Source organism: Hypomesus nipponensis, chromosome 6 (genome assembly GCF_054491055.1).
Source record: "Hypomesus nipponensis isolate SF chromosome 6, ASM5449105v1, whole genome shotgun sequence".
Lineage (NCBI taxonomy): Eukaryota > Metazoa > Chordata > Actinopteri > Osmeriformes > Osmeridae > Hypomesus > Hypomesus nipponensis.
Genome location: NC_140366.1, coordinates 9,501,735 through 10,030,851, shown reverse-complemented (window position 1 = coordinate 10,030,851; position 529,117 = coordinate 9,501,735). Strand labels below are relative to the sequence as shown.

Genomic DNA, 529,117 nt, shown 5'->3' with positions numbered 1-529,117 from the left:
CTTCGAACAGGTGCTGGTAACGAGCTAGAGGCTATGCTACTAACTCAATGTAGAGGTTGAAATTAATCCGCTAAATAGAGTAATTAATCTATTAAAATGGGACACATGAAATCATAGCCTAACCAACAACTATATATATTTGGAAAGACTGAGGGAATATCATATCGTCAAGTCTTTTAGGAGCCTAATTGAACACAGTTTACAAAATCAATGATTTCTTGATTGGCTGAGAGATTCTTCTTGTCTAACACAACACTTGCTTTTTTCACCTTCATTTGACAGAACATAGCACTCATACACTCCTGGTCTCATTCAAAACATTCCGTGAAATATGTTGTATCGAAAGAGGCAGCTTCTTATAGGCTACAGCGTGAGGATGGCTGTATACGCACTTACCTGCCTTTATCTGCCAGTCTCACGGTCGAACTTGAATTTACACTGTCTGTATTCTACCATAATTCTGTCATTTCGTGTATGAATTTGGACTGGAAGAACTTGAGACGTACCTGAATCCGCAAGACATATCGCGTGTCTTCCTCCGTCTTCTGTGCCGCGCGGTCCTTGGATGTGATACTTGAGTTTGTATTGCTCCACCAGCGAACGTTTTTTCTCTCTCCTCCAGTGAGAGCACGAGAGCCCTTCACCCCTCCTTTTCGTCCTTTCTCCCTCTGCCACTTTTTCTCACCACATCTCAAAAACCGGGTCACATAAACTGCAGCTTTAATAGGCAGGCGTTTACGAAGCACTACAGGTCACTTATTTATAGATTATCATTGTCATTTTTTAGGATAGGGGTTAATCAGCTTGATCCTGCATGGTGCCGCAATTGAGCATTGCGATTAACAGATAAGACAGGTAAGATTGATGATATGACCAAAGAATCACAATCCCGTGTCGCGGCATCCACGCTCAGGGGGTGTGAACGCGCTCGTTTTTTGGTTGATGGTTGACGAAGTAACGTAGAGGAAGTCATAATTCAGGAACATTCCTTTACATCAGTGATGAGAGGATTGAGAATCTCTCTGATTCATGCGGGTTGACGTCAAAGTACAGGGGCCCAGACTTGCCTGCGGACCGGCCGTGAGTCAGTCTCGAGAGTTCTCATTTAAAGAATTATGACGCGTTTTTAAATCTGAGGACCCCCAGTCTAAAATAGTGAGAAATTTACGTGACTACCTAAACGAATTTGTGAACTATAGCGGCAGAATTTAGACTTTGTCAAAAACAACTAGAGAGACGGCATGGGGAGATAAACTATCAAACGATGTTTGGGAGAGATAGAAAAACGAATAGTTCACAGAGCCAGTGCCTTGCGCGGGGACCCGTGCAGGCAAGCAGCAGGCGTTCAATAAGTAAACAACCGACATACACTGCCTTCTATCTTACATGCACTCGAAATGCTCGTGTGAAATGTGCATGTGTAAGAAAGAGAGGAAGAGAGAGAGAGAGAAATACACGGAATAAAAGAGGGAAAGGCCCATTTCATTGATTTGCTCTAATGGAAAGCTCCCATCAGCTCCATTTCAACCATTATCTCCCTCATTTGTTACCGAGATATAGTAAAAAAGACGAGAAAGAGAGGGGGCGTCAATTGTTATGAATGGATGTCACAATATGTTACGACTTTACCCTTCTTGGTTTTTTGCATATGGTCAACGTGCCATTATTTGTCTACATTGGCATGCAACAAGACAAGCGTCACGACCAGTCAAAACCTTGAGAACATGTTTCAGAAGGACGTTTAAAGTCACCAATCACAGTGACGTAGTGTATCGTTGAAGAGAATCACACCCGTATCCGACAAATTGCATTGTTGCACAGATTAATAAAATATATCGGCCTGTCCCTACCAATATCTTTGTGTCCGAATCATGGTACTTAAATGTGTTTACTTGACATGAAAATAGGATATGACTGACTCAATCGGAGGGTATTCATATATCAACACAACAGTATTTTAATCTATGAATACATATAACACATAATTGCCTTAATTAACTAATTCAAATCAAATCAAATGTATTTTTATAGCCCTTTTTACACGCAAGCACGTCACAGAGGGCTTCACATACGCCCATAAAACTGCCCCTCAACCAACCTAAACCCTCAAGGAAGACAAGGAAAAACTCCCAGAAAAACTCCCAACGGGAGAAAAAATGGAAGAAACCTTGGGAGGAGCAATTCAGAGAGGGATCCCCTCCTCCAGAGACGGTTGGTAAGAGAGGAACAGAACACGAGCTAAACATAGTCATACAATGTCAATGGGTTTTGAAACACCAAAATCCATTGTTCGGCTTTATAGACGTTGGATGATTTGATTTGAATTAACTAATTGTCCACCAAGTTTGGATTGAAGAACATTTCAGCACCATGGACAGCGTTACATGAGGTGGGTTTAAGACTAATGCCGTATGCTTTTATGTCAATTAGGCTATGTTATCTCTGCAAAACGGAAAAATGCAAGCAAGGGAAGAATAGGCCTAACATTAACAGTTAAAACATCACATTCCATTTCCCTATGACTATCACTTCTTTAGAGTCCAACAACATAACCCGTATGAGACCTGCTACTATTTTATAAATAATCGTTTTAGTGAAACAATCACGCCCTCGTGTGGTTAAAAACAGGAAAGATAACGTGAGAAAGACCAAGTGAAAGACAGGCCATATGGATGACGTGTTCCTCCGTTAACGAAGTGAGTGAGTTCACATGCACCCCAATGGAAGAATCCCACGCAGCAGCTCCAGCAGATGCGCCCCAAACCTCAGGACACGCCGATCTCCCCCCGCTGCTTGATATGGTCCAGAGTCGTGAGTCAGGTCCAGCGCTCCACATCACAAATAAACATTAGGCTATGGAGACGAACTCGCAAGCCCGGGGTCATGAGTCTGATGTTGATTCAGATTAACAGAGACATGTTTGAGAGACAGAGACGTAGTCTTGGATGCAGGCCTATTGGCTTGGGGGGACAGTGCTAGGAGTTCATTCGCGGCCAAACTCTGCCTTGGGCTTGCAAAGTATCCCCTGAAAGCTAATCCATGACTCGCGTGTATGTTTTTCGAATTGATATGCGCTACAGAGAACCATGGTCAAAGAACAGATGGTCTGCCCAGTGCCCTGTAAAACGGCATATCTCTGTAAAGATTTAACTGCCTTGTGGTGTTACCCCTCGGATAGCTGTCACTTTCTTGAACAAAGCAATGGAAAAAAAAATCGACTGATGCAAGTTGTCATAGATTCCGTTGCTGTCCTCCAGCCTTTGTATTCGTCTTGACAGATTGTGTGAATGTAGTTTAAACTATTCTACATATTATTTGAACTAATGTACCTACTAAAGACAAATCTATCCCTGTCCTATGTCGTCTACTAAATTACGTTTATGCAGATATTTAATTGTAGCATACATTAGTGTATCAAAATTATTTAACAACGTTTTTACCTTTAGGCTATCTTCTAAATGTTATCTAACAAAAATAGAATAGGCCTACTGATACAAAATCTGGTATGAAACCTCTTTAAACCTATTAGTCTGCTTGAGATAAGCCCTGCTTGCTCGTGGCTATGCATTTAAATCTAGTATACAGTAGGCAATGAAATAACTTTTATGCTATCCTTTGACATTCCTTGCTCTAGTTCTATGCCTAACATACATTGCACTGGTTTGTTGAGAGTCAAATCAACATCCATATTTGTGAGGATTACCATGCTTAAACCATTCATTTTATGAGATCCAACACACTACTGTTCCTGTCTCTGCTGTTGTGGTAAATCTCTATGGTTCTCTCCCAGTGTCCCTGCCTTGTGAGGGAGCCAATGCTCCACATTGATTCCCCTCTCACAAAAATGTTGTTTGTTTATCACTTTATTAACTAGGAGCCTACATAAAACACAAATGTTACCTAAGTTTATCAAATGTTGCGCTGATATTGCCAGTGTTGTCATACCGCTGATGTAAATGTTAATGTATGAACACACGCATCTCACGTTCTCCGTCCTCACGGTCTTGCAAGACCGTTCTGGCAAGGACGCATGGCAAGAACATTCTTCTCATGAACGCAAGTACGTTCTTAAAGTTCTCTGGATTGATAACCAGCCAATATGTCTATGGTAATGCCTTACAGTAGACATATAGCCCTAACGTACACGCGCACAACTGGTTGTCGCAAGGTATGTCGTATATAGCTGGTTGCGAGCGTGCACTAGCAGCATGGCGAGCCACTCTACTGCGCAAGACCGGACGAGCCGTAAGTTAAATTACGGCTTTTTTTTTTCTTTTTTTACAAAAGATATAAACAAGAACATCCTTATTATGATGAACATGTTTGTTACTTAAGTTTTATTTACACAAATGTAAATGGTCTGGAAGGATGCTTAATATCTTCCATTAAAGCGGATATAAAAATGTATTTTGAAACGTTAAAAGGACTTTCAAGCCGGACACCTGTGATAACTATGGACATCTACAACAAATTGAACTATTCCTCTTTATATTGACACCTATTATATACCTCTCTCTGTTCATCATGTGTTAATGTTTTGTTTGTTTTTTGAAAAAATCTATGTGTATGAACAATTTTGATCTTATTGTAAGGATGTATGTCTTTTGACAATGTTAATAAAATAAATTAACGGGGGTGCCATATTAAAAAGCTCCTTTGCTTGGTCTATCATGGTTTGCACTAGACTAGAGGAAAGTCACAAAATAAAAGCAGTGGAACGTTCTAAAAATACGCCCCAAAACTGTTTTTGTGAGAATGGGAAGTAGTAGCCTTGAACTAAAATCAGACTATGGATCAGTTTAAGTTACGTTAGGTTACATAGGCCTACGTATTAAAAATGTAAATGTAAACTGATAATACATGTTCTGTTAGTTCACCCTACGATATGACAATCATTGTCCAATGGGAGCGACTGTGATCTTTCCTCGGAATCGGATCTTGTCGGTCAGACAGCAGTCCAATGACTGTAAGTAGCGGCCAGTCAGAGAAATACCACTAAAGGAGGTTGACGGAAAGGCAGAGATTGAATGTCTAGGAAAATATTTGGTAAACTCCATTTGTGATTTGAATGGATGCTGGACAAGAAGCAAGGTTGTAACATAATTTGCAGTGAGCGGCCGGATCAGATCAACGGCACGGTATGTAGCACCAGCTAGCTAGGTAAACAAAAAAGCAAAAAGTTCTGTCTAGCTTGCTAGCTAGTTTGCTAGCGAGTAGAGTTCTTGATGGGACATCTGAGACAGAGTTCATTCGTCATTTATGATGCGACACGGTTAGAATCATGTAAGCAAGAATATATTGATTCTTAGCTATGATTGCTGGTTAACAATAATAAATCATATTTTTACAACCATTTGCCTTTTTCCCCATAGTGACAGCAATTTAACGATTAGCACACAGCTAGCTTTAGATATTCGAACTACGTTTATTAGATCGCTAGCATTAACGATAGTCTAGTATATAGCTTGTTCGCAGGCTTAGCTAACTAAGCGTTAGCCTGCTTTCTTAGACTGTCATTTTCTGGTTGACAAGATGGCTAGGTAGCCCAAGTGAGTCTAAATCCTCGTTTCCTGGAGTTGTCAACCAATTTAGCTCTTGCAGTTGATAAATGACTGCATTACTATATTATTTAGCAGTGCACAGTAAAACAAACTCCCGTCTAATCAAATTGTTGATGGAACAACTGATGCTATGTGCATGCTATGCTGTCCGCATGTAGCTTACCAATTCACACACTATCAATGAATATATGACCTTTAAATTGAAGAAGTAGTAGACTACCCAAGTAGTATTTAATGTTGTGTACTGTTCCGTTTTAACAAGAATCAATAGAAGAGGTTAAAATAAATTGTTTGTGTTTTGTAGTGCGGTGGTCCCGCCACATAAACACTTCGCTCCCCCTAAAGATGGAGCAGCAGCATGCCCACTGTGTGACCTGTGTGAGCCAGAGGTGCATGACCAGACCTGAGCGAGGTGTTTCCTGTGACCTCGTAACCTGCTCCCTGGTTTGCGGGGCTTCCTTCCACGCATGCAAGGGGAGCGAGCACCGCCTCCTCTGCCCCCTGGAGAGGGTGCCCTGCCTCAACAGTGGCTTCGGATGCCCCGCCACCTTGATACGCCACCGGATGCCGGCGCACTTGCAAGTGTGTCCTGCCGGTGTGGTATGCTGCACCATGGAGTGGAACAGGTGGCCTGTGAGCTGCCTGGATTACACCTCCTACGAGAGCCTGAGTCGAGGCGTGGAGGAAGTGGAACAGCTGGACATGGCGCTTGCTCTGCAGGACCAGCGCACGCTGCTTGAGTCCCTCAAGGTGGTTGCCATGGCGCCCACCATAGAGAGAAATCCGCCGGTCGCAGAGAGCAAGACGGACAGTTTATCAGACTCAGTTGAACCCGCGGCTACCTCAGTGGCTTGTCCCCCCATGGCATCAACTACTGAACCTTGCTCCTCCCTGGCCGTGCCATCAGTGTTGCCGCCAACCTCGGCGAAAGATAAAATTGCTAACGGGATTAACGGTTTGAACGAGGAGCAGTACAGCAAACTGTACGAGGCCACAGTGGAGACGGCACGAAGTCTGGCTGCAGCGTTGGATGTCCTTAGCAGCGCTAGCACCTCGGACAACAACAAATTGGAATGTGTCAACGAAGCATCAGTGGTCCAGCACAGTGAGGGCAGCGACGGGGCTGTGGAACTTTCCAACGGCCTGGAGTCTAAAGCCCCTGTAACTGAGGGGGTGGGTGTGAAGGAGTGCTACGGCCAGCTCCACCAGGCCACAGTGCAGCTGAGGAGAAGTCTGGTCTCAGCGCTGGGCGTGCTGGGCAACACGGTGAAAGACACGGACCCAATTAACAGAGCCCTGTCTGACTTGAGGGTGGAGCCGAGCTGCAGCTCCCACCAATCAAAGCCCGTGGACCCCGCTGACGTGAAAGACGGCATGGCAGGACTTATCCCAGCAGTCAGTGGAGCCGTCAGCCACGCTGCTGTGGTGGAGGCCACCGATCGACTGCCAGAGCTTTCAGGTCAGGCCATGGAGCTTTCTGCCGAGGTCAGGGACAAGCAGGGTCTATGCAATGGTTGTTTGGATGGGAAACGGACGAGGAATGGGGCAGAGTGCCACGCCTCAGACGCAGCAGATAATCCACAGGAAGGACCTAGCGGGTCCTCTTTGGAGCCAATCTGTTCAGCTGCGGTGCAAGACGGAGTCCACTCTGTTTTCGCTCCTCCGCTGCCCTTTGCTCCTCGTCAGGAGCCACCGCCTCACTCAGTCCTGCCTCTTGCACCTCCCCTTCAGGTGCAGCAGGAGATTGCACAGCGGGCGGGGCATGTGGTCTTGGAGGACAGGGGGGCTGAACGCAAGTTCCAGAACCACCAGTTGCTCCGAGGCCTAGGCCAGTATACCCTGTGTAATGGGCGGAGAAGTCTGTTCTCTGACCGGTCGCTGTATAGGTATAGACCCCAAATGGAGGACAAGGCAGTGGATACGTCTGACCTGGAGCAGGAAGAGGACCCGATGGGCCTGGGGGAGATTGACCTGATCACCGCGGCCCTCCTGTTCTGTCTGGAAGAGTCCCGAGAGTGCCGCAGGATCTCCGACACGGTCTACGTAGACGGCTTCCACGTTGACTTCGGCACGCAAACCTTCACCTTTCCCGCTGCCATCCTGGTGACCAGCACGAGGGTAGGGGATGTAGCCTCGGCGTCCGCCTGTGACCACGCCGCCCCCCAGCTCTCCTACCCCAGCCCCTTCCGTACACTGCGCCTTGACCTAGTCCTGGAGGAGGTCCCTCAGATCCGGAACATTCCCTCCAACCGCTTCCAGCACATGTTCTCCTTTGTGTGCGGCCAGCTGTTCCGCAGGGACGAGTACTCGTCCCACTTCAAGAACGTCCACGAGGACATCCATGCAGGCCTCAACGGGTGGATGGAGCACCGGTGCCCGCTAGCGTACTACGGCTGCACCTACTCCCAGCGAAGACTGTGCCCTTCCACGCAAGGGTCAAAGGTCATCCACGACCGGAACCTCAGGTCGTTCGGCGTGCAGCCTGGCCCAGACGACGAACATGTTAACGTATCTCAGGTGGACCAGTTCAGCGGGCTCCCCTTCGAGATCCTGCGGCATGTGGCCGGTTTCCTGGACGGCTTCAGCCTGTGCCAGCTGTCCATGGTGTCGCGGACCATGAGGGACGTGTGTTCCAGCCTGCTCCAGTCCAGAGGCATCGTGGAGCTCCGCTGGGAGAGGAAGCCCTACCCAAACGCCAATGGCTCTTTCTCATGGCAGATAAAGGACAGGGTAAGACACATGCATGTATGGATCGCTACACTTTTTTTTAAATAACAATTGAAAGTGTTTCCTGACATGAAATCATCTCTTTTGTCAACGCCTGGCCCGTCTCTGCAGGTGTGGCGATTCAGCACGGCCTTCAGCCCGGTCAGCGAATGGCGCTTCGCCAAGGTCCCTAGCATGTCCGACCACCTTGGAAAGTGTCGCTACAACACAGTAGAACGCAAGACCGAGGCCTTCCCGCTGCCTTCCATGTGCACCGCACGTCCCTGTCCTGTGCACGGCCGTGGCCTCCTCGAAATCCTCAAACTGCACCAGGAGCAACACCTGACCTAACCAATACCTAACCTCTCTTAAATGCACCACAGTCACTGTGTCATTGAATACCCTCGTTTTGTTGTTGTTAGCTTTATTTTTGATATTGTAAAGGACCGGTCTGTGTCGTATGGATGTGGGTGGAGAAGAGCCTTAATGTAAGAAATAACACTTGACATGTTTGATATGGTTATAGCGGGTAGCACATTCACCTGCAGTTTAACCATAGGAGGAGCAGAATAAGTACACTTTAACATTTATTTGCATGGTGTGGTGTGAAATTGTCCCCCTATATTTTCGTAACGTGATTTTATAGGAGAAAGAAACATGTACATAGCAGTTTTATATTCCAATTCCCTGCGAGAGACTTGTCAAATCTGAAATCATCGGATGTCTTGGCTGCGTCCTGCCTTTTCGGTCAAAGTCGCGGAATAAGCAAGTTGTTTACCATATTGCATCATTTTTGCATAACAGAAGTTATGATCGCACTTTAATCAGATTTCCTAATCCCAGGTCAATCTTATACCCATGTTCAGTTAACCAAACTCTTCCTCCGTGTAATGCCTTCATTGGGGTCATGAAATGCAATGGTCAGTGGGTTCTTGGTGGATTGGACAAGTGTAAATGAACCAGGTCCAAAATAAAAACTAGCATGAAAATATCCCAACAATGCATGTAGTTTTACTGTTTAATTAAAAGTCTTTACCACAGGTGCCAGCTCTGCAAAGATTCACTATTCACTATAGTGGCTATAACTATGATATACTGTATGCAAAAAGACAGCGATAACTAAGAGGTGCACATGCTTAAAAACCCTTAGCGGGTTTGGTTTTTTGAAAATGCGTTTTAAACATAGTATTTGATTTGAGGAAGTCGTGTTTTATAGGTTATTTCTGGAACAATACCTTTTAGTGTAGATACATTACTGTACAGATTAAATCGGAGACTGGTATTCAAAAGCATGATAGCAGATCTCTTAAGGAAACTGAACATGGATCTGCGGCCCTGCTGGATCGTAGTGGCAGGAAGGCAGGTGTGCCCACTCATAAGGATGCGCTGTTGTCTATCTCAGCAGGATTCATGTAGTTGTAGGCCAGTGGAAGACTGGCATTCCTCTCAGTGATCAACGTCATGAGGAAAGTAAGGTCTGTTTGCAGCTGCTTAATCATCTTCTTGGGTGGGTCCTCATCAAAATGATTGTCTGGGTAAGAACCAAGAGGAACCTGAGGACCACAAAGCAAACATTTACTTTCTAGCCTACTGTAAATCACAAGCTATGTACTACGGTAAGTCACGTCAAATGTGCATGACGAATAGAGGCTGATGGTGATTGTTGGTGATGTTCCCCGTGGTGTGACCCAAGGGTGTAAAGTTAAGGTTACATCACTAAGAGTGAAAATGTTGGTGCATGTCTCACAAAGTCAGAGTATTTCTTGCTGACGAGCCATAGGGACGCCATGTTTCTGACCGTAGTGCCAACATCTGGAAGTGTCTCCAAAATGGTTTTCATGCTAGAGCTTCCCTTAGTGGTCGGGGCAGGCTTGCACATCAGTGAGGGGCTATTTGGTGGCCAACCATAGTAGTCAAACTAGGAGGATAAAGTAACTGAATTATGTCAAATGTCACAGGATTGAATCCTCAGAATTGGTCCTACAAATTTACATGCATATCACCTGTCCCATATTTACAGCAGAACGTTGAGCTGACACTGTGAAGATGATCACGGTGATAAACTTGATCAATTCTTCCACTTTCTGAAGTTTCACATCGGTAAGAGCTTTTAAACACATGCAAATCAATAATTTTTAGTGTAAATTACTGTATTTAGTAAATAATTTCCTTGTTTTGCATAATAACTGAATGGAGATCCAGTAGCAGTTTACACTTCACAGCTGTAGCTGTGTTGGGGGAGAATGGGGTTTAGAACCTGAGGTGTTCTTTATGAGGAACCCGTAAGTGTAGATCTCCCCAACCCAGTCCTGGAGCTCAGAGTCCCTGGAAACCTCACTGTCACTGGGGTAGTAGTACTCCACAACACTTTTGACAAAGCTACGTTCAAAACAAGGACATTGTTACACGATGCACAACAATCATAATAACAACATGATGCTTATTTTGACATGTGAACAAAGTTGGTTCATGGTAGCTGGTGTGTCTCCACCTGTTGATAATCTTCCACAGCTTCAGGCCATCATCCCTGTAGTAGTAGTGGGGGATGAACTGCATTCCTCGTGCAGTAATGTCCTCGGGCAGACAGAGAGAGCTGAATATATCTTTCAAGGACCTCCGCATGAGTTCAATCATCCCCTCCACTCCCAAAGCTGTCTCCTAAACAGATAGGATTTGATTTGTTATGGTGTCATTTGTGTAGGTTATCTTTGTAGCTGAACTGTATAATTTCTTACATTTGTTAGAACTCCTTCTGGCCCAAACAACCACTTCCGACGGAGAACATTGATCTGCAAGGTCTGACGGAAGTGTGGTATCAGCAACTGGAACAAGAGTAGACGTTCAGAGGACGAAAGGGAATTAAAACACACAGAGTCCATGTTACAGACATGAATCATACTGTACATAGATTTTTAGAGCGGAAAATTTGCCACAGGGATTAATTGATGTATTTCGACGTGGTTTGCTAGGTTGCCTTACCTTGTAGAGTGGATGTGTCATGGGTATGTTACGGAAGGTGGCCATAGCAAAGACCTCTGCCAGGAAGTGAGTGCCGAGTAAATTATAGCAAAACTGATGCTCTATGTAATCTGCGTTCCTCACATACATCTTGGCCAGCAGCCAATCATACTCAGAGTCACTAGGCAGAAAAATGGGGTTCTGTTCCGAGGCCTTTTGACCCAGCTGTGAGGTGAGAGAGTCCAACACAACAGATGGACGAGAATGAGACAACAGATAAAGGAAAAATCATGAATGGCTATGAATTGTTATGAAAGAGATATTGTGTTCCTGTCACTAGCGTCCACAATGGGTGAGCTAGACCTGGATGGCGATGGGCAGAAGTTTGTTCTTTGGGTCCTTGTAGAACAGACAGAGTGCGGGGGTCAGAGGAAGAGGTTTATCGTTGATGGTCCTGGTGGGCAAGCCTTCAAGCCTCTTGTAGTCACAAAGGAAAATGTTCCCTTTCTGCATGGAACTCAAAATAAAATGTGATGTTTGCGTTGTTTGTTCAAAAGTCCACATACATGCAATGTATACTGTAGAGAAATGGTTTGTATATACAGTATACAGTATATATCTTTACTAACCTGCATCTCTGTAGCTAGAGAGTTTCCGCCGATGATGGACTTCACCATTTCGTCAGTGACAGGGAAGTTTGGAGGCAGCTTCCTGCAGACTCTGATCCCATTGGGGTTGGTTCCATTTAGAAACTGGAACCCGAAGAAGTCATCCTCTTTTCCAATGCTCGGAGACATAATCTATATCATACACATTAAAAGCGGTACTGAAGGCAGACACATTTGTAATGAAGGCAGATTATGGCACACTGGTGAGCTCTATTGCTCTACCTGAGATGGGTGTTTTCTTGAAAAAGAATATGTTCTTCATCTCCTCCAAGTTCTTCCATTGCTCGGTGGAAGTAGAAAGACCCTTCATTTGAAGTTCAATCAAACTGAGGGGGACAGCAACATGGACAATGACATGTGCGCTGTTGAATTTACCTTAATTGTACAGGTTGGGTTTGTGCATGATATATGTTAACTTGACCCTAGTGAGTGCCACAGGTTATATGATATGTATCTGCTAGTTTTGAACTCACCTGGTATTCTTGGTAAACTCCATCTCTGCTATTTTGGAAACAGAAAAAGGTAATCCTGCAGGCAGAGCTGATATATCACTGGCACAGTTCATCTGGGGCAGCCCTTCAGCATACACAACCCACCTGGGAGATATAACATGCATTTATACACACATACACACAAGCATGCAAAGCATACACACATTCATAGAAACATACATCCTCGTTGAAACTGTCATGTGACATGTCATGTGACATGTAGTCATTTATAGTGGAGCCCCTGAGCAAGACTAACTGGTAGGTTTCTTTGCTGATCCAGCTCCTTTTTTCTCTGGTCAATCAGAAGAGGGAGTTCATCCTCAAAGCTCTTAGTAGCTGTAATGAATTACAGTAGGAAGAGAAAAATATGCCAGTGTTATTGCTATGGGTTATTCAAGCATGACAATGTCTGTCATGACAAACGAATCTTTCCATACACGTTTACATTTCCATTTATTCATTTAGCAGACACTTTTATCCAAAGCGACTTCCAAGAGAGAGCTTTACAAAGTGCTTAGGTCACTGTAGAACTGTTGCTCATAAATCAGTTTGAAGAACAAGCATGTGGCATTTACTAAATCAGACTGTGGGCCCACCTTTGCCCCCCCTAAGCTTCACAACCTCCCCCCTGGAAATCCATCTGTAACAGGGGAACAGGATGACATCATCCTCCGGGGTCGTCACGACAATCTTTGAGCAGAACCAACGGTTTTCAGGCATGAAAAGGAACTGTACTTTCTCCAGCTTGACCAGGAGAGGGCGCCCCAGGGAGGAGGCACTGGTGACAGTGTAGCTGCTTGTCTGTAGATGAATGACAGCGTTTTTCCTTATTTGGTCCAACTGTACATCAGCAACAAATAAGACGCTTGAAATTGGAAGTCACTTGAAATTTGTAAAACTTTAAATAAGCAGTGACATGCAAAAACGTTCCACATGTAAAGCATTTCAGTAAATCAGCTGTCCAATGCAAGAAGTTAAATTGAGCTGCTTAAAGGGTTGGAGGAGTCTAGTGTTTAACTGCTTTCGACTTGAAACACGGTTGTTGTTGTTAGTTTTATTTTTTGGTACCATAAAGGACTGTTTTGTGTTGTTCAGTTAGTCTCCTCATTGTTTCCTCTGGTTCCTTACCTTCTGAAACATTAAGTCTTGTCCTGAGTTTACTGGCTCACTCTCTCCCTCAGAGCCAATCAGCGTGATGTGTACATTGTCATAGCTGCCAGCAAGCAGCATGTCACCTGTGGTCACCACTACTTTGTAACTACCCATGGGAAAGTTACACACTTGAAATAAAAGAGATAATACAAATGAACATATCTTGAAAGCTTTGCCCATTATTTTTCCGTACAGATTTAGGCTTCTGAGGAATGCTAGTATTAGCTGGTCCTTTTGACAATTTTTTCATACCTCCGTACAATAGTCTTGATGACTATACCATTCAAATATCATACAAGCAAACACTTCTACGGCTGGATTCCTTGCACAGTTTTACCATATTATTAACTCCCCTGGACACAGATCAACAGATAGGTCAGGCCCAACTTGGACTGAAGCAACCTTTCAACAGACTAACTTAAGTGTTTTGAACATACCTGCAAAAACACAGATTCTGATCACCTCCGTCTTGTTCAGTCATGCACTCCTGAATGGTGACAGAAAGCCTTTGTCCTGTAGACAGCCTGTGCTGTGTTTACACAGGGATATCTGATGTACAGTGCAGCAAACGGAAGCCATGCAAATGTTGGTCACAGTAAATGCACCTTTGTACCAACAAAGGTATAAAGGTCTAATAGTGTAGGTGACAACATAAATACAGGAGAAATCAAATTGCTATTCTCAAACTGCAGGGTTCATGTAGATGTAAGGTAGTCAACTCAGAGTTCTTTGCGTTCAACCAGTAGAGCACTCATCCTCAAAGGCCTGCTGTTAGGTGCAAATTTACACAATTAGGAGAAAACATCAATGGAAGTCTGAAAGTGTTTGGAAGATTGAAAACTAAGGTATCAAAAAAAGTATATCATTTTTCACAATTGGTGACATTCATGCTACGGAGAATATTTGCAGATGACATTTGCTCACTACTAGCTATACCACTCCCCCGAGACATTTCGTCAATGATTCTATTTAATCAATAAATCTAGTAGGGATGCACCGAACCGAGATTTTTGGGGTTCAACTGAATACCGAATCCACTGGTTGAGATTTGTCCAAATCTGAAAACCGAATCCTACTCCCTTCCTCAGTCCATTAACACAGTAAACACATTAATGAAGGAAACAACGTCCACAGCAGTGTATTTTTCTTTTTTTACTGTAGAAAGACATACAACTATTGCATGACATTTTCCTGGCACACATTACTTCATATTCCGGATGCCCCCTTCAACTTAAGGTGTAATGCAAAACCTTTCAGTCCTAGTTCACATTTGTCATTATGCCGTCACAGTGTCAGGCTCTACACCCTTTCAAAGTCTACTTACAGATGTGCAGAACATAAAATTGCCTCTAGGGGATGCTACAAACATCAGATCCAAAACAAACAGTTTGAAGAAATCACTCATATTGTTATACTATTCTCAATATTTGTAGGGTTCAAGTAGAAGTATGGCAGTTTAAGCTTTGAGTTCCTTGTATTGATGAACTCGCTCAGGAAGGACAACTCTGTCTGCAGTTGCTTCTTCATATTCTTGGGAGTAGCCTCATCAAAGTATTCTTCTGGGTATGTTCCAAGGGGAACCTGAAGAAGGAGAAACACAATTGTAATCTAGATGAGAATTATGGAATATACAGAGATACATTTTGAATTCACTAAATTAAACACTGCTTCTGTCTAAATCTATAGGCTTACTCACAAAGTCATCAAATCTCTTGCTAAGCAACCACTCTGTGGCCATGTTGTTGACTGAGGTGCCAACATTTGGTAGGGTCTTCAAGATAAAGTCCATGCCAGACCTCCCTTTCATGGTTGGAGGAGGGTTGTTCAGAAACAAGGGGTTGTTGGCAATCCAACTGCAGTAGTCAAACTAGTAGGCATAAAATAATGAAAATGAAAAGAACAATGGAATGTATGTCATTTAGGTTATAGATTAGAAGTAGAATAGGTTAGAAGTTAGATAGATAGATCTATAGTATTGAAGAGCATGAGTATTTGAATGTCACCTGTCCCATGTTAAGAGCAGTATGTTGAGCGGAGACAAGGAAGGTGATCATTGTAATGAACTTGACCAGCTCGCCCACTGTATGAAACGATTCAGGGATTCCTGGAAAGACCAGCGCAGTCACTGTCACTGAAAAATGTCACGTTCAACAATTCCTTCAGAGACATTTGCAAACTTTTAAGCTGAGTACCTGACTTGCTGTTTCCAAGAAAACCATACATGAAGATCTCTTTAATCCAGTCTTGGAGCTCCGAGTCCCTGGACACCTCACTGTCAGAGCGGTAGTAGTGCTCCACCATCCCCTTGACAAAGCTATAAAACAAACACAACACAGAGAATAGACCTTCAGAATTTGGGTTCAGTTTGAAGTTAATCCAAAAACAGCTGAACAGTGTTGCGCTACCTGTTGATGATCTTCCACAGCTTCAGGCCGTCATCCCTGTAGTAGTAGTGGGGGATGAACTGCATTCCTCGTGCAGTAATGTCCTCCGGCAGACAGAGGGAGCTGTAAGTTACATCTGACAGTGACCTCTTCAAAAGTTCTTTCAGACCATGTCCGTCTATCAAACCCTGAAGAAACAAACACACAAGTCACAACAATAAACTCTTGTGGGTAACACAATAATCTGGATCATTCCCTGGTTCTGTTGAATTCTCACTTTTCACACTGAGATATTAAAGGAAATGTAAACTTATGAATGGCAATGTACGTTTGTCAGGGGTCCATCTGGACTGATTAGTTGTTTACGAGCAAGGACATTTATCTGCAGAGTGTAACGAAAGTGGGGTGTCAGCATCTGGAATGCAAATAAGAACAGTGTGGAGAGAAGAAAAGTGAATACATTGTGTTACAAAAATTCCACCAAGACAATTGTTACCGAAGTACTATGCTTTGGTAAAAGCCTAGATTTTAAAATTCAATATTAGCATTTACATGTTTTTAGCCATGAATCAATGTGTACAACTGGACCCAAGTGTCCATATTGAAATGCACTATTTTACACAAAATGTACCTTGTAAATGGGGTGTATCACAGGAAAGTTCCGAAAGGTTGCCATTGCAAAGACCTCTGCCAGCAGGTGGGTGTTCAGTAGATGGTGAGTAATCTGATAGTCATTGAAATCTGCACATCTCAAATATAACTTGGCCAGCAGCCAGTCATGCTCTGAGTCACTAGGCAGAAAGATGGGGCAATGCTCCGAAGGTACTTGTCCCAGCTGTGAGAAATGAAAATGGTCAAGTATCAAAGAGGTGTATGTCTATCATACAGGCTAACATCTTTCGGGCATTTATGTACCTGGATGGCAATGGGCAGCAATTTGTCTTCTGGGTTCTTGTAGAAAAGACAGAATCCTGGAGTCAGAGGAAGAGGCTCACCATTGACAACCCTGGTTGGCAAACCCTCTAGTTTCTTATAGTCACAAATGAATATGTTCCCTTTCTGTGTTCAAAACAAAATGTATTATGTTAACTGCAATGTTATGGAAGACAGGAAAACTCAGTTTGCATATCTCAAATCCACATTAACATTTTAAACTCAAACCTTGGTCTCTCTGGCTAGAGAGCTTCCAGACTCCAGAAAGGGCTGTACCATCTCGTCAGTGACAGGGAAGTTGGGGGGAAGTTTGGAGCAGCATTGGATCACATTGGGGTTGGTTCCATTAAGATACTGGGACCCAAAGAATTCATCATCTTTCCAATGGTCATAGACGTACTCTAGAAAGAACATTTTAATTGTCATCTAATATATAAAATACATATTGGGAGAATTACAAAGATGATTACAATCAACAATATGAAAACCCTCTTTGAGATATTGTATTTCTGCAAAAGAAGCATAAAAAGCACAAAAGAGCATTTGTTCAAGTGGATTTGTTCATCTACCTGCTATGGGTGTCCTCTTGCACCAGAAGACCTTCTTCATGTCATCTAAGGTTTTCCAGTGCTCAGTGGAGGATGCAAGACCCTTAAGGTTGAGCTCAGCCAAACTGGAGAGGAAATTGAACAACAGGAAAACGGTAAGAGGTTAAAAAAAGAAAAAGTTTACAATTGAATTCTGAAAGGTTATTTTGTACTTAACTGTGTGTCTATAAAAAACAAAACAACAATAATAATAATAATAATTTATATATATATATATATATATATATATATATATATATATATATATATATATATATATATATATATATATATATATATATATATATATATATATATATATATATATATATATATATATATATATATATATATATATATATACATACACACACAGCATTCAAATTACATTGCATTTCCAATAACAATGTACACAATATACAAGTATACTGTGTGTGTGTGTGTGTGTGTGTATATACACACTTATATTGCACTATATACAGTACAGCACATTTTTCACACATGGAAAATGTGTCCATACTTTTCACTGGTACTCTACACGCATACCAATACGTGTGTTGTGTATATTCTACAACATGTCTTACTCATTACCTTAATCATTAACATACAATGCACAGTACTTGTCAATTTTGGGGTGATTCAACAACAACTCACGCCATGGATTTGGTGTAGATGAATTCTGCACGTTTAGAGAAGGAAAATTGGACTTCAGAAGGAAGGGAATAGGGGTCAGTGATGCTGATAATGTAAGGCACTCCTTTTGCATATTCAGCCCACCTGAATATTGAAACAAGAGAATGAAAACACACAGGTTCTGAAGCAACACAGCAAAACATTTCAATGGGTAATTCATCAATGAATCAGGAAACTAATTACTTTAGCCAGTTTTCTAAAGAAGTAAATGTACTTATTTTTACTTTATTGATTTATAGTTTCAAAGGGTTTCCTTTGGAGAGGAAATGTTGGGAGGGTAACAAGTAGCAAGACAATATAAACTGGATACATTACAGATGCAGCTAATTGTATCTGCATGTCAATAATAATGTGCATAGGCCTGAGCAAGTATGATGACACAATCACTCACTTGAACAGTTGCTTATGAAGCTCCACCTCCTGTTCCCTGTGCTTAACCAGTAAAGGAAGTTCATCCTCAAAAACCTTGGTGGCTGAGAGGTAGTGAAAAGACTTACATCATTTACTTACATTATTAAATAAATGCAATGTTTATTTACAAGATTTCATGAATAACTGAAGGCTTATTTTGTTAAACAAATACAAGTTCCAGATTTACCTTGCCCCCCCCTGAGCTCTACAACCTCCCCCCTGGAAATCCATCTGTAACAGGGGAACAGGATGACATCACCCTCCGGGGTTGTCACGACGATCTTGGAGCAGAACCACTCGTTTTCAGGCAAGTAAAGGAACTGTTCTTTTTCCAGCTTGACCAAGAGGGGGCGCCCCAGAGACGAGGTGCTGGTGACAGTGTAGCTGCTCGTCTGACATACAAGATGGACAAATGAATAATAATAATAATAATAAGTGAGCAGGAGGCCATTTGTCTGAGAGGCTGTTACTTGCATGTCCCAATGCAAGCATCTCCTTCTGACGGATACTAGAGTGGTAGGATCAAGACCCCACCCCTAGTTCCTCAGCTTGAAGCAAATGCCTCGATGGATTGCTAGTATTGCATTTCAGTTTTGGCTTGTTCCGGTGATTTTATTTTATCATCTCAAGTCAAAAAATCCAGAATTGTTACAAATAGAATATATCTTTGGCCAAATTGTGTTGATTTTGAAACAAAATGGGAAGCTAGTATTCTTTGCACGTCTTGCTTATGTCAAAGACGTATACATGATGAAGCCTGAAGTTCAACATTTTGCAGAGAGCATCTTGGTTTAATAACCTAGGTCTATGGGTATGTTGTTGCAGTTTTGGTAATTGTAATACGGTTCCACTAGAGCAGGGGTTCCCAATCCTGGTCCTCCCTGCCCTGCATGTTTTAGATGTTTCCTTGTTCCAACACACCTGATTCAAATGAATGGTTAGCAGGTTTCTGCATAACTTGATAACGACCCATTCATTGGAATCAGGTGTGTTGGAGCAGGGAAACATCTAAATCATGCAGGGCAGGAAGGCCCGAGGACCAGAATATGACTTCAACTTACAATAGGCTAGTGTCTACAGTATTTATAGCTTAGGCCTACTTGGTACACAGTCGGTAGGCTACATACATTAATGTAGCCTTGTTTCCTGTTGCACACAGTATTTTCAAATACATTTTCAAGTTCATACAGCTTGAGACACTGGCCCTCATTTATCAATCAAACATAGTAACCAGCACAGATTAATGTGCAGAAATTATCTTCTAACAGGGTTCATATGTGATTCACAAAATATTCTTATAACATTCTTATATCCCATCATCCACTGAATAAAATAATATATGTATTTTGAATGGTTCATAGGTTTTTAATTTACCTGCCCAGTTTGGAAATCCAGACCATAGTTGTCCAGGTGTATGTGGTTACTCTGCCCGTCTGTTCCAATCAGTGTGACATATATATAGTCAGATGTCTCAGACAGCTCCCACTCACCAGTGGTCACCTCTACTTTGTACTCAGCCATGATAGTTTGGTATAAAAATCCCTAGAACAGATGAGAAAAAAACCTTGCTGTACAAGTTTATAGATTCCAGGGTATCAATTTCAGCCTGCACCCCAATACATGAAAACAGAACCTACTGTTAACACCTGTTCAGATTTAGCTTGCTTTCGCTTTTTCTCTTGACTACAGATCAGGTTTGTTTTGGAAGCTTTATATATTTGTACAACTCCTCCCCTTTAAGAATAACAATTCAGTTGTAAAACAGGTCATCCAGCAGGATTTTATGCAAATTATCCCTTATCCCTGTGGTCAAAGACATGACCAGTTTCATCCTGCCTTTAATTGTTGTTTTAATAGAAGTTTGGAATGAAGTTTGACTTCAAGCCTACCTGATTGATTAATCAAATTGATTTTACCTGTTGCTAGTTTGACCCCTTTTAGTTTGCTATTTGAACCCCAGTGTTTCAGAATCAGAATTTAGTTTAATCGCCAAGTAAGTGGTCACAAATAAGTAATCTACTTTGGTGGGCAGGTGCAATCAGTGAACATTTAAACATAATGAACAAAATGGAAATGTAGAGAATGTACAACAAAATAAAATAAACAACTGGCAGAGCTATGCAATATATATAAAATACAAAATAAAATAATTTTGAATAAAATAAAAGTAATACTGAAAGTTAAAGTGACTGTGTATAAGGTAAGTGACAGTGTCAGTGTCAGTATGGGGCATTGTTAAAAAAGGCTAGCAGCGGAGGGAAAGAGTTACTTAAAGTTACCAGTTACTTTGCAAAGTTGACTCTTTTCTTGAACAGTCTGTCTAAGCCTTTTTCTATATAGTTTTGTCCGTTCTGTGCATCGACCTGATTATGTTTTGGATTACCTATATTGCCCTGTCTGCCTGTGTATCAACCTCTGCCTGTTCCTGGACTACCCTGTTCTACAATAAACCCTCTGCACTTGGATCCTGAGTCTGGTCTGCTTACACCTAGGATGGCCTGAAGTTTTCTGTCTTCTCCTGGAGATCTCATCTTCTGCATGCTCATTCTTTAATATATACTACAATTCCAGGACTATGTGTGTGTCTTATTGTGTGCATGTTTAATAGTTGTAATTTTGTAAAAAAATTGCTTGAAAAGTGGGCACTGTGCAAAGTTGTAATTTTGCATGTGCAAAAGGACATGTGGTGCCACACGGTTAGATGTTGTTTGGATGAGATCATTTCGTGAAAGAAAAGACCTTTGCCAAAAGGTTACATACAGTATGTGTTGCCCAGGACCACTAGCAACCCCATACTCAGCATACACAGACCTGCCATAGCAACTAAACCCCCACTCTCATAATAGTTTTTATCATATACTTAAATGACCAGAGGATGTGAAGGCTGAACAAGTAGTTTCATGTTTTATAGAATTTCAACTGTGATCTGACGTGTGGGCACAAAAGCAACTGAGAAAAACTGCATCGGCGTCACTTTAAAATTAATATGGATTCTATTGAAATGGGAATCTTTTTTTTCAACTTGTGTACACATATCAAAAATATTCCTGTTACAACTCCAGCCCAAGTTGTGTCAACAATTATTTTGGTGATCAACCAGCTGATTGTTAAAATATAAATGTTCAGACGGGTGGCTCTTTAAGAAGAGGGTTGGAGGGTTGTCCTGACCTAGAGGGAAGAAAAGTCTGACCAATAGACTTACTGAAGTATCATTTCTTTCATTCATGTTATTTTCCATGTCTCTTAATATCCAAATGTATCTGAAGGATTTGTCCCATACTAAACGTCATGTATTGCAAGTGATGAGACCATAAGGTTAACAGTTAATAGGCACCAGAACTTACTAAACATGTTACACCAGATGCCTCCAACAGTTTCAGGTGGCAAAAAGGTGGGAAACAGGAATGGTCTGTTTTCTAGTAGACCTGGGGCTTCTTGCATAGTATTCAGGGGGTGAAAATGAAATGGGACTCACAGGTGAGACCCTAATCATAGATACTGAATGATTGTCTTTTTGTGTAGTTAAGCTTCACTTTTACGAATTAACTGATCGTACATTCACAAGGTGTCCTACTGTAGGGCTGTTTTGGCAGCCCCTTTGTCACTGGTCACCCAGATACTCGTGGAACAGTTGTTGATTGGCATGAATGCTAAAATGAAAATAACATCTTAATGACACACCTCAAGAGAGCTGGTCTCAACAGTTGAAGAGGAAGGTGGATAGAGGAAGACTCTGAAATTATCATTAAAAGTTGTGTTTCTTGTAAATATCGTTCTAAACAGCTTTTAATGTCATGTTTGATATGATTTTGTTTCTTATTTTATGTATTACATTTTAGTAATAATTTTAATACTGTAACATGTACATGTGCAGGGTTTATAGAGTTTGTGCCTGCAGCAGACCAACATGTGTTTAACATATTCCCTTGTCTTGCAAGGGCAGCACTTGGTCTACTGCAGCCTTGATTAATGATCCAATTTGAATTTGTATGCGTTAGACAACTTTTCAGTCATGTGACCAGCGTCCCCATTTTGGTCAGGTTTGGGTGTATACAGGGAGATGTTTTACCAATCACTTCAAGTTCTGTTTACGATACAGCTCCGGTGCGTTAGGTGCCTAGTCTTCATTGTGAATACCTTTGTTAACCATTGCTCTGAAGGTATGTTTTGTATTTGATGATATTTCCTTATCATTTTATTGATTACCTTACTTTTTAGATAATAAACTATTATTGTGCATTTTGAAGTTACTTGTTCTCCTTGAAACGTATTTATCAAGCTAAGGCGGTGAAAACTTTGATCTAGTCTGGTTGATGCGGCTAACTGATTATAAACATAGAATTTTGGAGTAGGTTTTAACTTAAGGATAGACACATTTCCAGCTATTGAGCCTTTCCTATTTGTTTGATACTTGTGGACGGTTCCATGATACACAGATAACTTTCAGGATAGGCCCTCTATCACTTGGACATCCCTATATGAATGGGGATAGGTCCTCCACCACTTGGACATCCCTATATGAATGGGGATAGGCCCTTCATCACTTAGACATCCCTATATGAATGAGGAAATGCCTGCTGATGGGTCAGACAGACAGCTCAGGTTCTTTCAGGGTCTCTCCAAACAAGGTCCTAATGTTTCCTTGAATGTCTGAGTCCAGCATCCAATCAATCTTTTCTTTATTTGCAAAGCAAGGTGAATACAGCATCAACAACTTTTCACAGTAAGGACAAACTACAACTACACCTAATCTAACAAATTTACATGTATTCATTTAGCAGACACTTTTATTATCTGAAGCGACTTCCAAGAGAGAGCTTTACAAAAAGTGTATAGGTCAATGATCATAAACAACGAGATAGCCACAAAAAAAATTGCGGGAAGCCAAAACATGACCATACATTGTGATAAGCAAGTGCCATTGGGAAGAAACTTAAGAGCAAGTAGTTAAACAAGTTACAAATTAAACAACATGAATCTTAAGTACTGTTGTACTCCCGGAACACAAATCAACTCTCCTTTTAATATCCCCCTCTCTTGTAATACATGCAAAAACAACTATTACATGACATTTCAAAATTCAACTTCAGGTATAATGCAAAACCTTCCGGTCTTACTTCACATTTGTCATTATGCTGTCACAGTGTCAGGCTCTACACCCTTTTACAGTCTACTTAAAGACGCGCAGAACATAAATTGCCTTTAGGGGGTGTTATAAACAACAGATCCAAAACAAAAATTGTTTGACAAAATCACTTATATTGTTATACTATTCTCAATATTTGTAGGGTTCAAGTAGATGTAGGGCAGTTTCAGCTTTGAGTTCCTTGTATTGATGAACTCGCTCAAGAAGGACAACTCAGTCTGCAGTTTCTTCTTCATCTTCTTGGGAGAAGCCTCATCAAAGTATTCATCTGGGTATGTTCCAAGAGGAACCTGAAGGACACATTTTTTTAAGGGAATGGACAGAGATAAGTTTGAATCCACTCAATTAAACACTGCTCCTATCTGAATCTATAGGCATACTCACAAAGTCATCAAATTTCTTGCTAAGCAACCACACTGAGGCCATGTTGTTGACTGAGGTGCCAACATTTGGTAGGGTCTTCAAGATAGAGTCCATGCCAGACCTCCCTTTCATGGTTGGAGGAGGGTTGTTCAGAAACAAGGGGTTGTTGGCAATCCAACTGCAGTAGTCAAACTACTAGGCATAACATATAGAAAATGAAAAGAACAATGGAATGCATGAGATTTAGGTTATAGATAGGGAAATAGCATGTGATATGAGCTTATTGACTATTTGAATGTCACCTGTCCCATGTTAACAGCATTGTGTTGAGCGGAGACAAGGAAGATGATCATTGTAGTGAACTTGACCAGCTCGCCCACTGTATGAAACGATTCAGGGATTCCTGGAAAGACCAGCGCAGTCACTGTCACTGAAAAATGTCACGTTCAACAATTCCTTCAGAGACATTTGCAAACTTTTAAGCTGAGTACCTGACTTGCTGTTTCCAAGAAAACCATACATGAAGATCTCTTTAATCCAGTCTTGGAGCTCCGAGTCCCTGGACACCTCACTGTCAGAGCGGTAGTAGTACTCCACCATCCCCTTGACAAAGCTATAAAACAAACACAACACAGAGAATAGACCTTCAGAATTTGGGTTCAGTTTGAAGTTAATCCAAAAACAGCTGAACAGTGTTGCGCTACCTGTTGATGATCTTCCACAGCTTCAGGCCATCATCCCTGTAGTAGTAGTGGGGGATGAACTGCATTCCTCGTGCAGTAATGTCCTCCGGCAGACAGAGGGAGCTGTAAGTTACATCCGACAGTGACCTCTTCAAAAGTTCTTTCAGACCATGTCCGTCTATCAAACCCTGAAGAAACAAACACACAAGTCACAACAATAAACTCTTGTGGGTAACACAATAATCTGGATCATTCCCTGGTTCTGTTGAATTCTCACTTTTCACACTGAGATATTAAAGGAAATGTAAACTTATGAATGGCAATGTACGTTTGTCAGGGGTCCATCTGGACTGATTAGTTGTTTACGAGCAAGGACATTTATCTGCAGAGTGTAACGAAAGTGGGGTGTCAGCATCTGGAATGCAAATAAGAACAGTGTGGAGAGAAGAAAAGTGAATACATTGTGTTACAAAAATTCCACCAAGACAATTGTTACCGAAGTACTATGCTTTGGTAAAAGCCTAGATTTTAAAATTCAATATTAGCATTTACATGTTTTTAGCCATGAATCAATGTGTACAACTGGACCCAAGTGTCCATATTGAAATGCACTATTTTACACAAAATGTACCTTGTAAATGGGGTGTATCACAGGAAAGTTCCGAAAGGTTGCCATTGCAAAGACCTCTGCCAGCAGGTGGGTGTTCAGTAGATGGTGAGTAATCTGATAGTCATTGAAATCTGCACATCTCAAATATAACTTGGCCAGCAGCCAGTCATGCTCTGAGTCACTAGGCAGAAAGATGGGGCAATGCTCCGAAGGTACTTGTCCCAGCTGTGAGAAATGAAAATGGTCAAGTATCAAAGAGGTGTATGTCTATCATACAGGCTAACATCTTTTGGGCATTAATGTACCTGGATGGCAATGGGCAGCAATTTGTCTTCTGGGTTCTTGTAGAAAAGACAGAATCCTGGAGTCAGAGGAAGAGGCTCACCATTGACAACCCTGGTTGGCAAACCCTCTAGTTTCTTATAGTCACAAATGAATATGTTCCCTTCCTATGGTCAAAACAAAATGTATTATGTTAACTGCACTGTTATGAAAGAAAACTCAGTTTGCATATTTCAGATCCACATTAACATTTTAAACTCAGACCTTGGTCTCTCTGGCTAGAGAGCTTCCAGACTCCAGGAAGGGCTGTACCATCTCGTCAGTGACAGGGAAGTTGGGGGGAAGTTTGGAGCAGCATTGGATCACATTGGGGTTGGTTCCATTAAGATACTGGGACCCAAAGAATTCATCGTCTTTCCAATGGTCATAAATGTACTCTGGAAGGAGCATTTTGATTGTCATTTAATATATAAAAGACATATTGGGAAAATTTAAAGAGGATTACAACGACAATATGAAAGCCTTCTGATATATATTGTATTACTGCAAAAGTTTTCAAAAGAGTCAAGTACTGCAATACTGAATGTATTGGTTGGTTGCATAGCATTGTTTGAGAGATTTGTTCATCTACCTGCTATGGGTGTCCTCTTGTACCAGAAGACCTCCTTCATGTCATCCAAGGTTTTCCAGTGCTCAGTGGAGGATGCAAGACCCTTAAGGTTGAGCTCAGCCAAACTGGAGAGGAAATTGGACAACAGGAAAACAGTTAAAATAAATCAATTAAAACTCAAAAAGGTTATTTTGTAACTGTGTCTTTAAAACGTTTTTTACACAAACTATAAGTACACTACACGTATATATATATATATATATATATATATATATATATATATATATATATATATATATATATATATATATATATATGTACAGTACTTGTCTATTTGGGATGATTAAACAGCAACTCACGCCATGGATTTGGTGTAGATAAAGTCCCCAAGTTTAGAGAAGGAAAATCGGACTTCAGAAGGGAGGGAAAAGGTGTCAGTGATGCTGTTAATGTAAGGCACTCCCTTTGCATATTCAGCCCACCTGAATATTGAAACAAGAGAATGCAAACACCCAGGTTCTGAAGCAACACAGCAAAACATTTCAATGGGTAATTCTTCAATGAATTAGGAAACTAGTTACTTTAGCCAGTTTTCTAAAGAAGTAAATTGACTTATTTCTTACTTCATTCATTTATAGTTTCAAAGGGTTTCCTTTGGAGAGGAAATGTTTGGAGGGTAACTAGTAGCTAGACAATGTAAAGTGGATACATTACAGATGCAGCTAATTGTATCTGCATGTCAATAATAATGTGCATTGGCCTGAGCACAGAGCAGGTCAAATGACACAAAATCACTCACTTGAACAGTTGCTTATGAAGCTCCACCTCCTGTTTCCTGTGCTTAACCAGTAAAGGAAGCTCATCCTCAAAAACCTTGGTGGCTGACAGGTAGTGAAAAGACTGGCATCATTTACTTACGTTATTAAATAAATGTAATGTCTATTTACAAGATTTCATGAATAACTGAAGGCACATTTTGTTAAACAAATACAAGTTCCAGATTTACCTTGCCCCCCCCTGAGCTCTACAACCTCCCCCCTGGAAATCCATCTGTAACAGGGGAACAGGATGACATCACCCTCCGGGGTCGTCACAACGATCTTGGAACAGAACCACTCGTTTTCAGGCAAGTAAAGGAACTGTTCTTTTTCCAGCTTGACCAAGAGGGGGCGCCCCAGAGACGAGGTGCTGGTGACAGTGTAGCTGCTCGTCTGACATACAAGATGGACAAATGAATAATAATAATAAGTGAGCAGGAGGCCATTTGTCTGAGAGGCTGTTACTTGCATTACCCAATGCAAGCATCTCCTTCTGACGGATACTAGAGTGGTAGGATCAAGACCCCACCCCTAGTTCCTCAGCTTGAAGCAAATGCCTCGATGGATTGCTAGTATTGCAAATCAGTTTTGGCTTGTTCCGGTGATTTTATTTTATCAGCTCAAGTCAAAATATCCACCATCTTTATAAATAGAATATTTTTGGCCAAATTGTGTTGATTTTGAAACAAAATGGGAAAACTAGTACTCAATGCACGTTTTGCTTATGTCAAAGACACAGACATGATTAAGCCAGGAGCACACAGCGCAAGACCTGACAAGCCAGAAGTTCAACCTGGTGCAGACAGTTTCTTGGTTTAATAGCCTACGTCTATGGGTAGGATGTTGGATTTTTTGTAATTGAAATATGATTCCAGTAGAGGAAATTCTTGGAATTACTAGCAAACAGAATATGACTTCTACTTATAATAGGCTAGTGTAATGTCTACAGTATTTATAGCTTAGGCCTACTTGGTAGAACACAAAGTATGTAGGCCATATTCATTAACCTAGCCTGGTTTCTTTTTGCACATACTATTGTCAAATACATTTGTATTTTAAACAACTTGAGACACTGGCCTTCATTTTTCCATCTAACATAGTAACCATCACAGATTAGTATGCAGAAATGATCTACTAAAACGGTTCACATGTGATTCAAGAAACATTTGTATAACATTCTTATATCTCATCATCCACTGACATGAAAAAAACTATGGATTTTGAACAGTTCATAGGTTTTTAACTTGCCTGCCCAGTTTGGAAATCCAGACCATAGTTGTCCAGGTTTGTGCGGTTACTCTGCCCGTCTGTTCCAATCAGTGTGACATATATATAGTCAGATGTCTCAGACAGCGCCCTCTCACCAGTGGTCACCTCTACTTTGTACTCAGCCATGCCAGTTTGGTATAAAGTCACTAGAACATATGAGAAGAAACCTTACTGTACAAGTTCATGGTTTCCAGGGTATTAATTGCAGCATGTGTCTTTTAAACAGCCTGAATCCCAATATATGAAAATAGAACCTACCATTAACTCCTGTTCAGATTAAGCTTGCTTCAGCTTTTTCTCTTGACCAGAGATCAGTTTTGTTTTGGAAGCTTTACATGTTGTACAACTCCTCCCCTTGAAAAATAACAATTTGGTTGTAAAACAGGTCACATCCAGCAGGCTGGAATGCAAATAAGTCCCTAAGGTTATGGAGAGGATAAGTATCATCCTCCCTATAATTGTTGGTTTAAACAAAGAATGAAGCTTGGAATGAAGTTTGACTTCCCAGGACGACCTGAAGTGGTCTTCTCCTGGAGATTTAATCTGCTGTAGGCTCATTCTCTAATGTATACTACAATTCCAGGACTCTCTGTGTCTGTATTTGTGTGTGCGTGTGTTTGTGTATGTGCACATTTTCTAGTGGTAATTTTGTTGAAAATTTGCTTAAGAACCGAGCACTATGCAAAGGTGTAATTTTGCAAGTGTCCATGTGCAAAACATGAGTGTTGCCTGTGGGCACCTGCAGTGCCTCTTGACGCTCTGATGAATGAGGTGGCATGCTGGAAAACATTTCCACCTTCTAGCAGACTTTACCACACCTCCCCTGCTCCAGCCTGTCCTGCCTCCTCCTCCTCACCTCCCCTGCTCCAGCCTGTCCTGCCTCCTCCTCCTCACCTCCCCTGCTCCAGCCTGTCCTGCCTCCTCCTCCTCACCTCCCCTGCTCCAGCTTCTCCTGCCTCCTCCTCCTCACCTCCCCTGCTCCAGCCTCTCCTGCCTCCTCCTCCTGACCTCCCCTGCTCCAGCTTCTCCTGCCTCCTCCTCCTCACCTCCCCTGCTCCAGCCTCTCCTGCCTCCTCCTCCTCACCTCCCCTGCTCCAGCCTGTCCTGCCTCCTCCTCCTCACCTCCCCTGCTCCAGCCTCTCCTGCCTCCTCCTCCTCACCTCCCCTGCTCCAGCTTCTCCTGCCTCCTCCTCCTCACCTCCTCTGCTCCAGCCTCTCCTGCCTCCTCCTCCTCTCCTAATTGTATTAAACATTGTGTTTCTACTTACAATGTGTCGAACTATAATTATTGGTATGTCTGTGGCTCAATAATCTAATGAACCAGGCACTGCTAGAGAACAAAACTTGAACATTATTTAATTATATATTATTGAATACAAAAAGGCTCAAACAAATTGTGTGCGAAATGTGTCATTGCCATTGGGTTAGAGAGCTAGAACCAGTTTTGACAGTTTTAGGATTAACAGGAAACTGTTAATGGTCCTTAACTGCTGTTTGTGGACATGAAGAAAACATTTACTCATTTGGCAGACGCTTTTATCCGAAGCGACTTTCATGAAAGAGCTTTACAAAAGTGCATTAGTCGATGATCTTAAACAACAAGATAGCTCCAAAAACATTGCGGGTAATCAAAACATGAAGCATACATTGTGATAAGCAAATAAGTGCCAATAGGAAGAAACACAAGAGCATGATTTTAAACAAATTACAAATTAAACAATGTGAACCTCAAAAGTGCTAGTGTACCTGTAGGAAAGCAAGCAACAATATTATAATTTACAGCGAGTACAAGTAGTTAAATTGGTTAAAAACTAACCAACAAGTGCAACAAGTCACTCAATAAATGTTATTGTGTTCCTGGAAGAAATATCTGTTATATCTCTAAACTGATAGTATCTTTATATGTGACTTTTTGAGAAAGAATTTGCTTAAAAATAGACAGAACTGAAGACGAAAAATATGCATTGACATTTAATAATAAAAAAAACATTATTACCAATGGGAGGCAATGATGTTAGTATAGGTGAGCTACAGCATTTCCATCTCAGTGATGATTCATCAATGTCAGATATATTCAGGGATTTGGTCAAATACATACATTGTATTGTCTTGGGAATCATGATCCATCTCTGTGAGCAATTGCACCATGACCCCAGTGCTTATCTTGCATGACACTCAATAGACTAGTTCCAAATTGTGCAACAAAAACTGAGCAGTGAAAGATGTAACCAGCACAGATCCAGATATTAATATTTCCTTTTCACAACAACAGAACAGCACTACACCTGACACAAGTGATTAAAGCAGCAATTCCAGAATTGTTAAAAAGATTTGAGAACTTTTTGAACAGCACTGATCTCTAGATCATCATAATTCCCATTCAATAAGTGAACACCATAATCTGATGTAAAAAAGAAAGAAAGAAAAACGGATAGTTCAAGGGTCAAAAAGTAAAATAACTGTTCATTGTTCAAAGCAGGGCATGAGCCCCACAATGATAAACATTTGGCAAAGATATTCATTTTATTGAACTAGATTCAAAGATGTGAATGAAAAGTAAATTAAAGTTAACAAGATCCAAACTTCCCATCTCAGTCCTGTCAACCTTTCAGTAAGTAGATCATTTGACAGTATGACACCTTCTACTGGTGGTTTCAGAAAACAACAGCTGTGAATCTAGATTGCACAGCCAGTATCTAGTGACCAGAAGAACTCTGTGAATGCGCTCATTTTCACTCGAGTGCCTGAACCTAACTATTATGGAAAATGGAAATAAAAACTGTATGCAATACTTTGTCTTTCCATGTTTGTCTATATGTGAGAAGGGATCTTTTTACCACCCTCCTTTACGGCATAGACTTCCCTCAAGAAGTCTTCACTGAGATCTTTCAGTTTATTCCTCAGTCTTTCTGTCTCTCTATCCCGGTCCTCTATCTGCCTATCCTTGTCCTCTATCTGCCTGTTGAACATCCTTTGCATCTTAGTCCGCGAGGCCATGATGCTCCTCTGTAACTCAGGTAGGACCACCTCCATCAGGTTAGTCTCTGCTTCAACTCTGGTCTCCCCTTCATAGTTCTCCCTGATCTTCTCCATATGCTGCCCGTGTCTCTCCTCCCTCTCCCTCCTCTCCTTCTCTTTCTCCTCCCTCAGTCTCTCCAGCTTCCTCTTCATCTCCTCCCTTTGACCAGACTCTCTAATGAGCTTCCTCTCCAGTTCTCTCTTTGTCTCCTCATTCCTCTCTTCTTTTATCCGGCTCTCCAGTTGAGTTGTTTGATGACTAAGTGTTTGGATGTCTTCCTCCTGCTTCTGGATTACTCCATCCATCTTCTTCAGATAGTTCTGCAGTCGTGTCGCAAAATTGCTTGTCATCTCTGTTTCATCCCTTCGCATCTTCTCCTTTCTCTTTTTTTGAATGTTTTCCTCAATATCTCTGACCTGGGCCTCTGCCTCTAGGTAGTTCTGACTGCTATAGAAGCTGTTTCCGGCCACAATTTCCTTTACCTGGTCCAGCAGCTCTGAGACCTGAGATTCATGACCTCTGTCCTTAATGTTGAGGACGTGGTGCCTGTGCTCACATTTGTCTAAAAGCCGCTGGAGGTCCTGACCTCCTTTTAGGACAAATTCCTTCATGCTCTCCTCTCTCCAATTATCATCATGGGTGAACAGAACGATAGTGTGCCCCCAGCAATCCTCTCCAAATATTTCCGCCATTTTCCCCATGGCTCTTCTCTCTTCCTCCTCAGAGGACTCCATCGGATTGACCAGGAGGAAAGCATGGGGTCCTGGGGCAGACAGACGGACGCCGAGAGCCACACGCTGTCTCATCTCCTCCAAAGATAATCCAGCAAAGAACAAGTCAGGAATGTCCACCAGTACTAGCCGTCTCCCACACACATCCCCCTCTCTCCTCATACAGCTGTGGATGTCTGCAGCGGGGCTTGCCTGGGCCTCAAACTCCTCTCTGCCAAGGATGGTGTCTCCGGCTGCCTTTCTTTCTGCCATAGTCCCTCCCAGCAGCACCAGTCTCACACTGCTGCTCTCCTCCCCCACTGCAACACAACACAAGGCCCTGGTCAAAGCATTGGTCGAAAAGTGACAATATCGAGTGGTACGATGATTGGTTTCTTACCTCCTTCAGTCTGTCAAAATACAAAGTTTGCTAGCTGTTAACTGCAATGGATAACAGTATCATGATGTATTTGAGAATGAATACTTCTTACTCGCAGGAGGCTCCCACATGCTATTTCTTCTTTTAATAGGTTGTCTGGCATGTGTATATAGGGTCTTTCCTCCCACTGCAACACAACACAGGACACAGCTCAAACTCCTGAGGTGATGGTCACTCCAATGTTATCCGTTCAGTCAACAGAGTCAGGTGTTGCTTTGTGCCCATTTTACCAGACCTGAGTAATATTACGAGAAAGACTTTAACAACAAATTAATATCTTGCTCGTCATTTGGGTTTGCTCACCACTGGTTTGATTTGATTCTTTTCTTTGTCTTGCTATCTCAGTCTTTAGGTCACATATCTGCTGTACTGAAATGACATCAAAACATCAGAAAAAGTGTAATTGCAATATAAATGTGCTAAACATCCCGAATGCCATGACGTACAGTACCACATTTTCTCACCAAGTTGAGTATTTTCATGTTTAACATCTTCTAGTTGTGTCTCTTTCTCCTGAAGGTGTTGAGTCTTCTCCTCCAGTTCTGTTGAGGCTTTCTTTAGTCTTCTCTCGGTGTCCTCTTGTTGTTTAAAGCTCTCCTCCAGCAGTGAATCCTTTTCTTCTATTCTCTTTTTTAATGTACTCAATGTCTTGATGGCATCCTTCACACGTCCATCTTTTTCTTCAATCTTCTTGTTGGTATCCTCTAGTAGTTTTTCTCTTTCCTCTAGAGATCGTGTTCTTTCATTGAAACTTGCCACATTTTTCTCAAACTCCTTTCTCTGATAGCTCTCACTTTCTAGATCCTGCTCACTCTTTAATCTGTCCTCTAGTAGTTTGTCTCTCTCCTCTATTATTTTATTGTACATCTGATTTTCTGCCGGAGGAGAATAATGTGTTGGGATTAGACCATTTGATCAAAACATCATTGAGCAGGCATATATTTTTGTAAAAAATGGTTGTTCTTTATCAATCCTCTATATCAGAACTAACACAGACTTGAGGATTTTAATTTAGTAGCTATGCAGGACTTCACAACTAATCTCTCCCGATTCAATAGACTCTGTACCTCCCTGATCGATGGCATTTCATACTTACCAAGCAAATAAGCAGATTCCTCTCTTTCAAGCTTGTCAGCTGGACTTTGTAAATATCCTTCAACTGAAATGGTAGAAACTAACAGGTCAGATATACAATAATGTATTGCATTAACATTGCACTGAATTCCCTCAAGTCTCCAGCTTGACTGGACGTTCATTACAACCAGACTAAGACTCAGGGTCTGATGGAATAGGTAAGATGGACATTTAATTAAATGAACAAATCTCTTCTAGCAAAGTTATTACAAAGGCTGTGTGGACGTGGAAATCTGCAGATTACATTTATAATTCAATTTCTAGTATTCTGATATTTTCTGATATTTTAATAATAACACCATGATATAAAAACGGCAACCATAACATGTAATGTCAACTGTCTAAAAGATAATGGTACATTATTTACTCACAATGATTTTATATTAAATATTAGGTATTACTCACCTCTATTTAATATGTCTGTTTAAAAATAAATTGAAAAAAGTAATTATAAGTGAATACAGCAGAGCTTATTATGGGACATATCTGAATGATGATGTATATCTCTTCCAGTTGGTCCAGTTAGGGTGTTGTTATGAAGGTGTTATGGTTTAAAGTAGGATTATACAAAGTAGTAACACTTAAACTGACTACTAAATGTCAAAAGTAGTCAAAAGTAAGAAACGTCAATGTTATGCTAAAAGTCATGACTTAGTATGTTATCAAATGGATAGTGCTAGTTTACTCAACTTGTACGGCAACTTACACAGCTTTTTGGAGTGTAACTCTAAATAACAACCTACTAACATGGACCAAAAAATAAGGTTTTGTACTTACCCACTGAATGTACACCTGATTCAACAAAAATAAAAAGAGAGGACAAAAATCATTAAGACATAAATACCATGAATAATATACATATAGTTCTTCCTCTTACTTAAGGATGATGAATTGCCATGTTTATGTTACAATTAACAGAGAGCAAGGATTGAATTTGACATATTACAGTATGACTTGCAACTGATCTAAGTTATTAGTTCCCATCACCTCATACAGTACATCAGTGTAATCTTTCACTTATATACACAACTGCTAAGTAATGTGAATGTGTCTCTTTAAAGTTTGTAGATACTATATAGACAGACTCATAACAGAGTGGTTAGAATGTGCAGCATAACTATATGTAAACAATGCTCATGCAAACTTATACTTTGTGTTTGTGTTGTGTTTATATGTGGACAGTTTTGTTTTGTAGCTGTTAGAACACTTACTATCCTTGTGCCATAGACCCACAATAGCCTCCTCCTTGATCTGTTTTCCATGGATGACTTGGCAGAAGTACTCTCCTCTGTCTGACGCCCCGTATTCTCTCAACCTCAGAGACACGTCGCCTCTCTCCAGCTCCTGGGTGACCAGACTCGCCCTGCCCTCGTAGCCCCTCGCCTCTATTACCTGGCCGTTCTTATACAGGTAAATACACTCTGTCCTCTTAAACCACCTGATTGTCATGGCAACAGCGCTGGTCTCAGGCGAGAGGTGACATGGGAAGGTGACATCCTCTCTATCACCAGCCCCCACAACCTTCTCTGGTACCCAGAGTTTAACTTCATCTGTTGGGGAGAAGAGAAACAGTATTGGCATCTGTGCTGGTGCAAGACAAGAAGGACAGATGGGAAGTTCTCAGTGGGGAAACTCATAGTGCCTTTTACCCCAGGAGTCTAAACATTGGCTCTGCTTTTTGCTTTGATTAGAAATGATCTTTCTTTCGTCGTAAAGTGTTTGATGATACAAAAATAATTCACATAATTGAAACACACAATACAGCACAAATGTTATCTACAACACAAAAGGTTTTATGACCAGTGTTGAGAAAGCATCTACAGCTACAAACGCTTGTATGTTTGACACTGAACTGCCACGAGCCAAGGTCTTTCTCACAGGCAATGTACAGTAATACAATACTGTGTATTATTGAAAATGTTGAAACTATGAGTTATGATTCAGTAGGTGGAGACTTACAGTGAACTCTGGACTCTGCCATTTTGCTACCCTGGATAGGGAGTAAGAAAACATGATCATTACACCATTGATATGATCTGTATTTTCCTTATCCTCAAAATATACAATTTAGACTAGTCACTTAGGTTTAAAATGTAGGGTTTTCATTTAACTGGACAGGATATCCTACTCTCCTGCCACCATGTATCCTGGCCAACTCTGACAGGTACAGTAAATATATGGAGATATCTCCTTACCAGCTTTAGTCTTTAAGGCAATCATGACACATGACTAATTTTCTTGATTAGTCCCTCGAAAACAAAAACATTTGTGAAACAAAACGGTCACCAGCAACAGTAACACCTAAGCCCCTGTGTACGCAGTGAAAAACAACTCTGTTTGGAAGGTCACACCTGTATTTCTCCTTACAACTCCTTCTGTCCACACCCTTCAGGGAGGGGGTCATTAAGAATTGCATCTGATACAAATAGTTACATATTAACTAGGTTCAGCTCCTTCCGAAGCTGTCTGGGGCTCTCAGAAACTCAGGTCAAATGGCAGCAGAGAGCAGCACAGTCCTGCTGAAGTTCACAGATCCCACAAAAACATAGGCTATGTTATATCAGTGTGTGGAACCATAGGGATAACCCAGGGATAAGTCAATTACATCATTCAAATGGGCCTAAATACAGAAACACAATTTAAGAGAGCATCGAGCTAGTAATATGACATAGGTAGAGCATCGAGCTAGTAACCTGAAGGTTGCCAGTTTGATTCCCAGCCGGTGCACATGACGTTGTGTCCTTAGACAAGGCACTTCACCCTACTTGCCTCGGGGAGAATGTCCCTGTACTTACTGTAAATCGCTCTGGATAAGAGCGTCTACTAAATGCAAATGAAACAAAGCAAGATAAAATACGTTTTGTGAATTCATGCACTGTAGCCTATTGCTGTATTAAACTGCGAGAAATAGGATTTAACGCACTCCGAGGAAGAATGTCCCTTATCAGCCTCTGTAGGTACACTGCAGAGACCAGCCTACAAATAAAAGCTGGAGTCGAATATTGTTTTTAGCGCAGACAGGAAACGGACCTACAATCAGTACACATTGAAACGACTGGTTAATCCGGACCAATAGCCAAATCTGGAAGCACACTGCTGTTAGGAAAGTGCATTCATCTGTGAACAATGTTTTACAGATTCGGTGTAATTCTCTCTCCGGAGTGCAATGACATTGACGTGTATGTTTTGGGTTCCTGTCCAGAGATGGGTCACTGGGATCCGAACAAGGCGGTTCTTATGAAACCCACACAGGCTGTCCTGTCAATGCACGAGCCTTGCCTCTGGATCGGCGACGTGCAGCTCGCGGAGCCGTGCAAAGACAGCCTGTGGTTCAAGTTCATTAAAAGAATAGATGGCAATTTCATCTGGGAAGGTATTACCCACTTAGTTAAATTGTTACAGTTTAAAATTACACATAGGCCTAACGAAACCCCATCAACACGGACTCTTAAATAATGAACCATTTGTTACGGGGGCTATTCTGCATAGGCTACTCCCACCCTATGTTTCGCTTAGTGAGTGGAAATGTAGTACGCACGTAGTTGACATAACACAGGCTCCTTAATAGAAAAAGATATCACCTGTGCATATAATCTAAAATGATAGGTCCCTCTCGAATACTCCTCAACATTGTTTTGTTTTTGTAAGTCTGTCATACTACCACTCGATGGCAGCAAAGACACGTCTTTGGAAACGCTTTCGGGAGGCTGCAGCTTGCGCCACTCAGTCGTGCCAGCTGTTGAGCTTATGTCTGACAAGTGCAGGGGAGGAGGAAAATCAATCGTGGGTCCCTAAACAAATGTTTAGTTTGTTTATTTTGTCATCCCGGCCCTGCTTAAAACCCTTAACTTTAAATATCTATAAATCCATAGAATATTTGAGTGTGTCACCTACTCTTACTACATTTTTGGATAATTATGATCTTGGTTTGGATATCCAGGCAATGGGCCCCATCATGACCGATGTTGTGTGTATGATGAGAAGAACCTGGTGGACGGTGTCTACTGTCACCCCATTGGCCACTGGATTGAGGAGACTGGCCACACAGATGAGATGAAGCACACAACTGACTTCTACTTTGGTGTGGCGGGCCAGCAAGCTATGCATTTCTCCAGGTGAGCAAACCAGCCTCACTAATTCTGTCTTCTCCCTCAGGTAATGTAGTCAAAGGTAGGGGTGAAGGCGTATGCCTACAGAGTAAACAAGCATAGCCTCTTGTCCACTCAAGCCTTAAACACGACCTTGCTGAAGATCTGCCCTGTCAGAGGTCAATGGTCACTTTGGCAATATTTGTGAGAAAGGGATGAGAGCAAAAGGAGAAACGGATTATGTAAATTGATGGAGACAGTTGAAGAGAAAAGGAGTAGGGGTATTTTAGCCATCCACACTAACCAGCCATCCTTACCCATCCTTTTTTCTTATTAGCTTATTATATTTTATTTATAGAATTGACCTCTGACCATCAATATTGTTTTAAAATGTCTGCTGTGAGACAGTTGCTGATTGCATTTTTTAAATTATAATTGTGTTGAGTCCTACAGCCATCTTTAGGTTATTGGATAGGATGTTATTATCTGCATTGACCATCCCTACATTGAGGTGTTCTAGCTTTTGTATTCAGAATGTTACCAGAAAATGGCGTTCAAGTGAACACTAAGAAGTACAACAGTAAAGCAAGGTCCTGGCTAGACAGTATGGCTACTGTAGCTGACCAGTACTGTGAAAAACAGGATCAAACCAGGTTTGGAGGAGCCCAGTGACTTTCTAATCTGGCATCCTTCTCCAGTCATTCTACACACTTGTCACCAGTTATTATTTGCCTGCCTTTGCCCTTTGTGATGTTCAATGGATGAGTACATCATTTCACAACATTACAACATTAATGAGTTCCCTAGAGGACACTGTGCGTGTGTAGGTTTATTATTGTCTGTATGTGTTACTGTCATTGTGTGTCTGTTTTCCGTACATAGTGGGATGGCCCCTTTAATGGAACTTTTGAAGGATCTCTATTATAATTATATATATTTTTTTGTATGTGTAAAGATGTTGTTTTCTTAGAACGTGTCTTCCATCACATTGTCTTACCTTATCCCCAGTGGAATTTCCTGAAATGGTTGACAAAAAACATTGTGAGAAAAACATTGTGAGTTTTTTTTGCAAGATCATTCTATAGCCATAAGTCTATCCCTCAATGCTATACACATATGATGTTAATGGCAGTCAACCTACCTATGCCATCAACATTTGATGAATAGAGAAAGAACTTCCAATATAGATCACTAGCCTACCTATAAGAGTACCTCTTCTCTTCTCCTTGTAAACTGTAGCTCATGTCGATAAAATATGGGCCTTTACTCTCTGTCCCATCTTCAGTGTCACTCCACTCTCTCCATAAAGTTAGGTGGAAAGACACCATCCCAGTCACATGTCGCACAGCTTTTAATTACTTGGTGGCAAGGTGGTTCTGTGCGATACTCTGCAATTATTTCAGAGAGACGCCCATTCCCTCGTGAAGTTAAACCATTAGTGGTTGGAATGTGTCAACCCCTGCAACCTTTCCTTTCATAGGTTTGGACAAAGAAGGAGCAGTCACACCTTGTCCTCCAGGTACCTCATAGATAGCTCATTCCGCTTGTGTGTGCCAAATCCATTAGAGGAATGAGAGATTAAAAGGGTTGAAGACCCTAAATTGATATGGGTTTGAAGAGTGAAAGACCTCTAGGAGGTCACTGGTAATATGTTTTTATGACAGGCAGATTGTCATCACAATTACCGTCATCGTATTTAGGATCTTTCAAACTTTCCCTTTAAAGATGGTGAGAGTCTTTTCGCCGTGCATAATAATGGGTCCGGTAAAATGGTGTCATTTCACTTGGAACAGAACAATTGCTTGTACTAAAAGCCTTCTATGCCCTTTCGGATCTCTCTTTAAACAGAGATGGAGTTGAATGAGAAGTGAATATGTGAGTGAATGAATGACATGAGCGAAAGGGAGTGTGCTCTCACAGCCAGTAGCACAACAGCACAACATACACCAGGAAGCTACTCCACTCACATCCCGTTCAGTCATCTCATCCAGATCAAAAATACATCTGTCCTCTAACCCAGGATCCCACCCTTTGGTGAGGGCTCCTGGACACTGCTGAAAGGATCTGGATCCTCAGAGGCATGGAGCACGTATCCTGCATGAAAATGAGCGTGGTTGGCAGGGGCCTGGCGGTTTTAATTTGTGGCCAAAGACCTTACAGCTTTGGTCAAGGACCTGAGTATCAGGAGGCATAATGTCCTTGTATGTCTCCTCAAATGATGGCTTTTTAAATTAGACTTCTAGGCTTGTGTCATTGTAGCCCCTTGTATCACACAAACACACACGCACACAAGTCCCAGGTGCCTCAGATGTCTCATTAATAGTTTGAAAGAGACCTTTTATCACTTTTCAAGTTTCTGATTCCCAATGCATTTCTAAGAGGTTATGACTTTGCCTACATCTTCATAATAAGCCTTAACCCTGTTCATACGAATAGGATCTATTAGTTTGGATGTTTGTTTGCGTATTGTGAACAAGGATTTAAGCACTCCTCTGCCACCATGCTAGTGCTTTAATGTCTTGCCAAGTTTATGCGGTAAAAAATGATCCCACATGATCTTACTGTAGCATCATCAGCACAGCCAAATGGAGACAAACATTAAGTAAAAAAAAAGATTACACCTTCAAGGCAATGTGCAACAGAAATGTAAACATGGCAGTTCAGGAATGTGCAGTCAGTTCTACCTTTGTCGTCGGTAGGCCCATATTTTATTGGTGTGACTACAATTCAAAAGTAAAAAAAGATTTGCTTTAATGTTTTTCATTGAAAACAAACGGTAGTCTAAAGCGATGACTGGAGGTTGGTGAGGAGCACATTAAGCTTCTAAGCATGTGCGCTCTCTCACTGACTTGTCTGTGTTTGCGACTCTGCCCTAGTTTTTCAATAAGACCCAGAGGTCTCTTAGTACCTGCCCGCTGGCGGCCTAACCAGAAGGGTCCCTGCGGTCTCACTCGAGGACATCCCTGAGTGACGCCGTCCCTTCTTTTACGTGTCACTTCCTTCTGCAGCAGAGTTTATGCATGCTAATGAGTGCTAAATGAAGTCTAGCCTGAGAGTGACAAGGCAGAAAAAGAGAGGCAGAGGAGGAGGTCAGGGGAATATCACCAATGGGGAGAATGACAAGTAGGGAGGGAGATTGAATAGAGGTTCTTCTAAGAAGGGAGAGCCCCTCCCCCTCCCTCTCTGCCTATTTTTCCTGCACAGAAAAATAAGATGAGAGACCAGCTTTAGCTGGCTGGCCTGTGGTCGGTCTGGGAGAGTGGTTCTAAGAATACTTCCGTTCTCCTTGGGCTCTCACACTCTCACCCCTTGTCCCTAAGGCTCCCGCACCCTTCATCTCACGCCTCACCACTCCTCCCTCACCTTGCTCTCCCATCCTTCCTGGACCTTCAGACTGCACTCTGTTCTTGGGTCCATTACAACACAGCCGAGCATCTCTGCAGTCCTCCTCACTGTACCCTCCACGCACTCCTCCTTAACCCCCCGTGCTCCCTGCTCTGTCCTCAGGATCCTTCCCAGGGTCTGGCTGGGCAGCTGTCCTCGCCAGCTGGAGCATGTGACCCTCAAGCTGAAGCAGGAGCTGGGCGTTTCCGCGGTAATGAACTTCCAGACGGAAGGGGATGTGGTCAACAACTCGCACGGCTGCCGGCAAGACCCTGGAGAACCCATGACTCCAGAGACCATGATGCACCTGTACAAGGACAGTGGCCTGGTGTACGTGTGGATCCCCACGCCAGACATGAGCACAGAGGGTGAGGAGGATCTTGGGAAGGATTCAGGAGTAAATAAGATCTCCTGTAGATCTTATAGGAATGTTTCTTATTATGACAACCCCGAGAAACCACATTTATGTTGTAAATGTAAAGGAGGATTCATACAATACTGAGGTGTCACAGCCCAAACCTTTCATAGCAGAACATAAGATGCAAAAGCCATTTGAAATAGAAGTAGCCATTCATAAACACTTAAATAAAAACATTAAGAAACACTTGAATAGTTGTACTAATTGAGAAACACTTGTCCTTGAATCAATCATTCTTGAATAGAAAATGGTGAACCTATTATCATTCCTTCTCTCTTGACCCATGTCACCTACATCAAAACTGGAGTGTTCATTTACTGAGCAGAGGTCTCCTCCAAGTTATTTTATAGGGTATAATAGGGCAGCTGGCCTCTGATTTGAAATGATACAAGTCAAGTCTCCTTCAGTGGAACACCCTTGTCTCATGGTATTCATTCAGAAACTTCAAAACTCAAAAGCCGTCAGAAAGTTTGATAGATTTAAAGACCTGTCCAATATATCTAGAAGAAATGACAGAGTGACTGAGAATGCTATAGTTTGGATAGCTCCTGACTGCTGCATGTGCAGACCTAAATGCTATTTGTCTCCAATCCTAGGTAAATCATCCATATGGTTCCTATTATTTGATGAGTGAGTCATGTGCTATGAACTAAAACATGGTTCCCCCCCTGTGTAAATGTTTCCCTGTACAGGCAGAATAAGAATGCTCCCCCAGGCTGTCTTCCTACTGCACGGTCTGCTGGAGCACGGTCACACCGTCTATGTTCACTGTAACGCGGGCGTAGGCCGCTCCACCGCCGCCGTGTGTGGTCTCCTCATGTACATCCTGGGCTGGAGCCTGAGGAAGGTGCAGTACTTTGTTGCAGCCAGGAGGGCGGCGGTCTACATTGATGAAGAGGCCTTGGTTTGCGCCCGGGAAGACTTTCTACTCAAGTTTGGACAGCTACGCTCATCTGGTTGTTGCCCACAGACTTGAGAATGGAGCCCCCTTGTGGTTCAAATGGATAGTTGCAAACTGTGAATGGATTAGAGGCGATGGACTTGGAGGTCCTAAAGTGTGACATATTTCAATTTTGAATGCTTAACCAAAATAAATTTGTTCTATCACCATGATTAATGTGCAAGTTGCTACATGGTCATATAACTAAAAGCAAAATAAACTTCTGCTCACTTCAATTTGATGAAAACTGCCTTTTAAGTTGAGTGGTTGTCCTATTCTGGTCAATATTCAGGTAGCCTGAAAACATTCTGTTAACTGCCAAAACAGATTAAAGAAACTATTCATCCTGTTGGGGTGTGTTTTTGTCCATACTGTACTGCTTTCAGTTATTTTGTGAATATTTTGAATTGAACATGTTGATGTATTGAAGGATTCCCTGTAGTTTTGTCTGCCTGTCATCATTGGACGTTTTATCCGGTTTTTTTTGTCCAATCCTAGGATTTTGTTATTCAAGGGATTCAGCTGACATTTGAAAAGGCACCTTGAAATTTGGTTTTGTCGACTGCTAATAGAACATTGATGACTGAATAAATAAAAAACTTGAAGAAACTCCCAGATGCTTGAATAGTAGAGTTTGTAAAGTGGGCAATGACCACATTTGTACCTGCGAGAGTCAAACAAATGACAGAAATATAAACCAGTAAGTCTCTCTCTTCTCTCTTGCCTTTCACCTGATATCTTCTGTGCCAGATTCATCTCTATACGTATAAAGGATTACTCCTGAGTCCCAGATGCTTATGTGGCATTTCACAGAAATTCAGTGTTTTCACTGTCCAAGGCTGTAAAGGAAAATGGTAGAGTTGTCTTTGTTGTGTAGAGGTCTTAATGCTGCCTGTGAAAAGGAAAATGTCATTTCCTGCTAAATAAAGCCAAGCAAACAAACAAAACCTTAAAGCCGTGGAAAAGCTGTGCAGTTCCTCCCTCCACGTATACTGTTTTCAGTCAATAAATGAAAAACAGACTCTCCAAACTTTTCAGAGGTTCAGATACAGTTCATCTTGTTTGTGTGTCCATTATTTAAATATATATATATATATATATATATATATATATATATATATATATATATATATATATATATATATATTCAGGTCTGCCCATTTAGTGGGAATAAACACTAACAGCATCTTTCCCCCTGGACCACTTCAAGGATGACACATGAACTACAACTCTACTACCCAATCTTTTATTCTCATTGTGCTCTTTATGTGGTGGGTTGAAGTCAATACATATTGCTTTAGTACATGCTATTACAGTAAACTATGAACTCTTTCCCTTTGTCTTTCTCCTATTCTCACATCTGTTCCAGGTGAGCTGTCAGCATAAATGGATCCATTCTGCTTTGTTCTCAGAATGATACATTCATTCTCCTGATTTAAGCTCCACCACACACTCATTCTTTGAATGTGACTTCACAGTTTACCTTACTACTATTTTTCCAGTAATGGTTGTGTCACACAGATGTCATTTTTGTCTTAGCTCTGCAATAAAATAAAGTAACTCTTGGTTGGCTAATGGGTATTGAAACCAATAGGTTTAGGCAGGATTGTTTACAAAGACGGGTTTGGACAGAGCTGTTCAATATTCTAGCAAAGTCAGGAGGAAAGGAGGACTAAGCCAACCCTTTCCAGGTTCAGTGGCTACCATGTTACCATGCTACCATGTTACCATATTACCCTGCTACCATGTTACCATGTTACCATGTTACCATGATACCATGCTACCATGCTACCATGTTACCATGTTACCCTGCTACCATGTTACCATGCTACCATGTTACCATGTTACCCTGCTACCATGTTACCATGCTACCATGTTACCATGTTACCCTGCTACCATGTTACCATGTTACCATGTTACCATGTTACCATGATACCATGCTACCATGCTACCATGTTACCATGTTACCTTGCTACCATGTTAATATGCTACCATGTTACCATGCTACCATATTACCCTGCTACCATGTTACCATGTTACCCTGCTACCATGTTACCCTGCTACCATGTTACCATGTTACCATGTTACCATGTTACCATGTTTGTCTCCGCCTGGAGGGTATTTCCTATCCTAGGAGGCTTTGTTTGTGTTGTGTATTTTAGTGAGAATGTCCTATGCATTACTGCATTATCTAACTAGTTTAACTAGTTTTCCACATGATATCTTCTGTACACACATTACATATATTACATGATATAGGGCAAGTATGTGATCTACGCATATTCAAACAATAATACCCTGTTTGTTTACTACAATTAAATCCACTCACTCTCGCTGTCCAAATATCACCAATAATATCTCAGGGAAAATCCCAGGCTCAAACTATCAGCAGACTGGTAAAATGTCTGCTTTGTTATGGAAGCAGGCCAATTCATATCTTCCAGAAGGCAGACCTATAGTAAGTCAGTCACAGTTATCTTTAGGGGAGAACTATACGCCTGATGAAGAGAATATCAAATAAAAAAAACAAAAATCATATCAGATGGAAGGCCTAACATTTACCAGCTATGGGAAGATTTATTTTAATGAGCCCTTGAAGTGCCAGGACCTTTTTTAATTACTCAGAAAGCCATGACCTCACAGTTAAAGTGTGCTTGCCTCACCTGCTTGTTTATAATCAGTCTACCATTGCAGGCTACAAATATGCCTTTTTATAAATAAACCATGTACGTTTTTTTTTCAGCCAATGAAAAAGAGCGAGCCTTTGCTTTGTTGAACTATATTGGCACTATTTTCAGGGTGGTATTTTTAGCGTGAACTCATGGTTTCTCACAGAAATCTCACATTCATCTTCCGCCGGGTTCTATTAGTGTGCACCTGTCTGCGTCCGACGGCCATTCATCATGGAGACGTGGATCTTCTCACCTGCAGCATTTCTATTGGCCACCTGCTGCAAACAACCACACTTTATATGTATTACTTTCACCTCCGGACTCCCGTAGCAAACATAGACATCCACATAGGCATACAGGTGCTTTGGCACCTGTAATAGAGAGCATTTACGAAGAGTGGAATCAGGGAGAACTGTTTGAACTATTCCTAGCCTCACGAGGGTGGTTGGTGGATTTGATAGCTCTTCATGCACCACATAGGAGCATTGGAAAGACATTGAGGTGCTTCTCTTGAGGTGGGATAAGCCTTCAGGAACATCTCTCTCTCTCTCTGTCCCTGACACCCCTGTGGCAGGCTTCTGTACTCATATGTTGATGGCTGAAGGTAGAGCAGAAGAATTGTTCAAGAAAAAAGTGCCCTCTTGGTAAAGAATTGAGTTGTCTTGAACAACTGTTGAAATATAAATATAGTACACTTTAGATAAGGTAGCAAATGTTCCTGGCGTAAAAACAAGCAAATCCATGTATATTTCAGTCTGTTTACAACATCTGGCAAGACGTGAACTTCTCATATCCTGGTGTTGTCAGCAATAACAATGCCGGGTACAGATTTGAATGGCATAATTCTTGTTTTGTTAGCTTGTGTTGTATAATTCAAGAGACAGGGTGCTCCGGTTAGAACACTGTTAGAAGTAGAGCTACACTGCAATAGCTTCCAAATGTAGTCTTACACCGTATAAATGTACTGAGAACGACTACTTTTAATGCATGTCTGTGACATATGAGTGATGTTTTAAAACTGTCAAAGGGCCTTTATTCTGAAAATCTATTCATGCTTTGACAGGATCCATATAGCAATGTTTCATATTTATCTTTCTAACCGATGCATATTCCTATTCTAGGGATTGTACTACGAGATTCACACCAGTGATGGTGTCTTGTCCAAACTTCAGCCAGCCTTTCACAGTCTGATAATGGACCCCAATTCCCTCCGGATCAGCTGGAAATGATGGGCCTCTTTGTGCATGGACTCCACAGTCTTCTGGCATTTTGCATTCAGACTGAAGGAATGCCTCTCGAGAGTTGCATCTATTCACCTGTTCATCCCTTTGACACACCATCTGTGCCTCTGTGATTCGTTCATCTCTGCAAATTGTAAACACACGCAAACAATTTCATGCTCTATCTGAGTCCCCCAATCTTACACACACAATTCATGGGATTCCGACACCTCAGATATTTGTTACAGATATTTAAAGACCATCTTGAGTGCAAAATTACACAGTCACCAAGCTGCCAAGCAGCATGTGGCCGAGCAACAGTTGACAACAGTTGGTCCCTTGCCCTTTTTTTGGTTAGTCCTGCCACAAATCAAAACACAGGTGTTTGTGCACATTACAGAAATGCTATTGACAGGACTTCTATATAATTGACACAAACAACACACACACACAAAAAGCTTTTGCATGTTCTTAAGGGAGCTCAATGAGTCGTCTCTCTTCACTAGCTCGTGTGATACCATCACACACAGTAAGACATTCAAGGCCAGCCTCAAAGGCTGTGCTGTTGAAATCGACTCACAGGGTCTCCCTAACACCACATGTATGGCAGCTCCTGAAATTCCGAGGCAGAATAGATGACCTCCCTCGGTTCCATTTAACGCTCAAGTGCTTCCACTCATTTGAGGTGCATTACCACTCATCATGAGAAAAGGAATGACTGGGCTGAATAGCAAGAAATGGATGGAGCAAGTATTTTCCTTTGACAAGCCCCCACTCTCAATCAGCATCCGCTGGAGTCGCTGGCTGTGGTAGAATCCGTCTTGGCTGTCAATAAGTGGATGTTGTCCACTCTATCTTATATACCGCCACCGCACATTGATTTTATCTGCAGAACATATCCTCATTTGGATGTTGGGAAGGTGACACACTGGTACAGTCCACCATGTGCTGTGTGTGTATGTGTGTTTTGTGTCAGACAGAGTGTGAGAGTGACACAGACTGTTAGAAACATACAATGTTCTCTATGGGTGTGGTTGGGCCAAAAAAGTTAACCAATGTACCTGTATATGAACCCCAGTGTACCTGTATATGAACCCCAGTGTACCTGTATATGAACCCCAGTGTACCTGTATATGAACCCCAGGATACCTGTATATGAACCCCAGTGTACCTGTATATGAACCCCAGGATACCTGTATATGAACCCCAGTGTACCTGTATATGAACCCCAGTGTACCTGTATATGAACCCCAGGGTACCTGTATATGAACCCCAGTGTACCTGTATATGAACCCCAGTGTACCTGTATATGAACCCCAGTGTACCTGTATATGAACCCCAGGATACCTGTATATGAACCCCAGGGTACCTGTATATGAACCCCAGTGTACCTGTATATGAACCCCAGTGTACCTGTATATGAACCCCAGTGTACCTATGAATCAAACACAGTTTCTGTTTCTAAAGCCAAGTGTATCTTTTCATAAGCTCCCTCAACAAACTGTTGCAACAGAAAATGGAGGCAAGACATTTCATAATTTTACACAGTCAATTTTATGCGTTGGAAGAACTCATGCTGTTGAATCCACTGTAAAGACAGTTTGGCTGACTTGCTGAACAGTGTGTATCATTTATCATCCCTGAATTGGACCTGACAGCAGATCCACTTTGCAGGTATCGAGGCAGCAAAGTTCCTCGGCTCTGTAAATAAAGCTGTATCCCAGATCAATAGATTCCACATCTTGGCGGGGAGCTGTAGCAGTGTCTAGTAATGTGTTACTGTACACCCCTGGCCTCAGCAAGCGAGTGACTCTTTTGCTCTTTATTTATATGAGCCACCATCTACCAGGCCTGGGTACTTAACATGAGCTGCCATTTCAGAGTTGATGCAAGATAGAGACATATAAGATAGAGGAGACATCAGGGTCCAGGGATCCAAGGTTTATTACTAAGGTTCCTTCACTCCCCTCCATGTGCTTGTGAAGGCGGTCCACTTGTTTATCAAAGGTATTGAATTCCTGCAGTACAATCATAGCCCCATTGTGAGCTTGTGTTATGGAGTTACCCATGGAAACTCTGTCCAACCACACTGCCTCTGCCCTGAGTGGCAAAAAAAGGTCAAACGTCCAATCAGAGACTGTTGTGACAGGAGGGCTGGGACGGGATCTCCAAAATGATTAGCTTGACCTCGTGACTCTTTGGAGAGAGGAAAGAACTGGACTGGCAGCAAGAAGAATTGGGATACGTGACACTTTGCTGTTTTTCCATTCAGGTGTTGTTTTAATCTTTGGGCTGTTTAAGTTGATGTAATCAATTAAATAAATCTAACTTTTGCATATGCAAGTAATAATGAAAAAGTTTATTGTGCAAGTGTTTTGTAGTTAAACTTTCCTGGCAAGTCACATCAGTTAATTACCAAAAACAAATTAAAGTGCAGATTAAAATGTAGCCTTTTACTCACACCATCAGAGTGTTTGGTTCCTAAAAGATTTCTAAATCAATTATTCATTGTTTTCTATTTATGAAAAGCAAGTGAAGACAAGCTTGAACAGTGCCTCATTCCAACCTTGTGTGAGAGAACAGTGCTGGCACATGGAGAGAGCAGAGTCATTATTGTAATGAAATTCCAACCAACTTTGTTCTACTCTCTGTGTTGCAAAGAACAAAGCCCTTCAGCCCTGGCGACATTTGGGTAATTTGATCAAATTACAGCAAACTGCACCTGCATTGTTTTCGTGTTTTAATCAAACTAAAAGCTCACGTTAAATTAAAAGTAATATTAATCAAATTGTGCTGCCCCTAAAGGATGGTTAGTGGTTCTGCAGTAGCTGCGTTACACAAGGATACCCTGCTTTCCAGCGGCTACTCTAGATTTACTACAGTATAAATCTGTATCCGGATGTTGTAAGTTAGTATCATGAAACTGTTATAGCTCCTCACATTCTCCACAGCTTCTCTCTCCATCCAGATCTGCTGTAGAGAGATGGCCTTTGACAGGTTTATCAAAACACATCACTCATGTTTCTCTTTTCTCTAAATCAGGTCTCGCACTTTAATTTTGCACATCATCTGGGTATGTTGTTCACTGTCCCAACAATCAATCACACCAGCTTGCCCTGGAACACGGTGGCGCATCACAGAGCAGGCTAATGATATATTAAAATACTTTTGTGTCTGGATTTTGTGTGTTTGTGTGTCTGTGTGTGTGTCTGTGCATTTGCACTCCTTGTAGTTCAGTCAAGCAGCTCAGACAGTGGACTGGGACTAATACTTTTGGAAGATTCCAGAAAGGACAGGACAGTGTATTCTTGGAAAATACTGTAGCCGATTTAGCCCTGTTTTTAACTGGCTAATGATGTGTGCTGGCTAGACTTTATATGGAAAGGAAAGGGTCTTCATGGCCAGACATGATAAGTGAGCTTCCCTCTACTCTCTGTCTGTCTCTGAATCACTGAGTCCAGATGCCAAAGCTGACAACCTGGTTAACATGGTAATCCAGAGATCAATGAGCACTAAACGATCCAATGAGAGAAATGTTCCTCAAAGCATCACTGGCCCATGAACAGAGTCCCTTTCTAATATATACATATCAAGTCAGACACATGCCTGACTTATAAAACATTTTCCTTCATATTGCAAATGGCAATTCTGGCTTTAAAAAGTTGGTCCTGCACTAGCAATGAACTGTCACTGAAAAAGCGTTAGATTTAGTTTATTCTGTATTTAGTTTTAGTTTTATGATGTGGTAATTAATCTTTGGCATTTAAGAATTTAACAACTTAACAACATTCCTTTACTACAGTAAGTACCCAAACAAACACATTTTTGCTTGTTTGGGTACTCAATCAAATTGAACAATTTCTTACCTCAGGCTAAACTTGCTGTCAAACAGGAAGTGGTCTTGGACAGAGATGGCCATTATGATGCCAAGAACCCATCTGTTAGGCCTTTTGTGATGTAACGCATAAACAAGGGCTGTACACAAATATAATTTGTGTCATGTGTCTGTGTCATCCTGTCTGAGACAGGATTGTCAGGGCCACTGTGATGGCAAGACAATCCGATTGAGCCAGCCTGTCGTGACTCCTGTCCAGCCTCCCTGTGAGCCTGTGTCATCCTGTCAGGGGTGAGGTCGTGCAGGGGAAGTGAGATGTGAGGGGACCTGGCAGGGACAGAGTGTGAAGCCTGTCTTGATCCTCACTCCTTGGCCGTAAAACACAGGGGCCCTGCCAGACCTGTCAACAGCAGGCCTGCTCCGGGAGAGCAAACACAGGCAGACACTCTTATAAGCTGCAGACCATACTGACAATAGCAATGGTACCCAACCCTATTCCTGGAGAACCCCAGTTCAACCCCAGTTTTAACTAGCCTGATTGTGCTTATGTTGATAAACTGATTATGAGAATGCGTCGTTTTACTGTTAATTGTGCCTTGTTGCTCCAGTTTAGCAAGCACTGCTCTGGCTACAAGGCTGTAAGCCAATCAGTAACTGAGAATTCAGTACTACTTCCGTTTCAATCAAACTGCCTTCCGTTTCAATCAAACTCTCTCACATAGACAAGTATTCTCACTTGCACATATAACTATTCTTATTCACATAGACTAGTAATCTTTCTTACATATCCTATCATTCTGTTTCACACATACTATTTATCTCTCTTACACATAATGTCATACTTTATTATGATGGTACATATAAGAGGGTATTTTTGTCTGTGTAAGAGAGTATGCCAGTTTATGTGCAAGAGTATAATAGTGTATATGTGAGAGTATATTAATGTATATGTGAGAGTATAATAGTGTATATGTGAGAGTATAATAGTGTATATGTGAGAGTATAATGGTGTATGTGCAAGAGTATAATAGTGTATATATGAGAGTATAATGGTGTATGTGTGAGAGTATGATGGTATATATGTGAGGTTATGGTGTCGTATGTGAGACCAAGTTGTTTATGTGCAAGAGTATAATGGTATATATGTGTGAGTATAATGGTATATATGTGAGGTCATGGCATGTATGTGAGACCAAGTTGTTTATGTGCAAGAGTATAATGGTATATATGTGAGAGTATAACGGTATATATGTGAGAGTATAATGGTATATATGTGAGGTCATGGCATGTATGTGAGACCACGTATGAATTATGGCCTATACGGCCTCTCATACTTCCACGTGACTTGTGTGTATAAGACAGGGAGACAATGACGTGCACCTAATCTCCTGCGTAGTATGAGATGTATCAAACAGGTATAATGACCCTTGGTGAGATACTGCGAGACACGGATTTTCCATGCCTAATGGGTTTCTTTGAATCTCAGGGGATTTTCACCCAACGGGATTCAATACAACGCTGGCCCATGCGCAACACCAAATGGCATTGTTCTTTCTTTGTGTGTCTCTTTGGCGACAATGGGCTTGTCTCAAGGCCGAGGAATTGCTTTGTGGAGCTTTTTCTCATCCAAATCGAGTTTTTTTCTGCTAGGCATGCAGAGTTGGGAATTGAAACTGGGGGAAAACTTGGACGTCAATGCCAATAAATGTTCATTTGGACTGTTGGTTCTGTCTTAGGAAGATGAATCCAAACATCATTAATCGGATGGTCCCTGAGTACTTCAGGATGGGATGGCATATGGCTTCCCATACCTGGGAAGGATGGGACCATAAATCACTGGTGACAACAGATAATTAATGCAGATCAATTGGAAAGGATTGGTTTGGTTTGTCATCGACAGAGCAGCACGGAAGATACAGGAACTAGCTATTTACAGTCTACGAGGCTGAGGAAAGTTTTTCTGTACCACTAGACAATACACAGCCAATGTTCCACTAGAGAACATGGGGCTTTCTCTGTAGCCATAACAATGAAATCAAAAGCTTGCGTTGTTGGTGGTTTCCAAGGTAGGCACGGTATATATCTCACTATCAAAGACAAGCTTTCTGTGTTTGATGAGGATCTCTCCCCGTAGACCTCGGTCTCAGAGCCGGAGTCTTTGTCTTTTCTTTTTCTCTCTTGGTCTTTCTGTCTCTTTCCTTCATTAGTGTTCCCCTTCAACACATCTGGCCACCGCACACAGACAGATGGAGGGAGATGAGGCTCATCCACATACTGGGGACCAAGCAGGTGTTGCATCCCCACAGAAGACACACACACAGCAGACACACACACAGCAGACACACACCCACAGCAGACACACACACATACCCACAGCAGACACACACACAGCAGACACACACACACAGCAGACACACACATACAGCAGACACACACACACAGCAGACACACACACACACACACAGCAGACACACACACACAGCAGACACACACATACAGCAGACACACACACAGCAGACACACACACACAGCAGACACACACACACACACAGCAGACACACACATACAGCAGACACACACACACAGCAGACACACACACACACACAGCAGACACACACACACAGCAAACACGTCCACCCAGTACCCTCCAGACCTGTTTACTATCTAGAGATCAGCTTTGAAGTGTACGCTTCATTGGAAAGTATGCTTGTATTATAGAGTTTTGAATGTCATTTGAGTTGTAAAGATTTTTAATGAAGTGGTTGAGCTGATATGTATGGATGAATTGACTTTGAAAGTTGATTTGGCTCAGTACATTTTCATAAAGGAAGTTGTCATTTATGGCAATATTCGCTTTTACTGAGACATGGCAATGAAGTGAGTAAAAAAGTAATCTATTAAGTTTCTTAGTTTATTAAACAGTTGTTAAAAGCATATGAGGTCTGATTAGGGCCATGCTGCCAATTCATTTTACCTACGATGCAAAGCCACCGTACCGTCTCAAATCAGCCAGCAAGTAGCAGTAAAAAGTTTTGGGCTTAGACGTTTCCAGTCACTCTTCACCGAGTAAACTCTATCCTCTCCTCAGTTCCTCTGTCAGTTCCCACACACACACACTTTCACAGACACACAAAAAAGTCACCCTTTTCCAACAGCGTTTTCTAAATTAGCCTGTAACTCTAAAGTGTCAAGTAGATGGGAGGGCAGAAGGGGGTAGTGGGTAATTTCATGTCACATTTCCAGCAGACCCGACGTCTCCTTCAACAGATAATGCGGCCCACTGTGACAGGAAAAGGAAAGCAAAATTACCCCCTCTCTTGACAAAATACTCCCTCTAAAAAGCTTCTGAGGTAATTTCAAATCTTCCACATTCTCACATTTGCAAAAAATAAGACAATCAAGTTTCTCAGGAAGTCATGTTTGCTCAGTTTCTTGGCTGAACTATCTTAGCCAATAACACGCTGTCACTATCACAGGAGCCGTGGTGTGGATTACTTTAAGTAAATTTAGACAAAACCATTTACTCTTGTGCTTATTTTTGACCTGCTTCTAAGGCTACAAAAATGAGTTCTAGTAGGTTGTTTTCCTTGTGTCACCTTGAGGAGATAGGGAAGCTCAGTGGGGCTGAACACCCAAGCAGCCAGACTCCCACAGAGGTCTCTGGGTGATCGGACGTGGACCATGGTGTGGACAAACCACTCAGTAGAAGGATGGGAATTGCACCATGCTGACTGGAACTGATCGGAACTGGCTGGAACTGGCTGGAACTGGCTGGAACTGGTTGGAACTGGCGGAAACTGGCCATAAATTGCTGGAACTGAAAGCTGGATTGAAGCAGACAGAATCTAGCTATGTCAAAAGCACATAAGGAAGCCCCTGCTGGGTCCAGCCTGATGACATGAACACATTCCAAACCTCTATTTGCAGACAAACAATGGTCAGTCCAGAAACATAACTGCAGTACTAGATGTAGAAATATCAGTTGGGACAAAAATATTTGATATCAACTGCTGTGCTTCTTTTCCCCAAAGTGAAATATCTGCGCCAAACAGCATTAGTTTTACTTTACACCTCTTACTTCCTTACTCTCTACTTTACAATAACACATCTCTCTCTCTGTCTCTTTCTCTCTCTCTATTAAAGACAGAACATGATTACATATAGATAGATATCTATGTAGATCTCTCACTGGTCTTCCAATTGATCCAATTGAGACATTCCTTTTTTCCTTGCTCCCACTTTAATTCTTTCTCTCTTTTGCTGAACCTCATGCATCTCTCATTATCTCTCATCGATTGTGTTATGATGGCTTCTCCTCTCAGAAGGATTCACTTACCACCCCATCATTTATACAGCACATTAGATATAGGGGGCAGACTTAAGTAACAGACAAAGTCTGGTCTTTTGTGGAAGTTGCCTTGGTTTATGACTTTGTCTTGATGTTTTGTCTGTATGCGCGGTTAATTTAGTTTGGCATCTCCACAGGCAGAAAATTGGAATGTGCTTGGGCCTATGCTTCACCGGGCACGGTAAACGCAGCCGGGTCCTCGCACACAAACAGAAGCACAACGTGCGATTGGGCCGCGGGCCACGGTTGATGGCAGAAGACGATAAAGCCTTTTTATGCTTTGCCGCTTTCAGAAAAGCCTGTAACGCAAAAACGCTCCATCTCGTTTTGCTTCACAGAAAACGACTGTGTGTTTAATCTTTCACTGATATGCACTGATGAGACTGATAAGCGAGATGGGGTAAATTAAGGAAAACACAATTGGAAGGTTTTAAAGATGTATGACAAGGTTTCTTGTATGGACTCAAACATTACATGGGTTGAACTAAAGTTTTCATCTTACCTTAATTAAAGTAGACTTGACGTTTTTCCTTTTGCATTGTTCAATGCCTGCAATTTCATTGAAAACACCTCAAATTATCCATGATGTAAATTGGGTTATTGTCAAGAACAAGAATCTATGAAAGGTTTCTCTTGATGTTACTATGGTAACAACATCTCTGACAGGAGGAAGAATAGGTAAGATATGCCAGTTTCCATTTCAAAACATAGGCCCATCAATCTTTTGTACTGCTAAATCATTGCCTCAATGAAGCTTTTCAATTCAAAACAAATAGTTTTGTCCTTGTGTCAGTCAGGCTGCCCTCTGAAAAAGCCTGAGCACCACGCTTTTATCTTTCAAACACAAACAGCTCCCCATTCACTGCATCTGTCTCTTCAAGCCACCTAAAAAATCCCTTACAGCTCCACAATGATTCTCTGGTATTTACCCAAAAAGAGGGAGAACATTTATCAAAGAGGGTATTTAAGTTGTTTATCTACCTTACAAATCTAGTGTAGGCCTATCTTTCTCATATCTGAATATCACCCTTTAAGAAAATGTATTTTCGGAATAATACTGTTTACCCTGTAAAAGTGATAAAGCTTGCCCTTTAGTACTCTCCAGTCACCTCTGCGAGGACCACAAGGTGTTGGGTTAGTATGCCGGACTCTAAAAGCCAGTAAACACTTGAAGCCTCCCACACAGGTGTCAGGGTGCCTGTAGTCTGGCACACACTCACTAATAGCCCACTTCTCTCCTGCCCTGTGGCACATTGGTCAGTGCCAACCCCTGACCCTTCCACCTCCTTCTTCGCCTCGCTCCCACCTGCCTGCCTCCCACTAATCTTCCTCCTACACTGTCTGATGGGGAGAGAATATAAAACATGTGTGTGTAGGAAAGATTGCAGACACCCAGTGTGAAAGTCTCACTTCCCAGCAGCAGTTGGCGAGGAGTTAAATCAGGGATCAATACGTTGCAGGACAACATCACCGGGAAACGCAGTACCTTTTTACCGGCCGGCCACTTAGACAAGCGCTCCAGAGACACAGGGCCTTTATGTAAGCCTCCTGAACAGCCCCTCGCTTCATTTAATAAACAGTCCTACGTATGCCCGCAGCTCAGCCATAGCTGTTCAGCCAGCACAGTAAGTGATTGAATTCCCTTTGCTGCTGCATTTATTCTGTGTGTTCAAAAGCAGAATAAAGGGCTGTCCTAAAAATGGAGACTGGTCATTCATCAGGACTGCGTGTCTGACTTTGAAGGTGTGAGTCGAAAACGTAGCTGCGTTCAATAACACCTCGATGTTTCGGAAGTATTAAAAACACGACGGCTCCTTCGCCTCTGCGTTTCAATTAGACACACGCAGAGGGGGTGCGGAGGAAGGCGTGTGGTGAGGGAATACCCAGATTTATCTGAAGTTTGAGTCTAAAGTTTGAAGCTGGTTGGAGTTCAACAAGTTCAAGGCAACTGCCAGTTATGTCATGGCCTCAAGTGCCCAAATCTCACGAATGGCAGGGTAGTGGTTGTTGATGCAACGCGCCACCCTGTGGTACTCACGGTGAGTGGGTCATGGAAGTGACCTGGGGACCTTGTTGGAGGGAGTAGAGTTGCCCTGTCTAGGAAACACAGCCGCTTGTTCACGCTGAATAGAAACTGATTGGATGTGAAATCGGACGGAAGCGACAATTTTGCACAGCAAATGTGACGCGGTGAGGAAAGGGAACACGAGTCCGTCCTGAACACAAACGACATGATTGAGCTCCCCACTCTGGACGAGAGCACAGGCCCCGTAGGCTGGCTCTGATTGCAAGAGAACGGCTGAGCGAGGGGATAAGGAGGAGGAGCAGAGAACGGAGGGATGATTGGTGGGGTCGGGGCTGGGGGGGTGAGGGTGGGTGGTGCCGTGCTGTGACAGCTTAAGAAGAACAGAGCGTTCCAGGAGAGGGGCGTTTGTCGGCTCAGACGCAAGGCAGGGGACAAAGTTCAGAGAGAAACGTAGAGGATAAAAAGGATAGAGTGGCTTTTTTTTTTCTCTGAACCTTCCCGAATCTGCACTTAAAGACTTCTTGCACCAAATTTGACATAAGTGACACCCGGGCACCTGGGAGAAAGTTTCTTGAAGGTGACTGGAGGAGGATGGAGGAAGATGTGAACCAAAGGGGAAAAGTGGGTTTAATCAGGTGGTTTTATCAGACCTATGCTGGTTGGTTATAGGATGGAGAGAACACGGGAGGACGAGAGGGAAATGACACGAGACAGGAAGCACCCGACTCATCCTCATCCTCCAGCCATCACACACACACACGCAGACACACACACATACAGACACAAACACATACAGACACACACACATACAGACACACACACACACAAACACACACACATACAGACACACACACATACAGACACACACACATACAGACACACACACACACACACAAACACACACACATCATTTCTCTCCCACCAATGTGTCAGAGCAAACTTGGGTGACACCAACATCACATACTCACAACACATAACAGACCCCCCCTCCCACCCCACACGCCCTCACGCCCACAACCAAAATCAAATACCCAAAGCAGTGATTTTTCACTTGGACGTTGGAAGAAAATAAATGCATGGAGAGGCAGCAGAACGGATGATGTGTGCTTGTCAGCACACACAATAGCAGGGTGATGCAAGTGATACATCACTCTGTCCTCACCGCACACAAGCTGTCCGACCAGGGAGGCTCAGGGCTGAAGCCTGGTGGACAACAATACCCACAATTCTGTCTGCTGCTTTATGATCCAGATAAATACTACAGCAAGCTTTTTGGTTCTCAATGTAAATCAGGTTTATGCATCTGGCAAGATAGTTCTGCAGTATTTAATCCTATTTTATTATTTTAGGATGTGAATAATGCCATATTAGGATTGTTTTGCCTGTAGCTGTGGAATTGTGCAGGTCTTCTCCATTAAGCAGCTGTACTAGGAGAAACACTACAGACTTTGTGACTCAAACATATGTTTACAAGTCTATAAATAATGTTGTATTGCATATCGTTATGGTTGTGTTAATGTGCAATCTTGAGACCAAAACCATATATTATCTGTCACACCAAATTACTTCAAAGCACCAGAGGAAAATAATAAGCCTTTTGGAAAATCCCAAACCCAATTTCACTTGACTTTTTTACTTGAATTTGCATGATTAATTTAACAAGCTGTAATTAACTAAAACATACGTGGAAATACAATTCACCATCTTCATTTCACAGCCAATTATGTAAGCAAATTACATGGGGAATAACTACAGCAGTCAAACTACAAAGATATAAAAAGAATGAAAAATGCAACGAGTTCAGTAATCTATGGAAGATTAAGAACAGGCAAAATGAAATATAGGAAGGGGAATTCTTGCAGGAAGTAGATAGATTGTTCTCCATCCTGTTATGGGGGAGAAGAAATTGGAGGAGGAGCAAGAAGGAAATCAATTTTAATCCCCTTTTTTCATCTGGAAGGTCACCCTTCTTGACCAACCCCCAGGTAAGGAATAGAAGGATGATAACCGTGAGATGGTTTGGTGGACCCAGGAGGGTGTGTGTGGGTGTGTATAAAAAGGTGATTATAATGCTAGCTTGAAGCAACCACACACACACACACACATTTAGCACAAAGCTGCAAGATTAATCGTACCTGGCAGTGGATAAGGGAAGTGTTCCACTTAGCTGCTCCTCTCTATACTCTTTAATTACAGTGGCCCGTGGGCTCACTGGAGGACCCTGAACCCTTTACCCAGCCAGAAACACAGACAAAATGCTCCTTTCTACACTGGCCATTACCTACGTGATTCTGCCTACTGCACTGACGCACACACACACAGTACAGACACACATAAGCATGCACACGCCCGATCACACACAAATACATACACATACAACACACCCACCACTTCGCAGTAAACCAAAATGCAATCCAATGTTGTCAATTCGCACCACACACATATTGAACGTTCCCCCTTATCACTGTTTTCATTGGTTAACAGCCCCAAACAAAACACACTCTCCCCCCTTCTCCTCCTCTGATATGAAGTACTTTGCGAGGAGCATCTCAAACAAGTATCCAATTTTCTAAAGTAAGCAGAAAAGACACCGAAAACAGAAGAGGGAAGAGGATTACGAAAAACAAAAGTCCACTTCATCATTAAAGTGCTTACACAGCATGAAGGCTGAAGGAGAGAAACTTCTAGAAGGGCTTCACAATGCAGCCATACAATTATCACCGGGAGAGAAAAATATCCAATGTATTTGTTGGCTTGTGACTAATCCTTGTCTGGTATAAAAATACATAAAAAATGGGCTCAATGTTGCTGGAAGGAAGCATATGTATGGTGAGAGGTGGACTGCGGTAACAATGACATAGACGAGGGAGACAACTGCCATAATGGAGCCAAGTCACTTTACAGAACAGATGGACCTTGAGAGAAGAGCAGGGGTGGGGACTTCAATAACAGAGATGCCTAAACTAAAGAGAACATGCAGAGAGCAAATGGTCGGACTTAGGCACGCACAGGCAAAGGAACCCCTTAGAACTTGATCCAAAGGGAGGTTTTAATGTTCCTTTCATAGGAGCATGGCTCCAGGCCTACACTTAGAGAAGGAGACAACCATCTGGCCAAGTGGAAGTCTGGTCCTCTTTGGGAGATCTCAAGTCAAGGACAAAGGAAAAGGAAATACTGTGCCGCAGGTAGGGTAATAGGTGCTCACATTCGGAATGGGACTCAACCCATGTCTATTATTATTCCACAGTCACCAATGCTGACTCGCAGTAGTGAGCTTTGACGGTACTGAACATCTTCCGGATGTTTCCCTGCTTGCTGATATTCTCTGCTTCTCTTCGCTGTGTAAAGCTTATGGTTTATCCCTTTCGGTTCTATAAAAATGTAATCTGTTTCTGCCCAGAAGAGAATCAAAGGAGATACTGTGTGAGGAATCATACTTACACCATGACTTCCGTAAGGAATCCCATATGGAACAGATTTTGGACGGTGGTTGACTGCTAGACATCCCAATTTGGCCAATTACTCCAACAATCTCTACCATTTTAATTTGAGACAATTGCCTTTCAACAGATTGAGATCGGGGCCTGCTGGGGGGGGGGGGGGGGGGGGGGGGGCTCATGGACTAATGACAATGGCTTGGGGCTGGCTTCTAGGCGTCAATTATGACATCACTGGCTCGAGCCAAGGCGAGCATTGATCTGGCCATTCTGTTGAGCAGAGTAATGGACAATCATCGTTACTGCGTAGACAGGGTCATTATGTAGAAGTCTATTCATCACATCCAATGCACACACCACAAGACAAATGCATTTCTCTCCTGGCCTCCTCCTGCATCCCAGATAGCCCTTCACAGAGCCATTATCTGGTAGAGTGAAATATCCCAACTATCTACCTGCATCACACTTCAGATAAGCCAGAAATAGTTCAGCAGCCCAATAAAAGAATCACACCAATTGATCTTCATTGGCCGTAAACAAATTAAAAACTCAAACCCAGGATTGTTTATTTGGTCTGGTTCAGATGAGTGACTGGACATCTATAGTTTGTTTTGTGTAGATAACTGAAAGACTGCAAGTCTTTCTCAAGGCATAGAATCAGGACCTCACTGATTACCTCCACTGAACAGTTTAATAAAAAGTAGAAACGTACCACTTAATGTTCTTCAACCTCTCTCTGACCCTGTATTGGTCGGAATACCTCAGAGACAGAGCTGCTTTCTAATTGGCTGCTGTCCCCAGCAACACCAAGGTTCACGGACAGGCAAGGCTTTGTGGGAAAAATGTCACATAGAGGTAAAAAGTACCCAGGGCTATCAGTGCTCGTTTGCTCAGGGCCTTTTATGAATTCATTACAATGAATTCATTATAATACCTTCAAAGGGATGCCTCTGTCCTTATTGTCACTGCTGCATGCTTAATACGCAGCTGCTGGACTTACAACCCAATGAAACATTTCCTATTGGAGCAACGTTGTTGGGATGTATACAATGATACTATAATTACTGTCTCTCCGCCTAGTACGGTTTAGATGGCATTAAATATGTATTTCAGATGGCTACAAACACTTTGGTTGCTGGGGACAAAATCATTGTTAATCTGGTTTTAATTGGCATCCCCACAGAAGAATGCACAGTTCCATACCAATTTCCTGGAGAGAGAAGTGGAGCACAGGAGATCATGTGTGTATACACACAGTGTGTATGTGTCTGTGTGTGCGTGTGTGTGTGTGTGGGGGGGGGGGGGGGGGGGAGGGGGGTGTTGGTAGTTGTAATGTAGAGGTGAAGTCTCTATAATAGTTCCCCAGTGGTCTCTTACTGTACACGTCCCCTTCTTTAACAGGCACACAATAAGAGGAGGATGGGGCATTCTGACCACCCTGACAGCCCTTCCAATCCAGGACCCCCCCCCCCCCACACACACACACACACACAAACACTCCTGTCTTTTCACCTGCCACTAGGGAGAGATCTTGTTTTCTGCTCCTCCCAGCTCTCTCCATCCTCCAGCTGCCCTACTTGAGTTTCTCATTCGGTTCCTGTGATTACCATCTTGGCTCAAAGCCTCTGCCAGTTTCATCAGACGACCATTTAAATTGCATTTCACCTGGCGTAACTGCATGGGTCACAGCTCTAGCTGTGTGGAGGGCGTTAGGTTCAGGGTGCTGTGACACAGTGGCTTTGGAATGTGGTTTCGGGTATAACTCAGGGCAAAGTGGAATGGTGGAAAACTTTACATTAGACTCAGATGGAGAATCATGGCCATGCATTGGGTTTTGCTCTTTGGCGGTTTCCACTTCAGAAAGGTCTGTCCAATGCCTGTCAATAGGAAACCGTCAAACAGGATGTGTGAATGTACCAACATTTTTTTAGACCCTTCTTCAACTTCTTCAAAACCAGTGTACACTTTATTACATTGTAAAAGAAACATTATTTTAAAACCACAACAGCAAGTGAGAAAAAAAGAGTGAGAGGAGAGAGAAAGAGTGATGGGAGAGCAGGGGTACTGGTAAAACATTTACCTTGTTATGAACTTAGCAAGAGATTATTCATGTATTACATCATTTAGGTTGTCAAGACAACCCTCATTAAAGCTCTCTTCATATTAGCATTATCAGGGTGAATACGCTTGCCAGTAATCAGAGTGGGGGCCCTGTACTTGTAATGGCCAAAGCGTACATTTGTCAAGATTGAACAAGTGGCCTTGTTCATTAACAGGGGATCAGTCTAGAACTGGAGGACTGGAGATAAAGTTCAACCCACACCAGGGTTGTCCTTGTCCACCAACACACACAAGTAAATGAAAGAAGGTGGTGGACATGTGAAAGACAAGAGCGGAAGACACAGAGAAGACGTCAGAAGGAGAACTGACAGATGGGGAGAGAGAGAGAGAGAGAGAGAGAGAGAGAGAGAGAGAGAGAGAGAGAGAGAGAGAGAGAGAGAGAGAGAGGGGAGTGGAATGGAAGGGAGACTGAGAGGGACAGCCCAGTCTGAGAGTGGGTGGTAGAGTGACAGAGAGAGAGAGAGAGAGAGAGAGAGAGACATGGTGATGAAGCACACGACCCCCGAGTCTTCCCTTCAGAACCCCATGGTGTTGGGAAGCTAAAGCCATTAGTCTACTTTCAACCATCCCATACTCAGTGGGGATGACACGGTGTGTGCTCACATGATCCTGTGTGTTCCTGTTGCAAGATTAAAAACAGCTATGGATTACTTGTTGGCCTTGAACATATTCTCACCACTTGAGGAAAGGGCAGGTTTCAGGGAAATCCAATAACCATTCTAGAAATAAATGACCTTTTGTATAAATCAATCAATGTGTTGTTTGTTTCAGTCCAGAGATGGATCAGTGATTCCAGCTTCATTTTCAGATACAGCATTCCCAATGGACAGAGACAGAGTAACCTCTGTTACAAGGACACATAAAGAAGATGCATGTATACTAGCATGAACAAAAGCACATAAAACACACGACTCAGATAAGCACTACAAAACATTTTGTCATCATTATCAATAAAAAAACAACAAAATCTTGCAGGAATTTGTCTTTCATGTCTTATTTGGGGGTATTCTTCTTGGACCAGCTTCCACCACATCTCCTTGTATCAGCCAAAGCGTTCATTCGACTCATATGGGGATGGGGATGGGGACTTACTTGTTAAATTCCTTTTTGGGAGTAGGAACATCTGTTCTGAGCACACGCTGCCTTATTGCTACCCAGTCTCTCAGCCTGACACCCTCAACGAATGGCACCAGCTCGCTGTGGAAGGGTTTCTTTCTATTCGTGAAACCGCCATACATGATCTGCCTGCTCACGAAACCCCCTCCCCAACACACACACACACAAACACACATAAACAAGGTGAGAAGGAATGAATGGCCCTCAATACTGAACCCCGTTCAGCTTCTTGTTAGGCCGTCCCTTGGGGAGCATTACAAGCCTATTTTGGTCCAGTAATGGGGTATTGTTGCCCGGTGACATTGGTGGCTAGCTTCCCAAAAATTGAAGTTTGAGATCTGAGAGATTTGAAGGATGTCTGCCTGCCGTTGAGGCCTTACAATTATCACCACTTTCACGGGCCTGAAGCTGCAGGGAGGACACTAATCACATCACATCAGAGTCTGGGTGTCTATTGTCAACGGCGAGACAGCTGGGTGCCTCAGACCAGCAAAGCAAAGGGGCACAGCTTTCAACAAGGACACAATACCATGGCATACATGGGTGTGTGTTGGGGTGGGGAGGTTCTATACTGTACATGGGTGTGTCTGTGTTTTTGTGAGGTTCTAAGTTGTGTGTGTGTCTGCGCGTTTGAGAAAACACACAAACACAATTGTAAACATAACACTGTCATACCTGTGACGTGTGTATCATAACGTACACTATATATGTATCACGTACTGTATACTGTATCAATAATGGCTGCACGAGTAAAATACATGTATGAGCATGGGATGTGTGAGTGTGTGGAGGTGGTGGTGTTTCAGGAGGTAATGTTCTCTTCCTTCCAAGCAAACAGCAAGGCACATCAGTTTACAATAACTTATTCATAACATCTAATGGAATCATTTTGTCCAAACAGAAACTATCATAAAAAAAGCCTAAAAAATGTTGCTTGGGATTTGATCACAAATGGAAATAACAGACATGTATTTATCAGTGTGAAAAAAGCTAACACACAGCCTCAGTTGACAACGCTAAGATGTGACATTTGCGAGTTAACGGACAAACGTGAGCATGGTAGACGACAGCGAGTGTTGGTCTGCGTCAGTTAATGATGCGATTCCGCTCGTCCCTTTCAACTCTCTCGTAGAGGAAGCAGTGGCCTTTTCAGAGAGGAAATTACATACAGTAAGGTCAGTCACTTTCAAAGGGCAGACATTTTTCGAACATTGTACTTGGCATCCTTTTGTTGTTAGTTATGCCGGAAGCTGAATTATCACGACGCAGCAAAACAATACCGTCTTTCCTGGCTTGATGTTGATAACTCAGCACTAGTTTTACCACCTCTGCGTATGAGTAAAACATCATTTTGACTCCTTTGCCCCGCGACAAAACGGTGTGTCGTGGTACATCAAGAGTAATGGTCAGAGATAGTCTTTTGTACAGTCTAGAGAGCTCTATGGGATTCCGTATGGGACAGAGCGGTAAAAACAGCATCGATCATCGTAATAAAGAGTCTGGGGATGTGCAGGGCCCAGGCTCTCTCCAGCACCACCAGACCCTGTTCAAGAGGGGGATCTTTAGAGCCCAGCACTCTCACACCTCCCTGCCTGGCTTAACCAGCCTCTGGACCACATGTAATGCGGGAGGACGCGGAAAATAGCAATACGAACTATGGAAGCAAACCTGTACACTTTTAATGCGGAAATTTGGTCAGACTTGGAGTAATAGTTCTGAGATCACTGCCGATTCTTTTTTAAACAGGTGTTTTCAAAATGCAGTCAGTGTCTGGAGTAAGATGGAGGGCAGCTATGATTACTAGTCTATTCAGTTGGCTGGCTGTTTTTGATCGTGATTATGTGGTCGTTAGTCCATTGTATGGCAAGCCAGATGAAGCAGAACACAGAAAATTGCCAGGTGGACGGCGACAGCCTCACAGTGATACCAACAGAAGTGAGTGCCTTTCTGAATACTCGTCCAGTAGAGTGGAACAGCAAACATCAAGAGACTGGATCTGCTGTCAAACATAACATGTTATTTGGAAATAATTGTTAGACAGAAAACAGAACAGAACAGGTGAGCAGTGAGAGGAATTAAAGACACAAAATGACTCTGAAATAGTCCATCAGTGTTTGGAGACCCCAACTTGGTCCTGTTCCAAACAAGTTAATGGGATCGTTGAGGTTTTATTGTGTTTTTCTCTGAATTGTATATAGCTAACCTCACGTCCCCTCCTCATATTCTCTACACCACTCTCTGACTGCAAAAGGGAACATATTCTGTGCTCAGCAGAAAGATTATGGATTGAAGTGGTCATGCACTCTCCAACTATAACGCTTTATTCTTCAACCAGCATTATTTTAGTTTATGGATGCTTTGCAGCCCCTGTTGTTGTTCAATGAAATAAATGAATCATACACTCTCGAATAATTCTCTTGAAGTGGGTGGGGAATGGGGTGGGGGTAAGAGGGGGAGGGAGACAGTTGTGGATGAGAAGAACAATGGGCGAGTTGGAAAAAGTCATAGTGGGAGAGAAAGAAGGAGAGATAAAAGGAGGAAAAAGAGGAGGGAGATAGAAGGTTAGAAAAAGGGTGGTTGGAAGATGGAGAGAGAGGGTGGGTGTCATGGCCTTTTGTTTCCCCTCTTTGAGACCGGTGTGCACTGGCTTGATGCGACGAAGAGCTGCGTAAAAAGTGAAACCCGGTTGTTACTGGTGCGTACAAGATCGTTCCATCTTCCATGCCGCATGTTTGCCCCTCTGCAGTTTAAGTGAGTCTGCGTGTTCCAGAAGCACCAGAGTGTACGGTGAGATTGAGTAGGATCCTTCAGTTTCCAGTGAGATGCATTCAGAAAGAATCGCTTCTCAGGGGAGTTGACGAAACACAATGAAACCAAACCACCAGAGTCCAAGAGCGGACATTTTCCTTTTTAGTTTTCCAACGGGTTTCACGGACACATACACATGCACATGCAAATGCACACAAGCTCGTGCACACACACAAACACACACAGCATGTCAGTGAGAGCTCACATGCTCAGTTGGATGTCCGCAGTCTTCCTGCTGGGGTGCAGGTGGATCACAGCTTGACTCCTGGCTCGTTGGATTGAGGAGCCTCAGGGAGAATGAAAATGAGACCGTCATCCTCTATATTTACTTGTTTAAACCTCCAGCTCAACTTATCAACTCGGACGAGAGCAGGTGAGTTCACGCAGTACTGAACAGTATTGTACCGCTCATTCTCAGCTGCGTTCCTGGTGCACTAGAACAACATTTTGACTCGCACTGGGTTTCATAGGGTATGACCATACAAGAGCTCTTCAGCTCCTGGTCTCTGGGACTCTTAAAAGTGCTTCTCGTTATACAGAGCTGCCACTTGGTGAACAGTTTGGCACTTTTGATGACTGCTCTGACCTTTGCTTTTGGAAGGCTGTTTTTAGAGAGGATTACTGTATATCATCACCTGCATTATTTATTTTATTTTATGATTAAAACAAATTTGACCTTGGTTATTGACTGCCCCCGCATAAACAAGCAGAATCCTTTTCCAGACAGAAATCTTTGGGAGAGAGGACTGTTCTCCAGTCCCCTCACTCACCCATCATTCTAAAGCACAAACCATCACACCCACAAACACTAATATGCACATTCACACACACACACACACACACTGCCTCTCTCACTCGCTTGAGGGCACACACACACACACACACACATACCTCAACAACAACTCATTAGCTCACAGACATCTCTCTGCGAGAGAGAAAGCGAGAGAGTGAGAGAGAGAGAGAGAGAGACAGAGAGAGAGAGAGAGAGAGAGAGAGAGAGAGACAGAGAGAGAGAGAGAGAGAGAGAGAGAGAGAGAGAGAGAGAGAGAGAGAGAGAGAGAGAGAGAGAGAGAGAGAGAGAGACAGAGCGTGCACCATCCATTCATCTTTCCCAGTCAGAATGGGAGTCTGGCAAGCCGGGTCCCATCACATTAGCATGAGCGCTGGTCCTGGAGGAGACTGAGAAACAGCAGCTCGCTCCCTCCCCACTGCCTGTCTCTGGGAACACAAGCGCTTGGAAAACACAAATAGTGGAGCACACAGCCATGGGAGGGAGACTGGGTGGTGCATGGAGGAACCGAAGTCTCTCTTTATGAACACAGACACACATGCAAGCAGAGGGATGGACTGACATTCTGGAGGAAAATGGGTTGGACTCACCTGGGAAAGCATAAGAATTCTAAAGAATTTGGCAAATATGTGCACGCGTGTGCCCACGTGAATCAATTGAATCAATTGAATGCGTGTGTATGTGTGTGCCCATGTGAATATTTGACTGTGTGTGTGCCCATGTGAATGCTTGATTGTCTGTGTGCACGTCTGTCTGGGTCTCAGTGGGCTTGGCCAGTCTTGGTCCGTTCTGTTTCCGTTGTTTGGAGAGAAATAAGCCGTTCTATCTTGGCCCAGCCCGGGATTTGGAGAACACTGTCCAGAATACTAAACATACCCACAAGACAACAGGACCGGGTCAAACAGACAGAACCTCGCCAAGACACATCCCACAAGCAGGTGTGACTGTGGCAACCTGCCCTGACTGTGTTTCTGTCATTGGCTGGATTAGCACAAATCCGTGTTAGCTTGTTAGCCAGACTGAAATAAAAGTGCCCTCCCATTGATTGTGTTGTCCTTTGTAAACAATGGTTTATGTGGAGTCAGAGAGGGATAATCCTTCCGGATTACTGGGAATCAATAACAACTGTTCTCTTTACACTGGCACATACAGGTGGGTTTGTGGAGGGGGATCAGCTATTCAGAGCACAACAGCATTAACAACGCCTTGGGATTTGATGAGAGGTATTTAGATTACAGGGGTAATGCTGTACATTATGATTGGTCAAATAATGGAATCTGTTGTGTCCTTGACAATGGGAGAAACAGGAGGACCTAGTTGTTGTATCGAGGTCACACAAATCACACAGTTGTCACTAAATCATTGTGAGGAACAGAGATCACATAATGGTTCATTGATTTCATTTGCACGTAGAAATCCCCTTGTCTTGGTGATGTCTGGTTGAATCTCACGCTCTGATTGGTGTCACAAAGTGAAGGAGTGACTGACACAATGGTGTCACCACAATGGTGTCACCAAAGCAGGGTTTTAGCTTCGGATAATTCTCCCTGTGATGAATAAATCAGTTGGTACCTCAAACTCTTTCACCCTAAATACTCAAGCAAAAGCTGGCAATCATCTGCACCTAATTTTGTAATTCAGCTGCATTGTCTGCAACAAAAATGCTCAAACTTGTCAGTCAGAGCAGTTAGGTCATTTGGTTTCAAACCAGACACGAGGATCCAAATGACTTCCCCTTTTCTCGTTCCCTCTCTCTCTCAACCGCCTCCCTTTCTCTCCTCCCTTCCAACAGGACACAGTCTACAGTAATCTGGCACTAGTGCAAGTCCATTAATCATAGCCCACCATCAGACCGTAGCTCTCCTCAGTTGCAATCAGAGTAAACAACACGGCCGTCTCCGCTGACAAATATAAAGGAAGTGCCTCTCAATATACCTGGCATTTTACGAGCCCAGGAATGGAGAAAGAGTGTGTCTCATTGTTGGCAAGAGAGACACATGTCTTAAAAGTGCAGATACAAAGGGGGGGAGAGAGAGGGTGAACTGGAGAGAGGGAACGGGAGAACAGCAGAGAGAGAGAGAGAAGTTGTGGATGGATACGGACCATTAGGAGATTGCTGGGGTGCTTCCCAGTTAGACTCCCCTGGCTCATGCTAATTCAACAGCAGCTACCGTATGGTGGCACGGAAGCACAAAAGCCGGATGGTAATTAGGATGAAGTCTTGGAAATGAGTCGTTCTGTCTTCCACACACAGATACACGCAAGCAGAATCACACACTCGGACACCTACACACTCATTGTCTCAGTCAAGTCAAGCTAAATAGAATATGCAAGTTATTATATATTACAACTTATTATTGAGTGCTAATCTGAAAGCGGTACACCTTGTGTTAAAGTGTACAGAGGTTGATGCATCTTAAATGTTAATTGGTATTTATGTACATTGATTCATATTTTATACACAGCCATTGTTAATGTATACATCTAACAGGTCCATTAGTGTCACTTCATTGCACACTTTTCATGTACCGGTAACCAAACTCCAGACACTTACATATAAATGAGCATAATCAGTGCAGTACAGTGTACACTCACTGACCTTCCTGATATTGAACAGTAGATTAACCTTTATGTTCATTTAGACTTCGGTCTGCTTCATTATGCAATGAAATTAGAATTAAAAACCTTAATCATGTTTTATTAGCTCCTTACTGGAGTCTCAGACTTCACCCCGGAGAAATAGCTTAAGTCTAAAATTATTTTTCATATCTAGGTGACTAGATGATAAAAAATGTAAGAGTAGATCATGGCTTTATCTTGAGGTTCCATTCACAGTTCCATAGATATGTGTACAGAGCAATGCATACACCCTGTTCCTGAATGTCATGTCTAAACCTCCCTGAGTATGATGGGGGGCTGGACCACAGCGAGAGGTTAGTATCAAACAATATCTGACTGGCTTCAAGTCCATGCTGGAATCCAGAGAGAGGGGTATTGAGAGAATGTTTGTGAGAGAAGGAGAACTATAAAGGGAGAGAAAGTGTGGAAGAAATTGCGATTTCCTGTGTGCTTACATTATTCACTAATCAATAGAACTAGTCATTGGATACTAGTTAGTATGTTCTCATGTAAGCTTGCTATTAATAAGAGTAGATTGTGTCTATGTGTCAGGGTTAATAGATGTTCGGGGTCAGGAGAAAGTGCTGGCTAAATGTTCCTTGTTATGGCTACAAGGAGAGCTCCAACTATGAACTCTCTAGGCTGAGTGGTCATGTGTTGGGAGCTGTGAATCTTTTCCTCTGAGACTGTTGTAACGTCATTACTGCCTGACTGTCACTATCTATGTTTACATTCTTGTGCCCTATAAAAGATGGTCCTCCAGCCTTCAGGGCTGAGAGAGACATGATTGAGACCTAAGCCTGGTGTTGTGTTGTCATTTATGGTCAGAGGTCCGGTTTTCTCTCCCAATCTGCAGATTGATAATACTTATTGAAATCCAGAACTCAACTGAACTTAGTCACTCCGTTTATGAAGAGACGGACAAAACACTTTCTTCATCAAAAGAGACAGAGAGACAGACAAAGAGAGAGAAGAGTGAAAGACAGACAGGATGAGACAGACAGACAGGGGGAGAGAGAGGAGAGAGACGGACAAACAGACAGACAGGCAGACAGACAGACAGGGGGAGGGAGAGTCAGTTACAAGACACTGCAGGGCGCCACTTCATTCCAAAACGGGAGAAGCAGCAGCTTAACAAACATTAGCACACCACGCACACAACCGTGCTCATGCATTTGTTCATTACCAGTCAGTCTCTCTTTCTCTATCTCACACACACACACACACACACACACACACACAAACACACACACACACACACACACACTCAGACCTAAACAAATGCAGAAACTATCTGGCAGTGACAGTGAACAGGGGATTGTTATATTTAGTTGTGCTCCACTTTGGCACTTTAGCATGACTCAGCAGTAAGCGGTTTTGCTGGCTGCAGATGGGAGCGACCGAGTCTCTGATCCAGCATTGTTCACTGGAGGACTTCAAAAAAGGAATCACGTCTCTTTAAGTCAATGGGAAACCTTCCTGACTGCAGCTCTTCACACTTCTACAAAGGAGTGCTATTTACAGCCATTTGTAACCGTTGAAAAACTCTTAAAGCCAATTTTGGGTCCATTAGAATCCTTTTGTAGGGGTTCTTCTAAACATGTACAGAACAGTTTCAACTGCCCTTCCTCACAATGCACTGAGGGACCAGCACAACCCAATGAATGAAAATACTTGACCGTGTGTTGGTATTTCTGGTCCCCTCAATTCTGTCTGGAGAGAGGGGCGGGAGAAAAGACAAGTGGGGCATCCTTCTTTCCTGGCAAGGGTTTTGCAGATGAATAATGGAACAGAAAAATAGTAAATTTAGGATCCTCAGACGTCAACTCTGACATTTGCTGTGTAGTTAACGCCCCCTGCTTCATTCCTTCTCTCCCTCCTTTGAATGCAAACAAAAGGAATCAGAGAGATATCAGAGGAAGGATAATGGAATTACAGCTCCTTGAGAGAGTCAAGAGAAGACAGGACGAAGAGAGTCGTGGGAGTATTAGTTCTGCATAAAAACCACACACACGCACAGGTCATTAACCTTATTACTGGGTGGGAGAGAAAGAGTTAAAGAGGGTTAGCGACAGAGAGAGAGAAGGAGAGAGAGAGAGAGAGAGAGAGAGAGAGAGAGAGAGAGAGAGAGAGGGGGGGGGGAGAGGTGGAAAGAGAGACTACAGCGGCTCAGGGTAGATAAATTGAAGTGTATGAAAGTGAGAGTATATGACAATGCACGGTGGGATCAGTTGATAAGTGACAGGAGGCTGACAGGATGCATGCAGGATTCAGTAGAATGATGAGCAGAGTGATGATGATGGATAGCCATGTAGAGGATTGGTTCAGTTGTCTTCGTCAGAGGATGCATATCTTGATCACAACAGAATTTCACCATACGAAGAGCGGATGACAAATTGCTTTCTTCAGGCCTATCAAAACAAAGCTTGATGCACATAATTGTGGAATAATGGGACCCCACCCTTTTCTCTGCAGCACCCCCCCCCCCACGCACGCACACACACACAAACACACACACACAGACAAGCAGCACAAACCCCTCCCCCATCCCCCTTCTAATTATCCAGTTATTTTTCTTTTCACCTTCCCTCTTCCAGCTCTCTTGATCAACTAAATTCAAGTGATCCCACTACCGCAAACAAAGAAAGAGAGACTGACCTTCCCCTGGAGAATGGACCCCATCTCCCCATCTGGGAGAATTGTCCACATATCTCTCCGTGGGATGACGTTTCCCATCACCCACTTACTCTCTTTCCTGACGACTGTCTCCCCCCCAGTCCCCTCGCGGCTGAGTCTCCCAGCTCCTGCCTGCTCCTCTGTCTCTATGACAGCTCTCCTGTCTCCCTGCAGCTCTCTGATATGCCACACTAAGCCCTGGCTGAGCTCTGTGTATCCTTATTAGTAACGTCTGTCCAAAACAATATGCATTCCAGGGACGAACGCGAGCTTAGCGAGGAGACGTCACGTTTCGACGGCGTCTGTCATTCCCGAGCCCCTCAGGACACAGACAGCCACGTGAGAGAGCTGAATAGTCTGCCAGCCCAGACTGATCAGCAATGGATTTTCCTTCCTGGGTGAAACCGTTCTAATTATGGAGGTTGTTATACAATACCGATGCTCCAGTGCTTTTGGTTTGTTTCGTTTTTGTCAAAGTGATACTTGATCAAATAAAACCTGCCAGCCTTTCCTCACTTTAATACTGACAAAGACATTTTAGATCTATTTTTGGTAGGTATACTTATTGCGCACAAAAAAATTGCAGCACAATGGATGTATCTAGTTCCAATCATAACCCTATTCTATCATCAATCCCTGATTAGATTTGGGGATTCAATAACACTGATGTGGGTGTTGGGTGATGGGTAATGTGGCAGGACGCTTCAATATGGGTAACCAGACCGTAGCTAACGGGCCATGCTGTAATGCCTGGAAAATGGTATTGACTACACACACCCCAACCCTTGTGGATATGTCATGACACACACACACACACAAACACAGATTTCTATTTGTCTACCCTCATTAGACCTGAGCCTGAGCAGTTGATGTCAGGAGAAGCGTGACATACAGGAGAGGGGCGGGGCCAGAACTAAACACTGAGAGAAAACTCCATAGATCTGTTGTGGCAGTATGGCTGTGTGTGTGCGTGTGTGTGTGTCTGAGAGAGACAGAGGGAGAGCGATGATGACGATGATAGAGACGATTACGTCCAAGATCACGATCATGGAGAAGGCGACGAATCAAATCCAATTGTATTGGTGTAGCCCTTCTTGCAAGCAATGTCACAGAGGGCTTCACACACACCCACAGAACTGCACCTCAACCAACCTGTACCCTCAAGGAAAATCTCTTAGGAAATAGTGTTCCATCACCATCAACCCCATCAGTTGGAAGTGTGAATGGCCATGATCCATGTGAAGATGATCATCGGGCGTTAATGGCTTCCTCAGGGTGCAAAACTGAGGCCACAGGCAGGGCGAGAGTAGGGAGAACGAGAGCGAGAGAGATATAGTGTGACAGAACCAGAGTGAAAATCACTGAACGAGCCTTAAGTAAATGAGGAAGCGAGTGAATGAGAGAAAGAGAGGGCTTGATTAATGAATAGCATGAGAGTGTCAGCCTGGCACGCTCCTCCTGCACTCTGTCATATTAGAGGCAGTGTGCTAATAAAGGGAAGGAATGTGCTTTATCTGGAGAAAAGGTGTCCTGGTTTCTCTCTCTCTTTCGCTGTTTCCCCATCTTCTGTTATTTAAGACCCTCAGGAAAACCAGCTGACGCCAGCTAGGACAAACCGTGGCAGCCAGGGAGTCTAGTCTTCAGGGTAGCTCTCTCCCAGCACAGCCCTGAGCCCTCCACATGCGACATCAACAAGAACGCTAATGGTGCAGCTGATGTTAGTAAGTCTTAGCCAACTGCATAAAGTCAGCATATTCACCCTATCAGCAATACAGAGCACTTTAGCAATGGAAAGGGTCAATGAGGCCGCAGCCACATTTAAGTACTTTAAATGTCAATGTTTATTAGCAGAATAAATGAAACTGTCTATGTTTCTGCAACTTTACGCCTCCAGGATGTACACCCCTCCAAACTTGATACTGATCCTCTCACCCCCCCCCCCCCCAGTCCCCGTTCTCCTTATTTCCAGCCCATGGCAGTCCTGTGGTTCTGTTGTCCAACCTTTCCTCTCCAGCATCTGGTTTCTGTCCTCCCCAAGAGGCAGCAGGCCAGACCATCCCAGATGGGCTTTGCCGGAACCGACCCCCCCCTCCCCCCATTCTCCCTCCCCATCACCACCACCAAAACCGCTGCCAGGCAACAGATCAAAGGAGACGAGCGGAGAACATACCCGACACGCCAGCCTCGCTAACCACGTGGAATGAAATACACAAACGGCGCCAGCGGACACCCTTCTTGTCCAATCCCTTCTCCCGGTTCCCCAGCAACTAGCAGACACTTCACAGTTGCCCGTGGGAGGACATGCTGGGGGATTCTGGGAGATGATGTGAGGAAGGCTCTGCTTTTGTTTTCATTGGGAACAAAGACAATTACAGGCAGCAGATTGTGATACTTCAGGGGGAGGATAACAGTCGAATTAGATGGGGTTTTATTGTTTGGATGCCCAATGGAGGTTTTTGCCCAGTTTGAGAGGATGATGCAGGCTTCTCTTTGATCTACCTGCCAAGATAGGTCCATGGCAGATTAAAGAACTAGAACACATTGGGACATTTTCCAAGATTATCATTGCTTCCATAACGATGACTATGCAGCACTGTTGAAATTATTCTAGGTAATCTTTGAAACCTTTGCTTTGTTGCCATTTCCTCTGTACCCCCACCTCCCCATTGCCCCATTCCCTCAAAAACACATTCTGTGAGATAATTAACACAAAAAAGTTGGTTTGAAAATCAATATGCATTGACTGTACCGTCCCACTTCATCATAATGCATGTATCAACAAAATATCCAATCTTCATTATGTCACAGCGTAGGTTGAGCAAGAACCTCAATTACGGCCATAGGCTCATGTCTTATTAATTCCATAATTTCTCTCTACCAATGAAGTGATTTCCAGGGTATAGATAGAAGAGGGAGGGATAGACTAATTCAGACCCCTTGGGAGGAATGAAACCTCTGGGTTTATGTGAGCCGTGTCTCAGATATCTAAACATCCATCCCTGGCTCCACTTCTGGTAAACTCCCATGCAGGCTGCTGATGCATTATTGAAGTGCAGAGGGGAACGTTGGCCACAGAGCACTGGGAATAGTATTAACAGCAAACTTGTCCAGCATGCAAAAGTCTAGCTGTACTACTTAAACTAATTAGTGACTCTGGGATGCGTGCTGGCTGTACTACAAATGGATTAAGGAAATGATCAAGAGACTAGGCCGAGGAGTGTTCTTAAAATACATCCCCTCCCTCCCTCAACCCTCTCCTTTCCTTCTTAGGGAACGGGTGAGTGAAAATTCACATCTCCTAGCATGCATTGTCACCACAGCGTTGGGGAAGGAAGGATGGGAATGGAGGAAGGAGGCCTTAAAGTAGAAGGAGTTATTTTCCACGTGAGCCAAAGAGCAAAAAAGATCCCCATACAATGAGGCTTTGTGTATTCAGACAGGAGAGCTTTGGCAGTGGAACAAAGCCGGTCCCCAGATGAAATGTTATATTATTTGACAAGGATACAAATATGTGTACATTGGTGAAACACTGCATCAAGCCATGCATGATATGCTGTTATCTTAGCCCACACTTGTGTAGCCAACCAGCTGACGAATTATGCACTGACCAAGACAAGTCTTCCCTCCAACCAAATTAATTGGACATCACATACTCTTTTTAGGGAAGTGGAATGATGAATGAACAGGGCTGAAAGTGAGTAATATACCTCTTGTGGAATACACAATTTGTAAGAGTGTATTAACAGTGAGGTATGAAAGGAAGCTGGGTTTCTAGCTAATTAATTTTTACCCTTCAAATCCTCAGTTTCCACTCAGTGGCTCTGCCAGCAGTAACATATGATAATGACACCCCCTCATGCTGGGCCAATCAATTCCTTTGATAAATAATAATGATCAAAGTTGGGTCTGTGCAACGTGGCAGGTTTCACGCGTAACAAGGCCCATTTCCGTCATAACAGTTATGGATGTGTGCTCTGGGAAGAGGGTTTTAAGAGGGTGTAATTCCTGCTGCTGGGTCATTTGTACTGTTTATAACATGATTTAATGTGCATATTTTATATGAATCTTACTCAATACGACTAAGAACTCTTGTTATAAAATGTTTATTCAGAATAAAACATATTTAGCCATATTACATGTAGTGTGGTAAATCTATAATACCTACCTCAGCAGAGACAACACAGTACTGTAATGGTACAGTTCTTCATCATCATCATCATCATCATCGTCAGTCCAGGGACATAGTTGGATATGGGTATGATAGTGTCAAAACGAACAAGTCTTACAGGATAGCATAGCACGAAACACAACGCAGAACTCTGAGAGCGAGAGACCAGTGGCTGGCGCTCGGTGAGGGAACCAACACAGATGCAGTGTAACAACACACTCAGCAGAGACTACGTCAAGACGCCACAGAGCTGATGGTGGGACAGGAACAAACAAACTAGTTTATTTTGTCTGCTTTTTGACTTGGTATCTCCTTACTGCAGTGTGTGATGGATAAGAAGGGTGTGCTAAGAACATGGGCTTGACCTGTCTTACTCATGGATACAGTCCAATTAAACAGAAAGGGTTACAGACCACGCATATTAAAGGTGTTTATGAGACTGAGGTAGCAAGGCAATCATGGCTTTCTTCAGATTTCTTAACTGATTTTTATAAAACTACTCTACATGATGACTACTGTATGGGTCTCTTTCAAACCCGACTGAACAATTTAAAGTTCAATTTCTTAAATTTCTCTTTCTTGCTCCATCGTCTCTCCTATATAAATTTATCTGACACTAAATCAGAATCACACTTGGAATGACAACTGTATAGGCACAGGAGGGGTTAGCTTTACGTCACATAGTCGCGATCGGCTTGAACAACACCGACAGAATCACACCAACGTTTTAAAGGGGAACCTGACAAAGAGCATGCAGAAAACAAAACCAAAGATATGTCAATAATGCTGCTTTGAGGGAAACACAAAGCCTATTTTCAAAAAGATAATTTACGCTACTGGTTTTACCAGTAGTTACATGACGACCCCGGTTTCCAAAATCAGAGCGTGATACAGTACAGTATAAACATGATACTGGAAATGACCGCACTTGCAGGATTAAAGCAAAGGATAGCAGAACAATGACACAAATGTAACAGTTCGATTCCAGGTGAACGTAGAACTAAATACACAAAACAAACCCAATCCCCCTCCCCTCCTCAAAATAAGCATATTTAGTTATAGAAAGCCCCCTAACCCCATAATTATCGGCATATTCATACAAATCACTGACAAATGTTTAATCGACTTTAAACAATCTATACTTCATAAAATGTACAGTTTGCATAGTACAAGACGACAATGTGGTGGAGATAAGTAGTAAAGTTCTGTGGTCCTGTGGTCCTGTGTCTTTGGGTTTTAGGGGGTGGTTTCTCCCTGGGGGAAGGGGGGCAACACGATGTCCTCCAGGAGTACAATGAAGGTTGAGACAGAGCAAGCTGCATTTGGGAATGTCGTTATCTTTCCCAATACACACACCTAACGCTGTTCTACAGTGAATGTCCTCACAAAACCTGAAAGACATGAAAAAAAATGCACACACACTCTAAAAATCCAGTACTCATTACAGCACACACTCACTCTTGTTTACACAAATTAAGGTTCAGGGGGTTGCAGTAATGACACAAATGATCTTTCCAAAGCCATACATATGGCTGACTAACAACAATCATTGCTCTGCTAGTTTCAGGTGGGCTGCTCTCAAAGTACTTCCTGTCGGCGAGTGCCATTGATCTCAGAGTTGATCCAGAAATATTAGCCTGGAAATATCGAAACATTTTCATGAAGTAATCAGGGTAGGTTGGCACGGTGACTGCAGTTCCTCACGGCCGTCACAACCAGTTTAGACCAGTTTAGACAGGGGCGGTGAGATAGGGTGCAGGTGGTCACTGAGGATTCTGTCAAAGAGCTTTTTGTGACCGCAATTTTTTCTCAAAGAAAAAGAGCCTGGGAAGAGAAGGATCTGAATCCATTCAACCCAGTGTTGGCATAAAAACAGGACAATAACTGAATTTAATGGAGTTAGATAAGAAGAGAGGGATGAATGGGTACTTAAATAAGGGAGAAGGAAGATGGTAACAGTCGTTCTAAGCATATTTCTCCTCTGTGTTGAACACAGGGTGCCTTTTAACAGAGCATGAATACAGAAATGACCTGAGTTTAATTAAATCTTTTTTGGGATATCAACACCATTATGGATGTCAAAGGAGAAAAGGAATTGAAGTGTAAAATCAGGTGCCTGGTAGCAGCCAAAATGGTCATAACAAAATAAACCATGTAACTGTTGCATAAATGCATTTCTGTCGAGAGGACACAAGCTAAAGATAAAAGAGTGAGAGCGAGACAGAGACAAAAGAGAGAAAGCCAGAGATGGAGGGAGATTGGTGTAAATAAGAATTGCACGAAGAGCCAGTCAATATCTTGTTTCCTCAGACTGCAGGACTATCTCAGTGGAAGTGGTGAGAAGAAACTCGAGTTCCCTTAGCCCTCTGACAACCTTTAATGGCGAAGTGGTTTTCTCTGTGTGTATGTGTGTGTGTGTGTACGTGTGTGTGTGTGCTAAATAACTGCTCATTTGGACAGAAGCTTCTCTCACCTGTGGTCTTGAAGGGAGACTTGAGGCTGTAAAAAGAGAAAAAAAAGTTTGGGGAAAACACAATTTCATACATACCTCACAGGCTTTCATTGTATCAAAGCTTATTTTTTTGAAGAGAGCTAAAAGTTCCTCAGAAGGTGCTGTTGGTGAGGTAAACAGTAATCTAGTGTCAATAGCCCTGTAGCATCTGCAAGATTAGAATGGATTTTTAACTAAACTCCAGATAGACTTTCGACCCCCCCAAAATCCAAACACTAATTCAAGACTGAGCAAGACACTGAGAATTTGCAACTCAAACTTTCTTATTATTTTCATCAAAGTCCCCCTTGAGGTACTTTCTCCGTCGATGCTGCCAGGGCCACGACACAAAGGAAGGCCAAAAGTTTGTTCTGAACTTGAAAAGTGACTTGGTGTAACAGATCTTCAAATATAATCTGTGTGTGTGCTTCATACGTTGTTCCTCTCCTACTCTGAACCAAGGATCACAGTCACCAACGCGTTGTTTATGCTTTCTTCTGTCCTTGATCGAGGAAACACACTGTGCCTAACCCCCATCATCAATAACACATCACAACCAGGAAGTGGGGAGGACAGGATTTGTTTACTATTCCAGAGATGTGACTTATGACTGAACGTACAAAGACTAGTTAAAACAAAACCATAGGGGAACGTCTGCAGAAAAGAAACACTGCTAAAAGTCACGGACACGCAAAACCCTCATGCACACGTGCACCCACAGAGCTGGGTGAGAAAGACAGCGTTGTTGAGAGAAAGATATCAAAAAAGGAAAGGCTAGCAGAAACCAAAAGGGTAGAGAAAAGGCTGGAAAGAAAAGAGGTTGAGAGGAGAGGTGTGTGGGAGGGAACGGTGGACTTACGACTACATGCAGGGAAGGTGTTGTTGATCTGATCCATGATGTCTGCTAGGTCAGAGCTGCTACTGTGAGGGTCCAGCAACTCCTCTGGACACACACACACACACACACAATAAGGTTATGGGTCTAGATACACATTTCATGAGTAGTATATTGTACTGTACAGTGTGTGTGTGTGTGTGTGATATGTGTGTGTGACTTACCTGTGTGTTCGGGTCGAGGCCCTCGATCCTGCATGCTGGGGGACGACACTCCGTTCACCCTGGACTCTAACTCAGGCTGAGAGAGAGACAGAGAATTAGAGAGAGAGAATTAGAGAGAGAGAATTAGAGAGAGAGAGAGAGAGAGAGAGAGAGAGAGAGAGAGAGAGAGAGAGAGAGAGAGAGAGAGAGAGAGAGAGAGAGAGAGAGAGAGAGAGAGAGAGAGAGAGAGAGAGAGAGAGAGAGAGAGACAGAGAGAGAGAGAGAGAGACAGAGAGACAGAGAGAGAGAGAGACATAGAGAGAGACAGAGAGAGAGGGAAGGTGGAGCAGAATGCAGCATTATTAAAACATGAAGCCATAACTCATCATTATTCATCAATCACTGGCTTGCTTCTGTTTGGACGACTACAAACTAACAAGTGTTGAGGCAGCAGGGAGAGGTTGGGAGTCATGGAGGAGCGTGCTGGAAGCTGGGATGTGTGTCAGGTCGAGATCTGGGTTTGCACAGAACATGTGTCTGTAAACACGTCCCAATTAGTGTCTGACACCGGGTTCATCTGCATTTACTGGAGCAGACAGAACCATCATATGGGATAAACTAATGACAGGATGTCTGTGTGTTTTGGGGGTTTTCTGATAGGAAACGGTTTGAAAACTGGGTGAAGTGTCAAATTAGGCTAAGAAAAATATGCGCACACACACACACACACACTGCTGAGAGATCTGCAGGACACCATATGTCCAGTGACATTTCCAGTCACATCAGTCACATCCCCTTCAGCTCCTCCAGAGACAAACAAATCTATGTCTGCAATCTCCCCTCCCCTCCCCTCCCCTCCCCTCCCCTCCCCTCCCCTCCCCTCCCCTCCCCTCCCCTCCCCTCCCCTCCCCTCCCCTCCCCTCCCCTCCCCTCCCCTCCCCTCCCCTGAATCTTCATTTATGCGTGTGTTTAAATGTATATTTATTTATAATACGCATTTAAGCAGGATATACAGTACAGTACAGTATGGTTGTGTGTGCACGCACACATGTTGTATTGGTGTGTGCGTGTACCTGATGCAGCAGCTGCCTGAGGCGGTAGAGCTGAGACTCCAGCTGCTTGTTGTGTTCCTCCAGGATGTGCATGCGCGCCTCCAGACGGCCCTTGTGCTGCCTCAGCAGCTTGGCCTCGGCCAGCAGGTCCGCCTCCTCGGGCCCCTCGGGGTCCCAGGGCCCCCCCCCCGGCGGCCCCCGCTGGGCGTGCTGCTCCTTCAGCTGCTCGTACTCCCTCTGCAGGGTCCTGGGGGTGGGGTGGGGTGGGGTGAGTTGCAGGGGTGAGTAGCGGGCACACGTGCTCAGATTTACAGTAAAGCATCTTTAGGATAGAACCAACACGTGCACACATGTGCTTCCTTAAGCTCTCTTTGCCCATGTAGCTCAATCCCCCCCCCCCTCTCCTCCTCCTCCCCCTCCCTCTCTCTCTGGCCTCTCCTTTCTCAGCCTGCTATCTAAAGCCTCTCGCCCCGCACAGAGGGAGGTCCTGGCCTGTCCTTATCTGCCTCCAGCCCAGTGTGAAGCTCCTGCACAGCCGCCCCGGAGGACCGGAGACAGCGTTTATAGGTTTATTTCAGGGCTGTAAGACAGGCCAGGGGGACTGGGGAGTAAATCTGTCTGTGATGGAGACAAGGCCTGGGGAAGCTTCCGGAATAACCGACTGCCGCCTCACGCTACCCCGCCCTGCTCTGAGAGGGGGCAGGTGTGAGACAGAAGAGAGTGTGTGTGTGTGTGTGTGAGAGTGAATAAGAGATCGAAAAGGTTGGCCATCTAGCAAGTTGAGGAGCCAGTCAGCAACACAGTGAAATATTTGAGTGTATGTGTGTTTGTTGTGGATGCCGGGGGTTATCCGAGGTGAGCATACAGACATCTCCACCGGCGAATCCCATACCTCTGTTCCTCCTCCAGGCGGGCTATGATTCGCTCCAGCTCGCCTCGCTCCTCCCTCTCCACGGCCTGCAGGATCTGGGCGGGGCTCTGGGGCTGGCTGCAGGGGGAGCTCCCGCCCCCTAGGGTCTGGCAGTACTGCAGGATCAGGGCATGCTCGTCATCCCTGGGGGAGGAGGGGAGGGGAGGGGACGGGAGGGGAAGAGGGGAAGAGGGGAAGGGAAGAGGGGAAGGGAGGTGGAGAGGGGGGAGTGGGGGGGAGGGGAGAAGAAGAGGGGAGGAGGGGAGGGGAGGGGGAGAGGGGAGGAGGAGGGGAGGAGAGAAGGGGAGGGGGAGAGGGGAGGAGGAGGGGAGGAAAGAAGGGGAGGGGGGGAAGAAAAGGACAACAATAAACCACAATCAAAGTGCCACCGTGGCTGCACTGGAACATCAACACGTCCCTTCGATTCAGCGAATTGCAGCGAACCCTCATCCCAGTACAGCGGCATCATGTCGACCAATTGTGTTCTCTCTTCGCCTGCAGCTTTCAGAACGTAGGTAGAAGGTAAACAAGCGGACAGTTTTTTTTCTCCGTTCGTAGACATCACGGTATACTATATTGAACCTCCAGACCCTTCCCTGCACCAGGCAGGGATGGGGTGACAGAGCGAGGAGAGCAGGGGGAGGTCTGCTGGGGAGTGTGGCGCCGTAGCAGCGCCCTCACAGCAGAACTGGTAGACAGAGAACAGCAGCCCCACTGTGCTACCCTGAACTGTCACTCCGCCATCAGATAACAGCTCCGAGCCAGGAGGGAGAGGCAGATGAGACGAGGGAGGGGGGGAGGTGGAGGGGGGGGGGGGGGGTGGAGAGGGGGAGGGTTCCCAGATGGAGAGAGAAATAGAGAGGGGGAGAGGAGGGGGGGGGGGGTGATGAGGAGTGGGTGGTGCATATGGGAACGAAAATAGGATGGGAAGTGAGTGTGTGTGTGTCATATCTACATGATCTGACAGGGGGTGGCAGGTCTCCCTAAATCCCAGCTGTCACCTCCACTTTGAAACACACACTGAGCCCCACTGACAGGAGCTAAACTATCGCACGCACACACACACACGCACACACACACATACACATACACACAGGTATTGGCAGTGTCAGTGCCAGGCGTCTGTGAGTTTGGAAAGCGGAGCACTGGGTTCTATCTCTTGCGACTAGGCCAAACTGGGGCAGTCACAGGCTAACAGCAGTCATTAGCCTGAGCTTGGAGCGACTAGCACCGCTAGCGTCCTTGGCTAGCATGGCTGAGGTAAGCTAACACCACCTGGATGATCAGGCTCCAGACTGGGATCTTCTTTGTTGAAAGACAACCAGCAGCACTATAACGCAGCCAACACACAGACCACACACACAATTACACGTTCAAGCACACACACACGTACCGTATGCAAGTGCTCAAACCAACGCATATGTGCACGCACACACTTCTGTGAGCGAGGAGGACACACAAATCTGTATGAAGGATGGCTTAAGTCGAGAGTGCGAGGACACCCTTGTCCATATGAAGGAAGCTAAAGGAGCACATTCATGGAGGTAGATGAGTAAGCATCGCTCACTCCACTCACACAGGAGAGAGCGAGACACACTCAGCTGCCGTGTCGGGTCTTCAAGCGGCCTCTAATGACAAGGACGAGTTGGAGGGGGGGGGGGGGGGTCCTTCAGATTCGGGTGCTGAGGGGTGCAGTGTTGTGGTGAGATTCAAACTGGGTGCGACCCTGCCCTGTGTGTCTGTGTGTTAGTGTGTGTGTGTCTGTGTGTGTGTGTGTGTGTGTGTGTGGGGGAAAACAGAAAAACTTGTAATTGGAAAACGTCCCACGCTCTCAGCACCCCCCCCCCCACGTTGTCGTCCGTTCTTTGTATGCGTTGTCTTCTTCCAATAAGACCTCTCTTTCTCATTCCGCTCTCCTCCTGTTCCTCTCTCTGCAAACCGTGATCGATGCTTCCATTCCTGTTCACGCGCACGCACGCACGTCCACACCCACACACGCACGCAGGCAGGCTCGCACACACACAATCAAGTCTGTTCTAACACATACGCAAGCATACACGCACACACACACACACAGGCCCTATCTCCCTTTTCCGAGAATCTATCAATCTCAGTTGGGTCTCAGGACACGAGCCACGCGGGATTGGCTGAGACATAGATAATGACACATGAGCCTGGCAGGAGACCGGAGCAGAGCTCCGCCCGGCGACAGGTTTACATGCAGCAGCCCCGATCCAGAATCCAGGGGGGGAGGGGAGGAGGGGGCCAGCACCATGATTTGAATCGACAGATTTGAGGTAGAAAAAGAGAGGGTGAAAGAGATAGAGAGAGAGAGAGAGAGAGAGAGAGAGAGAATGAAATAAAGAGGGAGGGAGGGAGGGAGGGAGGGTGGGTGGAAGGGTGGAAGGGAGGAACAGTATTTTCAGTGTAGAGGACTATGAGAGTGTGGGGAATGGGAGGATTGAGGTAGGGTGAAACAAGGACAGGTACGGAGGGAGAGAGGTAGGGAGCGAGCAGTCAGGAGGGAGAGAGGGAGGCAGATAGGGAGGTAGGAAGGGAATTTTCCTGGCGTGAGTGCAGACTGAGGCCTCATCTCCTAGGACACCACACAGCCGTCAGTCAGCCCCCGACGGGGCAAGGGAAGAGAGAGAACACCCCACTCTTTCATTCTGTTCTTCAGATGAGATTTCAAACCCCCATTCCTTGAAGGGACCGCTACTGTGGACACCTGGGGGAGAGGAGGGGGTGTTTCTCTGTGTTTTAAAGGAGCAGGGGGCGGTGGGGGGAGGCAAGGGCAGTTTGGGGGAGATTTGCTGCATCGGAAAGGGAACGTGCAGCCTCAGATGTTTCCTGGTGTTTGTGCTTCTCTGTGAAGCCGAGCAGAGGTTGGAGTTTAATCTGGCTGCTTTATCCCCAAGTTAGATGGTGATTATGCTACAGCCGTGCAATATAGCGAGGAGGAGGGAGGGACAGTGGGAGAAGGAGGAGGGAGGGAAAGGGACGGACAATATGAATGAGAGGGAAATTGAGAACCAAAAATAGTGGAAGTGAGAAGTGAAGATTCCAAACGGTTCAGGAAAAGGACCGATGCCAACGCGGAGCTCTATCTCCACCGAGACACAACAGGAGGTCCTGTGTTTCCTAATGAAGGCTTCTTTCTCAAACACAATCCTGCATGCACACAGCCCTTATTTGCTCTCTCCCTATCTCTGTCCATCTCTATTCCCTGTGTGTCTACATGCAGTTTGTGTGTGTGTGTGTGTGTGTGAGAGGTTGTGTGTACGAAACACTAAAATCCAGGCCGGGAAGTATATAGACATAGCAGTCCCAGAGATCAAAAGTAAGTGGGACAGAATTGGAGATGACTCTTACCAAGATGAAACAACGAGCGCTAAGCAGACACGGGGAGGGGGAGCGCTCCGCTCCGCTCCGCTCCGCCCCGCCCGGCGTCGAGCCTGACACTCCAGCAGCCCACAGGAACAACACCCCTGATTAGATTTGGGGGGCGGCAAGGACTCTCTCAGATCAGCTTAACCAGGGATTTAGGATGTTTAAGGAGTTTGTCTTCAGCGACAGTGTCACCAACTGTCTGCCTGTTGGCAGTTACACAGTGTTGAGAAATAGTCTATCTGCTGCTACATTTTGCAGTGGGGTGAGGATATAGGACAGATTTGCTGCAGGGCTGATATAGCACTGGCATTGGACTGATACAAGACTGATATAAACGGATACAGGACTGATATAGACTGTTTCACTGATACAGGACTGACAGAAACAGATACAGACTGGTATTGATCAATGACTGCTATTGACACATACAGGACTGGTATAGGACCAATACAGGACTGATATATTCTGATACACGACTGGTATTTTGGCATTGTTCACCATCAGCATGTGGGATGCCAGCCTACCATAAGATACGTTTGAAATAAGGTTTGTAGAGCAGTATAAAAGAATGATGTGTGGAGTAATGGCAATCCCACAGAGTTAAAGTGGTTAAACGTGCCTCAGTAAGCAGACTAAAATGGTGCACTTTGCCTTTCCTCCAGAGCTCTGCTCCCCACCTGACAACCACGCCATTATCCTTCCTCAGCATAACCACCACCGTCATCATCATCATCACCTCGTCATCCCCCACAGTCGGCCTGGGGGTGGACAAGGTGAGGTGAAGGCTTCGTCGCTAAGCTCAGGTCAGAACGGAACAAAACACAGCTAATGGAGGAAACTGCCAATGTGGTTGGTTGTTAGGGCTTTTACAGTCTAGAATGTCGCTGCCACCCTGAGGGAGGAGGAAACAACGTCGCGTAAACAAGAGGTGAAGGAAATGCAGAGCCAGAAGAGCCAGACTGCAGTCTGGCACTTCAGACTGCACAACACTCGTCCACCTCTCTGTCTCTCTGTCTCTCTGTCTCTCTGTCTCTCTCTCTCTCTGTCTCTCTCTCTCTCTCTCTCCATCTCTCTCCATCTCTCTCTCTCTCTGTTTCCTATTTTCCGTCCATCTGTCCGTCCATGTATGGAGGGCTGAGGGAGGGGGACAGCTAAGAGGAGAGCAGAGTGACGATTGTCATGGTTCAAAGCTGCCTCTGCCTGCTCTAAAATTGTGCTTTTTGGAGGAGAGGATGAGGCTGGAGGAAGATGTGGGAGCAGTCACACGCACACATCCACACATCCTCACGCACACATACACATACTATAAGTACCGACACACGTACACACGGATGAACCAACTGGAACTTCTATCAACCTACCCAAAATACCAATGGCCTTCTATCCTCCTCTCTTCTGTGTTCCCCTCCCTCCCTCCCTCCCTCCCTCCCTCCCTCCCTCCCTCCCTCCCTCCCTCCCTCCCTCCCTCCCTCCCTCCCTCCCTCCCTCCCTCCCTCCCTCCCTCCCTCCCTCCCTCCCTCCCTCCCTCCCTCCCTCCCTCCCTCCCTCCCTCCCTCCCTCCCTCCCTCCCTCCCTCCCTCCCTCCCTCCCTCCCTCTACTTGTCTTGCTATTTCAATATTGCCCAGATGCCTCTTTGTGTGTGGGAGAATTCTTGGCAATGAGATTCAGCTAAAAACTGCTTCCAAGTCCCATTTGTGCTGTGGGGCGCAGGCACACACGCACCTACCCATACACACGCGTACAACACCCATACATACCACACACACACACACACACACACACACACAAAGATACAGTACAGAAGGTTATTAGTGTCTTAACATACAAGCAGGTGGAAATCTAGGAGATATCTGACAAGGCTTGGATTTTTATGCAGTCTCTTATCAGAGATAGAAAAATCACCTTATCTGTGGGTGGACAAAGGATATCGAAGTGCATGTGTGTATGTGGCGGAGGAGGAAGATGGACAGACAGAAAGTGTGTGTTGTGCTGTGTGTATGTGTTGTGCTGTGTGTGTATGCGTGTTTGACCTCCAAAAAGGTCTGAGCTCCGAGAACTCATTCCATCGATTAGAATCTCTGCTGTGAAGAGGACCAAGCCCTTCCCTTCAGACTCCTCAAGTATTCTTCTATACAACACATTCTCTTTACCCTTCACACACACTCTGTTAACCCTCAGACACACACAGAAGCTTCACACACAACTCTCACTCTCTCTCTCTCTCCCTCTCTCTCTCTCTCTCTCTCTCTCTCTCTCTCTCTCCCTCCCTCTCCCTCTCCCTCTCCCTCTCCCTCTCCCTCTCCCTCTCCCTCTCTCTCTCTCTCTCTCTCTCTCAGCACAGGGGGTGCTCAACAGGGAAATAGGTGTCAGAGGCCTGGTGCAAGCTGGTTTTGGAGTGGGACTTGTAGTCAGCTGGATGAGGAAATGTACTGGGTGTACTGGGGAAATGTAGTGTAGCTGGCTACTTACATGCTCCCTGTAGCTGAGCTGCTATCTGTAGGGAGAGAGCCATTGGAACGTTCCATCTGGGCCAACCTGATACACAAACACAAACACACACACACGCACACGCACAGAAACATTACTCACATGGAACTAAAAAAAGATAAAAGCAATCAACCGCACATTAGCATGCAAATGAATGCAACTCCACTGATGTAACGCACTGACTAATGCGACGAGCTGAACTGAAGACCCCTTTTTTCAAACTCATCTTGCAAATCAAGGGTCCCGAGTTTCCCCTGTGGTCACAGAGCTAGGTGAAAGTCGGGGCCCGGGGGAACCCACCTGTGCTGTGGTCTAGCCCAGCAGACAGACCAACCCAGTCCTGCTCTGGGAGCAGCTCTGTTATGCCATGCTGTTATGGGTTTACACTGTGCATGATGAGGATGGCAGCTTCAGAACCATGCTCACCTTCTCCAATAGAACCTCACAGGAGAACGTCTGGGTCGGCATGTCTGTGTGTTTGTGTGTCCGCGTGTGTGTATGTCTGCAACTGCGTGTGTTCGTCTCTGCGTGTGTGTGTTCCTGTGTCTGTTTCGGCATGCCGTGTGTGCGCGCCGTTGCGTGTGTGTCTAAAGGGGAACATGGTGGATTACGGGGCAGCGGGGGCGACACAAAGCAGCATGGTAATGAGATTGTGGAGACAGATCAGAGGGTGTGTGTGTGTAGAGGCTAGCATAATGAGAGAGGAGATTACACCCCAGCACAACATGGACATCCCCCTGCCACGAGGGGGGATACCAGGCTAGACCAGGGTGTGGGAGTGGGACTGGATGTGCTCTCACGGGTGTTGGTGTTTCTCCATGCGAAGGAGTGTGTGTGTGTGTGTGTGCCTTGGCCTACCTGCAGGCATACTGCTCTATCCTGGAGTGAGTGTCATCATGGGAGAGCTGGGAGGGCTGGGGCAGCCTGGGGGAGGGGATGGGTGGAGATGAAGGAGCCATGAGATGACAGCAACACAACCACTCAACAACCACAGCTTTACCACGATACAGAAGGTTTGGAGAAAAAAAAGATGGTTCTGGCAGATCTAGGTGGCTGGTGCGGAGTTAATGCTGCTGGTCGGATGAAAGGATGTTAGGAGGACGGGGGGGGGGGGGGGGGGTGAAGGGGGAGGATGCAGTGAAGAGGGGGGTCGATTCTGTGAGGAGGAGGAGGAGAAGGGGCTGGCAAACAGTTGGTTTGTTTTCGATCGTTCGTTTGTTCGGTTTGTTGATCGGGCAGGCATCTCAGGCAGCATGCAGTAAGGCTGGTCTAGTCTACGCGGAGGGATGGTGCAGGGGGAAGGGGTGTGGGGGAGGTTTGGATGCAGGGTGAGGGGGGTTCGTACGGAAAGGGATGTGGGGGGAGGGAGGGAGGGATACTCACTCATACTGCTCCGGACACATGCTGATGAGAGTGACGGGACTGCAAGAGAAAGGGAGGGAAGGAGGGAGGGAGGTGCCACAGAGCAACACAGTTTAGGATCATGTCGCAGAGTAGGGGTCTGCACCAAGTAGACAACAGGTGGAGGGGCCTGTGAAGGCGGGGGGAAGGGGGGGGTCCATCCTGCAGCAGCTTGTGAGGTGAAGTTGGGGGCTGTAGAATGTGTCATGACACACCTTTCATTGATAAAACATCCCTTTAGATTTGAATCAATAGTGGAGCGAATCCATTCAGTTTTTTTACTAACTCAGAGTGTGTACAGGAGTTAAAAAAGCGAAGGGCGACGTGAAAACACTGGAACACCGCCAGGAGATCAATAGAGTTCTCCAACTAACCCTTCAATTACTCCAATTACTTTTCCAATTACAGTAATTGAGTAATTCAGGCACTGTTAACGACTTGTAGTGAGTCACTTAAAAGACTGTCGCTCCAGGCTTGTATCAGTCGGAAAATTTTCTTTTCAAGTTTCCATGCCGATTACGGGTCATTATTCACCACTATCCTAGGAGGCATGCTCTTTGCCATTTTAAAGCTATTACCAGGGGAGATCAAGGGGCTGAATCCAATCTCTGTCTTTTCCTCACATGTGCACTCCATTTGCTGCCATCCAATCAAAATCTATTTCCAATCATGTGGACAGCAAACATCTGATAGCCCCTCTGTCGGTGCGCTGAACACAGGCCACTTAATCTAGTGGAGAGATGATGCTAAATATAGACGCGGGGAAGACAAATCAAACATCTTGTTCTTCAGTGAATGAAGAGGAGGAGGGTGGGACGACTGCGTCGATGCAGGAAGGTTAGATCCCTCGTAGCGAACACGGAGGAAGAGGAGGAAGGTTTGGAGCCCTTTTTTGTGTTTTTGTTTTTTTGGGGGCGCTGATGAAAGCCACTCGTTTCTCAAATGAGAAGTGTTGCATCGTGGGTGGGTCTTGCTCCCACAAGCACCGGAGACGGGTCTCTAGCCAGGAGGAGAATTCTGGGAAGAGAGAGAGAGAGCGAGAGCAAAAGAGAGAGAGAGAGAGAGAGAGAGAGAGAGAGAGAGAGAGAGAGAGAGAGAGAGAGAGAGAGAGAGAGAGAGCGAGAGAGCGAGAGAGAGAGAGAGAGAGAGAGAGAAGAAGAAAGAGAGAGGGTGGGAAAGAAGAGCAAGAGAGAACAGGAGATGGAGGAAAAAGAGAGGAGGAGCGAGGAGTTCTGCAGGTTCTCTGATGTGAGAAGCTGATATTCTCAGCTATGAGAAGGTAGTCTCCTCTGATGCCTGCAACCCGCCTCCATCTCAGCTGTCGGCTGTTATAACCTTGGTTTGTGTTCACTCTTGTGACAAAGATGAAGATGGAGAGAAGAGTGCGAGAGAGTGGGTGGGGCAGAGAAAGAAGAAAGAGAGAAAGAGACCTTGGGCCTAGCAGCTTGTTTCTGATAAATGTTCTTGTACGTGTAATAAAGAGCAGATTCAGGATTAGTATAGCTGACAGTGTCTCCTCCTCTTCCACTGGGCTGACTTACAGAATCACTTCAGACCACCAACCCTACTGACAGTCTGGGAAAAAACTCAAACATCTCATCTAAGTATCCTCCACAAAATATGATAATAATCTTCCTAATAAGTTCTATTTGTGTTGTTTATATTTATGCGAATGAGTGTTTTTTCCAGCAAAACTATTACTAAGCAACTCAGCCCTTTCTGCTCTACTACTATGAAGAAAACATTCAGTACGCCTTAGCTTACAGTATAGAGCACTGTGTATGTGTGTGTGTGTGTGTGTGTGTGTAGCACCCCAACCAAGTTTCAGAAGCAATGCAGGGCTGTGCTCAAATGTCCCTTCAAAACACTTAGCCAGACTGTCTGCAGGTCAAAGATGGGCTGACTACAGCATGGACTGGATGTGCTGTCTGGATGCCAACGTCTGACCTTTTCCAGTCCATACATACCTTCAGAGTGGTGCTGAGAGGGAACGGGATGACAGCAAATGAAACGCCATCAGCGAACAGTCCTTTGATTTGGTAGCACGGGTCACAGCGAGTGAAATACAAGAGGGGTCTTCTGTCAGGGCAGCATGGATATTTCTCACATGGAAACGCTATTGTGGAGGTCTCGAGAAGCAGGGAACACCTGTGTGCCCCAGCAACCTTTGCCCGCCTCTATGCTGTCGTGCACAGAGAAAGGGAGAGGCGGGGAGAGACGAGCTCAAACTGGGTGAGCAGATGCAGAAGGTTAGATTAGAACCTCTGGAGTTTAAACTGGTTCTGCAGCAGAGTCCAACTCATCAGAACGTCTGTTCCAGAAGAGACAGACACACGACAGGGCCTAGAGGGGGAGCAGACGGCGCCCCCCCATAGTCTGAAATATCTGGAGCTGAGAAACTTGCTGCTCTCCTCGGGGTAGACAGAACAGAGGGAAGCGGAGAGCGAGGGGAAAAGAGGGAAGACTGGGGAACGTCAACAGGGGATGGATGGACAACAGATGATCTCGATATTGAAGTACTCAGCCTTAAATGTGAGAAATGACTCATCCCCTTGTGAGTTGTGACTGCTTGACATTGAATGTAGGCGAAAGAGAGGGAGAGAAAGAGAGGAAATAAATAGTGGCGTCGAAAGCGCTGACTCACGGCCGTACCCTCGCATTAAACTGCCTGTGCTGTTTCTCCACTTTCACACGGTAGGAGAGAGAGAGAACGAGAGAGATTATGAAAAAAAGAGAGATGAAAAGAAAGAACGAGATGGAGCGCGAGGAATGAGAGAGCGGAGGGAAATGAATGCTGTGGAATGGTCATCTTTCTCAGTTGCCATTTCCGTTTGCCAAGTTCTAAAGGATCCTTCCGCGATTTGCCTCCATTCCTCCACCTTTTAAGGGGCATTTGTCAGGCAGACAGGAACCACGGGAGCCATTTCTCAAGGCTAAGAGAAGGAGAGAGTGTTGGGGGGGAAAGGAAGTACAGTGAAGGTGGAGACGGGGAGTTGATGAGAAGAAAGCAAAGCATGTCTGTCTGAGTAGGTACTGTACACCTCAGGACTGTGTGTGTGCGTGTGTGTGCGCGCGCACGGTGTGTGTCTGTGTCCTTCAGGGTTAGGTTATAATGGGTTTGTTGTAATGTCTGATTGGACTGAACAATGAAAGGAACAAATGAACACTGCAGAATAGATAGAGAAGGTGAGAGAAAAGGAGAGCGAGAGATGCCAAGTGACAATGCCAGACATCGTAAAAAAAAAAAAGGAAACGTTTTAAAATACAGCCTCGGAGAAATACAAGCTATAAAAGAGACAGAGCGAGCGAGATGGAGAATGAGATAGAGAGAGATAGAGCTAGAGGGAGGAACACACAGGAGAGAGACACATCATTTACATCTCCAGAGGGGCCATTGGCCACCTGGCTGGGAGCACCTGCATAATGTGTCGCTAGTTAAACACCATTACACGGGATTTATGAGAGGGTGGGCGCGCGCCGTAAATCTCCTCGATCGCTCGCCCCAGCCCTCCGCTGAGGGCAGATATACGAGTGTGGAGAGAGGGGGCACGCACTAAACGCCGCGGTGCACACAGGTAAATAAGCACAGAGGGTAAATCACAGACTGGACAGGTGTGTGTGTGTGGGTGTGTGTGAGTGTGTGTATGTAGTCCCTCAGTACTCACGTTTCCATGTTGTCTCCTTCTAGAACAGTCTGGACAGGGAGGTAGCCGAGTCGAGGGTGCTTGGCAAAGTACTTCTTGGAGCGGAACTTGTTTTTCAGCACCTTGGTGAAGTCTCGCATGTCCTCCCCTGAAGTAGTCTGAAACAGAGAGAAAAAGGGTTGGTGTGTGTGTTTCTGTCAGTGTGTTTGTCTGTTCTTTGAGTGCGTTATAAAAGCTGTGTCTTATTAATGGCATAATTAACATTAGCATATCACATATTCTCCAAAAGTGGAGGCTTCTGCTTCGCAAGCAAATGACAAATCACCAAGGCTGCCTGCTGAGAGCAGAGATGGTCTGCAGAGGGCTCAGACGACTAATGGGAGCGCTTTCACTTCCACACACACACACACGATCTGACAAGATGACAAATACAAACACAGTCTTCTTGCAGACAGATGCCAAATGAACCTACCTACTGAGTTCATATGGGTTATTAACTAAAACAGCCAAACTGAATGTGTCGGCATGAGGAGAACACTCCACACTACCAGATTGAAGGAGAGAGGGAGGGAGAGGGAGAGAGACAAAGAGAGAGAGCGAGAGAGAGAGAGCGAAAGAGAGAAAGAGAGAGACAGAGAGAGACAGAGAGACAGAGAGAGAGACAGAGAGAGACAGAGAGACAGACAGAGAGAGAGAGAGAGAGAGAGAGAGAGAGAGAGAGAGAGAGAGAGAGAGAGAGAGAGAGAGAGAGAGAGAGAGAGAGAGAGAGAGATGGAAAGGAGGGTGCTTTGGTAAGGTATTGGGGCAAAGAACCAAAGCGAAGTCTTCAGAATCCTACTCAGGAGACCAGTCACACCAAACAAGTTCCCTTCTATGGAACAGTCCACAGCCATGCTTCACCCTTCCTTATCATACAGCAACCTAGAGAGTATGTAACATCAATAAAGAAAATGGTCTTATCTATAAATTATATCATTCACTCAGATAGAACTATAAAACTGCAATAAAATAAAGCAATAACCCCAAAATGAAAAAGCAATATTGTGAAGATAAAATAACCAGCTCTGGCCCTGATATGAGAGAAGATAATGTGGCTGGAACGACTCCCATGGCGGCCATATTGTTGTTCCTCATATCGATCTTTAGCCTCTAATAAAACTGGCTGTGGTCAACAGCACCTGTCAGGGGTGTGTATTTATATGAGCATCATCCTCTCAAGAGATATAGAAGGGAAATGTGTTCATTTGATCTGGGTGCGTCAATTCAATGCTCAGTACTTTGCAGACTGAAAGAAAAAATCACAGAATATATAGTATTTATATATTCGAAGTGTGACATTCTGCAATATTACATTCTGCAAAACCACAACTGTGCCTGAGAAATGCTAATCTAATAACAGAATACTGTTCAATTTATTCAAATCCCAAGCTTCTCCTTTATAACACTAAATCCATCCATCTCTCCCTTGCGCTCCCCCCCTTTCTTAGGATGGGGAATATAGCTTTTCTCTCAGACGTTATTACCAGCCCAGAGAACAGAAGTATTTTACTGTTCGTTCAGTTGGATCCAATTTGAGTTGGAGTCACCGAAGACGTTGACAGCGAGACAAGTATGAGAAATCAGCGATTTGGAGAGAAATATTTAGAGACAAGGGCGAGAGTGTGCGTGCCCGTGTGAATGAACGCAGAGTCTGTTTCAGGCTATTGGAATGTGTGTCAAAGAGTTGAAACCTGGAAGTCAAGTGAGAACGAATGCTGCAGCTAACTAGCTGCGACCGAGAGAGGTGTGTGTTTATGTGCGTACGTGTGTGTGTGTGTGTGTGTGCGCATACAGTACTGCCTTTGATTATGGGCATGTGTGTGCAGTGGAGATGAGAGATGAGCAGTAATGACAGTGAGTGTGTGTGTTTCAGTGTGTGTGTGTGGCCAAGTTACCGGCGTACAGTACTCCACCATAGGGTAGTTGAGCTTGTGGCCCTTGGCCGTGCGCCCAGAGAAGAAGCAGCTCTGACACACATCATAGTTAAAGTGCTTCAGACTGCGATACCTACAGAAACAGAGAACGAGGGGGGGGGGGGAGAGAGGGGGAAGGAGAGAGAGACAAGTACAGAGGGAGAGAGAGGGACATCTCAGTTAACGTTCCAAAAATGTGCACCTAAAAGCGCCCCGTCACATTGTCGTGTGAGGACAAGATCGGAGACAAGCCGGTGACAAGTGTCGGCCTCGACTGTGACAGCGACAATTCAAACATAACACTCTCTCCCTGTCCTGTCCTCTCCTCTGCCCTCCCCCTCTCTCCTCCCCTGCTGCTGAAGGTTAGCTGAGCAGACGGATGCACTGTGAGAAGTAGCCATACATCACAGGGGTGCGCCACCTCCCCAATACCCTCCCCCCCCCCACCCCCACCCCCACACTGCTCCCACCCTCGCCCGACAGTCACACGCACCATTACGCCGTGACAAGGAGCATACTGCTACATGAGCGCGACATCTCATTAACCTTCAAACAGGAAGTCAGGAGGGCGGGCGCTAATGAATGACTCAGCCACAAGATCCGTGGTTATAATCAGGCCTGCGAAGAGAGGACTGCTCGCTAGCACGGCACTTCCTGTTGTCTCTCTCGAAGCCAACTTTTAAAGTTGGAGCTAGGCACCTCATCCCTCCCTTTCCTTTCTCCCCCCCCGCCCCTCCTCCCCCTTTCTCTCCCTGTAATCGATCACTGACAGGAGACAGGAGTGTGGCGTTTTGTCAAATGTCTGCTGGCATTTCTGTCCTTCCTTCTCTCTCTGTCTCACCCCCAATATTCTCCCCTCTCTCCCTCCCTCTGCTTTTCACCCCTCCTTCCCGCTCTCCCTTCCCTTCCTGTCTCAAACTGGTTTTAATAGGAACACCATTAGTTACCATGCTAACCTAATACCATGTTGTTGCGAGGGTCTGCTAGTCATTTGAGGCCACACCATCAGAGCCCAATGCCCGCTGTGTGTGCGGATTGGGGTGTAACAGTGTGTATGAGGGTGTTGTGTGTGTGTGTGTGTGTGTGTGTGTGCATGAGATTACAAACCATTTGAGGGAGTGTGAGTGCTGCGCTTTCTGCATCAGAGAGACAGTTTTACCTGTTTTCTCAGAGGACACCTCTTTGTCTGAAAATGTGTGTGTGTGTGTGTGTGTGTAAAAGTGAGTGTGTGTGTGTGATTTTAAGACCTCCACATGGTATTTAGTCAGTGGTGTATCGGCGTCTGACATTTAGATAAATGCCTGCCCTCCAGAGCACGCCTGGCCTTTCTGCTCTACCTGGGAGACCCGCACGCTAGGACCCCTTTGTGTGACTCTCTGTGTGTGCGTGCACAAGCAACTGTGACTGCCTTTGTGCGTGCAAATTCAACCAAAAACAAACCCCTGGTTTATCATTTACCATGCCAATATGATAGGGTGTGTGTGTGTGTACCTGAACCCTACGATGGGACATTCCTTGCAGATGTTACACTTGGCCTGGTGCTTGGCTGTCTCCGCGGCCGCCACCCTGTGGAGAACAGGGAGCCACACCATGGACTGGGGCTCCAGCCTCATCCAATCCACAAACTGCCTGGGCTCCAGCTCCACCTTATTGGTCACCTGCAGACAGGAAGGGGAGAGGGGGGGGGTCTGATGAAATCTGTCTCTCAGCCGCGGCAATATTGTTTCCTGTTAAAGTGCTATGCAAGAGCACACACACAAACCCAGAGAGAGTGACACACACACACAGAGGCACACACACAGAGGCACACACACACACACACACAGTGATATCTGTGCAGCTCTCGAGGCTATGGAGGTCATTAGATCGGTTCGCATCGGCTGTTAGTCCAAAACACACCCGCTCCTGACCTTTCAGTTTTCGCAGCCACTGAGAAGGGCAGTGTGTAAACATTCCGAAGTTGGAACTCGGGTTGGGAGTTCACACACTGTGTGTGTGTGTGTGTGTGCGTGTGAAACAGACAGAGAGAGAGCAAGGAGGCCTGACCTCTAGCTGAGCATCTTGCTCAGGGCTAAATGCCAAACAGATGTCATTTGAGCTCCAAAGATCCCTCTCTCACACAGACAGACAACGTATCACAAAACCCGGGTGCCGAAGTGTCAGGCCACGTAGCAGAGACGGCTGCACCTGCCCTCCTCTCCATCCATCCCTCCCTCCCTAAGTCCACCCCCCCCTCCAGCCCCCCCCTCTCTCTGGGTCGTCTGCAAGGTGAATTACGCCACTTACAAATCAATTACTGCTGGAGATAGAGTGAGAGAGAGAGAGAGAGAGAGCTGGAGGGAGGGACAGAGAAAGACAGAACAGAGAGTGAAAGAGAGCGAGGCAGTAAAGGGGGCCATATTTATGGTCCGACCCAGGTTCATTACAGCCCTATTAAACCAATGAACTAAGTCCCAGCTCCTCGGTGACTGGCCCTGGACGGCCAGGGAACAGAGGTGAGGCGGGAGGAGGGGGGTGTGCCGCGTCTGCACGTGTGCGGAGGAGCACCCGTGCGCGTGCGCGTCCCTCGCCAAACGCGCCGCCGCCCACATCGAGACACGCGGCTCCAAGTCACTAAGCGGAGACGCACGAAGATGGAACGCCAGAAAAGATGGAGAGCGAGAGGGAGATGGAGAGAGGGGGGGGGTCGCGATGGAGGGAGGGTTTGGAGGGGTAACAGTTGAGTGCTCCAGCTCTCTAAACGGTGTTGTTAAAACCGGGCTGACATTCCCAATGTCAGCCCCGCTACACAGTCTATTCTGGGAGGCAGACGGCAGAAATCACCAGCCAATTTATGACTTCCTAATTTAATGCCGGCAAAGACGGAATTTATGACAGGGGAAACATGACTCAGGGAAAAAGAGAAAAATGTATGCGTGAACTCGGGGATGAAAACGTCATTAAAAGGGAGCGCCACCAAGACATAAACCCGGGGAAAGTGCTTGGGTGGCCAGCAGTAAAACACTAGGGGACAGGAAACAGACTGACATATTCCCTGCTCAGTTGGCACAGAACATAGTACAGTATGTCACAGGAAGATTTAATATGTAATGTCCCGTTACATAGCACATCTGACACAGTGGGTCAAAATAGCTTCCTAAAGCTGGCCAAATTGTTCTGGTGTCAAGTTAGAACGTGTGTGCGTGTGTGTCAAATTTGCATATTCCTTCAGGAGTGAGAGTGGATCAGTAAATTTCAAATGCTTGTGTGTGTGTGTATATAACTCAGTGCCATGTAAGCATGTGTGTAAGTTAGAATGCTTGTGTGTGTGTGTGTGTGTGTGAGTGTATATAAGTCAGTGGCATGTAGGCCTGTGTGAACGTTAGAATGTGTGTGTGTGTGTGTGTGTGTGTGTACGTACATGTTGGAAGCAGCTCCGGACACTGGGTTCTATGTTGCTGCCGCCAAAGGCCGCCACCTCCCCTAGTTGCCGTGGTATCTGGATGGCGTCGTGCAGCAACAGACCCAGCTGCCTCTGGTCACACGTGTCTCCCGGCGACGCCACCTGACTGAACAAGTCTGAGATTAAGGGGGGGGGGGGAGAGAAGGGAGACAAACGCATAAATAAATAGTGTCTCATCTATGTAAATAGTAAATGTCTATGGTGAGATGGGGCATTAACAAAAAACACACACACACAGCTTTCAGCTGTCATATCTGTATTTATAATACCAGGCACACACACACACACACTGGAAAACATTGAGAAACCCTGTTTAATAGGAAATGCTGCAATCTAGTTGACTGCTGACAAGATGCTGTCAGCGTTAATGCTCAGACAATAAGAAGAAGAGGGAGAGGGGAGAGAGAGAGATAGGGAGAGCGAGAGAGCGAGAGAGGGAAAGAGAATGAGAGGGAGGGAGAGGTGGAAAAGGGAGAGGTTTGTTCTGCCGGGTGATGACTTTGATCTCCTTCGGAGCCCCTCCCTTGGTGTCAGCTCTTGTTAGTGGAGGAGTAATGGCTCTTGATGGTCGTATGTGTGTGTGTGCCTGCATGTGTGTGTTGGCTTTGCTGTCAGCCTGCATTAAGTTCAGCTACGACGACAGCTCTATGATACATAGCATGCGTTAGTGTTCTTATATCCCCAGTACTAACTTTCCCCTTCCTTCTAATGCACCTGATCAGAGATATACACACCTTAGTATAACATTCCTACACCATTTATACACCCTTACTACCCCTATCATATCCCCTCCACAAGCTCCTAATATATCATTCTGCTCCCTCACCTACACTATTCCCTTCATGTAACCTATATACAGCCTTATCTCCTTTATACAGTCCTACCCCCTTTCTAACGCCTTCACAAACCCTCCATAAGGATCCCAACTGCAGAACTTCCACTGGCTCTCTGACAGCACCCACAGTTAGAGACAAAGTATCACATTGTCAATTTGTGTATTATAGCTGGCTTCTCTGCGAGTTTGAGCGTCAGTAATAATGAGTGAGTGTGTGCGCATGCATGCGTGTGTGTGTGTGTGCGCGCGCGGGTGTGCGTACATGCGCGCCCTGTGTGTCCGTGGCTGAAGCCAACAGCCAATGGGAGCCTAAAGTGGGAGAGTCGTCCAAGCGTGCATGATCTCCCAGGAAGACTAATAGGAAGTGCCAGTGGAACGAATAGGCTCAGTGACGAGACCAGGCACCACGTGGGGGGAGGGGGAGTGGGCTGGTTGGGGGTAAGGATGGAGGAAAAGGAGGGGGGAAAGGCTGGTGGTGGATTGGTAAATGCAGGATAGGAGGAAGTACTAGGGGATGTGAGAGAGAGATAGACGGGGGGGGGGGGGTGGAGGGGGGAATAGGCAAAGAACCAGAAGTATGCAAGCGACAGGAGGAAGGGGAACACCAAACAAGGACGTAAACCAGGATGAGAGGAGATGGGGGGGGGGGGGGGGGGGCGACTGGAGGGAGGGACGCTAAAGAAAAGGAGGGAGCAGGGAGAGGACAGGACGAGTGTTTCCTGAAAGTGACAGGGCCCGTCCCCACAGTGGTCGCTCTGTGCACCCTGCCTAATCCCTGGAATTAACTAGAAATGAATAAATCCAATAAATAGAATCTGTAGCGAGTGGGAGGTCTCTCATCCAATTAGATGGCCCATTCAGCCTGTTCTCTGATACCAGTCCAACCACACTGCACCATGGGTAATACTGCTGGGATTACTGTGTAGAGGAGGGCATGGAGGGATATGTTGGCAAAGAGTCGGGTCATGGAGAGACTGATAGTTTCAAGGTGTGTGTGTTTGTGAGTGTGTGTGTCTCTTGTCTTTGAACTATCAGTCTGGTAAGGGACCCATGTATTTGGCGTGCTATTCTATTGGGGTTTATAATTGTTTCTGTCTTGAAGAATGTGTGTTTGTGAGAAACAGACTGAAGTGTGTGTGTGTGTGTGTGTGTGCGTATATGTATGAGAGAGAGGTTGTAGACGGTGTGTGTGAGAGAGAGCGACAGACTGAAGTGTGTGTGTGTGTGTGTCAGTGTGTGAGTAGTGTGCTGGGGTGTGTGTGATCGGTGCTTACATTTGTACTTATCCTCCAGGTGTCCCTTGGAGAGGGACAGCAGTCCTAGCTTCATGGACAGGACACGGATCTTGCCGCTTCGACCACTGCAGGGGAAACACACACACATACACAGTGAATGTTAAACGTGTGTGTTCGCACGCGTCGTAGATGTGGCGCAGTCAGGGACAAGTTCACCTGCTGGGTTTGTGTGCGTACGTGTGTGTGTGTGTCATCGTGGCCCTTGAGCATACTGATGAGGCCTGTGTCGACACACGTTGACCAGGCTGTGGGAGCGTGTGTGCGACAGAGCGTGTGTGCGACAGAGCGTGTGTGCGACAGAGCTTGTGCGCGTGTGTGTGGTGTGTGTCCGTACGTGTCGTAGACGTTCAGCAGCCAGTTGAGGCTCATGTCGACGCACAGCGGCACGTTGACCAGGTCCTTGTGCTGCTGCTCCAGCCCGTCGTAGATGGACGTCAGGACGTTGATGACCTCCGGCACCGTCAGCAGCTGGGGATTCTGGGTGAGCTTGTGCTGCTCGAAGGTGTTCTGGGCCACACTCAGGTCCAGCAGGTCCACTGTGGGGGGGGGTGGGGGGGGAGGGAGGGAGAATAAGGGAGAGAGAATAAGAGAGAGAGAAAGAGAGTGAGACAAGTAAGCAATTGATCCAGAATGGCTAATAAACCCCTTTGCGGCCACAACCCACAAAAAACTGAAAGGCAACCTTCACACAACAAAACACCCCCCCTCCCACAAACACACACACATGGACGCACACACCAACCTAACCGCTTGAGCCAGAACCGAATCAAAAGAACCAGAAGACATCGAGAACGAGTCTACTAATTACTGGAGAAACACAAAGCTTCACTGATTAATAATGTGCGGGGTAAGGACCAGTGTGAGAGAGTGCGTGAGGGACTCGGCCCTGCGTGCCCCCACTCCCGGGTGGGGCTCCAGCTGCAGCGGACCCCTGATGTGTGTCAGGCCTCAGGCCCCCTCATCACTCCTCCGCTCGCCCTCTGTCACTCTCTGGAGCTCCCCTCCTCTCCCTACCCTCTGGACTCCACCAGTCTCTACTCCTCCACCCTCGTGTACTCCTCACCAGCCCCTGAACCTCAACACCTGCACCTACTCACACGACAAGACGCCGCCACGCCGACGGCAAGTCGTTCGACAGCTCTGAAGCGGCGGCAGCCTACTGGCACAGGCGTCACTTAATTAGCAGTTAAATACCCCCGCAGTGTGTGTGTGTCTAACAAAGAAAAACGGAGTAGTTCAAACCAAAAGGAGCTGCAGTCTACTTCTTGCACACATACGCACACGCCTATAGGCGCACACACTTTGGGGCAAAACACACACCCAGCTTAATAACTATTAAAAGCTGATCTGTTTCAGTGCTCTGGGTGGTGCCTGCTAATCTAGTAGGTGTAATTGAAACCCCGAGCCAAACCACTTGGAAAGTCTAAGGTTCCCATCAAACACAAAACAGCTCATTTCAATCTGAACCGAAACACCTAGACTATCATGAACTCATTAATGTTCAAACACATCTTCTGCTGTACTGACTGCCCCAGAACTACAACCTCCCTTCACACACACACACACACACACATTCAGGTAGCATTCATCCAACCCAAACAACCACAACTCGAAGCAGATAAAGTAGAAGAGAAAGAGTAAGCAGTTCTGTTGGGGTTTGATTTCAGCCATAAACAGCTGGATGGAGAACCAGCTACAAGTCTCTGCTGCTCTACCCAGAAAGACAGGTGAGTTAGCTGCGTGCTGCTCTACCCAGAGAGACAGGTGAGCTGTGTTGGCTCTGCCCCAGACAGGGATGACAACGCTGCCTGGGGCCGACTCTACGAGAGCATCTGCTCTCCTTCTGGAAAAACCCAATTGGAAGCACAGGGGGTTTGTCACCCCCGCAAAAACAACTGGTGGGAATAAGTGTTTTGTGTGCATTTGTGTGTGTGTGTGTGTGTGTGTGAACTCACAGCACAGTGCTTTCTGTAGCCGGCGGATCTTCATGGCCGTCCTGTAGGCAGAGAACCTCACGTTGTTCAGGTCTGCTGCAGGCGGACGCAGGGAGGAGGGGGGGAGAGAAGGAGAGCGGAGGGAGAGAACCAATCAGCCGGGAAGGAGAATAGAGGAGTGACACATGGGTATAACATAACCAGCAGGGCAGAGCCAGATGACATAACACTGTCAGAGTAAAATAAGTGTTTTAATCGAGGCGGTGGTTGCACAGGGGGGGGGCTGAGGCTGCCTGCTAATTGGGTTAGAGAGTCCTGCCCCTTGGGAGGAGTTAGGGTCTATTTGATCAGTGGTGGCCTTCAGAAAACGTTCCCTGAGTTTCGTTGCTTATTGCAGCGGCTTGTTAAAGAAGAGTCAAGCTGTTGGCTGCTATGGTGCGGAGACACAGGCATGTGTGTGTGGGTAGGTCGAGTCGCAATGGTGGCTCTGAGTTAAGCAAGGACAGAGATACAGCCAGAGAGATAGGTGTGCGGGCTTTTCACGTGTGGTGTGTTGTGTATGTGTTAAGTTAGAATGAACGACATATAGATTAGGGGGAGAGAGCCAGAAAAAGAGAGAGATGATGAGAGGTAAAGAGAGCCACAGAGACACAGAGGACAGAGAGAGAGAGAGAGAGAGAGAGAGAGAGAGAGAGAGAGGGAGGGAGGGAGAGAGAGAGAGAGAGAGAGAGAGAGAGAGAGAGAGAGAGAGAGAGAGAGAGAGAGAGAGAGAGAGAGAGAGAAAGAGAGAGGGTGTGTATGCTTTACCAAGCGACTGATAGAGTTCCGTCATCTTTGGATGGTCCCAGCAAGTGGTCTGTGTCTGATGACTGGAAGACAAAATAGGAGAGATAAACTTAGACACACTTCACATAAACACTCTTTCACGTGAAAACACGCACACACACTTGCACACTGAGACGGGGTACACACATAAACATCCATTGCCATGTGCAATCACAGTCCAGACACATCTTTTCATCAGAGGTACAGGTATACAAGCCCTGCACGGGAATCCCATTATGATCACCGAAGCATACTAATCACACAGGAAGAGCTCAATCTCCCGTTAGGACACAAACAACTACACACACACACACCCACACACTCACAGTCTTTTCCAAACACCTCTCGTTTCCTATCATCTCATCTAATTTCGGATTCATGCCTAGACCCACGCACGCACACACAACTTTACACACACACACACACACTTCCCCGAAAAAGAGTTGAGTATGTTTATGGCTTGCCTCCATCCTGTTTACAGCTAAGCTTGTGAGAAACACCTCCAGTAGCACAAAAAAACAACAAAAAACACAGATCCAGAACTGACGAAACAAGCCGCATTCGTCAGCATCGCTACACCACGCTCCCTCTGTTGAAGTTATGTTCCCTGCTAAGTAGTTCCTTCAGCTCGTCTGTGCTGCAGGGAAATCTACCTGTCAGTAGATTTCAAGACTGAAAGAATGAGAGAATGAACAAAGGAAGCGAAGGAGAGACAGGGCGCATGACAGGCTAGGAATCAGAGCAGCGTCTTGACGTTTTCAGGACATTTTCGTTTGTGTTCCGACTGTGGGGACATGGACGCTCCGCTGGGAGTGCATGCTGGGAAGTGTAGTGCTGACGCGGGCCGTGGAGCAGTGGGACTACAGGGGGCGGCCGTCAGCAGGTGGTCATCCCTATTCATCCGTCCGCCGGCAGCGCGGGCTGCAAGGCTGGCGCCGGGAGCGCTAAGCGGTCCCACACGCCGCCCCGCTGGATGTGGATAACACGACCATGTCAGGGATTTGAAGATGGCTGAGAGTGATTCATGCTCTCTTTGTTAAGGGCTTTTAGAGTTTAAGGAAGAGTCGGAGCACACGTTCTCTTTCCGTTTTCCCTCTTTCTCTCACACACACAAAAAGCACTCTCACATGCCGACACACCATAACCTTTTCACAACACACACACACAATTACAGTAACACACTGAAATCAACACACATACAGTCCATAGGAGATTGGGTAACAACCATCCAGACATAAAACACAACAGGATTACATTTTACAGGACAATTACCAGTGTGTAGGTTGAGGCACCTCAAAGACAAGCCCGCCGTGCTGAAACACAATGATGAAAAAACACCCAGCCAGACTCGAGCAGTCGATAGCCAAACACTGGACCACAGGATAGCTAATGGATCACAGCACCTCCGCTCCACAGCTCATGAATATCATAATGAGGACCAGAAAGTTGCCGGGTTTCTCTTTTGGCTCACTGTTGTCCTCTCTGTTCTTCCTCGACTTCTTACGACGCCTTTCTACAACAAACGGGCCCATCTGTAAGGCCAGGACGACAGCGGCAGAACAAGAAGAACTGTGTGTGTGCTGTTTATGTGTGTACTGCATGTGTACACACACGTGTATACATGTGGGGGGTTTAAAAAGAGACATTTATAATCTCGCTCATTTGAAATGCTCCTCTGTTTGGCTTTGATTTGGCCAGATCAAAGCCGGTCCCCTTTTACCAACACGTGACCCAGGGCTCCAGTGAGGGCAGCAACGAGGACAGCTCACCCAGGGTTACAACCCACAACCCATTGGTGAGATACCATCCCCAGGCTGCCATTACTGCTACGGTCACGGGTAGCATGGCATCTCTCGCCAGTACAGCTGCCTACCTCGCTCTCCCTCTACTTGGGTGCCAATGGACCATCTCCCATGGCCACCCAGTACCCTTCCATGTCAACAGCAAGCTAGCTCTAGCTTCAGAGCTAGCCCGTGTGGCAGGTCTGGTCGGGCAGAGCTGGATGCAGGGCAGCCAAACCGATGGGCAAGCGCTCCGCTCAGTCCCTCTGTGTGTGAGCGTGAGTGACAGCCAGAGGGCTCATTGATCGGCGGCGTTTTAGCGGTGTGAAGGAGGGCACGTTTGGCGGCGTTTCACTCCGGTAAACATCATTAAATGCCAACCCTCGAGTAAACACCGTAGGAAAGGGAGGTGGGAAATGAGGCAGGCAAAGCAGCCGCGGCCAGACCTGCGACGTCACGATTCATGTGGTGGAGAGGGAGAGAGGGAGGGAGGGAGGCTTCTTTCATCCAGGTTTATTACACCAAGGCAGCAGGAGAGTGTAAGGCTGTACGAGCCCGATAAAAAGACTACATAGCTAGACCACTTCCAACAGCCCCAGCTTCACATAATATCTAAATCACAGTTGTTCAGAATCATCCAAATAATGACCACGTCCTCGGGCATTTCCTGTTTGGTCGGCCACTTACTACGCAGAAGGGACATGAGAAACAGATGGGGGGTAGTAATGGATGCGGGTGATCGTAGATAGTTCTGCTCTCCCGTCCACAGCTTCCTGCTTTGAGACTTCCTCTGGTGAGATGGACGTGTCTGGCACTATTACAGAGTGTTTAACACTCAATGTTCTAAGTAACCTGGCTGTTGTGGCTGAAGGAACGGGGAATGGGATTAGCAGGAACAGCCTCAGAAACAGATATCTAGGATCTCAGACTCCAGGATGTCAGACTTGAGACTGTTCTGAAGGGTGTGGAGGGCAGGAGTGCTTTTACCAGCGCCTGGAACGCGCCAGGCCCCACTACTAGTGTCACTACTGGGCCACTGCAGCGAAGAGTGTGCAAATAATAGTGTGGTGTCTGGAGAACAGCTGTCTTCAACTGTCTCTCTCTCTCTCCAGACAAAAATACCTAATTTCCATGGCAAACAGGTGTTTACATTGCTAAAACATGGGTAAACACACAATCAAAGGCATTTCTCCTTTTCACCACTCTCACCCTTCTTCTCTCAATCTCTCTTTCCGTGTCTACATCTCTGAATTTGATTGAGAAAGGCTTGAATTGCATGACAAAAAGATGTGTACACTGCCCAGAGTGCCAACAATACATGTCTGTCTCTCTCTTTTCAAAATCTTTCTGTCTCTACTTCTATCCGTACCTCCACTCTCTGGCTGCCTCTCTGAGGAAGGAGTTTGTCACGAAGCACCTTCATGAATATTCATCAGTGATCGATGACTGATAACGTGAGTTGGGATATATTAGGGAGAAATTGAATTAGGGAAATATTTCTGACTCAGAATTTTTTTTTTGGCCCAAACATTTCAACTACAGCACTCTTCTGCCATACTTATCACAAAACATAACTGACGTGTGATAAGTAGCTGCATTTTTCACTTGGCGTATTCTAAAATTCCTTCTTTTCCTTCTTTTTCCCCTCTCCTGTCCTCTCTCCTCCCCTCCCTTCCCCTACTCTGCACGAAACTTGATTATTTCATTCCTCTCCTCTGAATTTCAAAAATGTTTTCGGCCCTTTGAGTCTAAGCATCTTAATTAAAAAAGCTCCATGAGTAATAGTTGAAGCATAACAAAGACATTTTGATGGGCAACCACATGAATGCTCACGAAAACATACACACACACACACACACACACACTTGGGAGTATGATGGAGAGCTGGCTCTGGCAGAGAGACAGACCAATATATTTCCTTGACAAGCTTCTGCCCGAGTCTTCCTGCCAAGATGGCCGGGGTCATCAGTGTGGCGGAGCGATGGCCCGCCGGGCGACAGGGCGCCCAGCGCGAAGCCCTTTGATGTGCCATCGCCCCCCCCACCACCCCCACCCAGCACCCCCACGGAGAGGGGGCACAGCAGGGCAGGGTGGCAGGGTTTAATGTAATAACAGAAAGGAGGGAGAGGGAGGGAGGGAAAAAATAGAGAGATGAGCAAGAGGGGGGGGGGGGGTGGGGGGGGTATTGGGTGTCGGCGCAAAATGAATGTGATCAAAGCCCATAACGCTGTGTCACTACAATGTCACCCCAGTTTGTAGGCCTCAGTAGGCCCCCAGTGGAGCTCACTAATCACAGGGGGGGGGGGGGGGGGTGGATCACTGTAGGGGGAGATTTTGGGGGTGCTTATCAGCAATGACATATTGGCGCGGGCTTGGCAGATCGCTGCAGACACCATTTTGGAGAAACATGAAAGGAGTCTGCCGTTTGGAGGTTTTCAACAGGCTAACCCCCCCCCCCCCGCTCTCCTCTGTGGTCTCTCTCCCTCCCTCTCTCTTCCGCATGCTCTCTTCCTGCTGTGCCGCTAGATGTGCGAGGGAGTGTGTGTGTGTGTTACATTTACCTGCGTGTGGGCGTGTGTGTTTGTGTCAGTGTGGGGGGGGTCTGCCGGGGGGGGTGGGCTGCAGACGAGCTCTTCACCTGTGATCACAGACAGATGTTGTTGACTCCGTCGTCGGCAGCCCCTCTTTCATCTCCGCTCCCCCCCCCCTCCCCAGGGTCGCACCCTCCCGGGCTAAACACACTGCAGGTGTTGCCGAGGCTGGAGCTCTGGCTTCACATCGCTCCGTCTCCCCTCCCCCTCTCCCTCTGGCCCGCCCTCTCTCCCTCTCCGTGTGGGTCGGGATCTCGTGACGGTCTGAGAGCAGGCCTGAGTGCCGCCGCAGCTGAGCCTTTTATTCTTCTCTTCCCGCCCTACCACTCTCTCTTTCTCTCTTTCTCTCCGTCCTTTCCTCTCCCCTCATTCTCCTCGACGACCGCCTTTTTCTTATTCCTGTCTTTTCGACCCGGCGTTTTGTTTCTGCCGCTGAGTGGTACAGCCAGTGGGGGGGCGGTTGAGGCAGAGAGGCACCTGTGCTGAGCTCTCATTAGACCTACAGAACACACCCTGGTACAAAAGCAGCTCATCTGGCCTCATTTTAGAGAGAGAGAGAGGGGGGGGGGTGAAGACAAAGAAAAAGAGAGAGATAAAGAGGGCAAACAGAGTGAGGAGAGAGAGAAAGAGAAAAATACAGAGAGATACAAAACAGAAAGGCAGAGCGCGCGAGACAGAGAGAAAGACAGAGAACTCTAGAATGCATAACTAACTGTTGACGAGATGGCAGGTAGGAAGAAGGGCCAAGAGTTAGAATGTTAGTTTATAAAGAAGAGGGCACACACACACACACACACACACACACACACAGACACAAATGCACTTAATAGCATTGAAGTAACCAGTAACTCACTTGATGTAATAAGGAACCTTGTTCTGAGACACTGCCCTCTGCCAGGGGGTCTGAACGGATGCTGGGGAGAGAGAGAGAAAGAGAGAGAGAGAGAGAGAGAGAGAGAGAGAGAGAGAGAAGAGAGAGAGAACAATCATCTGAAGACCCAAACCAGAACGGTTCTCCCAAACACAACATATGGGTTCTCTCTCACAGAATAAACCGCTCCTGCAATGAACTGGATAATAGATCCTGGGAGGTGTTAAGCTGTGGACGTGAACATCCTCTCGTAGCTGCAGAATGGAATGGGCAGCCTCGACCAATCACATTGTCCCTGTGCAGCCCCCATGGGAGGGAGTGGACTGTGTGTGCGAGCGTGCGCCTGTGCATGAGCATGTACGTCTCTCTCTGTGCGTGCGCGTCAGGGGTGTGGTGGAGGGGTGGGGATCTCCACAGCTGGAGACGAGGGTCCATCCGAGACGGCATCCCACACAGACGACGTGAGACGACGTGAGGCCACTCCAGCCCATACAGGCCCTTTCAGTTGTCTCCCTTAAAAAAACGACCTCTTAACATGACAGGCAGCCATCTTGGCTCAGTGTCAGGCCGTCGTCAGTATGGAATGAGGAGGATGGAGGGGGAAAAAAAACCTGACTAAGACTGCGACGGGTCCAGTCTTTCCAATTCCCTCCTCTTGCACTCTATCTTTGTGCTTAATGACCACGGCAGTCTGAGAGAGGAGACTGAGTAAGTGAGCCAGTCAGGAGAGAGGCTTAATTATTTCCGGAATTATCCAGCAGTAAAGGGCCTTGCCTGCACACGTCTTGCTTGCGGTGTGTGTGCGTAAGGGGTGTATTTATGTGTAATTAGAAAAACACATCAGAGAGATTCAGAGGGTTGAGTGAGATTGCCAGTAAGCCTTTACACCTTCTGTATGAAACACGAGGATCGGGAGTCAACATGCATCAACAAACAGACAGTATGTAAGTGCCATGGTGATTGGCTACTCACTGGAAAGGAAGTGCTGGGAGGAGGGGCCAAAGTCTCGGTGAGCTTCCTGCAGCAGCTTCAGTCTGTCCTCTACTGCCACCTGCAACACACACACACACACACAGAGACACAGTCAGAGGTATCATACACCTTGTTGTCTCCCTCAGGCATCCACTCGCACTCAGATAATACAAACACACACACACACACACACACTTTTAGCACCTCAATACTCAATAATGGAACCCTGAGGTTCATATCCAGCAGAAATATGTGTGTAGGTGTGTGTCTGTACTGTGAGTCTGTTACTCATGATTAGAGGTTACTCTGCCCTGGTCTGGCAAGACCCATTTTATTTGACACAGGAAACAGACACAAAATGGCTGCCCACAACGTTGTCTCTGTACGTGTTTCTCCGAACACACAGAAATCCAGTAGGAGTTCCCAATGCAGGAAGCCTGAAAAACAGACCCAAAATGTCCACCGGCAACAGTTTCCTTGTTTTTCTCTAACTAACGAGCTCCCCCTCTGTCTTTATAACAAAGAAGCGCATCCTCTCTCACACAAACACACACTTTCTCTCTCACACAAACACACACTTTCTCTCTCACACAAACACACACTTTCTCTCGCACACAAACACACACTTGTGTTCAGACAACGTATGTATGACGATGTATTCAGAGAGCAGCAGAGCTGTGACAAGGCCCGGAGGGCTGGTGTCTCTGATCCAATACGTCAGTGGGCCCGACAAGGACACACATCACACAGTCCTCATGAAGACCTTGAACCAGCACAAACACACCCACACACACACACATATACACCATGATGATAGGAGCTCACACAAATATCGCTCACGAACCCAGATGCACACTCAAACTTTTTCCCGCCTCAACACCCCCAGCCCCCACCCCTCGGGGCTCTACTAAGGCCTGATCCGAACCCAGAGTGGGTCCCGCAGCAGATCAAGGGGGTTGTTGTGTCTGAGTGGGGAAGGAGGTACAAAGTGTGTGATTGTGTGGGTCTGACTAACTCTGACGAACGGTGACAGAACTCTCCTGGAGAGCTGCGCTTCACCTGAGAGGGAGACATGACCCGGGTCTCTCCTCTGCATCCTACTGGGTCTACCTAATGCTGAGGTCTGACAGCAAGACAGAGGTGGAGGGTGGAGAGACAGAAACAAAGACAGAGAGACCACTAGAGAGTGAGAGAGGCATAGATGAGGCATAGACGAGGAGAGAGAAAGAGATAGAGAGACTGAGGGGGAGGAGGGGGAATGGGTTGCTCAGAGAGAGGGAGGGAGGGAGAGTTCTAAATGTCAGAGCGGAGCAGAGAAAGGGATGAGAGACATGAATGCCTAAGCCCCGACACAAAGGGGAAACAGATGGAGGGAGAGAGAGAGAGAGAGAGAGAGAGAGAGAGAGAGAGAGAGAGAGAGAGAGAGAGAGAGAGAGAGAGAGAGAGAGAGAGAGAGAGAGAGAGAGAGAGAGAGAGAGAGAGAAGAGAAATACATACAAAAGAGGGAGAGCGAGGGTTGAGACAGAAAGATGGGAGAGATGAGTGAGACATAGTGAGATGAGGATGACAGAGACAGGAGGGCAAGAGAGGCATAAGAGAGAGAGAGAGAGAGATACCGAGGGAATACAGAGAAAGAGAAGCTGCAGTGGCTGTCAGGAGAGGAGAGGGGGGTATCAAACCCCATTAATCCCATTAGGAGACGGGTATGAAGGTGAAGCCTACCTGGAGCAGCTTCCAGCGCATGTTCAGGTCGTCCAGCTGCCTGGAGGCGGTGGAGGACAGCTGAACGTCCAAGGGAACCAGCTCCGCCGAGAGCTCGTTCACCACGCGCACTTCCTGACGCAGCGGGGCCGTCTCCTCCTTAAAGGCCTGGCAGGGACACGCACGCACGCACACGCACACGCACACCCGGTCAGCTCTCAAATAAGAGTAGGCAGGCTTCAAGCTGGGTGCTGCCAGACAAACGCTCAAATAACAACAGATGCTCCTGTATAACCCCCCACCTCAACCCTAACCCCCCCCCCCCACACACACACACACCACCACCACCACCACCGCCCTAAGCCCTCACTGTGGTCTTCTCGATGTGGTCCTGCAGGGAGTCTATGAGCAGGTCTCCCACGGGCTGCCAGGCGGCCCTGGCCTCCTCGGCCCGCACCAGCCCCAGGTCTAGCTGGTCCATGCTGCTCTGGAGCTCCTGCAGCCGCTCCAGGGCCCGCTCCACCTGCCGCTGCCAGCCGCCCGCGCGCCCCTGCAGGCGCTCCCAGCGCTCGCCCACCTCCGCCGTCTGCTTGCGGATGGCCCGGGCCACGCCCCGTGCCCGCTCCTCCGGGGTCACCTCTGGGAGGAGAGGGGGGGGAGAGAGTTGGGGTGCAGGCGGAGTCAAAAGGAGGGAGGGGAGGAGAGAGGGGCGGGTGATGAATAAGCATTAGAATGACTTGCATTAGGAGTGTGTGTGTGTGTGTGTGTGTGTGAGAGAGAGCAGGGCAAAGCAGATTAGCAGCCCCCTCCCTGCTGCGTGCTGCCAGGCTGCCAGCTCTGGCTCCAGTCGTGTGTGCCTGGGTCGGCACACCAGCCTAAATCAGCTTTACTATGCATGTCAATGGCCGACTCCACAGGAGGGCAAAGGGCTCAATCCCCACACACACACGCGCACACACAAACATACCCCTGTGCAAATGAACGCACACGCAGACACACCCCTGTGCACCTTCACACACACACACACAGTCTGGTCGTGCAGTCAGCAGCAGTAAGAGAGTTAGCACTCTACCATCATGATGGAGGGACAAACACAGTGAATAATGACAGAACAGGGCCTCTGGGTTCACTGCCTGGTGACAGTTGTAAACAATTTGTCCCAGAGAAAAATAAAGAACACACGCACACACACACAGCCTCTAATCCACGACTGTGGCTTCAGCACCCTCATGATTATTACTTCAAACACCAAGCCAAGGCCTTATGCCAGGCTCTGTCTATCCATCCCTTCATCCCCTCCATCCCTCCATCTTCCACACTCTGAACTCTGGACACACCCCTGTGATCTTAGAACTGGTTATTCATTATTCAAACATATTTTTTTGGCAAGGGAGGGATGAACAGTGTGTGTGTGTGTGTGTTTGTGAGAGAGAGAGAGAGAGAGAGAGAGAGAGAGAGAGAGAGAGAGAGAGAGAGAGAGAGAGAGAGAGAGACAGAGAGAGAGAGAGAGAGAGAGAGAGAGAGAGAGAGAGAGAGAGAGAGAGAGAGAGAGATGGTGAGGTAGTGACTCCACAGTCTCTCCATCAGGACTGAGGCAGAGACCAATACATAGAATTGCTAATGAAGCCCTTGTGCATATTCAGCATACAGATGGACTGTGGGAAAACCACAGGGTTTCTGAGGACGTCATTGAGGAAAAAAATCACCCCTCTCTTCAGCGCCATCGTTAAGGTCCTCATTTGAACAATGCAACAATGTTTACCAATGAGTTCAGTGGACTATCATCTAAAAAGAGTACTTACTATCTGTGTGGCTCAGTCAGATGATTTTAGACACAACAAATGTGTTCTGTAGGTCATTTGTTCCCAATGCCATTCACATTCTTAATAAAATTGATATAATCTGAGAGAAAGAAATACTTGTTTTGGAGGCATTTACATTTGAAAGTAACTACTAGTGACAGAGACGGGAAATGCAGGGAAGAGAAAGGGCAGATGACATGCAGTAAATGACCCGGGCTGGAATCGAACACGGCCTGCTGCAGGGAAAGGCCTTGGGCTCTGTGGTGCGCACGCTACCCGGTAATCCACCAGCATACTGACATGTTCATCTCGAGGTTGTCAGGCTGTCCAGTGATGTGCATCTGTTTATTTGTTAACCGTGTAACATGCCACGACAGCCCAAGGAAACTGTCCACCTGGGTGGACAATAAAGTTGTTCTGGTCTACGTGATTCCACACATGGGTGTGGCTGTGGAGGTGTTGGTACAGGACAGCAGGACTGGTTCTGGACTCACCGGGTTTGGGCTGCAGGTTCTTGCGCGGTTCCCCGGGGCCTTCGATGGGCTGATCGGCCAGGAACATGCGTGCCTGGTCCAAGGCGCCGACCACAACGTGCTCGCGGTCCTTCAGCTCTGACCGCAGGGCCTGGAGAGAGACAAGCAGGGATTGGGCAATGTCTCCGAGGAGGGTTAGGACGAGGAGAGAGTTGTTTTGGCCAGTCATGCTATACCATTGTTAGACTAAACCGACGGCATCTTATCTAGGAATGTTTCACAGGAACACTCCTCTTCTGTTTCCCTCTAGGGATTTTATTGTGTTTCCAATCGTAGCATTTTTATGTTTTGAACACTTAATTTGATAGCAAAGCCCATTTAATGTCTATGGGGAGGCTTTGGGTCATTTCCATCTCAATTACCAGTAATGTATGCCGGTTCTGGTTCGGAGGTAGGGAAATGGGTCTAGACTCAGAGTTGTCATCTCCCAGAAACACGGATGCGTCTGAACTCTGCGTGAACCTGTTTTCTACGGCGCTCAGGTTGCTACCAACCACAGGAATAGCATCTCCTTATCAAACAAGTCAAGCAAACTAGATTCCACTTTAATCAAGTGCGCCTCTCGTGCAAAAAAAAGACAAAACGAATCAAGAAGGGCTCTGAGGGTGGAGTGGAGTCTGCACATATGACAATAGACGTGGAGGCTAACAGGAAAACGCACCGGCACACAGGCCTGTATGTGCAGACGCACAGACACACCAAATTATGAGGTGAGGTCTCTTTGCTTTGCCCGTCATCAATGTAAACAAAACTGCTCAACAGCTAATCAGATTCCTAGCTGCTTTTTAAATTGTGCTCCCTCTTATTTCTAAATCCTTTTTGTTGAAAGGTAAAACATGACGAAGGGAAATGGAGGGACAGTAAGACAGGGAAACAGAGACATGGACCGAGAGACCGGAATATAGACACAGGAAGAAAGAACATGAAAGAAGAAGAGAGACAGGATGGGAGAGAGAGAGAGAGAGAGAGAGAGAGAGAGAGAGAGATGGAGAAAGAAGGAGAGAGGGCCAAGGCACAGACGAAAAGAGACGGAAGGAGGGAGAGAGAAAAAGAGGAAGACAGAGGGAAATAATGGTAGCTGCAGGTCAACTGAGACAAAATCACGGTGAAATGAGCTGAGCGATCCCGACTAAAGCGAGAGGCCTACGCCACACAAACCCACCACACGACTGTCCTGAGGGCATCATTTCAGAAACAACACACCTCCTGCAATTAACTACACTCTCTCTACAATGTCCTCCCTCTCTCTCACGCTCCTGTCAATGTCTCTTTGCCTGCGCACACACACACACACACACACATTCACACACACTTTATAAGGGGAAACGTCAGCTAGGGGGTCCACATGGACATCCTCCCTGATCTCAGTGTCTAAACTTCGGTACCACATGGGCAGGGCTGGAGACAAGCTGACACATGGATGCATGTAGCGGGCTAATTATTCAGATTTTAGTACCAGCGGGTCCACAGGCCCTGTGCAATGATTATTCGAGTGTGAGATTGGTTTGTGAGGGGGCGATCTTCAGAGAGACTGGCGAGGGAACTGGAGTTGATTGGTATGTATGGTTTTAAGGTTCTAGGACGGGAAACACGGGACAAGACGAGGCAGATGTAGATCAGGTTTGTGTGCGGGACGCGGGATTTTCACGCTACACTGGTCAAAACTGAGAGCCGGGTTGAGAGAGTTTGCGAAGGGGAGCTGAGTGTGGACCAGCGAGGCCCAACAAACAGCACAGGGGAAAAACAGACGCGTAGACGCCGACCTGACTCAGGATTGACTGTGATTCGATTTGACGACACGCTCCGTCTCATTCATCAATGCAGGGATGCTTTTACAAACTGACAAAAGAAAGGGAAAAATTGGAACTTAAAATAGCCAAGCATGAAACAGAAGTGAGGTAGGACAAAGCTGCCATTCACCGGCCCTCCATTGGGATCATTCTATTTCCGAGAGAAACCTGAAATGAGAACACAGATGGTTTCCAATAAGAACAAAAGCCTTCTTCATCATCTCTTGAAACCTCTTTATCCAGCCTGACCCTGCTCCCAAACTGCAGAATCGGCTCATTTCAAAAGGCAGGGATGTCATAAAAGATCAAAACTCGCAGTGCTGCAGCCCTGTCACCAATCTCCCTTCCTTTTCCTGCCCAGAAAGATATGTGCCATGAAACTGGAAATGAGTGTCCCCCACAACACTAATTTAATCACCCTTAGTAACTAGAGATGTGCCTCATTTAATTGATTCCTTCATTGCCTATTTGGGACAAGGTACTGTCATAGGTAAGAGGGAAAATAAGACAGGGAGACATACAGACAGAGAGAGAGAGAAAGAGAGAGAGAGAGAGAGAGAGAGAGAGAGAGAACATGGGAAATAGATATACAATACAGACACCAATGGAGGTAACAGATGAGAGAGAGAGAGAGAGAGAGAGAGAGAGAGAGAGAGAGAGAGAGAGAGAGAGAGAGAGAGAGAGAGAGAGAGAGAGAGAACAAAGACAAAACTACAGGAAGGAAACATCTCACTGCACACATTCACTATGGACCTTCCTTTATAAATAGACCTTCTCCTTACATCTGCCCATCGTCACAATGACTTGTCCTTGCCGGTGAAATGCACTTAAAAAGGAGGGCAGCACAGCGTCACTATGGCGACACACAGCATCGCCTACTGCCCAGAGACCACTCGGCTCGGCCTCACTTCCTGTCGAGTCTGACGAAAGTACTAAGTTAACAACGTTACGTGACCGCCTCAATACAGGGCCTTGCTGGGGAGAAAAATGAGCACACTAAAATTGCCAGAAAATAAATGTTCTGGCAAGAAAAAGGACACTGCTATTTCCACCCGACACAGTGAGAAAACAGACAATGCTCCGGTCACGGACCTTGCTCCAGAGGACTGTCCATGGTTCACCTGAGGACCACTTGAAGACGTTCTGCTCTTGAGGAGAGGTTCTGCTGTGACCCAGAGCAGGCCAGATGAACACTGCTGAAGCATCCGAAGCAACAGCCCAAGCTTTCTATGCCTTGAGATGACAAGACTGGAGAGAATATTGTAGCTGTGAGTCGTGACCTTGACGCCGAGTGAACACACTGTGCGTGGGTGTGTCTGTCTGCGTATGTGTGGGTGTCTGTGGGGAGGAACAGCAGACAGACTTATCGGCCAGTACCCAGTCTAGATGAGCAGATGTGAGGGTGCGATAGCATCAAAACAAACCAGAGGGCTGCTTTTCAGATGCACAAAAAGCCCCCTCTCTCACCGCCCCCCCCCCCCCCCCTTTTCTCAGTCCCTCTCTCTCCCTCGCCATCTCTTTTCATCTCTGCCCCCGCCCCTCATCACCTTTTTCTGTGCTCTCCCCAAAAGAACATCTAAGACAGACCTCCTGGTCTTGAGTGCCTCAGAGTGTGGAGAGAGTTTCAAACCTGGCAACCATGTCCATCTAGTTCAGCTGATAGCACAGTAGAGCCATTTCCATACTTCCTCTCCCCCAAACCCTATTAGTTCATTTTACTTTTCAACTGACAAGGGGATAGGCACATTTTCCTTTTCATCCTACGCATTTTTACCCTGACAGTACTCTTTTCTTTCATGCAATGGAGCAGCTCAGGGACCTGGTTCTCTGTCCACATTTCAAACAGGACTAAACGCCTGTTAAACGGCTCTGCTTTCCCGTGCCTCAGGTCCTCTGAGGCTTCCAAAACAATCCACCATTGTGGTGCTGACTCATTTTGTTTACCTCGTGAGCAATGAAGAAATAGATGTGTGGGGTAGATGGGGCGGGGTGAAGAATGACGACAAGGACTTGGCTCAAGCTTTTTTTAACTGTTGCCTTTTGTGACTATTTAGATTTCATGCCACAGGGGAGTAGCTCAAGCATAAGTCATCGAGACTTGAGGCAACACAAAGCTAACAGGCTCGTTATCTCAGAATGGCCTGGCGTTAGCTCAGTCTGGGCTACAGCTAAAGGCTAACGGCTAGTTGTTGGAGCCTGTCCAACACCCCACAGGCTTCCTTTGGATTGCTAAATATATTTTTCTCAATCTATCTACCTCATCTACTCAAGGCCTCACGTCAATCGCCTTCAAACCGTGGGCCATGAAACACGAGACGCTGCAAAGTTAAACAAACATCGAGTCAACCGACACAGTCCCAGACACAGGCTCCTGTTCAAAACTCCCGATTCGGACACAAAAACATAATGTGGAGAAACGAGGAGAGACAAATCTTTAGGCGACAATAAGTCATTCAAAAGACCTCTCTCTCTCTCTCTCACTTTACTGGAAAAGGATAAGGTATGGCCGATGCAGGAGTTTAATCCATCTCATTACTTTACGACCTGCCTATCCAGGTATAAATGGTGCTAATCAATCACCTGGACAGCGTGATTAAACTAGCTTAGCATGGCCATTCTGATTAGATCAGCTCTAACTTTGGGTCTGCATGATTACATTTGCCTCACATAAGCTACGTCTGTGTTTGCATTAGAACAAGATTCAGGCAGCTCAACATGCCCAAATGAAAGAGTTGATTAAACTTGTAGATTACTGGCACAATGCTAATATTAGCAGTTTCAATATATACAGCTTTATTCACAGCTTCCCTCATACTCAATTATTGATGTTTCACTTCAAGGTTTTACTGCTTAAATGAAGCCTTCCCTCCTCATTTAGACAACTGTTGCTGAGAGACATAAATAAAAAGAGACATAAAAAACTAGTGTGATTCAATATGGCCACAAGTGCTTTCTCTCGCTCTCATTCTGGTTCTTTCCATCCCTTCCTGCATTCCTCGCAAAAGAAACGTTAACTTAACAAAGCTGATTGATGAGTTTAATAAGTGTAACATTAATGGATGTCTTTCTTAGGATAATTGGAATGTGTGATTATTAAAATGCCAAAAATCAGCTGACGCAATCGATGCCCCTGAGATGACTCCTTTCACAGTGCAAATACAAAAAACTCCTATTTTTCCCTTCCATAAGATCTTCTCACATAAATCCGTAAACAAGTAACTGCATTCGATAGAAATATCGAATTTCGCTGGGAATGTGACAGTCTGACAATGTAATCCAATAAAACATTGACGTTACAACCTTTCTATCCAGAGGTTTAACATTTCCAGATGGGTCCTTTGTTCGGTTTCTCTCCTCTCTCATCCTTTGTCTCTATCTCTTCACCTCGGCCCTTGTCCTTTCCCTGTCATCCTAATCCCTCTTTCCAACCTCTCTACCTCAATCACAATTACTTTATCTCCTTCCCTTCTTCTCAGACTTAGACCACCCCTTTACGCATCCCTTTTCCTCCTTTATCATCGAGCACTCCTGCTACGGCCCTATTGCTCCTTCTCTGGTTCTCTAAGTGGCTTAGTGAACCTCTGTTATCTCTGTAAGTCCTCTTGAAGCTCCTCAGCCCTTCATCTCAGCCATCTAAAGCACCCCCACATCTGGTTGACGTTTTCCGTATATCATCATGCAATATATATAATAATGTACTGTATTTAGCTTCCTTCTGACATTTGTGTGTGGGTGTGTGTGTGTGTGTGTGAGCCTGCATGTGGGTGTGTGTGTATGCATACTGTATGTGTGGATGGATACCTATTTGTGTGTGTGTGTGTGTGTGTAATAAACCGTGGCGCGTTCAAAAGGTTCAGTGCTTTGTGCCTCTCTGTGGTTTGGACAGACGTGACTCAAAGCCAATCTATTAAGGATACAGAGGAGGTCGGGCGCATAAACCTCTCGTCAGAATGAGAAGGCCTCCCTTTCACTTTCAACTCCTCCATCCCATAATAACACTGTCTGCCTGGGAGCGTGAGGGAGATGGGTGGAGGTTGAGGAAGAGTGAGGGGAGGGAGGGAGGGGGAGAAGGGAAGACAGAAAGGGGAAGAGAAAGAAATGTGAGGGAAAGAGAGATAGGGAGGGGATGGAAAGGGGCGTGGTCAGAGATGAAATTGAGGAGAAAAAAAAAGAGTACGATTTATTGGAGGGGAAATGGAGAAAAAAATTGAAAAAGAAAAGGGTCAGAGCAAACGAGCGGGTGCCAGAGGGAAGGAGAGAACGGTGAAGGAAGAAAAGAGTGAAACGGATCGCTAAAGAGAGCCTGGCAGAGGGGGAAAAGAGGCAGAGGGGCAGCGAGCCGAAAGCGGGATGAAGGGGTGAGTAAGGGTAATGAGAGGACCAACAGGGCCCGAGTGGGATGTTTGGATCCTGGCTACGTCGACCTCTGCTTCCTGTCTCTCATCCAGTCTCCTGCAGTCTCTCTAACCTCCTCTCTTCCTAGTCGTGTGTGCTTGAGCGGAAACAAGCGTGTCCACACGCCCGAAGCCTCCGAGTGAATGAAATAACCAGCCTTGGAGGGCAAACGGAGGAGGAGGGGGAGGAGGAGGAGGGGGAGGAGGAGGGGGAGGAGGAGGCCACAGAACGTCATCAGAGAGTCAGGACCAGCAGCTGCAGTCACCCAGGCAGGAGTAAACACCACCAGGGGCTCTCTCACACACACACACACACACAACCCTCCGAGAGGTAATTACATGTTCTAATGCATAAACCATCAAGTGTTTGTCTGTAATAAGTAACTACAAATTGCTGCTGATGCAAGGAAAACAATGCTAATGGTCATGGCTTGGGGGTGGCACGTGACATGACTGTGGCTGCCTCAGTGGTTGGTGTTTACTGTGCTGATCTTGTATTCTGGCTACTGCTCTGACAACAAGCAATGTGTGGTGACATAGCAGATTGTATAATGCTGCAATGGTAGGGTAAGTAGTGGCTAACCACAGTTAGAGTAGTTGTTGTGGTCCTGCTGACTATGGTTAGAGTCCTGGTTGTGGTCATATTGACCACAGTTAAGCCCAATTTATACTTAGGTCGCAGACACCTTTGAAAAGGTCGCCGACCGAAATGACGTCACAGTCAACACTTTTAACTGTCACTTAGAAGTGTCGCCTACCAGGAGAAATTTCTACTGGCGCTGATGTCGTCACATAGTGAACATTTTAAATGATCCGTTTCTCCGATCCATCACCTCGGCTACAAAGCGTTAACAATGTAACTATAGCTATGAATGTAACGGTAAAATGATTCAGTTTACGTCACGCGAACCTTGAGCACAGACGACAAAGTCGTATAGCCAAAGTATAAATGCAGCAGCCTGAGCGAAACTTTTTTTCCCCTCTGCGACCATTTCAAAAGTGTCATAAGCATAAATTAGCGACATAAGCATAAATTAGGCTTTAGAGTCCCGGTTGTGGTCCTTCTGACCATGCTTAGAGTAGTGGTTGTGGTCATATTGACAGTGCCAGTACAGACCTGACAGTGGTTGTGCTGCTGCAGCAGAGTAGGCACGTCTCCTCCGATGGGCATCTGCTTGGCCAGGTCCTGGTCTTTGGAGCAGATCCACCTCCATAGCTCCTCCAGCAGCCCCAGCAGACGCACCCAGCGCTCAGCACTCGCCTCCAGGTGTGCCCTGATGACACACACACACACACACACACAAGGAGAATAAATACTCCACGGAAGCTCTGAGTGTGTTTGTGTGTGTTGGGTGTTCCTTCTGGACTGATTTGTTTTAACATCCTAGTTTGCCATATTGCCTGGGAACATCATGTACCAGTATCCCACAGCTACCAGCCGAGCAGTGTGAGTCCCCGGAGGGTGACTGACTGAAATCGAGGGGAAATACAGCCTGTTAACTTGACCAATGCTGACTCTTTAACCCTATTTTGTGTCTGCTATCACCTAGCTACCCTCCCCTTACAGTATTTTAACCCTATTTTACTGTCTGCTATCACCTAGCCTACCTTCCCCCTACTTCAACCCTGTCTCCCGCCTCTCCTCTCCTCTACGTGTGCTTCATCTGGTTCTTCCCATCTTACTTTCCTCTCTTCTCTCATGTCAATGTTCTTCATCTGTTCTGTCTCTCTCTCTCTTCCACCCTTCCTTCTCTCCAATGACCCAGTTGTGATTCCTTTCTTCTCGGCTCATCAACCCTCCCTTCCTCCTCCCTTCGTTCCACCCTTCTTTGAGTATCTCCATATGGCCATGTCACCCTTACTCTCTCCATCTCTCTTTCCCCTCTCCCCATCTCCCCACTCTACCATATCTCTCCCTCTGTCTCTCTCGCTGTGTCTGTCTCTATGTCTCTCTCTCATAAACTGTACATATATATATATACAGCATATATCTTCTGTATATATCTTCAACTTTCGTTTCACCCTTTCAGTCTCTCCTCAGGGCTCCACCTCTGTGTATACATATATTCCCTCTCCCTCTCCCCCTCCCCCTCCCCCTCCCCCTCCCCCCCCCCCCTCTCTCTCTCCATCTATATCCCTGGTGCTCGCCCCCAGCCAGCAGGGCCGTGTGTGCGTGAGGCTGGGCTTCGCCTCTCACCAGGGTCCTAGATCACATGGTGGAGCCCTGCCATGCGTGAGCTATGGTGGCCCAAACACACACGTCCACATAAATATCCCCCAACACCCACAGTCAGCTCAACTGGGACAGACAGCCACATATTATACCGTGGATCTGCCATGATGGACTTGAATGTGAGTCACAGGAGTGCATGGATAAAGTGAGTATATGTCTTTAGAAGACCAGCCTTACACCATGCTGTGATTAATTTTCAGGGAGCTATATCTGTGTGTGTGTGTGTGTGTGTGGTAGTGCATGGTCAAGAACAGTGTGTGTGTGCATAATGTGTGGAGAGGACATGGGAACAGCATAGATGCACACACACACACACAGAAGACCACTCTGCCCGGCACGTGCTATTATTCCTGACATGGTTCCCATCTTTAGGGGACTCAATCACCTAAAGCAGGCACACGACAGAAAGGAGGGTGGGAGGGTAATGAGCCAGAACTCATGTTCCAGTTCTTTGCTGTCTGTTCTCAGAGTTCAGTCAAGACAATCACGTATTAGATTCGAGCATTTATTGTTACATGACATGGACATGTAGATTTAACTTTGGCGGAGTGGATGATCTAAGGGAAGCACTCCCAATAGAGATATAATCCCCCTGGTGGATAGAACATAAAGACAGCATGTGGGAGAAGGGGATGGTGGAGGGTGGCAGCAGCACTGATCATACAACGACCGGGGTGAGTGTGTGCGTATCCGCGCGTCTTTTAAAGACGTCTTATCGGACATGGCCCAATGGATATGTGCTGCTAACATGGGTGTGGTAGTGGGCGGAAGAAGGAAGGTGGGGTAAGACTCCTCACGTCCCGATGACTGACGTGCGCTGCCCGATGCCCTGCCTGAACGAGCTACGCTTCTGAGAGTCACTAGCACATGTTCTCCAGGTAAACACCAGTCCAACACTATTGGTGGACGGTACCGGGGGTGTGGTACTGACCGTATGTTGGCTGACTTGACCTTGAGGTCGCTCCAGCGCTGATTCATGTCATCCAGGCGGTGCTGGAGGAACACAGCCTCATCAGAACTGCCCAGAGCCTTCACCATCTTGGGCTTGTTCCCATCCACACTCTTATAGATGTCATTATGGGCGTCGATCTCTGCCTGGATATCCTACAGAGAGACAGGGAGAGAGAGAGGGAGAGAGAGAGAGAGAGAGAGAGAGAGAGAGAGAGAGAGAGAGAGAGAGAGAGAGAGAGAGAGAGAGAGACACGATTAACAAGCAGTTGTAGGATAAATGTTTCAGGTTGTGCTTCAAGGCTGAGCACAGAACATGAAGGGAGGAGACACAAGGGCGTCGATCTCTGCCTGGATATCCGAGAGAGAGAGAGAGAGAGAGAGAGAGAGAGAGAGAGAGAGAGAGACCCTTCATATCAAGACAAAACCACTTCACTTACAACTTCCACACAATAATAGTTCCTCATCAAACCAAACCCCCCCGCCCCCCCCCCCCCAAAAAAAACAGCAAAAAACAAAAAACAAACACAAAAAACAACAATAAGAGAGAGAGAGAGAGAGAGAGAGAGACGATTAACAAGCAGTTGTAGGATAAGTGTTTCAGGTTGTGCTTCAAGGCTGAGCACAGAACATGAAGGGAGGAGACACAAGCTGACTGTGTATTACTATAGCTGTAGAGCATGAGAGATATCGCGTAACAGAGTCAGCAGCACACTGGAGAGCTGTGTGCTTGTGTTTGTGTGGATGTTGTCATAGAGGGGCCTTGAGGCAATGATTCGGGTCAACCTATCAAGTATGTGACTGTATTTGTTAGTGTGATGTCTCTGTGTGTTTCCATAGGGTGCAGGTTTCATTATGAAAGCATGTCTCTCAGACTAACCCCTCCTCTACACTCTCCACCCCCACCAGTGTAGACCACCAGGGCTTGCCAGTGTGTGTGCATGTGTGTGTGTGTGTGTGGGTTAGAGTAGACCATGAGGTGTGGGATGTGTGTGTGTGTGTGTGTGTGTGTGGGGGGGGGGGGGTGTTGACGTAGGAGGATTCTGTCAAATGTTGTATTTTTAGACCAGATTTTAAACTAGAACTGTTGTACTTCTCTCTGAGTAGGGCTTCCCCTGAGCCAGGTCTCTCTCTCCCTCTCTTACACTCTTATCTCACTTTCAGTGTTCATTTCTCTCTCTTTCTCTCTCTGTGTCTCTGTCTTTCTCTCTGTCACACACATATGCTTGCAGTACACACACAATACAGGCCATTACAACACACTCACTGTTTACTAAAGAACAAACTTTATGAGTTTCCCTTCGAACAAACAGGAAATGTATAATCAACACACATACACTCACACACCCAAACATTCTCTCACACACTCACCCATACACACGCAGTCACGACTGACTGTTGACTGCACACCATGTGACAATGTTGTCAACTACTCAAGGTGAAGGTTCCGTGAAGGAGAAAGAGTATGTGAGAGAGAGAGAGAGAGAGAGAGAGAGAGAGAGAGAGAGAGAGAGAGAGAGAGAGAGAGAGAGAGAGAGAGAGAGAAGAAAGAGAGAAAGAGAGAAAGAAAGAAAGAGAGAGAGAGAGAGAGAGAGACAGAGAGAGAGAGAGAGAGAGAGAGACTGTGACAGTGGGTCAGTTGGATGTGCTCCAGCTCATTCCCAAAGTGCTTCTCCTTCTTTTTCCTTCCGGGACAAAAGACACATGGCTGCTGCTCACACACACACACACACACACACACACACTCCCAGGTTTCACCAGCATGTATACTGGTTCAGTGTTGAGCCGTGAAAGGCTGCTGTGAGGGAGGTGCAAAGAAGTACTACAATTGCATGCATACATATGCATGCACACACACACACACGCGCACACACACACACACACACACACGCACACGCACACGCGCTCACACACTCCCATCTCTGTGGGCCGTAGGTGAGCTGTATGCGAGTCCTCTTTCATTGGAGTTATTGCTTTAGTCGAGATAAAAATAAGCAACCGATAAGAGGGCTCGTCGACCGGAGCACACACACATGCGTGCACATCCAGCTTAAAACAAAAGCTCGCAAAAGGCATACACACAGAGCCCACTCCATCACAAAATCGGAAGTATCCAACTATACAGCATTGTTGTTACACACAAAGACGCGCGCACACATATGTATGGGCGCTAAAACGCCGACCACCACATTGAAGCACATTTCAGGCGGTAGAAAACAACAGCTCTTTCAGTACCTCCTCAAACTTCCTGAGCAGCTCGTGCACGCTGAAGTTCAAGCCAATCATGTCAGAGTCCTGGATGTGTCTCCTCCCCCTCCCCGTCGTCACTACATGGTCTCTGAGGTCACAGCGGTCAAAAGGCAGGGAGGGCTCGCGGCGGACCGAGTCCTCCAGTGCTCACCGTCCAAAGTCGAGAGGTCACTTTTCACACAGAGGTCAAGTTCAAAGCGGGGAACGGTATGGTATCCTGACGTGGCTCCAGCGGTCCAAGCGCAGCTGCGTCCAGGTTGAACTCTGCGACCAGGCCACGTACACAGCTCACGCACCGCTGGCCAGATGCGTCGTCTGTGCGCGTGTGTCAGTGTGTGTGCTCGCCCTATCCGGCTGCATGGCAGTAGCATCCTCTTTGGGGGAGGCGCGCGGCCGAGAGACGGGGAGAGTTAGCCTGCTGTCATGACTCCAGGCTGGGGTCGGAGCAGGACCATGACTGGAGCTCCAGGAGGCTGGAAGGTAGGAGGCTGCCTGTACAGCTCTGCAGGCCAGGGAAAGAGTTCCAAAGCTGGAGTGGAAATACTAGGTTTTCCAGGAGTGTCGCTCTGGAGGGTAAAGTTAAAAGTACCCTGTTTAGAGATGTTGGAAAAGGAGGTAGCAAAGAGTTGGAATTGTTTAATCCTCTCTTTAAACGTCCTCTTTCTGTCCTCCTCTTCCCTTCGTCCACTCCTGAGGCAGTCACTAAAGAAACAGTTTACACTCCGGCCTTCCAACCTGGAGCAGGAACGAGCGCTTGTTCTCAATTACTCTGATAAAAAGCACTCTGTCTCCGGCAGTCTGTCTCAGACACACACACACACACACACACTTACGCTTAAGGGAGAGAGGGCAGCACAAAGAAGCACATGGTGTGCCCCTTCATTCCTCAATCACTGAAGCTAAAGGTTACCGCAAACACACCCTCTTTCACTGGCAGACACACTCTCCTCAGTCCCACACACGCACACACGAGCATGAGACAGAGAAGTCCCAGTCTGGTCCACCTCTCTCACACCCTTCTAATCACAACCTAGACTGAGCGAGTGAAAGAATGCCCCTCTTTTCCTTTGGAGCTCCAGACCACGTGTATGGAGAGAGAAGCCCCCTGCGCGGAGTCACAATCCTGGGGAGAGAGTCCGGACCGCCGGCCTCTGGTTCCCGGAGGTCGGCAGAGACTACTGGTATTGAGTGCGGCGTCACTTGTGGAGTCAAAATAACTTTTCTCCTTTTCCTGTTGGTTTCAGGGACTTTTTGGAGTCAGAAACGTTTTTTTTTCCCTCCGCACTCCAGTCCTTTACCTCCTGCCATGGTGTAAAGCTGGTATCCTTCTCTGTTCCTCTCCTGCACTCTTTCTCTCTCTCACTCTCTGGCCAGTGGCTCCTCGGTTTCTAGCAGCTGTTTATTATTTTAATCAGCATCCTCCCTCCCTCCCTCCCTCCCTCCCTCCCTCCCTCCCTCCCTCCCTCCCTCCCTCCCTCCCTCCCTCCCTCCCTCCCTCCCTCCCTCCCTCCCTCCCTCCCTCCCTCCCTCCCTCCCTCAGTCCCTCCCTCCCTCCCTCAGTCCCTACCTCCCTCCCTCCCTACCTCCCTCCCTCTCTCTCCAGGTCCCGCTCCATTCGCCAAACTAACTCTGCACACACCCACTTCCTGAGGGGCCTCCACTGGCATGGCCAGAAGGGTGGGGCGTGTGTGTGTGTGTGTGTGTGTAGAGAGAGAGGAAACAAGTGTGTGTGAGGCAGGGGGGGTTGCTCTTTAGACCGCCTGAATATTCTACCTGTCGGTCACAGAAGTGATGGAAACATGTGGCTCTACTGTGAATTGGTGGGGGTGTTGGGGGAAGGGGATAAGCGTAAGATCCAGAAATCAGGGGAGGGCCTAGTCAGTCAAAAAAAAAGAACCTTCTGGTGCAAGGTCAACATCCCAACTCAAGTCATGCAATTCCCGTAATGGTCAAACCATCACCTGTCTGTGGACCAGCAGTCAGACCATCACCTGTCTGTGGACCAGCAGTCAGACCATCACCTGTCTGTGGACCAGCAGTCAGACCATCACCTGTCTGTGGACCAGCAGTCAAACCATCACCTGTCTGTGGACCAGCAGTCCAGCAGTGTGTGTGGTGTGTATGGTGTGAGCGGGCAAATAGCGTGCACTGACAGAAGGATAGACATGTGGTGTGCATCACTAACGACACACATCTGATGTACGCCAGCAATAATACAATGCGGAATATTCATGAGCAGAAGACTTTGAAGTGCGCTTAACTCATTACAATATTTACATATGCAGTTTTCTTTAACTGCACATTTGATGAGGCACAGCGTATGCAAACATGAAAATGCGCACTGTGTGTGTTTTCAGGGGAACAAGTCAAAGTCGATTAACTGGCTGTGGATTTGCAAGTCTGACATGCCAGCCAACACACATCCAGAAGCTAACAACTCCAATGAGATGCCTGGAGGCTTTCATGGTGGCTTGTGTTGGACGATTATCACTATCCCTGGGTTGGGAATAGTGCAAGAGTGGGAGGAGGGTTTCACAGACAAACCATGCGCCGGAAACACGCGCACACACACACACACACACACACAACCCCAAATAGGGCCAATTCGGAAGGAACTGAAGGTAAAAGTTAGGCTACACTACTAGAGCTAAGAGGATTAGGACTATTACAGAGGTAAGAATGTGGAGCAGTTAACCCTCTGGCAGAGGAAAAGAGAGGGGAGAGAAAGGGAGCGAGAGACAGAAAGAGAGAGAGAGAGAGAGAGAGAGAGAGAGAGAGAGAGAGAGAGAGAGAGAGAGAGAGAGAGAGAGAGAGAGAGAGAGAGAGAGAGAGAGAGAGAGAGAGAGAGAGAGAGAGAGAGAGAGAGAGAGAGAGAGAGAGAGAGAGAGAGAGAGAGAGAGAGAGAGAGAGAGAGAGCGCAATAAAGACAGTGAGAAAAGAGATGGGAGACGGAGACCGGGACAGAGAGAAGGGACAGATTAGAGAATGTCAGCGAGAGGCTAAGAGATGGACAGGGAGAGAAAGGAGGAGAGAAGGAGAAGCCAGCGTGAGGCTTAGCGTGCAGAGGAACATCTGCCCGTTGTTCCCAGGCTGGATCAGAGGAGAGCTGGCCGGGGAACTTCAATGGGAATCTAGGATCTGAGCTCCTCTGCTTAAAGCCTGAGAACCCCGGCCCAGAGAGAGAGGGAGAGAGGGAGGGGTTATAGGCTTATCGTCACACTTCTTCCCACTAAGGGAGAGGGGATGATAGGAGGACACACACACACACAATTGACAAAGGTTAGGAAAAGGGCAATGAGGCATGGACAGGTATTCTCCCGGAGTCTACTGAGAGAGGGACTGAGAGAGGGCATGTGGAGGAGGAAGGGAGGCAGAGAGAGAGCTGTTTATGATGTCAGCATGGGGGGTTGAGTGGAGCAAGACTGCATGTGTATGGGCAGACACATAGCACTTTCCCTTACAGAGAGAAAACACATGCACACTATGTCTCTGATGGGTATAACACACACACACACACACAGATTGTATCCACCTGGCCCAAAATAAAGTTAATAGCGCTCACTTAAAGGTACACTTTGTATTTTCTGTCAGTTGAAGACATGCTTCTTCAAACCTCACCTCACTCACTGAGAGCAAACAGAGGAAGATGAGGTTGGATGATGACAGCAGCAGGTTATCAGCACCACAATCACACATTCCTCTCTAATTCACAGCTTCTCCCCGGGCCAACCTCAAACGAGGTCACTTCCTGTGCCATGGGTTATCGCACAACTTCCTGTTAGTCTGACGGCGCCCTTCTGGCTTGATTACAGCTCAGATCTGAGGGTGTCCAAATAAAGCATGTGGGGGGAGTGTGTATGCGTGTCTGTGTGTGCTTGTGTCTGTGTGTGTGTGTGTAAAAGTGAAGCACTGTTGTGTAAACATGTGAGTGTTGATGTGAGAAAGTGAGTTTCTAAAGTACATCCAGGTGTGTGTGTGTGGAAGTGTCTGCAAGAACCTGTCACTATGACAGTGTGTGTGTGTCCTGTTGACAGTTCTGCTGTGTGTTTGTCCCCAGCAGTCCAATCAAAAGTGTTACATGTCATCAGCACCTGAGTGTGAGGACGTCCCGCTGTTAGTCTACTGACCAATCAGGATAGGTCAGGAAGGAGGGGGGGGGGGGGGGGCAGAAAAGACAATCAGAGCACAATATGCTGCTCTCACTCTCTCTCTTACTTTGTCTCTCTGTGTCTCTCTCACTGTCTCTCGGCCTCTCTCTGTCTCTTTCACTCTCTAGCTCTTTTCAAGTCATGCTCACAAAAGCTTAACCAAAAATAACAGCCCCCACACCAACAGGGTGTGAACATGGATGAAAAGAGAGACTGAGAACTAGATGGCTGCATGGAGGTCCATCTTCACACTTTGATAATACGTTGGACTGGCATTGTGAGATCAGTCCAAACCCATACACTGTCTCGTCTGGAGGCCTTTCCTCTGAGCCCAAACAAACCTCCTGTCAGGCCGCGACACAGAGATCTACACTCAATGGATGATGTAACCCCTTCATCATCCCGCGGCAGCCCCACATCGAAACAAGCCGACTCCGGTGCAGACCATGTCGAGCACTGCGAAACAAGCATGGAACAGAATCGACCAATGAAAACCAACGCACAAAATTAGCAATAAGTCAGCGAGAAATCCTCTGGATCCTTAAGCGCCCGCTGACATTACGCTATCGACGTCAGGCAAAAGCAGGCGACGTGAGGTCAGAGTGTCTGTCTTGTCTGTCTGTCTGTCTGTCTGTCTGTCTGTCTGTGTACACGCCAGTCTGTTCCTGTTTACCTCTGGTCGGTGCTAATGTGATGTGTTCCTCCCCCTGGGGCTGGGCTGGACTAGGTGGGTGGTCAGAGCGCTTCGCACCGCTCAGTGCCGCCCCAGACGTGATTCGTTGTGAAACGTGACCTCACAGTCGCCTCGGTTACGGGTGGCTGTGACGAGAACACAATTAACGCCTGAGTACACTCCCCACCGAGTATGCTGGGTAAATGGCGGACTGGAAAGGTTATGTGACTACACTAATTAGCGAGCAAGGCTAATAAACTCTCTCCCACCTGTTGTTTCAGAACGAGCGGTCGTAGTGGGGGGTGAGACCAAGCTGTCTATACTGTGGAATCGGAGGTTTGGGAGTGAGAACACAAACACGCACGCACACCCACGGGGGTATTCACAGCAGGTGAATGGGGCTGTCATCTACAAATATAAACAGCAGACAGAAGGCCAGAGCCTGGGGTTGGAACTGGAGAGAGTCAAACAGGGAGAGAGAAATGGAGAAAGGGAAAGCTAGAGGGATAAGATGATGGATGGGGATTACGGGGGGGGGGGGTAGAAAGAGAGAGGGAGGAAATGAAAGGCGGCAAGCGAGAGAATGAGAAGATTTGAGGAAATGTTTTTGAAACACAAAGCTGTTGTCTTAAGTTGTTATAAGGACTAGGTGTATGCGAGGAATGGGAGGCCCAGCCTATCCCTGCGTGGTCATCACGAGGCAATCTGTTTAAAGGGAGGAAAGTCACAACACAGCTAAATAGAGGTAGCAAGTAGCTAGCGTGGGAAAGGTCTTCCTTGACCCACCGGAAAACATTCCACGGAATGTTTTCCCAATATATCCCAACCCCTGGAAACCCTATGTGTCCCACAGGACGAGGTGTGGCTGAACAGATGGGCCCAAAACTGCTGTGTGGGGCAAACTAGAAGTACTACCCCACCCACAGCCATCATCATCTTCACCATCATCATAGGACTTTTCCATCCACATTCAAAGGTCAAATGAACTCAGTACACTGGTGTACTGTACCTGGGTCTATACGATGTGACACATCTTCTGCAGTAGCTAGCAGACCTAGCGCTCAGTGCTACAGTAGCTAGCAGACCTAGCGCTCAGTGCTACAGAAGCTCCATGCTAACTGGCTGAGACGGCGTGTTCCGCAGAGTGCTCTCATTGTTAAATGGAAGAGAAAGAGTTTTCTCAGCATTCCGGTGCGGTTAGCGAGAGCTCCTGCTGTGAGAGCATTAGAGGAAGAGATCAGTGTCTTGACGACGGGAGTTTGATTATCCGTCAGCTGGGCTTTTGCTCCTGCGGGGAGATCCCTGCTACACTGCATTGGGATGCAGGCACAGGATCCTGAATACGGGCATGCAGCTGTGAGGCTGGCATGGAGACAGCGTGAGGTGGGTTGTGGGCATGAGGCAGGGCATGAGGCAGGGCATTGGAGGAAGGCTCTGGAGGAAGTCTCAGGAGGACGGAATCAGAGGAATGCTGGTCAGCTGGTCATGTAATTAGTGGACTAGCTAGTTATAATCTACTGGACTAATCTGACGTCAGTGTTAAAGGCCAAGCTCTTCCTGCCAGTTTATATCTGAACACCCGCATGCACACTGCTCCCACGAGGGCTTATCACACCTAGATAAAGGGGTGTGGCCGTCGGACACCAGTTCCTCCCCCACCCCTCCGGGACCTCCCCCTGGGCGGGACCTACAGAAGCCCCACAGCCCAGAGGAAAGATAAGGTCGGGAGGTTTCCACGACGACAGGAAGGGAGTCATTAAGATTCCAGATTTCTATCAGACAAAACCAGCAGCGTTCAGAACGCAAATGTAAATGACAAAAAAAAGTGGTTTTGAACACATTTACTCGGCTTTGGGTCCATTTAAGGGGCTTTAAAGAGAAAACTGATTAACTGTCAGTTCACGTCTACCTCAAGGTTTATTTAATTGTATACTTAAGAATATGTTGTTCTATTAAAGACAAGCAAGTTTCTGAGATGCTCAGACACGCACACAAATATGCACCTCATTCTGACAGCTCCCCTTTGTGCAGTGCATTATGGGTAACAACAACATTCCAACAAACGTCATCAGAATGAGGATTTTAGCCTTGAAGTGTGGTGAGATCCAGAATGTTTTGTCAAGAATGCAGTCCCAGACAGACAGACAGACAGACAGACAGACAGACAGACAGACAGACAAAGGAGATACCAGGACCATTACTAATGAATCGACTCAAGTCAAGAATGAGGGCAGCCAGACTGAAAGGACTCTGCAGGCCTGAGTCACTGTAAGGTCTAAATTGGAAGAACATGGAACCAGGGAAGGTATATGGTTGATCGCCACATCTCCCTCTTCTCCCTGACTCCACTTCTCCCTTGGCCACACTCCTCTTAGACCCGCTTTTGCAATCACCATGACAACAGACCATTATGAAGGCTTGGTCATCCCTCCTTGAATGTTTACAATCCACAGTGTGGTTCAGCCAATGGCAGACCGGTGTTCCCTCCCATGACTAAATAACACATTACTTCTAGAACATCTCCCACGCTTGTAGGCCAACTTCTTCCTCATTTTAATTGAGTCTCTCGTCTCTCTGTCTCTCCTCATTCGTGTCTGTGTCTTGCTCTCTCCCATTTTTCTCCACCCAACTTCCTATTATGGTTAAAACAACTTCCTGCTTCCTGTGAGATCCAGCAGGTGTTCGGCTCCATCGACACGCTCTCTCCTCACTCCCCCAGGGGTTTAAACCCCATCTCCTTCTAACATTTTAGGACCAAGACTTGAATATGGTCTAACTGTTTAGTCTAGAGCAGAGGTCTTCAACCCTGGTCCACAGGGACCCCCTGTCCTGCACATTTGAGATGTTTCCCTGCTCCAACACACCTGATTCAAATGAATGGTCGTCAACAGGCTTCTGCATAACTAGATAACGACCCATTCATTTGAATCTCTGGTCTAGAGGATCAGAGTACTCCCACCTTAGGATCCGTTTGGATCCCCCGTCCGACTCATCCTCGTCTAAGGACTGTCTCAGCTTCCTCCCGTTGTCTGGTGTCCTCCCTGCACCCCTCCGCTCCCTTCCCCTGGGTCAAGAGAATAACGAGGAAAAAATACAGAGAAAATGGAAAAACTAAGAGGAGATTCTGAAAGCGGAGAGCCTGCGGGAGCGGCAGGCAGAGAGGCTCCCCAGACAGTCTCCTCATGCTGGGATCTCTCCAGAGACCCCCCCCCCCGCCCCTCCTTCTCCTCATGTCTGCAGTGTCCTCCACAGGCATGTCCTTCTGTCCCCACTACCGTGGTACTCTCCAGGGATCCACTCCTATCCCCCGCTCAGCCCACTCAGTAACAAGATAACTGGGGTTGTGTCCCACTTGCAACCTTGCTCGTCTCTCCAGGGATACCAGCTGGAGGAGGAACACTCTCTAACTGGTTCCCCAGTTTAAAAAATCGAAGGCACTAAGCCGAATACTCTGCACGACCTTGTGGCTGTCTTCTCCAGGGATACGATCTAGACCAATCTCAGGGTCTCAAGAGAAGTCTCTACTTATCTCACCCGGGTAAGCTCCTCCCCTGAGGAAACAAATCAAGTGCACCCCCTCAACCTTGGATCAAAGGTGACCTCTCTGAAGTCCTCCAGGTCCTTCCACCCAGGGCTTGTCTCGCTCCAAACACAGATTATTTCAGATATTGATCGATGAGAAGCGAGAATCCTTTCTCGCTTCCTTGGGGTCCATATGCTGGATGTAGCATACCCTCATACAGAACTAGAAAGGAACTCCAGATGCTGCACCTGCTTTCCTTCTAAGAGGAGATGAGAACGACCTCTACTCTGGTCCTGTATTCAACATCCCTGAAACACCCCTGTCCCTGTGACGGTGCTGTCCCAGAGGTGTGAAAACATTGATTAGCGACTGTCATTTGTTCTGAATGAACACTCTCTCACTGGCATTCTGACATGATGTAGCACAGTCATGATGGCTTGTTTAAACGTCTACGTGTTAATAACATGGAAGAACCAGCAAAAGGAGGAGACACTTGTCGTCAAGGGTTGTTAGCTGGTTGTCGAGCGTTGAGGTGATTGACAGGTCAAGTTTCATTGGGGTGGAAGGAGGCCAGCAGGGTTGAGTCACTCGCTGTTACCGTGGCACCCTCCAATCAGGATTAGGAGGCCCTTGACATGTCTGAGAGCAACACTTAGCATAATGGCTAACTTCCCATAATGGGATAGCTAGACTACAGCCCTCAGGGCCACAGGCAGCACTTTGTATGCAGATGTCTGCTGTTGAACGCACAAAAAACACCATGTGTATGACACACACTCCCTCTCCCTCTCTCTATCTCTCTCTCATACACGGGTCAAATCCTGTGTCATGAGTTTTATATGAATGCATCATCTATGTCTCTCATGGACAGGCTGCCAGATGACCAGCAGACGACTGAAACTGTCAACAGGAAACAGCAACAGGGGCGATAGGTACGACACTGCCTGAATACACACTCTCGCCCATTCACGGAACACAGCCCAACGGTTCGACCCCTGCAATTAATGAGCTCAGGAGCACAAGACCTTCCTTTTCTGCGGGCTTCAATGGCATTGGACGACAGGAGCGGTGGGGCCCTCGAACAAAAACGGATTGAAATCAAATCAAACACAACAGGGGGAGGAAAAAAAAGGAAGCACCTTTCAGATCGCTTGTTAAGAGCTCAGCTTTGAACCCTCGCTCACGGCACAGGGGAAGGTTATTCAAACGAGCGAGAGGGATGGAGGAAGACGGGGAGGGCGGTGAGATCAGAGAGACGGGGGGGGGGGGGGGGAACGTGGGACGTAAAAAGGAACCGCTGACGCTTCCTTTCATGGACGTATCCACGAGGATGCGGAGGGGCTTCCCGCGCACTGACATACCGTGCACGCACGCCGCTGCCCTCGCACAGCGTTAAAGTCCACCATCCCCGCTGAAGTGTTTGCTCTGCTTCTTTTCGGTCGTCCCTCTGTACTTCCTGTCTCTCTCTCTCCCGGTGTGATTAAACAGGCGGAAAGGTTTGGGGTGGGGGGGGGTGGGCTGGGAATAGGGCCATAGAGCCAGACTCATCTCCAAAACAGAAAACTCAATTAGTCTAATTAGTTGGAGAGCGAAAGAACATAGTGAGTGGGAGAGATGTGTAGAGAGGGAGGATGAAAACCAGTAGAAAGGTGTGTGCGATAAGAGCATGTGTGCATGTGTTAGAAAGATAGGCTTTTGTGCACTTACGTGTGAAGTGAGGGGTGTGTGTGTGTGTATGTGAGATAAGGATGTGTGGATGAGGTGTGTTGGGTGTGTGGATGAGGTGTGTGTGTGTGTGTGCCTATTTGCCATTCTAACCCTGGCTCCAGAAGGCCATGCCGGAAGCCAATGAACAAACAACAGCTGTTTCCATCACTACAAGGTGGGGGAGAAGTGGAGGAGGGAGAGGAGTGCTCTTCTTTATCCAGGCATGTGCAGGGACGGCAGTGAGGGTAGGGCAGGAACTGTGTCAGACTCAGAGACTGGGACAGCACCTTGGGGGTTACACACACCCACAGAAACCTACCCTTTGTGCGTGCATACGTGAATAACACACCTCATGGCACACAGACATGCACACTGACATGCTGTGCAATGAGACTATGAGATGAGCCAATCAGAGGCGAGAGTGAGTCCAGGAGTCCCCATAGGCTGCCGTGTGACTGAGCGCCGGCATAGTGAGTTGGTTAAGACGAGCAGTGTGTTGATGATCGAAAGCTGTTTCTCTCCTCTCCTCTCTCTCTGCGTTCTGGGTGCTACTGAGCTCTTCCACACATTCTGCTCAGAGAGTGTTCCAGTGACTGGACCCCTTAAGAGCTCTCAATCTTTTTTCACTCCGTCCATTTCCACGTCGTCTCTCTCACCCACCCCAATCCATTTCCTCTCTGGCTCGCTGTCTTTCACCACCTCCATCCATCCACCTCCCTCTCACGCTCGCTTCATCCATCTTCCCACTCGGTCTTTCTGGCACGGTAGCTTTCCCCCCCCCACCCCCACATAGACACTAAGATCTATTCTGCTTTCTCCTTTTATCCCCCCGCTTTTCTCTGTTTATTCCCATGCCTCTCTCTCTCTCTCTCTCTCTCTCCCCACTGTCTCTTCCACTTCTAACCACTCTGTCTTCCTCCCTCTCCCCTCCTCCCTCTCCCCTCCTCCCTCCTCCCTCCTCCCTCTCCCCTCCTCCCTCCTCCCCCTCCTCAGTGGTTCAGTCCATTAGTGGTTCAGCTAAGCAGCACCAGGGCAGAGGGCTCCCTCCTTTCTGACCAGATGAAAGTCTCCACACGGCCAGAGAAGCCCGCTCTAGAAACACAGGCCCACACCGCAAAAAATCCCCAATGAAATGTTGATCACAAAACCATTTATACTTGAAACTAATCCAACTAGCAACAAAATAAATAAGAAGATAATTACACTAAGATAGTTAGATGTAGAGTTGCAGTGCATAACGGTAAAAACTCCAGATGGCTAATTTGCTGGTGGACAACAGGGCGTCCGGGGCGGCTAAATGGGCAGACGCACAATCAATGTCCAGGAACGACGACGACAGGAGGGGGGGGGTTCAGGGGGGGGGGGGGGGTTCGAAGGGGCGTGTCGAACAGCCGTTTGGCCTGAGGAGAGGCATGGGGCAGCACAAACGAGGTGTAATTGTTGCATTAAGCTCATTTCATGGTTTCCTAGTTGTTTGCGCCGCACGGTAAACGAATGTTTGAGCATCTGTCCCACCCAGCTACAGAGGCAGGCTCGGGTGTGCACAAACACACACACACACTAGAATAGATGCAGTCTATGATTACACCACAGATGTTTTTCTTTGTGACAGTGACATCCGACATGTCTGTCGCCACATCTGAAATCTTTTTGTGTGTGGCTTTGATCTTAGGAGCGACAGAGGGAGAGGGAGATAATGTGCGTGTAAGAGAGAGAGAGAGAGAAAGATAAGGAGCATGCAAGAAAGACAAAAGACAATAAGAGAGAGAGAGAGAGACAGAGAGACAGAGAGAGAGAGAGAGAGAGAGAGAGAGAGAGAGAGAGAGAGAGAGAGAGAGAGAGAGAGAGAGAGAGAGAGAGAGAGAGAGAGAGAGAGAGAGAGAGAGAGAGAGAGAGAGAGAGAGAGAGAGAGAGAGAGAGAGAGAGAGAGAGAGGCATGCTGTCTAAGCAGGATCTAAGTCAGAATGGAGCAGCAGTGCTGAAAACTAGCTGGAGCCTGCTGGAGCTGGACTGCAGCTGGACTGAACGTGTACACGCCGGCTTGCTTCGGCGCGGTGGGAACTCCGAGCGTCTCCCATGTCTGCCGGTTGAGCTGGAGGGGCGACGGCTCACCCCCCCGGGCTGAACGTGGCGCTCCGCTGAGCCTGACGGCTTTGGGCGTCGCGGCGTCGCAGCGCTTTCCTGCCTCGGCCGCGATGACGGGAGAGCCCTGTGCGGCATGGTCCGTCTGACGAGATCACCTGAACCCTTCTCTCTCTAGGGCCCTGGGGGCTGCTTTTGGGTTGGGATGGTTATATTCGTCTGATCATATGTGGGTGGCTTGGTTGGGGCTGTCGGTGGCCAGATATGAGGCCTGGCTCATGCTGCTCCACACCATGTCCAGCGGTCAGACCGCTGCCGTGTTCCTGTTTACAGCCCCACGGGAGCCATGGTGATCCTCCCACTAACCCGCTAATCTCCTTGGTTACGCTGTTGTATCTGCTGCTCCGGTTCAGTTCACTCTTACAGTACAAACGCCCCCAGCTCAACACTCATACATACACTAAAAGCTCCAGTAGAGATTTGTACGCTGAACATATCAGACGCACATAGCTGAGTGGTTCTATAAGTGGCAGTTATTTTTGAAAATGAATGCAGTTTGAACAGGTAGACATATCCAAATATATCACGTGTGGCTCATCTAAGTGCAGCTTTTTTTCAGAGGCATGAAATATAAATGGCGCTTTAAAATGAAATGTGAATGAATCATGCATGAGGCTGACGTTGTCATGTTCACACACACACACACAGACACACTCACACACACACACACACACATACACACACACATACACACACACACACACACACAGACAGACAGCTTTTAATGAGTTCTGCTTTAATGTAGGGTCCTATAATTAAATGTCTGAGGCATAATGTGTGTCCGTTAAAGTGGCAGTCTCATCACCGTGGCAACCGAGGTGACCGCTAGGATCTATTTTCAGGCCTGTGATTTGCATCTATTTAGTGGAAATGGACCTGAGAGGTGTCACTGGCCTTCCACTCACCTTTTAATCTGACAAGAGCCTCCTCTCCTCTCGCCTCCTCCATCCCATCATGCACCTTTCTCTCTCCCTTTCAATACAGAGATGCCCCACTCACTGATGATGACTCTCTGGGCCCTTTTAACATGGGTGATTACTGTTCGTGTTTCCTTGAGGATAATGAAAAAACGTTACTTCGCCCATCTCCTAGTCAGACCATTATCAAACTAAGAGATTGTGAGAAAGTGCCTTGTCGGAAAGAGCTCGTAAATGGATGAGGTAAAAGGCCAGTACATTTAGAGTTAGTGTGAGTCATGCTTGATGACCACATCAGGCCAGACATGAGCAGCTCCGCTCCGCCTGTGAGACCCAGCGTGGCTCTTCGGCCGCACCCAGTGGGAGGTTACGCCAGATTAGATCCCACACACTGCACAGCCCCTGGGACTGAGTGTGTGTGTGTGTGTGTGTGCACGGGCGTGCGTGGGTCTAAAAAAGACATCGGGAGAGAAGAGCGTGGGAATGACAGCGTGTGTGTGTGTGTGTGTGTGTACGCGTGCGTAGTGTAGCTCCAAGCTCTTTGGAAACCACTGTTTTCTTTTTTAATGAAGAGAGAAGATCTCGCCGTGGGGAGTGTGGTGAGTGTGTGTGTGTTTATGTGTGTCTGTAATTGAACTCAGTATGGGGCAGGGCTCCTGCTCTCCTCATCTCCTCTCCTGACACACAGCGCAGGCTGTCTGAAAGCTCCAGGCTTTCCCAGAGATAAGAGTCGACTAGGCCTGCTCGGACATCCCAGAGGGTTAGCGCTTAGCATGTGAACAACTATGCCACCGCCCACGAGGCAGGGACGAGCACAAACAGCCTCATTATCACTCTACCAGGAGAACAGGCTGACATCAATTGACAACAGTGGTCGTCGTGCTGTCTGTGTGAAGTTGAAAACAACACAGGTAAAGGCACATCGCACAACAATTCAGCGTCAACAATTCAGTCCTTCAGCGTCTCTGTCTATTTCCTGCTTTCTCCACTGTGAAAGAGTGGAGAAATCCGCCTCTTTATCCCGCACCCACCTTAACCGGCTCCCTCCCTCCTTCCCTGCCGTGTGGCTGATGGATGTGATGGAACCATCGTGTCTCTGTGCGGGTCCACTCTCGCCCAGACAGCGGGGGCTGTGACAGGGCGACAGAGTATGACAGAGTGTGACCGAGCACTCGCCTGGTCTTAAGCCATCCTCTACCTATATCACAACCCAACCAGCCTCAGCTGTCACCCCACACAGGGCTAGGCGTCTCCAATGAGGATGTATCCTCCCTCCATCACTCCCCTTTCCAAGCTGATTTATCCTTGTCGGTACTAAACAGTGACGACAGTCCAAGGTTGCCCATCCCGTTTTTTTTTTCCGATCGCGAGGTGAGTGAGTGAATCACGAGAACACATACAGTGGACGCATATTCCTTCGCGCGCGCACACACACACACGCAGGCCCATACACAGGAGAAGAAGCAAGTTGAACTGGCTGCATTGTGTGAGCCGCGCTCGGAACTGACTCCATCGCGCAACGCAGAGAGAGGAAGGGGTGAAAAAGGGAGCGATGGAGAGCGAAGAAGGGACAAGTGGGGCGTTGTGTATCTCTTCATCCCTCTCTCCCTCCGTCCCTCCAACTCCCAAATCCCTCCAGCCCTCTATCCCCCCCCCTCAGTCTGTCCCACAGGACCCAGCTGGTGTGTGCGTGTCAGAGCTGAGAGGGAGCACAGCGAGGCCGGCCTGCTGTCTCCCTGCCGTGTAGGAGAGGGTCAGTGGGCTCCCCGCCCTGGTGCTGGGCACGGGGGAGGGAGGGGGCATGTGCCCAGCACACGTCGCGACATCTGAAGAGTTGCATAAGACAGCGGAAACACCAGAGGGTTTCTGGAAGACGACTGTTCAAACATTTTCAAATGTGATGTTTCTTTCATTGAGTAAGATAAGGGGTGCACCGAATTTATGTGAATTCATTTAACTTGGTCCAGTTCTGGCTGCACAGCGGTGCATTTATCGTCTTTCCTACTTCCCTTCATCGTTTCCCCCCCCCCCCCTTATATTTCATCCCTTCATTTAAACAAATAACTATTATTTAAAAGGGAATAGGCCTTCAGCTAGAGAAGAAGGAATCGAAAGATGTCCGCCTCAACTTTCAACATCACAAGACGACAAAGCTGAAATAAGCGCCAATGTGGTTGAGTACTATGGCATGATGTGAGGAATAAAAGCTTGAACAAAGGAGAAGGACGAGACCATGCAGGGAGATGAAGAGTGAGAGAGAGGGAAAGTTCTGGAGTAAGGACGGTGGCCCTGTCGAGTATAATATGATAGAGGTTTAACAGGGAGCGAGTGACAAAACCACACACCACTACTGTTACCGTACTAAAAGGGAACACTATTGACATCAACAAATGCAGTAAAGACGGTAGTAAATAGGGGATAAAAATAGGATTGTCACAAAACAAACTAAAAAGCACATACTTCAAAAAGGCAATTATGCAATTACCTTCAGAAAATCATATCTTTTTTGTCAAAAGTGCAAAGTATGGCTGCTTCCATCTACATGATTATGAGAGAGCAAGCCATTTAAATGTCAGGGTAGCATAAACACAGCCCTCATAAAAGCCAGCTCAGAGAGAAAGAGAGAAAGAGGGAGAGAGAGAGAGAGAGAGAGAGAGAGAGAGAGAGAGAGAGAGAGAGAGAGAGAGAGAGAGAGAGAGAGATAGAGAGAGAGAAAGAGAGAGAGAGAGAGAGAGAGAGAGAGAGAGAGAGAGAGAGAGAGAGAAAGAGAAAGAGAAAGAGAAAGAGAGAGAGAGAGAGAGAGAGAGAGAGAGAGAGAGAGAGAGAGAGGGATGAAAAGAAAGAGGTAGAAAGAGAGGGAAAGAGAAAGGTAAGAGAGACTCCTCAAAGATGACCTGCTAGACAAGGAAGAAAGAACAAGAAAATCAAATGATATTGGACTACATCACAGAGATGTCCCTGGGCTATCTCTCTATCACACAGGCTATTTGTTTCTCCCTCCGGGTCTCTACGCGGCGTACTTTCCAAAGCAATTCCAAACTGCAGATGAACTCCCAGGAAGTATGAGCAATAGGACCTGTCCAATCACAAAACCAAGTCATCCTCATAGTAAAACACCCACCATTGCCAATAGACAGGATTATGAACCCAATAATTCAACACTAATACAATACAAGGCAATGCAAAGGCCAGGTGATACGTCAGAATACAATGCAGTGCAACACAACACAATAGAGTGGAGAGGAAAAGGGGAGAAACCCCGGAGGGAGAACCTTAGCGAGGCTTTGTGTCTCAACTCCCGGGTCTCACGGACGAGATCAATAATGTCATGTGATGACAAGGACGTCAGCAGCAGAGGGCTATGTTATATTCAGCCAAGGCCTCGCGGTGATTCCACACTCATTAAATTCATGGAAGCGGAGAGGCCTTCCACCCGTGCGCCTGCTCCTTCATCGTAGCATCATGGTCATGGCCGTGGGGTCAAAGGTCAACTTTCCCTAGGTCAGAGAGTTCATCCAGTCCTGCATGCAGCGGTGTCGAGAGGAAAAAAAACCCTCCTCATTTCAAACTTTCTCCACATCACGTGTTGCGTTTAGTGATGCCAGCTGGGGGCAGAGGGTCTGGAGAAGCTAGGAGGTGAGCAGGAGAGAGCATGGAAAGTTCATCCTGTCATCTGATGTCGAAAAGTCTGTATAAAAAAAACCAGATGATATACTGCGTACAGTATATCATCAGTGAGCTGGCTTCGAAAATCCTCATAAATGTAAAACATCACTCCAAGTTGCAACGCCCCTTGAAATCAGTTATTAGGAGAACTAAATTAGCGATATCTCTTGTGAGAAATGTGTGGCAGCTGGCTTGATTGAAATTAATTGAACCTCTGTGAGGTGGAGCAAACTCTATATTCTTCCTGGTGTCTGCCCTTGCACTAATTGTAGAGACTATCGCTCTATTGGCTTGCACTCCCTAAATGCCTCCGAACCACCGATGTACATTTCACTTTCTTTCCATCCCACCTTCATGGCTGCGCTCTGTCAGCGGCGAGGGACACTGTGACAATGGCCTGGAGGGACGGAGCGAGCAGGAGGAGGGATAGAAGACAGGGGAAGAGCAAGAGGAGGAGGAAAAGGGGGCTGAGGAGGCGGTGGAGGAAGAGAGAAAGAGAGAGAGAGAGAGAGAGAGAGAGAGAGAGAGAGAGAGAGAGAGAGAGAGAGAGAGAGAGAGAGAGAGAGAGAGAGAGAGAGAGAGAGAGAGAGAGAGAGACAGAGAGAGAGAGAGAGAGAGAAAGAAAGGACAGCCGAGTCCTGAGGTCTCTTCTCGGCTGGCAGGCTTGTGGAGAGAGAGACATACATGGTACGAGGGAGATACTGCAACACAAACCCTCCTTGGCAACCAGGCCAGAGAGTCCACACTCCAGGCACTCACCCAGGAACTGACGGCTGACATTTCTCATCCCTTTGTCTTTTTTCTTTCCCGTTCTGTCAAAACAGGTCATCAGCTCACAGGCAAGAGAGGATCACCATCAAGAAGAAGCCATCTTTGAGACAATCCTAAAGAGAAACACCATCGAGACCAACTAGAGCAGTAACAGGATGCCCTTAACAGAACCTTTCATTATAGACACCTAGCCCCTTGAAGATGGCAAACAGGGGAGCTAGCTTTAAGTCCCGCTTCCATTACCTTGGGCATGGGGTAGGGGTTTGTAGTAAGTATACACACATATCACACACTCACACTGTTGCTGTTGGTTCCTGACTTGGTCCCTGTCTTTGGCCCTGAAAAGTGTGTGTGTGTATATGTGTTAGTGTGTGTGTGTGTGTGTGTGTATATGTGTGTGTGTGTGTGTGTGTGAGAGAGAGAGAGTCAGAGAGAAAGAAATGGAGAGAAAGAGTCAGCCAGCCCTCCCTAAAAATAGCAAACAACCATTTTTCACCTTTGACAGTGTCTGGAAAGGCTCTTAAGTGGAGCTAGGGGAGAAGGTTTGGGGTAAAATGTGTGAGTGTGTTTAAAAAAAGGAGAGGGAGAGAAAGAGAAAGAGAGAGAATATTTCTACAACTACTCTCCGGGGTACTGATGTATCTTCGAGAATAGACTGAAGCGTCAAAAGAAAGAAAGAAAAAAAAGAAAGAAAGAAAGAAAGAAATTGATAAAGAGATGGGAACATGGAAAGACAAGAAATTAAAGAATATCAAACTAATACTGCAGGGACAGGGAATTGTAAGGAGAATGGCAAGTTTGTATGCATGCCTATGTGTGTGTGTGCGTGTGTGTCTGTATAAGGATGATGGTGCAACAGTCCTTGCACCTCTACCATGTGACTCCAATGTCACTGTGTGAGAGGAGACACTGACCCTGAGAGATTTGTGAGACCATAGCGCACTCTGGATTGAGTTAACTGACACACACGCACACACACACACACACATACATACACACAAACAGGCCAACACACAGTGTCTGGGAGCCAAGGTGATGCAGACAGACAGTGGGAAGTGCTGTCAATGAGAAGGTTGGAGTGAGGAAGGGGCGGGGGGGGGGGGTGTAGAGGGGGGAGTCAGATGGATCAAGCTTGTTTGTCGATTGCCCTGTCAATCATATAGTCTCCATGGTGCTGTCTGCCAGGGCGTAGGCTTAAGGGAGTTATAAATAGCCGGGTGGACAGGGGACAAAGCACAGACATGGGAACAGGTCACCTGACACAGTCTGAGTCTCTGTGTGTGTGTGTGTGTGTGTGTGTGTGGACAGAGAGTGCTGTTAGTGGTAATTAATGGTGCTAACTTCTCCGAAGAGGGCATCCATCTTAGAGCCTTCGAGTCTCCATTAATCCAGATAGTTCACTACACACTCACACAAGCGCACACGTACGCACCCTCTCTCAAAAACAAACACTTCAACTCTCTCAGATCCGCCCTTGGTCTCGTCTGTCATACTGATGCAGAGAGACCACACACACACACACACACACACACACGTCCCCTCCATGCGCCCTGCCACCCTGTGTGTCGCCCTGCAGCTCTGGCAGGGTGGGTGTGTCCAAGGGCAGCATTCTGACAAGCTCTGACTGGTGATCTCATTACTGTCCTTAACTTCATCTAATAGGACGCTGGAATAAACAGCTTAGCGATGGCATTACAAGTGATAACCTATGGAAAGGTTTTGGGGTATTTGACTGGTGTGTGTTTGTGTGTCTGCGTATTAGTGTGCTCTCCAAGGTGTCTGACTCAATGGTAATCTGTTTATGAGTAAATTATTCCAGCCTTTAACCGAAACAATTATGAGACCACAATTATAAGACCCCCCCCCCACACACACACACACACACACACCTCCACACCTCCACACTGTGTTGGGAAGCTAGGAAGCACCTCCTCACCCCCCACCCACATCATTAATTAGACAGCATTGTTCTAATCTCCTCGTAATGCTTCACAAATGTGAGTGTGCCCGTGTGTGTGTGTGTGTGTGTGTGTGTGTGGGAGCGTGTGTGTGTCCATCGGGGTTCCGCCACACTAACGACCAGATTAGCTCTCAGCTCATCCCTGTGCGTCGCCCACGGCGACCAAAGGTAATTGCTTTTTAATTAAGCCAGGGGCATTAATCCCAGTGATATTTAGCTGGGCCAGATGCAGACCAGCCAAAACTACCACACACAACATAGCGGGACCACAGCTAGTCAAAGGTTCTGTCTGTGTGTGTGAGCCTGAGTGAGCCTTACTGCTCAAAGATGGAAAAGCAGCTAGGCTAGCAGGCTCGATCCTTCCCCCCCTCCTTCATCTATGCCCTTTCTTCCAATCCTTCATTCTACTGCCCCCCGACCGCCCCCCCCCCCCCTTCTTGGAATGCTCGTCTCCACCCCTCCATCACTCACTCTTTTATTCCACACTGCTGTTCTCCCTCCCTCAGTCAAGATTGTTGTTGTCAGTGAGCCCCGGCACCCCCTCCCCACCCCCCCAACCCCATCCTCCCCCATCCTCTCTCTCTCTCTCGCTCTCTCATCTATGTATTGCCCCCTGGGGTACAGCGAGTTGACTTCTTGTCACATTTGCATGGCAATTGTAAAATGTGTTTGGTTGTCATGAACATACACACAAGCACACACACACTCAGAGTAGTAGATCTGTTTTGTTTCCTCTCCCTAATGACTCACTGCTCCTTTGAATGCTCTTTGATGTCTGGTCCCCATAGTAAATGCACAGTAGAATGCAAAAAAACACACACCTCACAAACACACACGTGCACACACACACATCTGGAAACGCCCTCATCTGTATGTCTCCAGATGTTGTCTTGTGTCCTGTGTGAGGGATGAAGTGAGTGTGTGTGTGTGTATGTCTGTGTTCTAGGCTGGCCATGCAGCGCCCTCCTGCAGATTACAGTCTATTTATAGTCTGATTACACTTTAATCTGCCTCTCTCAAAACAGCCCCTCACTCTCCCCACTGTGATTACCTCCACTGTCAGTCAGTCTGTCTCACCCCAGCTTCCATTTGCTCATGTTATAATATGTTTCTCTGCCTTTCTCTTTCTTCCTCTGAATCACTCACTCCTTTTCTTTCTGTCCGTCCAGACATCCCCCCAAGCTTTGACATATGATGTGTGTGTGTGTGTGTGTGTGTGTATGTGTCTGTGTGTATGTGGGTGTATGCTGGTCTCGTGTCACTGGTCTCATTGAAGGGACAATGAGACTCTGTGGGTTCAAACTCTCTCTTTCTCTTCTCTGTTTCTCTTCTCGTTCTCCCTCATTAGAGTTGCATCCTGGGATACATGTCACAGATACTGACGGAAGGATACGGATGGATTTTTTTTCATGGATGTTTTCACACACACACACACACACACAGTTTTAAACAAAAAGATAATGAGGGAGATCTATGCTAATGTCCTCACCAAGGACTTGACCCTTTGTGATGTGAAGTTGGCATGTCAAAAACAACGTTTCGTTAACCATTAAGGCCCGTACTCCTCATGCATAAAATCCTGTCATTTTCCCTCTCTATCTGTCTCCAACACGCGCACAAACACGCATCTGGAAAATCTTTAGGAGTAAGTCAGGAGGGAGTGTGAGAGACAGGCATAGAGAGAGAGGGGCAGAGAGAGAGAGAGAGAGAGAAAGATGAATGTGAATGAATGATTGAAGAGGAGAATGAAGAGAGTAGGGGAACATGTGTTCACTTACCGTAGGACTATCAGCTAAAGGAGATGGGGGAGGGAGGGGATATGGAGAAGAGGAGATCCAGGAGCAGGGAGATTGGGGAGACAACATTGAAGTGAGGGATGGAAAGAAAAGGGAAGAATGGAACTACAACAGCGAGGAAGGGAAGCTTCCAGCTGAGGATGGAACTGAGAGATAGAAAGGTAAGTAATGAAGGAGACAAGAGAGAAAGGGTGGAGGATGTTGGGTAATTGAGTACAGTAACTAATGCATCTGTCTTCTCAAACTCATCGGTCTGGCTCAGGTATTGATCTGGCAGTCTGGTGGGCCATGAGATGTGTGTATGTGCTCATGTATTCGTGTGTGTGTGGTGTATGTATATGGTCTGTCTCTGTGTAATCTCTGTGATTTGACCATGGGGCATTTGTCAGCAACACTGAGGTTAGATGATGATCCACCATTGTACAACCACCTACACCTGGGGTCAGACAACAAGACTGACCCCAGGGGCATCAGCAGACAGAAACAGAGGGCACAGGTAAGGATGCCCTCACTTTCTTTTTTATACGTGTTTGTTATTTTTGAACTTGTGGTAGTATGCTTCAGGTGAGGACAGGAGAGAGGGGAAGAGGAGCGGAGTGCAGGGGAGGGGAGAGGAAGGAAGGAAGGAAGGAAGGAAGGAAGGAAGGAAGGAAGGAAGGAAGGAAGGAAGGAAGGAAGGAAGGAAGGAAGGAAGGAAGGAAGGAAGGAAGGAAGGAAGGAAGGAAGGAAGGAAGGGGAGTCGTGGATCCTGCTGGTCACAGTGCAGTAAGGGCTGCTGGCGGCAAAGTGGAGCTGCATGAGGCCTGGAGGAGGCCTGGGCTTCAATCTTGCCCCCCTCCCCCCCACCCCTCCTCCCCCCGTCATCCACCCCTTGACACACTAGCCTGGCATCGGCAAACAGCTGAGTGTGTGTTTGTGGGGTCCATAAATATACACTATAGACAGGTAACAGTGGTGTGTGTGTGCGTGTGTGCACATGCTTCTTTCCAGTATATAGAGACAATCTCGTAAACACAGACATTATCATCAGCCTCGGCTAAGAGCCACAAATGGAGCAACACAACACACACACGTTCATGTTTAGGGATTACTGGATGGAGAGATGGACGGACTCGGGGTGGGGGGAGGTTGAAAGAGGGAGGGAGAGAAGCGGACAGATGAGGAGAGACTGAGGAGGATTATAGGATGAGAGTTTTTTTTTTTTAAGAGAGCAGAGAAAGACAGAGGTAGAGAGAGAGAGAGAGAGAGAGAGAGAGAGAGAGAGAGAGAGAGAGAGAGAGAGAGAGAGAGAGAGAGAGAGAGAGAGAGAGAGAATGAAGAAAGAAAGAAAGAAAGAAAGACTGAGAAGAAACCTACATTGTTCAGACCTCATTTACGCTATGATTACTTTGCCAAGGAAAGAACGAGAAAAACGAGATCAAACAAAAAGATGGCAGCGAGGGCGGGCATTATGGGAGATGTTTACCACATTAAAAACGACAGCCTCATGATTACTACAGTTGGAGAGCACTTGATATACAGGGATATACTCCAAAGAAAAGTTCAGTCTAATAGCTATCACAGCTATCACGTAATCAAATACAAAGTGCAGTCTAATAGCTAGCACAGCTATCACATAATCAAACACAATCACTTGAGACACTGAAACTTGCGCTGGAGTAACAGCTCTCTCTATTCCTGCAGTCATTTGCCCGTTGATTCTCTCCATCTCCTTCAATTTAGGGTCTGGCTTTTGTGTTTGAGGTTAATAAACAACTGAGTGGAGAGGGATAGCGGGAGAGAGAGAGAGAGATAATGTGTGAATAAATGAGTGTGTGTGTGGGAGACATATTTGTGTGGTTATGTACGTGTGTGTGTGTGTGTACGTGTGTGTGCATGCGTGCATGAGTGTGTGCGCAGCGGGCCACCAATTCATGGGGAGCAATGTGTGTACGCACCTGAGGCCCTGAGCGCTAGCGGTCACACATGTTAATGGACCAGAGCCCAGGTGGAGCCCAAGGGCAGAGAGGTCAGAGCGGTGAGCACAGTGCCCAGCTCTGAGTCACCCTCGCTGGGGTGGTGCTGAGGAGGCGTGGGTGATGGAAGGGCCCAGGGCCAATATGCTAGTCAGTGAGATGCGGGACTGGGAATTTACGGAGAGAAGACAATCTCTATAATACTGCTATAACATACTCTAAGGAGGGCATTTGTAAGGGTTTACACCGCGCACACACATATACACACACACACACACTGTATGCCGTGCCAGTGTAATGAGAGTAGGAGGACACTTCTCTGGAGACAGTGGTGCCCTTCAGCTTGATTGAAGCCAGTGATTGCACACACACACAAACAGAGCAGATCCAATATAAAGCTATCAAGGCTTTCAACAGGCCACAGCACAAACTGACCAGACACAGTCTCTTTGAACACCACTGTTGTTTACAGTATATTAACACTACACTGTCTGCCAACTACAACTTGGGGTTAGATTGGATGGAGATTAGTGGCCAAGGACCACATCATCTCTGTGTATGTATAGAGTTAATGGCCAGTTATTGGTCCATCGAGGACATAATGTAGATAAGGTCCGGGTCCAGCACGGTCAGCTCAGAGGACAGGCTTATCTTCTGAAGAGGATCCTGAGGGCCTAGCAGAGCCCCAGCCAGACCCGAGAGAGCGATCCCAGAGCACATCCATCATGACCAAGCAATGTTACAGTCCGGTGGCTAGTGAGTGCGCCCAGGGGAAGTCCAACGGGCTCCAAATGACGGATTCTTCCCAGGGGAGACCCAACAAGCACCGAATGACTGAAACGGCCCAAGGGAGGGTAATCGAGTGTGGAATGACGGATGACTCCCTGCGGAGGGTGGCAGGAGAACGAGTGGGAACTCTCGAGGGAGGACAAAGCGAGTACCGAATGACCGATGCCGCCCCAGGGAGGGTAGTCGAAGGCAGAATGCTAAGTCGGTTCCGTTAGGGGTAGAGGTAACAAGACAGAATAAAACGAGTGCAATGTCTTTTCTCCTGAGGCAATGTAGGGAGCGACCAACACTAAGGATGAAGACATGCACAGGGATCTCAAACGAGCGATGATGCAGACCCGTCTGACCTAGGAGAATTAATAGAGCGCAGGGCGAGTGACAGTTCTAAATGGTGAGTTCTCTGTTGAAAGGCTGAGAGAGCTCTTCCTCTCATTCCTCCCCTCCTCCCCATCTCTCTCCGGGGAGAAAGAAAGGGAGAAAAAGAGATACTGTCGATAATGAGTGAGAAAAGAGAGCCAGAGAGAGAGCCAGAGAGAGAGCCAGAGAGAGAGCCAGAGAGAGAGAGAGAGAGAGAGAGAGAGAGAGAGAGAGAGAGAGAGAGAGAGAGAGAGAGAGAGAGAGAGAGAGAGAGAGAGAGAGAGAGAGAGAGAGAGAGAGAGAGAGAGAGAGAGAGAGAGAGAGAGAGAGAGAGAGAGAGAGAGAGAGAGAGAGAGAGAGAGAGAGAGAGAGAGAGAGAGAGAGAGAGAGACAATGACCAGGCCCACTCTATGATAACATAACAGTCTCACCGCGTATGTTTAAGCATGACTGCAGCAGACTGGTTATGAGAAACAGGTCTTTCCACCCACTCAGAGTCCTCTCTCTCTCTCACTCACACACACAAACACACACACAAGCAGACATACGCAGGGTTGTGATTGGAGCTGGCCCGTTCGAATCCCCCGGGGGCTCTAGCCACACAGAGCTACACCACGGTCATCTATTACCTCCCTCTGCCCTCGATGGGGCTGTGTGTGTGTGTGTGTGTGTGGGGGGGGGGCGGGGGGTCGGTCTGTATGTGTGTGTGTGTGTGTCACCAGCGGCAGCAGCAAGGACTGCCATCCATTCTGCATACTGTCACTGAAGAAACCTCATCCTAGAACACTATATTCCAGCAGAAAGCCATTTCAGGTCTGTATACCTGTCCGGATATCCAAACACCAACAGGTATCACAACACACACACATATACCTCCCAACTCTTCTACCTTGTTAGTTTATTTATGCATTCACTGCAGAGAAGTACAAACGTCTGACAGTGGAGAGGCAAGACTATGGAAACAAGTAAACACACACACACACACACACACACACAGGGATGCACAGCAGAGTTGACGACTTGCTGTGCAGACACAGGGCCACAGCCTTGTACTGTTAGGGGACAGTTAGATACTGACTGCAGGTGAAAACAAATAAACAGTTCTCAACCCCACACCCTGAACAAACATGCAAATCCCCCCCCCCTCCCCCCCCCACAAAAAAAAAAGTTGACTTGTAAAACACAAAATAAATCAGTAGCAAGTTTGGCTCTGGTACACATCATCATGGTTTTCCCCCCATGCAACTTTGAAAAGCACAGCATCAGAAAAACAAGCCGGAACTAACAGCAAGCAAACTTATAAACCCAGAGGAACACCGAACAACCGCTAGCAGAATTCAGAGCACACCCAGACGACATCAAACAAACAAGTGAAAAGTGCAACCAATTAAACCGACAAACAACGCCGAAACGCATGGCTGGACAACATGACACGAAACACTCTGTAAACTCAGTGAGCAACACAACAAACCAAGGAGAGGATGGATACCTCCGTCTGTCTCTCTCTCTCTCTCAACTGACCTTGCACAGTTTCTGGTAGCGGGGGGAGGAGATGGCCATCCTCTGGAGCCTGTGTAGGAAGACCACCACTTTCTGCAGAGAGGTGCGTACCATGGCCATCATCTTCACACTGCCACGAGCCGGCAGCCTGCTCGCCGTCCACATGCTAGCCCCGGCCGGCCCCGCGCATAGCCCCCGCCGCCACGCTCACTCACACACACTCACACACACACTTTCACACACAGCTGAGAGTGACGCGGACTCGCTCAGACGCACGTTAAAAGAGACATGCCCCCATGCACACGCGCTGTCGCACACACACACACAGAAGAGCCCTCCCGCTCTCTGTCACTAGCTTTGTTTCACACACACACACACGCAAGCTCACTCTCAGACTCCTGTTCCTGTCTTCCACACACCGGCTCGCTGAGGTTTAAGATGAAGCATTCACTTTTTCCTTCAATCACAGACGCACACGCACTCACAGATGTACACACACTCAGTTGAGGAGCGAAAAGAAAATCCTGTGAAAACAGATGTCGCGCTGACCTCCTTCCTGGAGTCAGGAAGCTCAGCGCAGAAGAAACACGCGACGAGACAAATAATGAAAAGTGGCAGAGAGAGGGAGGATGGAGGCTAAGGCTGAGGGAGGGAGGAGAGAGAGGGCAGGAGAGAGAGACAGAGAGAGAAAGAGAGAGAGAGAAAGAGAGAGATGTGCTTCTCTCGAATCGCGGATCACTCTGGCTCCCGCTGCTCTGGACCAACGGAGAAAAGTGAAAGAGAGAGAGAGAGGGAGGGGATGGTGAGAGAGAGAGAGAGAGAGAGAGAGGGGGGGAAATAACAAGCTGAGTGTAAAGCGTTCCTGCACACACGAGACGGAGAGAACGAGGGAGAGAAAGAGAGGGATGATGAGCGACGGGCTGGGAGAGGAGAACTGCTCCGTGAGAGGTAGAGACGGAACAACAGGACCGAGCAGTGACGGAGAGATTGAGAAAGACTGGAGGAAGGAGAGAGAGAGAGAGAGAGAGAGAGACAAAGAGACAGAGAGAGCTGGAGATGGAGCACGTGTGTGTCCCAGATGAAACTTTGCACTGACAAAGATATACTGTAAAAGAGGATGAGCATGCAATCTTATCCAAGACCAGAAATAGAGAGAGAATGAGAGAGACATATAGACAGAGAAAGAGAGAGGACAATGACAGAAAAGAGAGAGAAAATGAGTTATATGAGAGGGAGGACAAATAAAAACAGAGATACAAATGATGTAAAAAAAAAGAGAGAGAGGGGAGGAAGGAGAGCCAAGGTCAGAGACAGATGAAAGAGTGTGTGTCTGTGTGGGTGAAAACTACGGTAAAAGAATAAACCCGCTGTGCGCGAGAGAGCAGAAGAAGTAAAAGACAGAAAAAAGAGGGCAGTGAAGGAGTAAAATGGAGAGAAGGTAAGACAGCAGAATTGTTTCTGCCCCTGCCCCTGTTCAGCCTGGCGGTAAACGTTAAAAGCATCGATGCTAACGCATCCACGTTGTGCAGCATATTCGCTAAGCTCAGGTGAAAATATCACCATTGCAAAAGCTTCTAAGTGATTCCAAAATACCACTTGCCTAGTCTTGACTTGTGGACGTGAAAACAATCGGGGTGCAGCTTGAAGTACACCACCAGTCTTCCCTTAAGGACCCCCTGGGGCGACAGACAAAACACTCCTGTATGACACGAGGACTGTTATCTTAGTTCCTCCTAACATATACACACTGACTCACTCAAGGATGGCTGAAGGATATAAACACTCAAGAGATATCCTGAAAAGCACACTGACACCCGCATTCCCACTGACACACACAGTCCCAGCCACACACACACACACGCGCAACTGTACAAATACAAACCCACCCTCCAGTGGAAGCCATAAATAACAGTGAGGGTTGGTGGCATGAGGAGTATTACATTCAGGTACATATTCCTGCACACACAGCTTCCTTGTCACTTTACACTGACAGAGGGCCAACAGCCACCGAGACGAGGGAAGACACTGAACACACGCGCATGCACACGCACACGCACTCCCTGACTGAGTGGGTGAGGGAGAGATAATCAGGGGCTGTGTGGAGAGCTTTATTTGCCAGGGCTTAAGTGGGGAAGCCATACATGTATTCACTCAATCCGCACAGTATGGATCCTGTCTCAGGGGAATTAGAGAGAGAGAGAGAGAGAGAGAGAGAGAGAGAGAGACAGAGAGAGAGAGAGAGAGAGAGAGAGAGAGAGAGAGAGAGAGAGAGAGAGAGAGAGAGAGAGAATACTTTCAGCTTTGCATTAGCGCTAGCATACAGGGCTTCCAGGAAGAGCTCTTATGAAATCCTGTTTGAGAGCATCAAGGTAAGAGTGAGACTCCCCTGGTTCCTGGTAGGGGGGAGGGGGGAGGGGGGGAGGGCTGATTAGGGAGCAGGAAATGGAACAGGGAACGGCGCCTGAGGAGAGACCGATAAAAACAAAGTGACCTGACACTTCTCAGTATGAGAGCCTTATTGCTACATTGCTGACTTTGTGGGTGTGTGTGTGTGTGTGTGGATGTCTGTGTCAATGATAATGTGTGTGTGGATGTGAGAGAGCAAGTGTGTGTGTGCTCTGCTCTGCTCATTTCTTCTGTGCCCGTGCCACACCTTTCTGGACCAAACCGGTCGGACACTGAACAGTGACTGAAGACTTCCTCGTCTGTCTATTGTTCTTCCTCTTTTCATGATCGCTGCTTCCCTTCAGCGCAGTGCATTGCTCTTAGGTAGAACCAAGACTAACTAAGGGACAAAGGGAATGACAGAAAGACAGCAGCCTCCTTCACAGAGCACGTCCAATGCGAGAATGTGGCCCCTTTATGCCACCTTGCAGTTCTAGTATCCAAGGTGAACATGGAAGGGCGGTTGTTGATGTGCCGACATTAAGCTGGCAGTGGAGGTCATCACAGAGCCGAATCGACGTCTGTGTAAAAGGTAGAGCCGGCATGGAGGGGACGACCACACTAGACGCTCCTGCTGACGTCACGCCTCGGATTCCGGAACACCGTCGCGCTCTCTAAAATCACACCCGCGGGGCGGCATTGGGATGCCTTTGTTTGGTTCAGTGTAAACAAGTCAAGCCACCACAGAGAGGGGTCTCCTTAAGGGATAGCAGTAAGAGAGAAAGAGAACCTTCCAGAGCATTTGGGTCTTTTTTTATACATCATCAATCATTCAAATACTTAGTCGCAGATCAGACCACACAACCCAGACTAAGTACCAGACCCAGACCTGTCAAGAGCAAAGGAGGCCCTGCCTGTCTATGACTCCATCGCTGGGCCCAGACTCCAACATGGAAGCAACCAGTCTCGTTCATATCTATTCAGCACCCCTTCACAATGGACAGAAGACATCAGGACATAGACCAGGCCCTTAAGAGTGGTTCCATCACATAGACCAGGCCCATAAGAGTGGTTCCATCACATAGACCAGGCCTTTAAGAATGGTTCCATCACATAAACCAGGCCCATAAGAGACCAGGTCTCACATAGACCAGGGTTATTGTGTTTGCCTCGGTGAATGGTGAGTCAGCTGGTCAGCCGTCTGGCCCCTGTGCCCGGGTAGGCATGCTCTGTAGGGAAGGACATGACTGGGCATGTCTGGGCATGTCTGGGGTGGATGGACCTGACCAGGTTTGTATAAACCCCCACACTGGCTTAGACAAACACATTCACAAGTATACTGTTTACACACATTCATGGACACACAAACACAAATACACAACTAGACACGTACACATACATAATCAATGCACCTCTCATTCAGGGAATTTTTCTCCCATATTATTATGCAGATGGGGTGCGTGTGTGTGAGGCACGAAGCATATACTGGTGACTGAGACTACTGAGGCAGAGACTACTGAGGCAGAGACTACTGAGGCAGAGTCTACTGAGGCAGAGACTACTGAGGCAGAGACTACTGAGGCAGAGACTACTGAGGCAGAGACTACTGAGGCAGAGACTACTGAGGCAGAGAGCGTCATGGCTGGGATCAACGTCGCGTTGTTGTTGCCGAAAACGTGGTTGAGGAGGATTTGTCCTCGCACAGACCGGCTGTACAACACAGGACAAAGAGATCAATACCTGACAGCTCGGATCCAAAAACGGTGTGAACACGCCTCTCCCTCACCCCTCCACACACAACAGCACGCACACACACACGTTGTTGAAGCCATTGTTCGCATGAGTGCACACACACACCTCAGACTCTGCTCTTTGGCTGAGGCCCACCCTAATGAAGGCTGACAGCAGGATAATGGGATAGCACCTGTCCTCCCTGACACACACACACGCGAGAGTGGACATGCTATTTACCTCTCCACGCAACACATCTCACCAAGCCACCCCCAGCCCAACAACAGGAGCATCCCCCAGCCTTCAAACACACCCCTGCTGGTCCAACCCTGAGATGCCACACCCTCCCAACTAAAAACCACGCGACCAGGAACGAAAAAAAACAAAGGGATGTGGGCGGGGCCTACCTCCAGCTGGGCCCGGAGCTCCTTGACGTGGGCGGAGTCCCGCGGCAGCTCCTCCCTCTGGGAGGCGTCGGCCAGCACGTTGAGGGTGGTCTCGGCCTCCTGCAGCCACTTGAGGAAGAGCTCCAGCTCCCTGAGGGAGCTCTGCAGGGCCCGCAGCTCGCCGTCCAGCCGCGCCTGCCGGTCGCTCGCCCTGGAGACGCACCCGCACGCACACGCACACGCCGCTCAGCTCAGCTCTCGTCGCCACTGGCTGCTTGAGCTGCTGCGTGTGTGTGAGTGTGTGTGTGGTGACGCGCTGGATCGAATTTCGCACTGTTTTGAGTTCCGTTATGTGTGTGTGTGTGTTTGTGCGTGTATTGTGTGTGGAATAGTGGACAGGAACTAATTGAGGGGAAGTATGCTTGGCTGAACGGTCACCCGCCCTGTGATTCTATCATTAGCCATCGACACAGGCCTTATCAATACACTGATCTACGGTTGTCTATGGATACCACCCATCTATAGTGTTCTATAAGGACCTCCCCATGCAGATGGATTACTGCTGGATAGAAAAAGTGTGTCCCTTGTGTGGGAGGGTCATCATGTGTTACCATATTGTGTGACATAAAGGTGTGTTTGTGTACCGTACATGTGTGCATGCGTCGACGCATGAGTGTGTTTGTATGCATGCGTGTGCACGTGTATGTTTGTAGCCGTGTGTGTGTCCCACCTGTTGTTGATACTGTTCCAGGCTCCGTTGTGTTTGTCCGTGACCTCTTTGACTCTCCGCGTGTCGTCTGTGGAATACTCCCGCAGCAGCTGATTGGACAGTTCGTTAAAGGAGGCCACGGTGGCCTGGCCTCTGCTGAGGTCCTGGAGGAACACCTGAAAACACAAAGAAACAAACAGCCATGACACGCCACCGCCCAGACTAAACAACACCATAGGATGTGTTTATGATGACATATTATGTCATAGTGAACGTCCTGGCATTGGTGCCTCAGGTCAAAACTCATGACATCCTCTTGATCTAATGTCATAACCTCTACTGCATGTTCTCAACCTGTTTATATGAGGTGTCTAGCCCCTAACCATGCCTGCTAATTGCTGTATTCATATTTAATGTTTAATTAAAAAGGTTTTAGACATTGCACACGCTTGAAATGCTGTGGATGACGCACAGTCCTCCTCTAGTGGCCAGCCTTGGTACTGCAAGCAGAGCCAATGGCAGGAAGTGGAGTTATCTCCACAGGAAACAGGAAACAGCTGACTCAATCACCTGGTGTCGACGTCAGACTTGTTTGATCAGCACTAAGCTGCATCCATCAATACCCTGACAAACCACACAGGCATCACACTCATCAGCATACAGACAGTTAGAATCCTCATCAAACATCCCACTTTGTGACCATCCCAAAGAAGGTAATGGAGGGCAGGGTCAAAGGTTAAAGGTTACGGCCTGCCTCACCTTGTTCTCGGCCAGCTGATTAGTCAGCGGATCCCTGGACAGCTGCAGCAGGTTGTGGAGACGGCCCTCCTTCTGACCAATCAGAGCCTTCACCTCCTGCCTCTGCTCCTCCCACTGGTTGCTGTGGCCAATCATGTTGTCCAGCTGCTGGAGACGCGCCTCCACACCGTGCTGGGTGCTGTCCCACTGGCTACGGACCTTCTCCACTGCAGAGAGAGAGAGACAGAGAGAGAAAGAGAGAGAGAGAATGCAGGAGAGAGTGTTCAAGACGTCGTACATCGGAGAATGTGTACAGGAAGTTGGATGTGGAAGTGGGTATGGGAGGTAGGGTGTAGGAGAGTGTGTAGGTACATTTTTCAGTGATGGAGGTGCGGACGTCTAGGTTGGAGGTCTTGTTCTTGATGTTTTGGGCCAGGGTGAAGATGTCCTCTAGCTGGGGGTGTCGCTGTTCCAGGTCACTCTTTGTGACCTGACACACACACACAAGGCACTAAGCACACAGCAACATGCCCAAACAGCAGATTTGTAGGCTGAAGATATGCAGATGGGCGCACACACACACGTCACCAGTCGACACACACACACACCTGCAGGCGCCCCATGGTGGTGCGTATCTCCTCGGTGTCGCCCACGGTGACGATGTTGGACTTGAGCATCTGCGTGATCAGGACCAGCCAATCGGCCAGCTCGGTGGCCGTGTGGTTGAGGTCCGTGGGGGCCACCAGGTCGGGGGTGTGGGCGCTCTGGTGGAGGGGGTCCTCGCCCCGCAGACTGGCCATCTGCACTGCCGAGGGCACCGAACACACTGGGGAGGGAGGGAGGGAGGGAGGGAGGGAGGGAGGGAGGGAGGGAGGGAGGGAGGGAGGGAGGGAGGGAGGGAGGGAGGGAGGGAGGGAGGGAGGGAGGGAGGGAGGGAGGGAGGGAGGGAGGGAGGGAGGGAGGGAGGGAGGGAGGGAGGGAGGGAGGGAGGGAGGGAGGGAGGGAGGGAGGGAGGGGAAGAGAGGCCAGGCGTCAGCAGCTGGGGGACATGGAGGACAGCAGGCAGAGGAAAAGGGTTTGTGTCGATTCTGCTACCGAGTTGCTGTTGCTGGACGACGTGTTGCGTCCATGGAGACACGGCCGGTGGCTGCACTGACTCCTTCAGTCTTCCCTCCAGGGCCTTCCAGTCTGACGCCAGCTGCCCTACCTTAGCCTACAGGGAGCGCAGCAGAGCAAAGGTCATTGCATATGTGGTTAACTCATTTATGGCAAACTAATGATCATGTTTTGTGTGGTCATGTTTGTGTGGTCATGTTTTGACCCGCCCAATGGTTACACATGAATGTGGTGTGTGTGTGTGTTTGTGTATGTCAGAACAGACCTTGTCCTGGACAGGTAGTTGCTGTCTCCTCTGAAGCTCTATGGAATGGTTAAGAAGGTCCTCCAGCTCTCTCTTCCTCTCCTTCATAGAAGCTTCTAGAGCCTACAACACACACACACAGATAAGAGTGACGTGACACACATGCACCATCCTGTATATGGAGCACAAAAAAGGCATTTGGGTGGCCATGAGTGGCCATGTGTGCCAGTATGAGTGTGTATGCGTGTGTGTATGTGTGTAGACCTGTGTGTAGGTGTGTATGCATGAGTGTGTGTGTGTGTGGCGGGGGTACCTGGCTCTCGGCCGGGCTGAGGGGCCTGGTGCTGAGGTTCTTCTGGGTGAGCAGGATCCAGTCTGTCAGACGGTTCATCTTGTCCTTGAACGGACCGTGGCTTCTCCCCTCCACCTCCACCACCTGCTCTGACAAACCACGAGTCACCTACAGGATGGGCGGGGAGGGGAGAGAGAGAATAGGAGGGAGCAGAAGGTCAGGGAGGGGAGAAAGGGATGGAGAAAGAAAATGAGTCAGGATTTACTTCAAGTTGGGGTGAGGAGGAGGGGAGAGGAAAGGAGGGGAGAGGAAGAGGGGAGAGGAGGGGTTGTGGGTCACTCCGGGTCTCCCTCACCCTGCTCCAGTTCAGGTTGATGCCCCTCAGCCTGCTGACGTGCTGCTCTCTCTCCTGGGGGCTCACGCTGGGATTGGCCAGAAGATGAGGGGCGTTCTTGTTCAGCCAACCGAGGCTCTCGTCCTGATACTCCATCTCATCCGCAAAGGCCTACAGGAAGAGGGGAGCGTTTGACATTGGAGTTCGACACCCCCTCTGATTAGACGGGTCTGAAAGGAGGAGATTGGGATGATTGAGAGTGAAGAGGGAGGCAGGTGAGGCCACCGTGAGGGGGGGCCGGGTCCTCCTACCTTAAGCTGGCGGAGGTTCTTGTCAGAGGGGGGGCTGGGTAGCGAGCTGACGGCAGACTCGGCCTGCTCCAGCCACAGAGCCAGCTCTGAACTCCTCCTCACCAACTCTGACAGAGCCGGGTCTCCTCCTGCCAGCCTGCACACACACACACACAAGTATACACACACATACGCACGCACACACACACACACACAGACAGCTCACACACAGACACAAACAAACACAGGTACGCACACACACAGACAGCTCACACACAGACACACACAAACACAGGTGCGCACACACACAGAGACAGTTTGCACACACACAGGCACATACACACAAACGCATGCACACACAGAAGCAGCACACGGAAGGATACACAAAACACACACAGGTGGGGAGGCGCACACACACACACACACCCACAAACCACACACATAACAGATTAGAATCTGTATTTCCCTAAGGCCCCCGTGTGCAAGGCTAATCCAAACATTTACATTTATATTACAGTTGTGTAGTGATCAGTCCTGCTGATAGTTCCTCCCTACCAGAGTCTAATACACAACAGGACCCACATTTAGTTACAGCAAACCCATTTCAGAGCCTTGTTTACAGTAGGTAATGTGCAGGAAGATATTCAGCCCCTGGGAATTCTAATACCAGAATTCTTCACACACAGATCCTGACCCACTACATCAATCATCGAAACTCAAATTAATTGGGGGAAAAAAAGAGTGATATATAGAGTCCCCCCATCATTTTCCGAGCGTTGTCACTTCCTGTATGCTGGCGTGGTTACCATACCTGCGCTTCCGGTCCATGACCTGTCTGTTGACATCCCTCCATCGCTGGCTCAAGGCCCCCAGCTTGTCCTCCAGCAGGGGCCCATCAGGGGGCGACAGCTGCCCGATGATCCTCTCCCCGGTGTGGGTCAACCCGGCCAGGACAGGCTGGTGGCTGGCCAGGCCTTCCTCCAGCTCCTGCAGACAGACACACCCATGGAGATGCATTGAGTCCAAGGAAGATCATTCAAAGAACACAACATTCAAACCCCTCCATTTTCTCCTTAGACACAAAGCATCACGCTTTCTTCTTCCTATTTTCGCGCCCCTCCTTCCCTCTCTCAGAGACTCGTTCCCTGTGCTGTGTGACTCCTTCCCTCCCCCCTCTCTCGTCCATCTCACATAACGCGTGTGGAGCAGTGAGAGCTGTTTCATGCTGGACTCGGCTGTGTCTCAGATGGACTGTTTTTTATGCTCATCAGAAGAAAAGCTCATTTCCTCTGATGGGAAGCTTCCAGCTGTGTGTGAGACTAAATGTCCCTGTGCTGCAGGAGGTCTGTCTGATCCGAGCTGGAGAATGGAGGCAGCACCGTGCGTGTGTTCATACATTAGCATAGCGCCTCATGTTCTGTTGGGGTTTGTTTATCTGATGCTAATGTAGCCTTGGATTTAGCATAATAACTCCATGTTGGGGAGTTTCACATTTTACTTTTTGATTAAATCCCAACGGCTAACGGCAAAGGAAATATTCCGTTTCAGCCCAAGAACAAGGGCGCACTCGTACAATCACACACGCACACACACTCACCATTCTCACACACACGCACAAGCTCTGTCCAACACACTGTAACCCCCCCCCCCTCACACACACACACACACTGCACACTTCACCTGTCACACACACACACTGTACCCAACCATGCTTCCTTTTACCCCGAACACACACATACTCTCTCTCACACACACACGCACACTCACGCACAGCAGCCCACTCACCGCCTGCTGTGCCCAGGCTGAGTCCAGGTCCAGGTGTGTGAGTGCTCCCGGCCCCTCAGAGAGCTGCTGCTCTGTGTCTCTCAGCCACTGGCCCAGGTCGGCCATGTCACAGTGGAACTGCCTCCACTCCTCCACCGCACGGTCAAAGCTTCTGCAGCAGGGGGCAGCACAGAGCAGAGAACAGAGGGAGAGAGGGGGGGGGAGAGGGGGAGGGAGAGAGAGAGAAAGAGAGAGAGAGAGAGAGAGAGAGGGGGGGGGGGGGTCAGCATAATTCACAGCCCAGTTCCCACAGGCACAGAACAATACTGACGATAACTGATGTTGAAAATGGCGAGTGGCTATCTTTCCTTACATGTATACACACATACCTGGCATATTCAATGCATAACCACAATGAGTCAAGTTATGCTTTGAAGCATATTTTTGCAATTCAAATTCTGCCTCGCACTCGACTACAACTCCTGCCTTGTCTTATCTTAAAAGCTGACATTCAGTCTGTAAAAAACATTTCAAAACAGCAAATAAACAACAGAATGTTCCCTTCATTTTGTAATTTATGTTATCAAAACCCAACGAACGCATTCTTAAGCAAATGCTTCTGTGCACAATGGTTGGGGTGAAATCGGGTGAAAAGCGCTCAAATACAATTTTGCAAGAATGGCCCTGGGTCACCATCTGGGTCTTCACGGGGAAATTCACACTTCTTCCTGATAAGGGGAAATGGTTAGTCTACCCCCTCCCACACCCCCTCCCACACCCCCTGACAGCGCCCCCTCCCCTCCCCCACTCCTTTTTGACCTCTATTAAACTGTGCGTGTCTGAAGCCCACTAAGCCCTGCTAACACGGCCTAGTCATGAAAATTGACTAAAGACAAATCATGGCTACCGAAACCAACACTTTATCTTCATCTTCTGAATAGTGTCAAGTACAGGCAGGTCAACTGGTTTAAAACACAAAGGTTTTGGGTGGAGATCCATGCCCTGCTCCTGATACCCTGAAGGTACTTCCTGGTCATTATCTCTGCTGATTGACGTTTCCACCAATGAGTGGGCCAGGTTTAATTGGGGTCTTGAAGCTATATGGATCTTATCATATACATGACATGAGGAAATTAGATTTGGTTATGCTTTCCTACACTCACAAGTTCGATTTCACTGGGAGCCTGTAGACTATATAAACACACATCTCGCTTTGATCCCTTGCATCAGATAACCACCTGTTTTTTGTATTTTTTAATGAAGTACTGCTTTTATACAGCACATTTTTGACAGTTTATAATGCTGTGTACGAGTCCCCGTTGTACAGGGTAAGCTTTCAAGACAGTGCGACAGCAATCAAGGCCAGCAATGTGTGTGTGTGACTCTGTGCACCTCTGTGTGTGTGTGTGAGTGTGTGTGGGTGTGTGTGTGGGTGTAGCAATCTGGCATAACAGTCTCTGCTGTAGCTCTGACATTTAAACAGTGACCCACAGGAGGGTTCAGGGGAAGAGATCTGAGATGGAACCCAACCTCTGACTGACCATGATCAAACACCATCCCTCCCTCCCTCTCCCTCCCTCTCTCCCTCTCTCCCTCTCTCCCTCTCTCCCTCTCTCCCTCTCTCTCCCTCTCTCCCTCTCTCCCTCTCTCTCTCTCTCTCTCTCTCTCTCTCTCTCTCTCTCTCTCCTTCCTTCCCTCCCTCCCTCCCTCCTTCCCCCTCCCCCACCCTCCCTCCCTCCCTCTCTAACTCTACTCCGTCCATCCCATCACTCTGTCAGATCCAGCAAGCTGTTGTGTGACCGCGCGTGGCCGTGTGCGGGCCTACCCACCCTTTGCGGTGGTTGTACATGCGGTTGAGGCGGTCCCACTCGGCGTTGAGCTGGGCGAGGGCGTCGCCGATCTGGGCCACCTCGCTGGGCGACGCCTCCCGGATGACATCGGGCTGGCGCTCATGGATGACCGCCACCTGCTCCCCCAGCTGATCCAGACTCTCCTTTATACCCTGAGAGGGGGAGGGAGGAGGGGGGTGAACGGAGGAGGGGGGGGGGACGGAGGATTTGATGTGAAAGAGACAGAGACGGGAGGAGGTTGAAGGAGGACAAAGGTAGAGAGGGACAGGGAAAGTATGAGAGGTGATAAGTTCAACAGTGACTAAAACGAGACGGCGTTTCACAAAAAAAAAAAAAAAACACAATGCTCCTAGCTTGCGCTCGTTCTTATCTAAATCTATCCATCTACATCTTTCTTTTCCACACCTCTCCTCATCCTTCCCAATCCGCCTATCCCAGCTACTAAGATCCTGTTTCCACATGATTTTTCCCTCCCTCCTTCCCTCCCTCCCTCCTTCCCTCTCTCCCTCCTTCCCTCGCTCCTTCCCTCCTCCCTCTCTCCCTCCTTCCCTCGCTCCTTCCCTCCTCCCTCTCTCCCTCCCTCCCTCCCCCAGGCTCACCCTCAGTGTGTCCTCCTGGCTGGAGAAGTCTTCGTACAGACCACTGCTGAGCTCGGAGGAGTTGAGCAGCAGCTCGTTGTCAGCCATAGCCAGCAGCACCTTGTTGATGTCCAACAGGTAGTCAGACGGACTGACGCAGGCTGCCTTCTCCTCTGGTTCCCCCTGGAGGGCGCGCACAGGTATTACATGGCAGTGGAACATCAGACAGGGGAGTGCTGGTGTGTGCGTGTGTGTGTGTGTTTGTGTGTCTGTGTGTTCGCACCTCTCCTGACAGTACTGCAGTCTGCTCAGTGAAGCTGAATGAGGAAGAGGAGTCGTCCAAGGCAACATCTACCGGCCCGCTTCTCAGCACCCTCAACTCCTGCAAGACACGTATGTACGCACATCCACCACACACACCACATCCACCACATCCACCACACACAGCACATCCACCACACACAGCACATCCACCACACACAGCACATCCACCACACACACCACACACACACGGAGCCCAAGGCCAAACAGTACATAAGAAACCCAGCAAGACAGATACAAAGACCAAGAGCAGCAGTTCTCCAGACAGTGATCAGTGTTGCACCACTCTATGCTACTGTTCTGTACGGCATGATCAATATTAATAATATGCTTGGTATTAGGTAGCTTGAAGAGGTTGTGTGTGAGTGTTTGTGTGTGTGTGTCTCACCCTCTGAGCAGTGTACCGAGTCCGCAGCCTCAGCAGGGTGAGTCTCAGCTCCTCCCTCTGCTCCTCGTCAGGCATCAGCAGGAGCACCTCCTCTCCTCGCCTCAACATCTCCTCCACGCCCGCCTTCTCCTCATCAATCTGAGCAGGGAGGGAGGGAGGGAGGGAGGGAGGGAGGGAGGGAGGGAGGGAGGGAGGGAGGGAGGGAGGGAGGGAGGGAGGGAGGGAGGGAGGGAGGGAGGGAGGGAGGGAGGGAGGGAGGGAGGGAGGGAGGGAGGGAGGGAGGGAGGGAGGGAGGGAGGGAGGGACAGGGAGGGAGGGAGGGAGGGAGGGAGGGAGGGAGGGAGGGAGGGAGGGAGGGAGGGAGGGAGGGAGGGAGGGAGGGAGGGAGGGAGGGAGGGAGGGAGAAAAGGAGAGAGAAAAGGAGATAGAAAAGGAGATAGGGAGAGGGGGAGGCAGGGAAGGAAGGAAGGAGAAAGGACAGAGGCAGATAGGAGGAGGGTCAGAGGTCACAACAGTCCAGGTCCATATGGAGTGAGGGAAAGCCTGACTCTGCTCTAAGGCAGGAACAGCACACTGGGCATTAGACTGCCACTTTACTTCCTGACCTCAATTAGGATTGGCTGATAAGAAGCATGATAAAATAATCAGATTTGAGTCCCAAGCCGATCACAGTGCTGCTTGTGTCTCACACTTTAAATCAGACACTTTAATGCTTTACTATTTATATTGAGTCCATAAATCCATAAATGCTCCATAAATCTCATCTAGCCTGTCAAACACTGCCTTAGTACTTAGTTAAAAGCCAGACAAGGTTGTTGGAGTGTGTCCCTGTACAGTGTTTTGGTGTGCATGATCGTGTGTGTGTATGTGTGTCAAAGCATGCTCATGTGTGTGTGTGTGTGTGAGTACCTTGTCATCATCCAGTGTGTGAGCGAGGTCGTCCTTGAGCTCCAGGGTCCTCAGTGTGTCCTGCAGCTCTCCCAGGAAGGTCTGCTGCTGGCCAGGGAGGAGGAGGTCTGCCTCCCCTTGGGTCTGGGTCTGGGTCTGGACCGGGGCCTCTGTCTGGACCGGGGCCAGGGTCTGGGTCTGGACCAGGGTCTGGGTCTGGACCAGGGTCTGGACCATCTGGTCACTCACCTGTCCAGTTCCAGACTCCACACTGGTGGACATCTAGAAGACGAGAGAGAGAAAAGTTAGGAACATGACAGTGCATGTGTTTCTGTACGCGGGTTCAGGTATGCGTGTGTTCAAAGATGTGTGTGTGTGCGTGTGCGTGAGAGGGAGTGAGAGACTGTGAGTGTGTGTGTGTGTGTGTGTACCTTGGCAGCTCTGATGTGCTGGGAGACCTTGTCGTAGTTGCGGTTGAGCTCGGCCAGTTTGGGCTCCACCACGTCTCTGCAGGCCGTGCCCCGGCTGCTCATCAGGATGATGGCCTGGTCCCTCACGCTGTCCACACGCTGGCTGATGTCCTCCAGCTCCGCCAGCACCCTCTGGAGCACACACACACACAGACACACACACACAGACACAGACACACAGACACACACACAGACAGACACACGGATGTGTGAACATACAGATCAAAACTGCGATGGGTCAATTATTTTCTGTGTCAAACTGTCCACAGACAGACTGATATTATCCAGCTAAGCACGACACTCAAACCAATCTAATTCAATCAATAAGTGGATCCTTTCAACAACTGGTCAGAACAATTGATCCATGGATTTTTGAGGACCTTGAGCAGCCTCTCTCTGTCTGGGCTGGACAGCTTCTCGCTCTCATCCAGGGTGATCTGGGTCTGGTACAGCCAGGTGCTGATGTGGGCCAGGTTCTCATCAAAGATCTCCACCTCATTCTGGTGGCTCTGGAGCGGAGGGACGGAGAGGAAGAGGAGGAATGAGGGAAGAATGAAGGGAGATGAGGAGGGGAGGAACGGAGAGAGGGAGAGGAAACAGCAGCCGTCCAGCACAGTGGCAGGACTCACCAGGATGGCGCTGAGCCAGTCCTCGGTCCAGGTGCGTACGAGGCCCCAGCCCTTCTCCAGCTCGCCCAGCCTGTCCTCCAGCTGGCCCTCGCTCCCCTCCACCAGGCTCTGCAGCCCTGCACCGCTCTCCACCAGGGAGGCCAGCTCGGCCTTGCTCCGCTCCGACTCCTTCAGCAGGCCCTGGAAACACACACGCACGCACGCACGCTAGGGATACACATACGCACACAGGCACAGACACGCGCGCGCACAGACACACGCGCGCACAGACACTGGCCGCGACTCACGTTGGCCCAGGCGATCTCGGCGTCGATGTCGGCCGGCATGTCTCCTGAGGAGTTCTTCTGCTGCAGCTGGGCCTGGTTAGTGGTCAGCCAGTCCTGCAGGGCGGCGCTGTCCTTCTGGAAGGTCTGGGACAGAGACAGAGCCTTCTCCAGGTCCTGCTTCCCCTCCGTCACCTAAGGAGGTGTGTGGGGGGGGGCGGGAGAGAGGAGAGGAGAGAATGGAGGGGTGGGGGGGTAAAAGAGAGGAGAAAGTATATTTGGAAACCCTGTGTATATGACTGTATGGGTGTGCGTGTGCGTGTGAGTGCGTGTGTTACCTGTGCTCCCAGGTCGTTGTACAGTAGTTTGAGAGCGGTCAGTTGTTCGTCCATGCCCTTAGGGTTCTCAGTCTGCTGCTTCTGGACAATCTGCCGGCCGGTCTTGATCACCGTCTCCACCTCCAGCTTCACCTCACTCAGCACCTTGTACAGCTTCTACACACGCAACACACAGTCAGCATGACATCACACAGTCAGCATGACATCACACAGTCAGCCTGACATCCTCCCAAACAGACAGGGGCAGGGACAGCTGTCGACAGATAGCAGTTCTGTTTCTGTTACTTCTAGCTAGAGGCGTAGTTTTGTGTGGCCACATAGGGGTGTGAGCGAGTGTATGTGTGTGTACGTGTGTGTGTGTGTGTGTGTACATCTCACCATGCAGCCGCTGAGGCGTTCTTGGATCTTCTCTGGTTCCACCTCGCAGACGTCGAGAACGTGCAGCTCGGCCTTGGCGCCGTCCAGAACCCTCTTACAGTCCAGCATGCGCTGCTCGAAGTTGGCCGGCTTCTGGAACAGCTGGAACTTGGTGGAGATCTCTCTCAGCTTCCTCTGTGAACGAGGGGGGTCAAAAAACTAAACAGTTAACACACACAATCACACTCACTCGAGTTCAAACAGTCCGGGTCGTTTCTACACATCAAGCCATTTAGGTAGATAATGGCTGCGTTTCCCAGATGAGCTTCTTAACAAATCTGGGAAACGCAGAATCTGGGAAACGCGGCCAATGTCATTTGAGATGATATCTGCCCACATTGTGGTAAAAGTGGGTCTGTAATGCCCCCCTCTGCCCAGCAGGGGTCAGCAGCACCTGTAGCTGGTCCAGCATGGTGCCTGTGCGGGGGGCCTTGCCCTCGGGGGTGGCAGGGGCCAGGTTGGCCACGTTCTTCCTCCTCAGCTCCTCCACCGTCACCTCGTGGGCGGCGATCTCTGTGCCAACAGCCTGGGGCGGGGGGGCGGAGCGGGGGTAAAGAGTTCATCAGCTGTTGAATACGTCTGCGCTCCTGTAGATCCTTGTGTGTGCGTGTACGTATGTGTGAGCGTGCGTATGTGTGTATGTGTGCGTGTGAGTGTGTGTACCTGGGCTTCTTGCGGCAGCTGGAAGGCGTCCAGGCGCTCGGTGAGGTAGGAGGTGAGCGTCTGGTCCAGCAGGGCGAGGGACTCCTGCAGGCTCTGGAGGGCCAGCTCGTTCTCCTTCAGAGTCTGGAGGTGCTGCTCCAGACACACCTGTCTGCTCACAGCCTGACACACACACACACACACACACACATCAACACACAGCGTAGACAGACATCACAGCTAGCCTTCCACAGGCAACAGTTAGAACTACTTTGCATGTGACTATTGAACATGATCACCAGCGCGCACACACACACACACCTGTTGGCTGAGCTGGTCGTAGCGGGTGTTGAAGCTCTCCAGCTTCTCGCTGATGAGCTCGTCCAGGATGCCCCCGTCGATCAGAGTGTGGCCCAGCTCTCTGATCTGAGTCCTGTTGTCCCCGGGGTGACGCAACACACCCTCCAGAGACTGAGGAGGGGGGGGGGGAGAGAGAGAGAGAGGGAGAGAGAGAGGGAGAGAGGGAGAGAGAGAGAGAGAGAGAGAGAGAGAGAGAGAGAGAGAGAGAGAGAGAGAGAGAGAGAGAGAGATCATACAACCATGATTCCTTTACAGCTAGGCACCAATATTGCTGATAGTTACACAAACAAAGAGGGTCTCTGGGTGACAAAGCGTGTGTGTGTGTGTCTGTGTGTGTGTGTGTACCTCCAGTGCCTGGTTGACAGCCTCGGGGCTCTCTGGAAGGTTCTCAGTGGTGTGGATCTTCTCCTCCAGAGAGTTGAGCCAGCCCTGCTCCACCTCCAGGTACTGGAGTAGCTCCATCCAGCAGGACCACACCTCCTGCAGCACACACACACACACACAGGGTCAGGTGCCAGGTGTGGCCACAACCACAGTCAAACACATTTATGTCCATAATCAGACATAACTACACAGTCAAATCAAGGCGTGAACACAACCACAGTCAAATACATTCATGACCACATTCAGACACACACACACACCAGTCAAACACAAATACAGATATCCACACACACACACACACACACACACACACATGAGTGTTTACCTCCAGAGTATGACACTTGCTCTGGAAGCGGTGGCAGAGTTTCTGGTAGTTAGCCAGCACGCCGGCCAGCTGCTCTATCAGGTCCTGGCCAGCAGGGGGAGTCTTGGTCACCTGCATGTTAATGCTGTCCTTCAGAATCTTCACTCTCACCTCCTTCTGCAACACATCCTCTTTAGCTCTCTGAGAGACGGCGGGGGAGGGGTCAGGGAAAGATGAAGAAGGAGATATTAGTATGATGAGCATAATTACATGGTAAAACTCCCAGATTTCCTAGTCAGGAGACATGCATTTATATTCATGCTGGCTATCCCAGCGCTGAGTTCTCCTCTCCCCTCCACACCTTCATCTCTTCCAGTGCTCCCTCCAGCTCCTCAGGACTCTTGTACTCAAAGTCTCTCATGAGGAACTCTTCATCCACTTGGGTCATCCACTCCTGCATCTCTGCCAAGTCCTTCCTCAGGTTCACCTGCTTCTCCTGGCTCTCTGCCACACACTCCTGGTGGCTCAGCAACTACACGCACACACAAGAAGAAAGACACACACACACATTGATGTCAACTGGGCAACTGGTACAAGTCATTGCAACTTCGCTCATCCATAATTGTTACTCGTGTCCATATCTATGTGTATAGAACTCCAAACCTTTTTGTTCTTCCTCACCTGTTTACTTAGCATCTCCCATCTGGCCTGGCACTCCTCCAGCTGAGGCTGCCCCCACTGGGCCAGGCTGGGTACTGCAGTCCCCTGCACCGCCGACACATTCTCTCCCATCTGCTTCAAAGCACTCTCCACCACCTCCATCTCCCCCACATACTCCTGGAAGGAGGGAGGGGGAGAGATAGAGAAAAAGAGCGAGAGAAAGAGAGACACAGAAAGACACATAAATGTTCTCATTCGAAAGTACAGTTCCAATCTCAATTAGCATGAGACATTTATTTTGTGATAGCTCCAAAAGGAATGACAGGATCAGTCAAGTTTATATAGTGGTGTGACCTCTGACCTTGCACTGGTTAAGCTCTTCCTGTAGTCTTTCTGCATCTCCTTGACCTGTTGCGTCCCGTGACATCAGTTCCTGTACAGCGTCTAGCCATCGCTCCACCTCCGCCACACGAACCTGTCATCAACACAAGACCACAGGTTCATAAACTACAACTACAACAACAAAACATCAGCGTCACCTGAAATGACACCTCTTGTGAATACCTGATTGTCCTTTAGGCTTCCCAGGATGCACTGCAGCGTGCCCAGCTCCTCCCGGGCCCTGGAGGACAGCTGACTCCATCTTTGGAGTTCTTCCGGATCCGAGGCCTGCTGCGTCTGCTCAATCTCTATGCACAGAGTCTGAGGGAGAACAGAATGATGTCAGGACTACACTACCCATATGTTCAATGTAAGTGTGGTTAGTGACTGGATGGTTTATGCAGGGAGGCTGACTGGTTTAAGCAGAATAAGAGGCTGGTTTTGCCTGGCTGACTGGCTGGCTGGCTAGGGAGCCCTCTAGAATATAATTCGTTGGAAAAAAAGGCCACAACAGCCCAAACCAACAGGGCCAGCGGTGGGCATCATGCCCAGTATGTGCCAACTCTCCCCTGGCGCTGAGCTCTATCTGCCCCGATAACGACGCCTGGCTAGAGGCTATCCACATTCCACTGGTGAAGGGCTCACACACACTCTAACACAGAATCAAACATGCACATGCACATACTCACACACACACACACACGTACACACACGCACACACTTACAGACTTGGACCAACACAGTTTCTCAGACACGCACACATTCCTGCTGTCCTCCTTTGGTGCAGTTGAGACAGACAGCATGGAAACGAGGGTGTTAGAATGGGGCACATTGTATTCTCTAACCTACAGGCTTAAGGTGGCACACACAAACACACCATTTTTATGATTAGACAATGTGGAGGAAAGAAAGAGGCCCACTGTTTGAGAGACAGAAATCTATGACATACGCACACTGGCTAAATGGATCTCAAACACACCAATTATTATAGCACCCACTTGACCTAAACTACTTTCCCACATCCTTCCCTACCTCCTCCCTCTCCCCATCCTCCCCCACCTCCCTTCCTACCCTACCCTGCTCCACCACCTCCCTTCCTCCCCCACCACCTCCCCTACCTGCCCCACCACCTCCTCTACCATCCCCTTGACGGTGCCAGCTTGCTGCCCCTGCCACATACCTGTGCCCCCTCTACTGCCTCCTCTGCTGTTGGCACGTCCACGATGCCCTCTCTCAGGGTGCCCAGTCTGGCCTCCAGCCCCTCCACCAGGCTGGGGGCAGGAGGCACCGTGGGCACCTGGGCTGCCGTAGACTGGAGGCTTGCCAGGGCTGGAACAGAAAACAGGACAAGTCAGGCTACCTTAAGCCGGTAAACAATTGCATGACATCAAGCTTCCACAAGGGGGCAAAGTGATGTTTCTGAATTACCCCAGTGTTTGTGGTTGGTAGAGTTTTTGGTTGCTATGGCATCAGGCTTGTGTGTGTGTTTTCCAAATGAGCCTAGGGACACAGATGTTTGACTGCATGTACCTATTGACAACAAGCCTGAATAAGTTTGGATGTATCCAGTGGATGATGGCCAACACAGCTCTCCAATAGCATCCAGTTCACAACACAAAACACAAACACAACGCGATGAAACTCCCCAGACAGAAAACCCTACTTAGTGGAAGATTTGATGATAATGAACACACAGGCTACGGCCACAATGGAAGCTGCCTTCTTACCTTCTCTCTAAATACTCCTGCCCCCCCCCACCCTTTCCTTCTCTTTAATAGCAGGTGATTTAATGGTTGCATTATCTGCCTGTGTTTGTATACAGCTGGATTATGGAGAGAGAGAGAGAGAGAGAGAGGGGGGGGGGAGAGATAGAGAGAGAGAACAGAGAAAGAGAAGAGCGGAAAAAAGAGAGAACGTGAGAGAGAGAGAGAGAGAGAGAGAGAGAGAGAGAGAGAGAGAGAGAGAGAGAGAGAGAGAGAGGCCCCAGTACATGACTGATTGCTTGAAGCAAAAACAAAATGGTTTCCCTTGGCTTGAGTCCAACACCTCTGTGTTATAAAAGCCCAAGGGGCAGGGTATGTACACACACACACATACCTATCTAAAGTCAGAAGAAATACAGGCTCTCCAATCTCTTTTTACATGCTTGTTTTTGGATGCGAGTCGTGCTCATAAATACCTGAGGGAAGGTAGTGATTGATTTCCGAAGTCTTAAAACTTCTGGCCCAAAGGTAAGGAAAAAGTTTGGCACTGAAAACCCTTGTAATCTCTCTCCCTCTCCCTCTCACACACGCTCAAACACACTTACGCTGGCGCGCACACACACCAGAGCATGATATGGTCATATAAGGACATAGTCTATTACTTGTGCCTTACCAAGGCTGCACATAACCTTGATGTCACATCTCCAGCTTCTGCCTTGCCTCACTGTTCTCGCTCCCTCAGTAAAACCACCAGCCCTGCTGCAGGCTTACAACCCTGACCGAGCACTCGCATCGATTGCACTGACAGGTCATTAATATAGCATTGATGCTTCGTTGACAAGATGTTGTTTTGATGTGGTTGGTGGCCGTGTTGTTGCTGAGCTACCAGACTAGCCTCCAGAGACAGGGTATGGCTCAGTCCCTGAACTCGGTGTAGTGACGTGGCCAGGGCCACAAGGAAAGAGGTCGTCAGCATGTCGAAAGAGGGTTGTGTGGGCGTTGTGGGAGGGTTGCAGCCGTGTACCTGCGTCGACCTCCTGCTCCCGTCTCTGGACCTGCTGCAGAGTGGAGGCCTGGTGGGCTGTTACCACCACCAGCTGGTCTCTGAGGGTGGGCGTGGCTCCCAGGGAGCCCGCCTCCGCCGAGAGATCCTCCAATCGTGGGCTCAGAGCAGCCAGTTGGGCCAACTGTGACTGGGAGACCAAGAGACAAGGAGGAGTTAGGGTTTGGGCAATCTCATCGTTTCATTCACCGTCTGTTTGTTGAATTGACTCAGTCTATTCTGAAAAGGCTATGACCTCATAAGTTGGGCGGTTCGGGCCCTGTGACAGACAGGAGAGCTGCCCGATCAAGCTGCTTCTCGCTAAACAAAGAAAAGATAAGATCCTCCCCTCTTCTTGGCATCTCTAAGGCAACACTGTCCTGACCTGGCACTCTGAACCCAAGGCTCGGAGCTCGGCCTCGTCGGTTCCTCGGGTCGTCGACGTTCCGCTGAGCCACAGGTCGTGTTGGCCCAGGGCCCGGTCCAGCTCAGCCAGCTGAGACGAGGCGGTCCCGATCCGGGTCTGGAGCTGTACCCGCTCCCTGGCCGCCTGCAGCTCCCTCGCACACGCCTCCCACTCCGTCTGGGCGCTGTCCACGTCGGAGCGCACCGTGTCCACGCACGCGCCCTCTGAGGGCGGAGAGGACAAGGGCAGAGAGCGGGACATGAGAAGAGCTTTGGGAGAAAGTGAGAGTGAGTGGAGAACCACTCCACCAGCAGTCCAGTAACTGCATTGTCAACACGGGGGAAGGCCGGACAATTTTACTGCACTGGTAAATCAACCCTGGAGCCCCTGGCTCCTGCAGCAAGGTTTAATAACTCTACCTGCATGCGCACACACACACACACATCTCCAGCTGACTGGCAGTCTCACAGTAAAATTTCCTGTTTATGAATACCCTGGATATACTGAGAGGCAGTGGAAAAGTGATAAAAAAGATCTTATGAGACCAACTTAGATAAACATTGAAATGGGCCCATAACTTTATCATTTAGCAGTTAAACAACACACCTACAGGATAAGGCTATGGTTTTATAGAGATGGAGGTAGAGTTAGTAGTCCTAAAAATAAGTCAACATACCTTGAACGTCTTAACTTAAGATGCTAAGTTTCTTTCTGATTCTGATACATACATGTAGGCAGTATTACACGTAAACAGCTGGAACTTCTACAATATGAATACAAACAATTATTCCTACTGTAGATATATAGTTTTTGTTTTTTGTTATAAATTCCCACCTCTCTCAAGTTGTTCCAGCAGGCTCCGCCCTCCCTGGGTCACCTGACCAACATGGGCCTCCTTTGCCGTCAGCTCCGCCTCCAACGCCTGAAACGATTGGAAGACAGACATTCTTCAGTCATAAAGTTGAGAGTCCACACAAGGCGCTTAGGAAAATGTAGTTTCCTGCGTGCTGACCTGTAGTTGGTCCTGCAGATCAGATGTTTCTCCTGCAGTGTCGGGGTGTGTGGAAGCCAAGGCCTGAGCAGAGGACTTCCACATGCTCATCCAGCTCAGTACACCAGACAGGTTGCTCTCCAGCCTGGGAACCAGGAAGGAACACATCAGAGTGGATGGTCTACTTCCGTTGTCGGGATCAGGCCTCACAAGGAAAGTAAACTAAGAAAAACGTGGACCTTGTGGGGACAATTTCTCAGGCCCTTCAAGTGCTATTTCTAGGGGGGTTTAGGGTTGTGTTAGGGTTAGAATTACATTAAGGGTTATGGTTAGAGGTAATAACCATGGTTATATGGTAGGGATAACACCCTATTCAATGGGAGTGAATTGTCAGTCCTCACTAGGATAGTTTTGCAAACCTTTCTGTGTATGGGTGTGCGTGTGTGCACGTTTCTGTACTTACACTCTCCGGACTTCCAAGTCCGTCTCCACTAGTCGTTTCTTGGGGGGAGCTGGCGGGGCAAGATCCTGCTCGTCAAACACTTCTTTCGTTGCTGTCACAGTGACCGTGTCCACGACAACGCTCTCCATAACTTGTGTCATCCCGGCACTGGTAACGGCCTCTGTCACCTTGACAAGGGTTCAGAACACGTGCATGAATGGGACTGATTGGACACATACAGGGACAGATATGAAACAACCAGCAGATTTAATGACCTGTACCTAAAGACCTCTGTGAAATACAGGCCATCTTGGATCATTTTGTTCCTGTTTACACACCAGTAACCCCAGAGGGACCAACGCACTGACCACAAGGTGGGACAAAGCTACTAAACCAGGTCCAGAGATTCTGGGCTGGGATTCAACTTCCTGTTTTGTTGTTTCAGTCTGTCAACGTTGTGTTCAGTTGGTCAGAAGATTCCCTTTCCCTTTGATTCAGCACAGACTTCTTCATGCCAGAGTAGAAAACTGGGGCAGTTGGTCTCCATGGCGATTGGCTAAATACGTGTGCATGTGCACAGGTGTGCAACTATGACATGATTCGTTAGGTCCAATAACTCTGGGACAGTACACACACACACACACCTTGTAGGAGTAGTCCTCCAGCCTCTGTACAAGGTTATCCCATCTCTGGGCCAGCTCCTCTGTGTCACCCTCAATTTTTGACCCCGCCTCCGCATTCCGCAGCAGTGACATCACATCCTGTCCAGCGTCCGACAGCTGATCCAGCGTTCTCCTCTTCCTTTCCATGTCCTCCTTCAGGATCTGCCGAGGTCAACATTAGGTTCACGAGGTCAAGGGATAAAATAACTGTCATGGAGCAGATATATTCTATTTGAGAGGTTTTGCTAAGTATTTATAGCCTGGTGGTTAATATGGAGTTTAGGATTCAGGGTCGGAATGCAGAGGAGACTGGGCGTAGCTAATATCAATAATCATATTATTGCAGAGTCTAGACTAAGGTATATGCTAACCGCTAAAGTTTCCCCAACACAACCTCTCAGTCTGATGCTATTTCCCAGGTCTGTAGTCCACAGTGGATCATGTTCCACTTTCAGAGTTATTATACACTTTGATGTTCCTGTTATAGCGTGGTCTAAAGCCCTATTAGGAAAAGGCAGATCCCTATCAACGAACTTCAGCGGCCCTCTGCTCCTGATCAAACGAAACCTGACTCCCCCGCTCAAAGCTCTTGTTAATACCTACAAAGCTTTTCACAATTCAATTTAGCAACGTTTCTCATATAAACAGTTTTCATTTCACGGATGGACTGAAGAAATAACTTGCGTCGGATCCAGGGAAATGCTAACAGGGTTAGCGTCCATGACTATTTCAGTGTTTGGCTTCGGAGGCGCATGGCCACACGTTTAGCCTGGGCACTCGTCCTGTGACGGGTCACTTACGGCTAATCTGCGGACGTTAGCGTTCATTTCGCCCGGGTCTTTAAAGTCGCCGGTCTGAACTTCACCCAGGGCCGCCTCTTTCTCCGCCAGCCACACTCTGAACAGACTCTGGGAAGAAGAAAAAGCAGGCTGGTGTCATTTGGCGCATCCAAAGCCAGCTACACAAGCATGGGCTCAGTGGATTTAGGTGCTAATTGACATGTTTATTGGAACTCACTTTAGAGCACCAAACTGAGTTAGTGGACACATTTACCTGAGCTTATTATATTACATGGCATTTGAGGAAAACAACTTTTAAAACGATCATCTCTGGGCTTAAAGAGTGTGCATATACCCACCGCAAAATCTGTATGACTGGAACAAGAAAGAAAGAGATTATTGATCAGGGTCTTTGATGTCGGGGGAATTACTGACCCTGTACAGACACAGTGGCCATTATGTATTATCAGAGACTCAGAACGCCTACTCAGAAGCAGGTGTGGAGTGGCCACCGCAGTTCACTATGACTGCTTCCACTCAGAGCACGACTGCAGGTTAATGTTATCTACACATCTATTTGAGCCCTGAAGCTTTAACCTTGAATGGAATGGTGAAAAGTGAATTGAAATGCCTGTCGGGGGGGGGGCATTTTCCTGAAAGAATGAAGTTGTTCTCCATCTTAATAACCCCAGGTTGGCAGCATTAATCGGAGGGGCTGTTTACGTGACAATACAGTGTGTGTGTGTGTGTGTGTACCTGGTCCTCCAGCAGTTGCTGCCACACCATGAGAACATCCTGCAGCTTGTTCCACCTCTCCTCCGTCCAGCGACAGACTGCCGCCCATCTCTCACCCAAAGACTGGGGGAAAATATGGAGGGAAATAGAGACATGAGAGATCAAGAAAAAGAGAGAGAGAGAGAGAGAGAGAGAGAGAGAGAGAGAGAGAGAGAGAGAGAGACATACAAACAGACATACAAACAGACATACAGACAGACCACTGGGTAGTTAAAACATGCCACAAACAGCAGGTTATGCCAAACATTTGTGCTTCAGAGAGTTGAAGTTTAACACTTGATACATGTCATCCACATTCACCAACATAACATGCAGACGCTGGCATAAACAGTTTCCAACATGCGCCAACTGAATCACCTGCAGTTGGTCCTCCAGGGCAGCGGTGGCGCTCTCTCCACTGTTCTCATCCACCACCACCACCATGTGAGTCAGAGAGTTCACCTTCACCTGCTCTGCCTCCAGGTCATTCTGCAGCTCCTGCAGGAACACACACACACACAAAGGTAGGACCCATTAACCATTGACAACATATGGGAAACAGTCTGGTGAGCTATTGTATCTATTACTAGGTCTTACTGCCTCTATACTCAGCTGCAGAGCAGATCAAAGGGTTGTCATGAGACTTGGCAGGTTTCTTTATTGTTTCAGCTGTGTTTCGTGTTTCAGGGTGGAGTAATCTGATCGTCTAGATGCCAACTAACAAATCATTAACTGGTCTAATATCTTAAGTGGCCAATGATTGTCTTTGTTTACAAAGCCACAGCCAATCAGACCAGCTCTTACTTTGTGTTGCTCTATCTGGGCCTTGTAGCTCTCCATGTCTCCCACTGTGGGCGTGGTCTCCATCGTTTTGATTCGCTCCTCGGTTAGTGTCAGCCAATCAGAGAGCTGTTGCAACTGCTGCTGCTGGAGGTCCATCAGAACCTCGTGAAGCCTGGGAAGAGAAAGAGAGAGAGAAAAACAGAGAGAGAGACAGAAGGGAGAAGAGGGAGAGAGAGAGAGACAGAGAGAGACAGAGAGAGACAGAGAGAGACAGAGAGAGACAGAGAGAGAGAGAGAGAGAGAGAGAGAGAGAGAGAGAGAGAGAGAGAGAGAGAGAGAGAGAGAGAGAGAGAGAGAGAGAGAGAGAGAGAGAGAGAGGATGATCAGGGGTATGGGGACAGAGTGAGGATAAAGGGAGGTTAGCTGTGAGACCTGACAGGCAAGCTCTGTCTACCAGAGCGTGTTATAGCACCCTGTTCAGCTCAATCTAAATAGTTCACCATGAGGTGATTCATTATCTCACAATAGCAGGCTGGGGTGGATGACTAGGCACCACATTCTCAGGTCATGGCATGCACATACACATGCACACATCATAAATCAGGCTTTCTAATGTGCCTGACTACGGGACAATGAAAACAAAGTGTGTGCGTGCTTGTATGTGTATGCATGCATGAGTTTGTGTGCATATGTGTGTGTGTGTGTGTGCATGTGTGTATACTCTAAATGTATGTGTTTGTGTGTTGATGTGTATATGTATGTACTGTGTGTGTGTGTGTGTGTGTACCTGGCCTGCCGGTCCATGCTGGCCACACGGAGGCTCTCCCAGCGGGAGTTCAGCAGAGTCATCTGCTCCCTGATCTCCTCCTCCTCCTCCTCCGTCAGGTTGCCCTGGGCGATGAGCTGGTTGCCGGCCTGCAGCACGTTCCCCACGCTGCTCTGGTGTGCCGTCAGCTCCATCATGAAGGCCTGGTGGGGTCAGGGGTCAGGGCATTCACATTTTTGCTAACTATTCTGACTTCTTTAGCTTTGATCCAACAACATGTGCTCGAACGTGTGAATATGTGTGGTATGAATGCACACCAACGACTCCAGTTTTGTATCCCCTTGTTTCTTATCATACTTCTTTGTACGTCTTTGTACATAAAATACAAAGACTAGTATCCCTTCAGAGAGTCAAATGAACTCCTTGTTCAACTAAGCTCTTTCTCTTTCCCTCTCTTCCACAGGGGCTTGACACAGCTTCTAGAAGAGCACCCACTAGCTGACTGGCTCGTTACAGGGAATGAGAGAACCACTTGGTGTACGCACACATACACATACACACACACACACGCGGCTACATTTGGAACTTTTTCACCCTCTCTGCTCCTTGGTGCCCCAGCTGTCCTAATGCATTGTGGGTCAACTAGCGCCCCTGCTTTGGAGGTGTTGCCGTGGAAACGGTTATGCTGCCTAGGAAACAGCGTGACACAGCTTGGTGAGGAGGGGGAAGTGACCCGCATCTGTTTAGAAGTTTTCTTAAAGAGCTCAGAGGCTTTCTGCTCTGACCTGGATTCCAAACATTAGACTCTCTAATATTCACATTTCAGCCAAGAGAGACCGAAGCCAAATACCTCCTGCAGAACACACACACACCCTCTCACACACACACCCAGAGACACTTAGAGCCGGCACTGATCCTTGCGCACACACCTTTGTGTGTGAAACTCTCCCAACCACACAAACACACACTCCCTGTACCTCCCCCTCACCCCCCTCACCCCCTCACCCCCCCCCCTTGGGCAGGATTTGGAGGGAGTCAGCAGCCGGTCACAGCACCACAGAGAGCCGTGCTTCGCTCGGCAGAATTCCTGGCATTCCCAACATGTACGAAGCATGTTGTCTGGAAGTAGGAACGGAGGGAGGGAAAGAGGGATAGAGGGAGGCTTCTGTACAGCTACCCTGATCATACACACTGTACTACTACTGGGAACACATACTTCTGTCCTTGCAAAACACACACACACGCACACTCTGTAGAGCTAGCCCGGACACATGCACAAACCCACACACTGTACCGCAACCCCAGCACACAGCAGTGTTTCCACTATGTTGATTTTGTGTAAGGTGTCTTAAAGTAGGCTAACTTTTTTCTTTAGGGGAAATAGGACAAAATACGTGCAATATTACAATAGCTATTAGACTATTACATGAGCCTGCTCTGAAATATAGGGTTATCACTGTTTTGGCCGGGACAGGACAGGGGGGGCTAACACACACTCCTTTCCCAGCATGGAAAGACAGTCCAGACAAGCACCATCAGCAAGATATGAAAACCATGCACATCTTCACATATTGTCGTGTCTGTCTGTCTGTGTGTGTGTCTGCTTGTGTGTGTGTGTGTCTGTCTGTGTGTGTGTGTGTGTCTGCTTGTGTGTGTATGTGCGTGTCTGTCTGTGTGTCTGCTTGTGTGTGTATGTGTGTGTCTGTCTGTGTGTGTGTCTGCTTGTGTGTGTGTGTGTGTGTGTGTATGTGTGTGTGCTAGAACACTGCGTCCGGGGGCGTCCAGAGTTCCGGTCCCCGGGGCGGCGCGGCCCCCCTACCTCGTGCGTGTGGAACTGCTCCTTGACCTCCTCCACGTCCTCCGACACGTCCTCCTGCACCTGCAGCGTGTCCTCGGCCGACAGCAGCCAGGTCAGCACCTCTTCCAGGGTGCTCTGGTAGCCGTCCAGGTCCACCTCCACCTCCATCTCCTCCGGCTCCGCCAGCGTGCCGGGGGACTCCGCCCGGCGGGGGCTGCCCCCTCCCGCCTCCTCACCCGTGGCCCCGCCCACGACCTGAGGGAGTGTGGAGGAGAGGGGGGGGGGGGTGACTTTTGAGCAATTGTGGGATAGCGGTGGGGGATTGGGGGAGAGCGTATTCAAATCCACCTCTTCCTCTTTCTCCTCCTCTTCCTCCTTCGTGTGACTGGCAGTGGGAGGGGCCTAGTAGTACATTTTAAACCTCAGGGATGTTTATGGGTTGAGCTCACTTATCTCCACCATCTTCAAACTGGTTTTAAAATAACCCAGACGGGGAGAGGCCTGGCAGGGACCAAGACATGCTGGGCTGGGCTGGGCTGGGTTGGACAATGCTAGACTGAAGTAAACAGCTGACCCTCCCTGGAGAGAGAATGCCAAGTTGTATACCACAGGCCTACACTGGGAGGTGTGACCCGAAACAGTAAACAGCCGGTCAAGCCTCATTCCAGGAATAACAACAGGGCTGACTGGCTGGCTGGCTGACTGGATGAATGGCTGGCTGGATGAATGGCTGGCTGGCAAAGAAAAACAGGAACCATTGGTAGTTTAGAGCTGTGATGATGCTGTGACGCTTTTATTATGAAACTGTTCATTCATAGATTTCTCAATTCAAGTGAGTCAGAAAGATGAGTCAGAAGCAGGTGAGCCGCGAGGATCCCTCCTGGTGGGTTCTATTTGCCAGCTGCCAGCTGCTCCGCACAAGAACAGCACAGTAATAATGACCAAGCGCACACGTTCTTTTAATCACCACATTTCCATCACTCCCCGACTGGAAGTTATACAGGAGTACAGGGGAGGGGATTCTGAGCCAACCTTTTAGCCTTTTGAGAAGCACTTCCATGCTGGCACAGCAGGAAGTGGAAGGTGGCCAGAAGTAGGGAGGGGGAGGGGTGGGGGGTCTTTAAGAACAGGAGTTGTAACTTACTTCTCATGTAGCTGAGCGATCGAGAAGAGAGACTGAAAAGACAGGCAGAAGAGAGGATTGGAGCGGAGCGAGGGCAGACAATAGGAGGGACTAACAAGGGGGAGGACAGACGTCTCGGAAGGGCCGAGCAAGATGGCGTGCTGGGGAGACAACGAGATGAACGTTGATAGAGCCGACAGGGAATCACCCCACTCAAACGGACCTTTGTTTCCTCATCCTGAAAAAATTACCCAAGAGCCTCTCTGGTGGTGAGCGAGGAAAAGGTCATCTGTTTCTAAATATTCCATGGCATTTGGACATTTTCGACCAGGCGCCCACTCGTTGTAAACTTCTTTGTTAGTGAAACGGCAGGCCCAGTCTGGCATGCATTGAGGTAGGGAGAGGTAGGAAAGAGAAGGGGCGGATAGAGAGAGAGAGAGAGAGAGAGAGAGAGAGAGAGAGAGAGAGAGAGAGAGAGAGAGAGAGAGAGAGAGAGAGAGAGAGAGAGAGAGAGCCCTAGAGGTCTTTCTGTTCTTCATGCTAATGGTTGGGCTGCGCTGCCCACACTTAATCATCACCACATGATATGCTTCAGATATTCCTGAATGGCTACACTCATAGTTTTATTCAACAACTCCTCTCACATTGTATGAATTGCATGTACATGCTATCGTAAGTCCTTCAGCTATTGTACGATGTTACTATTGGGAATATGGAGATGTTATTTGAGAGGATTCAATACTACAGCTTGAATAGATCCAATTTACCAAATAAGAGATTGAACAAGTAATTCCAACCAATAACACAACTCTGGATCTCCATTCAAACCTTCCAGCTTTGCTTCTGAAACAGTCATGAGCGAAACCATATTAGCGGTCAAAAACAAAGCCCGTCTTTATTCATCCCGCTCTTGCCCTCCTTCTGTACCAGCAGTGTTACGCATCACTTCCTGTGGGGACAGGATGTGTGCCAGGAAAGAAAGCCCTCATTGGACCCCGTCATAGCTCTGTCAAATTAAAAGAGACTTTTCCATTTGTGTGCCCAGGCACAATGTGGCCAGGATTCTAATGAAGAGGAGGTTCAGGGATCCTGTCAGAGAGCTGCCACCTGGGAGACATTCAGCTTTGGAAAACAACCCAAGAATCAGACGGAAAAACATGGCTCTTCTCTCTATCCTTCACAGAACGGTGGAAACGCGTATCAGGGCTCTGCAGCTTCACCACTACTGGGAGCAGCTCTCCACACAGCATGGTCTGGGTCACCCGGGCATCGCACACACACACACACACACTGTGGCTTCAGACCAGCTGGATGAACAATATACAACATCAACAACAACAACAACATGAGCGGTTCCAAAGAGGAGACACATTCTACCCCGATAAAGAAGCAGTGAAGCATTACAGTGGGCTACAACAGGCGTGGCGTTAGCTTTGTGTTCCGCGCGTACAAAGGGATGCCAGGAGCAGCGACGGCGGGATACCTGTGGGCTGAGGCCTGGGCTGTGCTCCACGTCCACCTTGTACCGGCGAGGCAAAGTCTCCACCTCCCGGATGGCCTCCATGGTGACGTCCCTGGGCAGGACGGCGAACAGCGACGTCACGTACATGATGATGGACTTCTTATCGGGCAACTGCACCGCCACATCTGAAGAGAGAGGGGGGGGAGGGGAAAGGAGGTGTTGACGGGGGGGGGGGGGGATTGGATGTGTGAAGGAGAAAGGTTGTGAGGGAGAGAGGAGGGGCCCGCGGGAGAGGGGAGTAGGAGCGAGAGCATTGTTGCTCTGTGTCGCGCTTGTCGTCACCTTCAGGATCCAGTAGCCGTTCGATAGCCAGCTGGTCTTTAGCTACAGTGAAGGCATGGTCCAGCCTCTCGACCGGGCTGAGGCCCAGAACCTTCTCCCAGCTGAACACGTTGGGCCTGCAGGGACACAACACAGCGGCACCCGGTTCACTCACAGATGACATCACTGATATATTAGCATCAAACATGGAAACCACATCCTGTTGTGTTTATGTGTGGCAAAGTGAAGGAAGAAATACAAACGGAAAGTACAGCAGAAGATCAAGGACCAGAGGTGCGTAGTTGTACAGTATCTCGGATGTCAGAGTCAAGGGTCGGTTTGTATTGACAGTCTGACAGTCACCACATCTCAACAACCAGGCGTGGGGAGAATTTGTCTATAAGGCCTTCCTCCCATGTAAAGGTACATAAACCGTCACACAGGTTAGAGATGTCCCAGCCTACATAAGGTCAGGAGTGTCTAAATAGAGGATCACAGCAGGTATTAAGGGGGCGTGTCTTGGACTGGGGGACAGGGCCTTGGACTGAGCCACAGAGCACTGACTGTCCTGGAATGTGTGTGTTCTGTGATCTACCTAAACTCTAGCCTCAGGCTAAACCAACATTGGCCCCTTTCACAGCCTCTAGATGTGTGTGTGTGTGTGTGGGGGGGGGGGGGGGGGGTAGAATGGAAAGAAAAGTGCAAGGGAACACCCTTGCCTAACAAATAGTGACTTAGTCAAACATAAAAGCACACACACACACCCCCACACACTGTGTGATATGACAGGGGTAAACAGGGCTATGTCTACACACACCAGACAGGCAGTGACCCCAACAATGGCTGTGGCCTCTCCCAGTACCGTTGCCTAACACACACACACACACACGTCAAAGCCAAAAGAGCCTCCCAGTAAGGTTCCCAATGTTCTTGATAATGTGCCTGTCGGGCCTGACCCTGACCCCCTGGGCAAGCCCCCGGTGAACCCTGAGAGCCGCTGACCTGAAGCGGTGCAGGATGGCGTTGAAGGCGAGGCCGTCCGCCCAGCTGGTGGTGAAGTTGAGCACGTTGACTTCCGGCTGCGAGCGCGTGCACTGACGCACCCAGCTCAGCAGAATCTTCTCGCTGTTCGTCTGCTGCAGGTTGGACATGATGTCCTTCATGATGTCCTTCACCTGAACACACACACACACAAACACGGGCAGTTGTTCTCAAACGCGGTCCACCGATTGGAGAATATACAGCTCCTTGTCCTTGTCACTACTTTGTGTCCACGCTGTCCCAGTCCTCCTGCATGTCTGCTGTCATGCGGACAACGCCAGGGTCCGTGTGTTCACCGTCCACACAACAATCAACACCTTCTCAATGGCTCTTCTGTTCCTTTCAAAACAGAGCCGCGAACAGTGGCCTTCGTGTAAAAGCAAACATGCTTGTGTACGTGTGCTTCATAAACCTCTTCATTCAGAATGGCCCTGTTTGTTTTTCTGCTCCTGCCTGCAGGGACCCAGGTCTGTGCACAGGTGTGAGTCGCTGTGTGTGTGTGTGTGTGTGTGTTTCATCACCTGCCAGTGAAGAATGATACTCCAGATGAGGCCCAGGGTCAGTTTATGGTTCCCATCCACGATGTCACTTCCTCCTATATTCACCAGATCCACCTGAAACGGAGAGAGACAAAGATGTGGAAATGTCCAGCTGTGACCTTTCACCTCAGAAAAACACATGCACACACACTGAAATACAGAAACACATAACTCCTAGCCCCCAGCCCTCTCCAGTCTTATCTTTTATACACAAGGCCTGGCCAGAAACACAAGAGCCAAAGAGCGAGGGGGGAAAGAGAGAAAGACTTCTTGCCGGCAGTGATGTCAGAGCCGGTGGAACTCACATTGTTCTGGTGCAGGACCTGGAGAACCTTGTTGACGTTGTTGAGGGCGTGTACTCTGGTGGACCCTCGCTCTTTGGTCTGGGGAGGGAGAACAACGTTGACTCGGTGAAAAAGATACACACATGCAACCACAAACACACACACACACACAGCGCTTACTACAGCATGAACCAGCCATATAAAAGTGAGCCTAAGACCAGTGAGAAAGACCTAGAGTATATGTGGAGGTGTAACTATGGGGAACAGACAAGAGAATTTAAAGCAGTTCCCTCTCTCTCAACATGCCATTCCACAGCCTTTAGCCATGGGGCCTGTCTGCTCTCTGCTCTCTCTGCAGAGATGCATGGACAGAGGACGCCACTGAACAGGTGCCCGCTCTGGATCCTCTGCAGTCCTTGATACCACAACAGGGCATTAGCACCTAATTATAGCATTAGTTTCAGTTGATGTGTCTGTGTGGTGTGATAGGCGTGTGTGTGTAGGGGGAGGGGCTTGTGCTTTGAATGACAGAGTAGTGAGGAGTAGGTTTGAGCATGGACAGATGCTTGTGTACATACACACACACACACACACTCACCAGAACACTTCCTGTCAGCCCCTCCAGCAGTTCTAGCAGCTTCTTGCCATCCTTCAGGTCACAGAACATGTCCTTGATAGGTGACTTCCCTGTCTGTTAGAACACACACACACAATCAGGTGTTTGATGACTTGAACAATGCACAATGTACATATTGTAAGTAGGGTGAGGGTTGTCATTGTAGTGAAGAACACCTATTTTTTTCAAACTGGAGCATGGCAGAATGAACCCAGTCAGATGAGGAATGTCAGATCTGAGAAGTGTCTGGGTTAAACAGAGACAGGGCAGTACTGAGAGCTAGTCCAACAAACCACTCTGCTCCTGCTATAAATATCTCTGTTATGATCACTTTACAGCCCTTCACAGAGGGTGCTATGATAACGGAGGACAGGAACAGACAGATGTACAAAGAGAAAGAAAGCGAGAGACAACGAAGAAGAGATAGGGGGAAAGAGGGAGAGATGAAAGAAAGTGAGAGAGAGAGAGAGAGAGAGAGAGAGAGAGAGAGAGAGAGAGAGAGGGAGAGAGAGAGAGAGAGAGAGAGAGAGGGGGCGGGGGGGGCAGGACAGACATAGGCCTGGCTAAGGCCAGGCTAGAGCCTTTACAAATCAGCCCATGCACATTTATTTAAGAATCATTAGTAAATATGCCCCAGCATATTGAACAAGTCTGTTAAATAACAAGTGGATGGATGGATGGATGGACGGCTACTCGCTACGACGAGAACACAACCACAGGACTGTTACCAAGCGAGCATGTTAGTATGTCTCTGATAAAAGGATACGTATTCACTGAAAAGGGTCATATTATCCTGTTATAAAGAGTTCAATTGTTAAAATGTCTTAGGATTTTAGCTTATTTGTCCATTCTGAACTACTGGAACACTTGCTAGTATCCATGACTCCCTCCAGACTGATAGCTAGCCTGTCAGCTGCCACAGAAGAGAGACCAAGGTCTCAAGGGAAGTTATTAGAAGGAAAGTTTATGTTTGGATAAAAATAACCTCACATTTATTCCCAGGACTTTAGCCCGTCCTCTAGCTCAAACTCCCAGATGATTTTAACCTCAACTGAATCGTCAAAGCATAATTTCCTCAAAATGTGATTTTTCAAGCAAATGTCAGAGCACTTAAATTGAAGTCATTCTGAGCAACAGGCTAAGATAAGTGACTGGTTGTGATTACCTTCGAAAACTGTGCATTTATCCATTTGGTGAAGGTTTTCTTCTGTACCGCATCATGCTCATCTATGGAAGAGAGAAGAGAAATACAAGCAAAACAGTGAGCGAAAAAATAAATGCCAGATATAGGTTTGGACCATCAAATCAAATGAAACAAGCAACACACCAGGATAGATCAAACATATTTTTAGGACACTGTTTCTAATGGCAGGGCTGAAGCAGTTCCTTCAATTAGGACTATATCCAAAAAGCATTCTCTGGTACCAATTTGCAGGGGACATCTCCCCAATATTAGCTGACACAATTTTAGTGAAGCCAGTAACAACAAACCAGAGACACCTCTACCTATTCATCATGAGAGTAGAGGCCCCCAGAGCAGACACCCCCAGACCAGAGGCCCTCAGACCAGAGGCCCTCAGACCAGACACCCCCAGACCAGAGGACCCCAGAGCAGACACCCCCAGACCAGAGGCCCTCAGACCAGAGGCCCTCAGACCAGACACCCCCAGACCAGAGGACCCCAGACCAGAGGTCCTCAGACCAGAGGCCCTCAGACCAGACACCCCCAGACCAGAGGACCCCAGACCAGAGGTCCTCAGACCAGACACCCCCAGACCAGAGGACCCCAGACCAGAGGTCCTCAGACCAGACACCCCCAGACCAGAGGACCCCAGACCAGAGGTCCTCAGACCAGAGGCCCTCAGACCAGACACCCCCAGACCAGAGGCCCTCAGACCAGAGGCCCTCAGACCAGAGGTCCCCAGACCAGAGGCCCCGTACCAGAGGCCCCCAGACCAGAGGCCCTCAGACCAGAGGCCCTCAGACCAGAGGTCCCCAGACCAGAGGCCCCGTACCAGAGGTCCTCAGACCAGAGGCCCTCAGACCAGACACCCCCAGACCAGAGGACCCCAGACCAGAGGTCCTCAGACCAGACACCCCCAGACCAGAGGCCCTCAGACCAGAGGCCCTCAGACCAGAGGTCCCCAGACCAGAGGCCCCGTACCAGAGGCCCCCAGACCAGAGGCCCAGTGTAGGCCTCAAACACACGGGACGCTCTCTCCCTCTGGGTGTGTGACCCTGAGAGACCTGTTGACAGCTGGGTGTCAAGGACCCTGCGTAGTAATGTACCTGTACCTGTGGCTGATCACTACTGAAGGTCCCTCCCTCTCCTGAGTGGGCTTATCCTGACTGGGCTTATCTTGACTGTCTGCCTACAGTCCCTGTGTGTGTTTGATAAGGTGTCTCTGTCAGGACACCTTCTGCCCAATGATCATCAGTGTGACTCCATGTGCCACATATTTGACTTTTCCATCCACCCAGCCTTTCTCTCCTCTCCGCTTTCCTTTCTCCCCCAATCCTCCATCCTCTCTTCAGCCTCTCTCTCCTCTCTTCGTCCTCCCCCAGTCTTCTACCTCCCTCGAGGCCTTACACCTCACCCTTTCACCCTTTTTCCTCTCCCTTTTCATCTGGTCTCTTAAACACTTAACTTCTGCCCTCCCCCCCTCCACCTCACCTCATACTCTCCCCCTGAGGCACATTCCTGGTTTTATACTCTTGTTCACTGAGCCAGCGGTACAAACACACACACACAAACACACACACACACTTCACACAACCAATACAAAGGAGTCGCCGACCCCTAGGGCTGGTGATCATAACCTTTGACCTTTGGTTGAGTTTGCAGTGGTTTACACAATGACACTCTCTCAGGACTTGTTTATTGAAACATACATACATGCACACATATAACCACACAATCACTCTCTCTCTGTGTCTCTCTCTCTGTCTATCTCTATGTCTCTCTGTGTCTCTCTTTCTGTCTCTCTCTCTCTCTCTCTGTCTCTCTCACTCTGTCATGCAGGACAATGCTCCTGATTCATAAACACTCAGCTGTCCATACGGGATCCCTCCATGCCTGGCTGGAGGAAAGATCAAAGGAAAGTGTGTGTGTGTGTGTGTGTGCGCACGGGTCATATGTGGTGTAGGGGTCATCTGAGTAGTACTGTGTCAGTATTAGTATCAGTACTACTAGTAGTGTGAAGGTAAATACATGATCAGAGACAACGAAAGTGAAATGAAAGCGATGAGTCCCACAAGACCTGCTCTACCTGGCTGTGCCTGATTGGTCACTGGCATGTACGCTATTCGCTGGGGGCCTCGCAAGGGAAACTACGCAGGGTAACTATTAGACATGATGAACATCTCCACCGAAATCAACTTATCTGTCAACAGTCCACCTGCATGCTTAGAAGAGGACAGCCAGATCTTTGTTCGACTCATACAGTGCTGCTGGAGTTCACGAGATTCAGCTGGAGGAGTGTGCACGTACAGGAAGTGGGCTGTGAGTTTCCAAGTGTTTGTGAATCACAAATACAGTGTCATTGGAACTTGAGAGGCCTACACCACCATCTGCCTGGCATAGAACTGGCATGGTGATTAATAATATGCAGAGAAAATCCTGCGTAAAGACACACATCAGCCCATGCATAAGGTACGCACAAGTGCACAGGCAGAGCGCGATCACCCGGAGTGCTCCTCGAGGAGGTTAGGGTCGCCTAGCCCTTACAGAGAATGGTCCAATGACAGGAAAGGTTTGTTTCCCTCCTAGCCAAACAGGAAGTGGTGATTACATCAGGAAGAGACCTTCCCACTGGAGCCCTCTCACAGCTCACTGAGAAGATACTGAGTCACCAATGACACACACACACACCCACACACACTGTGTGTACTTTTGTGCACTGTACTGCTCTAAGACTAAAGGAAAGAGAAAGTGTGGATGTTGTTAGAGAGAGACACACACTCATAAAAATACAAATACACTAAAGCACAGTCTGGCCTCTCCTGTGCTACAGGATCTGAAAACTGACTTTAAAACCTGCGCATCTAAGAGGCATTCACGCCTGTCAGATGGTTTCACCCTGTTTAGCGGAGGAGGACAGTGTGCTGTCTGTCATCTGCTGTCCCCCCCTGGCCACCACTCAGCTGGGCATGCACAGACACACACGCAGCATGCATGCACAGATAGCCACGCACGTACAAACACAGTGACACACATTCACAAGCACACAGACACACACATGACACCTAACACAGTCATTTGTATGCACACACACACACACCTATACTCACACCATGCACTCACAAATCAATCACCAAATAATGGACTAGTTGTGTTTTGCTAAATGACTAAATGTAAATGTAAACCTTTCTCATTCCATGCATGAACTCACATTGTGGCACATACACACTGACACACACATACACACCAACACACACACACACCAACACACATACACACCAACACACACATACACACCAACACACACGTACACACCGACACACATACACACCAACACACACATCTTGTATTTTCTGTTCACAGCCCTGATGGCAGACATGAGTTGTATTTTGACTTGGTGGGTCGTGTGGAATGCATAGAATTCCCATCATTTCAAATGCATTCCTGCCGCCTGCAAACGGACACTTGTCGAAGCTTGCCTGACCAAACTCTGTTTACGCTATGGAGAAAGGGATTTGGGAATTTGTAGGGAAAACAGTTCTTATGACCAGAAAGATTAACACACATCCCCACTTAGTACTTTTCAAAAACACAGCACGGGCAACCCCGTGTGTGGTTGTATGTGTGAGTTTATTGAGATAGGGTTCTCAGTTTGACAGGTAGGGTATAAACACAACAGAATGATGAATAGCCGACAGGTCAGGTTCTTCAACAAAGCACTGATATAATTACTAACTGGCACGTCAGCCTTTTTAAACAACTGTTATGTTTTTTGGGGAGAGGGGACAATAAAAGATGCGTTCAATAGGACTAGTTACTTGACTCCCAACAAAGTTAGGCAAAGTTAGTAAAAAAGGAACCAACTGGCCACTGTACTGGTCATGTTCTGTTCCTGACAGGAACACACACACACGCACACACACAGCAGATGAGTGTGTGCAGGAGCTCTCACATTCCTGAATCAAAATCTGTATTTAGCCATCGTTCCATACGTAGCTTGCAGCTACCACATTACAAATTCACAGTGCGTGAGAGGATGTGCTATTCTCCAACACTTACTGTATCTACCGGAGGTACCAGGAACATTACCTGAGTCATGTCTGTCTATACCAATATTCAGAAGCAGGTTTACAGCGAGGCGGCAACACAGTCCTCCATTAGAGGAACCCAAGAGAAACACACCTGGTAGAGACACACCTAAGAAAGACACCTGAGAGACACCATAGAGAGACCGGAGAGACATTAGAGAGAGACACCTAAGAAAGACACCTCAGTGACACCTTAGAGAGACTTGAGAGAGACACACCTAAGAAAGACACCTCAGTGACACCTTAGAGAGACATGAGAGAGACACACCTAAGAAAGACACCTCAGTGACACCTTAGAGAGACTTGAGAGAGACACACCTAAGAAAGACACCTCAGTGACACCTTAGAGAGACTTGAGAGAGACACACCTAAGAAAGACACCTCAGTGACACCTTAGAGAGACTTGAGAGAGACACACCTAAGAGAGAGACCTGACCGACACACTTCAGTGGCACCCTGAGGAGGAGTGCCGTGGCCAGGCAGGGAGTCCTACCTCTCAGCTTGAAGCTGCGCTCTGCCATCTCCCCCACTGTGAGCCCAACGCTCCAACGACAGGAAGAGTAGCAAAGAAGAGGAGCAGACTGAGGACGGTGCTCGCATTCCAGCCTCTCTCTCTCTCTCTCTCTCTCTCTCTCTCTCTCTCTCTCTCTCTCTCTCTCTCTCTCTCTCTCTCTCTCTCTCTCTCTCTCTCTCTCTCTCTCTCTCTCTCTCTCTCTCTCTCTCTCTCTCTCTCTCTCTCTCTCTCTCTCTCTCTCTCTCTCTCTCTCTCTCTCTCTCTCTCTCTCTCTCTCTCTCTCTCTCGACTCTCACTTCTTGACCAGAGGAGGGGGAGAAGTAGAGAAGAATGTAGGGGGCTGGAGTAGGCAGCCAATCAGTGATAGGGAAGCAGGGCAGGCCAGGGCAGGGGTGGGCAGTGCACTGTGGGATAGGTCGTGCACGGGCCCGTGCTCCACTGGAGGGACACACAACGCTCTCTGTTTGATGCCATCCCAGCATGCAATGGGAAGGGAGAGGAAAGGCCTCCCACGATGGAATGGTGGAGCGAGCGACAGAGAGAGAGAGAGAGAGAGAGAGAGAGAGAGAGAGAGAGAGAGAGAGAGAGAATGAGAGGTTGACCTGCTGCCTCTGTCTCACTCAGAACACACACACGACAGCCACAACATCAGAGAACAGAGGAGACGACAAGGTGGGAAGGGTGCCGGCCGTGGAGATGAAAGCATCAAATACAGAAAAGAAAAAGCTTGATGAGAACCAGACACAGCAGTTTGTGCCGTTCACTGTGCTCTTCTTTCCCCCCCGTGTCTCCATGGGTGGAGAACGGAGGTGTAGTGATAATGTCTGCATGGCGCCCACCACGCCAGAGAACGTGTCGGATACGACATGCTTGACTGAGGGGGGGGGGGGGGGGGAGTGGGGGGTGCAGATCACCCTCATGATGCTGCTGATACCATTCTGGAGGTATAGAAGAGTACACACATATGCACAGACGCCTGCACACACACACACTGGAACACACAAACACAAAGCCAAACACAGTTCCTGTAGGTGGGAACTTGATCACTGTGTAACAGTTACTTTCAGAACTGCTTCTCACGGTGAATTAAGAGCTATGGAAAGCCAAATTCAAAACTACTTCCAAGACTCAAACTCAAACAGACACACGACCAAAGGCCCGCAAGACAGCATCTGTCAACAACTCCACCAAAACACACGACCCAAACCACACTGTGATAGCCCTCAGGCGATGCAAAGCCTAAACAGAGAGCGTAGCTGTGCCGGGCCGTGTCCAGCTACTGACCCATTGACCTCACTGGGAAACGAGAAGGGGGGGACGGGTTCGCCAGGAACTGAGAGGAGAAAATAGAGCAACAGACAGAAAGTGATCCTCCGTCATTTTCTCTCTGGTTCTCTAAACGGTCGCGGGTGCTCTGCTGCACTACTCACCAAGAACGGGCTGTCTCTGCTGCTTTCTCCTCCTCCTGAAAACACTACGCTTTCTCCAAGGCAACCACGTACTCAGATCCATGATGAGGAGAAAGGAGGAGACGGAGACAGAGAGAGAGAGAGAGAGACGGACAGAAAGAGAAACGAAAACAGCTAGACTAAATGCGGAAGAGTGGCCGTTGTAGTAGTGAGAGGAAGTGGAGGTTTGGGGACGTTTGCCAAGCATGCTGGGTGTGTTTACTTGGGGTTCTGGGGTGGTGTGCTCTGTGACATCACACATGGCACGGTAGGAGGGCGGGAGAAAGGGGAGGAAAGGGGGAAGAGAGGGGGAGGAGAGGACAGCACATGTCTAGCCTGTCAATCAAAAACTGTGAAAACCTGACATATATGGAGGCCTGTGTGTGTCTATGTGTGTGGGGGGTGGGAGGGGGAGGGGTAACTGTTACATTTACATTTAGTCATTTAGCAGATGCTCTTATCCCGAGCGACGTTACAAGGAAAGGAAACAGCTGAATCATTTCATTGCTAACACACACATACTCGGGGGGGGACACATAGACGTGACAGGAAATGACAGCAGATCAACATGACCCTGCTGACCCGCAGCAACACACACCAGCAGAACCCCACAACAATGACACAATCAATACATCCATCTCTCTATGTCTGTATTTTCGTTTTCGGTACAATGCATTCTGTTCACTCAAACCACTACATTACAACCTCCTCTCTCTCTTTCTTACACACAATCTCACACACACACACACACACACACGTACACAAAACCCACTAAGGACAGTGTGTCCATTCGTCCCATACTGACAAACCATTTCTTCAATGAGAAACAACTGGACAAACATCCCAATGAGGGGTGAGGGGTGATGTGTGTTTGGTGGGGGGTAGAAAGGAGAGACAAAGGGAGAGAGAGTGACAGAGAAGGGGAGGTGGGGAGACCCTGTATTTGTTTTCACTGGTCTTCACCAGGACTAGGAAGTGGGAAAGCACTAGGAGCCCCTTTCCCCGTGACTAACTTCCTCCCCAAGTCTGATTGAATTAAATCCACTTCCTGTCGTGGCGGGTGGCACCAGCTGGACTGGCCTGGGCCTGGGAGAAGGGGGCTGGGATGTGAACTTCATGAACTTCAGGATTTGGAGGAACCAACGGGTCTTTCCATTGGACATCCAGAGACCACTCTCTATTTCTCTTTTTCTCTCTCTCTGTCTCTCTCTCTCTCTTCCTCTTTCTCTCTCTCTAGTCCTCCCCCATACATACCTCTCTTTTTATCTTTCTCTCTGTCACAAAGAAAGAGGAGATTAGTATGGTCTGGTATTGGAATGGCCCACTGTTCCAACACACACACACACACAGGCCCGATCCATTTGAGAGGGAACAGATGAGTCAGCGAACCAGCCCACACCTCAGAACTTGAGACAAACGCAGCATGGAAATCTCCCAGAAAGTTCCAGAAGCCCCACGCCCTGGGCCTCTGGTTCCTGGTGAAGGAGGAGGCATTCATCCCTCCATCCTCAGGCCACAGTCATTCACTCATCTCTCGCACTCCCTCAGTCCCCAAGTCTCACACCACGCCCAGTCTTTCTCTTATTTGATTTCGACCTCAGTACAATACCCACGGGTTCAGTGACCTGTAGGTGAGGTGTCTAAGCAGGTCATGCCGCTAGAACAAGCACACACACCAACACACACACACCTCCATGTTTCCCTTCACAAGCAGAAAAGTGGCAAAGCACTCTGTGTGACACATAACCGGGAGGTCAATGCCTCTAGAATATATGACACTGTTCTTCTCTGCATGCTCTCACAGGGCACCAACCAGTGGTGTGCTGAGGTACAAACATTATGCCAAATGTGTGCGGTTCTTGCTATTTTAGGGTGCCCTATTTCTGCAGTCAACAAACCACTGCCATCAATGGTTGCGTTAACAACAGTGACAAACATCCTTTTTCGGAGTCTTGCAAAATTCATGAGGTTGACTTGGAGAGTAAAAATAGTGTGAGTAGTCTGGGACAGGTTTGACATGACAGAGGTGGTTTTCTACAGCAGTGACAGGGACTGGGGGGGGGGGGGCTCTGAATGGTGAAGCTGAACTGTCTGAGACTCTGCTTGTGTTGAAGCAAACCCCCTCCCCTCCCACTGCCACACTAGGGCTCAGAAACGAGGTGGAGCAATACGGCTATTTAGCCTTAATGAGCCGGTGGGGGCGAATGGGGGAAGGTGAGGAAAAAAGGGGGGAGGGAGAGGGAGGGGGCTTAGGTGGTCGTTTGAGAGGGTGGGCAAGAGAGGAAAGAGAGGGAAGAGACGGTGAGGGGGAGAGAAAGGGGAGATGGGAGACGGGTGAAGGATCGAGAGATGGAGGGGTGAGACAAAATGGAAGGCGGGGAGGGAGGGAGGGAGGAAGGGAGGGAGGGAGGGAGGGAGGGAGGGAGGGAGGGAGGGAGGGAGGGAGGGAGGGAGGGAGGGAGGGAGGGAGGGAGGGAGGGAGGGAGGGAGGGAGGGAGGGAGGGAGGGAAGGAGGGAAGGAGGGAAGGAGGGAAGGAGGGAAGGAGGGAAAGAGGGAAGGAGGGAAGGAGGGAAGGAGGGAAGGAGGGAAGGAGGGAGGAAAGAGAAGTGTGCCCCAAATCTGACAAGATGAGCCTCGGTGGTTCTTCGTCTTTCTCAACTGTATGTGTCTCTCACACACAAACACACACGCCCACCCACACACAAACACAATTGTAGACAAATGCTACCATGTAAGAAACAACGTTTAAAGAGCACTTTTACCATTTTCGCCGTGGGTTGCCGTTCCTTTCAGCTTAAATGTCATGCAGTTTAGGCGGGGCATCATTGAGCAGAATGACACACACGGATACACAGATACACACACACGCGCACAGTAATGTGAACCAGAGAGGCAGAGACCACAGCACCACACCCTGGGGAGATATTTTGGGGAGTTTGGCTCAAAGTTTCTGTCCCCATTATCCACACAGCCTTCAGACTGCTGCTCTCCCACCCATTTTCAGCAGGGATCTGGCACGTGGAGAGCTATGACGTCACACACACACACAGAAAGAGAGAGCAGGAAAGTGTCTCTGTGGTGTACATACTCTTTGCCAGATTTTTCGACATTCAACTCAAAGCTTTAGAAACAGTGTGCGCGTGTGTTTCCAGTTTTGGGTTGATTTGATGTTTGGTATTCCAGTCCATTTACCATTCCAGAGAGAGAGAGAGAGAGAGAGAGAGAGAGAGAGAGAGAGAGAGAGAGAGAGAGAGAGAGACAGAGAGAGAGAGAGACAGAGACAGAGACAGAGACAGAGACAGAGAGAGAGAGAGAGAGAGAGAGAGAGAGAGAGAGAGAGAGAGAGAGAGAGAGAGAGACAGAGAGAGAGAGAGACAGAGACAGAGAGAGAGAGAGAGAGAGAGAGAGAGAGAGAGAGAGAGAGAGAGAGAGAGACAGAGAGAGAGAGAGAGAGAGAGAGAGAGACAGAGAGAGAGAGAGAGAGAGAGAGAGAGAGAGAGAGAGAGAGAGAGAGAGAGAGAAAGAGAGAAAAAAAGGCACAAAAAAAGAAAAGCCGAGAGTGTGTCATCACCTCGAAAGACCCGGAGAGGAGATAGAGGGTTTGTTTTTGGTCCGGGTTGCACGCTACACACAGAAACAGACACGCACACATCCACAAACAATGTGTGTTATGTCTGGGTGAGTGTCTCCACACGTCCCAGAGGGAGAAAGCAGTGTGGTTTCCCTCTGCTGCCCACTGTCAGGTACATGGATGCTCTGATGACAGTGCTTCCTGTTCCGCGGAGACCAGACAGGGTCTGTACAATGTTGACGTTCTATGGACAGACTAAGAGTGAGAGACAGTCCAGAACACTCTCAGGTCATGCAATGTGCATCCTCTCACACAGTCTGTTTGTGTGTGTGTACGGGCCCTTCAGACTGCAGTGTTTCCCACACATAGACTCATTTGTGGCGGTGCGCCACAGAATCACAACAAAAACAACAAAAACACTACACAAACACACAACTCCATGTGAGTTCTTGAGTTCTTTCTGGACAAGAGCTGTATAGTTTGTGTTTGAGAGTTTGTCCTGGGTTCAGACTAGCCACACCTTCCATGGTTCCTCCCCTCTCTCCGCCTCTCTGGGATACAGCTATTCACATCTCAGGCCTACTTCACTCTCTTGTCTTGTGTACACTCACAAAAAGCATGCACACACCCAAAGATGAACCTTTCACATCTCCCTCATGTACACACACACACACACACACACATGAAGACCATGCAAGAGGGAGGGGTTGAAACAGGAGGAGAAAGAGGGAAAACATTCGAGAAAGCAAAGAGAGGGAAAGAAAGCGAGGCAGAGACGGAACTTTAGAGCAAGAGAACGACTTTAGAGAAGAACGAGAGAGAGAGGAAACACTAGAGAAAGAGAATAAGAGAGGAAACACTAGAGAAAGAGAATAAGAGAGGAAACACTAGAGAAAGAGAATAAGAGAGAGAAAGAGAGAGACAGAGAGAGAGAGAGAGAGAGAGAGAGAGAGAGAGAGAGAGAGAGAGAGAGAGAGAGAGAGAGAGAGATAAAGAGAAAGAGAAAGAGAAAGAGAGAGATGGAACACTACAGAAAAAGAACAAGAGAGAAGAAACCAGAGAGGGATTCATTAGGCAGCTTTTCCGGAGCGCTGGTCTCAAGTGACAAACAAACACAGGCAAGAAGGAGGTCAGGTTTTTGTCAGTAGGTGTGTGTGTGTGTGTGTGTGTGTGTGTGTACCCAGGATGTACACTGTCAAACAACGAGCCCTCCTATCCACTGAGGATAGGTGACCTCTCACCTCAGCCAGATGGAGTGTAATCTGCTGGGAGGGGCATTAAAGGAAGGTTAACCAGGTAGACAGACACACACACCTCAGTCTGCCCTTTATCCTGAGTGGAAACACAAAACTAATGATTGGTCGGCAGCTTTAGCCAGCCGCCTGCCTCGTGTCTGCCCCACCCCCTCTCCGTGTCTCCACTGGGTTACATCACACTGGACACACTGGTAAACAGGACACGGGTCTGGACCAATGTATGACTGGGATGTCACGCACACACACCTGCCTAAACACATTCAATCGGAAGGATGGCTCTGGGCTTGTCCTTTGATCCCTCAGCAACAATGATGTTTGACAGAGAACCCACTACAGCTGAATAGTATGTTTGCTGTTAGCCTCCATGATTACAGACTCTGCTGATGACGAATGGCCCTCGCTCCCCCTTTGCCCCCGTAAGCACAGCCCAGTCCAACACAGCACAGCTCAGTCCTGCACAGTCCAACACAGCACAGCCCAGTCCTGCACAGTCCAACACAGCACAGCACAGCTCAGTATAGTACAGTACAGCCCAGCCCTGCCCAGTATACTACTGCATAGCTCGGCCAGCCCAACACTAAAGTACTTTAAGTGTTGTAATAAGCTGTTTCTGATGTACACTGGGAACAATAGCTTCCTGTCAGCTGACCATGTTTATAAGTATAATACCGGGGAGGCGTGTGTGAGCAAGGATATATCCCTTCCTCTCCCCATAACACACACACACACACACCTTGGTGTGCAATCCCCCGCTCACACCCCTCTCCTAGGACCCCCCGTCCCCGCACCCCACCCCAGCTCCTCAGCTGTAAAAACACCCCCCCCCCTCCCCCTTCCCTGCCCCCTCACCCTCCACCCTCCTTCCTTACAGCCTTATCTAAACAAGTGCTTTGTTTATGGCTTTCATTCAGTTTGCTATTCTTCATTTCAGGATTGCTAGTAAAGGCTTCTGTACAGTACATTAGAAAGGGCATCGCTGCCATTAATATTCCCAACTGTTTACCTTCCATACATTACAATGCATATGGGTATGATGGGTGCTAGATTGCTATCTTACTCCAAAATGACTACCTCATAGCACACACAATACTTCCCTCACACACACATAGTGCCCACGTCTAGAAGCCAGTGTAACCGAGTCTTGTTTGACTGCTCAGCGCACTTAATATTTAGAATGCATCACCATAGTTTAGAATGACAGCCCAGTTAAAAGGTTTTAAGTAGGCCACAATGTGCTTTTGCTGGTAGAAGATAGACTGGGGTGAGTGTGTGTGTGTGTGTTTCCACATTGTGAGGCTACACATTCTTTCTTGTGACAAACACATCTATTTTTCCAGAACTTTCCTCTGGCTCTCTGGTTCAGTGAAGTGTGAGTGTATTTTGTCCAGTTAATGATTATGTATTTACACTGGACTGGTAATGTGGACAGGGTTCACACAGGGAGGTAGAGAGAAACACCTAAGTCCCATTCACACACATACACACACATACACATGCATTCACACACACACATGCATATACACAAACATGGAAGGTGTGAAGTTACTTAAGTTGTAAAGCTGTGCCACTTTATTTTAGATTTGTCGGTTCCTGGTGGTTCCTGCTGTTTTTAGAGAGCGGAGCTAAGCTAGGATATGCGCCACTTTTTCCCTCTGTGCCGTAAAAGAAAACATTACTTTTGAGGTTGCTAGGCGACCTGAATCCTTATAAGAACAGCATTGTGGTCTGGAGACAAGCGTTGTAAATTACAAAGTCCAACGGAATGGTGGAATTCCTGGCCCGGGCTCGCCGGGCGCTCTGGGAGGCTGGGCCTGGTGCCCGCTGTAGGGGCCTGGAACGCAACACCACCAGAGAAGAGCAGGGGGAGGGGCGTCGGCCTGACAGGAGGGAGGGGCAACCTCCGTCCGCATCAGTACTGTCGCTATACTTTCTCACACAGGCAAGCACACGTGCTCATATACACACACACACACACACACACACATAGGGTCAACTTTTTATTGACTGTATCAAAGTGCCTTGAACAGTCATCACTGTCAACACATCTACAGGTCAAACCTCCGTGTGTGTGTGTGTGTGTGTGTGTGTACGGATGACATCTCTCAAACATTAACCCATAGGAAGGAATGAGAATTTGAAAGAGGGACTCGTCTGTGTTTACTGTGGACCCATTCCTCTCTTCCTTCCTCAGCTTTCTCTCTCCTCCCAGGGTTGTCACACTCAGCCATCTCTCGCTCTTTTGTGTCCCTCTGACACTCTCGTTCTAGTCCCTCTACTCCTTCGCTCCATGGGAACCCAAGTTTTCCGCCTAAAACAGGACTTCAGGTCTAGCATTTCGTTTGGACTTCTGGACTATTGCATTTGAGCAAGTACCTAACAACACACACACACAAAAAGTCAATGTCATATCTGACCTGCTGAAAATCACGAGATATCCTTCTCTCAGCTCTGTCAACACTTCTGACAAACACACACACACACACACACACACACACACACAGCTCTCACATGGACAGAGCACACCTTGCTGCATCACCACACCAATTGTTCCTGAGCACACCACATGGCAGTGCTTCAGTGTTGCATACGTGCTCAAGAGACCATATTCACTTACTCATGTAAGAGAGAGTTGACTGGCTGGCTCAGCTATCACAGGCTAGAGCGAACTAAACACCACATTCACACTTCTGACTGGCCACATCACAGATCCAGTCGTATTGACGCGTTCTTCATTTAGCAGATGCTCATGAAATTAGGGGCCAAGAAGCCATGTTGGGATGCAAGGGATTGGAAGACATACATACCAGATCTCCATTTGATGATGTCGTTGAACTCGTCATTGGCCCCTCCCTCTGTGATCTCACTGGACGACGCCATGCTAATCATTTAATCCACCGGTTCCTCCTCGCTTTTCTTCGACAGGAACCTGTTCTCTCTTCAACACCACCCAGTTTATTCACAAGAGAAGGGAGGGTTATTTCTCACCTATAAATAAGACATAATTATGTTGCTACAATTAAGTTATGGTTCAACCTATTGGTTACACACACATGTAGTCAAAGCAGAGTGGCTGAGAGGCAGGGTGGTCCTTTAAGACAACAGACTAACAGCTGTTAGTGCTTGGGTGAGTGTGTATGTTCTCACCTCTCCACACACTAGGTGCATGGCACAGATTTTACTAGTCCCATATGAGTCATCATTGTCCAAAGAGCACACCTACCAACTCTCAATCTGGACCCCTGGAAGCGTGGTCATGCTTGCACAAATCATTTACTAATCATTTGACCTTACTAAGTTGGTCTACTTTTAGTGCCTATAACAGTAACTAACGTTTCCCGTAGTCAGCAACTGCTGAAAGTTTGCTTTTACCTGTAATGATATGGATAGATTTATACAATAACTCGCTTGAAATTACTGACTTTTGTAATGACAATGAAAAGACTTGCAATGTAAACAATTGTCTGAAGAATTACAAACCACGAGCTATGCTTGAGGGATGATGCAAGCGCCAAAATAACTTGAATTGAAATGAGGCAAACCTTCTCTTGCGTTTGGATTCAGTTCCAGTTCCCTAAACTTCGGGTGTGTGTTGCTTTGACAGCTAAGTGTAAGACATGTCAAGTTGACCGTCATTCGACAAGCAAAACATGTCATTGCCACTTTCCTGAAACCATCTCAATGCAGTTTGCATCCTGATAAATAACATCGCCTATTCTGCATTACAGATGGCTTGTTACCAGGTTATTGCTTTGAATGGCACCAATGTCTCACAGTTTCCAGGCCGATACTCATGTGTCATTTTAATCCGATCAGATTAGCACGAAAGTGAAAAATGTGTAGCTTGCTGACTCTTTTCAACTGTAGTTTAAAAACCGGACTGTAGGGCCTTGTCATTTTCTCAACAGAATCACATTTTACGTTCAATATTGTTTAAAATACCTGAGTAACCACAGTGTTTTGTTTTCGCTTGCAATGTTAAACCTCTGCCTGAAAATGGTTACTTTGGATCCCATAACTCTACTGATCGAAAAAAATCAAACTCACCTTCACCAGTGGTTTTAGGTGTGCGAGACGAGAAAATCCGTGTAATTTGACAATGAACAAAATATTATTGACGAGGTTATGTGCAGTTCTATGTGCAACAAAATCGAAGAGTTTAAGGCATTACAAAAGCGGATACAATGAAAACGAACGTCTGCAAAGAAAGCACAGTCCTCCAGCGCATCCACACATAACAAAATCCCTTTTCAAGAGTTTCAATATAACAGGGACAGCTTTAGATTCGCGGTCAAGTCTGCTGTGGTCTTGATGGTCCTACGTAGAGTTTGTTGAAAGATGGAAAAATTGTTTATTGCACGGGTAAACCCCGCTGCTAACGAGTTCGTCCCAAACTTTGTTCCTGTTGCTGTACCTTTCCTTGCCTGCTTACAAACTTTAGACGCGCGGATGGAAACATGGCGCGGTGGCCGTCACGTGATCAGGCACTCAGACGCTTCAGAGGGCGAGTTGTCCCGGGATGGAACAGTGAACGTCTGAATGAATAAAGTGAATAAGGCTTCTACAAAATTATTAATGGCCACATCGTGGCGACTTGTATATCTCACAACAGTTTGAACAATAGCTGGTCTTTATGCATTCAGATTTTATGTTGCAGGCTAAATATTTGAACATAAGATCAATTTAATTCAAACTAGGTTAACCTATTGACGTAAAGCGAACATGTATGCGAATACAATGTAATTTGTGTTCGTTAATGTGTGTAACAACTTAATCCTACCTTATAGAATTTAATTAGGACTATCTTACTGAATCTATGAAAAACCCCTGCCGTTCAGACACATAGGCTATTGAATTATAACTAAGAGTTCCGTAGCCTATTTATGAGACAATAGTCTACAATACTGGCCGAGATTGAGTAATTGAGTAGCACTTTCTGGAAATCTAAACGAGGCTCTGGTGGATCCAGAGATGTCGATCTGTCGTTGTATATCTAGGCCCAGCAGGGAGGGCCGTCGTCTCAGCTATCACGCTCTTTGTGTGCGCTTCCTCGCGCGGCCCAAAAGAGGCTTGATTTCATCAATTAGCGCTTCGCCGGGGCCTCGCGCAGGTGTCCGGTGACAGGACTGGGAGAACGACATAAACAATTATAATGAGCAGACCTAAATAATATCTGACCCATCCTCGAGATAAATAATGATGAAGCCATGTTGTATGAATGGTTATAAGTGGACACAACTGTCAAGCTAAATACAATTGAGACACGCAAGTCATATGTGTTAGGCTACATGATTGCAACGATAGGCTAGATATTAAATAATGCAGAGAAAGATCCTTGAAGCTGTTTATTGGGCCTCTCCAAACTTGCAACCGTGCTGCTTCACTGAATTGAAAACCTTTGGCGCCTCCCAGTGTTTAAATGGTTCCTTGGGTGATATCGCGTAGTGTAGCTAGTGTAGAGCAATAAACGCACCTCCCAAAGGAATATATGCAAAAAATCTAAAGATTCCAGAGAATTCGAAAAACTACTAAGTTAATGTCAACCAGGATGTAAACCTAAAACCAAATAAATCGTAGGCAACTATACTACATAACTCATCATCTTTGAGGATTGTACAACTATAGCATATTGGCTATCCAAACACTACAAGATATAGCGACTCATCTGAGAGTATTAGCCTACATTGGTTAAACCGATAGGGGGTGAGCTTCTACAGTGTGTGGCACAAAGTAAACCTATATAATAAACGTGATAACAACAAAGTAACTGCTTGAATAAATGTAAAATACTTTTCAGTTGGGCTCAAATTAACAACTGTTATGCTCGATACTGACAAAACCATTGGACAGCGCAACGGACTGGATTTCACATTCATGTTTATGGTCCACAGTTACCATTTCTTCACAGTTGTAATCAGTTTTATATTTCTCACCTTGAACATCTTTATTTTAGTTATATTTAGGGGAAGCAAAATAATCTACCAGGAGTGGGGTTCGAACCCACGCGGACATATGTCCATTGGATCTTAAGTCCAACGCCTTAACCACTCGGCCATCCTGGTATACACCGTTCCCTGTTTAGGTGTTGGATTATAGACGAGACATTACACAATTGTGTATTTTTGTTGTATTTAAACTTGTATCAACGTAATCAAAAAGCTCGTTCATTTTGCCACTCTAGTGCTTGTCTAACTAAATTGGAGATTGATGGCGAAAGCGAGCTAGTGCTAGCACTGTAACTAGCGACGCTTGCTAGTCTAGCTATGCACGTCTTTTCTACATTAGACAAGTTAAACTTCCAAAATAACCTATCCAAATTGTTAAATTTCGAAATGAATGAAACAAGCGTTGGTTTGCTAGTTAACAGATACAGTATTCTATTTAGTAACGTCAACGTGTAGGTATTGGCTAGGCTAGCTGGCATAGCCTACTAGCTGGCATAGCATATACTAACTTCGCTACAGTCAGAATCAGCAACTAACTTAGTGATAGCTTAACTAACTAGCTATGAGCTTTGAAAATGAATAACGATAGCTAGCTAGTTCCCCAGGCTACTCGTCTAATTCTTAAGCGTCGTTATAAAGACCATAGTTAAATTAATTTAGCTGTTATAGCCCTATCCAATTGTCCGGGAACTAGTAGTGCCAGTTTCTCTTGTCTTCACCATGGCATCACGTTGACGTTTCAATAAATTTTCATTATGACTCTCTGGCTTCATGTTTGTTGTTGTTCTTGTTGTTTGCAGACTCCATGAGATAGTTTGCTAATGAAGTGATTACAAAATATACACCAAAAAGGCGCCATATTAGATAAAAGTAGCCAATATTTGAAGTGGTTTCGTTTAAAAATCTATATTTTTAATGATGATCATAATCAGCCTAATTTTTACCAACCAAGCAAGTTGAGCAGTGAGTCAGGTAAACAAAAAATATTCAAAATTAATTTACTGAAAATAGGGAAGGAAATTGAGACAGAAATACATATTTATGTTCACAAAAAGGTAAACTTAGGGACACAGGCTACAATAGTTGTATTTCCCTTCATGAAAGTGAAACACATTGCAAACAATGAAACAAGATTGTGTGACACTTAGTTCAGGAGTTTCATGAGAAAAATAAACGTTGTAAAGAAACCTTTTGATCAGATAACACAAACTCATTCATTTATTAATATTTTATTAGGCCCTATTTCTATCCCTTACATGGCAGGTATTTCATACTAGCTCACATAGGCTACATTCATTATTTTGCATACTCTGCAAGCTGTCATTTGGTTTGGTTTCATCCCATACCCCTGAATCCATATATAACGTTACTACACACCTACCCACACCAACAGAAACATACACACAAATGTTCAGGGGTTTATCTCTTGGCTTTCCTTTTAAACTCAATCTGTAGTTGGTAAGTTCAACTTGATTTGTTATAGTCCATAACTAAAAACTAGGGAGGGCGTCTCCATCGTGAAAAACATGAACAGAATTTCCAGCAGCAGTTCTTGCTCTTGTACTCCAGGGCCTCCTTGATGTGCACGTTGACCTTTGCAATGTACTCCTCTGTGCCACACACATTAGCCTCAATGCTATTTATCTGGCATCCTTGCTCTTCAACAAGCATTGCCATCTGCAGGAACAGGTCACGCACCTCAGTTAGCCTAGCCTCCAGGTCAATCAGCTCCTCATGCCGGCCCTTGATCTCAGACAGAGCATAGTTGGACGATCGTCCGTCTGTCTGCAGGCTTTGGGACAGCTCCACCCAGCCCTCGCCCCCTCTTTCCACCAGTTGGTCCAGCTGTTCCCCTGTCACCTTTTTCCCCAAGATGGATGCATGTCTCTGGAGGCGCGCACGGCACACCTCCTTCTGGTTCTCTTCTGCCAGGTTGTACTCAGACACGGTGGCATGGAAGGCCCTGGTGAGGGTGGCATGCTGGGAGCGGGCGATGCGACTTACAGCGGCGTAGGGGCCCTCTTTTTCATCCAGCTGTTGGCTCAGCCGCCCCAGGTGCTGGAGCCTGGTGTAGAGGGCCTCCCCACGCTTCTGGATCCTCTGGGCAATGGAGTTCGAGTCCTGCTTGAGCGCGGTGAGGTCATTCACGGCAGTGCTCACCTGCTCATTGTGTTGAACCAGAAGCTCTACCTCCTCCTGGAGCAAGGAGATCTCCTGGCGTATAGAGTGTGCCTCCCCTAAGACACTGTCCATGGAGGAGCTGTCAAACACCACAGCCTCCTGGCAGATATCAGCCATGACCACATCAGGGTCAGGGTCAGGGTCTCTCAAGTCAGGTTCATTGAGGTCACAGTCATCCAGATCCTCAGCAATTGACTTCATGTGTTCTAGCCTGTCCCTCATCCTGTCTAAGGATAGGGAGGAGAAAAAGGAGAAAGATCAGAATGTTTAAGAGGAATATCCTATCCAAGCAATGTGGACAGCTGTTCATAGATGTAAGGATTTGGTTTTGACCAGTAGGAATAAGGAATACATTTGTATGGTTTAACAACCAGAACAACAGGATTACAGACGTGTTTCGTAAAGTTTGTCATGGGTTAAAATGCTTCAACACACAAGTAGGGTACAATGAACAGCCTCCAAAAACTCATCAGTCTGCATTTCACTCAAACACAAAAGAAACTTCTTTCATTTCCTCATGCCTTTGGACTACCATTTCCTTGACAGAGTGTTAAAAACGAGTATCTAGTCAAGAATCTTGCCATGCGTCATCCATAGTTAAAATGTAACCCATTTTAAAGGTAACAGATAAAGACACAGAAAACATCATTAAACAAATTAATTATTCATTGGAGAGATACAACATTATACAAATGCATGTGTAGCTGGGGTATCATATAGGACCATCAATTTGAACAAGCCTTATCAAATATCAAAGCCAACTTTTCTGTCTCAGTGTGCCAATACACGAATGATTTCGGAGGTGTGAATGTTAATTGATGATTCTGACCAACAACTTGCCATTTCAATCACATTTGCCTATTATGTTGTCGGACACACCCGCGATGATAGCCTCTTGAAAACAATTACGGAAAAAAATTGTTTTACTAACCAACACCAACATAGTTTGGTTGTTGTACCAGAATGTTATTTTGAATCAGAATGAATATATGCCTGTTACTTTAAGTCATTCACAAATAGGGCAAGTTTGTCAGATATACCCAACTTACCCTTATTTCTAGATCCCTTGTGTGAGAATCGTGGTTAAAATTCAGTTTAAACATTATTCAGCTTTCAAACTTGTTGAAGCATCTCTGATCTCCGGGAGGGAAGGACACCTGCTTGCTTGCGAGACGAATAGGAGGGAGTGTCTTACCTTTCCTTTCTTGTCATATGTGTTGCAAAATGTAACCATGTTCGATAAACCTCCAGAATGATTTGGCCGAATGAGCATGCAGTGCGGAATGAAGTGCGTACTTTCGAGGTCAACCGAGGGTTAATTCCGCTAGACACACTCAGACATTGCATGCGTAGTAGGTATGGATTATGTGTGGGTGTGATAAGGAAACGAAGATGTATCATTTTAATGCCGTCATTGTTTAGTAATTTCAGTTACTCCAATATTTAAGTGTTTTAAAATGAGGCAGTAAATCACAATTGACAAGAACAAGCCTAATGTGGGATAGTGAAGACAACAAATCATTGAGACCTAAATGAAGTCAAAAAGTTTTATTTCAGAGATTAGTTATTAAGAGTAAGATTTGTTGCAGGAAATAGTTTATTCAAGATGCAGTTGCTATAGCCCAGATTATAAAATCCCAAAATGCATAATTTAAACATTGTTGAAAGTGTATAAAGGATATACATATTTTTGACATAGCAAGTACCTTCTCATCTGTGCAAAATAACATTACTGTACTTCAGAGTCATTTGGGACTGAAGCCTATTGGCCCCTGTTTCAATGCTTTTAAGATACTTCACCCAACCCCCCCCTCCCTTCCTCTCTCCTTGAATTCTACTCTCATATGCAATGGAATGATGGTTAATTAAACTTCCCAAAAACAGTGCATACCGGAGGCCAAAATGACATTTTTAGAGCATTAAAACCAAATAGAAGTACTTAAAAAATAAAAATAAAATAAAAATGAAAAAACTCCCACTTTTAAATACAGAATATTCTTTATTTGTAGCATGGGAAGCAGCTGCAAAACATTTTCTTGAAGGGATTGTTCTTGTCGTGGCGCTTTGCTCTCTCCAGTTTGACCAGGGCTTCCTGTAAGGACGCGTCTGTTTGCTGGATGTTGGTTTGTATGGTGTTCATCATTGGCCCCTGCTCCTCCACTAACAAGGCCACGTCTAAGAAGATCTCATGGATGCTCTGGATACGGTTCTCCAGATCCACTAGCTCCCGGTGCCGACACTCAATCTGGTTCAATGCCGACTTTGCCGTCATCCCCTCTTTCAGGATATTCTCGCTGAAGACATCAAACTTGCCCGACTCGATCATCTCCTCCACCTCCTCGCCAGTCACCTCGCGCCCCACGATCTCCATCTGCCGCTGGATGTGGGTCTTGCAGTTCTCCTTGTGGTTCATCTCTGCCTCGTTGTATTCGAACATGGCGTCACGGAAGCTGTTGCTCAGGCAGGCGTACTGCGTACGGGCGATGCGGGTCACGGCAGCGTTGGAGCCGTGCTCTGCCTCCAGTTTGCGGGCTGACGCGTCCATGTCTCTGAGGTGCGCCAGCACGCCCTCCGCGCGGGATTTGATGTCGGCACCGATGGCGTTGGAGTCCTTCTTGATCAAGCTCATGCGGCTGGTGCCCTGGAGCACACGAGAGTTCTGCTCTCGGAGCCTCTTGACCTCCAGGCGGATGAGCTGGACCTCGCGGTGGACACTCTGGGACTGGGAGAACACGTCATCCAAGGCGGGGCTGTTGTCGAAGATGATGGCCTGGTGAGGAAGCTCCTCCTCCAGGTCCACGTTGCTGTAGGAGTCGGAGGCAGAGGACTCGGCGTAGTCCATTGGCTCCACATGGCTGCTGCTGCTGCCGCCATCTGACAGCTCCTGTAAGTGGCTCAGTCTGTCCCTCATGGCTGGGCCAGGAGAGGAAGAGGGAGAGTTACATAGGAGAACACACACATACACACAAGTACACACTGTCTCCCCCGCATGGCTAGGTAAAGACATAAAAGGTCAAGCCATCATTAAGGAGGGATAAGGAAAGGTGGAACATAAGGCAAAGTGAATGGCCCCTACTAATATATGTTACAAGATGACAATCCTTATAATCTGACCCTCTGATGTTCGTTTTGTCACATTTCATTTAAAATAGCTGGATGACTGGGACAGGTAACACTCGTTTCCAGATTCCTTTGCTCCTCCTTTGTCACACATACCATTCACATGTCAAACTGGTTCTGACAGAAAAAAAAACATGCTGGGTCGCGCTTCTCATCAAACTTGTTTTCTTGTTTGTTTTGATCAGAACTTGTAATGTAAATGTAATGTAAACTTTATTTCCAATTATTCATGTTTGAAAAGTCAGCTCAAGATATAGAACCACCATGGATAACCCACTTAATAATGAAAATGAATTTGGTGAACCATTCATATAAATTCAATTGTTGCTCGACAGCTGATTTTAAAACCCGGTTTTCCACACTGTGACTTCATATTTTAAGTTATTAGGAATGTATTTTATCGTCTGCAATTAGCTTGCGTAAGTACACTTACAAATTATGACAAATGAAGTGACAATTGGCTTACCTATGAACAATAATTCTCTAAACTCCCAACTATCATTTTTAACAAGTTTCACACGATGACTTACCGCTTTTGTAAAGCTCTATCAACAGTTTTCCTCCCAACTCAAGTCACCGTGTGGCCGCACCATCCTATTTGACTTCAGAACGGCTTGTCCGGGTGAAGGTGGATTGATAAGTGATGGTTAATTAGGTGGAACGATCCCACCAAGGCATTGCACGGCTATCTTTAGAGTAAAGATTAAATGTGCTTTCTTGAGAAGAAAAACATTCGCAGCACCTCCATGCAACAAAGGTGATGTTGTCTCTGGAATGTGGTCGAGTTGGTTGAACCGCTGTCCTGCCACAAACCTTATGACGTGAGCAACCATTAGCCTGTTAATAAAAATAAAAAACTTTTCTAGAAGCGTTTACCCCCAACCAATCATCAGGACTGGGTGGAGCACTGAATGGTATCATTGCGTCTCGCGTTCTTGAACGAAAGATGGGGTAAGGGGGTAGGCAAATGATCTCAAAGTAGCCTACATTTCTGTTGACTACGCTACAATAACAACACCGCACAATCAGCTATTATTACCTTAAAACATCACAATTTTCTGCAGACATTGACTTAAAAATTGCCAATTTAGTTTAGACACATTTGTTTGGATGCCATTGTGGGATTAATTACACCATTTCAGCAATCCATGTTCGAGCTTAGTGTCATTGCCGTCACATCATTAGTCATTTTTCATTAAAACCGGTTTAACTGCATTGACAACCGACTAAATGGTAACCAGCTGACTCTCGCTTTCGCTCCCTCTCTCTCGACCAGAAGGGAAATTGCCCCATCTATTGGATTATACTACTCACGCCATCTCAAATGTCCTTGGAAATGTAATACAAGATTCTGTATTTATTTCGTTTATAAAGCATAGGCCAGCCCAGGTCAGGTCAGAATTGTATTATTTTGGAGCATGGGAGCAGCACGTGTTGAACTTCATGTTTGCCAGACATAAACCTATACTTTAATCCCCGGTCCAGATGTTATTTTAAGTGGTTAAAACACTAATTGAATGTAACTGTATTTAGGCAGTGGGTGTGCTAATGTAAAACGTGAGGGAGACTTTGTTACATCTGTAACGTGGAGGAGCGCCTGATTCTCATGTGACCACAAAGACGGCACTTGGATTACAAGGCCACTTTCACTGCACACATGTAGCTACATTATCTATATCTGCACACTCAGAGGCCAGAATTTACTGTTTGAGCACTTTTCACATGCCAGATACTCAGTTGTAGTCATTTACTAAAATATGGCGAAAACTAAATAATAACACACATGCAAACTGTGGAAATAGCATGATTACCCTGGCTATTTAGGAGTCCTATTAGCCTTGATATCCTATAATATATTTCTAAAACCCCAATCCTGTTTTGTGTCAAATGGATCAGAGTATATTGTATTTGTCAGTGTGTAAACTATTGGAAAAAGCAGATTTTTATGGAATATAATAGGCGTACAGAAGCCAACAGTCCAGCAAGCACCAGTCCTGTGTTCTGTTGTGTTTGCTCATCCAATTTTGACGGGACAATGACCCAAATCATTGCTCCAAACCATGCAATAACTATTTTGGGAAGAAGAGGTCTGGCATTGTCACCTGATCTCAGCTTGCCCATGTTAGTGGTACTATGAAGTGCCCAACAAGCCAGTTCAACTTGTGGGAGGAGCTTCATGAAGCATGGGGTGAAATCTCAACAGGTTAACCAAGGGTGTAATTTCTTACAAAAGCAAAAGTTTAGACATCATTATTTCAATAAGAAATCATTATTTCTAACCGAGTCAATTATTATTTCCTATTCAAACCCATGTTATGTATAGAAAACAAGGGCACTTCTATGTGACCCCAAACATTTGAACTGTCTTGTACGTTTTCATGTCTGGTGTAAAGTAATTACATTGTGTGAGCGCCCCTACTCGTGCGCGCGCAGTCTTTCATTCACAGATAGAACGTTCACCGTTTGGTCTACTACAAGTTACCATCTAGACCAGCTCGTGTAGATCGTTTCATAACAACAGTTAGCAACCATTTATTGTCAAATATTTAGTCTTCTTCATGATGAGATTATCAACACTACGCCACGCTTCTCGCTGCCTTCCGTCTTCTTCTGCGCATCCACCCTACAGCGGAGGCAGGGTGATCGGCTTTGGAAGGCGATGCCTCCCGGTAGATGTTTCAGCCAGGAGCTGGTTAGTTCAGCGAGCAACTAGCTCCAAAAGCGGCAGAAGTTCGGAAGCAGTATTCAATTCTGAGAGAAGGACAAGGAAAAACGATGGACTTGGGCAAGAAAATATCCTCAGGTTAGTAGCTAGAATTAGGACATTGTTCGTGGTGAATAAAAGTGCGATGTTAATTTTATTTGTAAAAGGTGTAGTATTTTCTACATGTTCTATGACTCTAGTAAAAAGCCTTGGCTAGCAGTAGCCTACAGCTTCCTGGTTAGTTTGGCTTGTAGCCAGCGCTGCACGTGTGCCCGTTGTTGGTGGGGGGAATTTCTGATGTAACTTTTCTCTGTTCTTGCTTACATTGGTAAATGTTTCATACATTTTGCATCGTATTCGAAACAATATATCGGCAAAGGTTGGCGATATATTGCAAAAACACTGATCCAACGCGTTACGGCTTATTTGGACAATTCGGGCTCCGTGTTTACATTCGGGTTGTCATATTTAGGTCAGTGTTACAAATGACGATTGATGTTAGACTCCTCCTACGGTGTTGGTGAAGCCAGCGACGTGGCATAATGGATCCCATGGCGAATACAGAGTAGTGGAACGTGTTACCAATTAATTTAATGCACCAATAATGTATCAATAGCAGGATATATGAAATAAATTGCATGCATCTTATTCTTCCCCCAATCATGGACAATAACTGTTCTTTAAGAAACCATTTGACACCTTTGTCAACAGAACAGAGAATATAAGGTTCCCAGTGTAATTGTGCTCAGGTAGAAATTGTCACTCTGTGTAATGCATTGCCACTTACTTTGTCAAACGAATCCCAGACTAACCCCATTAAGTGAATACAGTTGACTGTGGGCGAGTGATTATCTGTATAATTAAGTTGTCCTCTACAGGGAGATTGTTCAAAAAACCAAAGAGGAGATGGTGGTCCTGCAGAGGGACCAACTTATCCCAATGCTAGCCATCATACAGGTACAAGCATGGTTGATATCTGTCAACATTTTAAATGGTGAACATGTAATTGAAATGAAAATTGTACAGTTTTTGTAAAGTGTGTGTGGGAGGTGTTAAGTGCTTCTCACTGCTTTGTGATTGTGTCCTGCAGGCAGGTGAAGATGACAACCTGCTTGAAATGAACAAGAAAATGGCTGGAAAGGTTGGACAAATCTCTCTCTTTGCTCAAACTGTTGTACATTTGTTACTCTGACTGTGTCTGGATCTGACTATCAATCTGTTCACAGATTGGCCTGAATATTACTCAGATATGTCTGCCCAGAGAGTGCACTGAGGATGAGGTGAGGAAAACCAGCTAAACTTGAATCCTGCTTGATTGTCTTACACCTCCCCCTTCCCTACTCCGCCCCCTCCCCTGCATGTCCAATCACGTTCTGCTAACACCTGAATGGTGTTTGTATAAAAGCCTGTCAAGTTTAACGAATGTACATTTACCCATAATCACCAACTATCTCTATACACTATCTTACTGAGAAAACATGGCCATGCAGACTCAGTATTAGCTTGTTAAGGAATAGTGCGCCTCTACCTTATTATCCGTGCCCGTAAACTGTTGTACCTATTTTTTTTTGGGGGGGAGGGAATCTCCTGAAGTTCCTGTTGGATTTTGAACCTCTAGTCAGCTGTGTGGCTGGGGATGTCCTGGGGATGACAGATGATCCCTTCCCCTGTATGTAGTGGGGATATCCTGGGAATGACTCCTGTTTTAGTCAGGCTGGATTCATGGAATTCCTGGCCTGACAGGGTGATTTACCGGCATGGCCTTAGGAGACCTCTAGAGCTTCTTCCGTGCCTCCTCTCACCCACACTCACACGCTTGCTCGCTTTGCCACAGCACTCTCTCTCTCTTACTCTCTCTCTCTGCTGCCACTGTCGCGTATTGAGCTTGTTATTGCAGAGCAATGCAGCTGTAAGTGCAATTTGTGAATTGAAGGATCAACTCTTGACTCTAAAAGGTCTCTTCTGTATAGTTATAGAAATGAGACATGATATGTAGCCAGCATTGTATCACTCTCTCTCTCTCCTCCCCCCCTTCTCCCTTCCTTCCTCTCTCCCCACCCCATACCCTCAGATCATTGAGGAGGTGCTGCGTCTAAATGAGGACCCCAGGGTGCACGGTGTGTACCTCCACCTCCCCCCCGCCTCCCTCACCAGCAGGGTGCTCGACTCCCTCAAGCCCAACAAAGATGTGGACGGGTAGGACACACAACACACTGCACACATGTTCTCAAGGAGGCTTGAGCCCTGTAGGGCCCGATTTAACATTCCAACATCACCTTTAGCTCTCCAAAAAACACATTTGCAAATAAGATTTTTTTTGAACGACCACATTTACATAACCAATGGGTCCTATTGTCCTGCCTTGGAAAGTTATTGGATACATTTGGTCTTAAAAAAGAAAAAAGAAATGAGCACTAAAGAGCTAAAGGTGACGTTGTAATTTTACAAGGGGTCTTACAGGGTTAAGGTGTGAATGATCATGCTGCAGTTGACCAGAGACCATTATGCAAAGTAAAGTGATTACAAGTTTGTTTCAATGATAGAAATACAGCGGGTGTCCAATGTATTTGGTTTCATCCCGTGCAACCTGATTCATGGTACTGTTTCCTACCCAATGGATATAGGTTTGGTTGGCTGCCTAACATCATTTGTGTTCACCAGCAGTTTGCTCTAAAGGGGCCATAAGCCTTCAATTGTACATGGTGGGCTATGTGCCATTGCTGTGCGTGTCGGTGCTTCGGTTAGCGTCTAAGTGCATTTCCTGCCATGATGTCTTAAATTTGCCCCAAATCAGAAGGGGCTGCAGAACATTAGGCCTCGGGTTGATTGTAGTGTGAGGGTCACAGGACGCAGAGGGAAATGAGGATAGAACACCAATTATTATCAATGAAGGCCTGACATGACTAGTGTTATCCAGGCATCTGGATTCAGTTCATGTCAAGTATACAGTAGCTTGACTGAATGTGACTGTGAATCGGGTGTATGTAACTGTGGCCTGAGTCCCTCAGCACCAACGCTGTCGTTACTATGTGTGTCACAGTGTGACCGACCTGAACGTGGGCCGTCTGGTGCGAGGGGACGAAACCCAGGGCTTTGTGCCACCCGTGGCCAGAGCTGTCATGGAGCTGCTGGCCAGACATGGTGAGTCGGGCTGGGGGGTCAGGGGCTGGGGGGTCAGGGGTTGGGGGAGGGGAGGACAAAGGTTAACATTCCAGTAGGTAATCTGAGTCAAAGCTTCAGTTATTTGGAGACAAACAGAAAATCGCTCACACTTTAGTCAAGAAGCCAGCCTGCTGTGAAGTGAAGCTCTGCATTTGACAGATTTTCTCTGGGAGTCAGCCAGTACAAATATTAGCTCATGCAGGACTATCTTCCAAAGCAAATACTGGTATGGGTTAAGACAATTACAGCATGCATCAAACCTAAACAGCATTAAGATAATAGTGTTACTCAGACATTTTTTGGCGGAAATGTAAGACGATATCACGTTGGATAAAACCATTTTAATAAAAACAAGTTTTACTATGACAAATGTTTTGCCTAGATATGTGACATGTGAAAGCTGTTGCTCATGTTTTTTTCATGCTGTGCTAACTGTTCCCAGAGCCTCCTCTGGAGGGGAAGACGGTGGTGCTGCTGGGGGGTGAAGGAGCCCTGGGGGTGGCCCTGCAGTGCCTGATGCAGAGAGGCAACATGGTGGTCCTCAACAGCACCTCAGGCCGTCTCCAGAAGCAGGTGTGTGTGTGTGACAAATAATAGAATATTCAGTCCCACCCAACAAACTCCAGCACATGCTTTTAACCTCTCTCTGTAGTTTGTTCCTTCAGCCACCATGTGGCGTCGTTACTCTGATTCTGACTTGCTTGATGGTTAAACGTTCTAATGCTGTCCACTGCATGAGCCCCATTTGTAACTTCAAAGCTGCTTAAATTGACTCAACCAACAACTGTGTGCTGTCGTTATCTGGTTGGGATCTAGCTCTGATCACTTGAATTACAGAGGAGAACATTTAGTTTAGCATGAACATAAACACTCCTGTCCCCCCTATTCCCTCAAACACTCCGCTTTCACCGGGCCTTTTCTTTTATCGTGCTCTCATCTCTCTCTCTCCCTCTCATTTCTCCTCGTCCTCCCCTGTTCCCCAGGTGGTGCAGGCTGATGCCGTGGTCCTCCTGGGGCCTCACATGGATGTCCCACCCAGCTGGCTGAGACCCGGGGCTGCTGTCATCCACTGCAGCCCCGCCCTGACGGCGGGTACGACAGGTGTCCTCCATAAACACATGCAGATTGCAGAATGTTTCACGAGGGAGGGGGAGGAGGACGTTGGCGGTTGTCAGAATGTGTGTGGCTGTGTTCTATGGGTGTTTTTCCGTGACAGATGGTGATGGAGTAGAGAGCTCTTCCTGGACAGAGGTGGGGCCTCTGTCCGCAGCCCTCAGAATGCAGGTACGGACGTAATACACATCGCACTGCAAACATCCTCCAACTAAGACTTTCTTTAAGACCTTGTATATGGTGCTGATAATCTGTCTTTCCTTCCTTCCTTCCTTCCTTCCTTCCTTCCTTCCTTCCTTCCTTCCTTCCTTCCTTCCTTCCTTCCTTCCTTCCTTCCTTCCTTCCTTCCTTCCTTCCTTCCCTCCCTCCCTCCCTCCCTCCCTCCCTCCCTCCCTCCCTCCCTCCCTCAGAACGTGGTGCGTAGCGGCCGTCGCTGGCAGCAGGAACAGCAGTACAGACCCTGGAGGCTCCGCAGCCTCAAGCTGCAGCCTCTCTCCCCTGTGCCCAGGTAAGCACCTACCGTACCTGCCGCCTTCCATCAACCCCCGGAAGTACCAACCTCCCCCCCCGCCTCCGCCCCCACCCCCTGCCCACAGCATAACACTGTCCTCCAGCAAGCACCACAGTTGATGCTCCCGCTGTGACCCGTGTTGTGTGCGGCCTCTCCCCAGTGACATTGAGATCTCCCGCGCCCAGACCCCCAAGCCCGTGGCTCAGCTGGCTGAGGAGGTGGGCCTGCTGCCCGGCGAGCTGGAGGCCTACGGGAGCACCAAGGCCAAGGTCCACCTCTCGCTGCTGGACCGCCTGCATGGCCAGCCCGACGGGAAGTACGTCCTGGTGGCCGGGTGAGTCCGAGATGGAGGGACAGGGGGGGCTGCCGGGGCGCTACGCAGGCTGAACGAGGAGTGAAAGAAATATGCAATATGCCGAGCGCGTGTGTTTTGCGTTTTTTGTTTCGGAGGAGAGAGAGAGAGAGGTAGTGAGCGGACCGGGCTCTGGAGTCTCGTCCCTTATCTCTGGTGGTCTCTGATAGGCTGGGACGAGAGCTGGTGGAGGGGGGGCCGGTAGGGGCCCCTCTTTGATGGGTGTGTGAACGTCGCAGCTCTGACAGAGCAGGCCAAGCCCCACTGCCCCCTTTCATCTGTCTGTCTGTCTGTCTGTCTGTCTGTCTGTCTGTCTCAGCCCTGCCACTGTACGACCCACTGACAGACCCAGACACACACACACACACACACACACTCTCTTCTCCTTAAGGAGCCTTCTTTGTTCCCCTTGGACCCTCTTGAGAGGCGAGGGGCCCCCATCAATTACAGTCAGCAGCAGGCATGCCTTTGAGTCCCGCTGCCAAGAGAGCGTGTCCAGTATAGGAGGAGGGTGTGTGAGAGGGGGGGACAGAAACGGGGACGCGTGTATAGATAAATGAGACGGATGCCCTTCAAAGCATTCCTTTCCTTTTCTGTCCCTTTTGTTGCCCGTTTCCCCCTCTCTCCTCCGTCAAACACAATGCTCTTCCCTCCGTCTCTAGGATCCTTTTGTTTATCGATATTCGGTTGAATAGGCCTCCAGCAGTCACATGCCCTGGATGTGGATAGGGGTAGGATAAATGTGATTTGGGCGTTGAGGTCAGATGATGTTGATTACACACACGCACACATGGGTCTCCCTCTGTCTGTCTGTCGCTCTCTCTCGCTCTCTCTCCCAGCAGTCTGTAAATCATGTGAAACCAATGCAATACTCTTGATTTCTATACTTTGCCAAGTGAAAAGGTTTGAGGGTGTGTGTGACCTGTGTGCGTGTGACCTGTCTGTGACCACATATCCTCATTCCAGCATCACTCCCACCCCGCTTGGCGAGGGGAAAAGCACGGTGACCATCGGCCTGGTGCAGGCCCTCTCCGCCCACCTCAAGCTCAACTCCTTCGCCTGCCTCCGACAGCCCTCCCAGGGGCCCACCTTTGGGGTCAAAGGTCAGACACGATCCTCATTCCCCAAGCAGATAACCCTGTTCTGATATGACTGCAAGGGCACTTGGGTGCAAAGTTAGTGGTCTCGTCTGGACAAACTCATAACACATGACGGTGTTCCCTCCGAAGCTGCTTCTGAGGCCTCTGTGGCCCTCCAGGGTACGATGTGTGATTGTGTTGTCTGTGTTCCACCCCTAGGGGGTGCTGCGGGAGGGGGCTATGCCCAGGTCATCCCCATGGAGGAGGTAAGAGACAGCCGCACTGCGCTCTCGCACACACATGCACTCTGACATAACACACAAGTAAACTCACGGCCGTGGCATATACACACAAAAAGTACACACCACCAACAATATACCCAGTGTGTGTGTACACACACACACACACACACACACCCTAATACTTAAGCAACCCATCCTCTGAAACCTAAAGCTAGCTTCCTGTGGAGTGTGGGAGGAGGGGAGCGAGGGAGGAGGGGAGGAGGGGAGCGAGGGAGGAGGGGAGCGAGGGAGGAGGGGAGGAGGGGAGCGAGGGAGGAGGGGAGGAGGGGAGCGAGGGAGGAGGGAGGAGGGGAGCGAGGGAGGAGGGAGGAGGGGAGCGAGGGAGGAGGGGAGCGAGGGAGGAGGGGAGCGAGGGAGGAGGGGATGTGAAGAACTTCAAAGCCAAACAGACATGGCCTCAAACAGTGTAGCCGCCTCCTAGCCTCCCCTACCTCATACACAAACACCAGTCCTTTTGATCTCTTTTCTTGTCTCTCCCTTTGGCTCCTCTCCTTCCCTGCCTCTCTCTCTCTCTCTCTCTCTCTCTCTCTCTGTCTCTCTCTCTCTCTCTCTCTCTCTCTGTCTCTCTCTCTGTCTCTCTGTCTCTCTCTCTCTCTCTGTCTCTCCTGAATGAGGGAGTGTGCTTCTTTTGTGAGGACACAGTCAGGGTCCCACTGACAGTGTTATGATCCATGCCTCAACACAAACAGCTTTATAGGTCTATTTTGCAACAGTTTTACAGGCCATGGAAACAGGGTTCTGTGAAGTTCACAACATTCGTTTTGTGTCCAGAGAGATTGGAACAGCGACTTCAAACTAATGGAAGCTCCACCATTCCCTTCTCTTTTAAACATCCCACTAGTAGAAGCCAATATGTTAATTCTGTTCCTCACGTATTCTCTCTGCCTCTTTTCAGTTCAACCTTCATCTGACAGGCGACATTCACGCCATCACCGCAGCCAATAACCTCGTAGCAGCAGCCATCGATGCCCGGATTCTCCATGAGGCCACCCAATCAGACAAGGTCATTGTGTGATGTCACTCTGTGCATTGTGATTATGACCTAGGAATCCACAGACTATAAATGACATCACCACTCAGTCTTGATGCAGACCTGACAAAGCAAAAAAGGCTGTTCATGGGGGAATGATGTCACGTATTATGCAGTTGTGTTATGGAACAATAGCATACCCCCATAAAGTCATGTGTCATTGTGATCTTTGGAAATTGCAGTGATGTCATCGAATGGTCATTCTGAAGTCAGACATTCAGTGAGTGCCCTGGTGACTTCACAGTGACGACTTTATACTCTTCCTGTCTCCCCAGGCCCTGTACAACAGACTAGTTCCTCCAGTCAACGGAGTCCGGCGTTTCTCACCCATTCAGATCGCCAGGCTGCAAGTAAGTCCTCCACACTCACGCCTCCAAAGTGAAACCGTCGAAAAACAGGGTCTCCAAAAGCTTCTAGAAGTTTCCCTTGACTCAGTGTACCAGAGCTGTGGTTGGATTCCAGATGCGTCTCCCCCACTGTCCACTAGGCGGCCTCAGTGAGCCATGAGACTTAACTGTCCACTAGGCGGCCTCAGTGAGCCATGAGACTTAACTGTCCACTAGGCGGCCTCAGTGAGCCATGAGACTTAACTGTCCACTCATCCCATAACACCAAACACTCCTCATACCTCATCATGTCATCACAAATCTGAGTGTCGTCTCACCTTTATCGAGTGTTGGTGGTTGAGCTTCTCAAACACAGTCCAACTGACGGCCGATCCAAACTTTGGATCGCTCTCCCGCTAACGTACACAGACTGGGGTCACTCTGAGTTGAGAAGTTAGGCAAGATTAAAAATCTAAGTCTTTCTGGGTAAATGGAGTGTTTGTGAAGGGGAGTGTGTGTTTTCCACCAGGACAGGGTTCTGGGGTGGGTCTTAAGTATTGAAGTCTAGACTCTTAAAGCAGCCTTTTGACAAGGGAGCCCATTCCCATGGTGGCAATGACAGATGGATTTTCTTTTGGCTTGTCTGTTCCTCCCCATATCCCTCCCCTCCACCTCAGCGTCTGGGCATCAGTAAGACCAACCCCAGCTCTCTCACGCCCCAGGAGGTCAGCTCCTTCGTTCGCCTCGACCTCGACCCCTCCAAGGTCACCTGGCAGAGAGGTACAGTAGCACATCCAATCGCCGACCTCTCTTCACCCTTGTCTCAGTCCATCATTAGCTGTGGGTCCAATTAAGGAACGTATGAACGTAGTTTACTGTGAGCCAAGTTGTGGGTGTGTTGAAGGGGAAAAGTAGTTTTCCCTTGAGGGAAGCGGGTTGTTTTTAAATTGTCAGGAGCCATGACTGTAAGACTGTTGCTATGAGGGATGGGGTATGTACTCCATAGGCCCAGGAGGTTAGGCCAGGACCCCAGAACATTAAAAACAGCTTCAACACTCATGCACATCCCTCTCTGTCATGTTTGTCCATTCCAGCATGTGGCTTTTGTAATGTGCAATCTCCCCCTGTGTGTGTTTGCATTCAAGCGTGAAACAACTTTCTTTTTATTTTTTTTGCAACAGCTTTTCCTTGTTATGTTGAGGCAATGTGAGGACAATGTTTGACTCTTGTGGTTTCCTGTGGTCATGAAGCCTAGCTAACCACAGAGGAACCCCAGGGTAACATAGCCCATGCCAACACCAGCCTATTAGTCCATGCAGAGTCATACAGCCGGTTGAAAAACATCCCTGTAATCGATCAGCAAACGAACAGTATGTTGCTTATTGTTCATGACGGCTTTGTCACCGACAAATAAACATTTAAAGCCAACATAAGACTGTTGGAGCCCCAACAGCAGGCTGGCTTAGTGAAGGGCTTGTGTGTGTGTGTGTGTGCGTCCGTGCATGTGCACGTGTGTGTCAATCACAGGGCCCGACGTGGTTTGACACAGTTAAAAACATCTGTCCGGATGGCGTTTACAGGGGGCCGGGGGCCGGGCCAGAGCTTAACAGACGTGACCGTAACAGACGTGACCGTACCATGAGGGTCCATGAGGGACGAGGTCACACGCTCCCGAGCGCCTCTCTGGGCCCGCCTCATGAACCCAACGGTTCAGCCGGGCGTCGAAACATGACGACAGGGTTCCTGGGAGTCTATATGGTGGTTATAGTGTTGGAGGCAGCTTACCTGAAGTTAACATCCTACCAGGTGTGGTGAAGTACCAGAAGGCAACATGGTTACTGTGTTGGAATGTGGTCCTAACTCTGTCAGAAACACGTTGTTTGTGCTCGGGTAGTGTAGGGTTGGGTGTGTGATAGTCATTTAAATGTCCTTTTTGGTTAGTTTTTTTCGCAACCATTCGCTGCATAAACGGGGTTTGTAATTGGATGTGTGTTGTCCCCTTTCGCTTGCCGTCAGTGGTGGACACCAACGACCGCTTCCTGAGACAGATCACCGTGGGACAAGCCAGCACTGAGAAGGGCCACGTCAGACAGGTACGCTGCATGGGGGCCACGTCAGACAGGTACGCTGCATGGGGGCCACGTCAGACAGGTACGCTGCATGGGGGCCACGTCAGACAGGTACGCTGCATGGGGGCCACGTCAGACAGGTACGCTGCATGGGGGCCACGTCAGACAGGTACGCTGCATGGGGGCCACGTCAGACAGGTACGCTGCATGGGGGCCACGTCAGACAGGTACGCGGCATGGGGGCCACGTCAGACAGGTACGCTGCATGGGGGCCACGTCAGACAGGTACGCTGCATGGGGGCCACGTCAGACAGGTACGCTGCATGGGGGCCACGTCAGACAGGTACGCTGCATGGGGGCCACGTCAGACAGGTACGCTGCACGGGGGCCACGTCAGACAGGTATGCTGCATGGGGACTCCACACACTGTTGGGGAAACGTCCTTTTTTACATTCCATTTGATACTTTTTTTCAAACCGTCTTTTTCTATCAGCGGTTGTATGTTTGATTATTATGTATTGTTTATGCTTCATATGCTGCTCACACATGTTCCAGTACAATATTAAGTCCACACTGAAAACATTCCATGGGACATGGGACATTTTACAGGAGTGTATTCACGACTCCTGGTGAAGACTCATTAAATGACCACTGGCTTAGCTCATGTGGGTAGTCAATACTTTCCACACCTTAACGCACCCACTAATTATTCCCAGTGTGTCTTAAGGGCCCTTATTGAAACATTTACAGTGTAATTGCAGGGGGGAGATTAGGTTTGTGGTCCCTCCATATGTTATCAACGTGTGTGCAATTTAAACATGGGTATGCGTGTACATTATTACACTGTGGAGCCAAACATCATACCATACAAGCCTATAGGCACATTGCTGAGTGAACACACACACGCACACACACATCTCTGTTCACCCCTCTCTGTGCAATTAAGCACGGCTGTATTTCACTAACTGTCAGTGGTAATGGTGAAATGGAATCATGCAAATAAACACTTTACCTCAATGGGAAGCAAGAGAGTCTAAGTGAAAGCAAATGTTTAGAGTGTGTGTGTGTGTGTGTGTGTGTGTGTGTGGGGTGGGTCTGTCCTCCAATAGCAACCACAGGACTCGCTAATCACATGTTTCCCTTCTTTCTTCTTTTTCTCCCTTTACTCACTCCCTCTCTCATCCTTCGCTCTGTAACCCCCAAGGACAGGGAGTAGGGACTTTTCTGTGCCAGAGTTTGTGTTGTTTTGGGACAAAGCTCTGACCCGCAACTACTTGCGTTTGCTTTCTTTTTCTCGACCCTTCCTGTCTCCGTATCTCTCAATCCTCTCTATCTCTACCAACAGTATAGCTCTTATCTTTTGTTATTTCACCATTACTCTCTCACCATCTCTTGCTCTGTCTCTACCTCACACAGGACAACCTAGCTAACAGACCCAGAACTATCTTCCCACCTGAAACGCATGGCATCTATAATAAGGAACTAAATGAATATGAACTATAAGCCTCATTGCCTCGTAAGTCTGACATGACATAACAGTATTTCCCCTCTCCCGGTCCTCTCTCAGACCCAGTTTGACATCGCTGTGGCCAGTGAGATCATGGCCATCCTGGCTCTGACCGACGGCCTGGGCGACATGAGGAGAAGACTGGGCCGCATGGTGGTGGGCAGCAGCCACAGTGGACAGCCCATCACTACAGAGGACCTGGTGGGTGGGTGTGTATGTGTGTGTACAGAGTTAATGAGACAGAAAGCCTACGCTTGCGTGTGCCAAAGGAAAGATGGTTTCTGAACAACAATGTTTGACGAGCTTTGACAACCGTATCTTCAGCTCTTTGTGGTCATGGTACACCCGGTTCTCCCTAGTCAGAACCACATCCATTAAGGCTGTTGTCCTAATAGCTAACGTATACCGTACGTTAGCTATTAGCATGACAGCCATAGTATTAGCGTTAGCCCATGAAAACCATGACTGTATCAGTCTTGCACTTCTAACTTTTGTATTTATTCATTTATATAAATATTTATATTAAGATATACATGTTTGGCCTTGTATGGTTTTATTGGACAGATATGTTTACAGAGAGACAGGAAACAAATGGTAGAGTTCTGGAATCAAACCAAACTGTGTTGGGGTCCGTACGGTACGCGCTCTCCTGAGCCACCTTGACGAGCGAGCTCCCTCTGTCTCTGCTGTCCAAAAGCCAGTGTTTGGCCATTCAGGCCTCGTGTCTGTCTCATTGTTGGTTACTCAACAGTCATGTGTTTACCACTGCTGTCATGAGATATGTGTCAGTTGAGTACAAAGCTGAATCCTCTCTCAGATGATTTCAATATTTGTTTTTTCTTCTGGCATTTAGCTAAGATGGGCGTTGTTGATCCTCAGCCAGGTGGGGATGTTGGTTCCCTTACAGGGACTGAGCAGCGTGGTTTCCTCTCCCCTCTGGAGACTCGGCAGTGAGATCCTGACACACAAAGCCCTTCCTTAACCCAAAATGGCCACCAGAGAAGCTCTGTAGCCCCCCCCCCCCCCTCCCCCCTCCTTTAAAAAAAAAGCGTTGCGGGCCCAGTTGGCTCCAGTTTCCTCCAGCTGCATGGGATGGGGTTCCTGCAGAGCTGGGACGCTCCCTCGGAGGGTTAGGGTCGGCTGTTGCTGTTACTGCAGCAGTCCTGATTAGCCCTGGTCCCTGATGGAAGCCCCTTCTCCAACCAGACCCCAGATCAGACTGGACAGAAATCTGTCAGTGATGAGGACACGCAATGTGAATAGAGTAAATGAGGGACGTGTGGGGGGGGGGGGGGACAAGCATAGTTTCATTATTGGTAGGGAACTGGAAATCATCTTCAGTAATCTACATTCTAATGACTTGCCCTTCACTCTGTGCTTCTCTCTTTCAGGGTGTGAGCGGTGCATTGGCAGTACTGATGAAAGATGCTATCAAGCCCACTCTGATGCAGACCCTCGAGGTGAGTCACTCCAGCCTACTGTGATGTCGGGGAAGGTAGCGGGGACAGAATAGATGTCATCGGACATGTTAAACTGTCCAAAAAGAAACGCCATAGACCCGAGTGTGATGTCACTGAAGATATACAGAGCCACAGTGGGAATGGGCCTTCCACTCTCCCCTGAGGGATGACATCATAGGAGCCCCAACCTCTCATTCTGATAGCAGTGCAGAACTTACTGGTGGTAGATTCCATCCTCTCGGCTCACTTCTGGCAAAGAACTTACATCTTCTGGACACTGTATTGAAGCAATCAGCTCAGAATAGGTGTGGCTGTCCATACATTGACCCTTCTCCCTACAAACATCTGGGTTTGATCACGACAGCACACACACACACACACTCGCGCGCAAGCATGCCCCCCCCCCCCCCCCCCCCCCCCCCCCCCCCCCGGGAGCCGGTTCTCTGGGAGAACGCCCAAGCCCAAGGCAATGGAGGGATGAAAGGATTGAGGAGGGGGAGAGATTGGATCTGATGGAGTGATTACACTGATGGGTCAGTGTGCACATCTGCTCCTAGTTGAGCCTCACTCTAGGTGGGGCTGGGTCCTGTTGTCACGAGGGACCAGGACCCAGCCTCAGGAATGCTGACAGACCCATGCTGTTCTCTGCATAGCATTTCCCTTTTCTTCAAATCCTCCCGAGTGGTGACGTCACAACAGGAACCGAAGAGTTGAATTCTGAGAGAAGGCTTGCGATTCTGGTAGATTGCATCACAATGGTAACCGGTGTTTTTACAAACACGGCTCGCTGGACCATTCCTGACTTCCCAACGGTTGGGTGGGATTGAAGAGGATATTGTCTGAATGTTTGGGAGGATAGGAGTTGGTCAGCTAGTATTTAGTTTGGGGAGGGAGTACAGTTGCATGTTTTCAGGGTGGAGGGAGTGGAGGCATGAGCTCAGATGGGCGAATGTTTTGGGGAGGAGGGGGATGGAGCAGAGATTGGATTCTGGGTATTGAGAGGAAATGTGGCGGTTGTGTTGTGTGGAACCTTTCCTGTGTGGCTTCCTGTGTTTTTGGCCGAGGGACGGGGACCCCTATCAGGACGGACCTGGTATAGCGGGTCCCTGGGAACTTTCCGCTCAGATGTGACCTTTGCCTGTGTGTGTTTTTGTGTGCTACATGTTGTCACAAATGGCAGTAAATGACTTTGGCTGATAAAAAAAAAAAAAAAAACTTAAATAAATAAGTACCAGCTACTCAGTGTCCAACTGTACCCATTATAAACACAGAGATCATGACTACACCCTATATGTAATGGACACCAATGTGAGTTTTTTAGACATCCCATTCCAAAACCATGGGCATTAATATGGAGTTGGACCCTCTTTGTGTCTAATAGTTTCCACTTTTCTTTGAAGGCTGTCCACAAGATTTTGGAGTGTGTGGGAATATGTTGCCATTCAGGAGCATTAGAGAAGATGGGCACTGATGTTGGGTGATTAGTTTGAAAGTCTGTATAGGCCGTTAGAGAAACAAAGTTCTACTCCATATTAATGCCTGTGATTTTCGAATGAGAGGTTCAACAAGCAGGTGTTCATATACTGTATATACTATACTACAATTAGTTTTAGCAACATGCTTAAGTAACCAGTAAGTTGGTCTGGAAGACTACTGCCACTGCCACACACACACACACACACACACACACACACACACACACACACACACACACACACACACACACACACACACACACACACTTCAGACAACAAGCCAGTCAAGCACATTCCACTTATGTCAAATGTGCTTGTGTTCCTTTGTTTTGGTTTGTCTTAAATGTCTCTCTGTATCCTTGTCCCCCTCACTCCTCATCCTCTCACCTTCCTCTTCATTTCTCCTCCTCCTGAACCAGAACTAAGCCCGACAAGGTTCTGACAGTTCATTACTGGAGAAGGCTGCTTGTTTAATCAATAGTGCTCTACTCCAAAGCATGTCAGCTGTTGAAACGTCCCCAAGCATCTTTCTAAATCACTATTAGAAACCAATTATTCTGTGATTGACCCCTAGTAGACCCCCTGATTGGCCCTGCCCAGAGTTCCAAGGGTGACCTGGAATAAAACGTTTGATGAGAAGGAGGGGTGAAAAGGGGAAAGGAATAGAGTAACCGTTTTCCTGTTATTTATTGTATTTAATTTTTTGAACATTGTGTCTCCAACCCAAGGGTGTGTTTAATCCTCTCTTCCTCTCTTCTTTTCCACCTATGAGTATGTCATATTTCATTTGATTTCCTTTTTTTCCATCGGTGAGGGCAGCAATGTTTTGTTTCCTCAATTGTTTTCCCATGAAGAAGGGAAAAGGTCACGTGGAGGTCAAAAGAGGTCACCTGCTCAGAGTTTCACCTTTGGTTTGATGTGTGCTAGCTTACCATAGGGACAGGACAGACATGGCTACACAGTGTCATGGAAAGATGGCATGCTGACCTATCATGCTGACTTCCTTTCAATCTTTTCTCCCTCTCCCCCTCACTCTCACTCTTCTTTTTCCCTCACATTCAGATTCTCTGTTTGGTCCAGATGTTTTTTTAAGGACAGAGATGGCTAGTATGTGTCAGTGTTGAAGATAATGGGTGATTCAACCCAGTTAGAGGACATCAGTTATGTGAACTGGTGGAGAGGTAGACAAAGAGTTTGGGGGTCAGAGGAGGGGTTCTTCAGCAGTCTTTGGCCCTGGTGTGACCAGACCAGGGGCCTCATGTATAAAGGATTGCGCAGTTTTCATACCAGAAGATGGCGTACGGCCAAAACTCGAAAAGTACCTACGCACAGAAATATTCACATGTATAAAACTGGTCGTACGCCAGGTCCTGCGCACCTTTCTTTTATAAATCACAATCAACGTGAGATTGACCGCACGTGAACGAGCCACTGACCCCGCCTTGCCTCCTCCCATAAATGAATATGCAGATGGCCTATAAATGCGCTCCTGAGGTAATTTCTTTGTCTGAATTACCGTATTCAACGTCATAAACGTAGTAGTGGAAACTTTATTTTGTAATGTTTGGTGAGTGTTGGCACTTTTCAGTTAGAATTCGCCACGTTACAGAGTCAGACAAGACTTTGCGGACGGTCCGCACATTCTCACGTCTGCTCAAAAGTTTCCGTGGCGGCCCGCACATTCTCACATCAAGTAAATCTTTATACATCACAAAGTGTGCGTGAGAACCAGCGTACGCAAGCTACGTTTATACATGAGGCCCCAGGAGGTCGGGGACAGCAAAGTTCTACCCACCCTCAGTTTTCCTACCCTCCATTTTCCCTCATATCCCACTTTTGGCTGTTCCTAGAATCTTCCTGAAAGTGGAGTGGGTTGAGGAATTTCTCTTTCAGAAAAGTTCCCAATGACCTCTCCTCCTCCCCATACTTGGAGGGAAGACTGTGTTCTTGTCTTTTGACATGTTCAAGCTGACATGGTCCTTCAGTCCTAGTGGCTCTCCACCTCTCGCTGCCTTCAAGACAAATGTGCAGCCATCGATTTAGAACTGACTTACTCATTTAGAGCTGTATACCTCTTGGCTGAATTATTTTGAAGTGGTTGCATTCTGGGAGTAGATTCGATGGGGGTGGGTTAGTGTGTAAGGCCTGCTTGTTCTCAGTGTAAAACGTGTCTTTGGCGTAAGGGCCTCAAGGTTCTGCCTGTGTTTGTGTGCCCTGCTCCATCCCAGGGCACTCCAGTGTTCGTCCACGCTGGGCCCTTTGCCAACATCGCCCATGGCAACTCCTCCGTGCTGGCAGACAAGCTGGCATTGAAGCTGGTTGGACAGGACGGCTATGTTGGTAAGTGAAACACACACACACACACACACACAGTAACCAAGGAGAGGATAACCAGATGTGTTTCCTGATTTTACAGTCTAGGAAACCCAGATGGAAACACACACACTCTTACACAAACACGTGTACAGGCAGAAGAATTCAAAGCCCAGGTTTCCTGCGAGGAGAGGCTCGAAACCATAATTTACAACTCATTTTACTAGTGACCTTTAGCCTAGATCCTGGCTCCCAGTACCTTTGGCCCACTTCTCCCTGGGCCCAGTATGTGGGGTCTGGCTCCTAGGCGAGCAGGGGGCTCCAGGCCCATCTCGTGGAGCTGTCGAGGAACCAGGGGGGGAAAGATTGTGTCAGAGGAAGGAAGCAGGGTTGATAATCTTAAGAGCCTCCGGAATGCTTTAGTCATTCTAATCCCATCCATGTCAGAGTATACCCGAGTCTCTTCTTCAACCTGCAGCTAGCCCTTCCTCTCTCCCTCTCCTTCTCTCCTGTTCCTACTCTTTCTTCATTCACTTTAGCCGCTTGAAAATGTTTGGAATTCCTGTGTCTTTTGGGCCGTGTTGAAGCGTGATGTTTGTGCCTTTAAGGACATGTCAGGTGTGCGTTTGTGTTGCCCCTCCAGCCTCCTTTCAATTCACGTCCGACTCGTGGGTGTCAGTCCCCCCGACTGGAGGTATGTGTTGGCCTGGCAACATGGTCTGAGTTTAGAGTTTCACAACACTGGAGGAGGTGTGGGAGGTCGTTATTTGGTTTCTTTTCACAGTACAGAGCTTCCAGCTCCATCCATGTTTTCCCCCTCACTCAGTCCAATCTGTCCGTCTTACTTTTCCTCCATCTCTCTCTCTCTCTCTCTCTCTCTCTCTCTCTCTGTCTCTCTCTATGGCTGTCTCTCTCTCCGTCTCTGTCTCTCTGTTTGTTACCTGACCCTCAGGTATGTCTGGAACTCGCCCTCCCTCCCTTAGGAACCTCCCTAGGCAGCTGTGTGGGACGCCTCCCCCCCCTCTCCTTCTCTCTTTTACCCCGTGTTTCTCACTCCATCTCCCATCCACCTTCCTCCCCCCACATCACCCAAGGCCCTTGTTATTGTACAGTTGGAGCGATGCCTGCAGTCTACAGACACAGACTCTGAAAACACAACAGCACTCCCCTCAACACAAGCCGTGGATCTATCAAGACACAGTCCAAATAGATTTTACCCTTTTATATTTTAACAGCTAAAAGTCAAATCCGCATTCGTTATTGCTAAGTGAATGATTTATGGCCTGAGGTTATTATTGTGAATGGCGGTAGTGAAACATGAACTTCTGTCTACCTGGCTTGTTTAGTCGTCATTGAAATGCATAAAGCAGATATACTATTGGATGTTATTATTACATGGCTGATCCATGAACAGTAATTAGGCTCATATATCATCATACAGCTGCTCTCCTCGCGTCCCTGTGTTTTCTATACGGCGTGTGTGTGTGTATGTGTGTGACAGGACTGAGTTCTGTCTGTGGGGGCCCAGGCTCCCATTAGAGATGCATTCCACATGTCAGATGCAAGAGATTCCTGCATCCTTGGTCGTCTGGGATGGAGCACAGGGTACTTAAATAACCCCTCCAAGTGCAGGGCTGTTGGCAGCACAACACATACTTTGTATATGATGAATGTTGTCTTTTTATGCTTTCACAATTCTTGGCTCTGCATTCGCAGATGGTGGTTGAGAAATAAATTCTCTTGTTGTGAAGTCTGCGCAAATCCTGTGTGTTAGTACAGTAAACTAGTATCCATTTGAATGTATACTAGTTTTGAGTCTCTTACGGAGCCCTCTGGGAATAACTCTACCCATAGCAGAACAGTAGGTGGAACCGCTGTAGTAGAGTGCGTCCAACAGATGGTTTGTTTTACTAGAGTGAAGCTAGTGCTGACCTGGCTTACTTTTGGTGTGTATGTGTGTGTTTATGAGCATTCGTGTGTGTGTGTGTGTGTGTGTGTTAATATTCCGGAGATTTGCCTCACTGTAACCCTGGCCAAGCCTCTCTATTCCAAACATTGGTGAGGACCTGGTTCTCCACACAGATTTCTGAATGCCCTTTTTCTTCCATGTCTCTGTTGTAGTTTCTCTCTCATAGTTTCTCTCCTACTGCTTTACCACTTCAACTTTCTCTCATACTATTCAATAGTTGTATGTTTGGGAGTAGTGTGTTGCGTTCACACACCAATTTTTTTTTTTATTTAAGCTCTGCATCAAAATATGACCAAATACAGCAAATTCCTTGGTAGGAAATCAGTCTCTAAACATCACACTAATACAGACTAGGTTCGATACTGAAACAAATCCTTCCTGTCGACTCCAACAAGCATTCTGTGGTTAGCCAATCGTCTTACTAGACCCCCTAGCTAATACCTGTGGCGTGATTTGTGGATTTGAACAATAAACAGGCCATCAGTTAAATGCAAAATATGCAGACGGGGCCTCCCAAACCACCGAGTGTGTCTGCCCTACATCGATGCTGTTCAGTCGTTCTTCACATTAAGGGAGTAGCTCTCATGATGCAATTGTGAAACCACCTACATATTTTTCTGAAACCATCTACATATTTGTCTGCCTGTCTCTCTCCATAACTTATTTCCTTGGTACGTATGTGTGTTTCTGAAGTCACTTCAACGGGCCATTATCTTTCCCAAATCAGCCATCCCAGCCGGGAGATGTTTTTAATGGTGCGTCACTCCTGCGCACCAGGCCAACCAAACACCAGTATCATTTAGGGTTAGAGTATAAATGTTTTCGAAATCAGCATTCCTAATCGTCTTACAGAGTTCCAGATGAGTGAAAGTTTTCGGGGTAAACATTTTCACTTGCTCGGTCCAGTTTATTGGGTGGATTTCTCAGCTTGGCTGTTTGCAGTGTTTTGATTGGCTTCGGAGCTGGAATAGGCGTGTGGCCTGGCGTTCAGTTCGGAAGGTCATGAGTGACATTCCTGGAGGAATTGATATGAGCCAATAAAGTGGACCTTACAGTCAGACCAACACCACTTAGTCTCCCAAAAACACATCCGTCTTATTCAGGCTAAAGACAAATATACAATAAGAAGTGTTAAATCATTTACTACATGGTGGAAGTAATCCATGACTACTGACACACAGGAGTTTACTGCAGTTCCACACACACAGTGCCCTGACAGGAAATGCACTTTTCACCAGTGGAAACAGTAACTTCCTCCAGGCCATCCAGGGAAGTGGCACAGGAAGCCCCGACCAGAGAAGGGGTCAGCTGGGCAGGGAGAGCCGAGTCGGGTCCCCAAGGTGTGGAGCCCTGGTGGAGGACCTCCGAGGTGTGGAACAGTACTGCATAGGGTTGAAACTCATATCTTCTCGTCTCTCCAGTGACTGAAGCAGGGTTCGGGGCAGACATTGGGATGGAGAAGTTCTTCAACATTAAGTGCCGGGCTTCCAAGTTGCAGCCCAACGTAGTGGTTCTGGTGGCCACGGTCCGAGCCCTGAAGATGCATGGGGGTGGGCCCAGTGTAAGTAAACCACACCCCCCTTTCTCTCACTCACCTTATACAGCACACTTGCACACCGCATATACACTTCAACTAAGAAGACTTTACAGTATCCTAAAGTCGTCTTAGTTCATTAGGAGTTTGCATGCATGGTAGAGGCAGTCTAGCCTGCATAACTCTCTCATGTTTATAGTTCTGATCTCGGATTAGCTCACACCACACCATGTCTATCACAGGCTCTTGATATCTGACCTTGTTTCACTGAGTGATAACTGTCTGTTTAAAAATGTGTGTTTAGGTATCTGTGTTTTGTATGTTTGAATGCTATTTAATGTCAGTTGCTAATGTGATGCCGTGTTGATAGTGTGGTGTTGTGTTGATAGTGTGGTGTTGTGTTGATAGTGTGGTGTTGTGTTGATAGTGTGGTGTTGTGTTGATAGTGTGGTGTTGTGTTGATAGTGTGGTGTTGTGTTGTTCCAGGTGGCAGCAGGATCCCCTCTTCCCAGAGAGTACACAGATGAGGTAGGGCCTGGACTTGGTGCACACTTTCTGAATCTGTTTCTGAACCTAAAATGCAGAAAGTTGTCATTTTCAATAACTTAAACACTGAGATAATGGTAACTTGAGTCCTCAAATGGCCCTCTTAGTGGATATGTTGAAGTAATGTCTATTTGATTTTGATTTCCAACACACGCACACGCACACACACTGTCATTGGACATGGGGAGGGATTATGTAACCGAGACTGTATCCAATCAGTGCAAGGTTATGTCCTAACCTGATTTGTCAGAAAGGTCAGAATAGCTTTTTGCATCCAGTTAGAACCCAATGTCCTCATGGAAAACCGTAACATGTTGTGCAACGTCTTCTCTCGCATGGAGCACGGAAAGAAATACCTTGGTAGTGTCTGGAGGTTCGGTTCTTTCTGTTTGTGTTGGTCAATCAGATGGCTGCCATACTCAACCCTCTCCAAAGGGGGCGATGTTGCGATGAATTCAAGAGATGCAACAGTGTGTGTGTGTGTGTGTGACCACATTCAGTGGGACATCCTTATTACGGGGAAAGCTATTAGCAAGTACATGGAATTGTGCTTCCTCTCTCTCTGTGTATACGTAAGTAGTTGTGGATGTGTTAGTAATGGATGAGAAAGGTTGTGTTAAGTGGGAGTTGACATTCCCATCATCAAAGGACCAAAGATTCTGTGTGGTAGGGTCTGGGACTAAGTTTGGAATCAGGCCCTTTTAGTCTAAATGGAGTGCAAGAAAAGTGAAAGGAAGTAGGAGAGAAGGATTGTTGTAGTGCTTGCCACTCATGGTCCTGTCTACACACACGCGCACACACACACACATGCATGTGTCTCTCTCATTGGTCACTTGATTAACAGGATAACACACACGCACTTGGGTTTCCGGTAAGATAGGGACAAGGTGTGTGTGCATGCTTGAGTGCGTGTGGGTGTGTGTCTGGCTTGAATCACTGCCATCTCATGCAGGTTCAGCTGAGCAAATAGTAGGGGAGGTTAAGTTAATTGTGAGCCTTGTAACAAGAAGCAGAAGGACAGGAGAGAGAGAGCCGGAAGAGAAGAGCTGGGGGGGAGGGGGGGGGAAGAGAGGTAGGGGGGGGTGTAGTCATAAAGTTGGAAGAAGGCTTGGAATCTGAGCGTGGAAAGGTTAGGACAAACTAGGGGGATGAGGGGAGATGAGGGAGAGAGAACTGGGGTTGTAGCCAGGGAGTAACCGCTGAGACCTGCTCTCATGGCTCATAGACTCTCTATCTCTCTCTCACACACACACACACACACACACACACACACAGTCAATATTGAATTACACTTGTCAAAGTTGGTGTAAACCAGAGACCAAATATTAGGATATCTAGGACTGTTGCCATAAATGCAGTCGTTAGCGCACACACATGTTCCTTGATAGATGGAAGCTTGCTCCGTGTGGACAATAGGCTATTAGTTGTTTATATAAAGAATGATTATTCTCAACCCCCCTGTGGATATTGTCTTACTCACCCCCTAAGACAAATGGGTGGAGGATAAAAGCTTCTAAAGTATACGCACACACACAAGTTACAATCCTTAGCTGTGAAAAAGGCTGTTGGTTATTTTAACTTGATTACAAAAGCCTCTACCCACACCCAATGTATCCACTATTCCTCACTTCTATTCTGTTTTACCCTTTTCTTATCGTTCTGAGTCAGTCACGTGACCTTTTACATCAGATCTCATTACGATTTTCTCTACCTCTCTCTGTACTGCTCTTTCTCTCTCTCTCTCTCTGTACCTCTCCCTCTCTTCTCATGCGTTCTCTCATTCTGTGTCTATCTCTCTCTTTAGAACCTGAGCCTGGTGTCAGAGGGCTGCAGTAATCTGAAGAAGCAGATTCAGATCGCCCACCTGTTTGGAGTACCTGTAGTGGTTGCTCTCAACGTCTTCAGGTACGACACACACACACACACACACACACATTCCTCTGCTAAGTGGCCCGTGTTGTGCGGTCGAGGTCAGTGGTTAGAGAGCAGAGTTTGTTTGACATGACGTTAGTTTGGCAGTGTTGCTTAGTGATCCAACACAGGAACTAAGCCCTGTCAGCGTCCATTAGGGCCAAGGCTTCAGCCCCTCAAGCTACAACTTCAGGAAATGGGCTGTCACACGCACACACACACAGACACACACAGACACACACACACACACACACAGACACACACACACCCACACGCAGACACAGACACACACACACACACACGCAGACACATACAGGGCTGACTCAATCTTGTACTCCACAGGACCGACACCCAGGCGGAAATCGATGTTGTGTGCCAGATCGCCAAAGAGTCGGGCGCGTGCGCCGCCGTGCCGTGTCATCACTGGGAGCGGGGTGGGCGGGGCTCCCTGGAGTTGGCCCAGGCGGTGAAGGAGGCGGCCAGCAGACCCAGCCACTTCCGGGTCCTCTACGACCTGCAGGTGAGGGACCACACGCAAACCACCCCGCGGCAGAGTCGCGCAGCGCACGGATGGGATGGAACACTCCAGAGCAGGGGCTCCCAATCCTGGTCCTCGGGCCTCCCTGCCCTGCATGTTTTAGATGTTTCCCTGCTCCAACACACCTGATTCCAATGAATGGGTCATTATCTAGTTTTTCGCGAAACCTGCTTATGACCATTCATTTGATGCGTTGGAATAAGGAAACATCTAAATCATGCAGGGCAGGGAGGCCCGAGGACCAGGATTGCCAACATGATACCTCACCCCTTCATCACTCCTGACCCTCTGAACGAGAAGGCTTCCGAGTCACGCAGATCCCCTAGTATGATACCCACAGCTCTTCACCTGACCTTCAAGAGGAGCCTCATGAAGTATTCATAAGTTACAGTAATTGATGGTTTGAAATCAGATTAACACCAGGCATGGCTGTGTTAAAGTTATGACTGGAGGAAATGGCTGCGAGGAAATGGCAGCCGGTGATTGGTTTATGATAAGAATGTTACAGGAAAGAAACCCAGAGGAGAACCTGGTTAAACAGTTAACATGGTTAGTCGTCCCCATGTAGAGACTCCCACACTAGGTTCCCTGCTGAATCAACGGGTATTTCATGTAATACCGTTTGGCTGTACAGTGGGGTTCATTTTAAGGCTTACTTTGGCGTTGGATATGCAGCCGAATGCTAGCCAATGGGATGGATGGTGACAAGTGTTGGTTGGCTTGGTGAAATGTCCATGCTATTTCTGTCTGAATTGTCTGGGGCGTGTAGGATTGTAATGTCTGATAAAAAGCAAGAACAACGGTAGGTATTCCTTGTTTTTGGGCTGGGGTCATTGATTGATTGGATTATCTCTAATAAATCGGATTACAAATTTGACAAAGGAAACATTGGCAGGCCTTCTCCGCTCATTAGGGGCATATTGGTCGGCCCGTTCAGAAATAGCATGTACCAACAGACGGCAGATAAGAAATGCCTTGTCTGTCTTCAATCTAAGAGGTATCTGTTTTTATTACCCAAGAAGCTAATCAGGTTTATTTTTGTTTCTTTCAACTTGTAGTCTACATATGGATTGGCAAGCTTTCCAGTGGTAAACATGATCATCAATGATTTATCTCTGCTCTTGTGACAGGTCTCCTTGTGCGTGCAGGTGTGTGTGTGTGTGTGTCTTGCGTGCGTGTGAGGTGTTTCAAAGCTTTAATCCTCCGATCGGAATTCTGGACTTCTTTGGGAATGGATCCACATTATGGGGAAAAAACATCAGCTGCTTTGAGTTAGCTAGCGGACCTGGGTTGTGACTTTAATCAAGTGATTTAGTGTGTGGGTCTGTGCACGTGTGTGTCTGAGCATGTCTGCCATTGGGCCCATCTCAAAAGTGACGTGAATCAACCTCTCCAAATGTTTAACCACAAGCATTAGAGTGTCTGTGAAGTGTCACAAACACCCTGTGATGTCCTTTGTTCTGTGTGCACAGACGCCCATAGTGGAGAAGATCAGGACGATAGCCCAGAAGGTGTACGGGGCTGATGACATTGAGCTGTCCCCAGAGGCCCAGGCCAAGATAGACTACTACACCCAGAAGGTGAGCTCATTATACTGGACCAAACTGGACCTCACTGGACCATCCCAAACTGGACCTCACTGGACCATCCCAAACTGGACCAAACCATACCTTACTGGACCATACCAAACTGGACCATACACATACCACAGCTGACACACTAGCTGTCTGACAGCTCTTCATATGTTGAGGCAGCTGTTGTGTTGTGTTCCCCAGGGCTTCAGCACACTGCCCATCTGCATGGCCAAGACCCACCTGTCCCTCTCCCACATGCCCGACAAGAAGGGCGTGCCCACCGGCTTCACTCTGCCAATCAGAGACGTCCGTGCCAGCATTGGGGCGGGGTTCATCTACCCCCTGGTGGGCACGGTAGGTTCCCCTGGAGTGAAGCTCTTTTTAAAGGGTTCACCTGAACCTCTACTTCTTATCATGTCTGTATCCTCCCTCTGCTTTGCTGTTTCTACCTCCTAGCTTACAGCCTACTCTCTCCCAGTTTTTTGTTCTTACCATGTTACTACTTATTAGAAAAGTCCCTGTTCACGTATAATAGTCTCTATATATATATATATATATATATATATATATATATCGAGACTATTGTACATGAACAGGGACTTTTATATACATATATATATATATATATATATATATATATATATATATATATATATATATATATATATATATATATATATATATATGTATATGTATATATATATATATGTTAATTTAATTAATTTGTTCATTTGTTTAAATTAATATATATTAATTTGTTTAAGACCAACAAGTAGAATTTCCCACTAAACCTTCCATTCTGAAACTGCTTAAAATGTTGCTGTGTGTGGTGCCGTGTTTCTGAAGACCACCCCAGGTTTCTCTCTGCAGGTGGAGATTAGGGTGTGACCTGGGCGTGTGTGTGTCTCTGACTGTCCTCCTCCTCAAAACACTGGATCTGTGTGCTGCTTCCCTGGGGAGCCAGGCTGGTGTTTGTGATGGAAGGCTAGGCTTTGTCAAAATGTTTGCCTTAACCTCGTGTTAGGCGACACCTCGCTTTTGTGCGCTCTTGAGTGGCAGGCCTTGTTCACGGGTGTGTGTAGACTCACACAAGGATGGATTTCATGAAGAGTGTGTCATGTGTCTGGGTCCGCCCAGCTGGGCCTCCGCCGTTGTAACCATTTTTCAGGCTCCAGAAGAAACGCACAGCATTTCTGTTAACACTGTGTATGTCTCTGTGTGTGTTCCTGTGGATGTCTCCACCCATATGTCTCTCTGTGTGTGTGTTTGTTGTCCAAATATCCATTTGGTACAGGATACTTAAGTTTGCAGACAATAAAACCTTCAGAGCAGAGTTGTAAATGATAAATATATCTTTATATTAAAGTTCACTTACTGTGAACTTTAACTCTGAACATAGTCAACCACCAACCCCTCTTCCTGACTAAGGAAGCAGCCATGTCCTGGCACTATCTACCGCTGTGAGGGAACCTTTCACCCACCCCCAACCCTTATGAGGGACCTCATAGTGTTCCCCTGATGCACTCTCCTCTGGATGGCCCAGAACCAGGGCTCGGGGCCAGTTCCCCTGCCCGTCCTGGTACACCCCGGCCCGGGCTGCTCCACGCTCCACTATTGGCTGGCCTGCATGGAGCCGAGTGCTGCTCGTGAGTTGGGCAGGAAGGAAACGCTTTCCTGATGGCGACCGTCCCCCGTTGCTTCGCCACCGCACCCCGAGGCACCGCCAGGCTTTGATAGGCGGAGGACCGATGTGTCGGCCCCCCCGCGGCATGCTGGGTAGGGGCGGCGGCGGGCCCAGCGGGACATCGCTCCGGCCTCCCGCACCCCTGGCTTTGATCTGAAAGCGCCTGCCGTGCCATTGGCACGTTTGTGACCCTTCTCCTCTGACCCCTGATCTTGAAGGAATTTACTGGATGCTCTTTAAACTCTCCTTACCTTAATGTCAGCCTGTACTTTCAGTCAGTGGATCGAAGCAAGGGACAGACCCTGTGAGCTATACTGAAACCATCTGAGATTGTTTCAGAAAGATGTGGGTGGGACTGGGACAGATCATATGCTTTTGGAATTAGTTTGTAGGTTACCTGTAAACTTTTGGCTGATGAGATGGTTGGCCTGTTTTCCTCTCCATGTGAGTGGGGGGGGGAGCGAGCTCGAGGGGAGCAGCACATGCTCGGTTTAATTAGCACTGCTGTGGTTATTGTAGCAGTTTAATGTCATCCTGACCCAAGGGCCCCCTGTCCGCCCCTCTCCCAGGTGGGGGAGATCTGACCTACCCACTGGAGACATGAGGGGGGACGAGAGGGAGGGAGTGTGTGTGTGTGTGTGTGTGTGTGGGGGGGGGGGGGGGGGGAGTAGTTTAACAAGGTCGTAGCAGGGTGAAGAGGAATCAGGAAGGGACTGATGTCATTCTGCAGATATGTGAGGGAGGCGTCACTGGGAGAACAATAGGTCTCTGTAGGATTCATATCCCGTCCTGTTGGCCTTGTAAATCTGACTCCAGTTCCACTGCTCCGCGGGGTGTGCTTGGTGTGTTCCCCGCTGTAGAGCTGTAAAGGGAACCACTGCTACACACCTGGCTTCCACCTACAGTATGTCTCTTTGTGGAAAAATGGGATTGAAGTGAAGGACTTTGGCTGGGCATGAAGGTCACATGACTTTTACAGACACCCCATTGGAACCAGGCTCACCCTATCCCAATTGATATCAAACTTAATCATAGAGATTTTGATCTAAAACACATTTAATAATATGGTATTTCAGTGACCCCCAGACAGTCCATAAAAGCGAGTCAGTTACGTTGGACAACCCCCCCTCTCCACCACCTCTGAACTTGACCTCTACCCGAGGGTGGAATGTCGAGTAATGAGCTTCTGTTTACGACCCACCACTGGCAAGTTCAAACACTCTCCCCAAAGGAAGTGTGCGACCTTTGCGAGTCGGTTCAATGCTGCTGCGCCACTCATGTCAGTTCCACCAGAACGCTGTGTCTCGTCTGAGACCGACTCACCTTCGTAAAGGCCGCTACATCAGCCTCATTTAGAGTCCCGAAACAGAGAGGCTTTGAGTGGACCAGCTAGCTCGGTTATGGCCCAGTCTGAAGGAGTATGAATGGGCCGCCTCCTCTGAGACAGGAAGTGGATATGACGGTGTTGCTTGTGTCTGTAGTAGATGTAGGTTAGAGGAGCTTGTTTTGTGGGTTTGCTTTTGTTGTACGGCAGATTTAGATACTAACTTCAGAGTTGAGGAGATGATGTGTGTGTGTGTTGTGTTGTGTGTCGGGGACGCGACACGTTCATGTGACAACGTTCGTCTGCTTCTGGGCTCTCCTGGACAATGGTCCATTGTCTAGGGGAATAATAGAATGGAGATTCCATCTTTAGCCCATGTTCTGCACGTTCCAACATGTTCTTCAGGCAAGAGGAACTGAAGGGGAACAGCATATCTGTTGCAACACACAGGCTTCTTGTATGACTGTGTGACTTGTTTGCAACTTAGTTTGGTTTTGCATGAGCTTTACTTTCAAATTCATCCCCATTATACACATTTTACATTCTCATCCCTTTTTGCCTGTATGTTATGAGTATGTCTTTTCTCTAATTGAGTTATCTTACTTTATTTCATGCATAATCTACTCCATGACATACATCATTTATTCATGATAAAGCTATATTAGCTGAGATTTACACAGCCATCTCCCAAACTCTCAATCCTAAAGAACCTGGGATCTCAGATCGTCACTTTCAGATGGATGTTCAGACGGATGATGTCATAGAGGTTTTAATCAGCACTTTGTTATGACGTCATAGCTCTGTCAGTGAAGCACAATTTTAAATTCATCCTATGACTCCTCAAAAGACCCATTAGTAAAGTGCTCCCATTCTTTTATTGATGACAGACCATCATGTCTATTGAAACGGATAATGATGTCACTGCAACAGTAGCTGGATGTCTTTCATTGGTGATGTCACAAACATGGGAATGCATTCAGTGGGTGAAAGATCATTGACTAATGCCTTTCACTTAGCGGATGATGTCATAGTTATGGGACAGCTTCAGAGTACAGCCATTTGACCTGTCCATTACATGCATCTCAGTTGACTCCTCACATTGCATGTATCCACCAATAGATATACATACCCCTATATTGGTAGTCACTGTTGACAATTTACCTGTGGGCTCCTCCTCAGTCAGAAAAGCCTGATTGTCCTGACTTTATTGACGAACCTGAGTTTCCTAGGACAGGAAATTGGCGGGTCACTTCCTCTCCATCCTGCAGATGCTCATTTTCACTAATGGTCTTATAAAGAGCCCCTGGATCACAGGGAGGGAGGTATGCAAGGAATCTCCCTGCCCCTTTGTCTCGTTTCTCTCTCTCCCCCTTTCATTCTCCATCTCTTGAGGAGGATAATTCAATTTTCAGCTCAGAAGAGAGAGTCTCTGGCTGTATTGTTAAAGAAGTAGGCACTTGCCTAAGTGAGGCTTCTTGGAAGAGTAATCTTTGGCAGAGCACTTATCTGCATCCATCCTATATCAACCAAGACTGGACACGTATCTTAATCAGCTAAATCTGTCCAACAGGACACTGTGACAAGGCTTGTCTTCTCAGGGCAGGGGTCTGTGAAACTCCTGACTCTTCATTCACATGGTCCTCTCTCCTTCTCTCCTCCTCTTCACCTCCTTGTAAAGTCTCCATGTCTCTAATGTTAGTAATTGCCAGTAATTGCCTCACTCCGGAACAGCATCTCAGTAGGAGTCAGTTGATTTTAATTTACTGCATGTCCACATATTTAGATTTCAGTCTCTCCTCTGCTCATCCCTCCTGCAAATTCTCTCACACACATACGGGCTAGCAAGATGTTATCAGGGCCCGGTAAATCACATCATACTGGATATGAGAGGGCCGGTCTACACACACACACACACACACACACAAAGTGTGCTCTGGATTTGTCAGTTAGCACAAAAGTAGCCTTCGTTCAAACTTGTCATACCATGAAAAAATAATGCAATAACTGTGCAATGATAACTGACTGCAATTGAGTGAAATGAGTTTTAATTATAGTGATTAAACACGGTTAAGGTTAGGGAATTATGGGTGCCCGTCTCCCGTTCAATAAAGAGAGTAGGTAGACTGTTCTTTCCTAAGCAACGTCCCTCTCTTTAGACATCCCCATTGGACAGCTGTGTTGTGTTACATATGAATACGTAGTTCCTACTAAACACATTAGAGTAGAATAATTTGCTATGTTTAGCTTTTCTAATCCTTAATTTGCCGGTTAGGCTTTTTCCAGCTTGCTGTCATGGTTTTACGAAAGAGAAGAGCAGAATTGATCATATAAGACTGTTCCTGTTAGAGCTAAGGGTAATGATAGTCTGAAAACTTCCTGTGTCATAGTGTCTGACCTCCGGAGTCAACTCTTTGTTATGTCCTCCATCGTTCTAGACAGCACTAGAGGCTAGTCAGTAGAGTCAGGGAGGTGAAGGCTTGAGTCAGTAGAATCAGGGAGGTGAACGCTTGAGTCAGGGAGGTGAAGGCTTGAGTCAGTAGAGTCAGAGAGGTGAAGGCTTGAGTCAGTAGTCAGAGAGGTGAAGGCTTGAGTCAGTAGTCAGGGAGGTGACGGCTTGAGTCAGTAGAGTCAGAGAGGTGAAGGCTTGAGTCAGTAGTCAGGGATGTGGAGGTCTAGTTTGTAAGCCCTAACCCCTGCAGTCTTCTTCATAATTAGATTGAATTTGAGATTTTAAGCAGTTTGCTGGCAGAGTCTCTTTGTGCACGGTCTCTAATGTATAGAAACCCCATTCAAATTCATAAGTCCTTTTGGGACTGCATTAAGTCACAGTGGGTCTTTCATAATACCTGTTGTAATCAGTTTGACAGTAACTGGTATTCTCCATTTCTTCCCCTGTTTGTCTTGTTGTTTGTAATAATCTGTGGTGGGTTAGATCAAAGATGACAACTCCTACTAAAAGACAACATGGTTTATTTTTTTATACAACATCAACAACAAATAAGATACAATCCGCTTTTGAGGTATTGTATTTAGAGACAACTGACAGCATGCTGGGTGTTTCCTGTTGATTGTCAGGCTCCACTCCTCTGAATAGTGTGTGCATGCAGCCTGTGCTGGGAGGCCAGGGCTCGGTCACACTGTGACTGGGCTGGCTGGGAGAGGCCCCACCTGGGCCTCCAGACCAGCAGTGGAGATCACAGAGCATAGGAAAATACATTGTGGATTCTCTGGGTGCAGATCTGGATGACCACTGGGTCAAACTACACTCTTCACATCATGCCTGAGCTTATGTTCTTTGTATCCTTCTCTTTGGTCTCCTCCCTCCCTAGCAACAGCTACATAATCTTCCTGTTTTCGCTGACCCAGCAGATTCAGCCCAGCACACAGACTCATACAATTTTAATGACTCACCCATGACTTGGATGCATCTATTGACCATCTCTGCAGGCTTTGCCCTATTGGACCACATTGCCCCTCAATCATGGTTCTCGTCCAATCATCTCCAACCTCTCTTGCCCGCCGCCTCCCCCGCTGATTTGTCTAATCTCATTTGGGGTCTATGTTGTTCATCTTGCCCCTGTCAAATTTACATTAAAATGTTAGTGACTGTGGTTATCTCTCTGCGTCACTGCTAGTTAATTCATTAAAGAAGTTCGACCTCTAAATCACCCAAACCAGAGATGGACAGTTTGTTGGTGTGTATGATAAACTAAAAATTACCTCAAAACTTGTAAGCTAATTGTTAATGCTCTCCATCAGTGCCATTTTTAAGTCACCTCCAACCTCTCTTGTCACTGGTTTGATATTTGAGTTTCCTAATAGCTCTCTTTCCTCCCCCTCCCCCTCTCTCTCTCTCTCTCTCTCTCTCTCTCTCTCTCTGTCTCTCTCTCTCTGTCTGTCTCTCTCTCTCTCTCTCCCACACACACAGATGAGCACCATGCCAGGCCTGCCCACACGCCCCTGCTTCTATGACATCGACCTTGACCCTGTCACCGAGGAAATCACCGGGCTGTTCTGAGCACGCTCCAACCTCAACAGGTACAGTAACATGCTTTTTTTTGTGTGTGTGCGTGTTTACTTTTGAAAGAGAGTTAAATGTGCCCACTGCATTGCTCTGGGTCGTGTTCTTGACTCCAAACTCTTGTCTTCCTCCTTCCCTACAGGGGGCGTGGCTGCAGGATCAAGCCTCTTCTGGCTCCATCGCTGTTCTGACCTCCGCCGACACAGGAAGGAGTCTCAAGGCACGCTTTATTACTGGTGGCATCATTTTGCACATCATCCTTGTTAAGCCAAGCCAGACCTCTCAAGCAGGGGTCTTTTTTTATTTGTCTTTAAACGATTTCAGTAGTTTGAGTTGAAAAGGAACGTATTTTAAGTTACTTTTATCAAATTAAGCCATAAAGTTGTTTGTTTAAGATTCTATAGCTGCTGATTTTTTTTTTTATACACCTGTGTCTTAACTTTATTTTACTTAATGCAGTATTTCTGAACCAGATTCAGAAAGTATTATGCGCACAAGCTCTTTTTAATGTAGCCTAACATTTCCGAACCAGAGAAAATCCTGCTGACTGTGTGAATCTCGGATTGTGTGAGTCCTAACTGCGTGACTTTATATAGAAATCCTCAGCCTTAATAAAAATTTCAACAAATGCCAGCAAGTAATAAAAAAATATATTCATAAATATTAATACATGACATGCTGAGTGTGTATGTGCATCACCAGGAGGTGAACAGAGGCTGTTTACATGTTATTGACCAAGAAGACCCACTTCCTGTGGATGTTCTCGACAGTCTCTGAGCACATGGTCGACTGTTTAGGGGTTTGAGGGAAATGCTCTTATTCAGGAACGAGGACATGCACTTATTCATTAATGTGTAAAGCACACGAGTATGCATTCCTGTGTGTGCGGAATGCCCATACTCATACAAATACTCTTGCAACAATACAAGCATGCATTACACACACTTTCTCTCATAAACACACACACACAGTTGAGCATATGTTCCATGTGTTAATCCTCAGGGGTCTTTATTGAGAAGGTACGCCTGAAAACAAGGCCTCATCAGCCGGCACGCTCGCAGCACGCCGGATTATCAGCGCCTGTCATTATGGGATGTTTGTGTTGATACGTGGTGCTCGTGTGCATGTGTGCACTTGTTTGCTTGACTGTGTCATAGCTTTGACATTCCACACCTGCTAACTCTGTTATTCCCTCTGCTGTTCACCCCCCCCCCCACCACCACCACCACCACCCTTTTCTGTAAATACAGTGTGTGCCCCCACTGTCAGAGAGGGCAGGAATGCACTCATTCTCACATACAGAAGGGGCTGTAATTCTATATGCTGTGTATTATTTGCCAAGTCTACTTTTTATTTTTTTACTTCCCCTGGGCGATGACAGATTTACAGGTCTTTGTCGTGCCAAGGAAATGTTCTGGAGAGTCCCTGTCCTGTCAAGTTGGTTAGTGTTTACGTTGCGCAAAGCAGTATACAACCCTCATCGTGTTGACCACATTTAACTGAAATTACTGTTTGTACTGTGGCCATTCATGCTATTTTAAGGATAGGCTAGCATTAAGCATAGTATAATTTCAGTACCAAGGACAGGTCCCTGGCATTTAATGTTGTGTCACAAAAGTACAAAACTACACCTGCATGTGAGATGGGATCACACTGTCCCACAGTGAAACTACAGCACTCACAACTGAACATGTTTGCTGCATTGCTACGTGTGGAGCAGTAGCCAACCCCTGTGTCTTTAGTCTGGTGACAGGGTAGACCGGTCGAACAAGGAGGGGGGCTGTGTCCCATATGGGGGGGAAATGAACTCAACCCCTGCAGCCCCTGCCTCTGTAGAGGACCACTAAGGGGGCCATTCCCACCTCACCATACACACCAGGCCCTGGTACTCGACTGCACAGTCTCACCCCATACACCGAGTCATCAACTAATCTACTCCATACTCTCAACCCACATGCGTATTATTTCTCCTGTGCCATGTGGCGGGCTCCATCTTTACTGCTCATCCTGTTGATACCTTTCAGTCTCCTGTGTCCTTGCAGTTTCTTACCCACGTCACTCCCTTTGGCTTCTTCTCTCGCGTTCATTCTCTTTCCAACTCGGCTTGTCTACCTGCCCTGCCTGTTCACACAGTCCATAGGCGTTCATTTAGTCTATGGCCGTGTTTACGTCTGCACGCTGTCTCCCTGCTTCCTGGACAGTGGGGTGGTCAGCAGGTCTGTTGTTCAGAACCGAGTATGTTGTTAACAAGTGCCCAGTGTTGATACTGTGTGTGTATGTGAGAGAGTGTGTGTGTGAGAGTGTGTATGAGATGTGTTAGTCGACCACTGCACTTCCAGTGAGGCTTTCACGTTAATGAGATCCTCCCCTATTCCACCCCTTCTCCCCCTCTTCACCCTCTCTTTTCTTCCCTTCCTTCTTCCCCTCCTTTTCCTCCTCCATGTTTTCGATGACATCAGCGGTTGATTTCCCGGCTACAGGGAAGGTCACTCATCGACGGAAGGTCCAAACACTAAAGAGCACTACCCTGCCCAGAGATTCTCTCTGAGCTGGAGGTTGGCTCTGCACTCAGCTGCAGCATCTCGCTGTAGGCCAGATGTGGCAGCACATGTATAGTGTAGTATCTTCACAATAAGTGTAATGTGTGTTTTCAGTAGTCCATATCACATTTCCATCCCAGAGGTAGAGCATTACACCATGGGGACTATCCCTGTGTGCTGCTGTTGTAAAAGGAAATTACAACTGTACTGGATTTGGGAGATGGCATTACATGTAAGAAGAGAGTGCACGGTACATGTGGGGAAAGTGTGCGTGTTAGTCCTGTCCTGATTACATGGTATGAAATATGCAGAGTGAGATGGATAGAGGGAAAAATGTGTGTATATCTAAACAAGGGCGCTTTTTATAGACGGAACCTTGCAACCTGTTCTGGAATGTCAAGGTTCCAGGGCCTCTGGTGTGTTTGAAGGACAACAGGTTTATACCTCTTACAGACCATTACCCCCCCCCACACACACACACACACACACACACACACACACACCCTCTCTCCCTCTCTTCATGCACTTTCTCCCGCTCTCATAGATGTGGCTGTAGTCTACCTGGGGGCCTTCATTCTGGTATTTCAGATAAACATATTTTTTTCCCACAACAGATGATCTATGCAGTTAGTGCAAGGACCAGACCTGGCGCTCCCCTTTTTTCTCTCGCCATTTGTCTTTCCCCACCTCCCTCGGTTCTTTTCTAACAACATAATTTGGCTGGTCTGTCTGTGCTAGCAGCAGTGTTTGTCTGTAACCGTTAGCGGTTAGTTCGTAGCATACGGTATACCCCTCCCCGTTAAACGAGTGTAACTCGACCCAGATGCGAAAGGGTCCCTCTTTCTTTTTTTCACGGGGTTACCGCAAGACAGAGACGTTTCTCAACACCTTAAATTGACCGTGCAGTCTGGCAAGAAACGCGTGGTTTGCGGCAGCGAACTTTGACAGTGAATATAAAAAATGTGTAGTAGGCTACAAGTATGGCATGCGTTGTATGTCCTCGGGATGTAGACATGTGAATGATAATTTGGTAATTTGAAATATGGTTAGAGAACAACAGAAGTGGTGTATTAGGGGATGGGCGGTGCGGGGGGGGGGGGGGGGGTAAAGTTGTTTTGTTCACTGGTGCGCTAATACCTCATGAGATATCTGTCTGGACTGATTTTGTACACTTCTCATGGCAGGGCCTGAATCTAGTTAGCCATAAAACATATTTGTCATTGTTGAACTTAAAGGCATTGTGTGTTGGTTCTGCGAGAGGTGCATTTGGTTAAAGCTGAGGTTAGTTGTTTTGATGGTCCAACGCTGATGGTGACACACTTAAAATACTTAAAAGATAAGAGTAATCGGCAACCACATTGACAGGCACAATACAACATTTTAGGGTTAGAATCTATTAGTCCCACAAAGTTAGTTAAAATGGTTTAATAATGCACAGAGGTGCGTTATGGCATGCACCCAATCATTTCCCTGAATTTAGAACTTTGGGTAAGCAGACACCGTTTTGTGCATCTTTGATGTTCTAGAGAAGGTACTTTTGTCTGGCAATCAAAGGAAATTGACTGGTTCCATCAGGGGCTAATATCACTAATTGCTATGTACCCTGCTGCTAACCAGGTTAATTAGCATAGTTTATTAGTGTAAATTCCATTTCAGTGATGCGTGCGTCATCAGTCTAAAGAGGACCTGTGCTGTGTTAGGGAAGGGCTGATTTAAAAACCTATGCACACGTATATACTGTATGCCTGTTGGTTCCCATCTTATTGGCACATTAGTAGTAGGTCTAAAAACTCACATGGATGACATTATATGCCATATTGACATGTTTAAAGCTTACATATTTACAACCTATTACATTTTGCAATGCATAGTTTTTTTGTTATTCAGAATATTGGCTAGTAGCCATAACGGTAGCCATATTTGTTTTTGTTGCATGAGAGATGTTAAATAGGCCAACAGTGTCCCATAAAAGTTTTGATTACGTTTTTTGTTTGTTTTTGTTGAGCTATCGAGATTTGGATAGGTTTTAGCGGTAGAGCCACAGTCTAGGCTTGTGTGAACTTGGCTTAGTCCTGTGCAGAGGCCTTTAATTTGTGCTCCCGAAATTCCATACAAAATGCTAGCTACTGTAGTTGATGGCGCGCGGCCAAACCCGCAATTAACGCTGCCACTCAAGCCCGCGTGCCCCGTACTCTGTTCATTATGTAGACATCCACAAACCATCAGCGTGTATACATGAGAGACAGAGAAACAAAGAGAGAGAGAGAATGGCATTTACCTATTATAATGTAAAACGTTAATGTGAAAATTCAAGGCAGCAGGTGCTTCTCCCAGCCTCAAGTAAAGCCCAAGTATTACGAATCCATAATCTCATTTTGAAATCATGGGTTAAATGTCTGGGCGAATTCATTTGGAAAGGTAGGCTAAAGGCGATACATTGTTTACTGCGTGGCTGCGCCCCTCTATCAGGTCGCTATCCCTGAGCTCCTCTGGTTTTGCAAGGCGTGCCGCGGCGCACTAGTGGTCCATGTGATATTGAGGGGAGGGGGGGGGGGGTCCTAAAAGAGTTCGTTGGCACTCTGGTTTCATCACTTCAGACCTCGACTACCCTTGAGCAGTTCATCAGGACTCATTTTGGGCGCTCGGATACCCTACTTGCTGTAGTCAACGACTTTCTTTCATATTTTGATCGCGTTTGCTGTGGTTTCCAGACAATAAGAAGCCAAAGAGGAGAACGTGAGGTTTTCGCCATGGGAGCACAGACCTCAGCGCAACGGGACGGGAAGATTCAAGAAGATGCGTCAGCGGAGAAGCTGAGTGCCGAGGTGAACACGACCCAGGAGGACAGCGGTGTCGATGCCAAGGTAAATGGATGCTCTGTGGGTTAACGGCGACTCCTGAGCCCATACAATTAAGTCACTGTCCCAGCAGTCGCAGTCTCGCCACGGACAACACTGAAGCAGCCCATTTTGCGCTTAACTAACGCAGTTCTCACGCTGCTGCATTTATTTTGATTAATGCTAATCAAGTTACCGAGTGGCCTAATCTTTACACTTTGATAATTTCCGTTCAACACCTTTTATTCCGACTATCCACTGACTTCGGCTTGCTGGATGAAATAGGAGCTCTACCACTTTTTTAAGGTTTTGCTGAGTAATGCAACGAGGTGTCTGCAGCAAGGTATTCTATGCCGTGGGTATACGCTCCGCAGTAATAAAAACGTCAGCAGCACTGCTCGGTCTCAATTTACGGTCATGTACTTTTACTGTCGCCTTCCATTTGGCCTCTGAAACCAATAGTCAACTGCTTTTAATAAATCGCACTACAGACTAGGTACTGAAGCACATTGCATAACAGTTGATGGAATAAATTAGTTGATGATTGTATTAACTTTGGCTGATGTATCATTTATGTATCAATGCAATGCCTTTATAAAGACCTACATATTTGAGCATATTTTGGAGCTTCTACACTGCAAAATAGGTTCAATTTACATCAACTTCACCTGTGTCCTGATTATGTCTCCCCTAACCAGGCTATTATGTAATAACTAATACACTATACAGTCCATCTCTGGTGTTGTTTGGTTGCGATCTTGAACAGTCTTTAGTCAATAATCACATGTGCCATCTAATTAAACAGTGTGATGTTATGGTGCTCTTCATGTGGTGGTCCCATTACATGCTAGTACATAGGATACATAACTTCCACAGCACTGCTGTCTGACCCATACATCAAGCAAACGACAGGTCCAGATAGCCTATATTCTGTGAAGAAGATCTGGCAACAGCAGGAAGTTGAGTGAAATGAGTGGTAGGCAAGGTCCACACGAACACAGCCTGGCCTGATGTGACAACGGACAGGGCACAGGAGGCAACTGGTCAACTGTTGGAACACATATTAGCAATATTTCCTTTCCGTATCTCCTCCTGATATCATATCTAGCTGGTGATATATGACGAGGCCCACTCCAGCTCTCCCAGTGGCTGGTCTCGGTCTCCAGGGGAGCTTGGTCCTGGCACAGTGTTCTGTGTTCCTGCTGCTGGAAGCTCCTGATTACCATCACTGACGCTTGTGTTGTACTGTAACATGAGATGACTGACTCCAGATGGGCTATGGATTTGCCACAGTATGAATTGTTCTTTCCCTCCGCCTCTCGATCTCTCTGTTCCTTGTGATCGCGTGAATAAGTCTTGAGGGTTTGTCATCCTCTAATGGCTTTGTACGTTTTGCCACCTGCTGTTTTCATGCATGGTTTAGCGGATTGATGCTATTGATCTTTTTCTAGGTGGGAGGCCACAGAGGTCCTTCGGTTTCACAGTTAAAGGTCACCAGATAACACATTAGAAAGGGAGTCACCAACACAGATAATGCATTTTAAGAAGAGCCATTGCTTTCGATTCCTCTTTAACTGGCCCTGTCGCTTCTTTAGCTGTTCTCACATAGTTTGGTGCTGTCAAACTCTGGCTGGCTCACTATAAAGCATGTGTGTGTTGGTTTACCTGGCTGGCTCACTATAAAGCATATGTGTGTTGGTTTACCTGGCTGGCTCACTATAAAGCATATGTGTGCTGGTTTACCTGGCTGGCTCACTATAAAGCATGCGTGTGTTGGTTTACCTGGCTGGCTCACTATAAAGCATATGTGTGCTGGTTTACCTGGCTGGCTCACTATAAAGCATGCGTGTGTTGGTTTACCTGGCTGTGTGACATCATTTCCCCTGTGGCTCCAGGTTATTTGGTTAACGTGGAAGTTAGAGGTCATTTGCATACTTGAGCTAGCTGACACAAGCATCGCCTCAGCAACGCTCATCTGTCACATTTTGACAACCCGATGTCAGATATGTGGTGTTTTCACACCACCCCCAGTCCTGCCACCCCACTATGAAGGCATTGTGCTTTGTGACTGCAGCAAGGACAAGGTGATATGTATGCTACTAAATTGCTCATCACGAGGCGTCCCTGCGTGTAGCAACCTGGCAGGTTCGAAAATTGTGTTGACAATGCTGCTTCTGTCATCCAGTGCTATCTCTGACAACCACATCACCAGGTTTCCCCAGCCACTCAATCTTGGATTGCATATTTGAAACAAATTAATTTGTGGGATTGAATAGCTCTTTACACAATCATGTCTTCATAATAAGTTCATAATTTATTTTCCTCCACTAAATTTAAATTGGTTTAACCCAAGACATTGGATAACCATGAAAAATTTGAAGGAACATTTTATTGGGACAAACTGCATATGAGATTATTCTCAAGATTGTTAGCAATGTTCTGCATGTGTACATATTTAGGTGCAACAAGGGGGTGAATGATTAGATCTACTAGCTGAACTTAATTATCAGTGACAATGCCAAAGGCTTCCTCTACTAAACCCATTATGTTGCCAAGAGTGCTCAGTTTAACCTGGCTTTAATTCATGCTTTTATGGATGACTTCATCTACTAAAAGTCAACATTTACTGAAAGTCATCTTTAGAAATCTTTAAAACGGTTTCATTCTATCTTCCACAGTGTACATGATGGATGAATTGGGAACTCACATGACAGACTGGTGGTAATGGCCACCTGTTCACTAGAACAACACAATGAAAGTATAACTGGTTTAGAAAGAAGAACTGAAGAATCATGCCACAAAACTATAACCATCTTTATAATTATCCTGAGTGTTGGTTAGAAAGCTAGCCCTGTGACCTCTAAAGCCATGGAGGACCCCGACCTTCAGTACAACCCCATGACCTGTCCAAAATGGGCTGTTCCAACCTCTGAACTTTAACGGGCATCTTTGGTTTATAGGGGTGCAGGGTTCAGCGTGTTGAGCTTACAGTGGTTCTCAAACCTGTCCTCAGGGACCCCCGGTCCTGCATGTTTTAGATGCTTCCCCGGCTCCAACACACCTGATTCAAATGAATGGGTTGTTATCAAGCTCTGTAGAAGCCTGGTAACGAACATGCATTTGAATCAGGTGTGTTGGAGCGGCATGCAGGACAGGTGGTCCCTGAGGACAGGTTTGAGAACCACTGAGCTACAGTCCAAACGTTAAATCCAATCAAAAAACCTCACTGGCCAAAGTTCAGGATGTGTAGATCGGATGTTGTAAATGGAAATGTTAATCCGTTTCATATTTGAGGATAAAGCAGTCTATGCAGGAGACACCGGTGTTGTAGAGGGTGATTAGACAGTGGGGATAGAGCAGAAGGTTCCGACACACTGGGGACGAAGATGTGTCTTCTCAGGGATGGAGCCTCTCTGCTTGAGATGTGCTCCATAAACATCCTCTCAACTGCCCCCAGGAATTTGAGCAATGCCCCTGTACGGCCACTCCCCCTCCCTCCACCCAGACGCACTCCTCGTCCCCCGCCATCACTGCTCAGAAGTAGGTCAACGACGGGCCCATGGCTGAGTACGTGCTCCCCTAAACACTTCCCACCACCAAAAACACATTGTGGGCCTATGTTGTGTGTGTGTGTGTGTGTGTTTATGGGCGGGGGGACGCTCGCCAATGGGACACTTGATCCCTCAGACAGCCAACGCAGACATTGGGTCTGAAACTCTGAAATGTTGTTTTTGTTCTTCTCTCTGCCTCTCTTTCTTTCCCTTTCTCTCTCTCCGTCTCTATCTCTCCATCTCGCTATCGCCTCTCCCTCCCTTCCTCCCTCTATTATTTCCTCGTTCACTTCCCTCTCTCTGGCTGGGTGGGAGCCTAAATACATTGTTTTCTTTTGCCGCCCACAAAAACAGCTGTTTCAATCCAGGAATGCACAGTCCTACACAGCACTAACCAACCAAACATGCGTACCAACTTACTATCACACGGACAATGCGCCCGACACATATAACCTGTAGCTCATCACATGCTAGCTCCAATAGGCAGGCATTCAGTGCACTCCGTGCAACAGAAAAACATGCTGACAACATAGCAACATGTTGTTGTATGTTTGCATTGTTATGGCCGTATTGCATAAATGGCTCATATGTTTTGAGTTAAGGAGGTCTGTGTTATCTGGCTCCTGTTATGATTATCCTGTTTGGGGCCGACAGACAGACGGACAAACGAGGGGAGGAGCAGGACTGGGAGGGGGGAAGGAGGGGAGGGGGGAGGAGGGGAGTAGGGGAGGGGGTGGAACAGAGCCACCATTTAGGATGGTCTGGAGAGGGACAGGCAGGAGGCCCCTGTGTGCACCAGCCCCAAAACAGGAAGGAACCAGGGTAGTCAGGTGGCTGAACGGTGAGGGAATCGGGCTAGTAATCTGAAGGTTGCCAGATCGATTCCCAGCTGTGCCAAATGACGTTGTGTCCTTGGGCAAGGCACTTTACCTACTTGCCTCGGGGGGAACGTCCCTGTACTAACTGTAAGTCGCTCTGGATAAGAGCGTCTGCTAAATGACTAAATGCAAATGTAAACCCACTGGACCTCCACCAGAGAGGGTGTCCCTTCTGAGAGTGTGTGAGAGAGAGAGAGAGAGAGAGAGAGAGAGAGAGAGAGAGAGAGAGAGAGAGAGAGAGAGAGAGAGAGAGAGAGAGAGGAGGGTAAGGAGAGAGAGAGAGAGAAGGAGGGTAAGGAAGAGAGAGAGAGAGAAGGAGGGTAAGGAAGAGAGAGAGAGAGAAGGAGGGTAAGGAAGAGAGAGAGAGAGAGAAGGAGGGTAAGGAAGAGAGAGAGAGAGAGAAGGAGGGTAAGGAAGAGAGAGAGAGAGAGAAGGAGGGTAAGGAAGAGAGAGAGAGAGAAGGAGGGTAAGGAAGAGAGAGAGAGAGAAGGAGGGTAAGGAAGAGAGAGAGAGAGAAGGAGGGTAAGGAAGAGAGAGAGAGAGAAGGAGGGTAAGGAAGAGAGAGAGAGAGAGAAGGAGGGTAAGGAAGAGAGAGAGAGAGAGAAGGAGGGTAAGGAAGAGAGAGAGAGAGAGAAGGAGGGTAAGGAAGAGAGAGAGAGAGAGAAGGAGGGTAAGGAAGAGAGAGAGAGAGAGAAGGAGGGTAAGGAAGAGAGAGAGAGAGAGAAGGAGGGTAAGGAAGAGAGAGAGAGAGAGAGAGAGAGAGAAGGAGGGTAAGGAAGAGAGAGAGAGAGAGAGAGAGAGAGAAGGAGGGTAAGGAAGAGAGAGAGAGAGAGAGAGAGAGAGAGAGAGAGAAGGAGGGTAAGGAAGAGAGAGAGAGAGAAGGAGGGTAAGGGAAAGAGAGAGAGAGAAGGAGGGTAAGGGAGAGAGAGAGAGAGAAGGAGGGTAAGGAAGAGAGAGAGAGAGAGAGAGAGAAGGAGGGTAAGGGAGAGAGAGAGAGAGAAGGAGGGTAAGGAAGAGAGAGAGAGAGAGAGAGAGAGAGAAGGAGGGTAAGGAAGAGAGAGAGAGAGAGGAGGGTAAGGAAGAGAGAGAGAGAAGGAGGGTAAGGAAGAGAGAGAGCGACAAAGAGGGAGGGTGAGGAAGAAAGGGAAAACCTAGGCAGGGGGACATAAAGAGATGAATTGAGGGATTGTTCCGTGTCTTTCCCTCCCTCCCTCCTCCCCAGCCCACCCCTCCTTTGTTAAAAGGACACTGATGACAAGGGTTGAGAGTGAGATGGGCAAAAAGAGCCCTTAATGTCAGGTGTGTGTGTGTGTGTGACTTTGTTCCAGTTGTAGAGGAACAAGACTCCAGACATCAGGTATCAGGGATGCTAATGAACCACCTCTGTCTTCAGCTGGAGCCTAATGGGAGTGATGTGACTGTGTGTGTTGGGGTGTGTGGGTTGTGTGTGTGTGTTAGTTTGTGTTGGGAGATTCTGTACATGTGTTAGTGTGTGTAAGGGAGAGTAGGTGTGTGTGTATGGGGGGGGCTAGGTGTGTGTTAGTGTGTGTGGGATGGTAGGTGTGTGTGTGTGTGTGTGCTGGTGTGCGTCCAGGGGGGTGCAGGCATGTATGCATGTGAAGTCACAGGAGAAGAAAAGGAGGGTCGAGAGAGATTCAATGAAAACGAAGGAGAGAGAGAGATATAATCAAGTTCAAAGCTGGAGGAGGAAGGTAGAGGAGATAACTTATTTAGACGGGGAAGAAATACAGTACTGTGTGTTAGCACGGTATGAGTCAGTGTGCATGTGCATCTTACGTGATCAGTAACCACTGTTACTCCTTTATCTTGCTCACATGCGAGGGGATGTGGTGGGGTAGGGCTGATAGGGCTCTTGAAACAGAGCTGACCTTCTATCAATGTTACAATGTTTTATTCCCAGAATTCCGGTGTTGTTTTTCTCTCTCTGTTTTGGGAAATGGAAAGAGGATTGCTTGTAATTAGTGTTTGTCCTCCCACACTCCCCATCCCTCCATCCTACCATTTCCCTCATGTCAGATCAAGTGCCAGCGCTCTCACAGGAAAGAATGGACTTGTGTGTTTGGGTATCTAAAAAAAGGACAGTTCTTTTGTGATTGTGATTTTCTCTGATTAGGAGTTTGAACCAGAAAGACAATAATGAGGTTTGAGGAAAGACAAACCCCAAACAGCAAAGGCAGAAGATTAGAAGGGGAGTTGGTGGTAGGGACCTGGATAGTTCGGAATATTTATGCTAAGGATATCTTAAAATTCCCTTGTGTTTTGTAGTATTGTAGTTTAAATACAAATATGTAAACTACAAGAAGCAGGAGAACATTGAAGAGAAATGGGCGCCATCTTACCACCAGTATCAGAAGTGTCCCAATTGCTCAAATGAATATGTTTTAATGTCGATTTTTGATAGATGCATTTGCAGTGCACTATACGTGTTTCCTGACCAGTGTTAGCAGAGGGATTTGAGTGGGATTGGCAGGGAATACCATATTCCTCTAGGTCAGGGGTTCCCAATCCTGGTCCTCGGGCCTCCCTGCCCTGCATGTTTTAGATGTTTCCCTGCTCCAACACACCTGAATCTAATGAATGGGTCGTTATGTAGTTATGCAGAAACCTGCTAACGACCATTCATTTGAATCAGGTGTGTTGGAACAAGGAAACATCTAAAACATGCAGGGCAGGGAGGCCAGAGGACCAGGATTGGGAACCCCTGCTCTCGGTCCAACCCAAAGAATACAAAAAAAGATGTTGGGTGAGCAGAAGAAAAAAACACACACGCACACACACAAGCACGTACACTCTCACATACAGATTGCACCCCTCAGAAGTGTCTGATTGATTTTCTCAGCTCCTCATTCCAAAAAGCGATGAGCTCAGATGCAGAGGTGTGTGTGGGGAGGGGTTTGGTCTTCCCAGGGGCCCGTTGGGGGCGGCGTGTCACGATGACGGTGCGATATTGAGTGGCCTAGATGTGGCCAGCAGGGTCCAGGGTGTTCACCGCACCCTGGGGAGTGTACCAAGCTGTCTGCGTCAAATAAATCATTGTGATTGGAACACAGCAGAGTTTGATGTCTTATTCAGGCTACATCCAAGAGAAAGGGTGAAAGAGATAGCAGGAGCCAAAAAGCAGGGGAGTCAGGTGGCTGAGTGGTTAGGGAATCGGGCTAGTAATCAGAATGTTGCGTGATCGATTCCTGGCTGTGCCAACTGACGTTGTGTCTTTGGGCAAGGCACTTCGCCCTACTTGCCTCGGGGGGAATGTCCCTGTACTTACTGTAAGTCGCTCTGGATAAGAGTGTCTGCTAAATGACTAAATATAAAATATAAAGCTAGATGCTGTACATACATTCCGTATTTTTCCTTTTACGACAATATTGGCTAGTCATGTAGTCATGAGTCAGCATGTACCAAAAGGACCACATAACCACTACATTTCTTACTGCGAGAGGATCAATCTTGTGCTGCAGCCATATACCACATACAGATTCCCTCGATGAGCGCGTTGCTGAAGTCAGCTGTTTCTCTGAGGCTGAACCCAACGCTTGTTCTGTATTTGGCGTGTGTTTAGGGGGTATTGCTCTCTAAACGATGGTGGGAGAGACTTTTCTGATGTCACATGAGGACATTTTGCACATTGAGGGATTTGGTTCATGATGCTGTGATGTAATCCATGCTAGCCCCAAGTTAACATAAGAGCCACTGATCCTGATCTGTTTCCACCCACAAACACTTGCTAAGGTAAAGGCTAAGCTAATTCACCATGTCTATTCATCACGGACGGTGGTTTAGCGTGCTAATGCTGTGTGAAGGTTTCAAGGCTGTGTGGAAATGGATTGCTGAAGTGCTAAATGTGGAGCAGGTGCACCTTGACGTGTGGTCTTCTGTCTGGGTGCTCTTCCATGTCAAAACTTATCAAGAGCAAACTTTAGAATAATACTCGGGCGTGTGTGTGTTAAAAGTACCAGTACTTTGTGTTACTATTTGGTATAAAACACATCTGAATATTCCTGCCTTAGTAGTCTATGACTGAGAGCTGTACAACACCAGCCTTCATTTTGTGGCTTAAAAGGGGAAGGTTGATAGTGAGTGACTTACTGTTTACTGTCAAACACACTGTTTGGTGAATGTCTCTCTCTCTTCTCTTTCTTTCCTCTCTCTTCTTGCTCTCTCTCTTTCTCGCTCGCTCGCTTGCTCTCTCTTTCTTTCCATCTGGCTGACGCAGGCGCTCTGTGGCCTCCAGTGCGGACTGTCCTATCCCAGAGGCCCCTGTTCTATTCTAAATAGCTCAGCTCTGTCACGTCACACAGCAACATGGTCTCCCTGGCCACGCTCACCCTCTTCTCTCTCTCTTTCTCTCTCTCTCCTTCTCTCTCTTTATCTTCCTCTCACCCCTCCCACAATTGTTCTTACTGTCCGCTCACACCTTTGTTTGGTTCCCATCTCACTCTCCTCATGTCTATTTCTGACTCTCTCCCCTCTCCCTCCCTTCCATGCATTTTTTATCACACTCGCCCCGATGCAGCACAAACTGTGTTCAGTGAGAGAGGCGGAGTGGGTGGATGACTGGGTTGACTGGGTTGACGTCATTCAAAATGATGATGCTCTTTGGAGGAGTGTTGTCTATAGTGTGTGTATACGTGTACTTGTGTGTCCAATTATGTGTGTCAGAGTGCTCCAAACGTGTTTGTGGAGGTCTGAAAGACAAAAAATGATTCATCGTTCAAGGCACTTTGTAAAATGCTGTTCTTCTGTGTGTGTGTGTGTGTGTGTGTTTGTGTGGCTACGTGTGTAGGTGTGGAGAACTGACCCTGTGCTGTAAAATCTCTTAGACTTACGGTATTGATCATACAGCCCTCTCATCCATCAACCTACCTGTCATTGATCCTTCCCTGGGGCAAAGTCTGCAGAACTGGTTGGCTTGGAAAATAAATCGGGATTGAGGAGGAAGCCTGCCTCACAAACACACATACAGAAATACAACCACAAAGAACATATAGATATTTCTGCTGATGTTTAATCAACGTTTCTGATCATTTTATTTATCAGGTATTACACTAAAATACCCATTTCAGTACTCGATGGGATCCTTAAAGGGATTCAAACCCACAACCCCTTATGTGGGCCATTTTTGCATTTAAACCTGTGACACCTGGTTTGCCTAAAGCTTCCAACACATTCTTGTTTTAGAGGCTGAGGCAGTAATTAGTGCCTTGAGGCAGTCGAAAGATTGTAAGGAGCCTTCTGTTCCATTCTGCTCTGAGGGGTCATGATAACTGGTGTCTGGTTCATGATGTCCTCAGCAACACGAGCAGGATCTGGCAACCACAAGGCACTGTGGTGGGTGGATCGGACGTGTGTTTTTCCCAGTCAGCATCAGTGTGGTGTCAATCCTCACACCTGGAGAAGGTACAGTACTGTACAGTTAGGGGTGTCTGGTTGCAGTCAAACACCAATAATGGAGTTGATGTCGAGAAAATAATGTTTGACCCACGATGCTAACTTTTGAATACTGAAGCTTCTGCTAGGTAGGCTACTCTAAGTAGTCAAAACAAACTTCTTCACTGAACACAGTAAAACTAGGAAGTGGGTGTCAGCAGGTCATGACAAATCGGAACACACAGGCAGCGAGGGTTTGAGCGGGGGGGGGGGGGGAGGATGCTAACCTTTAGCATTAACTGCTTTAGCATTAGACTCCTTCAACCCTTTTCGTGCCACTCATGCACAACCTATTTAAGATTAAGGTGTCATTATAATTTGCGGAGATTCATAAATAAATAAACGGAACTCTACCCCTATCCCCTCCTGCTTCACAGCTGACTGCCGCCCGTCACATGTCCTCGCTAGCAAGCTAACAACATAAATGTGAGGAGCGCCATGGCAAAATACCACAGAATATCCTTTGTATCTCATCTTTCAACCGACCAAATTGAATCAGGCAGAGCAGGAGACTGGCGGATAAACCGGTGTCCTTGCTCTGTTTTTTATTTTATCAAATGTTCCCCGTGGTGCTCTGTTTCCCACGTGCCCAAGTGCCTGCTGGCTGAACAATTGAAGATTGTTCCCTAACTTCTTCTTGTGTAGTCCGTCACGTGATTTGTTCAGATGAATAGCCAAAGTCAAGAGCTTTTGTGGATCCAATGTGAATGTTCAGTCAATAGTGAAACGTTATCTTGTCAACATTATCATGTCAAACACTCACCCTGTCCTTGACGTAATGGGTTAGACAGGACTAGGTCTAGATTTCAGAACTAAGATGGAAAATAAAATGCCTGTAGTAGTAAAAGATGCAAAGGTTTGACTTTTTTCCCAACCTTTTTTTTTCAAGAAAAATCTTTCTGGTTTTAGGCACCGACTAATGATAATCACACCCATGTTTGTTTCATCAGCAGGCCTTCCAAATCCTTCCCAATCCCTTTAAACCTCCTCTAAAGATGCTTATCAGTTGTGCAGAGAGGCTGGAGGTCCATGAGGACCATGGGGAGGTTTATTATTTCAGCCCAGTTTGAGGGCCAGGTCCCCAGGGTTGAGCGCTGGCCAGTGTGGACTGTCTGTGATCCTGTCCTAGGGGGTCCCTCTCTAGGAAATACTTTATTATAGTTTGTTTGTCCCTGTGTGACTTTCGACATGGGGGGGCTTGTCAGTAGCAGGCGGTCAGGACGGAGGAATGAGGGGATAGAAAACAGACACATAGTGGGAGGTATAGTGGTAGAGTTCAGAGGTCACTGAGGATACATGTCATGATTTATGTACATAGCTGTTGGACCTACCTTGTGGAACAGGTGTACTGTTCACACAAACACGCACACACAAACATTGATATATATATATATATATATATATATATATATATATTTACTAAAAATAGTAAACAGGGTTTATTTTCTCCCAGAACCTATGCTAAATCTGTCTTAATTCAGTGACCAAGTGTTCTGGAGTTGGAGGCCACGGTCTGGGACTAATCTTATCAAGGTAAGTGAGAGAGACAAGAAAGAGAGCCAGACAGGAAAAGTGACTAAAAGTGACTTTCTTTCCCTCTTCGCTTCTCTCTCCCCCCTTTCCTCCTGGCCTTGCCTGTCGTGTGGTGGCCAAGAGCTTGCACGTTGATTAGTGTTATCAGTAGCGCTGGTTCTTTATCATTTGTATGTGTTTGTAATTAGCTACCCCATGGCAATATGAATGATGGCCTTAAACTTTCTTGTTCAGCAGCCCCTTCCTGTGTCATCCTTGTGCTGTTAAACCGCTGTCATTGGCCCAGGGGAGGAGAGCAGCTTTCTGTGGTGGTGATTAGATCTCAGCTTACCATTAAAGAATGACTTCCTTGTTTGTGCAGTCATGAAAACTGAGAATCAGGCCCTGGCAGGATCGTGCCTGTCTGAATGGATGCTGTCAGATACAACCATAAATTTGCATGGTCAAATTGACCAAATCAAGGAATACTGAAATTGATAGAGTAATGCTCTTTGGGGTCTGAATAAGGTCACTGACTTGTGAGATGTGAATGTTGTATGACATATGTTTTGTTTTTCCTACTTAACACTCTGTACAAAACACCATTCTTTCCCTTTTTCACACACACTCACATTCATTCACACGCACACACACACACACACACACACAGATTTTGGCCTTATATAGAGCTATGGGGTCTGGAGCAGCTGGTCTTGTAAAGGCAGATGTAGAGGCTTTTACCAAAAAGCTGCTATAAATACAATCTGAAGAGGACCAGTCTAAATAGACTCCACTCTGTGTGCAGAGTTGAAGACAACTGGGACGGGAGAGAGGGGAATGGAGGAGAGGAATGAAGGACTCAGAAAGGGATGAGGGGAAGAAGTCTCTAGAGGGATGCTTGTCCCAGACAAAGTCACCCAACTCTCCACCAGATCAGTAGGCATTTATGCGTGTGTGTGTTTGTGGATTTGTGTGTGTATTGTGCCTCCTGTCCGCTATGGAAAGTATTCAGTCGTTCCAGTAGACATGGTAGAGGAGAGTGACCCTGAGGTCATGTGGTTGATGCCTCTCAGTTCTGGCTGCTACTTGCCTCAGGACCTGATCATGTTTGATCAAAACCTACTGACTTCATGTCAGAGAAGGTTAGGTAACATGGTTATTAATCAGTGAATTTGGTCAGCTGGGTCTGATTGAGTTTGCAGAGGTGTATTAGATTAAGCTGGGCCAGATTCTCTGTTAGCTTGGCCTCTGTTGTGGCCAGCTGTTGGTTTGTAGTTGCATTGGGGTTGCCAAGTCCAGTTTTCTTCACTCTGTTTTGCTGCCTCAAGCATGAGGTCAGCAGATCACACGCTACGCACAGCGTAACCAGAACAAACAGGTCAAGAACAGCAGAAAACACACACTGCATGCACTGCAGACTAGTAAAACACACACACACACTGTATACACCGTGAAAATAATTTCAAACAGGTGAACACACACACACTGTACTCTCTGTCATTGGCGTTGTTCTCAGCAGAACCCAGCATGCTTATCCCCTGAAGTGACACCAGAGTTGTGTCTCACTGACGGATGTTGAAAGACGGTGATGCCTTGGAGCTGACAGATGAGCACAGGTAGATGACCTGAGAGAGCACCTCGACAAGCACACACCAGCCCAGAGAGGGTGCTGCCAGGGGCGGGGGGCGGACTGGGCTTTGATCCCAGAGGAGAGAGGAAACAGCCTGGAGGGAGGTGGAAGGGAGGCAGGTACGCTGAGGGCCACATGAAGAGCAGGGTGGACTGACAGAAGGACGTGTCTGTGGACAGATGACTTACAGTATGTGGGGGGGGGGGGGTGACACTTACTCCAGGGCTCTGAAACCTCAGATGGGTCGAGTCTGTGTGTTCTTCCTCTCCCCTTCTTCTGGTTATCTTGTTTTCCAACCCAGTCTCATACTTCTGCGTATCTATGACACGGGTCTACACTTCTATTTTGCGTGCAAATAAACCGAATTCTGATTCTGAGTAGGGAGTTATTAACTTTAATGGAACGCATCTTAAAGACACATTGATACCAAGGAAAAGGGCTTCACACGAGAACTTTCCCTTTCCATGGCATCGTGACATGGCTTGGGGGGTGTTGTATCAAAGACAAATACCACCCTCTTTTGGTTTATTGCTTCATCACTGGAACTGGTTTAATTTCAACATAAAAATCTGGATAATTGCCCAGTCAAGATATCTGCCATCTGTATACAGCCTATGTTGCCTTTGTGTGTTATATATTTTATCTTATTTTTATTTACAACAGCGCTGCTTGGTGTTGGTGGCAAACATTTATTGATATTTGTTATTTAATGTGTTTGAGGTGAAAATTCCCCCACAAAAAAAATATAAAAAAGTATACATTTGGAAGGTTCGAGATCGTGAATCTCCGTAAAATCCGAGTCCGGATGATGACGTATCATCGATAAAAAGTTGATGACGTTCTGCGTGTGATAGAGACACATTTTCTGTTGATAAAAATGAATGGGAGGAACTTGCGTATAAACTGCACGTAAAACAAGGATTTGGCGTATATATGGCAGGCAAAAGAGAAGTGTAGACCCGTGTCATAGATACGAAGACGTATGGGACTGGGTTGTGTTTTCCACCCCTCTACTCACTCCTCATCTCTTCTATGTCCTTCTCTTTTCCTCCAGTACTGTAGCTTCCCATCTCTACTATGTCCTTCTCTTTTCCTCCAGTACTCTAGCTTCCCATCTCTACTATGTCCTTCTCTTTTCCTCCAGTACTGTAGCTTCCCATCTCTACTATGTCCTTCTCTTTTCCTCCAGTACTGTAGCTTCCCATCTCTACTATGTCCTTCTCTTTTTCTCCAGTACTGTAGCTTCCCATCTCTACTATGTCCTTCTCTTTTCCTCCAGTACTGTAACTTCCCATCTCTACTATGTCCTTCTCTTTTCCTCCAGTACTGTAGCTTCCCATCTCTACTATGTCCTTCTCTTTTCCTCCAGTACTGTAGCTTCCCATCTCTACTATGTCCTTCTCTTTTCCTCCAGTACTGTAGCTTCCCATCTCTACTATGTCCTTCTCTTTTCCTCCAGTACTGTAGCTTCCCATATCTACTATGTCCTTCTCTTTTCCTCCAGTACTGTAGCTTCCCATCTCTTCTATGTCCTTCTCTTTTCCTCCAGTACTGTAGCTTCCCATCTCTACTATGTCCTTCTCTTTTCCTCCAGTACTGTAGCTTCCCATCTCTACTATGTCCTTCTCTTTTCCTCCAGTACTGTAGCTTCCCATCTCTACTATGTCCTTCTCTTTTCCTCCAGTACTGTAGGTTCCCATCTCTTCCTCTCATCTGTCTATCATCCCTTCAGGGGTCAGAGGCCATGAGGGTAATTGTCATGAATGAACTATAAGCCCCGAGGGAGTTTTCAGACCTCATCTGTGTGTGTCGTTGTGGATGTGTGTTAGTTTGTGTGTTACTCCCTAGTGTTTCATTATTTGTAATCCATCACAACACTGTGACATCAAACCCTTTCTTGTTTGCTGAAGTTTCTGCTTTTGAGCTGAAGTGCAGAAGCGAAGCATTTTTTGTGGCCAACGTTATGTCTTCTCTGCATGCGTCATCGTCAATAAATCTGGGATTAACTGGCGGTATTGGGTCGGGATGGGATGAAGCCAGATCAGACAAATTTACGACAAATTTACAGATCTTCTCTTCCTCTGACCTTGTTAGGCTCATGGTTCATGCTTTATTTTTATTTTGATACTCGGTAACATTACCAACTCCAGAGAGACTCTCTCCAATATCAAGCTCTTTTTCAGCAGTCACGGTTTTGGTTTGAACTTAAGTCCCTGCTAAATTGGTTGGCCATGAGATATTAGCATTTAGCTGATTTACTGACATTGGCTACCGCATTAGTCAATAGTGTATAGCTAACCTCCGAGAGACTAGTCAATGGCTCGGTCATTGGTGTAATGATGCTGTTGGTATCATACCTGGGGGGATTAGAGGTCTAGTCTAATTGGACAGCTGTGTCTCCCTGTCCCTCTCACCCCCTCTCCGTGGAGTGGGAAGGTGTACATCTTCCTGCTGGAGCTCGGTTGAATGAGGGAGGGAGGGAGGGAGGGAGGGAGGGAGGGAGGGAGGGAGGGAGGGAGGGAGAGAGGGAGGGAGAGAGAGAGAGAGAGAGAGAGAGAGAGAGAGAGAGAGAGAGAGAGAGAGAGAGAGAGAGAGAGAGAGAGAGAGAGAGAGAGAGAGAGAGAGAGAGAGAGAGAGAGAGAGAGAGAGAGAGAGAGAGAGAGAGAGAGAGAGAGAGAGAGAGAGAGAGAGAGAGAGAGAGAGAGAGAGAGAGAGAGAGAGAGAGAGGTGTTGGGTTGGCCCAGCAGCTGGTTTGAAGTTCTCGTGCCTCTGTGTTTACTAAGTAAGCTTGGTCAACATCACAAGTGCTAGGCCAGAAAAGCACACACACTACATACCCACCCCCTGCCAACAGGTACACAACACTCACACAAACACCTCATGTCACACCACTCTGCCGTCCTCCTGACCAGCTCTTGTCTTTTTCACACTTTCTTCACACATGTCTCTGTGTCAGATAATTAAAAGTACACAGCCACAGAAATTGAGACAACAATTATGAGAAGTGTCATAGATGTGCAGTCACATTAGGCAGAACTACATTTGATTTGAGGACTTTCTTTCTTTTTGGTTTGGAAGAAAGTCTGTTTTTAACTCCCCACCCTAACCCTTAGCTGGGTCTGTGTGGTCATTACAACTCACGTGTATCATTTCCAAAGTAGATATTCAGTCAAGTAAAAAAGGCATACTTGCTGAAACACATCCTTCAGATACTTATCTGGACCACTTGTGAAAATAATCCAAAACTGTAAAGCTTTTTAACAAGGACATGACTGACTGAATGAGGAATTTGAGTTGAACATCCTATCAGATGGATCATGATGAATGTGTGTTTTGTGTGTGCTTTTGTGCATGTGTGTTTGTGTGAGTTAGTCCCCTCTGGCCAGTGTGTGAGGGAAATGTATTACAAGACTAAAATCATCACTTTTGACCTCTTATCTGATGTCATCTACATTTCTGAGGCTTCTCATGGCCTCCACACACTTTGTGTGGGTGTGTATTTAATTTGTACACACACACACACACACATATTCACACACATATTTATGGATAAGTACAGTATGTGTTTAACTGTGTGTTAGCCAACATGCTAATATTCTATCCATGCCTGCCATCATAGCATTCGGCTTTTTCTTTATACCCAATCACAAGGCATTCTAACCCTCCAAGGTCTTCTAACCACTCCCACCTCATCACGGACAGAGAGTGTGTGTCCCTGACGACACCTGCAATCATGGCCTCACACAACTGGGGCCTGGGGCCATGTTTGTCACTGTGACGAGAATGAAGCCATGCCATTACAGACACCCTCCGGAAGGCGTGGCAATTTCTTTGAAAGTGGGGGCCTGGGGGGGGGGGGGATGCTGGGTTGACCCAGGAGAGAGGAGGTGAACTCAGATGTTTTGGGGTGGGGGGGTGTTAGTTGCCCCTAATCTGAGGAATCTCGTGAAGAGGGCATGGAATGCTGAGAATGCCAGACATGAGGTTGGCCAGAAGGGGTAGGGTCAAAGGTCCTCTGCTGTCTCACACTCTCAGATCGGATCAGGGACCCTCGTAAGGGTCACCATGAGAACAGCAGAGAACCTTACAGTGTGTGTGTGTGTGTGTGTGGGGGGGGGGGGGACCACATATGTTAATTGTTTCCTGTGTCATGTTAGACTGACCTGTCAAATACACAACATTATTTTGATTTCCTTTTTTTTTTTTTTTTTTACTCTATTGCTGTCTCTCGCTCTCTGTCACACACACTCCCACACAGCGTCTCTTATCATTCCTATTAGCTCCATGCGAAGACTCGCTTCCCATCGACTTGTAAGAAAGTGTTGATTGTGAATGTCAGCCGTTCCCCTCTCTCTCTCTCTCTCTCTCTCTTCTCTCTTGTTCTTTACATGTCCAGACTGAAACAGAGAGGCTCCTTTCTCCTCTCCTCTTGAGTGACTGGATCATGTTTCAGAGTATTCCTAGACACCGCTGGGATCGGAGACTGAGGGAAATCCATTAGCTAGATGAGCTTCTCTATGGGGAGCTTGAGTATTTATCTCCCTACAGTCTACTAGTCTACTCTAACCTAGCCTAGGCTAGCCAGACAATGCCCTCGGCTAGTCTGTATTGTAGTGCTGTCAGCAAGGCTTGCCCCATCCAAAGAGCCCCTGTTGTTACAGTGATCCAGGGCCCCTTGATCGGAATCATAGTGGGGAGATAAGGTGTGTCTGCCAAGCCCAGTGTTTGTCAGAATGTTACTGAGGTGGTGTGAAATCTATGTTCAATTAGGTTGTTGGCAGCTCATTTCCTCTTTATTTGGGTTTGGATGTCATGTCATTAATCTGTCTCTCTATCTGTTTGTCTCTTGTGTAGCTGCTGCAAAAGAATGGACAGATCTCCAGCATCTCCAGCCTCAATGGACACTCAGAAGACAATTCCCTGGCCGAAGGTGTGTGTATTTGTGTGTGTGTGTGTGTGTGTGTGTTTATTTGGAAATGTGACAGTGTTTTGTCTGAATAGATAAGTCATGACACTGTTTATATTTGTTTGTGTCTGTGAGTTTTTTTTACATTTTGATTCTGCTTGTGTGTGTGTGTGGTCAAAAATACCCTGACTAACACAAAAATGCCCTGCCACCCATTGTCTTCATGGGTGTGTGTGTGTGAGTGTGTGTGTGTGTGTGTGTGTGTGTGGAGTTATGTCCCTCTGAGCTGGTGATCCCTGCCTAATCCCTCTGTCAACATTGAAGGAACACCTACAAGGTTTTCTTTTTGGGTCTTTTCTAAAAGGTACCACACACACTCAAATACCCAGCATACCCTCTCTCACACACACGCACACACACACCCACGCACACACACACACACCATGTCAACTGAATGGGTAAGCCTGGTCGTTATTACTAATCCTGTAAAAGACTGTGCATAGATAGACAGCAACCAAGAGGCCATGTTGTACGTTGTCTGTCTGGTCTTTAATCTAAACCCATGGGACATTCCTTGTTGGGATTCTCAGGTAGGCAGTTGGGAGTTTAAGTAGTGGAGAATTTGGGCGGATTTTCACAGACAATCAGTAACTAGTCAGACTTCGCAGCGTTCACTTTACAACACCGAATAGGGTTTTTGTTTTCCCACTGTTACCGTAGAAACGTCCGCAGACAGGCTTGGCAGGCAACCGGCTTCGGCAAAGTCCTTCAACCCCCCCCCCCCCTTACGATATGTTTGTTTATTTTCTTAAAAGTTCTTAACAGGGTCTCCCTCGTACTGGGAGGGCCGGCCTCCCTAAATATTTGCTAGGCCGTGACCTAGACGCACACAGAGCGACCTGCGCCGCTTAATAACCCGCCCTGGAGAGGAGAACCAGTAACTCTACACTACTTAAAACAGACAGATATGTCACATACCACACTGTCCAATAACCTATTTAATAAGCTATTTAATGAAGCGATTCTCTGCGTTTATAGAGTAACTCTACACCCTCTAGGAACAGAATGCAATGGCATGTATGAAGAAGTAGATAGGGTGATGTGGAGAATGGTCCTGTTGATTCTGGACAGATGTACTCTGGAAGGTTCTCCAGCTTGGTTGGTCCCTCTCAGAGAAGGAAGGATAGCAGGAAAGGAATGTGACCTTCACCATCCATATCATTAACATCAGTTTAGGAATCAGCCAGTAACCCTCAAGACCCTTGTAAGCCCCCGTCCAACCTGTTACACCCGATATGGGCTGTAGCAGTCTATATCACCAAGCCAAAACATGGACTAACTACATCACCAAGCTGTAACATGGACTAACTACATCACCAAGCTGTAACATGGACTAACTATATCACCAAGCTGTAACATGACTAACTACATCACCAAGCTGTAACATGACTAACTACATCACCAAACTGTAACATGGACTAACTACATCACCAAGCTGTAACATGGACTAGGTGACCCTCAACCTTGTAGCTACAGAGAAGGTAAGTGATGTATATTGTCCCAACTGGGAAGTGCCTTTGAAGCTGTTGGAGAAATAATCTTGCAGCCGCTAGACTGTTATTAGTAGATCACTGTGGAAATCACAAACATGCACACATACGTCAAATACTTTGTGTGTGTGTGTGTTCTGTGTGTGTGATGAGTAAGCGTGTCGAGGCAACAGTCTGTTCATCCCTAGCTGAACTCCACTCCAGGTTGGTATGCATCTGTGGTCAGGGTTCAACCACACAAGGAGGAGGAAACAGCTTGTGCTTTTTTAAATGATCTACTCTCATAGCCAGATACAGCTTACAGAGACCAGGGCAGGCTGCCAGGCCTGGTTCTGACAGTGTCTCTGGGGCAGGGTGACACTGACCAGCAGCCTTACAGAGCCTGATAGAGGACAACTGGGGAAGAAAGGGACGGACAGAAAGTAGGGAGACGACAGAAAGAGAGAGCTGGAGAGCAGGAAGGAGGGAGAAGGGGAGAAAGGTTCTTGATAAAACTCCAGAAGGTTCTGGAGCCTGAAACAGGAGTAGAAGCAGCATTCCACTGATAACAATGTCACATCAAAAGCAGGCCCCTCATCGGCCACACACAGACACACACAGACACACACTTCATAGAGGTTCACACAAGTACACAACTCATTCTTTCTCTCTTTCTTTATTTTCTATTTTGCTTGGAGTCAAAGGAGCATTGATTTGCATTTCTGCCTACATTTGCACACAGAGGCTCTGAATCCCCCCATCCCAGTGCAGATCACCACACCCAAACCAGTGTTTCACATGCTGCCAGACCAGTTCTTACCAGTACATACCAGTTTGTGCCAAAGGTAAAAGAGAGGGGGGTGGTAGATAAAGAGAGATGGTAAAAAAGGAGACAGATAAATAGGAAGTATGTATGGGGCCAGGTTCCAGCTTCCTTCCTGTGTGGTATCTGACCTCACTGCCCTGTGGGATGCACATAGATGCTGTGTGTGTGTCTGTGTGTGTGTTTGTGCATTCTAGACCATTCCAGGGTTTTGGAGGCCTGGGTGCTTTTTGGTCTCAGTGGGTGACATCATACGTGATCTAATCCTCTGGCCCCGCTCTGCTGTCGCTCCCAGCTGGCTGGCAGAGCTAAAGAGGGCAGATACAACTGTGTGCGTTACAGCAATTTCCCTTACAGGCTGGGGGTCCTTCGGCCTGGGCCTGGTGTGTGACTGTGTGTTCATTAGGTTAGATGTTTGGCACATAGCCAGAACGTTCTAGAAGAGTCTCTTCTGGCAATGTGGCTTCAGACTCCTCAGATCCACTAATTCTCTCCAGCTTCCAACACTTCAATGTTACACGCTTATAACTCAGTTAGTCTCCACACCATGGATCTCATTCCTGTAACAATGCCAAGTGAAGTGTTCTTTGTTCCAGCAACATCTGTTTACATGTATAATACTGAATAGATGGATATCTAGCTTGGGATTGGTGTTATTATTATTGTGTGTATACACGCTCTATCCACGGCTAGGAAATTGACTTATGGCCTTCACGGAAGGCAATGGCTTTCCAGAACTCATCATCTGATAGCTATTTCGCTTGATAAATCCCCAAGGATACAGTACTAACAACATGCTCGTTCAATGACACGCTATCTGTGGTGTGGTTTTGAGTTGTTTGTCATAAAAGCGCTTAAGTTCAGTTTCGAATGTGTAAATCCATACTGTTAACATGTAAGTACTCTAAAGAGGCTGACGTGGAGAACCAGTCAATATTCCAGCAGTTACAGTCAGAAGGCCTCCATGGGGGAGATCTTCTCCATGCCCTCTCAGACCCCCCTGGTTCTCCTGGTCCACTGCTGGCCCCTCCTCTCTCACCGTCCTCCGGCATCAGGGAACCTAACCTCTCTTTTCCTCCCTTCATCTGTCCATCCCTCCCTCTATCCATCCATCCCTCCCTCCCTCTATCCATCCATCCCTCCCTCCCTCTATCCATCCCTCTATCTGTCCCTCCCCACAAGGCCCCTACCTCCCCCAGGCACTCAGAGAGCGTGTCGTCGAGAACGACCCAGGAATGTTAGTGACCTCCGCCCATGTCTAATTTAATGGCATTACTGTCCCTGTTACCCCTCTGCATTAGTCATGAATGGGTCTGCCCCATACTGAAGTGCATGTGGGGTCATTCAGGTCCTAAGACAGTGGGTAACGCTGGATCAAGATAGAACTTCACAAGGCAGAAAGAGAATAGAGCTTGGAAGGTCACTTGGCGACGTTGGTCGAAAGCCCTGAAAGACGTCGTGATATTGGTGAGCCAGGAGCCAGGAGAGGTGTACAGATTGAAGTGCTCTGTCCAAGCTACGATTGGAGAGAGCAGGGGAGAATACTACCCCCCCCCCCCCCATCTGAGACAGGTACTTAAGCACCCCTTGTAATACAATACACACAGCAACACTCTCCAGTACATATACATCTCTATAGATTGAAACTACCGAACCAGATCCCAGACTAACTGTCTCAACTGTCTTTTGTCTCATGTCAGACACGTTTATTACATTTGTTAGGGTGCTCTGTATTTCTTCCCAGTTTCACTGATATTACCCATTACTGTCTGACAGTCTCTTGAAGATGTCTGGTTCTTGGAGCACAGACTGTGAATCTGGACACAAGTTGTCTGTAGACATTTCAATGGTTGTTAGGTTTCACAATATCTCATCATTTCTTTAAGGCACAGATCAATTGGAGATGATTCATATCAACGCTTATCAAGGCCAGATGTCAGATTAATACCGAATGACGTTTGCGCTCTTTAAGAATGGTACGTGCGTGTGTAAGTTGGCCTGTGTGTTCATGCATACGTGTCTGTTTGCACACAGTGACATGACTTACCATAGGAAACCCAACCCTGGCCTGATTTCATCTCACCAACTCCCTCCTCTGAGTAGGATTGCGTGTGGCTTATTATTCCGCCATTCATACTAACTAACATTGTTTATCAACCAGGCTCCAAAGATGGCCGTGATAGGCCTGACATCAAGACGTCACTACTGTGACGGTCATCCGCTCACAGAACGCGGTGATCTCACAGGCCGGTCACGCTTGCAGATACATTCCTTACCTTAACACTCTCACGCACGCATACACACTCTGGATGGTGACCTGAGGTGAAAAGGCGGAAGCGAGAACAGGGTATGTCGTGGAACTGGAGGAAACTGTGCAGAGAAACAGGAAGTCGAGATGTGAGGCTTTGACTGGCTTTTCCGGAGCACAACATACTCCCTCTTCTTCCTGCCCAGAACAGACAGAATGGAGGATGGAGGAGGAGGGGTGGAAGGGGGGGAAGGGGGGGGACAGAAATGAAGATTAGAAAGGGAAGAGGAGTGGAGGGGGAATGGGATTAAATAAAGAGAATGAGAGGTTTTGGAAGGGAGGAAAACTGAGGGGGGAAATGAGGGGAAAGGAGCCAGCATATCTCTGATCATGGGTGCATACCCTGGCTCTCTTTTTCTCTGTCTCTCATTCTGTCTCTCTCTCTTTCTGTCTCTCTCATACTCACACACACACAAACACACACACATGCACACACATCCAGAGTTTCCTTTTCCTCCAATTATTTCAACATCTTCTTCCTGGCTCTAGGAACTCGAGGAGTAGGAGGAGGGGTTTGGGGTTTTGGGCCAGGGGAAGGGGGGGCTTTGTCCGTTCAATGATGTCATACACTCTTTTTTTACAGACTACAAAGAACCCTCCCCTCAACTCGCCCCACCCCCCACCTTCCTATTCAAGACACCCTCCTTAACATTCCAGCACTGAAAGGATAGAGGGGGGAAAGGGTGGAGGGGTGAGGCCTATTTTTGATACTGGAGGTTCATAGACATCTGTCCTGATGGCCAGATACAAAAATGATGATTCGAGCGATACAAGGGTTACTGCGTAGGGTGTCCTTGCCAGGCAAGGGGAATGCCGTGGAACCGTTTTAGGACTGTCACGTTATGAGAGTGTAGTAATTAGAGAGGCCATAGAGATGTGAATGAGTATTGGTTGTGTAAAGATTCATGACATGGGTATTCAGAATGTGTGGAATGTCCAGGAATGTTGCCGTGGTGGTGACTCACACACAGGAAGCTCTGGGTGGGAACGCCATAGCGAGAGACACCCCGTCTGAGTGACTGGGGGCAGAGTCTCGGTCTGACTCACTGTCCACTCAGCATAATATACCATAGGACTGCATGAAATGGTACAGCAAGGTGTTTAGAAAGAACCGCCGCTGACTCAGTCACTGCAACAGAGGAAGACCTGTGCGGTTTGTCATGCCCGCATTCTCAGAGGATGAGTGTTTTCTCACGTGTGTGAATGGGATCTCACAGGGAATCGCTCAGTGGGAACCATATAGTACAATGGAGGCCCGTCCAAAGGCTTAAACTGCACGAGAAAGACAACTTTGAAGGACATCATCTAAGAGGAGATCCTTCCATGTGTACACAAGCAGGATTCCTTTACAGTTCTACAGTAGCTACCTGGGTGCTGTTTTTTGAGAGCTCTTTTTCACCCATCTTAATCACTGTTGAGTTGCCTATTTTGTGGCAAAACAAATCAGGCTTTTCTCTGTAATTGGTAAAAGTAATCTTCAGAATGATTTCAAAATATCTGTGACCGAGAACCTTCATACTCCCCTGCTATAGACTGAAAAAGAGAGAAAATGAGGAAGAGACATATTGTCATTTTTGATAGGACCCCCTCCCCCACCCATTCCCCCTATCCCCTTGTCTTCATTTAGAAGCATGAGGTCTCCCCTTCCTGAACACAGTTGTTGTCAAGGAGGAAGACGATGGGGGTTTTCAGTTTCCTCCACAGCTTTCTAACCCACAACTTTTGAAGATTGTGCGGCCTTGATTTACGAGCTCTTAATAGTTTCATTTGCGTGAGTGAAAAAAACATAGTCAACATAAATGGAAGTGTTTTATGCAATAAATCACACAGCATCAACAACAAAGTTCATTTTATAGTGGGTTTAATTATAGCCTCTGAGCGATATTTGAATTGAATCAGTTGTGAAGGAGTTGTCCTCATGCATTCAATGGTTCCATTATAGAACACGCACAAGGTAACACCCCAAATGCCCCCCCCCCCCCCCCCTCACACACACACACACTCTGGGTTCTGAGATGGTGAATCTATGTGTTGGAGGGGACATGTCTCCAGATACTAGATTACACCTTTTTCAACCATTTGAGATGGAACCATTAGGGCAGGAATTCACACATTCCTGCAGGACTTTGTGGAGGTGTGAAGATGTGATTATGCTGGTATTTACCTGAGGACTTACTCACATTCCTCCCAAGTTTATCAAGGATGTTTCATTAGCCTCATTAGCATTCATTGGGGCAAGCTGTAACTTGGCTGGGGCATGCTGTAACTAGCCCCCCCAACCCCCCCCCCCTCAAAGATTTAGTTCCTCTGAACAAACTTTGACTCCACAAGAAAACCAACTAAAACAAAGTTTATTGTGTCTAATTCAGAAAACTCTGGCTCAAATCAACTCTCATATCAGAGTCAATGTTGAGAGGTGAAGGACTCCAAAAGTATTTCTCAGCTTTCCAGTGTCTATATCACCGTTAAGCGTCACAGGCTGCCTTCTCACATATATATCCCTACACCCTCCATCTCCGCAAGGATGCTGTGTTACAGGCCTTCAGCGTTCTCTGTGCACCGCAATGGTCAACATTCTTCTCTGACTCGTGAAATTCAGCATGAGATATGGGGGAGTGCTGTGTCGACTCCCCAGAGAAAGAGAGTGAGTGAGGGGGAGTGAGAAGAAGAGGGAAAGTAAAGTAGGGCCTCAGACGGTATTCCATGTGCTCTCCCAAAGTCTGCAGGAGCTGTTGTTTAAGGACACAGGGTGGAAGGGAGGGGAAGGTGGGTAGTAGAACAGAACCCTTGCCTTCTAACACACACACACTCGCTCTCTCTCTCTCACTCACACAGACACACACAAATACAGAGACACCCCTACACACCAAGCTGGAGTTGGGGGCTCTTCCAAGCCGTTTGGGGTCTGAGCAAACAATATGTGTGTGTGTGTGTGTGGTGTGTGTGTGTGTGTGGGGGGGGGGGGGTTAGGAGGGGGGTAGTGGGAGGAGGGGGGTTGGCTTCCCTAAAAGATTACTTCACAAGCTCTGTCATCCTGGATAGAGACTGAGGGGGAGTGGAAAGAGGACAGGGGTTGGGGGGTGGAGGGGGGAGGGGGGTGGGGGCTGGCGCGGAAGAAAAACTCATTCAGAACAGCTGAAGAAAAGAGAAGAGGGGGAGGAGGAGGAGGAGGGGGTGGTCCTACATGACATGAGTGTCAGTCAGGGGCGTTTGTAGAAAAGTGTGTGTAGTCCAGATTTCTCCTCAAACCAGTCCGAGACGTGCTAGAGGATAGAGAAACACTGTTTCTGCCCTCAGAGATTGGAGGGAACCAAGAAATAAAAAAAGAATAGCAGAGAGTTTTACTTACTAAAAGAACAGAGGTTAACTGAGGCAATTTACTCAAAGTGACCTGAAGATTTTTACATCAGTTTTTTTTTTGCATTCAAGAGAAAGATTTGAGTATTACCAATGCTTGGAACAATTACTTTAACAGGTAAGCTTTGTGTTTTTAACTTTTTGATGTTTGCCTTTCCTTTTTTTAGTCTCAGAATGCCACACTATAAATCATTTGTAAGACTTGAACTTTCCTCCAACTTCATCTCCTGGCCTACTTAGAGCCTCATCAGTCTAACCTAAATTAAGTTAGTTGTTTTTAAAGGAAAGAGACCCTCCGCTGTTACTTTGCAGGGTTTTTTTGCCATGTTTTTTTTACAGCGTCCCAAGATAGTGATTTAGCAATTGAATTAGTGTTTGCAAAGCAGGACAGTCCCAGTTACTGCCTTGATCATCCAGTGTAGCTAAGGGCATTGTTGTCTTGAGGGTGTGGTACATTGTAGTTTGAGGCTGTCCTTGCACAGACTGACAAACTGCAGAAGATGATGAAGGCTCTTCACTGTTTACTGCCTCTTTGGTTTTATTATCCAGTCATGATGTTTTTCATACAACTCTTCAAGGTGATACCTCGTTTGAAAGCTGATACACTGAAACTCGTATTAGAAAGTTAGTCAAACTTGCTTAACGTACTTGGTAGACACTTGTGTGTCCAGCATTTCTCAGACATGTTTCGTTTCATAGAAAGTGCAAAAGTTCTGTAGCTCTGTTTAGTGTAGTCAATCTGAACCTGCCATAAGCCTACACCAAGACCATTCATGGTGTCCAACACAATAGCAATGCCAGCTTCTCCCGACTGGACATGTTTACATTCCAAACATCCATAAAACATCCAAGTTGTGGCGTGGGAAATGACTTCACACCATGGCAAATGACAGATATATAAATAAATACATGTAAACAGAAATGTGTGTGGAAATAGTTCAAAGTCCTTTTGAGTCAATGTCCTAGTCTGTGGGTCTTCATATCTGTACCCTCTCTTCTCTGAGAAGCATTTCAATCAGTCAAAGTGGGGATCTTGCTTCCCAGTGGGGCTATAGGGCTTTGAGGGAGGTGCATGGGATTCATTACATGCCATGCCTGATTATGCTCAAGTCTAAATCTGAGACTGGTGGTTGGAGGGAGGGCAAGACTTGGTCTGGGTAAATCTATCTCGTGGACTGTTGATTCTACCAGCATTAGATACACTTGATACAAATGGCAATGGTTCAATGGTTTTGAGTCTTGATTGTGGTGAAGCAGAGGTATGGAGGGCTGTGCCCCCTGTGCTGTGGCTGGGATGTGGGCTGCTCCGTAAGCTGCTGGCTTCTTGTGCAGCTGATCATATATGTGGATCTGATCATATATGTGGATCTGATCATATATGTGGATCTGATTATATATGTGGATCTGATCATATATGTGGATCTGATTATATATGTGGATCTGATCATATATGTGGATCTGATTATATATGTGACAGAAAGAGGGGTAACGGTTGGCTGCTACTCAGTCCTAAGTGTAATGTTTGGGACAAGCCCAGAGACAGAATGCCACACCTTTAACGGAGAGAAAGAGAGAAACAGGGCGAGACAGAAAGGGGGGTTGTCCTAATGGGGGTTACTCTATTCCCCCCCCCCCACCACCACCCTCTTGTTTCTTGTTATTGTGTGGAGTAGACAGCTTTAGTAATTGGGGCAGGGATTTGCATAGATCTGGCAAAGTTGGCTAAATAATGTCTGGGCAGGGAAACTTGGAAGTAAACTTCACATACTATACCTCTCTCTCTCACTCTCACTCTCTCCCTCTCTCTCGTTCTCTCTTTCTAACTCTAACTCTCTCTCTCTAACTCTCTCTCTCACACACACACACAAAACACATATTGGCTAAAAACCCAACTGACAAATTATCAACTTTCAGATCTCACTGAAGACTCTGGGGAGTAGTGATAGATTTAACTGTGGTGGCCACAACCAACATGAAACAAAGCCTCAGGGCACACACACACACAGACACAGTTGGTCCCCAGCAGAGAAAGGCATTTAAACTATGAGTGTGTGTCAAATATCTGGGCCTGGGTTAGACGTTAGCCCCAGGGCAGCATCCGTCATACCAGACCCCCCTACCACCACCTCTCATCTCCCCTCACTCCCGGATCAGTCCCTTCACCACACACATTCCTCCATGTACCAGTTCAAATCACCACCCCCAATCCCCCACCTCCACCTCCTCTCCCCACCCCATCACCTTCTCACCCCAGCTCCCCCTTTCCACTCACCCCCCTGCTCCTTGCCCCCTCCCTTCACCCACGCAGCCCCATCTCCTCATCTCCTCACCCACCATACACATTCTCCCCTGAGCACACACTCACGTCTCACTCCCTCCCCCCATCTCTAATCACCCCCCACCCGTCCAACCAGTCAAGTAGTCTCTCTGTTAACAGTTCTTTGCCTGTAAAACAAAAGATCAGAACGTCTATGTAGACGCCAGTACTCTATTAAATCAACATGGCTTCTGCGTTTTACTGCGTGCAAAGGTCCACATGGTCCATTCTGGCCCAGTCAAGGGCCTCTCTGCTTGCACTGTAATTAGGTTTTATAGCGCAACATCTTTCATTATCACTATCGGGAGTCAATGCAAAGGATACGTGAATATACACCATGAGCTGTGTATTTATGGTGGTTACCCATAGAATTAGTGTTGTGAAGTAAGTGAGTCCTGTGGATCAGGAACTGTGTTTATGGCCGCGGTGCTCCTCCCAGACTTGACTTGTTTGCTTAACAATAGAGAGGCATGACAATGTAACAACTACCCTAACAATAACAACTATGTGAGAGCCAGCCTCCCACCGTCTCCAATCTGCATCCCAGCACCCCCCACCACCACCCCTCCTTAAATTGCCAAGGATTTCAGTCCTCCTTTTTGTGTGTTTACAGTTTTTATAAGCGGTCTTACATTGCGACTCGGTATTTCCAAATGTATAAACTTGTTGTCTTTGTAAATTGTGATTATTTTAGACAATAGGAGATTTGGACCCCCTCCCTTTCTTTTCTGGGGTGGGGGGTTGTGGGGTTTAAAGGCCCATTGTGTGGGCGGCGTTGCGTGGGGGATGTTGATGGCACTGCTCATGCTAGCCTGCCTTTAACTTATCCTGTGTCTGGGGGGATTTGGGTTAAGGCAACTTTTAGTTGTGTAGGCCCTATTTGTTTTTAGTGGAGTGGGAGGGGGTAGGGGTGGGGGCTGGGGGGCTGGGGGTGAACTCATTAATGGGGGCCCATATGGCCCTTTAGTATCATGAGAGCATTTACACAACATCTGCTGGGACGGAAACTCTGAAATGAAAACAAATAAAAGGCTCTGTTTGGAAGAAGAGAATCAAAAGAGTCCGGTTGTGTTTGGAACATCCTAAAATAATGTACTATATCCCGGGGTGTCACACATAGCTCGCATTCCTAACGTCAAACTCCCACGCACAAGATGGATATCGTGAGCCACACTCACAGTAGCAGTGTATGATAGCGCTGTATATTGTGGAGGTTTTGGGTTGGATGCTTCTGTGTTTGGTGAATGGTTTTGCTCCAGAGGTTCCATTGGTCAGCGTTGTTTTGTTAACCCGTGAATGTGGCGGGTTGGGACCATGATATTTCAGGAATGCTATTCCACAGTGTGGAGTTCCAGAGCTGTAATTTAACTACAGGAAGTTGACAGATTAGCATGATAATCTTGGATGGTCAACCTAAAACTGTCTCTCTCACATAGCCAGACAAGTACTAGTCTTTCATTTGCCATAGCTGGTGCACTATTTTGGTTGAGGACATGCAAATTCCTTCAAATCGTTACTTATAATAATACCTTTCACATTCCTTCAGACTATTTTGTTTTTAACCGTATTCCCATATTCCATTACCTTAAAGGAGGTTATACATACATTGTTTTTATTGCATTCAAAGAGAGAGTTATACTTGGTTATTAAAATAAAAGGGAATACCAGCAAGTACCGTACGAGGGAAATGTTTTCAAATAGACTAATAATTGTTTTATAGATGTATGTGCGGGTATGATAAATGTAGAAGGTCTATGAGAATGTGTGTCTGTCTTTCTGGGTTTGTTTATGTAGGTAAGGTGATATCTGTGCATTAAAAATGCCAGGAATTTGTTTTGAGAGCAAGGTTAGGTTGAGGTGTCCCCAGAGGGAGGTCTCTCAGCACCAGATGTGAGCTTTCCCCTGCTGTAGGGGGATGTCAGCGGGAACTGAGTCTCAGGGAGAACACTCACCCCACCACCATCCAGCCCCCCACCTATGCCCCGCTCATGTCAAAACACAGATAGACGTGACAGGAATCACTGGGGTTATGTGTGTGTGTGTGTGTGTATGTGTGTGCTCCTCGGTGATGGGGTGTGTGAGGGATTGTATTTGTATGTCTATGTTTGTTGCATGGTTCATCCCACCTGTCAGTAGCTTATCAGATATGGTTCTGTCAGACAGCTTATATGCGCAGACATGGATGAAGGGATTCTTTTTGGAAGAAGCAACAGAGCACAATACACACATGTTTTGCTTGTGGTTCCACTTACATACTGTTGTGGGACAAGGTTTTAGTCCCAGGGTTGGCAGTGGATATGCTTTCATTGCATTCACTGCAAAGCCTCCTCCAGGGGTTGTTGAATTTTGTTTGTATTTAAACTTTTGAAATGTGTTGGCCTTTGAACACAGGCATTGAACTGGCTGTAGCAAATTCCAATCTGATTGCAATTAAGTATTCACATGCTTGGTGAAATCAACTCAGGGGTCAAACTTTCACATTTTTGTTGTTATTCGGAATTGATTGTTTTCAGATGCATATAATTCCATCATAAAGTTGCATAATTAGTCAATCTGTTTCTTGTGAAGTATTTATAATTCAGTCAGATGTTGTCGTCACTCTGATACATTAGGGGATACACGTTATTTTATATGATAAGAATAACTAAATGTCTTTTGTAGAGGATATCTTTGCACATTTGCTTAAAAACTGACCTGAAAATATATATTCAATATTTATGCTAAACACATTTTTTCTCATTTGTTTCAGTCGGCCAGACAGACGGCGGGTCTCAGAAGGAGGAGGTTCCTGAGACGATGGACACCCTCCAAGGGGAGGTGGCCCCCCAGGTCAACGGAGAGAAGGAGGAGAAGGGGACACCCGATGCGGACGACATTACAGCCAGTGAGGAGAAGGCTGCGGAGGAGAAACCAGGAGAGTCCAATGAAGTGGGCTTCAAGAAGATCTTCCGCTTTGTGGGCTTCAAGTTCACCCTGAAAAAGGACAAGAACGAGAAGACGGAACCCGTGCAACTGCTGACGGTGAAGGACAAGGACGGAGAGGGGGAGGCCAGCGGGTCTGAGGAGGTGCAGGAGGAAGTGGCTGCTGGGGAGAAGTGTGAGGCCGAGGATCAGGCTGCGGAGGCGGAGGCTCCGTCCTCCGAGGCCACGCTCGAGGCTGCGGCTGCAGCCGACGTTGAGACTCCAGCTGATGCCGTGGATGGAGAAGCGGCCTCAGAGGAGGCACCAAAGGAGGAGGGGGAGGAGGAAGAGGGAGAGAAAGAATGCGAGGACCAGGCTGGATCTCTTACCAGCCCACCTAGCCAGGAGGTCACCCAGTCCCCCTTCCGGAAATTCTTCACACAGGGCATCTTCTCCAACCTGCGCAAAAAGGCCAGCATCAAGAAGCCCAAAGAAGAAGAGCCAAAAGAGGCCACCGCTGAGGAGGAGGTCAAGGAGGAAGAGGAAGGCGCAGAGGAGAAGGAGAAAGCCGAGGTAGTCAAGGAAGAGGTACAGGCCGCAACCACTCCAGAGGAATCCACGGCCGAGGTTACAGTTGAGGCCACTCCCATAGCCGAGACAGCCACCACTAACGAGGTAGTTGTCGAGGTTAAAGCTGAAGCCGAGGTTGCAATGGAAACCCCGGCTCCAGCAGCAGCTGACGCTTCTGATGAAGCCAAACCAGCAGAGGAGATAGCTGAGGAGGCGACGGAGGGCGACAAGGCACCAGCAGAGGTCGCCCACGAGGCTGAGTTGCTGTCCTCCCAGGAGAAGACAAAGGCCCAGGGAAGCCCACTGAAGAAGCTCTTCACTGGGGCGGGCCTGAAGAAGCGCTCAACTAAGAAGCAGAAGGCCAAGAAAGACGCTGAGGCTAAGCTAACCGAGTCTGGGGAGCAGGCTTCTGAGCAGTTACAGTCCTCCACTGAGTCGACCGAGGGCCAGAAAGTCAATAGCGGCCCTTCGTCCCCAGAGGACTCGGGGGAGCACATCACCGGAGCAGACGCCTCTCAGGCTGAGGCTGGCCAAGAGGCAGAAGGAGAGGGGACCACCTCGGACGGGGAGAAGAAGAAAGAAGGTATCCTCCCCTGGTCCTCCTTCAAGAAGCTTGTGACACCCAAGAAGCGTGTCAAAAGGCCCTCTGAGAGTGAGGATGAAGCCACCGGCGACAAGGCCAAGACAGCCACCCTGTCCTCCACGGAGAGCGCCGTGTTCGTGGACAAACCCGCCAGCGAGGATGAGGTCAAACCGTCCGAGGAGGAGCCGAAGACTGAGAATGCGGAGAAACTGGAGAGCAGCACTGAGGAGCCCAAGAAGAAGATGGACACCTCAGTGTCCTGGGAGGCCCTGATGTGCATGGGTGGTAAGACCAAGAGGACCAGGAGGACCTCGGATTCAGATGATGACGAGACCAAAATCGAGGAGGAGGTGCAGCCAGCTGGAGAGGAGAAGGCCAACACCACTGAGTCACCTCTTGTCAGCTCCCAGGAGGCTGAACCAGAAAACACGGTGTCATCCCCAGAACCAGCCACCAGCACTTCAGATGGAGAGGCGGTGTCGACCTGGGAGACCCTGAAACGCTTCGTCATCCAGCGTAGGAAGTCCAAAACCGAGGAGAGGACTGAGGAGGCGGCGGCCCCTTCTGAACAAGTCCTCTCAGACAGTGAAATCCCCAAAGAGGAGTCCTCCTTCTCTTTGAGAAAGCTCATCCCCGGACGTAAGAAGAAGAAGCTTGAGAAGCAGTTCTCCTCTGACGTGGGCTCCGGCGAGGAGGACTCGGACACCCCGGCCGTGGTTCCTCTGTCAGAGTACGACAACGAGCCACAGGCTCCGACCGAGGAGATGGCGGAGACGGCTCCAGCTAAAGTCTCGTCGGAGGACAGATCCCCTTCGTGGATCTCCACCCTGGCGGTGGCAGAGGAGGTTCACGAGCCGCTGAGTGACATCCCCGAGGAGGGGGACAACGCTGCGACGCCCAAGTCAGCTGACACCAGCATGGCTGAGGAGATCGTGGACCTGACGACAGAAGAGGCGGTGGCAGCCGAAGAGAAAGTGCCCGAGCTATCTGCTGTCGAGGTGACTACTGAATTACTCCCTGTGACCTCAGCTGGAGAAACCACCCCTGTTCCAGATGCCCCAGAGTCCGAATCAGTGGATGTCGTTCTGGAGGAAGCGGCGGAGGTGCTTAGCGAGATCCCCAGTCAATCAAGCGCCCCAGTGGAAGAGGTCCCAATGGAAGAGGCGGATACCAGTTTGGAGCCACAACCACCAATTGACTTTGCGGAATCGGAGACAAAGCTCGTGCTGATAGCACACGTCAAGGATGAGGCCACCGCCATCTGCACTGGATTAGGCACCAAGGAGATTGCAAAGCTGGCGATCGAGAAGCCTGTGACTCCCGTTGTGGAGTGTGTCTCCGTGGTCAGCGATGCCCTGGTTGCAGAGATTCCTTGTGAGGACAAGGCTGAAAAGATTGAGGGGGCCGTTGCAGCTGAAGACCCTGTGTTTAAGGCTCAAGTGGAGCAGGTGGAAACCACAGAGCTGGAGCCGACCCTGCAGAACACCGTGCGAGAGGAGACACCCGAATCTGAGAACGCCAGCGAAAGTAAAGAACCCGAAATCATCAAAGTGGCTGTGGTAAATTCCATCCAGACAGCGGCTGAGATTGTACAGCCACCGGTGGTGTCCGAAAACACTCCCAGAGTAGAGATGGTAGATCCCATAGAACCAACCGTTGAAGAGGTCCTGTGCACTGAGACCGTACAGGTCACTTCAGCTTCTATCGTGGAGGGAAAGAGTGAGGAGATGGAGGTGGAACAGATTGTGGCTTCTGAAGAAAACGCTGCTGTTGGAGAAGTGACTCAGGCTGCAGTTTATGAGATGGTTACTAGTATGGTTGGAACCTCCCATGCCGACGAGGCGGTCGAAGCAGCCATTGCTGTTGTGGCCCCCACTGAGGAGTTTGCTACAGCTAAAGAAACTGTTTGCCTCGTCGCCCCACTACCTATGGAGCCTGATCAAGTGGAGGTCAAACAAGAAGCAGTGATGGAGAATGCCTCAGTCCCACAAAATGCCACTTGTGACATTCAAAGCCAGGTGCTGGCAAAGGATGTCCTCATTGCTGTTGCAGAACTCGGGTTGGAGGGTGACACTGAAGCAGCAAAGTCAGAGGTCAGCGGGGTTATTGTGGAGGTCACTGAGAAGATTGAGGAAGACACCAAGGCAGAGGAAGAGGCAAGCACCATTGAGGAGCAGGGCATGGTCATCGCCCAGGTGGTCATCCAGAATGCCTTGGACAAAGTGGCACAGAATGAGTCAGAAGAAGAGAAGCCTGCCACTGTAACCACTGATATCCCAACCACTGATGCACCAACCACTGATTCCCCACCCACTGATGTCCCAACCACTGATGCCCCAACCACTGATGCCCCACCCACTGATGACACAACACCTGTCCAGGCTGTCTTAACAATAGAGAAAGAGGTGGAAAAAGCCCCAGAGGAGCAACCAGTCATTACCGGGGTATCTGTAGTGAATATACAAGCACAGAAACCTGCTCCAGAATCACCAGCAGAGGCTGAAACAGCAACACTATCAGTCTACGAAGCCGTCCAGGTCATGGAGACAATTAAAGTTGAGGTCATCGACGAAGAAGCTCACAAGGAGCCTAAGGAGCCAGTCAAACCGGAAGTGAATACAGAGGAGTTAAACCAGGCAGTGGAGGTCAACGTATGTGAGGAGAAGGTGGAAGAGGTAGAAGAAGTGAAAGAGATTCCAGAAAGTCAGATGGATGGGAAGAGCGAGGAGATCCAGAAGGAAAACAAAATAGCAGAGGAAGTGTTGCCGCAAGCATCAGCCATTGAGATCAAGGATATTCAACCCAAGGTTCAGCATGCTATGGTGAAAGAGGTGTCTGAGGCAGGCCCTGTAGAAACAGTAACACAAGTCCTCGAGATCCCCTCTCAGCCGGAGGAACAGAAGGTGGCTGCACCAGTAGTCCTTCAGACCGCAGAGGTGGTTGAGGAGCAGGCAGTAGAGGAACTCCAGATTGAAGCTGTGGTGGAATTTGACAGCACTGGTGTCACAAACAATGTGGATGCAGTAGCCCAGGATGCCCCCGCCGTCGCCACTGTGGAAAAGAACATGATAGCAGACCAGGCACCAGCACAGGAGGAGACTGAAAAGAATGTGTCCACAGATACTGCTGCCACAAGCCAAGAGGCCCAAGTCGTTGTGGCAGTTGCCAGCCCTGTGGAGCCGGCGGCGCCAGAGACTGAGAAGGCGTCTGCAGCGAAGTGCGCCAAGGTGATGGCACAGGTAATCGAGGTGATCGAGGAGGCAGTGAAGGAGATCGAGCCTGTCTCCACAGAGCTTACAGCAGCATCGTGAGCAGGTGAGCCCTCCAAACGACTTCCTGTTCAAACTTTTCTTATTATTAATCATAAATTAGTGTCCTAGTGAGAAACCAAAGACATGTTGATGCCACCCCCACCAAACCAATTAAGCTATATGATTTTAGTCTGTAGTTTTCTTCTGTTGTTACACTGGCAAACAACCTACCAGACTATATTTCATTAGAATAAATTCTGAGGCTAATTATTTGGCATTTAAAGGCAATAGAAAATACAGAAAAACACGGTTGCTATTTCCAGAATTCCTTTGTTGGCCTATCACACAATCTTCTCATAGTGGCTTTTTTAAAACATCAATGAGCCCTACTTTTATTAGGGGGGAAGGGGATTTGCTGGCTGGCCAGATGAAAAAGCTTTTGTTCAAGCCTCAAGTAACCAGGGGACCTTCAGTATCAAAGCAGGAATGCCGTGAGTGACCCCTTGCTTTGTAGGCTGGGTCTTAAAGGGAAGCGGTGTGTGTGAGGGGCAGATGAACTTGTGCTGACAGACTGATTATGATTCCTCCTCCCTCTCTTTATCCTCCAGTTCCTCCCCGCTTTTCTCACTCCATCACACATTCAATAAATAGTCTGTCAGAGTACACGTTATTTACATTCATTAACACTTAAAGATTGAATTCACCCTTAATATTAAATGGGCCTTTTGTGTCCACACACAGCTTGTGTAAGACTTTGTTGAGGCTGCTTAAAGTGTGTTTGTCTTCACTAGAATACGACCAGGTTAATTTTGGCCTGTTACATAATTTGTTGGTAAAGTTTTGCTGTCCAGTTCAGGAATCTAAAATAGGAGACAAGAGGAAAAGAAGAGAATGAGAGAGAGAGGGAGATAGGGAGGCGGGTGAAGGCAGGGCGTAGCTCTGTTTAATGTTTGATAAGCAGTAAAGCAGCACTGCAGCACAGGAGAGGAGGAATGAAGGGATGAGACAGAAGGAGAGAGGAGTGCTGAGAAAAGAAGGAAAGGACGATTGTGCCAAGAGATACAAAAAAAAGGATATTTGGGAGATTAGCTGAGAAAGAGAGAAAGGGAGCAAAAAATAGAGGGACCAATTCTCTGCATTAGCTGGGGAGTGAGATGAGTCAGCATAACAGCGGTCTTTCTAACGACCTAAAAAACACTCTGCTCTGCACCACACTCCAAACTAAGAGGGTTTGATCGGTTGAATTATTCAATTGAATCCAAGTGTGAGTTTCCTTGGACTGACTGACTAATTTTTCTTTTTATTATTAGTACAGTTAAACTTTAACCAATGTGTGTAGGGTAACCTAATTTAAAAAAAACTGACACAGCCTTTCTTTTCTTTTTTGTTCCATCACAGCTGTAGGTGCATGATGGATGCCTGGGAGTGTCCAGACCTGGAAGCGTTAGAAAGAGAGAGAGAGGCTGCTCTGTGGAATCACACTGACACTGAGCTCCGCCCGACCCTGCCCAGAGCGACCGAGTGACTGAGCGACTATTCCACACGTCTCTCTTCTTCATCCCCACCCCCTTCCCTCCGGCCCCCCAAGCCCCGCCCATCACCCATCACGCAGCACCAGTCCCATCATAAAATGACCAGCTCACACACCCCCCTCCCACCCATCTCAATTCTTCCCCTCCCAACACACACACACACACACACACCATGTTCTTACTGTCACTGTGCCAATGGTGCCCCTCAGAAGCATCCCATCCGCCTTGTAATCAATGTGATGTACGCTTGCTGTCTTAATGACTTTCCATTGCCCTTGCTACAGTGGCGGGGGTGGGTCTGCTGTCTGGTGTGGAGTGTGTGTGTGTGTGTGTGTGTGTGTGTGTGTGTGTGTGTGTGCGTGTGTGTGTGAGCATGTCTGTATACGTCTACATGTGACTGTGTGAGTGTGTGTGCGTGTATGTGTGTGAGAGAGAAATAAAGTAAGAGAGAGAGAGAGAGGGGGAGAGAGAAGGGGGAGAGAAAGAGAGCGCGACAAGAAAGTGTGTCGTCGGAAAAGTTGGAAGATCATTATCTTGTATATTGTATTTATATCTTAAGTATTCTCGTCCCCTTTACTTCATTCTATTTTTTCATTGTTTGTAATAATGTGCCCCATCTTCTCATGTCTGTGAACTCAGAAGTCAGAACTCTAAAACACTGTTAGAATTCTGCAGAGATGCTAACAAAAACATGGTACAAATGCCATTTGGCAGTGTAAGAACATTGATTATAGATTGATGGGAAAATGTGAAAAAAACTGGAGATATCCAGTAGGATTTTGACTTTTGACATGTTCACTGTCACCCTAAACTGTCTCTCTCCCCTCAGCCCTCCGTTATGTTTTCAGCGCCTACTGTAGATATACATACTTCACTGCCTGACTGACTGTGAAATAAGTTACTTACTGAAATATAAATGTCTTTGAATTTCATGTAAAGATACAATAAAACACTAATATTTCGCCCTGGTTTGATAATGTGAGAAGACAATGTATTTCGAACTGTGGTTTGCAAAGCAGGGATTTTGACGAAAACACACTGTAAACACTTGTGACACTTGAGGGACTGTACTTGGGCAGGCACAACTTGCACTTGCATGGGGCAGAAGTCGCATGTGTTTCTCAGTATGTTAGACGGTCTAGAACATGAAGTGTATGGATTCTATGTAGATGGTGTACAACACTGGCAGTAGAGCCTCATGCTGGGTTCACACAGGAGAACAGTGCACTGGCACCCTCTGCTGCCTCATTTGTCTCTTTTAGTCCAGAATCTTCCGATCCTCCCAGTTGAGCCAGTGCTGATAGTATGCTCACTTATGTTTTGTGGAATTGATATAGATTTATGAAGGGGGGTTAGTAATGTTTTCATTTTATGAAATGTTTCAATTGTTTGCTGCAACCTACACAAAGATTCACGTTGTAGTCATGTGTAGGTGTGTGACAATTTACTAATGACACTCAGCTGGGAAGGGGACACCGAGCTAGCACAACTGAGTTTTTTTTTGATGGAACACAACACAAACATCACATGGTACCAGAGAAAGAGAGGCACTTGTTTTGCTGTTAATATAAAAGCCAATTGAGTTAGGATCGGTAATCATGGTTGCCCCTCATGATAGGACATCACTAGGATCAGATTATGACTGGGAAGAACTCAAGACTTGGCTTGGGGGTCAGGACGGTTCAAGTCACCCTGTAAATAGCAATGGAGCTGCAAATGTTTACACTAATTTGAGATTTATAGTTATCCATTGAAGAACAGTTGGGTAATTCCATGTTCCAGAGATTTATTTTTACTTTGTCGGGAGTGTGGGTGGGGTAGAAAAACAAAGTTAAAAGATGATCTATCTCCATCAATGTCTAGAACAAACCAAATCAATCTGAAATGGCAGAAACAGGAAAAGACATATCCTTACCAAATTCTGTCAAATTGAGGTATTATGAGTAGCTGTTTCCTCTTGAACCCTTCATGTCCAGCAAGTGGTTGACTTAGCTTTAGGGTTTACAGTGCTCAGCTGACAGACCAAACAGAGAGGAACATAGACAGCCATTTCTGGTTACAACTTCACTTGGATGGATGCATCACATCCACATTTGCTTTCTTGTAACAGAGTAAAAAGACAGAATGAAACCATGTAAAAGACCGTTTTCTTTGTGTTTTTTTGCTATATGTAGGTTTAGACCCCCCACATACACACCTAAGCTTTTTGTATCACAATCTAACTGTGAACCTGGTAACATTTGTACAAATTGTATACCCATGTACCTAAAAAGAAATAATATTGTAATTATAATAAATAACCTATAAGCATTAAAGCATCTAATGTCTCTGTTGCATGGTCTTAATTCTGTCTTTTATATTTTCCAAGCTGTTAATAGAATGGATAAAAAATCATGTCTATATTTCATTCAATAAAGCTAGTCGTATAAAAACATGTACCCATGTCTGTACGTCTTGATTTGGTTGTTTATACAGGGTTCCTGCAGGTTTCAGTAAGTCAAATTTGGGGGACCCCCTGGTGTAGTGGGTTGTGAATAAGAGCCTAAAAAGTGTAAAGGGTAAAACCTTTTTTAGACCTGAATAAATTAAATGTAAGACCTCGGATGAAAATGTGTCCGTTTTTAAGATATTTTAAGGCCTTCAATTTAAAGTTCAGAATTTTAGACTTGTTAGACCCCGCGGGAACCCTGTTATAACATAACAGTGACTAGAGATGTAACAAAACTACTGTATATAAAAGCAAAGCAGCAGTTGAACAGCTGCTTTTTATTACCACCAGCGTTTAAATATATATAGCATGAATTTGATGCATAGTCTGTTTATCCTCCAGTTATAGCTAGAAAGTACACCGAGTTAAGAAGTAAAAAACCCAAGTAGGATGTGAACACAGCCAAGTAAAGACTCAAGGAAGCTGCATGTTTGCAAAACGTTTAATTTTATTTATTTTTATTTATTGTTCATGTTTCACTGTGAAAATGTAAAAATCCTTTAGTTATTTACACGGAAAAGTATGTTCCTGAGAACACAGACATCACAGTACATGTTCACCTCAGCTCAGGGTTGGGTGCAGCCTGTTGTGGCTGACTTAGCCTTTCTAGGAGGGATAGAGGGGGGTCTTTTGTGCACAGTGAAGCATGGTGGTGGTGGGGGCGGGGCTTTCCCCATGGCCCTCCTCCATGCTAGCCCTGAGAATGGTTTCAAAAACCCTCAAGGGGACAAACATGGAAAAAAAGAAGACGCTTAACCGTGGGTGAATACACAATGTTATGTTTGACACTGAAAGACATTTTACGGTGTTTGTTTCCATGGATTGGAGACTGGAGCTCAGTGAGGACTTACATGTAGACAGCTTACAGTCTTCAACTTCAGTAGTAATCATTTCACAATGCATGAATAACACAAAGCTGTCACTAGTACAGTGGACAGTGTCTACTTGATATCAAGAAGAGCATCTGTAGATGGAAATGTTCTCACAATTAGCACAGAGACCTGCTTATAGCTGCAGCTATGAAGAAAGGGATACTAAGGCCTAGTTCCATTCTAAGAACAACCCTACCTCTTACCAGATTTAAGTGGACTGGGGTGGGCAAAGCAAAAAAGCAATGGCTCCATCTAGCTCTCATATTGGTTAATACAGTAAACAGTCATAGTCACATTTCCCAACCCAGCCGTTTAAGATCTATCAGCACCAAAGAGGTAGAAAATATTGTAAGGTTTGGAGGCCAAGCTGGAACTAGGCCATAACTTCAATGCAGGCCACATCTATTCAAAACAGACACAGAGACAAAAACTAAATCACACAAATAAATCAAGGTTGTAGGTGGAAAGATTGACAGCAAATATACACTCATTCACTATGCTAAATTAATCTATACCAAAAGCAATTAGTAATATCCAACCATCGCAATATAAAATATTCTTTGTAAATATAGCACTGTATATAAAATTAGAAAGGTTTATCAAACAAAAATAAGGGCTTTATGAACATAGTCAAGCAAATGATCATCAATTGGCAAGTTGTACAATATTGTACAAGATTCAAAACTCCCTTCAAGGTTTGTACATTTCAAAACGTTCTTCCTTTTTATAACAAAAATGTGTTTTATAACGCACCGATAACAGCCATTAGCAGAAGAGTCTAAAAATGGCACAACTGTAAACATTTCAAGACTAAAATACTTGCTTTGAGGTCTCTGTTGTCCAAGCAATGCAACAACATTTCCCACGGCATACAGTATGTTTTTTCTGTGTGCGACATCAGTACACACTCACTGAAGACAAACAGGTAACAGACAAAATGGCTGCTTAGAGAATGTTAAATATGACCATGGAATAAAAGAAATGTATGTTCATCTTCCATCATGGTTTCAGCCCTAATGGAAGACATGCTATACATTGACCAGGTCTGGACTGCTCCTTGCTAAGGAGTCATACAGGCTTTTTAAAACAAAGAGCGGCGTTCTTTTTTGACCAGGTGAAGAATCTATGCTCTCGATTGGTGTAAGAACTACTATAATTCCTTTCTACTAGATCAACAGGGTAATTCTGGACAAGAATAAATGTGGACCACGTCTCAACTCTTTCAGCAAGCATACAAATCCCTACAGTCCAACTGCCCATGGTGTTGTCCTGCCATAGAACTTGCGGTATCATCTGACCAGTGAAAGCATCACTTCCTGTCGAGCTCTTCTTGAGCCTCCGGTTCCTGACTGAGCTCAACCACAGTCACCGGTAGTTTAAAGTCATAGAAAAACCACCAAAGTGCTGCAACATCTATTTCAAACCCAGAGAGAAAACTTAAACAAGTTAAAAAATAACTTGCCTCTGAGCAACTCACTTTTAGCATGTTTGAGAAGTAACATGAGATGGATTTTCAAATTATAAGTGATTTGTAGGCATTAAGTGACCAACAGATAGTTGGGAAACAGAAATACATGTTTAAAACCCAACTACACTGACACCTCTACACTTATCTGGCTGAAAATATGATTTTCAATAGTTCCAATTGAGTGTTCCACTGTTTCAAGTTTGGCTGAAAAAAGAGAGCGATTGAGGAGGAATTTTCAGCAGACAGAGACCATTCTCCATACAAACTAAAACTAACTACACTTTTAGCTTACCTACTTTCCATAATTTAGAAAATAAAACAAACAGTTCCCGATGCTACTCTACTAAAATCTGTTCACTTTTAATGGGTGTTAGTAAGGGCCCAACACTGGACGAATCAGAGCCCTCGTCTTTTGGAAACTCCTCCCCTTGGAGCAGCCCCACCCCTGCATGGCTCTGAAGTCCCGCTAGCGCCCCCTGGCTGAAGCACAGGTGCTTGATAACCTCATTGGGGCTGGAGAAGGTGGTCTCGCACACGTTGCACTTGTACGGTCTGGCTGAGCCCAGGAACAGTGCCTCCATCTGGCTGGAGTCGTCCCCTGCGGCCGAGCACAGCTCCATGCTTTGACGGTCCACCATGGTGTAGGCATCGGCTCCCTGGTTCAGACACACGTGGCGCGCTGCCTGGTTGGCCCGGCAGAAGCTCTTACCGCAAGCGCTACACTTGTACGGCTTGCCAGTGTGAATGTACATGTGCTCGCGCCAGTGACTCTTCTGGATGAACTTCCGTCCGCAGGTGGAACACTCGTACTTCCTCCGCTTGACCTCGCGGTCCATGTCGGCGCTCTCCAGGTTGTCGATGTCCGCGATGTCTGACGGGGGAGGGGTGTCTGCCTGGGACTGAGACCCCCCTGCCGCCCAGCCCGACGTGGTCACCTCCGCCCTGGGAGAGTCCATGTTGAAGACGCACTGGGGCGCTTGTTCATTGTCACTCATCATCTCCACTGCCGGGGCTGAAGCCGAGGGGAATCCCAACCCACTCCCCCTCGGGACCTCCTCCACGTCTGGGGTGGTGGACCCTCCGGGAAAGGCTGGGGAGACGGCACCACTGGGCTCAGCCACAAGGGGCAGCAGGGAATGGGTGTGCTGAAGGAGGTGCTCTCTTAGCAGGCTCCTCTGGTTAAAGCGGGTCCTGCACAGATGGCAGGAGTAGTGCTTCCTCAAGGAGGCACCACTTCTCTTCATGATGCTGGGTTTCACATGGAGGATGGTATTGGCCAGGGGACCTTCACCCAGGGGCGTGTCTGCTCTGGGCTCCACGAATGAGGGGTGGAGTCCACTGGTGGAGGCCTCAACCTCATGGGGAGTGAGCTTGGATAACGAGTTAGCGTACGCAGAAGCGACCGTCGATGTCGACGCACACTTGGCCTCGGAAAGCTGCTCCAGGTCGAAAGGCGACGAGAGCTGCCGACGGGAGGGTGGCCGGGCAGACAGCGCCACCTGCTGGTCTGAAATCTGGATGCCGTAGAGAGAGGTGGAAAGGGACAGGCTGGGCTCGGGATGGGAGGAGAAGGCCGACTGGCTGGCCAGGCTGGCCTCCTGGAGGAGGGGGTAGGCGTGCAGGAACTTGACACCCTGCTCCAGGCGGGCTGGATCTATGAGCTGGGGGGCCAGCTTGCCGGTGTACATCAAGTTAAGGAGGTAGCTGAAGATGTCCGGCTGGATGTCGGCTGCCTTCAGGCGGACGCAGTCACTGAAAAGAAACCCGGATAAGATGATTACCAGCTGACCTAAAAATTAGGTTAATTTGTGCTTTCACTAAAAGTAGCTAGGGAAACACTGAAAAACCCATTGGGCTATGGTCCAACCAAACGTGTGGTAGATAACAGTTTATGCTAGGTTGGGTACCCCCTTGTGTACAATTCATGAATCCATCACAGCATGCATGTCCACCCATTAGCTCTCAGGTGGACAGAGGCTACCAGGACATATTGGTCTGACCTGTCCTGGTGGATGAAGAGCATTCTGAAATAGTTGGAGAAGGCTGCTAGCACAGCTTTGTGGGCTTTGAAGAAGACATCCCCGATGGCGACCGTGCAGTCGCACAGGAAGCCAAACTCCCTCTGAGAGTTGAGCTGCTGAAGGAGGATAAGACCATGGTTGGCCAACTCCATTCTTCAACCTGTACAACACAGAGAGAGAGAGAGAGACAGAGAGAGACAGAGATAAGGACGGTTAGTGGGTTTCCTTCTCGAAGGAGGGACCCATAGTGAGGCAACAGAGACGTATTGCGGGGGAGTGGGGGTGGATATTGCAACGGCTTTCTGATGTTGATGCACACTCAACAGAACTCAACTTTTTGCCCTTCATCTGCTTTAGCTAAGCTACAATCTTCACTGCTGGTATGTTGATTTGGATAAAAGACTCTGCTAAATGAATAAAATGCATGTAGACTAATAATAAAATAATAATGTAAAGCAACATCACACTGACTAAATGTAAAACGTAGTCACACCAAACACCTGCTTCTTGGGAGACAATGATAAAGGATTAATGATAGCATAGCATGTGCAGAAATTGGGTTTGGGAATCTAGTCCATTGTGCCCTAAATAACATAGTTTAAGCATAATTCCTGCTGTAGTCTATTTAACATGAGTTAACTGAAGACAAGCAAAATCATTGTCTTAAGGCTGTTCTTCCAGTTCTTTCACTATTGAGTGTTTGCATTTGATGGGGAAAGTGACTGAATGGGTGGATGTCTTATTGACCAGAAGCTTCCAAAGATAGACCAGTAACTCAGGTTTTTTTTCCACTCTGGAGAGAAATGGGAGAGTAGTCTATAGAAGAGGGTCTTTTCACATGTCAATGAAAGGGTTTTACTGATAATTATGCAGGGAGGAATAATTGTATATCTGTAAAAAGTAAACTTAGGTCTACCTGAGACAACTAGATGATGCAACTCTGCCAAATCAAGTCCAGAGACCTTTACTTTGTCTCAGCTGCTCCTGCATTCATAGGCTTCACCTTTGCCCCTCAAGTCTCCTCAGGCGGGAGGCACAGAGGCTCCATCCAATCAATTGTGGGGGATCCAGTCCCAAGCAGTGCATCAAGGGAAATCTTTGTAGGTCCAGTCCACTAGATTTTGGGGCTTTGAATAGATTCCATCTCGCATGACCTGGTTTTGATTGACCTTTGCCCTCGGAGCCTAGACTTCTGGGGAGTTTAGGCATGCCGCTACTGGCACCGAGATGGCTGCTGTTGACCCTAAAGGTCGCCATGGGACTAGAGAATTCAGCTAGTCACATAACAAGCTTTACGTGTATCCAACACACATTCCGTAGGCGCGACCGGTCCACCCCTTGACCAATTAAGAATAACTGGCTGTCACACAACAACCCCTGTCATTCTCTCTCCTCCATCAAACACACTGTTATCGGCTAGTCTAATAAGAATTGCTCAATGGATGTACACAAGTACATCAGCTCACACATATATAAAAAATATCTTAGGTCTGCAATCACACCTTCCAAATGTGTAGTTTCCAGATGGTAAACACGCCAAACACACAAGCTGTTATTAACACCATCAATGGGACTGCAGCAATGCAGTAGTCTATGGCGTTTAATTTATTCTAAAACTAATGGTCATCTTTACACTCTATCAGGCATCATTCTACTACACTGCCTACCATGTGGTCACTGTGGCATCTTATGTGTCTCAACGAATGCGCCGCCCCTAATTTAGACACGTGGAACAGTCAAATACCCCGCAGACCAGAACCACTTCCGCAGTACATTTTCCACAGAAAACAAAAAATAACCCTTCTATACAAGCGAAAGGTGAATGCGTTTGCAAACGTATGCCTTCTTTCATGGTACACCAGCAAATGAGCCAAAATCAAGTACAAATTGTGATTTAGCGGTCCGGTTTAAGAGGTAGAAAGGGCGCTCCGCGAAAACGAAGGAACCCTGGGTCTTCTACTTGGACCAGGGGGAAGGCTAGCGAAAATAAACGGCGTCTTAAACGGACAAACACAAGGGGGAAGGGGTGGTCACCGAATACATTTCTTGAACTTAAAATAATCCGTATAATCGTATGGAACGGTTAATAACTTAATGATGAGCGGGTAGAATAAAAACAATTAAAACATATAACATTACCTCTGTACTCAGCTGTAATCCGTTGAGTTTAAGTGTTGTTGTTTGTAACCGGGGGACTTGTCCGTTGGGCTCGCAGCTGCTCTGTTCCTCTCAAACGCAGCATTGGCGGCGATGGTCGTCGGTGTTTTCCGGTCGGGTTACGTTACAATCACATGACTGTGTAAAAGCACTCAAAAACAGCGGTTGTAAAATTCGTTGGACGGGGCGCCAGATGAATTCCCGTGGGGCACCCCCAACCGCACTGTGTCACTGAGCTGTTATCCACCACACGTTCAGTTATCGTGAAGACAGTTAACCATACTATGTTAATTTATTCAGTCTCCGGTTGGGGCACGTTAAATATAAACCGATTAAGGGGGAAATAGCCGTAGGTCACCCACCCCACCCCCACACTGACAGATAACGTTGACTGCAATCGTTACTTCACTGTCGGTGGCATTTGCATTTTCGGTTGAGAGCCAACATAGCGAGCTTCCTGTAAACAAACGAACTTGCAGTGCTGGCAACGGTTCGCGAGACGCCCGTTTGTCATTCTTGAAGGTTTAACCTACGTTTAGGTATTATCAATGACAAAACCACTGCTATTTTATCTTGGGAGGGGGACTGATGGACAACTTTTTGATCATTTGGTTATGTTTAAATACGATTGTTTTCATTCAAAATGTTCACAATTTGTTAACTTTACAAAAATATTGACAATTGAGAAATATTGTTATTAAAATATCAGAAAATTAAATCCGTAGGCTAATCGTTGCAATCAGACTAGGATAGTCCTGACCAAGGCATATTTGCAGCATTTTTACAGCAAAATGGGCTACATAGGTTACACTTAGACTACACTTTGAAACCTACAATGTCAAAGGAATAAAAAGTGAGCATAAGTAATCAAAAAAGGCTAGTTCTAGTTCTAATATTTATTTTATTTTTTATCAGACACACGAGTCCTATTGTTCCACAGGAAACGTTTTTGCAGCTACTTCTATAGCTAAATAAGTGACTGTAGGCTACACCACATAACCTATTAGGCCTTGCTTACTTGTTATGTCATAGATGGCTGTTATTGTAGAGAATACTTTCTCTGAATATACTGTTGAATCCACACTTGTTTTTTTCATGGCAACAGGATGTGAGCCAAATGACTGGAGACAGACACCGACACACCATACACACAATGTCTGCCAGGAAACTCGGGAGCTGTGGGAGGTACCACACACACAATGCACCAGGGGCAGACCTAAATTAAGTAGGCTACATACTGTAAATATTGCAATTAAGCACGCACCCACCACCACTGACCCAGGACCACTGACCTATTGAGCACTGTTACAGAATTCTATGATTTCAACAACAACAAAAAACACACATACAGGTTGAGGACCAGACCAATTAGAGATTGCTGTCTGACTCAAATTCCCATTTGGAATCCATACTTCAATCAATATGGCGGTTAAAAGACCGCAGAAAGCAATCTGGTCAAAGTGCAGGAACACACTACCACAACAATCCATTCAAATCAGACATTGGACTTTACATGACTAATTTCTTTTAGATTTTTCCAGAGGCAAAAAAACTGCATTTTGTTTCAAAGCTCAAAGGGGTATTTCCAATATTACTAGGCCTAATTTATTACAAAAATTAAAATAGCCTATTCAGTATGAGGATGGCGTATTTGCACATAGGCCTACAGAAGGCAGTAGGCCCTATAGGCCTACAAAAAAAAAAAAATGTGAATCAATCCTATAGTCCACTTTGTTTCTAGCATTTTAACCTAGAATCAGCAGCACAAGCTTAACTATTAACCATTCAGGTCACATCAAATAATAGGCATAGGCTATATTTAGGCCTACCGGTAGGCTAAACATTAGCCTATTCAGTGTTTTGACTGCAGAACAAAGACAACTGTTTAAGGCTTGATGTTATGGCGTGTTTTGAAACCAGAGTGTTTGAGTCACGCAATACGGATCCCCTCTTGCCCCTCTCTCCGGTTCAGAGAAACAGATCCGGACAAGGGGGTGGTCGGTGGGGGTCGGGCTTGAACACCGGAGATTGACACAGCTGGACATCAAGGCTTCACATGCTGGAAACAAGGCGGCCAGGTTTCTATGGTGACGTTTGAGTAAACCAGTTTAAGGGGCAAAACATCGGAAATATAGGCCTAGACTAAATTAGTAGTTTATCTCTTAAACCATGTGCATAGGTAAATGTAGGCCTATCTAATCAGGCTATTGCCCTGCAGAGTTACAAGTGGTCATGCAAGAAGTTGAATGTATACTCACGTTTTGTTCAGATTTAAAGTTTAAGAGTAAACTATCTCAAAATAGACTTTATTCATTTATTAGACGCGTTATCATTATAGCGCATTATATTGGCTGTGCGCCCAATGGGCTGTTCTATCGTTCCAAAAATGTGTAATGTATGGATCTTTAACATGTTTTTGTTCATTGTTGCATCTGTGTGCAAACATTCTGTAGCATGTAGGCCACAATGTGGAACCCTGCATCCTGCTGGCGTCAAAAGGCCGTGCTTTGACTAAATTCCTTTGGCACACCAATCCTCCTTTTCCCGCCATGGCCTATGGCGTTCTGTAGTTACTTGATATGGTGGCTTAGCGTCTCCATGGCAACTGTCGCCCTCTGCAGAGGACGCCCCAAAGGATGCGGTCACATAATAGTTGCCCCCGGGGCGAAGCGAAGTTCGCGAGGACTCAGATCTGTTGAAGTCATTGGCCCCCAGGTGGTGTCTGGAATCGTCACTCTCTGATCCCCAAATTCAGCAGCTAGCCAGGCAAGCACACATAAATTCAACTGTGAGTGTGACCAGCGTCAGTTTAGCCTACACGAATTGGCTATAAGGAAACCGTTAGTGGCAACGAGGAGCATTTAATTTACATGACTGTACAAGGTCTTCGATTCAGTCTTTACAAACATTATGTTGCCGAATTATCTGTAGGAATATATATTTTTAATTTCTGAATTAGGGGTAAAAAACGACATTGACCAATAGGCTATACACTGTATACAGTAGCCTAAACCTATGAGTTTAGCGGTTACAGTAATGTTAATTTGCCGTGAGATGGCAGCATTGTGTAGCCTAAGGGGCTCCATGGCATTGTGTAAAAACTGGCAGAACCCCACAGTAGTTCTGTCATCAGTTCTGCCTATGCTACTTTTAGTGAACGTATAGTTTTCTAAAAGTTTCCCCATCGTTTTAAGAGTATACGCATATATGGCAAGGCACAGATTTGATCGATTTTATTAAACGATCAACCTGTTTTACTCTGATCATGAAAATATATTGATTAATTAGACCTACTGTAATGAACAGAAAAAAACTGTTGGACATTTATGGCAAAAATATGCATTATAAATAAACAAATAATAATAAATTATCAATACAACATTAGCAGAAAAAGTTCTGACCCAAAGCTATGGTGATGGTGTTCAGACTACGAATAAAGTTGCATTTCAATGTCTCTTCCTGGTTGCATTGAGTCATGGCGTCTGTTCAATCTCTGCACCAGGGAGTCCCACCAGCCCTGTCTGCTAAAGTTGTTGAGTATGTTGGCCGTTACATTCAGACCAAGACTATTATTTACACTGTATAGTATAACGCAAAACATAGCATGGACAGATAGAGCTAAATTATTTGGTGTCGTCGTAAAATACATGTATAATGTGACAGCTAGGTAGCATGCTAATGCTAATGCTATGACAGCACTACTAGCGAGCTAGCTGAAGCTTGCTATTTCTGGTTTGCACCAGACGTGATACTGCACTCTTTTTGCCGTATTTAATCTATTGCTAGCTTCAAAAAAAATGTGGAATTGCTGGCGACCAGCTATTCAGTGTTTGTCTTTGTTAGTGACTTCCACACATCTGTTAATTGGATCCCCAAACTGGCAACCGTGACACTGACGGAATTTGAATTGCCATGTTCTTTTGATGAACAATTCTGCCTTCTAATTGATGGTTTTTGTACTGTATTTTTCTCCCAGGTCATTTGCATATTTGACAGTGAGGGACAGGTTTCCGACTATCTTGACAAGGGTCATTGACACCATCCACCGCAGTAAGAACAAGTTCTTCGAGGAATATGGAGAGGTAGATAGCTACATTGTGATGCTGTCAACATGTATATGGTTAATTACTTAGAAAGTTCCAACTAAGATGGTACAATGACTGTAGAAAGCTTATTTACTCTGTTGTGCCAAGCCTATTTCCTCTTACAGAATCACCTACAGCATCAATCCTGTTTTCTTATCTAAAGTCTGTTGGTTACATCAATGTTTTTCTCTATTCACTCTGCTTCCATAGGAAGGTGTCCAGGCTGAGAAAAGGGCCATCTCCTTCCTGTCCAAGCTGAGGAATGAGATGCAGACAGACAAGCCTGTGCTAGCCCTCTCTGATGGCCTGGAGGACACAGACTCCTGGAACCAGTACCTGCTGAGACAACAGAGCCTGATGGGCGACCAGGACTCTGTCAGCTGGTTCAAATCCCCCTGGCTCTATGTGGAGTGCTACATGTACCGCCGGATACATGAGGCCATCTGGCTCAAGTGAGGAGGGATGAGAGGGAATTTAGTTAGTTCAGCTATTGATGTTTTTAGTTATAGCGCAAAAATGACTTACTTAGAACATACAAAGACTGCTTTAACAAGAGAGAATTTTTATGAGACAGTGAAAACCAAAAATGACATTCTCTCTTTCCCTGTTCTGTCAGTCCACCTATATCCGACTTCGATGCTTTTAATGAAGGAAAGACCCAGAGTTACTTTGAATCCCAGCAGGCTGTGATAGCCCTGTGTACCTACCTGCAGGGGCTCCACAGAAACATGGGTGAGCTGTCAGAGAGCCACTTACTGGAGCAGTTTCTCAAACTACTGCAGGTGAATACATGGCTTCACCACACATGCCTGGTTTCTTGTTTTAGTAAGGTTACTAAAATAAAAAAAAGTTGATGAATTAGTAACCCACTTAATACAAACCTTCCCTTTTCTTCCAAGGTTTCTCTGTGGGGAAACAAGTGTGACTTGTCCATCTCTGCTGGTCAGGATAACTCCCAGAAAGCCAATCCAATCGACTCTCTCGCTGACCTCCGACCTTTCATCCTTGTGGATGACTCCAACATGGTGTGGTCGACCTTGACCTCGGCTCAGAGACACGGGGAGTCCGGCCAACACTCGGCTGGGAGGGTGGACATCGTCCTGGACAACGCCGGCTTTGAGTTGATAACCGACCTGGTCCTGGCCCACTTCCTGATCTCCTCAGGTCTAGCACGCGAGGTCCGTTTCCATGGTAAATCTATCCCTTGGTTTGTCTCCGATGTCACTGCTCATGACTTCCAGTGGACCATTCGCCAGACTCTTGCAGCCAATCACAAGTGGATGTCCAAGAGTGGCGCACAGTGGCAGAGTTTTGTGCGGGAGGGAGTGTGGTCCTATCACGACCACCCGTTCTGGACGCTGCCCCACGAGTACTGTGACATGGCAGCAGACGCTCCCGACCTGTACGCAACACTGCAGGGAGCTGACCTGATCATTTTCAAAGGAGACCTGAATTACAGGAAGCTGGTCGGTGACAGGGACTGGGAGCACACCGTGCCATTCGATAGGGCCCTGCGAGGGTTTGGGCCCGCCCCTCTCTGCAGCCTGCGGACTCTGAAGGCCAACGTGCAGGTGGGACTGCAGCACGGGCAAGGGGAGAACCTCAGTGTCCAGGAGCCTGGCTGGATGACCATCGGCAAGTATGCTGTGGTCCAATTTTTCAGCCCACACAGGGAACAATAGGATTGTCACTTGAAGCAATGTCATAAATGCAAGTCTTTATTTGTCAGAGGTAAAGGTTGTGTCTCAATGCTTTTCTTAAACCTCCTTTCTTTGTGCAGTTGTCTACATGAGCATGGTTAGCATTGAGCAGGGCAAAGGATGGAAAGACATGAAATGAGGTTTGAGATGCTGCTGTGGGCTGATTTGAGGGCATCTAGTGGAAGACAATAGTGCTACTAGTCTGTTAAATGGTTGAAATAAAAACATTGTTCCTAGTGCTTCAGATAGTCGACTAAGAGTAGAAATGGTAAGACGGCAGTGCAGGATAAATACACCCTGCTGACCCCTGCTCTCTACTGTTTCAACTTCATGCACAGTATTATTACAGCACTTCTGAAACTATTTTGTTTATTAGTCTATTTTGAATCCACAAATGAATTTATCAACCAAACAGTTCTGTATTTTCAGTAGTATCCTTTGTTAGTCTGTGCGCTTTATTCAGACATGATGTTTACATACGAGATCATACAAATTGTTGAAATAAATATCTTTAGTTGAAACTTTTGAATCCCAAGCCATACTTTTGGATTACAATGGATACATTTTGATACTTCATTACTTGCATGAGATTTAAACCTCTAAATGAAACGGCATTAAGACTGGATCTTTTCTTCAAACTTTAAAGTTCAACTTTGAGTTTGAATTCAGGTTTTAATGTCTGTTGGATTTCTGTCTAATCAAAATGTTGAAATGTTGCATGTGCTGTTGTAATGCATGTATCAGGGTTCAGTATCAAGATATTACATGTTACAAGTGAATGAGTTAATATCATGTGGACATTAAATAAGTTGAGTCGATTAATCGCTACTGTCAAGAGGTCAATGTAACAATAACAGTCTACATATACACTGTGTACCTGTTTTAAGGAAGATCATCAAAACCTATGTATTACAGTTGATTAAAAGGGTTCTGACAGTCCAGATTGTGTTTACTTATGCCATCCACAGTGGCCGCTGGTACAGGTATCTTTAGTGACAGTCATTTACTGCATCTCACAGCTCCAGGGTGAAAATGACTTTGAATGAGTTTTCTCACTTTCTTCCCCGGTGGAAACAAAAATTCAGTCATGGAAGTGAAGTTAGAAGAATTACTGTGCAACCCAAAGAGGCCTGAGCCACTTAAATGTTGTCTACTTTTCAAATTCTTTCTTTTTCTTATATTCCCTAGTCTGAAACTCATTATCCCTTCTTCATTTAAGACTGGGTAAAAATTCTATGAAATGGCATTTTTAATCACAGCTACTTGTTGACTTGACCTGACATGCCTGACTGTGATGTTTACCAAATGAAGACAGTACAGAGAGGAGAGATTCCATCCGGCTAAGTACTCATTTTCTTGTCCCGTCTGCCATTGCAGTTCACAAGGTCATTGTATGTTTAGATGTTTTTTGTAAGCAAAAGCATCTGTCGGTAATTTTGTATACAACAGAGTCTGTTAATATGTGACCATTTTCACTGTGGTCAGTAGGAGCTGGCTCAGACCAAATAGTTAACTAAATCCGTTTTTTCCTGTTGCCATGTAGATTTAATCATTTTCGCCATTTTAGATGATGTAATCCTGGCAGAGGTACCGAGCACTGACCTTCTCTGTTTGCAGTGTTATAGCAACCTGTTCCACTGGTATCACATATATCGATCTGGCAGCATCTTTAATTCGTTTATTCTTTTTACCTATCTCTTGTTCTTATCGATTCTACTCAGGGAAGCCATATATCAATGAGAAGCTGGAGAAAGAGAGATGAGATTTGAGACAGAGAGATTTAAACATTATGGAAACCTGCTTATCCTGAGTCGATTGCTTGAAATACTGGGGTAAGAAGTTGATTGTATTAGTTTAGATTGAAGTATTTCTCGTCCCATTCTAAAGAGTATCGTATGTTTTATTGTATGTTTCCAATGTATGTTCTGATATATATTCAATCCACAGTGAATGGTTGTTCTGTAATTCTGCATGACTAAAGTCAGCTTAATGTCACATAAAGAAGAGGGACTCACAATAGGGTAAGCTTCTTTGTCTGTACCTCAACTTTGCTAAAAGCTTTACAAGGAAAGCAAGGTTTTTAAATACTGTAGGGAGAGGACAGATATTTGGAGTTGTGTCTGTCTCTCGGTCTCCTTCCCCCTTTTCCCTCGTACACAGCAGCGGAGAATAGATGAAAAAGGTCTAGCCCTGTAAAAAAAAAGAAAAAAAGTGAAGGTTGAAAGCACGATCGTTCAGGAAGAGGGCCGCAGAAACTGGCAGGGAACCAGTAAAGAGAGTGAGTGAGAGAGAGAGTGAGAGAGGAGAGAAAAGATAATCGAGAACCCCCTCTACCCCCCAAGCCCTCTTCAGCTCCAAATTCAGTGTTGAGTTGCCTAGCAGGAAGGAAGGGACGAAGCAAAGAGAGAGAGAGAGAGAGACAGAGAAAGGACAAAAAGAGCAGAAGCTCTGTTTCCCTGCCTTCAGAGAGCCAGTCTAAATCATACTGCTTATCAGTGCTGCTGTGTTGTGATGCTAGCTAAGCAGACTCAGAGTCCGCTGGATTCTAAACCTCGTAAATCCCCGTCCAGATCCAGGACCGCCTCAGCGCTGGACACCCGCGACCTTTCACCCCAGCATCCGTCTGCGCCTTGCGCCTCGTTCAGCGACATGTACCCTGATGAGACTCGCAGGGGCGGAGGGGCAACCTCCGTCGACTACCTGGACGGTGGCTATGACTACACTGCTACTGCTCCAGAACCGCTCTACAGTCCCTCGGCCACCCCTGCAGTGGGATACTACTCTCCCTCCCTGGATACCCACGGTCCCCCCTCAGACGGCAGTCTGCCCTCCCTGGGCAGTGGGCCAACCAGTCCGCTGGTGTTTGTGCCGTCCAGCCCCCAGCTCAGCCCCTTCCTCCACCCTCCCAGCCACCCAGGACTTCCTGGTCAGCCCTATTACCTGGAGACCAGCTCCACATCCCTCTACAGGTGAGCCTCTAACCAAGATGACTTCCCAACCAACTGTCTTAATTTCATTTGAAGTCAAAATGTCCAATGCATGCATTGAAGAGCCTACTGAATTTATATATACAATACAGTAATACTGAATTGCGTCACGCAAGGAGAATATTTTATAAAACAATATATTAATATACTCTGTTAATATTAACTTTTGGGTTGTCATGTCATTTTAGTTTGCAGTGTTTCTTGTAAGATGTAATTAACAAAGGACATCACATTCAAATAAATGGTATAGTCTGACCCTTGTTTTTTATGGGGTGGCATCGGAAGTAAGGAAAATCAAAGATTGACTGTTAATCTTCCTCATTTAAGTGACACCTCTTTAACTTTAAAGTGCCATCCTTTTTTAAACCTGTTCAAATTAACCACACTCTACTTTGTCAGGACAATCCAGTGTATGAATTTTCCTACCACTGGCCTATTTCTTTCCTTTCTTCCTTTCTAGATCTGGGCTTTTGAGTTTAGTCCTCAGGATGTGCTCTTATCTTGTTCATAACGTAATATAAGTCCAATCTGTTATTTGTCTAAATGCAAGACTTTAAGGAAAACATTCTGGGCCATTTTAAATCCCTCATCTGGCACGCTTGTTCCTGACAGGAACAGCTTGGTTGCAGACCTTGAAACAAGAACAACATGTAAAAACACACGTACAGTTTACTTCCTGAACAAGAGAGAAATTAGATCCCGAGTCGTTCTGGGAGCTGGATGTGTACAAAGCTGCTGTTACAATCATTCAGCTAATTTATGTCCTTTGAGGAATAGAAGGGTATTTTGTGTGAAGAAACCCCAATTTACTACTCCCTGTTGCTGTGGTTTGAAAAAGTCTTTTTTTTCAAATGGTAGGATCTTCAGGCTGATTGTTTTATTGACCATGATCTTGTACAAACAAGTGCTATTTGATTGTAGGGGACAGCATGATTACCAAAAGAATCAAATATTTGCACAAAACTTTTACTTGGATAAAGACTTTAAAGTGAAAAACAAATACCTAAGCAGACCAGGTTATCTGACCAATCCCTCTTTCAGGTCCAGTGTGGGACCCAATCAGCAGTCTGTGTCACATGAGAACCTCTGTAGTGCCCCTGATAGGCCAGAGTCGTACACTGCGGCCAGGTCGATGTCGGGGTTGAGAGTTGGTGTGCTTGAGATGGCCAAGGAGATGCGGTTCTGCGCTGTCTGTAGCGACTACGCCTCAGGATACCACTACGGGGTGTGGTCCTGCGAGGGCTGCAAGGCCTTCTTCAAGAGGAGCATTCAAGGTAGGACACTTCATTTCTTACTGTTGTAGTAACTCAACACTAGCTACAAACACTCTATAAAGACACTCTAAACAACATTTGAAGATATTCTCTAAATTAGTAAACTACAAATACTCAACACTTTTAACACATTTTACACACAAACTACAAACTCTCTAGTTTAACCCTTGTGCTGCCTTCGGGTCATTGTGACCCACCTTTTGCACCACAACGGTGGGTCACAATGACCCCAACTCTTTACACACTGTCAACATGACACTACACACTCAATACTTCCCTGGTACCTCGGAGTGCCAAGTTGGTCTGTGTCTGAACTCTACAACTCATCAGCGTTCTATTATCAAATCAGACATTCCATCATGACAGCCACAAAATTCCATTAAGCTGGCGCACTGGATAATGGTTCACATTCAGGTTCACATTCAAAGAAAACTATCTATATTATCCTTCTATTCAGTAAATAAAATCACAGTTGCCAAAGGAAGCTATGTGAAGAAAAAAAACTGTGCATTCGACAAAGAGAGAAAGAAATTAGATAGAAATTAGATTTGCCGTCCGCAAACAACGGTGCCTTTGAGACTACCTATGACACTGTCCCAAATATAGAACTGATGGAAGTGGACTGTGTCAATTACAGAATGTTATGCACCACTTATTTTGCTATCATCTTGTTTAAATTGAAAGTGTGTGTGTGTGTGTGTGTGTGTGTGTGTGTGTGTGTGGGAACTTGATACCGCCTGCCTTGACACTGGGTTAGATGTGCATGGTCTCTGTGGCAACCCTAGGACTTCTTGAAGATAATTAAATAGGCTTCTTTTTTGAGGTGCTGTATTGTTGTTCTTTTTTTAACATACCACAACAACATGTATCACAATATGAAAAAAAACACAAGATGCCAGCCTAGGATAAAACGAAACCTTATGACACGCTTTTTGGAGCAAACTTCTTCTTTTTGCTGCCATATTTCTGTTTGCTTGGGAAAGAAAGCAGAATATTAAACAGATATTTTTCGAAATATATTGCAACAAAAGACACGTCAGAATGCTGAGGTGTCCATGGTGATGATGATAAAGGGAAGATGCAAAGTTTTAATTGACTCCATAGCGGGTATATTTAAAGGGGTGATTGACTGGGTTTTTGGGGTGTTTCACACTGTTCCTTAAGGTCTCCTAATAGGGTATGTAACATTGGTTGAGATGAAAATGCCCCGGGTGCTGTTCTATGCCCCCTTATACATCCAGTGAAACTTTCTCGGGGAAAAACGCTAGGTTTTCTCCTTTCATGGTATGCTCAGGAATATATAGATAAGCTGCACGCTGATTGGTTGGTTTACAACGAGTGAAGCTGCGGAGCAAAGACGCAACACGGCCACAGCACTCACTGAAAAAACAAAGGTGGAGACTATGTATATACTATATAATATATTGTGTCTACACAACACTTTTCAACAGATTGACTATATATCATTTCAAATGATTATGTTAGTTGTTTCTACTTCTGTTGTCGAAGCAAACAGTATCGTCTTAGGTGAGTAACGTTAGCACTACAGCTTAGCAAACAAACATTCAACTCAGCTTCAGTTAGCTCTATCTATCTTGTTGCAAAATAGCTAGATCTGGACAAACGCATCTTGAATTGTAGTTTTGCATGACAACACAGGTTATTTATTTGAATGAAACACAGTCAGGATTATGAAATAACGTTAGCCCCATTGCCAATAAACTAGGCTAAATCATCACACATTCTACCTATGCTCTTGCGTCAGCAAGCTAAACTAGTTTAGGTTACATGCCGAGTGCTACTGTCTAACTAGATGTTTTCGCTATCTAGCATTCCTTGCAAATCAGCGTTAATAAAATGCAGATGAGCTAGAGTCTAGCTAACATTGACTAGACGGGCATAGCTGATGTTTGTCTATACCGTAGCTAAAAGATGCCTGTGCAGGTCGACCCTCGACACATTTGCGCGAACCATTTCACGGGTTTGAAAACCTGGGACAATGTAAAGCAGGATTTGCTATGAAGCGGTTGCTGAATAGAGGTGCGTTCCGACCTTACGTTCATCACAACTGCAAGCTGTGGTATGATTTTGTCTGTAACAGTTATTAGCAATGCTAACGTATCCTGTATCAAGCACCTGCCTTTCTCCGGTTCTTTCAAATAGATAATCTAGACAGGCGTTAGTTAACAATAGGCTAGACTGCTATTCGTTTTCTGGCTATTTTTCGGAAGCTTTCCTGCTAATACCGACTACAGTAGTCTAGACTAATTTGCTAAGTAAAGTATGTTGATGTGTTGTAGAAACAGCATTCTACCTACCTATGCTAGGATTCAGGAGACGTTAGCGTCGCTAATAGGTTAACTGTTGGCGACAAAATCATACTTAGCTACAGCTTGCGTTTGTGATGAGCATACGGTTGGAACAGAACCTCTTTTCAGCAACAGCGGCTTAGCAAATCTTTCTTTAAATTGTCCAAGGTTTTCATTCAAAACTGTCTTTGGTGAAATGGTTCGAGCAAATGAATAAATGAGTGTCAAACTTCACAGGGATCTTCTCATAGCCAAACATCAGCAATTCCTGTCGGTGGTCCATTTTCAATATCCTTAGAAAAACGTGGAAAACGTTCTTTTTTCAATTCCAGTGGAAGAAGGCTACACAGACATGCGCACAGTTAAACTAGTGTCTGTGATCTAGGCGACCTCCAACCGTTATGATTGGAAAATGCAAAAAGAACATCCTCATAGTTATTCTTTCTTCCAGGTCACAATGACTATATGTGCCCAGCAACCAACCAGTGTACCATCGACAGGAACCGGAGGAAGAGTTGCCAGGCATGCCGACTGAGGAAGTGCTATGAAGTGGGCATGATGAAAGGGGGTGAGTGTGGACCCTGTGTGATCATTTTGGCCGGTGAGGTGTGGATATTGAGTGACAGAACAACAAACAGAGAGGACACACACAGGTGACATGGCGATATACACACCAACAGACTTTTACTGCGGCCTGTTGCATTGCGTCCTCTGAAGTGGTGTTGTAATTAGTTCGACGAAATCACTCATTGAAATCAATCACACCACTCGTCAGTTAAGCTGATTATAGCACACAAAGTAGAACCTTCCTCCTTTCACTCTTTCAAAGTATCCCAGTTGACAGTTTCTCAAGCGCCTTTTTAGCTTGAACTATCGTTTTTCTTGATTCTGAGAGAATGCAGGGTGTGAGCGTGTGCAGAAGGCAGATAAGATGGAGACTGCCTCTCTAAAGGCCTTGAACTCATTTCCTCATAGGGAGTAAGAGAGCTGATTAGCAAACACCCAAGTTTTTGTTTTCATTCTTCATGAATCCACATACGCACGAACGCACACACACACACGTGCACACACACACACACGTACACACACTTATACTGTAAACACAGAATACTAAGTGTTGTAGAGTTGGTCGACAGTGTAAATGGTGTGTCTGATAATTGTGGGATAACTGCTTTTTTCCCCGAGGCTTACGTAAAGACCGCGGTGGTCGCGTGTTACGGAGGGACAAACGGCGTTGCGACTTTGCGGTCAGTGAAAAAGCCCTGGAGAAGATGGAGCACAAGGCAGCGCCCCCTAAGAACGGGGGGAAGAACAGCAGCAGCCCCAACAGCGACAGAAGAGAGTCCGAAGGAGGAGTCAACATGCCCCCTGACCAGGTGCTTAACGCTCCAACTCACATCCCACTTCCTGGACCCTTTTGAACCCGCACGTAAAGCTGGTTAGTTGTGTGCTTCTAGACTCTTCCGTGCTCCTCCCCTTGTTTGGAACAGGTGCTGGTGCTGCTCCAGGGGGCGGAGCCTCCCGCCCTGTGTTCTCGTCAGAAGCTGAGTCGACCCTACACCGAGGTCACCGTGATGACCCTGCTCACCAGCATGGCCGACAAGGAGCTGGTCCACATGATTGCCTGGGCCAAGAAGGTGCCAGGTAGGGGGTGACATATAACACATGATAGGGAAAGATGGATGGGGTCCCATTAGGTGACTTATAGCAGGTACGAGCATTTGGGGTTGGTCTTTGGGACGCACGCACACCCGGAGGACGGCTTAAGTTCTGTTTTGACGTGTCCTAGACTACGGCCTTGGCTAAACACCTGACTGCCTACGCAAGACATGTACGCACACACACACATTATAGCCGTGAGGGTGATTGCTGTCATCAACTTAAAAATAAATTTGGTGCGCCTTCAAGCTGCCCATTAACCTCAAGGGGGCAAAACACTGCACACACATGCATGTACACACACACACACACACACACACAGATTCACAAACACACACACACACACCTGCTAAGTGTACTTGGGCATTGCTCTTTGGCACACTGAGAAGCCTGAAAGCACTGACAGCTATGTTGTAATTGTAGGGGTGTTGAAAATCAGGGGTCCAAAAACTGCATGTGGCTTAGATGGAATTATACATGAATTACAACAGCTGAGTGCTAGCAATAAGGCCCTGACTCCTACCAGAGAGATTACAGAGGGACTCATTCACAACAGTGTTTATTCATCATGGCAAGATATACCAAACACTTAACGTGTTACATCTGTCTTCAGCATCATCTTGAAAGGTATATTTCTAGAGAGGTTGTTGCATTGTTTGACTGTGTGTGTGTCCTGGCAGGGTTCCAGGAACTGTCTCTCCATGATCAGGTGCAGCTTCTAGAGAGTTCCTGGCTGGAGGTGCTCATGATCGGTCTCATCTGGAGATCCATCCATTGTCCTGGAAAACTCATCTTTGCCCAGGACCTCATACTGGACAGGTGAACTACTGTACACACACATGCGCGCACACGCACACACACACACATGCAAGTAAAACACATATCATGTATAAATTATAAATACACACACACACCTTATTCTACATGGAAATTGGCACATTGTAGTTTTCTATTTCACACCTGGTTAGTCTGCACCTCTCAAGAAGGCATTGTAACATCCAGCTCAATTATGCTGTTTTTCTGCTGCTGGAGCCAAACAGGCTGTCTCACCTCTGAGGCTTCACACCTCTGTCATTACTCAGCCCAGATGGCAACCTGCAGAGATGTTTAATCAAAACCCAGACACTCAGGAGAGATACGGAGAGGGAGGGAGGGATAGACCAAGCGAGAGGGAGACTTGTGGGAGAACCAAAAAAAAGACTGAGGTTTTGATGGTCGTGGGGAGATGGATGGAGCGAGGGAGGCTATTTTGCAGGCACATCATGTTCCTTCAATTTTGCTCACATGTTCACAAGCTGAGTCACATCCTAAGCTTGTTGAGGGAGTATTCAGCGAGAGAGAGATGGGTAGCTAATCTTTCTGACGCTTGTGATGGCCCCTATTTCATCTTAGATAAATTGACCAGTCTACCTGTAAATGGGTCCTTTGCCATTTGAAATCCTCAAACACGAAGCTGAAAGGAGAGGGCTTCTCTCTCTCGCGCGCGCTCTCGCTCTATCTCTCTCTGTCTCTCTCTCTGTCTCTCTCTCTGTCTCTCTCTCTGTCTCTCTCTCTCTCTCTCTCTCTCTCTCTCTCTCTCTCTCTCTCTCTCTCTCTCTCTCTCTCTCTCTCTCTCTGTCTCTCTCTCTGTCTCTCTCTCTGTCTCTCTCTCTGTCTCTCTCTCTGTCTCTCTCTCTGTCTCTCTCTCTGTCTCTCTCTCTGTCTCTCTCTCTGTCTCTCTCTCTCTGTGTCTCTCTCTCTGTGTCTCTCTCTCTGTGTCTCTCTGTCTGTCTCTGTCTCTCTCTCTCTGTCTCTCTGTGTGTGTGTGTGTACAAATGAAATGGACGAGAGTCTGGTAGGACCAGGCCATGTGAACCCCCCACCTCTCCTCTTCTCTCTCCCCCCTCCCCCAGGAGTGAAGGGGACTGTGTGGAGGGCATGGCAGAGATCTTTGACATGCTCCTGGCCACCGTGGCTCGCTTCCGCATGCTCAAGCTCAAGTCAGAGGAGTTTGTCTGCCTCAAAGCAATAATCCTGCTCAACTCCGGTGAGTGTGTGTGTGTGTGTGCGCGTCAGAACTAGGGATAGGTTTGAACCATCCTCTTTGTCACTCTATCAAAAACAACTCCATTAAGAGTTTAACCAAGTATGTCCATCTGTGGGCACTCACCCCCCCCCCCCCCCCCTCTCATTGCTGGTAAACATTTAGAGGGCCATCTCAGAGGGCCACATTACTGTGCCGTCAATATCCTATAGCCGTCACCATGACAACTAAAAGAGAGAAGGAGAGAACCCCCTGTCGCCTTTACCTGCACCTCCGTAGCTATCTGATATGTTTACCCTAGGTACTGTACCGGTAATAGAAAACTCTCTTTCGCTCTCTCTCTCTCGTTCGCCCTCTCTCTCTCTCTTTCGCTCTCTCTCTCTTTCGCTCTCTCCCTCCCTCGCTCTCCCCCTCCCTCTCTCTCCCCCTCTTCCCAGGTGCCTTCTCCTTCTGCTCTACCACTGTGGAGTCTCTGCACAACTGCCCAGCCGTGCAAAGCATGCTGGACAACATCACAGACGCCCTCATCCATCACATCAGCCAATCGGGATGCTCGGTGCAGCAGCAGTCCAGACGACAGGCCCAGCTTCTCCTCCTGCTCACCCACATTAGACACATGAGGTCCATACGCACTTCCTGTCTGTACTACCTGCTACCAAGTGTACCCCCTATCTCTAGGACATGTGATATTTTTGCGCAAGACATCTAATAATAATCAGGATGTGCACTACTTGGAGGAGGAGTGTATTTAATGTGTACTACACATTGTAGTATACTGTAGTACCTACTGTAGTACACACTACTTAGGTGCACTTCTGTGGGAAGTTGAGGGGCAGAAAGGCTTGTGGATTCAAACTGGTGCTGAATCCGCATAGCAGATAAATGAAATAAAGAGAACACTACATTTGAAAGCGGGTGTGATCTATTGAAAGTGGTTGTTAGGAAAAAATATGGGAAAGGGATATTATTTATTTTGTGTGACAGTAAATACAACCACTGATCATCCTCTTATGCCATTTTTACTCTGTAGCAACAAGGGCATGGAACACCTGTACAACATGAAGTGTAAAAACAAAGTCCCTCTCTACGACCTGCTTCTGGAGATGTTGGATGCGCACCGCTTACACTCCCCCGCCAAGGTGACTCAAACCTGGGCTCAGGCTGACGGAGAACCCCCCTCTACCACCACAACCCTCACCTCCACTGGCTCCAGCACGGGACCCACACAAGGTCAGGATGCCCAGCTTCGAGGCTTTGGGCCTGGGATACTTCATTATGGCATCCCCCGCTCAGACCGCAACACCCTTCTTTAAGGAGAGACAGAAATGGGCACATGACGATTAGAAACCTCATTGTAAATCAAATGGGTAACAAAATATGAAAAGTTGAGTGTATTCAGTCCATTGTGTAATTTAAGTGATTGTTTTGATAAATTATTTGGAAGTGTTGTATTTCCCAATGTAACATAGTGGGACATTAACGGTGTCAGTGGAAGTTAGAGATCTCAGGTGGGAGGTGGTGGCTTCTTTTCCCCATCTCATCCCCCCCTGTAAACTTTGAGATAAAAAGACACAGCGTTATTTCTTCACAAAGGAGATATTCATTTATAACGTCAACAAACTCTAGCTTGCTCACCATTGACCCCCAAAGGCCATGGTCTATACTGTGAATTTAGCACATGGTTTACCTAGATGTGGCTTTAGTGTGTGTTTACTACTCCTAACAGTCCCACTTGATAACCAGCAGCAAGTGTGCTTTTCTGATGTGGGACTGTACAGTGAGCTCTGTACTCACAATGCGATGCCCTGACCAAAGTGCACTTCTCACATTAGGGAGTTTTTGGGGGGTTTGTTTGCAATGTCATATAGCTTTTGAATGACAACTCTTGTGTTTAACTTTGATGGAGGTTCGCTTCATTAAAGGTCCCATGGCATGAAATTTGAAAGATTTGAATGAGGTTATTTAACATTAATACAAGTTCCCCTAGCCTGCCTTTGGTCCCCCAGAGGCTAGAATCGTTGATAAGTGTAAACACTGTGTAAAAATTTGGTCAAACATTTAATTAAGTCACCCCCAATGTGATGGCTGGAACTGCTTGTCTTTGGTGAGGTTTGTGATGTTAGCTGGCAGGGACAGATGCAGCCTGCTTTGACTGGGGGTGCAGTTAACATTTCTGGGGGGGTTATCATGATTACGGAAAGGGATTGTATTGTTTTTGATATTGCTACCATTTTTTAGACTTCTTATCGATCCGAGTGTTAATCTGGCACAGAGCCAGACGTTGTAAACATTCGGGGCTTAGCCCAAACCAACAACGTATTCTGGGTTTGATTTGCTAGAAAGGAATTCCACACGTAATTTTTTGGTACATTGGTACGCGACGCTGCGCGCCTCCACGATCCTCTTCCACATATTAAAATAGTGCTGCTGCCAACAATTAATGCACCTAATAATATGGTGCTTGCAGTGCCATGGCGGGCCGGACCAAATGATCTTGCGGGCCGGATGTTCCCCACCCCTGGTGTGAACCAAGCCCTGTATATTCTAGAATTTTGGATCTGAAATTTTCCCCCCATGTTGTCATAAGGGGAAAGGTTACCTCCCCTTTCTGTACTTTGCCCGCCCAGAGTATTTGGGCTGCCAATGAGAAAATGAGCTACGACCGTGCGAGCGCAATATTGTTTTTTCCTCGAGAGACAACATGGCTTGCAAACAACCGAAGCATGGCAGTTAGCCCCGCCACTCTCCTCCTCATAGCATTTAAAGCTACAGACACAGAAATGGCATGTCCTTAGGAAAGCTCATTGTGGTTATGCTCGTAGTGGCTGTAATTCTGCACCAAGGCTGAATTTCGGGAAAGAGACTTCAGATACAGTATTAGGGGACCACTAAGGCCTATATGAAAGCATCCAAAAAAAGCATGCCATGGGAACTTTAACAGATGTAGTGTGTGCTTCTTTCGATTGTGAACCATTCATGTTTACTATGTGTCCTTTTGGTGGTCTGGTGTGAGGGGCATAATGTGTAATAATTGTGTTGGTATTAATGGTTTTCATTGTGCGTTTTACTACACTATGCTTACTTCTCAATGGTATCAAATTTAACCGTGTGCCTTTAATGTGCGGGGTCAGATGGCTGAGCGGCTGCGGGCTGTTAATCAGAAGGTTGCCGGTTCGATTCTTGGCTGTGTCATTGGGCAAGTCACTTCACCCTACTTGCCTCAGGGAAAGTGTCCCTGTACTTACTGTAAGTCGCTCTGGATAAGAGAATCTGCTAAATGACTAATTGTAAATGTAATGTAAATGTGTGTGCACGAGCGACAGAGAGGGAGAGGATAGAACAGTTGAGAGAGAAATGTTTGAAATGTTTTGAATGTTTTTTGTGTTTTGGCTTGTAAGTAATTAAAGGGGCTGATGGCCACTTTCCCAATATCTGTCGTCTTTCATAGTCTTTTGGGAGAGCAACTGAAGTTGTATTAATTGTACACTCACCACCAACACAATTACACTAACATTTAATGTTGCAGAAGTGAACACTAAGAAGAATACAATTTTAAAAAAACATCTGTGTCAAGTGATGCAAGCTGAATTCAAATAGTTTGGCACAAAACATGTTAATACTTATGTTTTTATTTTATGCAAAGAGTATTTAGCATTAGCAAACTGTACATACATAAATAACGCTTTTTCAATTGAATTTGTTTTTACATCCCAGTGATTTAGATGTTTCCATTTAGCAAAGATGATCATTATTACAAAGCACACTATTTCATATCTTTCTTTCACCAGTGATTGTTTGGCCTTAAAAGCAATGGACTTCAAGTGCATGCTCAAACATCAAATGTAAAAAAATAACTGCCATATTCAAAGGCAATTTGTTAAACGTCAATTTACAAATCATCTCAAACCTAATTTGCCTTATATTGAAACACTGGAATTCAAATCAAATCATGATCTTTGACTGTTGCCTTTCTTGGCCTATCAGGGATAAGGGTGTGGCCATCTTGAGGGATGCCTGCAGTACGGTACCTTCAACAGTACTCATGCCAGAGCTACAGCAGCAGCAGCTCTTAGCTCTAAAATGATCTGGAGGATTATAAGAACCTCTGCTATTCAGACATCGTTAGGTCTCCTAGGTTCATTGACACTAAACATCTAACCCAACGCTGATTGAAACAAATAAATATTAGCAGCACTGAACTGCGGACACACAGCACAGTCGACTTTGGCTCCCAACATACAGTATAAATAGTGCTTTGTTTTTCATTTCAGACTTTGGAATTTTCCTCAGAAACTTGACCAAAGTATTATATTTATGCACATTAAAGTTGAGAAAAGTGAACGGTTTGATTCTAGGCCAGTCTTTTGTAATGACGGAGGAGTTCGAGAGAAATGGAAGATGTGTTAGGAGCCATATATATATATATATACTTCCCTTCGATGGTTTGTGGTTCTAGGACAATTTTCTTGATATGGCCTTGGGGGGGCACATTCCCATAGTATAAGGGGGAGGGAACATTCAAATGGGTCGGAGGTTTGAGGTGAAACTAGAGCCCTTATAGTTAATTAAGGACTTAAAATAGTCCTTATTTGGGCAGTTGTCTCTGTTTTTTAGTAATCTCTTGTGGGTGGATATCCTTAAGAGTAGCAATTGTCTTTATATAGTTGAATATCCGCATAGATGTAGCTCAAGTCCTTATATGGGCAGATGACCCAATAGGCGTAGCTCAAGTCCTTATATAGGTGGAGGTCCGTTGGTGTAACGCAGCATGGGGTGGAAAGAGCGGGCAAAGTTGTTTGCATGGTGACAGCTGTAGTCCTCCTCTGTCATTGGAACAAGGCAGGCCAGGCCAATCAGGAGCAGGAGGAGGAGCTGGAGGGGCAAGGCCGCCCTGAGGACTCTGAAGAAGAAGGGTTGACCTCTGGAAGAGGAGGATGAGGCGGGGGAGGGGAGGAGGTCACTGGAGAGGTCAGAAGGGGAGGAAGCGAAGCCAGCGCCTGCTGGAGACTTGGTCAGTCTGAGAGGAGGAAAAGAGAGGAGTTTCACGTTGTACGTATGGGAGGGATTAACACACAAATACACACACACATGAAATTCTTCTTCTAAATCTACTAATGACAGTCATTTCAGTCTAGGGTATAGATAGCATTGTCTATCCTTGGTACCGTCAAGCTGACTGTAACAGCTGAAACAGACCCGCCTCTATTGCCTAGCTCTTAAACACACAACCGTGCACACACAGACACACTTACACAGCAGGTATCACAACGAAAATGCAACAGCAGAACCCACCACCTGTCATCAAGTTACTCACGCACACTCAAGGAGGGGGAACGGCAGACACACACAAAGTCTGTATACGTCTCTGTATGCTGAGCATCAACTCAAACCGTAACCCTCACAGATGGGTCTTGTTTTTCCTCTAAAAGCGGAGTAAGTGAGAGTTCAATGTCAAGTCTCGTTCTTTTCCACACTAAGAGACTCCCCGGGATGGAGCCAGCACCCGGGGGAACGCGACGTTCCAGCCTGGGCCGGGGCTTGAGGAGAGAGAGGCGGGCGGAGGGACAGTCCTTTCCTACCTACCTCCCTTCCTGTCCTAGCCTAGCCTGGCTAATATCTCACTGACAGCGTTTTTTTGTGTTATGTTTGTGGACAAGCATTATTATTTAGCAATGTACAGACTGAGAGTGGGTGTGTTTGCTACCATGACCGATATACTTTGGTTCCTGGAAACCTTGTTTGCTAAATGTTCTATTCCAAAAAACAATTAGGGTTGAAAAGGGAACTAGCTGTGTTCCATGCACTTCTTAGTAATAGAAGGCTAATAGGGGAACCCACATAGTCATTACCTGGGGCTCAGCTAATTTAAGCCCAGGCTTGAGTAAGCCCTACATGTCATCATGTGCATCACTTTCATAATGGAAACGGTGGTGAGAACACTTGATGGAGGGATGGATGTGGGCAGGTTATTAGAGAGGAAGTAAAGAGGAATGGGTCGAGAGAGAGAGGACCAGTGAACAGAGAACGGTGAGAAAAAAAATAGACATGATAAGGAAGGAAGGTTGCTATTGAAAACAGCACAGTACAGTAGACACTACTACAGTGCTACGGAGAAAAGAGAAAAATAGGAAGGAAACGCGAGTGAAAAAGGAGAAGAAAGGAGTCAGAAATAGGAGAGAAAAGGAGGAACGACATGTTAGTGAGGGACAGTGCCACCTGGAGGGGGGGAGAGGAAACTACAGGACTGGTGGTTCTCCCAGGGAAGGAGAGAGCAGGGCGACCATGAGAGCAGGGGAGGGGTGGGGTGGGGGGGGGCTGTGTCAGGATACAGCTGGGCGAGCAGCAGCAGCACAGAGCAGAGACCGACCCACATTCACCTAAGGGAGAGAGGGAGCCCCTTTGCACCAGGCGGTTCCCTATTCACTGACCAGCTGCGGCGGTGTCTAGAGAGAGGGAGGGTTATGGAACCCCGAGGGTTAAAACTCAGGGGGGTATGCAGGGGGAGAGGGACACTGACAGCAGTATAAACAGAGCTGCAGCGAATGTGAACTGCACATTTGCTGCCATTAGAAACCTAAGTCACTGTCAGTGGATTGATTCACTTGGTGTTGGATCGATAGGCCAATTGTCTCGATTGACTGATTATTCGATTGATGTTGATCCGAGTTCTACTTAGAGTAAGAAGAGAGAGGGATAGAGTAGTGACAGGTTGTTGAGGTTCTACATTTGTGAGTGTGCGTGTGTGTGTCTGAAAGCGTGTGGTTCCATCACCCTGCCTCGGGTTCTAGAGTCCAGGAGAGAGGTACCTGAGGCGCGGGCCGCTGTGGGGGAGTCCAGGGAGGGCCTGACTAGTTTTGCCCCGGGGCTGTGCCACGCATATGAGCAGAGAGGGGGTAAAAGAAAGAAAGAATGTTTCAGTCCAGGGCAAATCAAGACCAAGCTTCTGATGAGAGGAAAACAAATTAACAACAGAGAAAGCAGTCAACACTGATAACAAGAACCAAAGAGTAGCAACTGAATCCATGACGGTGAGAGGAACTGATCCTCACCAAGAAATCTGGCTTCTCACGTCTCACAGAGGGAACAGAGTGATACACTTTCCTAATATGCGGACCCACTAATATCACAGACTTCATGGAAGAGTGAATGTTAATTTGTAAATTGATTAAATCAAACCATGAATTAGTATTCACAGGTGTTTTTGTTTGTGTACAACAACGTTCCCGAGGGCGTCGTCAATATTGTGTGTCGAGCGCTGTGACACGACTATGGTTTGTGTCCAACCTAAGTGAGAAGCCAGTGTTTCTTGTAAATCTTTGGGGGGCTAAGCAGATCTATATGGGCAGGTGTAGCAAAAAACATTTGCGCTCGGGGGAGGAAGGGGTGGAGGGGTGTGGGGTTATAGGTGGTGGTGTACAGGTTAGCAGGACGGTTAGACCAACTGACATGGTAGAATGAGGAACAAAACGTCAGCTGGCTTGTTAAAAGTAAGAACAGCACATTGGGGGGGGGGGGCTGGTTTTAAGGTTAATCCGGGGGAAGGGAAAGACAATGGTCTCTGGAGTCAGGAAGGGGGCTGATGGAAAATATCTACGGAACCGCCCTGTAATGTGTTGAAGTTGACATGGCTGTTGTACTGTTTGTACACACACCACATGACTTCTCTATCGAGGCTAGCCTCCCCTAGTGGCCTCTGAGGTAGGGTACATTACCGATCTCCTGCGGCTGATGACAACCCCCTCAGAAATGGGGCTGGTTGATCCAGAGGTGTCTGATTTGTCCACAGGAGACAGAGGTAGGGATTTCTGCAGAGGGATTTCAATCGTAGATTCAAACCAATTCACAGTAATCAATTAGCCAATGGCACAATAGCCTGACGTTACAGGGAAATGGAGAAATACTATGAATACAGTGTATGACATGTAAATCATTTGTCAGCTCTCATTGAACTAAATGACCATGTAACCAAGGCCATTTGTAACGGCTCTAACATGGTGAACGAGGTGAACAGAATAGGGTCTTGTCTGACCTGTAGGGTGCCCATGGTCTCCAGTCTCCTCTCCAGACCCTCCAGGTCAGAGCTGACCTCCCTCAGGAGCAGCCGCAGCCTGTTCCCGATCACGTGCACCTTCTCATGGGCCTCCAGGCGCTCCACACCCTGGGCCTCCCTCTGGGCCTGCTCTGAAGCCTGGGGCTGGAGTTGGCTTCTAGCCTGGGTGTTGACCAACAGCTGGGCAGAGAGCTCCTGGAGAGAGGCCACCTTCTGCTGGGAGTCCAACAGCTCACGTTTGATTTGCTGGAGGGGAACAGGGAAATGGAGTGACAGGGTTAGGACCAGTGAGGTATTTTGTGTGGAGGTGGGACTGTATATTGGGATAGAATAACATTGACCAAATGATATCTTTGTAGTGTTTGCACCCACTTCCTAACTGCATACTCCCAAAATGTGTGGTAGACATCAGAACCATACCGTGAGTGTTCTGTGGTGAGCGCGTAGTGCTTCCCAGTCCAGTCTGGGGGGGATAGGGACAACCTCGTTCCGTCTGCGGTCAATGTTCTCCAGCCATAGTAGCAGACCGTGGCTCAGTTCATGGAACTCCTACAGATCCAATACAAAACACTGCTTCAAAACAGGCATATGAACACTGCATAGAATCCCTTTTTCTAAGAACTTATTATTTTAAAGGACACCAGTTACAGTGTGTTTGCGTGTGTACCTGACACTGCATCAAGGACTTCTGGAGCTCCTCCCTCCATTCCTCCAGAGACGAGCCCAGCCAATCCCAGCGTGAGTTCATCTCCTTGAGCCTGTCCCTCAGCTCCCAGGCCTCCTCTGAGTCAGGTCCTGACTGGAGGAAATCTGCGCTGCTCAGGTTGATTGACAGGACTGCAGATTTGTGGGCATCCATGGCCTTCTGCAAGTCCTGTAAAGCATGAGGATGATTGGGTGTTTGCGTATGGTAGAGTACACGGGCAGTTTAACAAGTATCACATGTATCCCAGGCGTGTCCCAGGTGAAAGTGTGCGCTTTGAACCCCTCAACAAAAGAAAAACAATGTGAATATAGGTACAGTATAGTATACACTACACACACAACCGGCCCAGGTCCCAGCTGGAGGGAGTTGCACCCTGTATATAGGTCAGGAGTTCACAACCGCATTTGTCCTTTGTTGACATCCCTGAGGATTTACAGGCTGAAACCTTTGGTGTGTGTGTGGGCGACTGCACATGGGTCTTAGAAAGACTGCAAGGCCTGAGATATCAAGTACCGGCGAGTTGATACAAACTATAAAGACAGACACACACGCCCCACAGACAGGCATGCTCACGTACCTTGAGCTTGCGGATCCTCTGTTGGATGGTGTGGATGTCGGGGCTGAGGTCGTGTCCTCGGAGCTGGCCCAGCTCGGCCTCGGTCTGGCCCAGCCAGGCGCGGAGGGTCTGCAGGTCAGAGATGAGCTGCTGCCACTGCTGCAGGTCCTGGGGACAGTGTCTGCCACTCAGGGCCTGGGCCTGGAGCAGCTCCCAGCGCTCGATCACACCTGGAGGGAGGGAGGGAGGGGAGGGAGGGGGGGAGGGAGGGAGGGTGTTCAGCTCATGTTTACGTTTCATTCTCTACACTTCATTCACAATGACTGACAAATATGTGTGCCTGCATGTTGTATGCATACATACCCGCTTGTATGTGTGTGTGTGCATCTATTCTTACAGCCGTGTGTGCGTGCATGCAGATCAGAATGTTCTTGTGTGTGTGTTTGGGAGTGTGTGGGAGACTGACCAGGGCTCTGAGAGTCTGTGCCGGTAGGGTTGGTGAGCCCGGGGGGGGCGTCCTCAGTCAGCTCTCCCTCGGCCCTCTTCACAGCGTCCATGCTGCCTCGACACTCCCCCATCAGGCGCATCTAGAGGGAGACACACCATGCTCGTCACACGCTACACACGTCATTCACTTCACATTCTTCCTACTGGTGTTGAATTATCATTTGTCTGTCATTGGAAAGTGTAGCATAGTGTCGCACATCATCTAAACCGCCACTGTTTTCCTGTCTAGGGGACGTTTATTTGTCGCCTTTCACGTTTCCTCATTCCTCAGTGCAGTTAAGTCGATGGGATGGAACATTCTGGAAATATGAGTGTGTCTGTCGTATTCTAAACTTGTAGGATGCCCATACTCACATAGCCCATGTAGTTGGAGTCGAGCTCTGGGCTGGAGCTGGTTACAGCGCCCTCTCTCTGCTGGAGGTGGTAGCGGCCCGCGTCCAGAGCCTGGTCCAGCTGTCTCAGGTGGGCCTCCAGCTGGCCTGGCTCACCTGGGACGTTCAGAGGTTGCCAAAGGTCAACAAATAATGAACTCTACATGCTGTGCTGACATGTGACGAAAGTGTTTGTAAACTGGGATTAACATGTATATTTCTTTGTCTTGTAAGATGCTGTATTTCAATGTTAGATGAATAAAAGACAGCAGAAGACTTCTGTACAAGTGTGTGTCAAGTGAATAAAAGCATAATTAGCTTTGTGCACTTTAGTGTTTTGAAAAAGCATAGGTGAGAAAGTCAAACTAAGTAATGAGTTGGTTGGGATGGACTTCAAATAAAACAAAGTTAGACACGAAATGGACATCTGCATGCAATGGTGTATTATCAAGGCTGCCATCGCTTGGATCGCTTGTTGTTGATGGAGGAACATGCGACCGTGAGCGGACCATGCCATGACATAAGGGGTTAGCATGCTAGTGTCACAACATGGTATTTGTGCTCTCGCACCTTAGCATGCTCTGGTTTAGGGTATGGTATTTGTGCTCTTGCACGTTAGCATGCTCTGGTTTAGGGTATGGTATTTGTGCTCTTGCACGTTAGCATGCTCTAGTTTAGGGTATGGTATTTGTGCTTTAGCGCGTTAGCATGCTAGGCTGGTGGCCTACCCGAGGAGGACCTCAGTGTGTTCTCGGTCAGTTTAATATAGGCCTCAGGGCTCTCTGGTATAACTATATCTGGAAAGAAAGAGATGAATGCCTCACAATCAAACGTAGGGACTCCAGAGTTATTTAATAACCTGAACATCACACCAGATGAACATCACACCAGATGAACATCACACCAGATGAACATCACACCAGATGAACATCACACCAGATGAACATCACACCAGATGAACATCACACCAGATGAACATTACACCAGATGAACATCACACCAGATGAACATCACACCAGATGAACATCACACCAGATGAACATCACACCAGATGAACATTACACCAGATGGTTGGACATCCCTCTGGAAAGATCCAGTGGGACGTAGAACATTGTGCCACATACATGTGTGATATGTGTTTTGGCGACCACCTTGTGTGACACCATTTATTGAGCCATCGTTCAATCCCCATCCCACCACCGAGGGGCAGTCTTTCCACTCATGCACACACCCACTCACAAAGACCCCTCCCCCCCTCCACTGACCTGTCAGCACAGCGGCCGTCCTGACGTACTCATCCTCCGGCTCCTCCCCCCGGCCCCTCTCCGACCCCAGGCCGCGGCCCCCGGCGCTCTCCAGCCCGCGGCTCAGGTCGTAGTCGTGGTCCCACTCCAGCGGGATGGAGTCCACGCTGGCGGGCGTGTCGCGGCCCGAGCGGTAAGCCCTCGGGGCCATGTCCCCGCCGGAGGCCGAGCGACTGCCGGGTCGGGGCAGAGAGGCCGAGTCCGCCCACTGGAGGTCCTCGTCCATGTCCAGCTCTCGGTCGGAGCAGTCCAGCTCGTCGTCAGCGAGCTGAGGGGGAATGTGTAGGAGGGGTGGAGGGAGAGAGAGAGAAAGTGGAGAAGGAAAAAGGAGAGAGAGAGAGACAGAGAGAGAGACAGAGAGAGAGACAGAGAGAGAGACAGAGAGAGAGACAGAGAGAGAGACAGAGAGAGAGACAGAGAGAGCGAGAGCGAGAGCGAGAGAGAGCTTATTTCTAAATGTACCAACGCTTGTGTTTATTCTACTCTACATTGTCGTCTCACCTTTCCTAGCAAAGTGTTATACTACGCGGGTTATATGCTATCCTTCTTATTCTGCGGGTCACAGTCATGTTGGTGGCTAACCACGACTTGACACCCGAGTGCTGAAGTGAATGTGTGTGCAGTACGCGTGTCCTTCCTCATGACTCACCGGGAGGCGCGTGAGCTTCTTGTAGTATCTGTCGACGCGTCCGAACACCTCCTGGTAGTACCTCTGCAGCTCCTCCAGCTCCTCCTCGATGACGGCAGCATCCAGGGGCTCGCTCTTCCCCAGCAGCGCCTCCCCCTGCCTGAACACCATCTCCAGCTTCCCCGTGTTCAGGGAGATCTCCTGCTGGAAGGCCTGGACACACACACACACACACGCCAAAGAGGTACAAGACCCGAGTTTAGTCTCTCAGAATATAATCAAATTAGTATAGCGATCCTATGCATTTGACCGGTTCCACACACATACTCATGGCTCAGTCTTACCCTGAGCTGCTTGATCTTGGCCTGGATGTCACACTCAGAGAAGTGCTCGATGTTGGTTAGCTGCAGGTCCATCTCTGTCAGCCACACCAGGATGCTGTCTCTGGCCGTCTCAAACTCCTCCCTCTGACCAATAAAGTGCTGTGGGAACAAGACCACCCGCTCAAAAGCATGCCCCCACGAGGCTTCGGACAGGGCTTTGGACATTTGGCGTATTTCCAAGCATACCTTGAGCCTGCGCAGGATGGAGGCCACCCTCCTCTGCAGGTTGTCCCAGCGGCGGTTCCCGTCGTGCACCATCTCGCGGAGGCGACAGGATGAATCGGTGCGGTTCTCGCGGGCCAGGCGTCGGTACTGCTTGTTAATGAGCTCCAGCTGGGTCAGACACTCCTGCACCTGCCTCTGGAACGCCTGGACACACACACGCGTCAAACATGGCCCGTGTTTTTGGGGTTGCTAGGAGTCCATATCGGTTCATGCTGCTTCAATGTTTCTCTCTCTCTGTTTAGTCTGGGATGTTTTTGTCCCCAAGGAGCGGCTGCATAAGCTACAGCTATTAGGAGTGTCACTAAATGTTCCTATCAGACTGTAGCGCGCCTGAATGTGCTGTGTGAACTACTGTGGTGAACCTGTTGTCTAGTTAAACACGTGCAGAGACAACACACACACCTCCTTCCTTTTCCCCCAAACACTCGTTCCTCAGCATACCTCAAACTTCTTGAGCTCTTCCTTGGCGATGGTGTAGAGAACGCCAGAAGAGTTGGGATGGGCGGCCGTCCTCTCTGAGGTCTTCAGCCACTCCTCGAACCTCGAGAAGTCCTCCAGAAACTTCTGCCACAACCTCCACGTTTCCTCAATTCTATGACCCGAGAGGAGCGATCAAGACGAAGAGAGAGAGAGAGCGAGAGAGAGCGAGAGAGAGAGGAGGACCGGTGGTTACCGCTTTTGAATAACCCAAACTGTTTCAAAGAGGGCATGCGTAATACTCCAGTATGTATGTGTGCGTGCATATGTGTGTGTGTGTGCATGTGTGTGCAGGCCCTACTTGAGCCTCCTCTCCATGGACATGGCGCAGATGTTCCTCCAGCGGCGGTCCAGGCCCCTGGTGGCCTGCTGGATGGAGTCGCACTCCGTCTCCGTGGAGCAGGCGTCACAGTCGTGCAGGAGCACCTCGCACAGGTTCAACACGGACGCCACGCCCGTGCTGTGCTTCTCTATGTCCCTCTGCAGGTCCTGGAGGGGGGACGTGAGTGTGGGGGGAGGGCAGGGTGAGTGTGCAACTCTGGCCCTCAGCAATGTGAAGTAGCTATACTGTAGTAAGTAGGTCATGGGGGGAGGGGGTCAGTCCTTCCCCCCCAGTCCAGATTTAGAACTCGTGTTTGGCAACGGGAAGCATAGCAGCCATTTAACACAGCTCATATCAACACTGTACCTTGAGAGAGAGTGTGTGTGTGCTGTCCCCCCTCCCTCCAGCCCAGCATATTGAGGTGTGTGTTTCTCCTCGGGAGGGGGGGGGGGGGGGCTGGGTTGATCCTGGTTCCTCCTACCTGCTGCTGGTTGAGCTTCCTCTGGATCTCCTGGGCGTCGCACGTGTCGTAGACCAGGGGTCTGGAGAGCTCCGTCTCGATGTGGGCCAGCCAGGAGCGCAGGCTGCTCATGTTCTTGTCCAGCTGCTGCACGGCAACCAGGGTCTCCCTCAGCTTCTTCACCCTGGCGAGAGAGCGAGGGAGAGAAAAGAGTGAAACAAGGGAGGAAAAAAAGGGTGACAGACCGGTGAGAGAAAGAGATGGAAAGAGAAAGAGGATGGAGGGGGGAGATATGGGGTGAGATGGAGAGGAAAAGGGAAAGAGGGGAAGGAAAGACAGGCGTCTCTTTCACCCTCTCAATAACGACCAGGGTTGAGAATGCAGACGGGGGCCATTCTTGACGGCATGCGCTAATCACGGTAAACAAGTGTGACCCGGAGATCCATTTAGTGCGTCTGTGTCACTTTAGGCACCCTGTGATTTTGTGAGACCCAGGACGCTCAACCACTGTGGGGCTGTCCTGTAGCTGTGCAGAAGCTCATAGAGTCTAAACATAGAGCCTTCCTCTGTGTGCAATGCTACAGTAAGAGTCTGTGTAACAACAGTTACACAGTTTGCTGGCTGCCACCACTGATACAAACACAGTATTCTCTGATAACATTGTACTTTTCTTTTACAGTGAAAGCTCTGCCCAGCTCCAGATAATACAATGCATCTCATGCCTAACACTGTGGGCCTCCTCCTATCCAATTTCCTGCCTTTGGAGCTCTCAAAATAAACAGGAGAAGCGATGAAGCGACCCGCTCTGTGACCTTGGGAAGAACTACAAAACAGCCAGTCCACTTTCTCACTCATCCCGCAGCTGCCAGTCTAATCCAGCGAATAACACGCACAACCACAACTCCAGCTCCTGTCCTCAGATCAGCTACTGCTACACAGCCCCTGTGTCAAAGCTCTATAAAGGCAAGTTTAAGAGTTGCCAGCAAATGCATTCAAATCAATAACATACAATAATCCCTGTGAGAATCTAAGAAAGCCCAGAATGGGCTGCCTGCCTGTTGATGTCGCAGTCACATTCCGGCAGGTCCGAGTCGTTGCCTGGGCAACCTGCCATGTCATCTGTCCCCAGATCCAGAACCATGGGGGCGCGGATTTTCCCAAATGATTCCCCAAAGAAACACGTTGTCTTTGCACAGCGTGGATTAAACTCCCTCTCCCTCTCTTGTCTGAGCAAGTGTTGCAGACGGGACTTTCTCCACCCCCTCTGGAGAAGGGTGTGTGTGCGTGTGTTTGGAGAGGGGGGGGGGGCACAAGTGTGATTTGACAACTGCTCTGGAAGGTTAAAAAAAGATTCTCAAAACAGTTGTGTGAGTGTGTGATTGAGTGTGTGTGTGTAAGCGTCTGAGAGTGACAAGTGCTGCTGTTCCTAAAAGAGGACGTCCAGTCAGAGGCATGTGCCTCAGAGCGGGCCCATGGCTGGAATGTCATACACAACGAGCATACGCAGCAAGGAATATGCACGGCTGCAGCAGCAGTGTGCTCAGGAGTTTGAGTACAGTACGCAATGATTAAAACAAATACAACTACAATATTGAATACAGTCAAATGCAAAACATGTCTGCAATGCGATTAAGTACCTTCCTCTTCTCCAGACCACAAAAATATCCTGGAAAATCCTCGACAAGTTTACACATGAATACAAAAACTGGGACTACTTGAGCTGCCGTGGAACTTTGAGTCAGTTTGCTCTTTGCTTTTCTCCGAATGAAAAGAGGGAATAGAGACAGACCCGAGAGGACAACAGTCTGCAGCTGTCTGCATGAGGTCACTCGCTGTCCTCCCTTCTCCTCCTCCGCCTCCTCCCCCCTCCATTCCAAGGGCAACAGCCGGGAAAAAGAGGAGGGGGGGTGCAGGCAGTGCAGTTGGGTCAGTGGGAGGAAAAGAATGGGAGGAAGAGAGAGACGAGCAAAACAAGAGAGGCAAGGGAACAGCCAAGACAGCCTTGTAACTTGAGTTCTATTTCTTCCCTACTAGATTCATGATCTGCTGACACGTAAGTGCACTCTGGGAAAATCTGTTCTCCAAAAAGGCTGGGGCAGAAAAACGACGGAAATGAATCAAATACCAAATGAGCCAAGTACCCAACAACCAGCTTCCCTGTTCATGTTTGGACATGCCTGGCCCTCAAAATCTCTCCACTAGGGGGTCGCACAACACCATGGGAAAAAAATACAACAAAAAAAACCACCAACCAACCAATTCTCCATCATCTATATTACCGGACTCCCCAGGCCTATGTATTCATGCTTGTGTGTGTGAGTATATGTGTGTGTGTGTGTGTGTGTGTGTGAGTATATGTATGTGTGTGCTCACCTGGCAGCGATGAGGTCCAGCAGGTGTTGCCAGCGCTCGCTGACCTTGCTGAGCTTGTGCTGGATCTCAGCAGCCTTGCTGTCGTGGCTGGCTCTGGACAGACGCTCCCCCATCACCTGCAGCTGCTGCTTGTTCTCCTGAGCCACGCCAATCTCCTCCTGGTAGTCCTGGAGGCCGGGGGACAGAGACAGAGAAAAAGGAGAGGGTGAGGCCAGGGGGAGGGGGATGGCAGTGTGGGGGAGGGGGACGCTAGGAGGGGGATGGTAGGAAGGGGGAGGGGTGTGCGCATGTGTGTGTGTATGTGCACAGCTGCTGAAACTGCCTCCGACAGGGAGGAGGGAAGAGAGAGTCAGCATTGGTCACCTGTCCTTTATAGAGATGCTGAGATCATGCGTGAGTACCGTGTGTGTGGTGTGTGTGTGTGTGTGTGTATGACTGCGAGTGTGGCCGTGCCGTGTGGTCACCTTGCGCAGCTTCTCGATCATCTCCTCGATGCTGATGTCTCCGTTCTGAGAGACCTTGCTCTCCATCTGGGTGAGCCACTCGCACAGCTCCTTGCTCTTGTCGTTGAACACGGCCCACTCATTCAGCTTCTCACTCACCTGCTGCCGGCGCACCGACAGCTGGGGGGGGACGACAAACACAGGGGTGGAAGAGATGTGGGGGCAGAGAGAGAGAGACGGAGAGAGAGGGGAAGAGAGAGAGTGAGAATGAGAGAGAGTGAGGGGAGAGAGAGAGAGAAAGTGAGAGTGAGAGAGGAAGGGGAGAGAGAGGGAGGGAGGGGGGAGAGGGGAAAAGACAGAAACAGAGGTTAACAGAGGGCTACATAGTGAGAAAAAACGGCCCATAAAAAGAGAGGGCACACTCACTTCAACTGCAATCCCAAAGTTGCTTCACAAGTCCCATGAGCCGTCTATTGTGGCTCACTGCAACAGGACTGTGCACATCCCACACACAACAACGCTGATGTTGCGTTAGTAGCGTTAGCGACAGACAGACCAACTAAAGAGTCGCCCGGTGAACTATATCAACCACGCAGAATCTGCTGTGACAGTGTCAAGGCTAGCCAGAATGAATCTAAATAGACGGTGCCCAAGTTAAGACAGCGAAGATAGCCAAGACAGCTAAAACAGACAAACAGCCCAATGTTTACTTTAGCTCACACTGTAGCTAGCTCAGTACAACGTGTCCCAGGCCAAGGCACAGAGGAGATGCCCTTTGTATCTGAGATAGCAGCGACACACACTCCCCAGCCAAGCAAGGGCTAGGAAACAGGAAATGTTGTAAGAATGCCTGGAGAGAGGAAACATACAATCCTACAGTAGGTGTGTTCGAATGTAGTATATACTTGCACACGTTCTTCTAAACATATACTCGCTGAGAACATGAGATGATGATATTTATAGGAATACCACCTCTTGTGGGTTATGTGCACTGCATTGGAGGTGTTGCAATTGCATTGTGTGTGTGTTTGTGTCGGTTGTTCTATGTATGTATGTATGTATGCATGTGTGTGTGTATGTGTAGGGGAGGAGTTTACCTGGTGGCAGATCTCCTCCCACTGGCGCTGCAGCAGATAGAGACGTTCCTGCAGGACGGTGATGTCATCTGGGCAGACCACACCCCCCAGAGAGTCCTTCAGCAAGAACAAGGAAGTGAGGTCATCGGTCCAGCCCTCAACGGTGCTTTCCAGCTCCTGCAATTCAGAGACACAAATGTGGTCAGAGAGAGCATTTACGCGCACGCAGCAAGTTCTCACCATATAAGCCAAACACAGCCTCGTTTCAGCTCTTACAACACAGGAAGTGAAAGAGTCACTTCAGAAATGCTTACAGAGGCTTGGAGCTACCTTCCTAAACTAAAGGATCTCATATATTCTCAACAAACAGAATACCAAAAGCTGTGATGCTATAGAAAGGGTTTAAATCCAGAGAAGCCAGGGTTGGACCAGGAGACGGCCTGGCCAGATATGCTTCTGTCCTCTCTGCCACAGTGAGCTACACTGTGTCCTGATGATGCGTGTTTGAGAAAGAGGATGTTTATTACGTAATGCATGCTCAGACACACACACACACACACACACACACACACCCCAGGTCTCTCTCTCTCTCTCCCCAGCTGATGCTAGGCAAACTTTGTGCTGCTATTCCAGCATCCCTCGCCCTCTAAGGAGCAGAGCACAAGTCATGCATGAAACATGATCTGTGTGTCTTGCTGTGTGCGTGTGTGTGTGTGTGGAGGAGCCCTGACCAAACAGAGCGTGCTCCCTGCGTGAGTCCACACCACACAGGATTATGATGAGCACAAATGAGATGCTGCAACTGCTAGATGGAGCCTCAACAGAACCTGACCAGCATCACTGCTGAATCAGAAGACTCTACACAGTCAGGGTCAGTCTGCACTTAGTTCACCTCAACAAAACAAAACCAATCGTATCCATCTTTCAGATTAACATAGGAGAGAGAAATGGGGGGGGGGGGGGGTGAGAGAGATAGCAACATAGAGAGAATGAAGAAATCGACAGTGTCCTCTCGTTGAGACGTGTCACTGTGGCGAGTCCTTCAGAGTGCGTTTGCATGTGTGCAAGGAAGAGGCAGAGGAAGAGCGAGAGAGAGAGAGAAAAAGAGAAAAGCGAGAGAGAGACAAAGAGAGCGAGGGAGAGAGCGATGCTGGGTTTCTCACCTTGCAGCGGACTTGTTCAGAGTGCAGCTCCTCGTGGTGGTCAGGCAGGGCCAGAGACAGCTTCCTCTTAAAGGCCCGGAGCTTCTCCAGCGACACGCCGATGCCCTTCTCACAGCGCTCCCAGTCCTGCACGCGCACGCAAACAAATATCAACACACATCGTTAACACACGCACACACACACACTGGTGCCTCTGCCCAGATTCAATGACACAGCAGAGGCTGTAAATTGTTACTGCTGCGGCAATGTTGGTGACAGGGAGAGCGAGAGAGGCTCTGAGTGTGAGAGAGAGCGAGAGAGGCTCTGAATATGAGAGAGAGAGTGAGAGAGGCTCTAAGTGTGAAGAGAACGAAAGAGAGAGAGTGCGAGAGAGCAAGAGAGAGAGCGAGAGAGAAAGAATATCCATGTCCTCCCAGCAATCAGACCACAATAACCTCTCAGTCACACACACACACACACATAAAGAAATATCCTTTGCCATGAAACTACCCAGCAACTGCAAAGCTAGACAGAATTAATCCACTAGCTCCACTAGACACAGAGCCAATAATGTCTTTTGAGAACTGTGTACAGGATTATGGTATTACCGGAAGCAGAATGAAAGTAAATGCAGGATTAAGGTCAGATTTGAAGAATGAAATAGCATTTCTCAATGATACCTGAAGAAGGAGCCAGACCCAGTGAGACAGCAGCACACACAGTTAGCAACAGTAGCTAGAATCCAGTCATCACACACAAGGAACAGACAGCAGGAGAGAGAGAAATAGAAAGAAATGGCAGGAGAATAGCAAATAAAGAGAGAGAGACAGCTGCGGAAAATAGCGCTAGAACAGATATTTTGCTAAAACCCGTAAATCTCGGTTGCTGCTGCTAGCTGCGTCACTCGTTCCTGTTTGCCTCTGTTGGATACAGCACTGCTTATGACCGACCGCACAGAGTGCCTGGAACCTGTGTGTGTGTACGTGTAGGTGTAAGTGCATGTGTGTATGTGTGTGTGAGTGCGTAAGTGCATGTGTGTGTATGAGTGCGTAAGTGCATGTGTGTGCGTGTGCAAGTGTTCGCTCACATCTTGTGGATGTTTCATCACCTCGTATGCCCTTGCTTGTGTGTGTACGCATGTGTGACTGTGCACTTTCTATAGTGTAGGTGCTCTATTCGGCCATCCATCTCTCTCATTTGCAGACTTGGTAGTAAGGTGCACTCTGAATCACATGAAATATGCAGCATGTTCAGCCTCACTGTCCTGCATATAAAACTAACCTCAGTGCTAATCAGGCACGAGATGGAATGTTAACTAGCATGCTCGGTCATTACATTATGCATCGTCAGATCTGCTGCAATGTGGTCATTGTCTGCTGCTAGTTAAACCACAATATCCGATCTGCACACATAGCAGTCGGACCTTGTTTATACATCTGTCTAAGCAAAGAATGGCAATTCAAATTCTGATCTGACATCATATGTAAAGCATTTAAGCTACACAAACTTGCTTCTAGTTGCTATTGCAAGTTTCCATAGATAACCTTCCATGACATGTTAGCTGAGAGAGATAAAGAGCAAGCTAAAGCTCATGTTGGAGAACTGCTAGTATTAACATAACCCATACAGCCCCTGGGGACACTGCAAACAACAGTGACAACAGCAAACCATTTAACCAGTGCTGTATGTATAGCCTTCTATAACAACCAGTCATGGTCACCGCATGTTAAGCCAGGGTTAACCACGTTTGCTTGAGATTCGGAGGTAAACAAACCTTTAGTAGGCAGAGCAGCTCCCTCTTCTGTTCGTCCAATCGGTGACTGGCGTGCCTCCAGCGTTCCTGCATGTCCGTCAGCTCGGTCTGCAGAGCTGACTCCGCCCTGGGATCCGCCCACAGCAACAGGCCCCGCCCCGCCTCCACGGCCAGGATGTATCTGCCCTGCTGCCTCTGGAGCACACGCTCCCTCAGCTGGGGGAAGGGGGGACACACAGGTTATCTGGGGTCAGAGGTCAACATTGGAATAGAGGGCAGGGAGAGAAAGAGCCAGAAAAGGCCATGGTGGGGATGAGGTCATGGAGGGGTGAATCAAACTGTGGAAACGTCTGGTAGAAAAAAAACGCAATGACAAAATGAAGGATTTTTCTAAAGGAGCTGTGAGGACTAGCTGCATGTGTGGGGCTGTCTCGCCGGAGGTCCTTCAGACTGTATGGGAGACCCACCTGGACCTGGTCCAGCATGGTCCTGGCCTGCTGCAGGGCCACCGGCTCCCCCGGCTGATGCACGTCCGGGTCGCGAGACACTTCCTGCAGCCAGCGCCGCAGCTTCTCAGCCATCTCCGTGTAGCGCTGCCATTGGCGGACCAAGCTGTCAATGATCCCCCTCCGCTGCTGGGCCCGCCTCACCACGCCTTGCCATTGGTTACCGAGCAGAGCCAGCTTCAGGCTGAAGTCATCTCTGCAGGGAGGAGGGACAATGAGTGCTTGTTTGTGTGTGTTTGTGTGTTCTCTTTGTGTGTGTGTGTGTGTGTGCGTGAGAGTAGATACAGAAAGTGAGAGAGGGATAAAGAAAGTGGTTAGCGGGTGTGTACGTGTTTACCTGTCATCCACCTGTCCCTGGTCCAGAAGGCGATGTCCATCACCTATGATTGAGTAGAGAATCTGCTGCCTGCTAAACATCTCTGCCTGGAACAGCTGTAAAGATACACACGGAGAGATAAACACACATCCACACCCACCCAAAGTAACATACACACACACACACACACACTCACACACTCACCTCATGTTCTCTCTGCTGCTCCAGCAGGCTGTGGTAGTTCCCAGAGATCTCAGCGGCCAGCTTCTGCTCCGTGTGAGACAGGAAGTCCATCCAGGCCTCACACTTCTGGAGGAAGCTCTGTTGCTGTAGCAACGCTGCCTGCTGCTTACTGGAGGACGGAAGAAACAGAAGAGAACGTGAGACCAACACCGTCTACTGTTTATGAATCAAGCCCTGATGTGTCCTGTTTATGAATCAAGCCCTGATGTGTCCTGTTTTGAAATCAAGCCCCTAATCAACTTTGTTTCCTCAGTATAGAAGGTGATTAACTTCATGACACAAGAAAGATGACCATTATTTTACCATGATATTGGTGAAAGCAAAGTGAAATAATGATGAAGTCAAGAGTTTGAGGAACAGCTAACTTCAAACTTCTTTTATCAGTTTGTGTGGGGCTACGGGTGTTTTGGACCAGGTGTGTGTGTGTGTGTGTGTGCGCAGGATCGTAGCGTTACCTGAACCTCTCCGCCAGGTGTGCAGAGTGAGTGGCCCAGGCCCTATTGAGGCTCTGCAGCTGCTTGATCTGCCGGTCGTTCAGGGGCAGCCTGTAGGCCAGCTCGTTAACACGCTCCAGATCTGGAGACTGGCTGCTCAGCCTCAACATCTGCACCTGGGAGGGAGGGAGGGAGGGGACACACAGGGACGGTCAGATGTTTAGCACAGGCTACTGTGGCGGAGGACACAGCTAGCAGAACATCTAAGGATTACATTAGCTATGCTACTGTTTGTTTACCGAAAAGAAGCTTTTCCAAAGAGACGGTTGTTTGGGTTATAAGGGGGGCTCGGTTAGGATTCTAAAGGTCACCCATGTTTACCTTCAGTTTCTCCATGCGCTCCAGGAGGATGGGGAGTTCAGGGGAACCCGGCGGGTCGGACTCCTTCAGAACCTGCTCGGCCTCCTGGGCCAGGAGGGTTAGAGAGTCCAGCTGCTGGGAGAAACCCTCACAGTCCTGGACTCCACTCTGCAGACACACATGAGAGGGCTATGAACAGACAGTAGCAGAGACTGTGTGTGTGTGTATGCTGTACATGCGTGTGTGCGTGATTGTGTGTGTGTGTGCTGTACGTGTGTGTCCAGCTCTCCTCTTACCTGCAGTGCTTCCTGCTGCCTGTGCAGGGCGTGCTCCAGCGTTGCTAGCCGATGTGTGAGTGCCAGGCGGTCTGATTGGAGGGCTGCCAAGGAGGAGGCGTCCACCTGGGTGCTCAGCTCCTCCCCCAGCCCCTGCAGCTGCTGCAGGGAGCGCTGGACAGACACCTGGCCTCCCAGCAACTCCTGCACAACACAAACACACACAGACGGCATGAAATGCAAGCGAAAGAGCATGCCCGCAGTGAGCCCACCCTCTCCCTGGGAGACTGCTGGGGTGTTCATCTGGGCTTGTCTTGTGCTCTGCTGTTCCCCTGTGAAAGGGCTTTTGTCTTGGAGGTCTTGGTGTGTATTCAGACAAACACAGAGGGTGGAGTTTGGCCCCCAGCTGGAAGGTTAGGGATGGTATAAATCAGATAAACTCCCTGGTCAGCACTATGTTAGTTGTTTTTCTCATGTCTGCCTTCTTAGACAGAGAGAGAGAGTGAGCGTGTGACTTTAGGCGATTCTGTACATACGAGATGACTTGAAACATCGGATAAACAGGAAAATACAAAGACGAATCAGAACACTCGTCGTGGAAAACCATATCAGACACTTCCGCCCCGCCAAACCGCTCATCCTGTCACACGACGCCTCCGTCTCCGCCTCACTCACGCTGCAGTCTCTGATCCAGGCGCTGCTCTCCTCCTCCGTGACGTCCCTGTCGGTGGCGCTCTTCAGCAGCCGGTCAGCCCTCTCCTCCTGCCTCTGCACGGCCGCCACGCTCTGACCGTACAGCTCCCCGTAGCGCTGCCACAGCCCCAGCAGGCCCCGGCCGCTCCGCAGCTGCTCTGAGATCTGCTCCAGCAGCCCGTTCCACCTGGGGCCAGATGGAGAGACCAGGGGTTAGGAGCTGGTCCACAATCAATTGGGGGACTAACAAACTTATGAGCCCTTTTTGGAGCTTTTTAGAAGGGAGAATGTGTCGGTAAGTCTGTGCTTGCTTGTTAGTCTCAGCTCTACAGCCCGTGTGTGGCCTACCTGATGTTGACGTCACGGAGGGCACCGTTGAGCGTGTCGGACACAGACGGGTGGCACTCGGTCAGGAGCTGGTGTGTGACGGAGCCAAACTTCCTCAGACTGCTCTCCTGTTTGTCCAACTCCTCTTGTAGGCTCTTAACCACAGTCACACACACAAATGGAATCCTCTTTTTAAAGAACAGAGGGCCAATAAACTCCCACCATTTACCTACAGCATCCGAAACTCTGTGTCGTGTTTTGGCTGTCTGTACCTCCAGGCTCTCCACCTGCGTCTGCACGGCCTCCAGGGAGCCCGTGAGCAGGCCGAGGTGGGAGACGGCGTAGCGGCCCTCCAGCACGTAGCGGTTGATCTCCTCCGCGGCCCGCCGGTACAGGGTCCACTGCTCCAGCACTGAGCGCAGGCTGACCTTCATCTGATTGATCTGTCAGAGGGGGAGGGGCTCACGGCTTCAATTATACTGTACGGACTGTAAAAATACAAGTCGATTGAGGTCTTCAAACCTCTATTTGTGAAGAAGGAGTCTGTTTAGTTCATGAATAAGCTTAAACACCAATGAGCTCGACCATGGGGCCATCTTAAACCCACCATCTTATCCAGGCTGGCCCACGACTGGTTTAGTTCTTTAAGGGTCTCCTTGACAACCGAGCAGGCCTCGCCCTTTTTGTCCTGGATGAGAGCGTTCCCTCGCTCCTCAGTCTTCTCTAGATCCTTCTCTTTCTCCTTCACCAACTCCTCCATCTCCTGAAGGGTGAAAAAAGACGGGGTGAAAAACATGGTTAAGAAGAGCACAGAGGTTAAAGCAAGGAGGTTTCATCGGGTATCGGGTGGGGGTGCCGTGTAGAAAACGACGGGATAACGTGTCCTTACTTGACAGTCTTTCAGTGCGTTCTGTACTGACGCTACATCCTCTATCCTGTGTCTCTTCTTCAACTTGTCCTCCTGCAGGGAGAGCCAGGTCCTCAGGGCCTGCACTCCATTCTCATGCTCCAACCAGCCCTCCAACAGACCCTCCAACGACTGGATCTGGGAAGGACACAGAAAAGCCTGTAAAAACCTGTGGTAAAAAAGGGAAGCATTTGTGGGTACTGTGTGAACACACTGTCCCCCTCCAGACCACTAGGAGGCGAGCTAGCCACCTTCTCTGTGATGAGTCCCTGCAGTATCTGCCAGCGTCTGTTCATGGCCCCCAGCTTCTCAGCAAAGTCGGTCTTGTCACTGCGCTTGCCCTCCACATCCTGACTGCTGATCTGCAGCACCGACTGGTTGACAAAGTCCACCGTCAGCTGCTTGCACGTCAGGTCAATCCGGAAACCCTGCAGGGACAGGGATGAAGGGAAGGAGACAGGGTTAGGATGGAGGGAAGGAGACAGGGGGAGGATGGAGGGAAGGAGACAGGGAGAGGATGGAGGGAAGGAGACAGGGGGAGGATGGGGGGAAGGATACAGGGGGAGGATGGATGAAAGGAGACAGGGAGAGGATGGAGGGAAGGAGACAGGAGGAGGATGGAGAGAAGGAGACAGGGGGATGATGGGGGGAAGGATACAGGGGGAGGATGGATGGATGAAAGGAGACGGGGAGAGGATGGATGGATGAAAGGAGACAGGGAGAGGATGGAGGGAAGGAGACAGGAGGAGGATGGAGGGAAGGAGACAGGGGGAGGATGGAGGGAAGGAGACAGGGGGAGGATGGAGGGAGAAAGGGAGGGATGAGAGGATGAGAAATATCACTAACATTATCTCTTTATTCTGTAGAGAGCCGTCCTCTCTACTGTGTAGGATGAGAGGCCCAGTTCTCACCTTGTACTTCTGAAGGTAGCTCTGGACTGCCTCCGAGCCTACAGCTCCCAGGATCCTTTGCTGGTCCTCCTTGATGACGTTCTCCATGAGCGAGATCCAGCTCATGAGCTCGGCGATGGCGTGGCGCGACGCGAGCTTCTCCATCTGCAACTGGAGGAAGGGACACCCACACAGCAGGCCCGTGTCATAGCTCGCAAAGCCAGATCGAACGAGTCATAAAGAGGAGACGAAGATGCATTGCTTTGAAACGACTTTGCTCCTGGGTTGCTGCTACTAGGTCCTCCCCCAGGGAACATGCGTGGAGCGGAACGCGGTGCCCTACCTGGTGCAGCTTCTCCTGGACCACAGGGATGCGCGTGAGCAGCTCGGCCCACTGGGTGTCCACCTGGGCCAGCGCTGACCTCAGCCCGGCCGTGTTCACTCTCTTCAGCCTCAGCAGCTGGTTCCCCGTGCTCAACACCGAGGAGCGCAGAGACGACTTGGCGTCCACCTCCTTGGAGAACTCCTGCGGCGCGGGCGGAGGGAGAAGAGAGATGGAGGATGAGCTGCGGTTCTGTTTGACATTGTCTAGAATGTAGGCCGCCTTCATTTTGTAATCATTGAATCATTCATTGTTATTGCGCCCCCTGCTAAGGGGAGGCACGCGGGCCAGGTGCATTGTGGGCCGTCACTCACCAGGAAGGCGTAGAGGTGGTCTCTGACTGTCTCTAGTTCCTGAGGTACGGTCACCGACTGGGTGGTCCAGAACTCCAGACGGTCCAGAGCCAACCGTAACCACTGGCTCAGCTCTGCTGACTCTCTCTGGTACCTGGGGGGTGCCATGACAAAGGGGGGGGGGGGTTGATTAGGTCTGGGACACCCTCAGAACAACCACTTGCATACCGCCTCAACATCCTACTACCCACCCTGCATCCATCTCCCCATAACTGAAAAATGTTCAAGTCCTAAACTCCTATAAGTCCTAAAGAATTTTGGTCCCCAAGAAGAGATATTCCACCTTGATGAATGGTACCCATGTCCATGAGACGTCCATGTACGTTTCTGACCCCCAACCCAGCTGCAACTCATTAGGAATCATTGCCCGATGCCCGTCTGTCCGCCTGCTCGCTTGCCCACCCGCCGGTCTGCCTGTTTGTCAGACTGACCTGCTCCAGTGTTTGAGGGTGGAGTCCAGGCGGTGCAGCTCCTTGTTGACCTTGGTGGTGGAGCAGAGCCAGTGCTCGCCCAGCTGGGTCAGCTGGTTCTCCAGGTCTGAGCAGCAGATGCCCAGAAGCAGGCGCTTGCCCTCCTCCAGGACCTGGTAGAGCTGCGGCTGGTGCTCCGTCAGGCTGGCCTTCAGCCGCTGAGGGAGGGAGGGAGGGAATGATAGAGAAAGGTGGAAGAGGTTAGAGTAGAGAAGTATTATCACGAAAAAACATGGCTGCCCAAACTTCGGCGTGCGTTTCATTCATGAATGTGTACGCAGGATGTGCGTATTCGTCTGCGTGTGTGTGTGTTTGTGTGTGTGCTGCACCTGGTAGAGAGCGATCCTTTCGCTGAGCCTGTCCTCAGACTCCTCCACCAGGCCCACCGTGGGGATGCTACACTCCACAGCCTCCAGCTGTCTGCACAGGCCCTGGTAGTCTTCCACCAGCCTGCTCCACGACTGGACACACAGGGGCACGACTCATTCACCGTTCATCACACGACACCACTTGTTCATCCGCTCTAATCTACCAATCCAGTGACATCAAATCCAGTTGTATAAAAGCCTGTTGAAACCATGGTTACTGTGAGAGAGACACCTGGAGCCTGGTAGCAGGCGTGTCCTCCATGTCGGCAGGCGTTAAAAGCTGTGGCCAAGTTTCAACAACTAAAATAGCCAAATGGATGGAGGCATTTATCCCTCTCTACCTCCCTTCCAACTTCCCCTCCCTCCCTCCCTCCCTCCCTCCCTCCCTCCCTCCCTCCCTCCCTCCCTCCCTCCCTCCCTCCCTCCCTCCCTCCCTCCCTCCCTCCCTCCCTCCCTCCCTCCCTCCCTCCCTCCCCTCCCTCCCTCCCTCCCTCCCTCCCTCCCTCCCTCCCTCCCTCCCTCCCTCCCTCCCTCCCTCACCTCCAGGATGCCCTCCAGCTCAACCCCCCTGCGATGGGCCTGCTTGAGGACAGAGTGGGCCTGGGCCAGGGTCTCCTCCAGGGCCTGGCTCTCCCTCTGCACCACCAGGCTGCTAACCTTGCTGTACAGAGTCTGGGTCAAGATCATGTGGCACTCCAGACCCTGGAAGAACTCCTGGGAGGAGAGATTACAGGACGGGGTGAAAAGGGACATAGATAAAAGCATACAAACCAACAAGGTTTAGTGACCAATCCACGTCGCCTTCCTCCTCACAATCTCTGCTCCGAGACTGCTCACCTTGTGCTTGTCCAGGAGTATCTGTACTTCGATGACGGAGCCCACCGTCATCTTCTGGTCGGCAGCCATCTTGTCTTGGGCCGTGTCGACCAGGTCGATGAGGTCGTGCAGGGCGCTCTCGTACTGGGCCTTCAGCACCAGGCTGTGGTTCAGACTGCTGCGTCTGGCGCCTACCATCAGAACCAGCTCCTCATACGCATCCTGAGGTGACAGAACAGTGATACACAACAAGAGTTTTGCGACATATTTATGTTCTAGTGCATTTTCATACTACAAGTACCAAGTACAAATACAGATATACAGTATAGTATTTTAGCGGTAGAATCACAGTCTAGGGGGGGGGATGTTGCCAGAGACTGAGAGATGAGAACAGACGGTAGAGGTGAGAGAAGGGTGAAGACGGGCAGTGTCGGAGGGCTGCTCACCTGCAGTTTGAGGAGCTCTTGGTTGGACACCTGGTCCGCCTGCAGCCCCTCTGCTCTGGCCCTAAGCTCCGAGACCCTCTGTTCAAACTCCCTCAGGCCATCCTCCACCTCGGACAGAGTCTGCACAGGCAGCGGCCACGCTTTAGAGCCGCATGCGGGTGTGTATGCGTGTGTAGTGTGTGAGCCTCTGTGTGTGTGTGTGTGACCCTACCTCTATCTGTTTGGAGGCAGGTCTGTCCACAACTCCAGCCATCCTCTGCAGCAGCTGGTGCTTGCTCTCGCCGAGGGCCGTGAACAGTATCCTCAGCTCCGCCTGGGGGAGGCAGCACAGACATGGAGCCACTCCCCACCTCGAAACACAACGCATTTCTTCTGTACACACACACACACGCGTCATACCTGGAAGGTGGAGTGCTCCTGCAGCCTGTCCCTCATGCAGTCACAGTGCTGCTCCAGGGTGGAGTCCAGCAGGCCCAGCCTCTCCTGAAGTCCGTCCAGGGTGTCCTCCATCAGGGCCTGCTCCTCCCCTCCACACAGCCGCCCTGCTACCCCGGCCACCAGGCCCCGGCACTGGCTCACCTCCCCGCTGACACCCCGCACTTCCTTCCCCAGACCCTGCACACACAGGACACACCCACATATGACAGGCCTGCACTGCAGTGAAATGGAAGGCCTTTGTTTTGCTCGGCCCGATAATGAGATGCGTCAGTGTGCGTGCGTGTGTTGCGGTGCGTGTTCCTCCGACCTCCATGTGACCCAGCTGTGTCTCTGTGTCCTCAGACAGCAGCACAGGGCCGGTCAGGACCTGGCTCTCCGCTCCGTCTAGCCAGGAGGAGGCCGCTGACACCGCCGCGTACAGCTCCTGCTGCACCGCCGCCCCGCCCGCCGCCGCCTCGCCCGCAACGCCCCCTGTCTGTGGAGACGGGGAACAGCAAGAGGGAGCAGCCATCATTCAAGGTGTTACATAGAGACCCTCTACTGCTGGGTTTTACTGAAGGGTCTACATGACGCTTCCAGTACATAGAAATCAGGGACCTAAAGAGGTGCATGGGAAATGAAGTACAAACATTTCACGAGCGGCCCCCGGCAGCTTGGGGTACTGTATAACTGTGTGATTTAGCCAGTACAATGCCCATTAGCTCAATGTAACTTCTTGCTGTAGCTGCGAGAATTCTATGTGTGGCTCTTGTGTTATAAAGTGCATGTGAAGGAGTGTGCGTCTATGCATGTGTGTGTGTGAGCTACCTCCTGTGCCAGTTTCTCCAGGGTCTGGCTGCAGCTCTCAAACAGGGCCCTGGGAGAGCTGGGGTCCTGAGCCACAACCTCCCCCCGGAACACCACCCCCGGACTGGACACACGTGACCTGTGAAGCCCCTGGGACCAGGAGACACGGGGAGGCAGAATGTCAGCCAGGTAGGGCTTATGATAGCTTGTTACAGAAAGATATATAAGCTCTTTTTTTTTTACATGCGTAGGAACATGTACAGACTGACAGTTGAACAGTTATTTGAGGCGTGGTGTTATACTGTAGGAGATCTGCACAGCATGAGAACCAGCCTAACACACAGGCCGATGGTTAAACAGATGGATTGGAGGCGTGGTGAAGGCGAGGGGGGGTCTGGAGCAGTGGGCGTACCGAGCTGAGCTGCTCCTGCTCCAGGGAGTTGAGGGAGAGCTGCAGCTTGGTGCTCTGGTCCCTGTTCAGGTTCTCCCACCTCTGCCTCAGCTGCTCCTGAGGGGACAGCACCTCCGGCTCCAGCAGCACTCCTGGGGCCCCGCCCTCGCTGGAAGGAGAGGAGGGTGGCCCGGAAGAGACAGAGAGACAGAGAGACAGAGAGAGACAGAGACAGAGACAGAGACAGAGACAGAGACAGAGAGAGAGAGAGAGAGAGAGAGAGAGAGAGACAGTATGAATAAGCATATGTCTTTGTGGGCGAGTGAGAGACAGACACGTGCGTGTCACCTGTGTGTCGGAGGATGTGAAACCCCACCTGTCTCCGTTGGGCGTGTTCAGGCCCAGGATGTCCTCCCCCACGCTGGCCACAGACCGCAGCAGTCTCCTCTGCTCGGCCAGCTGCTCCTCCAGCTCCTGCACAACAGCACACCACAGCTGTCATCCACACACACACCATGGCAGACCACGGCACCTACATTGGCTCTCTACAGTACACATCCTGCTAAATGCTGGAGCTAGCACATCCACAGGCATAGTGCAACACGTATAGGAAGCATACTCTATAGCATCTGCATGAGCTTTTAAGTCTGTAGTGTAAGTAAGTCAAATGAACACAGTGGTGAGAGTTTAAACATAGATACAGTAGACACAGACTATATTTAATATGGTAGTATTGTAGTCTATTCCATGATATGGTCTATGAGAGCTATTCGATGTCTGGTGTTGTGTACTGAAGGCTTCCTACCCTCTGTCTCTGCAGGTTGTCGAGGTGCTGCTGGGTGCGTGTGGAGCGCGCCTGGGACAACCAGTCCTGGAGGTTAGGACTCTGAGACAGGGACGAGTCTGGCTCGCTGTCCTCCTGCTCCTGCAGAGAGCCCTGGGACACACACACACACACAGAGGTCAGGGGTCAGGCGGACTGGAGATATGGTTGACAGGAGGGACGTCTCCTGTGACATGCCTCCACAGCAAGACTTCATTCGCTTCAGTGGTCTTTAATGCAGCAGAAAATCGCAGAGTCACTGCGGATGGGACAGCGGCTAAGCCGTCAGCGACGAGAGGCATGAGCTCAGAATGCTGCATGTCAACAGAGGGACACCTGGCTCTGTGCAGCTCTTTGTGTGTCAGGCTCTTTGTGCCAAGGACAGGCAGTTGTTGGCCGTTATGGGGGACAGTAGGCCTTTATGACAGAGGCCAAAGTGACCTTTGTGTTTGGACAAAACCACCATTGATGGGGGGCACACAGCACAATATAATACAACACACAAGCAAAAGAATCTGCAGCAAAACTAAAAAGGGAAAGTGAGAGAGAAGAGATGAGGGAAGGAGACAAGGAACAGGCAAGGACAGAGAAAGGAGTAGAGAGAACATCCAAAAGATGGGTCCAGCCAGTCAGTCCACCAGCCAGTCCACCAGGCCTGTACAGGTTGTGCTCCAGTACCTGGATGTCCACCTGCTTGTCCTGCAGCATCCTCTGCAGCTCCAGCAGGCTGTCCTTCAGGGAGTGCAGCTTGCAGGTCAGCTGCTCGGCCTCGCTGCGCGTGCCGGCCCGCCCCTCCAGGAGCAGGCTCTCGCTGTGCACAGACAGCTCCGACAGCGACACCACCTTCTGCTCGATCTCAAACAGCATGTTCTGGAAGGGCAGGAACACACGGGCCAAGTCAGGCACCATGACTGGGACAGGGGGACATGACCCGGACCAGCCTGACCACAACTTTTGGGAGGGATGACGATGAGGGTAAAATAATCCCAACTTGACCCCGAACATGGTCATACTGTTGCCATCAAAACCACATTACCAGTGGTCAGAGCTAGCAGTAACACACACAAAAACAGACTGGTTGTAAGCTAAATGGTATTACTAGTTTTTAAACTAGAATTCCATATGCCAGCGTGACACTACAAAGACTAACTCCTGGGTCAGAGAAGCTAACACATGCTAACGATACCACGGTCCAACGGTACTGTCATCACTGCAGGACGAGCAACAACATCTACACAACACTTCTTTATACAGTACAAAACAATATTGACCAATGAGAGCTCTCCTTTCTCTTTCTCAAAGGACTCCTATTGGTTGTGTTGGAGAATGGTGACCAGTGTTCCAATGGCCTCAGCAGCACATAAAGGATCCTGACACTGTGAGCATGAACCCACCAGAGAAGCTATGGTGGCTTCTAGAATACACATACACACATTCTACTACACACACATGCGACACACACATGCGACACACACACACACACACACACACACACACACACAGCACCTGTTGTGCTGTAGGAAAGCTGCAATGCGGTACATTCACAGACAAAAACAAATTTCCATCCTCTCTTTCACTCTTCAGCCTTCTCCATCTCTCACTCTTTTCCCTCCTTCAATCAGTTTTAAAGCAGGTCACCTCCCCTTTCATGCTGTAAAAGATGACAACAACTGGATGAAAGAGCGAGGGGGATAGGGCTTGTAAACCTCCTTTGACGTGGAGGGGGTCTCTCTCTGCAGACGAGACCTTCCTCCCACAATAGAGTCACGCTGCACACCTCCTTTTGCTCTGTTCACAGTCTCTTTCCCTGTCATTCATGAGGGGCGTGAAAAGTTCTCTCTCCCTCCAATTTCTCTCTCTTACTGTCTTCCCTGTCTCCACCACTCTGCACCTGGTTCTTCCACTCTTCGTGGCTCTCCCTTTTTCCTCCCTCTTCTCCCTCTCTTACATATTTTTCACAGGGCCAATCCCTCTTGGCCTTTCTCTCCCTCATTCTCTTTCTCTCTCCCACTGTTGGCCTTTCCTTCAAACCAGTTTTTCCTCTGCTCACATATTTAAGGAGGACTGTGTTCAAGTAAGAGTCTTCCTCTGGGAGAGTGAAGCCTGCCTGGACCAGCCTTCAGATCCAGAGCTCCACAACAAACCATATGGAACCTCTAATCAGCTTATAGTTCACCAAGCTGCTGCCAATACACACGTGCACACACAAACACACATTGCAATTGTCCAGGTGAGGACTACTGAGATTAAGTTTGTAGACCCCCCGAGAAATCCTCTGTCCTAAGAACCCATAACAACATAGGGCTGGTCTATGGTCAGAACCTAAGAGGATGACTTCTACCTCCGCCGGGACACAAATCGCCCTTCACGGGGGTTAAGGACGGGGAGGGGGTGTTACCATGGTAACCACGGGGTGAGCCGGGGGCCACAGGAGGGGTCCGTTGGTGGAATGTGAGGGAAACCAGCGGGGCTTCCCCCAAAGCTGGAGGAAGTCAGGGCAGAGAGGAGAGAAGAGGGGGAGGGAGAGGAACAGAGGGGGTTACTGAACCTAACGCTAATGCCCCCGTAGAGGGCTTGGCGGGCACTAATCAAATTTAGAGAGCCTATTCAGAGGGGATCATCTGAATAATGGGCGACTTTATTCCTGCTGATAGGCTCAAGTGCTGTGGTCAACAATCTCCTGGTACGGCTGGAGCCAGTGGAGTGAAGACGTATGGCTGGCGACAAGCCTTACATGAAGTGTTATACGAGTTGATCCCTGCCTAAACATATCAATACTGAGATGGAACTCACAACCAGAGAACATGGCTGAAGGATCTTCTCAAGATCCGGTTCTCTCTAGTGCTTCCTTGTCCCCTCACCCAATGGCACGCAGACACCCAAACCGCTGTCCACAGTCCCTTATTGATGACGTCACCGCACCCATGCCCACCTGACAATCGATGAGCTGCTCCTCCATGTCCATGTCCTCCTGGTTGGGCTGGAGGGCGGAGCTTAGCGTGGCGCGGGTGCTGAGCAGCCAATGGTCGAGCTCCTCGGCCTCGTTGTGGTAACGCTGCAGCGCCTGCTCCTGCCGCTGTTCCTCCAGTTGCTCGCTCAGACGCTCCTGCAGGGGGCGCCGCCACACACACACACACACAGTTAGGGGAGGAGACGGAGAAGGTTCTGGATGTAGGCTGTAGCTCTGGTCTCCCAGTTGAGCGGTCGGCTTACTGGGGGACTCACAGACAGAGCTTAGATCTTCGTCGACAATGCTGATCGTTTTGGGTTGGCCCAGATAGGGTATTGATAGTGTAAAGACCATGGTAGCCGCCGCTTTGATAAGGTTATGAGGCGGGGCCCTGGAAAGGCTTGCTCAACTGACCATCCGGCACAGTTCGAATCCCCCCCCACTTATGGTGGGGTTGAGAGGCCCGAGGCCTACAGGGGGTGTCTGCTGTCCGGGGCCAGGCGGGCCATGGCGGGGCCACCCACCTCCAGAAGCTGCCTCTTCCCAGAGGCCTTCATGCGGATGGTGGCCATCCTCTCCCCCAGCACGGTGAGGGTGGACTGCAGGGCCAGCTGGTCCCCGGGGTCGCCGCCGTCACTGTCGCTGTCCAGCCCCCCCTCGCAGCACAGCTCCTCGGAGAAGCAGGTCTGGAGCTCCCCGATCTCGTCCTGCAGCATCAGGATCTCATCCATCACAGCCTGGGGGTGGCGGGGCAGGGGAGAGGAGGAGGAGGAGGAGGAAGGGGAGTTGGAAGGGAGGGGAAGTTGGGGGGGGGGCAGGGGAGAGGAGGGAGGGAGGTAGGGAGGGAGGTAGGGGGGACGTGGGGATAGGAGGATGGTGAGGAGGAAGTGATGAGTGGAAGATCATACAAAAGGAGAGACGAGGCGGAGGGAGAGAGGGGCAGGCATGAGAGAGAAAGAGAAACCAAGCATTAAGAAGGAGATGGTTGGGGGGGGGAGAAGGAGTAGGTGGGTGGTAGGGAGGTTCAAAAGGAGAACTTATTTTTGGCTACAGCGGTTCACTGTTCTCGTGCGGCACGTGAACCTCGGCACACACTGCTGCATTGCTCTACTGTTGGTATGGCAACAAGGAACACTGCCCGGGACTGTGTGTCCAGTGTCATTTACAGACCTCTCAATCTCACACTTTATTGCTCCACTGCTAAGTTTATCATCCTGATAGTTTGGAGGCTATTTCCTCATCCAGGTGAATTCATACCACTCTTCCACCTCAATTCTACTCCAATTCTGTCTTTCTCTTTCTTTCTTAATCTGTAGCACACTCCGCCTTTCCTTGCGTACCTGGTGGGCAGCCATCTGGCTCTCCGGGCTCTTCTGTGCCTCCAGGCCCTCGTTGAGCGCCGCCTCGATGGACTCCATCTTGGTGGAGATGGACTGGAGGGACTCCTGGTAGTGCTGCTGGCGTTCCAGGGCCTCGTACAGGGACTTCTGCTTCTCACTGATCTGAGGGGAGAGAGACGGAGGGAGAGAAGGAGATGTTCAATCCCAATGCCAAGGCTGAACATGCCAACGAGAGTCGCTTGTAGAAGATGCTGAATGTGTGTGTCAACACAGTTTGTGTTTCAGGGTCAGTTGGTTTCCTGGTTGTGTGCTCCGGGGGTGTTGGTGTCGAGCGAGCGTACCACGTTCTTCAAGGTTTCCCAAGAGCGCTGCAGGTCATCCAGGTTGGCAGCTGCGCTGGTTTCCAGAGACGGGTCATACAGCTCCTGGAGAGGAGCTCTGCTCAGAGGGGCCCGACCCTACACCACATGACAGGACACTGTTTATGAGTGTGTGACAGAGAGAGAGAGAGAGAGAGAGAGAGAGAGAGAGAGAGAGAGAGAGAGAGAGAGAGAGAGAGAGAGAGAGAGAGAGAGAGAGAGAGAGAGAGAGAGAGAGAGAGAGAGAGAGAGAGAGAGAGAGAGAGAGAGAGAGAGAGAGAGAGAGAGAGAGAGAGAGAGAGAGAGAGAGAGAGAGAGAGAGAGAGAGAGAGAGAGAGAGAGAGAGAGAGAGAGAGAGAGAGAGAGAGAGAGAGAGAGAGAGAGAGAGAGAGAGACAGAGAGAGAGAGAGAGAGAGAGAGAGAGAGCGAGAGAGAGAGAGAGAGAGAGAGAGAGCGAGAGCGAGAGCGAGAGCGAGAGAGAGAGCGAGAGCGAGAGAGAGTGTGTGTCTGGGAAGGGTGTGTGTGTGTTATTTGTGTGAGCTGTGCACTGTGGCGTCTGAGGAGTCTACAGAGTGAAGGGGTAATTGCTTTGATTGCTAATGTACTGTAAAAAAAAAAAAAAACACACCACATCTTCAAGTCTGCTAATGTACTGTAAATATCTCCACAACTTGAAGTCATTTCAAACTATAAAGACACATTCTTCTGCACCCAAATATTTATAGAGAAGATATTTAACAGTTAGTCTGTTCTCAGTGTTTATCATTGCTGCCAGATAGCAAAACCAAAATACCTAGAACTACACTTATGTTATTAAGTATATATATATACAGTCTGATTAGTGTCAAAAGTAACCTTCAAAATCTACAGATCTGATGAGCGGTGTACATTATTTAGTTTGCGATAAAACACACGCTAACACACACAATTGTTTGGCATCCCTCACTCGCACACACAATGAAACTCCCATCTCTGTGCTGGCTCTGTCTTTGGTCTGTGTGGGATGTTTCCACTGCAGACGACTGAGTTACAGTCCCATGAGTGCATCTCTCTCTACCTCTCCTCACTCTTTCCTAGTTCAAATTTCAATCCATATGTAACAAGTACTAGTCTACATTGCAATTCTATGAACCTGTTCCTCTTGACAATCCATAGAGCGCCATATAAACCAATAATAATGATATAAACCTTTAATTAACACTGTTAGTCCTAACATATATTAACTAATATTCTTTGCAACATCAACAAGACACCTAAAACCGTACAAATTTCAATATAGTTAATAATTTAAGAAATAATTCATTTACCTAACACTCTAAAACTCTTCCTTGTGTGTTCTGTCTCGAACTTTCATTTCTGTCCTCCTCCCCCAGCGTTTTAAAGTCTGCTCCTACGACCTGCCTGCATGACACTGCCAACACTGAACCACAGGAGAGTCTGCTGTCTACTAGACTGGGAACATGGAGGTCTGTCATTCTATGCTGTGCTTGACTTGGCTGACGACATGCTAAGCTAGCACAGCTATGCTAGCTTTGTCCATGACGCTCACTACTGCATTACCCTGATAAGCGGTACAACAGCTGGTTAGCCAAAGCAGGCAAATGCTGGTATAAGCGTGGAGAGGAGGGCATGTTTGGGGGAGGGTGGGGGGGGAGGATAGTCAACGGTGTCGTTGGTTACAGTGAAAGGATCATACTGCATGGATGGTAGTGATGGTAGTGGGGGCGAGGTGTCAAGGAGGATGAGGGGGATGAGTTGAGGGGTTTGGGATGATGCGGTACCTGGTTAAGGGGGGTGTCAGCGTTAGCCCCCGGGGAGGGGGAGCGGCAGGCAGGGGGGGAGGAGACCTCACTGTTGGTGCCCTCCTCCCCGGACTCCTCCGTCACGGGGGAGAGGAGCGTGTGACAGCGGCCCGCCGTCATCTGGCCACGTGAGCACACACACAGGTGCAAACAAACCCACACACAGATAAGGAGAGAAAGGAACAAAACAAAGGAGGACCCGTCCAGAGAAAGAAAGAGAGAGAGACAGAGAGAGAAAGAAAAAGAATGAAAGAAAGAAAGAAAGAAAGAGAGAAAGAAAGAGACGGGGGAAGAGAGAGAGACAGGGGGCAGAGAGAAGACCATATAAGCATTAGTAAGGTCGTGAAGGGTTTGAGGCTGGGTCTGGCAGAGTGGGCACACTGCTAATTGATTATAAAGCTGGGGGAGGTCATTAAATACCATGGAAGAGAAATACGATCATGTGAGGAGAACGGACAGAAGACACCACAAAGCTTTTACAGTAGCTTTAGAGCACAGACACCAGCGTAACTATGTGCTTTAGCAGAGTTGGTTTGGGCAATGGTTGACCCACAAGGACTTTACAGGATACGTCAGGGGAAAGGAATGACTCCTGGCGGGAAGTATGACACGCACACACACACACACACACACACCAGCAGCAGTGTTTGAAGCCTTGTGTGCATGAAGCACCCGCATGTTTGTGCATCTGTACGAGTGTGTGTGTCTGTCTTCCTTAATGTTTTTGTTCCCACAGAAGCGTTCACAAAAAAACTCAAATGACAGTTTCCTTTTGACCCAGCCTACTAAACACAGACGCTGTGGTCTCAACCCACTGGGGACGGGTTGAGTAGAGACCAGTAGAGACACTATAACAGTATTTCAGCCTACTCTGGGACTGCAGCTGGCTCTGCTGTATGCAGCACAGTGGCCTGGCCTGCATGGCCTGCCTGCATGAGTATAAAGAGACAGGAGGGACAGGGCTGAAATGCAAGCTGAACTCCATTGGGGCTGCAGTGAGAGAAGGCCTTGTTACAAATCCCTCTCATTCCTGCTTCTCCTCCAGGCTCCATGATGCAACTCTAGGCAATGTCCTGAACCCGCATGCTGGTGTGTGTGTGTGTGTGTGTCTGCTCTCACAGCAGTGCTAGAAAAGTTATGCAGCAATTTGTACCACTAACATGCTTGTAGGGACCTACTTTGTGCAGAAATATAAAAAGGTCTGTACTCATTTTGTACAGCGATACAAACACACAGACACACACACACGCTACAATATCCTGTTTCCTGAAGCAGTGGGACCAACAGCAGCATACACAGCCAGAGTGGGCCAGGGCGAACACAGCACAGAGAGAAGAGGGATGAGCAGAGAGCGTGGAGACATGTGACTACAGAAGTCTGCACAAGGAGACATGTGACTACAGAAGTCTGCACAAGGAGACATGTGACTACAGAAGTCTGCACAAGGAGACATGTGACTACAGAGGTCTGCACAAGGAGACATGTGACTACAGAAGTCTGCACAAGGAGACATGTGACTACAGAGGTCTGCACAAGGAGACATGTGACTACAGATGTCTGCACAAGGAGACATGTGACTACAGAAGTCTGCACAAGGAGACATGCGACTACAGAAGTCTGCACAAGGAGACATGTGACTACAGAAGTCTGCACAAGGAGACATGTGACTACAGAAGTCTGCACAAGGAGACATGTGACTACAGAAGTCTGCACAAGGAGACATGTGACTACAGAAGTCTGCACAAGGAGACATGTGACTACAGAGGTCTGCACAAGGAGACATGTGACTACAGAAGTCTGCACAAGGAGACATGTGACTACAGAGGTCTGCACAAGGAGACATGTGACTATAGAGGTCTGCACAAGGAGACATGTGACTATAGAGGTCTGCACAAGGAGACATGTGACTATAGAGGTCTGCTCAGAGAGAGAAGTGACTATAGAGGTCTGCTCAGAGAGAGAAGTGACTATAGAGGTCTGCTCAGAGAGAGAAGTGACTATAGAGGTCTGCTCAGAGAGAGAAGTGACTATAGAGGTCTGCTCAGAGAGAGAAGTGACTATAGAGGTCTACACAGGGAGTGGTACGCAAGACAGGTACGAAGACCCAGACAGACAACAGCTGCAGGAGCATGACAGGATGCAAGAGCAGCCGAGACGAGACCAGCGCAGACACAGACACGGTTCAGCATGCAGTGGGGCTGAGGTGGAAGACACAGACAGAGAACGCGCAAAATGGAAATGACATGATGGGACAGCATGACAGGCAGAGGAGAGGTATCAGGCTCGGTATCGACTTCACAGTGGGCTGGCAGGAAGCCATGCAGAGACACATGCAGGGGTCAGGTGGACAAGGAGCACAGGAAGAGGGGTGGTAGTACAGACACACACACACACCCTCACCATTCTATTTAAGAGTTGGGGTGGGGTGGGATGGGGTGGGATGGGGGGTGAAGGTCCTTAAACTGAGAGAAGCCTAGAGGGTCTCACCATGACAACAGAGGGGTGTGCGGCGGGCGTCTGCTTGGCGGGCGGCGGGAGCTCCTCGTCGCTGAGCTCGTCCACGCCGTCCGACAGGCCGTCCACCTCGCTGACCGTCAGCAGCATGGTGGCGTGCTTGGCCTTCACCGTCAGCATCTTACACTTGGAGTGGAGCGAGGCGATCTGCTCCTGGTAGCCCCGGATCTTCAGTGCCAGCCCCTGTCAAAACATGAGCACCCCCGGGTCAGCCCCGACGTAGTACGGTCCACAATGGGAAATCAATACGGCCTGGGTGGGTGAAGTCCCTGAGAATGGGGGTGCTTTCAGCGTTGGATGCGGTGTGAGGGAGAGTACCGGCGCGCGAGGAGTAAGTGGAGCGAGCGCATTTCTCTTCTCGGTCTCTCTGGCTGGCTGGCAGTCTCTGTGTGTTTGTGTGTGTGCGGGAGAGAATAGCGCTGGGTCTGTCACTGTGACACACACACACACACACAGTGGACTGTCTATGAGCCAATCAGAGTAGCGGAGAGGCGGGCGAGTCACGGCAGCAGCTAGCTCGATAGGCAGGATGTTTGGTCGAGAGAGAGAGAGAGAGAGAGAGAGAGACTAACTGAATAAATTCAAATCTCTCCTCCACTCTCAACCAAACACAAAGGGAGTCGAGAGAGGCAGGAAGTGATCTCACAGCTCCCCCTCCTTCCTCCACTTCCTTCCTCCAATCCTGAAGAAGATTCCTTACAACAAAAGAGGTTGGGGGAAAGGGTGACAGAGAGGGTGTCAGATTACTGCCTTGTTATGGCATTGAGGGAAGGCTCCTCCTCTCTCTCCCGCCCCTCTCCTTCCTTCCCTCTCCTTCTCTCTCTCTCTCTCTCTCTACCAGATGGCCAATGCACCGATAATCAGGTCATGTGACTAAGTGGGGCAGTGGACCTGCAGCTAACAACTCAGCTTATTCAACCAGTAACAACTCAAACAACAAACACACACTGCCAGCCAGCCAAACCCTCGCTCTGCACACAGAGAGAGAGAGAGAGAGAGAGAGAGAGAGAGACGGGTGTGTTTGTTGGGGAGGAGGAGGAGGGGGGGGGGGCTGTAAATACCAGCAATCAAGCAAGAATGTGTCTGGGGTCCAACCTTTATCTCTCTCTCTCTCTTTATCTCTGTTGCTCGCTCTTTTCCACCCTCTCTCTCTCATTCTCTCTCTCCCTCTCTCTCTGCGGGAGTGATCAAACACACACTCAGCAAGCTAACACCACAGTGTACGGCTCGGGACTTGAAAGCTGCAGGCAACGGATGCTGCAGTCAGCTGAAGTGGAACTCCTCTGCATCAGCCCCCCTTCCTACGGTACATCTACTATGAGAATGCAAATCAGGCAGCACAAGAAGTTTGTTTTAGACTGAGAGAGACAGCCACCTTCCTGTGCACCATTGTTCACCGTTCAGCTGAGCCCTTCAATAACTTCTGTACCAACCGACTTGGTTCATCTCAAGGTCTGGAAGAAACTAGAACTGTCTTTCATGGAAAGAAGCTGACTTGGTTATCATAGTGATGCCTGAGGATGTGTTTGTGTGCCGCCGTTGTGCTGTTCTGCAAGTCGGTGTGAGCGCGCACACACACACACACGTTACCTTTAGTGGAAATTCATAGAGAAAGATGATTATGCGCACAGGAAATATGAGTCATTGCAGACATCAAATAAGTTCTCTCTCTTTCTTTCTCTCTCTCTCTCTATTATATCTCCATCAGCAGAACACTTTGAAGCTGAAGTGGGTGACCCAATTGTAAAATCCATGAAAAGACATTTAAATTGCACGTTAATTTCCCTAGACGTAATAGCTTATGGGCTGGGTAGGACCACAAGACTGTGTTGAGGCGACTGCTTAGTTTGGTGTTGAGGTTAGGGACGCCATGAGTCTCAAACAGCCGTTTCAAGCCTGAAAGCGGGTAACAATTGGGAGATGCTATTTCTTCTAATGAGGAATTTTGGCAAGTGAAGAGAATGATACTAGCTTCACATATAAATGGCTAAACAAACTGGCTTTCTACTGTTTATATTGACCTCCCCGCCACCCCCCCCCAACCCCACCACAGAGTGTTCGGTACACTGTGTAATGTCAGCATGTCTGACCTCAACTGACCAGGTTTACGATGCTCCTGTGCCATTTGCCAACAACAGCCAGCACATATGAAGAACAGATATGACATTGTCTCATTAATCATGACCTGGGTTACATTGCAAGTGTGTTTGTGTGCTTTAATAGTGCTTCTTTGATCGTATGTGTGTGTGTCTGACCTCATGGTGGTGTATCTGGGCCTGCAGCTCCTGGATGTTGCTGGTTGAGACGGGCCGGTCCTGGATGATGCGGTGTGCCTCCTCTATCAGCCTCTGCAGGTTCTTCACTTCCTGTTCGTACTGCTCGTACTGCACCACAGCCTCCTGGGAAAACGGGATTGAAACACTTCCTCAGACCACAAGCTTTCTCACCGCTCTCATACAGACAGACAGACGCATTTTCACATCATCCTGATTTCCATCCAAACGTCTTTATTTCTTTGCATGTCATTTGGTTATTGCCGTTATTCTGTCATTGACTCGTTCTGCTTCAACAGGATTTGCCATGCGCGTGGCGCCCTCTAGTGTACCTGCAGGATGTTGCACTGCTGGATGGTGGTGTGCTGCAGCTGGCTGGCCTCCTGCTGCAGGCTCTGGGCCGTCCTGCAGATGGGCAGGCTGGCCATTACCTCCTCTGGCAGCCGGAGGGCGCTCTGGCACTGCTGCAGCGTCTGCACCTGCTGCTTGAAGCCCTCCATCTCCACCAACACACGCTGTGGGAGCAGAGGAAGACGGGGGTTGCGGGGGGAGGAGAGGAGGAAGGGATGCCTTCACAGTTGCTGCGTGTGTGTGTGTGTGTGTACCTGTCTGTGAGTGAGCTGCTCTCTGAGGCTGAGCCGGGCCAGGTCTGGAGACGTGAGTGTGACCTGAGCCTGGTCTAGACTGGCATGCAGGCTCTTCACCTCCGACTCCAGACGCACCATGTCCTGCAGAGAGAGAAGAAGAAGAAGAAGAGTTGGCAAGGTCATTGTTCTGGGCCCCAAGAATGTAGGACTTCTAACATAATTCAGCCCTTAATATGTTGCGCTGCCTGCTGCATGTCAACCAGATTGAGATCAGATTATATCAAGAGGGGAATGTGGGTGTAATGGCATACAATGGCCACCTGGGGACACTGTGGTCTCACACTACTCAGAGTACATTTACATTTATTCATTTAGCAGACGCTTTTATCCAAAGCGACTTCCAAGAGAGAGCAAAAGAGCATAGGTCACTGATCATAACAACGAGATAGTCCCAAACATTGCAAGCATCCAAAACATGAAGCATACATTGTGAAAAAGCTAAACAAGTGCCAAAAGGGAAGACCCATAAGACCCATGTAGTTATACAAGTTACAAATTCAAACAACATGAACCACAAAAGTGCAGGACAGTACCTGTAAAAGAACAATCAACAGTAAAATATTACACAGCAAGTACAAGACTTAACTTTGTTATATCTAACCTACAATAGCAACAAGTCACTCAATAAGAGTCATAGTGATCCTGGAGGAAACTAACAAGTCCAGCCAAGCAAGTTCTAAGTGCCGTTGTACTCCCGGAACAAGTGCGTCTTGAGCCTTTTCTTGAAGGTGGGGAGACAGTCAGTGTCCCTGATGGAGGTGGGGAGCTGGTTCCACCATTGGGGCGCCAGGCAGGAGAAGAGCTTGTGTTGGGACCGGGCAGTCTTGAGCGGTGGGACCACCAGGCGGTTGTCTGAAGAAGACCGTAGGTGACGGGTGGGGGTGTAAGGTTGCAGGAGAGACTTGATGTAGATGGGTGCAGTCCCGTTCACTGCTCGGAAGGTCAGTACCAGGGTCTTGAATCTGATACGGGCGTTGATGGGTAGCCAGTGGAGGGAGATGAGGAGCGGGGTAACATGGGAGCGTCTGGGTAGATTGTAGACCAGGCGGGCCGCTGCATTCTGAGTCCTCTGAAGAGGGCGGGTTGCACATGCTGGGAGACCAGCGAGCAGCGAGTTGCAGTAGTCCAACTTGGAGAGGACCAGTGCTTGGACTAGCAGCTGGGTGGAGTGCTCAGACAGGTATCTCCTGATCTTTCGGATGTTGTAGAGGGTGAATCTACAAGACCGGGAGACTGCGGCGATGTGGGCCGTGAAGGAGAGCTCGTCATCCATTGTAACCCCAAGGTTCCTGGCAGAGGATGAGGGGGTCACCGTCGCAGATCCCAGGGGGATTGACAGGTCGTGGGAGATGGAGGGTTTAGCCGGGATGATGAGAAGTTCTGTTTTGGCGAGGTTCAGCTGGAGGTGGTGCTCGGTCATCCAGGCGGAGATGTCTGCGAGGCAGGCCTAGTAGTGGACCCCCCCTCCCAAACATTCCCTCATTCAAATGACTGGAATTTCCTTTATTTATTGGGCCAGGAGTTACACCTCAATAACAAAAACACAATGGCTTCTAATAATAGAGGAGGTCTATGACAGGAGCCAGACTAAAGGCCCACAGGGGTGTTGTTGTTCCTCATGGCCCACAGTACCCTGGTGTTCCAGGGGTGTTGGGCCTGGGGGACCAGGTGTGTTACCTTGGCGGCGTCCTGCAGGCTCTGCAGGCGTGTCCTGGCCCTCTGCTGCAGCTCCTGGGTTCGTCGGCTCAGGTGAGACACCTGCTGGCTCCACCCCTCAGTCTGTAGCACCTCCCCCAGCTGCCCCTCCCTTTCTCCCATGGCCTCCAGGTCACCGTGGAGACCGCGGCACTCGCGCAGCAACGCCTGTTGCCGTGGTCATGTGGTCAACGTTGATGTGAAGAGGGATGAAAACACAGAAATCAAACATCGGCAGTGTGTACTTTACAACTTCTTGCTGAGGAGTCCCAGTGAGATGGTCTAATCAACCGGATCGGCTGTAGATTAAGTCACTGAGATGATGAACCCACCTGGTGGGCTCTGATTTGCTCCTGCAGCTGAGAGGCGGTACTCCAGACGATCTGGCCAGTGACTAGGGCTTCAGCTTTCTCTGCCCATGCCAGGAGGAACACCTTCATGCCCTTATACTCCTCCCACTGCCGCTCTGCCTGCTCGGGAGGGAGGGGGGGGGGGGGGGTGAGGAAAAGAAGGGAACTCACTGAGAACATGGATGGGCTTTTGGAGACCACTGTGTTCAAATAAAGAAAGAAAATAAACGTTTCTACAGTACAGTACGTTGGTGTGACTATGTTGATGGAGCCCAAGAACCAGCCTCTACATATAAAGGTATCCTTTAATCACAACAGCTTGTTTCAAATGAAGATGATCCTAGGTTGACTGCAGGCTGAGTGTGGATAGATGGATGGATGGAGGATAGATGGATGGAGGGATGGCGTATCGGTCACCTTCTTCAGCCGGCTGGCCCTGTCCTGGGCCTGCCGCATGGTCTGGCGCTGAGACTCTGCCAGTCTGGCCAGGCCGTCAGCCAGCTGTTTACACAGCAGAGGGTTCTGCTCCCCAAACTCCTGCACCGCCGTGCCCAGCTCTGCCAGGGAGCGAGCGCAGCCCACACACTCCTCATACAGACCCTGGGAAGAAGGAGGGGTGGGCAGATTGAGAGAGGGACAAAAGGAGGGTATGGAAAGGAAAGAACAGGTGGAGGAAGGGAATTGACAGAGAGGAAGGGGATGGAAAAGAGAAAGAGGGGAGTAGGGGAAGGGGAGGACATGGAGGCGTACAGAGGAAGGGGGTGGGTGGGAGGTAGGGTGGATTGTGGACAGTGTGAGAGGGAGAGAGCAGGAGTGGGTGGGGGGAAGGGTTGAGTGAAGAGGGAGTTGAGAGGGGGCCCATGAATGGAGATAAAGGGGGATTGCGGGGGGGAGGATCCAAAAAAGGGTTGGAGAGAGACGGGAACAAGTGAACGGTAAACGTCGGCAAACAGCTCACCCCATGTGGCTAACTGTATCTGTTTGAAGTGAAGATAAAACATTTTCACCAAACATACGGACAGAGGCCCCAAAAGAGACAGGCCTTAAGGAGAGGATACAGGGAAGGAAGGAGACAGGGGAGAGGGAGAGGAGGGGGGTCAAATCCCATCTGGAATATTTCTCAGGAAAGTGGGTCAGTCTTGAAGAGAAGGGGGGAGTTCAAGACTTCAAACAACCCACATGCCACAGGCACACACACACACACCATGCACACACACATCAGTCATTAACCTCGAGGTCTGTCAAATAAACAGTGGGCTTTGGCTGGGGTTAATTGCATGGTAATGAGTCTATCAGCTGGGCTCCTCGTTTACCTTGGTGAGATCCTTGGCCTGCTCCAGGTCAGAAGCCTTCTCTCCCAGCTTCAGGGAAATGTTCTTCAGCTTGCCCTCCATCTCCTGCAGTCTGGAGATGAAATCCTCCTTCACGTCTCTGGTCTGCTGGACCTCTCTCTCCCTCGCCTGGACCTGACACAGTCACAGAGAGGAGACAGAAAATGTGGTACCGGATCTACAGATTCATCTTTAAACAGTAGGCAATGGGAACCAGATTTGGACACCCTCTGGTAAACCGATGGGAAGATCCGGGGGTGGGGGGTACCTGGTCCTCAGCCGATCCCAGGGCGAGAGCCACTTCGGCCAGCTGCATGCTGAGCTCTGAGGGCAGGGCGGCTTGGAGGTCCTGGTACTTGTTCTGCTGCAGCTCCGCCATGCGCTCCACGCTCTGGCGCCTACTGATGACCTCACCGTGGGCCGTCTGCATGAGCGGGTGGGAAGTTATTACTTACTGAAGGCTGTGAGAGTATGTACAAGTGTGAGAGTGTTTATATGCGTCTTAGCTCTTAAGCTTTCTTAAGATACACGTGCTTAGTTACAGATTGTAGGTGTCTGTATGTGTGTTGGTTCCTGACTGGGAGCCTATGTCTCCTCCCACCTCCAGCTCTTGCAGCAGTGATTCCAGGTCTGCCGTGGGGCTGAGCAGCAGGCCTCGGGTGTCCTGGATCCAGCCTCGCACCAGGCCCAGCTCCCTCTCCACCTCCTCCCTCTCCCTCAGCTCCTGCTGCACCTGTGCCCGGCTGGAACGCACCTGCAGCGCCAGGCTGGAGACACACACAGGTGGAGGGGGCGGAGCCATCCGGAGTCAATAGGGAGACGCACCTACCCACACGCACCACGGAAACGCACATCCTCGGTATTTACCTCTCGTAGCGATCCTGCAAGGTCCTGATCTCCTCAAGGCAGGAGGTCTCATCTCCTCCCTTCTCCGGGCTCCTTTCCGCCTTGTCCTCCTCTCTCGGCTCCTCTTCCCGTCTCAGGCGGAGGGTGTGTTGCCCCAGCAGGGCCAGGGCAGACTGCTCGCGGTCTAGCTCCTGGTTGAAGGAGTCGTGGTACTCTAGCAGGCTCTGGAGCGCCGCCCTGCTGGCAGCCTTCTCCACAGTGCTGTCTGGGACACGGCCGTGGAGGTCTGTGGAGACGGAGCGCACCTTCTCCATCTGGGGACGGGGTGGCAGGGAGTCGTGTGTCGAAGGGCAGGGAGTTAGGAAGAGGCATCCACGTTTCATTGTACTTTTTCTTTATTGGCTGCTGTACCACTAGTCTTTCTCTGGTCCACACAAAGCATAACATTTCAAATGAACCAACCACTATCAACAATGCATTTTAAAAGAAAGAAAATTCCTTATCAGAAAATGATGGGGTTAAAATATGCGAAAGGTCGGACTAGGTTATATCTAATATACAGAGTTGGCTCACTGTAACAAAGTCCTTCTGGGTCTCTTGTTAGATACTGCCTTTTATGGCCCAGGAAGAAGTCCAGAGCAGTGACTCATTTGTGAAGAATGACCTCATGTCCACTTGAACAAAGAGGTTATAGAAAGCCACTGGACAACAAGAATGTGCCACATCGAGACATGTGACCACTTCCTGATCCAAAGACCTCGTTTCCTTCCCAGAAGCATTGCTTTGTGGGACAGGGATGTGTCAGAAGCAGTTGGAAGGCGGGAAAATACTTCCCGACTAAGATTTGGCGGGATCTAGGAACTGGCATTCTGCCTGGAATGACATCACCACACACCCACACTAGTTTAGAGTAGGCTATGAGCTCTGCTAGCATGTGTGAGCGGTGATCCACAGACACATGCAGAAAGTTAGTGTCTAGCGTTTCTGGCTGTGCTGTACTGTAGGTAGTTCAACGCATTACAGCACAGCATTACTGTACTGACAGTGTGACATTTATACGGTATATATACAGTATATTCCCCTACCTTTTCAGAGAAGCTTCTCCAGTCTCTGGCTGTGTCTTCCAGCACCCTCTCTTGGGCTTGCGCTGTGCTGCGTAAACGACTCCAGCGTTGCCACAGTGATGACACCGAGTGGCTGACTACAACTTTACTGGACTCTGAACCAACCCGCTCCAGGTCTGCCGCCTTCTCTCTCAGAGCACACAGGGGGTGCTCCAACCCATCAATCTGGGTCACCAAAGACTGGAGGGGGAGGGGGGGGGGAACAGAGCGGGAAGCAGAAGAGAAGAAGAATCAAAAGGACAGTTCTCAAAAAAACTGATCTAAATTTGGAAAACAAAATCAAATTTACCTTGTAATTCTGAAGCTTGTCCTCTGCTTCTTTGCTATTGGCTGCTTTGGCCGTGGAAAACAATGTAATTCTTTTTCCTGTTTCGTTCATCTGTCTGATCATCTCCTCTTTCTCCTCCTGGAAGGCGCACCATGGAGCAGCACAGCTAACGACAGACAAATAGAGATGGAAGTCCTGAATTGCACTTCCAATACCATTTAGAAAAATGCAGTTATTGTATCTAACACACACACACACACACACCTCTGCAGGTTCTCCTGGTGTGTCCTCAGTCCTTCTTTGACCTCTCTACTTTTCATTTGGACTCCCTCCAAACTCTCTCTTAACGCCTTCTTTTCTCCTGGCCCAATCAGACCCTCCAGTTGTAGATTGACGGTCTCCAACTCCTCTAGCCCAGACACGAATGCCTGTTCCAGGACATAAATCTCCTCCAGCTCCCTTAGGCTTGCATCCTGGTTCTCCAGCTCCACTCCAAAGCTGGCTCTCTGGAGGACAGCCCCAGCCAGGTGCAGCCATCGCTGGGTGGACTGCTGAGCTGACAGGTGCCTCTGGACGAGGGACAGGGCCTTACCCAGACTCGTCTTAGCAATGGCGATAAGAAAGTTAGGTATGAGATATACCCTCATTAGAAAGTATATTCACTGTCCAAAAACTGTTTCACTTGCGCAGGTCAAATGTCAAAAATCCCTACTGAGACATTGGACTTTTTTAGTTCTCTCTATTTAATTCAAAAGAGAAACCATTAGCCGGCGATTTCATTTTGGAAATGTAAATTGTTAGGCCTCTTGAATTAAGTGCCCTTCTAGTACTTATCAAAATGTTATTTCTGTTCTGCAGTGCACTCAACTGGTCAATTATGACTTCCCATTGCTGCTCCCTGAGCAGGTTCAAATTGATATTATGGGGAGAGAGCAATGGGAGCATTTTTTCAACAAGCTCAGGCCATGAATGATGGAATAGGTCAAAAAACACTCAAATGTTATATAATACCAAATTCCTAAAAAGCTTTAAAAAAAAAGCATACTGTAGTGTACTGCACAGAAGCTTGCCATTTCAAGTTCCATCACCCATGGAATCTAGACCTTCACAGACCCAAGGAGAAGACCACTTACCTGTTTGGCCGCCACTGCTTGTTGAACGTCAAAGGCCAGTTTAGCCAGCTCCTTGAGGTCATCCTCTACGTGTGGTGGAATGGTCTTCTTCTTACTACTGTACCTCTGCTTCTCTCTGCTGCCCAGGACATCTGCCACCCTCAGTCTGGACTTCACCTCCCCCTCCACCACATTCAGTCTTCTCACTTCCTCTTGAACCATCTCAACGTTTATCCCCGGAAGGGTCAAAGGTTGACTTAACTTGTCTTTCAAACTATTCAGCCAATTGTACATTGCATCAATCTCTGTTTTAAAATCTTCATCCTCCTCACATTGGTTTTCACACAGTCTAATGCGTTGTTTTACCTCTGTCTGAATGGAATATAGCTCTTCCTTTCGTGAGGTCACTTCCTCCTTTAAGGCCTGGATGGCAGTAGGGTCAAAGTTCAAACAAAGCTCCTCAGCCTGTTGGCTCAGTTTCTCCAGCTGAGAGCTCACCCCTTCCAAACTCCCAACCAGCTTGTGAAGCCTCGCAAGTCTGTCTGTCGTTTTAAGGTGTGACTCTGACTCCAGTTTGACCAGCTCCTCTTGAACAGACCTCAGGCCACAGTCTAGCTGGGCTGATGTTGCGTTATGTTCTCCCAATGTCTTCGACGATTCACCTAAATGGTTCACCGACCCGTCAATCAACCTCTTCAGCGAATCGTGAAGATGGACCAGACTCTGTGTCTCCTCAGGTCTGCATCGGAGGCCCCTGCTCAGAAAGCCCTCCGTCTTTCCCCTCAGCTCCCTCACAGCAGGGCTGAGGTGGGATAAACTCTCAGCTAAATCTTTGTGTTCCTGACAAAGGCGATCGACGTCCTCCCCTCTGAAGCTGATTCTCTGCTTTCCCAAAGTGTCAAACTGCTCTTGAAGCTCCTCCAGTGCATTTTGAGTGATGTCGAAGAAGGTGTCAAACTCTTTCCTTTCGGAGATAGCGTGCTGCAGTCTGTCTTTTTTCTCTTTGGCTAGCGCTAGGATGCTGTTGTACTGTTGTGGGAGGGCGTTGAGCTTCTCGTCCAGGTAGCAGTGGTCCACCTCGTTCAGGGAGGGAAGAATCTCCTGGCCCACTCTCTGGACAATGAGGAGGAGGTTTTCATATTCCAAAGCTTGCTCGAGAACATTCTGAAACTTCGATAGTTGAGCCTGCAGTTCCACGTCACCGTCCTTGTCCGTGACGCTAACTTCAGGGAATGTCACGACTTCGGCCTGTCTCAGCCAATGGCAAGTCTTATTCAGGTCGACCTGGAAGTACTTCCGAGAAGTCAGGGCCTTCTCCAAGTCCTGAACCCGCTGGCTGACCTTCTGGATCGCCGTGTTGAAGAGCCTCTGAAGGTCCTCCAGCCTGGCTAGCGTCTCCGCCCTCTCCTCGTCGGTGGCGTCCGTCTCCAGGACTCGTCCTTGGGTCCGGAGCGAGGCCAGCTCCCCCTCGTACGCCCGCAGGCCGCTCTGGACGCCACGGCATGCGCCCACCTGCTTGGTCAGATCGTCAGGGAGCAGAGACACGCGGTCGTCCACCAAGGCCTTCCTCTCCTGCTGCTGCACCCAGGACAGCGCCCTGCCCAGGCCTTGCAGGAACTGCGTCCGTTCCGTAAAGGCCTACGGAAGAACAGGAACAGATTTGGATTTGTGAACTAACTGATCTTAGATAAGAGAAGTTGTGAATCTATCAATAATGCATGAGGAGGTTTTTCATGGTCAGGTGGCGTGCTCGTCTTTTCAAACCTTTATATGAAAGAAAAATTATTGGAGTGGAAGACAAGATGGCTACCTTGCTGAGGTACTTCCTCCTCTGGGTCACCCTGGCTCCCAGTGCCTCTACTTCAGCCTGGGCCTGGAGGACCAGCTGCTTCAGACGCCTCCTCTCGCTCAGCCCCAGCCTGATTGGTAGATTGGCCGATTGATGAACTTACTATTATTTACTTGACATTGCATTGAGTTCACAGGCATACATCGCAACATACGTCTTCTCATCAGAGGACAAAGTGAAAACTGGAAAACAATGTCCAATGTGGCACGTCATGGATTTATAAAAACACACAATGACAGTCGAGGGTTAAGGTGATCACCTGGACTCCACGGCCTGGGCCTCGCTCACTGCCTGGGCCAGCAGCTGCTGCCTGGCCTCCAGCTCCACACACACACTCAGGTGGTCAAACAGGAAGCTCTGGGCCAGGTCTGGTGGGGGGCTGGTCTTCAGGGCCGTGGTGAGGGCAGGTCGCTGCTCCTCCACCCACTCCCGGGCCTCCCTCAGCTGGGCCTCCACGCGGGCCAGCTCCTCCAGGGTGTGCGCCGAGGCCTGGATCTTCCCCTGGATCAAGCTCTCCAGCTGGGCCCAGCGCTGCTCCAGGTACCCCACCTGCAGATCCCCGACAAAAGGTTGTGGTTGAGCGGATAGAACACGACGAGGACGTGGGGTGATGTGGAAGTATCGGTGGAGGTTCCAGGGTTACCTGTTGCTTGATGAGCTCCTTGTCCAGCAGGCTGAGGCGAGGCAGGACAGCCTGCCTCTGGTCTCTCAGCTCCTCCAAAGTTCCCCCCTGCTCCTTCAGGTCGCTGGACAGCTTCCTCAGGGCCTGCAGGTGCTCGCTGGTGCTCTCTGTGTCCGCTCTGACACACACACACATGCACACAGGGGAAAAGGGATTAGTATACACGTCTGAGACAGAGAGTTGTGTGGATGCATGTATATTGTTTCACAAAGTATGGATGGATAACAGTTGGATGGAAGAAACACATGGTCCTTCCGTACCTGGCCAGGTAGTCCCACTCTCTGGACACCTGGTGGAAGAGCTCCTCCACGGCGGCTACACACTCCTGGTACTCCCCGCTCCGCTGCATGTCCTCCCCCCGCTGGGTCTCCAGCTCCTCAGCTCTCTGGCCCAGCTCCTGCCAAGCCCTCTTCAGACTGGCTACCTCCTCCAGGCCAGGGCAGTCCCGTCCCCCCGTCAGCCCAGCCACAGCCTCTCTCAGCTGGGCTGCCTCGGCCTGTCTGTCTCTGATCTGCTGGAGGAACTCCTGGAACGATAGACGACACGTTTGTCATTGTGTTGTGGATATGATCTCAGCCAAGCCAAGTGAGGGGCTGGTTAACTGACTCACAGATAATGGGCACAGATGCAACGGCATATGGAATATGGCCTGGCATTATGTAACATTATGGAACGTGGGCCTTCTCTGAAATGGGGCATTGTCCTGTGAGGCGCCACTGATTGCTGAATAGAAACCTTGGCCCAAGACAAGGGCGGCTAACTCGGATGAAAATAGAGGGGCTGCTCAACTCTGCTATCCTTACCCACACTTGTATCTACATGAATTGATAACACACAGTTGCAGATTGGAGAAAATCAGCAACACTCTGACTGATTGATCAATCTTTCCATCTCTTCATTGATAACCTTACCCCCTCCCTCCCTCCCCCCCTGACCTGGGCCTGGTCCAGCTGGTTCTGGGCGATCTTGGCCTCCAGCTCTGCCGGTCTCCTGCTGAGGTTGTGGAGCTGCAGCTCCGTCTCTCTCAGCTGGGCCTCCAGGTCGGAGCGCTGCTCCTGAACGTCCCTCCAGCTGTCAGCCACCTCCTCGCACAGCAGCATCCTCTCCTCGATCTGAAGAGCAGTAGGGAGCAAACGGGGGAACGTTCAGGGACGCAAAGCTACACAACGGATCGCACCGATCACAGCTACACGGACGCCCTGAAGTCATATCGATGACTTAGGCATCGTCGTTCAAGGTAGGAAGTGCTATCGTTGCACATCCACAGAACAACCAAGAACATCCAACTTTGAAAGTGGGTGACACCCCGCGCACCCAATCATCCACCCAATCATCCACCCAATCATCCACCCGCATCATTAAGAAACAGGGTGTGGTCCACATGAACTGTGGTGTTGTGGTGCTTCTCCACGGCTCCCCCTCTCTGCCTCACCTGCAGCTTGACCTGCTGGATGTCTGCCGCCGTCTCCCTAACCCTCTGTTCGGCCAGGTCGCAGGTGGAGCACACCAGCTGCAGGTACGTACTGGCCTGCTCCTGCAGAGTCCGCTCCTGCTTCACCTGACAACACACCACCACCACACACAGATATTTACAGCCGGTAGATGACACACAGGAAGGGGTTGCATCAGCCTACGGGGTGGCGCTGGTGAGTGACCTGTAGTAGCGCATCCTCCAGGCTCAGGGGGGGGTGCGCAGGGGGCTCGGGCTCCACGGAGGCAGAGGCAAGCCAGGTCTGACACTGCTGCAGGGCATCCTGGAGGCTCACATGTCTCTGGAGCTCCCTGTCCAGACTCTGGTAGACCTGGAGATGGGGGGAGGGGGAGAGAGAGAGAGAGAGATACAGAGAAAGAGAGAGAAAACATTTGGAAATCTTAAGACAAAAACAATTCTGCTGGGCTCATTATAAAGCCTTTGGGTGACAATTGTTTTTCCGTACGAAAACGAGACACTACAAAACACTGCACAATTAATTTCCATAATTCCAAATCTCCGTCTTCCCTCTGAACAGACAATGGTGCAGCATGGGTAACAGCTAAGCGGCCCGCGTGTTTGACAGGTGTTGAATGTGAAGGCGTCCCTAATCTACGGGGAAGACAGCAGCAGCAGGACATGATTGACATAGTTAATATGAGGGCCTTAGGGGGGGGGGGGGGGGCTTGGTCAATAACAGACATGTGTCGGCACGGTGCCTGGCAGAGTTGGCAGAGGATAGGAGGTTGGCAAGGTGGCAGGGTGCCGGGGGGCGGCAGGAGGGGTGTGGTATTAGACAGCGCCGGGCTGTGCCACTGACTGACTTTTGGCAAGCGTTTTCACGGCTGGAACACCAGTTATGGGATTGGCACAGTCCTGTTGATAGAGTGTGTGGCTGGATCCACGGGTTGCCAGGTTGGCTGTATCATAATGGTGTCGGGAGGGAAGCTAAGTTGACAGGGTGGATGTTGCCAAAATGACAGAGTGGAGGTGGATTAGAGAGGGTTGCCATGTTTGGTGAATAGTGTGTGACCCATTTTGGCTCATACAGATGAAATCAACTTGACGGAGACTGCACAGGGATTAATAAGGTAGGATTGAGAGAGTGGTTTTGGCTGGTGCAGTTGGTTAGCGTTGGCATGGGTGGTGCTAGTCTGCGCTGGCAGTGCCCTCTGGTTTGGCGGTGAAGGTCAGTCTTGAGAGAAGGTGCTTAGATGTCCAAATGGGTATGAATTAAGGGAATGCCTGTGCCAGCGTGATATCAACAAATTGGCTTTATTGTGGTGTGCATGTGTGTGTGTGTTGGCGTGAATGTTTGTGCCTCTTTTAGTTGTCCTTCAGTCAAGTTCCTCACTCTCTCTCTCAAACACAACCATCCCTCTCTCCCCCCTCCACCTTTCCCACCCTCCCTCCCTCCCCTCCGTCCTCACTCTCTGTGCTGTGCTGCAGATGGCAGAGTAGCTGTCCCTGGTGCCCTGCTGATGGGCCTGGACCTGCTGCCTCAGTCTGTTCTGCACGCGCTCAGTGCAGCCCCGCACCAGGTCCTCGCCCCGCTCCTTCAGCCCCGCCAGGCGGTCCTCGAACCCTGCTATCTCCTCCATGATGGCCTGAGGAGAGCACACACACACACACAATACAAACATAAAAGACTGTCAAAAGCAGTCTGGGTGTTACTCAGGGTGAATGGTCAAGGACAACATCAAAGTCAGATTGTGGAGAATCCTCACAGCCAAAAGATAGGATTGGATAGGACAACTGGACTCAAGCAGAGGTCAAATGACACAGTCAAGAAGAAAATTGAGTCTTTGTGCTGTGGCTCACAGACTGAAGTCTGGACTTTTCATGGTTGATTACGGAGTGAAAAAGTTGAAAATGTTAACTGATTTGGCAAGTCACACTGTCACAAAAAAAGTCACACTTCAATGAACTGGATGAAAACCATTGTCCTGAAATGGAAAGACATGAATATACCACAGCATACAAAGTGGTCACACCTTATGGCTGGCTAGCAGCTGAGTGGCGGCCTCGAGGCCGCCACCCAAAGAGGGGTCAGGGGTCACCATCCTGCTGGACATCTGTAGGAGCCACCTTTCCACTTCCTGTAGCTCGCTGTGGTACGCTTCCTGCTCTTTCACCTGGCCCTCCAGATGATGCACATGGGCCTGGCACACACACACACACCAGTCATTAACGTTCATGTCTATCAAATGAATACTGCAGTATTGCTCGGGCTAATTGCAATGTAATGAGTTTTACCATGCAAACCAATACAATGAAACACGTATCCATTTATGATTTGTGTCAAACGTGTGGCAAACACGTCTGGTGTTCCTGGGTGTGTCCTGCTCACCCTGGCAGTCCTGCACAGGTCTGTGTAGTCGGCCTGCAGACGGAGCATGTTGTCCCTGACAGAGGGGTAGTGGACGGAGGCCAGCAGGGCCTCCCCCTTCTCCACCACCGACCTCACCGCCGGGTCCCTGGACTGGACCGTCTGGAGCAGGGCCTGGGGGGGGGGGGGGGGGAGGGGAGGGAAAGAGATGGGAGGAAGGGGAGGGAGAAAGGGTGGGACAAATAAAGAAAAAGAGAAGGAAAGACAACGTGTTAGTCCCTGTAACCTTGTAGTGTACTTAGGGGGTCAGTGGTGTCTGAGGTTAAGGGTGAAATACCACAGAAAGGGTCCCATACTCCACCTTGTACTTGGCTAGCTGGGCCCTCCTCTGGTACAGCTCAGCCTTGGGTTCCAGGGGCCCGCTGAGCACTGCTTTGGTTTCCAGCACCCATTGGGCCTGGGCCTTGTACCGGTCCTGGAACTCCCTGGCCAGCAACACAGCACGCTCAAGGGAGCCTTGCTCCTGTCGTAGCCCACCGGCGAGCTCCTCCAGCTGGGCTAGGCGGGCCTCCACCTCCCCTCCCAGACTCTCAGCCCCAGACTCCTCCAGGAAGCCAGCAGCCCGCTCCGCCTTCTCTCTCAGGGATTTGAGGAGGGAGTGGCCATGCTGGAGCTCAGACTGGAGAGACTGGAGAGAGAGAGATACAGAGAGAGACAGAGAGAGTCAGCGATATATAGAAGGATTCCTGAATATCATCTTCATGTTATTGATTTTTTTAAAGCCCCCACAGGGCGAGTTTGTAATAAACTCTGCACCATTACAATATGATGGGATGGAAACTGAGGAACGGAAGAATCACCAAACAAATACCTTCAAACATTAAGCTTATTACTGCATGCTTCCCCTGACTGTCATCACCAGCATCTTCACACAAACACACAGACACACAAAAGCACATTTCTTTGTTCCTCAGACAACGCTGGCGTCTCTTCTGCTTGGTTTCAGAAGCTCCGCCCCTCCTGAGGAGGGCTTTGAACCTGGCAGGAGAGACCAGCATGGTGAGACCGCTGTCAGACCCACACTGGAGCGTGCGGTCAGAAACGGTCAGAGTGGCAAGACCACAGAGAGTCATATGAAAGGAGAGACCAATTACTGGACAGAGTCAGTAGGGGGTTTCCAGGGCAACCAACACACACACACACACACACACACACACACACACTCGCCCTCTCACACACACACACACTCCACAATCTCTCCACCCTCTCTTTCTCATCTCTCTCTCGGTAACACACACACACAAACCCACACACATACACACTCTCTCTTATGGTACTTATTTCCCTCAACAGGGCACCATCATGCTTTCATCATGTGCCTATTGTTTCCACACAGGAGAGGAGGGCTTCAGCACACCCCCTTGACAGGCTCGCTCCTTCTGATGATGCGCTAACAAGATAACTGTGTCCACACACACACACACACACACACCTCGTACAGCTCTTAATGACGTCTGCAGGCACGCAGCTCCTAGCCATGTCCATCTCACTTCATCATGGCTCCTCAGTACGTTCAGCGTGCTATCATAGGATACACACATGTATGGATGCAGGTGTAGACTGGTGAGCTAACAGTGTTTATGCACCACTGGAGTAGCGTGTGAAGACATATACTTTAAAAGCACAGCCGAAATGAACTATTTTAATTTGATACGGTTGTATGCATTCACTTTGTGTGACCTGGACTCAATTTGCGCTTGCACACAAGAGCTCTTATTAGCATTAAAGCAAGCTGTGTCATTACCTGCTAGGAAATTAAACCCTGCAGGAAGCCATTGGATATTATTCCAGGGTAATTTTGTTAGCTTCTATTTTCTACACAACATCTCGACACACTAACAGGGTCTGTGTTTACATACTTCGGTACACTGGCTCAATCTAGTGCACTTAACAATGGTTGCTGCACACACAATTTCCACCAGCTACATCACAAACCCACAAAAAAAACCATGTTGAACTGTCCTTGCAGTGATATTGCTGTCACACTAACAGTATCTATCTGTATGGCCTTTGCTTAGTATGCACAATGGCACGCTGGTAGAAGAAAAGAAAAAATTCCCTGTTCAATATGCCTGCCTTCAGCCCAGTAATACATTTCCTTCCAAATCATGATGTGATGCAGACATACACTGTATATGGCTATACTTTCTAAATATGCCCAAATATTTGCAGACGTGTTTGCCAACCCTTTAGACTTGGGACTTTTGATAAACGTCCTCTAGGCTCGATGCTGAAGAAAGACTTGTGTGATGAAGGTCCTCGATCCTGTAATCATTCATCTGACACAGTGTTGCACTTCTACCTATGCATATCAGGACTTCTGTATTGAAGGCAGCACCAAGTATGACAGTGGAGGGACTGATTATCTGGGCCCTTTATCCATGCAGCTCTCCATGGTTCCTGGCTAGGATATCTTGACCCCATCCCACATGGCTCTCTCTCTCTCCCTCTCTCTGTGAGAGAAACCCAGGGCTGGTATTGCCGAGCAGTCTGCCATGCTAGCAGAACACGTGCAGTGACAGCATGGACCAGTCCCAATGCAGGGAGGGAACGTTGAGACCAGACATGGATTACTGCAAAGCTCATGCCAGATGAGCTGTGACTTTATGTGTGTGTGAATGTCTTTGTGTATGTGTTCAAGTGTGTACAGTATATGTGTGTGCGTATGTGCAGTGTGTGTGCAGTGTGTTTGTATACCAGCAGGCCAGATGAGCTTTGTGTGTGTTCATCTGTGTGTGTGTTCATGTGTGTGTTCATGTGTGTGTGTGTGTGTGTGTGTGTGTGTGTGTGTGTGTGTGTGTGTGCAGTGTGTATACCATCAGGCTCTTGACATGGATGCTTCTTCATCCTCTGTCTCACAGTGGGGGGGCAGTGGGGGGGCCCCTCCCCTACCCTCCCCCTCACTCACCAGCTTCCTCTAAAGACGCGCCCACTTTGTCTTCATAAAGAGAATCGATGCAGACGCACACACACACACACACACACGCTCTTCTCTTTGTGAACTGTGCCCTGGCAACTTGGTACAGTAATGATGTGGGGTGTTTCAGTGAGGTGATTTATGTGTGCGAGTTTAGACTCGTGTTTGTGTCCATGTGTGAGCCTGTGCATCTGTGTGTGTGTGTTTCCCCGTTCTGGTCAAGTCAGTTCTGTATCATCCAAGGGATGAGCCATCTAGCTGATTATTGTCTATTTGGTACACTGTCCCCATAGTTACAGAAGCTACTAAATCTAACAACGCCGTATTGACACACATACACACACAAACAATACAAAGGGTTTACAAACACCTTTTGTTGCTCGGCAGAAAGTGAGATTGGAATAGCAATCCCATTACAACTGGCTGAGAAATTGGACTGAAATGAGACATTGCTGAAATTCTGTGGCACTAATTAAAAATCCAGAAAACGCCATCCATCTTGTGATAGATAACGCTACAGAGGCTTAATTAAGTTTTATCAGGGCAATCTGTCGCTGTATAGGAAACAGGAACTCTGGGTTCTGGAAAGAGACTATTCCACAAAGCTATTACATGTGGACGTTCTGTTCCATAATGGTTGAACAAACATGGACGCTGCTGCAACATCTCCCCACAATGCAATGCGACTACTCGTTACCTCAAGTTTTTTCATCTTCCTCTCCATGGCAACCCGGTCCAGAGGTTCTGTGCTGCCACTCACTGCTCGGAAGGTCTTCTGGGTCGAGCTGAGCCAATCAGAGAAGGAGATGCAGAGGCTTTCAGCCTCCTCAATGCTCCTCAGTTCTTCCTGAAGCTGCTTGATGGTCTCCTGGAAAGAAATTGGTGCAGAAGGTTGTGATGTTACTGCTTGCGACATCATACCGTATAGAGGACGGCGTTCAGACACAAGCCGAGGCTGAAGGTGAGTTCAAGGTGAGTCGTCTTGTTAAGCTTTTGATACGTTTGGCCAACCTCGGCTAGGTTTCAAAAAGTTGTTTCTTAACAATTCTAGACCAAGTTCAAAAAAACTAAACAGTCCTTTTGTTTGAAACTCCATTCGAAATGCATCTGGCCAACAGAGAACGATTTCGGAGTCCTGGTTAAAATCTATATCAACCCTGCATTAACAACAAACTGATCTTTACTTTGATCTCCAAGACGTCAATATGAGAACTGCAGGCGGTGAAGGATTCACTGGTTTCCACATTTCATACCCACTCAACTATGATCTCAAGACAATGCTACATATGAGTGGGGAGGAAGCCTGCAGTTTTGATACATCATTCACTTGACTTGCAGATCTCAGTGTGAAGCTCCAATTAGCTGATAGTGCTGAGTGCACACCTTCGCTGAGGAGATGGTAGCAGCTCTCCAGCATGGAGCACACACCTCACGCTGAATAATTACAAGCATCCAAGCAGTGGAGAGGGAGGCGTCTGTGTACAGCGTGTGCACATGCATTAGAGAGAGAACGACAGAGAGAGGTAGAGGGAGAGAGCGCACAGGAGAGAGTGCCAAAGAGAGTGAGAGAGAGCAAGAGAGAGAGAGAGAGATAGCGAGCGAGAGAGTTGTTACTGCAGGTGTAAAAATCAATGGCTGTGGCAGCGCAGCCCTTCCAGTCGGGGTGCAGAGTGTGAGATTGCCTTGTGTAGCGTTTAATTACAGCCTGAGTCTCAGAGCAGAGGAGGCCCATTGATTTTCCTTTAGTCCTTCATAGTGGAGCTGGAAAATAAAGGGCTTGTTTCACGTGCAGGCTGTGTACACAGACACAGCTCTCAGCAACAAGACAATTCAAGTCACTGAAACAATAGACACTCAATCCACAGTTGACTATATAACAAGGGAATGGTCCACGTGAGAACGAAATACTGAGTATAGAATTTGATCTAAAACTGAAAGCTGAACGTATAAGTGTGGACAAGTGACTGTGCTGATGCTGCATGTGTGTATTGATGATGTGTGATGATGTTGCCAGTGTGAATGCGGTGTGTGTGTGTAGCTGTGTCTCACCTGTAAGCTGAGCAGCAGGGCGTGGTAGCGCGCGGTGAGCAGCGTGGCTCTGGTGCTGACCCGGGAGCTGACGTGGGTCTCCTCCATCACCTGCTGGGCCAGAACCGACAGGCCTCCGCTCTGCTGCACCAGCGCCCCCTCCTGCCACCGCTGGGAAACGCAACACAGGGCAGAGAGTTAGCATGTACCGCTAACATGGCTAACCCACCATGAACTACGGTGTACTGCAGTGGATGAAAATGTCCTGCTCTCTCCCCTGTCTCTCTCTGAACTTCATTCTCTTCCTCACTCCTTCCCTCTCACCTGAAGCTGTTTTAGCTGGGCCTCCTTGGTAGGTCTGTCAGACCGGCGGTGAGTCCTAATGTTAGCCTTATTCTCCATATCCTCCAGCCATTCAGCAAGACTCTGGAACCTTTCCCCCAGTTGCCTTAGCCTACCGAGGGTGGAGCCCAGCTGAATGCCAGTCTCTTCCAGTCGGGCCTGGTAAGCACCCCACTCGCGCTGCACTGTGTCCAGGGCTCGGTCCTCGATCTGGGGCACGCCCCACGGGATCACGCCCTCTCTGCTGGAGAGGACGGAGCAGAGCAGCGAGCGGCCCTCCGAGCAGCGTTCCTGGAGGAGCTGAGGGAGGGGGAGAGACAGAGACGGAGACGGAGAAGTAGAGAGAGAGGGACAAAGGATGATAAAGACAGGGTGGTAGTGTCAGAATGCTGATCGAAAGGAAAGTGATAATTGTCGAGTATCACCTCATAGAAACAACCCCCAATGTCACACCCCCATGTCTGACCATTCAGGCTTTTTACAACGTTGTTAAAATAATCAATGCCATCTGATTTACACAGTAAAATAAACAAACAAACCACTCCAGCAGTGTAGCCCCACACAGTACACGGTAACCATAACTACTCCCTAATCTAAAAATCCTAACCTCTAATCCTATCCTTTACCCAAACCCCTGAAACTCTAAACCCTAACCTTTAACGCCTGCCCCATTAACCCCATCCCCCTCCACCCTTTCCCTGCCAACCCCTCAGAGTCGCTGCAGGGTGCTGACCTGTAGCTGCTGCAGCGTGTTCTCCAGTGTCTCCACATCTCCCTCAGGGTGGATGAGAGGGCCCAGGGTGGCCTGCTCCTGCTCCAGCCAGTCTTCAAACACGTGCAGCCCCCTCTGGTACTCCTGATGGACCAGCACCAGCTGCTTGGCCTTACTCACGGCAGCCTGGGGGGGCACAACAGGAGGGAGATACTTTGAGCAACAGGGGAGTCTGCTATTTTATGAGGACTTCTTACAAGCCATGCTTTCAAAGTATTGTTTGTGGTGTGGAGACATGAAAATATAATTTAAGACGGCTCAAAAGAAGCAGTTTAAAACATCCAGACATTGGTTAAGGCCCAAACAGTCCATGCATACTTAATTGGATGACTTTTCAAAGAAGTATAGTGTAGTGGAGATGCTTTTTAAATTGTTTTGTAATTGTTTAACCCATCAAGCAAGTAACTTAAAAGCACAATCCTAATTCCAGACACAGCCTGGAAGTGAGTTGTTTTGTGTGTGTGGGTGTGTGTTAGTCACCTTTGCCTTGTCTTTGATGGATGAGTATCTCTGCTGCAGCGCCTGGACCTCCTGCTGGGTAGTGTAGTGTTCAGCCATGTTGGAGCCTTTGGTAGCAATAGTCTCCAGAGGGCTGCTGTGGCTTAGAACTTCCTCATACAGCAGCTAATCACACATGCAAACAGGGACACACAACCACACATTGTTAGACTAACCAGACCTGAATCCAACATTTTGGAGAAAGCCCAAGAGGGAGACACCACAGCGGTCCAGCACCTTGGTCTTGCCCAGGTTGGCTGTCTTGTCCCTCATCTCAGAGTACGGCCTGTCTGAGCAGCCCAGAGTCTCCTCCACCCTCTCCATCCACAGGGTGAACTGACCCACGTCCTCCTGGTAGCTGGTCCACTGGGACAGGGCGCCCTCCAGCTGGCTGTGAACACACAAGCACGGAGACACCCTATTCATCCCAGACAGATCAGCTCCTCTCCCATTCAAACCCAGCTGTGATCCATCACCAGACCAGACGGACGGTCCGCTAATTGACGGATGGATCCCGTTCCCCGTCGGTGACCTTTCCTGACCTTTTGCACTGGATGGAGGCGGACAGCAGGGCGTCCCAGGAGTCCTTGAGGTCCTGGATCTGCTTGCGGACCACGGGGACGCCCTCGGCCGACGTGTTCCTCTGGACGGCCTCGCCCCGCGTCAGCAGCATCTTCAGCTGGATCTCCTTCTCTTGCCGGGCCGCCAGCAGACCCTGGGGGTCAACAGCACCAGAAACGACGGTCACCTTAGGGCTCGGCTGGACTTGGTTTGTCCAGTTTCTTGCCGTTTCATCGGTTCTACTGTTACTTAATTTCCATTCAGCATTGAAAGGTTGGACCAGGAACCTGAGAGGTGGTTTCCCCCCCCACCGACTGACCTCCAGCTGGATCATCCTGTCCTCCAGGACGCCCTTGTCTGCGGTGGGGGAGAGGCAGGTGAGCAGGACCCTCTGGGCCTCAGACACCCAGTCCTGGAGCTCCTTCAGGCCCTGGGAGAACAGCCTGTGCTCCCCTACGATGCGCTCGATCCTGGACGCCTTGTCCTGGGAGGTGGAGGAGGGGGAAGGGGTGGAGGTTGGTAAAACCTAGGAATCTTGAACGTCTCAATAATGGTTTTGGACTGGACTGGAACAGCAGTAGGTAACAAAGATATACTGTAAGATGACTTGAAACCGGTGTTTCAAAATACAATGAGCGTGGGAAGGGTTTCAAAGTCATGTTTTGATTATAATTTACAGAATTCTGCAGAGTCCAGAAAAATGGAGACATAGTGTAAGTGCCTGTGTTACACCTTGCATACACAGAGAGAGAGAGAGCACCTGAGATTGAGCACAGCTAGCCACAAGTGGCTTATCTCCAACGTCGCTGTGCCTGTTTCCATGTAACTGAGGGAAGAGTATCTATAAATAGCTCACTAGGTACATAGCTAGCCTACCAAGTAAATAAGGTTCATTCATCATCCCTGGATGGACACTCTCATAGACTCTCAGCGTGAGAGAGAAGGGCTAGCGGTCAGCACAAAGTTCACTGATATAAAACATGAGGATGAGGGAAACGTGGTTTAAAGGTCACAGCTATTCTAGAATAGAAAACCATTTCCTGTCTGGAGTTGTCTAGTGTTCATAAATGTTGGGTTGTGGTCCAATAAATCTGGTGCTGTCATCAGTAACAACACAAGTCTCTCGTATGGTTGGTGACTCAGCAATTCCTCAGGCTAATTTAAAATAAACAAGAGGGAGAGGTCTGTTTTGCTGACACACAGAAACAAGTGTTTTAGCTGAAACGAGCATGTCGGCCCTATGATTCATGAGCTAAACTGCCTCATTCCGTTACGCAGGGAACTCTGCTCCACTCAGCAGCATACCACAACGACATGAACACAGACACAGCCACACAGTTGACGACATAAACAGACTGATAACCCGACAAGATGTTTGGAGTCTTGGAGCGAACAAGGCGTGAATGAGGCAACTGCACACCTCTAAGCCACAGTCGAGCACAGAGAGAAGGGGGTTACAGAGCAGGGGTCAGGTGGGGCTGGGGTGGGTTGGGGGTGAGAGGGTTACCTTGGTGAGGTTACTGAGAGCCAGGTACTGTGCCGACAGCTGGGACACTCGGTGGACGAAGCCCTTGCCGGCTGTCTGACCCTCCCAGAGGTGGTGGGCCTTCTCCCTCAGCACCCCCAGCTCCGCCTCGCGACCAGCCATCTCCTCCAACACACACTTTGATGTGTGTGGGTGGGTGTGGAGGGGGGGGGGATTGGGGAAGGCGGAATTGGGGAAGGAGGGATTGGGGAGTTTTGGGGGAGAGTAAGGGGGTGAGGAGGAGGAGTTGATGAGAGGTGAGTAAACAGGAGACGGAGACCGTACAGAGACACAGCAACAGGAGCACATTACACCCAGGGATCACAGAACAGTGTGCTTAGGGAAAACACAGCAGCTATTTTCAAATGGTGTTGTTTTGGAACAGAAGGGCACGTACACCCAGGTAGGAAGACAAAGGAGCTAATACAACTGGAGGTGTGGACGGTGTGGAGGTGGGGGTTGGGGTGTAGTATTGTAACCATGGTTTAGACGGATGCATACAGAGCTTGCATTGTGCAGAACAGCAGTAGTGCTTTGGTTGAGGGAAATGTAATTGCTTGTAGGGGCCACAGACAAAAGCTAGCATAAAGAGGAAGGGTGACAAAGTAAATACAGAAATAGCAACAGCAATAAGGGCAGGCTTTGATATTGTTTTTGTTTTTTTGTCAGTAATCTTTTCAGTGCTCCTGTCGCTCTCTAGCTCTATCTGTCTCTCTTTCTCCAGTTCTGTCTCGTTTCTTTGTCGACAGGGCCGTTATCGAATCTTAAAAAGGTCCTTTTAGCCGCGCGGTACACTGGCTCTGACAGAAAAGAGAATTAATTAGATTTCGGACTCCACGACTATTGTGTCAAAATGTGTAGGGCCCAATCTGATTCTGTGCTGCTTGACAAATGTAATTAGGGCGTTCCGCACTCTTTGAGCAGATTTGTGATTTAACTCCAGGGACGCAAATCCTCAGAACCGCATCTCCTTTCCTACTCAGCTGATTTCATAGATATTTCCAAATACATTTTTATTATGAATATTTAATAGAAAAAGGTTGAGTAGCAAGCCTTTTATTTCCCCCCCCCCCCATTTTTTTTAAATCTTCTTCCTGTGTAGGTTGCTGAGGCAGAGTGGGGTGATACAGCAGTTGTAGTATAACAGTTGGATAAGCAGGGGGGAGTGTGTTCACTTGTTGGCGGGAGAGAAGGTGGTTGGTACCTGTAGCTTGCCGAGCTCCTGTTTCTTAGCCGGGAGGTCATGAAGCCGGGCGCTGCTCTCCTGAACTCTGACCTCTGTACTGTTCAGCCAATCCTGAAGGGGTTCGGCACTGGCCTCGAACTCTCTCATCTGAGACTGCAGGTTCTGATGATTGAGGATGTAGGTACACATTTGTATGAAAAAAATAAATAAATTCATGTTCACACACAAACAAACACACACACACCTTCAGGGCAGTCTCCCTCATCTGCAGGTTGGACATCAGGCTCTTCCAGTCCTCCTTGGTGTTGGCCACCTTGGCCCGGACCCCCTCCACCCGATCACCGGGGACCACAGCCATGAGCAGGTCTCCACAGGCCCCCACGGTGCTCAGCCTGGACTGGCCATGCTCCCTGTCCCCCAGAAACTCCTACACACACAGGGGCCACAGAGGTGAGGAACTCAGAAAATAGGTGGTGAAAATAAAGAAGAATTCCAAAGAGAGACTTTTTTTCCTTCAGCTTTCTATTTCTATGGGGAGGAGGGGGGGGCAGATACGTAAAGGGCACAGATGAGAGTCGGTGAGACTTAAAAGCGTGGTTAGACGTGCCCTTCAACCCTTTCACACAGCCCCCCTCTCACTCGCGCACACACACACACATACACGTCTCTCTGGGAGCCGGGCAGAGCGGGGCAGAGCTGGACAGAGCCGGTGACAGCGACACAGCAGGGACTGCTGCGCCATCTGTGCAGTCAGCACATCACTTCCACACACTTGAGATCCAGTTCTGGTCCCCTCACACACACACACACATGCCATCTCTGTCTTTCTCTGTCTCCCTCTTATCCTTGTCTGTCTGTCTCTCTTTCTCCAGTACTTCACTTCACTGCCCTCTCCCTTCCTTTCACACCTCCTCCCCTCTCCCAGCCAGAGTAACGCCATAGCGCCAATTAAGCGTGACACAATGCCTGTCTCCCTCCCCCCCCGCCCCCCCGCCCCCTGCGTGGGGCTTCCTGAGGGTCAGCCATGTGGAAACATTGTTCCACATTCTCCTCCAAGTCAATAATAAATAAAACATGACCGCAGCCATATTTCTCTCCTCCATATCCCCCTCTCTCAAGCATCCCCTTTCACCCACAGAGTCCCACAGGGTACATTAGAGGACAAGCGGAACATAGACGCTGTAAAAATCACCCCCCCCCCAAAAAAAACTACGGCCACAAGCGCATTCCCCTAAGCAACCTTTGCCGAGCTCACTGTTTGGTTTCCACAAGGTGACATTCCACAATGGGAATTCTGCATTCCAGAATCTGCTTCCCTGTTGCTTGGTTCTAATGACAGCAGGTAAGTATGTGAGGTGATTAGCCTGGCGGGAGAGCTGTGGTATTGTACACCTTGACAGACACAGGAACAGACATGTCAATGACTCCTAGACAGACCCCCAGGGTCTTCTAAAGACCCTGTCACACCACCCTGTCATGCTGCCAGCCTCACGGGCAGAGAAGGAGAAAGGGGGGGGGGTAGAGAGAGAGAGAGGGAGAGAGAGAGAGGGGGGGGAAGGAAGAGCAAGGAAAAGAGAAAGAGAGAACAAAAGATTGAGGAATTGAAATGAAGAGAGATGGAGTGATGGAAAGAGAAGTAGAGATCGCCAAGACGGTGAGATTGAAAAGAGGTAGAGAAAAGGAGGGAGAAAGAGACAGAGAGAGAGATAGAACCTTCCGTGAAGCCCCTGGCTTGAAGCCTAGGTCTAGCACATCCAGCCCACCAGGTTCCTGGACCACCTTGTGCTTGGAGTTTCAACAGCTAGCTATTGTTCTACACTGTGAACAGTGTTCCATTGAGCAGCACCCTGGTTACTCCTGGCCCGTGTACAGTGTATGTACTTACCTACTTGCCTAAGTGTACTATACACCAACATAAAATGTGTCAGGGCCCAAGTGTCTGGGAGCCGTAAGGCCTCACCTGGATCCTCTGTAGGCTGGTGGTTGCCTCGGCAACGCTTTGTGGCACGTCAAAGCACTTGGCGGTGCTGATCTTGGCGTTGACCAGCCACTGCTGGAAGTCCCGGAGGCCGGCTCGGAACTTCTGCTCCAGCAGACGCTCCTTGTTCTGACACTCCCTGGATGCACACAGGCTCAGACTGGAGGAGGGGGGGAGGTGGAGAGATGGAGGAACAAGGAGAAGGATGAGATAGAGAGAGACGGAAGGAGACAAAGATAGAGAGGTGAATGGATGGGAAAATTGAATCAAAAAAGAAGGTTCGAAAGGTTATCTTCCGGACATACCGCGACAAAGAGGAGCCATAACAAGAGGAATGCATATACATACATGCACAAAACAGAGTAGGTGACTGATACAAAGTGTAGGTAAGATACAGTCTGTGGCTTGGATGGTAAAACAGGAGGAGATGTGGAGGGGTAGATGGTTAGGGAGAAGTGAGGGATGGGCAGATGGAGCGATGGAGAAATGGGTGAAGTGGAAGGGATCACTTGGGGGGGGGGGGGTGGAGGGGGATGGGTTTGAGGGGTGCAGAGGGAGGGAGAGGGGAGGGGTCTGAGAGAGAACATATGTGAGGGTTAGGGTTCAGGGGGAGGGGGAAGGGGAAAGAGGGAGAGTTGTGGTGGGGAAGAGAGGATGAGATGGAGGGGCGGACAGGTCAGAGAGAGGTGAAAGCAGAGTGTGGGAGCATGTGAAGCAGTGAAGGAGGGATGGGGAAGGAGGGATGGGGATCATTAAGGTGGGGGGCAGTTTGGAGGGAGTGATGAAAGGATGGAGGGATGGAGGAAGGGAGGGATGGATGGAGGGATGCAGAGAGAGGGATGGAGGGATGCAGAGAGAGGGAGGTGAGCAGAGACAGATGCTCCAATGACGGGTACAGTCCAGGGGGAGGCATGAGAAACTGACAACTTGGCAAAAACACACACACACACTCCAATTACACATACACACACAGCAATGCTTTACGTACAAATGTAAGCCTCCACACACACTTGATGTTCAATGATGCAAGGCGTGCAGGGAGAGATGCTACATTGGGAGTGAACCTGATGTGAGAAGCACTTTTTCTGCTGTGAAGACAAAACACTGCATGGGCTAAAGAGGAGTGGAGAGCAGTTTAGCTGCCCCTTCAATCTCTCTCTCTCTCCCTCTCTCTGCCTCTCATTCTCTCTCTCTTTCCCTCTGTCTCCTCTGTTCGTACTCTTTAATGCAGGACAGGTGTCGTAAACGCAACAGCCAAGACTGCCCTCTGACAGACTGAAACCTTGGGAATATCTAGGCTGGACATGGCGAGTAGTTCCTTCTCCCTTACAGAACAGACCGATCCTGTTGCAGTGGTAACCATTCTCAGACTACACAGACTCCAGCAGATCCAGTCCAGCAGATCCCCTACCTCTACACTACAGAGGAGTCACCAGGGAGGGTGTCATGAGATCACTCTGAACTCAGACTATTGCAAACAATTATAGCGCACAATTGTACACGCACAATCACACAGACATGATCTACTGTTATTGAAATTCCCAAGACGCCCTGTGGGTACATTGTAGCTGTGTGAAGAGCATCACATGGCGTGTCTGTAAACAAACTCTACGTAAACATGTTGACTCAATAAGAAGCAATTACAGATCTGAAACACACACAAGCGTGTTGCAGTTCACGTCCGCTGAACTGCGTGTGTTTGACTTGCATAAAACCACACTCAGGAAACGACAACAACCCAAACAGAGACAGACACCGGCGGAGAGGAAAGAAGGAGGAGAAATGTCGCTTAGCAACCGGTGGCTCCATCTCCCTTCTCTCGTTCCCTGTCACCTATGACCCCCCCCCTTCCCCCACTCAGACACGCCCACACATCACGCCCACACACACACACACACACACACTCCTGCCGACACGCGCCGCGTGAGGCTCACCTGTTGTGCTGCTTGATGAGAGCGGTGACTCTGTCGGAGTGTGGAGCCAGGTCTCTGGAGTAACGCACCAAGTCGTTCAGCTGGCTCTTCAGTCGCTCCGCCATGGGCTCCGCGCTCTGCAAGCCCTCCAGCACCTCCTGCAGACACGCACAACCACGCTTAGGGTGTGTGGGGGGGGGGGGGGAGGGAGGGGGGGAGTGTGTGTGTCAAAGCCAAGCAGCCTCCTGGATCTGCATAACACAGCTTAGTGACAACAAACACACTCCTATTCCCATCCCAGTATGGTCCTTGTTCTCTCCTTACACACACACAGGCAAGCACACACAGACACCCAGAGCAGAGTACTTTTGGTATAAAAGCATGTCTGTTCTTCAGGGAGTGGGGCAGGAAGGACTGTGGATAGCTTCTCTCCCGCTCTGCTTGGCATGCCTTGCATTCTGCTCTCACAGTCATGATCTCCCCTCCCAGAAAAACATGGACAACCTCTCTCTCCCCCTCTCTCTGACGTTCCTTCACCGAACACTCTTCCTCCTCCCCCCCCCATCTCTCTCTCTCTCTCTCTCTGTCTCTGTCTCTCTCTCTCTCGCTCTCTGTGTCTCACACACCCACACTATACTCACACTCTTGCTTGTTTTCCATGCTCCTCTTCTCCTTCCGTCTATGTCCCTCCCTCTCCCTTTCCCTCGTACTGGTCTCACTTTCTCGCTCTCTCTTGACTCGCCGCTTTCCTCCTCATCCCCCTCCCCCTTTCCCTCCTCCTCCTTCTTCTCACTCTCTATATCCCTTTCCCTCTCTGTTCCTCCTGCTCTGACTCCTTATTCCTGCTGCCTGCTCTCACACTATTTCTCTTTCACGCTCTCACTCTTTCTCTCTCTCTCCCCCTCCTCCCCTCTCACACTCCCTCCCCATGGAATTCAGCTGTCAGCCTGTGCAGATGCAAGAAAGCTCAAACAAACACACCACACACACCCACTCAAACGAGCGTGTAACATAAACAGGGCCGGACACAGGAAACGGGAGAGCTCCTTGATAGCCCTCATTCAAGGGACCAGCACAAAAGAGAGACAGGAGAAGGACAGGAGCTAAAGAGAAGCGCTACGCAGAGCGGGACTGTGGCCCTGGCCTTGAGGAGGGAGAGAGAGCCAGGACTCTAAACATCCTGCAGTTGTTTTAACTAGGGAAATGGGAGAGCAAGGAAGGAGGAAGGGCAACAGCTAAAGTTAGAGAGAGAGCTGTTCCCAGAATAAGGAAGGGATTAGTGTTAGAAAGTACGTTTATGTCCACAGAGTAAAAGGGGAGAGAGAGAGAGAGAGAGAGAGAGAGAGAGAGAGAGAGAGAGAGAGAGAGAGAGAGAGAGAGAGAGAGAGAGAGAGAGAGAGAGAGAGAGAGAGAGAGAGAGAGAGAGAGAGAGAGAGAGAGAGAGAGAGAGAGAGAGAGAGAGAGAGAGAGAGAGAGAGAGAGAGAGAGAGAGAGAGAGAGAGAGAGAGAGAGAGAGAGAGAGAGAGAGAGAGAGAGAAAGGGAGGGAGTTACAGGAGGAGGAGATAGAGGGGTTCTGTGCAGGGAGAGTTAGTGAAAAGGGGATAGAAAAGGATGGGGAGGGGATTGTAGCTGTCACTCCTCGGGTGTCCAGGAAAAGCTGATTTGTGAACCTAATCTGTGTTGTGTCTGGATTTACAAATTAAATGGATAATTACTGACAAGGAAAGCATGTATGTGTGTGTCTACAGTGTGTGTTCGCGTGTGCACAGTGTGTGTGTGTGTGCGCGCATGAAGCTAAAGTGTGGACTTGCTATACACACAGGATTGTTCTGCTTAGTCTCTGCTGCCAAGTTTGACAAACTAGCACCTGCATGTTTATCAGTAAGCCACCACAGACCGTCCTCTCTCTCTCTGTCTGTCTGTCTGTCTGTCTGTCTATGTGTCTCTGTCTGTCTGTCTGTCTCTCTCTTTCTCCATCCTTCTCTCCTTACCTTTGCCAGTTGCCACCCCTCCACCGCCTCCTCCCCGATGGTCCACCCCTCCGCCCGGCTCAGCTCCCGGCTCCACCCCGCCAGCCTCCCGTCCAGCTCCCTAAGCTCCTCCTCCAGCCTCTCCGTCAGGCGGCCGTACTCTTCCTCGGAGGCGGTGGCCGTGGCGAGGGCTCCCTCCAGGCTGTCGCGGGCCCTCAGGGCGGCGCCCTCCCACTGCTCCAGGGCCTGTGCCAGCGCCCCCAGCTGGCGGTCCATGGCCTCGCAGCCGCCCGCCGCCGTGTGCTCCGCCGTCAGCGCCGCACTCCTCCGCACGCGACTGAGGCGCTCGCGGCCCTCCAGCAGCCGACACTCGACCCGCTCCTGTCGGAGGGGTGGAGGGAGGGGGAGGGAGCCGAGAAGAAAAGTTGCTACGGTAACTGCTGCTATCGCGCGCTTTCAATTGTACTTGACAGCTGAGGCTATTTCAGGCAGCCTATAGGACGAGGTTTTTCCCCCCCTCTGTCTCTCTCTCTCTCTCTCTCTCCCCCAGTCCTTGACTGAAGTGGTATAGCTGTGGATGTGTGCAGAGCCTCTCTCTGCATGAGATAGCAGCATCCTGACCAAGGCCACATTCAGGTACTCACACACTGGGAGAAAACATTAACCCTGCGAGGGCATGTTCAGGCAGTGTGGAAAACGAAAAGAAAAACCCGATAAAACTGTTTGAATACATGCCGATAATCATGTTTTCATTCACGAGCCCATTTGCGGGCCCCGCTACGCTGGTAATGTGATAATTAAAATCCACACGTGAAATGTAAATGTAAATCGAGGTTCTCGCACATTTTTCCTCCCCTGTGTAATTGTCATCCCATTGAATGAAGGGGGGGGGGCGGGAAGCAGGAACCGTGAGAGGTGCCAGTTGTGAGATGAATGTGTTTGACGTGTGAATGATGAACACCAAAAATGTGTGAGCTGTCGTGTGATTTGGTCTTGAGAGTTTATTCAGCTGGGAGCTCAAACTGACAACAATGGAATGGATATTAGGATCTGGATTCAAGTCCAGTAAAAGCAGTTCCAGGTGTATGTGTGTCAGGTGACTGCTAGACGGTGGAAGACCACTCACCCTGACCTCAGACAGCTTCCTCTGGATGGAGGCGGAGTCTCCACACGTATCTGACCAGCGCTGAAGCTCCTCCCCCACGGACATCAACCAATCAGTGAGCTCCCTCACCGCCTCCAGATACTCCTGGTGTTCTGTGACCACGCCCTCTGCCCTCCTCACTCTCTCCTGAGAGAAGATCGGTTCGTTACTTCTATACGACTATACAGTAGTCCCAACCACACACACACACACACACACAGAGCCCCAATCTCCACCTCACCTCAACCAGGGTGCTGAGGTCATCAAACTGCGCCTGGATCTCAGAGCGCGCTCCCTGGTTGAAGTTGGAGTCGCCGGTCTTCTTGTGGAGCTCTGCGGCCTTCTCCTCCAGGCTCGCCAGCGCCACCTGGTGGTCCTCCAGCTCAGCCTGCAGGGCCCTGAGTCTTCCCAGCTGAGACGCTTTCTCCCTGGGGCCCAGCTGGGGGGTGAGGGGAGCGCAAACCTCCGCCTCCACGACCTCCAGCCAGCGCTGCAGCTGGGCAGCACTCTCCAGGTAGCCACCCCACTGGGAGACCGTCCACTCCAACCGGCTGGAGCACAGGAGAGGGGGGAGGGGGGGGATAGAATGGACTGGATGTTACAGTGGAACTCTATACAGCATTGGAAACCATGCTTCTCCTGTAGGAGATGGATGTATATGTTATACTGTGAGACCATGTAAGATGTTGTGTTGTGTAAGATGTCTTGTGTAGTCTTGCTCGTCAAACCCTGTTTATACTGTACACAACAACTGTTTCACACTGACACAAGAAACACACAAACACGTAGAGAAACATGGACCATATCTCAATGACCTCACCTGCTACCAGTCTTGCTCCAATAGCCTTCACTCACACACACACACGCACACACACAGATGTACATACACATACACATATCCGCATGCGCACATGCATACACACACACCATGAGATCTTCTTGTTTGCTATCCTCCATTAAGTCTCTAATGAGATCTATCTATCCTAGCAAGAGGGGCAATAATCGCTCAATTACACACACACACACGCACACACCTTTTTCCACACACGATAGATACATCAATCAGGGTTACAAAAACAGACAAATCCGTCACATTATCTACTTAACCTAACTGTAATGAATGGTATTTTGAAAGGAATCTGACGTGATGAAAGTCATTTGTCCCAATAAGAGGGGACTGTGGAAGCACAGGTGGTCCTAAACGGGCTTAATGACCTCGTCCACACCCCAGGGCCCCATTCATGACAGCACCATCGCCTAGACAACTGCCAGGGTCAAAAGGTGGGAGACAGGAAGATGAAGCCTCAGAGAGCTGTGATGTAAACTATGCGCAGGCGCTGGAGCTGGAACGAACCATCCATGTAGTGCAGCCTGGCATCTGACAGCAGCCCATTGGATAAATGAGGAGTCAGGTGGCTGAGCGGTTAGGGAATCGGGCTAGTAATCTGAAGGTTCAGAAGGCCAGTTCGATTCCCGGCTGTGCCAAATGACATTGTGTCCTTGGGCAAGGCACTTCACCCTACTTGCCTCGGGGGAGATGTCCCTGTACTTACTGTAAGTCGCTCTGGATAAGAGCGTCTGCTAAATGAGTAAATGTAAATGTAATGAATGGAAGTGGACTGTAGCAATGTGATCAAAAATCTGATGGTATTTAAAGTGAGAGCTGCAAGAATGAAAGCATGTGTGAAAAGTCACAGTTAAAGCAGCTTGTGAAATGGATTAGTGTAAAAATCAATAAAAGGTCTGTCAGGTAGTCAATAGTGTAGGTCGGTAACAAGGAGGTTGTGTTATGAGGTTGTCGTTAGAATGCAAAAGGTTATGGTTTGGTTAGGTAGAGGTCAGCAGGCCATCTTGACAGACAGCAGAGCTCTTACCTGTGGCAGCTCATGGCGGTCACCAGCAGCGTGGCCCACGCGTCCTCCACTTCCTGGAGCTGGGAGCGGACGGCTTCCTGTCCCGCCTCCCCGCTGCAGCTCCTGATGGCCAGCTCGCCCTTCCCCACCGCCATGTTTAGCCTCACCTCGCCCTCACCCTTCAGCAGCAGGATGTCCTGTCCACACACAATGGTCTACTCAGTACTGTTCCTGTACTGTACTGGGTAAAAAATAGGAAACTGCTTGTACTCTGTCAAATAACACCCTCGTGTGTCTTCTCAAAGAACTGCAGCAATATGTTTCACAGGAGTAGACTCAGTGGAGTGTGTTGTGGTGTTGTCTATAGACCATCATTCACTGTGACTGGTTCTCTGTCTTATCATAGTGTGTATGCGTGTGCATATTCATTCTTGCATTCTCCCTTTCCCCGTCCAGTGACCTCCCCCACTGACCTGCACAGTGTCCAGCCGGGTCTCCAGCTGGTCCTTGCTGCCCATGGTGCTGTCCACCGTCCCCAGCCTCTCCTGGATCTCCTCCAGCCATGTCCACAGGCCCTGGAGGCTCTCCCCGAAGGCCTGGCTCTCCTGGCAGCCTCGCAGGCGATCCCTGGCCCCCCTCAGGAGGGCCTGGTGGTCTGTCTGGAGCTGGGACGCAGCCCTCAACTCCCCTCCCGACCCTCGACCTCTGTCACTCAAGGACTGGGAGTCCAGGCACAGACGCTCTATGGAGCTCCTGGAAAGAGAGCAGGAGAAGAGAGTCACTGAGACTTCACACAGTCGCAACAATTCATTTGGATAGTGCTCAAGATTAGAGCTGTTACCATGTCTGATCCAGCCTACACTGTACAGTCACACACACACACATACTGACACACACCCACCTCCTTGTCAACAGCTCTCTGTGGATCCCCTCCACCCTCTCCAGCTCGTGGGTGCTAGCGTGGACTCCTTCCTGGCTGTCTGCCCCAGGAGCAGCTTCTGTCTTCAGGCTCAGCTCCATCTGCACCAGCCAGCCCGTCAACGCCTCCACGCGGCCCTCAAACCTGGGGTGGGGGGGGGGGGGGCAGAGCAGAGGGAAGCTCGACACGGCTCCACGATGCCAATGGCGATGCACTATAAGCGGTGAGATGGCCGAGGCTGAAGCTGGATACCACACAGCACTGTTTCAGACAAACACTGTGGACACCCACAGTCGAATGGTAACACGTAAACAGATTTATGCACAAAGCACACCTCCCCCCCACACTTCTGGACCTAACCTGCTGCCCACACATAGTGGCACACTGATAAACACACACACACTCCCAGTTACCCGGTGAGTAAGGCGATGCCCTCCTCCAGGTCTCCCTGGGTCTTCTCGCACCCCTCAAGGTGCTGCTGCCAGTCCCCCCGGCAGGCGGAGAGGCGCTCCTGGACCTGTCCCGCCCCAGCCTTAGGCAGGTGGAGCACCAGCCTCTCTGCCTCCTCACCCACCCGGGCCAGGCGCTGCTCTCCCTCCGCTGCGTGCCCTAGCGCCACCTTCGTATGGGGGAAATGCAGCTGCTCATCAAAGGAGTTGTGCATTCAAAGTCAAAACGTTGTTGCAAAATGACCAGTAGCAGACTCCTATGAAAAGATCTTGTCAATATGAATGGCACACACATATTCCTTTTCATCAGTGAATGATTTGATAGCAGCAAAAAGAAAACATCTTAAAATAGACCTCAGCCTTTTAGGGACAGCTGAACAGAGTGATGTAAGACCGCAGTCCCTACCTTTAGTCTCTCTAACTTGCTTCCCAAGATGGTGACATCTCCTGATTGGTCAGAACATTCTTTTAGCTCCGCCTTCAGCCCCAAAAGCCAGGAGTGAAAGTCTTGGACCAGCTCTGATCAGAAGAGGAGGAAGAGAGAACGCAAGAAATGAGAGAAAAACAAGAACGAGGGAATAGCCAAGAGAGAGTGAGCGAAAGAGTATTGACCAGGGAGAGTAGAGAGTGTTTTACATAGACAGGAAAGGAGAACCATGGAGTGGGAAAGAGGAGGGAGAGAAAAAGACAGAGAGAGAGAGAGAGAGAGAGAGAGAGAAAAAGACAGAGAGAGAGAGAGAGACAGAGAGAGAGAGAGGACCAGAGAGAGAGAGAGAGACACAGAGAGAGAGAGAGAGAGACAGAGAGAGAGAGAGAGAGAGAGAGAGAGAGAGAGAGAGAGAGAGAGAGATTACATGAGCACAGGAGGGAGGGCAAAGGAGAGATGCACTGAGGCAGATGGGATGTGTGGGTGTGTCTGCATGGTGCAGCGCCAGGTTGCCTTGGCAACAGGCCCAAATGACTCCCCTGGGAGCAGCTGTGACGAGAGCGAGCGACATTACTCTCCGAGGCACAGGTGTGTGTCGGGGCTGTGTGTGTGGGTTGGTGTGTCGCGCACCAGACGGGGTGTGTGCTGCGGCTGACAGTTTGAGAGTGGCCCCTTAGAGGAAATCAGGGCTAATCAACAGGCAATCTGAGAAGCACTGGCACCTGAAGACGACATGACACGGTACTGCACTGCTACACCGTCGACTGGTAGAGCGCTGCATCGTGTGAACGGTTATTTGACCCCACAATTCACTTACATGCTTCAACGTGAAGCATCAAAATATGCTGACCTTAAAAGGTCACAAGATCAGCCCGCACAGTATTAGGAATCACTGCTTCAACACCAATGTGACACAGCCAAACCCAGAGTTGACACCCTAACCCACAACCATCGTATATCCGTCACGATGGCCTCCTCATCCCACTCCTCGCCAGGCACCTCACCGTTGAAGTGGGTCTGCAGGCCGTCCTGTAGCGTGTCCTTGGTCCTGGACAGGCCCTGGGCCGCCACCTCGCTGCGCTTGCCGATGGCGGTGAGGTCGGCGGAGAGGCGGGACAGCTCAGGAGAGGGGTGTGACCTGCAGAGGGTGCTCAGGGCCTCTCTGGCCGAGTCCATGTCCCCTCTGTGCTGCTGGAGGGCCCTCTGGAGCTCCTGTGAGAGGAGAGGAGAGGAGAGGAGAGGAGAGGAGAGGAGAGGAGAGAGAAAGAGAGAGAGAGAGAGAGAGAGAGAGATGAGGCCAGACATCGGAGTTGAGGCCATCAAAGCTCAGCAGGTGTTGCTGCACTGAGACGTCACCTTGACTCTGCTCATGTCCTCTGGGCTTGAGGCCTCAGTCAGGCCCGACAAGCAGCCCTCCACCATCTCCAGCCGCTCGGTCATCTGGGATATGAGGTCCTCCAGCCTCTGCTTCTGGAAGCTGTAGTAGGTGAGGGTGTGCTTGACCTGGTCATACACTTCCTGGGCGTGGCCCAGTTTCTTCCTGAGGTCACACTCCATCACCTGATGGACACAGCAACACACGAGTCACTCATCACCGGTAAGGGAAGTCAAATCCCACACTGATGGGGGTTCCCTCAGACAAACGTATCGCCCCATGGGTAGAAAAACCCAGAGCTGCGTGATGAGAGGAGTAAGCAGTCCCCCAATGACGCAGCATCGGAGGGTTAGCTACCTGGAGCTGGACGGGGGTGTCCTGGAGCTTGGCCCGGTCCTTCAGCTGGGACACTCTCTCCTGCAGGGCATCCAGCTCCTGCTCTCTGGCCTCCACCTCAGCCTTCACACACAGACAGAGGAACACCATGTTTCTTTAATAGTCGTTCTATTATTTTGTTTCAACGCTGACAATGGGGAAATTGTGTATTCTTAATCTAATTCCTGGACCACATTAGACGACATGCATTTGCATATGGTATAGCATTCAGTACAGTATCATTAGTCTTCTCCAATTTTATAGTCCAATGGGGTCAGACCTGAAAGGTGGCGAGGCAGGCTTCTGTCTTCGACTTGTCACTAAGATTGGCCAGGCCATCTGTGAGGTCAGCAATGGAGCTGGCTGCCCATTGGTCGATACCGAGCTCCATGGTCTTGAGGTCATCCCATAGAGCCACACAGTAGCTCAGTCTCTCTGTGTTGGTTTGGATTGTCTCAGATATCTGCAGGGGAGACACAAAGACCAGCCTCCAGTCAAATCGGTTGATTTGCAGAGCCTACCAGCAAAGAGAATCCCTCATCTTCTTTCTCCATTCGCATCTCCCTCTCCTGTTTTCCATCACATCCAGTTTCTCATGTTCACTATATTTCACTTTCTTTCTCTCTCTCCATCGCCCTCTCATGTTTTCCATGACATTCAGTCTCTCTGTCTGAGCCTTCGGAGGTCCTCTGAGGCCGTCTCTACCAGGTACACCTCTCTCTCTTTCCCTTTCCCCCCCTCTCTTTCTCCCTTTCCCCCTTTCTTACTGCATTTCCCCCCCTCCCTCTCTTTCTCCCTTTCCCCCTCTCTTTCTCCCTTTCCCCTCCCCTCTCTCCCACCCCCCCCCCTCTCTCTCTCTTTCCCCCTCTCTCTCCCTTCCCCCCCCTCTCTCCCTTTCCCCCCTCTCTCTCCCTTTCCCCCCCTCAGTCCCCCTTTCTCCCTCTCTCTCTCTCTCTCAACTCACTTTCACTCTTAAAAAGATGTTTAATGGATGTGACAGAAGGCATGCAAGAGACAGAGAGAGAGAGATATGGAACAGGGAACATTGGAAAGGGGGGGGCACAGGATGAAAAGGCGGATAATATGTCTAGACTTGTTTGTGACATGCTTGTGTGTGACAGCTGAGCAGACAGCAGAGTCCTGGGAGGAGAAAAAGGATAGAAGGTGAGGGGGAGAGAGAGAGAGATAAAGAGACAGAAAAGGAACATCTTTAGACAGTGGAGGATGACTGACACAACAAAGGCTGGTGCGTCGCGAGCCCCAATCTTTTGTCGACGACAACATTATTATTACGGCTTTCCTTAGTCTACCTTTAAAAGGATTTACCAAAACGTTCCTCGAAGGCTGAGTTTACACCTGGGTTTACATGCAGCTGAGACGGGTTAACTCTATGTTCAACATCAATCCAACTCAATCAATATTCACAATCAGATCCTGTCCAGCCCATTCAGGGGATTGAACTGGTGATTAGGCAAAGCTTGTTCACACTGTGGAGCTGACATCAGCTTTTCACCAATATGTAAATGTGTACAGTGTTTATCCTATACAAACCAACCCTCAACTACTCTTTATAATAACTCATGTCTTGATTTAATTAGTTAATGAAATAATAGTAGTAGTAATAATAGCTGTTCTCTCCGTCTTAAGGTGACCTTGAATATCCCAAAAGACATCAAACAAATAAAACGACTAACTCATATCCCCAGCCCTCACCCCAGCCTCAGCCCTCCCCCATATCCCCAGCCCTAACCCCAGCCTCAGCCCTCCCCCATATCCCCAGCCCTCACCACAGCCTCAGCCCTCCCCCATATCCCCAGCCCTCACCACAGCCTCAGCCCTCCCCCATATCCTCAGCCCTCACCTCCAGCCACAGGTCCCTCAGCCTCTGCACGTCAGTCTGGATGCTGAGGGAGTCACAGAGAGGAACCTGGTCCAGCTCCCTCTGCAGGTCCTCTCCAGTACTGATGAACAGGTCCATGTCCCCTTGCCTCTCCCTCAGCTCTGATTGGACCACCTCATGCTAAAGGAGACAAACAGTCTGAATACCTGAATACTCTCACAGGTCAACCCTCTACTCAGCATGTCAGTAAATGTATTACTAAGCAATATTGTGAAGAGAAGAACACACCCTATGACTTGGAACTGTGATGTTTCATTGGGTAACAGGGATAGAGATGTAATGACTACATGTCAACACTAGAGGGACTGTAGAAATACAGCAATTTGGCTTTTGTAACTCTATAGAGAAAACAGTAAGACATAACATGGCAACTACTGTACATAATCTGAGGACCAAATCATTTCATTTTATATACTGTGTGGCATGACTTGACCTTTTGTTTCGAGCATATGAATACTAAATTAAGACTCAACATCCTGTGGCTTGCTGAAAACCAACACAGACAATCCATCTCAGGTGACTGAATCAAAGACATGTTAAGTTGACTAGAATGACTTGAATGGTTCTGACCCGTGAGAGGGTTCTCCTGGCCTCCTCAGGGTTGTGGTTGTGGTCAGGTTGGTTGTGGGTCAGGCTCTTGGCGTTCTCCACCGTGGTGCTCAGGCTGGCCCTCAGACCGTGGAACTGACGCAGGAGATCCACCAGGGCCCCACACTGCTCCTGGCTGGACACACCGTGGATACACAGGGTGTCAGTCATAATGAGACCACCACACAGACCACAGGACTTTATTTGACTTTTCTTTCTGATTCAAGAGCTACCTCGGTATACAACTTCCACGTTCCAGCCCTCCCTCCTTCACTGGATACATCTTTCTCTTCCTCACTCTCTAACTCACCCATTCACAATGAGCCTTCGGAGGTCCTCTGAGGCTGTCTCCACCAGGGACACCTCCCTGTGTGCCTCCCCAGCCAGCTCACTGTCTCTCTGGGCCAGCTGGTTGCCTCGCTCCCCCAGCCACTGCCTGGAGTGCTGGAGAGACTGCAACTCTTCCTCCAGCTGGACAAAGAAACGTAGTCTGGGGAGGGGGGGACAGTGGCGAATAACTGGCGTCAAGAGAGAGACTAAATAAGCATTTCAGGCAATGAATACATCTACACATAGAGTTGGGTAAAGGTGAAACTAGGATTGAGTTGAGAAGCGACATTAGCCGATGTATTTTTGACAGTGGAAATTACAACTGAGTGAAATGAGCGCCCACCTGTTCTGAAAGGCCAGGACAGAGCTCTCCCTGACCCCTTCCTGTCTGGCCCTTTCCTCCAGATCCGTTAGGCTCCTCATCACCTCCTCTCTCCTCTCCCTGAAGGAGCTCCACATAGCTCCCAGGGCCTCTGCCTCGCTTTGCCTCCACCCCAGGCCCCTCTGTACCCCCTCCAGGGCCACCATGAGGGCCACCGCCTGCCCCCGGCACGACGTCCTCCCCTGGGCATGCCCCATGTCCCTGGAGCCCCTCCAGTCCGCTCCACTCAGGTGGAGGTGAGCCTTGCTCAGCCGTCCGTCCAGTCCCACCGCCTGGGCCTCCATCCGGGCCACCTCCCCGGCCACCTCCCCCAGCTGACAGTGCAGCTCCTCAGCCTTGGTGTGGTCCCAGCTCCCCCTGCCCTCCACGGCCTCCTGGAGCTCCCGGACAGCCCTGGCGGCGGCCTCGTGGCTCTGGAGGTAGACCCTCAGCTCGGCCAGGCTCTCCCTGCGGAGGTGGAGCAGGCGCTGGGCTTCACTGAGGGGCTGCAGGCAGGCCTCTCTCTGGCCCTGGAGCTGCTGCTGGGCCTCTGGACCGGAGGAGGAGAGGAGGGAGGCCTCTCTCTGGTGAAGGCTGTCTCTCATGGGGCTGTGCCCCTGGAGGGAGGCCTCATGCTCCTGGAACACAACAGAACAGTCACAGCGTTACCTCCAACCGGCTATGTATCGGTAACATGGATGTTCTGAAGATTAATCACTTCAACACAACTAAAACGTTGCAACCCACCTGGACCTGGTTGTCAGCTGCCTCCAGGTCAGCTAGGTCCACCTGGGAGGAGCTTCTGAGGACAGACAGGAAGCTCTCGCTCCATTGGGTCAGCGTGAGCAGGTCCCGGTCAAACAGCTCCACCTCAGACAGCTGGGACTGCAGCTGATGGAGCCTTCAACAGAACAAGAGAGCAGCCGGAAGAAAAGTTTAATACTGGATGGATCAGGAGCCAAATGGACACGGCAAGCTTGCCTTTGCAAAATGACAGATGTAGTCATGCTCGATTGAGATGTTTAGAAGTTAGGTTCAAATGGTATTCACTTTGTCTATATGTCCATACAACATTGTAATGCAACACTTGTACTGTTATGTTCAGTTACCTTTCTAGTCTAAAACAAAAGAAAAATAAGGGGGTTTCATATCATCTATTTCTCTTTACGTGATGTTTCATCTCTACCTTTGAGTTATGCTCTCCCTTATTACGTTGAATCTCTCTTCCTGCCGAGTGAGGTCATCCTTAAGCTCCTGGCCCCGCCCCTCGGCCACCGTGGGTTGCAGACACGCCCCCAAACTCACCACCCCCTGCAGCAAAGCCTCATGGGACGGCACGCCACACTGCATTTCCTACGGAGCACAAGCGCAAGATCAAACTGCCAGTACATTTGGGCAATTTTGCGTTTGTCAGTCATTGTAAATGGGGAGCGACTCTGATAGAGGACGCGATGGAAGGCGTAAATTGATTTAGAGAGAGACTGTGAGAAAGCATAGGATGGAAGGCGCAAATTTATTTCGAGAGAGACTGTGAGAAAGCATAGGATGGAAGGCGTGAATTGATTTCGAGAGAGACCGATGGAGGATAGGATGGAAGGTGCCAAGCTGTACCTGCACTGCTTGGAGTTTCGTTTGAAGCTTGGCTTTGTCAGTAGAGAGGAGAGGGGAGTCGGGACAGCATTCGCACTCACAGCGGTCCAGCCAGCATTTGAGGGAAGAACCCTCTTTCTCAAATCTGAACAAAAATGAACAGTGGAACATTAATTCAGTTACGGCATGGCAAACACACACAAAGATACGCATATACACACACCAACACAATGATGCTTGTTCTTTACCTTTGCCATAAAACCAGCAGGTTCTCCAGAGTGGCTTGTTTCTCTGTAGCTTTCTCAGAGTTCACTGCCTGGTCTTTTTGGAGAACAGTTATCTCTTCATCCAGCGGCCCCCCCTCACCCAGGGTCTTCATGCCCACGGACAGAGCCACCAGCCTGGGCTTCAGCTGCTCCAGTGCCTGGCTCACATCCTGGAGCAAGAGAAAACACATACAGTGACATGCCAATGGAACAACATGTCCTGTCCTGACACCTCAGTATCTAAAGCTTACATGGAAGAGGATTCCAGAAGGATTGTTTGAGCTTCAGTCTTACCATATGCTCCTGGAGAGTCCGGTAAGTATCAGAAGACGAGCTGCAATGCATGATGGGACAGTCCAGCTTCACTTGAAGGTCACTGAGGGTTTTCTTCATCTGATGAAGTGACCATTCAAAACACAAATGATTGTGGGTAACAATTTGATTATTGTCCATTCACAGCATTGTGAACACCTGACACTACGTTCTGCTTTGTCCTCACAGGGGATTAGATTCATATCATGGACAGGCTTAATTCATGTCTCCACATGCCATTCCAGTGGTTCTACCTGTTCCAGGTTGTCCTGGTATCTCAGCCTGCAGGAGGCGCTCTGGTTCAGCTGTCCCTCCAGCTGCTCCGCCCTCTCCCGAAGCTCCTCCCAGCGCCGCCGCATCTGGCCCAGTCGCCCCCGGATACGCCCCACCTCTCCGGGGCTCTGGAACATGGCCAGGGCCTCGGACTCCGCCTCCAGCTGGGCCAGGCCCGCCTCTCTCTCCTCAAGCCCAGCCCCCACCATCTAGGAGGGGGGGGGGGGGGTAGAAGAGAGAGGTTGGGACGAGGGAGAGAAAGAGGGAGGTGAGGAACGGAGAGAGAGACATAAAGACAGAGAGAGGGGGACCATGGGTTAGAGAACGAAGAGACACGGACATGAGTAGGAGAGGTTTTTAACAACAACAAAATAATTATGTGATCAGTTAGCCAGGCTGTGGCTCATAGTATACACTGGATCACAGCACACTGTAAAAGACTCTCTCTGGGAAACACACTGAAGAATCCAGATGAGATCTCTCATACCTCCACCGTGCTCATGTGTTTAACAAGGTGGTTGGAGGAAGAGGTGGCAGAGGAGAATGATGAGGACAAAGAGGGGTTCACTGCCTCCAGATCCTTCTCTATTTCAGAGATCCAGGAGGAGAGGACCTCTGATTGGCTGTTGAAGTGTTCCCACTGTACACAGACGGCCTCCAGCTGACCAATACTAAGAAGACGAGAGGAACACACTAATCACCTGACCAAAACTACTGTACACACACACCTCTATGGAAAATACCACTCACCAAATAACACACAACCAACACTGCAAACATCAAATTGCAAGTCTCAAAAACCGCAAAGAAAATCAAATAGGGAATGTTTTAAAGGTGGGCTCCATACTTTTCCTTGAGGGTGTCTTCCAGCTGAGTGACCTGGTCCTTGGTGGTCTCTGCCTGCTGCAGCAGTGTGGTCTGGTTCACCTCTCCCAGAGGGATCTCTGTCGCCATCTCCAGCAGGATGTCTGCTCGAGCAACAAACTCCTCACTGCACATGTAGAGGTCCTGTGAACACGGAAGGGGACACGCTGTACCCGCCGGACACTTTTCAGTCCCTCACACACACATTATAGATTGCGTGTGTGCATACACCCACACACATACCTTGGTGTGGGCCAGTTCAGTCTGAAGACTGTCCAGGCCGCTGAAGATTAGCTCCCTCTGCAGGACAGAGCCGGTACTGCTGACAAACTCCCACACGGCCTCGCGTTCCTCCTGAAACTCCTGCCATGCGCACAGAGTGGCCTGGAGGGAACACACAGGTACAGTACAGGGGAGGAGATCAGTCACACAAGGAGACGGTAGAAGCACAGAAGCACCCATGAGCAACTACAAACACATACACGAGCGCCCTTGGGTATGTGTGTGGATTTCAATGCACGCGCACACACACCATGTGCTGTGTACTGTGGAGAGATGAATCAATCGTATGGTAGTAAAGCTCTGGTGTACAGTGAGTCCGTTAATTAAGCCCCCGGATGAGACTCACAAACGTGAGAGGTCTATAAAACACGCTGATCGATGACACGGTTGCACAGAACAGGACCAATCATTGATCAGACAAGGGCCAAGTGACAGACACACACACGCACACACCTGCAGGTTGTGCTCCTGGTTCCCCGCTTCGTGGTCCACCTCTCGGAACTCTTCCTCCAACTCCAGCAGGGACGGGCTAAGCCCCTCCCCCATCTGACTCTGCTGACAGTGGGCCAGCAGAATCTCCGCCTCCTTCCTGTCAGCATGGAGACGCTTCAGGTGTTGCTGCAGGCAGACAGAGAGAGAGACAGAATGACAGAGAGGAAGAGAGCAAAAGGGAAAGAGAGGGAGAGGGAGGGAGCGAGACAGAGAGAAAACGAGAGAGGGGGGGATATAGACGTTGAGAAACCGAGACAAGCCCAGAGAGAGACAGAGAGAGCAATACTTTATTTTACAGTACCCATTGGGTATTTATCTTCAGAGAACACCAGGGCCTTTGTGGCAGGGCCTCACATCTTCTCACCCTTTTGAGGATAGAGCCACAGGCAGTAACAACCCACACACAGACAGACAGACAGACAGACAGACAGCCAGGCAGACAGACAGGCTAACCCTAACCAGACAGGCAGACAGACAGCCAGACAGACAGGCAGACAGCAGGCTAACCCTAACCAAACAGACAGACAGACCTGATGAATGAGGAGCAGCTGTCGAGCCTGGTCTGGGTTCTCTGCCTCCAGGATCATGAGGGTCTGCTCCTGCGCCTCCTTCCTGCCCCGGAGCACCTCCTCTAGCGCACCACGCACCTCCTCCCTCAGCTCCTCACTGGGGGTCAACACAGAGCCTAGAGCAACCTGGGAGGGGAGGAAAGAGGGAAAGAGATGATGGGAGACATGAAGACATCAGCAGAGAGACTATCATAGAGACTATAACAGGGACTACAAGTGTTATCAAAGTCCGTCATGGACACAGTGGCGTCTTGCCTGAGAGAGCGAGGAGAGGAAGGCCCGGAGGTCGGAGGAGAGTTTGTCCAGGGCCGCCCTCTTCCTCCTGACCTGCTCCTCAAAGCTGACCTCATGCAGCACGCCCAGGCGACTCCTCAGCCAGGACAGGCTCCCCTCCCGGGTTTCCACACACTCCTGCAGCTCCTGGAGGACAGGGACGGAGGAGAGTGAAGGAGTGAGTGATGAGACAGGAGAGAGAGAGATAGCATTGAGGGACACAGGAGGAGAGTAGAGGGAGATCAAAGTTGAAGGTGGGAGGATGCAGGTTTTTCATATCCAAATCCCATGTGCGGGATAAGAGTGGGAGAGGGTTGGAAGCGGGTTTGAGATATCTGAGCTCACCCGGACAGCAGCGTCCACTTCTTCCTGGTAGGCGGAGTCTTGCGCTTTTTCGCGCAATACCCTCACCTGGCTCCTCTGACACGACAGCCAATCAGAGAGCTCAGAAAACCTAAAAAGAAGAAGCCATTCGGGTCTAGATTATCATATTCATAAGCACCAGGGAAACTAATGTCAGTGAGAACAAGGTCATATATCCTTACAATAATATGCATGGGAGGTTACTGGAGAATTTGTAATGAATCTAATGCATTTGAACTTTTATATTGTTTCTTCTCGTCTTCCCTCACCTGTGATCCCACTCCCTCCACTTGTCGGGGTGCTGCTGCATCTTGAGGTACATGGCATCTATCTGACCTTTGACCTCTTGCAAGGCCCTCTGGGTGGTCTCCAGGGCTCGCTGGGTGGGGTCGTTGTCTGGGAGCTGCTGACAAAGCTCCTCCATGGCGGCCAGCCTCCTCTCACATGCAGCTAGAGGATCTCGCTCTCTGAAGAACATCTGGGGCCAAGATGGCAACAGGAGAGAGAGGGATTTTGTGAGTATTTTATCACTCACAAAACTCGGTCAATAAGTCTCCCTCCCTCTTTTCTCTCTCTCTCTTTCTCCCTCCCTCCGCCTCTCTCCCTCTTACCCTGTGCTCTCGGATTATTTTCTCACTGCTGGTGGCAGTCAGAGCCTGGGCCTCTCTGGCGAGCTCCGACCTGCACTCCTGAAGCGCCGCCCATGCCCTCCCATGCTCAGCCTCCACCCTCAGACGCTGTATGTGGGCTGGCGCCTCCGCCTGGGTATCCTTCAACAAGACAAATAGAGAGAACAAGAGTGAGGGAGAGAGACAGACAGAGACAGAGACAGAGACAGAGACAGAGAGAGAGACAGAGAGAGAGACAGAGAGACAGAGAGAGAGACAGAGAGAGAGAGAGAGAGAGAGAGAGAGAGAGAGAGAGAGAGAGAGAGAGAGAAGAGGAAATGAACAACAAAGAAATGACTCGGAGTAACTTTAGAACTGGGGTCAGTCTTCCAGAAGATGAGAGAGAGGTAGTAGGAAGAGAGAAATAAACAACTTTCAATCAAAGACACAAATACCACAAAACATGTTAGACGCAAATTATAGATGGGATGATAAATGACCAGCCGATTACCATCAAATCAATTTGTCAATACGTTTGTACATGTTTGCATGCCAAACAACCATCAAGAACAAAGATCAATGACAAAAACAACAGTATATAGATTGCAGGTATAAACAGTGAGTGAGAGCGATGGAATGATTTGAGAGCTGACCTTCCAGAGCTTGTGCAGCCGGCGGACGGTGTCCTGCAGTCCCGGCTGCTCGTCCTCTGGCAGGATGTCTGTCAGCTCGTCGCAGGCCTTCAGAAACACACTCAGGACCCGCTGGTCGAGCTGCCCAAAGAACTCCTGAGTAAAACAACCACAGTGGCTCGATAATAGGTTGCAGTAAATGTTGGAGACAAAAACAAGATTTCGAATGGTTGTCTTTCTCTCTCACACAGTCATGGTCACACTAGCACACAAACACACAGTCTGGAGTCTCACAAAACACACAGGCACACAATTATCAATCACAATATCCCCTCTCTGTTATCCTTCTTCCTCCTTGTCAGGTAAACATGCAGACACACACACACAGACACTCCCTCAGAAGGTCCTGCTCACCGAGTGCTTCTTCAGCAGCTCCTCCGCCTCTCCTCTCTCCCTCAGGCAGCCCTGGGCGGTCCGCAGCACCCTCTCCAGCTCCTGCCGGGACTCCTCGAACCTCCTCCTCAGGCTGCTGTCGGCCTCCTCCTGGCGCCTCCACTCCCCGACCTCCTTCACCAGAGCCTGACCGCAGGGAAAAGCACAGGCAGGACTGCGACATGGTTCCATGGGTCATGTCATTCTTCACTTTCAGGAAATGCAGCTTTGATCCATGGGATTGTCAATTAGGTGTGTGGCCCTGGCATTACATAGAAAAGAATTCCCCCCACACTGTGGACATTTCCCAACATGGGGGGGGGGGACCAACACGTACCTGTGCAGAGGACTGCAGGTCGGCCACTCGCTTCTGCTGGAGGGTCAGGTCGAAGTTCTTCAGGGCCCTGCTGGTAGACAGCACCCTCTGCAGGGCGAGGAGGTTCCTCTCGATGATGGCCAGACAGCGCTTGCAGCTCTGCTGCTGACTCAGCAGGTCCTGGAGGGAAGGGGGGAGGTGAGATGTGCATAAGCAGGAACAGAGATAAGACATGACCAAATCCGTTTTCTGTGTAGATTATATAGACATCGACAGGGACACACAGTGCACATGTGTATCTCTAGCTATTTGCTCATGCAACACTGGAACATGTCCTCTGTGTAACCAGTGACCTCACCTGCCAGCTGTGCTTGTGTGGAGAGTCAGGGTTTCTGGTGCTAGCTGTGATGCGGCTGGCCCTGTCCAGGGACTGGTAGAAGCCTGCGATGTGCTTCTCCATCTCCTCCAGCAGGGGGAGCAGTGAGTGGCACTCCCTCACCAAGCAGGGGCATCGCTCCCTCACCTGAGGAACACACAAAAGACCTTCTTAAGGCCAAAAACCGCAGGACACAGTTCCTTGGCAGCTAGCTGTGAGTTAGCTGATGTTGACTGAAGATTTTTTGTTGTTGTGGAATGACAGGCTGACAGTTAAGTCATATTTAAGAATGTAGTTGACATATCTAAGTGAGGTATACAGCATTATGCATTTCAAAAAGTTTTAAACACAGTAAGTCAACTTTAATCATAAAAAATGTCTCCTCTGTAGGCTCTAATGATGCTTACCTTACTCAGCTGGCATTTGACCGTTGCCATGGTAGCCATGGCCTTTGCGCCCTCGTCTTGTGGAACGTCTTTGGCAAGCAGTTGGGCGCTGCGGGCCGCCAGCTTGTACTGAGTCTCCATGGCAACCACCTTTTGCTTGGTGTTCTGAATGTGAGATTAGACAGGAGGAAAGGGCAAAGTTTGTCTGAGTCATGTCAACGACAACTTCATAGCGTTTCCAATACTCAGTCTAAGCTGCCATGCCAACATTTGTGCTGTGCTTTGTTTAGTTTTCTACATCCCATATGAAGGTGTTTTGATTGTGACCAAATCCCATGAATCATTCCAATTTCTACCAAATGGCCCCAGTGGTATTCATCTAAAATGTTTGTTTTTTTTTCCTGCAGGAAACCATCTGTGGCCTAGCTTGTGCGAGCTGGAAACGAGGGCGCTGGGGTGAACACAAGCCTGACCTCCACGTCCTGCAGGAAGGCCCTGACGGTGAGGAAGGACACCTGGACGGGAGCGCTGAGCTTGGTCTCAGCCGTGTCCAGGAGCTCCCTGAGGGACGACACGGCTCTCACGTAGTCCCTCCGCCACTTCTCCTGCTCCTCCGCCCGGGCGTACTGCGCACAGAAGAGACAGGCGGTCAGGTCCCCACGGCTACCGTGTCGACAGCGGTGCCACAGTCAGCCAGCTGAGCCCGTCTGCCAACGTGTCAGACCCAGCAGCAGGTAACAGGTGTGCAGGACAACTGGGACGACGAGGGACTGACACGAACACAGCCTGCCGGGATTCCCTGGTGTCTTGTCATCCCTTTTTAATCGTTCAGCTGAATGTTTGGTTTCGGTTGGAGCCTGTATCTGGTTTGTGTTGGGGGTTTTTTTCTGCTACCTGCTTGACTTGGACAAAGAGGTCCCTCCATCTCCCGTTCAGCAGGAGCAGCTGCTGCTTGAGCTCCCGCGACGCCGCCTCCTCGCACGTCTCGATCAGGAAGTTGCCCGCGTCGTTCATGGTCGCGTGCTGCTCCATCCACTGAGGCAGAGTCCTGAAGAAATCCTGAGAGAGAGAGAGAGAGAGAGAGAGAGAGAGAGAGAGAGAGAGAGAGAGAGAGAGAGAGAGAGAGAGAGAGAGAGAGAGAGAGAGAGAGAGAGAGAGAGAGAGAGAGAGAGAGAGAGAGAGAGAGAGAGAGAGAGAGAGAGAGAGAGAGAGAGAGAGAGAGAGAGAGAGAGAGAGAGAGAGAGAGAGAGAGAGAGAGAGAGAGAGAGAGAGAGAGAGAGAGAGAGAGAAATGAAATTCAGGGTAATTAGCTGTCTATTCTTTGGCAGTTTATTGGGGTAATAATCTGACAGTTGGGGTAACCATGGTGACCTGACAGTTGGGATGTCCTCTGTGACCTACTGAAGTCAGATGGGATGCTTTGACAGTCGGGTGAAATTCCTTGATTTAGAGGTTAAAACATGCTAATAACTCAAACTGGGAGATTTGGTCTTATTGGTTGGTGACAACCTTGTCACAATTTCTTCTAGAATCCCAATCTGATACATTTCACACAACACTTTCACTGTCTGCATACTTACATGATCCCTGTCCTCATTTCACTCAGTAAGTTGTTCACTCATTAACTCGCACAGTTATAGCATGCAACTGTGCGAATGCAACATTCGTTTGCACTTTTTTAAATACCATTACAGTCTTAGTGCTGACTTCCCCATGCACCCTGTAGTGATCAGTGTGGCGTACTCCCTCCCTTCCCCATGCACTCAGTAGTGATCAACGTGGCGTACTCGCTCCCTTCTCCATGCACTCAGTAGTGATCAACGTGACGTACTCGCTCCCTTCCCCATGCACTCAGTAGTGATCAACGTGGCGTACTCGCTCCCTTCCCCATGCACTCAGTAGTGATCAACGTGGCGTACTCGCTCCCTTCCCCATGCTCTCAGTAGTGATCAACGTGGCGGACTCGCTCCCTTCCCCATGCACTCAGTAGTGATCAACGTGGCGTACTCGCTCCCTTCCCCATGCACTCAGTAGTGATCAACGTGGCGTACTCGCTCCCTTCCCCATGCACTCAGTAGTGATCAACGTGGCGTACTCGCTTGGTGTTCTCCGGGTGGCTGAGGGCTGCTTCGCCGTCCTCCAGCCAGGCCTGCAGCGAGGCCACGGTGGTGCTGTACCTCTCCCAGTTACACAGCACCTCCTCCAGCATGCTCCGCACACTGCGCACCTCCACAGACAGGCTCCTCCACTGGGTCACAACCTCCCGCATGAACCTCCGCACCCCAGTCTCCCCCTCGTCCACTATGACACACACACACACACACAATGAGTTGAGAACATATACACAAATACATACACACACTCACACATGCACAATGTGGCTAGGATATACACAGAAATAGATACACCCACTCAAATACATTTACATACATATGTGTTTGATTGTATAACTTGATTCATAGAGCACAAATGGATCTCCACTGAATGTGTCACAGCAGAACTGGGATTTGCATGGTCGATGCAGGACTGACAACCCCGTCCAAAAAGGACACCCACATTTAAACTGCACATCAATAACTTGTGCAATCACTTCCAAAATTGCGGGAAATTACCCATCGAATCTCTTCTCCTATTTCGGCTCTTCAAATCATTCTATAATCATCTAAGTGTAGCCTTCAGACAGACAAGACTGACCAATCAGAGCTCAGGACACAGGCCACCAGCTGGGCTCATGCAGTCCTTTTTCAGCATCCAACCAATCAACATTCACATCTTATGAAACTCCCTACTAGTCTCTCTCTCTCCCCCTGTCTCTTTATTTCTCCTGTATACCCTCAAGCACTGCAGCCCCGAGACTGAATCAACAAGCTAGCACGCTGCTAGCTAGCGTCCAGAGACTGCAGAAGTGGGGCACCAGTAGCTTTAATGGGGTTGATTCCCCACTGAGAGAAGAGCATGGAAGAACCTCATTTAGACATAGCCTGGAGAGAGAGGTCTCCACCAGCAACACTGATAAAGAGAAAAGATTCTGGAGGAGGGGAGAGGTTGATTGGTTATTGAGTGAGTCGTTGAGAAGAGAATGGTGTAAGGTGGTATATACGGTGAGAAGAATGATTCAGTCATTTCAACATTAAGAAAGTATGGAGAAAGTACTAGACGTGTGAGAAGAGGAAATGTCTCCAAATTGTCAATCAAATTCAAACACAGTTGGTGTAAATGGGGAAGAAAAAAAAGAAATCTTCAATTTGAAATCTAAAAATGATTGTGGAGCCTTACCTGTGCAATCCGCCTTGACATAGAGTTCAGCACTGCATTTCAGAGTCTGGAACAGAGTCTCATACTTCTCAAAGAACTGCTGCCCTTCAATAAAAGACTGAGCGAGAGAAAGAAGAAACAAACTGCTTGTAAACAGTTCACTTTCACAATGACAATCCATCTCTACAATCTCTGTTGACCCCATTTCAAACCAAAATCTAATTCTGGGAAGCTAGACGTGCCTTTGGAGTATTCTAGTTCTGTAAACTCACAAGGTAGTTCTGGAGCATCAGCTCCACGGATTCCCGACGTCCATATTTGATGATCCAGGACTTGAGCTTAGACTCGGCCAGCGCCAGGAAGGCCTGCATGTGCTGCTGGCTCTCCAGGTACTCCATCTTGGCCAGGTGGATGTTTGAAGACGTCGATACGAAATTCATTCTAAATGACGACAGAAGAAAACTCCTACTTTGTTCACATGCTTTGCTAACATGCTCAAATATAGAACTGTGAACTGACAAGGTAAAGTCTCGGAAATGCTTGGTCAGTAGTTTTGAGTGAAAAGGGAGGTGTGTGTGTGTGTGTGTGTGTGTGTGGAGTCAGGATGGGAGTTCTGACTGGTGGAGGGATGAGAGGGTGAGCCACACACACCTCTCAGCCATGTCCTGGAGCTGCTCTGGGGGAACAGGGACCCCGCTGACACACCTGTCTTTGTGGATCTTCTGGAACACCTGCTGGTGACCCTCCAGCCCCTTCAGAACATCCTACACACACACGCAAATAATCAGACCATCAGAATCACGTACACAACGCTTGATCTCCGCTGCCATTTCCTTCCAACACACACACACACTGTGTCCTGCCTACCTTGTGCTGCTGCAGGGTCTTGTGCACGGTGTTAGCCGTCTCATCATGTGCCTGCTGAACAGGGACTTCCTGCCGTAGCGCCCCCTCAGCCTGGTGGAGCCAGGATCCCACCACACTCAGGGGGGCGGGGAGCGCCCGGTCCAGCTGCAGGTGCCAGTCCAGGAACTGGGGGGGGAGAAGATCATCAACATGTTTAATAGGGCTCATATGCAAACAACGTCTTGGTCTCAGAATTAGTCCCAGTCTACATATGAGTGAAATCAAAGCAGAAGCAGTTTGTCCCCCTCACCCTGTTGGACACCCTGTCCCAGGCCTGCTTGACCAGGGCCTGGTCCATGGTCAGCATGCCCTCCTTCTGGGTGGACTGGAGAGCTGTCTCTGTCTTCTTCCTCCTCATCTCCAACTGGACACGCAGACTCTTGAACAACTAGGAGAGTGGGGGGAGAGAGAAAGAAAGAGATGGTGAGAGAACAACAGTGAAAGACAGAGAGAGAAAAAAAGAAAGAAACAGAGGGAGGGAGAGACAACGAGAGAGAGAGAGAGAGACAACGAGAGAGAGAGAGAGAGAGAGAGAGAGAGAGAGAGAGAGAGAGAGAGAGAGAGAGAGAGCGAGAGAGAGAGAGAGAGAGAGAGAGAACGAGCGAGACAGAGACAACGAGCGAGCGAGAGAGAGAGAGCGAGAGAGCGAGAGAGAGAGAGAGAGAGAGAGAGAGCGAGAGAGAGAGAGAGAGAGAGAGAGAGGAACAACAAAGAAATGACTCGGAGTAACTTTAGAACTGGGGTCAGTCTTCCAGAAGATGAAAGAAGCAAAACTTGTTAATATTGTAGGACATCAATTTCATGCACATCCCACTCCGAAAGACGTGCCTGACAGTTCCAGTACGCACAGGACAGAATATCTCATACATTCATGGAACCTCTCAAAAGCTGTCGATAATTGTCTTTCATGCCTCTTCCTTACACTGCCTCAATATTTTCCTACTTTCCCGTATAATGGGCGAAGGAAAAGGGGATCTCCCACATGCTGTTGAATATGTATCGTATCCTGGGGCTGAGAAGCTGAGCCAGATTGGGTGGAAATGCGGCAGCAGCATTGTGATCCCCGCTGTGTAATACCACTGATTACGGTGATAATAGGAGCGTCTGTGCCCGGAGAGTGTGTGCCCAGACAGACTTTGTGTGCATGTGTGTGTGTGTGCGGGGGGGGGGGCGTGTTTGAGTGTGTGTGTACGTTGGTCTTCTATGGAGCTGTTTGTGTGTGCTTAGCTGCATGTGGACACCCAGATGGACACACACACACACTAACCTGGTACTGCTGAGTGAGATTGCCCTGGTCCTCCTGAGCCTGTGCTGCCTCTCTCTCCAGCTGCTCCAGCCAGGTCTTCAGCTCCCGCAGGCTCTGACGCTGCTCTCTCTGGGTGGGCCGCGCCAGCCAGGGAGGGAGGGAGGGAGACCGAGAGGAAGAAATGGAGAGAGGGGAGGAGAGTGGGGAGGGAGGGAGGGAGAGAGGGAATTTAGGGGATGGGAGGATGAAGAGAGGACAGAGATTTTGTCCAAAGGCAGAAATGGAGGCAGAGTTGAAAGAAAGAAAGGAGAACAGCAGGAAGGAATAAAGTTTGGAAGGGCAAATGAAGTGGTAAAGAACAAAGGAGGACGGATGAGTGCAGGGCAGCATGGATCAACACATTCCGATTGAAAAATATGGGGGAAGAAGACAGAAAGAAAATGCAATAGAGGATTCAAGATGAAGGGAGATGACAGGAAAAAAATACATTAATGAGGGAGGCAGAGAGAGAGGCAACACATGCTGTTATTAGCCATGTTTTATAGCAGTAGCTAATTTCATGGCTATCAGATACACTCAGCTCAGCCCAAATCCTGTCTGAGACACAAGCACCATTTCATTGGATTAGGAATACCTACGACGATAAATCCTATTTAAAAGGTGGTTAAACAGTCCATTTAATTTGAAAGCCATTAAGAAAATGTTTCAGTACATTCAACTTCAGTTGGCCAGCCCATTCTGAGACTCGTTTCTGTTCATTCAGAATGAGATGCCCTGCTGAGGGAAGCCTTCTGCTCTCTCAATAGCAGTGTTCCAGTCTGGAGCACCCTACAAATCACTTTACATGGTGGCTAGGTTAGTCGCTCTATTTCCTCCTGCTATCCAATCATTCCAAAATCTTTATAAATTAATAAAATCAATATGTTTGTACATGACGATTCAGTGAACAAAATTTGAACATAAAATAAACATGAAAGGCATTACATTTGACAGTGATCAAAAAGGGGGTTTGAACAATGCCACAGATGCAGGAAATAATACAAATAATAATTATTATTATTATACAAAGGTCTAAATCTGGGTAAGGACATCACAAGAAAAAATCACAAGAAACAAGGGTGTGGTTATTGCGTTATAAAGTCAGAGCTGCAACCCCCTTCACCTTAAAATACCCCAACTCTGTTCTTAGGTTTTTCATCAGACCTGCATAGTTGAGCGTAGAGCACATTGCCAGGGGCCCTCATTGTCATGGTAATGGCACCGACAGCCTCAGTGCTAATGCTAATATAATGTTAATATCGCACAGCATATAATACAGGCTGTAATACAGAACTTCCTTTTCTTATTATGACTGGGAAATGCTCCTGCTGGGATTCCCCTCAGGTAAGATTAACAGAGGTGGTAGAAAGAAATGACTTCCTTATACCACATCAAACATTGTTGATTTATTTCACCACTTGCGATGCATCCTGGTGATGCTACTATAACATGAATGTTTTACAGACCGACACAGATGTAACAATAGCTTATCCCTAATGATCTGAAATAGCATGAAGCGCTGTCTTTATTGAAGTACTGCATAAGGTACTTAGATTGGTGGGAATTCTTAATTAATATTGTACTACAGTTTGGGACAAATCCTAAAAAGTTCTTCCTGAAGGTTTGATGGAGAACCTTGGCAGATTTTAGACAGGTCTCTGTAGGATCTAAACGTACCTCCAACATTTCCTCAATATCTCGAGGAGCGAGACCACACTGTAGATTAGAGGCAGCCCCAACAACCATAGGGATGCAGTCACCAAGCAACCACACCACAAAGAGAAAGGGAGGGAGGGAAAGAGAGGAAGAGAGAAAGATAAGCGTGCAAAGAGAAAGTGAACAACTGGCAACACACCACATCACCAACGAGTAAGAAACAGGGACATGTTAGTAGCGAAAGGCTGAATTATGAGAAAGAGAGAGTTTAAAAAAGAGATAGAAAGAGAGAGTTTCAGGGGATTGAAAGACACAGCAATCTCTAGCCTGTGGATTTGAGAAAAAGATATCTGGAATGGTTGAAAACAACGCAAAGTACAAACACATGTAGGCCTACAGGTGGTACTATGAGATAATCTGAGAAAAAAGAAGAAAAAAAAAAGGTTGAAGGAAGGAGTGAGGAGGAGGAAGGGAGGTGTGTTACCTCTTCCTCCAGCTGTCCCTCAGAATCGCTGTGTCGGCGCTGAGGGTGGTGCTTGAGGAACTGAGCAACGTAGGTCATGATGGACTTCTCGTCTGGTTGGTCCACATCTACGTCTGAGGGCGGAGGGAGAACACAGAGGGATGGCGGTCAAGACGGAAAACACAGAGATATTAGATGTACTATACTCATTGATAAAGAGCAGTCTTCAGACAGAAAAAAAATTAACTAAACTGCAACCAGGAAACTGCTCTGACTGAGGATGCTCCGAAGCGGTTGACTCCTTTAGCCTAATTGCCCTTAATTACTCTGGTGTCAAACTGCATCAGGCAAAGCTCATTGTGAGGGCAGGCGTGAAGGGGCACAGATGCTGCTGTGTCGACGCTGCACTCTGTAGGGAATTCTCTGATAAGTAAACGGGACAGAATTGTAGCCCCCTGCGATATTGAAAGACCTGTTTGCTTATAATGGAACATTTTAAGGTGGGATGTTGTGTTTCTGGCTCTATTAATGCAGTATCAACCTAAATCAGTGTTTGTCAACCCTGATCCTGGGGACCCAACATGTTTAATGCATTTCCCTCTTCCAACACACTTGATTCAACTGAATGGCCTATCATCAGGCTCTACAGAAGCCTGATAACGACCCATTCATTAGAAACAGGTGAGAGAGTGTGTGAATTACCTTCTGGGTCAAGAAGCTGTGGGATACCCAGCTCTGTTTCAGCCAGTGAGAAGGCTTCCTGCAGATTCTCCCGATTGGTCCTTTTCCGCACGCACTCTATGTCAACAAGGTTGGGTCGTAGAGCGAGGAGAACCGCAAAGAATGCTACGCCAGTGCGCCAGCTCTGGCCAAAGTCCCTCACCTCAATGCCCAGATGCCTAGCATGGTAGAGAGCAAAAACAATGTGCCAAACTCTCCAATGATGAGACAGATAAAACAAAGTTTCCACATTGAAAAGTCTAGCTTAGCATCATCATGACAAGTAGGCCAATCCACTCGTGTGTAGCTTCTCACTGCAATTAGCAGATGACATTATCGACATTATTCCTGTCAATCATACTTAGTGGCAGTCTGCTGGACCCATCTGAGCAGTGCCTTCCTGGCCCCGCCCTGCACAGGAGGAAGGGACTTCCTTTTGATGGGTGGGCTGGTGGTGTCAGTGCTGCTGGTGGAACTGTCCAATGAGGAGGTGCTGCTTGACAGAGCCAGAAGAGCTGGTAAGCTACTGGTCAGCTCTTCGATCTGTCAGTGGAAGGGGGTGGAGAAAAGGCAGCAATGATATATTGCTGTAAAGAACTCTACAGAAGCCTACAGAACCTAGCCTTAAGAAGTACAAACAAAAAACAGATGAATCTTTCTTTTACTTAAAATGTTTTTAAGCTGCATAAGCTGTCTGTAAATAAAACAATTAAGCTAATTGATAATATGCTAATTACAATTATTATAATCTCTCTACAGATAATCTAAATTCCAATGAAAACAAACGAAACAGACATTACCTGGAAATAAAGGATGATTGTCCACATCAACCCCAGCACTATGGAAGGTCTTCCATCCACAATGTCAGTGGAGTTAATGTTGACTAGCTTTATCTGGGGCAAAACATGTAGGAAAAACACAAAACATGTAAGAAAATATCTTATATCATATTCAAATCAAGCTGCTATCACTACAATGCACTTTTCTTGTACAAGTCTGTGCAATTTTGGTGATTTAGACTGTAAAGGACACAAAGAATATGTGATACGAGGAGAACTAGATCCAGATAAACCGTACAACTATCAACCTTTTATATCAAAATGTAGAACATTCAGACAATTAATGGAAAATGGTAAGAGCTCCGGTACTCACAGGAGATCCCCTGCATGCAGACTGGAGAGACAGACCAGAGGGAGAGGGAGAGAGAGGGAGAGCAGTTAGAGGTGGTAGTGTAGTCTTTATGGGGTTATTGAAGGGGAGGTGGCTCATTGACTGAAAGGGCAGGTGATAAGGACTCTTTCTGGTGAGATAGCCTGGATGGCTGGCTGAGATGAGAGATATATCACCTTTATCCAGGCAGCAGGGATTAAACCCAGCAGAGAGAGAAGGAGAGCAAGAAGGAGAAAGAACTAGAGTGTGGGTGGAGTAGAGAGAGGAGAGAGAAAGAGAGAGAGGGTGGATGGATAGATAGAGAGGGCCTATGTGTAGATGTGATCCTGGACACCATATTGAATAACGCAGGGGGTACATCATTGAGTTCCCAGTCTGAGTAGTGTAACACAGCAGGTCAAGATTAAATAACTCGGTCAAGAGAGCTGAATGGAGGGAGGATTGGGGAGGGCTTGGGGAGGAAAGGGCTTGTGCCATTGATAGTTCCATTTAAGAACACACAGGGGGTATAATCACAGCCACCCATCACAGAGGACAGACATGACCAGGTCAGATCCTACATCATGTGAGACTAAAATGAAAAGGTAATGACTTGTAGTGATGAAGGATGACCCAATCTATCTGATAAGAGGAGACATTAGAAAAGCAACAGGGAATAAGAAATGTTGCCAGTGGCAACTGATGTCTGAGATATGAGCTGAGAAATATGGCAGGCGTAGTAAGGCTAAAAATACATTGGAATAATGTCTAGACCTACCATCACAAAAGATTTACACTGACAGTCTGACTAACACTCACACAGACACACTCAGAAGTATACAAGCAGACACACACACACACACACACACACACACACACACACACGCTCCCCTACGAGGAGCACGGCAGGGACGCCCAATCTCCCCGTCGCCATTGCAGACGACAGATTACCAGGGTAGGATTTACAGTTGAACCCTTGTCACTCTTGAGGAAGTGGCATCACTGTCCCATGAGACTCTCCGCCTCGAGCTTTATTTATGTATATCCAAGGACCTGATGCTGGGTGGCGGCACCAGACGTCTTATACAGATGAGGAGGGAGGGAGGGAGGGAGGGAGGGAGGGAGGGAGGGAGGGAGGGAGGGAGGGAGGGAGGGAGGGAGGGAGGGAGGGAGGGAGGGAGGGAGGGAGGGAGGGAGGGAGGGAGGGAGGGAGGGAGGGAGGGAGGGAGGGAGGGAGGGAGGGAGGGAGGGAGGGAGGGAGGGAGGCTGCACCAATATCCTGTTCTGTGAACATACCGTCGTTTCTCCGTTTGAGGAGAGAGGGAGGAGGTGGTGGTGAACAGAAGTACAGAACAATAGACGATGCGGGAGAAGAGGAGAAAACTTGAGAAAGGAGAAGGGGGATGATGTCAGACGTGAGGGTGGAACGAGGCACGAGAGAGGGGTGAAAGAGAGAGAGAGCGACAGTGCGAGTGGAAGATCTGGTGAAAAGGGGAGGAGACTGAAGAGTAGTGGAGAAAGACGCTTGCGAGAAAAGATCAACTTGGGGTCAAGATTCTGTGTTTCGACCCCGAAGGCCAGCACCTGAGCCTGGTGTCCAGGGAGTGGGGGGGGGGGGGGGAGGGGGAAAAAAGGAAAAAGAAGGAGAGCAGAAAAGAGGGGGAGAGGGAGAACTGTTACCTTTCTGCCCTCCAGGAACTTGAGGGCCGTGCCGATGTTGGAGACCCAGTGGATCCTCCTTAGCTTCTTGCCCTGCTCACATGGCTAGAGGGAAGAAGAGAGGGGGAGAGGAGAAGAGAGGGGGAGGGAAGAAGAGGGGGAAGGGGAGAAAGGTAGGGGGAGGGGAGAAAGGAAGGGGGATGGGAGAGAAAGGGAGGGGGCAAAAGGGACAGAGAAAGAGAACGGAGACAGAATAATTTAACAAAGTGATTAAACAACAGTGTGAAAGCGAACGGAAAGGGAGGAAAGGCAGGGAGGAATGAATTTGAGAAAGAAAAGTCGAGATAAATTGGGAACAGAGAAACAGAAAGAGAGAGATAAAGACACAGAGATAGAATCAAAGTGAATGTTTGCCCATCAGCAAGGAGATCAATATGACATAGACAGACAACAACCTGAGGCTATACTGGCCTGGTGGGATTACAGTGTGTGTCTGTGTGTGTGTGTGAGTGGGGGTGCGTGTTTGTGTGCAGGGGTGTGTGTGTGCGCGCATTTGTGGGTAAGTGTGTGTGACCTATTCCTGTTCATCCCATCAGTTAAGTTCAAATCAAACATCCTAATAAAGACTGATCAATAAGTATTTCCATCTATCTCTGACAATTTTCTGGCCCACTTTATAATCGAGTACCTCCTTTACAGAAACATGAGTTTTGCCAACCCAATTCATTGTATTCAATGTCTCTATTATTTAACCAAGGGGCTTAGTGTCATTTAAACTCAACGTGATCAAGTGAAGGTTGGTTGTTGGAACATAATCCTGCATACCAGGAGGTCTTGAGGTCTTGGAATGTGGTTGACACATAAAACAGTAAGATAACAAACTGGTAGACTGGTACAGGCCAGACTAGACACAGTCTGGCCGGGACCAGACTGGTTTACAAGCGTTAATGCCTGACATGAGTCCAGACAAGACAAGTCCAGTACTCACCAGTTTCTGTCCAGAGAGGACCTCCAGGAGAGCCAGTAACATCACCCCATCCTTGATGTCCTCAAACAGGTCTGTCACCACCAGGGGAGGAACATGCTGTGGGGACACACACACACACACACACAACAGCCATAAGTCAACACAGTCAACAGTTTCAAAACGTGGCTGTTTATGTAACTGTTGTGTACACATAGATCCAACCTAAGCCTGAATCCAAATATCTGAGATTTATCCTCAACCAATCTTGAAGTACCGGTATTATATGTACAGTACATCTTATAGGCCTAGAGGTTTAGCAGCAACGCTTCTTGCAACATTACTTTAAGCGGTGAATTATCATTTCACACATTCAGTTCCTTTAAGCTGGGCATTTTACAGATTTTCATTCACGAAATGTAGATAGATATTAGCCTATATTTCTGAAGAGCTTGGCGGAACACTTTTGATGGACAGCTGGAATCAAATCGGAGAGGCTTGTCTGTAAAACGCGTCCCTAAATCCAGAAATGTGCTGATGACTTGAAACTGAGCCAGTCTCTTGTCCTGACCTGCCCAAGCCTTCCTCACTGCAGAAATCCACATCTCTACATTCTCCCCACCCCGACGCCACATCAAGGATTTTTACTTAAAGCGCAGTCACATGGTGGGGCTGAGGAGGTTTAGAGAGGAAAGCATTCAGATGGAATGAGCCATTCACAGGGAGATTAATGGAGGGCGGGGGGGAGAAGACAGAGAAATACATAAAAAAGAGACAGACAGCCAGAGAGAAAAGTGAGATAGAGGGAAGACAGAGATGGAGAGAGAGACAGAGACAGAGACAGAGACAGAGACAGAGACAGAGACAGAGACAGACAGAGAGAGAGAGAGAGAGAGAGAGAGAGAGAGAGAGAGAGAGAGAGAGAGAGAGAGAGAGAGAGAGGATGGAGAGGGGGTGGACGACAGAGTTGTAGTGTTGTAGATGTAAGGGACAGGAAATTGAAAAATATAGAGAGACGACTCAGCCATTTAAGGACATGAGAAAGAATAAAAGTGGCAGTGATAGAAGATGGATGATTGGGCCTTGCCCCACACACCAGACAAGGTCCCCTGCCTACATCACATAAACCCATCTCCAAATTAATTAGCAAATACCACTTCTCTAATACACTGTCATGGCTTTGAATATTTTAATACGCAGAATACTGCATTTGTGCCGCTTTTCATGACTGACAGAAAAACACTTAACATAGGCTCTTACAGAAGGATGAATTATACCACAAGCTAATTGAAGTTAAATGTACCTATTAGTTCATAATAATCATCTGGCTAATGAGAGTGTGGACTAATTACAAATAAAAGTAATATCCATTTTCTCAACTCAGTCACAAGAGTCTGGAAAAAAAAATCAAGAGCTTAACAAACTAATTACATGTGAATGTCTGTGACTTTAATTGATTGAGAGCTTTGCGGCTTCTGCGAGTGTGCTTGTCTGTGGTCTCAAGTGAGTAAAAGACTCGCCTGGCATATCTGAAAACACTCAAAGATCCCCCCCTCACAAGATGGTAGGATGGACACATATATAAATGGAGGAGAGTGTAAAATACTGTTAGAGGATGGAAAAGACGTGAGAGCAAGAAAAAACTGAGTGAAGCTCACTGGAGGAAAATGAGAGTAGAGGACAGACAAAGAGGAATACTGGTATACAATACATGTGTTGGGACGACAGAAATAGTGAGAAGAGAAGAATCCTAAGAATGCCATGCTGCATTGCATAGAAGAATGAGTGATGGATGGCAAAGAGAAAAAAATCAGGGTGAGAGATGGTGAGAGAGACAGAAAGAGAGTGTGTGTGTGTGTGAGAGAGAGAGAGAGAGAGAGAGAGAGAGAGAGAGAGAGAGAGAGAGAGAGAGAGAGAGAGAGAGAGAGAGAGAGAGAGAGAGAGAGAGAGAGAGAGAGAGAGAGAGAGAGAGAGGAGAGTATGTGAGTATGTGTGAATGGCAACCGTACAGAGAGGAACGGAGGAGGAATGTTTACAATGGTCAGTGGAGCTTTACTTCCTGGAGCAGTAATCTCTGTGAACACTTGTCTGCTCATTACTGGGGCTGAGGCTGCGTGGCTGTGAAATGATGATGAGCCACCCCTCACACTGGCCTGCTCATAATTAAGCCCTAACCTTCTCAGAGAGGATTTGTCCAAATGGAAAATGAGAATCCTTTACGATATCTCCGGTTCTCTCTCACATACACCCATGCTCGTCGCCCACTCCCTTCTCCGCTCCTTCAACAACCAGAGTCAAATGTAAAAGTGCTTGAAAAGCTGAGGGGCGTGGATTGTACTGTACCCTTCACACAAAGACTACTTTTGCTGAGACTGATGAGGTATTCTTTTGTTATACCTGTGGATGAGAGGGGGAAGGGGAGAGGAGTAGGAAGGACTAGGGGATGGGTGTAAAGGGTAGCCTATACACCAGCCTTATCTCACCTAGCTGTGCTTACGATTAATCACATACCCCTAGGCCCTGAATTAAAGACCTGAGATACCGATGACTGCTAATCATCCACATTGCCAAGGGCACGTTCTTTCCTCTGAGAGCTAAACAAAACCCACTATCTCAGCTGAGGCCCTTCATACTTCTCTCTTTCTATCTCTGGCTCTCCCAGACTCCCACCAACTGACTTCAAGAAGAGGTCATAGGGAACCAGACAAAGCTGAAAAACGTGGTTTTCTTTGTGCCGTTTTCTGTGGGAAATTGCAGGAAAACTGCTGTCAATTATAGCACAAAGTACTGTACATGCCTATTCATCACGCCCGTCAACGAGCTCAATATTAGACTACACGGTTCTTTGCACCTGCTGTTTTGACTTGTGACCTGTTCTAATCACAAACCGTTCACCGACCTGACACAGCAATATACCAAGACAAATATAGATTTATCATCGTTGCTATGGTAATGTCATGTTTTGGGATTGAAATGTTGAAAGGGGAGAGATTTAATTGGGGATGGAGATTGAATCAACAAGAATCTGAAAAAGGTAAGTACTAATTATTGTTTGGTTGTTGAGAGCAATTAGAGCAGGAGTTAAATTACTTCCTAGACAAGGAGGAAAAATGTATATGTTTGAAAGAGGTAGGCCATTGTTAAACTACCTGGACTAATTAACTTACAATTGTAAGTGAATATACTCTTTCACAACTCCAGTCTCCTGAGTTGGCCTACGCCTACTGGCGATTTTGACGCATCAAGTGAAATTGCAAAAAAGTCACCAGTTCATCCTTCCATGTTTGCGGATGGAAGCGCATGGAAAAGCACTAAATCTCGATCACACAAATCTTAACAAATACAGGATAAAGTGTTTACCTTAAACGTCATTGAATATTATTAGACGGGTAGTAATTATCTGCTGGAGAAGTCCTGATACGTAAACGTTTAATATCATGTCAAGGTTTATTCGCCACAGACTGCCTCCTCCAAATGAATTTTCTGCTCCGCGTCTCCTCGGATCAAGTCAGGCCGCGGCAGCCGTTACTCATCAAATTGAAATGGAAACCTTGAGTGGGGCGGCTTGGATTTAAATAACACTTAATTGCAAGACGTGGTGTCGCGGTTGCCTTGTCCACTCGCTCACGACTCACACTTCAGGCTCTAATGGGTTAAATTGAGGTGCCTAATACGGTAAAATATCATAATTATACTCACATGACGAGCCGTTTCATAGCTGTGACGGCTGTAATTGTTTAGGTTACAGACAATAGAGAGACAAGTAAGGGTAGTCCTTACCCAAAGGCAAAAGCTCTTATCAAGAACAATCGAAATTCATTTTCTAAGACAAATGAGGTAAGCTGTTAAAGCCTCAATCTGTGGGCCATATATAAAGAGATATAAAACTCAATTAATATAAATATGAAGCAGAGCCTATAGCTTGAAGTAAGGGTAGCATGATTTTCTTTCAGAACGTTGAAGCAATTATTATCTTTTTGGAAAGGTAGAAGAAAGCCTGGCTACAGGCTGTTGATTTCAGGCTACAGTAGTCTAACATGGGTTAGATGAAAGTATGTGAAGGTGTACGTGCCTGTGGCTGTGAATGTACTTGTGTGAGTGTGTGTGTGTGTTGTCTTGGCGGGCACACAGTCTTATGACCCACTAATTCCTCAGCAGCATGTGTTGGCATGGGGAACAGTTGACTGGAAAGCGGATGGTGCAAGATGCCTGAAGAGGAGAGGAAGGGAAAGAGAAAGAAAGAGGGGGAAGGGGAGGAGAATGGGGCAGTGCAGGAGGTGTTTGGGTGGAGGGACCATGGTGGATGGGGTGTATTTCAATCCAGGCACTTAAGGTAGAATATGGTTTGTTGATGCAACACAATACTGGCAGCAAACGACAGCCTTACCTTGGCCAAGTGGGAATTGATCCATTTAGTGAAGGTTCGTTTCTGTACCGCTTCTTGCTCATCTGAAAATCCAACATCAAAACAACGGGGGATCAGGTCCATGTTACACAAATACATCCTGTTCTTTGAATTGAATTTCTTCTTGTTCTGGAAAGTGGATTGAGCTTTATCGGTTAACCTTGTTAGTGTCCACTTGAACCATGTCTAATGTGTCTAAATAGTTTCATTGCTCTCCATTCTCTAGTCATGCAAGGAGAAGTGATCTGACATTTAGATGCCATTTCCCCCCAACTGTTATCATGCCCACATTGACTCCAAAGTCCATGTCCGCCACTTCACGGATGCCCTTTCAATGATAGAACGAGGTCATGATGATATTAAGAATTCTTAATAATAATGTGTGTTCCTCGGGTTTTGTTTCTGTATTCGACAAGCTCCTACCAACTGTCCTGGCAACCTCAGTTGTTGTCTGGATTCACAGGTAATGTAGAAGCACCACTGTAAACATATTTATGTACTCGGGGTTGAAGGGCACCTCTTGTTATGGTCACAGTGATATACATCTGTAGCTGGAGGTCCAATCAATACCACTGATGTTTCCTGACGATGTCCTTTAGAAAAACCACTCAACGTAAATGAAGAAAGGAGTTCATTATTCTATGGTCCCTAACAAAGAAAGGAGAAGGAGATACTTGGCGATTTGCAAAGCAAGAGACCTTCCCTAGACAAGACTTGAGTTGCACATCATGTTAAAGGCCCACACACCAGTCCCCATGTCCCTGTATCCATCCCAGTGGTGCCAGGCAGCCGCGCACAAACACACTTAGTCAGTAGTGCACTGTCACAAAGGTAAACACATGTTCCACACAGCCATGGAGGACCACCCCCCCCCCCATCGACAAAACACATCCCACCACGCAAACACTTTCTTTCTCTCCCTCAACACACACACATCAAACACACACACACACATCATGTTATGACGAGGTTTTCCCTTCCCCCCCCCCCCCTGGCTTATGCACAGAGCAATATCCTTGAGATAAGCGTGTTATCGGGCTAAGAGGACGCCTGCCACAGAGCTTCACCCTGCCTTAATGAAACACACTGACTGATTGATTGCGCACAAGTCGGTTAGTGTGTCACCGATCGGTGCAGGGCAGATGTGTGTTGGGTAAGGACAGAGGAGGAAGGGGGGGGGTGGGGGGAGTGTCCATGCATAATGCAGTCCTATATTCACGCACACTCACATGTGCCACTGAGCAGGTCTCGCTTTTATGATTGAATCGTTTGATCAGGTCTGAAAAGGATCTAATATTGATGAGAAGGAAAATGGGGAAGATTCAGTCTGCATCTGAGAATAGTGTGGATTCTGTGTGGGAATCGGTGGGGGTCTGCCTGTGTGTGTGTGTGTATGTGCCTGTGTGTGTGTGCCTGTGTGTGTCTGTGCCCGTGTGTGTGTGTGTGTGTGTATGTACTGGGTGTGTGTGTCTGTGGTTCCAGCCTCCTCTCAGGGACGAGATGACTTTGAGCGGTACTCAGGCACATACACTTACAGCACAGAAATACATACTTCCAGCGCGCACACACACACACATGCAGTATATTTCCACAAAGGAAATAGCCTTTCTCAGCAACCAAGCTTCACAGCACCATTTTAACACACATGATTACCCCTTGTGCCATAGATAGCCTGTATCATTAATGTGATACCCAGCCTCTCTCTTCCCCTGCCTGGCCCCTGTGGTGACAGCGACCTTAGTAAAGGACCATGACAAACGCGTTTGTCCTCTGGCCTCTAGTGTTGAACTGCATCTGCTAAGTGACTGTCACATGACAGTCAGACAACAAGGCAGACAGACAGACAAGCACAGGCTGGGAGACAGACAGATGGTCAATTACAAGAAAAGAACCAACAGTCTGACAAGAAGGCAAATGTATGGATAGACAGAAAGACAAAGCTTGTAGGGAGAAATAAAGACACAGAAATACGCACAATCAGACAAACCAATGCCGGTAGACGAACAGACAAATAGTTAGATATAGACAAACAGACTGGTAAACAGATAGCCAGATGGATAGTTATAGGACACAGACAGGCAGCTGCTGGTAGACAGACAGGCAGCTGCATGGCACAGTCAAAGTGCTGGTGTTCAGTCTGTCTGAACTGCCACAGAGTCAGAGCGACCTCCACATGCCCCTGTGGCTGAGGGGAAACGCCCCCTTTACAGACGCGCGCACACAGACATGCTACACCCGTTCCCCTCTCGGTCGTCCTCACGTAACACAGTCTGATCCCCAAACAGTACTGTCCTGTCTGCGAGGCTAAACGAGCGGGACGACTGCTCCCACGTACTCACTGCACCAACACACTTAGACACACACACGACACACACACAGATTGTGCCCCACTTACCACGCAGGTAGTGAAAGAACCCAGTGACCAGGTTTAGAGATGTGTTCTTATTGGGGGAGGCATCCCCCCCCGTTCGGCGTGCCATCCTGTACCCCACTCGGTGCCCAGAGCCCCCCCTGCCCTCATAGGTGTGCGGAGAGGACATCCACAAGCGGCTTCCGGGAGAGAGGACACTCGCCCTTCCTCCTGCCCTTGCTGCTTCCTCCCCCGCCTGGGGAAGTGTCTCTTCAGAGCTCCCTCCCCTTTTTTTTCTTCCAGGAGCTTGGGTGGCAGGTTGGCAACACCAGAACTGTTGCTCTCTGCTGGTTTGAGGATGTCCTCTTCCTCCTAGTCCCGGTGTCCTCTGTGGTCCGTCAGTCGTCCAAATGTGCTGTTCGCTGAGTATTAGTTTTGCATGTCTGTGTTTTTCCTGCCTCCTAAGCAGCTTGAGTGTGTGCGTGTGTGTGCCTGTGTTAGAATGCAAGCCAATGTGTGTGTGAGTGCAGCGCAGTGCCGGCTTCTCTCAGCATCAATCTTTCTCACTCCCTCCCCGCTTCTCTCTCTCTCTCTCTTGCTCCCTCTCTCTCTCTCCCTCACTCTCGCTCTTAGTTGGCTGCAGGAACAATCCATTTCCCTCCAATGGACAGCCAATCAGAGTGGGTGGGAATGGGTGATGTCACCAGAGCCCTTGCTGTATTTGGTGAGGTGTGGGGGGGGCAGTGAGACAGGGGGGTTTAGCAGGTTGGGGGGGGGAGAGAGAGAGAGTGAGAGAGAGAGAGAGAGAGAGAGAGCGGCAAAGCTCTGTCCCAGGGCTCCCACAGTCATGCTCTGAAACACCGGCCGACAACGTCAGGGGCACATAAACGTGCAGGAATTCCCTGTGAGCTGCGAGCGACATTCTTACGCTGCGTGTCGCTCTCCCTCCCCTTCTCATCTTTCTGTTTCTCTGTCCGGCAACTTGGTTAGGTTACCCCTTTTCTCTTTACCCATCCCTCTCATTCTCTTCTGTCCTGGTCTTGCATGCCTCGCAGTCTGAATCTCTTCCTCCCCCTCTCTCTCTCTCCCTCTCTCTCCCTCTCCTTCCCTCTCTGTCCAACTCTCCCTCCCTCCCTCCTACAGACTACGGGGCTCAGAGTGATGCAGTGCTTCCATCGTCGTCTGCAGGGGAGCAGACAAGCGGAGGCTGAGCCTGTGCCTCAGCTCCTGTCTAGTCTCCACCTGCACTCTCCCCAGAAGCTGCTTCTCTCCCCCCATCCATACTGACCACTTGCTTTTCCCTACAGGAGTACAGAAGAGAGTGAGGAATGGAAAGAAACAATGGACGGACAAAATACACAGTTTTAGTCCTTCGCTTTGCTAAAGGTTCGAAACTACAAGTACCACTCTCTATCTCTTTCTCTCGCTCTCTCACACACACACACATTCTGATTTGCTTGGCCTGGACCAGAAAACGTAATTATCGAGGATGGTTCCTGGAAAGTAATTCTGAATGCAGATTTGTCCTATCAGCCTAAAAAATGAGATGTGAACCATTCATCATTACTGTGAATTTCTCTTTTGTTCTCCCAGTTTCCCAAAAGGGATTTTAATTATGAAGGTCATCAATAACCAATGACAGCCGTCATCTGCTATCAGTCTCCAGATAATAACCCACTACTGATAGCCCTCCTAGGAACAGTCTAGAGATTGGACGTTACAGCTGCACTCAATGGCAAGATACATCTGAGCGAAACAGAGAGAGAGAGAGAGAGAGAGAGAGAGAGAGAGAGAGAGAGAGAGAGACAGAGAGAGAGAGGGTGAATGTGTGTGTATGTGTGTGCCTGTCTGCCTGTGTCTGTGTTTGAGATTGTATGGAGAGGTGATATTTCTTTACCATGTCAGGTTTTCTGAATTTACATATACATTGCCTTTACTTTTGCATCTCAAAGCCACAAGCTTACACTCTTCATACCTGCAGAGTCTACCACACTCCAACCACTCACATCAACTATTGCACACTGTATGAATCCACATGATTGTCACTGATTTAATAAAATTCAACTCATTAAAATATCATCCCTGCAGGTCAATTACTTGCGGCAAATCTAGCAGCAAGATGTTTGTGAAACACGTTTAAAACTTCTATTAGACATTTGTTTTAAATATGAACAGGGTGACCCAAATTGATCCCTCCCTGTGCTTACATAACGTCTGACCAGAGTGCTATTGAGGACGTCTGTAATGAATTAGACAGTATTGACTGGTGAACTCATCGAACCTGCCCAGCTTTTTACAATGCCCATCCTCTGCAGGCCTGCTGATCTCTGCCACAGAGCAACGTTGACCTTGTCCAGGAAGTACTCTTTATCCCATGCTATCTGTTAGCTGCTGGTAACGGTTAACAAAACTTGAAACATAAGCATGAAGCAAATGCACTCCCCCGTTTGGCAGGTAGTGCTGAGGTAGGCTGACACATGAGCTGTCCATGGTGCTGAACAGCCGCAGGAGACTAAACAACACAGTTTGAAACAGTTTGTGCTTAGACCTGCTCAGTTCATTTGAGTTAATTTGCCTTTTGTTTTGAACATTTGTGATTACAAAACCAATTAGGTTTGTCTCGTTGGAATCCACATTACAGCATGAGCCTCATTTGGTGCCATCGTTAAGAATGGTTCTGCCAGAATGTATGTGTTAATGCCCTTGTTCTGTGGAACATTTTGACTGTTAACATACTCTGTGTCCTGGAGCAGATGACAAACTGTTTTAATTGTCTCAAGGGGGCAAACAGTTTAGAAAAAAACAACAACAGTAAGCCATACACAAAACTTGAGATATTTATAGGGCTTATTACTCTTCTAGAAAAGTAACACTCACACACATACACACAAACACACAAACTGCAAAACAACAACACGTGCCCTTGTGGGATACACCAAGCACAATCCTTGAGGCTAGACAGACTCAGTATAAAGCCCTGGAGAGTTCCAGATTAGTCCAGGACTGGAAGCAGAAAAGAAGAAGAAGGCCGGTTGGTGGGGCCGGAAGACCAGACTACATTTGAGCTGCTCTGATTCCCTGGTGGAGCCCCCCCCCGCCCCTCCCCCTGACAGAGCCAAACCTGCAGACACGTCTCTGGTTGAGGAGGTTGTTTCTGGGGTCAGGGCCCCAGCGCTCACACAGGTGCGAGTCTACAAGGGGGAGGCAGCCTGGAGGAGTGGGAGACCGGGGGGGTGAATCGTTCTTCCAACCATGAAAGGAAAAACAAATGGCCTCCTTAGAGAGCTGCGTTGGCTCTTGTTGTAATCTATTCACCCAGAGGATATTTGGGCTTGTTGTCTGAATGGCCAAACGCTTTCCTTCACTCTCACTGAGAGGAAAGGGACACAGCGCCACCTCATGGATAGGTAGGGTAGTACCACAATACTGTTATTGTGGAATTTACTTGAAACACATTATATAAGCAATGATAGGAATCCAGCTCAAGGGGATGGTGTTAATTTGTCAATACAGTCTTTTCTTTTGCCAAAGGCATAATCAATACAGCCATGCAGTCACCTGCTACTGAGAGACATGTTAGAGGAAAGGAGAGAGTGAGGAATAGAAAAAGGGAAGGGAAGGAGAGAACCCGACAAAGACAACGACAGAAAAGTATTAGGAACGATAAATGGCGAGAGGATAGGGGCTGCTTTTACCTTGTGATTTCCCAGAAGGCCTTGCAAGTCTCCATTTGAGCATCTCTGATCCCTGACTTCATCTGTGAACGATCGTCCTCATTAATCAGCCGTGATTACCGGCCAGATACAGACAGGAGCCATGACTTGAAGACTAGGAAGCTAAGCAACCACACAGACCTGCTACTGGAAGTCTGTCTGCTTTACCCATTATTTTTTTATAAAAAAAGATTTGGGGGGGGGGGGGGGATTGCTATAGCAACGATGCATCGCCTACGAGGGTATTATTTATATCTCGCTAATGTACCATGCCTGTTAAAGCAGAGGAAGAGAGGGCCAGATATGTCTGGTTATCTCAACGTACACAACCCGTTTAACTCGCTTTAATGGCTTTTTCTTTCCCAGTAGGCACACACACACACACACACACATACATCTTCAAACCACACTTCCTGAACTCCATCCTTAACCCCTCCAACACCCCTCCATCAACCTCTTCACTCCGCATCCGCCTCGCCACTTTACAGCAACACCCTTTGAACAGCCCCTCTTACAAAGCCCACTCCAACGTCACACAAACACGCGCACACACACACACTCACACATGTTCATTTTATTCACCCCCTCTTCACCCCTCTCCCTCCAACACCCACCCATCCCATTTAATTTTGGAACACACTTTATACCATGGAGTAGTAAGGAGGAACTCCAAACGCCAGTCCATTAGCATGGCTAATTGCATTTCACTAATAATGACACCACACTTACAGAGAGGAAGAGAGGGGAACAAGTCAGAATGATTACCAAAAACACCCACTTCCCCCCCTCACACCCAGCACAACCCTCCTCTCCAACGGCAGATGTTCAGACAGAGGAGTGTGCCGCTGACAAAGATGTCAAAATATCACCTTTGTGTTCAAACCACTAGGCTGCTGATAGCCGGTAATTCGCCACAGTCCCACACCTGCAGTTGGGTCTTTTACACATTCAAGAGCTTCACATGAAAGGGGGGAAAAGGAGAATCAGCTGAATGATTTAGCTAACTCAGTCAGTACACATACAAGTTGGGGGGGGGGGAGAAGTGGGCCTGTGCTTTGAAATATCACTTTGATATATTTTCTGGCAACTGCCGTTTGCTGTAGTATTGCAAATTAGCTTCGGAAACGACACCTGGGCTGGTGAAGGATATTTCTCTGATTATTCGGGGCCCCATAATGATTTAATCAACATAGGATCAAGCCAAGCTTGGAAAAAAATAACATCTGTGTGATCAATGGAATTGATTCATTTCTTCCAGAGAACTCTTTTGTGGACAGTCCAGCAGGCATAGGCTATTGATAACACTCACGTTGACACTGAGGGCATTAGGGAGCTTACATTTGGCCAAAATTAAAACATGTTTGAGCTGTGGTGTGTGTTTCTGTGTGTGTGTATGGGGGGGGATATTGCAGGAGTGGGTCAGACAGTCTAAGCTCCTTATCCAGTTTCAGCTGGCCAGCCACACTTTGCAGGCCGGAGGAAAGTAAAAGGATTGGCGTCTAAATAAATCCGAGCAGTCAATCCAGTAAACCATCTCCTGTCCATCTCTCTAGTGCATGGCACAATACACTGACTCATATGACCCCAAATACTAAAGACAGACACAAAAAAAGCACTCAACTGCACACCAAAAGGGTTGTCTATATCAGCATAATGCAGCTGTCCCATCCATCATCTACTATTTTACCAAGACTGAAACCGCAAGTAGTTCAACAATAACAACCTAGTACACATTTTAGTGTTATATTTAACACTTTGTTCTTCTTTTTTTCTGAATCTATCAGTCAACATTGATAGACCTTGAGGCCACTACTGTACCTAATGTTTCCTGAATGGTTCTTGTGTTTTGTAACAGAACAGCCGGGCTACAGTTGGTGGGGACAGGACAGGGTTTGTTGGGTCAGGTGGTAGGCTGAGTGGTGGTAGGCTGAGTGGTGGTAGGCTGAGTGGTGGTAGGCTGAGTGGTGGTAGGCTGAGTTTGTGTCTGGAAGGAAAGCCTGGAGGTGAAAAGAGAGCCCTTGGATCCAGGTACCAGCACATACGTACACAAACATACACTCCCCCCTCCCCCTCCCCCACACACACACACTCCCCACCACACAAATAAGCTTCTGTTACTCAAGCACAGACCACCACTATGAACATACAGCACAACACAGGAACATAACTCACGTACTGTAGAAGCATTCATGACTCAGGATTGAAATACAATGCTTTCTAACACAGCTTAAACACCACAAAGGATGAAAGATGACAAAGTAATGATCTTGCATTCTGGGTAACATTCTGGGAAAACTTCAAAGACAGACAATCTTGTCGAATTCTTATGTCAAAGTCTTAAATAGAGGATATTCAAGGACATTTCAAAGAAGTGATCAGATGCCAGTATGGCCTCAAGCACAGCTTGGGGATGATATTGAGTCACATCTCGTAACCCGTGATGTTCTTCAGTACCTTAACCTCTAAGGTCATTCCAAGACCTTTTGACCTTCAACTTACACCTCCAAATGCCAAACATGATACATAGCAGCCAATCAAATGACATCCTCTTCATCTACCAATCACTTGAGATGAAAACAGATGGAGAAAGAAGCAGCGCAGTCTGTGTGAGAAAGATAAGAGAGGAAGAAATGTTGAAAAGTGGTAGGGGTAGAAGAGCTCTTTCACTGTCGTTGAATGCGTGTCAGGGTTTATCTGTGAAGCCCTTTGCCTTGTCTGTCAATCAAAATCTGTATCAGATTTTCTTGTTGGACAGAAAGTATTATTGGCTCAACCATAGAGGTTACTTATATGAGATGAAAAGTCTGATGTGAGATGAAAGAGAGGGCACAATTGTTTTCAACCTGATTTTGGATTCACACAATACTCCTGTCCCTCTGAATAGAGTGTTCCAAATAACCATGAAATCCATGTTTTCTTCTATGTTGTCTAATCTGTTGTTTCTGACAGTTGATGGTTGGGTAGAAAGGGGGAGCGATCGTTCTCTCTTTTCTTCTCTGCTTCTCTTCTTTACTCTTTGTATTCCCCCTCATCAGCCTTGGCATGAGGTCTGGCTTTTTTATCTCTCTCTTTCTCTCTCTCTTACAATATTTGATTTGATATGATAATAGTAATACTTGAAACCACTAATTTTCTAACAAGTCTCTCTTGGAATTCCTTTGTGCTGTTAATAAATATAAACTCCTCTAATTTAACCCATGGTGTCAAATAACAATGATTCAGCACATTGGATTAATGTTAAGAAACTGTTTACTTCCATCAGACCAAGGCTTATTTTTTGTTCTGCCAATACAAAACTTCTACACTTGATGCATTTTCTGTGCGTAAACTACCTTGAAATGAAAATCTACTGTACATGAAAATTAATCTACATAAAACAATTAATGCCTTTATGACAGTGCAATCTAACTTCATGTGAACTAGTCACAGAATGTAAATTGCTTCATTGTATTTGTACCTGAACCAGAGAGACCCAGCTGACCTTCCAGAGGGTGTTAACATCACAGAATGACACAGTTTGATTGACAGCTGCACAAGAACTTCATTAAAAAGGGCGGCAGACTGCAGTGCCTACTGCTTTGTTTGGGACGGACTGCCAGGAGCCCCAATCCTATGAGGTGTCACTCAAACATTCTCTAAATGGCAGGTGAATAGAGATTATAATCTAGAAGATAATATAAGATAGAAAGCACCCACACAGTCACACAGACACACACACACACAGGCTCTCTCTCACACACGCACACATTTAATCAGACATATTGGTGTGACACAGAAGCAGAACCAGAGAGAGGCAGACCCGCAGGGCAAACAGACCCATGCTGATTGTCATGTGACTGTTGCTGTGGCGACGGGTCATAAACACAGTCTGGGATGTAGTGCGTCTTTAGTAGGACAAGGTGCCACACACCGCCCAATGTTCACACACACACACACATCCACCCACACCTTATATCTGGGTCTAGAATAATGATTACTCGCTAATGGACTTGGGGTTTACACGACAGCCTGCTCAGTGTCTGTTATTCAGTTTAGAGCTAACTGGGCTACCAAAACCACTGACTCCCAACGGTGCAATGAAAAAAGAGGCATCACAGCTATTTTTAGCTCCTCCTGTGTGTGTATGGTGTATGTGTGTATGTGTGTGTATGTGTAACCAGAGCCAGAGTCGATGAATGGTGGTGTCAGAATCACAGAGGAGGTTGGACCGGCTCAAGGTGACCGTCTGCCTCAGCCCATTTCCGTGCTGGCAGAACCACCACGTCGCCCCTGGCAACCACATGTTACCGTGGCACTGTGCCAACTTGTGGAATTGCGCCAATCCCAGGAGCCACTGGGAGACTTATCCCACATATCTGTTTTCAATCTCTCTCCATGAGGTGTAATACATGACTTCCTTTTTCTCACACGTTTGGATTTCTCCATGTGATCATCTGTGCTACATTTCTTCGGTAGCCAAAGACATGTTGATGTCTTCCAGATGTTCTCATGTAGGCTACCCTCCCTTCTCTTCCCCCCACCCTCTCCTTCCTTTCCTCCTTGTCCATCATGACTACAAATGCAGAGGAAGCTCGTAAAAAAAGGGGGACCACATTCCATAATGTTCATGGACAGAAAACACCCTCTGAAACAGCCATGTGCTCTGGACACAAATACCCAGACATCCAGGTCAAGCCAGGGTGGAAACTCTTAAATGACAAAAAGAAACAAAAGTCTAACCAGAGTCAATTAACTACACCACTACACCTGCAGCCCAAGAAAACACACACACACACACACTATGAGACATCATCACAAGAGGCTTAAGAACCTCTTTCTAAAAGCTAAACTTATGCCAACACACTGCTTCTGTGCTTTTTCCACCCACTAAAGCGATCCAAAAAATAAAACAGGTGATCTATTTACATAAAACCGTTTCCTTGTTAATGAGCGACAACAAAATGCCCAAATTCCATGGCATATGGGAGAGTTCAGTCTGGGAGGCGTTCAAAGAAGCTTCACCGTTCCCTGCCATATGGTGTCACTAATTGCTGTTTTTCCCTGCAACACTGTGTGCACAAGGTAGCATACAAGAAGAAGAGAGCAAAGAAAAAACACAGACCCAAAACTGGGGCAAAAGTTTGTGTTTGTATAGATGTTGTTTTGTTGAACAGTTTTTTACTGACAACTAAATTAAGCCTGAAGGGAATATTATGAGTAAACATTTTGAGGTATTGATGAGCGCTGATTATAGAAAAACTTTTATTGTTTTTTTTTTTATGGGACAGTGGGAGGAATTTGCAGAATAATTAGTGAAACATAAGATCTGTTGGGATACCCTGTGTTTTTACTAACATATATTTGATTGTTAGAATCAATGCACATGGGGGCATTTGATTTACAATGGTACACTTTTGCAACATATGCAACTGCAAAGATATTTTCATATAGTATATCTAGGCAGGACGTTTTATTTTGCATGCTCTGCTGATAAGTGACTTCATGCTGCTAAGCATCTTCTTGAAGGTCCACCTCAATATTTTGCATGTGATAAGGGTGACTTAAAATTCAAGGATGTTGACAACATGTATCTCAACAATGCACCTTCCTCCAACCACATAGGAGGACTATACAGCAACAAGGGCTCCTTATCTGCCAAGGCCTTGCACGACAAATTGCACTCACAATAAAGCCCTACTGCCTGCTGGCGTTAGGCAGATAAAGGTTTTGCTTACTAGTGTCAGAAAGACACAGCCATCTTCTCCAGGGGGAGATAAAGAACAAGTCATGCTTTGATGGAAGCTGCATTACATTTAATGTGTTACATGTGATTTGCCTTAAGTGAACAATGTTCTCTTGTGTGACTTTGTGGTTCACGCTGTTTGGTTACATCCTTGGGCTTTGATTGAATTACATCACTTTCGCAAGGACTAAATTAGATCTCCCAGAAAACATGCAAGGACCTTTTTAAGATAGAAGGAAGATAAACTTGAACTTGAAACTTGACCTTCCATGCCTTACAGGGGCCATAAGATTCTTCAGAACAAAATAGCCTTACAGGCAGAAATATTTTCTTTTCAAATTGAAGAATGACTTATTTCTATTACTAGCTCTGAATAAATTATTCCATTATGTACAATAGCATTCACCAAAGTTTCCTCAGAAGAATACAACTTCTCTAAACCCACTCTGAATAATGATTTGAGAGGGACATGTGTTGAGGGATGCTGCCTCAGCTCTGCTACAGTAAAACCTGCCACCTCTGAAGCCATGCTGAATGCAGCCATCTTGGATCCCTTCCAGTACTCCTCTGTCACCTGACTCCCCCACTACTTGGATATCAGATCAGAATGAGATCTGGGAGTGTTATGTGCCAGGGATCCTTCTGCAGCTGAGGTTGTTTCTAAGCAACAAAGCAAATATCAGCTATAAAAAACAACTTAGCAGAATGATGCCAGTGTTGATAGAGATTAGCCCAGCATCAATTTGTAGTAAGAATACACTGACAGATGAGTAATGATGATTGCAGAGCAAGACTATAGCAATTTATCACGGATCCCATTTGAAAAGTTGTGTATGACGTTCGATGAGATTTGCAGTGGTTTTGCGTGTGTTCCCTGTGGATGTCAGTGTCCACATGGTGGCAATAAGAAGAGTAAGCAGTCCTTCAGAGAGGAGAGACGAGAGCAGAGAATAGGCTTGTCTTCGTCAGCTCCTCTGAGGATTATCTTAACCACTGTCTGCCACTAAACACTCGGGCCAGGATGGCAGCAACGCACGTACATTCAGCTACACACACACACACACACATACAGATGCACACACACACATGCAGACATTCAAAGTGAACTGCCAGAAAACATTCCAATAACTTCAGTAACAACACACACTCCATCATGTCCTGAAACTCGCTCAAAGTTGACCTTCAGCACAAATGAGCAGATGACATGCACACTGTACAGACACAACATCATTGATTGCAACCTCCAAATACCTACATGAACACAGTATGATGTTGCCTTGGACACAAGCAGTCATCCGTTATCACAAACCTTTTCATGCCAGGAATTCACACAGACACAGACAGCACATAGCTTTGGTACTGCCCAGGAAATCGATGTAACATATTTGATGTACACATAGAAGCTCCCATATATGACAATGAGAGGAACAGTACAAGGAAACATACCTTTCAGGTTCAGATCACTTTTTGCTGTGTCATACCTCAACCTTAGCAGTGGGTCACCTTTAAAACCACTGCAAACAGAGCAGGAGAATGAATGAGTAAGCAGAAAGCCCCTACCTTGCAGCCTCTGCATCACATTGGCTATGTCCCTGGCAGAGCGCCCATAGTGCCTGGGTGATGCCATGCTGTTCTGCTGTTCTCAAGTCAGCCAAGTTGTCCTGCTGCCTCAAGCTGTCCCCACACCAGAGGCTGGGACTTCTGATCTGGGATCAGGCTGGAGTGCAGTAGAATAGTCTCCAAGGTGTGGGTTAAAGTCTGGGAGCTGTGTCCATAATGCTGTATTCCCCTCAACTAGTCATCCCTGTTGCAGTAGCAGGCTGCAATCTCTCACACTCGCAAGCTCCTCCCAGTCTACGTGTGCGTGTCTCGGTCTCCCTCTCTCCCCCTGTCTCTCTCTCTCTCCCAATCGGTCTCCCTTCACTTTCTCTCTTTCTCTCATGCAGAGAAGACAGCTTGCTGCTCTGTGTGTGATGCCACCTAGTGTATACTCACGGCACATCTCTGAGAGAGAGAGAGAGAGAGAGAGAGAGAGAGAGAGACATAGAAAGAGAGTGGGAGAGAGAGTGAGAGAGAGAGAGAGAGAGAGAGAGAGAGAGAGAGAGAGAGAGAGAGAGAGAGAGAGAGAGAGGGAGTCGGTCATACTGCAGCTTGCTTTGTCATTTTTAAATACGTTTTATTTTTTCTTTATTTTTTCTTTCTAGACAACAGTCGACAACAACATCTCAGGATGTGAAAACGGACCAATAATCGATACACATACATGCCAATGAAACACCACTGCACATTACTGGTGCTTTCTCTGTGGCTGATCGATGCTCTTTAAGATGCAGGGGACGAGTAGCCTGCACCGCTGGCTCTAGTCACTTATCGAGATCCGTAATCCCATTAGACGGACCCTTTTATCTCCACAGAAGGGCTCTTGAAAGAGGGGGGCACACCGGTGGTCTGGTGGCATGCTGCTCCTCTGAAAAGAATGAGAGACTAACTGATTTCTTTCTCATTAGGGCCCAACACATCTTCTCCGCTGCGTGGGGCTTTTAAAGCCAGACTTCTTCATTCTTCAAACAGACTTGAGTGATTTGTGGTTTACTTGATTGGTTTAGGTGATATAGCCTATGTAGGTTAATGATATAATTGATATATTAGCAGGGTATCTTCTTTGGGGCAGGGGTGAAAAAAGAAAGGGCAGTTCCAAGCAGTCATATAACCTATAGTATAAGCTAGCCTATACTAAGTCTTTAACTTTGACTCTATGCTTCTAAGGTTTGAGGAATTTGTGTTGTGATAATAAGATGTTATGTCCTTGTCTTTCTTCAATTCCAATGCAGTTAGCTATGTTCCCAGGCACAGGAGTTGGAGCTGCAAGTCCAGACCAGAGCAGTGTCGTGTAGTTCAGAACGGCCTACACAGCAGCAGCAGCAGCAGCAGCAATGCTGACTCCGACATTTTTACGCAGCGTGGATTTCGGGGTGACCTCTATCGGGCGCGGCCCCACAGGACCGGGCAGAGTGCGGCGGAGGATGCGGTGCGTGGTAATGCTGCAAATGTCTGAAAGAGAAGGTGCGAAAAAACAGGATGTGAAAGGGATTCCCTAAGCCTCGTAGCCCCAATGAAAGCACACTTCTGTCTCTCTCTTATCTGATCACACCTAGCTCTACAAAAGCGCGTAGGTAATCTCCTTCAGGCGCTGTCAGCACTTACAGTAGCCTACTGAAATCGTATTAGTAATTGTTCGTTCCCTACCTGTCTGTCGACCCCTTTCCCTTAACACCAACAGACAGACTGACAAATAACATGGAAAGTGGCCTCTAACGTTAGTGCAAATGGTTCATTTGTGCATGGAAAAAAAAAACGTTTTCCAGCCAAACCTTAGTAGGATAAATTAGGCTATTTTTCAACATCATCTGCTTGTATCATCTACTGCTGTATACAGCAGTTACGCCGAGACAGAAATCCCAGTTTGTCCATGTCCTATAAAAGGGATATGAATTTGTTTTAACTGAGATTTCTTGAGGAGGACTTTTAGCAGAGGTGAACAGATTTTTCAGTGGATAACGACTCCACCTACTGTTCCTTAGTAGAAGACAGCCTACAATGTGGAGACCGGGGTTATGAAGGCATTTCACAAAGGTATTTCTTTATGACCTAATTTTACATTGCTTTCATCTCTATGGTTCCACAACTTTCCATCAAAGCTCAGCTCTGTGAAGGCTAGAGGTTTAGCATAAACTTAGCATAACTTCATTGTCAAACATTGTCAAAGAATAAATAGGAAACTTCTCCCATCTCCCTCATTCCATCTATCTAAAATCTGCCCTCCAGAGCATGTTATTAGTTGTATTTTCATCCGGGCAGGATAGCATGATGGGTATGTGTCAGGCCTATGAGGCTGTGAAATGGGCAAATCAACCACACTTTGTGTGTGTGTGTGTTACCAATTGGATCCTGAGCAATACATTGGAACTTCATACAATGCCCGGTTTGTGAGATTATAAAGCTACAGACACACACACACACACAAACAGAAATTCCTGTAGTTATAATTAGATATGTCATATATTATTCATTATAAATGATTCAGCCATTATAGGCTTAATAAAAACCCACTTTGGCACAACAATCCTGCCATTGTATAGCATTTTGTTGATTTAGGCGGGGATATCAAATCCCATAAACCTACTGCCTCAGCCACCCACACCCTTGAACAAACCATCACAATGACCAAACAGCCTTCAGAACAATATTAATCAGCTAGCGTGGGTTTGAACTTCTGCTGTAGCATCAACACATTCTTCTCTATAGAAGATTTGCTGGAACTCCCAATCACACAATGTGTTAACAAATCACACTACATGACCCGCCCATGTGGGTGTAACGGCTGTTTCCTTTTTACGGCCTTTAAGACAGGGCAACAATTAAAGGAAGTCTCAGCTGCAGTATAGGTACATGAGCTTCTCCATTTGCTCCATTTGCTCTCTCCTAAAACGCCACAATATGAAAATACCTCAACTTCCTTTTCCCTCATCAACCAACCACATTGCAGATCTAAAGGGGTTGGTTAGGGGTTAACAGCGTTCAATAGAAATTCCTTGTGGCTTATCATAGGCCCTGGTCACAGTGGTATAATAGTCACTAGCCAAGTCTTGTCAGATCTAAGAGTCTGAGAGGGGAGAGAGGAGGGAGCCAGAGGTGTACAAAGCAAAATATTGGTTGTGGTTGCTTCCCTGTCTTATCAGAACAAAGTGTTTTTACTGGACCTCTATGACCAGAGCAGTCCAGACAGCCCATAAAGGCACCATTATCCTGGCACCCTCTGTGGAAAGACTGAGGTTACTCCCAAAGAAGCTGGAGAGGAGGGCTCTGATATCCCAAATTCTCCATGAGATGTTTTTGCAGTATTAAGTAACAATCGTTTGTTATGGTTTCTGCGTGTTATTGAGCATCTGTATTGAAGAGTGTCACTGCTCTGGCCTGGTCTGGTGTTGCCTGACATATTTAGCTCAGACCCACAAGTGTAATTGGTGGTGTAGGGATACTGTCGCCTGTGGTCTTTTCTGCGGTGGATTGGAGAAAATAACGTTTTTTTTTTACATGTTTATAATTTCTGGAAACATTTTGAAATATGAGAAGGTAGTGGATTGTACCATGACGAAAGCACAGGACAGGGAAGGTTGGAGGTTGGGGGGGTGACATTGTATCTCATTAATCAACTTTCAAGGAAATGATGGGAGGGGAAGTGATTGCACCAGGTCCCCCTCCTCTTCAACCCACTTCTGCAGGAACTCTGTCCAGTGCAGATAAGAGGGCCTCAGAGCTAATTTTGCGCAGGAAAGCAGGAAATGTGACAGTGAATTTTTCCGCTTCCACAAACAAGAAAGCCGCCAGGCTGGCCTTGGAGGGAATCCTGTGTGCCTCTGGGCTGTAGAGAGAGGGGGAAAGACATAGTGTGAGTGAGTGTGTGAGAGAGAGAGAGAGAGAGAGAGAGAGAGAGAGAGAGAGACAGACAGACAGACAGACAGATATAGAGACAGACATAGAAAGTTAGCGACTGAGGCAGATCGAGAATAGGAGAAAAGGAGGGTGCAGAACACAGAGGCAGGAAGGACGGGGAGAGTGAGTGAGAAAAGAAGAGAAAAAGGATTGACAAAAAAAGAGAGGAAAGACAGAAAGAGGTCCAAGGAGAGAGTGGATGCGTAACATTCTCTCCTCTACTTCTCTGAAAGCACTGAGAGCGTTATGGCTGACAACAACACAAACCTCTTTCTGGAAATACTTAAACCCTTTGATGTTGGTGAGTTCTCTCTTGCTCTTTCCACTCATGCCCCAAGAAGGTTCTTGGTTGCCACATCTATTCTCTTAGAAACTCTTTATTAAGTAATACACAGTAATAAGATATATGAAATTAAATTATTTTTGAAACTGAAAACAATGCAACTGCATGTATTTCATCACACCTTATAGACCAGTGTAGACACACAAGACTATGACACTAAAGTCAAGAGTATTGCACTGTCCTGACTATTGTGTGTTTTTCCCCTCCATCTTCCTAAATGTCATTTCCAGATGATCCCTGCTTAATGTCTGCTATATCCCTTTCCCCAACAAAGAGGAGACAAAAAAAAAGCTGGAGGCAATTTGCTTTACACTTTATGAAAATGAACTGTAGCTAAAGGAAATGTTTTTTTTGGGCTAGCTTCATTCCATTTAGTTGAACCCCTGGTCCTTCATTCTCTCTCTCCTCCTGAACACATGTGGCAGCCGTTGCTCTCAACTACAGACTACAGAGTATGTTGATCCCTATTTTGTGGGAAGGAGATGCCATCAGTCAGCATTCTCTGGAGGCCTGCGCTGATAAACACCACAGAGGAAGCACTGATTATTTTGTCTGGAGGTGCCATCTTGCAAGACTGTTGGCAGAGAAGGCTCGACGATTTAACAGTCAAGGATAGCTATTACTAGGGGGCTTTAAGATGGACACGATTGCTTTTGGTTATGAAGCATTTCCCTGTACTTGTGAATGTGAATACCCATGCCCAGTTGTCAGTGACGGTCACATTACTTTCTGAAATGTACAAATATCTAAACCTTCATATTTTGGCTGTTGAACTGAAAAGAATGACATGTGCTACATTACTTGTCAAGAGAAACCATTCCTAGATCTACAGACAAGATACTACATCATAGGAATAGACTGATTGTTCAGTACCCTCTCAGTTTTAAGGTCTCTAAAGTCTGCTAAAACTCATTGTCAGTTTTCCTTTTCCTTCCACTTTCTCTGCTGTTTTCTGTCTCTCTCTCTGTTACTCTCCTTCGATCTCCCTCTCAGTTTCCCTGATCATAGCCTTCTGTGTGTCCATGGCTGTGGGTCTCCTCTTGGGGGCACTAGTCTACGTGGTCCTGACCTGGATGTCTCGACGCAAAGCCGGCTCTGTCAGCATTACCCGCCGGCCCCCTCGCCCGTCCCGCGTCTCCCCCCGCGCCCGCCCTGGCTTCAACCGCAACAGCAGCTACGACCGGCGCAGCAACAACAGTCTGGTCAGCGCCGCCTTCAGTTTCCACCGCCAGGCCTCCTCCCCGGACCAGGCTGACCCTCTGGGCCGCAAGCCCAGCTTCAGGGCCTCCACCTTCCATCCACTGCTCCAGTGCAGCCAGATTGCCCGCGAGGCAGAGGAAGGGAGCCAGACCACGCTGCCTCGGACCCCGACTCTGACCACCTCAACTGGGTCCGCTCAAATCGCAGCCCAGGCTGCCACCCCTCCCAGGCCAGTGTCTTTCTGGAGCACTAGTAGTCTGAGAGGGTTCCATGCCACACAGACCCCACCTCCAGCCTATGAGAGCATCATAAGGGCCTACCAGGAGACCTGCACCTAAGGGTGGTGTGGATGTCACTGTGGGGCTGTTGACTGTTGACAAGGCCTGTGGAGTTTATGGACATTTGTAGAAATAATGAGAAGCCTTGGTGCTCTGTGTGTCTATGCAAAATGTATGTGTGTTTGTGTGTTGTGCCGGTAAGAAGTGGAGAGGTCAATGGTTTGTGAAGATGAGGTGTGTGTGATAAATTCAGTGTATGTGTGTGTCATTTGGTAGTCTCACATTGATTTCCATCACAAATTCAGGAGTATGTACCTGGATGATTTCCAATTTGAGAGCTAACCAAGACATTGACCAGCTCTTCATGAAACAAACACGGTTTGCAATAACCAAGGAAATCAAAAATATGACAAGAATTGCATACCAGGCAATTTACTAAATACCATGGGAATGTGATTATGAAGGTTTTTTTGTGTGTGTATATTTTGGATGGAATTGACTCGACGATATGATTATAAGTTATCAAAATAAATTTCTGAAATTGTTGATATACTGGTAGTTCATCAAAGAATACGAAGGTAAGTTAATAAACTGGAACATAAATGTGTCCATATTTGATTTAGATATGGTGTCAGCTCTCAGGTCTCCCCCGTACAGGAAACCCTGTCACTGTTTCCTCAGGAGGGAATTATTTCACTGGCCTGAAATGAAAGGTCAGGTTCCTTGGTGTCAAGTTACTGACCATCACTGGAAAACAGTATCCATTACAGTATTTTGACTACAGATTACATACAACACTGTTGAAAACTGAAACAAAGATAGGACTTCGCAAACACACTCCTTTAAATGCTGAACAAATATTTGACCATTAAAGCTACTATTAAAAATACTTCGAACTGTTACGGTAATCTTTGCTGCGCTTTCTGTTGTTTACGGTACGTGACGTGTTTCGTGAGACCATTGCATTAGTTTGCCATGTTTTTAAGGACGCCGCTGACAGTCGGAGGTCTAATTGGAGGGAGTCATCTAGGCCCCCAAATCGCTGTAATTTAGCCAGTCACCAAATGAGGTAATGATGTATAAAACGTTCACAACTTTATGTACAACATCAAGTGTCAAGATATCAAGATAATGCATGACAAACTAAGCTAGCTAGTAAGTTAGCGTAGCTTTCATAACATTACAGTAGCACAGTCAGTGCCCACACCACACATAACAAGATAGCAATCACGTACTTGTGGTTGTCAGTAAGAATACTTAGCTTGTTTGATCCAGATAAAAACAGTATTAAACATGACGGAAGTCCGTTTTTGGCACGACACCTTTAACTGGTGAATTTTTATACTGCTAGCTATCTAGTACAAGGGTTTGTCCTTGTTTCATATGCAGGTGGAAGATGTCTGTGGCTGCGCTTCGAATGATCCGCTGTCGGCGACTGAGCACCACTGGCCCCAGTATGAAGAAAGTCTTGCCCTGGAGGGACATAAGTAGGTTGCATTGGAACTGTGACCCATGTCTAGTAATGTATCCTTATGGTTAGGCATTGTAGCTAGTATAGACAGACAAAAGTTATTACCAAAAGACACTGGTGTTGCGTGTGGTCACCTTTCTCACTAAAGACGGCATACATTATTAGTATCAATATCTTCATTAATGGACTTATTCTTTTTTACATTTAGGGAAAATTGCTAAAGTCACCGGTGCTGTTGTGTTGGGGTATGGCAAATTGACTTGACAATGTTTTTTTTCGATATATATATTTTTAATAAATAAAATAATACCTCCTTAAAAGCTTTTCTGATCTGTTAATGTCTGTCTTTCACCCACCAGGGGCTTTGTGTTCATCACATATGAGGTGGTGACCCTGAACAGAGCTGTGACCATTGATACGCAGGCTATTCTGCAGGAGAAACGGAAGTCCTACATATACCTGCGCCCCACGCCTACGAAGGAGCAGGACAAGATAAGCACAGGTACTAGAGGACTGTGTCATTCACCTTAAGCTTTATGACAGGTCGTATGGTGGTATCTCAGATAGCATGCATGTATACAGTAACATAACGTACTGTAGGCCTACATTACTTTATTGTTTGTGCCAACTGCTCTGTGTTACGCCTGCCACGATACAACAACAAATACGTTTCAGTAAATTATTATTGAAATCAATAAAGTTTCACATCCAGCCACATCCAGACCAGGTGTCCATCTTAACAATCACTCCTTTCCTTCTCTCTCTCTCTCTCTCTCTGTTTCTCTCTCTGTCTGTCTGTCTCTGTGTCTCATTCTCTCTCTGTGTCATTCATCCTGTCTGTTCACTGATCTCACTTCCACTGGTCAAGGCTGACTTGTTTATGAAAGAAAAAAGAAATTGCCTCCTGCCAAATCAAGTCAAATTAAATTATTCAATTATGCATGCTTACATTATGTAAAGTGAAAATTTTATAAATATTTAAATTACAAGATTTTGAATTAAGCGTGTTAGCTTAAGAGTATTTCCAACTATAGTCCTCAGTGTAAACTGATAGCATAATTCAGTTGAGAACATTTGCTATAGATTTGTATTGTTTCAGGGATCACAAACAAAGCCAGGAGAGAACTTCACAAAGCAGTTCGTACATTTCTGGAACTCTCCTCAAGGATTCTTCTTCGACCACTCGATGGTAAGAAAAATAACATAAAAATCCCTGCTGATGTCCGATACTTAACAGCTGTAACTATATTTTAACTTACCACAAACAGTCAGGCTTCTTATTCTGAGATTACTGGAAAGCAGAAGTCAGTGATGGAAACAGAAATATGCTCAATGTCGCAAAGAGGAACTGAAGTCCAGCTGTGTTATTGGAGATGCTCTTAGACAGACTTCTGTTGTTTTGTTGGTGAGCCTCGGGATGCACCTGTCCCTTTGTCTCCGTGTATGTGTGTGTGTGTCTCTGTGTGTGTGAGTGTGTTTTGTTGAATTCAACTGTTGGACAAACTACCCCTATCTTTTATGCATTTGTTAGACTTCATGAAGTGTGATTTGTATTGTATGACTACTGTGAAAAGATCACACAGAAGTAAAAAAAAGTCTATATGCCTTTAAGGAATGTCATATTTTGAAACTTCACAGTTTTCCAATTGAAAGCAGCCCAACTGAACGGTCCAGGTCGGCAAACTCTTTATCTAGGTTTATTGTATAATGGTAGCCTTCTGCAGTAGTTGTTAGAATCCTAGGTTTTTCTTTTGTTTGGTAACTATTTGTGATTTAGATATAGACACCATGGTGTTGAGCTTATGGCTTGATGTATATATCATATTGATATTGTGTTTATGTGTATTGTAGAACACCTGAGTCGTGTGGATGCAGATCCCCATGAGGTGGCACTGTGGGTTCTGTTGAAAAGGACGCGGTCCAACACCAGGTCTGTCAGACTGCAGGCAGTTCAGGACCTGGCAGGCAACCACCACTGGCATGGTGAGGAAGGCTGACAGCCACCACACAGCCTCATGACCTTTCACCTCCCCATCCCACCACCTGCTTCCAACTCTTTCAGTTTCTTTCTCCAACACTTTTCCTGTCACGTTGGTTACAGCCACCATCTGAAATGTCCCAGTTAGCTCAGTGTCCAGATACTGTAGCTCGTTCTCCTACTGTTGTGACGAGCACTCGTGAACTCGACGTCAGGCATCTTAGGGTGACATCTCCCACTGATCCAGCCGTGTGTTGCAGACTACCAGTTCCAGACCGCGGCCCAGGTGGTAGACCAGCGGACGGTGGTGGGGCTGGCACGCACCCATCAGGTGGACCGGCGCTTCTTCCTCTCCCCACCTCTTCTGCCCGAGGTCCAGGATGTAGGTATCTCCTCCTTTCACAATGACTGTATCTCTGAAGTTCCACGTATCTCTTCACTTGTTTTCACAGACAGCGAACAGTAGATGCTCGCACACGCACACACGCACAAACACACACACACAGAGGTTGGCTGATGTGAGGTTGCTCCCTCTGCTCAGGGGTTTTCTGTGGAGGATGGCCTCAGGCAGCTGCTGGCGTCTCTGCCCCAGTCGGAGGTGGACGCGTGTGTCCAGTACTTCACCTCGCTCGCCCTGCGGGAGAGCAGTCAGTCGCTGGCGACACAGAGGGTAGGACACTCACACACACTCGCGCACACTCATGCAGTTACGCACGCACACACACCCGCTCTGAGGTGAATCAACTCTTTTAACCCCTTATCACACATTTGCCCATATACCTGATATACCCTAACTTGTGTGTGTGTGTGTGTGTGTGTCAGGGTGGTCTGTGGTGTTTCGGGGGGAACGGCCTCCCCTATGCTCAGAGCCTCACTTCTGTCCCCTCTGAGAAGGTGGAGTCCTTCTGTCTACAGGCTCTGGTTCAACACTCCAAGGTGAGGACCTCACTGGTTTTTATAACATGTTTCATCACCTGTTTACCATTTCTAGTCTCATAACTCGCCCCAATCCCCATCTCCCTCGTCCAGGTACAGAGTCACTGTGACCACATTGTGGCCAACGGGGGTCTGCAACTCCTCCAGAGGGTCTACCAGCTTCGCAAAGACTCCCAGAAGCTCCAGAGAAACATTGTACGCATCATTGGCAACTTGGCGCTTAACGACAGTGCCCACCAGGCCATCATACAGTCGGGTAGGTGAACGCCACTGATCACTGACCGGCCAACAGATCCATTCCTCTGTGTTTACGAGGTCTGAATAACACGAATATTGTATGGAATATAGTACAGTGTCGTGACTTTCGTCCACAAATACAGGAAAGGTTCAGAGTGAAGTTAGTTTTGTCATGTGTGGTGGTGTTGTTTGGCAGGTTGGGTGCCTGTCTTAGCAGAGCTGATGCAGTCCACACACATCATGCAGGCTTCCCATGCAGCCCGCGCCCTGGCAAACCTCGACAGAGACTCAGTGAAGGAGAGGTACCAGGATGGGGTTTATGTTCTCCACCCACAGTGTCGCACCAGGTACAGTGTGGCCTTCACCACTGTTATCCTACATAGGAATTTGTTTTTCATCTTGATATCCAGTATACACGATATAGTAATCAGTCTATTTGTTGCTGTTGATTGGTGTTCAGCCAGCCAATCAAAGCGGACGTGTTATTCGTCCATGGGCTCCTGGGGGCGGCCTTCAAGACATGGCGGCAGAAGGATTGTGATGTGACTGAGGAGGAGAAGGCGGTCATAGAGGACTACACAGAGTGCTGGCCCAAGGTAACCACTGCTGCGTGGAATGACTTGTGTCATTATATACAGACATGACATCAGTTTCAATGATCTAGAAGTGTGCACATTCTAATGCTCATTCTTTGCTTTGTGATTGGCTCATTTTTGTCTGTCCCCTTAGTCGTGGTTGGCTGAAGACTGCCCTAACCTGAGGGTCCTGTCGGTAGAGTACGACTCTCACTTGAGCGACTGGAGGTCCAAGTGTCCTGCTGAAAACCAAAGGTGTCTGTCTATATGTTTGTATATGTACATTATATTTTGGATTGGAAGACTTCGGAGATGTTTGTGTCTCTAGTTTCAGTATTTTCTACTGTATGGGTTTTTATATATCACTTATTGCAGACTGTTTCTGATCATTCGACTCCATGCTCCGTTTGTTTGTGTGTTTCTTCAGGAAGTCTCTGGCCTATAGGAGCAGAGAGCTGCTTAAGAAGCTCAAGTCGGCTGGGGTAGGAGACAGGCCTGTGGTCTGGGTGGCGCACAGCATGGGAGGTACAGCACACTGGGTTATCACATGATTCTGCTGTTCAAAAGAAAAAATATCTTAGATTTTGGAATATATTTGTACTTTAGCATCATAAACAATAATATTGTTTATGGATTTTAAGGATGTTCCCATCTACTTTTGAAATGTTATGACACCGTTCATCTTGTTAGGCAACCAGTAACAGCACACACAAGCCCATTGACTGATTTTCCCACTAGGGCTGCTGGTAAAGAAGATGCTACTGGACGCCGCCAACGACCCGGACCTCCAAGACCTGATGAAGAACACCAAGGGCATCATGTTCTACAGTGTTCCTCACCACGGAACCTTCATGGCTGAGTACTCGGTCAACGTCCGATACCTCCTCTTCCCCTCTGTAGAGGTCAAAGAGCTCTGCAGAGGTTTGTTTTAGGCTTAGACAGACATGACAGAAACGTGATGGGGTTTAAAGACATATTGAATGTATACTGTTACCCCCTGGACCATCAACTTTGAATAGGATCTGCAGTGAAAGCCCCTCTGTTCTATATCCGTCGATCAGTTAGAATTGGCATTGTAGCTAGATGTTGTTCTTTGACATACAAGCTCCTCACCTCACTCCCTTATTTGTCCCCCTCTTCTGTTCCAGACTCCCCGGCATTGCGTGACCTCAATGAGAACTTCCTGGACATAGCCAAGGACAGGGACATCAAGGTGCTGAGCTTTGCCGAAACTCTGCCCACCACTATTGGACCCATGATCAAGATACAGGTGGTACCCCCACAGTCAGCAGGTACGGTCTCATTTCTGCAATAAATATGTGCAATCGAGTGAGGGGACCAAGGCAATGAACCACAGATCACTGTTGTAGTTTTAACCATTTTAATCTTACCTGTGTATGTAATCTGACCCATGAGACCTTTGACCCTTCTTCTAATCCTGTGCCTTCCTCTTCTTCCAGACCTGGGGATCGGGGACCTCATCCAGGTGGATATGGATCACCTCAACATCTGCAAGCCTGAGAAGAAAGACTCTTTCCTCTACAAGCGCAGCCTCCAGTTCATCCAGGATGCGTTGCAGGGCTACGTCAGCTGATGAACACTGATGGGGTCCAGACACTTGAATAAGAAGTGGGGGTATGTTAGGGTATGGCACCACCCCTGCCCAACCTACCTGCCAATCTTAAGAAAACCTAACTGCCTCTCTTTTTGACTAATAGTAGAAACATTTTGATCATGGTGTTCATAGGAAATATTTTTGGTGTATATGTGGTGACTTGAGAAATGGCTGGGTTTATGTTGGATAAATCCAAGGTGCTCCAAATGTTTTCCATCAAAAGTCATCCTTAGAAATAGAATACATGAACCACTAAGATCATGTTTTAGGAGATTGTTTTTAAACATCATCTTGACCATGTTTACAAGTAGTAATTGAGTGGATGAAAAAAAATCGAATTGTTCCATTTTGGTCTTTTATCTTAATCATGTAGTGATTTTAATACTTCATACCCTCTGCACATGCTGTTCTAAGTATAGACCGCACTGAATTGCCATGCCAGACAATACGTGAATTGCAAAGTATGAATTTAATTTGTCTATTTTTAATTTATCTTATATGTATGATAGATATAAGAATAACCTTGTTAAGTGCCATGATGTATGTCCTCTCAAGCCTTACCTCAGCAACTAAAGTATTATGTCAGGTTGATAAAAATAAAAAAAATCGGACACTTGCTTATCAGCTCCATTGGTTTTCTCTGTTAACAAGAAACATTTTGTGCATAGCATTACCATCAATATCCTTGTCAAATAAACGGGCTGTGCAATATTATATTATAATCATTGTTTCATGAATGTTCTCATACAACGATAGTGGCTCACCTGTTAAGAGTGCGTACCACGTAGGCTGAGGCCTCACCTGCATGACCTCCTCTTGCACCCCTACATTTCCTGTCACTTTACATTGTCTTTATCCCAATACATCAAAACATTCCGTAAAATACATAGAGAAAACATATTTTCTTATACCATCACATGGCTGAAAATATACCCATAGTTAAACATGGGCCCTTTAAAATGTGTCGGTGTTTTGTCCCTCATGAGACCCCATACATCCCAGAATTCTTCGAGGCAACGTTAGTGAGAAGCACTATACGTCAACAATCAGCTACACAGGTAAAACTGGAGACAAGTTTATAAATAATTGCATATAAGTAGCAGCAGCTGTACGTTGTTCATACGAATAACCATGCGTGTGGTGTGGCATTCATTAGCTTGCTAGTGCTAACTACATTTGAACACAATTAGCAACTCACAAATTCTAGAATTGACTGCAGTTCCTGTAGCTTAGCCACTCCGTTTGACTTGTTTCTGGTTAGACAATCAGCAACTTTACATCTATATTTTCTGAAGGAACAATTGTATATTTGTTGTTGTCCTTTTAGCTGGATCCCATTTTGATTGCTACCGAAGTCCTGTCTGCCTGATAAAATGGTCAACGTACTCAAGGGTGTCCTTGTTGAATGGTAAACCTAAAGTATTATAATTTATACACTGTAGACTATTTACATTTATGCATTTAGCAGACGCTTTTATCCAAAAGAGAGAGGAAACTATAGACTTTGTTGTTTTGCATAGCGGTATTAATCATCCCCCACACCCCAATAGTGACCCGGCCATGAAGCAGTTTCTGCTGTACCTAGATGAAACGTCAGCCTTGGGAAAGAAATTCATCATCCAGGACCTGGACGACACGCACGTGTTTATCTTGGCTGAGGTGGTCCATATCCTCCAGGAGAGGGTGGGAGAGCTTATGGACCAGAACTCTTTCCCCGTCACCCAGAAGTAAAGGAAAGCAGAACACTGTGCTCGTCTAGAACTAAGGACAATGTACCTTTGGCAGTCTGTCTATACTGACTGGACGGATCTTGTGAATTGATTACATTATTTGCAGTAAATTCACTATTTGGGTTAAGAAACACCCTTTAGATATAAAAACATTGAACAGCTTTATCCTTTAAATGCATTACATATTTGCATTGCTGTCAGCACATGTATATGTGGTGGTAGGAGAGTTTTTGTTGGGATTTACGACTCTGTTGTAAGGTTGTTCATATAATTGATCCAGTGTGGATGTATTTTTTGTTGTTGCATAAAACAAATCGCTTTGATGGTTGTGAAATGTACTCATCAGTAGAGTGAAGATGACCCAGTATTCGGTGATCTCTTGGTGTGTTGTAAGTGCTGACTTTAATACATAACTCTATGGCTTTTCAAAAACATGGAATAAACTTTTGATATGATTGTAGTTTCCGACTGGTTTGGACCTTTTATACTTCAATAAATCTAATTAAATGCAAATGCCCTCTCAATTTTCAAGCACGCATCTTCCTCGTGCGCCCCCCAGCCTTGGCTCTACTAATCTGGCATAGCAACGTTGATTGACTGCGTAACGTAACGGGAACTGCCAAGAGCAGCTGGCTAGCCAGTTATCATGGATGAGTTTCAAACTGGAGAGGAGGTAAGTGGACATAACATCTGTTTCGATAATGTGGCTGGATGAATAGCGAATTGCATGCACACATATTCTGAATATAATATACTGGGAGCTATAGCTCTAGTAATCTGGCTAACTACAATCTTGCTATTTTGCTGACGCTCGGTCTGTAGGCTAGCTAACTAGCTCTAGCTAAATCATCTTTTGTTTCTGAACCAGACTGCCTTTGTCGTCGACGAAGTGAGCACTATTATCAAAGAGGTAATAAGATGTCGAGAAAGTTACAGTTTTTGTCCCAATATGATTAATTTATTTAGACCGATTGCTTTCATTATTTTGCAAGTCTTCTGTGATAAACATAACCTATCAAGTTAAACCCTTCCCGTTGCTAAGGACATCAATAATGATACGAGTTGCTAGCCAGCTTCCTAGTCGTCACGGGAGGGGACATAACTCGGTGTGAATCTGTATGTAGTCAGTTGAAGGAGCTATTGGTGGAAATGCCTATCAGCATAGCCGAGTGAACCAGTGGACCACCAATGTAGTGGAACAGTGCCTGAGCCAACTCAGCAAGCTGGGCAAGCCTTTCAAATATATTGGTATGTGGTCATGTGGAAAGACTTACCTACACTACTGCGTTCATCTGCAAGTCAACATGACATATCAACTTCTTCAGTCAATATAAATGCATTTACTAATTTGTCTCAACAGTGACATGTATCATCATGCAGAAGAATGGGGCAGGTCTGCAGACAGCCAGCTCATGCTTCTGGGACAACACTACTGATGGTGAGAGTCTTGCACTGTCTCTCTCACACATAATCCTGATACCTACACAACAGGTCTCAAACCATATGGTGTTCAAGATGGAACTCATCCTGGTTGTCTTCTGTGCTTTCAGGTAGCTGTACGGTCAGGTGGGAGAACAAGACCATGTACTGCATCGTCAGTGTTTTTGGCCTGGCAATCTGAACTCCTTACCTGCACAGACCAAACACTAGTGTTCTTTCATGAATTAACTTGTCTGTGAATCAAACCTGATTGCTGGCAATTTGACCAAACTGTTCCCAAAAATCTTTTTTTATACCTAAGTGTTTGCACTGTGTTGTGCTGTTCTAATTTTTCTCCGGGCCAAATGGTCATGTTAAGATTTGCTACAGTTTGATTAAATTATTTTCTGTTTCCAACAATTTGTCTTTTGACTTGTTAATCAATTATATGCACACCACACCTAGATATGTTTAGTATAAAACTACAAACACATTCTGAGTTTGTTTTAATGAATACTTTACTGGATACAGAATAGTGCTTTATTTACATGTGGTATTTACAGTGCAGACAACTCTTGCTATGCCAATCGAAGATTTCTGGTAAACTCAAATCAAGCTCCTCCAAGGTTTATATTATTGAAAGAATCTCAGTCACAAACATTCACATCAAAAATATTTACACAACTTGCTAGACCTATTGAGTGAGAACAAGGCACAATCTATCAGAATGCGTTCGATCAACGTGTCCGCCTTTTTCTTTTCATCCTCAAACATTTTGCTTCACACTTCAAATGACCAATGCCTTTTACACCTTTTACCGATGACAAATGCATGTACTTCATTTTGAAATGTAGTACCATTTTATATGAAAAACAATGAGTCAATGTAATAGGTGGGTTAGTGTGAGTGGAGTATAGATAATACAGTTCAGATTTTAAAATGAAGAAAGAACATGGTCCCCCTTAATAAAAAGGCAGAATGACTTGTTTGAAGAATTGGCATGAAGTACATTTGCAGGCCAACGGTTTCATACAAATAAGCACAAACAGTGAAGCATTCATGAGACAGTTCATTGGAATGATGTCCAAAGTCATTCGATTCCTGTTTCAGGAAAACGAAAGCCGATGACAACAATGAAAGCAAAAACAATATCAAAAGCCATCACTGGGGCACAGGTAGAGTACATTCCCACACATGGAGTGCAATCATAAAGCTGCTACAGGTATGTAAAGGATGTAAAGGTTGGCAACGGAGAGGACATAAATGTAGCCATACCAACTCCACTTAAGGTACAATGTTACTATAGTAACATGGGTCACACTGGACATCCTCAGGGGGTATAAACCAAATACTCTACAATTAACTACTGAACACATTAAATATGTGGATCAAGATATGTGCATGAGTCATAACAGTGGCAATCTAGATTTGTAGAAATACTCCCCTTATAACTGGCAAAACAACACAAAGACAAAGCACAGAAAGATATGATAGTGGTTTGACACAATGTCAAAACGAACATTGATTACCTTTGATTTTCTTTATAAATAAAAAATCCTATTATCATTATTGGCACTGTTCCCTTTACCACTGTTCATCTATATCAATTAGAAATAAGGAAATACAAGTCAGGAAAAAAGGTAGTTTTGATGTGGCTAAATGTAGTTTCCTTTTAAATTCCACCGAAAGTTTGGAACTATGAAATGCTACAAAAACATTGTTCGGCCACACCTGCAAACTTTTCCTTTCAGTGAAATTACATTCAAAAAACTTTTCAGTTTTCTATTTAAAAATATAGTTATGTACACTTACAGTATATCACTATTTGCATAACCTATGCAAACACTCCTTATTGAACTCGGGTGGTTTTTAAATACTCCACCTGGCACCTCAAACATGACAGGAGAGCAAGTGATGCTCCAATCAGAGATCACATCAGTCAGTGTCGCTCTCATCCTGGTACTTGGCGGTTGCTTTGATGGCACGGCCATTTTGTAAAGGCATTTCCTCGTAGTCGCTCCTTCATAAAAAATAAAAACAATTATGAACAGAGTGACAAAGTGGCACACAGTAGATGAACACTGAAGGGTTAGTCAAGGATGTTGTACAAACGAGATCACTCACCCATATATGACTTCATCATCAGAGTCATTCAGCATAGAGAAAGCGGGATTGTCCTTCAATTGGGAATCTGGGGAACAGATAACTAGTCATAATGCCATACATTTCTGGGAGAAATGACAATGCGTACACGTATATTTTCTCCTCAACTGACTTACCATAAAGGGCATTTTTAGAAGGTGAGTACACAAAAGCTAATGTGTATAAATAAAAGTTGAGCAGGCCGTAGAATGATAAAAATTCAGCTGGTATGTCTGGAGTTAAGGAAATGTATGAAAATATAATATAAGATGAAAGTGGCTGTACTGTATTATAATACGGTTGAGGTTTTAAACTGTTTTACTGAACACAACACTCATAACGGGTAAGACACGTCTAAGTAAAGGATATAGTTCTGGTAGTGGGTGGACAACTCTGCAACAAAGTTATCTTGTAGAGCCTTGGAACCAAACCGGAGGTACAATATGACCATACTAGGGGAACAGAAAGGGTTAATGCATGCTGAGACAAGGTCATAGAAGACAAATAAAACAAACTTGCAGACTGATGGATAGAGACTTTATACAAACACATACCTTATCACAAGGACCACAAATGTCAGGGCAGTCAGAAACTTCAAGCGCAGATCTAGTACCAAAAAAATGAAGAAAATACATTTTAAGAAAAGTAGTGTCTTCTAAAAACTTCACTAAGAACTTACAGCAGCAGGAATAAACAGGTAGCCCGTAGTGAAAGTGAGTGACGTGAAAAGGGATGGTGGTTCTGTAAAACCCATGTCAACAGTAGCCTACCTGTGTAGGGCATGTTCTTGAGCTCAGAGCATGCTCGCACAATGAGGAAGATCAGGTAGAGGATATACAGCGTCACCACAATCAGGAAGAAGATCTTCATACCCTGCAAGGAAAACGTAGAGCTTTAATGAAGAGAAAACAACCCATGTGAAGAAAGTAACAAAAAAAAAAACATCACATAACTTGCCAACTGGATGTGCTATTAAATAAATCCAATGAAGAGTTTATTTTACCTGGAAGTTTGATATGTCAACTTTGTACTGGTAGGTTGGGTCCTGGAGTTCATTGACTCTGCAAGTACAACAACATTGCATTTTACCACACTGATGAACACAGAGAGGTGGTAAATTCAACAGAGACATTGGCAGAGTCCAGACTTACGTCTGCCAAATGCCCAGTGTCACTGCAGAAAGCCACAGGAGGCCTACGACGACCAGCTTGGGCAAGTAGAACGTCAAACATTTCCTCTCACCCTAAACAAAATACATTCGATGAACCCAAGATTTCAGAAAGGGGTTAATGAACCAACCACAAACATGGACAGGCTTTAGGTTGGAGGCTGGACCCACCTGAACCCTGATGCCATGGTAGACACAGAGCCAGAACAGTAACAAGGCACACAGGAAGAGGGCCTGGAAGAACGCGTCCAGGGTTCCTGGGAACCAGCTGTTCACCAGGAACGACAGAGGGAAAAATGGATCTGAAACCAAAAAATCCACAGTCAGAACACAGGGATTAACCCAAAGACTTGGGAGGTTGTGCTAGGTATCAGGCAGTTACTGTTACAAAGTACATTGAATATGATTTAGTAGTACAATACACACAGCAGACAGAATGAAAACTAGCATCCAGTCAAAATACAAAGGAAACAAAGGCTTTATGTCAATCGACAACAGTACACTGTTGACTACATAAATACTGACTACATAACTTGCATAGTGTGACAACTGAGAGAACCTGGATAAAGACAGAGAATGGGCTCACACCATTGTACAGCAGAAGGAGAGGCAGCAGGATGGACATCCACTTCTGCTCAATGCCCCAGTCCCTCATGGAGAACTTCCTTAGTGAGTGGGCAAACATGCACTGGAACACACAACGACACGTCAGTGCACACATTCATAGGAGGTCCACTCACAGGTGCGTGGAGTCATGTGCACGCACACCCCCACACAGACATGTCTTACCGTCACCATGAAGGTCAAAACCACAAAGACGAAGCGGAACCAGATTTCCACTTGCGAGAACAAGGGATTATACATCTTCCACTGTGGGAGAGAGACAGAGACAGAGAGACAGAGAGACAGAGACAGAGAGAGAGAGAGAGAGAGAGAGAGAGAGAGAGAGAGAGAGAGAGAGAGAGAAAGAGTGGGGGGAACAGATCACTGTCACTCATCAGGTCCAACTTCAAAGACTTTTCTCAGATGAAACAGCGATAGACAGAACGATGGGAGCAAGGGAGAGCGAGAAAGAGCGAGGGGAGAGCGAGAGAGAGCAAGGGGAGAGCAAGAGAGAGCGAGGGGAGAGTGAGAGAGGGCGAGGGGAGAGCGAGAGAGAGCGAGGGGAGAGCGAGAGAGAGCGAGGGCAGAGCGAGAGAGAGCGAGGGGAGAGCGAGAGAGAGCGAGGGGAGAGCGAGAGAGAGCGAGGGGAGAGCGAGAGAGAGCGAGGGGAGAGCGAGAGAGAGACAGGTCCAGTGTTTGCTGGGCTGCAGCAGCTCACCATAAAGTTGACTTTGACGTCGTAGGTAACATTCTCTAGGCCTTTGAAGCTCACGTTAATCTGGTACTGGGTGTAGTTCAGGTAGCCCAGGTGTACCACAATGATCTCATCACACTTCTGCAAGAGCACATGCAGGGCAAAAAGCAAAAGACGATTGGAAATACTCATATTAATGGCTCAACTAATAAACAAAGAAAATATCAGCCCAGTGCCGTGTGGGTCAAAGTTTGATTGACGACTGCCAGAGTGATGAATGGATTGCTCATTGGGTTTGACACGTACAGCTCCGCAGTGCAACGTGCGTGGTTTCTGATGCACGTTGTTACTGATGTGCATCACACTGGCGTCCTGCATCACTCCCTTCAGCTCCACATTGATCTCAAAGTGCTGCTGGAAGTCCACCACTGACCCAGGAGCAAGCACACACAGGACACGGTGTCACACAGCTCCTCATTACACTCAAAAAGGAATATTTTGCTTGGCTCCTAGTCGATGAATACAATTATAATGTGTTCAGTCAGCAGATCCTTTTAGCCAAAGCAATGTACAAGGGGGGGATTTGAACCAGTGACTCTTCCACTAAGCTATATACCACCCTGCCCTGTGAAACTTCCTTTCCTCCATTTCATCTGTTGGCCCAAAAAAAGGGTCTTAACTCCAAGCTCGAGCTAAAGGATTTTTTTCCTCAGGTCTCACCATTGCTGTGTTCCACCTGCATCAGGCAGGTGAGCCATAGCTGCTGGTTGTAGGTGGTGAGGGGAGGAGACTTCAGGTGAAAGGGGCCAGTCTGAAAACGACAATTATACATCTTATCATGCAAGCTTAGCTCTGTGAACAGGAGAGTGAGATGCATGCAGCCACATCAAAAGGCATGTATCCTGTTTTTCTGGGCACAGAAATGATGAAGAGACTGGAAAGTTATTTTTGGATAGGGCAAATAACTGATGCTAAAATTAGATTCAAACTCATGCATTTTGTGCTTAAGTGGCCGCAACTGTGAAATCCATTACTGGAGTACAACAAACAAAGGTTCATTATTCCCTTTCTATGTTCCTTCTAACCCGTGGTTTTCCTTACCTTTATTGAATGGTTTTTGACAAGCAGTTCTTCACCATTGCATTTGGTCTCTGCAATTATGCTTGGGCCTAAAATTGAAAGAAGAATGATTCAACTATGACACACAAAGAATGATCCCTGTGTACTCAGCAAGCTCCAAAACTAGTATTATTTCCTCAGAAGGGCACTTCTGTCCCTTTACTGAGGCTGTTAAGGTGCATTGTAAAAAGATATCCCCTCAAACTAAAGTATAATGTTACCCATAAGGGGCTTTCTGATGTGCGACGTTATTACCTTGAGGAATGTAGCAATATTTCTGCAAACTTTATCAGTCTGGAAGTTGTCTGTCAGCAGGTTTTGATTATATTGGCCAGATTAAGTTTACATAACTACTCAAGTTTTGCTCAGTTTTACAGCCTAAATAGTCAATAGGATTACAAAATTCAGTCTGTTTCTTGTCAACAAAGCAATAAATTAAGCCTAAATTCGCTCAAAGAGATATTTATTTCCATACCTTCAATACCGATGAAGACTGTGAGGCTAAAGCAGACCAAGAAGACCACGAACACAAGGACAAAATGTCTTTTGGAGAGGGTGTAGAGCCGCATAGGGGCCAACCTGTCACAAAGTTGATTGGCACAATGTCAGAATTGCACCTCTATCTTTCCTTCACATACTCTCACCCCCCCCCCCTTCTCTCTCTCTCTCTCTCTCTCTCTCTCTCTCACACACACAAACACAAACACTGTTTAACATGTTTTACTTGGGTATTGGGAGACCATTAGCTAGCTAAAAGAAAAAATCTAATTTCAACTGCTGGAGGCTAAACTCTTTGCACTTTGTATTTCAGCCAGGTGTGGCCTGCTTGGCCTGTGTGCACTGGACAAGCAATCGAAGAAAACTGTAAAACCACGAGCTGACGCTAAAAAAACAGACAGGTAACCAATCCTGTGGTTGACTATTGAGTTAACAGCAGCCCTGGAAAGGTAGCTGGTTGGAGACCTAAACCTTGTATCGCTACTGTACCAACAGTTGCAGACCAGCCAGCGGTGCAGACTGAACATGGAACAGACACACAAGCAAGCAGCAGGCAGGGAATCCCAACTATTCGGCACATAACCGGACATATCAGAATAAAAGTAACATATCGTTGATGAAGACAGACTTGAAATGACTTACAAATCCATGTCGTTGTTTTATCACCCTTGAAAGCTAGATAAAATAACAAATGTACAGAAAGAATCCACATCCGTATACATCAGACTCTGCGACAACTGGAATGCTACGTCATCGTGTGGGTAGGAAGCAAAGTCACGTGGTTTCGTAGGGGAAAGGGGCACTGTGGGTGGCAGTTCCTCCCGCATGATTGTATATCTTAGTTAGGGTAGTATTGTCTTAATAAATAAAAAACAATAATGTAAAAAATGTAATACGTATATAAAATTGTATACAATGTCGCATAACTAACAAGGTCAAATGGACAGGCTGCTTTTTATAGCACGAACCTATGCAGTTTTAGAGGGTTCGCCTCATCACACTTGTTGCCCTCTGTAGGCCTTAATCAATAAGGCATTTACTATTGGTCGTGGAAACTCACACTAACAACCAAAACCTATGCTAGCTGTGGCTTGTACCCCCAATGTGGCTTGTACCCCCCCCCCCCCCCCCATCCCCCAAAATGACTAAATTAAACATGTACAGTTACAATGCATAACACTTCGGAGGTACGTGGATCGACGTTGCATACAACCATGTTGAGTGTTTATGATGGCTTATTGTTTGTGTGTTTGGATGTTATGTATAATGCAGGCCTATGCACGCCTACGTGTCTACAATGTAGACCATATTAATTTATGTATACAATTGCAGATGTAGCCTATATTTTTGTAAATGTGTTGGTCGCGTGTTAGATTAAACACGCAGATTACATAATCAATGAATGGTTTTTAATACATCAAAATGGTTGTTTATTACATCGTGAATAACATACAATAAAATTGGTCTCATGTTAGGGTAACAGCCAAACCTGTAAAATCGATCGTCTCGATAAGGTGTCAAGTCTTCTTTTAATTCGTTGTAGGCTTCTTGTATCTTTTTACAGAAATATTTCAGCTCGCTATAGAGAGGGTTTTCTAAACCCGAGTAGTCGGTGTCCATACTGCCGGTGTCTGATGCCTGAAAATGGCGATGGGAAATAATCCGCACCCTTTAGAAAACAACACCGGTGTATTTCTTTTGTGTTCTCTAGTTTAATTGAAAGTGCAGTCAAAGCTTTTTTGTTTGTGCAGGTCCAAAGAAAAATCCCACTAAAAACGAAGAGGGGGCGGAAGCGCGCATACAAATACAGGGGTATGGGTCACGTGAATAAAAATCAGCACCAAGGATAGAGACAGCTCACTGAACGGCGCTCGTGATGCATGACAGTTCACTGCAGTAAGGCAGATGTGTCAACCCAATAATATCGACTGTAGTAAATCTTTTTTATAATGGTTTAATTGCTTGATTACTTAAGTGTCATGTGTAATGTTTCTGTGTTTTATTATTATTAGGTTATCTGATGATCGTGTTATTAACGCACATCATTGACAAGCGAAGTTCTCTGAAACAATGACATTTTATTCAAAAGATGCGTGACATATACAATTGTAAAATAATTTACATGGCATGCCTTACTACCGTTCACTATAAACATTCAGTCACCAAATCAGACTTTTTTTTTTCCAAGTTTTTTTTTTCTTCCTAGATTTGTCTACGTCTACATGTACGAAGCACATTTCTTCTCAAAAGAAAAGCCAAATCCTACAATGTCTATAATAGGTCACCTCATCAAAATCATTTAATGAACAAGCCTCACAACCAACAACCAGGCAGCATGTATTCAGTGATTTATGTGCTCCCAGGTGGACTGTGATTTGTGACGAAATAGCACAAAATAAAGAGAAATGAACATGTCAGCATTGATCTTGTACATTTTCATTGCATTATGATAACAAACAAAAGGATCATCATAACAGTAAAAAATGCATTTGCTTTCTGAAGGGGGATTGGTGGAAATGCACGCACTGACTGAAGATAATAGATAACACTGATGGGATCCATTGACCTCACAATTGAACACAGACACACTTTAACTTGACAGCTACATCCTAAACGACTACAATACCAACTACACTCAATAACTGGGCACTTACTCTTTTCCATCCAATGCAAACTCAATGACACAGAAAGTTTGCCTGGTCAAAATCAAATCACCTACCACACCCCACAAATGAGCTGTCAGTAACAAACCCATAGCAAGACAAATAAATGTTCAGCAAAAGTCAAGTTATGTACAGCCTTTAGTTCAGGAAATAATCTCATATAAATTAAATGTACAGACAAGCAAAAAGGATGGTGATTACAGTTTATCTCCACATAACTTGGGGGCAAATTGTTATTGAAAATAAAAGAAGCGGGAAAAATATTTCCTTCGAAAATATTGCACAACTAGACTAACACAATACAAATGGGTCATTGATTCAAGCAAAATTCTTCCCGTCTCTTATTCAAAAGCGAAACTTTTGAATAAGAGTGCCAACTGTCATGCATCTTAGAAGAAGAAGAAAAAAAGCTTATAAAATCAAAGAAAAAATCTCATTGTTGTCAAGATGCACGTCTGGTCAGGAGTGATCTATCCCCCTCTCTTGTTCGACAGCTCAACACACATGTACACTTAACCCTCTCCTCCCCTTTATATCATCATCATCATGTTCCTTACAATCGAGCTAATCTTTTGGCACACACTTCTGGGGTGGGCCTATACTTTTCATCAAATTAGGCCAAGCTACCCTATTCTGATCCTTGTCAAATATACATTTGCAATGTAACGCTGGCTGGTGTAGTTCCATTATGTACGTAATTTAACCTAAAACGGATAATGCTGACAACAGGCTACATCATCAGCTGCAGCTCAAGCACCAACATGACCCTCCCATATTAGTCTCCATTTAAACAATGCTTTCATTTCAGATCATTAAACCGCGGGGATGTCAAACCGTTTGACGCTTTACCAAAGCTAAGACTGAAACTGCATGAGTGATTCCGAATGGTTATCTGTTGTAGATGCATGTTTATGTCACACTACCGCTTTCCTCTACGTCAGAACACAGTGGAGAGGTATGTAAACTGCTGTCCCTCAAACTCCATCAGATGGTTTTACTCAACATTTACCAGTGATATGTTGCAGATATTTACATGATGTAAAAAAAAAAGAGAAAAAAAGGTATGAAATGGCATAGGTGAAAAATAAAAATATATTTCCTGTACCTTGCTTACATTACATTTAGTAGGGGGTGAAGAGCAGGGACTCTCACCACCCCTATCCACTGATTCACTTCACAGAAGTGACAGCACGTGACAAATCATTTCACGGCCCTTTATAAATACTTTACAAATGCACCCTCCCTTGCTCTCCTCCATCGGGTAGTCACTTATTGACCATGACAGGACATGAACATATGTCACACTGCTTTGTCACCCGAAAAAGAAATTCTAGATCAATGACTCCCTCATGAGAGGAAGAGAGGAGGGAAGCATTTTAGTGTTATTAAAACAGGACATGATGTTGAGAGCAAGGCCAGGGATCAGATTGGTGAACCTTGACCCCTCTGTGACCTTTTCTTTGTGACCTATCACAATATCACAATGACAGAGAAATGGGAGATGTATCAAAGAGTACAGGAAGGCGGTCACAGTTCTTTTGTTCACACCTCAGTCGAATTCTTCTAACTGTATTTGTTCAAAAATATAACATTATTGAAATAGTAACCTGTCTCCCAACTAAAGCTGACACCTTGAAATCTACATAAACAAGGTCCTAAGTATGACATCATAATAATATTAATATGAACAACCATTATTACACAAATAAAATTGAGAATAACATATGACATATGCAACAGGAGGGAAAACAAATACATTGATAAATAAACCCATGTGTGAGCAACATGTTTTTTTCCTTCAAATTTCAACTTTGTGAAACTTGGTAAAAGGAGTTCAGCTTACATCTCTTTTTTCCCCTTTGCTCCCGGAGTACTTAGCAACAGGAAACTCAAGACAATTTGCACCAGTGCTCCAACAACAAAATGCATATATTGAAGCCTCAATTCCAGCCAAGATTAATTTAGATTGTAACAAAATAAGAGAGCATTAAGAGAAAAGAGAGAGAAGTCTTTTCTTCATCCATAAAGTTTGATCAAGTTCAAGCCTTAGAGCAAAAAGCAGTCTAACAAAGTTTTTCACTGAAGTTTCATACAGCAATGGATTTCAGTGCCCAGTAGTACCTGTGCGCTCTGGGAAAGAAAGAAGGAAAGAGAAAAAGACAATAGCGACATCTTCAATCTCCAAAGATAGTTTTTTTCAAGTATTACTGCCGCTCTTACGACGACTCTTAAGAGTCATCTGGAACTCAAACCGTTTGGTTGTCAGTTAAGTGTCCGCTAACTTCTATTAGCTTCCTTCAGCTAAAGCAGCATTTATATGCATGACGACTACAGAAATCAGTGATCTTCGACCCAGAGGGCGTTCTGTAAGACCACTGCCTCCCTGACATGGCAGACTATGAAGCCCCTCCTTGGCACCTGCAAGCTTATTGCACCCTCTGGTGGCAGCATTGTGCAGTGCAGTACTGCCAATTTCATTTCCCCGTCTGCAATCCAGGGTTTGATTTCAGTCTTTTCTTCTTCAAAAAAAGAACAGTAACTTCAACTTAAATAACCATGTCGCTCCAGCAGATGAGTCGTAGGATCAGGACAAGGGGGGCGGGACCACTCATTTCAGGCGCTGAGTGACATTGGCTAGAGCCACTGCAAAGGCTTGCACAGCAGAGAATGGATACTGGAAGTCTAGGATGTAGGCGTTGCCGTCAATCCTGCCAAACTGCATCACCTGGACACAAACAAACACATTGGTGATTCAGTTCAAACAATATCTGGATTACCTCAAATGCAACTGCGCTGTTTGATTGTATGCTGACTTACTGATCTCTCTGTAAACAGTGTTTTCTATACCTTCCCTTTCAAAATACTGTTCAACATGTCTCTATTCTAACTACACAGCCAGGTTGAACCTCCTTACCTGTCTGCCCTCCAGCTCGATCTGGAAGTTCTTGGCTGACTCCTGGGTGACGCGACCTCCAAAGTCAAGCTGGTATACCTGGGTGGCCTCGTTCCACAGAGGCTGCTTATTGGCCATGACGTAGACGAATCCCTGGCTTCCCAGTCCCCGGTCCTCCTTCTCATTGGCCTTGCGGCATTTGATCTCATCCAGCTCGCTGGCCGCGCGGAGGCTCCTCTTGCTCTTCCAGCCCTTCTTGCTGCTCTGGCACTGGTTGAGCAGCTCGTCCCCGCTGATGAAGAGCTCGGGCTCGCTCTCGGAGCTGTCCTGGAACTCGCTGGTGGTGTTGGAGGCCTTGCTCAACTTCTTGGCCTTGAGCTGCTGCTCCTTCTGGCCCTTGAGCTTCTTCTTGTCCCTGCCGCCCAGCCGGGGGCTGGAGATGAGAGAGTTGAAGTCCCCCAGAGCCCTGCCCTCCTTCTTCGACTTGCCTCCCTCTGCCAGCGGAGGGACGTTGGCCTCCTCTGCCCGCCCGTCCGGCCGCTTGCGGTTCTTCTTGCTGAACTTGTCGGCGGCTCGCTGTGGCACGGGGCTCTCCGTGAGGGAGAGGACCTCCTGGAAGCCGGCGTCCCCGGCTTCCGCCATGGCTGAACCCTCCTGCTGGCCGCCGTGACTCTGCAGCTCCGCTGGGGGTGGCGGTGGGGGAGGCGGGGGAGGAGGAGGGGGCGAGAGGAGGGACTTGTCCGCCGCCATGTGGGAGGCTTTGGGGGGCAGGGGCACAGCTGGGCTGGGCATGGGGGGGCAGGGGTTGTAGGTGCCCCAGGGTGTGTGGAGGGTGATGGGGGGAATGGGGAGCCCGGTGCAGGAGCTGCCTCCTGGGTACATGGGTGGCAAAGGGCAGCAAGATAGGTTGGCCAGGCTGGGAGGGTAACCAGGGGGTAGGACCAGTGTGGCATCTTGCTGGGAGAAGGGAACTGGTGCTACCAACTCCTTAGGGGAGCATGGGCGCGGTGAGCCCGGCATGGGCTGGAGCTGGGGTCCATTAAAGGTGGTGCCTGGAGGGTACTGGAGGGAGATCTGGTAGCCTGCGGCGGCCGCCGCAGCCTGGAAGGAGGCTGCTGCGCTGGGACTGGTGGGGGACTTGGGGGAAAGGACGAAGGGCAGCCTGGACACGTCGAGGTGCTGGGTGGGACTGAGGATGAGCGGGGGCGGTTTGTGGGGCCCCTGGGGCCCGGCAGAGGGCAGGGCGGCGGTCCGTTCCTGAGGCACCCACACCTCCTCTGTGGCAGCCGGGTCCCACTGATACGGCGGCGGTCGCTTCATGGTCAGTCCCGACACGTCGGCGCCCCCTAGAGCCAGGTGCCTCAGCGACTGACTGAGAGCCTCGTCCTCGGTGAAGGCGGAGTTGACGTAGTCGGCCCTGTCTCTGTTCCCTCCTCCTCCTCCTCCTCCTCCTCCACTCCCGTTCCCATCCAGGGCGCTCAGCAGGTTGTAGGAGGACTGGGAGGCCAGCGGAGAGGCGCTGTTGGAGTGGACGATCACCGTGCTGTGCAGGGCTCCGTTCCCCGGAGGGAAGTCCTGTCTGATGATGGTTCCCCCGGCTATCCCGTTGCTGCTCCCCGGCGCACTCCCACCCCCACTTCCTCCACCGTTACTGCTGCACTGGCTGCAGGTGTAGAGGGCAGTGGGCACCCTCTGCTGGTAGGAGGCTGCCAGCGCATTACCAGCTTTGGCCTTCGGGGGCAGTGTTCTCTGAGGGTCCAGCATCTGGGAGACTTTGAGCGCCGCTTCTCGGCTGTTCCTCCTGAGCGTGGCGTGGATCAGACTGCTGTCCAGCCTTTGGCCGGGGCTCCGCCCACCGCCGTTGCTCTGGTTGGCTGTGTCGGGATACGGGGGCGGGTCTCCGCTGGGGATGGAGTAACGAGGTACGGTAAGTCTGTTGAGGGTGGCCGAGGCGTAGGGCAACTGGATCTTTTTCCCATCGCCCGAGGAGGATGACGATGACGATGTGACCCTGAGGGTGGCTGAACTGCCGGGGCCTTGCAGCGTGTACACGTTCTGGTTGCAGACGAGGCGCGTCCGAGGGCGGCACACCTCCTCCACATTCCCGCTGCTGTCGAAGGTGGTGATGCGTTCGTACCCCAGGGGAGTCGGGTATTGCGCCGCCTGCTGGCCTGGAGGATACAGGGAAAACTCGCCCTTCTTCAGGCACAGCTCCCCCGGAGGTGGCGTGCCGCCGTTGCCCCCTGGTGTCCCGGAGGAGGCGCCCGAAGCCGCGGCGGCGGCGGCCGCAGAGGCGGCGGCGGCCGCAGCTACCGCAGCGGCGACGGTCCCGGGGTATGGCGGCGGGGGGTTCATCTTACTGAGCTCCAGCGGGGCGCTGAACACCACCGTGTCCCCTTCCGCCAGCTGTGGCGCCGAGCGCGTGGGCTTCATCTTCAGCAGGTGCTCGTGCTCCGCGGCGACCAGCCGCTCCGGCCCCAGGTCAGCCTGAGGAGGGTGAGGGATCTGGATCTGTAGAGCCCCCTGCTGGAGCTGATGGACCGTGGCACCCGAGCCCGGGCCCGCCGACAGGGAGGGGACAGGGGTCGAGAGCTGGTGCTGGTGCTGCTGCATCTGATGGTGCTGCTGCTGTTGCATCTGCTGTTGCTGCTGCACCTGATGGTGCTGCTGCTGCTGCTGCTGTTGCTGCTGCACCTGATGGTGCTGCTGCTGCTGCTGTTGTTGTTGTATTTGTTGTTGATGTTGCAGCTGCTGCTGCTGTTGATGTTGATGCTGCTGCTGCTGCTGTATCTGCTGCTGCTGTTGATGTTGATGCTGCTGCTGTATCTGCTGCTGCTGTTGCAGCTGCTGCTGTATCTGTTGGTGCTGCTGTTGCATCTGCTGCTGTTGGAGCTGCTGTTGGAGATGGTGTTGGTGCTGCAGCTGCTGTTGGTGCTGCTGTTGGATCTGCTGCTGCTGCTGCTGCATGTGTTGGATCTGCTGTTGGATGTGCTGCTGCTGCTGCTGCAGTTGCTGCTGCTGCATCTGTTGTTGTTGGAGCTGTTGTTGGTGTTGCTGTTGGAGCTGCTGTTGGTGTTGCTGTTGGAGTTGCTGTTGGTGTTGCTGTTGGAGTTGCTGTTGGTGTTGCTGTTGGAGTTGCTGTTGGTGCTGTTGGAGTTGCTGGTGCTGATGATGTTGCTGTTGTTGATGTTGTTGTTGTTGGTGTGGTTGTTGTTGTTGTTGTTGTTGGTGTTGTTGGAGCTGCTGTTGGTGATGCTGCTGAATTTGTTGTTGTTGGTGCTGCAGTTGCTGCTGATGATGTTGCTGCTGTTGTTGCTGATGACTTTGTTGCTGGGGGTGATGTGAGGGCGGGGGTCCCACTAGAAGTCGGCTCATCTCCAACCCTCCAAAGATCACCTGCCCCGGACTTGAGTACCTGGTAGGGACCGAATACTGGGCGGTCAAGATGGTGTCCTGACCCTGGTCCGACCCCCCACCACCACCAGAGGCTCCGGCGGAGGTGGCCGTGGGATTGGACAGTACGTCCAGTTGGACATTCTGATTGGCTAGAAGGGACTGGACCAGGCCGATGCTCTGGGTAGGGGACATGGCCTGGGCAGGGCTGTGGATGGGTGCGATTGGGATGTTAACGGTGCATGGCGGGTTGTCGTCGGAGACCCCAGAGGGCCCTGTGACAGGAAGGTCATCCTCATCCTCGCTGAAGACGTTGGGGCTGAAGACAGGCAGGTTGATGTAGTCGATGGAGATCTTCCTCACCTCCGGCAGGTAGATGGTCATCTGCCTGGGCTGCAGGTGCAGTAGACTGGTCTTGTAGATGACTGGAGAAGAAAGTGACATTGAAGTAACTGATCAGATCCATGTGTAAAAACTAAAATATGTTGTGTTAGGGCTGCACAATGAATCAAATTTTAATCACGATCACAATTTTGGCTTCCCACGATCAAATTTGCATGAACGAGCAGATATTTGGAATGTGTCATTGCATTCATAGAACGCTCCTTATTAAAGTTTCAATTTTTTTGGGCTTCCTAGAATATATTTACACAATGTCAAATGGAAAATAGTGCCCTGTTGAAGTTTTGCTACATTTTCTATTTTGTTTGATTTATTTATTTGTATTTATTCTTTAAGGAGATGCACTGAATTTTGGTGATTAAGAGGACCTATTTTATTTTGATGCACATATTTGTACATTAGCAGGAATGTGGCACAATATGGATGTAAAAACTGTTATAATTAGCAATGTGACAATAAAATTTGTTTAGGTTAAAATCAACAAATGATCGTGATAATTAATTGTGATCACTATATTGATCAGATTATCACTTTAGCCATAATCGTGCAGCCCTATGGTGTGTAATGCATATCTAGAATTCATACAAATACATTCTGCAGGGTAGTTACCTGCACCAAGATTTGTGGGCAGGAAGGTGGCAAGCCCCACAATCTTAAACTTGGTTCCCCAAATATTGGAAGTGACCTGAGCAAGGTAATTATGCTGCAAAAGACAACAAAAACATACCTTACAAAACATTCCAAATATTTAAAGAAACCAACTATTCACAGAAATATGAAGTGGTCACATTATGAATCAATTATAAAACCATATCGACCAATCCAATTCACTGGCTAACTACCTGTGTGATGTCATCCAGGGGGAACTCCCTCCGGGTGAGACTAGGAGAACCGATGGAGGGCTTGCGGATGGGTAACCGTGGCGACCTGGAGATCTCCTGAGTAGTGCGAGAGAGCTTGGGCGACTTGCGGGGGTCGATGTTAATCCTGTTGGTAAAGGGACAGACTAAGTCTCTACAGAGAAGGTAACACACGAAAAGAGAAGGTTTAGGCATGTGGTGAAATAAGATGTAAACAAAACAGTGAAGCCCAATATTCCCTCCTTCTTGCAAAGACCCTTGAATTAAGCATCGGAGAAAGCACAATATCCATGTTAAGATAGGACATGGGCTTTCAAAATATATTGTTACTTTGAAAATACTGCGTAAAAAATAAAGGAAAAGGACACCAAAGTGGTGAGTGCACCATGCATTAAGAAAAGTTAAAAGAATCTGAGCAAATCCTGATAATGTATTTGATGGGAGCACCCAGAGGGGTGAGTCTCTACCTGGGAAGCTTGGGGGACTTGCTCCCTCGGGATATCTTGGGGGACTTCTTCCCCACCCAGTCATCACTCAGCTCGATGTCGCTGGAGTCTGAGCAGTTACAGCTGTCAATCATGGAGGAGATGAGACTGTTGCCGTACACTTCGTCTGGAGAGGGAGAGGGAGAGAGACAGAGAGAGACAGAGAGAGAGAGGGAGGAGGTGGAGGAAAGAGAGAAAAGAAGATGAACGAGCGAAAGTTGAGGGAGGTAAATAGGGGTCGACCCATTATAGGCGCCGCTTAAATGTTATTAAGCCTTTTTATGGTTATCGGTATCGGCCATTTTCAAAACCGATTTGCAGATTATTATTATTATTTGTTTTTGCTTCCTGCACCACAAACTAATGCTGCTGGATTGGGACAAATAATTGTTACCCATTTTATTAGCTTATAAAGATCTTCAGGGAACTACTCCATTTATTTTCCATTAGTTATTCATTTGTTGCTTGTTGTGGTTTAAAAGGTACTTCTTTAAGTTTTACAAAATGTTTACAAAATGCTGCTGGATGCTCCCTGCCCTTTTGATGTTGGAGAGTGCACACCCAACCAGGTACTTAGACTATGCAAACTTCTAACTTCAAACTTCCCGTCATTAACATTTAGACTGATTCAGTCCCAAACTCTCCTCTCACAGTAACTTTCTCTCCTCCTTCGTCCGTCTCATTCATATGTCATCCATGAACCGCAGAATACACCCTCGTCTGGGTCGAGCTCATTTATTTAATGGGCTTTAAATTCAGAATGGGGCTGCATGCATTTCATGGCTGGCTTCATTTATCACTGTGTGGGGTGTGTGTGTGTGTGGTATGAGTGTGTGTGCGTGGTGTGTGTGTGTGTGTGTGTGTGGGGAGGGGGGGTTGAGGGCATTGCTGATTTATGGCTGGCCCAGGGGCCATCAGAGTCCCCATTAAGGAGTTTTTAATTAACACAGACCCGCTCGGCCCCTATGCATCCCAGACACACACCCTTACTTTCAACACTCAACTTGACAAACACAATCACTTGCTCAATGGCAGTCAGCACTGGATGACTGTCCTGGATGACTGTCCTGTATCAGTCATCCAATTCTTACAGGGAACCTGGTTACAAGCCTGATGCCCTCCTAACACATGACAGATAGAGATAAAAGATCACCACATAATGCTATAACTTATTATCAAGACGACAGCTTGGTATCCATTTCACTACCACAACCTTTGTGTTGAGGACATTCTGAAGGGACGGCCGGAATGGCAGAGAAGGGCAGAAGCCTATTTAGTCTGGATTGTAAAAAGTCACAGCAGGAAGGAATTCTAATGCACGGCCGTGTTCTCCGAGAGAGACTCCTCCTGTGCAATGTCATATGAGGATAAGGGGCCCTTTGCTGTGTGCATGGCTCAGAAGAGGAAAACACACAGGTCTGAATTGGCGGACTTCTAGAAGAACCGGTCTTGTGCGTATACCATGCAAGGGGGAAATCCTCTGTGACATTGTACTTTGGGGGAGAAAAAAAATCGTACTAAATCAACCCTGATGATGAAAGATTCTTCTCCATCTCCCGGGGGGGGGGGGGGGGGGGGGGGGGGGGGCGCGCCACTCACCAGCCTTCCCGTCCGTTTTGGGGTCCATGATGACAAACTCGGGTCGCAGCTTGCTGATTCGCCGTCCCTTGAGGATGGGCACCAGGCCGCCGAGGTACTCCAGGTAGAGCGTGTAGCAGGGCCCGCCCACCTCGGGGTTGTCCTCCGTGCGCTTCATGGTGCAGTGCAGGCGCTCGTTCCCCACCGTCGGGTAGCTGACGAAGTCGCGCATGTTGTTGGGGTCCGGGATGGGGGGCTGGAGGGAGAGAGAGAGAGGGAGAGAGAGAGGGAGATAGAGAGATAGACAGAGAGGGAGAAAGAGATGGGAGCGAAAGAAAAGTGACAGATGGACGCAAAATAGGTGAGAACATTCACAAGAAAGTGACACCTCGGATCCGACATCACATCCTGTTCATGGAACGTGCCCCCCCCCTCTCCGAGACACCCGGCCAAGGAACCCCGACTTCACCTTGATGGTGGCGGCGAAGGCGGTGGTGACGTAGGAGCCCAGGCGCGAGGGCATGGTGAGCTTGGCCACATCCTTCTCCTCCCTCAGCGCCGTGGCGATGCCCTGCTGGCACAGCAGCTGCAGGCCGGCCACGCGGTGCTCCACCCGCACCACGTAGAGCGCCGGCCCCGACGCCAGGAACAGGCGCGAGTCCCGGTGGCCCCAGCACAGCGTGGTGATGGGACGCTGGGGGGGAGGAAGGGGAGGGGGCAACAGAGGGAAAGAGAGGAGAAATAACGCTGATCACCACCATAGCGATCTGGGACAAAACCACAAGGGGACGCGCGTTGGTGAGTCTTTTGGGGGCGTTCCCTTGCACCTCACCTGGGTGGGCGTGTCCAGCGTGTAGATGTGTTCTCCGTGGACGTTGTAAAACTTGACGACGGCGTTCCGGGTGCAGTCGGGAGGGGGGGCGGCGCGCTCCATCCCCGCTACGGCCAGCAGGTCGCCCTGAGAACACCACTGGACCACCACATCTGGGGAGAGACGAGAGGCAGGTCACAACACACACACAACACACACACACACACACAGTGACACGAGCCGGAGAAGAAGGGGAGAGAAAAAGGCAAAGGATAATGAATGCTCTCACACACACACACACACACACAAGTGTACCTTTAAGGCCGGTGTGGATGAGAGTGGGAGAGAGGTCGTCATAGTTGTTCATCAAGCTGATGTCTCCCGAAGTGAAGCTGACCGTCAACAGGGGCTTCAGGCTGTGCACTGAGGACGGAGACCAACAACATGACTGCGTTAGCACAACCGCGTACCACGACGACCACCACGGCATGTCCGAGATGGACCACAGCGACCACATTATTACACAAATTGACAGAAGCAGCCCACCACAAAAGGCAGGTTACAAATCACAGGGCAACCCGGTCAATCGTAAATCCATTAAGACCGATTAACGGCTGCAGTCCCTACACAAAGAAGAGGGTAACAACCTGAGCAGAAAAGTCCTCTTTCTGTGGTTTGATGAAATTCTGATAAATGGATTATTTGAAGGAAATTGATGATAGAGACCACATGAAAGGATAGTAGGTTGGATCAATATGCATTTCCAGTGTGGGCCATAAATATAGATGGGAAGTAACTGTGTGTGTGTGCGTGTGTGTGTGTGTGTGAGATGAGAGGGGGACAAGGACATTCCAGTATCTTTGGCAGCTGGTTTAAGTGATTTATCTTTAGTAGGTGGTGAGTGCTTCTCTTCAAACAGACAAACACACACAGCCTTCACCTTAATCCATCCATCTCCTCTACTGGTGCAAACAAGTGTGATGGTGTTCCACTGCTATGAATAACGACACAGAGACACGGTCACCTTTACCGTTCACCATTTCAACTCGAGCTCCTTTTTGATGACGTCCTAGAAAGGGACCATGGACAATTAGCACAAGCATGTTGTGCTTCACCTAGACGTAGTGCTGACACTGGCCCCCGCCCCCCTCCAAAAGAGAGTCCCTTGCACTCGGTCCCACACGAGCATGAGAATGTTTGCTGTGCTGTGTTCTGAAGTGTTGCGTTGCATGTAGTGCATTCTAACATCATCATTTATGTTGGTGGAGTCTTGGCAGCCAGACAGAATGGTAGAGAGTCTGGACAACTCCGACTAGCCCTACGGACAAGGAGATGGAGAGAGCAAGAGAGAGAGGGATAGATGGACAGAGAAAACAAGTGGGAGAGAAAGAGGGAGAGAGAGAGAGAGAGAGAGAGAGAGAGAGAGAGAAAGAAAAAGAGAGAGAGAAAGAAAAAGAGAGAGAGAAAGAAAAAGAGAGAGAGAAAGAAAAAGAGAGAGGAGTGAGAGAAGGAAAGCGAGAGAGATAGCTACGGAGATCATTTTCCAGGGGCCAATCAATTACTATCGACTCGTTTAATTAGTGAATTAGGGCATCATCAGTGTTCCAGCAAAGGCAAGCACTTTGGATCTTTACAACACGGCTGCACTGTAAAACCATCACCGGGGTGGGGGGTCATTGATGCAACCATAGCAACAGAAGGAGAAATAAACGAAAGGCAGAGAGAGAGAGAGAGAGAGAGAGAGAGAGAGAGAGAGAGAGAGAGAGAGAGAGAGAACCCATAAACACCACACCCTCCCCCACTGACTGGGAAACCGCTGAGGTGGGCCGACCGCTGTTCCCCGAGCCGCATGCTCCACGAGCCTGCAGGAAGGCGTGCTCTACCCGGACACTGAGGGGTGGAACAGAGCCATGAGCGAGCCTCGCTAGCAGCTGTGTGTCTTTGAGTTAACTGGGGCATCACATGACTTTGGAATCAAACATCCCGCTGGGATGAGGAGCTGAACAGAGGGCGGGGCCTGTTTTCTTCCTGGTCATTTCCGAGGGGCACGATGTGTGTTGGTGTGGAGGGAGTTACAGTAAGGGCCAGGTGTTAACGCCATTCAGGACAGTCGTTTGTTATTTAGGGCCCGTCAACCATGTGGATGGAGAATGTACCCATGTTGAAGAACGTACACATGGTGGAGAACGTTCCCATGCGTCCTGTTTGTTTCCAGTAATAGCAGCTAACTGTCAACCACCTGGACATCAAGGAAACCAGGTGGTGTTTATAAGCATGTGTTTTATTGCTCAAGTTTCCGTCGATAAAGACCTAGCTGGCGATCATCATGATAGCATCAGTAACAGCGTTTGTGTGTGTGTGTGTGTGCATTAGTGTGTGTGCGCATTAGTGTGTGTGCATTAGTGTGTGTGCGCATTAGTGTGTGTGTGTGTGTGCATTAGTGTGTGTGTGTGTGTGTGCATTAGTGTGTGTGCGCATTAGTGTGTGTGTGTGTCGCAGACCCAGGGGTCCGGTGACGTGTGCCTCAGCCTGTGTGACAGCTGCTGTTGTTACGACAACAAGCCCCGCCCAGCCCCAACCACCGTCCCCCTGCAGCAAGTCAGCAATCAGGACTTCCTGTGGCAAAGTCGGACCAATGACACACACGTCCGCCCGACCACGTCCTCTCCTCCCGCGCTGTGCTCTTTTCCCCCAATCCCCCATCCCCCTTTTCCACCCTCCTCCGTCTGTTTTCACACACTCTTGATTTTAGTGGCCATCGGAGGCCCCATCGCAGTGTGCACGTGTTCGGTCCTCAGTGGCCCCCCTCCCTCCGTTATCTGTGGTTGGGTCAGGAGTTATCACGCTAGCCCGTCAAGAGAGCATCGCCAGTCACAAGTACGTGAAGAAATTAGCTCAGCGTCTTTCAGTAGATGTATGGGAAGGGGGGGGGGGAATGAAAGGTAGAGATGCAAACATTTTGATTTGAACGCAGTTTGAATTTACAGCACACAGTGGCCTTAAATAGCGGCTAACATTAAAATAACTTTCAGTCGAGACCTTCAGGAGAAAAGACTATTGGCCACAGACACACTGTCTTAACTCCTCTCAAAACAGGTCACCAAAGGAATAGAGCGGAGAGGGAGACAGAGATGAGCGAGAGAGAGAGATGAGCGAAGAGAGAGAGAGAGAGAGAGAGAGAGAGAGAGAGAGAGAGAGAGAGAGAGAGAGAGAGAGAGAGAGAGAGAGAGAGAGAGAGAGAGAGAGAGAGAGAGAGAGAGAGAGAGAGAGAGAGAGAGAGAGAGAGAGAGAGAGAGAGAGAGAGAGAGAGAGAGAGAGAGAGAGAGAGAGAGAGAGAGGGGGGGGGGGGGAACGGAGGAGTAGAGGACAGATGGCCACACATCTGCTTTCATCTCCATCCGTGGGATGGAACCAGCTGTTCTCTGGTGTTCCGTTTCCAGAACATACCATCTCCTACGGTATCCTCCATCTTACACAGATTAAAACTGTGTGGCTGATTAAATCATTGTTCTCAAAGATTATAAAGATGAGTGGGGCTGATTCCCCCGGGGGGGGGGGGAGGCAGATATGAATAGCCTATCCTATCTAGGGAGAAGGGAGTATGGGGGGGTGGACATACAGAGGATGGAAGGGGGGAGGCTCACCTTGCCGGAGGGATTAGTCATTGGAGGCTGTTGGGACAGGGACCGCACCGTGTGTGTGTGTGTGTGTGTGTGTGTACCTTGCGGCGGGAAGTAATCGTCCGAGTCGGTGTCGCTCTCGCTGCTGTCCTCCACCAGGAAGTTGGGGTAGTTCCAGGACATGCTGACGATGCCGTCCGACTCATGCAGGAGGATGTGGGCCAGCATGCGCCCGTGGCAGTCCATCACGATCACCTGGCCGTCCGCAGTACCAAACAACACCTGCAGGGGGAAGAAGAGGGGGAAGAGGAGGGGCCCGGGACAGGTGAGCGCGATCCGTCTGGCGGACATGTTGAGACAAAAGAAGAGGACTTTTCCAGAAGAAGCCTACTCTACAGGGGCAGACACAATCCCACACTTTCTGTCTACGAGTAATGTACCAGAACGGAACATACAAAAGACTCTTTCTCGGAAATGAGAGAGGGAGAGACAGACAGAGAGAGGGAGAGGGAGACAGAGAGAGAGAGAGAGAGAGAGAGAGAGAGAGAGAGAGAGAGAGAGAGAGAGAGGGGTGGGGGGGTGGGGGGGGGAACGGAAGGGGAAGACGGGAAGCAAGAACTGGGAAAAGACGGAGGGCAATAAAAGGAAGAAAAAGGGAGAGTGACGGGGGGAGTGAAAACAGTGAAAGAGAGGGACCTGAAAACAGACAAGAGGGCTGGCTCAGTGACACCCGAGCTGACGTGGCCACACTGGCAGACCAAAATGCACCCCGACAAAACCAACAAACACGGAGACGGGGGACATCCCTGACAGTCTTCAAGTAACACCTGACGACGCAGCCCGGAGGGGGCGGGCCCACCTCTGCACTCTGGCAGAACGGCTCTCGAAAAGTCAGTCGCGGTGAAGACGCACTCAGAGTGACGTTCAGTTAAACACGCCGAAACTCAAATGCCCTGACGGCCTGTCTTGTTACGTAGGGATGTTCTAGGTACGTGAGGAGAACAGCTGTGCCACAAAATGGCTACCGTCCGCCACGCAGGCTGGCTGCCCCGTGCTCTCAAGTTTCCAGCCTCACAGCGGAATAATGAATAGGGTCCTTGGAAAGTGCCGGGTCACAGATCCGACATGGCCGACGCGCTGCTCTACCTGCTGGTCATCGGGGGTCCAGATGCCGCAGGTGATCTGGCTCTCCAGGTTGATCTCGGACGACCAGTGTCTCTGGCCGCTGACCGAGCCCACCAGGACGAAGCCGTCCCGGTACGAGATGAGAGCCTGCGTGCCGTCATGGGACCAGGTGAAGTCGCTCACCTGGAGGAGGAGGTCAAAGGTCAGCTACAGGGACAAGGCCTATTTATACATCTGATCATTTCGCCAAAGCAACGTACAGGCGGGGATTTGAACCTGGGGATCTACGGACCTCCCGTCAAAGCCTCTCCCACTGAGCTATGCTTCCCATGCCCCTCCCCATCATTGTTCTCAAAGAGTCAACCGCAGTGCTGTGGTCCGCTTAGAGGCACGGTCAGTGTTGGGTCTGACCTGGGCGCCGCGGTCGTTGACCAGCTCCACAGACCAGCGGCCCTCGTACTGGATCCACACAAAGATGCCTCCGTCTGTGTCGCAGGTGGCCAGCTTCTGGAAGGGTTCGTTCCAACGCACCAGCACTACCTAGTACACACACGCATCACAGAATAAATGGAAAAGAGCAAAGTTAGTTAACTAGATTTGAGAACATATTGAGGAGCTAAATTTAGAGCCTGGAAGGGAATCAATCAGAAAGTGGGTTAGCCTTGTTTCCAACGTGACGCAAACGAGGTGCTAATATCCTTGTGTCTAAAATGAGTTCCTATTAGCCCCCCCCCCATCACACACCACTCAAGACTACAGTCTGGTACAATCAAACACTCATGTGTAATACTTGTAAAAATAGCTCCCTTTCCACGGCTCCATTCAAACTCATCACTTGAAACTGGGTGGGGGGCTAAACAGCACTTCCCCTGAACAAGAGGGACGTGGACGGTGTCATTACTGACTGACTCATCACAAAGAGAGAGAGTGGATAAGGGAGGTTTGGAAAAATAGCACAGCAGAAAACAAATGTCGGAGAGAGAAAAGCCAGACAGGCAGAGAATGAGAGAGAGCAGAAAAAGAATAAAAAAGGAGGTGTGCTGCAGAGGTGAGAGAGAGAGAGAGAGAGAGAGAGAGAGAGAGAGAGAGAGAGAGAGAGAGAGAGAGAGAGAGAGAGAGAGAGAGAGAGAGAGAGAGAGAGAGAGAGAGAGAGAGAGAGAGAGAATGGAAGGGGAAGACGGGAAGCAAGAGCTGGGAAAAGACAGAGAGCATAAAAGGAAGAAAAAGAGAGAGTGACGAGTGAGAGAGAGAAAGACAGACATACAGCCAGACAGACAGACATGGGGGAAGGACCAGATCCAGTTGTCTTGTCTGCCGGTGACAGCAGCTCTGTGGGCGGAGCCACGACCCCTGCGGTCAATGGAGAAGACAGAGAGACATATACACACAGTGTACCTGCAGCACATATGCGACCTCTGACCTTTTGGCAGTACCTCATACCAGGGGAGGTGGGAAAGGAGAGTAGGTGTGAACATCCTCCCTCTGTCTCTCTATCCTCTCTCTCTCTCCTCTCTCCTCTCTCTCCTCTCTCTCTCCTCTCTCTCTCTCAGGTCTGCAGCGTGACTCTGCCTATTCCCATAGGTATAATCTCAAGCCTGGTGCAGATCTCCTTTCGCTGTAAAGCACGTGGAGAGCACACACACACACACTCACAGAAACAAACACAGCAGGCTTTCCAGCAGCTTAGACTGACCGCAGGTCCATCAGATCAGCTCTTCTATGGGTTCAGCAGTAGATTACCCCCCCCCCCCCCCTCACTCGCTCGCTCGCTCGTCCATCAATCATGCTCAGCAGCAGCAGCCTTCACGGGGGAGCACGTTGGACGGCCACACTTCAGCCGGGCTGAGCGCTCACCTGTCACCTGTTTGTGGGGGTCATGACTTCTGATCCAAGCTGGTGCGCGCTGGAGATTGGAGGGGGGATGGAGACGGTGTGTGAATCTACCGTGCGGGCTTCCGAAGGAGCACACTCACACACACACACACACGTGCAGACAGACACACAACATTTCACCATGAAAATATGCTCCTACTTCAAGCACCAACGGCCGCCCTTTTCCACTGGACACGAGGGAAAGTTCTCTCCGATAACAGCCGTCCCTCCGGCCTTCCATTCTCCCCGTCTCTCACGTGCTCACAAAATGACTTGTCCTGCACTGACACCGCCCAGCCGCCCACTCCCACCGACCCCCATCCTGGAGGGGGTCTGAGGGTCCGTCCCCCCCCGTCAAGACTGACAGGAGGCCGGACAAAGAGAAGCGCCGTGCACCGGAGGGGGAGAGGGAGGATGGGGAGAAGGGGGGAGAGCGGGGCAGACACACAGGGGACGGCCTGCCCCCTCCATCATGGTCCTGGACCTCCGTGTCACAGCACGATAAGAGAGACAGCCTTGTAAGGCGCGGAGCCGAGGTCGATTCGAATGGATCTTTTTGTTGGTCAATGTCGCTCCCTCCGGAGGGCTTTGTTTGAATGCGCTGGCGACGCCGTACTAGGTTGTTGTGATTGTTAGGAGGTAGGCCAGTCACAGTTAGGGTGTAGTGTGCGTTTCTGGTTCTCCATATGACATGTTTGTGTGAGCACAAAGCTCTTTCCTGCTCTGTAATGCGTGTTGACAGGGCTGGAGATAGAGACACTAGGCTCGACGTCATGTGACATGTTTCTGGCGGCCATCAAGCGGTGATTATTTCGGGATGTTCTAGTGCACTGTCTGCGACCCCTCTCAGGCTAACTAGATTGATTCACTGGATCGGTTTCTTTAAACAGTAAAAAAGGTTTGCAGACTAAAAGGCAGCAGCCGGAAAATGAAGAAGTAACCACTTACACACGGACAGATGGAAACACACACACACACACACACACACCTGGTCTCTCCATGGAGGTGAAGGCAATTCTTGAGTGTGTGTGTCTGTGTGTGTGTGTGGGGGGGGGGGGGATTAGTGTGAGCTGGGCGGGTGGCCGTGAGGGACAGCAGAACATCACACAATGACACAGTGTTTCAGAGGATCAGACGTCACATGGACACAGTGAAAATAGTCTGCTGGTTACACACTTAACCTCAGTCACAACCCCCCCCCCCTCAGACACTGACACACTGGAGGACAGGGGAACACGACGCCTCACAACCCCCCCCAGAGACTGACACACTGGAGGACAGGGGAACACGACGCCTCACAACCCCCCCTCAGAGACTGACACACTGGAGGACAGGGGAACACGACGCCTCACAACCCCCCCTCAGAGACTGACACACTGGAGGACAGGGGAACACGACGCCTCACAACCCCCCCTCAGAGACTGACACACTGGAGGACAGGAGAACACGACGCCTCACAACCCCCCCTCAGAGACTGACACACTGGAGGACAGGGGAACACAACGCCTCACAACCCCCCCTCAGAGACTAAAACAATAACAGCAACCAAATGTCTTTCTCAAAAGTCTGCGAACACACTGTCTATTGGACCACCTTTATAAGTTCCATATTCATTTATTCATGAAACCGGAAATCTAATGAATAAGTTAATGAAATCTGCGGAATAGGATATGAAAGTGGTTTAATTTGGAAGAGGGTGTGAGACTAACATTTTCTATGCATAGAAGCAGCTTTCCCGCTGGTGAAGTGCACACAGGCACAAACATGTTTGCACACACCATGGATGCACACACACACACACACCAAGAACGCAAGTGCAACAGAGAGAGGAAAAAATAGGAGAGGGAAAAATAATGACACTGTCGTCTCTCTTCCTCTCTTCCTCTCTCCCCCCTTGTGTGTCAGTGTCTGATGGGACATTCAATCAGAGGGGGAACTCAATTAGAGGAAAGCGCTGCACTAGGACCTGATGCCGGAGGCGGGAGCAAGGGGGGGGGGGGTGATTTGCTGCGGGACATGAGGGTCAGCAGGACGGGACCTTGGAGGTGGAGGGAAGGGGGGGGCAGTGCAGAACTTTATTACATATCAATATCTGATCAAAGAGCATGTCCGCTACTGACTGGACACGGCGGCCTTGGAGAGGACTTCATGGTGTGTCGCTTTCTCGTTCTCACACACACACACACACGTACTCTCTCAGGTGTTTGTGTGTGTGTGTGTTACATAATAAGTCCTCGCCAGATAGATTAGCGTGCTAAAGCTGTCGGTAAGCACATTCAGCTTTTGACACTTTGACACGCTGCAGGTCTGCTAACCTAATGAGGAGAAACAGACAAAGAGAAAGGAGGGGGGGGGGGAATAGAGAAAGATTCAAGGGGTGAGAGGTAAGAAGAGAGATATGACATAGGAGGAAAAGGCAGCAGGTTTTGCGGGGGGGTTGGGGGGACTACGTCGGAGGAGATTCAGCCAAACCCGACTGGACATGGCTGAGGATGACCCGAGCCGTTACATTAGCCATCGCCTGCTCATCCACTGCGACCCATGAGGACTGAGCTCCAGCGAGATGAGCTCGTGCCCCATCGCCCAAGCTTGGCATCGCCACACGCCACCGCCCCCCTCTCTTCCCCCGCCTCTCCCTTCTTTGCCCTTCCCTTCCCCGTCCCCACTTTTCTTCTCTCCACTCATCTTTGCTCTCCTCTCCCCCTTCCTCTCCCCCTCCCCCTCTCCTCTCCAGGCAGGTCCCAGGTCAGCTGTGGGCCTGTCCCCACATGGCCTCCTCCTCGTCCTCCTCCTCCTCCTCCTCCACAGCTCTAAGCTGATTTATTCATGAGGCTCCAGGATGGAGCGTCACGGGGCGGGAGGAGGAGGCTGCTTTTAACGCGCGCGTGGACACGTGTCCCCGCACAGACTCACATCCCCACCACCACATCTGGGCTTCAGGGACAGGGGGCGGCGGGGGGGGGGGGGGAGCTTTACACGGGGGCAGACAGGCAGAGGGATGCAGCTCTGTGCTTTATCAGGATTACACAACCACTTTGGAGGCCAGGCTTCAGACCGTGCTGTTTTCCTGGCAAATCATCATCTCTGATTGGACTGGCTGGTCGAGGGCTAGCAGTGGTGTAGTGCAGACCAGGGGATGTGATCCCTGCTGGCGATCTACTGCAGGCTGCAGGCTACGTCGTGATGTAAACACAGCTATTCACCCGCGGGCCCAACAAAGTGGCCAAATGGGATTTCCGAGGAGACTTGAGGAAGATGCTCTGTCGTTCGGTGTGGTAATAAGAGCGCAAGGAATGATCTGTTTCTGTCATTAGCAGACGTATATCAAAAGTAGGTGTATGTGTGTGTGAGTGAGAAAGAGAGATAGACCTCCTGGTTCTCCCCAGAGGAGAGAACCAGGAGGGACGCCAGGGGATAGTCTGCTCCCAAACCCACTGGGGAAGACTGGGTGTGTTCCTACTGACACAGAGGGACTGGGAACAATGCACCAGCCACCACACTCACTACGGAGTGGATCTTCATATTGTCCCCCCTCTCCCTCTCCCACACACACAGCCTATTTTCTTTATTGCAGAGTCTCCAATGACAGTACACATTTCTTATTTTTAGCCCCAAAAGTAAAACGCCTCCCTTGAGATTGTCACTGTTAATGCTCCTTCATCTCACTGCTTGCCACACACACACTCCCTCACACACACACACACACAAACAAAGAGACAGAACTCAAAGCGCAGTGTTGTCATCAGCCAGCGTGATCTGTTCTGGTGGGAATAAGATTGACAGGCAAACCACTGTTAACTGTCATGTACTTGACCTATTTTTTGGATTGCTGAAAAGTTCCACTCTGCCCACAGATGGGAGGGGGGGGGGCTGCTTTTTCAGATGATATTATTAAAATAAGTCTTGGAGCAGATGGAGGCTATTACAATCTCATTGAAAGGCCCATCGCTTTACTTGTTCTTTTCAATTGGGGCAAGCTACTGCAGGATATGTATTTCTGATGTACAAACAGATTTGTAGCAAAGATGCTTATGTCCCACTGCCAGCTGTTGCTGTAATGTAGGCCAAAGGAGAGCCTCACTGCCCCTATAAACCAATGTGCGCACAACCGCGCACACAGAAACACCAACACACAAACACGTACACACAATCCGTGATGACAACTCAGCGTCCTTCACTGAGGCAGTTGTGGGACATGGCAGAAACGTGCTGACATGGCAGAGCTGTGGTGCTACAGTCTGGTCAGGGAGAGCTGTGGTGCTAGCACACAGTCTGGTCAGGGAGAGCTGTGGTGCTACAGTCTGGTCAGGGAGAGCTGTGGTGCTAGCACACAGTCTGGTCAGGGAGAGCGGTGGTGCTACAGTCTGGTCAGGGGGAGCTGTGGTGCTAGCACAGTCTGGTCAGGGAGAGCTGTGGTGCTAGCACACAGTCTGGTCAGGGAGAGCGGTGGTGCTACAGTCTGGTCAGGGAGAGCTGTGGTGCTAGCACACAGTCTGGTCAGGGAGAGCGGTGGTGCTAGCACAGTCTGGTCAGGGAGAGCTGTGGTGCTAGCACACAGTCTGGTCAGGGAGAGCGGTGGTGCTAGCACAGTCTGGTCAGGGAGAGCTGTGGTGCTAGCACACAGTCTGGTCAGGGAGAGCTGTGGTGCTAGCACACAGTCTGGTCAGGGAGAGCTGTGGTGCTAGCACACAGTCTGGTCAGGGAGAGCTGTGGTGCTAGCACACAGTCTGGTCAGGGAGAGCTGTGGTGCAAGCACACAGTCTGGTCAGGGAGAACAGCAGGACTGAGTGGCCCTGCCGGAGAAGACGCAAAATAATTAGGCCTGCGAGGTACACACATAACCAGATGATGACATCTCCTGCTGCCCCCTCCCTCGCCTGCCTCTCTTCTCCTCTCCGTTTGCTTTCTTCCTTCCTTCTCCATCTCCCTCTCTCTCCCCCCGTCTCACACACATGTTTCTCCTACCTCTCTGGAGCCGTGACGCTTTGAAGTCCACATCACAGAGCGTGTGCTAGACTCACACCTGGCCAGAGGAGCCCTGCACGGCCAAGCGTCTCATCTCCTGGCCTTAAGGAGCCTTTCACCCTTTCTCTTCCCTACTTCCTCCCTCTCTGTCTCTTTCTCTCTCACTTTCATACCATTTCTTCCCATTACTCTGTTTTCTTTTGTATCACCTCCTTCTCTCGTCTCTCTCGTCTCTCTCTCTCTCTGTCCTCCTCAGTCTCCTTCTCTTCCTGTCCTCTGACTTCTGTTGTCCTTTCCACTTTACAACTTTTTGAATCAACAGTGTGTCTTCTGTGTTTCTCTGAATTGTCTTTCTTGTCCCCCTCATCCTTTCATGAGCACGTAAACCAGAATGGTAGAAACAAAGCAAAGTATAGGTGGCAGTTAGTCCAACATGGTGTGACACTTTACACACACACACCCCTGAGAACTAGCTACCTAGTAATCAGCATTGGCCCCAGCCCTTACTGAGTGGTGAAAAGTAAAGCAAACAAACAAAACAAAATGCAAACTAGGTCAAGAACACAAGCATCCATCTAGAAGGTCCCGTTCTTGTTATTACCTTGAGACCCCATCTTTCAGACGTCCACCTCAGAGGTAAGACTGCCAGATAAGTGCCTGTCGTTCTACACAAGCTGCCATCCACTTTTCCTCCATGACCAGGACTGGCTATCGGCCAAAACACCCCTCAGTTCAAAGCTCCTCTCTGTTCAAAACCTTGCGACACTTGCGGTTCAAAACAACCTTCCACGTTGTAATGATAACCACAAATCCTCATGCCGTCAATGCATCTGGGGTGAACAATATGCTTACTTAACCTTGGCTCACATAGCGGTTTCCTATGTGGATAAACTAACGTTGTATTCTGGTCTGTTTTACACTGGGAACAGTGAGTCTGTCACAGCCAGGACATGATGTCATTTCAGCCAGGATGGCAATGTTGAGGGCTGGTGTTTGAAGGACGTTTCCCCCCAGGATGCTGAGAGAGCAGCTTCTTGGGTTTGCAGAGGGGTTATAACATGAAGGGAAACATTTCTCCTCTGCTTCGATCATCTATGGAGCATTTCTAAAACATAGAGGATAACTACAGTGTTACCGTCATACTCAGCATCAAGCGTTCAGGGGTTAGAAAAGTAGGCTAACTAGTATGACTTCCTTTCCTACAGGACACCCCCCAGGTCTGTTCTACACCATGTCGCTCCCTCACCAACAGGTCCCAGGAAAAAAACACTTCACCCCAAAATCATCTCACCAGAGACACTCCTCAGTCTCACTAACCAGACACTCAACTCTCCATTTCACTGCTCATCACCAGAGCTGTGATGTGAATGAGCGAGCACATCCGTCATAACCTGACAGAATTCATTAGGCTACGTAATTTCCCGACTGTCAAAGACGCAGAATTATGCGCCGGGCCGAGGCGACCAAATGATGGATTTTACATTCCCCCCAAAGCGTCCGCTTATTTATTGCCTTATATCAAATATGGACCTAGGACAGACATGATCGACTTCATTACGGGAGAAACGACGAGGAGGGGAGAATCTTGGTCTCTACAGGTAGCCCAACCCTGGGGAACGCAGGCTGCTGTTCTGAGGCTACTCAGCACCACTCAACACCCCTCGCCAAGGTAAGCCCGTATTGTGGTGGACCAGCGAGCCACATAGAGCATATAGGCCCTCGCTCCGCCATATTGTCACTGTGAGAGCCAGGAACTAGCTTATAGCCCTGTGTGAGTGGGCAGAATGGACAACACTTCAGTGCTTCACTGTCGGGCTCCACTCTCCAGTCAGCTGCCTTCTGGAATGCTGACACAGCAGCTTGGCCCATCTGACCCACAGTACCAAACTACACTCTCACGCTGAGAGAACGTTTCAAACACTGTAGAATTCTGGGATGAGAGGCATTGAGAATACAGTGCATTCAAATATTTTCACACAAACATGCAATTATGAGTCAAGAGTGCTTAATTGACATTGCATCAAACATGTCTGGGCCTTACCACTAAGGTGATGATAAAAAAACAAAAAACAAAACTTTTTGAGCTTAACGCATTAACTCTTATTTTTGGCCAATGCTGAGAGCTTCAATAACTAGGATACATATTCTTCGCTATCGAAATGTATACATTTTGTTGATAAAAAAATAAATTTAAAAAAGTTATTTTACCTCACTGTTATGCCCTCGGAGGTTGAAGTTGATCCTCTGTGGAGTGGGCCGGTCTCTTCTACAATGGCTGGATGTGAACGTAACACCAACAACTCCCCTCCCGTTCCCGGTGGCCAGCCAGCCTTCTTCATAGTAGCGTCTCCTACACACCGGTTTTTCCTTCTCGCTCTTGGGCACCCGGCCCTTCCACGACAAGCAAAGGATGTTGGAGTCGCTGCAGAGCACGGGTCCATGTTCCACGGCGGCGAACATGCCTGTCTTCTGAGAGCGCTGCTCCAAAATGATCCGGGAGATTCGGAAGTCAGGCGCCTGTTTGAAGCTAGCGCGGGCCCAGCTATGGGTACTTCCCCTCCGATGTATGGAAATCGGTACTGGGCAACAAAAAGTGTTGCATAATATTTGAGGGTATCGTGGGTTATTACGGATTCCCCATGCTATTCAAGAATGTACTAGGACTATGGACCACTCGTATTTTGGTAGTTTTTCTGTTTTAGGTTAGGGTGTCTGATTGAAATGATACAAGTTGTCTTAATTATTCCAAGATAGCTGATTGCGAAAGCGTGCCCGTCTACAACGTGGAATGACAGTGGCAGATCAAGATTGCATAAACGGAAAAGGCACTGGTGAATGTAATGATCAGATCGGTCCTACCTTTAGCCACTGTATCAGCTGGTATAATAGTATTGATCACAGGTCGGGTGGCAAACTACTGACCAAGATTCACTAAAAGGCCCATCCATGTACCATTTAATTGCAATTGTGGCTTCATCATTTCATCCATGCAACCAACTAATTTAAAAATCGTTCTGCTTGTAATCTTCAAAAAACAAACAAGAAACATATCCACAGACGCACCGGCTTTTGTTTCACTTGATCATGAGATGAAAACTAAACCAGAAACTGCCCTGTATTAAAAAGGGGCGTCTTTTTCTTCTTAGTATGGTCAAATTCGGTGTGTCATAGTTAAACCGTCCGCCCGCTTTCCTTGTGCGATCTCCGTTGTCTGGAAGGAGTAGGGACTCCTCGCATCAGCTGTCTACCCACGGGAGTGCCGCTTCTCCCGGCAACGTCATTACGTCACCTAACTTGTCTTCCAATCCACGTCGGGAATCCCGTCAAGGAGCGCTGATGAGAACAAAAACAGTATGATCGAAAGGATCACAGAAAGAAAATAACACCACACTTCATATTACTGGCATAAAAGGCAAGCAGAAAGAGAAAGGAGATAGAGATGGGAGGAGATGGGGAGTGAGAGAGAGAGTGCGTGGGCGGATGTCAAAGCCAAAGAACACTAGCCAAGCAGTCATTACACTAAAAATACAATGAATATTAAAACCGAACAATATAAGATGGGGATAAAAATGAGAGGAACTATATTTCCATTGTATAACACAATAGAGGCTTTTGAGAGACGAATCAATGAGTCTGTCCTCTAAAGAAGCTATAGACTATAGAGACAAAATGCACACAAACAATCTATCAGAATCTTAAGGTAATTTTACCACAGTCTCAATAGCTATGGCTATGGAAAGTTCCACTGGACAATAGGTTTGCGTGAGCGTTTAGGTCATCTAAACACATTGACAAACAGATTTGGCACAGCCAGAAAATCTGAGTGCTGGTCTGACTGGGTATCCCATAAAATATCCAAATTAAAACACGGTTAAAATGACCACACACTGCCATTAGCTTGCTTGCTAGCTAACAAACTAGTTAAACTAACAAGTTCATATTCCAATAAGCAACCTACTACCGTGTTACGTTTTTTAAGCAGATACAATAACGATGTTTAGTTTCCTAGACACTTACTAACGGGCTAGCTGACCATTGTAGGACCTCGGCACTACTATCATCAACTATTCGCTTTCGCTAGCTTGACTAGCAATAGCATTACTTGGATGGATTTGCTAATTAGCATTAGCAACCTTTTTGTCGTTCCCATCTCGATAGATCCAATTATTTGGACCATTATAGTAACAAGGGGATATCAACGTCGTCCTTGCTGTATAATCACATGAAACCTGTTGTCATTATCGTCAGATTCATATCAATGGATGATCAATTGCTTACTTACCTTCACTGTCTCTGTTGCTGCCACTGTACTGGCAGACACAGGGCCCTGGTTACTGTATCACGTGACACACACATGATTTGCCCTGCTTTGTCGCTTTATTCTAGCCCAGAGGAGAGAAAGATATACCATAAAGTACCATTTAAGGCCATGATTCCTATCCTAATCATTCTGAATCTACCCCAAATTACTTAAACACAAATTGGCCTTATCATAATATCAGTCAGACCATAAATTCCTCAATTTCTTTACGGCCGCTTTTTATTAGTATTTTTTTTAATGTACTATCACTTACTGAAAAATATGAAAATAATATATCGTTAATAAATTACGTCTCGCAGTCACACCTAAATGTGTAGTTATCATCCTTTACAAGAGGGGCAGCATAACATCGTCTCTAGAGATTCTATTCGTGCACTGCCACTTTAAAAGAATCATGGCTACCCCCATGGCTGTTGGTCGAAACATTCGCACTGCAGCAAGGATATTAGTTGGAATCTCGCAATCGGTACGTTATGTTTTTAGCAAACTTGAAATCATACGTCTGCATTGTTTAGGTAGGAATTTTACACGTTTCTAAGCAGCTCAACAGCTAGCAATATATTCTAGAGATGGATTAGCTCTCGAGCTGTCATTCACACCTCTTGCCAAAAATATTTTTCTTAGGGACCACGCTCGTTAAATGCTTGCAGAGGGCAAACACAATGCACAATTATTCGGTAAGTAGGCTATATTTTTGTTTGTTTGTAGATTAACCTTTATTAAAAACACAAAATTTGAATACTGGAATCACACTCGTCATTAGTCTTGAAAGCCTCAGTATTCTCACAAATTCCTCAAACTGTTGAAGCTGAAGCATGATTGATAGAGAAGTCAAGCTTTATGCAGAATGGCTGAGTTAAAAAGGTTGAATTTGACAGCCTTCTGTTTACTCATACAGTAGCGGGCTTCCTTTGACGTCGACCGCATGCATCCACACTGGAAGGCCCTCTGCATCAATCCCGTCTTTGGTGTGTTTATATATTTTCCTGAATAGCTGACACATATTATACAGACGGGTCTGGAATGTATTTATTTAATGTCCCCTACACATTTGTTTCTAAACATCTTGGTAACACATTACTCAGGTGTTCTGGTTCTCATTTTAGGTGACAGAAACAAAGGAGCCTGATGTACTTTTCCAGAAGGTGTCTGTGCTGGTGAAGGGCCATGACAAGGCCGTCCTGGACAGTTATGAGTTTTTTGTCTCTTTGGCAGCCAAAGAGCTGGGCATCACTCTGGGCAAAGTGTGAGTTGTCACAAAGGCTCAGAAGTTCAGAATATTACATAGCGTACTTCTTACTACCTGATAATATTGGTGTAGGCCTATTCAAAACATGATTAAAATCCATTACTGGTAAAACTCTTCATATTATAGTATAATTCATTGAATTGTAATTATGTTTCAAAAAACATTCTATTTACTTACTTGTGGGATTGATTGACATGTAGCTAAGTAATATTCACTCATTGTCTATCATGCTTGTTCGCCATCAGATTTGAGCCTCCCAAAAATATTGAAAAATTTACACTGCTCAAGTCTGTCCACATCTTCAAGAAGCACAGAGTCCAATATGAGATGAGGACACACTATCGGTGTATTGAGGTGAGGAACTCATAACCTCATGATTCTTTCTAAACTCATTCTATTTCTGTTCCCCACCGTTTAAGGACTACAGTAATCAAGGATGTTCGTTTAGGCAATTTACCCCATCGGTTATCATAATATCCTCTTGTGGTCCATAAGCCTGTAACTCAACAGACTTAAATAAGGGTGGTTACCAATAGCTTATTGTTATTTGTCACTGACTATGGGCAAGAGTCAATGGGTAGATGAACAGTGGGGTGAAGTAGGACATCAGTTGCTCATGTTTACCTTCTTCCCTGTCCCCCCCCCCCCCCAGCTGTGTCATGTGACAGGCTGCACAGCAGATGTGTACCTGGAGTACATCCAGAGGAATCTGCCAGAGGGCGTGGCCATGGAAGTAACCAAGGTATGATTGACAGATGTTACAGAGAGCCATTAAGATGTTATTCCGTGCTCAAGATTTTGGATTGCTTTGTTAATTAGATTGTGCTTTGATATTTGGTATTTATGCTTAGTCAATTGGCCAATGTGCACACAGTAGTTAACTTGTCCATTGTTCCATCTCCTCAGACCGCTATGGAAAAGATTCCTAAACACATCCTGGAACCAATGTGGAAGGACCTGACCTCTGAAGAGAAGCCCAGCCAGTAAGAATGGAGTGAACAGAGTAGCTGTTCATTCTCTGGATGCTCTGAGAAGTCAATCGTCATCAAACCTCCAACTTTCTTGGAGAGATCAACAGAAGGTGATTGTTCTAAACATATATATTGATACATTCTGGTTTTGGACATCAGTATGGTTATAAACACTTCTGCACCCTAGTGACAGCATTGGTGAACAAGCAGGATAACATGTAAACTGCAAGTATCTCATCCGTCAAATATAAAATTACTCAACTTTTTAAATTGTCTGCTGTTGACTTCATACCAGAGGTTGCTAACTTGCAACTTATTTGAATAGTTAACTTATTGCAACTTATTTGAATAGTTTTATTGTTTTTCAAGTATGGTGTGAGACTGAATTATGTAATATTTTGTTTGTTAATAAAGTATATATAATTATGACATTTGAGCATCCTGTTTTGTTTTGGTGCATGAAGCTTTAATTACATGCAGTGCTGTCATAAGGGAGTGAATAGAACAACAGTTATCAACATGGTCTGCGGTGTGTTTGTGGTACAGGAAAATAAACTGCAAACAAAAGAAATGTAATAGAAAAATTAATTTAATTGAATAATGCTGCACAAACAGACTTGTGCTGTGAGAACAAGCAGGAGGCGAAAACTATTCCCCCCTTGTCTGTCCATTGTCCTCCCAAAATGAAGTCCAGTCATGTTCTCAACAACATATGGACTCTATCCCTGTACGAGCTGTTCTATTTCAAGCCACCCCCCCCCCCTCATCTCCTTGGATCAAGATGAGTCATATACGAAACCTAAAAGAACACTTGGCATTAATTATGTAAAGACCCAGAATGACTCATCTTCTCCACACAGCAGCAGACTACAGTACATCTTTGGGATCATCTTAATCGCTGATCATTCAGGTAATGTAATGGGTCGGATGTCACCTTTTAATGGCAAGAATACTACCTTTTCACTTATCAAACTCACAACTGAGGGTATAGTAGATGGACCAGGAAATACTTACACACTAATCTTATAGGTTGTCATCGAATACAAAAAAAACTGAATCCAGACATACACCCTGCACTTTACATGTGGTAATTATTAATGCCTCATCAATCGCTGTCAACATTCTGTTCTCTTGGGAATCATTATATCCACTGCTGCTTCATAAGGAGGATGTGAAAAGATCAATTATTCTTTGTTATAAATTATTTTGTAGGCTACACATAATGCAGTGTGATTCTAATCATTATTGAATAGAAGACGAATGATTTGTCGTTGCAGATCCACGTTTTCACAGTACACATATGACCCTGTAACAAGAACGTACCAAAAGAGTTTCTATCTCAACATTCCTTTCTCCCAGTCTGTCTCACCTGGCTCAATGGACTCCTACGTTCTGGCAGGGCTTTCTCTTCATATCTGTCCTGTAAAAGAGAATCTGCAGGTATTGGGGGGGGAGGGGTGTAGGGAGTTGGGGATAGAGGGAGGGAGAGATGGGCACAAGATGGGTCTCACCTTAGAGGAGAAAGAGTGGGTATAACACAGCACATCACTACACAGGGAGAGAGGGATGGGGGGAGAGGGAGAGAGAAGCTCGGTCTGGATCTTTCAGGACACAAAGAAGGTCAGTCTGTGATCATCATTGTAAGAGGATAGCATCTGGGACAGGGGAAGAAGACTGGAGGGAGGGAGGCAAAGAAGCACTTATTTATTGATGGGGAAAATGGACAGAGAGAAAAAGGTGCAACACCTGCAGTGTGCTTCTGTGACGTGATATGTGTGTGTGTGTGTGTGCTGCTAATGGACTAGACGTGAGCCTCAGTTGATGTCTTCTGCCGTAAGGGTACCAAATAAAGTGTGTCTGTGAGTCATTGGATAGATGATGTGCTCTACTTTTACTATGGTTGTTATCTAGTTCTGGGTGATGCAGAGGAAAAACCAATGTTCTGTTCATGTTCTTGATCACCCCTTTTAGGAGGGTTTCGACCATGACATATCTGTGCATTTTTCATTATGAAAAATATTCTAGAAATTAAACATCACGATTTCTCATTTCACGTCATGCAGACAACCCTATCCTGCTGTATGTGTGCAGGAGGTATTGCACCTTTACATGCAACTGCATGCATTGCAACAGACTGGGACAAGATTGGGGAAAAAAAGTCAAAAGAGATCAAAACAATTGAGGATAAATAGAGGCATCATTTATCAAAAATATTAAACAGACACCCTATGGATAGGTTGGAGCACTATCATGACACTATAAACCACTTGTCTGTTCCTGGGATGTGTAGTTAAGTCTCAAATTCCTAAAAATGGCCCTATATTACATCACAATTCATATGGGGATGATGATGTCCTCCTTTTAAACAGACTACCACTCCAATTCTGATTGTTAGATGCTGTAGCCTGACGTTTTGTATATTTTGGCGGGAGTACATTTCCAGCACACTTCCTGTTTCAAATGAACACACGCTACAAACTGTGGTCCTCAGAGTAGTTCAATACAAAACTGTGGTTGCTGTTAACCTCAGCCCTCAGCACAGCTAAAATATCATAACATATTTTATCGACCCATCTTATATCTACAGTACAGATTTAAATTCCCTTAACGGCCTTGGTCCTCCAACTTTTTTTTTTTTTAATATGGTGATGTGTGCTCCAGTGTATATGTGTGCAGCAATTCAGCTAGATAATGGATACAGAACATTCATAAATGATGTGCAGTGTTTGAGAATTTGCTTAGCTTTCATGGAAGCATCAGGACAACAACAGCAATATTTATGTGTAGCTGTATAATTCTCTTCCTATACATTTTTGAACAAAGTTGTTCTCCTCATTCACCATGACATTGTTGTACGGTTGCTTTAGGGTGACACTGAGGCGATGCTCAGAATGTGACTTTGAATAACCAGTAAAAAGAATACAGTTTAGTTTAGGTTTAGTTTTATTTTTCTTTCTCTCAAGACTACGTCAAAACTGTTGACGGTTTTCAAAAAGCACATTCACAAATTCACAAATTGTAAGTTATGTCAGTTACATAAAGGTAATAACACTTCAAAACTAAACACAAGAAATAGTATCTTATGGTATAATGAAGCAAATACTTTTGTCATTTGCTTTTTAAATATAATAGAGATATACTAATATATATATATATATATTTGTTCAATATAGTATCCATTCATATTCATCGATTTTATTTTTGTCATTCCATAGTATACTGTAGATTGCTGAACACAAACATGTTCCAAACAGCAATATATGTATTAATTTAAAATAGCTGCACATTAATAATATAAAGTAGCATGTATAGGAGCCATGAATGCATGAATGTCCAATATAATCTTCTCACTTACAAAATGTGTAGGTGAGTCTACACAGCGTTTGTTGTGATAGTGTACTATTTGTGAAGTAATGTAATACAAAACTATGTCCAGTAATGTCCAAACTATGTCCAGAAGGAAAGGGAGGTCCAAGGAGTCATCCACTACAGTTACTGTACACTGATGCTGGAGGGCTGTTTGTGCTCTGTGGTATCTTTTCACCTGTATTTGTTTCCTCTCACGTCTTTCCCCTATCACTGACACATACTGTGGTACACTTCTAGAACTCTCTACTGAGGGTCGGAAAATACTTTTTAAGGCTCACAGGGTGACCACAAGAACCACAGGACATCTAAAGAACGGATATGTTGACACCTTCATCTTGGGTAATAATCATTCCAATGTGTTTCATCTACAATATTTACTGAACATTTTAATTTTAAGAAACAAGCTCATGTTTTTACTTCTAGTAACAGAATTTACAATAAACAACGGTTTTACACTGTATGAGGCATTTTAAGTGTCCTCACTTATTGTAGTCTGTTTCACCTATTCTCCGCCATTATACAATATCAATACGCATTTGGCTAAAGGAAGTGTTTCACATTGTGTTTAAAAAGGTAGGCTTTGTATGACACTTTTGTATGTGTGTAGCCGCCCCTATACACCCCCACCTTGCTACAAAACAAGTAACTTGTTTATTTATTTTGGGGTCAGGCTGCGTTAAAAGCGTCGGCCACCAGGGGCCCCTGGCCACCTCTGGCCTCTACCAGCTGGTGGGTGTTGCGGAGGAGAAGCTGGTCCATTGTGGTAGCTGTGTAAAAGGATAAAATGACATATTTGATTCTCTTGCTCTGCCACTAGGAGGCACACTCTGGAGTGTAGTGCACTGGACGGTCTCCCCCTTCACATACTGTGCTAATATAAAGGTCATTTTCAGTTTTGGTATGTTCACCTAAACCGTTTCATGCACTATTTAGAACAGGCGCCCATGAATTTGAGCAGGGTTTATGATCTATTGGCCCTAAATGGAGGTCTTTACCTAATGTTTTTTTAAATAATTTGATTCAAAATGAACTGAATGGAAAAGGCAGGGGAAATGGGAAGGCATTGGAAATGGAAGGGAGGGAAGCTGGATATTCTTTTAGAGCTGTAGAGAGGAGAGGATGTTCTGTGAATGTGGTGTTAGTGAACTTCTTACCCTCGGGGGCCTCTGGGGTGGAAGGGTCGAGGGGGGCCGTGGGGCATACCCCGTCCACGCAGGTGAGGGGGTCGCCCTCGGAACCCTGGATGTCCCAGGGGGGGAGGGGGGCCATGTCTACGAGGGACAAGATGATATCAGGACATCATGTCAAAAAGGAACTCCTTGGAGAACCTATCCATGGTTGTTAAGATAGCTACATAAAAGCTGATGAATTGATAAAGACCCAGACGACTTGCATGATATTAGTGCCATTCACCATTTTAAGTCCAATCTATTTTCTATTTTACTGATGACTTAGGGCGTAATGTGGTTAAAATCTAGTTCCACAGTGACCCTATAGATCACATATATGGTGTGTTTCACCTGTGCATGGGCGGGTAGGGCCCTCTGAGGTGCAAGGGAGGGGGTGGGGGAGGCGGAGGACCCATGTGCATAGGCCCACCCCTTCCTCCACGTCTACCCCTGAAGTCTGGGTATGGGCGCATCCTTCCTATCCCTCTCCTGCAGGAGAGGCAATGCATCATGGGAGAATGAGTCATTTGTTATGTCATTCCAACCATTGGAGAAAAACAAGAATAGGCTTTGAGGAAGGAACATTCCATGTGAATACCTGTCAATCATGTTTATACAAACTGCACAGCTCGCCTGATAAAGATCAAACTAATCCCACTGACTCCTTCAGCGCTGTCTCTTTCCAAACCTCGAAAGTGGTTTACTTTGACAGTGAGAACCCAAAATAAAATACTGATATACTGTAGTTGGATTGGATGACCAACACATGACAAAACATCTCTTATAGTGTGTGCAGATCATTCACATCATACTTTAACCTCATGTACAACTATTGTATCCAGTACTGTTACCTCATAGGCCCAAATCCGTTCATGAGCATGTCACGCCCTCGGCCCCTGCCACGCCCAGGGGGACCAAAGCCTTTCGTCATCATGCCCCGCCCACCACGAAAGCCCCGGCCCATCCGACCCACTCGACCTTGACTTTTGAACCCGCGACCCCTGTAGAGGTAGCGAAAAAAACAAACATCATATGGATGGATGTGTTGGAGGGATGCAAAATTAGATGCTGGCCAGAAATGCTCACATGACAGACCTGGCTTTGCTCTCTGATAATGATTCCTCAGATGCATCTTGGGAGGTTTGTGTGGTTTCTGTGACCTGTTCTGTGTCTGCCATCTGCAACAGACATCACATGTGGTGCAGTCAGATTACCAGCCTTTAACGAAGACCTTCAATAAAACGTTCCAGTGGCTCATATGCTCACGGATTGTAAGACTTTTCAGTTAGGTTTGGCTCCTATTGCACAGAGGTCATAGGTCATCATTCAGTTCTATATATATATATGACACAAGGCATTCAGCGTAAGACAGTAAGGAGACAGTAGAGACTTACAGTCCATGATGAGTTATGATATCGTCATAGTACATCCGTTCAAGGACAGAAGATGAACACTTTAGTATTTTGAGGCTAGTGGCCCCAAAATCTTTCCCATAGAAATCTTCATGACACTGACTCGGGAGAGCATAACAGTGAGTGATCTATTTATAAAAGCTGTGGTCTAGTGTCCGCGGACACACAGCCTACCAACTTTATCATCGGAAGTAAACCTTATTTATAAACTAAAGTTTTAAAGAGATCAGTAGGATGTATGTCTTAGTTCCATTAGGGTTTGACTTTCAGTAGGGACTAGCAAACTAGAAAATTGAGGGGTAGACCTACACATTTTCTTATCAAATTAGTATGCAGACAAACCACCTACAATTCCTCTCACGGATAAAGTGTACAGTTGAAAAGGCCTACTTGATACAACCCTGGGTGATCCTAATGGGGAGTGTGAAATTGATCGCGCATCAGCCAGCACTGTGGGGACATCACCTACTGCCGGTCATCTAATCTGCCATCTGTTCAGGTGGAAACCACCTGTATCACATTTGAATAAGGGGCAAAGTTGAATAGGTAAAGGGTTAGGGTTAGAATATAATGAAGTCTAAGGCCTCTCACTCAACAACATCAGCCAGTTAAACCCAGACGTCCAGCTAATGAGCTTGGGTGTTTACAGCAATGTTGAAGAGAGGGGTACTGTGTTGTTAATAAGGTGCTACTGATTTCAGCTATAACTTTTACAAAGCCTTTAGAAGACAGGGAAATCACACAGATTTCATTTCCTGGGGCTAAATTAATAAATGGTTGAGAAGATAAATCAAGCCGTCCTGAAGCTACAAGGTAATCAAAAAGTCAGTTGCAGTCCCACAATATTTAGTGGCTGACCATCTACACTAGAACACAGGGTGTCCCTATAACATCAGATGTTATTAAAAGGCTTGTCGAACAGTGCATGGTCTTCAAAAAGACACATAAGATAAAGAATATCCCCCCCACACACACACACACATGTAGAGATCCTTCAAGATCCTTTAAAGCAAATCTTGACATGACATGATCACAATTAATAACTGGCTGAAACATGAAACGCTCACAGGAGATTCATAAATAGTTCCAGTCACATACTGTAGCTGGGGATTCAGAAGGAGAAGGAGAGGGGGGGGGGGGGTAGTCTGATTCAACCAATCTGTGTCATGGGAGTTTCGCAGTCAGAGTGGCATGGAGGAGAGCTGCTGAGGAATACTGCTGTACAACGTAGAGTATTAATAGTGCAGAGGCCTGGGCCCATAGGAGAATGTAGCACCTGCATCATTGCAAGGCTGGGAGAGGGGGCAGGAGTGGGGCTGGGAGTGGGGCTGAGTGTGGTGGATAACGGGGGAACAGGAGAGACTGGGGTAGAGACACAACACAGACACACCACATCTACATGCTGACAGCTGGTGAATTTTCTTTGAGAATCAAAAGCCCCCCCCCCCCCCACACACACACACACACACACACACACACACACATAATGGTAAGAACCTGACCTATCCATTGGTGTGGCATTTTAAAAACTGCCTGAAGTGCTCTGTGGAAATAAGGACAGTTTCTTTCTGCTTGTTTTACCATGTCAAAAACGAATCCTGCAGTAGCCATATGGAGGTGTTGTTAAGGACTCAATATCTCCTCACAATAAAGTTTATATGATTTGAAGCTCCTTGGAGGTTTGAACTATACCCAAATTGAAGATTAATTTAAATTTAAGGATTATTTCCTTCACAATACACGTCTTCATAAATTGTGCTTTTCCTCTGCAGGTTACATTTCTCAGATCACTGAGCTTGACAGTTACAGTTTTTACAGTTACAGTTACATAATTATTTATTATGGAGCAACGATTAAAATGTTCACTTCAGCAGATATTATACTTTAATATCATGAGGCTTTAAACCGTACATGGTCTAACTAGGGTTATATAGGAATCCCTATGGAATAAATGCAAATAATTTTCCAACTGTTGACCATAGAAATAGCACGTTTCTAATATATATATATATATATATATATATATGTATACAGCTAATGTTTATTCGGTTGAGGAGATGAGGAGGGAAATTTCCCTTAACCTGTTTTGGTTCGCATCGAAGATGGGTTAATGTGCAGACAATGTATTAGTTATGATATAAACACTTCGGATCATTCGTATGAATGAGTAAGTACCAAAGGATTTCACATTTTCAGGGGCGTTCCTAATATGTTGCTGTGAAATAATACAGAAGGAATGACTTACTGTTGCCAACCTCTATGTTGTAGTAAGGCGAGGATGGTCCAGAAAAAAAACAAAATACTGTTGTTTTTTCTTTAAATACTTAAAAAATTAATAATATGCATAGAAAAATAGAAACGTAAAAAATGTTGTACCGTGCACCCTGTCCCTATTACGCTTTGAAATGGCGACTTCAGCCGACCCGAATACATCGAAGGCTCAGATTGCCTTGTCAAGGATACATTGTAAAGGAGAGCCACGCCCCCAGGAAATTAAACGGCTCTGCGATTGGTCGATCTTCATCATTGCGATGGCCTTAAATTTGACACCATTATTGGTCAAATAAATAGGTTTAATGTTTGTTTTTTAATAGCCTATTGATATGTGTTACTTATGAGAAATTGATTGCATTAGCCTACAGAAACCTAGCTCAACAACATATCAGCCCATAACCAGTAAAATATTTAAACCAGTGCAACCAGTCATAGGGACAATTAAATTAAATTGGGGTATGGCTAAAAGCCTTAAGAATATGGCCTATTTGTAGATTGGACCTCGCAGAAATTATCAAATAAAAGTGTGGCAACAGAAATGGATATACAATAATATGCAAAGCCCAAATTATAGCCTACATTTAATTCATCATGAAAACAATGACACTATGAAAGCAAATGTCAAGAGTACTTTTCAAGTGCCCACATAATACCAAATATTTACAGACATGGGGCATGAAAATATTAAAATAATATGGAAATTAAGTTATTAAAGACAGCATCACCACTCTCATGCAAATAGGTATGAAACAAACCGAACCAAACTTTTTGCCAATGGTTTACAATCACACCACAGGCCTACAGCAGGTACTATTTCCTCAAATTGCCAGTTTTGCGCACATCATTGCGCACAGTTCAGAATGTTTGAAAGTTCTTTGATGTATTCAATGGTGAATTTAAGAGTTTGGATTTTGGTCAGCGGCTGGCCTCTTTTACTGTAATCCGGAGGCAGGTAGTCGCGGAGTTGGTGTAAAGCCTCTGCTAGACTCCTCATTCGCATTTTCTCCCTCTCGCTCGCCTTCATTCGCCTCTTAGTCGACATTTTTGGTTTGGTCAGCTTCTGCGAAGTGCACAAGGTCGGGCTGCCTCCTGATTTGTCGTAGGAAAAAGTATCTGGTGAGGAGCACATCGAGTCAAATGATGACTCGGGTGAGGTGGATTGACTGCTTCCAAATTCCCTTTCTTGTGCTTTCCAATCCCAAGTGGAGAGAATTTTTGCTGTTACAATTTCTATGTCACTATCATCCATGTTAGTAATATCTGCAGACCGAGTCTCCATGCGTGACAATAGCGCCAGATGAAGAGCAAATTCTGAGGAAAGGTAAGGTGAACCGTTTTATACCGAGGCAGCTTTCCTGCATTTTATGAGTTCACAGCTGAGGCGAAAAGTTCAAAGAACTTTAAGTGCCAAAATGCGACCTTTCCCGAAGGACGTCGTTAGTTGTCACCAAAGTGCGAATATGGCTAAATAGACGGATAATGTGTAAAAGAAAGAAAAATAATTGGATTTTCCTTTGTGGGCAATCGTTCTAAAAGACGACACGACATCAATTATCAGTTTCATGTGATTCGTTTAATGAACGAATGAAAGGTGGCTGTTACACATGGGCTTTTCACACGTCCTTGACATGATGAGCAGCGTGCATGTTTTTATTCTGGCATGGAGAGACAATTTATGGAACATACAAAAAAGACAACGTAGGCGGCCGACGGTAGGCGGCCTATGCAGAAAGACAAATAACCCAAATATACTGATGTAAGAAAATCCCTGTAATGAGGTGGAATTCACAGTTCGCGGGCGCGTAAAAAACATTACGCACATCAAGTACCGGCTAACAAAATGCACAACACAAATAATATATTTGAAAGTTTGTCTTCTTTCCGGTATTTTACAGCAAATTATAAACCCACAGATTGGTTTGCCGGATGTTCTTACGGAGGATGTCATTACGCACACGAGCAAGGAGGATGCAGCTGTCACCGAGACTCCGTGAGACGCACTAACCTGACAGGCCTTTCATGTCTGGAAAGGTGTGCAACGAGTCACTACTGATCAAAAGAACCAGCACAGGGCGGGTCATAAACCCTCAACTGTTGGGGAGCCAGTGACGACGAGAACCTCTGCGCCCCAGTCTATATCTGTGAAATTATTTTTATTTTTTACCAAGTGATTGTTTATGTATTTATAAGGACGTTTACTTCTCAAATAAGACAATAATAAATAGCTCTACAGAAAGTTGTATGATTGATCAACCAAGGCAACAAAATGGATGCAATATCGACCTAGCAATCATTTGCTGTAGTGCCTTTTGCTTGAACTTGGATGAAGCAATAAAAAAGTAGGCAAATATTTCGAAAAACGCAAAAAATATAGATACTGGTAAAGGGTGTTGAATAATTCTACCAAATCATAAACATCCCCAAATCACTTTTATATTTTATTACTGCACTAATTAAAAAAAAATCCTCTCCACTTCAGTACAACATATACAAACAAAGAATGGGTCCCTCCATTTAAATCACCTACAACACTACAACATTTACTTCAAGAACTTCAGCCTCAGCCGCTCAGCCAGTGGCAGTGGGCTCTCAGCACAAACCACCGAGTCATCGTCATCGGAAATGGTCACCGGTGAACTAGGGATTTGAATGAACACATCATCACCAACAATGGTAGCTGGTTTCAGTGGCACAAGCTGGTATTTCACCTTGGAAGGAACACAACTATGTCGCACCTGTCCAACCACGCTGGCAGGTATGGTTTCCGAGGCTACCTTGGTGATGCTGGGTACAGAGACGGGCTTCAGCGGGTAGTCGGTGAGGTTGAGGCACCTGGGCTTGTCTGTAGCCCTCCTCTGGGTTTCTGGTTGGCGGTTCTCCACATCGCTGTCCTCACTGGAAGAACACACACTGGTGCACACGCTCTTCATGGTCGCATGGTGTCGTTTGCTGTTTTTGTCTCCCTCACCGGGCTCAGAGTGGCTTCGCAGTGGTAGGACAGAGGAGGACGAAATGGCTGCCTTTACAAATGTATACTTGTGTTTAGGTTTGCATTTACCAGACCCATCGTCTTTAGATCTTTGTACTTGTTGTGCCGAGGATCTGTGGGTGTCTTTTGAGAGCTTTTGGTTTGAAGATACAGGGTGGAGCTCATAGGTCCCATTCTGGTCCTTATCAACCAATGGAGCTAGTTTGTTGCCATTCGGGGGCTTCCTTACTGGCTTGTGATCAATCAGGTCTTTATTAGGAATCAGTACAGTTGGCTTGAAACCCTGGTTATGAGAATAGATAGGATTTATGGGCTTTGAAACAGAGTTCACATGCTTTGTGACATGATCATGGTGCAGCTCCATGATCTTCACAGATTGGAATGTATTTCTCTTAAGAACCCTGTCTCTAAGGGAAAAGTCTGACTGACACGGCTCTGAGGATGTTGACTCAGCTGGTCTGAGATCAGATGATGAAGCCTGTGTTGTTTTCCTCTCCCTTTGCTCGACATTGTCCTGCGAAGTTCTGACAGGCTTGGGACCCGCAATATTAGTGCTGGTCATAGGGGGGGTTGGCGAGGAAGTGAAAGACATAGCCTCCCAGTCGATGTCGCTTAGGTGGAGTGCGTCCATCACTGTTGAGATGGACGGAGATGATGCCATTTCCGGACCTTTCCAAGAGGAGGCCAAAGAGGGAGGGGATCCCACCTCTGTTCTCAGAGGCTTGGTAGAAGCTTCTGGAGGGGCCTCGTCCCCTGGGCTCACACACTGCTCAGAGGACAGAAGAGGGACTCTCTCTGGTCTGAGATGAATCACGGTAGGTGGATTGGGCTCACGGTTAGGCTGTTGTGGGTTTCTTTCAGTGGCCGAACCATGCAAAGACATCTGGCTCAGGAGGTCAGAAACTCCATCACACGCATCAGCTGGTTCCTCTTTTTTGCTCTTCGGTTTGCTCTCTGAAATGAGTCAACGAGGTGATCAAATTGACTTACTAGTCATCACAATCACGTCTCAAATCGGCTTTAACTAGTACATCTCCATTTTGACACTATTGACCTATTTTCAAAACAAAAGAAATGCAACAAAGTACAATTACATTAGCTAGGTACAGCTTTGCCACCACCAGATTGATTTTGAAGTCTCTGCTGAGGTATCCTTGCACATGCCCTAACATGGCCTCCTTCCACCCTTCAGGAAGCTCTGCTCTACAGCAGAGCTCTTCAAGGGGAGCGCACCCCAACCTGTCTAAACTGACAGCAGCTACTGTGTGACAGACACCTTTGGCTCATCAAAGCCTGTGATGCTGGGGGTTAGAGCTGCCAAGCCCTGCATTTCTAGGTGTCAGAGGCGCTTTTAAGAGAGACCCGGAAAAACATCGCAAAGCTCCAGGTGCCTTTGATCACGACACCCCGCTTTGGAACTGGGGTAACGGGGATCAGGACTCAATTTTGGGGCCTCCTGATTTAGAAAATCAGCCACATTTTTAAAATATTATATTTCTTATGTTACCCAGTTTACATAACAATTCACGTATGCTCACCAAATATATATATTCCCCCCCCCAAAAAAAATTAAATACAAATAAATAGTATCACTTCAATAATGGGGCTTATCCTTTTAGAAAAATTGGCTTTCGTAGTGTCTTTCTTTATGTTTTTACCAACAGACAGCAGTAATGAGAGCAGGAAGCGTTGTCAGCCTTACTCATGGTCTTCTTCTTCTCCGCCAGGGCCTTCTCTGCCAGGTAGAGCTCCACCACCTCTGGGTAGGCCACACGGAACAGAGCCTCTTCCTCCACCGTCCTCACCTCCTCCCGGCTCGCTGCAGCGTGCTCCTCAGGAAACACATAGTGATCTGACACACAAAATGGAACCTAGTCAAACAAACACTCGTTTAATATATACCGAAAGGCAATGGTGAAAGAGGCATCAACAGTATTTTGGTTACTGTTACATGTTGCAGTCGTTCAAGTGACTTGCTATCCTTAACAATATACATGATTTTTGTATATGTAGTATCAAACCTAAATGGTGATTCAGATTCTCTGGAGGAACAAAATATCAGATGAGGTTGTTAGCAAAGAGGGACTTTGATATGACAGTTTTCCCAGCCTGTGGAGGAAGCTGCTTTAGCACCTGGTGGTGTTGGGGCTTATCCGTCACCTCTGTACCCAACCTCACATCAAGTCACTAACAGACAACCCGGTGACAAGCAGACCACGTTTACAGGAGTTTGGGCCCATGCGAGGGTCACTCACAACACTGCCACACAAAACCTAAAGGGATCCTTCGACATTGTGTGAGTTAAGTCCCGTAGATGGTACCGCATGAATAGATGAAATAGCCCTTTAATTGAGTCTACCCTGATATCATAAGGACAATATTAAACACTTAAATGGCAACACTTAACATCTTATTCGTTTCATAAACAATAACACTAAGGCCCAGTTTCCCAGACATGAATGGAAGCCTAGTGGGCCTAAGATACCATTTTACTAAATATTCAAATGAAGATACAAGTGTTTTACAGTGGCTCGAGCTGACCTGGTTTCCTCCAGATCACTTCGAAGCAGGCCACCGCATTTCTCACTCGTGGTTTCCATATTCTGCGTACACAACAGAAAACATGACATGTTGTGTCATGTCGAAGGTGTTTTCTCTCAGGATAACAACCAATGAATGAGTGTTCAGTCAACACCTACTGTAGTGGTTGAATCTGTGACGATGTCTCTCTCCCATGTCTTCTGTTCATCAGCTCACTGTATGTCATCAAGACCAAAACCTTTGCACTTGTGTAGTGCTTCGGCCACTCCATTTTATCATGTGCAAAGTTCTAGAAAGAATTACAACATTAATGTTTAAAAACATTTAAACTATGATGTGTATTATACAATGATACCCCTTAACAGAAACACATTTCTTATGCATTTTTCATCTACCTACATAAAACATCAGAATCAATTGTGTACCTGCATCAACAACATATTTGGTTTTCTCCTTTTGAAATGGTGCACAGGCTTGTCTTTAGCAATCAGAAATTCATTGACAATCTGAAAAATGCAAAAAGAACAAAATAGTCTATGTTGATGCAGACAAGTCATAGTGCTTTTTGCAAATTCAATAACTAAAATATAACACTATTCACTTTACCTCTGTGAAAGGGAATTGATCACTGGCCAGAGTTTTCCTAGAGGAACGTAATGAAGTCAATAGGTATTTTACTTTAGGATGAGCATGTCATTTAACATCTGTACGTTTTTTTTTCTCTCATTATTACGCTTACTTCCTGATGCTGGCTTCAACTGAAGAAGTTTGGTAAGTTGGCTCATAGCGATGCCAGTCACAGGGGCACTGGTAATCGTAGTCCTTGGGCTCACAGAAGTGTTTACTGTCACACAATACACAGCCAGCGCGTTCATGGGCCTTAGCTGACCCTGCACAGTAGAGCAAGAGAGAGAGAGAGAGACAGAGAGAGAGAGGGAACCACAACACTGGAATCACATTTGCCAAACACAGCCCCTCACATGTAGGTGCCTGTCATAGCACAGCATGGTGGCTTTAATCAAGCACGTACACGTCATGTAATCATCCTGAATCCCCCCCCCTCCCTCTGCTTCACACCTCTCGTCCACACCAGAGGCTGAGGGGAGATGAGGGCAAGACTCACCGGGATGGCGGCACACCAGGCAGTGAGGAACCTTCTTTCTGCCCTCTCCTGAAACACCAACGCCTTCCTCCCTCCACTGATGGAATCTGCCAAGGTCAGAAACACTCAGATATACCACTGATCTCCCTCTGCAAGGTTGGGGTTGTTTTGAACCGTGGTCTAAAAAGGAGACTGTGCAAGGGGAAGGGGTGAATGCGCTGTACTTACTTTTGTAAAAGAGTTTGTCCTTTGCATGTCTTAATAAGCTTCAGCGCCAATTCTTTACCAACACCTGGTATACCCTTGAGGAAGTCAAATGAAACAAAACAAAGTAAATGCACATACACCGTATATTATAATCTACCTACTGTATCGTCTTTTGGCTACAGTTCAAACTTTAAACGCTGTTTATGATCCCTCACAGATCACTTTTGTGACAAAAGTATTAGAAGTGAATACCTTAGGAATGTAATCACAGCCCAGAAGGATGGCCAGGCCAACTAGAGTTTCCCTTTCCAGGTGCAGCTCTAACTGGACCCGGGGCATCTTGTAGCAGTCAACCTGAGGATCCTGCCAGGGGGACAACAATCAATAATACAAGTCTCTGTGTTATTGGAGAAATTAGAATCTAGTGGAGGGCTTATTTGACTGCCTGAGCAAGATCCTTTACAAGTTAGTGGTTTCATTAACCTGTGACTTAAAAGAATGTTGGTGGCCCTGCAAGGTCATGGTTGATTCCCTGTGAGGTTGTTTGCCTGACAAAGCTAAGATATGACTGTACTACAACGTCATTGTTGCTATTTCTTGTGCGACAATCAAATACTCACAGGACGCCTCGTAGTGTACAATGAAAGCCCCCAAAAGTGTGACTCTGATCCACATAAACATCCGAAACCTTTAGAAGTCGTCACAATGCTTGATTGGATCTACCAATCGGATTGTGGGGTGTACCTTGGTGTTCATGTTGAAGTTTCTGTAGACGGTCTGAGCGCCGTAGAGGAAGGCGTCTCCGTCATTGGTGATGCAGCCGTCCACCAGGCCCTGGGAGTCCAGGTAGGCACACATGGCCTCAGCCTCCCCAGCTGCTGTGACCCAGGGAACCCCCAGACAGTCCAGCATCTCCGCACACTGCAGAGAAGACAGAGGGGAAGGAGTCGGGTCAGATGATATTCACCTTCTTCAGCTATTTTACACACAAACACACATGTCCCTGCATGTGTGTGTTATACAGTCTTACTACACTTTATGGATCTTGTGCAGCTTTTTACATGTAGTCAACAAACCTCTCTGAGCACAGCATTAAAGCGCCCCCTGGTGGTTCCTTTAGTAGTGGTTGTTTTAGTGGTGGTGGTTTTAGAAATTGGCTTTTTGAACCCCCCAAATCTCATATCTGTCCTTTTCCTCATTGTCTCTGCTTTGAGTTTTGGAGCCTCTCCTTCCATGACAAACACAAGCTTTACTCCCATTAGCGTGAGAGACGAGACTCTGAAAAACAGGTTCCTGGAAGAGAAATGTAAGGTTGGATGCCACTGCAGATCATATAGGCCAACCTTCTTTCAGTAAAATAAACAATGAAAGTACCAACAAACTATAGTAACAGTGTTTTTAACATTTACTGACAACATATTGATTGTGTGGCACTTTTACCTAAGGTGTGGCTTGGTGACCTTCCCCATCATTCCTTGGACGTGTTGTGCCTCACATACCCACAAGCTTAGATCCACGGCCAGGGTCTTTCCAGCGAGGCTGTACAACGGCACAGACTCACAAACCGGGCTAAGAATGGACCACAGGTCGTGCACACCCATCGCTGGATCTGGATATCCACTCTCACAGTTCGTGCTGAAAGAACAGTTTAGCGCCCGGTGTTTCACTACAAAACAACAACAACAGGTACGGCTGGCTAGACGAATGTCTACATAAAAAGCTAACGCAACTGTGTAGTGATCAAATGCCACGACTTATATTAGGAAAATACATCGGAATACAGCATATTTAAAGAATAAAACATATTTTCCATAACAGGATAGGGCAGAGCGAACTTTCAAATTCAGCGGCATACACAGATATCCTGCACATTTCCGGAGTCCTTGAAGCCCTCTTTCCGGTCATCTTATTTTTTAGGAGAAGTTGGTTTCACCCTACAATCTTTTTGAGTATTTTGCCACTTTCAGTTTCACACATCTAAACACATTATTATCTAGATTATTTGATTATATATTTTTTGGTTTTGAGATTTCAGTTCTGGTGAGCCTTGCCCCTCGCAGTCTTTCAGCCAATGAGAATAAAACGACTGAGTTCGTCATTTAAGCGCGGATTCAGGCAGTGAAGAAGTACAAAGTGGATTGGATTTGATGGGACAGACCGAGCTCCTGAACGGAATTATCTAATGCGCAGCAGTGAATATGTTAAAAGAGAATGTCTGACAAAACAGATCTTTACATTAGTAAACGTTTTATGAACATCGGGGACATAATTTGATTTCTTGTTGTGCTCCAACTGTTTTCAAGTTTCCAATCTGCACGTCACCAACGATTTCAGGTGAGATTGCCGATTGTAGCTAGCTAAACTATGGTAGTACTAGAGGCAATAGAGGCAATAATGTTAATGTCCGACTATCCAGTCAACGTATAAAGTCTAGAAGCTAATCCATCAAACCTAAATAGCAATTTTGTTGTTGCAGGAATTATATAATGTGTTGCGTTAGTCTATCTAGCTTGCTAGCGTACTTTTTGTATGTGTATCGTGTCGGAGAGATTGGATTTGTCAATCGGCGAGAAGTTTCCCCCATGTGTCATCAGTCCGTTCATTTAAATAAACAAAGATGATGTAAAACGTAGTTGGAGCTGAGCTCGTCATAGTGGCTGTCTAGTTACTTTGCCCTAATAACGTTTCAGATTAGATAAAAACACAATTGTGTCACCACCTTCAACATAAATATACATTAAAGTTAATGAAATGTCGTACACACTAAAGATAAATGAATTTGTATTGAATATTGCAGACGCAAATAATTGCCAAAGGCAAGAACCACAAGAGCATGTAGTTTAACGAGTTACAATTAAACAACATGAACCTCCAAAAGTGCAAGAGTGTACCTGTAGAAAAGCAAGCAATTGACGCCACTCGGCTACTGTATCCCGCAGAAGTTAGTGTCTAGTCTAGGTCGTTTCAGTTTCGTTTCTCAAAACAGGGATGGGTGACATGAGTTTTGACTGCAGTTAGCTAGAAAAGCTTACACGTTTGATCGTATACGTTTAGTTTACACACACAGACTACATACATTGGTGTAATAACAGGTCCTCTCTGTCTATTGATAGTCAATTTGAGAATGTTTTTCCATGTCCTCAAACGATCTTCTGATTGTTCATCATCGGTATTACAGGGTGTTTGACAATGTCAAAAAGGAAAAGCACCTCTTTTGAAGAGACCCACCCCAAGCGGGGCAAGCCAGCTGAGCAAGATGATGTTGATGAAGTGGGTCCCAGCCAGCCTCTTTCCTTACAAAAGGTAACATTTTCCCACTTTTTTTTATATCCACACCTGACAGGTGGTGTGGCTTGATTTCATGCCAGTGTGTTTGGAGGGAGTACAGTCTGTGGACTTGATCATATGTCCCTGTGTTGTTGCAGACTGTCGGGGAGGTGGGCATTGTGGAGAGCATCACTTTGAGGAACTTCATGTGTCACTCACTGCTCGGTCCATTCACCTTTGGTTCCAATGTTAACTTTGTTGTCGGAAACAATGGAAGTGAGTTTAAGCCTACCCTGAAAACCTCACTGTTTTTGGTTTGCACCTCTGCTTGTATCGTTCTACCCTTAAATATTATGGTAGATTCGACATGGTTTACTGTGTTACAATTAAACATGTGTACCCAGTGTAAGTTGTCGATGCTTTGTTTGTTTGACTTTGCTGGTTATCATCATGTGACATGCCTAGGTTTAAGTGCTGTCTTGTTTTCCAATGTGACAGGTGGAAAGAGTGCTATACTGACAGCTCTAATCGTGGCCCTTGGTGGCAAGGCGCAAGCCACAAACAGGGGGTCTTCCCTAAAGGGATTTGTAAAAGAAGGAGAGAGGTAACTTCACACACAAAACCTGCCATTCTTCACTGAAAGACTGAGACATAGTCAAACATACAATCTTGTCACTTCATTTTCCTAAAATGACTTACGGGTCTGAAAGTGTCCAAAACTAGTTAGTCAACAAAGACTAACTGGAACTTCTAGAAAAGTCAAATGGATAATAGTTGGATATGCTTGACTAAAAGTACGTTAATGCCAACCACTCCCACTCACTTTTAGAAATTCCTTTTTGAGTTACAAATGTCAGCCAAGTGATTGTTGCACAAACAGAGGTGTGCATGTTTGTGTGTGTGTGTGTGTGTATGCAAGTGTGTCCAGTTAAATATGATAGTTGTCTAACTGTTTGTGTTGTCTTCTCTGCCTCAGCTCTGCAGATGTGTCCATTACACTCCGAAACAAGGGGAAGGATGCCTACAAACCAGAGGTGTTTGGCCAGGCTGTTATCGTGGACCTGAGGATCACACGGGAGGGCATGAGGTCCTACAAAGTCAAGTCTAAGGCTGGTAATTGACTCTTGATTCATGTGTGTGAACGCACAACCTGACATACTATACATCTACTGCATATTTCTGCATGGCGTTACTTGGGCCCCATTGAGGATCCGTGCTTGTCGTCATGCTGTATTGTATGTTACTCGCTTTTTAAAACACCTGCTTCTCGATCCCAGGTCAGCTAGTCTCTACCAAAAAGGACGAGCTGATGGCCATACTTGATCATTTTAACATCCAGGTACAACCAATTTATGACAAGAATGCAGTTCATAACGTTCTATTAAATATGTGATATTTGATGTGTGTTAAGAGTTTAGGGGTTGACTCGTTTGAACATTTCTTCTTCTTCTTCTTCTTGTCTCGCCGCAAAGGTTCACAATCCTGTGTCGATTCTCACTCAAGAGATGAGCAAGCACTTCCTCCATTCCAAAGGAGAGGGTGACAAGTACAAGGTGAGCAGAGGCCTTATACCTTTATCATTCCTAATTCCTACGATTCCTACGATCATGAAGTAACTTTGAAATGAGTGAAATCGAATAATATAGTAAATTGCTTTAAAATGGTGTGTAGGATTTTCAAAATGTGACTGATGAGTTGCTAATTGTGTCCAAATTGGTCTTGAGAGTGCAACCATTCAAACCTGAGCCACCATCATGCCCTTTGTCCTTGGATTGAACATGCATGGTCTCAGGAAAGCGGTTGGTTTTGTCACATTGGTTGTCCCTGGGTTCACGGTTAGTATGTTGCTCTCCCAGTTTTTCATGAAAGCCACTCAGCTGGAACAGATGAAGGAGGATTACACCTACATCATGGAGACTAAAACCGTCACCCAGAGCACTGTGGAGAAGCATCAGAGCGTGAGTGTTTCTGTGGCTCAGCAGATTCAAGGGTTCTGCTGTGTTCTCATAAACGTCAAGAACATTGCAATACAGTACACTATGGTGGATCTCTTACTGGACTGAATTTAGGCATATAAAGTCTACACTGCGTCTACACTGCGTCTACACTGCGTCTACACTGCGTCTACACTGCGTCTACACTGCGTCTACACTGTGTCTACTCTGCGTGTTTATTTGCTTTATCTGCCCCAGTCTCTGGAGGAGCTTCAGAGAAATTACAAAGAGAAGGAGAAGCTGTACAATAGCTTGGCGTCGCTGGATGAGATGCAGGCCAAGTTGGAGGAGCTAAAGAACCAGATGGCCTGGGCTCTGGTGAGAATCAGGGGGTCGCAGGTCTCCTAAGGCACTTCCATGACATGCTACGTCGTCATTCTCATTATCTGTTGAAATGTAGTTGGTCATCAGTGTTCTGATGTGTTTAGCTGTTACAGCTATTCATCAATTTGTAGTTCTTATTCTTCAGTTTGTAGTTTCTGGTTGTCTGTTTGTTGTTCTCATTGGTCTGTTTATAGTTCTTTTTTTTAGTCTGGTCACACATCTGATGTAAGTGACTGGTGTGGTCCTGTGTTAGGTAACAGAGGTGGAGAAGGAAGTGAAGCCTTGCAGAGAAAGGCTGGAGTCTGAGGGGAGGGCCACCATCAAGTACGATGAGAAGGTGGAGGAATGGAAGGTACTGGAATTTTGACCTTCAAAGCACTTTTGTGTGCTCCTCTTTTGTGTGTGTTTTTTTTTCTCGTGGACATCCATCAAACCTGTCTTTGTGACCTCACTTCCTGTGCAGGGGAAGGTGGTGGAGGCGGAGAAGAGGGACAAGGACATCCGTGATCAGCTGGATGACATCACCGTGCGTGTGCAGCAGATGCAGCCCAAGTTGGCCCAGCTGAGGGCAGAGGAGCAGGCTAAGAACAAACTCTACAAGGCCGCCGAGGTGAGCAACAACTCGCGCCTGACGTCTGTCCAACACTTGAACCTCAGTGGTCAACAGCCACACGTCCAACAGAAGACCTGAATCCGACACAGCTTACCTTGGTAACCTGGGGCAACCGCAGACGTCTTACCTCAGACGAGAGAGGAAGGATCGGTCGAACCTCAGCTTTTTACATTTGCATTTAGTCATTTAGTAGACGCTCTAATCTAGAGCGACTCACAGTAAGTACAGGGACATTCCCCCGAGGCAAGTAGGCTGAAGTGCCTTGCCCAAGGACACGTCATTTTGACATGGCTGGGAATCAAACTGGCAACCTTCAGATTACTAGCCCAACTCCCTAACCGCTCAGCCATCTGACTTTTCTTCTCCAGACCAGCGTCCACAAGAACCGAAACAACCTGAGGGACCTGGAGAAGGACAAGGACCAGCTGTCCAAGAGGATTGACGAGCTCAAACAGAGGTAGTGCTTCTCTTCTCATCGCCACTCTCGTTTCCTCTCCTTCGTTTTCTCTCTCTGTCTCTAACTCTCCCTCTGTCCCCCACTCCCCTGTATCCTCTCCAGTATCAGTGAGACGACGGGTGCAGAGAGCCAGCTGCGTGCGGAGCGCATCGGGAAGCTGCAGGCGGACCTCGACACCCTCAGCTTCCAAGACTCCACCCTCACCCAGCAGGTCGACCAATACCAGAAGGCCGTGGACAGGGCCAAGGACGAGCTCGCCAAGATGAAGTGAGTACTCAATCCTCTGACGTCCACCTGTGTTTGTGTCTGCTCAACCAGATTCACCCGGAGCCGACCGCTCGCATTTAGAAAGGGATCAGTCGGGATTTCAGTTACAAAAAGACATCTTCTATCCGTCACATATCAGGAAGTGTGAACGTGGACGTGCAAGATGTGTCTGATATCCAAACCGGTGTTGTGTGGTGCGCTTTCAGGCGGGAGGAGAGGCCGGCTCAGGTGGCTCTTGACGCTAACCAGAGGAACCTTAGGACTATGGAGAACAGTCGCACCGACCGCCTGCGCCGCTTTGGAGACCAGATGCCTGGGCTGCTGGCCGCCATCGAGGAGGCCCACCGGAAGGGCAGGTTCAAGCACAAACCCAGGGGGCCTCTGGGTAAGGCCCTGTTTGTGTGTGATGAAGCCGTGGGCATGCAACTCGGTTGATGCATTCCCAGGTCTGGAAAAAAAAGGGATTTGAAATAGCTTTATTAATACCCAAGGGGAAGTTGCAACAGGCAATAAGAGGAAATGAAGAAAAAAGTAATACATACACAAAACTGTACAAAACTATTTAACCCAGATTATACAGGTGGCACAGATAACACTGCGAACAGTAAATAGAAGTGAACAGCGAATGTGAATAGTGAATGGTGCCCAAACAGCACTGCTGTTGTTCCGTCTCACAGTGAGGCATTGTGGAGTCTTAAGAGCTGGCGAGATGGACTTCTGACAGCGCTCCTTGTGACACTGGGGTGTGAACAGTCTGGCGCTAATGGTGCTCCGCTTCACAACAGCCATGTCGTAGAGGGGGGGCAAGAGACCTTCAACACAGTGGGCAGCTGAAGGGGGGCGGGAGACCTTGCCACTTCCACTAGGGGTGTGTGTGTATGTATGTGTGTGTATATATATATGTGTCAAGGCTGTCTTTTTTTTTTTTTCTCTTTTCCCTCTCTTCTATCACGTTCCATCTCCTCCCCACCCTCTCTCTCCCTCTCTCTCTCTGTGTCTCTCTCTCTCTCAGGCTACTGTATTGGTCTGAAGGACCCAGAGCTGGCCCTGGCGGTGGAGGTGTGTCTGAAGGGCCAGATGCAGGCCTTTACGTGTGATAACCATGACGACGAGCGCGTGTTGCAGGGCCTGATGAGCAGGGTCTACCCTCGGGGCAGGCCCTCCATCATCACCAGCCAATTCCTGCCTCATAGGCACGACACCAGCAGGAGGTGTGTGTGTGTGTGTGTGTGTGTACACAGTAGGACTGCATGGAGGGTCTAGTGTCTGGTTCATGTGAAGTGTATTTCCTGTGGGTACTGAAGTGTGTGTGTGTGTGTGTTAGGGAGGTGAACCACCCCAACTACCCCTCCGTACTTCAGGCTCTGGAGATTGAGGACCCCGTTGTGGCCAACTGTCTTATTGACCAGAGAGCCATAGAGTGCATCCTGCTTATCAAGGTAAACACACACACACACACTCACACACAGACAGACACTCACTCAAGGCCCTACAGCGAGAGGCTTGCGTGTGTGGCATCTTCAGTTCCAAAACGACCAGCTACCACTCGCCACGCTCGTTCTCCTGTGCAGTGTTTCTGTCCACTCTTGACCGCGGTGTGCCGGGACTTTCTGTAACCGTGTGTGCAGGACACAAAGGAGGCCCGCATGTTGCTGCAGGGCAGTAACCCCCCCAGGAACTGCTCCCAGGCCTTCACCAAGGACGGAGACCAGGTGTACACCAACCGCAGCTATGCCTCGGACCAGAGGAGGCCCAACTTCCTCAGTGGAGATGTGGAGGAGGAGATAAGGTGTGTGTGTGTGTCTGACGGAGAATACGGACTTGAGATGCCACGTGTCCATCTACCTTCCCTCGTTCTCCAGCCTCTGCCTGTGTTTTCTCCCTTCCCCTCGGTCTGTCTTTCATCCAACTCGGCTGTGTCTCTCCCTCCCTCCCTCTGCCTCCACGCTGTGCTACCACCAGGCACCTGCAGGGGGAGATACAGAACCAGAGTGCCTACATGGTGCGCTTCAGGCAGCAGATAAAGAAGGTGGAGGACGACGTGAGGCAGAACGAGGGCCTTCTGAGGAAGGCCCACGAGGAGAGGAAGAGGACCAAGGTCAGCTCGCCTCTCTGATCTGGTCGGCGCCGTCTAAGATACGAGATGAGACTCTCTTCTCCGCTTCTCCTGGCCTCACTCTTTTCCCTCCCTCCCTCCCTCCCTCCAACAGGACAAGTCTACGAAGCTGCAGCTGGAGATGTCCGACCTGCAGAACGTGGAGGAGCCTCAGTCTGAGGACCTGCGACCTCTGGTGAGTACAGACCCTGCTGGGGAGGCAGACCGAGGAGGCTGGTTAACACAGCCAGGAAAGGGGAGCCAGGGTGAATCATTCACAGCTGTGGGAAGAGGAGGGCAGGTGCTGTCCTTGTCAGTCCAGGCCACCCTCTCAAAGGCTACTTTGAGCCGATGCTCTCTGGACGCTGTTTCAGAGCACCAGAGGCCGTGAGTTAGCGAGATGGAAATGCTTTCAAATGACTCTTTCAGTGTGAGTTTAGTCACACTTGTCCTACGGATTGACATTGCACTCGCCCACGCATTCAGGTGGACTGTACACATCATTTCATGTCACATCTCTCGTACGCATGCTGACACGCACTGTGTCCCTGCAGGAGGAGGAGCTGCAGGAGATCTTGGATAAGATCGCCTCGTCCCGTGTGGAGAACGAGGAGGCGCGAGGCAGGATGGCCCAGCTGAAGGCTGACTGGGAGGCGGTGAACCGGGAGTACCAGCAGCACAAGGAGCAGATCAGCAGCGTGGCCGAGGAGGCCGAACCCATCAAGGTCAGGCCCATCAAGAGCACAGCTGGGTAAAGGTGGACCTGGCAACTCCTAATGAGGAGGAATATAAGGAAAAACCTTTTTTATTTTTTTTACTAGAATATTATAGTACTAATTGTCTTGACCAACTTGACATTTGATGTTGAATCGGTTGAGACGCATTCTAGTTCTGAAATAATGCCTGAGCGAGAACTTTTAAATGTTCTTAAGGAGTTGTGACATTTCTGAAGGGGAAATAAAGGAAGTTGGGAAAAGGGTGTTCTTACCTTGTGCCCCCGTCCCTCCCCAGGACGAGCTCAATAAGAATGACCTCGAGGTGGATAGGAACAAGCGCCACAAGAAACACTACGAGGAGAAGCGCACGGTTCACCTCCAAGGCATCCAGGACCTAGAGGCCGCCCTCAAGGACAAGGAGAAGGAACTCTCAGTACGCAGGAGTGGGTCTGGGGTGGTCTTATGTTTTGAATGTTGCACACGCGTGTAGAAATAGGAAGGTGTGTGTGTATGAGCTCGCTTTCGTCTCCACCCCCACCGCCCGTTTCTCTGACTATTTTCTATGCGTGTCCGTTAGACATCAATCGTCAAGGCGTCTGAGATCTGTCCGGAGCGCTTGGAGGTACGGAGGTCAGCCAAGAGTCTGGACACCGAGATCAGCCGACTGAAGCTGAAGATCAGTTCCCAGCAAGACCAGCAGGGGGACGCTGAGGATATCATCAGGTACACGACCTCTGACCTTTAACAACCCCCCCCCCACACGCTTCAGCTTCAGACCATCAAACCCTGTGTTGATCTGCCGCTTCTGGCTTTGTGTTGGTTCAGTTAGCACCTCCCGGCCCCGAGTGTTGTGTCGTAACCAGGTGAACGCACGTGTGTGTGTGTCCCTCCCTGTCCACAGACAGTACCACGACGCCATGGATAGCTACAAGACCGTCTCCATACAGGTGAAGAACCTCAACCAGTTCGTCCACCTGCTGGGACGCATCATGAACGACCGACACAAAGTCTACACAGAGCTCCGCATGTACGTGGAGACCCCCCCCAGTGAACTGTCTACTGGATGCAACGATCTCAATGCTGCCAACTCTGCGGTCATCAACATGGTTCTGACACTCGGTGTGTTCTTCTGTTTCTCTGTAGGTATCTGGCTGTGAGGTGCAAGTACTACTTTGACTCCATGCTGTTCCAAAGAGGTTACACAGGGAAGATGACCTTTGACCACAGGAAAGAGACCATGTCCATTTCGGTAAGAACCCATCAGATCCACATGTTTCATTTCCCAAATGACTCCAGAAAAAACCATCCTTGGTCGTCAAAAGATTGTACGCTGACTCGTTAAGACAAACAATCTTTTCACCCTGTGTGTAGGGTCTCAGTCGTGCACTCTTTCACACGCTGTCTGTCTCGTTCAATCTGTCCCCCACACTCTCTCTCACTTTCTGTTTTCCGCCCTATTATTTCCTCCTCTTTTCTTTGCCTCCCAGGTCCAGCCAGGTGAAGGGGACAAGGCTGCTCTGAGCGACATGCGCTCTCTGTCCGGCGGGGAGCGCTCCTTCTCCACCGTGTGTTTCGTCCTGTCCCTGTGGGCCATCGCTGAGGCGCCATTCCGCTGCCTTGACGAGTTTGACGTCTACATGGTGAGAGGGCAGGATATACAGCAGGATATACAGCAGGATATACAGCAATACTTGGTTATTAAATTGAATCTTTACTTGATTTTTCTTTACGGATCATTTCGTTGACATATCCTTAATGTTCAAGTACATTGTTCCCTTAAAAATCCAGTGCGGATTTGGCAAATTTAGCTTTTACAAATGTTGCACATTGCATGTTCTCACATGGCGTATGTTCTCACTTGGCCGGCTTCATCTAAAGAGTTAGTGACTAGGAGGTTGGTTGTTTTGTCAGGACATGGTCAACCGAAGGATCTCAATGGATATGATGTTGAAGGTTGCTGCAAGCCAGAGACACCGGCAATTTATCTTCCTCACCCCACAGAGCATGAGGTACCTGCCAGTGTCTAACAATATCAATGTTTCTTTAAATTAATTTGCATGCTGGTAGTGGTGGTTTAAAAAATATATGTTATAGAAGTATTCAAATTTGTGTAGATGGTGTGAACCCTGTGGGCTGTGAGCTATGAATCTTGTGAGCTAAAACTGAAGTGTCACTACTACACTGTAGTTGGCTTATTGTCGTTGTCTTTCTCAGCTCTCTTTCTGTAAACCATCTGATTCGGATTCTCCGGCTGAATGATCCAGACCGCAGTCAATCGGCCTTGCCTTTTGGCCAGAGGAACCAGGAGGAAGAAGAGGACTGAGAAAGAAGGAAGACACTGACTGAAGCCCTTACTGCACACACTTGGTAACAATGTGTTTTAAGAGTGTAAAATATTGAGAAAATGTTTGTGCAATTCTGTTCTGGTTGAGATATTTGTATATAATTTTGTTGTTTTGCATTAATGACTGAATTTTGTATTTTATTTCTCAGTGCAAACCATTTACTTATTACTGTAAATGTTATGGGATGCCTGAAAGCACATGCATGTGCAGCAGTGTACTTGTTTATATTGTTTCTATTCTGTTTTTCCCCCTTAATTTTGATAATCTTATAAGAGACACACCTAAAGTTTGTAAGCTTTACAATTTCTGAATATTATTTACAAACAACTGCATGGCAAAACATATATATATTTCAGTTGTTTTGGACCAGTTGAAAAAATAAATATATTCATGTTTTGTACAGAAATTGGCAGTTAAGAGATTTAAAAAAATGTTACTTTTAAAGGTCAGACCTGAGATTGAGGAGGGTCATGAAAAGTCATCTTTTGAAATAAAGTTAACTGCACTTTGTCTCACTCACATTTGAAACAGTTTACAGTTGCTCAGAGTAACTTTATACTAAGACAGTCCTCTACTGTTAGCAACAATAGCCTTGTAATATTGCTAAATATCTATTGTTATAAATTGAAATTTGACAGTGTTTCATCCCTTTTAAAGCAATTTCTCTATGGGTATGAATAAAGTACCTGTCATGCTTTGATTTATTAACAATTCAAATGCATTACACTACTGCTGACCGTGTTATTATAGTTTACAGTGCAAATATGTGCAGAGTGTGACTTTAAGGGTTCAGAGCCAAGTCTTAAACCCAGACAGTCAACATGTAGTCCAATAGAAAGCATGCACACTCACGCTCAACTTCAGTCAACGTCTGAAACAACACACATCGCTCTACTGTAGCAGTAAGAACATCCTCCTGAATACCCGATAAACATGAAGGATAAATCAATAGCTTCAAGGTTATTTGATAGTTATTCAGTGAGCCCTGGTGAAACAGAAAGAGCAGCAGTATATCACCGGCAAGTAGACTGTGAGGAGCAACATGACGAGCAGTTGGAGAAAGCGAGTAAGAAAACGAAGTGCCACCGCGAGATTCATCTTTCGTTTTTGCCAGAGCGGTACAAACCTTTAGAAGAAGAGGACGAGGCAAGAGAAAAAGCCAAAGAAGCAAAGAAGAAAAAGAAAGCAACATATAAAAAAATAAGAAAGGTATGGATTAAACATACTAATACCCTCTCGGCTCCTAGAAGTATTTAAATTGATCTTTATTCACCCAATGATTTGCACAACGACTAACCTCATTTTATTAATAACATAAGTACCATACCATTTTCAGATACTTTCAACAATAGAAATCCCAAACGAGTATCCTTGCAGTACTAATTTCATATAAATTGGGTAAGTAGCCTAGAACCATTACTGGTATCACGAGTCAGCAACCATACAATATTAGACTAAATTAAATATTCCTGAACATTACTAATTTACGGTCACTTAAGTGTATCAACTTTGAATCACAAATTGTATTAATTGATACACGTAAAAAATAAATCATAACTGTGGGTTACAGATAGACGAACAGCCTACTCAGGATTAATCCAAATTGTCAATTGTTGTTTTCCCTGTGTGTTTTCTAATCACCTCTAAATGAACACATGGATAGGACTATGGGATGACTCGTTTAGAACTGAAATGATTGAAATGTAACATGACAGGGTTACTAAGAAATACATAAGATGCTGCTACAGAGATACCATTTTGCAGAAAATAATCAAACTGCTGATCCATGCAAAGCAAAACAACCTATGTTCTCTGTGTTACTGGTAATTTACTGTAATGTCAATCATTTAAATAAGGAGGCTCTCTTATTCTCTCTTCTTTTTTTGGCTGTAGTTGTTGTCTTTAAATAGCAGGTTAGACTATGCACAGGCAAGCATTTACTCACACTTGGTTTCCCAGACACTCATCCAAGCTCAGACCATCACTGGTCAGCCAGGCTAAGCCCATTGATTTGCTAAAGAGCTTTGGGCCCACTACATCCCACAAAGCTTTAATGTGATGTGACCCTTTCTGCCTCTCTGATGTTGTTGGAAAGTCACATAGAGAAAGTTAATGCTATGACCATAGAGGGTGGCAAATAGAGTCCTTGTTGTCGGTTTTCCAGTTGGTCTGTTGTTTTTCAGTTGTCTGCTCCATACTTGATAAGAATACCAGAATCACAAATACAATTGGGAACCTGTTTATATGTTTACAATTCACTCACTGGCCATGACTGCAAATGTATAGTTTCTACATAAAGGGTATAAATACCCTTTATGTAGAAACTACCCTTTATACAGGAAATTTCCTGTGTTTGCGTGCTGTAGTGCAAATCTCTATCACAGCCCTCACGTTCTTAACATGATGGAAGTGTTCCAATTGAACATAAAAGTATTTCTTATCCGCCTGAACATCCATCATGAATACTGTCACGTTTTCCATATCGTGTTGATGCATGCTTGCCCCAGCCAAGTTTACAAATACACAGATTTAGGGCTTTATTGAGGAAGGACAATTCTTGGATCTTGGTTGTAAAACCTGAGGTGTTATTGTAAGTTATTTTGTGAAGAACAAGGAAATGGTTAGTGTGTGTAGAAAGCTTATCTGATCAAACCAGAAATATTATTGGGCTATGGTCAATTATTGTATGAGCTCATAGTTAACATTGTCTAACAATAGTGTATATTATAAATTAATTGGGATATATACATTGTTTAGTTAAACAGGTGAAGGTAAGAAGGTCTGGTTAAAACTGAATTGTTGGCTGTGTGTACAGGTAGTTTTTTTTGTTGCTGTTTTTGAATGTCCCCTCACACAGTCAAACTGCTGGATTTGTTCCATTTGCCCTTCCCTTCCTGAACACTGACCATGGAACCCTAATGTTTAGCAAGACTGCCTGTTTTAGTTAGAGGGAAATGTTGCTGTTTCCCCCTGCTGTTCGGCCATTGTTCCAGAATGGTACAGAAGGATTTCTTCATAGTTGGCCTAGTTCTGTCTTTTTGATTGGATGAAGAAACCAAAAACAACTTTGAATAGCATCGAATGAGAATATGACTCCCTGCTTACCCATCAAAGTCCATCCAAAACAATATGCCAGAGTGGTGGTTAAAAACAATGTTTTACTGGTGATTAATATAGTTTAGAGTTCTTAACTTCATGGTTATTGATTGGGTGAATCTGTTCTCCTGTGGGGCTCTTGTCTTTCAGAATGTTGGCAAGGCCTTTCACTACAGCTGGAAGTGTTTGATTTTGGGCCTACACAGCTTTACAGCAGGGTACTCCACTCCCATCTCTGCAGCTGCCAACCTCGTCCCAGACTTCCACGCTGGCAAGGCCAAACGCTGAGTTGGCCGCATCATCATATTTTCTTATGATTCGTAAAACCACAATTTCAAGTCAGGTTTTGCACTGAACAAAGATTTTATATTGTCATCTGTTAGGAATACAATGTTCTTACTTTAGTATTATTACAGAGACTAACAGATTGTGATCGTAGGTAACTTACAAATGTATATATTTTTATTGACTTGTAATACACATAATGTTTGTAAATAATTTGTATTTATGAGATGAAATTAGTATATCTGTATACAGTTTTTATCTTTTGTACTTACTGTGGTGTTTCAGAAAAGTTTAAAAAATATTTGTATACATTTGGGTAATTCTGAATAGAAAAAGATAATTACTGATTGTACAGAACCCTAAGAACCTTAACTAACTAGAATAGGATATTACTAACTATAATGTGAGTACGTTTCTCCAACGTAGCTTGTGCCTTTTTAGATCAAATATAGCAACCGCTCTTTCCTTTTTCACTAAAGGAGACAATGGAGTGCGAAAGGTAGCTGAAGCCAGTGTTTCCCACAGGTTCTTTGACCTCAGATTAAGTGAATGAGGACAGGAGCTTATTAACAAAGAGATTTAGAGGAAAGACTTAACATGGTGGCCAGGGGAACCAAAACAGGAAAAGGAGGCAGAAAGGATGAGAGCCTGGGCTTCCTGCTCACAGGGAACCTACTGTACACTGGTCTTTTTTTCTGCTTGTGAACACAACATTCATATTTCTGCTTGTGTCTTGATGCTTACTTTGTACTGTACATGTTTAATCATGTGTTGGATCATCTTTACAGTATTTGTGATTTGATGCATGGGCATGTCTGGGCAATGCAAGAGGAAGTGTAAGGAATGTTTGTTCTGGCCGACAGGTTAGCCAACCGTGTATCCATAGAATGAAATGTATTCGTCTGCTAAATCAAATAAACTTCTGAATCCGATGTATAAAAGGTGTAAATAAATAAATAAATACACTTTTTTTCAAAGTGGTGGCACACTGGATGACGTCCTTAGCCTGCGACGGCTGATGTGGCTTCCGGTATTTCTTTTCAGCTTTGTTGACAAAAGGTAAACAACCTAGTCTCCCAGAGAAAGCTAACGTGGGCTTTGCAAGATGACGGACCAGAAGGCAAAGAATATCAGTTCAATTCCAATTGATGCATTTAGCAATATGCGAATCACATCTATATGGACATATCTGATGTCTGTAAGTATGATATTTCATGATTAGCTACTAAAGTAAGCTACATCAGAGAATGTCTAATATAGAGAGAACTGCCACTCTCGGGAAACTTCCGGGTTCTGAACTGGTTTAAGTTCCATGTGAGGGCGCTAACAAGCGAGTGCAGAATGAATGGAGGTCTATGGAGCTATACCCCTCAAAATCCACTTTTTTCAGGATATAATTTTTGTCTAGTAATTTGAATTCTGAATTCGAAAGGGAAGGCAAAAAAAAATACACACTGCTGGCTGTTAGATTTTTTTAAAGTCGCCTTTCTGTTCTAAAAAGCTTTTGAAAATGTAATTGACGTCATACACATCGTATGACCAGAGCTACTGCTTTACGGAAAGCTCTGGTCACTTACTTTTTTCTGTCAGGGCATCAACAACACAGCTGACATGTTAGGCTCTTCCTGTCAATACACATGCTAGAAAGAGTTTTGGCTTGCTAATGTTGTTGCTAATGTTGCTAATGCTCTGACACTCTGATTCCGCTTCGGATGCCATCAAGCAAGAGCTCTGGTCGTATCAGTCCTTCACTAACCAATCAGCATTCATTAGCAGAATGCTAGCGTGTTATAGGCAACAACGACTCACCCTGTAGGAAATCAAAAGGACATAAGTACTCATTCATTCAACTTTCGACCTATAATCCATGTTGAACATGCAAAAACTACAATCAAATCGGAGATTTCTCAACGACAATCAGGCAAAAGAGACAAATTTAGCCGTTTAGCTCCATAGACTCCCATTCAACATGCACTCGCTTGCGATCACTCCCAGTGGAACTCTGGTGGAACTGCAACCAAATTCGGTACAATGGGGCTTAATAGGGAGTGGCAAGGCTCTCCTTAAACAGGCTCTGGCTACATTCTGTCGCTACTACTAGTACATTACTATAAGTATAATTGCATAATAGCTTCGGCAAACTGGTTGAGTAGCTCTAGTTAGCTACCTAGATCTAGAATGTTACATTTTATTGATATACCTTGGATTTGTTTGACTGCTTCGTGTAGTTACACTGTTGGCTAACGACGAATGAACAAGATCCAAGTAAAACGTGTAGCTAAATAAACGTGCATAGTGATAGGCTAGTACGGGTCGCTGATCAATTTTGTAATCGGAGAGATGTAGTAAGTGTTTTAATGTTTTAATCTGATATTTATTTCGAGAAAATAATCATTGTGATTTCCCGTCCTCAGATACAATGGTCTGAAACATGGCTTATTGGGTTGCTAGTGTTTCATGTTCTCTCTTTCTGCCTGACACTGCTGACCTGTAGATATTACAGACTCCAGATCTTTCACTTCCTTATGTTGGGTAAGTCAACATGTATTTGAAGTTTGATTGCCACAATGGTACAGTACTCACCAGTTTTCCACAGTACTCATATGTGTCTATAAAAGGTCAATTCTGGCATTTTAGATGATGTACCACTGTACTATCTCACACGTCTTAACGTTTTCTAACATCTGGACACCCAACGATCAAAGATGTTTGATCCAGTTCAGATTAATCTAGATATTTTCATATTGACAGTGGCTTTAAATACCACTTAGTGGGAAATTAAATTGTTCCTCTCTTTACAGTGTGCCTGGTGTATAGCGCTGAGTACTTAAATGAGCTGGCAGCCATGAACTGGAAGTAAGGACAGCATTTATCTACCCACAATATTAAAATGTGTCAAGAAAAGCTTTTAAACTATTTTAATGCACCAATGCAACTTCAATGTTTTCCAAAGGCCAACTAGCTGTAGACTATAATGAGCATTGTACTTTACTAACATGAAATTATTCTGTTTTTGTTGCAATGTATTTACAGGTTGTTTTCACAATTCCAGTACTTTGACTCCAAAGGAATGTTCATATCACTGGTTTTCTCCATTCCCCTTTTATTCAACGCAATGATAATTGTGGTATGTGGTTACATAATTTCTTTGGTTGTGCGCTTAGACTGTCGGCTAATGTGTATATATTAATGTGTGTGTGTTTGAGAGAGAGTGAGTGAAAATGGGTGTGTGCTATATATTGATTGCTGTCTGTGTTAACGTGTGTGTGTGTGTGACAGGCATTGTGGGTGTACCGAACCTTTGTTACCATGACTGAGCTGAAGATCCTGCAGCTAAAGAGGAAGGCCCACAGAGAGAGCAGGAAGAAGGCAGAGTGATCTGACATCACATCCTGGGTGAAGCAGTCTGGGATCGTCTGGTCCGGCCCCCCGTGTGAGCAGGACACAGAACAGTGTCACTGGTTGACTCGTATCTTAAAGTGGAGGCAGATTTGCATATGGACGTACAGTACACAATGAGGTGTTTGATCTGAATCTATAGTTTTCCATCATTCTAAAGGGTACTTTTAATGGGATGCCATCTGTTCCATAAACTCTTTCCCTACCCCTGTTACTCCCTATTGGAGCTCTCAAAGGACTGGTTTGTCTGGTTTGGTGGTGTTGATCAGGTTAAATACTGTTCTCTGTAGTGTATAACCATTGTGTCATGACATCCAGTATACTGATCACTTTGTATGAATGACCAAAATATGATTGTATGTTTTATAGAATGGCCTCAGAATTTTACAAAGCAGTATACTATGGTAAAGGCTTATGTATTGTTAAGTTAATAATAAAAGTTGTGCTCATGCACATTTTCTGTGACAGATATTGCTTGGATCCTTAGTGACCAGCATTTGTAAGTGATGCAAAATAAATTTCTCCTTTGCCAACTGACCCTTCAAGTGTTCTCCTGTTGTCCACAAGAGGGCGTGATTCACCCAGTCAATTCAGCCTGTGTGTGCTCCACTAGGCCCAAGGAGGAAAAAGACAAAAAAAACATTTAGGATGATATAAAGTTCGAGCCTCCCATCCAGTCCTGCAAAGTAGAGTTCCTATCCAACAAGGTAGAAAACATTTACCCCAAAAATGGAAAATAAAACTGTTAATTTCTAAAGCCCAATTCCTTAAAAAGAAGCCAATAACGACTGTGCTTTTTCACAACTCACTTAATTTTTCATTCTTTATCGGCAAGAAGAGAACCAGGCATGAAAAGCTGGACTCCAGCTGCGTGTTGTTATTCATGCCTATTACACTTATTTATTTTTCCAGATGCGAACGACGTGTGTGTTGGTATGCCGACCTGTGCTGAATCTGTCAGGGTCGATTGCTAGAGACGTGAGTGATCGGGCCGGTCGGCTGCAATCCTGTTATGGAAGTCATCTGAGGTGGGGGGAGAGGGTGTGGAGGGGGAGGCAAACTTGGCAAGGCCTTGTCTCTGGTGTGTGGGGTTTGTTGCATGCCAAAGGTTTGTATTTCTCCCCCCCTTGACTATATCTTACTGAGTGATCCACCGCTGCCAAAAGAGCGGCCTTTAGAAGTTTCTCTCCTAGTCCTCCGCAGTGGCCAGTATAGGCAGGTGGCTCCACACAGCACAGGCTCCCATGCATGTACAATACCTAGTTTTAAGAATAGATTATAGGATAGGATATACAAGTAAGGACCCCTGTTGAAATGCAGCTACAGTTACACATAAAAAGCAGAGAGGAATGGATGAGGTTTAGTAAAACTGTGTTAAATATATTACAGGAATCATCTGGACATACTTATTGGCTTACTAGGAATCTTCTGGGATATAAAGTGTCTGGCAGGTGTTTCATGGCCCACAGACAATAGTATCTCTGAATCTCTATTGAGTCTTTGTTCAGATCAGCCCTTGATTACATGACATGAGATTGGAGGGTTGTCTTGAACATGTTTGGCCAACATTTTCAGATTCACATTCAATGTTCTTCTTGTGTATGAATACTTACAGTCTCCTTTCAGAAGACAGCATGTGATTGAATGTGTCACCCTAGGCCCCCATCTCTCTCACCTTGGAGCCCTTGTTAGAGAAATCCTACGTTGATTGAATTCCCAGAACAAGACCTAGTCAGGTATAACTGAGGACCTTAGATTGAACCAAGTTTGGGAATCAGACTTCAGACTAGCATCTGCAAACCATCATCCAAAACTGCTGGCAGGGGTCCCTAGTAAACCCAGTTGATATGGCAAGGAGTAACTGTAAGTTCCGCCAACTTTAGTTTTAGATCCCCCAGCCCACACTTGTGTCTTGCGGATGTTTTTGATTGAGACCCGCCTGCGACGAAGAAAGAGGGCCAAATAAACACAAAACCTTTATTAAGTATATAAAGTAGTGAGATAAACACATGATCTCATCCAATGTTGTTTACTGTTCTGCATGGCAGTTTACATACACTGACACAGAAAATAAGCAATGACTTCACTCATTCAACCAGTGGTGGATATCTTGTGGCTGTGTCTCTCTGGTGCTTTTTTTGTGGAGTTTCTGTAATGACTGGACAGCTATCCTGCTAGCATTCAGTTGGACCCAATCACAACTCTTTCTAGAAACAGGTTAGACATGAAGAAGTGGCAGAGACTAGAGGAAGCCTATTTGTCTTTGTTTAGCCTACTTAAAAATGTCCAAGTAAGAACTCAACTTAAACTATTCTTTACCGTCAAAAGATGGATGGTTCTTTGGGAATGAGTGGAGACAAGATGCTATATTCAGCAAAGGCAATACTGGCAACCAATGAAAACAGCAATTGTCAGTCTTAACCGAGGCTAAATGATTGAATGATAAATGAGACAGCCGTTGTGGAGTCATAGCGGCTCATATGCAACTTCTTTATGATCAGTTACCACTTTGTGGACTCTCAGAGATAATGTAATTGACTGTAAGTGGCCTTACCCTTGCTGTAGCACTGAATCTGATCCTCGTCCTCTTCATTGGAGTGAGAGGGGTTCTGCGGTGCGTCCGTGTCCTCCGTGGAGAGACCGCACTGCTGTGATCGTACACCACTTGGCCCTGTTATGGTATGTGACACAGCCAAGCTGATGGTAGTTTCCCATCAGCCGCTGTGACGCCTTTATCCTTCTTCCCAGTCACGTGTCTTCGAGTGTCCCGTCTTCCCGTCACCACCATGTGGGCTGGTAGCAGCGGGGGATAGCCGGATCCTCATCCAGGAAACCGGATATGCCGACGAGCACACACAAATGCACAGACACACACAAATGAGCTGCGTTCGGTCTGCATTAGGATGGTTTGAGGCAACACAGAGAGCTATGCATCCACGTAGAAGCCCTTCCCTTACATTACAAAGACTTGTGCCCTTCCTGTCCCTTTTTGGTACTTTCATACACATCATTTACCTACCGCTCTGCTGACAAGCAGCTGAAATGTGTTGTTTTTTCTCGGATGATGACACAACACAAACAGTTAATGCCCCTGCTTGGAATCAAGTCAGAAGCAGGAACATGAACTAAAAATGTCCCACCACAACGCTAACAGCCTCAGCCTTACTGTTGTATAAGCAGCATCCAAATGGGGTCTGTGTGAAGACTACACCAGCGCTGACAGCACTACACCAAAGTTGATTCACAAATCAACTTTTGAGTCTTCAACAGGCTGTATGTGTGTTTATGTGTTGTCTGTGTTTATGTGTTTCTTTTCCCTGGGTCAGTTTTGAGGCTTCCGGTTTACATGTTCCTATAAACACCACCGTAGCTAGCTATGCAGCCTAAAATCTAGCTTTTTAACGGTACACAGGCAGTGTTTACACTGTGGAGTAAGTTTAACCTATCCAATGTGCCAGGCGGGGCCAGCCAGGGACTCAGCACCCAGCCTGTGGAACTTTCCAGCACAACCTCAGTCCCTCCAGGTCAGCACCAGGGACAGTGCCCCTGGGCTCTGCAGCAGGAAGAGACCTGCCATCCATCAGCAGCACCATGGACAGCACCCCTGGTACACACCACCCCGAGCACTCCCAGCTCGTTCTCCAATCGGCTGCCAACGAGATCCCCGGTTGGGACCAATCGGTGTTCAGGGTTAGGAGAAGCCGCCAGAATTAGTCTGCATAGGAATCAGGTGCTTGCTCTGCCCACCACACGACACCATAGTCAGCAGACACGCCAAAGCTCATGACCACCTGGCCGACGGCTCCAGTGGGGCTTACCGGCCTCTTCTGAGCGTCAGCCTTTGCTTCCTCCCTGTCACAATAGGTTCATCATTAGATTGTATGTCAGATATGCATGGATTCACACACACCCTCACACACACCCTAACAATATCTCTCTTTCTCGTTTGCTTGTTGGGTCTTGTTCACACACTCACGTTTGACACAGAGGCTCCTCCTACTTTGAAGTTTGGCATCAGCATCTGAGACATCAGCCCATTCATTTGAGAACACATGTTTGAACGCTTGCTTCGGCACTGAATCATGTGCACACACATACAGCTCTGGAAATCATTGAGAGACCGCTGCACCTTTTTCTTTTGTTAAAATAAATTTTGAGTGAGGAACAGAAGGGTCAAATAAACTGTCCCTTACTCAAAATTGTCCTTCTCAACTTGCGCTGGTCTTGCAATTTCTTCCAGAGCTGTATATCGTACAATCGTGAAACTGTTCATGTGCTCATACACACACACACACACACAGCGCACACACACCCGCCCCCCGCTCTCCCTCTAAAGAGATGCGGAGGAGAGGCGAGGGTGGAGAGAGTGGGAGCTCTTCTGAGATCAAACCACCGAGGGCCTACGTCTTAACCTTTACCGGCTGAGTCACATGATGCTCCGTTTGTCTCCGTCCCCTTCAGCTCTCTCACCGTGATTCATTACTAAAGGCGTGAGTTAATGAAGACGTAAATTCTTGCAAACTGTCCCCCTCCACATGCGTTGGAGGAATTCCCCACACACGCAATTAACATCAAAGAACAATAAGTGTTCCCATTTGCACTTGAAAGGTCTGGATCACCAAAACACTGATCATTAAACCGACAAGGAGACAAGCCAACAAAGTGTTGTAACTTGAAAGAGGATGTGGTATTGCTTCCATATTTAGAGCAATGTGCCGTGTATGATTTTCATACTCCCATGGCATGACCAGAGTTTGAAAACAAAGTGGACCTCCTGTATATGTACCGTGTGCTTTTAATGAGTTGGTATCCCCAGATGTCCTCATTTTCCTCACTCGTGTGACTGCGAGGCACCACCGAGCTCCTGGCAGAGTCTCTGTGTTTATGTGTGGTGTGGGGGAGAGGGGAGTCTTACAGTAAGAGTGGAGGATTGTGCCACATTTGAAACCCCTTGAGAGGCACTGAGGTTGGTGCTTCCTGCAAAGGCTCAGCTCTGATTTGAGGGGGCTGATGTGTGTGTTTGTTTCAGACAAATGACTTCAGGTGGGGGGTCAGTTCATGTGCCTATGGCCATCCATATGACAACTTTTCTAATTGTAAAAATACCTTGCACCTTGACCCAGAAGTGATATGGATCAAGGTGAAATCCAGATTTTATTAAAATAATGTCAAGCTTGTCAATAAATATTGTGAGTAAATATTGAGTGACGGACTGAGTGAATGTGGCCACCACCGGGTAAAACAGTTTTGTAGCTCTCAATCTCTCACGGCAATGGGCAGCTGTTGGAGATTTAGTAAGAAGAATGAATGGCTGTCTTTCACAGTTGTAAACAGAATTACGCCAGTGAGGACCTTAATGGCCACATGTTTAAATGATGTAACTAACTAGCTAAACTGTTGGTCTTAGGAAGAAACAAGAGTTAGCAACATCTGTCACTGGCTAGCATTTAGCATCAGAGGAGCTATAAAAAACATTGATTCCATCATGAGTACAAGCTGAATTAAGCGCTTAATGGTTTATTTATGGAGGGGCTTCAAAAAAAGAAGCAAGGAAAAAGTAAACGTTTTACCTCAGGAAGTAGTGTAAACGGTGAATGTTATGAGAGGAATGAATAATGTATTAAAACATCTGATGAAAAATGCATAGGCTGAAAAACAAATATCCCTGAGAATTAGCTCTGTGTTTCCCCTCAAGATGGCGTCTTTCACCTTATCAGATCCTGTACGTAAAATAAAATACTGAAAAGCTTTTTTGGCATTCAATATGAGAAATGTTTTTATCGAGTTTTAATTTATTTGGTTATCCTAACAATGACAGTAGCCATTTCATACATATTTTGGGGTAAGTAACTATAGCTATGCCTATTAAAAAGTTTAAGTTGCACGTTATTACAAAACGTTAAAGTGAAAGAAGCCACACCATAGGGGAGTACATAAGGATGTAATTGGATGTTGTACAGGAGCAGTCAAAGGTTGTGCTACCATTAACATCCATTAGAAAGTCCAACCTCCTCAATACCAAGTTTCACTTGTTATAACTTGTACAATTAATTCATAATGAAACAAGTAGGGTGGCAAGTAGGGTTAAGTGCCTTGCCCAGGGACACAACGTAATTTGGCACAGCTGAGAATCAAACTGGCAACCTTCGGACTTACTTGCCCGATTCCCTAACCACTCAGCCACCTGACTCCATGGTTAAGTGGTTAATGTAACCTTATGTAACTTTTAAGTGTGGCAGACTTTGGTAATGATTGGGAGCTGGGAACCTTTAACATTATTTTCTCTTTTCCATGTTTCCTTTTGGCATCCCCTACATCTCCGCCATATTTAACCTTTACTTATCCTTTCATCAAGATTGTTCTCACCCCGTTTTTTCAACATGAGTCACTTTGTACACAGACTGTAAGGAAGGGGAGGACATAGGGAGGGGTTTGTCCTAGCTCTGATTAGATCAACTTTCTCATGGTTCCCAACCATCAGGTTATCAAGAATATAATATAGGGCGCTAGTCTGTAGGTCTCAGAGTTTGGTCCCCATAAAAGCAGTCTCCTTGTCTGGCTTTCAAGCTAAATTGATTCACATCTGGAAATGTAACATCCACAGTGGACAGATTCACCCTTGTTGGACACACAATTGAATACATCTGTCCAAAAAAAGTTTAATCGATCCTTCCGACGGTCAAAAACTCAACCACATCATCCATCAACATCATCCATGGGGTGGACCCGTGCTTACCTCATCTGACCTGCATGTGGACATGAACTACAGTGCCATGCCAGTGCCTATGGGGATAAAACACAAGTACAACAGAGAAAACTGCCATGTTCTCAATCAATATTTGATTCAGATTAAAGCATAAGTTCACCACAAGGAGTGTATGTGTGCGCAGTAAGGACCGTTACTATAGTGTAAGGTCTTTACCTCTGGGTGGTTTGTGAAATAAGTATGGGAATATTACAGATAGAAAACCAGAACTGGAACAGCATCAAGCTTCTTTAAGTGTCTCTGTGGCCTGTCTGAACCCGATAGTTCATTAAGTTGTTGTTGTAGATGAGGTTGGTGTTCCGATCATGACTATGGTTAGTTTTCATGACTCATCTAACGTAATAGATGCACAGTAAGAGGCTGATCCCATTGATCTAGCTTCACATTAGGTATGACATATTTACTGATGGCTGTGTCTTACTGAAACGTGAAGACATTACGCAAACGTCTTTTCACAGGTGAAAAAGAGGGCCTATAAAGTTACAACAGGTGGATCGATATGTAAATGATATCTGACTCATCTGAGTCATTTGTGATCATCATCGTTTTGTAGAGAGGAGCTACTGTGTCTTGAAATGCAATAAGAAACACACACAATTATGCACACACAAACACACACACACACACACACAATAACAGGTAAGGTTCGTACAAGATCACCTGAACAAGGCCTCTCCTCTATCTGACTCGTGGGAGGAAACAATTCTCGACCATTATTACCCAATTCGGAAGGTTCCATCTTGTTTTCATTCACAAAGAAGATGTTCCAGAATGTTCTTGTTTGACTTGGGTTGGCAGATGGTCGGCAGACGGAGCCCCCTCTGGGGCTCCCCACCCCCCGCTCCCTCTTCTCCCACCCCTACTCTCTCCGAGGAGTAAACACTGTTGGCGTCTCCTGGAGGTATTTTGGATCATGTCTGTTTGCCTTTTTCATGTTTTGGGAAATTACCCTCCGGGCCATGAACTGAGGGGGCCTGGGCCCCCGGGGCTGCAGGGAGGGCTACACTTCTCAGTCTCAGAAGGAAACCTGGGCAAACAGGCCTGGTGACGCAAGAAAGATCGTGGAGGAACGGAGGAGTTTCTGTATAGCAGTTTGCCCAGGGGAGGAGGATACAGGGCTTCACCTTTCCTCTGGAGTCATGAGTTTGCTCTGCGTCCAGGAGATCGGAGGACCAGGGAGAGGAGAATCGTCCATGGGAGTTTTCAATGAGTCATCGTTTGGTGTCAAAAGGTTAGAAGCAGATTTTTTTTAGTTTTTTTGTTGTCTTTTTCTCTAGGGAGGGGAAGTTTGCCTCGACTCAATCTTCAGCGTGCTCACTCACATGGAACTCCAGAGAACCAAGGTTATGCAGCTGAGCAAGAAACTGTGCAAAGAGAAAGTGAACCATACTTAATACAACATACATAACAAAAATGACAACCAAAACGTAACAAATATGTTCCGCTCCATCACGACATGGCCAGGGAATTGTGTGATCAGTACTTTCTGCGCTACCAACCGAGCAGCAATGACCCCTGTGACGACCCCAGTCAAGAGTCATGACACAGTCTCCTGGGCACATTTATCATCAACCTGTGACACTGAGATGAAAACAAGCACTCAGACAGACAGACAACGAGCATTACTCTTTAATGGCCTGTAGGGGGGCAGAGATCCGGATGGCTCGGTGGGTGGCCCAAGGTTTGACGGGGAGCCGTGCTGTGAACAAACGTCACGCCTACGCCGTCTGCCGTGCAAATCATGCGTCGTCCCATTGAGACTTGTGGGTAAGCAGAAAATTCAATGAGATAGGACCATGATAAAACAGGGAAGGAATTTGTTGAAAAGTTTAAAATTAGCCCTTCCAGTAGGGGGTCTCATGTTGTCTTTACGTTGCAAAAGGGGAGTCGTGCACACACAGCGCCGTGGGAGGGAGGTGCATTTGGCCGGTGTGAGTTTATTTCCAAGCTTATTTTCATCCATTGTGTTTTTTTACCTCAGGAATGATGGCAGATCCACTATGAGCCTTCAAAATGGCTTCCAACCCTCAGCTCCTCCCATACCTTCCATTGTTTCAAAAACATGCGAAATCTCCCCATCCTCCTTGTTTGCTTCTTGCCATCTCATAAACGGCTGTAAAGCAGGCTGGCAATGTAATCCGAGGGTTAAAACGGGGGGTATTTTTAACCCTCGGATTGTTGAGTAATTTCATTGTCAGCAGACAGCCCCGAAAAGCACATATTTATTGACTTGAGTTATTACTCACATTGTCTGAGCATTGGAAACATGTGTTGATGTGGAACCGTCTAGGCTGCCAACTACGGCAGGCTTGATACACCAGCACTAACCCTTCTACCATTATTACATCTGCTTTCTATCGGAAGATAGACAGACAGGGGCACCGGGATGCATTCAAAGACATACAAACTCTCCGGTATCGTTTGTCTTTGACACATGAAGCCAAGGAGGAAACAAAGATTCATACCTCTCAGATCCATTGCCTTTTATAGAAGGTCCTGGACTAATGAGATCGACCAATCAGGTGATAGATTGTCCACAGCTCTGTTGGCCATTGAGGACCAGTGTCATGTGGTGAGCCGACTCACCGGCCAATGAGGGGGGAGGTGATGCAGAGGAGTGAGTCATAGATCCAGACAGATGTGCATGACAGTTCGCTGAGGGGAAGACAAAAGACGAACACTCTTCATTCTATAAACTCCAGCAACTCTTTACATTAAGGTTACATTAACTACCATGTAACCACATAGCAATACCTATGGTAAAAACAGGATTACCAACAACTCATTTGGCAAAACTTCAAAGTCCAAAGGACACAAGGCTTATGTTTATGACTTACTAAAACAACATGTATTTTACTACAGCATCTCAAGTAGTCTTTAATTTTCCTGCCATTGACTTGATGAAGACCAGCATCCTATTGAAAGGAAAAACTCAAAGTAAAGCTGAATTGACAAGGCCATCTTCATAGTGGATGACTTGAATAATAAATAATCAGTCTAGCACACTAAATTAATTTTATTCAAACACTTATTTTCCATGCACAGGCATGCAGTTTAGAAAACAACATATTTTTACCACTCATGAGGGCCAAGTCATACCACTGGGTTCAAATAGACTTTGGATTTCCACCTCCTCCATCTCCTTCACGTCTCTGTCCGAATCAGATGACACTGTGTTGTGTTGTGACGCAGAGTCAACCGCTGGGCAGACGGATAGGTTTGCTCCTTGTGTTCCCCATCACAGGGAAGACTGAGGTCATTCACACGGATTCATTACATTGAATAATTAAAAGGTAATTTAGGTGCATTGGATTGGTCTCATAGACAGAATGTACGGGGCTGAGCCATTGGTTTAACCAGCCATTGGTGATTTGGGGTTAGTCCTCTAAGTTAGGCTAAGTAAAGCTTGCACTCGGTAAAGCTTGTATTCACGTTGGTCAAGGAGTTAACTGGTCTCGTGTGATGGCTATGACTCATTGGTTCAGTAATGGTACATGGTTAGATTGTGTGATATGAATTCTAATGAGCACAGAATGAAAGATTGATAAGGGTAAAAGCTCTTCTTAGTATGTTGATGACTCAGCCCAGATGTATTCTATATCAATAAGGGTACAGCAATAAGGCTTTCTTCACCCTTTCCCCCTCTCTCTTCTCCTTCTTCCTAACTCTCTCTTCTCTCCTATTGGACCACAGGAGGTCATGACATCCACAGAACAAGGCATGTCATTTAAACCGATAGGATTCCATAATTAATTTGAACCCGTCGTGCGCTTCAGACACAATCGTCAATTGGTGTAAGTAGTAGAGGAGACTGGCCGGGTTGGACATGGTGTTCAGACAGGGAGAAATGTGAGCGACTAACAAGCAAATATCATTCAGCAGATCTGTCAATCTATTTTTTAAACTTTAGATTTTCCTATTGCAGTTATTAGTTTCAAGTACAGCGGAACTGGTCTTCAACAACCACATAGTTCCACTGTTGAGACCTCATTCAGTTAAACGTCATCATGAATTAGTTTCAAACTGAGTTTGTCTTTGTCGATTCAGAAGGAGCTGTGTCCTCTTTCCATCAAGATGATGGAAAACTGATTGAGTAAAAAAGGTGTTGACAAAGCAGTTCAAATAAGGATGGAAAAAACGAATGATGCGCCAACAGCTGTGTGTGTGTGTGTGTGTGTGTGTGTGTGGGTGGGTGTGCATGCATGTGTGTGTGTGATCTTCAGAATCAAACACTCCCATTGTAGAGTCATCCAACCGAAACGTTGCTCTGTCCAACTCATAAAACGTGTCAGAGTTTGTTATCAGCTCTGGAGACTGGAAAGAATGCTCCCTCTTGTTTTTGTATATTTTTGTCTTTGTTTTAGTCATATTTAATTTTGATTTCTTTCACTGATGACTTTTGTTCCGACACGATCCCCCCACCCCCACTCCATGTCCTCTAATCTCCAAAGCAAGGAACTTTGGAATGACTCCGGCAACAGAATTGGCCGAATTTGTACAAATAAATACAACTCTGTCTACAGAACACCTTTGGCCTGGGAATGCCCTGTGAAACACACCCTGGAGCAACCTCCCCTCCCTCACACTCCAACACACTCATCTCCATTCTCTCTATCTTGTTTCCTGCCTTCGTCTCTTGCACTCCTGTGTCTCAACCTCCTTTTTTTTTCTTCTCTTCTTTGGCATCTCTCCCTCCTCTGGGTCTTTTCCAAGGATCTCGGAACCCGTTCCTAGAGTGAGCCGGGTTGGTGTAGGAGTCCATGTGTCCTCCAACACCACAATGCCTTTTCTTATAATGACCAATCGGAAGTGGATGCGTCGTGTCAGACACCAGGCTGGACCCGGGGAGGGAGGTATAACATGAGACCTATTAGACCACCCACTCTTCTCTCTCACCCACTCTCTTCTCAGAATGGAACATCACTGTGGAAAGACCTAGAACATTATTAACACACCTACATCTACTCATCCAAGCCTCAAGACTAGGATGCTTGGTTGTCCGACCGGGCTCTGCCTGAAATAGAGCCACTGGGTGGGATCTTCATTAGAGGACTGAGCACTGCCTCCCTGTGCCATGGGAACCAGACCTGTCTCACTGTCAGAGCCCAGCCTCTCACTGGGAAAACGCTAATTGTACTGTCAGCACATTTGTCAATGACATCACTACCTAGCCATAATGCCCCTCTCTCAGGACTGTGTGATTGTGCCTGTTAGGATTGCGGGGAGAGATGGTGTCAGATTAAAGAGAGGTGAGAGAAGGGAGGCTAATGTAGGAGGTAGAGACAACGATGACACTGAGCTCGCGGCTGGAGGTGGGGCTAAGGATGAGGGTGGAGGTAAGGATGAGGGTGGAGTTGGGGGTAAGGATGAGGGTGGAGGTGGGGGTAAGGATGAGGGTGGAGGTGGGGTAAGGATGAGGGTGGAGGTGGGGGTAAGGATGAGGGTGGAGGTGGGCTAAGGATGAGGGTGGAGGTAAGGATGAGGATGAGGGTGGAGCTGGGGGTAAGGATGAGGGTGGAGGTGGGGGTAAGGATGAGGGTGGAGGTGGGGTAA

At 47.3% G+C, this 529,117-nt stretch overlaps 27 protein-coding genes, 1 long non-coding RNA gene, 1 other non-coding gene and 1 pseudogene across 50 annotated transcripts; 14 read left to right on the top strand and 16 right to left on the bottom strand.

Moving 5' to 3' along the window:
• Positions 1-4,782: 4,782 nt before the first annotated feature.
• On the top strand, positions 4,783-9,307 carry LOC146286976 (F-box only protein 30-like). 2 transcript variants are annotated; one of them, XM_084700808.1, is made up of 3 exons: positions 4,783-4,966; positions 5,866-8,291; positions 8,400-9,307. In XM_084700808.1, exons 1-3 carry the CDS (start codon positions 4,903-4,905, stop codon positions 8,616-8,618), a joined length of 2,709 nt encoding a protein of 902 aa, XP_084556934.1. In that variant the 5' UTR covers positions 4,783-4,902; the 3' UTR covers positions 8,619-9,307. The 2 variants fall into 2 exon arrangements, with proteins under 2 accessions (XP_084556934.1, XP_084556935.1); XM_084700809.1 differs by having other exon boundaries at positions 4,796-5,138.
• A 44-nt stretch (positions 9,308-9,351) lies between these two features.
• On the bottom strand, positions 9,352-13,650 carry LOC146286975 (hydroperoxide isomerase ALOXE3-like; annotated as a pseudogene).
• Positions 13,651-14,675: 1,025 nt separating this feature from the next.
• Positions 14,676-20,328, bottom strand: LOC146286974 (hydroperoxide isomerase ALOXE3-like). The gene is made up of 15 exons (XM_084700101.1): positions 20,182-20,328; positions 19,919-20,086; positions 18,732-18,936; positions 18,525-18,606; positions 18,095-18,217; positions 17,423-17,526; positions 17,082-17,254; positions 16,836-16,979; positions 16,552-16,755; positions 16,249-16,335; positions 15,942-16,108; positions 15,729-15,850; positions 15,540-15,640; positions 15,233-15,403; positions 14,676-15,117 (listed from the first exon to the last, which is right to left on the bottom strand). The coding sequence occupies exons 2-15, from the start codon at positions 20,063-20,065 to the stop codon at positions 14,938-14,940; spliced, it is 2,010 nt and encodes a 669-aa protein (XP_084556227.1). The 5' UTR covers positions 20,066-20,086; positions 20,182-20,328; the 3' UTR covers positions 14,676-14,937.
• Positions 20,329-23,393: 3,065 nt separating this feature from the next.
• LOC146286973 (hydroperoxide isomerase ALOXE3-like) lies at positions 23,394-28,451 on the bottom strand. The gene is made up of 14 exons (XM_084700119.1): positions 28,305-28,451; positions 27,245-27,449; positions 27,038-27,119; positions 26,598-26,720; positions 26,260-26,363; positions 25,893-26,065; positions 25,652-25,795; positions 25,368-25,571; positions 25,065-25,151; positions 24,758-24,924; positions 24,545-24,666; positions 24,356-24,456; positions 24,075-24,245; positions 23,394-23,980 (listed from the first exon to the last, which is right to left on the bottom strand). The coding sequence occupies exons 1-14, from the start codon at positions 28,449-28,451 to the stop codon at positions 23,801-23,803; spliced, it is 2,010 nt and encodes a 669-aa protein (XP_084556245.1). The 3' UTR covers positions 23,394-23,800.
• A 2,685-nt stretch (positions 28,452-31,136) lies between these two features.
• Positions 31,137-35,608, bottom strand: LOC146286972 (uncharacterized). The gene is made up of 7 exons (XM_084700243.1): positions 35,587-35,608; positions 34,839-35,177; positions 33,590-33,652; positions 32,958-33,368; positions 32,776-32,862; positions 32,550-32,620; positions 31,137-32,366 (listed from the first exon to the last, which is right to left on the bottom strand). The coding sequence occupies exons 1-7, from the start codon at positions 35,606-35,608 to the stop codon at positions 31,137-31,139; spliced, it is 2,223 nt and encodes a 740-aa protein (XP_084556369.1).
• A 1,012-nt stretch (positions 35,609-36,620) lies between these two features.
• epm2a (EPM2A glucan phosphatase, laforin) lies at positions 36,621-43,051 on the top strand. Its single transcript, XM_084700403.1, has 4 exons — positions 36,621-37,000; positions 37,568-37,742; positions 41,223-41,467; positions 42,210-43,051. Exons 1-4 carry the CDS (start codon positions 36,754-36,756, stop codon positions 42,491-42,493), a joined length of 951 nt encoding a protein of 316 aa, XP_084556529.1. The 5' UTR covers positions 36,621-36,753; the 3' UTR covers positions 42,494-43,051.
• Positions 43,052-76,212: 33,161 nt separating this feature from the next.
• utrn (utrophin) lies at positions 76,213-201,642 on the bottom strand. 5 transcript variants are annotated; one of them, XM_084699246.1, is made up of 78 exons: positions 201,257-201,642; positions 200,017-200,147; positions 186,320-186,381; positions 185,137-185,229; positions 184,560-184,637; positions 184,237-184,329; positions 183,677-183,849; positions 182,696-182,811; positions 182,375-182,538; positions 179,790-180,023; positions 177,992-178,173; positions 177,226-177,376; positions 176,800-176,919; positions 176,404-176,505; positions 175,669-175,776; positions 174,851-175,030; positions 174,228-174,394; positions 173,786-173,909; positions 173,608-173,695; positions 172,753-172,997; positions 172,350-172,518; positions 170,803-170,951; positions 169,806-169,943; positions 169,603-169,716; positions 169,263-169,418; positions 168,943-169,113; positions 168,603-168,782; positions 168,239-168,373; positions 167,855-168,004; positions 167,555-167,716; positions 167,286-167,417; positions 166,853-167,026; positions 166,475-166,630; positions 166,161-166,331; positions 165,874-166,053; positions 165,625-165,753; positions 165,206-165,376; positions 164,796-165,056; positions 163,887-164,024; positions 163,461-163,559; positions 163,199-163,360; positions 162,579-162,751; positions 160,771-160,921; positions 159,797-159,972; positions 159,007-159,142; positions 158,717-158,866; positions 158,383-158,529; positions 158,091-158,192; positions 157,805-157,922; positions 157,318-157,535; positions 157,082-157,199; positions 156,731-156,936; positions 155,993-156,147; positions 155,284-155,473; positions 122,590-122,762; positions 120,543-120,699; positions 113,203-113,332; positions 111,277-111,545; positions 110,928-111,074; positions 109,206-109,284; positions 108,216-108,276; positions 102,973-103,034; positions 102,187-102,261; positions 100,566-100,767; positions 100,211-100,296; positions 98,060-98,217; positions 96,151-96,317; positions 94,642-94,753; positions 92,729-92,865; positions 89,046-89,084; positions 88,521-88,586; positions 87,645-87,710; positions 81,767-81,928; positions 80,896-81,121; positions 79,844-79,919; positions 79,644-79,727; positions 78,767-78,792; positions 76,213-77,684 (listed from the first exon to the last, which is right to left on the bottom strand). In XM_084699246.1, exons 2-78 carry the CDS (start codon positions 200,096-200,098, stop codon positions 77,676-77,678), a joined length of 10,668 nt encoding a protein of 3,555 aa, XP_084555372.1. In that variant the 5' UTR covers positions 200,099-200,147; positions 201,257-201,642; the 3' UTR covers positions 76,213-77,675. The 5 variants fall into 5 exon arrangements, with proteins under 5 accessions (XP_084555372.1, XP_084555374.1, XP_084555373.1 ...); XM_084699248.1 differs by having other exon boundaries at positions 102,187-102,258; XM_084699247.1 differs by having other exon boundaries at positions 163,461-163,556.
• Positions 201,643-203,188: 1,546 nt separating this feature from the next.
• On the bottom strand, positions 203,189-203,271 carry trnal-uaa (transfer RNA leucine (anticodon UAA)). Its single transcript has one exon. It is a non-coding gene; the product is annotated as a tRNA-Leu (tRNA).
• A 1,107-nt stretch (positions 203,272-204,378) lies between these two features.
• On the bottom strand, positions 204,379-206,468 carry LOC146286968 (syntaxin-11-like). Its single transcript, XM_084700604.1, has 2 exons — positions 206,385-206,468; positions 204,379-205,562 (listed from the first exon to the last, which is right to left on the bottom strand). Exon 2 carries the CDS (start codon positions 205,555-205,557, stop codon positions 204,652-204,654), a length of 906 nt encoding a protein of 301 aa, XP_084556730.1. The 5' UTR covers positions 205,558-205,562; positions 206,385-206,468; the 3' UTR covers positions 204,379-204,651.
• Positions 206,469-207,314: 846 nt separating this feature from the next.
• Positions 207,315-209,292, bottom strand: stx11b.1 (syntaxin 11b, tandem duplicate 1). Its single transcript, XM_084700224.1, has 2 exons — positions 208,986-209,292; positions 207,315-208,248 (listed from the first exon to the last, which is right to left on the bottom strand). The coding sequence occupies exon 2, from the start codon at positions 208,244-208,246 to the stop codon at positions 207,335-207,337; it is 912 nt and encodes a 303-aa protein (XP_084556350.1). The 5' UTR covers positions 208,247-208,248; positions 208,986-209,292; the 3' UTR covers positions 207,315-207,334.
• A 1,602-nt stretch (positions 209,293-210,894) lies between these two features.
• On the top strand, positions 210,895-243,592 carry mthfd1l (methylenetetrahydrofolate dehydrogenase (NADP+ dependent) 1 like). Its single transcript, XM_084700606.1, has 28 exons — positions 210,895-211,258; positions 212,038-212,116; positions 212,250-212,300; positions 212,386-212,439; positions 213,231-213,355; positions 214,200-214,300; positions 214,764-214,894; positions 215,305-215,413; positions 215,538-215,605; positions 215,845-215,942; positions 216,106-216,279; positions 217,264-217,400; positions 217,596-217,642; positions 218,574-218,681; positions 218,984-219,058; positions 219,712-219,814; positions 221,051-221,127; positions 222,671-222,811; positions 224,002-224,070; positions 227,774-227,885; positions 231,249-231,388; positions 231,848-231,889; positions 233,712-233,812; positions 234,161-234,338; positions 235,829-235,936; positions 236,132-236,284; positions 242,867-242,976; positions 243,102-243,592. Exons 1-27 carry the CDS (start codon positions 211,014-211,016, stop codon positions 242,954-242,956), a joined length of 2,916 nt encoding a protein of 971 aa, XP_084556732.1. The 5' UTR covers positions 210,895-211,013; the 3' UTR covers positions 242,957-242,976; positions 243,102-243,592.
• Positions 243,593-248,080: 4,488 nt separating this feature from the next.
• On the top strand, positions 248,081-287,747 carry akap12b (A kinase (PRKA) anchor protein 12b). 2 transcript variants are annotated; one of them, XM_084700121.1, is made up of 4 exons: positions 248,081-248,363; positions 266,210-266,285; positions 279,345-283,964; positions 285,299-287,747. In XM_084700121.1, exons 1-3 carry the CDS (start codon positions 248,250-248,252, stop codon positions 283,958-283,960), a joined length of 4,806 nt encoding a protein of 1,601 aa, XP_084556247.1. In that variant the 5' UTR covers positions 248,081-248,249; the 3' UTR covers positions 283,961-283,964; positions 285,299-287,747. The 2 variants fall into 2 exon arrangements, with proteins under 2 accessions (XP_084556247.1, XP_084556248.1); XM_084700122.1 differs by lacking the exons at positions 248,081-248,363; positions 266,210-266,285 and adding an exon at positions 274,161-274,396.
• A 603-nt stretch (positions 287,748-288,350) lies between these two features.
• zbtb2b (zinc finger and BTB domain containing 2b) lies at positions 288,351-295,357 on the bottom strand. 2 transcript variants are annotated; one of them, XM_084700677.1, is made up of 3 exons: positions 294,421-295,357; positions 292,261-292,441; positions 288,351-292,012 (listed from the first exon to the last, which is right to left on the bottom strand). In XM_084700677.1, the coding sequence occupies exons 2-3, from the start codon at positions 292,431-292,433 to the stop codon at positions 290,596-290,598; spliced, it is 1,590 nt and encodes a 529-aa protein (XP_084556803.1). In that variant the 5' UTR covers positions 292,434-292,441; positions 294,421-295,357; the 3' UTR covers positions 288,351-290,595. The 2 variants fall into 2 exon arrangements, with proteins under 2 accessions (XP_084556803.1, XP_084556804.1); XM_084700678.1 differs by lacking the exon at positions 294,421-295,357 and adding an exon at positions 293,198-294,371.
• Positions 295,358-297,046: 1,689 nt separating this feature from the next.
• dcph1 (damage control phosphatase 1) lies at positions 297,047-301,162 on the top strand. Of its 3 annotated transcripts, none has more exons than XM_084699538.1 (5): positions 297,047-297,204; positions 298,415-298,520; positions 298,734-298,975; positions 299,140-299,305; positions 299,423-301,162. In XM_084699538.1, exons 3-5 carry the CDS (start codon positions 298,791-298,793, stop codon positions 300,203-300,205), a joined length of 1,134 nt encoding a protein of 377 aa, XP_084555664.1. In that variant the 5' UTR covers positions 297,047-297,204; positions 298,415-298,520; positions 298,734-298,790; the 3' UTR covers positions 300,206-301,162. The 3 variants fall into 3 exon arrangements, with proteins under 3 accessions (XP_084555664.1, XP_084555663.1, XP_084555662.1); XM_084699537.1 differs by having other exon boundaries at positions 297,047-297,226; XM_084699536.1 differs by lacking the exon at positions 297,047-297,204 and adding an exon at positions 297,846-297,975.
• A 147-nt stretch (positions 301,163-301,309) lies between these two features.
• Positions 301,310-313,904, top strand: esr1 (estrogen receptor 1). 3 transcript variants are annotated; one of them, XM_084699534.1, is made up of 11 exons: positions 301,310-302,055; positions 302,171-302,244; positions 302,794-303,192; positions 304,252-304,484; positions 307,245-307,361; positions 307,979-308,169; positions 308,284-308,437; positions 309,133-309,271; positions 310,345-310,478; positions 310,913-311,096; positions 311,506-313,904. In XM_084699534.1, exons 2-11 carry the CDS (start codon positions 302,195-302,197, stop codon positions 311,786-311,788), a joined length of 1,884 nt encoding a protein of 627 aa, XP_084555660.1. In that variant the 5' UTR covers positions 301,310-302,055; positions 302,171-302,194; the 3' UTR covers positions 311,789-313,904. The 3 variants fall into 3 exon arrangements, with proteins under 3 accessions (XP_084555660.1, XP_084555659.1, XP_084555661.1); XM_084699533.1 differs by lacking the exons at positions 301,310-302,055; positions 302,171-302,244 and having other exon boundaries at positions 302,555-303,192; XM_084699535.1 differs by lacking the exons at positions 301,310-302,055; positions 302,171-302,244 and having other exon boundaries at positions 302,557-303,192; positions 307,991-308,169.
• Positions 313,905-314,088: 184 nt separating this feature from the next.
• Positions 314,089-418,871, bottom strand: syne1a (spectrin repeat containing, nuclear envelope 1a). 4 transcript variants are annotated; one of them, XM_084700846.1, is made up of 149 exons: positions 418,781-418,871; positions 416,368-416,429; positions 412,005-412,100; positions 411,038-411,121; positions 409,361-409,381; positions 409,009-409,101; positions 408,570-408,751; positions 408,191-408,387; positions 407,510-407,622; positions 407,047-407,085; positions 405,352-405,459; positions 404,335-404,472; positions 404,046-404,210; positions 403,830-403,942; positions 403,451-403,619; positions 403,200-403,296; positions 402,019-402,224; positions 400,818-400,982; positions 400,397-400,549; positions 399,945-400,088; positions 399,520-399,684; positions 399,183-399,341; positions 398,828-398,992; positions 398,435-398,569; positions 397,785-397,943; positions 397,443-397,651; positions 397,156-397,264; positions 396,778-396,957; positions 396,499-396,663; positions 395,930-396,094; positions 395,438-395,578; positions 395,178-395,338; positions 394,818-395,001; positions 394,312-394,539; positions 394,040-394,138; positions 393,728-393,915; positions 393,501-393,624; positions 393,076-393,242; positions 392,637-392,790; positions 391,872-392,527; positions 391,509-391,688; positions 391,181-391,334; positions 390,572-390,730; positions 388,991-389,173; positions 388,693-388,794; positions 388,317-388,520; positions 387,960-388,172; positions 386,940-387,050; positions 386,498-386,703; positions 386,067-386,228; positions 385,639-385,918; positions 385,187-385,362; positions 383,554-383,863; positions 383,295-383,459; positions 382,190-382,549; positions 380,219-380,355; positions 378,267-378,444; positions 376,551-376,733; positions 376,325-376,468; positions 375,103-375,258; positions 373,915-374,079; positions 373,577-373,749; positions 373,272-373,425; positions 373,017-373,160; positions 372,498-372,662; positions 371,747-372,064; positions 371,444-371,593; positions 370,092-370,262; positions 366,779-367,105; positions 366,439-366,591; positions 366,083-366,250; positions 365,519-365,695; positions 364,273-364,419; positions 364,050-364,175; positions 363,553-363,729; positions 362,878-363,143; positions 362,579-362,735; positions 362,195-362,484; positions 361,897-362,005; positions 360,108-361,724; positions 359,239-359,576; positions 358,996-359,140; positions 358,668-358,886; positions 357,604-357,896; positions 357,338-357,503; positions 357,005-357,160; positions 356,719-356,871; positions 355,823-356,005; positions 355,388-355,525; positions 355,038-355,223; positions 353,319-353,441; positions 353,046-353,228; positions 352,696-352,839; positions 350,414-350,623; positions 347,906-348,046; positions 346,107-346,223; positions 345,766-345,927; positions 344,950-345,162; positions 344,408-344,581; positions 342,154-342,345; positions 341,458-341,589; positions 341,029-341,126; positions 340,674-340,821; positions 340,256-340,411; positions 339,783-339,929; positions 339,437-339,652; positions 339,249-339,350; positions 339,038-339,157; positions 338,613-338,813; positions 338,316-338,489; positions 337,737-337,868; positions 337,369-337,565; positions 336,899-337,031; positions 336,546-336,728; positions 336,224-336,373; positions 335,564-335,740; positions 335,295-335,450; positions 335,013-335,168; positions 334,678-334,848; positions 334,427-334,560; positions 334,061-334,265; positions 333,407-333,589; positions 333,132-333,278; positions 332,772-332,926; positions 332,278-332,425; positions 332,095-332,189; positions 331,668-331,953; positions 331,273-331,467; positions 329,520-329,645; positions 328,378-328,533; positions 327,302-327,460; positions 326,838-327,004; positions 324,486-324,648; positions 323,984-324,171; positions 323,647-323,797; positions 323,167-323,349; positions 322,942-323,079; positions 322,619-322,810; positions 321,931-322,237; positions 321,394-321,462; positions 320,649-320,782; positions 320,254-320,374; positions 319,809-320,017; positions 319,193-319,399; positions 318,946-319,074; positions 318,505-318,771; positions 318,188-318,280; positions 317,282-317,340; positions 314,089-315,492 (listed from the first exon to the last, which is right to left on the bottom strand). In XM_084700846.1, the coding sequence occupies exons 1-149, from the start codon at positions 418,863-418,865 to the stop codon at positions 315,210-315,212; spliced, it is 26,694 nt and encodes an 8,897-aa protein (XP_084556972.1). In that variant the 5' UTR covers positions 418,866-418,871; the 3' UTR covers positions 314,089-315,209. The 4 variants fall into 4 exon arrangements, with proteins under 4 accessions (XP_084556972.1, XP_084556971.1, XP_084556973.1 ...); XM_084700845.1 differs by having other exon boundaries at positions 331,719-331,953; positions 339,783-339,950; positions 340,283-340,418; ... (4 more) ...; positions 396,780-396,957; positions 418,781-418,865; XM_084700847.1 differs by lacking the exons at positions 328,378-328,533; positions 329,520-329,645; positions 331,273-331,467; ... (125 more) ...; positions 416,368-416,429; positions 418,781-418,871 and adding an exon at positions 327,707-327,769.
• Positions 418,872-430,325: 11,454 nt separating this feature from the next.
• LOC146286959 (uncharacterized) lies at positions 430,326-436,906 on the bottom strand. Its single transcript, XR_014758439.1, has 2 exons — positions 436,720-436,906; positions 430,326-431,221 (listed from the first exon to the last, which is right to left on the bottom strand). It is a non-coding gene; the product is annotated as an uncharacterized LOC146286959 (long non-coding RNA).
• myct1a (myc target 1a) lies at positions 433,531-436,030 on the top strand. The gene is made up of 2 exons (XM_084699641.1): positions 433,531-433,964; positions 435,000-436,030. The coding sequence occupies exons 1-2, from the start codon at positions 433,910-433,912 to the stop codon at positions 435,542-435,544; spliced, it is 600 nt and encodes a 199-aa protein (XP_084555767.1). The 5' UTR covers positions 433,531-433,909; the 3' UTR covers positions 435,545-436,030.
• serac1 (serine active site containing 1) lies at positions 436,161-442,912 on the top strand. 3 transcript variants are annotated; one of them, XR_014758438.1, is made up of 18 exons: positions 436,161-436,553; positions 436,874-436,971; positions 437,164-437,200; positions 437,315-437,457; positions 438,055-438,144; positions 438,594-438,629; positions 438,807-438,938; positions 439,194-439,315; positions 439,475-439,603; positions 439,756-439,869; positions 439,963-440,125; positions 440,303-440,453; positions 440,567-440,702; positions 440,836-440,936; positions 441,109-441,206; positions 441,420-441,547; positions 441,830-441,973; positions 442,142-442,277. XR_014758438.1 is itself a non-coding variant. In XM_084699639.1 (18 exons), the coding sequence occupies exons 1-18, from the start codon at positions 436,549-436,551 to the stop codon at positions 442,273-442,275; spliced, it is 2,016 nt and encodes a 671-aa protein (XP_084555765.1). In that variant the 5' UTR covers positions 436,161-436,548; the 3' UTR covers positions 442,276-442,912. The 3 variants fall into 3 exon arrangements, 2 of the variants coding, with proteins under 2 accessions (XP_084555765.1, XP_084555766.1); XM_084699639.1 differs by having other exon boundaries at positions 441,420-441,602; positions 442,142-442,912; XM_084699640.1 differs by lacking the exon at positions 438,594-438,629 and having other exon boundaries at positions 441,420-441,602; positions 442,142-442,912.
• A 289-nt stretch (positions 442,913-443,201) lies between these two features.
• gtf2h5 (general transcription factor IIH, polypeptide 5) lies at positions 443,202-444,486 on the top strand. The gene is made up of 3 exons (XM_084699643.1): positions 443,202-443,354; positions 443,624-443,704; positions 443,847-444,486. The coding sequence occupies exons 2-3, from the start codon at positions 443,670-443,672 to the stop codon at positions 444,025-444,027; spliced, it is 216 nt and encodes a 71-aa protein (XP_084555769.1). The 5' UTR covers positions 443,202-443,354; positions 443,624-443,669; the 3' UTR covers positions 444,028-444,486.
• A 61-nt stretch (positions 444,487-444,547) lies between these two features.
• dynlt1b (dynein light chain Tctex-type 1b) lies at positions 444,548-445,865 on the top strand. Its single transcript, XM_084699642.1, has 5 exons — positions 444,548-444,699; positions 444,895-444,936; positions 445,151-445,274; positions 445,387-445,464; positions 445,577-445,865. Exons 1-5 carry the CDS (start codon positions 444,673-444,675, stop codon positions 445,645-445,647), a joined length of 342 nt encoding a protein of 113 aa, XP_084555768.1. The 5' UTR covers positions 444,548-444,672; the 3' UTR covers positions 445,648-445,865.
• Positions 445,866-445,945: 80 nt separating this feature from the next.
• Positions 445,946-453,393, bottom strand: tmem181 (transmembrane protein 181). 2 transcript variants are annotated; one of them, XM_084700055.1, is made up of 17 exons: positions 453,159-453,393; positions 451,647-451,750; positions 451,154-451,221; positions 450,773-450,863; positions 450,359-450,480; positions 450,077-450,193; positions 449,545-449,625; positions 449,344-449,443; positions 448,927-449,057; positions 448,739-448,830; positions 448,591-448,648; positions 448,358-448,460; positions 448,142-448,193; positions 447,957-448,039; positions 447,725-447,814; positions 447,570-447,636; positions 445,946-447,465 (listed from the first exon to the last, which is right to left on the bottom strand). In XM_084700055.1, the coding sequence occupies exons 1-17, from the start codon at positions 453,287-453,289 to the stop codon at positions 447,381-447,383; spliced, it is 1,575 nt and encodes a 524-aa protein (XP_084556181.1). In that variant the 5' UTR covers positions 453,290-453,393; the 3' UTR covers positions 445,946-447,380. The 2 variants fall into 2 exon arrangements, with proteins under 2 accessions (XP_084556181.1, XP_084556182.1); XM_084700056.1 differs by lacking the exon at positions 453,159-453,393 and adding an exon at positions 452,312-452,425.
• Positions 453,394-453,727: 334 nt separating this feature from the next.
• Positions 453,728-480,732, bottom strand: tulp4a (TUB like protein 4a). 2 transcript variants are annotated; one of them, XM_084700167.1, is made up of 14 exons: positions 480,619-480,732; positions 478,545-479,669; positions 469,911-470,039; positions 469,521-469,682; positions 468,476-468,656; positions 465,070-465,177; positions 464,776-464,927; positions 464,413-464,637; positions 463,965-464,199; positions 462,348-462,492; positions 461,863-462,007; positions 461,630-461,723; positions 457,247-461,043; positions 453,728-457,057 (listed from the first exon to the last, which is right to left on the bottom strand). In XM_084700167.1, exons 2-14 carry the CDS (start codon positions 478,794-478,796, stop codon positions 456,941-456,943), a joined length of 5,742 nt encoding a protein of 1,913 aa, XP_084556293.1. In that variant the 5' UTR covers positions 478,797-479,669; positions 480,619-480,732; the 3' UTR covers positions 453,728-456,940. The 2 variants fall into 2 exon arrangements, with proteins under 2 accessions (XP_084556293.1, XP_084556294.1); XM_084700168.1 differs by lacking the exon at positions 480,619-480,732 and adding an exon at positions 480,354-480,487.
• A 312-nt stretch (positions 480,733-481,044) lies between these two features.
• mrps10 (mitochondrial ribosomal protein S10) lies at positions 481,045-483,308 on the top strand. The gene is made up of 7 exons (XM_084700327.1): positions 481,045-481,123; positions 481,282-481,334; positions 481,556-481,625; positions 481,764-481,903; positions 482,152-482,260; positions 482,559-482,648; positions 482,813-483,308. The coding sequence occupies exons 1-7, from the start codon at positions 481,052-481,054 to the stop codon at positions 482,891-482,893; spliced, it is 615 nt and encodes a 204-aa protein (XP_084556453.1). The 5' UTR covers positions 481,045-481,051; the 3' UTR covers positions 482,894-483,308.
• A 2,494-nt stretch (positions 483,309-485,802) lies between these two features.
• Positions 485,803-495,904, bottom strand: LOC146286951 (uncharacterized). 2 transcript variants are annotated; one of them, XM_084699721.1, is made up of 6 exons: positions 495,793-495,904; positions 488,511-488,593; positions 488,267-488,416; positions 487,767-487,904; positions 487,401-487,517; positions 485,803-487,013 (listed from the first exon to the last, which is right to left on the bottom strand). In XM_084699721.1, exons 2-6 carry the CDS (start codon positions 488,591-488,593, stop codon positions 486,923-486,925), a joined length of 579 nt encoding a protein of 192 aa, XP_084555847.1. In that variant the 5' UTR covers positions 495,793-495,904; the 3' UTR covers positions 485,803-486,922. The 2 variants fall into 2 exon arrangements, with proteins under 2 accessions (XP_084555847.1, XP_084555848.1); XM_084699722.1 differs by lacking the exon at positions 495,793-495,904 and adding an exon at positions 491,073-491,254.
• On the bottom strand, positions 491,470-492,445 carry msgn1 (mesogenin 1). The gene has a single exon (XM_084699723.1). The coding sequence runs from the start codon at positions 492,378-492,380 to the stop codon at positions 491,943-491,945; it is 438 nt and encodes a 145-aa protein (XP_084555849.1). The 5' UTR covers positions 492,381-492,445; the 3' UTR covers positions 491,470-491,942.
• On the bottom strand, positions 492,653-499,907 carry gen1 (GEN1 Holliday junction 5' flap endonuclease). 2 transcript variants are annotated; one of them, XM_084699720.1, is made up of 14 exons: positions 499,381-499,907; positions 499,017-499,233; positions 498,685-498,861; positions 498,193-498,303; positions 497,962-498,035; positions 497,755-497,840; positions 497,371-497,521; positions 497,238-497,274; positions 497,057-497,137; positions 496,790-496,920; positions 496,632-496,693; positions 495,793-495,942; positions 493,837-495,044; positions 492,653-493,738 (listed from the first exon to the last, which is right to left on the bottom strand). In XM_084699720.1, exons 1-14 carry the CDS (start codon positions 499,539-499,541, stop codon positions 493,715-493,717), a joined length of 2,670 nt encoding a protein of 889 aa, XP_084555846.1. In that variant the 5' UTR covers positions 499,542-499,907; the 3' UTR covers positions 492,653-493,714. The 2 variants fall into 2 exon arrangements, with proteins under 2 accessions (XP_084555846.1, XP_084555845.1); XM_084699719.1 differs by having other exon boundaries at positions 492,653-495,044.
• A 132-nt stretch (positions 499,908-500,039) lies between these two features.
• Positions 500,040-510,537, top strand: LOC146286949 (structural maintenance of chromosomes protein 6). The gene is made up of 27 exons (XM_084699718.1): positions 500,040-500,274; positions 501,119-501,243; positions 501,366-501,483; positions 501,706-501,811; positions 502,184-502,320; positions 502,485-502,546; positions 502,680-502,760; positions 503,064-503,165; positions 503,400-503,519; positions 503,779-503,877; positions 503,989-504,135; positions 504,507-504,595; positions 504,698-504,862; positions 505,069-505,247; positions 505,875-506,073; positions 506,187-506,301; positions 506,491-506,651; positions 506,825-506,960; positions 507,073-507,153; positions 507,512-507,682; positions 507,969-508,106; positions 508,251-508,396; positions 508,575-508,700; positions 508,817-508,922; positions 509,161-509,313; positions 509,585-509,682; positions 509,888-510,537. Exons 2-27 carry the CDS (start codon positions 501,130-501,132, stop codon positions 509,994-509,996), a joined length of 3,258 nt encoding a protein of 1,085 aa, XP_084555844.1. The 5' UTR covers positions 500,040-500,274; positions 501,119-501,129; the 3' UTR covers positions 509,997-510,537.
• A 345-nt stretch (positions 510,538-510,882) lies between these two features.
• LOC146286948 (required for drug-induced death protein 1-like) lies at positions 510,883-514,340 on the top strand. Its single transcript, XM_084700274.1, has 2 exons — positions 510,883-511,227; positions 513,265-514,340. Exons 1-2 carry the CDS (start codon positions 510,952-510,954, stop codon positions 513,400-513,402), a joined length of 414 nt encoding a protein of 137 aa, XP_084556400.1. The 5' UTR covers positions 510,883-510,951; the 3' UTR covers positions 513,403-514,340.
• An 87-nt stretch (positions 514,341-514,427) lies between these two features.
• Positions 514,428-517,335, top strand: tmem18 (transmembrane protein 18). 2 transcript variants are annotated; one of them, XM_084700144.1, is made up of 5 exons: positions 514,428-514,597; positions 515,814-515,931; positions 516,201-516,255; positions 516,433-516,526; positions 516,679-517,335. In XM_084700144.1, exons 1-5 carry the CDS (start codon positions 514,505-514,507, stop codon positions 516,775-516,777), a joined length of 459 nt encoding a protein of 152 aa, XP_084556270.1. In that variant the 5' UTR covers positions 514,428-514,504; the 3' UTR covers positions 516,778-517,335. The 2 variants fall into 2 exon arrangements, with proteins under 2 accessions (XP_084556270.1, XP_084556271.1); XM_084700145.1 differs by lacking the exon at positions 514,428-514,597 and adding an exon at positions 515,555-515,664.
• The last annotated feature ends 11,782 nt before the right edge of the window (positions 517,336-529,117 follow it).

What these genes read in the sequence shown, in the direction of transcription:
- LOC146286949 (XM_084699718.1), top strand. Translation starts at nt 501,130, where the DNA reads ATGTCAAAAAGGAAAAGCACCTCTTTTGAAGAGACCCACCCCAAGCGG. An exon ending in AAGAGACCATGTCCATTTCG is followed by an intron (nt 508,923 to 509,160) that starts GTAAGAACCCAT and finishes TTTGCCTCCCAG; the next exon opens with GTCCAGCCAGGTGAAGGGGA. An exon ending in ACGAGTTTGACGTCTACATG is followed by an intron (nt 509,314 to 509,584) that starts GTGAGAGGGCAG and finishes TTGTTTTGTCAG; the next exon opens with GACATGGTCAACCGAAGGAT.
- mrps10 (XM_084700327.1), top strand. Translation starts at nt 481,052, where the DNA reads ATGGCTACCCCCATGGCTGTTGGTCGAAACATTCGCACTGCAGCAAGG. An exon ending in TAGTTGGAATCTCGCAATCG is followed by an intron (nt 481,124 to 481,281) that starts GTACGTTATGTT and finishes TATTTTTCTTAG; the next exon opens with GGACCACGCTCGTTAAATGC. An exon ending in TGGCCATGGAAGTAACCAAG is followed by an intron (nt 482,649 to 482,812) that starts GTATGATTGACA and finishes CCATCTCCTCAG; the next exon opens with ACCGCTATGGAAAAGATTCC.
- syne1a (XM_084700846.1), bottom strand. Translation starts at nt 418,865, where the DNA reads ATGGCACGCCGAACGGGGGGGGATGCCTCCCCCAATAAGAACACATCT. An exon ending in AAGCAGTGGCGGCCAAACAG is followed by an intron (nt 359,577 to 360,107) that starts GTAAGTGGTCTT and finishes GCCATTGCTAAG; the next exon opens with ACGAGTCTGGGTAAGGCCCT. An exon ending in GGCAGCAGGAAGCACTGCAG is followed by an intron (nt 333,279 to 333,406) that starts GTAAGAGGAGAG and finishes GTGTGTCTGCAG; the next exon opens with AGTGGAGTCCAGGACTGTGA.
- mthfd1l (XM_084700606.1), top strand. Translation starts at nt 211,014, where the DNA reads ATGATGAGATTATCAACACTACGCCACGCTTCTCGCTGCCTTCCGTCT. An exon ending in CAGGCCGTCTCCAGAAGCAG is followed by an intron (nt 214,895 to 215,304) that starts GTGTGTGTGTGT and finishes CCTGTTCCCCAG; the next exon opens with GTGGTGCAGGCTGATGCCGT. An exon ending in AGGTCATCCCCATGGAGGAG is followed by an intron (nt 217,643 to 218,573) that starts GTAAGAGACAGC and finishes GCCTCTTTTCAG; the next exon opens with TTCAACCTTCATCTGACAGG.
- LOC146286951 (XM_084699721.1), bottom strand. Translation starts at nt 488,593, where the DNA reads ATGGCAGACACAGAACAGGTCACAGAAACCACACAAACCTCCCAAGAT. An exon ending in AACGGATTTGGGCCTATGAG is followed by an intron (nt 487,905 to 488,266) that starts GTAACAGTACTG and finishes CCTCTCCTGCAG; the next exon opens with GAGAGGGATAGGAAGGATGC. An exon ending in CACCCCAGAGGCCCCCGAGG is followed by an intron (nt 487,014 to 487,400) that starts GTAAGAAGTTCA and finishes CCTTTTACACAG; the next exon opens with CTACCACAATGGACCAGCTT.
- epm2a (XM_084700403.1), top strand. Translation starts at nt 36,754, where the DNA reads ATGTTTTACAGATTCGGTGTAATTCTCTCTCCGGAGTGCAATGACATT. An exon ending in CAAGCTATGCATTTCTCCAG is followed by an intron (nt 37,743 to 41,222) that starts GTGAGCAAACCA and finishes CTCTGTCCTCAG; the next exon opens with GATCCTTCCCAGGGTCTGGC. An exon ending in GCCAGACATGAGCACAGAGG is followed by an intron (nt 41,468 to 42,209) that starts GTGAGGAGGATC and finishes TTCCCTGTACAG; the next exon opens with GCAGAATAAGAATGCTCCCC.
- gtf2h5 (XM_084699643.1), top strand. Translation starts at nt 443,670, where the DNA reads ATGGTCAACGTACTCAAGGGTGTCCTTGTTGAATG. An exon ending in AAGGGTGTCCTTGTTGAATG is followed by an intron (nt 443,705 to 443,846) that starts GTAAACCTAAAG and finishes ACACCCCAATAG; the next exon opens with TGACCCGGCCATGAAGCAGT.
- LOC146286968 (XM_084700604.1), bottom strand. Translation starts at nt 205,557, where the DNA reads ATGAGGGACAGGCTAGAACACATGAAGTCAATTGCTGAGGATCTGGAT.
- gen1 (XM_084699719.1), bottom strand. Translation starts at nt 499,541, where the DNA reads ATGGGTGTGCACGACCTGTGGTCCATTCTTAGCCCGGTTTGTGAGTCT. An exon ending in TTAATGCTGTGCTCAGAGAG is followed by an intron (nt 498,862 to 499,016) that starts GTTTGTTGACTA and finishes TCTTCTCTGCAG; the next exon opens with TGTGCGGAGATGCTGGACTG. An exon ending in GGAGAAGAAGAAGACCATGA is followed by an intron (nt 495,045 to 495,792) that starts GTAAGGCTGACA and finishes GACTCATTTCAG; the next exon opens with AGAGCAAACCGAAGAGCAAA.
- stx11b.1 (XM_084700224.1), bottom strand. Translation starts at nt 208,246, where the DNA reads ATGAGGGACAGACTGAGCCACTTACAGGAGCTGTCAGATGGCGGCAGC.
- dcph1 (XM_084699536.1), top strand. Translation starts at nt 297,914, where the DNA reads ATGGCGTCTGTTCAATCTCTGCACCAGGGAGTCCCACCAGCCCTGTCT. An exon ending in CTGTCTGCTAAAGTTGTTGA is followed by an intron (nt 297,976 to 298,414) that starts GTATGTTGGCCG and finishes TTTTTCTCCCAG; the next exon opens with GTCATTTGCATATTTGACAG. An exon ending in CATGAGGCCATCTGGCTCAA is followed by an intron (nt 298,976 to 299,139) that starts GTGAGGAGGGAT and finishes CTGTTCTGTCAG; the next exon opens with TCCACCTATATCCGACTTCG.
- tmem181 (XM_084700055.1), bottom strand. Translation starts at nt 453,289, where the DNA reads ATGGACACCGACTACTCGGGTTTAGAAAACCCTCTCTATAGCGAGCTG. An exon ending in ACACTGGGCATTTGGCAGAC is followed by an intron (nt 448,649 to 448,738) that starts GTAAGTCTGGAC and finishes TTGTACTTGCAG; the next exon opens with AGTCAATGAACTCCAGGACC. An exon ending in CAAGAACATGCCCTACACAG is followed by an intron (nt 448,194 to 448,357) that starts GTAGGCTACTGT and finishes TTTTGGTACTAG; the next exon opens with ATCTGCGCTTGAAGTTTCTG.
- zbtb2b (XM_084700677.1), bottom strand. Translation starts at nt 292,433, where the DNA reads ATGGAGTTGGCCAACCATGGTCTTATCCTCCTTCAGCAGCTCAACTCT. An exon ending in CTCTTCATCCACCAGGACAG is followed by an intron (nt 292,013 to 292,260) that starts GTCAGACCAATA and finishes GTTTCTTTTCAG; the next exon opens with TGACTGCGTCCGCCTGAAGG.
- msgn1 (XM_084699723.1), bottom strand. Translation starts at nt 492,380, where the DNA reads ATGGAGACTCGGTCTGCAGATATTACTAACATGGATGATAGTGACATA.
- myct1a (XM_084699641.1), top strand. Translation starts at nt 433,910, where the DNA reads ATGGCTGACAACAACACAAACCTCTTTCTGGAAATACTTAAACCCTTT. An exon ending in ACTTAAACCCTTTGATGTTG is followed by an intron (nt 433,965 to 434,999) that starts GTGAGTTCTCTC and finishes TCTCCCTCTCAG; the next exon opens with TTTCCCTGATCATAGCCTTC.
- utrn (XM_084699246.1), bottom strand. Translation starts at nt 200,098, where the DNA reads ATGATTAGCATGGCGTCGTCCAGTGAGATCACAGAGGGAGGGGCCAAT. An exon ending in ACGGCTACTGGATCCTGAAG is followed by an intron (nt 182,539 to 182,695) that starts GTGACGACAAGC and finishes CTCTCTCTTCAG; the next exon opens with ATGTGGCGGTGCAGTTGCCC. An exon ending in TGGTGGAGTACTGTACGCCG is followed by an intron (nt 92,866 to 94,641) that starts GTAACTTGGCCA and finishes TCTCTGTTTCAG; the next exon opens with ACTACTTCAGGGGAGGACAT.
- LOC146286976 (XM_084700808.1), top strand. Translation starts at nt 4,903, where the DNA reads ATGGGAGCGACTGTGATCTTTCCTCGGAATCGGATCTTGTCGGTCAGA. An exon ending in CAGACAGCAGTCCAATGACT is followed by an intron (nt 4,967 to 5,865) that starts GTAAGTAGCGGC and finishes TGTGTTTTGTAG; the next exon opens with TGCGGTGGTCCCGCCACATA. An exon ending in CATGGCAGATAAAGGACAGG is followed by an intron (nt 8,292 to 8,399) that starts GTAAGACACATG and finishes CCGTCTCTGCAG; the next exon opens with GTGTGGCGATTCAGCACGGC.
- akap12b (XM_084700121.1), top strand. Translation starts at nt 248,250, where the DNA reads ATGGGAGCACAGACCTCAGCGCAACGGGACGGGAAGATTCAAGAAGAT. An exon ending in ACAGCGGTGTCGATGCCAAG is followed by an intron (nt 248,364 to 266,209) that starts GTAAATGGATGC and finishes TCTCTTGTGTAG; the next exon opens with CTGCTGCAAAAGAATGGACA. An exon ending in AGACAATTCCCTGGCCGAAG is followed by an intron (nt 266,286 to 279,344) that starts GTGTGTGTATTT and finishes CATTTGTTTCAG; the next exon opens with TCGGCCAGACAGACGGCGGG.
- LOC146286974 (XM_084700101.1), bottom strand. Translation starts at nt 20,065, where the DNA reads ATGGCTGAGTACAAAGTAGAGGTGACCACTGGTGAGTGGGAGCTGTCT. An exon ending in CTTCATAAGCAACTGTTCAA is followed by an intron (nt 18,218 to 18,524) that starts GTGAGTGATTGT and finishes TTCAATATTCAG; the next exon opens with GTGGGCTGAATATGCAAAAG. An exon ending in ATCTACACCAAATCCATGGC is followed by an intron (nt 17,527 to 18,094) that starts GTGAGTTGTTGT and finishes TTTCCTCTCCAG; the next exon opens with TTTGGCTGAGCTCAACCTTA.
- tulp4a (XM_084700167.1), bottom strand. Translation starts at nt 478,796, where the DNA reads ATGTTCGCCGCCGTGGAACATGGACCCGTGCTCTGCAGCGACTCCAAC. An exon ending in GGACCCCCGATGACCAGCAG is followed by an intron (nt 468,657 to 469,520) that starts GTAGAGCAGCGC and finishes TTCCCCCTGCAG; the next exon opens with GTGTTGTTTGGTACTGCGGA. An exon ending in CGATTACTTCCCGCCGCAAG is followed by an intron (nt 465,178 to 468,475) that starts GTACACACACAC and finishes CTCCGTCCTCAG; the next exon opens with TGCACAGCCTGAAGCCCCTG.
- dynlt1b (XM_084699642.1), top strand. Translation starts at nt 444,673, where the DNA reads ATGGATGAGTTTCAAACTGGAGAGGAG. An exon ending in AGTTTCAAACTGGAGAGGAG is followed by an intron (nt 444,700 to 444,894) that starts GTAAGTGGACAT and finishes TTTCTGAACCAG; the next exon opens with ACTGCCTTTGTCGTCGACGA. An exon ending in CAAGCCTTTCAAATATATTG is followed by an intron (nt 445,275 to 445,386) that starts GTATGTGGTCAT and finishes TTGTCTCAACAG; the next exon opens with TGACATGTATCATCATGCAG.
- esr1 (XM_084699533.1), top strand. Translation starts at nt 302,735, where the DNA reads ATGCTAGCTAAGCAGACTCAGAGTCCGCTGGATTCTAAACCTCGTAAA. An exon ending in AGTGGGCATGATGAAAGGGG is followed by an intron (nt 307,362 to 307,978) that starts GTGAGTGTGGAC and finishes TTTTTCCCCGAG; the next exon opens with GCTTACGTAAAGACCGCGGT. An exon ending in TCAACATGCCCCCTGACCAG is followed by an intron (nt 308,170 to 308,283) that starts GTGCTTAACGCT and finishes TGTTTGGAACAG; the next exon opens with GTGCTGGTGCTGCTCCAGGG.
- LOC146286948 (XM_084700274.1), top strand. Translation starts at nt 510,952, where the DNA reads ATGAAGGATAAATCAATAGCTTCAAGGTTATTTGATAGTTATTCAGTG. An exon ending in CATATAAAAAAATAAGAAAG is followed by an intron (nt 511,228 to 513,264) that starts GTATGGATTAAA and finishes CTTGTCTTTCAG; the next exon opens with AATGTTGGCAAGGCCTTTCA.
- serac1 (XM_084699639.1), top strand. An exon ending in GCAGGACAAGATAAGCACAG is followed by an intron (nt 437,458 to 438,054) that starts GTACTAGAGGAC and finishes GTATTGTTTCAG; the next exon opens with GGATCACAAACAAAGCCAGG. An exon ending in ACACAGAGTGCTGGCCCAAG is followed by an intron (nt 440,703 to 440,835) that starts GTAACCACTGCT and finishes CTGTCCCCTTAG; the next exon opens with TCGTGGTTGGCTGAAGACTG.
- LOC146286973 (XM_084700119.1), bottom strand. Translation starts at nt 28,451, where the DNA reads ATGGCTGAGTACAAAGTAGAGGTGACCACTGGTGAGAGGGCGCTGTCT. An exon ending in ATGCTGTTAACATGGGACAG is followed by an intron (nt 24,246 to 24,355) that starts GTGACATTCAAA and finishes TATGCCTAGTAG; the next exon opens with TTTGACTACTGCAGTTGGAT. An exon ending in GCAAGAAATTTGATGACTTT is followed by an intron (nt 23,981 to 24,074) that starts GTGAGTATGCCT and finishes TGTGTCCTTCAG; the next exon opens with GTTCCTCTTGGAACATACCC.
- LOC146286972 (XM_084700243.1), bottom strand. Translation starts at nt 35,608, where the DNA reads ATGGCAGAGTCCAGAGTTCACT. An exon ending in GGCAGAGTCCAGAGTTCACT is followed by an intron (nt 35,178 to 35,586) that starts GTAAGTCTCCAC and finishes TCTCCCCAACAG; the next exon opens with ATGAAGTTAAACTCTGGGTA. An exon ending in GGGTCTATGGCACAAGGATA is followed by an intron (nt 33,653 to 34,838) that starts GTAAGTGTTCTA and finishes CTACCATTTCAG; the next exon opens with TTGAAGGATATTTACAAAGT.
- tmem18 (XM_084700144.1), top strand. Translation starts at nt 514,505, where the DNA reads ATGACGGACCAGAAGGCAAAGAATATCAGTTCAATTCCAATTGATGCA. An exon ending in CTTTCACTTCCTTATGTTGG is followed by an intron (nt 515,932 to 516,200) that starts GTAAGTCAACAT and finishes CTCTCTTTACAG; the next exon opens with TGTGCCTGGTGTATAGCGCT. An exon ending in CTGGCAGCCATGAACTGGAA is followed by an intron (nt 516,256 to 516,432) that starts GTAAGGACAGCA and finishes ATGTATTTACAG; the next exon opens with GTTGTTTTCACAATTCCAGT.